Here is a 538,758-nt window from a genome sequence, read left to right on the forward strand (position 1 = left end):
GGCCCTAGGTCTTCATGGGCAGACAGACCTGTATCCTGAGCCCACTGGGTTTAATGAGGCACCAGGGGCCACTGGGGGAGTCTGGCATCTGGATTTGTGGGGGCTCTTCCAGTACTGGGATGGGCTGTGAGCCTGGTTTCACAAGAGCTGGACTGGACTTGGTCATGGGGGCTGGCCTTGCACTGTGGTGATCTTGAAGGCTGGAGCTGTGGGAGTCCACTGTAACCTGGGGCCTCAGAGGGGCCAGTCTGGAGGTGGGTTCTGGAGAAGTTGGTGTGATGCTGGGGCAGGTTGAGAACCTGGGACCTTGGAAGCCGGCCTCAAGTCTGGGGGTGCAGGGACAGCCCACCCTGGGTCTGTGGGAACTGGTCTGCAGTGCAGATCTATGGGGACCAGCCTAGTGCTGGGGTTTTCTAGAACTAGCAATACTAGTTCTTCCAGTCCTAGAGTATGGGATATCTTTCCATTTCTTTGAATCACCTTCAATTTCCTTTATCAATGTTTTCTAGCCCTCAGCACATAAGTCTTTCACTTCCTTTGTCAAGTTTATTCCTGAGTATTTTAATTTTTTTATGCAATTTTAAAATGGAATTTTTAACTTTCTCTTTCTGATATTTCATTTTATTGTAAAGAAATGAAACAGATTTTTATGTGTTAATCATGTATCCTGCTACTTTGCTAAATTGATTTATTAGTTCTGATAGTTTTCATGTGGAATATTTAGGGTTTTCTATATAGAGTATCACGTCACCTGAATACAGTGACAGTTTTATCACTTCCTTTCCAATTTGGATACCTTTTCTTTTTCTTGTTTGATTGCTGTGGCCAGGACTTCCAGTACAATGGTGAATAGACGTGGTCACCCATACTTTTGAAAGCAATAGAGAAATATTCAAGAACATCAAAAATATTCTTTAATCTGTGGACCCTTTTTCAATCAGAAAAATAATGCACAGCTTTAATGGGACAAAACTCTCTAGGGATTCACCGTGCACTCTGACCACTTATTCTTGGCCTTTCCCTCAGACTTCTTTTTCTACCATTACCTAATGGTAATGGTACCTTTCCTATTGATGAACTCAGTGTTCCATCCTTAATCTCAATTTCTTTTCTCTCTATACTCTCTCCCTGCTCAAGCTCATCTGGTTTTTCATGATCAAAATTCTAGTGATGACTCCTCTTTCCCTGGTCTGGATCACCTCTCTGAGCCTCAGGCCTGTATATCTTATTGCCTACTCCAGGGCTCCACTTGAACGCACCACACATGTCACAAGTAAAACACATTCAGATGTTAATGAAGCAAACCCTCTTGTAGTTGCCAAGGTGGCTAGTGAACTGCATCTTTCCTGACTATAATCCAGGAGGCATTCTATCTCTAGATTAATCTCTATCACTTGTAATATCCAATCAATCATTATGTCTTATTGATTAGATTCCTAAATATTCTTAGATTTGTCTCTTTTTTTATACCCACCATGATGATTTTAATCCAGACACTCACAATTTCTTTCCTGGACTTTTGCAACAGTCTCTTTACTATTCTATTTACCTTAAGGGTTTACCTTCTAATTCATCCTCCACACTGCTTCAAGAGTAGTCTTCTAAAGCACAACTTTGATTTTGTCACTATCTGCCTTTAAATTCTTGAATGGATCATTGTTTATAAGGTGGCATCCAAATGGGTTTTCTCCTTTTGCTTTGTCCCCTGTTTCTTTACAATTTGGTCTCTCTATTTTGTTACTTCGATCAATATGTCTGTTTTTGTCTCAATACCACATTGTTTTGATTACTGTAGCTTTGTAGTATTGTCTGGGAGGTTTATGCCTCCAGCTTCATTCTTTTTCCCTCAGGATTGCTTTGGAAATTCTGGATCCTTATGGTTTCATACAAATTTTAGGATTATTTGTTCTAGTGTAAAATCTGTGAAAAATGTCATGGTTAATTTGATAGAGATCACGTTAAATCTGTAGACTGCTTTGGGTAGCACGGCCATTTTAACAATGTTAGTTCTTCCAGTCCTAGAGCATGGGATATCTTTCCATTTCTTTGAATCATCTTCAGTTTCCTTTATCAATGTTTTCTAGTTCTCAGCATACAAATCTTTCACCTCCTTTGTCAGATTTATTCCTGAGTATTTAAATTTTTGATGCAATTTTAAAATGGATTTTATTTTAGTTTTTCTTTCCGTTGTTTCATTGTTATTGTAAAAAATGCAACTGATTTTTATATGTTAATCTTATACCCTGCTACCTTGCTAAATTTGTTTATCAGCTGTCATAGTTTTTGTGTGGAGTCTTTGGGGGCTTTCTATACAAAGTATCATGTCATCTGCATATAGTAATAGTAAAAGTCCCTTCCACTTTGGACACCATTTCTTTCTTTTTCTTGTTCAATTACTGTGGCCAAGACTTCCAATACCGTGTTGAATAGATGTGGTGAGCGTGGGCGTTCCAGGAGTTAGTGGGAAGGCTTTCAGCTTTTCACCATTGAGTATTATGTTGGCTGTGGGTTTGTCATAAATAGCTTTTATTCTGTTGAGATATGTTTCCTCTATTTTCAACTATGGTTAAGAATTTCTACCATGAATGAATGTTGAATTTTATCAAATGCTTTTTCTGCATCTATTGAGATGATCATGTGGTTTTTGTCCTTTCTTTTGTGGATGTGGTGTATCACATTGACTGATTTGCATATGTTGAACCATCCTTGTAGCCCTGGGTGAATTCCACTTGATTGTACCACATAATCTTTTTTATGTGTTGTTGGATTCAGTTTGCTAATATTTTGTTGAGAATTTTTCATTTATATCAACTACATTCATCAAAGATATTGGCCTGTGATTTTCCATTTTGGTAGTGTCTTTGTCTGGTTTTGGTATCAGGGTGATGGTGGCTTCATAGAATAAGTTTTGGAGTGTTCTCTCCTCTTCAGTCTTCTGGAAGAGTTTGAGAAGAATTGGTATAAGTTCTGATTTGTATGTTTGGTAGAATTCCCCAGTGAAGCCTTTTGGTCCTGGACTTTTGTTTGCAGGACCTTTACTGCAGATTTTATTTCACTTCTAGTGATCAGTCTGTTCAAATTATCTATTTCTTTTTGCTTCAGTTTTAGTGAACTGTATGTTTCTAGAAACTTGTTCATTTCTCCTAGGTTGTTCAATCTGATGGCATATGGTTATTCATAGTATTCATTTTTTTTGTATTTCTGTAGTATTTGTTGTGATTTCTCCTCTTTCATTTCTTATTTTGTTTTATTTGGATCCTCTGTTTTCTTCTTGATTACCCTCATCATAGGTTTGTCAGTTTTGTTTTCTGTTTCAAAAATCCAGCTCATGGTTTTATTGGTTTTTTTCTATTGTTTTAAAATCTCTATTTTGTTTATATCCTCCTTGATCTTTGTTATTTCTTTCCTTCTGCTGACTTTAGGTTTTGTTTGTTTTTCTTTTTCTAATTCTTTTAAGTGGTAGGTTAGAGTGCTTATTTGAGATTTTTCTTGTTTTTAGACGAAGGCTTATATTTCTCTGACCTGCTCTCTTAGAACTGCTTTTACTACATATCATAGATTTTTGTGTGGTGTGTTTTCATTATCATTTGTCTCAAGGTATTTTTTAATTTCCTCTTTGATTTTATTGATGACTCATTTTTTTTTTAGTAGCATGTTGTTTAGTCTCCATGTAATCATTGTCTTCTCATTTGTCTTTCTGTGGCTGATTTCTAGTTTCATGCCATTGTGGTTAGGAGTAAATGCTTTAAGCAATTTCTATCCTTTACATTTCTTGAGGCTTGTTTTCTTTGCATGTATGTGGTCTATCATAGAGAATGTTCCATTTGAATTTGAAGAGAATGTATATATTGGTTTATTGGGGGGGGCAGAATGTAATATCCAGAAAATATCAATTAATTCTGTTTTATTGTGTCATTTAGGATCTCCAATGCCTTACTGATTTTCTTTCTTGAACATCTGTCCATTCATATTGGTAGGTTGTTAAAGTCTTCCATGATTATTTGATTCCTGTCAATTTCTCCTTTTATGCCTGTTAGGGTTTGTTTTATGTATTTAGGTGCTCTTACATTGGGTGTATATATGTTAATGAGTGTAACATTCTCATCTTTTATTGATCATTATATCATTATGCAGTGTCTTTTTTAAAAATTTTTATGCAGTGTCTTTTTATCTTTCTTATTGCTTTTGTTTTAAAGTCTAATTTGTTTGATATGAGCATTGCTACCCTTGCTTTCTTGTCATTTCCATTTGCATAAAACATTTCTTTCCATCCCCTCACTTTCAATCTGTGTGTGTCCTTTGCCCTAAAGTGACTCTCAGAGGAAGCATACTCTAAGGTCTTATTTTGCTATCCAGTCTGCCGTTCTGTTTCTTTTGATTGGAGCATTTAGTCCATTGATATTTAAGGTAATTATTGATATATATTTATTGACATTTCCAGTTAGTTTTGTATTTCTTCTGTGTTCCTTTCTTTTTCTCTTTGTTTTTCCTTTGTGGTTTGATGATTTTCTTTTGTGTTATGCTTGAGTTCCTTACGTTTTAATTTTTGTGACTCAATCATATGTTTTTGATTTGTGGTTACCCTGTTTTTCAAGTATATTAACCCATTACTAACTATATCTACTAGCTTTAGACTGGTAGTCATATAAGCTGAAACACATTCAAAAAAAGAAGAAAAATCTATGTTTTCTTATCATTTCCACCACTTATGATTTTTATATCCTCTTTTACATTTTCATGTTTATTGTTCTGCTGTCCATTGTAGTTATCATTGCATTTCCAATTGTAATTTTCTTTTTCCTACAGATGCTTGCTTCTTTTTTATTTAGGAAAGATCTTTTAATACTTATTCAAGGATACTTTTAGTATTTCTGTGTTCTTTGAGTTTTTGCTTGTCTAAGGAATTCTTTATCTTTCCTTTTATTCTAAATGACAGTCTTGCTGGGTAGAGTATCCTAGGTTGCAGGTTTTTCCTTTTCACTACTTTGAATATATCTTGCCACCCCTTTCTGCACTGCAACGATTCTGTAGAAAACTCGGCAGATAAGCTTATGGGGGTTCCCTGTAACTCTTTGTTTTTCTCTTGCTGCCTTTAAAACATTCTCTTTATCTTTAATTTTTGCCATTTTGATTATACTATGTCTTGGTGTAGGTCTGTTTGGGTTCCTCTGTGTTTCCTGTGCCTGGATGGATAAGTGCTTCCTTCTTTAGGTTGGGGAAGTTTTCAGCCATAATTTCTTCAAATATTGTTTTCAACCTCCTTTTCTCTTTCTTCACCTTCTGGAATCCCTATTATGTGTAGATTGGCATGCTTTGTATTATCCCATAAGTCTCATATATTTTCTCATTTTTTTATTTGTTAATATCTGCCGTTCTGTTTGGGTGATTTCAACGATTCTGTCTTCCATATCACTTATTCACTCTTCTACATTATTTAGTTTGCTGTTTATTGCCTTTAGCTCAGTTTTCATCTTGGCACATGAGCTTGTAAAAATCTTTAACTGGCTTTTCTTTATAGTTTCTAGTTCCTTTTTACACTCATCTACATTTGTATCAATATCCTTTCTTAATTCCTTCAGTATTTTTATGATCACCTTTTTGCACTCAAGTTCTGGTAGCCTGGAGAGATCTGCTTCACTGTTTGCTCTTTCAAGGGATTTCTCTTGTTCTTTTAATTGGGAGTGGTTCTTCTTCTTTTAATTTATATTTTTCTGACACCTGTATTTAGGAGTCACAGTTAACTACTGTGGTCCTGATTGGCTATTTTTATGTGGGACTGTCCCTGTGTAGCCTCTGTGCTCCTAATATTTTTGTTGTGAGGTCTGTTTTTAGAATGGATGGCTGCCATAGGCCACATCTTTCCTCTGTGTGTGCAGCTTGTTATCTTCTTGATAGATGGTGTAATTTGTGTTGTGACCAGAGGCTGGCACTGGATGTTGAGCCACACCTCCTCTTTGCCTTGTGGTTGTTACAGCCCTGTTGGGGGCCAGGTCTGCTCCCCACTTGTTGGAGTGGAAGCCCCCAGATCCATTTCTGAGCTGCTGTGTGAGGTAGGCAAGTCTTGCATGCTTTTAGTGGGAGAGGGGCTGCTGAGTATTCCTCTGCTGGAGATGTCCCCTGGGAAATGCTTTCCATGGTGTCCCTTGTTACCCATTGCGCAGGTTCACAATGTACACTCTTGCTGGCACTCTCTTGGCTCTGTCTCAGCTGTGGAAATGCAGGCAGTCTACCTGGATGTTCCTCACATGCCATGCTCACAAAGCCAGGAAGGCAGATCCATTGAATTCAGGCACCAACACCTGCCATAGTCATGCATAATCATGCACCTCAATTTGCTGTGGGCTACAGGTTCAGCCCAGACCCCAGCCATACCTCTTGTGTTCGCTCACCTGCTGTTAATGCTGGAGCTGTCCCAGCTGCACAGCTGCTCTCTGCTTGGATGCCCTGCAGACATCATGCCCACAAAGGTACTGGTGCTGCAAACCCACCAAAGTCACCTAGCACATGGCTCAGATCTCAGCCCCACATCCAAAGTCCCTGGGCTCCTGGAATGGGCCCAGACCTCAGCTGCATCTTTGTTTTGCAGCAACCCATCAGGGACTGTCCCATCACAGAGCCCTTGAAGGTGGAGTCACCCCTGATGAGGCTAAGCTGAGGAGACAAGTACGGATGGGTCTTGCCCTTCTCCTCACAAGCACATGCTGACGATAGGACTTTTGTGGTGGACCCGAGCCTCCTTGCACACACTCCCACCTTCAGCCTGTACCACACGACAGGACCTTCAGGCTAACTCTGCACAGCCAATCACAGCCCTCTGCCCGGGTCTGGCCTCTGAAGCCCGAGCTTCAGCACCCAGTCCCCCGTATGCACCAACAGGCTTGTAATTCGGCTGGGAAGAGCAGTGAGGTGGCCCAGGTCTTCCATGCCACTTTCTCTCCATTCTGGCTGCAGTGAAGCAGCTACTGTGTTCTCCTCTGAGCATCTGAAGCTCCTTTTCTGTCCCAGCTGATCTCCCTGCTGGTGAAGGGACTTCCCACGGTGAGGGAACAATTCCTCTTTTACTGCTACCTCCTTGTCCTGGAGGCTAGAAGTCTGAGATCAAGATGTTGGCAGGGCTGGTTTCCCAACCAGCTTTTTTAATTTTCCTTTTTTTTTTTTTTTTTTTTTTTGGCTTGCCTGGTTACATGGAGATATTTTTTGTAGCTTTGCTAGTGTAAGATCTTCTGTCAGAGTTAATTTGTGTGTGAGAATTGTTCCTCATGTAAATGTATTTTTGATATTTTGACGAGGTGAGCTCCATGTCCTATTCTGTCACTGAGAAGCCAAACTTACTTATTTTTAAAAATCTTTTTTTTTTGAAACCACAATATTACATAACAGGTTATTATTTTTAAAACCTGTTATATAAAAAACCTGTTATGATAATATTGTGGTTTTCAAAAAGAAAAATATGACACCAAACTAAAAGATTTTAAGAATTAGTTTAGTTATCATTACTGTCATTTCAGTAGTTTCAAAAATTGTGACCCCATTGAGATAAATATTGCCTTGTCTCTTTATTTTTGTGTCTTTTTAGTAGAAAGTAAACTGTGATAAAAATAACTAATAATAAAAAATATGAGCTCTTGGCCTTGCTATAAGGGACAAACAAACCAAAGAACAATGTGAAGATTCAGCTCTAGCCTCATTTCTTCTTTATCATCTACTCTCTATGGAGCCCCTCAGGTCTCCTGCCAAAATGGGCTTTCCTTCTCTGTGTCTAGTGCGGTCCTCCATCCTTGCATTGGGATCTCTTATAGTACCACAGTGATGCTCTCATTCACTGAGCAGATGGCAAGGTTGTTCAGCCAATTTGGCATTGGCACCTGGAAAGAACTTGCGTGTGTGGTTCCCACTTCTGTCCAACTTTTGGGTTTGTCTGTATAAATGATTAATTCAGCAGGTACAAATAGTGCAGTGCACCTACTCACTTATCTCTGAGATATCTGAGTGCTCCATTTAATTAGAATTGAAGTCAAATAATTAAAAGGATTAATAAAGAGTTAAAAATCAGCAGAGGGAAACCGGGATCACTGTCCTGTATGACACATTTGAACCTCTCAATCAGAGGAGGAGGCCTTGTAGTTATCAACATAACAAATAAAATGGAAAAAATAATTGATAATCTCATATAATAATGATAGCATTCTAGTAGAGAGAATACAAAAAAATATTCATTGAATTAGGAACAGATTTATATTTCTCTTTGCAAATAGGAATTTTTAACTCTTAATTCTTCAGTAATTAAAACTATGTTAATTTAGGAATTCGATGTTTCTAACATTTCTTGGGGAGATATAATTTTATAGTCATGGAAGGAATCTCAGCAATGCATATACACATCCAAAAAAGAACAGGGGAGATGTTAGTGAAAGAATTGGGGGGCTTTTATGGTTATGTGTTTAAGGACCATAAAGAATCAATTTTGTATATCCCCAGTGATCTAGTGATGGAATTAGAATGAAACATTCAATCAGAAGGGGAAAAATATTTATCTATTTGTATGCTATGTAGACATATATTCGTATTTCTATAGCTAAGGAATTCTGAAAATTTAAAATTACTTTTATTTATTTTTTGAAGATGTATTCAGACTGTTCAATATAACAGCTACAAAAAATGAAATGATGGCCCTTCGTCCTGTGCCCCAGGCACCACGTCTTGTGCCACAGGCACCACGTCTTGTCCTCAGCTGTTACTGATCGCTTGTGCATGCCTGCAGAGCTGGTCCGTACCTGTGCCGGCGAGTATATGAGCGTAAATATTTCCCCCTCTTTACCTAATGGTATTTTATTACATTCAATATCCTGTATCTTTGGAGGGTTTTTTAAACTTATGAATATATATTTATGTATATTTATTTCATCAAGCTTCTTTTTTTATGACTGAATGTGGGTGAATCTCAATTTAACTAATTTTTCATTCAGCTTCTGCCAACATGGCCTTGAGGGAATGTGGATCCAAAGTAGTCAAATCTTACAATCCTCTAAAAGAAGCTAATGGTTACTTTGTTGTTGTTGTTGTTGTTGTTGTTGTTAAATCTCCCACATTTTAAAGGCAGGTACTGATTTAACATTTTTTTTATTTTAGAAAACTAAGCAAGGTGTACAAATTATACCTGCAAGTTAAATCTGACCAGTGGGTCACTGTCAACTTTTTAAAAGTCTCTCCATTGTTACATTTAGACGCCAATGGGTGGAGACGCATCTGTGTAACACCCACTCTGTATAAATGTGGACACAGTGCCCTATCGATCTTCTTTCACAAAAATATTTTAAAATTTGTGATCTTTTCATGGAAACTAAATGTTTTATTTTGACATCAAGTTACGAAATTGGGCCAGCAAGGAGGAGAAAAGCAAACGCTTGCCTCTTTCTATAATACGATACCTTAGCAATATATGTAGTAAAATTTAAGTTTCTTTCTTATTTTTCCTATTAATTTTAATTGTTAGTCTTATTTTTATGAAAGTTACACATGTGCATACTTTAAAAGATAAAATGTTTCCATGAGGCGTATCATTTTAGAAAGGCTATTTCTCTTCCCACCCTACAGGTACTCAGTTCTTATTCTTAGGAGGCAACCACTTTCAACCCCTTTTGCTATCTTTTTTTCTAGGATTTGCCTTCATTTCTCAAAAGAAAAAAAAGCTAATATCAATATTTCCTGATTCTCTAAATTGTAGATGCTACCTATTGACCTCCTATTTGGATAATTATAATTTAGCTAGATATGTTTCCTTCTCCCCCATTTTCCCAATTTCACAATCAGAATTTTTGAAAGATCACAGTCTGGTGTTTACCATATCACCACTGAGCTCTGTGGGATGCTATGGTTACATAGTCTTTCTTATATATTTTTTTTTTCTGGGGATTTTTTTTTTTTTCAGCTTACATCTGTGTATCTATTACTACTTCGTTTCTCCACTTCTCAAAGGAGTCAAACCTCTGGTCATCTATGAATTTCTTCTTCCTTCTTTTCTGCCTCTTTTTTTTTTTTTTTTTTTTCCGTTCTCTCTGTCTTAGACATCCTCTCTGGAGTCTTCACTTCTGCTCCTAATAAGCTGGTTGCTCTCTGGCTTCTGTACAGTTTTCTCATCATGGGCACTTGACGTCTAGACTGCCCCCTCTTGGAGCATCTGCTTTTGTAGGCCTTTGGCACGGACAAGGGAGTTTTCAGTCGTTCTGATACCACGGAAAATGTTAGAGCAGAGAAATTCACCAGCGTGGGAATGGAGATTGGTTAGAAGACAGATGTAGAGAAGAGACTGGGGGAATTTGAGAATTTAGGTCAAGGTGACCTAAAGAAGGGTAATAAAACACCTCAAAGAACACCACTCACCCTCTTTGTCTTTATGGCTAGGGCAATCGGGACTATTTCCCCTCTCTGCACAATGTCCCTTATTTTGTGATCTTAGTTTAAATCTTCACACTTTTGTGGCATGATTTTTTAAAATAGAAACACCTATGCTCTTTATGTCTCTGAATGAAAGGAATGAGATTGCATTGGTATTAACAGACGATTTCTTTAAAGGCAACTTTATATATCCTCTATTATAGAGAGGCAAATCAAAATCATGTTATTTTTAGCCACTTGCTCTCACATACTTTGGCTGAAAGACAGAAGAATATTTTCTGGTAAGCTACCAGTGTGAAGTTCTTATTAGAAAGGGGATTTGGCAATGGATAAAGGGGAACATCTCTTATCCATGCAATATAATATATTTAAAAGAGAATAATAGTATAAAAAGATACTCGGTATTGAAAAAATGGGACATATCTGTTCATCATATGAGTAAAGTATCAGCTACTGTGTTTTCAAAAATGTCTTTTTGAAAAGTAAATTTCCATGAAGGCATAAACATAAACATTTCTATTTTTTATTTTTGGGGGGATCGGGAGGAGGTAATTAGGGTTATTTCTTTATTTCTTATTTATTTCTTATTGGAGGTACTGGGGATTGAACTCAGGCCCTTGTGCATGCTAAGCATGTGCTCTACCACTGAGCTATACCCTTCCCCCTAAACATAAACAATTCTAAATGTTAAATCTAAAATGGTGTAGATTATTTTCATTATGATAAACCTAAGGGTACTTACAGGTAATATATAAATGAAGTCCATTTTATACCAAAACCAGTGAAGAACGAAGCTGTGATCCCTACTGAGGAAACAGGGAACGCCGTGAGCAAGGGGATAAACCACACTGCAGTCCACGGGAGGACGTAGGGGTCTAGCCAGAGTAGGAGGTAAGCTTCTCCAACCAGACACAGAGCTGCTGGGAGCTGCCAGCTTTCGCACTTAGCGGGTTTGGGTTTGAAAGCCGTCATCAGGAAATGAGGTGATCTTTTATTCTGATTAGTGAGCGTAAATATCAGTGTGACATCCTCTCAGTTCTCCACGTCACCTCTTTCAGTTTTGTTACTTAGCGTTTTCTTCTCTCCGGGTCTGCGAAAGTCCCTCACGTGAGCTAAGGGGGTGTTCATTTGACCAAGTCTCATCCCTCGTCTTAGCACATGCTCAGCAGGTTTTCTTTAAATTCAAGAATATAAACTCTAAAATATAAAACAACTCTCTATAAAAAAAAATAAAAAATAAAACAACTCTCTATAGCTGTATTTTTCCTATCCTGGAAATATCAGTGTATCTTTTTCTGAACTAAGATTTTTTATTGTGTCTTTAGTGTGCAGACAAGAATACATAATAATTTATAAGAATTTAGAAGTTCAAAAATAAGGAAGGAGACACAACATTGTAAAATGACTATAACTGAATAAAAAATGTTTAAAAAATAAGGAGGGAGAAGGGTTAGAGGCAGTTGAGAAAGGCAAATCTTATTGTCTTCATTTAATAGGGGTGAAATAAAGTAAATGAGAAGTTAAGTGAGTTTATAAAAATTATCTAATAAATTAGGGGCAGACATGGTATTCAAAACTAGGCTTTTTGGCTCCAAATCCTATGCTGCATAGAATATACACTATAATTCTATAATGTACCTAAATCAATGTTTAGAATTAGATTAATATTGTATCTTAGACTTAAGTAGATTTATTCAACAATGTATTTATTTCGATTTATCTCTGAGGTTACATTTTGACAAGATTTTACAATGTTCTTTTCCTTTATCTGATCATAGATTTTTAAGTTGTTCACTTAAAATTTTATACTGGAAGTGCAGACACACATTTGACTCATAAGCAGGATGAGTAACGTGTCTGAAGTAACATCAAGGAGCCAACGGCTGCTGCTGGGCGTCCGCAGATGGCTGGCTTACGTCAGACCAGAAGATGGCACAAGCGCTGCAGCAATGGCAAACGCCCCGCAAGAGCCCCGGACGGCCTAACGCGCCGCGCTGTAGCCCAGTGTGTGCGCACTGGCGGGGGGGGGGGGGGGGGGGTTCTCATAAAAGGAAGCACTCTTTTTTCCTGTGAAAATTTCCTCTTCCTTTTAATTTACTCAATGACTATAGAAAAGTACAACACACACACACACACACACACACACACACACACACACATTGAAATGAAAACCACTCAGATCTCACGATCCAGAAACAGCTATCACCCACACACTGCGCACGTGGAGGGCCGGTGCGCGTGGTCAGAGGGCCAGGCTTAACGCCTGGGGCTCCAAGGCCTATGCCTCAGGGCCAGGGCTCCTGGGGTGAACCAGACTGTATGACCAGAAAGGCGAGAGTCACATTAGAAGACCTAAATCAACCCTGAAAGTGCAGATTCCATACACTGAGCGCTGGTGCGGTCAGGTTTCATGCTTGGAGACTGACATGCCACATGTGGAGTTCCCAACTCCGTGTCAAGGAGACCAGGTTCCATCCTTGGTGAAAATATTCCACACGTGGAGTGACAGATTCCATAGCTGTAGGGCCGGTCCATGCTTGGAGACTGAGGTTCCATTCACGGAGTGCCGGGTTCCAGGCCCAAGAGGCCAGGCTCCACGTACGGGAGTGATACGGAAGGGGTTAGTTTAAGGCACTTGGGGCTGGTCAAGGGAAGAGACACGACCATAAGCGGCGGTAACACACAGCAAGTTTATTGTGCAGCGTTTACGCATGGTTGCACGGGAGGGAAGTTCCTGGCAGCATGAGTCCTTTCAGAGGCTTATGGCCGGTGGGCTAGTGTCCAGAGGGGAAGGGGGTAAGAGAACCGCTGGGGTAGAGAGAGAAGTGGGAGCCTCTGTGTCTAGGTGGTGCCCCCTAGCAGCACGGTGGGAACCTGCGGGTCAGAGAGCTCAGAAGGGCAGCAGCCGCTTGGAGTCTTAGAACCGCAAGGCTCTGTCTTGTCCATAGCCGGGAGATACCAAATATTTCACTAAGTATGCAAACCAGGCAGGCTCTAAGGCTTAAATTTGTCTTGTTTGGGCTATTTAAAAAATAATTGTATGTGTGAAAGTTTCAGTGTCATACCAGTGGGCTTTTGAGCTAACAGTTTCTTCCTGCAGTGAAGAAATAAATAACCTAGGGGCCAGTACACCGAGGTCATATTTCTCTTATTTACATAGCGCAACATCTATAACTGAAACACAGGTACGACATCTAGGTACCACATTTGTAAGACAATGTTCCATGTTTCAAGGGTGATATTCTGGGCATGGATTGCCAGGTTCCTTGGTTGTAATGCCAGAATCCATATGGAGTAGAACCTACTAAGATTGAATTGATTGGTATTATATATGGAGCACCAGGTTCTGCATTTTTAAGGTCATGTTACATGTTTAAGTATTGAGTTTCCACACATACTGTACCATATTTCATGTATGTTGATACTCATAACATGGATGGAATTTGAGACTCCACTCTGTAAGTGCCATGTTCCATGCATGTAGGATTCCACAGTGGGAGACTGAGATACCATACATAGAATGTCATGCTCCATGCCTGGAGGGGCACGGGTTTATTCATTAACTAATTTTTTATTTTTTGTTGATGTATATAGTTGATTTACAACAGTATGTGAGTTCCATGTGCATGTCATAGTGATTCGATATTTCTATACACTACAATAAGATCACATTATAACTCTAGTCACCATCTGTCACCATACAACGTTATTATGTAATTACTGACTATATTCCTTCTGCTGTACATTTCAACACCATGACTCATTTATTTTGTAACTGAAAGTTTGTACATCCTAATTTCCCTCACTTTTTTCTTTTCTCCCTCTCTTTCCCTCTGTTCATTCTCTGTATCTATAACTCTATCTCTACCTTGTTTGTTCTTTTGTTTTTTTTTATATATTCTATGCTGAAATCACAGGATTTGTCTTTCTCTGTCTGACTTATTTCACTTAGCATAATACATTCTAGGTTCATCCATGTCACAAAAAGCAAGATTTTATTCTGTTTTATGGCTAAGATCCAATTTTACATGTATATATATGCATGTGTTTATATATACCACAACTTCCTTATGTATTCATCTATGGATGGGCATTAGTTTGCTTCTGTATACTGGACATTGTGAATAAAGCTGCAGTGAACATAAGGAGTGCATACATCTTTTGAAATTAGTGTTTTTGCTTTCTTCAGAAAATACCAGAAGTATAACTGCTGGATCATAGGGAAGTTCTAGTTTTAATTTTATGAAGAATCTCCATAATGTTTTCCATAGTGCCTTCACCAATTTACATTCCCACCAACAGTGCGTAAGTGTTCCCTTCTCTCCACATCCTCCCCAACACTTGGGTTTGTTGTCTTTTTGATAATAGCCATTCTGACAGGTGTGAAGTGATATCTCACTGTGGTGTTGATTTACATTTCCCTGATGATTAATGATGTTGCACATCATGTGTCTGCTGGCCATGTGTATGTCTTCTTTGGAAAAATGTCTATCCAAGTCCTCTGCCTATATTTTAATCAGGTTCTTGTTTTTCCTGTTGATTTGTATGAGTTCTTTGTGTATATTGGATATTTACCCCTTATCAGATATATCATTTGCAAATATCTTCTCCCATGCAGTAGGCTGACTTTTTGTTTTGCTGAGACTTTCTGTCACTGTGCAAAAGCTTCCTTGTTTGATGTAGTTCCATTTGTCTCTTTTTGCTTTTGTTTCCCTTGCCTAAGGAAACATATCAAGAAAATGCTAAGATCAACGTCAAAGAGTGTACTGTCCATGTTTTCTTCTAGGAGTTTGAGGGTTTACGTTGAAGACTTTAATCCGTTTGGGTTTATTTTTGTATATGGTATGAAAAAGTTGTCCAGTTTGATTTTTTTGCATGTAGCTATCCAGTTTTCACAATACCATTCATTGAAGAGGCTATCTTCCCTGCATTGTATATTCTTGGCTCCTTTGTTGTAGATTAATTGTCCATAAGTGTGTGGATTTATTTCTGGGCTTTCTATCCTGTTCCATTGATCTATACATCTGTTTTTGTGCCAGTGCCGTACTGTTTTGATTACTGTAGCTTTGTAGTATAGTTTGAAGGCAGGGAGCATGAACCTCTAGTGCTGTTCTTCATCCTCAAGATTGTTTTGTTTATTCATTGTCTTTTGTGTTTCCATGAAAATTTTAGAATGATTTGTTCTAGTTCTGTGAAAAATGGCATTGGTATTTTGATAGAATTACATTGATTCTGTAGGTTGCTTTGGGTGACATGGACATTTCAGCAATATTAATTCTAATCCATAAGCACAGTGTACCTTTCCCTTTTTATGTGTTGTCTTCAGTTTCTTTCATCAACATCTTATAGTTTTCTAAGTATATCTTGTACCTCACTTAGATTTATTCCGAGGTATTTTGTATTTTTGATGCAATTGTAAATGGGATTGTTTTCTTCATTTCTCTTTCTGTTTTTTCATTGACGTATAGTCTCTTTCTGATAATTTGTTATTAATGTATAGAAATACAACAGATTTATGTTTACTAATTTTTTTGTCCTGCAACTTCACTGAATTTATTTAGTGGTTCTAAATTTTTTGGTGTCATCATTAGAATTTTCTGTGTATAGTGTCATATCTTCCAGAAACAATGACAGTTTTACTTCTTCTTTACCAACGTGGATTCCTTTTATTTCTTTTTCTTGTCTGAACACTATGGCTAGAAATTCCAACACTATGTTGAATAAAAGTGGTGAGAATTGGCATCCTTGGATGGTTCCTGATCTTAGAGCAAGTGCTTTCAGGTTTTCACCACTGAGTATGATGTTACCTGTGAGTTTGCCATATATGGCCTTTATTGCCATGAGGTATGTTCCTTCTATACCTATTTTGTTGAGAGTTTGTATCATAAATGGGTGTTGAATTATGTCAAAATCTTTTTCTGTATCTATCAGAATGATTATATGATTTTTATTTTTCAGTTTGTTAATGCCATGTATTGCATGGATTGACCTGTGGGGTATTGAACCATCCTTGCATCCCTGGGATAAATGCTCCACCTAATCAGTGTATACAATCCTTTCAATGTATTGTTGAATTCAGTTTACTAATACTTTGTTGTTGATTTTTGCACCTATGTTCACCAGTGATATCAGCTTGTAATTTTCTTTTTTTAGGTGTTATTTTCTGGTTTTGATATCAGAGTGATGGTGGCCTTATAGCATGAGTTCAGTCAGAAGCATTCTTCTTTTCCAATTTTTTGGAATAGTTTGATAAGGATAGGTGTTAACTTTTTTAAATGTTTGAGAGAATTCACCTGTGAAGCTGTATGCGTCCGGACTTTGGTTAATTGGGAATTTTTTAAATTACTGATTCAATTTCATTACTGGTAATTGATCTGTTCATATTTTCTATTTCTTCCTGACTCAACTTTGGGAGAGTGTATATTTCCAGGAATTTGTACATGTTACATGTTTAAATAGGTTGTCCATTTTATTGGTGTATAATTGCTTCTAGTAACCTCTTATGATTCTTGGTATTTCTGTGATATAGGTTTTAACTTCTCTTTTATTTCTAATTTTATTGATTTGGTCCCCTTTCTCTCTTTTTCTTGAGGATTCTGGCTAATGTTTGATCAATTTTGTTTATCTTTCAAAGAACCAACTCTTAGTCTCATTGTTCTTTTCTATGTTTTATTTTTACTATTTCATTTATTTCTGCCATGAACTTTATTATTGGTTTACTTCTATTAACTTCAGGGTTTGTTCTTCTCTTTATGTTTCCTTTAGGTGTAAGGTTAGGTTGTTTATTTAAAATTTTTCTTGACTCCTGAGGCAAGCTTGTATGACCGTAAACTACCCTCTTAAAGGTGCTTTTACTGTGTTTCACTGATTGCGGGCCACTGTGTTTACATTTTCATTTATTCCAGGTATTTTTAAAATTTAGTCTTTGTTTTCTTCAGTGACCCATTTATTGTTTAGTAGCATATTGCTTAGCCCCCATGTGTTTGGGTTTTTTTGCAGTTTTTTCTCATAGTTGATTTCTATGCTTATACAGTTGTGGCTGGAAAAGATGTTTGATATGATTTCAGTCTTCTTACATTTGTTGAGACTTGTTTTATGGTCTAGCATGCAATCTCTCCTAGAGGATGTTCTATCTGCTCTTGAAAGAATTTGTATTCTGCTGCTTTTGGATGATGTGTTCTATAAGTTTCTGCTAAATCCATCTTGTATAATGTGCTATTTAAGGCCAGTATTCCCTTAGTGATTTTCTGTCTGGATGATCTGTTCATTGACACAAGTGGGATGTTAATGTCCCCTACTATTATTGTGCTATTGTATACTTCTCCATTTATGTCTGTAAATATTTGACTTATGTATTTAGGTGATCCTTTGTTGGGGGTATATATATTTACAATTATTATATTCTTTTTCAATTGATCCCTTGATCATTATGTAATATCTTTCTTTGTCTCTTGTTATAGTCTTCATTTTGAAGTCTTTTTGTCTGATATAAATATTGCTACCCCAGCTTTCTTTTTCTTTCCATTTGCATGGAATACATTTTTTACCCCCACTTTCAGTCTTGGTATGTCTTTAGATCTAAAATGAGTCTCTTGTAGGCAGTATCTATATCTATATCTATATCTATATCTATATCTATATCTATATCTATATCTTTTCAGCCACTCTTTATCTTTTGATTGGAGTATTTAGTCCGTTTACACTTAAAGAAATTATTGATAGGTACGTATTTATTGCCATTTCGATAACTGTTTTCGGGTTTTTTTCTTTTTTTTTCTTTTTCTCTCTTTCTTTGTGATTTAATGATTATCTTTAGAGGTATGTTTGGATTTCTTTCTCTTTTTTTTGTATGTATCTAAGATTTTTTATTTTTATGACTTTCATATATCACAAACTGTATATATCTGTGATTGTTTACAGTTGCTTATATCTTAGGTTGAAGTACATTCTAACAACCCTGCAGTTTTACTCTCCCACCCCATGTTTCTTAATGTTTTTGACTTCATATTTTACATCTTTTTCTTTTGTGTGTCCCTTAACTGCTTATTGTGGATATAAACTATTAACTACTTTTGTCTCTTAACTTCCTAGTAGCTTAATGAGTGGTTGATCTACTGCTTTTATTGTATATTTGCCTTTACTGGTAAGATTTTTCCTTTTGTAATTTTTATATTTTTAGTTGTGGTCTTTTCTTTTCCACTTAGAGAAGGACCTTTAATATTACCTGTAAAGCCACTTTAGTGGTGCTGACCTCTTGTAACTTTTACTTGTCTGTAAAATTCTTTATTTCTCTTTCAAATTTAAATGATAGCCTTGCCATGTAGAGTATTCTTGCTTGTAAATGTTTTTCCTTCATCACTTTGAATATATCATGGCTCTCCCTTCTGTCCTGTAAGGTTATTTTGAAAAGTCAGCTGATAGCTTTATGGGAGTCCCTCATAACTGGCTGCTTTTGAGATTCTCTTTTTATCTTTAATTTTTGACATTTTAATTTTAATGTGTTAGTGAGGACCTCTTTGGGGTCATATTACCTGGGACTCTCTGTACTTCCTAGACCTGGTTGTCTGCTTCTTTTCCCTGGTTTGGGAAGTTTTCAGTTTTTATGCCTTTAGATAAGTTCCCTGCCCCCTTTTTTTCCTCTTCTTTATCTGGGACCCCTATAATGCAAATGTTAGTACGCCTGATGTTGTCTCAGAGATCTCCTAAGCTGGCTTAATTTTTTTTTTTTTAACATTTTTTTGTTTCCTATTCAGCTTGAGTGATTTCCACTACTCTGTCCTGGTTCGCTGGTCTGTTTCTCTCTATCATCTAATCTACTGTTGATTCCTTCTGGTGTATTTTTTGTTTCAGTTCTTGTATTTGTTGACTCTGTTTGGTTCTTCTTTATATTTTCTAGTTCTTTGTTAAAATTCCCTCTGTGCTCATATGATTAGTACCTTGAAATCTTTATTGGGTAGATTGCTTATCTCCAGTTTGTTTAGTTCTTTTCTGAGCTTTTGTCTCATTCCTTTGTTTGTCTGTGTCCTCATTTTGTCCCATTTTCTATGTTTATTTCTATGTATTAGGTAGGTTGGTTGTGTTTCCTAATATTGGAGAAGCGGTCTTATGTAGGAGATGTCCCGTGGGGCCCAGCACACTCATCACTGGTCACCAGAGCAAGGTGCTCTACATGTGCTCTTGTTAGGGATGTGTGAGCTTCCTGTTGTGCTGGGATCAGCTACAGTGGACATGCTGGTTTGCAGGCCTGCCTCCAGCTCTTCTACTGCCAGGCTCTGCCTTGTGTGGAGGCTGGGCCACATCCTGAGACAGCCAGCTATGGGGCCCCAGGAATCTTGGTGCTGGTGCTAGCCCACTAGGAGTGGGGCTGGGTCCCCATGAAGCTGGCGGCTCAGCCCAGGGGAAGTGTCCTAGGCACCAACCAGCTGCTGGGTGGGTAATCCTCCAGTGTTAACAGGCTATAGGGAGGACCCCAAAATGGTACCTGCCAGGACCAATGGCCTCTTGGTAAAATAAGCTCCCCCAAATTGCTGCTGCCAGCATCCATATCCCCATAGGAGGTCCAAACTGCCTCCCACCTCTCCGAGAGGCTGTCTAGATTCAGCAATTAGTTCTAAACAAGGCTCCTCTCAATTTACTGCCATTGTGATGGGCCTTGGAGAATGTGAGATTTTTGCATGGGCCATTTAAGAGTGAAGACTTTGTTTCCTACAGTTCTCCAACTCTCCTGTATGCAAGTCACACTGGCCTTCAAAGCCAGGTGTTCTAAGGGCTCATCTTCCTGTTGTAGAACTGGGGCTGGAGAGCCTGATATGGTGCTTAGACCCCTGTCATCTTGGGAGGAACCTTTGTAATTGTGATTATCCTTCCATTTGTAGGTTGCCTATCTGAGAGCATGGGTCTTGACTATACTATGTCTCCACCTCTCCTATGCATCTTGTGGCTCTTTTTTACATCTTTAGTTGTGAAAAATCTTTTCTGCTTGTGTTCAAGTTGTTCTTGTAGATACATGCTCTGTAAATAGTTGTAATTTTGGTGTGCATTGGAGGAGTTGAGCTCAGAATCTACCTACACTGCCATGTTGGCCACACTTGGAAGGGGGACACGTTTTATAAATAGAGGGTTAAGTTCAGTGCCTGGGGAGCTACATTTTCACACTCAGAAATCCAGGTTTTACCCATTGTTGGCCAGTTACAAATATGGAGAATCAGATTCCATATCTAAAACGAAGTATCAAGACTGAAAAGCCTGGTTTCATGCTAAGAAACCCAGATTCACTGTTTCACACCCAAGTGCACAGATACCACAGTTTATGGACTAGATACCACCATCCCTTTAGGTTTAAGTTTCAGTCTCAAAAGGCTGTGTTGCAAGCCTGAAAATAAGAGATACTATCCAGGTAAGAAGTTGTGGTTTTCCTGGAAGGCTTAATTCCATGGCTAGAAGGCCCTGATCCACATATAAAAGCCCAAATTCCAGACTTAGAAGGAGTGATTCTAGATCTGGAAAGGCAAGATTCACATTTGGATTAACTTTTCATACATTCTTGGAGGGTCAAGATCCATTTATAAATAGCTATATTCAACACTTAGGGGCCAATATTCATCCCTGGAGGGTACGTTCCACCCCAGGAACTTGAGATTCCAAGACAGTAAGCCAGAGTCTCATGTGCTGAAACAACTCTTATGCCTGGAGACGCATAATTCACACCTAGAAATAAATCAATGACTAAAAGTCTAGATTTCACACAAGGAGTGTCAGGTTCCAAGCCTGAGAGACCTACGTCCTTTGAGTGTTATATACTATGACTCAAAATCCAGACACAAAGTCTGGACTTCCATGTTCCATGCCTGTAAGACCATGTTCCATGCTTGGGAAATCAGATTCCACACATGGAATTCCACACAAGTTCCATTCTTGTAAGACCAGGCTTAATGTTTGGAGATCGAGACTTAAAAGATGAAATACCAAGTTTGCCACCCAGGTTCCCTGTCTCAAGGAGCCAGTCTCTATGGCAAATCCTATATGTGGAGTGCCAGGTTTCTCACATTAAGGCAGTGTTACACGCATGAGGATTGGAATTTCACACATGGAATATCAGAATTGATGCTTGTAAGATTGAATTCCATTCTTAGAGATTGAGATTCCACATATGCACTGTCATATTCCATGTCTGTAGGGTCAGGTTTTATGCTTGGAGACAGTTTCCACCCTCAAGATGCCACATTCCTTACTTACACAGCTAATATCCATGCTTAAGGACTGAAATTCTACACATGAATTTGGTTCCATGCTCACAGGGTTGGGTTCTATGCTTGGAGATCAAGATTCCATACATAGTCCATACATAGGTCACGTAGGAAATCAAGTTCCATGACTTGACAAGCTGAGTCAATGATTAAAATATGAGGTTCCATGTCTGGGTTGTAAGGTCAAGTTCCACGTTAGCAGATTGAAATTCTAACACAAAGCACCACATTCCATGATGGATTTTGTCTCTCCTTAGAGGGAATGAGTGTCCATGACTGTTTGTTCAGTTTCTATTTTTGGAGACTGAGCTTTCACAGATATAGAATCAGGTTCTCTGCTTGTGGTTCCAGGTTTCATGCTCAGAGATTGTGACACACACGGAATGCAGTTTTCATGCTTGCAGATTCAAGTTTATGCTTAAAGATGGCTATTTCAAATGTGGAGTTCCAGGTCATATGTTTTTTGAGCTAATTTCCATGAACAGAGATTGAAATTTCACAAATGGAGAGTCAGACTCCCTGGCTGAAGTCTGAGATTCCATATGTGGTGTGCCAGGTGTGATGCCTGGGAATCTATGCTCCATCTTTGGTAGAGCCAAGGTCTGTGATAAATACCAGTTCCCATGACTGAAGTTCTAGGTTACACACATATCAAGCCATATTCCATGCTTGTAGTTTGAAATTCCACACACTGAGATCCAGTTTCCCTGTACGAAGGATTATGTTCAGCTCTGAGAGCATGGAGGTTCCACATTCGGTGTGACAGGGTCCATGCCTAGAGATTGGGGTCCTATGTCAACAAATGACGAGCAAATTTCTATGCCTAGATGCCATACTCTACATTTCTGTGGCCAAGTTCTGTATTTAGAGATTGAAAATCCACACATGGAATGCCATTTATCATCACTGTTGGTCCACATTGTATATGAGAATTTCATATACCAGACATAGTAAAAAAATATCCCATGCACGTAGATCTATATTCCATCTAAAGACCTTTATCTTTAGACTCTCTTTGGGTAGTACCAAGTTCCATGCTCAGGGACAAGTTAGCATATCTTGGAAAACCAAATTCTAAGAGCAAAATCCTATGTTCCTTGTCTGGACTGACAGATTTCAAACACACGAAATAAAGTTAAATGTTTGCTGGTAAAGATTCCAAACATTGAGCACGAAGTTGAATGCTTTTAGGGACAGGTTCCAACCTGAAGATTAAAATTTCTCACATGGAATGCCCGGTTCCGTTGTTTTGTGGGCCAGATCCCATGTCTCGTGATTGATAGTCCACATGTGAGGCTCCGGCTTCTATGCTTGTAAGGCTTGGTTCCTTGTTTGGAAATTGAAATTCTATATGCAAAATGCTATTTTTCCTGCTTTCAGGACCAAATCCATGCTTGGATATTGAGAATGTGTATTTAATGTTCCATGCCTGGGAGTGAAGTGTCCTTATCTTAGAAAGCTAACAGCTATGACTCACAACCATGTCCAATATCTAGAGTGCTGGGTTTCACCCTTGTAAGGCTACATTCCATGTTTTTCCGTTTGAGATTATACATATTGAGTATCTCGTTTTGCACTATTGTGACCAGATGAAATTCTTGTAGATACAGTTTCTACATACACAATGCTAACTTCTATTCTAATTGGACAAATTTCCATGCATAGAATTTGGCTTTTCAGACATGGAACGCCACACATATGGAAACTAGCTCTTGCTTGGAGATTGAGACTCCACACATGGAGTGCCGGCACCATGTATGAATGAAAAATATTGCAAGTCATGCTGTGGCCACCAAGTCATCAGCCACTACCACCACCCCCGAGAGTGAGCAGAGGGACTCAGGAATGCAGACAAGCAGGCAGCCAGGCCTCTGCAGCCACCACCAATGGTGCACCCTAACCCCACCACGGGAACTCAGGATGTGAGAAAAACACAAGATACTAGCTGAGGTGCATATCAAAGGAATGATTTCAGTGAGCCCAGAGCTCTGTGCCTTCCCATACATAGAAAGTGCTAAATCCTTAACTTGAGACTTGTGAATTTGAAAGAGGAATAATAAAATGGCCGCTCTTAGGCTAACTCTTGGCTTTATGCTTGCTGCTTTCTTTTGGCATGGTCAGCAAACCTGACCGACTGGTCCCTGCTCCCAGTCCCAGGCCCATTGTTAAAGCTGACTTTGTTGTTTTTCAGGTGATTGTAGCCATTAAAATTTATAACCATGTTCGGCTTCTGAGTCGTTCTCTGGGAAGAAGGTCGCGGAACTGTAACCCTGCAAAACAGGCTGATTTGTCAAAAAGGAGAAACACATCACAGGTGTTTACGAGATGAAAAAATTGGAAAAGTTAAAACTACCAGTCTCTATAGAACTATTGCCTGGGGACGTCCTGATGTCAAGAAATCTTGTGACAAGATAAATGATTCTGTTGATTGTTGTCTTTGCTTAAGCTATGGCCATATATAACCACCCCACCCCATCCCCAAGGTGGCTTCACAGTTTTGAAGGCACCAGCCTGCTCTGAGTCCCCTTTGCCCGGCAAAGTAATAAAGATGCCTCTTTTCTTCTCAGCTCCAAGCCCTTGTCTCTGGGTTATTCGACTTGTCAGGGATGGGGGCCAATCTTTTGGCAAGAGTTTTCTTTAATTAACAGTAATCTTTTGATGTTCTGACGACCTGGTCTTTGTTGTGGAAACTCCTATATATCCTGGCTCCTCCCCTACCGCTTTGGAGCAGTCCCTCAGAGGGATCTGAGAGGCTGTCATCCTGGGCTCGAGAGATTTGAGTCCTCAGAAATGTCCACCAAATAAAACATAACTCTCAACTTTTAAGTTGTGCATTTTATTTCAGTTGACACATGTTTACAGGGTCTGGTGCCATGTTTAATGATTGAGATTCCAAACATGGAGAGCCACGTTGCATGATTTTAAGGCTAGGTTACACAGTTGGAGACTGAGATTTCACACATGGAATGACAGCTTTAATTCTTCTTGGGTCAGAATCCATGTGTGGAGAATGAGATTCCGCATATGGTGGGAGGTGCTAAGCTTGTAGAGATAATTTAAATGCTTGGAAATTGGGGGAGGGGTATGGCTCAGTGGTAGCGCATGTGTATGACAGAGCTTGGTGTGCATGAGGTCCTAGGTTCAAACCCCAGTACCCCTTGTGAGAGGAAAAGTGATTTTAAAAATGCTAGGAAATTGAGATAGAAGCAGAATTTGTCACCCTAACATATTTCTCTTAGGCATATTATTTTAAGCTGATTATTTTCTAAGAAAGAGCAGACATGGGAAAACCTCTGAAAACCAGTAGGAGTTACCTTTTTGTAAGAAACATTTGCATTGTAAGGGAAATCTTCATTTATAAAGATGTCTTCCTCCCTGTTCCAGGAAGAGGAGGATAACGAAATCTAGAAACTCTTACCAGTGGAGAAGGCAATGGCTTAAATCTGCATAACAACCCTAACTTTGATTGTTGTGTTTTTCCTGGTAGCCTCCATAGCTGACTCTCCCACCCTCAACATCCTCTTTTGTCTTGGTTAACGATGGTATTTAAGGGAAGGTGAGCCATTTTAGCAAGATGCTCAGTTTTGTCTCTTCCACATATAAATGTTACTAAACTTTTGCTTGATTTTCTCCTGTTAATCTGTCATGTTAGTTTAATTCTTAGACCAGCCATAACCTGGATGGATGGAGGAAAATTTCTTCCTCTATAACACTGCAAATATTATCATTGTTTCAAGCAGTGTAGGGCAAATCTCTATGACTTACACACCAGGTTCAGTACACGTAAGACCATGCCAAGTCTCACGCATGCAGATTGACATTCTGCACATGGAATGCTAGATTCCATGCTTGTGGGTCCATGTTTCATCCTTGAATTTGAGATTCCACTTTGAAGTGCCAGGTTCCATGTTCATAAGGCCAGGTTCCATGCTTAGAGACTGAGATTTCTCACATGGAGTGTCAATGAAGTGGGAGGAAAGGGGGCAGGGCACAACCATTGAAGGAATGACCAGTGAAGCAGTTGCAGACAGGACAAACCGGTTAGAACCAAGATGGCAGAAGATTCAACTTCCAGTAGACCTTGAGCCTCAAGGCACACCCACAAGTGCTTGACAGTTCCTAGGCTGAGCATAAAAGGTCAAAAAGTGGGCGGGAGGGGCGTTTCCTGGAAATCCCTGCCCCTTCCCCAAAGTAGTTGGAATAACCCTCCTACCCATTAGCATGTGAGATTACCGAGCCCATAAAAGCTAACAACTCCGCACCTCACCATCACTCTCTCTCTTGCCTTCTGAGGTGGCCGGCACCCTGTTTATGGAGTGTGTATCTACTTGTACTTTAAACACCCCACACCTCTTGGCTTCTCTCCCTCTCACCTGTCTGAGATGACCCGCATTCTGCCTATGGAGTGTGTATCTCCTAAGCCATTTTCCCTTCTGAGTGGGACAGGCCCCTCTTTGCCCATGGAGTGTGCACCTCTCTAAATAAACTGGCTTTTACTTTACCATGCCTTGCTCTTGAATACGTTCCTGAGTGAGGCAAGAACCTATACTCCCACAACATCAGGTCCTCTGTTTGTAGTGCCAAGCTGAGTGCTCAGAGATTCAAATCGCACAAGTAATGCACCAGGTTCTATGCTTATAGTGTGGAGATTTAAATTCCTTATGGTGTATGTTTGCTTGGGCTGCCGTAACAAAATACCAAAGACTGGTGGCTTAAACAACAGAAAGGTATTTTCTCATAGTTCTGGAGGCTTGACGTCCAAGATCAAGGTGCCAAAAATCCACTTTCTGGTAAGAGCGCTCGCCCTGGCCAGCAGAGAGCCCCACCTTCTCGCTGTACCACCACATGCCCTTCCCTGTGTACACACGCAGCAAGAGAATGAACTCTGCTGGCTCTTCTTCTTATAAGGACATCAGCCCTGTAGGATCAGGGCCTTACCATTATGAACTCACTTAACCTTAATTGCCCCCTTAAAGTCCCTGTCTCCAAATCAATCACACTGGGGGTTAGGGCACCAACATATGGATTCGTAGGGAATACAATTCAGTCCATAACATACGTCGTAGCAGGTCTGATTCCTCGGAGAGCAGTTTCCAGAGACCCAATGCCTATTACTCAAATGCCGATTTCCATGCCTGTCTGTGTTTCTTTCTCATAATCCACACCTAGGGTGCCAACTTCCATGTTTAGACCCCGGCTCCACCCGTGGAAAGTGAGATTACATCCATGGAATGCCAGTCTCCGTACTTGTAGGGCCGTAGTCCTTCCCTGGATGTTGAGATTCCATACATGGAGTTGTAGTTTCCTTGCCAGGAAGACCAAATTTCATATGTGGAGAGCCAAAACCTGGGAAAGAAATACAGGCTTTCGTATCTTTGGTACCAAGTTTCACACTCTGAGGTGGTCCCTGTTTGGAGACAAGAATCCACATGTGGCGCCGTTCTCCATGACTGTAAGGCAGGATCCCTGCTTGGACACTGAGAGTCCATACGTGGAGCATCAGTTTTCATGTTTGCTGTGCCAAGTGCCACGCTTGGAAATTGAGATTACACATGTGTGGTGCAAAGTTCCATGACAGGGTGACAGGTTTTCTTGTACTGAGTAGTCACCATCTATTTCATACCTAGATGTCCAGGAACCACACGGAACACTTCAGGTTCCATGCCTAAATGGCAAAATTCTATGCCTGGAGAAACAGGATTCATATTTTAAGCTAGTTTCTATGTCTGGAAAGTCAAATTCCACACATAAATGTTTAAGTTCCATGATTGAGGGGCCACATTCTATACCTGGAGTGCCAAGCTTCATGCTTAGGGGGCTGGTTTCCAGTCCTGGAGATAGAAATCCATGCCTGTGAGGCTGGGCCTCATGTGAAAAACCAGGCTTTATGCCTGGAAACGTAGAATTAACATCTAGAAGTTTTAAATCAATGTCTGAAAGATCAGATTTTGTAACTGTTGGTCAGATTCTATTTCTCTAGGCCCGTGTTCTACACAGAGAGTTCAAAGTTCCTTATTTATTGGAACAAATTCTGTGTTTAGGGGAAAGTTCCACACCTTGAGCGTGAAATTGCACACCTGATGGCCAGGTTCCGTGACTGGAAGATGGCGCTTCATGCCAGGAATCTTGGGTTATGTGATTGCAAGAACAGGCTCCATGCCCACCACGCCAGTCCTATCATGTCCCATACCTTCACGGTACACAGGCAGGTCCCGTGGCTGCAGTGGCCAGAGAACCTCTTCACACGTCTGGAAGGTCAGATTTTCTCCTGGAGGGGCAGAATTCATGCCTGCAGGGGCTGCGCCCCTGTGCGGAGGGCATGCTCCGTGACTGCATGCAATTGTCTATGCCTGGACAGTTTACTTCCACACCAGAGGATCACATTCAATTCATGGGGCCAGGTTTCACACCTGGGCGTGAAGGAGGGGAAGGAAGTCCTATTCCATGCCTGCAGGGCCAGATTCCATGGCTTAAGAACCACATTCCTATGAGTCAGAGACCATTTCCAGGCCAAAAGGACCAAGTCTGAAGACTGGATTGCCTGGTCTCATAACTAGAAGGTCAGGGTCCATGTGTCAAAAGCAGGCAGCCCAGACCCAGCTGTGCTCTGGCAGCGAGAGAGGGTTTACCTTCAAGTTTATGATTCCAGAAATGGCCTAAAATTGCCAGATTGAGGTTGTGTTTTGATATGTGACCCAAGAATAAGCAGAAAAATTATAAAGCTTGACAGGAGTTTTTATTCAGTAACACAGTAAAAAAAAAAATGCTTCTACTGAATAAATTTGAAGGATACAATGGGAGACACAAACAAATATTTTGGTTACACTCTTAATAGTCATGAGTGTTCAACTTAGTAGTTATACCAACAATTACTGAGCACCATTTAAGTCTATTCCTGCATTGCTAAGTCTGTACCTGAATTGTAACTTTCAGTTCCATAGGGTAGGTCCTACATATTATTTGACAGATAAGAAAACTTCGGCACAGAGAGTTTTACCGATTTTCCCCAAATCTCCCAGCTGGTATACAGTAGAGGAGGATTACAAATTCTGCTACATTTTATCTGTTTTAAATAATAACAGTCTATGTCTGAAGTCTTGAATGAACCCCAAACGAGAAGTAGTTAGTGTTGATTCCCTGGGTGCACCACGAGACTCAGCTCCCTCTGTATTATGAGACACAAAATCCACATTTTGATCTGCAAAATAATCTTGCATAGTATAAAAAAGAAATGGTATATCAACTCCAATAACTCTTTCTTGTAGCAATAAAAAACAAATTCCATTCAACTTCAGAGGTATGAATTTATGGCATGCACACAGTTCTGATAAAGCAATTTTCATCCCTGAAGCATTTTATGAAACTAATTAATCTCCATCACATCCTTTGGAGAGAGATAACTGTTCTCTGCCTGCAAAGAACCTCCATCGTGGGACTTAAAATGCTTTATGAGTATTACACATTGTGATAAGCAGACTCCAGATACTTCAGATACACACAAGCTGACACCGAGGATATTAGAATTCATTCATTTACTAAGTAAATGTTTATTTAGCTTCATTACTAGAAATCTATAACTGATGTTCCTGGGAGGTAAGACATTACCTACCTGGCTGAACACAGTGGAGACAGATGATGAGGGGAGCATGTCCCCTTTAGAAAAGATAACAAATCCTTCTTGACCTCTTCGCCCCAGATAAAGAACTGATCTCATAAGGGCAGTTCACCCAAGAACTTCATCTCTTTCTGTTCACGTCTTCCAACCTGTAGAGTTCGTCTCTGACTTGGCTGAAGACTATGGATTGCCTTGAACCTGCCGTGCAGCAGCCCCCACAAGGCTTTCATTCCTCTACTCATCATAGCGAGCAGCCTTTCCCACTGCCACATCGCTGCCTTTGTTTTCAGCCCTGTTCGAGTCTCTAGCCCCACTCTCAGCTGCAGCCTGAAAAAGTCAGGGCTTCAAGGTGAAACGGGGTCTTAGTAGGGCAGGGCTCTGGAAGACGGAGAGAGGCAGTATCACAGTTACTCTGGACAGCTCGCTGCATCTGGGGTTCAGCATGGAAATTCAGGTGCAGGGCTGGACTCAGGAAAAGGCCTCTCGCGCATGCCCAGGATGCTCTGCCCAGGTCCACGTTACCCGGCTGGAGCACCTGTTCCCCAGCTGCTTTGGGCATTGGCGGCTGACAGTTCCAATCTTCTGCCTTCCTCAGAGGACTGCCCCTGGCTCCTGGGAGCTGCCTTACTACCTCTCCCTCTCCCTGGGTCTCACCTAACCAAGAACTCCTGCTGAAGCCGCATAATGGCGCAGTCTCAGCGGGGCCTGAGTGAGGAGGCCTCACGAGTACCGTAGGGACAATGGGACTGTGCCTGAAGTAATTCCAAGGCTGCTGAGCTGGGAGTCATGAGTGTAAGGCAGGATACGGGAGAATCTGTCAACATAGGGCCCTCCACCAAGTCAGGACGTTATGCCTGGCAAAGGTTCCTGGAGCCATTTCTGCCGTGTTGCTGCAATGATGCTTAGAAGCTCGGACAAGCAGTGGTCCACAGTCAACCCAGCCGGGAGGGCAGAACCTCTGGGCAACAGAGTCAGCTGCTTTGAATCAGCCTCCTGTAAGTTCTAAGACCCTGGGATGATTTAACTTTCTGAGCCCCAGTTTCCTTGTGAATAAACTGGGGACAATACTACTAGTTCCCTACAGTGTGAATGTTAAGTGAGTTGTGGAATGTACATTCGCTTCCTTGGCTCCGCACAGTAACCTCTTTGGAAACGTAAGTTGTTACTGTTTGCATCACTGCTGAGGGTTCTTTGATGTACGCTGGGTGCTTGGGCCTCTGAAGAGTGACTCTTCCTTGACTTCCCACGTGCTTTACTCAACCTGAGTGCTGGAAACCAATTTTCTCCCACCCAACGCTCCCTTCACATTGATCCCCTCTGATGTGGGTTCTTTGTCATACTTCCTGGATAACTGTCTGCTGGCCTCCGTTCTCGTTCTCAACTCCAGCACTCTCATCTGCCTTTTACTTCTACATAGTCTATGTTGGCCGGAAGCGGACCTGCCTTGGGCTGGGTGGGGGTGGGCAGAGAAATTGCAAAAGTGTGTACTGTGCTTTCTGTGCGTTGGAACTAATAGTATTATGAAACAAGAGCCAGCCTGAGATAGTCAGAATCTTCAAAACCACTATGTCATTTCGTTTATTCAACTTAAGTGCTTTAAAATATATAGTTATTGCATTACTGTCTGTTTGCAATGGGGTATTATTTTCAAGCAGGACATGTTCTTGTCATAAGAAATGATAAATTGGTACATTTGAAACTGCAAATCTAGTTATTCATGCTTTAAGTGAACAAATTAAATTTTTTTCTTTGAGATTACTAGCAATTTTTAATATTATGAATTCTACTGAGAACTGAAGAAGAATTTAACTAATCACAATAATTACACAATGGGTTCATTGATCCAGGGACATTACCAAGAAGAGGTAGTACGTGAACTGAGACTTGAAGGTGACTTCAGGTTCCCCAGGTGGAGATGTGGGATTGGGAAGAGCAGACAGGTGGATATGCTGAAGCCAAGGTGTGGAAAAGGGAGACAGCAGGGCTAGTGTGAGGAATACCTACTGTCCAGTTTGAAACAGTCAAAATAAATGGCCACAAAGGTATTACAGAGATACATCTATAGTGTTACAGCAACCTGGATCCCGTCGAGAGACCAAGCGACACTCAGAGGGTTGGAGAACTCAGGTTTATTATGCCAGTGGGCCCAGAGGAGTTAACATTCCAAGCTCTGGACCCCGTCTGTAGGTTTACACAGACTTTTATAGGGTTTTAGGTTTCGATTAAGTTCGTACCATATGCAAATGAGGTGTTAGAAACGGACCGATCAGGAGTGAGCTTTCAGGAACCAATGGAATTTTAGGGGTAAATTTTATTTTCCTAGAAGCAAGCCATCTTGCAGAAGTGCAAAAGCCGGAAGGCAATGGCCCTGCCTGGGAGGTCTTGCTGGTCCTTTTGTGGGTTTTGCCCCTTCAACAGAAGTACTTGAATAGAATAGTGGGCTTCACAGTTAAATCTTCATTAAATGGATTCACATATGATGACACCATTATAGGTGATGTTATTGGTCATTGATATACACACCAATTTTGAGGTTAGAAGTTAGAGTCACAGTGGACTTACCAGACCGTGACAGACTCAGAATGGAAATTCCTCTGTTCTTATTTATAATGAGTGCCATGGTATTACCCCTTAAACGGCTCTTTTAATATGAGCTGTCTAAAAACTATAAATGACTTTGCAATGTTTTTGATTATGAAATAATATACAATAGTACTTTTATAAAACACAAGAAGATATTAAGAAAAAAACTAAAAAGTCACTTGAAATACTATCATCCAGATAAAATAGCCGCTAATATTTTGTATTTTGATAACCTTTCTTATCAGTATATCTCTGGGCTTACACACACACACACACACACACACACGCGTCCACACATCCACACACACACACCCTCCATTACATTCTCTTTACATGCTTGGATACATTATATCACACATTAAATATTATTTTTAACCTAATTTGATGCAGTTTTGAAAACATCAAAATTTATTGGACCAATGCTCTATTCATGACTATTTGGGTTGCATAAGAACTTGGGGTCAATAAACAATGTTACAATAAATATATTATGTACATCCATACTGATTCAATTTATAGCATCCCTATATTTTCCTTCCCCACCTGCCTCAGACCTTTTCTCCACATTGCTCAATGGGGAGCAGAGGCTACGTTTGCGCTCATCCCATCTCCTAGCGTGATGCTGTCTTGGGCTCCTCCAAAGATGAGAGTTATGTGGGGAGGGTTTTGGCAGGGCAGCTGCAGCCCAATCCAGATTCAAAGGGACCCATGGAGGTTCTGACTTATCCTGTGACTTCCCAACTCAAATGGAGCAGAGCACTGGGGCCCCGTCTGGGGAGACGGTTGGATCTGGATTCCTCAGGCTGCCTGGATGAACCAAGTAGCACCACCTGGAAGTGGAGACTTTAATACCCAGAGGGTGAGAGTGAGGTGGGGAGGAAAACTGACAAGGGAAAGACAGAAGATGGAAAGGAGATGACAGATGACTCCATCTCCCCTTCTCTGCACCAAGAGAGTTCCCAAGTTCTATACAGCCAGACCAGAGGAATCTGGCATGAACCAGTGACCAGCTGTATTTTCTTGTGAAACAGTGGCCACCTCACTAGGTATTGTTAGAGCAGGCAGATAGCTAGATGTGAGCAGAGAAAGGGGGACACAGACCAAATGGCAGGAACTGGGCAGAAAGGCGGGGCACAGGCCAAATGCAGGAAACCCTACGTCATGTAAGCACCAGGGGTCCCTGAGCAGAGAAAGAAAAGCAGGAACCTTTGGGCTGATAAGTGGTCACATATTTGGGGGTGATGAGTGGCCTGGAGAACAACAAATGAAGGTGACAAAAGGCAGGAATTGCCAGTGTCCAAATGTAACCTTTTGCTCATTATGCCCTTATTTCAATAAAATTGGACTTGCAGATCAGAAGTACCCCTCATGCTCCGACGCCATGACACTTATGATCCGGACTAAATAAGGACAAAATCCCTCCTCCCTTTGGGAAGGTGGAGTTGGGATGATAATCAGGGAATAAGACCCCAAACCCCTCCCTCCCCAGTGAATATTCCACCCATTCATTTTTACACCCTGTGTAACTAACTTGCCAAAGAAACTCAGGGTAGCCACTCACCTGCGCCTGCCAGCTCTCCCCTGAGAGTGTCCTATCCATCCTTTAATAAGTCCTCACTTTACTTATCTTAACCACTACGTCATGTCTCTGAATTCTTTCTGAGATGGACAAGAACCCGGAACCCCGGTTATACCTACTGGCAACAGTATCACTTTTTCTTTTCCTCCTTCCTTTCCTGCCTGCCTTCCTTTTCCCATCAATTTTGCTGCTCGAAGATTGTACCTCCTAATAAAGCTAGGCCAAGTACATTTTGCCTCAGACTCTGTTTTTTTAGACAATCTGGGCTAAGACATCTTCTTTGTCACGTTGTCTGCCAATCCCCTTGCAAAGAAGTGCCTAGAAGTAAAAGTACTGGGCCAAAGGGCATAAGCATTTTAACTTTACTACAAGTTGTTTAACTACCTTCTACAGAAGTTGAATTCGCTTACCCATCTCATGAACTGAATGCTGATTTCTTTTTAAGGCAGAAAATAATGCACTGTGAAATGAATTCTTTTTGCTCACGTTTCATCTTTTTTGTCTTTTGTCAAAATTAACACTAAACTCATACTGTTTCTGAAAGAAAAGTTTAATAGCTCACTGCAGCTCAGCCTGTGGAAAAGTGTTTCATGGTACATTGCAACATTTGATTTGTTTACCAGCTGAAAGAAACTGATATATAACTCAACTAATTTAAATATTCCTTTTTTATGTGAGGTACTGATTTGCTGAATATAAAAGAGGACAGAATGAACATGGCGGTTTATCATGTAACAGATTTTATTCAAGAATACTTTCTAAGGTATTATGAAGAATTAGGTGCCTAATATGCAGTGGAAGGGTATACTGTTCTCTGCCTTTTTTGAGTTTACAATCCACAGACATGACAATAGACAGTTTGCACAGTTTTGAGTGTTTGCACTGGAAATGTACTGAGTCACTGAAGGGCTGCCTAAGACTTCCCATGAGAAGTGAGCTCTAAACTGAAACATAAATAATAAATAGGAGTTGAGGAGGCAAAGCATGGAGGCGAGGAACTGAAGACAACGTGTGTGTACGTGCACAAAAAATGCATGTGCATGTGTGTGCCTGTAAATGCGAGGGGGTGTGTGTGTGTGTACATGCATTTATGAGTGTGTGTCTGGAAGGTAGGCTCATGGGGAGAAATGAAACTGGATTTTTCAGGATCTTGAGGGTAACACAAAGAACACAAATATTTATTTTGACTGGATCCCAAGGCTCATGGTGGCCTCTGGATATTTGTGAACAGGGGAAAAAATTTAAGATCAGATCATAAATTCCAGGGTCATTGCTCTGACATTGGTTGGAGCATGAATAGGGGAGGGAAATATGAGAGATACGGAGTTTCAGAGAGAGGCTCTGGCCCCAGAAGTAAGATGCCCTGGGAGCAAGTTGGGATGGAAATACAGACAAATGGAGAGCTATGGATTCCTGAACTCTTTATGTGTTAGTGTTCATAAGCCCTGGTGAATGCCTGGATTTCTGAGGTGTTAGGGAAGTCAGAGATGATTCCCAGTCTTCTCAAAAAAGATGAAAAATTTCCATCAAATCATGTCCTATTCTTTTGCTCATATTTACAAGGAACCATGAAGAGATTTATGTAACTGTCTGTTACATAGATTAATGATGATTAACTTTTGTTGAGCAGCTATTTTGAACCAGGCATGGAATATTTCTTTTAATCCTTGTAACTTTCCATGTGGTAACTACTATTATCATCCCACTTCCAAATGAAGAAACTGAGGCACAAATAGGTTAAATAATTTGCCTAAAGTCAAATGCACCTAAAGTGGAAGAGCCTGGGCATGACTCACTGCTCGCTCCTCTGTCTCTCTGTCTCAGTACCTCACATTATTATGATTTCTATTAGCAAAAATGAAAGAGAACTCAGTAGTTAGAAAAATATATTAAACCTAAAGGAAGTTTGCCCATTGCAAGATGGGCAGTTCATTCCAAAGACTGTTAAAGGCCTGATATCTTAGAAATTAGGCGTCAATTAAGGCAAGTAGGACAGAATTTTACAATTTCCTATCAGTTTTTGTTTTTTCTTCTTTTTGAAATGTGACCAGTACTGCCAATTTTTAAAGTGTTATTCCTTTTAAACCAAAATCTTCCCTTTCTCTTTTTTTTTTTTTTTTCCTAATGGACAAATTTGAAGCTGGGAAGGAAATTGGAAGAAGGAAGTCATTGCTATTGTTAAGCTCTCAGAATTTCCCCAAATGCAATTCAGTCTGTAAATTGTTTTAGTAAATTAGACTCTTTCAAAAACATTTTTCTAAGATGTAAATAAAATGGTGTCTTTTATATGGCATTTAATGGGACTGAAGCTCCTTACCTCAAGGATGTATTGCAGTCCAAAAGGACTAGTTTTTTCTTCATTAAAAAATATTATGAGGTTTATTTCGTGGATTCTGTAACATGTCCTAGAAGAAAAGTTGAATGATTAGAGTATCATTCTGAATATATTATACAGAATATATTATACAGAATATATTCTGTAGTGAAAAGTAGCTTAATAAATAATTTAAAATCACTTTTAGACAATTGCTTCAAAAAAGGTGGTTCATCCACAAACTAGATGACATATTTCAGCTTTGAGGGGGCTCTGCTTTGAAGAACTTGCTGAGTAACTGGTCTGTTCTTATGTGTTTCCCTAATTAGAGGTTAATCTGTACTTTTAAAGGGAAATGTCAAGTGCATTCTGGAAGCCCCCGTTTCCTACGCGGGAGCAACCACGATGGGAAAATGCTCAAAAGCGTGAAACTGGGCACCTCTACAGGATTGTGGGCATAAGACCACTTGGACAGTGCTTGCCATGTGGAAGAGTGGGCGTTCACAGCTCACTCGCCCTTGCACCTCCTTGAGGTCAGTAAAGCTCACAGTGTTGCACACATAATGATGACCCTGCTGTCCGCTGGTTACTGACTTACTCAACCCGTGTTGTTGATTGCTTCTTCTGTGTCAAGAACAGTGCTAAGTGCTGGGAACACAGTGGTGAACAAAGCATTCCAGTTTGGCCCACAAAATGCTCACAGCCAGATTTCTATTCACTCTCATTTATCCCACAAAAATCTTACAAAGTGTCCGTTAAGAGTCAGACAGATTAAGTGACTTGCTCACAAGTCCAGAGCTGGGTATGGCTCGCCAGTACCACCCCTACTGCCTCCCTCACACTGGCTCCCCTGGGGTTAGTGACACATCCCCAGGGATATACTGTAAGATTCCTAAATGTCCATATTTGTATGAAGAGTCCGAATCAGAAGGGGAGGAAGCCTGTTTCTAGGGCCTGGATAAAACCCTTAGGACATCTACACAGAGTTGTCAAGTCCTCTTTCCTATCTCCCTAAAAGCCTGAATTTTTTAAAGGTATAAATATTTATTAAAATTTTACTAGGAATTTCCTGTATTTTCTAATTGTGAAATGATAGCTAAATTGATCAATGTTTAACCTTTCTCTTTTGGGGGGGTTCAGGTCCGCCTTCTGTGTTTCCCTAAGGACACTCTTAGTCTGTTGCTGGTGGCCCAGCACCAGCTCTGTACACCTTTAGCAGCAGCTGATGCTCAGAACAGATCATGAGGCCCTTCTGCTTTGTCTCTGTATCTTTTTATCATCAATTCATGTAATTGGATATTATAAGGAAATCACTAAGATCCTGCATTCTCTGACTCTGATTTCTCTATTCAGCATGAGAATGATTTAATCTTTCTTTCTTTTGTCATTCATTTCACATTTATTGAGTACCTGCTATGTGTTTAGCAATTTGCCAGATGTAAGATATAAATGAAAAATGTAATTCTTATTGTCTAGTAAGTATCTCAGAGTTTAGACAAGCAGGCAGAGAGGTTGCTAAAAAATATTTAAATAAAATATGATAAGAGATATGAAAGGAGTGTGTAAAGTGTGCTGTGAAGGCGAGGAGGGGAAACCAGTCCAGCCCTGAGGACTGGGGGTGGTGGGGGTGGGAAAGGGAGGCTCTCTGGAGAAGAAAACAAATCCAAGCTGATTCTTAAAACCCATTAAGTAAGGAACAGGCCAATTAAGGAAGACTAGGCAGAGAATGCCAAGGGCAGCAGCCCAGGGACTCGGGAGAGCGATGCATGTGCAGGGATCTGTGAGTAATGATAAATAGTCACATTTCTGTGCCATTATGTTTGTGCAAGTTACCATGCTAAGTGTCTTACATGCATTGTTTAACCGAACCCTCATTTAATCCCTCTGCAGAACGTAGCATTTTTATTTTTGAGTGTTGAGGAAAATAGAGGCTAAATCACATACTTAGTATTATCCAAAGATAGGAGGAAGCTAGGCTGGGATTTGAGCCCAGGTCTTTTGGATATCAGAATTGATCTGCGTAGCCCTTCATTCCAGTCCAGCAATTCTGTGTGGCCAGAATGGTGAGATGGGGGAAGAGACAGGGTGGGGAATGGCGAGAGATATCAGCAAAGGTTATTATCTTAAAGGCTCCAGTGAGCCACAGAAGGATTTCAAGCAGTTCTGTGCTATGCTTAGATGTGCATTGTAGAAGACCTACTCTGTGCAAAGTGTGAATCATGGATTAGAGCGGGGACAGATTGGAAGTAGGGAAACCAGGAAGGTGGCCAGGCTACTGCTCCAGGGAAGAGATGACAGTTTTCAGGTCTCCTGCTGTGGCAATGAGGATGGAGGGGAGAGGGTAGATTCTAAGGTAAATCTCACAACTGATTGGATAAACGTGAGCATAAAATGATACAGGGTGGGGGGCAGTGAGAGAAGGAGTCTAAGGTTTCTCTTTTGAATGAATTGACGAAGAGCGACATTCTTCAACAAGATATAAAAGAGAAGATAATTAGGAGAAAAAGATGAATTCATTTTTAGGCCATTAAATTCAAAATGCTTAAGAAAAATCCACAGGGAGACGTGCACCAGCAAGTCTGAAATAGGAATCTACAGGCGAAGGGCGAGATCTACTGGTTTACACAGTCATCAGCCTGTAGACCAGAGGAAAACAGAGGATTGGACAGTTTGTGGAGGAGAGAAAGAGACAGTGAGAATGTGAGTGAGAAAGAGAGGAAAAGGTGACCCAGGGACGCTATTTAGAAAACATCAGCATTTAGAAAGCTAGAAGAAGCAGACAATCCCATGAAGAATACTAAGCAGAGGAGGAGGAGCAGGAACAGAAACCGGGATAAGAGTTTCAAGAAGGAGGGAGCGATCGTGGTGTCCAGGGCTATAGACAGTAATCTCATCGTAATAGTAACCACCACCGCTTACCGGACCCCCGCGTGCCAGCCCCTATATCATGCACTTTACGTGCAATCTCTCTGGTCCTCGGAACACAGCTGCAAAGCAGCGGTGCTGGTGGGGATAACAGTGACTGTCTTTGTTCAGCGTAATGTCTGTACCTACTTTTGCCAAGCTCTTTGCACACAATTTACTCTTCCATGTTGTTACAAGTGAGAAAGCGTGCCTATTGAGAGAGTCGGAGACAGAGCCATTGACTGTAGCACTACAAAGGGTTCATGGATGATACTGGGTCCTTGGGGCTTGTCTGCTTTCCAAGATGGAAGAGCTCTACATTGAATAAACCTCTAGATGGACAAAAAATTTATCCTCAGGGTAAAATAGCTTATAGGAAAATAGCCATCACTGGTTTGTCACTTTGGTCCAATGGCGCTTACTACTCCCGAGTCCCGATTTTGTGACCCACAGTTACCTAAATGGTCATGTCAAATAGGTACTAATGGGGAGCTGTGCCCTCCTCTGTCTTCTCTCAGCCCTAGCTGCAAACTCTGGTGTTAATCTTGTCTCAGTGCATTAAAATTATCTATTAAAATAGTGTCTCCTTAAGTCACATATGTTCTGCAAGAGCGAGGACCAGTCTTTTTCATAATTTTTTCAGCTATGCCTGCTAGTTGGTGGAATGAAGCAGGCACGCAACAAATGTCCAAATAAAATTAGTTTTCTAACCAATTTCCCCCCAGACTTTCTGAAACAGGAGAACTCTAGATTGAGCTTATCAGACTTCAAGCATCAAACACTAACTCTTACTAACTTTTCAGAGTTTTCTAACTAACTTTTCCATAGTGTGGCCAGCATGAAAGCAATTTAGAGGTTTATGAAAAAATTAAAAATAGAACTACCATATGATCCAGCCCTCCTACTTCGGGGTATATACCAAAGAAATGAAAACAGGATCTTAAAGAGATATCTGCACCCACACGTTCAATGCAGCATCACTCACAATAACCAAGATATGGAAACAATCTGATGTCCACTGATGGAAGAATGGATAAAGAAGATGTGGTTTATATATACAATAGAATATTCAGCCACGAGAAAGAAGGAAATCTTGCCATTTGTGACAAGGTGAATGGACCTTGAGGGCATTATGTTAAGAGAAATAAGGCAGACGAAGAAAGATGAATATTTTGTATTTTGGAAGAATATCAAGTAGCTCAGAAGTCGATTAAGCTTGGAGGACAAGGTTGCCGAAGTCACAGCCAAAATTCCCCTATCACACCAGTTAGCTTGTCTCTGCTGGCGTTGTGGCCACTTGTTATTACATTGCTTTTGCCCACTGACACTAACAAGCTTCCTTTCACGTCCTTTGATCCAGATTTAAAGTCCCAAGTGAAGCACTCTGTAGGCTGAGCCTAGATCTCAGGCTTTGTTCCAGTTGCCAGGGGAAAGGGAGAGGGACCATCTTTCCTCCTCAGAAGAGGTGGGCCTGCCCCTGATCAGGATCCACACCATAGGACAGGATGCCAGGTGAAGAAGAGGGTTTGATCTCAGGCTGCCAAAGCAATAAAAATGTCTACTGAACTGACTGAAAGGATTCCAAGTTATCATTCCAAAGGATAGCCTTGTGTAGCATTTTAAAAATATAAATAAGATGGCTTCCTGGCTGTCTGAAATGGTTTAGATACTAGTTCCTCCATGAAGCTGAGATGAAAGAGATGGATTGAAATATAATAATACATCCCCACATGGCTATCGTCTCCTGACATACTAGAAATACTTTCGTGTCAAAGTCTTACCATAAAAAGCCTGAGAGGTGGAATCCAGAATTACATTCCTCCCCCCACCTCCCCAGGATCTTTCTACAAAGAAGTTGGTAAGAAGATGCATTTCCTCTCTCAAGTTGGCTGTCTCCTGTTTGTGATTGATACTATGCGCGGTGAAGCATCTGTGTTTCAGAAAAATGATGTGTGAAAACACTTTTCAAAAATGCACACTGTCTACATAAAAAGAAAACCAAAAATATGGTTACCACTTTGTAGTGCCTGTTGAACTTGGCTGTGAATGGAAATCTAATTGCCATCCATTTCCACCACAGCTTTCTCAAACGTTACATTTGCATTAGAGAACTCAGCATAGCAATATGGTGTTCACGTTGAAATAGTAAAAAACATTAATGTCTAGTTGGTTGTTTAATAATTTGTATTTCCTCTTGACAGACCATTAGAGGAAATAAGCAAAGCCACAGGTACAGAAAATATCATTTGTGTCAGAGGAAGTAAAAGGAAGATATTTTCAGAAATGTTACAAATGATGACTACTGATTATTCTTCTATTCTTCATTTTTAATCACAGAAAAGTCTTCAACACCTGTTCTTATTACCATGGTGTTACTGAGTCCAAACTCATTCTGCTCGCCCTACGACAGGCCAATACATCAGGAGACGAGGTGTTGGAGCAAGGAATAACAACTTTGTTTGGAAAGCCAGCAGACCAAGAGGATGGCAGACCAATGCCTTGGAGAATCATCCTCCCCAAGTCAGAATTCAGGCTCATTTTATACTAAAAAGGGGAGGGGATGTGGTTGGTTGGTGCAAACTTCTTGGTGTAGGAATTCTTTGTTTTTGCAGCTGTCCACGTGGGTCAGATCATGGTGTCCCTGTAAACCTCCAACAAAACAAACGTTACTTTCCATTCTGCAACTTGTTATCTTTATATAGTGCAAAAGTGCTAACATCCTTAAAGGTCAGAGCCCTGAGAACAGGCTCTCGTGTCTATTTCAGGCTAAAGGCAACATTGTTTTGCAAAAGGTGCAGAGCTGGCAAGACTGAGCCTAGAAAACAGGGCACAGGCTGAAAGCCAAAGAAGCAGATCTAATATGGAGTCAGATTTGTTCTTTTCTATTACAATGGCACTGGCATAAAAGTATTATCACTTACAGGGCTGAGTTTAAGGACTGAGGTGGGTTAGAGGGATCAGACTTAAACTACACCTATTGCAGAAAAATGTATACAACTCTCCATGCAATCACAGGAACAAATAATACAGTATTTTTGTGAACATGATAACTAGATGTTCATGCTCAGTTCCCCTCCTTCTCCTGGTTTTTCTTCTTCAGTGATTTGAATGAAATTTTGGTGAATTGGCCAGTCTTTTTTTTTTTTTTTTTTTTTTTTTAATGATTTTGTATTTCCTTTTGACAAATAGTTGTCAAAAGAAAGGGGCAGTTCAAATAATGAGATTTGCAGTTAATAAGAGAAAATCACACAGAGATGTCAAATTAATATTTCTACAGTTCTAATCAATATCTGCCGTGATTAAGCCTAGAGTCTCTAAATCTCTACTAATTACATCCAAAGTTCTATCCCTGGATTTCAAATGACCTCACCCTATAGCCTGTCTTCTGATTGCTTATTCTGCCATTTCCCTGTACGTACAGTACAGATGAGTTTAGTGGTTCTTAATCTTGGATGGACATCATAATCCGTTGGGAACTTTAAAAAAAAACAACACTGATGCCCAGATGCCACTGTATGTTAACTGAATATGAATCTGGAAGTGGAAAACGGGCATCAATTTGGTCTGGGTTTTTTTCAGCTCCTTATTTTTGTCATCTATTGTTACAAAACAAACCATACCAAGACTGATTGCATAAAACAGTAACCATTTTATTATGCTCTTGATTTCTGTGGGTCAAGAATTTAGACAGGCCACAGCACTGACAGTGTGTCTCTGCTCTGTGATGTTTGAGATACTGGCTGAGACAAGACAAATAGCTAGGCATCGCTCAGACAGCTATGTGCTGGAATCATCTGGAGGTTTCTTTATTCGCTTTTCTGCCACTTACACTGGCACAACTCAAAGGCTGCGTTCAGCTGGTACTGTCAGCCAGGGTGTTTATACACGCTCCTCTGTATAGCCTGGACTTCTTCAAAGCCTGGTGGCTCAAGGTAGCCACATTTCCTGTAGGAATCCCAGGGGTCCCGAAGCAAATGTTCCACTGAAGAAGGTGGAGTTGTGAGGCTTTTTATGCTGCAGCCACAATCTTTCAGATTCAAGGGGAGGGGGCTCACCTCTCTAAGAGGAGAGTGTCAATGAAATTGTGCCGGTAATTGAAGTTGCCATACACTGCTGGTAATTCCAATGTTCGGCCAGGGTTGAGAACAGCTGAATCCATTTCTTGCAAACACTGATACACAGAGCTGAATTGGGACTTGGGTTAGGTGAATGAGATACCTAGGGTGCGAAACTTAAGAAGGCAGTCACTCTCAGGATCATGCAAGTGCAGGGTAACTCCTCCTTACATTTTGTGTCCAAGGTGATTTACTGACCTCACCCCAGTCCTGCCCAATGATTCCAGTAGACTAATTACAGACTTTCATGTACTTTCCTGAGTGCCACGCCTTTACTCATGCTGTTCCCTCCACTTGGAATATCTTTTCCTTCTATTTCTATCAACTATGGAATATCTACCAGTTTTTAAGTTCCCTTTCAAATACCACCTCTTTTATTGAGACTTTCTTGGTCCCACAAGCCAGGTTATAAACTGTTCGTCCTAAGAAACCCATTGCACTTTTTATATGCCTTAAGGAACTCACATTTTTGTCCTGTATTACGGTTGTTTGTGCACCTGTCACAGAAAGAACAGGTTCTTTTTTCCTGGAGGTCACAAAACGGAGATCTGGATACACCTCATCAGTTCTCCCAGGAAGAGTCTTGTTTGGGAAACATACTCTTCTCTTTGGCTCATTGTGCTCGAGGATCGTTTAGCTTTGTAACCCACATAGCAACTGGCATGTGCCTTGCACGTTTTAGACGTCCAACAAACATCAGTGGATGTGTCTCCTGATGAAAGGTGAGATCACCATTCTTGCAGCCCTCAAATGTTGAGCAACTGCCCTCATTTAAATTCTCACACACCCTTTATTGTGACTTGACTTTGGAAAACTTGCTTGACTATTTATTACCTGACAATCTTTTCCCCATAGAGAACTTTTTTTTTTTGATGCTCACTGTATGCAGAGTCCATACCTTTGTCCATGGCACTACCATGTTTAAGCCCCAGAACCCTTTGAGGCAAGCACCACCATTGTGACCATTTTACCAACGCGGAAAACCAAGGCTAAACGACTTAGCAACTTGCTAGATCACAAGATGACGAATTAACCAGGGCAGGTTTTGAACCCGGGTCTGTAAGATTCCAAATATGACTGATTTAATCCCCACACTAATCCAGTCTCTCGTTGGCTGGGGTAGTCCATTTAACCCTACCGGTCCTTGGGGAGGGTGGGGAAGACAGGTGCGCTTGAACAAAAGTTGGAAAAATCTCTTGGAATCGTTCTAAGCCATATGGTTTCCACCCAGGGGTGAGCTGGGGGGCGTCCTTACTTTGTGCTCTTGTTTCTCAGCATAGACAGGCTTCCGTCCGTCCACCTCTGTCGGGGCCACCCCGTTTCCTGCGGCCTGTGGGACCGCTGTGGAGCGAGCAGAAGCCTCGGGACTGTATCCAGCCTGTGTGTGGGGATCAGAGTGCGCTCCCTCACGAGGGGAGCGGCGCGTTGCTACGTGAGAGGGATGCGGGCACCGCCGCTCGCGGACGGGGGAGGCGCGAGTCGGAGCGCGTGCGAGCGCGGAGGGCGGGAGCGCGGAGGGCGGGGCGCAGCGCGAGCCGGGGAGAGGCGCGAGGGAGGCTCGCCGGGGAGCGAGCGCCCACTCCGCGTCCGAGCCCGGCGGCTGGCGGCGCGGGAGACGGCAGTGCGGCCGCACCCCCGCCCGCCCGCGGCAGCGAGGCAGCCGGGCGCCGCTCCCCCGCCCCGCGGCCGTGCGGGCTCCTGAGGATGGAGGACTCTCGGGAGACGTCGCCGTCTTCCAACAACTCCTCGGAAGAGCTCAGCTCCGCGCTGCGGCTGTCCAAGGGCATGTCCATCTTCCTCGACGTAAGTACGGGGTGAAGGAGTTAGGTCGGTACCCCCACCCCCCGTGTCCTTACTCTTCCCCGGGATGAGGGGTGCCCGCCCGGGTGCCAGTCAGCGCGGGGTTTGCCCCCCAGAATACCGGAGAGAACTACCTTCTGCCTCGCTCTCCTCTCTCCCCGGAAAAGCACCCTGGCAAATGCCAGCGAAATGACCGCCACTTCACTTGTAAAGAGGGCTGCCCCAGACCTGCAACCTGGGGCTTAGCAACCCTTAATAAATTCCAAAAGTTCAAATTCCTAGCAGCATGGATTTCGATAGAGACTAGGCTTATAAATGCAACAGTCTCCATGCAGGTGAATAGGGAGTTTTAAACGGGGCTAAGGCGCTGCGGGGGATGGGCTGGGGGGGCGACATTGTCCCAACTTATCTCTAATGTGCCCTTTTTGCAGCCCCCACCTCGTCGCTACTCTGAGGTGACCAGGGGAGTCTGCAGAGATTGTAATTCCCTGCCTTCCTTCTCCAGCTTCCTCGGGGAAAACAATCAGTTTGAAAACACATTTGTTTTTCTTTCCACCAGTGGTGGCCAAGATCTCTTTCATAATGATTTCTTTTTTCACCACCATCTCCTATTTTTCCATGTTTCTTCCCTGTTATTGCCCTTTGTACCTCTCCTCGCTGTAATTACTGTCATTATCCTCATCAGCGCTAGCGTTTAGCTGTTCTTTTGGTCCTCTTCTTGGCTTTGGTATTGATTCCCTTCGTCCATTTCTCTGATAGTGATAATCATTTTGGTTCTTTCTTTTCCTTTCTCTGCTGTTTTTTCTGCTGTCACGCTGTGGTTTCTATCTCTATAGCAGTCTTATTTCTTACTTGTTTTTCAATTTTGCTTTACTGTCGCTTCCTGCTGTTCTCTGTATTTCTCACCCTTTTGCTCAGCTGTTTTCCTCTGCCTTTAGGTTTTGTGATTTTCCTATCCCTCAGTTGCCTGTGGGGCTCCCAGCTCTTCTCAGCCCCTCAGTTACAACATTCATGCTGTCCCCCGAGGTGGTTTCTGGCTCAGTGGGGACAATTCTGGCATGAGAAAAAAATGGGCAAAGGGCATTGAAGAGTGATTTGTGCTTTTGCCTCTAACCTTCTCTGAATTATTATTTTTTATTAAAATCGAGGTGCGGGGGCCAGGGGCCAAATACACTTATTTGTGGAGAGATGAAAATCTGAGGAAATCGTATTGTTAGTATGGTAATAGTGAAGCAGAGAGCGTGAATATAAGGGAGGAGGGCAAGGGGCCCTCCCAAGTTTAATTTGAATGGATCAGCTGGCATTTTTTAATTGGGAGAGAAACCCCATCAATAACTAAACCTGGTGTAAGGCAGAAGATGCAGGTAAGCCTCAACTGTGTTTCCTGGCAGTCTCCTCCCCTGATCACCATGTAGTTGCAACTGCGGATATCAGCATTCTGGGTGGACCATCTTCCCAGCAAAACCACAAATGGGATTCCCATTCCTTCCACTCGGTAGGATTGTAATACCTTATTATTCATGAGCACTCATCTCTGCTTAGTTTGGATCAATCAGATGATGTTATTGATGCTAATGGTTAAACTGGCTGGTATTATTCCTTTTAAGTCTTGCCATTCAGGGCGAAAAAGCTCCAAGGAACTGAGCTAGGAGAGGGGAGCACACAGCACACCAGAGAAGGAAATTTCTCAGAGATAGAGACTCAGGGACCCTGAAAATCATGTCAGTTTTAAGATCAGTGGCTTAAACAGCCATGAAGTTGATTCAAAGAGAGCAAGAGGAGGGATCTCCTTTCATTCTGACCTGATCTTCACTCTGTCCCCCAAGACTATCAAGTGCTTCCCTATGACTTTTTATTTTTTATTTTTCTGGAAAAATAAAAGTAAAATTTATTTACTTTTCTTCCAGTTTTATTGAGATGTAAATGACATACAGCACTATATAAATTTAAAGTGTACAGCATAATGATTTCACTTACATACGTCATGAAATGATTACTGCAAAAGTTCAGTGAGCATCCATCATCTAATAAAGATGCAAAATTAAAGAAATAGAAAAATTTTTTTCACTGTGATGAAGACTCAGATTTACTCTCTTAACAGCTTTCACATATAAAATACAGTGGTGTTGATTGTATTTATCATGCTGTACATTATATCCCTGGTACTTATGTATCTTACAACTGGAAGTTTGTACCTTTCGACTGCTTCATCCAATCGCCTCTCTCCTACCCTCTGTCCCTGGTAACCACAAATCTGATCTCTTTTTCTATGAATTTGTTTGTTTTTGAAGTATAATTGACCTACAACACAGATTTCATCTAAAATGGCTGAGTGATAGTCTATCACATATATATATATATATACATACATATATATACACATCACTTTATCCATTCACCTATTGGTGGGCACGAGGGTGCTTCCTTATGTTGGCTGTTGTAAATGACACTGTGATGAACATAGGGGAGCATATATCTTTTCTAATTAGTGTTTTCATTTTCTTCAGATAAATACTCAGGAGTGGAATTGCTGGATCATATGATAGTTCTATTTTTATCTTTTTGAGGAATCTTTATACTGTTTTCCTTAGTGGCTGCACCAATATACGTTCCTACCAACAGTAAATGAGGGTTCCCTTTTCCCCTACATCCTCCCCAACACTTGCACTGGTGTCTCTTTTGATAATAGCCATTTTGACAGGTGTGAGGTGCTATCTCATTGTGGTTTTGATTTGGATTCTCCTTATGATTAGCGATGTGGAGTATCTTTTCATGTGCTGTTGGTCATCTGTATGTCTTTCTTGAAAAAATGTGTATTCAGATCCTCTGCCCAAGTTTTAATTGGGTCTTTGTATTTTTTGAGGTTGAGCTGTACAACTTCCTTGTATATCTTGGATATTAACCCCTTATCAGATACGTCATTTGCGAATATCTTCTCCCATTCTGTAGATCGCCTTTTCGTTTTGTTGAAACAGTGCAAAATGCTTCTAAGTTTGTAGTCCCATTTGTTTACTTTTGCTTTTGTTTCCCTTGACTGAGGGGGCATATTAAAAAAAATATTACTGAGCATGATGTCAAAGAGCATACTGTCTATGTTGTCTTCTAGAAGTTTTATAGTTTCGGGTCTTATATTTAAGCCTTTAATCCATTTTTAATTTATTTTTGTGCATCGTCTGAGAGAGTAGTCAAGTTTGATTCTTTTGCATGTAGCTGTCCAGTTTTCCCATCATCATTTATTGAGGAGACTTCTGTTTATATATTCTTGCCTCCTTTGTCATAGATCAAGTGACCATGTGAGCGTGGGTTCATTTCTGGACTCTGTCCTGCTTTATTGGTATATATGTCTTTTTTTGTGCCAGAACCTTACTGTTGTGATTACTGTGACTTTGTAGTATAGTTTGAAATTAGGAAGCATGATACCTCCAGTTTTGTTCTTTCTCAAGATTGTTCTGGCTATTCATGGTCTTTTGTGTTGCCATACAAATTTTAGAATTATTTGTTCTAGTTCTGTGAAGAGCGCCATTGGTATTTTGATAGGGATTGCATTGAATCTGTAGATTGCCTTGGATAGTATGGTCATTTTAACATTATTCTTTCAATCCATATACATGATATATCATTCCATCTGTTTATATCATCTTTAATTTCTTTCATCAATATTTTGTAGTTTTTTGAGTACAGTTTTTTTATCTCCTTAGTTAGATTTATTCCCAGGTATTTTATTCTTTTTGATGTCACTGTAAATGGTGTTGTTTTCTTAATTTCTTTTTGATAGTTCATTGTCAGTGTATAGAAATGTAGCAGATTTCTGTATACTAATTTTGTATCCTGGAACTTTACTAAATTCACTGATGAATTTTTTGGTGGCGTATTTAGGATTTTCTATTTATAGTATCATGTCATCTGCAAACAGTGACAGTTTTACTTCTGTCTTCCTCGTGTTGGCCTGCTGGCGGGCAGGGCCAAGGCCCAGGGTGTCCTGGGGCTGGTGCCCACCTTCTGGTGCATAGGATTGGTCCTGACACAGCAGCCTTTGGGCTGCAGTGGTCCTGGGGCTGGTTTCTGTGCACTGGGCGGCAGAGCTGGAGCCCAGGGGGCCCTTGGGCTGGTGCCTGTCACTAATGTGTGAGGTTGGTCTTGGAGCTTTTGCTGGCCAGCTGGTTGGTAAAGCTGGGTCCCAGAGTTGCTGGCTGCTGAGCCCTGGAGGTCCTGGGGCAAGTGCCACCATGCTGGTGCATGGGGATGGGTCCTGGGTCCTTTACTGCACAGGGCCATGTCCTGGGGCAGCTGTAGGCTCAGGGGGTCTTAAGGCAGCTGGCCTGCTGCTGGCTGGGGCTGTGTCCCCTCATGGCTAGTTGCTTTGCTTGGCCTGAGGCATCCCAGTACTGGTGCCCACAGGTTGGGGGCAGGTCTGGGTCCTGGGGCCAATAAGCTGGAGAGAGGATTCCAAAACGCCTCTTGTCAGCACTTGTATCCTTGCTGCCGCCTCCGTCTGTGTCCCCAGGGTGAGCTCCAGTTGCCTCTTGACTCTCCCAGAGGCTGTCCAAGATCAGCAGGTGAGTCTGACCCAGGCTTCTTTCAAATTACTGCTTCTCTCATGGGTCCCGGAGTGTGTGAGATTTGGCATGTGCCCTTTAAGTGTGGAGTCTGTATTTTCTCCAGTCCTCTGACTCTGCTAAAGGGACACCCCACTGGCCTTCAAAGCCAGATGTTTTGGGCACTTGCCATCCAGGTGCAGAATCCAAGGCTGTAGAGCCTGAGGTGGGGCTCAGACCCCCCACTCTTTGGGGACAACCTCTGCAGTTGTAATTGTTTTCCTATTTGTGGGTCATCCACCCTGGGGATATGAGTCTTGATTATACTGTGTCTCTGCCCCTCTTACATGTCTTGCTGTGGTTCCTTCTTTTTTAATTTTTAATATAATTTTGGAAGGTTACTTTCCATGTATAGTTATTGTAAAATATTGGCTCCATGCCCTGTGTTGTATAATAATACATCCTCGAGCCTATCTTACATCCAATGCTTTGTACCTCCCATGCCTGCATCCTAATATTGCCTTCCACTCCGCCCCCGCTGGTAACCACTAGTTTGTTCTCTGTATCTGTGAGTCTGCTTCTTTTTTTTGTTATATTCACTAGTTTGTTGTATTTTTTTAGATTCCACCTGTAAGTATCATACAGTATTTGTCTTTCTCTGTCTGACTTATTTCACTTAGCACGATGCCTTCCAAGTCCATTCATATTGCTGCAAATGGCAAAATTTTATTCTTTTTAATGGCTGAGTAATATTCCATTGAATATATATGTATATGCCACATCTTTATCCATTCGTCTGCTGATGGACACTTAAGTTGCTTCCACATCTAGGCAATTGTAAATAATGCTGCCATAAATATTGGGGTACATGTATCTTTTCAAATTAGTGCTTTTGTTTTTTTCAGCTATATACAGGAGTGGAATTGCTGGGTCATATGGTAGTTCTATTTTTATTTTTTTGAGAAACCTCCATACTGTTTTCCATGGTGGCTACACCAATTTACATTTCCACCAGCAGTGTGTGAGGGTTCCCTTTTCTCCACAACGTCACCAGCATTTATCTGTGTTCTTTTTGATGATAGCCATTCTAACAGGTGTGAGGTAATATCTCATTGTGGTTTTGATTTGATTTCTTTGACGATTAACAGTGCTGAGCATCGTTTCATGTATCTTTCGGCCATCTGCATTTCTTCTTTGGAAAAATGTCTGTTCAGTTCTTCTGCCCATTTTTCAGTCGGGTTGTTTGTGATATTGAGCTGTATGAGCTGTTTATGTATGTTGGCTATTGATCCCTTATTGGTCATATCATTTGCAGATTTTATTTTCTCTTTCAGTAGGTTGTCTTTTTGTTTTCTTGATGTATAGTTCCTTCTTTTTATCTTCACTGCATAAAATATTTTCTGTTAGATTCCAGTCTCTCATCAATAGTTGCTCTGCAAATGGTTGTTAGCTTTGGTGTCTGTGGATAGAGGTGAGTGTAGGGTCTTCCTGCTCTACTTCCTGCTCATCTTGGCCACGTACCTTCTCTATGACTGTTTAAAAGCGGTGTATAAATCCTGGTGATACTGTGGAGATGAACTGATTGAGCTATGTGAATGGAAAGTCATCCTCCCTGACACAAACACCTAAGTGCTCAAAATGTTTTTCAAAAAGAAGAAAAAAGAGGAAATTAAAATCTCATTTATCATTATACATACATGAATGATTGTTCCCAAGTTCAATAAATAAATAAAACCAGGCCCCTGTTCTGAAGGAATGTGTACCTGATGACTAGGGCAGCCTTGTCCTCTTATAGTTTTTTCTAGAATTTAAAAATAAAAATATAAATTTAACATGAGAGGTGTTGACATGCTTGGCTGCCAGGAAAATGGTAAGAGTCCACAAAAACTGCGCCTGGATTTTATCTTGACTAGATAAGATTTTGTTTACACTTCTCTTTGATATATTTTGTGAAAAATCTAGCACTCTGGTGAAATATATGATATGAAAAAAGGATTTGTTACTTACAGGTTTTTGAATTACTTACATCTGGATCGTACTGCTTTTAGCAAAAATAAAATGAAATATACATAATTTTATTTGATTAGTTTTAACATATTCTAGTAGCACGGCTAAGAGATTGCTTTTTGAATCTTATTCAGGATATAATAAGTAGGTTCCCTTTTCCAAAGAGGAACAGAAATGAAATTGATCAGAGGCTTCTGCATCACAGAAACGAATTTCCAAGTCTGAGGAAAACTTTGATTTTCAGTCTTTATATACCAGTGCCCTTGGAATAATCACTCCTCTAAGAAATGATTTAAACTGCTTCTGAGAATACTGTTAATGACATGAGTGGATGTGTCCAGCTAGTTAGAAACTAGCCATAGGTCAGAAGATCAGAGATTTACGCCAATTGCTGGCTTTTGCTTCATTTTCCTTATCTCCCAATTCAGTGATAATGACATGACAGAAAACTGAGGGGAAAAAAAGGGTATGTGGTATGTAAATCTGAACTGTGATTGTTACATCAGTGTTCCTTGTTGAATGCATAAATAGCGGTAGCCAAACTCACAAACTAATTACAGGGTCTATTTCTTTATAAATCTAATATGTATGATTTTCTTCCTAAAAAATGTCAGAATTAAGTATCAGTTCATCATAAATACTCCTGAGTATCTACTGAGGAGCTTAGAAAACCTAGTACTGATGTTGCCAAGTCCAGACTCGTTTTTCTCACTGGACAACAGGCCAGTAAATCGGGAGACAAGGTGTTGGGGCAAGGAATAGTGACTTTATTTGGAAAGCCGGCAGACCGAGGATGGCAGACTAATGTCTTGGAGAACCACCTTCCCTCAGTCAGAATTCAGGCTCCTTTTATACAAAAAAAACACGGGAGGGGGTGTGGTTGGTTGGTGCAAACTTCTTGCTGCAGGAATTCTTTGTTCTTGCAGCCATCCAAGTGGGTCAGGCCATGGTGTTGCTGTAAACCTCCAACAAAACAATGGTTATTCTCTATTTCGCAACTTGCCATCTCTGTGCACAAGTGTGAACATCCTTAAATGTCAGAGCCCTGAGAATAGGCTCTCCTGTCTATTTCAGGCCAAAGGCAACATTGTTTTACAAAAGGTGCAGAGCTGGCAAGTCTAAGCCTAGAAAACAGGGCGCAGTGGTTAAAACTAAAGGATCTAATATAGAGTCAGGTTTGTTCTCCTCTGTTGCACTGTTACCAGGCGTGCCTGTGTAGAGGTCAGTGCAGTGCATTTGCACAGAACACAACCGCCAGCCTCTGGATGAGGCTGAACTGGTTCCAGTGTGCAGCAGCACGGAAGGACCTGGTGGGTGACAGTTATTTCCCTTTTTACATCCATATGCTGTCTTTTCTAAGGCTGCCGCATGCCAGATAACAGAGAATAAACTCTCATTTAGAATACCAGTTCATATAGCACGTGCGCCCTCTTTTTGAGTCATTATATTAATCAACTCTACTACTGTGCCAAGGAAGAAAGACAAACCTTTGGCTCCTTCCCGAAAGCAAGATGATTCCCAGATGAAGTGAGTTGCCATTTCACCTATTTGATGCCCCTGTTTTCTCCCAAAAAGTTCTCCGCTGATTTTTAACTGGAAGGAAAGTGGTGAGGTGGAATGGGGGGCCTTGAAGGCTGTGAAGGAGCAAGATGACTTTTCTGTCTGCCTTCCCTCCCTTCTTCCAAGCAGCATTCACATCCATGAACACCCAGAACAAAAGGCACAGTGCCGGGATGGTCAGACTTGGTGAAAACAAGTCGTTTTTCCTTGCAAAGATGCTTAATTCTGATGCCTTGTATAAACTCATCTATGTGAAAGGTGCGATCAGAAGAGGGCTGTCAGGGCAGAAACAGTTTTTCCAGGTGCAGTGGTTCTGTGTCTGAATTCTGTTACAGTTACATCTCGCATCTTGCCTAGTGCACAGTTGTTGATTTGAATGAGATTAATGAACACACATAATTGACTATTTGAGATTGTCCAGCTGGAAGACTGGAAATTAACCCATCGTCTACTTTAATAGGCAAGACAAATGTCACTCTACTAGTTTCAGGAACCAGCAGAAATAAAGAAAACTTAGTTTTACTGTGACATGATAAATGTATTTTCCTGCACAGCCTGCACTAGGCAAAACTGAGAAGAGAAAAATGTATGTACTGATTACTTTTTCTTCATGCATCTCAGTGCCCACTTACCTGCATCCTTCCTCGTGGTGACTAATCTTCTTGTAGCAAAACCGCCTGCTAGATGCCCAGGCCCGCACACGATGACTCACCTTCTAGGTCTCCCCTTCTGGGTGGTACTGCATGTTCTGAATGAGTCCCTACTCCCTGCCCTGTTTCCCAGGGTCTCAGGAGTCCACTAAAGTGACTGATAGCTCATCTCATTATCTAATTTTAACCTGGATCATGAGAGGAGGCACCAAGCAAATATTAAATATTAGTTTAGTGAATGGTGATTGTATTTTATGCCTCCAAGATAACGTTTGCATTTTAACGCCTGCCTTTAATAACATACAGTGAAAAGTGAAGAATTTCAGTCAAGTCATTAAAGAATACCTTTCAGGGTAAAGGAGGCTATTTGATGATCCTTAAATTGTTGCAAAAACACAGCATCACCTGCATTTAAGCTTTAAGTCTGACTGTGATACGTAAATCTATTTACTATCTTGTGATGGCAGCCAGTAAGATTAGCTGGCTCAGATTACTATGTTAGCATGACATAATGAACTCATTTCTCATAGGGAGTACATTTTTTATTAGTCTGAGGGCTCAGAGGCAAAATTCGCAGCAGGGACACTTCTGCTCATATTCAATTACAAAGAACTGTCTTAATGATAGGAGCGACTATCTTAATTTTTCCTGTACGAGGCTGAATGCTGTTTAAGATTGTTCTTTATGAAATGAAATTATAGAAGTCCTAGGTCAAAGTATCTGGTGTCTGGTTATTCCTATTCTAATCACTTCAAACTCATAAGGCCACAATAGAGCTCGAAACAGAATCTTGGAGTATATCAAAGGTAAGGAATAATCTGTTTTGTGTCTCCCTGACTCTGTGGCTTCAAGTTTCAGAGGAGGACAGGAAGAAGCTGGTTATGATGGAGAGGTGGAGTCCCAAAATTCCGACTAGAAATTCCTTTTGTACTATGAAAAAGAATCTTGGTCTCATTTAGTTCTAAACATAGAAGCTCTGACTATTGAAAGCAGTCTTCCTGCAATATTAAATAAATTTGGTTCAAAAAAAGGGCACCAACTTCTATGCACTCAAGTCAGGGAGATACATACCTATCTGCTGCTGGAAATTTTTCAGGGGAGAGATGATTTTTAGTAATAAAATTAGTATTTTATGATAGAAACATTGTAATAATGATTAGATTTATCCATACTTCATCTCCATGAAATCAGCAGAAGGAAAGGAGGGTCATGTTTCTCTAGCGGAAGGCAGTAAAACGGAAACCTTTGGTGATAAGAAGTATTGCTCGTATTTCAAGCTGGCCGCTAAGAAGTGGTAATCTAAATAGGAGAGTGGCTCTTGTTACTTAACCATAACTGTCAACTACTCGGGAAAAACGATCCTTAAGTGCCCTTTTCACTTGATGAAAGCTTGTCTTTGCAATATGATAAAGGGACATTTTCTTGGGTAGTGTGTATAACATAGCTGTGTATTATATTGTCCAGATTTTTTCTCTCAGTCTCTGGACACTCCTTTCTTGAGTGTTGGTTATTTCCAGGTTGTGTATTATATTAACTTCCTAGGGCTTCCATAATAGAGCGCTAGGCAAAGGGTGTGGTTTAAACAACAAAATTTATTTTCTCGGTTTCTCACCCCTAGAGGGGTGAAATCAAGGCATGGATTGGAGCATACTCCCTTTGAAGGTTCTGGGGGCGATCTGTCCCACGCCTGTCTCCTAACTTCTAGTGGTGGCCACCCGCCTTTGACATTCTTCGGTTTGCAGCTGTATTAGTTCAGTATCTGCCTGTCTCATCACATAGCTTTCTTCTCTGTGTCTCTGCATCTCTGAATTGCTCTTCTTATAAAGTCACCCAGTCATTGGATTTAGGGCCAGTCCAGTAAGATCTCATCTTAGTTTCATTACAACGAAGATCTTATTTCCAAACAAGATCACATTCACAGTTACTAAGGATTAGGACTTCAGCATTTGTTTTGTGGCAACACAGTTCAGCCCATGACACAAACAATTACATAAAGGCTCCTTGCCTGTATCTTCCTAGATTCAAAGTCAACAGAAAAGAAAGCGTGCCTCTCCACAACTGAGGCAAAACCATGGCTTCATTGGCCTTGTTGTGCTGAAGCCTGAGTAGTCACTGTGGCCAGAGGGGTGCAACCCTGTTTACTAGGCTTGAGTGCTCTGCCTGACCCTGGAGCATGTCGGCCAAGAGTGGAGGAAAGATTGGTTTTTCAAAAGAAAATTGGAAGTCTTTCCAATACTGGATACTGGATGGTCAGGTGGTTGACATCCATCAAAGACAAGTTACAATAGTCCCAGATAATATAATTAACTCATAGAAGTAAAGTAACATACAATATAGCTACATGAGCTCCTATTTATCCGCAATTTAGTGTTTTTGTTTCTGTTTATTCTGTTTTATTACATAATTGACTTAACCTAAATAGCACATATTTAAAGTGAAACGTTAATGAGTTTTTGCATATTTAGACATCTATGAATCTTTTATCATAATCAAGAAAATAAATGTCTATCCCCCTGAACAGATTCCTCACGCCCTCCAGCCCACCTTGCCCGGCTTATTACACAACCTTAACCTGCTTTCAGTTTCTATTTGCATTTTCTAGAATTTTACATAAATGGAATGATACATCTTCATTTGTATCTAGATTTTTTACTCAGCATAATTACTTGGAGATCCATCCAAGTTACTGCATGCATCAAGAACTCATTCCTTTTTAATGCTTGTAGTAATTCACTATGTAGATAAACCATGGTTTTTTTGTTCATTTGCTTGTTTATGGACATTTGAGTTTTTAATTTTTGACTATTACAAGGAAGGATTTCAATTGAGAAGTATTTGTTTTAAATTGGGATTTTTTAATTTAGTAATGGATGAATTATGTGTGAGTAATGTTCACTGCAGTACTTACAAAAGTGGTGATAAAATATTTCCTTTTTCTTTTCCAGATACTGAGGAGAGCAGACAAAAATGGTAAGACCAGAAATCTATAGTTTCTATTTATTAATGTTACCTTTCAGATCACTTCGTGAAGAATAATAATGAAAGAGAGAGTTGAAACCCAAGACAATGACTTGTAAAATGTCAGTTTCTTTTACTAATAAGAGTTTTAGGCAAGTTCATGGCTCCAAATACTCATTAGAAATGACAGAGATATTTGCATTTGACAGGAAGATGGAATTCATGCCTTTGAAGTGAGGAGCTGTTTGAGATCTGGCTTTCCCTTTTGTGCTTTAAGTTAATTTTAATGTAATAACAGCTTCTATTTATTGAGTATCTACTATGTACTAGGCATTGAGGCAAGTGCTTTGCATTCATTATGTCTTAGAGTTAATAAGATAATAGATCTGAGACTTGAACCTGAGTCTGTGTGGCAACAAAGTCTAGGCTTTCCATGTTGAATTTCGTAGTAGCTGTGGCATTAGCTGCTACTAAGATGGTTATCTGGAAGCATACATTGACAGACTTATTTCTACTCTGGGGCTCTTGGTGGATGGCTCTGCCATTTGAAATATGTGCACTGAGAATGATAATCTGTAGAGGCAGAGAACTAGGAGAAACCAGAAGGAAAAATCATTTTGTCAAAGGAACTACAGTTTAAATGACGCCTGCACAAAGTCCAATTAAAAGCCATCAAAAGCAGTATCTTTTCATTCCTTTATTCTGCTCCAAATTTTGTTCCACAGAATACCAAATCAGAGTGCATTGAATTTATTCTGCTGCTGTGGTATAAGTACATAATGGAACTATATTCTTGACAAAAGTTTCTTGACAAATTTAGGGTACAAAGAGTCTTTTTCTTGAAATCTGATTTCTTTTACACAGGGAGGGATTACAGGCAGAATCTAGATCTGACAGACGCGTGTTGTAGTCTAGTTAGCCATTAAGCAACCCAACGAAGGAAAGCTTGGCTGGCACTCTACACCTTTTTTAAAAATTGAAGTTTAGTTAATTGACAATATTGTGTTAATTTCTGGTATACGGCATAGTGATTCAGTATTTTTTATATATATATATTCTTTTTCATTGTAAGTTATTAGAAGATGTTAAATGTAGTTCTTTTGCTATACATTAGGGCCTTGTTATTATCTGTTTTATATTATATTAGCTTATATCATTAATCCCTAACTCCTAATTTATCCCTCCCCACCCCCTTTCCCCTTTGGTAACCGCAAATTTGTTTTCTATGTCTGTGAGTCTGTTTCTGTTTTGTAAATAATCACATTTGTGTCATTTTTTAGATTCCACATATAAGTGATATCATACAATATTTGTCTTTCTGTGTGACTTACTTCACTGAGGATGATCATCTGTAGGTCCATCTGTGTTGCTGCAAATGGCAGTATTTCATTATTTTTTATGGCTGAGTAGTAGTCCATTATATATATGTCTTTTTTATACTGTTATCTGTTGAGGGACACTTAGGTTGCTTCCATGTCTTGGCTATTGTAACTAGTGCTGTTATGAACATTGGGGTGCATGTTACCTTTTTAAAGTAGAGTTTTCTTCAGATATATGCCCAGGAGTGGGATTGCTGGATCATGTGGTAAGTCTATTTTCAGTTCTTTTAGTAATCTCCATACTTATTTCCATAGTGTCTGCACCAAATTACACTCCCACCAACAGTGTAGGGGGGTTCCTTTTTCTCCACATCCTCTGCAGCATTTATTGTTTGGAGACATTTTAGTGATGGCCATTCTGACTGGTGTGAGGTGAGATATCTCATTGTAGTTTTGATTTGCATTTCTCTGATAATTAGCAATATTGAGCATTTTTTCATGGCCATCTGTATGTCTTCTTTGCAGAAATGTCTGTTTATGTCTCCTGCTCATCTTTTGGACTGAGTTGTTTGCTTTTTTTGTTATTGAGTTGATGAGCTGTTTGTATATTATGGAAATAAGCCCTTGTCAGTTGCATCATTTCCAAATATTTACTGTCATTCTTAGGTTGTCTTTTCATTTTGTTTATGGTTTCCTTTGCTGTGCAGAAGCTTATAAGTTTGATTAGGTCTCATTGGTTTATTTTTGCTTTTATTTCTATTGCCTAGGGAGACTGCCCTAGAGAACATTGCTATGATTTTTGTCAGAAAATGTTTTCCCTGTGTTTTCTTCTAGGAGTTTTATGGTGTCATGTCCTAAAGTCCTTAAGCCATGAGTTTATTTTGTATATGGTATGAAGATGTGTTCTAACTTCATTGATTTACATGAGGTTGTCCAGGTTTCCCATCACCACTTGTTGAAGAGACTTGTTTTTTCTCCATTGTATATTCTTGCCTCCTTTGTCAAAGATTAATTGACCATAGGCCTGTGGGTTTATTTCTGGGCTCTCTATTCTGTACCATTGAGCCATATGTCAGTTTTTGTGCCAATACCACATTGTTTTGATTATTGTAGCTTTGTAGTATTGCTTGAAGTCTGGACGGGTTATGCCTCCAGCTTTGTTCATTTTCTTCAGAATTGCTTTAGAAATTCTGGGTCTTTTGTGGTTCCTTATAAATTTTAGGATTATTTGTTGTAGTTCTGTGAAAAATGTCATGAGTAATTTGATAGGGATCGCATTACATCTGTAGATTGGCTATTAAGAAAATGTTAGTTCTTCCAATCCGAGAGCATGGGATACCTTTGTATTTATTTAAATCATGTTTAATTTCCTTATGAATGTTTTATAGTTCTCAGAATATAAGTCTTTTGCCCCTTGGTCAGGTTTGTTCCTAAGTATTTTTTGATGTAATTTTAAAAGGGATTTTTTTTTTTTTTACTTTCCTTTTTCTGTTATTTCTGATACTCTGATATTTTCTGATATTTTGTTGTTATTGTAAAGAAATGTAACAGGTTTCTGTGAGTTAATCTTGTATCCTGCTACCTTGCTAGATTTGTTTATCAGTTCTAATAGGTTTTGTGTAGAGTCTTTAGGGTTCTCTCTATATAGTATAATGTCATCTGCATATAGTGATACTTTTACCACTTCCCTTCCAGTTTGAATCTCTTCTCTTTCTTTATCTTGCCTGATTGCTGTGGCTGGGACTTCCAATACTATGCTGAATAGAAGTGGTGAGAGTGAGCATCCTTGTCTTGTTATAGTTTTTAGCAGGAAGGCTTTCAGTTTCTTAGTGTTGAGTATTGTGTTAACTCTGGGTTTGTCGTAAATAGCTTTTATTATGTTGAGAGATGTTTTCTCTATACCCAGTTTGGTATAAGAGTTTTTTATCATGGATGGCTGTTGAACTTTATCAAATGCTTTTTCTGCATCTATTGAGATGACTATGTGGTTTTTGCCCTTTCTTTTGTATATGTGGTATATCACACTGATTGATTTGCATTTGTTGAACCATTCTTGTGATCCTGGGATGAATCTAACTTGATCATGGTGTATGATCTTTTGTATGTGTTGTTGGATTTATTTGCTAATATTTTGTTGAAAATTTGTGTATCTGTATTCTTCAAAGATATGAGCCTGTAATTTTCTTTTTTGATAATGTCTTTGGTTTTGGTGTCAGGGTGATGGTGGCTTCATAGAATGAGTTTGGGAGTGTTTCCTCCTCTTCAGTCTCCTGATTGGTCTGTTCAAATTGTCTATTTCTTCTTGATTCAGTTTTGGTGGCCTGTATGTTTCTGGAAACTTGTACATTTCTTTTACATTGTCCAATTTATTGACACGTAATTGGTCATAGTATTCTCTTCCATTTTTTGTGTATCTGTGATATCAGTTGTTAATTCTCCTCTTTCATTTATTATTTGGTTTATTTGTTTCCTCTCTCTTTTCTTCTTGGTGACCCCAGAGGTTTGTCAATTTTGTTTACTGTTTCAAAAAACCAGCTCTTGATTTGATTGATTTTTTTCTATTATTTTTCAAATCTTTGTTTCATTTATTTCCTCTCTGATCTTTATGATCTCTTTCCTTCTGCTGACTTTAGGTTTTGTTTGTTCTTTTTCTAATTCTTTTAGGTGGTAGATTAGGTTGTTTAGTTGAGATTTTTCTTATTTTTTGAGGAAGGCCTGTATTGCTATGAACTTCCCTCTAAGACTGCTTTTGCTGTATCCTGTATATTTTGTGTGATTGTGTTTTCATTATCATTTGTCTCTAGGTATTTTAAAATGTCTTCTTTGATTTCATTATTGACCTGTTGGTTTCTTAGTAGCATGCAGTCTTTATTTAGTCTCTATGAAGTCTTCATTTTTTCTCATTTCTCTTTCAGTGGTTGATTTCTAGTTTCATACCATTTTGGTTAGAATACATGCTTGAAATAATTTCTGTCCTCTTAAATTTCTTGAGGCTTGTTTTGTGTGTTAGTTTGTGGTCTGTCCTAGAGAATGTTTCACGTGCACTTGAAAAGAATTTTTTTTTGGATGTAATGACCTGAAAATAACAATTAAGTCTAACTGTTCTATTGCATCATTTAGGATCTCTTTTGCCTTGCTGATTTTCTGTCTGGAAGATCTTTCCATTGATGTTAGTGGGGCATTAAAGTCTCCTACTATTAGTGTATTCCCATCAATTTCTCCTTTTATGTCTGTATTTGTTTTCTGTACTTAGGTGCTCCTATAGTGGATGCATATGTGTTAATGAGTGTAATATCCTCTACTTGTATTGATTCTTTTATCATTATGTAGTGTCCTTTTTTATCTTTCTTTATGGCCTTTGTTTTAAGGTCTGTTTTGTCTGATACGAGTATTGTTATCCCTGATCTCTTGTCATTTCCATTTGAATAAAATATCTTTTTTCATCGCCTCACTTTCAGTGGGTCTTGAGGCAGCATATTGTAGGCTCTTGTTCTGTTATCCAGTCTGCCACGCTGTCTTTTGATTGTCCATTGATATTTAAGGTAATTATTGATACATATGTATTTATTGCCATTTTAAACTTTTTTTTTTCCAGTTGATTTTGTATTTCTTCTTTGTTCCTTTCTTTTTCTTATTGTTTTACCTTTTAGAGTTTGATGATTTTTTTTTTGCATTATGCTTATTTTCTTTTTGGTTTTTGTGACTCAATTTTATGTGTTTGATTTGTGTTTACCCTGTTTTTGAAGTATGTTGACCCATTACTATGTTTATTTGCTTAGGACTGGTCATCAAGCAGGCTCAAATACATTCTAAAAAAAAAAAAGTTATGTTTTCTTACTCAACTCCCCCACATTTTATGATTTTGATGTCCTTTTTTACATCTCTGTATTTACTCTCTTCCTGTTCATTGCTGTTATCACATTTCCAGTTGTGATTTCCTCTTTTCTGTAGATTCTTGCTTCTTTTCTATTTAGAAAAGACCTTTTAATGTTTCTTATAGGATAGGTTTAGTATTTCTGTATTCTTTTACTTTTTGTTTGTCTGAGGAATTCTTTCTCTCTCCTTCTATTCTAAATGATAATCTTGCTTGGTAGAGTATCCAGATTGCAGGTTTTTCTTTTTCAGGACTTTGAATTCTTCTTGCCACCCCCTTGTGGCCTGCAATATTTCTGTAGTGAAACCAGCTGATGGTCTTATTGGAGTTTCCTTATAAATAACTCTTTATTTTTATTCTTGCTGACTTTAAAATCTTCTATTTACCTTTATCTTTTGCCGTCTTAATTATAACATGTCTTGGTGTGGGTCTGTTTAGGGTCATCTTGTTTGGGTCCCTCTGTGCTTCTTATACCTGATATCTTTTTCTTTAGGTTTGGGAAGTTTTCAGCCATAATTTCTTCATATACATTTTGAATATCCTTTTCTCTTTCTTCTCCTCCTGGGATCCCTATTATGTGTAGCTTGGCATGCTTTGTATTATCCTGTAGGTCTCATATATTGCTTTCATTTTATTTCATATGTTTATATCTGCTGTTCTGATTGGGTGATTTCAAATATTCTATCTTTCAGATTACTTATTCATTATTATACATTATTTAGTCTGCTATTAATGCCTTCAGCTTGGTTTTCATCTTAGAAAATAAATTTTTGTTATTTTAATTGGGTCCTCTTTCTAGGTTCTAGTTCCTTTTTGCAGTCATTTGCATTTGTATCAATAGCCTTTCTTTTGAAAATTATTTTTATTGAGTTATAGTCAGTTTATAATGTGTCAATTTGTGGTGTACAGCACAATTTTTCAGTCATGCATGAATATACATATATTCATCTTCATACTCTTTCTCACCATGAGCTACTATAAGATCTTAAGTATATTTCCCTGTGCTATACAGTATAATCTTTTTTAATGTATTTTATACATACCTGTCAGTATCTGCAAATCTTGAACCCCACTTTATCCCTTCCCACCTCCCTACCCCCTGGCAACCACAAGTCTATATTCTATGTGAGTATGTTTCTCTTTTATATGTAAGTTCATTTGGCTTTTTTTTAGATTCCATGTATGAGTGATATCATATGGTATTTTTCTTTCTCTTTCAGGCTTACTTCACTTAGAATGACATTCTCCAGGGACATCCATGTTGCTGCAAATGGCATTATGTTATCATTTTTATGGCCGAGTAGTATTCCATTTTATAAATATACCACTTCTTCTTTATACAGTCATCTTTCAATGGACATTTAGGTTGTTCCCATGTCTTGACTATTGTAAACAGTGCTGCTGTGAACACTGGAGTGCAGATGTCGTTTTGAATTAGGGTTCCTTCTGGATATATGCCCAGGAGCGGGATTCCTGGGTCATATGGTAAATCTCTTTTTAGTGTTTTGAGGAATCTCCATAGTGTCTTCCAAAATGGCTGCACCAAACTGCATTCCCACCAACAGTGTACAGGGGTTCCCTTTTCTCCACACCCTCTCCAGCATTTATCATGTGTGGACTTTTGAATGATGGCCATTCGGACTGGTGTGATTTGATACCTCATTGTAGTTTTGATTTGCCTTTCTCTGATAATTAGTGATACTGAGCGTTTTTTCATGTGCCTATTGGTCATTTCTATGTCTTCATTAGAGGATTGTTTGTTTTAGGTCTTCTGCCCATTTTTGGATTGGGATGTTTGTATTTTCTTATTAAGTTATATGAGCTATTTATATATTCTGGAAATCAAGCCATTGTCAGTTTCATCTTTTGTAAATATTTTCTCCCATTGCGTAGGTTGTCCTTTTGTTTTGCTTATGGTTTCCTTTGTTGTGCAAAAGCTTACAAGTTTAATTAGGTCCCATTTTTTTTTCTTTTATTTCTATTGCTTGGGGTAGACTGCCCTAGAAGAACATTTTTGAGATTTATGTTGGATAATGTTTTGCCTATGTTTTCTTCTAAGAGGTTTATAGTGTCTTGCCTTATGTTTAAGTCTTTAAGCCATTTGAGTTTATTTTTGTGTATGGTGTAAGGGAGTGTTCTAGCTTCACTAATTTACATGCTGTTGTCCAGTTTTCCCAACACCATTTGCTGAAGAGACTGTCTTTATTCTATTGTATGTTTTTGCCTCCTTTGTTGAAGATTAATTGACCAAAAGTTTGTGGGTTTATTTCTGGGCTCTCTGTTCTGTTCCATTGGTCCATATGTCTGTTTTTCTACCAACACCATGCTGTTTTGATTATTGTAGCTCTATAGTATATAGTTTGAAGTCTGAGAGAGTTATTCCTCCAGCCTCATTCTTTTTCTTCAGTAATGCTTTGGCAATCCTGAGTCTTTTGTGATTCCATATACATTTTATTTTAATTTGTTCTACTTCTGTGAAATATGTCCTGGGTAATTTGATAAGGATTGCCTTAAATCTGTAGATTGCCTTGGGCAGTATGACCATCTTCACAATATTGATTCTTCCAATCCAGGAGCATGGGATATCTTTCCATTTTTTAAAGTCGTCTTTAATTTCCTTCACCAGTGTTTTGTAGTGCTCCATGTGTAAGTCTTTTACCTTTAGATTTATTCCTAGGTATTGTATTACTTTGGGTGCTATTTTAAAAGGGATTGTTTCTACACTTTTTTTTCCTGTTGATTCATCATTAATGTAAAGAAATACAACTGATTTTTGTACATTAATCTTGTATCCTGCTGCCTTGCTGAATTCTTTGATCAGTTCTAGTAGTTTTTGTGTGAAGCTTTTAGGGTTCTGTGTAAATACTATCATGTTGTCTGCATATAGTGATGCTTTTACCTCTTCTTTTCCAATTTGGATCCCTTTTATTTCTCTCTCTTGCCTGATTGCTGTGGCTAGGACTTCCAAGACTATGCTGAATAGAAGTGGTGAGAGTGGACAGCCTTGTCTTGTCTTAGAATTTAGTGGGGAGGCTTTCAGTTTTTCACCATTGAGTACTATGCTGGCTGTGGGTTTGTCACAACTAGCTTTTATTATATTGAGATATGTTCCCTCTATACCCACTTTGGTGAGGGTTTTTATCATAAATGGATGTTGAATTTCATCAAATGCTTTTTCTGAATCTATTGAGATGATCACGTGTCTTTTTGTCCTTTCTCTTGTTGATGTAGTGTATTACATTGATTTGGGTATGTGGAACCATTCTTGTGTTGCTGGGATGAACCCTACTTGATCATGGTGTATGGTCTTTTTTTATGTGCTGTTGGATTCTGTTTGCTAATATTTTGTTGAGGATTTTTGCATCTATGTTCATCAGTGGTATTGGTTTGTAGTTTTCTTTTTTGGTAGTGTCTTTGTCCGGTTTTGGTATCAGGGCGATGGTGGCTTCATACAGTGAGTTTGGGAGTATTCCCTCCTTTCCAGTCTTTTGAGAGTCTGAGAAAGGCAGGTAAGAGTTCTTTGTACATTTGGCAGAATTCCCCAGTGAAGCCATCCGGTCCTGGACTTTTGTTTGTAGGGAGGTTTTTTATTGCTATTTCGATTCCAAGTGATTAGTTTGTTCAAGTGGTCAGTTTCTTCTTGATTCAGTCTTGGTGGACAGTATGTTTCCAGAAACTTGTTCATTTCTTCTAGGTTATCCATTTTGTTTCCATATAGTTGTTCATAGTAGTCTCATATCATATTTTGTATTTCTGTGATATTGGTTGTAATTTCTCCATTTTCCTTTCTTATTTTGTTTGTGCTCTCTCTTTTCTCTTTCTCATGAGATTGGCCACAGGTTTGTCAATTTGGCTTAACTCTTTCAAAATCCAGCTCTTGGTTTGATTGATTTTTTCTGTTTTTTTAAATCCCTATTTTATTTATTTTCTCCCATATGTTTATTATTTTCTTCCTTCTGCTGACTTTTTTCTTTGCTCTTTTTTTTTTTCTAATTCTTTTAGCTGATAGGTTAGATTGTTTATTTGAGATTGTTCCTTTTTGAGGAAGGCCTGTTTTTTTTATAAACTTCCCTCTTAGCACTGTATTTGCTGCATCCCATTGATTCCGTGTGCTTGTGTTTTCATTGTTGTTTGTCTCAAGGTAGTTTTTAGTTTCTTCTTTAATTTCATCACTGACCCACTGGTTTTTTAGTAACATGTTATTTACTCTCCATGCTGTCATTTCTTTTCTCCTTTGTTTTTCTGCAGTTGATTTCTAGTTTTATGGCATTGTGGTCACAAAAGACACTTGAAATAATTTCTATCTTCTTAAATTTGTTGAGGCTTCTTTTGTGCCCAGGTAAATGGTCTAGCCTAGAAAATGTTCCACGTGAACTTGAAAGGAATGTATATTCTATTTTTGGGGGATGTAATGTTCTGAAAATATCAACCAAATCTAATTATTCTATTGTATCACTTAATTTCTCTGCTGCCTTATTAATTTTCTGTCTGGAAGGTCTGTCCAGTGATGTTAATGGGGTGTTAAAATCTCCTACAATGATTGTATTCCCATCAGTTTGTTCCTTTATATCTGTTAGTATTTGCTTTATGTATTTTGGTGCTCCTATATATTGGGTACATATATGTTAATGAGTGTAATATCATCATCTTTTACTGCTCCTTTAATCATTATAAAATGTCGTTTATCTTTCTTTATGGCCTTTGTTTTAAAGTCTATTTTATCTGAAGTCAGTACTGCTACACCTGCTTTCTTGTCATTTCCATTTGCATGGAATATCTTTTTCCATTCTCTCACTCTCTATGTATGTGTGTCCTTCTCCCTAAAGTGGGTCTCTTGTATGCAACATATTGTAGGTTCTTACTGTATTGTCCAGTCTACCACTCTGTGTCTTTTGATTGGAGCATTTAGTCCATTAACATTTATAGCAATTATTGATAGATGTGTGTTTATTGCCGCTTTGAACTTATTTTGCAGTTGATTTAGTATTTCTGTTTGTTCCTTTCTTTTTCTTTCTGTGGTTTGATAATTTTCCTTTGTATTATCTTTGTTTCTTTTTAGTGTTTGTGACCCTATTGTAAGTTTTTGGCTTGTGGTTACCCTGTTTTGTAGGTATATTAACCCATTACTATATACATTTCTTAAAAAAGATATTAACATATGGTCAAACCCATCCTAGTGAGAAGAAAAAAAAAAAAGAAAAAGAAAAAAAAAACTCTAGTTTCTTGCTCCCTTCTCCCACCTTTAATGATTTAGATGTCTTCTTTTACAATTTCGTGTTTATTCTGTAGTAATTCATGGTATTGCCTTTCCAGTTGTGGTTTTCTCCTTTCTGTAGTATCCTGCTGCTTTTCTATTTAGAGTAGACTTTCCAGTATTTCTTTTAGCATAGGTTTATGATTGCTAAATCCTTTAGGTTTTGCTTGTCTGTGAAGTTCTTTATCTCTTCTTCTATCCTAAAGGATAGCCTTGCTGGATAAAGTATCTTAGGTTATATCTTTTTTTCATTCAGGACTTTGAATATGTCTTGCCACTCCCTTCTGGCCTGTAGTGTTTGTGTAGAGAAATCAGCCAAAAGCCTTATGGGAATTCCCTTATAACTAACTGTTTGATTTCCTCTTGCTGCCTTTAGAATCATTTTTTTTATCCTTAACCCTGGCAATCAATCCTGATTATAATATGTCTTGGTGTGGGTCTGTTTGGGTTCTTCTTGTTTGGGACCCTCTGTGCTTTCTGTACTTGGAATCTGATTTCTTCTATAGGTTTGGGAAGTTTTCAGTCATGATTTCTTCAAATACCTTTTCACTCCCCTTTGCTCTTCTCCTTCTGGGACCCCTATTATGCGTAGATTGGCACGCTTTGTATTATCCCATAGGTCCCTTATATTGTTTTCATCAGATTTTATTTGTTTTCCTCTCAGTTCTTCTGGTTGGGTGATTTCTGTTGTCCTGTCTTTTAAGTCACTTACTCGTTCCTCTGCATTATCTAGCCTCTTTTTACAGCCTTTAGATCAGCTCTTCTCTCAGCAAATGAGTTCCAGTTTTAATTGGCTCCTGTTTATACTTTCAATTTCCTTTTTGACATACTTTATATTTCTAAACACAATCTCTTTTAGTTCCTTCAGTACTTTGATCACTGTCTTTTTGAAGTCATGATCTAGTGGACTATCAAGGTCTATTTCATTGATCATTCTTTCTTTTGTTCTTTTAATTGTGAGTGGTTCCTCTGCTTCTTCATTTTGCTTATATCTCTCTGGCACTATGGCTTATGGAGTATCTTATGTAGTATGGTTCTGAAAGGGGTTATTTATTTATTTATTTATTTATCTACAGCAGATGCAGAAATAAAACTAAAAGGAGAAATTTAAAAGAAGAAAAAAAGACTTGAAAACAGTATAATCAATAACAACAACAAATTGAAGAAAAATAAAAATCAAGTTGACAAATTTTCAAAAGCTTAAAATTGAAAACAGTATAATCAATAAAAGAACAAAACAAAGAGAAATAAAAGTCAAATTGAGAGAAATTTAAAAAAATTGAAGAAAAAAGATTTGAGAACAGACTGTAGTGGATAAGAAACTAAGAGAAATTAAAATGAAATTGAGACAAATTTAAAAAATAAAATATTTTAAAAGAAAAATGTTAAAAGATTAAAAAAAACCCAAAATTTATAAAAAGTAACAACTAAAGAAGTAAAAGAAAAAAGAAAAGAGAAGAAAAAAACAATGGATGTGTTCCCATGGAGACTGTGCACCTTTAATAATTTTGTCGAGAGGTCCTTCTTAAGTATGGGTGGTTGTCAAGCCTTCCTTCCCTGCCTTTTGCCTGTTATGCCTTTGGTTAGGGGTGGGGCCAGTGATTTGGTAGCCAGAGGCTGCCCTGACTATTGATCGGACCTTCTCTTTGTTCTGTGGTTGTTGCCGCTCCTGCCCTCGCCCTGCTGTGCAAACTCCGCTTGCTGGTTCCAGAGGCCCTCTGGTCGCGGCCCTAGTCTGTGCTGGTCCTAGTGCTGGTAGGTGGGCCGGTCGATCCCTTTTCAGTGCCGCTCCCTGTGCAGTGTAGGGTCCAAACTCGGTAGGTGGGTTTGGAGAAAATGCCTGCACCAGCCCTTGCCCCTGCTCTGTGCCAGAACTCTGCTCCTTGTTCATTTGTCTTAGAGGCACCAGGGCAGAATGATCCTATCTGCCTCAGGCTGTGAACAGATCTCAGTCTCGTCTGTTAGGTTGCGGAGCCCCCAGGTACTGACTCAGGTTTGGACCCCGCCCCGCCTGGAGGATATGGCGGCTGTGGCTGAGCCCCGCCTCTTCTCCCAAGAACCGGCCAGTAATGATTTTGTGAGTCTTCAGAGATGAAGGCTACGGCCCCCTCCCCCAGGGCACACCAACAGTGTTGCTTTGCTTTTTTTTTGTATTTTATGGGGGACCCAGGTTGTTCTGCTATGTATCCCCTCCCAGCCATGGTGCGCAGCACCATGCAGTCCCCCGAGGTTGCCTCTGTACAGCCTGCCCCAGTGCTCCACCCAGCTCTGGCAGCCTGGCCCGTCCCATCCCTGCTGGGTCACGTCTAGGGCTGGGGGTCGCAGGGACCCTTTGTGCCCGTTTATCTTAGTTCTTTCAGTCAAGGGCCGCTTCTTATAGATCTGAGCCTCGGAGGCTCCCCCTCCATCCCGTCGACCTCTCCATTGGAGAGGGGGACCCAGCGAATGAGTGGTATTCTTCCTTTGCTGCTCCCTCCCCATGGGACCGGTCCCACTCTATTTTCCTTTTTCTTCCTTTTTTTTCCCTTTTCTCCTACCAGATTTGTGGCATATTTTGTCTTTTGAAGAAGGTAATGTTCTGTCAAAGTCCAGCAGGTGCTCTGATTGGCTGGGTGGGTCCGTGGATGTCAGTCCTGGTGTATTTGTGGGAGAAGGTGAGCTACGAGCGTCCTTCTACTCTGCTATCTTGGCCCTTCCCCTACCCTTTCTTTCCTTCCTCCCTCTCTTCCTCTGTTTCTCTCTTTTCTTTTCTCCCCCTAATAGAGGCACTGGGGATTGAACCCAGGACCTTGTGCATGCCAAGCATGCACTCTGCTGCTGTGCAGTACCCCCACCCCTGTCAATAGCCTTTCTTAATGCCTCTCACATTTTTGTGATCTCCTTCTTGAACTCAAGTTGTGGTATACTGGAGAGGTCTCTTTCATCATTTGTTCTCAGAGGATTTCTTTTGTTCTTTTAGTTGGGAGTGGTTCCTCTGCTGCTTCTTTTTACTTAACATTTCTTGAACACTGTGGATTTAGGAATCACAGTTATGTACTGTGGTCCTGAAGGGCTGTTTTCATGTGGGAGTGACCCTGTGTTGCCCATGTGCTCCTATATTTTTATTGCAGGTCTGTTTTTAGTGTGGGTGGCTGCCACATCTTTCCTCCGTCTGTGCTGGCTGTCATCCCCTTGATAGGTGGTGTGGTTGGTGGTGTCGTGACCAGAGCCTGGCACTGGATGCTGAGCACTGCCTCCTCTTTGCTTTCTGATTGTCACAGCCCTGTTGGAACTGAGTCAGATACCCAGTTTCTGGAGTAGAAGTTCCCAGATCTGTTTCTGAGTTGTGGTATAAGGTGGGCAGGGCTGGAGTATTTCCGGTGGGAGAGGAGCCACTGAGCCACTTTGTGAGAGTTGTCCACCGGTGTGTGCATTCTGGTGTCACCTGTCACCCATTGTGCGGGATCACAAAGTACACTGCTCTTGGCCTGCCTCAGCTGTGGAAATGCAGGCAGTCTGCCCACCTGTCCCTCAGGGGACAGGGTAGATCCACTGGAGTTAGTCACCAGCACCTGCCATAGTCACGCACCAGTAACTTTCTTGGATGTCTTGCAGCACTGAGCTTACAAAGGCACCAGTCACGTAAATCTGCCAAAGCCACCTGGGACACGTCTCAGATTTCAGCCCTATTTCCACCTGGAGCAACTCACCAGCACTCGCGTGTTCCCAGAGCTCTTAGAGGTGGAGCCGTGCCAGCTGTGATCATGAGAAGAAAGAGGCTGCTCTGGTGGGGTCCTGCCTCTTACTTCATGCGCATTAACACTGGGGCTTTTTCATGGCAGACCTGTGCTCACTGCACACACTGCCTCCTGTGGTCCACACCGCGTTCCAGCCCCTTCAGGCTGTCTCCCTGCAGCCAGCCCTAGTCCTCTCCCTGGGTTCTGTCTTCTGAAGCCCGAGTCTCACCAGCAGACGTGCTTCCCAGGCTGGGGAATGCAGGGGGTGGCGTGGATCCTCTGTGCTGGCCTCGCTTTTCTGTCTGCTGCAGACCAGCTGCGGCATTCTCCTCTGAGCCTCTGAAGCCCCTTTCTGTCCCTGCTGATCTCCCCACGGCGGAAGGGGCTTCTCAAGGTGAGGGAGCCTTTCCTTTTCCGCAGCCGCCTCCCAGGGGCACAGGTCCTATCGTCCCAACTGGTTACATGGACATTTTGCTTGTAGCTTGATTGTTTGAGGTCTTATGCCAGAGCTTAGTAGGTATTCTTTGAGAATTGTTTCACATGTAGATGTATTTTTGATGCAATTGTGGGAGGAGGTGCGCTCTGCATCTTTCTATTCTGCCATCTTGAAGCCCCTCCCTGTCTACACCTTCCCACATGACAAAGTATGTTAATCCAAGTATCAGTAAAATAGCACCCCAGATTCTGATAATATTTAATCCTGCCGATCCATCATGATACTTCCTCAAACTATGTTGCAGTCAGAGGGGCTGTTTTTTCTCACTTGAAGCGCTTGGTTAATTTTAAGGCAGACATAGTGATGCTGTCATCCTGTCTCCTTGTCCCACTCATTGCCCAATGACTGATATCCAGCCCCAGCGATGCTGAAAGCACAGTTGAATAGTCCGTTTGTCTCCATGCTACCTGCCTCGTGCTTCAGTAGCCATTTGCAGCTCGGAAATACCTCTTCTCCGTCTCTATCCAGGCTTCCAGTTTTCTCAGGCTGCACCTCCCTTTCCTGGGGCCCCAAAGCTCTGGGAGAGGGTCACTATTACTTTCGTATCTGCCACTGACTCTTTCCATCAAAACTCCCTCTTTGGTAGCCCACTATTATAACCCGTAGTCATAATAAAAAGCCCCTAAAAATACACATATGTAATGGATTTTGCGATCGTCTCATATGTTATGCCACGTAGAGCGGTCAGTTGCACTGGCAGCCCCGTGGGTCCTGTTCAGCCCCATGTCTCCTCCCTGTCTCCTCTCCCCCTGTGACACCTCTCCCCTTCCTGTTCCCTGTCCTAATGCCTGATCCCAGCGTGCTGTGAAAACCACCTGTCCTTCTGCTCTTACGCCCACAGTCTTCCCCTCGCATCCTCTCCTGCAGCCTTCTGAAGCACTGGGGGCTACACGTGCCGCGCTTCCATGGTGGCGTCCTTTGGCCTCCACCTGCTCTGGCCTTCTGACCCTTAGCCGGCTTGAGAACCCTCCAGTATTGCTTACATTCCTGCTCGAAAGGCACCTTCCCTGGGAAGCCTCCTCCAGCTCCTCCAGGCAGGGCCCCACCCTCTCTCTCCACGCTTCCGCGTTGCTTGGCGATTGCCCTTTGGTGAGGACTGCAGTTGTTAGCTGGGGCTTTTGCTTGTCTGAGCCAAACATGCCTTTCTAGGCAAGGAACTTGTCTTATGCGTGGACACTGCCCAGGCTCAGTGGATGTTTGTTAATGAATTAAGGATTAAGTACATTCTGCTCCATTATCCATCTCCCTTCCATCCGTCCCCTCTTACCTCTGTCTTTCATCCCGCATCACTTTCACTCATTCTCAGTGTAAAGTGAGGCAGGTCGGGGCTTAAATCACAGCTATGCCACCTAGTAGCTTTGTGGCTTCTGGTAAGTAACAAACTTTGTAATCTCAGCTTTCTCATCAATAAAATAGAGATAATGACACCTACCTATGTCATGGGGTTTTGAATAATAACCGAGGTAATATATGTAAATTCCCCAGGGGCAGTGCGTGGCATATAGTAAGAACTTACACCTGCTCATTTTGCTGGTACTGTTAGAACTAACGCCACCAGTACACTACTGAGAGCTTGAGCTGTTTCTGTGCTGTGGTGCCTTGGCGACGCTCGGTGACATTCTAGTCATCTGCATTTCGGTGGAGTTTAGTGGAAAAAACCCAGATTATTCACCACACATGCAGACTTCAAAAAGAGAAAAAGGGCAGTGGAAAAATCTAATGTAAATGAGAGGATATCAACATAAAAAATCTTCCTGTTCCATGTGTTCATCACATTCTGTGTTTGCAAGTAAACAGCTGCTACACGTACTTAGTCTCTGGCTGACAGAGTCTCCTATGATGGAAGACCTCACGGGCTGCGGAACAACGGGAGTCAGAAGTGAGAAGCAATATGACAGATGACCTGCAGGCTTAGATTTAGCTTTTGGAATCTCTCACATGAAAGAGAAGCTTCTGAAGAAACTGGAAAAAATATATGATTGGAGTTTTTTTTGTTTTTTTTTTTAAACTCATCTTTTTTTATTGTTTGTTTTTTGTTGAGGAGGGAGGTAATTAGGTTCACTTACTTCTTTAATGGAGGTACCGGGGATTGAAGGAAGGACCTCGTGCATGCTAAGCATGTGCTCTACCACCGAGCTCTACCCTGCCCCTCTGATTAGAGAGTTTCGGTTTGGGTTGTATTTAAATCTTAGGCTAAGATCCTGGACATAACGATAGACCTTCAAATAGGATCGCTTAGGAGAGATACAAATGCTTTGCTCAAAAGAGCCTAGAATTAAACCTCAAAATGCAAAGCTCCTGCAGAAAACTAACTTATATGCAGGTTGAATAAAAATGGAAATGATAACATGGGTGTTTGTAAAATTTGCAAAAAGAATTTTTTTAACCTTATAAAAAGGCAAAATGAAAAGGCTTGTAGTAGTAAATAACACCATCTGATTCCTCTTGACGCGCACTCGCTGAGATCTGCTGCCGTCCTTCATCTGTCATTTTTTGTTAGCAAATAAGTAGGCTGTGTGAGTGGCACTTTAAAAAAATTTTTCTTTTTTTTGAGTTATAGTCAGTTTACAATGTGTCAATTTCTGGTGTACAGCACCATTTTTCAGACATCCGTGAATATACATATATTCATTTTCATATTCTTTTGCACTGTGAGGTACTATAAGATCTTGAATGTATCTCCCTGTGTTATACAGTATAATCTTGTTTATCTGTTACATATATACCTGTCAGTATCTGTAAAGCTCAAACTCCCAGTTTATCCCTAGCCACCCCACTGCCCCTGGCAACCACAAGTTTGTGCTCTATGTCTATGAGTCTGTTCCTGTTTTTTACGTAAATTCATTTGTCCTTTTCTTCTTCTTCTTTTTTTTTTAGATTCCACGTATGAGCGATCTCATATGGTATTTTTCTTTCTCTTTCTGGCTTACTTCACTTAGAATGACATTCTCCAGGGACATCCATGTTGCTGCAAATGGCATTATGTTATCATTTTTATGGCTGAGTAGTATTCCATCGTATAAATATACCACTTCTTCTTTATCCAGTCATCTGTTGATGGACATTTAGGTTGTTTCCATGTCTTGGCTATTGTAAATAGTGCTGCTATGAACACTGGGGTGCAGGTTTCTTTTTGAATTAGGGTTCCTTCTGGATACATGCCCAGGAGTGGAATTCCTGGGTCATATGGTAAGTCTGTTTTTAGTCTCGTGAGGAATCTCCATACTGTTTTCCACAGTGGCTGCACTAAACTGCATTCCCACCAACAGTAAATTGCTTGGCCTTAATTTTGCACATACTAGTAATTGCACAGTATGTTTAGCTGTTTTATTGTTTCCCCATTTTTTAAGTGAAGAAGTGAAGCTCAGAGAAGTTTAATAATTTTTTTCTAGGGTCTATTGTATGTTAACAGCAGTACCAGGATTCTTGAACCCAGGTCTCTCTGACTCCAAATTTGGTGATATTTTTCACTTTATTATGTATGCACATACGTATGTACTTCAGTCTACACATACACAAGTATGATTATAGCTTGAATTTGCAAAGATCTTGAATATGACCTGACTCCCCAGTACACAGTAGTTTTCTTCACTTAATGCACTAAATGCTTTCTGGGTAATCTGAAAAATTATGACTCTTTGAATCACTAAATACACTTCAAGAAAATAATGTTGGCATTAAAAAGCCTAGTCTAAGAACAGTTGATGTTATATTTGTGTGTTTAGAAACCATTTTGAAGATTTCATTGGCTCATAATATAACTAATGTTAATAGGTTAAATGAGAATTGCTAAGAGCCTTTCGCTTTGGTTACCCAAAGTTTGGTTTATTCAATCAAAATGTAAAAATATGACCTCAAGTAGAGAGGTGAAACAAAGGGTTTGTTAAGTGGGAATATTTTCCCTGAAGGCAGGGACACTCTCAGAGCACCATCCAGAGGCCAGATCCTATGTTTCCTGCATCTTGATAGCAAGGCTGTCCTTTGATGTGAGCTATTCAGTCAAGTTTCATTGGACCCCCACTAGGCTCCACAGCCCCGGTGATCTTCTGGTCAGGGGTCCTAGCCACAAAGAGAGATGACAAGATTAGGGGCTATGCGCTGGAAATCAGGATTATTGGCAGAAGGCTGATTTTTCATAATTTCATAATTCCTCACTGTTTTCTCAAACTTTTTGGTGAAAATTAGTGAAACTGAGAATCAGATAGCTTATTACAGAGAAGGAGCATTCTCAAATCGTCTTAGACTCATGTTTACTCTCAGGCATATACAAACTTGCAGACTCTTCAGCTACACATCTGCCAGCTTGAAAATCAAAGTCTAGTGAGAGTGATTCATTAAAAACAAACAAACAAACAGACAAACAAACAAACTTCACACCCTAACAATGATCCTATTGGGACAGGTGACTCATTTGGGAGTATGAGTGCAAGTTCTAACTGTAATAATTTATTTTATTTCTTTTTCCAAAGTAAGGGAAAACAAAATTTCTATTTCCACAGTATGATTTTTTTCCTCCTAAAATGTAAAGCAATTTCACACTCATAAATATGTTGCTTTTCTGCCAAAAGCAGAAAACTGTTAAAATTCTTATCTTTATATAGCTTGGCTTATCAGCTATCACAGAAACAAAGAGAAAATTTAAATTCAAATTACCGAGTTCATGATAGGTTGCTTACAAGTCAGACCCTACTCCAGCAGCAGAGCTTGGAGTGTACAGAGCAGTGTCTACCCTAAAACGTGGCTTCTAGCTTAGGCACTTTCTGTGGTCCAGATCAGTGGGTTGGCAGCCCAGCATTCTTTTCCCTTTCTGTTTTGCAATGTACTCATTTCCTGTACTCTGTCTGTATCCAGGAGACGTGTAGCATTATGGTTAAGCTTATGACTTTGCTTTGTCCCATTTCCTGGGTTCAAATCCCTGTTCTGCTTAATCTGTGAACTGGGCAGAGGTAAAAAGACAGTGCCTTTCTCACAAACTTGTTGAAAGATTAAATGAGTTAATACACACAGTTTTCTTGGAAATGTGCCTGACCTTTAAGATGTTCTTAAAAGTGTTATCTATTTCCATTTTTAGTCCTAATGCTTACTCTTATTTGGTGGGACTATCCATCACAATGTCCTACCCACCCTACCTCTGGTGCTGAGTTATGCATCTGGCAGATGAATACAGAACATCTGGCCCAGATGTTCTGACCTTAATGACCTTTCTAAGGCTTCTGCGCTTCCCTGGTGCTTGTCTTACGTCTGCCCTGCTCATTCAGCTTTTCCTATTGTTTGCAAGCCAGTAGTCCTAATACAATTTCTTGTGTGTGCTTGGGTTTGACCCTAAATGCCTAAAATAGCCTCTGGATTCTAAACTCCACACTGAAAACTGAAGAAACTCAATTCATTTTTATTTATGGTTTTAAAATAAAGTAATTAAAGAAGTGGGAAATAATGAAATGCAAGCAATACGTTGTATGTCTAAGGCTGTCCTTGACAGCAAAAGTACTGCCATGCTGGGTTGTGTTGGCTGTGTCCTCATGGTGTTGAATACGGTGATCAGTGTGTTTGTTTAAAAGTAGCAATATTTTGATTTTTTTTTTACAAAAATAACTCAACTGGTTATTACTTACACAGAGTTTTAAAAATGTTTTATTAAAGCTAATCAGAACTATGCATAGAAATGATAGTATGATTTGGAGTTAGAAATTCTTAAATTTTAATCTCAGCCCTTCCTCTCTTACTCCATCTTTCTTTCATTCATCTAACTGTTATTAGGCAATGCTCCTATTTGCCGGACCTTATGTTGGGCACCAAAAATACTAAATAAATAAGACTTACTTAAAATCAGTACTACACACACACACACACACACACGCTCACACAGTACAAGGAATGGAATGGAGTTCAGTTAAAGTTCAAATTCTAGAGCAGAAGGTAAACATGAATTTGAAAATAATTACATATTCTAATTAAATTAAATTAATTATACTCTAAAAATAAAGTAAAATTAATTATACTCTAATTAAAAATAAATTAAAATAAAATAAATTACACTCTAAAATAAATTAAAATGAAATCAATTAAATTAATTATATCCTAATTAAAATAAGTTAAAATAAAACTGAAAATAGATGCTGTGATATAAATCTACTCTAGGTTCTGTGTTGGAGTACCCTTCCTGTGGTATACGTCTGATTCTCTCACTTCTCTGTTCAGATACCTTCATTTGTTACCTATTGCCTGCAGGATAAAATCCAGACTCCTGAGCACGGTATTAACTGTCTAACTTCCTTCCCTCGTCCCCTGTTATCTCTGAAGGATCCTGCCAACCCTTCATATGCACAGCTTGCTCTGCCTTCAGTCTTTCTTGTCTCAGCCCGAGCGTATCCCTCCCGTGAAGTCCCCTCTGAATCTGATCTGGCAAAGAAATGGCTTAGGAGTAGGGGTTGAGTTTGAAACTAGTTCTGTGACACGCAAGCTGTATAACTTGGGGTAGGTATTTATACCTTTATGCCTGGCTTATAGGCTGTTGTGATGATTAATGAAATAACACAATTAAAGTACCCTACACTTAAAAATACATATTCAATGAATGTTAGGATTTTTGTCTGACTACCCGTCACCCTCCTGTCTTTAGCTTCATAGCATTCTGTGTGTGACGCCACTTGACACGTTGCCCTGAAAACTTTGTGGGTTCGGTCCCCTTTTCCCTGTGAAATTGTTAAGCTCTTTAAGGGCAGGGACTGTACCTCCTTGTACATCTAGTAATTAATGTTTGATTCATGGTTAGTTTTCATAACCATTACTAAATTACAATGGGAAAATAGAGGAAGGTAAGTCTAATTCTGCCTGGGGTGTTGAGGAAGGCTCCACTTGAGTTGTCATTCATCCAAGTAAGTGTGGGATAGGTGGGGGGACAAGTAATTCCAGGGAAAGGGAAAAGCAAGGACAAAGGCACACAACTAGGAAAAAACGCATAGTAGTGAGTTACTGAACACAATTTCTCAATTTGTAAAAATATATATTAGCTACCTACCATGCTCATATCTAAAATCACACTCTAACCCCGGCTGCCTGACTCGCTCCTTCAGCAGCATCCTCCGTGTCAGGAGACGGCACTACCATTCAGCAGCTGCTCCAGCCAAGCAGGTTCAGAGGCTTCTGTGAGTCTCCTCTTTCTTTAATAACTCCACGTCTAGTCCCTGTTGTCTCCACCGTTAAAATATCTTCAAAAATCTAATCACTTTTCGTTACTTCCAAATCTCGACCCTGTTAAAGCCTCCGTAATCTTGCACCTGGACTACTGCAACACCCTCCAGATTAGAGCTATTGAAGGCTTCAATAAATGTAGGGCCAAGGTAAAAACTGAATTTGATATTTTTGGCAAAGAGTTGGTAATTAATTGGAAATATTTAATGAGCGAGATGAAGGTATTTGATGGCACTTACATATGTATGGGGAGGAAAGAGCAGATTTCTAGTTTTTGGCTTGGGTTCCTAGATGGGTAATGAGATTGCTAAATTCTTTATGTTGAGAATGTCATATGTATTAAAAGCGTATTTTTTTTGCTAATATCGGGGTCACTTACAGTTATGAGAGCTTACTTATGAATATCTGTTGCTCTTTTAATAAGTGACATTTATCTTTTTCCTTAATATTGTAAATCACTCCTAAATTGTTAAAAATATAACAGCTTGTGCATTACCAAGACTTATATGGCCACGAGAAAATTAGTTCAGACTTCAAAAGAAAATATTACAGTAATAACAGTAAGTAACCCTAGCAAAGGATTTCTGTATGCCAGACGTTATACTAGACAGACTTTCATTTACTCTTCATGATAATTTTTCCAGGAAGATACCATTATTCCAATTTTATAAATGAATAATTTGAGACATAGGTAACGTGTTCAGTGACCCAGAGTAAGTAAATAGAACTTGTATCCAGATTCCCCTCTGACTCCAAAGTCCTTGTACTTCGCTCAGGATGCTTCGTTTATTGTGGCTCATCTCTGTAGTAGGGTTGTGCTGTTGAAATCAAGAAATATCTGTCTTTCCACATGAATAACGCTAAGTGAATCAATGTAATTTAAAAACAGAAGATAAAAATATATGGAATTGTTTTGGCCATGATTGTGTTTGAAGGTGGCATGGTATAATGGATATCTGAAACCAAAAAGGACAATCTTTAATCTTAGCTATACTATTCATTATTTCATTTATTCATTTGCCTAGTATTTTATAAGTGCTTTTTGTATCCCAGACACTGTGCTAGGGGAAGAGAAAAGAAATACATACATTTTTGTATACACTTTGACTAGGTTGTGATCTTGGACAAATTAAACCCGCTGAGATTTTCTCATTTTTAAGGCAGGAATAATAAGACTGAATTAGCACAATAGGTGAGGATTAAGCAAGGTAAATATATATAAAGCCCCAAGGATTTTGCTTAATATCTTTTGAATATTCAAAACATGTCAGTGCCCTTCTACCTTCATTAATTTCGTATAGGTCCTAAAGATATGATTTCTTCACTTGTGGATCAATTATGGAACGGTAACTAAAAACTGTGAGCCTTTACAAGGTTTTATGTTACTAGGACAAATTATATGTGTGTAATGAAAGTAACTACCCTTAGATTTTTGCACATAGATCTGGAGAACACTTAGTCGATCAACCCTAATAAACTCTTAGGGACCTGAGGTGGGGAAGAGATATTGGACAATGTTGTCCTCTGAGAGCTTAGCATCTTCTTGATAAATGACTGATAAACGCAGAGAAAATTGAATAATAATGTCTTCAACAATGCAAGAGGTATCACTAAATTGAGTGTTAAATACACTAATGTATAAAGAGTTCAGAGAAAGTGGTCTCTGGGCTTGGGGTGGCCTCGGTAAGTTAATGGAATGATTGTCCTCAACTAAATCTCTAAGATGGGTAAAAATTGAGATAGCTATAAAAAAAGAAAGATAGTTATTAATCAGGACCAATTCAGTTTACAGGGACAGAAATCTGTTTCAGATTAGTTTAAGTAAAGTTGAGAGTTTGTTGGCTCTTGTAATTGAAATACCCGGAAATGACACTACTTCAGTCCCAGCTGTATCTGAGTGTTCACGAATCACTTTCTCTTTCCCTATGTCCCTCCTTCTTTCTCCATTTCAATTCTGGTTTTCCTTTGGTTGGTTCTACTTTCAGGGAAGTTTCCTACTGAGAGTCACAAGATGGCTTCCAGAAGGGCTCCTACCATTTTGACAAGTCAAAATAGGGAGAGAAAACATCTCTTTCAAAATGAGTTTAGCAAAAATCTCAAGATTTTCTGAGTGATCTGCTAGAGTCACATGCTCATCCTTGAAGCAATAACTGAGAGATGGATGGAACTAATTTTCAAGGCTTGGATTACATACACCCCTAGAGGAGGGTGGGGTGCATGCAGCCCCACCTAAAATACTTACAGTGAGAGAGAGGCCCGGTGATCTCGCAAGGGAAAGTCACAGTATTTTAACCAAAATAAGGAAATTAGATGTTAACCAGGCAGAAATAACAGATAATCTTCTTTTGGAAGGTAAATTAACTTGGAAAGTGGTGATTATCTACTGGGAATGAAGACAGGGAGGAGGGGAAAGGAAAGCAATTCAATTATGCACTGTATTCCTTTTCTTATATCTAACAATTGTATTAAAACATTTATTTATTTTTATTTTGTAGCAGAACTTGCCTACAAATGGAGTATCTTTACATTGCTAATTTTGAATCCATATTCTCTACAAATGACTCGGTGTTCTTCCAACAAATGTTTCTCATCTTTCCATGAAAATGAGTAAATAGGGAGATGTTTTCTTGTTGCCTTTCTCCCAGTCTCCGTAAAATGTTATCGTTGATTCTCCATGGACGTGACATTAAATACATATTTTTTTCACTAGAATAGAAGCACATTCTTTCTAGTCATGAAAAACTAATATACACTCATTTCCTCAAGGTGAAGACAGTTTTTTTCATATTCACAAAACAACTCTTAAGTGACAAAAATATTTGATGTAAGAAATAAGCTTTCCTGATAAACTATCTAAATATTTGGTTTCAAGTCATTGAAGGATCAGGTATGTAACTCGATGATTTGATTTTCTGCCCAATTTCTAGGCACTTGGTTTGTTTTGAACTGAGAGTTTAATGACCAGCTTTCAGAAGTGGGTCCCAGGAGATGTGCTTTCAGGGACCACATCTGAATTAACCTTGTATTTGGTTTCTTATGCTCCTGAAGAGAAAAGTAAGAATATGTAACAACTTCATGAAATTATGATGAATATGGTTAATAAAATTTAGAGTAAAATGCATTTCAAGATGACAGATCAACATATTTTTACTTGTGTAACACTAATACATAAAACACAATTTATTCCCCCAAATAGTCCATAGAAAACATGACAGCCAGGGCGGAATGCCTGGAGTTAAGAAAATGAATCTACTGAGTTGATTATTGAGTTTGATGTGTGTTAGCTTTCAAGATTTAACATGAATGAACATAACTGATTTTATCATGTTGATAACATGGCAAAATTTTTTAATATTTTAAAGTATTTTAATTCTATATAACTTTTTAAGAGCAGTTTTACGTTTACAGAAAACTCTGAAGCTAGTGTAGAGAATTACCATACCTCACATCCAGTTTTATTATTACATTTTATGTTAGTGTGGTTCATTTGTTGCAATTAATGAGATAATATTGTTACATGAACTAAAGTCCATACTTTTATTCAGTTTCCTTTGTCTTTACGTAATGTCCTTTTTCTGTTTCAGGATCCCGTCCAGGATGGCACATTACATTTCATAGTCATATCTCCTTGGTTCCTCTTGGTTAAGACAGTTTCTTGTACTTTCCTTGTTCTTGAGATCTTGACAGTTTTAGGAAGGAGTAGTCTGGCGTTTTGTAGACTGTCCCTTGACTGGGATTTTTCTGACATTTTTCTTATGAGTAGACTAGGGTTATGTATTTTGGGGAGGAAGTTCACAGACATAAAGTGCCAACACATCATATGAAAGGTACATACTATCAGCATGACTTATGACTGTTGATGTGACCATGACCGCCAGGCTGAGGTAGTGTTTGCCACATTTCTCTGCTGTAAAGTTTACTCTTTCGTTCCCTTTCCCTTACTTGACTCTTTGGAAGGAAGTCATTATGGGCAGCCCACACTTAAGGAGTGGGTAGTTATGCTCTGCCTCCTTGAAGATTTAGTGTCTGCATGAGTTTTATTTAGAATTGTACATTGGAGTTTATCTATTTTTTATTTTTTACTTATTTGTTTATTCAATATTTATTACACTATTCACATATGGATAGTTATGTACTTTGTATTATAATCTAATACTACTCAACTTACTTTTTAAAATTTTATTTTATTGAGTTATAGTCAGTTTACAATGTTGTGTCAATTTCCAGTGTAGAGCATAATTTTCAGTTGTACATGAACATACATATATTCATTGTCGCATTCTTTTTCACCATGAGCTACCACAAGATTTTGTATGTATTCCCCTGTGCTATACAGTATAATCTTGTTTATCTATTCTACATATGCCTGTCAGTATCTACAAATTTCGAACTCCCCGTCTGTCCCGTCCCTTCCCACCCCCCTCCCCCCAGCAACCACAAGTTTGTATTCTATGTCTGTGAGTCTGCTTCTGTTTTGTATTTATGTTCATTTGTCTTTTTCTTTTCTTTCTTTTTTTTTTACATTCCACATATGAGCGATCTTGTATGGGATTTTTCAATACTACTCAACTTTGTTACTCAGATTTTCCCCCTGTTGGCCATTGGGAGCTATTTCAGTTGACTTCTGTATGCCTTTGACATATCCTCATAATTGTGAGTGGTTTTTAGTACTTCCTTATTTTCTGATACTATAAGATGTTTCAGGCCCATCTTTTATAGGTTCTTCCCCAGTCCCAGAATCAGCTACTTCTCCAAGGAGCTCTGATTTTTTTGGTGTTAGAAAGCAAGATCTGGGTGACAGATGCACTCATTGGTGCTTCAAGCTCTCTCAGCTGATAGAGCAAAGAAATATATGTATATATTTACTCATGTATGTGTACATTTCTGCAAATATTTCTATGGGGACCCATATGTATCTTTAAGCAAAACTTGAGTTCATACTGATATCTCAGACTCTAAACCATTACTACATGAATTATTCTAGCCTCCCCCTTAGCTTATCAGTAACCTCTCACTCCAGCGGTAAGAAACAGGGCTCCCCCATTCAGCCATTTATTTACATAATTGTTAAATTCCAGTATACATGCATAACAATATCAGAATGTTTAACTTATACCCACATAAGAAACAGTTTTATCGACTATAGTATAGTGCTATGAACAGTTTCTTTCACTTTTAGTTTATAGATTCTGTTTATTTCCAAATTTACTTAGGTCAGCACATCTTTCCCTTACGCCCTTCATGAGGTTGTTTCTTACATTTCTAAGACGGCTAAATTGTTTAGTCACATTCTGTATTCCATCCAGTGATCTCCTGAACATAAATGATTATTTAAGAATTTGCATACATTAAAGTTCATTCTTTACACAGTAAATTTCTGTGGGTTTTGATGAATGCATAATGTCATGTGTTCATCATACCATGTCATGCAAAAGTTTCCCCACCCTAAAAAATCCTCTGTCCTCATCCTTTCAACCCTACCTTTTTGCCCTAAAATCCCAGCAATGAGTGATCTTTGTGTCTTTATAAATTTGTCTTTTTCAGAATGTCATAAAATTAGAATTACATACTACATAGCCTTTTCAGACTGGTTTCTTTCAGTTAGCAATACACATATAAGATTCATCCATTTCTTTCCATGGCTTAATAGCTCATTTTAAAGTCACTGAATAATAGTCCATCATGTAGATGTACCAAAATTATTTTACCCATGTGCCTATTTAAGGATATCTTGGTTCCTTCCAATTTTTGGTGATTATGAATTAAGCTGTTCTAAATATTCATATGCAGGTTTTTATATGATCATAAGTTTTTAACCAGTTGGGTAAGCATGATTGCTGTGTAAGAAAACGCCAAAATGTCTTCCAATGTGGCTACACCGTTTTGCTTTCCCACTAGCAATGAAGGAATGTTCCTATTGCCCCAGATCCTAGCCAGGAATTGGTATAGTAAAATTTGTAGGGTGTTTTGTGGAAGATGTTTAGCCATTATAATGGGTATCTCATTAGAATGAAAGTTACTAATTCCCTGTGACAAACTACTACAAATGTTTTCAAATGATTATTTACCATCTGGATATTATCTTTATTTTTTGTTACATTCACTAGTTTGTTCTATTTTTGAGATTCCAAATATAGGTGATACCATACAATATTTGTCTTTTGCTGTCTGACCTATTTCACTAAGCATGATGCCCTTCAGGTCCGTCCATGGTGTTGCAAATGACAAAATTTCCTTCTGTTTTATAGCTGAGTAGTATTCCGTTGTATACGTATGCCCCATCTTCTTTATCCATTCATTTGTTGATGGACACTTAGGTTGCTTCTGTTCTAGGTTATTATGAATAATGTTGTTACGAACATTGGGGTGCATGAATGTTTTTGAATTAGGGTTTCATTTTCTTTGGATGTATAACCAGGAGTGGAATTGCTGGATTATATGGTGGTTCTATTATTAGTGTTTTTAGGAACCATACATACCGTTTTCCACAGTGACTGTACCAATTTACATTCCTACTAACAGTGTACAAGGGTTCCTTTTTTTCCCACTTCCTCACCTTCAGTTTTTATTTGTGGACTTTTTGATGATAGCTATTCTGACAGGTGTGAGGTGATGCCTCATTGTAGTTTTGATTTGCATTTCTCTGATGATTAGTGATGTTGAGCATCTTTTCATGTGTCTGTTGGCCATCTGTATGTGTTCTTTGAAAGAATATCTACTCAGGTCTTCTGCCCATTTTTAAATCAGGTTGTTTGGTTTTTTGATATTGAGTTGTTTTAGCTTTTATATATGTTAGGTATTAAGCCCTTGCTTGCATATTTTTTTCAAATATTTTCTTCCATTCAGTAGGTTGTTGTTTCATTTTGTCAATGGTTTCTTTTCCTATGCAAAAGTTTTTAAGTTTAATTGGGTCTTATTTGTTTATTTTTGCTTTTGTTTCCTTTATCTTAGGAAACAGATCCAAAAATTATTGCTACAATTTATGTCAAAGAGTGTTCCACCTATGTTTTCTTCTATGAGTTTTATCATTTCTGGTCTTACACTTAGGTCTTTAATCCATTTGGAGTTTATTTTTCTATATGGTGTGTGAAAATGCTCTAATGTTCCACTTTGTTGAGAGTTTTTATTATAAATGGATGTTGAATTTTGTCAGAATATTCTGCATCTAACAGGATGATCACACAGTTTTTATTCTTCAGTTTGTTAATGTCACGTGTCAGATGGATTGATTTATGGATCCTGAACCATCCTTGCATCCCTGGGAGAAAGCCCACTTGATCATGGTGTATGATTCTTCTAATGTATTATTGGTTTTGGTTTGCTAATATTTTGTTGAGGAATTTTGCTTCTTATTTTATTAGTGATATTGGCTTGTAATTTTCCTTTTTGTGATATCTGTGTCTGATTTTCGTGTAAGTGTGATGCTGGCCTCATAGGATGACTTTGGAAGCATTTCTTCCTCTGAATTTTTTTGGAATTGTTTCAGAAGTATAGTTGTTAACTCTTCACTAAATGTTTGGTAGAATTCACCTGTGAAGTCATCTGGTCCTGCAGTTTTTTGTTTGTTGGGAGTTTTTAATTACTGATTCAATTTCATTACTGGTAATTGGTCTGTTCAAATTTTCTACTTCTTCCTAGTTCAGCCTTGGAAGATTGTAAACATCTAGAAATTTGTCTTTTTGTCAAGGTTGATTTTGTTGGCAATTGTTCATTGTAATATCTTATGATCCTTTATATTCATGTGGTGTCAGTTGCAACTTCTCTTTCATTTCTGATTTTACTGATTTGGGCCTTATCCCTTTTATTCTTGATGAATCTGGCTAAAGATTTATCAGTGTTGCTAAATTCTTTTCAAAGAACCAGCTCTTAGACTCATTGATCTTTTCTATTGCTTTTATAGTCTCTATTTCATTTATTTCTGCTCTGATGTTTATGACTTCTTTCTACTAACTTTGGGTTTTGTTTGTTCTTTTCCTAGCTCCTTTTAGATGTTACTTTTTTTTTCTTTTTTCTTTTTCTTGGTTCCTGAGGTAGGCTTGTATTGCTATAAACTTCCCTCTTAGTGTGGCTTTTGTTTCATCCCATAGATTTGGGATCATTGTGCTTTCATTTTCATTTACCTCAAGGTAGTTTTAAATTTCTTTTTGATTTCTTCAGTGAACCAGTGGTTGTTTAGTAGTATATTGTTTAACCTTCATGTGTTTGTGTTTTTTGCAGGTTTTTTTTCTTGAAGTTGATTTCTAGTCTCAGCATTGTGATTGGAAAATATGCTTGATATGATTTTAATTTTCTTAAATTGCCGAGACTTGTTTTGTGGTCCAGTATGTTCTCTGTCCTGGAGAATGTTCCATATGCACTTGAAAAGAACATGTATTCTGCTGCTTTTGGATGGAATGTTTTTACATATATATATATATATATCACCTGGACTTGAACATGTTTGCTTTCCCAGGTTATGGACATTTCAGCTATTATTTCTTCTAATATGTTGTTCGCCTCTTCTTCTCTCCCTTCCCCTTCTGGGCTTCCTATAATGTGAATGTTAGCATGCAGATACCTCTTAAACTGTCCTCATTTCTTTTTATTTGCTTTTCTTTTTTTCTGTTTAGCTTTAGTAATTTCCACTACTGTCTTCCAGCTCATTGATAACCTTTCTGTGTATCGTTTAGTCTACCGTTGTTTCTGTCTAGTGTACTTTTCATTTCAGTAATGTATTTATCACCTGTTTGGTTGTTCTTTACATTTTATAGCTCTTTGTTAAAAACACCTAATTTCTTGTTCTCTTTGTCCATTCTTCTCTCAAGTTCTTTGATCATCTTCACAGTCACTCCTTTGAACTCTTTCTTGGGTAGATTTGCTGTTTCCACTTAGTTTTTCTGGGTTTTATCTTGTTTCTTCATTTGGAGCACTCTTCTCTATCTCTTCAATTTGTCTTACTTGCTTTTTAAATTTCTGTGTATATAGTATGTTGGTTATATTTCCTGACCTTGGAGAACTGGCCTTTTGTAGGAGACATCCTGTGTGCCCCAGCAGTGCACTTCTCTCTGGTCACTAGAGCTATATGTCCCAGGGGTGCCCCCTGTGTGGGCTGCTTGGGTCCTTCTGTTGTTGGAGGCTGACTACTGTGGGCACTTTTGTAGGCTTGGCTGGCCCCAGGTCTGGTTGGTTGCTGGCCCTGCCTGTGCGAAGGCTGTCAGCCACTCCTTGGGGGTGCCAGAACTCCAGGGAGCCCTGGGGCTAATGCTGGCCCGCTGGCAGGCAAAGCTGGGTCCTGGGATCTGGCTGCAGGGCACAGGAGTCCCCAGGCTGATATTGGATTGATGGTGGGTGTGGCCGGTTCCTGACGTAGCTGGTTGTAGGGTCTGGAGTGTCCCAAAGTTTGTTTTGGTCTGCTGGTGGGCAGAACCGTGGCCCAGCCTGTCCCAAGGCTGGTGCCAGCCTGCTGGCGGATAGACTGGGTTCACAGGCTGTGGGACTGTAGTTTCCTGGGGTGGGTGTCTGCTTGCCGGTGAGTGGAGCTGGATCCTGGGTGTCTCTGGACGCAGAGCCCTGGGGGTCCTGGATCTAGTTCCTGTGCACTGGTGTGTGGGGCCTGGTCCCAGGCCCTCTGGTGGGCAGGGCCATCTCCAGGGATGGCGCTTGGCTCAGGTCATTTTAAGGCAGCCTGTCTGCTGGTGGGTGGGGCTGTGTCTCCGCCTGGTTAGTTTCTTGGCCTGAGGTGTCCTAGTACTGGTCCCTGGGGGCTGGTGGGTGTGAGTGGGGCTGGGTCCTGAGGCTAGTAACCTCAGGGGAGGATTCCAAAATGGCACTTGTCAACACCAGAGTCCACATGGTAGAACAAGTTCCCCACAATGGCTGCCACCAGTGTCTGTGTCCCCACGGGTGGGCTCTGATGGCCTCCTCCAGGATCAGCAGGTGTGTCTGACTCAGGCTCCTTTCAAATTACTGCGTCTGCCGTGGGTCCCAGAGCATGTGAGATTTTGTGTGTGCCCTTAAGAGTGGACTCTCTATTTCCTCCCTCAGCTCTCCAGCTCTCCTGAAATTAAGCTCCTCTGGTTTTCAAAGCCAAACGTTCTGGAGGCTCATCTTCCCAGCACAGGACCCCTATGCTGGGGATCCTGATGTGGGGCTCAGACCCCTCACTCTGTAGGATAACCTCTGCAGTTGTAATTATTCTCCCATTTGTGGGTCACCTAACTGAAGGTGTGGGGTCTTGACTATCCTGTGACTCTACCCCTCCCACCTGACTCGTGGTATCTTCTTTACATCGTTAGTTGTAGAACATCTTTTCTGGTAGGTTCTGGTCTTTTTCATTGATAAGTGTTCATAAATTGTAATTTTGGTATGCCTATGAAAGGACGTGAGCTCAGGGTCTTTCTATTCCACCATAATGGTCAGTCTGTGTATATCTTCTCTAGTATAGTGTCTATTCAGATTTTTTTGCCCACTTCTTAACTGGCTTTTTTTCTTATTGTTGAGTTTTAGGAGTTCTTTGTATATTATGGCTACAAGTCCTTACTCAGTTTTGCAAATATTTTCTTCCAGTCTGTGCCGTATTTTTCATTCTTTTTTTCACAGCACAAATTTTTAAAATTTTAATAAAGTTCAACTGATCAATTTTTTTTCTTTCATGGATTGTAATTTTTGTGTTGCATCTAAAAACTCATTACGAACCCAAGGTAACTTAGATTTTCTCTTTCTTTGCATTTTAAATGTAGCTCTATGATATATTTTTAGTTAAATTTTATTATTGCAAAGATTCCAGGTTGGTATCTAGGTTAATTTTTTTGCATTTGGGCAGCCTGTCGTTTCTGTGCCATTTTTTGAAATGACTATTCTTTTTCCATTTAATTGCCTCTATTCCTTTGTCAAAGATCTTGACTATATTAGTATGGGTATATTTCTGAATTCTTGATTTTGTTTCATTGATGTATACGTGGTTTTTTTTTTTTTTGCCAATATAACACTGGCTTGATTACTGTAGCTATTTATAGTAAGTCTTGAAATTGGGTAGTGTAAGTCCTTTGTTTTTTCTTCTTCATTATTGTGTTTATTATCTAGGTCTTTTGTCTTTATATAAATTTTTTTTCATTTCAGTAATTTTATTGAAAGGTATATCCCTTAGTAACAAAACATAATGGTAGTTGGTCAGGTTACCTCTGGCACCTCAAAATGAACACTGATGTATTCAAAATGTTGAAATTTATCAGTGTTTTGGGAAACTGAAAAGTTATCTGTAAAACATGGTTTATAAAAGTGTAAGATACATTACAGTTCTTTGGTTTATTTTCCAGTCCATATCTACCCATAATATGATGTCAAAATTGGGTACAGCCATCCTGGACGGACTCAGTATACACACTGCACTGAGTAACCATTTACATACAATACTTCAGCACCGTAGATCTCCTGAGAGTCACTGAAATCCTGAACACTACCTCAGCAACCTTATTATGAAGTTGCCTCCTTTTCTTAAAATTCTTTTGGCACAGTAGAGGCAATTACTGAAAGTGTATTCTCTTCCTTTTAAGCGAAATTCTAAATTGGAAGCAATGACAGTTTTATAAAAACAGTCCTTAGTAAAAACTTCTGGAGTGTTAAATCAGAAAATTTTCACAATGATGCTAATTTATTTTGAATTACTACTACAATAAAACCAATTTTCTTGATGAGACTAGATTGAGGCAGTAAATTTTGTATAAAACTTTTTTTATCATGGATACAAACATCACCTGGTTTCTAGAAAAATATTAAAGATAACGTAATATGCCAAAATTACTAGGTCTGTAGTTTTGTTTTATATGAAATACTCTCCAATTTAAATGTGATTCCCATGTAGCAATAAAGTCCACATCTCTGGATTACCTATTTGACTTGCATTATGGGTGCCAAGAAACTGTTTTCACTGCCTAGAATAGTGATCCTTGTTATGCCTTAAAAGTGTATTTGTGAAATGTTGGTTTTGATGCAAACCTCCTAATTTGAATTAAGTATCCATTTTTAACACCACCTAAATACAATATATTGACCCAACAGAGAAGGCTGGTTCAACATGAGAAATGAAGATTCGTAGTTTACCTCCCCAGGCTTGTCAGCACTTCACATTTATACTGTTAGCTTTGATTCGAATGCTTCACAGGTGAATTCAAATTTGAGTAATTCCACTACAGGGTAATGTTAATTAGGAGGTTTTCCCAAATGTGAGAACATCAATGCTGATCTAGTTGTGATGTTTTGAGGCTTCACTGCTTAAATCCACTGTAACATTATGGAACCCACAGCTCAGGATTGCAGAGACAGTCTTCAGTGTTGTTTTTATTTTTTGTTGCTGTAATAATCCAGTTCAGGGCCCGTTTCAGGAATTGTTGGAAGGTGGGTTATCCTGTAGTAACTATCCTTCAGTTGCCATGCAGTCTGCCCAGAAACAATCCATTTCAACTTCTGAATATTTGGTTTGCAACACTTGTTTGATGCATATTCAGTTAAACACTTAGATGCGAGCTCTTGCCAGAAAGTCAAATCTCTGCCATTCATCTTGGAATGGCTCTGAAGATTCTCTACTCTTCCCGTTAACTCTACACGCGTCTGTGCTTGATCTGCGAGGCAGTGATAGTGCCAACGCAGACGGCCTGGCTTTAGGAGCTGTGATCCTGCAGTAGCATGCCTCACGTTAGGCTGCTAGTCTTTCAGAATTAAGGCTGTTCTTCCTTTCATGTGACACGTTCTCTTGAATGAGTGAATAACAGAGTTGTAGAAATTGAAAGGCAGTAGGAGCTTTGACTTTCCAACACGCATTCTCCAACACGATCTTTTCCATTCTCATCAAGTCTGAAACCCTGAACCTATATTGGCTTATTCGGATCAAGTCAGTTGCCAACGGGACATTCCTTTCCTCTTCTGCTGATTTTACAGCCAAGTAGAAGCTGCTCAGTCCAACACACCCCAGGTGCTTGGGCTGTACCTTCATTTTTAACAGGAATCTGTCCAGTAAATTCACAGCTAGAGAAAACGTCTCTGTGTCAAAGCCAAAGAACTGAGTCGGACTAAGAAGATCTTTTACTTCAAAGCCTCTTAGTTGTGCAGTCATTCTAAGGCCATTATCGTGGGCAGATTCCAGTCTCAAGCCGCAGACCTTTGGCTGACATCTCGGCTCCTGTCCCAGCAGGGCATTCAGCGGGTGTAGCAGTTTCCGGGAGTCAGCTGGCAGTACCTCCATCATCTTGATGGCACTGCAGCTCCTCTGCGGTAACGACCCTCCCGGGTCTGCCCTCACCTCACCCCGCGGTATTAAATCCTAGTAGATCCGAGAAGCCTACGTGGCAAGGGGACTCCTGAACGAGAGGGGAGAGGCCCGGGGGTGGGGAGCCGTCCTGGATGGAGCCGCCCAGACGACGCTGCCCTGCTCAGGGCCAGCTCGGAGCAGAACTTTCCATAGAAATTTTAGAAACAGTTTGTCAGTACTACAAAATGGCTTGCTTGGATTTTGATTGATACCACTTTGAGAGACAAAGATGGGATGAACTGACGTCTTAACAACATTGAGTCTTCCAGCTGCCGGACATGGACTGTCACTTCATTTATAAATAAAGCTTAGGTCTTATTAATTTCTTTCATCAGAGTTATGCAGTTTTCTATGTTTAGATCCCTTCTATATTTTGTTGGATTTATACCTAAGTATTTCATTTTGGGACTACTTTTGTAAAGGGTATTATTTTTAAATTTCAAATTCCAGTTGCTTACTGCTGATATATAGTAAAGCAATTGACTTTGGTATGTTAACCTCTTACCCTGTGACTTGACTTTGTTTGGAGGTTTTTTGTTTTTTTTTCTTGGCTGATTCTTTGGAATTTCTACAGTTACGCCTTCTGTGAAGAAATACAGTTTTGTTTCTACCTTCGCAGTCTATATACCTTTTATTCCTACTTCTTGTCATATTAATAGCTAGGACTTCGAGTATATTATTAAACAGGAGTGATGAGAAAGGACATCTCTAAGATCTCCTCTTGATCTTAAGAGGAAAGCATCTACTTTCCCACTATTTGGTATGATATTAGCTGTAGGGTTTTGTAGATGATTTTGTCAAGTTGAGGAAATTTCCTTCTTTTCCTAGTTTGCTGAGTTTTTTTTTTTTTTTAACTACTAATGGGGGTTCAATTTCTTCTAATGCTTTTTCCTCATCAATTATATGATCAAATGCTTTTTCCTTCTTATGCCTGTTGATATTCTGAATTACACCGATTGATTTTTGAATATCGACCCAGCCTTTCCAAGCATAACTGAACTAAATCCCACTTGGTCTTGATGTGTAATTTTTTTTAACATTGTTGGAATCGGTTTACTGATATTTTGTTGAGAATTTTTGCATCAGTGTTCCTGAGCAATATTGGTAGAGCGTTTTCCTTTCTTTTATGTCATCTAGTTTTGGTGTTAGGATAATTCTGGATCCACAGGATGAGTTAGTAATGTTATTTCTGCTTCTGTTTTCTGAAAGAGATTGCAGAGAATTGCTGTCATTTGTTGCTTAAATGCTTGATAGAATTTACCAGTGAATCCATCAGGGCCTGCTTTTCTCCTGCTTGCTTTAGCTCAAATTACTCTTTTCTCTAGTTTCCTGAGATGGAGGCTTAGATACTGACTTTAGGTCTTTCTGCTTTTATGATATATACATTTAATGGTATAAATTTCCCTATAAGCATTGCTCTTACTGCATTGTATACATTTTGATTTGTTATATTATATTCATTTAGTTCAGAATATTTAAAAACATTTTCCTGACTCTTCTTAACTCATGCATTATTTAGAAAGGTGATGCTTAATTTCCAAATATTTGGGGATTTTTCAGCTATCTTTCAGTTTTTAATCTGTTTACCTCCACTGTGGTCTGAGAACATGCTTTGTATGACTTCTATACTTTAACTGAGTTAAAGCGTGGCCCTGCACTTAAGCAAGATACATGGCATCTCTTGGAGGAATGTTCCATGTGTGTTTGAGAAGATTACGTGTTCTGCTGTTGCTGGAAGCAGTATTTCTAGAAATAAATATACATGAAGTAACTGATAGTGGTGTTCAGGTCAGCTGTATCCTTGCTGATTTTTCACATGTTTGATTTATCAATTACTAAAAGAGGAGATTGAAGTCTTGTTTTGAAGTCTCCTTTGTCTGAAATTAATAGAGCTACTTCAGCTTTCTTTGGATTAGTATTACTATGGTGTATCTTTTTCTGTGCCTTTAGCTTTAACCCACATGAATCTTTATATTAAAGTGGGTTTCCTGTAGACAACATCTAGTTGGCTCTTGTTTTTTTAACCCACTTTGACAGTCTCTGTTTTTCAGTTGGGGTAATTAGACCATTCACATTTAGAGTGATTTTTTTATATTCTTGGATTAATACCGACCATGTTTGTAGTTGCTTTGTATTAGTTGTACTTGTTGTTTGTTTCTTTTCCCCCTCTTTTTTCTAACTTATCTGGTTTTAAACAGTATTTTATCTGATTCTGGTTTACCTCCTCTCTTAGCAAATCAGTTACATTTCTTTAAAAAAATTAGTGATTACTATATACATTTTTCACTAATCTAAGCTTGCAATTTTCATTTTTCCCTAATCTAAATCTACCTGCAAATAACACTGTACCACTTCATGGGTAATAGAGGTACTTTGTAGCAGAGCATTTCCCGTGTCTCCTGTTGCTTGTGAAACCATTATAATTTATTTCACTTTCCCACATGTTATAATTACCAATATGTTGTTTGTATCCCTACTTTACACAGTTGTCTCTTATACTAATTGAGAATAAGAAAAAGAAAATATTTTATTTTACTTTTATTTATTCTTTTTCTGACATTTATTTTTTCTTGTGTGGATCCGTGTTTCAGACATGTATCGCTTTTGTTTTCTTCTCCCTAAAGAATTTCTTTTAACATTTCTTGCAGAGCAGTTCTGGCAATGAATTCCTTCAATTTTGTCTGAGAAGGTCTTTATTTCTCCTTTATTCTGAAGAATTACTTCATGGATATGAAATTCTAGATTGTGGTACTTTTCTTTTAACACTAAATATACTCCACATTTTTCTTGCTTGCATAGTTTCTGATGAGAAATCCACTGTAATTAAAATTCTTGGGGGGTAATTAGGTTTATTTATTTATTTGTTTGTTTATTTTTTTAATGGAGGCACTGGGGATTGAACGCAGGACCTCGTGCCTGCTAAGCATGCTCTCTATCACTGAGCTATACCCTCCCCCACTTATCATTCTTATTCTTAGTCCTATGTGGATTAGATTTTGTTTGTTGCCTCTTTCTAAATTTCCTCTTTGTCTTTGATACTCTGCAGTCCTGTTGGTGTGATGGTAAAGAATGGTGGAGCAGATGTGTTCTGTACTATTATAATTAATATAATATAAGCATTTTTTTTTTACTTTTTACCTTTTTTCTTGAGTTATAATCAGTGTACAATGTTGTGTCAATTTCTGGTGTACAGCACAATTTTTCAGTCATACATGAACATACATATATTCATTATCACATTCTTTTTCACCATGAGCTACAAGAAGATCTTGAATATATTTCCCTGTGCTGTACAGTATAAACTTGTTTATTTTATGTATACCTGTCAGTATCTACAAATCTCAAACTCCCAGTCTGTCCCTTCCCAACCCCCTCCCCCCCGCAACCACAAATTTGTATTCTATGACTATGAATCTGTTTCTGTTTTGTATTTATGTTCATTTTTTTTTTTTAGATTCCACATATGAGCAATCTCATATGGTGTTTTTCTTTCTCTGTCTGGCTGACTTCACTTAGTGTGATAATCTCTAGGTCCATCCGTGTTGCTGCATTATTTCATTATTTTTTATGGCTGAGTAGTATTGTGTGTGCGTGTGTGTGTGTGCGTGTGCATGTGTGTATACCATATCTTTTTTATATAATAATCTGTCAATGTACATTTAAGTTTCTTCTGTGCCTTGGGTATTGTAAATAGTGCTGCTATAAACATTAGAGTGCACAGATCTTTTCAAATTAGAGTTTTAGAATTTTTGTCTTTTCCAGGTATGTGCTCAGAAATGGGGTTGCTGGATTATATGTAAATCTATTTTTAGTGTTTTAAGGGACCTTCATACTGTTTTCCATAGTGGCTGCACCAATTTACATTCCCACCAACAGGGTAGGAGGGTTGCATTTTCCCCTCACCGTCTCCAGCATTTATTATTTGTAGACTTTTTGATCATGGCCATTATGACAGATGTGAGGTCATACCTCATTGTATAATTAGTGATGTTGAGCATCTTTTCGTGTGTTCGTTGACCATCTGTATGTCTTCTTTGAAGAAATGCTTATTTAGGTCTCCTGGCCACTTTTTGATTGGATTGTTTTTTGATATTGAGTTGTATGAGTGTTTGTATATTTTGGATGTTAAACCCTTGTTGGTCACATCATTTGCAAATATTTTCTCCCAGCCTGTAGGTTGTTCTTTTTGTTTTGTTTATGGTTTCCTTTGCTGTGCAGAAGCTTACAAGTTTGATCAAGTCCTATTTGTTTGTTTTTGCTTTTCTTTCTTTTGCCTTGGGAGACTGACCTAAGAAAATATTGCTATAATTTTTTTGTCAGAGCAAATCCATGTTTAATACTCAAGATTTCCTTTTTTCTAAGACTACTCTAAACAACTGCACTCTGCTGCCTTCTTCTCAAAAACATTAATGGAATTTGGAGTATAGGGTTAGAATAATTTAAAAATAAAGCAGAGAGGACTAGCTATGCTCAGCACAAACTCAGGAAAAAATGTAATTCTAATAGAAAAAAACCTGTGCACTTCTGTGGTAAAAGTTAGAATTATCATGAGACAGCAGCCCTCACAAGGTTTGCCTAGTCTCTGAGCCAAGCCAGGATAAATTAAAGTTTAACTGTGTTCTTCCATTTCAAAAGAAAGTTGAATTAGAAATAAAATATTTTAATAAAAATTTTATAATTCTTTATTAATGCATAACTATAGTAGAAGGGGATTTTTTTCTCCCTTTCTTTTGAAAAATGTAATACTTTCTTTAACATTAATGCCCTAGTCTAGAAGTATTCAAAGTTAACTCTCTGCAGTTGCTTGTTTAAAAATGTGGCAGCCTGAACTGAAGACTTCCAGGAATCCTTCATATGGTAAAAACAGGCTTTGAAAACACACTTTTCATCCTTCAAGTCTGGACTGTATTCAGTACCTCCTATTTATGTGTTTTTTCCCAATAAGAATTAGAAAAAAAAAATCAGACTATTAGCCCTCATAGAATTATCATAGGACATGTTACTAAATGCTTTTATATGATAGTATGTACATTATGACTTGAACTCACTTACTTATGGTAATTATAAAGAAGAATTACAGAGCCCAACCTGCTCATAAGGGAACAGGGGCAACTGGAGTCCTATGAGCGCAGCCCAGTTTACCTGAGGACCAGTATTCACCAGGGAAAACACATTCCACCATGAATGTGGATGTATTGCATGTGTTGCAGATCACAGTGGTAGAGTTAGAACTAGTGGGTTGATTACTGTTTTTCTTTTTCTTTCTTTCTTTTTTCTTTTTTTTTTAAGTAGATGGAAAGGTCATTTCCGTTTCTCTCTTTGACCTATACCTAGAACTAGTTTGTGTCAAGTTTCCCCACCTGGCAATATATTTATCATCAAAGCATGGCAGTCCACTACACTAAGTCCGGTCTGGGGCATACATCAGGTCGCATGAGGCTAAAGTTTAAAATAGTCTTTTGAGACATGACACTAAAATAGCCCATTGAAAAACAGAAACGCAAAATTAGATGTTTTAGACAGTCCTGGTGGATTAAATGTCATTTTGTAAAGGGTTTCTATGGTGTTTGAGTGGCTGAGTTCGGCTGAGCAAGTCCCATCCAGGAGGCCACTGGGGGTTAGTGACTCATTCTGTGCTTGATCCAGGTCAGGATTCTTATGACCTCTATGGAATATATCTGCTCAGTTAACTCGGCAAGAATTAAGTGGAAGATTAGTTAAATATGCCTATTATGTTAAAAAGCAAAATGAAACACGATTTTAAAACTCTTAGGGGTATTTCTATTTGTATTTTGTAAATAAGAAGTTTTGAAATGTTACATCCTGTAAGTCCTTATCCGAAAATTTAAGTAATTCCGTGATTAGGCCTATTCTGTTCTTTATGATAATATCTCTCAAGCATGAGAGTAAGGAGGAATCACATAGGTTGTTAAAAAATTCTGATTTCTTGTCCGCCCACCCCTCCGTGCTGTCTGTGAGATTCTGTTTTCCGGTATGGACAGCAGTCTGCATTTTAACAGTTCTCTAAGCAGTCTGTGGGCCATCTTTTGAGGAAAAAAATGCTCTAAATGACCCTCAAAGATCCAATCCTGTTAAATCATACCTTCTACTCTAAGACAAATTGAACTTTGTTCAGTATAGTGTGGTTGGTAGGATCACACCTTAGGGATTTTGTGACCATGGCACGTTCCTCCTTAGACCTCCGTTGCCTCTTTGTAGATGGAGAGGATCATTCCATCCCTTACAGTCATTTGGCAACTGACCTGAGGAAACCGGCAAAGCAGCTCCTTGCACAGAGAGCTCTCCCCTTCATGGTCGCTCCCTCCCCGGGTTTCTCTGCTGCTGGGTCTTCCACGAATCTTTCACTTTCTTCTGTTACTGTGTTTCTTCCATCTCTGCTTCTTCAGATTTAACTGTTTTCCAACGTCAGGCACAGGCACAGAAGTTGCTAAAACTCCCCATGCCCCCAAATGAAAGGATCTTTTATCACCCAAACTCCCACATATTCCAGAGTGTGTCTCATCAGACTTACGTGTTTTTCTGTGTAACATACTTATGCCTACGCCCGCACGTCTTCTCTCTTTTATTAGGCTCCCCGATGGTCTTTCACTTTGTGTCGCACAATAAGCAAAATGTGTTTGGCTTAAAAAGTGTTCATTTGCTCAAGCAGTGAAAGAATGAACACAGTTTGTCGGACTGTGATAGCAATTCTGAGATTCATTCAGTTACTATGCACTTATTAAACGTCTGCTGCTTATTCTGCAGTCTGCCAGGTCCTGTACATGAAGACAAAGCATCTAAATAATTAACTCTATCTTGGGCTTTTATTTGGTTGTTTATTTGGATATCCTTTGGTGTGGCCAGTTAAATGGCTTATTAACTGTTAAATGTGTGCCATATGAATAAAGGAGCCAAAAATATCCCAAATCGTGTAGATGTAATTTACTGTAGTGTAAACATCTGCAGTCTATGTACTATAATGATACATTAAATATTTGTATTTTAAAAACCTTGAGTTATCCTTCCTTCTTGAATATGTGTGCGTGCACAAATAAACCTGTACAAGCATTTGAGCGAAGTTTTAAAGCTGAAAGCTAAAATAATGTACAAAATTGAAATGGCTTGCTTCTCTTCTGTTTGTTCTTACCATTTTAGATGATGGAAAATTGTCCTTTGAAGAATTCAAAGCATATTTTGCAGATGGTATTCTGAGCGGAGAGGAATTACATGAGCTCTTCCACACCATTGATACACATAATACCAAGTAAGGAAACTTTTTATCACTGGATTCTGTAACCAAAGTGGAGAGGGCACGGGCAAGTACACGCCAGTGACGCAGAGGGGGAGGAAAGCTGCTGAGGGCGTGTGTTGTAATACTCACCTATGTATGTTTAATTCTAAAATAGCCTCTCTTTAATAAAAGAAATGCTGTGAGAAACTGGATGTTGAATTGGAAAAGAATGATCTTCTGTAGGGAGTTCTCATAAAGCAGTTTTAGAGTTTTCAGACTGTGAAACAAAAGCCTATGTTATAATAACTCTAAGTCTATACTGATAAGAAAGTAGAATTTTATTTGCTTAGACTTCATCGCAGTTTGCTTTATTTAAAAAATTGTCCAAAGGGCATTTTTATAATAGTGCAGTGAAATGGGAAACTGCAGTTATCTGGACAATTCAGATCTGCTGAACTCCAAATCCCTGTTACCCGAGAGATGCAGGCAATGCAGGACGTTGAATCTTCTCTGAACAATCAGTGTATGCAGTAATCTATTTGATTTTTTTCTCCTTTGCATTAGTATAGCATCTGCAAAGTTTCTATTTATATTCGCATTGTGCTTAAAATATAAAATAATGAGGGATTTAGAATACAGAGCAACAGAAATACGCTGCTTGAGTTGGATAATTGCATCAAATCACATAATTTGTGACAGTCATAACTGCAGAATTCTAATGTGGAAATGCATCGCTTTAGCCTTGCCTTGAGACCCAGCAGTGTGTCTGCTGCTTGGTGATTACTGTCTTGCTGTTGGGCAAAGTGTTGAGATGGTTCCAGGCAGTGAACCAGCTTGCCAAGAAAATGCTCATGGGCTACAACTCTGCAGAGACGTTTTCTTGCAGCAGATTAATAAGCAAAATTAAAAGATTAGATTCACTTTACTCAAGCAGCTGAATATTTTTAAACAACAATTTGTAAGTTCGTTGACTTCTGTTGGGGTTCCAGATTCCCAGCGTTAGTGGGTAAGTGTATCGGAAGTCCCACTCTGTGCGACAAGTAAGAATATGAAATCCCATTAGTGGTGCAGCACGGGGCCAGCTTATAGTTCAGGGGAGCGTAGACCCACTAACTGATCATTTCAAAATAACACCATAACTGCTGTGCCTGAAGTAGGCACAGGGTACTTTGGGATGACAAGGGGGTGGTTGTTAGCCCGGCTTGGTAGCCTTAGGGGATGTCCTCAGGGTTAGACAGCCAGGAGCTGAGTCTTTATGGGAGAAAAGAAATTGGTTAGGTAAATAAAGAGATGCAGGAATATTTCAATCTGAGGGGAAAGCATAAGAAAAGACCTGGAAAAATAAGATGAACTGGGGCAACATGTATTTTCTTACTATCAAAATGACAAATGTAAGGCTGAGCGTAGGAGAATCTAGAGAGAAAAGAATGGGCCAGACAATAATTTGCATTATGAGATTGCTAAAGTGTTTCAACTTAACCTGTTGGCCAGGAAGTGACATCTTTTTAGGTCATTGTGGCTCTGCTCAAAGACAGGCTTAAGAGGGTAATGGTGGAGGTAAGGCCAGCTGAATGCTTAAGTTAACTGCTAGGGAATAATGCTTATGCATGGGATGAAGAAAGCTATTTTGTACCATTCTAAGAAATGATACTTAAGTGAAAAAAAAAAAAAAAAAAGACCAGAGTCTCCTTTCTGAGCTCAAATGTTGGAAGTTGAGATGCTAACACTCCATCATGTATGCTAATTACTTCTTCCTCATTACAATTTAAAACATTATAAACATTTAAACCTTAAAGTTTTAACAATACCCAGGATTGGAACAACTATTGATAATCATGGTTCCAGAATTTGGCGTCATGGAGATTTTTCAATTCCTATTTACTCATAATAATGAAAAAATAAAGTTTTTAATAGGCCTTGTTGCCTGATTTTGCTATTTTATTTATATATTTATTAATGCTTGGCATAATTTTCATAAGTGCTAAAGAAGCAGATGTAATGATTTTACAGTAAGTCTAAAGGAATAGGTATTGCCACTAGTTACTCTCTCAAAAATGCATGAGTAATGATAAGTGTTTTCTAATCATGTTGTTCAACTTAATTTGCAGCTGAATTATATTAGATATTGACTTCCGAATTATACCCATGAAATTCCTTTAAAAAAACAAAGGATGCTAGTGTCAGGCTTTGATCTTTTAAGGAGATTCCTTCAAATATTGGCACTGAAATTTCAGAGCTATAGTCCAAGCAAGTGATAGCATTTATTTTGTGTGTGATCCAGTTTTTAATATTTCAGTGATCATACTATATGTGCCATATATATTTCCCTTTCACATACCTTCTGACAAAATATGCTCTCAAATGCACAGCATCCACAGCCACACTGACAGCCTAGCCTGAAGGGCATACATAGCCTGGACTAGGTCAGTCAGTCTCGTTATCTCATGTTTGTGGTGAACTGTGAGCTTCAGAAACGACGAATTTCTGCTGCTGAGGCCTCCAGGGCTGCCTGGCTTCTGTTCTTCCTGATGCCTGTAAGTTTAACTTCAATATGAAGTCCATTAAATCATTATCCAATTAATACTCTCCATTCTCTTGAGCTTATTTGAGCAAGCTTTTGCTTCTTGCAAAAGTATATTTTAAGACACGGTTACCTCATCTCATCCCTGCCACCTGTGGGAATCCAAGTCTCTTTGCTATAAACATTATACTTTGCTATGTTTGAAAAGTGGCATAGACACTTTGAAAATATTTGGAAAGAAAGAAGGAAAATATTGCAAATATATCTTGCTAGTTAAATTTTCCTCTTTTGTCACATAAATAATATTCTTAAAATATTTTGCTTCATTATGAGAAGCAAATGTTTTCTAGAAGCATAATTATAGCTGTGCGTGCTTATAGTGCAACATAATTAAGGTATTTTAAATTTCAAACTTGAGCAAATCATTCCCTGTAAAATGACATAAAATCCACCAGGAGAATCTACAGATTCTCAGAGATCATTTTTATACAGGTAGGTTCTAAATGAACAGACTATATAGAGCTGTGCAATGATTAAAGAAGAGTTTTGACAAATTAAAAATATATACTTCCCTCTCCACACATTTAGCTTCTAAATCCAACTCTCCTGTTTTCTCTTTCATTTAATTCAATCATTTATTTGCTCTTTCATTAAAAAAAATCAGTTATGTTCATTTGAGAAATTATGTTAAGAGTATTTCACTGAAGTTTTTACTATGCCCCAGAGCCACTTCGACCTTTCCAGTCAAATTTCTCTCATGGCTGCAATTAAACCATAAGAAACAAACAGAAAAGCAAACCCCAAGCACAAAAATAAGCCCAATACTTGCAGCCTCAGAGGAACTTACACTTTTATGACTGTGCAGAGGCTTCTGTTCATGAATGTTATCAAGGCTGGAAGTATTTCAGGTCTGAACCCTGGAGAATTTTTTAAGAGTATTTCAAAACGAAACTACTGACCACATGCCCTTCTATGTTAAGGAAGGTGCCTGTGGGGTTCTGGTCACCCTTCTGGCCTGTACAGGTACACGTTTAAGCTTAAAACTCAGTATAACCTCATTCTAATGGAAATTCCATGAATCATCCTAATTGCTTGATTAGATTTTAAGATTATGCATATTTTTCTGGAAATTACATTTCTAACCTAGATGGCCTGAAAATTTCATTCAGAGCAGAGACTTTAGAAGTGAAAGTAGGACAAATTTGAAGACATCAATGAAGTCCAGCTTTCCATCATTGAAAAATTTTTTTTAAATTGATAGTTCTTCTCCATTTTGCTTGCACATTTGGAAAATCTTCATTAGTTTTTTACTGAGTAGAGTGGTTGAGTGTGGAACAAAAGACAAGCTTATTTCTGTAGATGATAGTTAAGATATGTTTTGTAGCAAAGAAGATAAAAATATAAGTTTTTGTAAACAGGAAAAATGTTGAAAATTTTTACTTAAGCTTTAAGGAGAAGTGCCAACACTGTAATTTTCCTGAGTATTCTGAAGGATGTCGTGCCCACCTTAGTAATACTCTCATGAGTTCACAGATTTTTGTCAATCCTCATTTTACTATCTTCTTTCTCGGTCAAACGTGCCTAATCTTGCTTTTCCTTAGAAAAAAAAAAAGAGAATTGTTGTTAATCAGTGTTAATTACTTACCTGTTGTATCTCTTCCAGCTCCAGTAAAGGTTTCTTTAAACTCACTTTTAAAAAATTTTATAAAAGTTACTCTTTAGAAAAGAATAGTTAAACCTCTAAAATTTAAACTTAAAAAAAAATAGCAAAACTAAACCTACAGCTTGGGTAGCTTACAAATCGACATTACCATACAAGATAGAGGGCAGAGATAAATAGAAGGAAGATCGTTAGGTCCAGAGGAAACTTCCACGGCTTATCAAACGTGATTTCATTCGAGAGCATGGCCAGGGTGGCAGAGCAGAAAGCCTGAGCTCATCCCCTCCCATGAGCTCACCAAAACTACAGCTGTTCGCAGGGCAACTGTCAGTGGCAGTGACTTGAAGAGTAGCAGAAAAGATTTTCCACATCTAAAAATACAAAGAAGGGACCACAGTGGGACAGGTAGGAGGGTCAGAGATGCACTATAGTCAAGACTCACACTTCCACGTGGGTTTCCCACGAATTGGAGGATAATTACAATTGCAGAGAGTCTTTCCAAGGAAGTGAGGGTTTCAAGCTCCTCGCTGGACTCCCCAGCCTGGGGGTCTGCACTAGGAAGACAAGCCCCCTAGAATGTCTGGTTTTGAAGGCCAGCAGGGTTTGTATACTGGAAAGCTGGAGGGCTGCAGGAAACAGACACACCAAATCCTACACATTCTGAGACCCAGCACAGAGGCAGTAATTTGAAAGAAGCCTGGTTCAGACACAGTTGCTCATCTTGGAGAGTCTCCAGGAGAGACAGGAGGCAGCCGACTCCTCCTAGGGACATAGATGCTCAAAGCAGTCATTTTGGGGAGCTTGTTCTACCATGAGGACACGTGTGCTAACAAGCACCATTTTAAGAGTCCTCCCTGGAGCTCATTGATACTGGGGGCTTACTTTCCAACCAGCTGGTTGACACCAGTCCTAGGACCCCTCAGGCTGAGCAACCAGCTGCATTAGGCCCAGCCCCACCTATCAGTGGGCCAGCACCAGCTTCAGGATCCCCGAGCCATGCAACCAGCAGTCCCAGAACCCAGCCTTGCCAACCAGTGGGCTGGCACCAACCCCAGGAACCCCCCAGGACCTGCAGCCATCCAAGTTAGGACCTGGACTCACCTACCAGTGGGCTGGCAGCTTCTACACAGGGAGGACTTGGCCACATACTGGGCCAAGGGCCAGCCTTGTCTACCAGTGTGCAAATAGTAGTTGAGCCCACCACAACTGAAGGGCCATGGCAGCCTGCATAGGGCAACTTTAGAGCATATAGCTTTAGTGACCAGAAGGGAGTGTGCTGATGGGCCTCATGGGACGTTGTCTACATAGAGCCACTTCTCCAAGATTGGGAAATATAACCAACCCACCTAATACAGAGAAATAAACATCCTGTAAACCTAGAGGATTAAGCAAAATGAGGACATGGAGGAATATATTCCAAAGGAAGGAACAAGATAAAACCCCAGAAGAACTAAGCAAGGTGGAGATAAGCAGTCTGCCTGATCAGGAGTTCAAGATAATGACGATGCAGATGCTCAATGAACTCAGGAGAGGAATGGATGAACACGGTGAGAAGTATAACAAAGAGTTAGTATAAGGAAGAAGCAAAGAGAGCTGAAGAATAAAATAACTAAAATTAAAAAATACTCTATAAGGACCCAACTGTAAAATAGATGGTACAGAGGAACAGATCAGTAAACTGAAAGACAGAGTTGTAGAAATCACCCAAGCTGAACAACAAAGAAAAAAGAATATTAAAAAGTGAAGATAGTTTAATATACTTCTGGGACTACATCAAATATAGTGACATTTGTGTGTAAAGTTCTCAGAAGGAGAGGAGAGAGAAAGGGGCAGAGAACTTACTTGAAGACGTAAAGGCTGAAAACTTCCCTAACCAGGAAAGGAAACAGACATCCAGGTTCAGGAAGCGCAAGGAGTCACAACCAAGATGAAACCAAACAGACCCACACCAAGATGTACTGCAATTAAAGTGTCAAAAATTAAAGAGAGAAGTTTAAAAGCAGCAAGGGAAAAACAGCTAGTTATGTACACGGGAACTCATGAAAGACAATTAGCTGACCTTTCAAAAGAATCATTGCAGGTCAGAAGGGAGTGAAACAATGTATTTAAGTGATTGAAAGAAGAAACCTAGAACAAAAACACTCTACCCAGCAAGGCTAAATTCAGATTTGCAGGAGAGATAAAGAGTTTTAAGACAAGCAAAACTAAAAGACTTCAGTACTACCAACATTACTTTACAATAAATGTTAAGGGGACTTTTCTAGGTGGAAAAGAAAGACCACAACTAGAAATATGAAAATTATGAAAGTAGAAATCTCATTAATAAAGGCAAATATATAGTAAAGGCAGTAGATCAATCACTTAGAAAATTAGGAAGATTAAAAGAGAAAAGTAGTAAAATCATTTATTCTGTCATAAGTGTTTAAGGGATATTAATAAAGGATGCAAATTATGAAGTCAAAAACATTAAATGCGGGTTAGGGGGTGCAGGGTTATTAGAATGCATTTGAACTTAAGAGATCAGCAACCCAAAATAACCAGACAGGTAGACAGACATAGATAGATAGTCATATATAAACCTCATGGTAACCATAAACAAAAGTCTATAATAGATACACACAAAAGAGAAGAATCCAAAGATAGCTCTAAATAGTCATCAAAGTGAAGAAAGGCAAAAGAATAATAAAGGAACAAAACCCTGCAACAATCAGAAAACAATTAGCAAAATGGCAATAAGTACATACCTATAAATAATTATTTTAAATATAAATGGACTAAATGCTCTGATCAAAACACAGAGAGTGGCTAATGGATGAAAAAAGTGAGATCCGTCTAAATGCTGCCTCTAAGAGACTCACTTCAGATCTAGAGCCACACACAGATTGAAAATGAGGGGATGGAGAAAGTATCCCATGCAGAAGGAAATGAAAAGAACCCAGGGCAGCAATCCTTGTATCAGGAAAAATAGACTTTAAAACAAAGACTGTAACATAAGACAAAGAAGGGCATTACATGATGATAAAGGGATCAATCCAGCAAGGGTAACAACAACAACAACAAAACAGACTCACAGGTGCAGAGAACAAAGTAATGGGTACCAGTGGGGGGATGGAAGTGGGGCAGTCATCATAGGGTAGGGGATTAAGAGGTACAAACTACTACGTATAAAATCAATAAGCTATAAAGATGTATTTTACAACACAGGGAATAGAGCCAATATTTTATAATAACTATAAATGGATTACAACCTTAAAAATTGTGAATTGCTGTGCTGTATATCTGAAACATAGAATATTGAACATCAACTATACTTCAATGAAAAATTAAAAATACAGAAACAAACTCTTATATACAGAGAGCAAACGGGTGCCAGAGGGGAGAGGGGTGAGTGTGTGAGCAAAACAGTTTAGGGAGATTAACAGGTACAAACTGTAAGTTACCAAATAAATGTTATGAGGATGAATTGTACTGCACGGGGAATATAGTCAATAATATTGTAATAACTTGGTAGGATTATAAATGGTAATGAGATTTACTATGGCGATCATTTTGTAATGTACAGCAGTACTGAATCACTGCGTTGTACACTTGTCACTAACGTTGTGTTGAAGGTCAGTTATTCTTCAATAACAAAAGAAGTGCTTTCACTCATCAGAAAGCCAGGTTGTCTACATTTTTGAGTCAGAGGAAAATAGCATAATTCCTTGTGGAATAGATCCATAGAACAGGCAGGGGGAAAGATCCTCTGGAGACAAAAACGAATCTCCTAGTATACTGCAATTTGGAGTTCCAGATTGTCAGGATAGAACAAATGGTAGACCAGATGGAGGTTTTGCTGTTCGATTAGACAGTGAGCAACAGGAACGTTTCCCAGGGCCTACAGATGGGAGTCTGTGATAGAGATGGACATCTGACGCTTCAGATCAAGTGTTCTTTATTCCAGACTAAAATAGTTTTTTGGATGCTGAACGCTGGGATTTTAACCCAGTACTTGTCAAATCACTGAAGCACACCAAAGCAAAAAAAAAAAAAAAAAAAAAAAAACCCAAAACAAAAAAAACACCCCACCATCTACTAAAAAAGCATAATCCATCTTGAGCTAGCTTTGAAAGTTTAAAAAATCTGTTTCTTAACCTCCACTGAAAATTTTCTCTCTAAATTTTCATTTATTCTAACTTGTTCTATTCCTTAGGGCTTTGCAGAATATGAGAATATTATGACAATTCTAATATTTGAAGACAACTTTTCATGCACCAATGATGAGATAAAATCCCGTAGTAATTAGAGAGTAATGATATCAAAGGGTTTGTTTCAGATAGCAGACTTCTGTTCCTTCTGAAATAGAAAAATGTGTTCATCTTATATTTGTGCGTAACAGTTACACTGTAAAGCTTGATTAGTTCGTTGATGAAACCCCTTTCTTTCTTGAATTACCTGCTTAAGTGGACACATTTTGTGGGCATTAGGAAAAGAAGGCAGAATCCGTACCCAGGGAATAAGCAGGAGGTTGGTCTGAAGACCAAAGCCTGCACTGTATTGTGATTAGAAAGTTCATTGCAGTTCCCACACTGGGCAAGAGAGATCCCTCCATTAACATAGCCTATACCTCCTTCAACTAGCATTGAAGACGTAGAAAGGTGCCTGGAGAGTAGGGCAGACTTCAATCCCAGGAGCTAAGCTAAGCAAGTCTGGCGTGGCTTAGAGGGGCCAGTCAAGAGGTCAGAAAAGAGAACAAGGTAGTGTGGCTAGATGTCAAGAGAGTACAGTGAAATCAAAGCCCAGGGTGTACCGCGCTGACGTGGAGCGGACGGACCGGGTGTGCCGGGGCTGAGTTTTAGCAACATGGACCGTGCCGAGGAGCACTGGCAGAAGAGTGCTCCACATATTCAAACGAGACCCAAACTGGCCATGAGCAAACTAGCAGAGAACACAGAGTCCAGATGCAGCGTTTCATGATCAAGACTTACTGCAAGAAGCAGGTGGGGGGCTGCCCTCAATCCAGGCATTAAGTTGCCTCTTAGGCGTAAGCAGACAGGAGCCTGCAGCTGTATGCTGTTTTCCAGGGAGAGGCACACGTGAGCTGAGGACTGTGGTCCATGACGTCAGGGTGCTTACGTGCCATAGGGGCCAAGAAAACTGAGGAGGGAGAGAATAACACTCTGTTCGTGGATTTTCCTCAACTTCTCCTAACCTGACTCAGTACAAGTCACAGCAGGCGAGCAGATGATGTACTGGGAAGGACTTTACTGGTTGTGAGTGACAGAAACGTAAATGAAGCTGGCTTAAAGAAATAATTATCTGGTTCATGTATCTGAAAAGTGCAGAGATAGGCTTCACGTGTGTTGGAGCAGAGGCCTCACACAGTGGCGCTAGGAACCTGTCTGCTGGCATCTCTTGCTCTTTGCGTCGGCTGTTTTCCTGTGCAGACCCTCTCACTGAGGGGTCAAGATGATTACTAGAGACTGAAGCTTCAAATTGCCATCAGCTGGGCAAACTCCGAGAGACTGCTTTTCTTTCACTATAATCCCAGCAAAATTCTGGTCGTCGATTTTGTTAGCCTGGCTTGGATCTCATGCACATCTCTGAAAAATCACTCTGTTTAGGAAAAGATAATGTGAAAAGGAACCAGGATGCTGTTACCAAAAATAAGAGGGAATATATGCTGAGCAGTCAAAACTTGAGTCCCCTGCCGATCAGATAAACTACCTACTCTGTCTCAAAGACTTCCACTTAGCAGCTCATATTTTAGAGGAACATGGTCTGTTTCCCCAAAAGGGCAAGGGGCTTTGTGGCTTTTGAACTCCAGAGAGTTCCTGCTAAGTGTGAAGTCAGTCCAGAGAAACTGAAGCTTATCTTCACTGGAAGACTGAAGCCAGGGAGAAATTTTCAAGTGACTAGAAATGGTTTCTCCTTAGTTACAATGACTGACAGAACAGTTGGTCCTTATTTTCTCTGACAAAGTTGATAGACAAGCCAAATTTTGTATCAAGGCAGTTCATATATAATTTCTGAAAAACCATGTAATTTCTAAAGGAGATGTTTAATTTTTAGTTGAATAGAGAAATACATTTACTGAATGACTGTATGCTGGGCATTTACTTGTATCATCTTATTTAATGTTCACACACACACAAAAAAACAAATTAAAAGGTACTATTGTTATTCACAGCCTACTGTTAAGGAATATGCTACAGAAAGTTAAATAATTTGCCCAAGGTTATCAGAGAGTGGTGTAAGGCCTTGAGATGATCTCAGCACTGCCTGAAATCAAAACTCAAAACTCTCTCCATGGTCATGCCACTTCAGTACATTTTCAGATTTTTTAGCTACTTGTTCTGTATATCAGAAATCAGAAAGTTCCAAGGCTAGTTTTTAAACCCTCAGTTAGTTTATTCTAGAAGAAAAGTGCTTGAGTTTCTCCAGCAGTAGAATGTATTTGGAGGTACAGTATAGAGGTAATTGCTTTAATTACTGCCTTTGTCTCTCCTCTTTTTATATCCATTATGTAGGATTTTTACAGTGTGGGAGTAGCTACAATGTAGAAATGTTATTCTTTTTCTCAATGGACATTATTTCCTTTCTTGAAACCTTTGTATTTGGAATTCATCTTCCACTTTTGGACTTAGCTCATTTATTATACCTTCCATATCATTTTGCATTTGCCTCATTTTCTCCATTGTTCTTCAGAGCACTCGCACCGTTTTACTGTTTCCTTTAGTCATTTTTACTAAAGGCCTTTGCTTTCACATTTTTTCAGATATTTTATATTTTTAATCTTATCTAGAGAATTATTCTCTGGTTGTCATCTCTTCCTTCCAACAAAGAACTTGAGTGCTCTTTTAGTCTTAATTGAACTCTTTCTTCCCATCTACCATGACACAAGTGCTAATGGTGAGGCAAAATCTATTGCTGCTTAAAATAAAATTTGTCTACTGAGGAATCAAGGTGAATTATTTATTCACGTAAATGCAATGTTCTTTCATACCTTGCCAGTATCCACCAAGTGGATGAAATCAAGTCAGCGAAATGTTAACCCCAATATTTTAAAAATACATGATGCTTACGTCTCAGACAGTTCTCTCGTCTCCCGTGTCCAATACAACAATCAGTTCTGTCATTTTTCCCCCAGTTTATTTATCCTATGAATCCATCTGTTCTCATTATTGTCACCACCACTGCCTGAGTACGAGCTTTCTCTCTTTTAAAAATACATTATTTTCAAAAATGGTCAGTTTAATGGAACAGTTACAATTGTTTTTCTCTTTGACATCTTGAGATTTTAGAATTCTTGAAATAAACGTGTATTACAAATAACCTGAGACTCATTGCTAACTTCTTAAATGAATGTTTTTGAAGAGAAATTTCTTGGTGGGGAGTGTATAGCTCAGAGGTCAAGTATATGCCTAGCATGCAGGAGGTCATGGGTTCAATCCCTACTACGGCCATTTAAAAAAAATAAGAAAACCTAATTACCTCCCCAGCTCAAAAAAAAAAAAAAAAAAAAAAGGAAAAAAAAAATTTCTTCAGGAAAATATTCCCTCCCACAGTAAAAATTATATAAATACCATCTGCTTCCTGTAAAAAATTCACACTATCAAAATCCTAAGAAAGTGCATAAAACATCTGAAATTCCACCCCCTTGAGATAACCACCAGTAGCATTTAGTTACTGTTAGGCCTGATGTGTGCTTTCTGCTTTAATCACAGAGAACTGCTTTCTTTTGACTTTCTTCTCTTCTCCCACTGTTTATTCCGTCTCACTCCCCATAGCTAATCTTCACCAGCACCTTGTGTCTGGGCCTGGAATATATTCGTCAGCTGCCTCATACTGTCTGTCTTTCTATTTGTATTTTTAGGTAGGTTAGTCACATTTCTCACCCTTGGAGAAGTGGCCTCTGTGGGAGATGTCTTGTGTGTCCCAGCAGCACACTCCTCTCTTGTCACCCAAGGGCCAGGGTCCAGCCTGCCCCAGGGTAGAGTCTCGCCTGTGTGTGTGGACTCCTTCCAGAGGCTTTAGGATTGTTGCTTTCTTATTTGTGGTGTCTGCCCCTGGTGGATGAGGCTGGACTAGAGGCTTCTGCGTTTCCTGGCAGGAGGGGTTGGTGTCTGCCCACTGCTGGGTGGAGCATGGTCCTGGCCTCTGGTGGGCAGGGCTGTGTGTAGAGGTGGCTGTGGGCTCAGGAAGTCTGCTGATGGGTGGGGCTGTGTTCCCACCTAGTATGTTGTTTGGCTTGATGCTTCCCAGCCCTTAAACCTACAAGCTGTTGGGTGGGGCCAGGTCTTGGTGCTAATGGTCCAGTCACCATGTCAGCCTCCAGGGAAGCTCATGTAGATGAACACTCCCAGAATGACTGCCACCAGCTTATGTCCCCTGGATGAGTGGCAGCCATCCCCTACCTCCTTAAGAGATCTTCCAAAACCAGCAGGCAGGTCTGGCCCAGGTTCCTATGAAATCACTGCCTCTGTCCTTGGACCTGGTGCACGTGAGATTCTGTGTTTGCTTCCCAAGAGAATGAAGTCTCTGTTTCCCTCTGTCCCATAGGGCTCCTGAGGTTAAGCCCCACTGGCCTTCAAAACCAGATGTCCTGGGGTCTTCTCCTCCTCCCAATGCTGGAACCTGGGTGGGGGAGCCTGACGTGGGGCTCAGAGCTCTCAGTCCTGTGGGAGGGCCTCTGACTTAATTATTCTTCAGCTTGTGGGTCGCCCACCCAGGAGGCATGGGGCCTGATTATATTGTGAGCACCCCATCCTATTGTCCCGCTGTGATTCCCTCTTTATGTTTCCAGTTGAAGATCATTTTTGCTAGGTTCTAGTCTTTTTATTCCATGGCTGTTTAGCAGTCAGTTGTGGTTTTTGTTGTAGTCATGAGGAGAGGCGAGCTCGTGGTCCTGCTACTCTGCCATCTTTCACCACCACCTCAAGTGTGGTCTTCTGTATCTTTTTTCCATGCTTATATAATCGTATACACACCTGTCTCGTGAAATCCTTCCCTGGCCTTCCTTATTACTTTAAATTTCTCATTCTGCCTTCTCATTGTAGTATGTATCTCTTCTCTGCAGCTCATGTATCAGCTACAATTTTATATTTGTTTTTGTGTTTATGTGATTAACGCTCACCTCCCCTGGTCTAAACTGCATGAAGGCAGAGGTCATGACTGTTCTGCTTTGCACGGATTCCCAGGACACAGCATAGTGTCTGGCACAGATTACAAGCTCAATGAGAAGGGAGAGGTTTCTCCTTCCCATATCTTGTTCTATACATTTTGCTTGAATAGCATCGCCCTGTCCCTCTGCCAGGTAAGGTTTTCCAGTCATCAGGGTCTGCTCAACTCCACAAAGAGCAGTGCTGCAATGTGGAAAGAACTCAGGAGCTGGTCAAGGTTAAATCTCTTCACCATCCAGCTGTAAGGACTGTGGGTGGTCCTCGCTCTTTATTGAATCCTAGTTTCATTGGCTGTAAAATGGAGCCAATATAAAAACCCATCTTTCCAAGTTTAGCAGTAATATATGTCAACACCTGCCATGAAATAATAGTAATTATTATTATTAAGGTGTATTCACTAACCTTGTCTTCTTTCCTGATCATCTTCTTCCTCCAAATTTCTATAATTATAGCTTCTGTTTTCATAAGGTACCACTTAATTATGTATCATCTCTTCTTGCTAATTATTTCATCAGCATGTTAACTTGTCTTCAAATCTAAATTGTAAACACCTTTGAGGCGAGGACATTGTTTTCCCTCCTGGCAGCAGTTACTGGCATACATTCAGTAAGTACTTCGCTAGTTGATTGATTGCTGCAGGAACGGGATACATTGATTAGATGTAAGAAAGATTCGATGTATGTGCCAAGGCGCTTTGCTTGTGGCTTTTAGACCTTAGACCCTGGCTGACTGTCCATAGGAAGAGTGACACTGCTGACAAATCCTGTCAAATAAAAAAGGAGAAATAACTCTTCTTGTTGGGAGCAGAGGAAATGAAAATTTGGCTTTGGACTCTCAATTAGCTTAAACAGTTTCAAAAATTATTTCTTTTTGAAAATTGTTATCTGCTCCTATGAATTAAAAACGATGAAATGTAATATTAAGATACCAATGTGGATTATTTCCTTATTTTAACAGACTCAGAATATGTTCAAATTAAGAATTTCTCTTTATTCTAATACATTTAATGCATTCTATGTAAAAAAGTTTTCAATGCTTAAAAAGAAGCTCCTCCTACATAGAATATTATATTCTCATTCCTGATCTTAAAAGGTTTCTCATGGGGAAAAGTAGACTAAATAGCAGTAGCTTTTAGTGATTGACAAATTATAACAGGAAGAAAGCTGAGCAGGGGTGGGTATCAGCTGAACATCATTGTTCCTCACTCGTTCTCTAATGGATTTAATAGTTTAATTTTAGTTTTAAGTTTCCCTGGGAGTCTATTTTTCATCAACTTTAGATTAAAAACAATGATTCAGAATAATTAGAAATCTACTTGTGGGGGCGCCATAGAGTTTTGATCATTTGCATAAATAATTTTCTATCTTCCTATCCTCATTGCCATCGGGTGGAAACTAAGAGATTTAAGACTGGCAAAAGGAATCTCTCTTTTTCTTTCTTTCTTTTTTTCTTCTCCTTTCTCTGAATTGTGAACAGTTTCCAAGTGAAAATACAGACTGTCAAACTTGACAACTTCACTCCACTTGAGATTGCAGCTTCCAAGAAAGTAGTCACTTTTACCTGCTTATTCATTTATTAGTTCAACAAATATTTATCAAGCATCTACAGTGAGTGCTATGTGCCATGCATTATGCATAAATGAATAAACATTATTTTATATTTGTGGGAAACTGACATATTGATGCATAGAAACTCGTTTTCCAAGTGTCTTATGGAGGGTTGATTTTTTTTTTGCAAAAGTGGAGTCAGTGGTTCCTACTTAATATGACTGCAGAACCCAAAAAGGGGACTCTTTTCCATTAATATTTCTGTTTTCATACCTGTCTTTAACCCAGGATCTTTACAGTAGTTAATTCTTGGTGAAAAAATGCAAGTTAACATGTTCATACTGTTTGAAAAAACTAATTTTTTAACAAAAATTTGTCTGTCTGAAAGTTATTAATAGACTAACTTTTAAAAAATGGTTTCAAAAAAACTAGAGACTCCTAGGTTATGTGTTAATGGAAGCTGCCTGTCTCACTTTGGCCAAAGGTCAGCCATTTAAGGAAATAATATAGACAAGGGAAATGCTGTCCTATTACAAGAAAAATAATTTATCAAGGCCCTTCCTGTGGACTCATCAAGAATCAAATAGAATTACCATTTGACCTTTATTTCAAAAGTATAAGTAGAAATAATGGAATTATGCCTACTGTCTCTCAGTCCCTGTCTCTGTCTGGGTCCATTTGCTCTCTGTCTCTCAATCTCTCTCTCTCACTGTCTTGTTCTGGTCCATCCCCAAATTTGATGAAAACTTATGTCTATACCAGACTCAAAGTAGAATGAATTGTAAGAACTCTCCAGTCTTTGACTTTTTCTTTTCCTATTTATTCTAATTATTTTTGGCACTTCTGCTTGTATTTAGTTTTCTTAATTACAGATTTTTCCCCCCTTGCCTTTTATAGTTTATATTTCAGAATCTCTTTACTGTCCATGGAGCTAAATGTGTCTATGTCCTGGCTGGTTCATGAGCACTGAAAGGGATTCTGTCTTTAAAATAGTGTCTATTCAAAGAGACCTATTCCAGTGAAAATATCAGGGTATGTTTCTTGTTTACTTTTGATAAATATATGAAAAGTCATTTTCCTCATTGTATTCAATTACAATTATTCTTTAGTGTGAAGAAAATAGTCTAGATTTCAAAGCCTATAAATGGAAATCCCCTCATAGACCACACAAGAAATTTCTGTCCTTGATACAGTATTTAAAGTCTTTGGCACAAAGTTTGTTTGCCTATGTAACATAAATCCCTGGAAATTTAATATGAAATGTTATGTATATGGCATATTTTAGTTTTCTTGGGAAAGGGGGTGGGAGTGGTTGAGACATTGTATCAGATGTTCAATGTTCAGTCCCCAAATAGCAAAGAACCACTGCATGAGACTCACCATCCCTCTTAACTTCCAAATCAAATGCCACCAGTCTTTTATGAAAAATTTTATATCAGTTTTGATATAGCAAAAAGAGTGTAAATATTTTTTATGAAGGGGAGGTAATAAGGTTTATTCATTGATTTCTGTTTGGAGCAGGTACTGGGGATTGAACCCACGACCTCTTGCATACTGATCATGTGCTCTACCACTTGAGCTATACCCTCCCCCCAAAGGTATAAATATAAGAGACGACCACCAAAACCAATTGAAGGTTCTTGGGAATTCTAGGAAACAGAATCTTGGAGATTAGGGAGAAAGGTTATTGAAGTTGAACTCTGAAGTCAGCCCATGTCTAAGATCCTGTCTTGCTTATGCAAACTGAGCTTGCTCTTCTCTGAACAGAGTTACTTAGTGTTTACTATGTGCCAGATACTGTGCTGGGTACTGAGGATATAGCAGTGAACAGGGATTTATAGTTTAGCAGCAACGTAGAAAAGTAACAGCTTGATTCATTATGATGGGTAAATACAGCTGCTTTGGGGTTGGGATGAGGGCTAACCTAGTCTAAAAGATGAGTCAAGGTCTCACAGAAGAAGTGACTTTTAAGCTATTGAGATATTGAGAAGAGAAGTGGACATGGGTAGGGATGCCGATGAGAGAAGTTTCTAGTCAAAGAAAATAGCATATGTGGAAGTCTTCAGGTGAGAAGGATTGTGACATGTTGGAGGAACTGAAGACAAGTTGGCATGCCCATAGCATCAAGTTCAAGTTAGTGATGGTGAGAGGAACTGGAGAGGCAGATAGGGAGCCCAACTGTGCAAGGCCAGTGGGCATGTGGATTTCTACCATCAGGTCAGTGCAGAACATTTGAAAGGTCTTAAACATGGAAGTGACTGGATTAGGTTTACGTTTGAGAAAGTTGGATCTCCCCAAAACATAATGAAGAGAACTGATGAGAAGTGAGAAGCCTGGAGACTGACCAGTTAAGCTGCTGTGGCTGTACTTGAAAAATGTTCATCTGAACCATCATTTTGGGAGTCTGTACTCTATAGTGTTTCTGAGTTGGCTTAAATTTTTCTGATCCAGAAATACTTAGAATGATAGTTACCCTGAAGCTTGCAGAGCAATAATCATGGTGAACTTTTATCGGTAAGTTACCAAGTACTCATAGTACTTTCTGTTCATTAACTTATTTCATCTTTACAACAAACCTATGATGGAGCCCATTTTGCACATGAGGCCACTGAAACACAGAGAGATTGAGTAACTTTCCCAAAGTCACACAGAGAATAAGGGGTAAGACTGGGCTCGTAACTGCTACTCTGTTAAATCAGTCTTTCTACGTACATTACCTTGGTGTCTGGCAGAGCGGTAATCTTCACTTTGTTTCTGAAAGCTCTGGCCAACCAAACTTTTCAGTGCTTTACTATCTTTGAATACCAAGTGGAGCTAATAATATTTTCTAGCTGTAAACTGTAAAAATTCATGAAACGAATGTTAGAAAGCAGTTTAGTCTGGCAGCTAAGGAAGGTGCTACATAAATATGTCAAGTTTGTTTGACTTGGGTGGGCAGTGCTCCTGAGTACAGAACCACATGGAGCACCAATTTATTGCTCACTGCCGCCTCCTGCAGGAGAAAAATGAGGGTGGCTGTGAAGCTACACTTGGATTTAGTTCTCTGTGCACGGCCCTAACTCTTCTCGGGGAGATTTGGCTGATGCTTGTGGTGGGGCCACTCTTAAAAAACAGAAATCTAATATTTCAAGAGGTGTTACCATGGAAGAATAAAATGGAAGTGAAGAACCTATCAATTTAATGACCAAGAAGTTAAAATAGTTGATTGGAAAATGTGTGTAGAAATGACTTATCTTGGGTCAAGAGACGTTTGAGATTAATCTCTTTCTGAAGAGCCTTAGTGATAGGAGCTCTAGTTGACAGAAGTTGATTTTTTTCCCTAATCATGGCTAGTAGCATCTAATCATGCAACAGCAGCTTAGAAATGTGCTTTCTTTGAAAAAAGAAAAAGATATCAGCACGGTACAGAGATAGATGGGGGTCAAAAGGTTCAGTCATAACAGAGCACTGGAGTCCACTTAAGCCCCTGGGTGTCATCCAAGAAAGATTTAGAAACCGCTATACATATCTGGGACTCTGCCTCCATCTCTTTCCTCTTACTGTTTAGTTTCTCAGCAGTTAGAATGGCCTGGGAACTTGTTTTCAAGGATAAGAAGGAAAGAGGGGAACTGAGCAGACTGGGTTTGGGTCTTGAGAGGGTAGCACGTTCTCCCCGGTCCGTGGGGCGGTGCTGCGGCCGTTCTGAGATTAGAGGAGGACAGTCCGGGTAGGGCAGGCCAGAAAAGGAATTTGGGGCACTTCGCAGTCAGGACCCCATGCAGTTCTTTAAAAGGTAGAGACCCGAAAAGTCCACCAGGTGGGCCACAGGCCGCCTCCTAAAAGGCCTACCCACCTTTGACCTCAAAGGCCAGCTTTTCTCCTTGGACTTGAAGTTATGTCCAGTACAAATCTGTATAAGAAATTAACGTCTTTTTAAAGTTTCCCGTTGTTTCTCGTCCCTCAAAGACCAGTGCCAGGTGGGAGGGAAGACTGGTTAAGCCGCGCCTCGCACCGCGGAGGCCGTCTGCGGAGAGATCTGCGGGCTCCCCGGGCCCGGCTGCGTGGGCGGGCGGGCGGCCTGCTGCTCGCGGCCGGCTTTCCGTGAGCGGAAGCAGCTGTCTGCTGGGCCCTTTGCGCATGCGGCTCCTGGGCTGTCTGGCCCTGCACCCTGCGTGATTTGAGCTTTTTAACCACACCCAGAGGCGGCGCCAATGTAGCACATTTTCTGTAAAGCCGCAGAATGCTGAGACAGTGCTGTCATTTGGATGGCACAAGATTTCCTTGTTGTCTTGCTCGATGGACCCCAGAACTTTTCACCTGATTTGTATAGTATGTGCTCTAAAAGTTTTACTAAAGGTACTTTGAGGGCAGTGTAAATGGTGCATGATCGTGAGTGCTAGGACAGTTGCCTTAGAATGTGGCAGATGAGGAGAGACAGAAACACGGACAGTTTACTCTGCTGGTTTGTGCCCCTTCCAGAATCATTCTTTAGTTGAATGGGTGCATAATTACTGGTCGTCTTTCCCTTTCAAATCCAAGAGATACAGGTAAACACTTCCTTTATCAAAGGAAGGAGAAAGGAATCTTTCTCTGTTTGCTCGTTCTGTTTTTTTTTTTGTTTGTTTTGTTTTGTTTTTTGATTTCTGAAGCAGCTATGATTTAGAGGATTGTGAGTGGAAAATCTTTAACATTTTCTTAGCATGTAGCAGAGAAATTAGTTGGATGACTTTTCAGTGGCCCTGTCATCTGTTGTTAGCAAGAAGCATCACATGCTCGTCAGTCAGAACAGTGAGACATAACGAGGTGACAAGACCCTAAGGATAATTTCAACGCTGAACTCTGAGAACTATTTTATTTTACCTAAATGGACGTTTATTAGTTCTGGCTGTAGGCTAGAATCTATACAAATGCAAAATCTAGTATAATTTTTGGACATAAATATTTCCTTCTGAGCTGGCTGTCTCCTTTTACAGTTTTAGATCCCTGGCAGTGTATATCAAATTAAAAAAACACTTAACGTCTGCAGGGAATTTCTGGTCTCACTTCTTCATTTTACACTCGAGGAAACTGAGTTCAGAGAAGACCATTATGACTGACTAAGCCTGGACTAGAACACACTTCCTGAGCCTGCCCCTCCCTCTTCTCTGTTTTCTGTAGCTGCCTCCTTACTCACAGGTATAGCAGACATGAAACACAGGTGGATGACGAATGGGAAATGTAAGATCTTTTTCTCTGTCACTTAATTTCTGTTTTGAGCATCCATTCTGCCAGGTGGTAGAAAACTTCATCTCAGTCCGTTCAGGGTCACTCTCTTCCACTTCTGGGGTTGTGCACAGGTCTGGGGCCTCACCTAGTGCAAACTCACGAGAGAAGAGGGGCAGCTCTTCCTCTCTGTGTTCCCCTTTCCATGATGCACAGGGAGCGGTTTCTTCCTTTCCACCTGATTTTTGGTCATTAGTTCAAGCAGGTCCCTTGCATTCTCCCTTCCTGTCAGCTCCTCCCCTTTTCATGTCTGCCGTGTCCCTCACTCTTTCAGATCCTGAGGGTCCATGTAGTGTTCCCAAACCAGTGTCAATGCAGACAATTCTGTGAAACTGTTTCAGGTCCTTCTGCCCACATGTACCCTGTATGTGTGTCTGAGGGCTGCTTCCCGCCTGATCCGGGAGATCGCAGACTTTCTGTCTGGAGACGGGTCACAGGACGTCACTAATGCCAGATCCCAAACCTCTAGGATTCTACCAGCAAAACACCGTCTTCACTTTACAGACTAGGCTTGAGGGGAAGACAGGGTCGATGACCCCAGGGAAGATGACCCCTGAGTCACTCTCCCTTTCTCTCTTTTCCCCTTGCACACGAGGGGATCTGAGCCAGCTAGGGGGTGGGGGTGGGGGGGCTTAGCTATGAATGACCTGTAGTCTTCTAAATCTTTCCTCTTACCTGTGTCTAGACTTTGGAATTTCAGACGTCAAGAGTCTGACTCCTTGTATGCGTCAGGTTCTCCAGAGAAGCTTGACCAGTAGGATGTCTGTTTATGTGGAGGTTTCTTTTAAGGAATTGGCTCATGCAGTTGTGGAGGCCAGTGAGTGCAAGTCTGCAGAGTGGACTGGAGACACAGAAAAGCTGATGTAGTCCAAGTCCGAAGGCCACCTGCTGAAGAACTCCCTCTTGTCTGGGAGAGGTAGTCAGTCTTTTTCCCCCCTCTGCCCAGGCCTTTGACTGACTGGATGAGGCTCACCCACATCTGGGAAGGGAAACTGATATTTAGATCAATCATCTGTGAGTAAAACAATCTCATCCAAAAACACTCACTCTAATTTTAAAAGTTGACTTTCCCTGAAGGATTTTTGAAAGCCAGCAAAGTAATGCTTACTTCTTCCTTTAAGTCCCTGGGGGATCGCAGGGTTTTCAAGAAGTGCCACCTGGTACATCCTGAGTTCTGTGAAGCAGAGATGAAGCTGGGCTAAGTGAACAAAAATTGACATATCCTTAATTAGCACAAAGTGACACCTAATTGCCTTCCTGGCAGCTTTATTGTAACACTGAATGTAGTGAAGGTGGTGGTTAATTTTAATGTCACTTACAAAAGATAATCTTTCAAAACTGGAGTGACTTCGTCAGTTTTGTAGCTTGCATGTTAATAGGTGTCCTTTGGGTGTGCATGTTATCAATATGGCTGATCGCATTTTTGCCACTGATACCTAGTGCTTTCCTAAGGTTGTTATTGCAACAAAGTAACTTTTTGTTTTAACACTGAAATTACAGGAGCAATTATTTTACTGTGTGCTTAAACTTGCTCTTGTTACCGCAAAGGAAAGAAAATAATGGACATTTTAATGTCAGCAAAATGGAAACTGGAATGATGATTTCATAGTAGATTTAATCTGTGAACTTTGCTTGATCTCTAAGTGACGCTATGATAATTATAGAAAGAAGCTTCTGAACCCTACCTCAGTAAATATTTTAGAGTGTTCTTATTGTAAGAGACTAGCTATGACTGGTCTTCCATCTTTTAGAGCAAAAGATATAAGACAAAAAATTTACTTTTAAGTACTTTCAGTAATGAGAATGCATCAATCAAAAAATCAAGTTTTTTTTTCAGTTTATGATATTTTCTACTTATTCATTTATTCTACAATTATTTATTGAATGCTGGCCATAAGCCAAAACTGTCCAGACTAGAATTGACCTATAGTTAAAAATAATAGAATAAATTATTTATAATTATTTTTCTTTCCAATTTTATTGAGACATAATTAATATACAGCACTGTATAAGTTTAAGGTGTACAGATAATTATTTCACTAGCATACATCATGAAATGATTACCATAGTAAGTTTAGTGAACATCCATTTTGTATAGATACAAAATTAAAGAAATAAAAAAATGTTTGCCTTGTGATAAGAACTCATAATTTAATCTCTTAACAACTTCCATTTATAACATAGAGCAGTGTTAATTATAGTCATTGTGTTGTAGATTACATCCCTAGTATTTATGTATCTTGTAACTAGAAGTGTGTACCATTTGACTACCTTCGTTTAATTACCCCTCCTCCAACCCCCACCTCTGGTAATCACAAATCTTACTTCTTTTTCTATGAGTTTATCTATTTGTGAAGTATAATTGACCTACAACACTGTGTTGGTTTCTGTTACGTAACATATTCAGTGTTTCTATACATTTCAAAATGATCACCGTGACAAGCCTAGTTGCACTATGTCACCATATGAAGATAGTGCGTAATTATTGACTGCATTCCCTGTACTGTACATTCCACACCCACGATTCATTTATTTTGTAACTGAAAGTTTGTACCTTTTTTCTTCCAGGTTTAGAGAGCGAACTGACAGACAGCACAGTATAAGTTTAAGGTGTCCAGCATATGATTTGACTACATGTATCATGAAGTGATTATCATAGTAAGATGAGTGAATCACCATCATTTATATACATACAAAATTAAAGAAATAGAAAAAATATTTTTCCTTGTGATGAGAATTCTTAGGATTTACTCTCTTAAACAACTTTAACGTATAACATAGAGCCGTGTTGATCATACTTATCATGTTGTACATCACATCCCTGATTCTTTTATATCTTGTTACTGAAAGTTTGTACCTTTCAACTGCCTTCATCTAAATTCCGCCAAACCCCACCCTTCACCTCTGGTAAGCACAAATCTAATCTTTTTCTGAGTTTGTTTGTTTGTGAAGTATATTTGGCTTATAACACTATGTAACTTCCTATATACAACGTAGTGATTTGGTATTTCTGCATATTTCAAATTGATCACTATGATGAGTCTCGTAAAGATCTGTCACCATACTAAGATATTGCATGTCTGTTGACTATACTCTGTACATTGTACATTTGACACCCATGACTCATTTATTTTGCAACTGGAAGTCTGTACCTCTTACTTTCCCTTGCATGGTTCTTTCCTCTTGCCATTCCACTCCTGTCTGGCAACCACCTGTTTGTTCTCTGCATCTGTAACTGTTCCTGTTTGGTCATCTTTGTTCAATTGTTTTACTTTTTAGATACCAAATATAAGTGAAATCATATAATATTTGTCTTTCTCTGTCTGATTTATTTTGCTTAGCATAATGCCCCCTAGGTCTACCCATGTTGTTGCAAATGTCAAGATTTCTTTGTTTTAATGGCTGAGTAATGTTTATTGTGTGTATTTATCTGTATCACATCTTTTTTATCCATTCATCTGTTGCAGAGCAGTTAGGTTGCTTCCATATCTTGGCTGTTGTAAATAATGCTGCAGTGGACATAGGAGTGCATCTGTCTTTTAAATTAGTGTTTTCATTTTCTTCAGATAAATTCCAGGAGTGGAATTACTGGATCATATGATAGTTATATGAATAATTTTTGGAGGAATCTTTATATTGTTTTCCATAGTGCCTACACCAGTTTACATGCCCCCAAATAGTGCATGAGGGTTCCCTTTTCTCCACATCCTTGCCAATATTTGTTATTTGTTATCATATGGATTGTATCTATTCAGACAGATGTGAGGTGATATCCCACTGTGATTGTAATTTGCATTTTCCTGATGGTTAGTGATGTTGACTGTCTTTGGATGTGCTTGTTGGCCACTGCATATCTTCCTTAGAAAGATGTGTATTCAGATTCTCTACCCATTTTCTAATCGGGCTCCTCTTTTGATGTTGAGTTGTGAGTTCTTTGTATATTTTGGATATTAACCCCTTATCAGATATATCATTTGCGTATATTTTCTCCCATTTAATAGTCTGTTATTTCATTTTATTGATAGTTTCCTTAACTGTACAGAAGATTTTGAGTTAGATGTAGTCCCATTTGTTTATTTTTGCCTTTGTTTCCCTTGCCTGAGGAGAAAGATCCAATAAATACTACTAAGACAGATGTTGGAAGGCATACCGTCTATGTTTTCTTCTAGTAGTTTTGTGGCTTCAGGTATTAAGTCTTTAATGCATTTTGAAATTTTTGTGCATAGTCTGAGAGAGCAGTCCATTTTGATGCTTTTGCGTGTCCAGTTCTTTGAACATCATTTATATAAGAGGCTGTCTTTTGCCCATTGTTTATTCTTTCCTGCTTTGGTATAGATTAATTGCCCATATAAGTGTAAGTTCACTTCTCAGCCTCCAACTCTGTTCCATTGATCTATTTATCTTTTTTTTTTTTTTTTTTTTTTTTGGTGCCAGGGCCTTACTTTTTGATAACTGTAGCTCTGCAGTACAGTTTGAAATCAGGGAGCATCATAACTCCAGCCTTGTTTTTTTCTCAAGATCATTTTGGCTATTCAGGGTCTTTTGTGCTTTCATACAAAATTTAGAATTAATCATTCTAGTTCTGTGAAAAATGCCATTGGTATTTTGATAGGGATTGCCCTGAATCTGTAGTTTGCCCTGGGTAATATGGTCATTTTAACAATATTATTACTTTCAGTCAGTGAGCATACTGTGTGTTTCCGTCTGTGTGTGTCATTGTCAGTTTCTTTCATCATTGTCTTACAGTTTTCCAAGTACAGGCATTTTACCTGGTTAGTTGGATTTATTCCTACATGTTTTATTCTTTTTGATGTGATTGTAAATGGGATTGTTTTCTCAATTTCTCCTTCTGATAATTCATTGTTAGTGTGTAGAAATGCAAGAGACTTCTGTGTATTAATTTTGTATTTTGCAACCTTACCAAATCCATTGATGATTTCTAGTAGCATTTTGGTGGCATTGTTAGGATTTCCTATGTTTAGAATCATGTCATCTGCAGCGACAGTTTTACCTCTTTCTATCCATTTTGGATTCCATTTATTTCTTTTCCTTCTATGATTGCTGTGGCTGGGACTTCCAATATTATATTGAATAGAAGTGGTGAGAGTGAGCACCCTTCTCTTGTTCCTGATCTTAGAGGGAGTGCTTTCAGCTTTTCACCATAAAGTATGATGTTAGCTGTGGGTTTATCACATAGGACCTTCATTATGTTGAGGTATGTTCCCTCTTTGCCCACTTACTGGGGAGATTTTTTATTGTAAATGGATGTTGAATTTTATCAAAACCTTTGTCTGCATCTATTGAGTTGATCATATAGTTCTTAGTTTTTACTCCTAAATTTGTTAATGTGGTGTATCACACTGGTTGATTTGTGAATATTGAAAAATCCTTGCATACCTGAAATAAATCCCACTTGCTCATGGTGTACAGTCCTTTCAATGCATTGTTGAATTCAGTTTTCTAGTGGTTGAGGATTTTTGCATCTATGTTCATTAGTGATATTGGCCTGTAATTTTCTTTTTCTTTCTTTCTTTCTTTTTTTTTTTTTTTTTGTGTGTGATATCTTTGGTTTTGGTATCAGGGTGATGGTGGCCTCCCAGAGTGAGTTTGAAAGTGTTCCTTTCTCTGCAAGTTTTTGGAGTAGTTTCAGAAGAATAGGTGTTAACTCTTCTCTAAAGTTTGGTAAAATTCACTTGTGAAGACTTCTTGTCCTGGACTTTTGTTTGCTGGGAGATTTTTAATTACTGATTTGATTTTAGTGCTAGTAATTGGTCTATTTGTATTTTCTACTTCTTCATGGTTCAGGCTTGGGAGAGGTACCTTTCTAAGGATTTGACCATTTCTTCTAGGTTGTCCATTGTTAGTGTACAGTTGCTTATAATAGTCTCATTTTTTTTTTTAAATTTCTGTGGTATCATTTGTAACTTCTTTTTTTGTTTCTGATTTTATTCATTTGGGCCACCTTTTTTTTTTTCCTTGATCAGTCTGGCTAAAAACTTTATCAGTTTTTTTTATCTTTTCAGAGAACAAGTTTTTCTTTCTTTCTTTCTTTCTTTCTTCCTTCCTTCCTTCCTTCCTTCCTTCCTTCCTTCCTTTCTTTCTTTCTTTCTTTCTTTCTTTCTTTCTTTCTTTCTTTCTTTCTTTCTTTCTTTCTTTCTTTCTTTCTTTCTTTCTTTCTTTCTTTCTTTCTTTCTTTCTTTCTTTCTTTCTTTCTTTCTTTCTTTCTTTCTTTCTTTCTTTCTTGTCTCTATTTCATTTATTTCTGCTCTGATCTTTATTATTTCTTTCCTTCTGTTAACTTTGGGTTTTATTTGTTCTTCTTTCTATAGTTGCTTTAGGTGTAAGTTTAGGTTGTTTATTTGAGATTTTTCTGGTTTCCTGAAGTAAGTTTGTTTCACTGTAAACTTTCCCATTAGAACTTCTTTTGTTGTGTCCCCGGGTTATGGATCATTGTGTTTTCGTTTTCATTTGTCTTTAGGTATTTTTAAAAATTTCCTCTTAGATTTCTGTAGTGATTCATCAGTTTTTTAGTATATTGTTTAGCCTCCATGTGTTTGTGATTTTGGCAGGTTTTATCCTGTAGTTAATTTCTAATCTCATAATGTTGTGGTCAAAATAGATGTTTGATATGATTTCAATTATCTTTATGTATACAAAGGCCTGTTTTGTGGCTCAGCATGTGATCAATCCCAGAGAAAGTTCCATGTGCACTTGAGAAGAATATGTATTCTACTGCTTTTGGACGGAATGCTTGATGAATATTAATTAAGTCCATGTTGTCTATTGTGTTTTTTTAGGCCTGTATTTCCTTATTGACTTTCTGTCTAGATGATCTGTCCATTGATGTAAGTGGGGTGTTAAGGTCCCCCATTATTATTGTGTTACTGTCGATTTTTCCTTTTCTGTGTGTTAACAGTTGCTTTATATATTGATATGCTCCTATGTTGGGTGCATATATATATATACAATTGCTTTCTTTTTTTTTTTTAAACATTTTATATTGATTTATAATCATTTTACAATGTTGTGTCAAATTCCAGTGTAGAGCACAATTTTTCAGTTATACATGAACATATATATATTCATTGTCACATTTTTTTCTCTGTGAGCTACCATAAGATCTTGTATATATTTCCTTGTGCTTTGCAGTATATTCTTGTTATCTATTCTACAATTTTGAAATCCCAGTCTATCTCTTCCCACCCCCTGCCCCCTTGGCAACCACAAGTTTGTATTCTGTGTCTGTGAGTCTATTTCTGTCTTGTATTTATGCCTTTTTTTTTTTTTTTTTTTTTTAGATTCCACATATGAGCAATCTCATATGGTAGTTTTCTTTCTCTTTCTGGCTCACTTCACTTAGAATGACATTCTCCAGGAGCATCCATGTTGCTGCAAATGGCGTTACGTTGTTGGTTTTTATGGCTGAATAGTATTCCATTGTATAAATATACCACATCTTCTTTATCCAGTCATCTGTTGATGGACATTTAGGCTGTTTCCATGTCTTGGCTATTGTAAATAGTGCTGCTATGAACATTGGGGTGCAGGTGCCATCCTGAAGTAGGGTTCCTTCTACTCCAGCTTTCTTTTGGTTTCCATTTGCATGGAATATCTTTTTCCATCCCCTTACTTTCAGCCTGCATGTGTCTATCTCTGAAGTGGGTCTCTTGTAGACAGCATATATATGGGTCTTATTTTTGTATCCATGCAACCAGTCTGTGTTTTTTGGTTGGAGCATTTAATCTGTTTACATTTAATGTAATTATCAATATATATGTTCTTACTGCCATTTTCTTAATTGTTTTGGATTTGTGTAAGTAAGTGTTTTTCCCCTTTGTTCCTTTGTTCTCTTCTCTTGTGATTTCATGACTATCTTTAGTGTTATGTTTGGATTCCTCTTTTTTCTTTGAATGTATGTCTTTTACAGATTTTTGTTTGTGGTTACCGTGAGGTCTTGATATAGAAGTCTATACGTATACATGATTATTTAAAGTTGCTGATCTCTTAATTTCAAATGCATTTTAAATACCCTGCATTCCTACTGTCCTTTCCTCATGATTACTAGTTCTGATATCACATTTTACAACTAATTTTTTTGTGTATTCTTTAACTGCTTTTTATGGACACAGGATTTTTTTTTTATACTACTTTTGTCTTTTAACTTCCATATTAGTTTTTGTGTGGATAATTTTCTACCTTTACCATATGTTTCCCTTTACTGGTGAGCTTTTCCATTTTGTAATTTTTTTGTTCCTATTTTTGTCCTTTTCTTTTCCATCTAAAGAAGTTCCTTCAGCATTTGTTGTAAATCTGGTTTGGTGGTGCTGAATTCTTCCAGCTTTTGCTTATCTGTAAAGCTTTTGTTTCCTCTGTCAGATCTGAATGAGACCCTTGTTGGGTTGAGTGTTCTTGATTATAGATTTTTTCCTTTTCATCACTTTAAATATATAGTGCCACTCCCTTCTGGCCTGCATTTTCTGCTGAAAAGTCAGATGATAATCTTATGGGAATTCCCTTGTATGTTATTTGTTACTTTTCTCTTGTTGCTTTTAATATTTTATCTTTATCTTTGATTTTTGTCGATTTGATTACTGTGTGCCTCAATGTACTCCTCTTTGGGTTAATATTGTATGGGACTCTCTCTGCTTCCTGGATTTGGGCAAATGTCCTTTCCCAAGTTAGGGAAGTTTTCAACTATTATCTCTTCAAAGTTTTCTCAGGTCCTTTCTCTCTCTCTTTTCCCTCTAGGACCACTATAATGTGAATATTAGTGTACTCTGTGTTGTCGCAGAGGTCTGTTAAACTATCCTTATTTCTTTTCCTTCTTTTCTTTTTTCTTTTTTCTGTTATGTGGTAGTGATTTCCACTGCTCTGCTACTCTGTCTTCTAGCTCACTGATCCATTCATCTGCCTCATTTAGTCTACTCTTGGTTCCTTCTAGTATATTATTCATTTCAGGAATTGTATTCTTCAACTCTGTTTGGTTGTTCTTTTTCTAACTCTTTTCTAAAAACTTCTGACTTATCACTTTGTGTATTTATTCTTTCCTTAAATTCTCTGATCATCTTACAGTCATTCCTCTGAATTCTTTTTTGGGTAGATTACCTATCCCTTCATCACGTATTTCTTCTTCTGGGATTTTATCTTGTGCCTTTGCTTGGAACATATTCCTCTGCCACCTAATTTTGTCTAAGTTTCTGTTTGTATTTTTATATAGGCTGGGTATATTTCTTGACCTTGAAGAAGTAATTCCCTGTAGGAGACGTCCTATATGTCACAGCAGTGCACTTCCCTCTCCAAGGGCCAGGGGTCAGCTAGTCCCAGGATAGAGGACGGCCCTCGTTTGTGGACTTCTTCCACAGGCTATGGGATTTTTGCTTCGTTACTTCTGGTGTCTCCCCTACTCCCACCCTGTGGGTGAAACTGGACTAGACTTTGTGCAGGTTTCCAGGCAGGAGGGGTCAGTGCCCACCCATTGGTGGGTGGAGCTGGTTCCTGGCCCTCTGGTGGGCAGGGCCATGTCAGGGGCATGTGGGCTCAGGAATTCTTTAGGCAGCCTGTCTGCTGATGGGTGGGGCTGTGTTCCCGCCTAGTTTGTTGTTTGGCCTGAGGTATCCCAGCACTTAAGCCCACAGGCTGTTGGGTGGGGCCAGGTCTTGGTGACAATTACAGAAGCAAGCAGTCAGCCTCCAGAAAGGCTCATGCAGATGAATATTCCCCCAAAGCCCACCACCAGTTTTATGTCCCCAGGTGACCCCCATCCTCCACCACCCTAGGAGTCCTTCTAAAACCAGCAGGCAGGACTGGCCCAGATTCCTATAAAATCACTACTTCTGCCCTTGGTCCTGATGTACATGAGATTCTGTGTGTGCTCTTTACGAGAGTAAAGTCTGCTTCCCCCAGTCCTGTGGATCTTCTGCAGTTAATCTCTGTTGGCCTCAAAACCAAATGCTCTGGGGGCACCCCCTGCTGATGCTGGACCCCTATTGCTGGGAGCCTAACATGGGGCTGAGAACTCTCACTATTGTGGGAGAACCAGTATAATTATTCTTAGCTTGTGGGTTGCCTACCTGGGAAGTAGAGGACCCAATTATATCTGAGATGCACCCCTCCTACCATGCTGCTGTGTCTTTTTTTTTATGTCTCCAGTGTAAGCAGATCTTTTTTGGTAGGTTCTAGTCTTCTTTTCTGATGGTTGTTTAGCAGTCAGACATAGTTTTGTTGTGTTCTCGAGAGGAGTTGAGCTTGAGGTTCTACTACTTAGCCATCTTGACAAGATCTCCTCCTTTGCTGCTTTTGATAGTATCTCTTTTTCTTTCTTTCTATTCTAATTACTGTGTATCTTGGTGTGATCCTCGCGGGTTGATCCTGTTTGGACTCTTTGCTTCCTGGAACTGGATGTCTGTTACCTTTCCAGGTTAGGGAAGTTTACAGCTGTCATGTCTTCAGGTGTGTTCTCTGCCCCTTCCTCTCTCCGCTCCTTCTGGGACACCTAAATGTGAATATTAGCATATTTGATGTTGTCCTAGAGTCACCTTAAACTGTCCTCATTCTTTTTAATCTTTTTTTCCCTGTTTCGTTTTGGTGATTTCCATTACTCTGTGTTTCAGTTCACTGATCCAGTCCTCTGTATCATCTAAACTACTGTTGATTCCCTCTAGTGTATTTTTTATTTCAGTTGTTGTGTTCTTCATGTCTGTTTTATTATTCCTTATACTTTTCAGCTGTTTGTTAAAACCTTCTAGCTTCTTACTCTGTGCATTCATTCTTCTGTGTTCTTTCATCATCTTCCCATCATCACTCTGCACTCTTTCCCTGGTGGAGTGCCGATCTCCATTCACGTAGTTCATTTTCTGCAGTTTTATCTTGTTCCTTCATTTGGAACATGTTTCTCTTTCATTTCATTTTGCCTAACTTGCTGTTTTTATTTCTATGTATCTGGTAGGTTGGTTACATTTCCTAACCTTTGAGAAGTTGCTTTTACGAAAGACATTCTGTGTGTCCCAGTAGTGCACTCCCTTCTGGTCACCAGGGGTGTATGTTGTAGGGGTGCCTCCTGTGTGGGCTTCATTAGTGGGCTGACTACTGTGGGCAGTTTGGTAGATGTGGCTGGCCCCTTGCCTGGTTGTTTCCAGGCCCCATGTTGTGCAGAGGCTGCAGGCCACTGGTGGGCATGGCCGGGTGATGAAGTGGCTAGTTGAGTAGGGCTATTTCTTTTTTTTTATTGTTATTTTTTAAACTTTATTTCTAATTTTTAATACAATTTTAAAGGTTATTTTCTATTTACAGTTGTTACAAATATTGACTATATTCCTTGTGTTGTACAATAATACATCCTTCAGCCTATCTTACACCCAGTAGTTTGTCCCTCCCACTCCCTCACCCCTATGTTCACCCTACCCCTTCCTACTAGTAACCACTAGTTGGTTCTTTATATCTCTGTCTACTTATTTTTTGTTATATTCACTAGTTTGTTGTATTTTTTTAGATTCCACATGTAAGTCATATCATACAGTATTTGTCTTTCTCTGTCTGACTTATTTCACTTAGATAATGCCCTCCAAGTCCATTCATGTTGTTGCAAATGGCAAAATTTCATTCTTTTTTAATGGCTGAGTAGTATTCCATGAACCTCCATGCTGCTTTCCACAGTGGCTGCACCAATTTACATTCCCACCAACAGTGTACAAGGGTTCCCTTTTCTCCGCACCCTTGGCAACCTTTACTTGTGTACTTTTTGATGATGGCCATTCTGACAGGTGTGAGGTGATATCTCACTGTGGTTTTGATTTGCATTTCTCTGATGATTAGTGATGTTGAACATCCTTTCATGTGCCTGTTGGCCATCTGCACTTCCTCTTTGGAAAAAATGTCTATTCAGTGCTTCTGCCCATTTTTTAATCACGTTGTCTGATTTTTTGATATGGAGCTGTATGAGCTGTTTATATATGTTGGATACTAATCTCTTATTGGTCATATCATTAGCAAATATTTTCTTGAGTAGAGCTACTTCTGACCCACTGGTGGGTGGATCTGGGTTCTGTGGTGGGTGTTTGTTGGGTTAGGGGGTCCCATGTCTAGTGTCAGCCTGTTAGTGAGTGGGGTGGTCCCTGACACTGCTGGCTATAGGGTCCATGATGTCCTAAATCTGTCGTTTGTCCACTGGTGAGTAAGGCTGGATCCCAGGCTGACTGGCTGTGAGGGGTCCAGGTGTCCCAGAGCAGATACCGGTCTGCTGTTGGTGGGGCTGGGTCCTGGGGCCCTGGGGCTACTGCCAGATCACTGACAGGTGGACCAGGTTGTGGGGTCTTGGCTGCAGGGCATGGGGGGGCCTAGGAACTGGAGCTGGCCCATTGGTGGGGAGGGCCAGTTCCTTACAGCACTGGCTGCAGGGTCTTGGGTTTCCCAGAGCTGATGTCAGCTCACTGATAGTTGGGGCTGGATCCTGGGTAGCTGGTGAGGTGCTTACGGTGACCCAGAGCTGGTGCTGGCCTGCTGCTGGTCCTGGCTGGGGCCCAGATGGTCCTGCTGCTGTTGCCTATGTGCTGGTGTGTGAGGCTGGTCCTGGAGGTGGTGCCAGACCACTGGTAGGTAGGGTGGGATCCCAGTGGCTGGCTGCGTGGCCCCAGGTTCCCTGGGGCTAGTGCCAGTGTAGTGGTGTGAGGGGTCAGCTCCAGGGAGCTCTGGTGGACTGGAGTGGTCTCCAGAAGCCTGTGGCTCAGGGGGTCTTAAGGCAGCCAGCCTGCTCTGGGTGGGGCTGTGTTTCCACTTGGCTAGCTGCTTGGTGCCCACGGACTGGTCCACAAGGTCAGGTCCCAGTGCTAACAGCCTGGAGAGAGGATTCCAAAATGATGCTTGTCATCATCAGTGTCCTTACGGTAGGATGAGCTCCCCAAAATGACTGTGGGGAGCTCTGTGTCCCCAGGATGAGCTTCAGTTTCCTCTTGTCTCTCCGGGAGGCTCTCCAAGATCAACAGGTGGGTCTGACCAAGTCTTTTTTCAAATTACTGCTTCTGCTCTGGGTTCTGGACAATGGGAGATTTTGTGTGCCCCCTTTAAAAATGGACTTTCTATTTCAAACAGCCTTTTGGCTCTCCTGAAGATAAGCTCCATTGGTCTTCAAAGCCAAGTGTCATGGGGGCTCGTCTTTCTGGTGCAGGATCCCAGTCTGGGGAGCCCTTTGTGAGGCTCAGACCCCCAGCTCCTTGGGGAGAACTCCTGCAGTTGTAATTGTCCTCCCATTTGTGGGGCACCCACTTGGTGATTTGGTCTTGAGAATGTTGCATCTCCACCCCCCCTACCCATCTTGTTCTGGTTCTTTCTTTATATCTTTAGCTGTAGAATATCTTTTCTTCTGGTCTTCAGTTCTTGTCATCAATATTTGCTCTGTAAATAGTTGTAATTTTGGTATGCCCATGGAGGAGGTGAGCTCAGGGTTTTCCTTAAGCTGCCATCTGGCCATTTCTCCCTGAAGTAATTTAGATTATTACTCAGATTTGTTATTTTCATGGCAGAATATTAAAAAAAATTAAAAAAAACAATTATTATTCATTTGTAATAAAGCTATTAACAAAGCAGCCATAGTTGATCACTGTGTGTAGTTGTAATTTTCACTTTTGTAATGAATTCTGTTTTTTACTTGAGCTCTCTAAAGCAGAAAGAGAAGGCACTAGAATGGACTATGGTCTAGAACTAATTTAATGTGCTAAAATTATAAAAGGAAAAAAGGGATTCAGTATAACTTGTCAAATAGAGTAGTTGCCAATTCACTTAAAATCATTTAAATTTCCTCTTCTGATTGTCAGCAAGCAACAGAGAGAGGAAGATAGAAAATGGAGATGTGGAAAGGAGAAATTGTAGGGTTTAAAGGAAAGGTAAGTAAAGTGGGGGTAGGAAAGGCAGTGCCCTTTGAGATCCATTTCAATAACTTAAAAATGGCTCTGTGCACAAAACAGCACATTTTCTTAAAGCACATTATAAATGAATGGAGAATGGAAAGAAGACTTAAGCTTGAGGAGATCTGGCATTCTGTCAGAGAGGCCTGGGGAGCTGGCAGTCTGGAACAGACAGTGGGCCCTGGAGAGAAGGGAAGATGGATTATGTGAAGATCATTTGTCGTAAATACAGAGAGCTGACAACTATGTAACACATGATGCAGAAAACACCATAAAAGCCAGCGTGTGCTTTACTGGGCAGCTCAGAGGAAAAGGCCCCGGGTTAGGAAACAGGAGATCTTGGGTTTTGTTACTTTGTCTGTATCTCATTGGTGGAGATCAAGTCTCTTTGTTTCCACTGAGGTCATTAAATTCCCATTTGATTTTGAATTGTGTTTATTTCTTTACTTCCCCAGTACACAAGATCCAGTGTCCCTTTCGCTAAAATAAGTTATAATTAATGAATATACTTCTGTTGGTGGTGGTGGTGGCGGTGGCGATGGTGGTTTTATTGCTGGGGAAGGAGTGTTTTGAGAGAAATACATCAGTTAAAATGTCTCCCAGATACCGTACTTGCTACTCACTGTGGAGAAATAGCTGATTTCATCTTAAATGATTGTCTGTCAGGAAGAGTACAAGCTAACGTCTGCCAAACTTCTGTTTTTACAAAGCACTGTTCTAAACGTTTTATGCTTTTATCTCCTTTAAATTACCACCATTTATCAAGGCCCTGAAAAGTTCAGCGAGTTATCTAGGGTTACATAACTTGTTAAGGATGGATCAGGGAATCAAAGCAGAACTTTGTGACTTCACAGTTTAAATTTTCTCATTATAACATGTTTTCCCACTCATCCCTAACTTAACCATTTTAAACAGAGGAAATGATTGACTAATTTGCCTCAGCCATGCTCTTTCTTTCATAGCAAGTCACTGATATGTCTTAGAGTATTTTCCTAGCTTCTTTGGGGAGGGGATACAAGACTGAATTCATACTCTATTTTTAAAATTTCATCCTATAGAAAGATGTTAGGAAACTAGTATCGTTCACCCAAATGAAACGAAGATCACATTTTTTTTTCTAATGGTAAGCATGTATTTAATAATTATTTCTTTGTCATTCAAATTTGCAATAATTCTGAAATGAACATAGTTCCATTTGAAGCTGAGAAAACATAATTATACATGGATTATTACTGCACAAAAATATTCCCAGGGAATTCATCTTTCTTGAAGCCAAACTCCCACAGAAAAAGGCTTAAAACGAGGACTCTCAAGAGCTCACTATGAGGGCATGTGTTCTGTGAATACACCTGCTCATGTGCGTTTGTTGGTGTCATCAAGTCAAGGATGCTGTATCAGATAGATCATTACAATCTGTGTTACACCTGCACGGGCTTCTTTCACTTATTATTTCCATGAGAGCGTTCTCTGCTGTTTCTACCGCCACGCGCAGAAAGAGGGTATCTGATAAAGCTGAGCTGTGGCACAAAAACATGGAAACGGCTCCCTGGCAATAATGGCTGAAAGGATGTCACTGAGCGGTCGGTGAGAGTTTCCTGTGTTGTCTCCGAGAGGGCGAGGCACTTAGGCCTTGGTTAGGAAGTGCAGAGCGCAGAGTCTGTGCACTTGTGTGTTACCATTTAAGGTAACAGTAGCAGCTAATATTTATTGAGTGCTTACTCTTTGCCTGACCCTGTCCAATATTTCAAGACTTATCTTCTTTCATTATCAGATCAACCTGTAAGGCTAAATTTACTGTTCTTTTCACTGTACAATTGAGAAAATTGAGCCTCAGAGCAGCTGAGTAGCTTTGCTAAGATCCCACAGCTAGAAAGTGAGAGTTTGATTTGAACCTAATCAGTCTGACTCATAGAGTTACTGTTAGCCACCCACTGGTGGACCTCCGCCTCGCCTGCCTGTTAGAATTACCCAAGAGCTTTAAAAAAAAAAATTACTAGGCCAAGGCTGCAACCAAAACCAAATAAATAAGCACTCAGGGCAGGGCTTTGACATCAGTGCTGTTTACGCTTTCTAGGTGACGTGAATGAGCGGCCAAGGGTGAGGATCCCCGCACAGTGACGCTCTGCTGTTCTTGCTGTGTCCCCCCTCTGGGAGGACCTCTTTTTGAGGTGTTTACAGAACACAGAGAATGATACCAGGAAGTTGAGAAATTCATTACCCATGTGCTCAAGAATTTACTAATCTAGGAGGTTGATAATACATGTATTACGTTTACCCGCTAAGTAACATACAAGGCAGTACCAGGTTTGTTGATTTGGAGGAAAATACTAAGAACCTGGGATTTCAAGGATAGGCTCCAACGGTTCTCAGACTGCCAAACTAGTTTCTTATGTATATTTCCAGGTGGCTAAATAGTTGGAGATGGTTCTTGGCTTTAATCAGACATTCAGGTAATCAGTTCTATACAGTTAAGGATAAAGGAAATGCTGTCACATGGTGAATGACTATGAGCCCTACACCCCTTTGGTCTGCTGAGCATAATTATCTAAGTGTCTCTTGGAATGAGAGCTGCCCTTTTGGGGGATACTAGTTTTGTGTCAGGCAGTGGGCTAAAGGCATTGAATGTTAGGTTATTCAGTCTTCACAATCTATTGATAAAGGTTATTATTTTTAGCCCTAAATTATACCTGAGGGAACTCTAGCTTAGAAATGTAAGCAACAAACTTAGAGTTGATCACACATCTAGTATGTGCTGGGTCCAGCCACAAACTCACATCTCCTGATTCCCTGCCACTACAAGATACAGTACAGATTTGAACCCCGGTTTCAAACATGAAATCATACAATGAGACTGGGACGCCATCTGATAGTGGACTGGGGAGGGAATTGCCCCAGTTTAGGAGGAGCAATTAGAGGGGAGCACACTGATGTGGGACTTCTTTACATGTAAATTTACTTTCCAGTTGGTTTGGAGGTAGCCTGTCTCAACAGTTACATTCATTGAGAAGGGCCTCTATATAAATTATGGCACTTCTGTTTGGTAGGAAACTACATAACTATTAAAAAGAATGAGGCAATACTGTATATATATGGATAAGAAAGAGGTCCAGGATATGTTAAGTAAATCAGCAAAAAATAGACTAGCCTGTACAGTATGCTAATTTTTAATTTATAAAACAAAAAAAAATATATGCATGAATTTGTTAGTAAATATAAGAATATCCTTGGAAAGATCCATGTGAAACTGGGAATGATAGATGCCCCTGCTGGAAGTGAGCTGTGTGCCCAGGGGATGAGGTCGAAGGAAAACAGACTTTCACTGGCGGTGCTGTTTGTCCTTTTGAGTGTTACACCATGTACATGAAGTTATTACCTGCTCAATCTTTCTGCTTGATGACAAAGACAGAATTCTCAGAATTCTCAATGGCAACAGTGGTGTTTGAAATAAGCTTACAAAATTGAGTGTTGGAAATCTTAGCAAAATGAGATATTTTATTTGGCAAACCAATGAAACAGGTTCATGTACTGGTCCTGAGTGGGGATAAGCAGATCATTGAAGGCATGTATTGCTCAGCACATTTATGCAGACTTTTATGATTATTATTTAAATTTGTATGGTTTTTCTTTGAGGCAATTTTTTAAAAATGTAAGATCACTATCCAACCATATTTCTGAGTGGCTAAATTAATAAGTAGACTGGAAGGGCTCATATTGGAAATTGGAGATGTAAAATGTATGCAAAGTCCAAAATGTTTTTAGAAAGTATTTTTCTACTTTCCCTCCCCCAATTGACACACACAATTTGGAACATCAGATACTTGCTAATAGTACCTGAGAAACTTGGAACAGATGCTGTATATCTTGGCTCCACATGATGAACTCCCTTCTGTTTCACTTATAATTAACATTTTGTTTAATTTTTACATCTGCCCTTTCCAGTAACATAAATATATATACACTCCAATAAAGAATCATTTTCCCCTCATGTCCATATCAAGTGCTTGAATGAATTTTTGTTAAGAAAAAAAGGAAGAATTCATTTTTCGCTCATAAAGTGATCTTTCTCCACTGTATTGAACAATTTCCTGGAACATTTTTTCTTGCTTTTCTTATACTGTCTGTCTGAAGACAAAGACTGAATTCATGAAGGCAGAGATATTTGAGATCAGCCCTCAAGATTGAATTTTAGAAACACTAGTAGAAAGATCAAACATTTTATGAAGCATGTTTTACATTCAGGATTATACGTAACAATGCATTTCATTGCATAAAAAGAAAGGTGTAAGCTTGCTCCAAACCCATCATTTTTCCTCCTCTCTAACCTTTTTATTTCTGAAGTTTTCTTTTTCACCTTTTGAAAAAATTGAAACTATGCCAGTCATATCAAACTTTCTTAAATTTGGACAATTTTCTGAAGCTTTGGCTATATTTGCAAAAATGTATGTGCAAGTTTCCTAAGAAATACTTTATTTGATTTGAGAGAGAGTATTAAAGGCAGAGTACTGAGAGGGACAGACTGACTACTAAAATCACCTTGGCAACTTCCTTAAAGAGATTCCTAAGTCACACCTTGAATTTCTGAAGCATAGCTTTAAGGATTTGGCCTGGAAATCTGCATTAAAAAATTTCCCAAGAGATTCAGATGCTTAGCCAGATTTAGAAACCTCTAAACTAGAAAATGGACATGATTATGAGCCGATTGGATTTCTGCCTTTAAAAAAATTTAGGCTGGGAGAGAGAAATATGCCTTCTTGTCTTTGAGGTTACAGCTGTGCTTCAGACCCCTTCTTCCTGTCCCTGCTTGGCATCTCTCCACCTGTTGCTTCTTTTTCCTCTCAGTCTCTAGGTTCCAGTCTGCAAATACAACTTTCTACTTTTATTTGAATCTATCTCCCTACGTCTCAACAGCCTTGCCTTATTCTTCCTTTTATGCCCCATTTCTCCAAAAAGCCATGGCTTTGCTCTGCCTGGATTGGCTTAGCTCCAATTTCAGGGAAGAAGTGAAACTGTTGTTTCAAAAGTTGCCAAAGACACTTAAGTGTGAATTGCAGTGGTTCTTCTTCATACTTCATTGTGTCTTTTCTTCTGTGTAGTAAACTCCTGGAACTCTCCTCTCCGTGACTTCTGAGACATGAATCTCCCCTGGTCATTCTTCTCAGGCTACTTCCCAGCACCTCGTCATCCTCCACTGAGGATCTTTTGTTTGTTTTAATCAGCATAGTTCGTTTTCCCCAGTTTTGTTGAGAAGTAATCGACATATAACATTTTACTAGTTCAAGATGTATGACATAATGTTTTGATATATGTACGTATTGCCCGGTGACTACCATGATAAGGCTAGTTGACATGGTATCACCTCACATAGTTGCAATGTTTTTTTTTTTCTTATGATGATAGCTTTCGAATATGCAATACAGAATTGTTAACTATACTCACCATGCTATATGTTATATCCCCATAACATTTATCTTAATTGGAAATTTTTACCTTTCGACCCTCTTCACCCATTTCCCCCACCTCTCTGCCCACCTCTGACAACCACTGATCTGCTCTCTGTATATACGAACTCAGTTTTTTAAATTCGACATATAAGTGAGATCGTATAATACTTCTCTTTCTCCATCTGACATATTTCACTTAACATAGTGCCTTCAAGATCCATCCATGTTGCTGCAAATGGCAAGATTTTCTTCTTTTTATAGTTGAATAATATTCCATTATTATGTAATCTATGTATATATGTATATGATATATATACACATCACACTTTATTCATCCCTCTATTATGGATACTTAGGTTGTTTCCATATCTTGACTATTGTAAATAATGCTGAATTGAACAAGGGGGTGCAGATATTTTTTCAAGATAGTCATTTTATTTCCTTTGGATTTATACCCAGATGTAAAATCCCTGGATTGTATAGTAATTCTATTTTTAATTTTTTGAGGCACCTCCATACCGTTTTTCATAGTGGTTGCACCAATTTACATTCCCACCAACAGTGCACAATGATTCCCTTTTCTCCATATCTTCATCAACGCTTAACCTCTTGTCTTTTTGATGGTAGCCATTCTGATAGGTGTGAAGTGACATCTCATTGTGAGTTTGACTTGCATTTCCCTGATTAGTGAGGTTTAGCACCTTTCATGTATCTGTTGGCCATCTGTATGTCCTCTAGGAAAAAAATGTCTAAGTCCTCTGACCATTTTTAAAAGTTTGTTTGTTTTTTTTTTTTTTTGCTATTGACTTATAAGTTCCTCTTACACTTTGGATATTAACCCCTTATATATGTGATTATATGTTATATGTTATGATACATGATTTGCAGATATCTTCTCCCATTCGGTAGGTTGCCTTTTCATTTGTTAATGATTTCCTTTGTTGTGCAGAAGCCTTTTAGTTTGGTGTAGTTAATTTTTTTCTTTTGTTGCCTTTGCATTTGGTATCAAATTAAAAAAAATCATTGCCAAGACTAGTGTTAAAGAGTTTAACCGCCATGTTTTCTTCTGGGAGTCTTATGGTTTCAGGTTTATGTACAAGTCTTTAATCCTTTTTGAGCTGATTTTTGTGTGTGGTGGAAGACAGTGGTCCAGTTTTATTCTTTTGCATGTGGTTGTCCAGTGTTCCCAGCAACATTTACTGAAGAGACTGTTGTATATTCATGGTTCCTTTGTTGTAAATTAATTGACCATATGTGTGTGTGTTTATTTCTGGGTTCTCTGTTCTGTTTTGTTGATCTACATGTCTGTTTTTATGACAATACAACACTGTTTTGATTACTATAACTTTGTAATATAGTTTGAAACCACTAAATGGCACTGAATGATCTGTTCTTTCTCAGATTGTTTTAGTTTTGGGAGGTCTTTTATGATTCCATACAAACTTTGAAATTGTTTGTTCTGTTTCTGTGAAAAATGCCATTGGAATTCCAATAAGGATTGCATTGAATCTGTAAATGGCTTTGGTTAGTAAATAGCTAAAGAAGGGAATATTTGAGCTGACAAATACTTCAGTACTTCACACAGTCTTTTATTCTGGAACCAGTAGAGTTAATGCCATGCAAATTACTCTGAACTACTATATTTTATGATATATTCCAAGTAATTTAATTTTCAGTCATGTTTTGGGGCTGTTTTTCCTTTGAAATATGAAACACATCTTCTTATGAATCTGTGAAATATTCTGAGGAAAACAAATTAAAAAACAAAGTGATCATTAATGTCCTTTTCAAGTCAGAAGTTCTATAAATAAACAGTAATGTTAGGAAATACATATCTTAATGACCAAAATGTTTGAAATAGTAATATTAAAAATCTAAGCTATTCTGAATTCTGAATCCAGTAAGGTTCTAAGTTTTGTTGGTTTTACCTCAAAATTCTTCACATCTGTATACGCTTTTTGCCCCTCTCCCCATCCCAGCTTAGAACCCTTAGACCTCTGAATTATTCTTGATCAAGCTCTTGTGCTAGATAATGCTTTCTAGCTTGGAATCCCATTATAATTAAAAAGATTTATTTGTTTATAAATTACATATATGCACCATTGTATTAATATTAATGTTATAAAATTAAACAAAAAGAAATGAAAATGTAATATTAGATATAAATACAGAGAGTGATTAGGATGGCAGCGTAGGATGGCCCTGAGTTTACCTCTTTCCATGGGCACAAAATTTATAACTATTTACAGATCAACTCTCGATGAGAAAGACTGAAATCTAGCAGAAAAGATCTTATACAGCTAAAGATATTAAAAAGGAAGCACAATGAGACATGTAGGAGAACAGAGACCTGGTATACTCAAGTCTTATACCCTTGGGGTAGGTGACCCACAAATAGAATAATTACAATTGCAGAAGTTCTCCTTAAGGAGCACAGGGGATCAAGTCTCACAATGAGATCCTCAGATGGGTCCTGTACCAGAAAGATGAGCCCCTAGAATATTTGGCTTTGAAAACCAGTGGGGCTTATTTTCAGGAGAACCAGAGGGCTGTCGAAATAAAATGCCACTATTAAATGAGGCACACAAAATCTCACATGTTCCAGAACCCAGAGAAGAAGCAGAAATTTGGAAAAAGACTGGGTCAGGTCCACTTGCTGATTTTGGAGAGCCTCCCAGAGAAGTAGGAATCAATTGGAGCTCATTCAGGGAACATAAAAACTAGCCACATCCATGTTTTGGAGGTCATTCTACCACAAGGACACTGGTGATGGCAAGCATCATTTTGGAATCCTCTGTCTTGCTTATTAGAACTAGGACTTGACCCTGTGGGCACCAGTGCTGGGAGACCTCAAGAAAAGCAGCTAGTCAGGTGGAGAAACAGCCCCACCTACCAGCAGGTTCCTTAGGAACCCCTGAGCCCACAGCTGACTCGGGACCCAGCCCTGTCCATCAGAGGGCCCAGGATCCATTCCCATCCACAGCTGGGCTGACACACCAACTCCAGGACCACAGGACCCTGCAGCCAGAAACTCTGGGACCTGGATCAACCCACCAGTGAACTAGCATTAGCCCTGGGACCCAGCTCACACATTAGTGGGTAGGCACCAGCCTCAGATCCCTTGGGGCTGAGCCCCAACCACCATAGGCGTACAACAACCCCAAGAACACTGCAGCCCAAGCTGACTGCTCTGTCAGGACCCAGTCCACCCTAAGCAGGCCAGCACCAGCAATGAGGCAACTGAGCCCCACTCCAAAAAGTACCACACCAAGATACACTGTAATTAAAATGGCAAAAATTAAAAGTAAAGAGACAGTATTAAAAGCAGCAAGGGAAAAGCAAAAAGTTATGTGCAAGCAAACTTCTGTAAGTCTATCAGCTCACTTTTGAGCAGAAACACTGCAGGCCAGAAGGGAGTGGCATGATAAAATGCTGAGAGGGAAAAACATACAACAAGAATACTCTGTCCAAACACTTATCCAGATTTGATGGAGAGATCAAAAGTTTTACAGACAAGCAAAAGCAAAAAGAGTTCAGCACCACCAAAACAGTTTTACAAGAAATGTTAAAGGAACTTCTTTAAGTAAAAAAGAAAAGGCTGCAGCTAGGAATATTAAAAGTACAAAAGGAAAAATCTCATTGTAAAGGTAAATATACAATAAAGGTAATAAATCAACCAGATATAAGCTAGTAGGAACGTTAAAAGACAAAAGTAGTAAAATCATCTATATCCACAATAAATAATTAACGGACTCACAGGAGAAAAAGATGTAAAATATGATGTCAAAAAGTAAATGTGGCAGGAGGGCAGGAAAAATGCATGGTTGTTAAAATGTGTTTGAAATTAAGAGGTCAGCATTTAAAAAATAATTATATATATAGTGTATATATACCCCCTATATATATGTGTGTATGTATATATTTCCTCCAAGAAGGAGAGAGAGAGGACACAAATACACAAAATAAATGAAAATGGAGAGATTAGAACCAACACCACAGAAATACAAAAAATCATAAGAGAATACTATGAACAACTATATGCCAATAAATTGGACAACTTAGAAGAAATGGACAAGTTTCTAGAAACTTACAGTCCACCAAAACTGAATCAAGAAGGAATAGATCACTTGAACAGACCAATCACTAGAAGTGAAATAGAATCAGCAAAACAAAACAAAACAAAACAAAAACTCCCTGCAAACAAAAGTCTAGGACCTGATGGCTTCACTGGGGAATTCTAGCAAATATACAGAGAAGAACTCATACCAGTCCTTCTCAAACTCTTCCAAAGATTGAAGGGGAAGAAACACTCCCAAACTCATTCTGTAAAGCCACCATATTACCCTGATCCAAAGTCAGACAAAGACACTACCAAAAAAGAAAGCTATAGGCCAATATCATTGATGAACATAGATGCAAAAATCCTCAACAAAATATTAGCAAATAGAATCCAAAACACATAAAAAAAGATCGTACACCATAATTGAGTTGGATTCATCTCAGGAACACACAGATGGCTCAACACAAGCAAATCAATCAACGTGATACACCGCATCAAAAAGAGAAAGGACAAAAATCATATGATCATTTCAATAGATGCAGAAAAAGCATTTGATAAAATTCAACACCCGTTATGATAAAAATTCTTACCAAAGTGGGTACGGAGGGAACATATCTCAACACAATAAAAACTATTTACGACAAGCTTTCAGCTAGCATAATACTCAATGGTGAAAAGCTGAAAACCTTCCCCCTAAAATCTGGAACAAGACAAGGATGCCCACTCTCACCACTCCTATTCAATATAGTATTGGAACTCCTAGCCATAGCAATTAGACAGGAAAAAGAAATAAAACGGATTCAAATTGGAAAAGAAGTAAAATTGCCATTATATGCAGATGTCATGATACTATATGCAGAAAATCCTAAAGGCTCCACACAAAAACTACTAGAACTAATAAAAGAATTTGGCAAGGTTACAGGATACAAGAATAACCTACAGAAATCAGTCGCATTTCTTAACATTAACAATGAAATACCAGAAAAAGAGAGTAAAGAAACAATCCCTTTTAAAATTGCATAAAAAAAAACCAACTTAGAAATAAATCTGACCAAGGAAGTGAAAGACTTATACATGGAGAACTACAAAACACTGATTAAGGTAATTAAAGATAACTTAAATAAATGGAAATATATCCCATATTCTTGGATTGGAAGAATTAATATTGTTAAAATGGCCATACCACCCAAAGCAATCTACAGATTTAATGCAATCCCTATCAAATTACCCAGGACATTTTTCACAGAACTAGAACAAATAATCCTAAAATTTATATGGAATCACAAAGACCCAGAATTGCCAAAGTGTTACTGAAGAAAAAGAAAGAGTCTGGAGGAATAACCTTCCCAGACTTTGGACAATACTGCAGAGCTACAGTAATCAAAACAGCATGGTATTGTTACAAAAACAGACATATGAATCAACGGAACAGAATAGAGAGCCCAGAAATAAACCCACGAACTTTTGGTCAATTAATCTTTGATGAAAGAGGCAAGAATATACAATGGAATAAAGACAGTCTCTTTAGCAAGTGGTGATGGGAAACCTGGACAGCTGCGTGTAAATCAAAGAAGTTAGAACACTCCCCTCACACCATTCACAAAAATAAACTCAAAATGGCTTAAAGACTTAAACATAAGACAAGACACTATAAACCTCTTAGAAGAAAACAGGCAAAATATTATCCAACATAAATCTCAAAAATGTTCTCCTAATGCAGTCTACCCAAGCAATAGACATAAAAGCAAAAATAAACAAATGGGACCTAATTAAACTTACAAGCTTTTGCACAGCAAAGGAAACCATAAGCAAAACAAAAGGATAACCTACAGAATGGGAGGAAATATTTGCAAATGATGAGACTGATAAGGTCTTTATCACCAGAATATATAAAGAGCTCGTGCAACTTAATAAGTAAAAAACAAACTACCTGATCCAAAAATGAACAGAAGACATAAACAAGTAATTCTCCAGTGAAGACATATAAATGACCAATAGGCACATGAAAAAATGCTCAATATCACTAATTATCAGAGAAATGCAAATCAAAACTACCATGAGGTATCACCTCACACCAGTCAGAATGGCCATCATTCAAAAGTCCACAAATGATAAATGCTGGAGACGCTGTAGAGAAAAGGGAACCCTCCTTCACTGTTGGTGGGAATGCAGTTTGGTGCAGCCATTATGGAAAACAGTATGGAGATTCCTCAAAAGACTAAAAATAGACTTACATATGACCCAGGAATCCTGCTCCTGGGCATATAACTAGAGGGAACCTTAATTCAAAAAGACACCTGCATCCCAGTGTTCACTGAAGCAGTATTTACAATAGCCAAGACATGGAAACAACCTAAATGTCCATCAACAGATGACTGGATAAAGAAGCTGTGGTATATTTATACAATGGAATACTACTCAGCCATAAAAATGACAACATAATACCATTTGCATCAACATGGATGTCCCTGGAGAATGTCATTCTAAGTGAAGTAAGCCAAAGAAGAAAGAAAAATACCATAGGATATCACTTATATGCAGAATCTGGAAAACAAAAAAGACAAATGAATTAATTTACAAAACAGAAACAAACTTAGACTCACAGACATAGAAAACAAACTTATGGTTACTAAGGGGGGAAGGGGTGGGAAAGGGTAAATAGGGAGTTTGAGATTTGCAGATAATAACTTACATATATGTATATTTATATAAAATAGATAAACAACAAGTTTATAATGTATAGCACAGGGAACCATATTCAATATCTTCTAGTAACTTTTGGTGAAAAAGAATAGGAAAATGAACATATGTATGTTCCTATATGACTGAAGTATTGTGCTATACACCAGAAGTTGACCCAACATTATAAATTGACTATACTTCAATAAAAATATATTAAATAAAAAAGTAATAAAATAAAACAGTGATTGTATCAAATGACAGGAGGGACATTATATAATGATCGAGTGAACAATCAAAGAAGAAGATATAACAATTGTAAATATATATGCTCTCAACATAGGAGCACCTATTTGCCTAGAAAAGATTATCCAACATACAGAGAGAAATTGTCATTAATAAAATGATAGTACATTCTTAATACCCCACTTAGGACAATGGACAGATCACCCAGACAGCAAATCAATAAGGAAACACTGGCTTTAAATGACACTTGAGTCCAAATGTTATGTATATAACATTTCATCCCCAAGTGGCAGAATACACTTTCTTTTCAAAGTGCATATGGAACATTCTCACGTGCTTGTTCACAAAACAAGTCTCAAGACATTTAATAAAACTGAAGTCATATCAAGCATCTTTTTTGACCACAATGCTATGAGGGTAGAAATCAACTAAAAGAGTAAAACTGCAAAAAACACAAACACATAGAGGTTGAACAGTATGCTACTAAATTTAACCACTAAAGAAATCAAAGAAGAAAGAAAAAATACCTGAAGACAAATGAATATGAAAATACTATAATCCAAAACCTACAAGATGCTGCATAAGCAGTTCTAAGAAGGAATTTTACAGTGACACAGCTATCTTGGGCAACAAGAAAAATACAAATCAACAACCTAATCTTAAACCTAAAGGAACTAGGAAAAGAAGAGCAAACAAAACCCGAAGTTAGTAGAAGGAAACAAATCATAAATATCAGACCAGAAAGAAATGAAAAAGAGACTAAAAATAAATTAAAGAGATTGCTACCAACAATTGCTAAAAAGTGGACAATCTTGAAGAAACCACAAACTGCTAGAAATGTACAACTTCTCAAGAGTGAACCAGGAAGAAATAGACAATGTAAGCAGAGAAATTACTTCTAAAGAAATTGAATCTAATAAAGAAAATTCCCAACAAACAAAAGTTCAGGCTTTACAGATGAATTCTGCCAAACATTTAGAGAAGAGTGAATACTTAGCCATCTCAGAGGCTGGGATCATTTCCAGACTCATTCTCTGAGACCAGCATCACTCTGATACCAAAACCCAGAAAGATAATCACACACAAAAAACGAAAATTGCAGGCCAGTATCAGTGATAAAAATAGATGCAAAAATCCTCCACAGAATTTCAGCTCCTGAATTCAATAATACATTTAAAGGTTCACATACCATGATCAAGTGAGACTTATCCCATGGATAAAAGGATGGTTCAATATCCATAAATCAGTCCATGTGCTACACTACATTAACAAATTGAAGAACAAATATCATATGATCATCTTCATAGATGCATAAAAACCTTCTGAAAAGTTCCATTTCCATTCATGATAAAAACTCTCAGCAAAGGGGTATAGAAAATATATGCCTCAACGTAATAAAGGGCTGCATATGACAAGCCCACAAGTGACATCATACTCAGTGGTGAAAAGCTGAAAGCATTTCCTGTAAGCTGAAGAACAAGACAAGGTTGTCCACTCTTGCCACTTGTATTTAACATAATTTTGGAAGTCCTAGACATAGCAATCTCACAAGGAAAAAGAAATGAAGGAATCCAAACTGGAGGTGAAGAAGTTAAAAGGTTACTGTTTGCAAATGATGATACTATACATAGAAAATCTTAAACATGCTACTAGAAACTACTAGAACTCATCAATGAATTTGGTAAAGTTGTAAAATACAAAATTAATATATGGAAATCTCTTTTTTCCAAAGAAGACACACAGATGGCCAACATGCTTATGAAAAATGTTCAACGTCATATCATCAGGGAAATGCAAATCACAACCACAATGAAATATCACCTCACACCTATCAAAATGATTACTATCAAAAATATATATTTCACACACACACACACACACACACACACACATATGTGAGTATTACTCAGCCATGAAAACAGAATGAAATCTTGCCATTTGCAACAACATGGATGGACCTAGAGAGTATTATCCTAAGTGAAGTAACCAGACAGAGGAAGACAAATATTGTATGGTTTCACTGATGTGTGGAATCTAAGAAACAAAACAAATGAACAAACATAATAAAACAGAGTTATGGAAATGGAGAACAAACAGATGGTTGCCAGAGGGGAGGGAGTCGGGGGAGGAGAGAAATAGATGAGGGAATTTAAGAGGTACAGACTTCCAGTTGCAAAATTAATGTGTCATGGGTATGAAAGGTATAGTGTGGGGTAAATAGTCATTAAATATGTAATATCTTTGTATTGTGTCAGATCTTAACTGGATTATGGTGGTGATCATTTCAAAATTTACAGAAATATCAAATTACTGTGTTATGTAACAGGAGCTAACATAGGTTTGTAGGTCAGTTATGATCCCCAAACAAAAAAGAGATCAATTTTGTGATTACCAGACATGGGGTGGTGGGGGAGAGGGAATTGGAAGAAGGCAGTCAAAAGGTACAAACTTTCAGTTATAAGGTATGAAAGTACTAGGGATGTGATGTACAACAGAATGTAATATAATTAACACTGCATATGTTATATATGAAAGTTGTTAAGAGAGTAAATTCTAAGAGTTCTCATCGTAAGAAAAAGAAATTTCTTTAATCTTGTATCAATGAGATGATGGGTATTCCCTAAACATAGTGTGATAATCATGTCTTGATGTATGTAAGTGAGATCGCGCTGTGCACCTTAAACTTACACGGTGCTGCATGTCAATTAAGGCTCAATAATGCTGAAAGGAAAATAAATTTTAAAAAATACATTTTTTTCCAGAAAAGTAAAATATAAAAAAGCATTTCTTCTTGCCCCCCAGTGGGTGTCCTTGCACACTCCTTCAGTTGATATGCTCCATTCTTGTCCAGACTGTAGTGGTAACTTCTAAACTGGTCTCACGACTTCCAAACTTGTCCTTTTTTCTTTTTTTTTCACTCTGTTTCTGTCACATCTTAACCCATGTGTCAGTGACCCTTTAAAAGTGTAAATCTAATCATATCACTCACCTTTCAACTCTTCTTTGATTCTAAATTGACAAAAAGATAAAGTAGAAATTTCTTAGACGATCGCATGAGGCTTTGCATTTTTCAGACTGATTTCCTCATAATGACCTATGTTCTAGCCATGGGAACTACTCAGTTTTCTGAGTAGTTTAGTAACAGAAATTTAGTAAAGTATTCTTCACACTTTAAATTTTTATTGCAAATAGTGTTTCTCTAACTGGAATTGTCTTCCTTTGTTGGCCATTTTTTACTCATATTTAACCTTTGAGGTAGTCCCCAAATTCTGTCCTCTGTTACATAGCCCCTGATCATTTTTGCCAGTTAACCATTTCCCCCCTTACTGATCATTTTGAAATGTATAGAAATATAAAATTTCAATATTTTGCATTTCATGGATTTATTGCAGGAGTCTACCTCTAAATTGAGCTGCTAGAAACTAGTGATCTGACATGTTGTTCTCAGTATCTATGGCAACCAAATTATCTGTGGTGGTTAGAACAATGCCTGGAACATAACAGTATAAGTTTGTGCAATAAATAAATGAATGGGCCCATACCAAAACCATTACAGAAAATGCTACATATTCTATCTGATGGCAAATACTACTTTACAAAAAATTTTACTGTAGTATAGAGAGATCGTTTACCCAAGATCAAATATTCAGCATCTTGGGATAAAATCCTGAATTTAATATTACATAAGAAATTTGGTGATGGAATTGGTAAAAAGACCTGGTGTTTGAAATGCTTACACCAGTGTCCCTCCTGTGTATCAACCCTGATTGCTACTTAAAGGAGGACTGAATTATGAAGTTTATTTACACTGAGTTTTGACATATACCATCTGTATGTAGCCAAATGATGTTTGCAGTTGATTTTCAGTAGTGTTCATCATATTCAAGAAAGAGGTTTACTTGTATTCCTGTTTCATTTAAACTTGTAAAAATAAGAATGCATGTTGAGTTTTTATTAAATTCTCATTTAATGTTTGTTAATATGATGGTTTTTTTTCCTTTACTATGATGTAGTGTTATATTGATTTATTTCCTGATATTGGACCATCCTTGAATTCCTGTACCATATTTTCCTTGGTCAAGGCATTATTTTTCTGATAGTAATGTTTTATATATCTGCAGACAGTTCACCTGGCTCTTTTGCAGTTATCTTCGTAAGAGTAATGGATTTCTGTTGTTTACATGAAAATATTAAGCAATGTAATTCTTCATTATGTTTTAGAAAACATTGGAAATACGCACTGAATCAAACTTAATCCAAAAGTTGAATTTAGATATGAAAGTTCTAACAGTTCAAACAAGTCAGGAATATGATGGCTAACATTTATAAGTGCTAAATTGTGCTAGTTTCTTTTTTAACTGCTTTATATTTATTAACCCATTTAAATCCTGTGACATTCCTGTGAAACACAAATTATTATCCCCATTTTGGGACTGGGTAACTGAGACACATAGATGCAAAGTGCTGAGGGCCACATAGATGGGAAATGGTAGAGTAAGGATTTGAACTCAAGCGTTCTGGCTCTACATTCTTTAAAATTATGCAGTATTCCCCTAGCATGACACTGGGAGAAACACAAATTCCAAGAATTATTTGTTCAAAGACAAAATCTGACAATCATTGTTAATATGTGACTGACTAAACAATGTAGAATTTATAAGAGAAATACCATAGCTATATATCATCTATTAATATAACAATGTAGATTGGGGAATAACTGTATTTAACTATTTAAAAACCTAAATATTATCAAAGTAATACTCCTTTTTTTTTATCTTTCAGCAATCTTGATACAGAAGAACTATGTGGTAAGTTTCTTTAAGGCTTATCAAACCCGTCACTTTAGAATAAAAAAGAACACTGTCTTATATACTTCTGCATACCCTGAAATTTATGTCATAGACTAAGAGTTCTGGAATAAAGTAAAAGATATGAGATCTGGAGGAATTTATCTTTATCCATGGGTTTGCCCAAGCATATATTTCACTGAGGAAAGAGTTGGGCCTTACTAATTTATTCAAAAGAGGATAATTGTTACTGCAATTAGTGTATTCAGTTTCACAAGAACAAATCTCCACCAGCTTGAATATATTTTTAAATTGGTGCTTAATACAACTTCATTATTCCCTTCAAATACATTGTGCGGAGCCTTTTGTTATGGTTTTACAAAGATGACCCCTTGACATGTAAAAACAACTTTGTCCCATACCTTCTTAAACCATTCTGGAATGTCACTTGCAAAACAAGTGATTCGATAGGAAGAGATGTCTTAACAAATTCCTGATTTAATGGCCTCTTTATTTACTTGCTTCATTTTTTATGGGTGGAAACAAAAGTCATAGGCTAGAAATATAAAAAGGCAAATATTTTTGAGATTTATTCTTTGTTATGTAAAATTTGTTTTCTGTAATAATAGAATTAGATTAGGAAACTTCTCTATACTTACTAAGAAAGCTTTGACTAGAATTTCCCCCCATAGTTTTAGTTAGGGAACTAGATAGGGGGTTTTAATTCATTTGTCCAGTAATTACTCCCAGTGTGTGTTCTAATCCTCCCCCTTCTGTTTTAGGATATGCATTTTAACTTCTAGGGTGGTTTCATTTCTTATTATTTTGTGAATATAAAGTAAATATATTCTAATCAAAATGGATTCTAATCAAAATCAAAAGCTTCAGTTCTAACAAGTAAAATGTGTCTACTCACATCCAGTGCCAATCCCCCCTTGTGCCTGGTGAGACAGGGCAGTGTTTGATCGGCATAGAAAATGGATTTCATGTGCTGTTTCATAGATGTCAATTAAAAAGGTCCAGGTTCCTAAAACTTTCATTCTGTTGTTTTTACTTAGTTGACCAAATTATGGAATTATAGAATTCACAATCTATTAAAATAAAATATAGATATTTATTATTTTAGTTTTGAAAGTAATATTTAGCTATTTTTAAAAATTTAGCATCGCAGAATTATGTAAGTGTGTAAGAGTCAAAGTAAGTGTATAACTGATGTAAGTGTATAAGTGTCAAAGTCTCTGTCACGCACCTCTTTTTCCCGATAGTGATCTCCACTGCTAACCGCTTAGAGTGTATCGTTCCAGACATTTTTATGCATATATTGACATTGATATATGTGTGTATATATTTTTTCCAACAGTGAAATCTTACTATGTGATCAGTACAGGTGCACACTTTTCTACCTCATTTGATTAAAAAGGCTGCATAGCGCCCCATTTACCTTAACTTTTTCTACCCAGCCCTTTTAGTGGGTTTTCTGGTTGTTTCCAGTTGCCCACTGGGACAACAGCCCTGAAGTAAATGTCCGCGTGTATTCTCTTTCCACTCTTGTACAGGTAGTTGTGTATGTAGTTACTCAGTCAGAAGTTCTTCCAATGTGCATGCCCACCAGTAGTGTACAGACAAGTCAACATTCCCTTTCATAAATAGCTTTTAGGCCATAACTTACTCCTATCAGTCGATGCATACCTTGATTTTAATTAGGTAATTGTGTCTGAACTCTAGCATGAGTCTCTGATTTTCTGTTTGTGCCATCTTTTATCTGTGATCTAAAATCTACTGGGAGCAAAATTATTACTTTCCTGATCTTACCCAGCTTCTGACTGTCTTTAAACTCTTATTCGTATTTACTGAACTATTTTGCAAATCTTGAGCTTGGGAGCTGAGTATTTTGAGATATTTATAGATGGGTGATGAATAATTGCAAAGAACGTTCAAGTAGCTAGAGTGCTTGATCTGAAAGCATATCTATTAGAAAGCCTCATGAGCAAGGTTGAATACATTCGATGGTCTTAAGTTTTCATCTAGTTAGTTTTTGCCTAACAAGTATTAAATTATTTTAAAAGTTATATGAAGTCTATAAATAAGATCTGTAAAACTGAGGGTACAGGAAACTCCCATAAAAACTACAGAAGCCTCATATGGCATGTTCATTTAAGTAGCTATGCCCAAGGCCCCCTAGTCAGACTGTAGAGAAGCTTGCATTGCCAGAGCCTGGGCAGTGCTGAAGGTCCTGCCAGCTGTCTGGGTGCTAGAAAAACAAGTAGTCTCTACTTCAGGCTGTTAGAACTGTGGCTATTTGGCACATTTATAAAATCACCAAAACCAGTTGTAGAACAGTTTGAGTGACATTGATCTCTATTCTTTCAAAATAACTCAGTCTTAGATTTCCACCTCATGCCTTTGTTCAGAGTCATCTCTGACCCCTTTCTCTGTCTTTCTCTTTCTCTCTCTGCCATCTCAGTTATTTTCTCTCCTGCCTGGTGTTACTGCTTGGGAAATTACTGCAAGGTGCACACTGTGAGTCTTGTCTAAACTCATGAACATGACTTGTGAGATCAGTTCCCAGTGTGGCCTTTGTGGCAGCTGTAAGTTCTCTGGTTCTGACTTGGAATTCCTGGGTCACACCTGAAAACTCAACAATTTGGACGATTGAGATGCAGGATAGAAAAATCTCTGTAATTCGGTGATGTGACACCACTAATGAAGTACAGTAGGCGCGGGAGGAACTAACCTTTGGTTAGCATTTTAATAGAGACGATGTTGCATTAATATCCATGAGGAGATAATCTGCTTTCTGACAGGTAATTTATGAAATACATTTGTTTATAACTCTTGCTCTATTCTTTCATCATACTCATTGTCCAGATTTACTTTTCAAAAATTCTTCAGTTAAGGAGAATTTGTTTTTACACATTTCCATATGTGCTATAAATTCTGTTTTGCTCTTGCCCGTGGAACCCTACTGGTTTGCAAATTGGCCATTGTATACAGAGGGCACAGGGAGACCGAAGAAAGAGGCAGACCACTCCAAGTTGGTAGGTGCCAGGTTTAATAGACACAGGAAGTTACATACAAGGCTTGTCTTGGGCAGCTGCAAAAGAAATAGATCTCTGCACCCTCCCGCCAGAATCTTAAAAGTTTATAAAGAAGCCTTAACTAGATTTAGTCATGTACACCATCCAAACTGCTTTCTCAAGGATGTGTCCTTGAAAATGACTCCCACTGTGGGAGTGATGGGGAACACATGCATTCCAAGGACAGGAGAAGGAATGAGGATCTTCCAATTGCCCAGGTATTAGCTTACAGGTCAACCAGTAGTCACGTCCTCTACATGACCTTCTCCACACTGACGTACATCTTTCAATAAAAGTAAGTCTTTTCTCCTAGAAGTTCTCCTAGTTACAAAAGACAAGAGTTTGAAGGGTAAATATTTGTTCTGAATCTTTCTTTCCCTGATGCCAAACACATTTGCCCAGCTCACTTCGGTACCATTTTAAAAATAAGGAACATGAGTCATAATAACAGGAATAAAACATTAGTCAAAACTCAGCCGCTCCCAAAGCCATCACTGGCTTTCCTTCCCTGCTTGCCATATCTCGGTGTATGCAGATATACTGCTGAAACTTCAGGGTCCTCCCCACTTCCGCCTCAAGCTTTGGTATGACCTGTGGTCCTTGTTCTGTGACTCAATTGCTCCTGGAAGTTGATACTAGCTACTCTCGTCTCTCCTTTTGATGGTTACACCAACACTCCCCAAACCTTCCTCAGTGTATCCAGGTAACTATTTTAATAGGAAAAATTTGAGGTTGTCATTCTTCTTTTCAGAGTTGTTCCATGGCTTCCCATCGCCCATAGAGGTTCTCAAATTTAATCTGCCTCATAATCTCTAGTGAGCCTGTAAAACATGATGAAGCTTGGGCCTCAACACAAAGATTCCAATTTAATAGATGAGACCTTGTCAAAATACTCATTTCTGACAAGTACTCTAGAGCAGTGCTTCTCAAACTTAACACGTGCCTACAGCTCACCTGGGGGCTTGTTAAAATGCAGATTCTGCCTCAGGAGGATGAGGTCGGCTTGAGGTGCTGCATTCTAACAAGTTCACAGGTGTTGCTGATGCTGCTGGTCCACAGGCCACAGTTTGAGCAGTGAGGCTGCGGGGAATTCTCTAGAGGATCCGATGCCGATGGTCAAAAACACCGACCTAGACTGAAGGATAAAGTTTAGAGCACCTAGCAGGGAACATTTCCAGCACATTCAGCCTCCTGTCTCATCACTGGTGTGCAGCATTCTGCTTCTTTGCTGTCTCTTATCTTTATATATCTCCCAGGTCTATCCTTTATGTTCCAGCAATGCTAAACTACCCACACTCCTGCAGACGTGACTTCCATGCCTTTGTTTACCCTCCCTCTGATTGTCCAGCGGACTCCTGTTTACTGTTAATGCAGGCCTCATTGGTGTCTCCTCCATGAAGCGCTCTCTGACTCCCGCCGGGTGGGTGTGGGCAGTCTTTGCCCTGTACTGAGATTGCACCTTGTACCCGGCTCTCGAGCCATTGTCTTGGACAACGATCATGTGTATAGCAGTTGTTTTTTTTTCTTTCTTGAATGTTTATTTCCTCTACTTGATTGTAGGCTCCTTAAAATAGAGGCTCTGTCTTTTTATCTTTGTGTTCCAAGTTCCTAGTATAGCACTTTGCACATAGACGGCATTAAATGCGTGTGTTAAGTGGTGGGATGAGAAGATGAACCCTCAGCATGACCAAGTGGAGAGAGAATGATCTCGTTTTTGTCTCCATTAAATGTCTCTGACTTTTTCATCTAAATTCCCTCTTTTCAGTTCATTGGAGCCCTACACATGTCTGTCAGTGTGTGAATTATACAATACTTTGAATGATACTTCACTGCACCACCTCAAAATGACCCTTACAGTTAGATTCACAACTTCAGCTCCTGCCAGAGCTTGAATGTTGTAATTCTCTCTTCTCAGAGTTATTTCCTTTGTGATCTAGTATATTGCTTGGGGAGTGGTTGTTTTTTCCTGACTGCTTGGATGGATGGGAGGAAAGAAGGAAGGAAGGCTGGAAGGCAGGCAGGCAGGCTAGATCGGTGTCCCCTCCAAAGCCTCTGACCATTGTCTTCTCTTGTGCTTTATCAGCACGTGCCTGCGTGCATTTGATTTCAGAGTGGAAAGACAACTTACATTCTTTCCAGGGACCTTCACTGATTAAGCCAAATAGCTTCTATATGAGTTGAAGTATTTATTTTATCTATGTTTTTATTGAAGCGTAGTTGATTTACAATATTGTGTCAGTTTTAGGTGCTGATTAGCATGCTGATTCAGTATTTCTGCAGATTATATTACATTATAGGTCATTACAAGATAATGGGTATAATTCCCTGTGCTGTACTGTGTATCCTTGTTGCTTGTCTATTTTACATATAGGAGTTTGTATCTGATAATCCCATAACCCTAATTTGTCCCTCCCCCTTCTCTCTCCTCTTTGGTAACCACAAGTTTTTTCTATGTCTGTGAGTCTGTTTCTGTTTTACATATAGATTCATTTGTATTATTTTTTAGACTCTATATATAAGTGATACATAGTTTATTTCTTTCTCTGACTTATTTTACTAAGCACAATATTCTCTAGGTCTGCCCACATTGCTGCAAGTGGCAATATTTCACTCTTTTCTACAGCTGAGTAATGTACCACTGTGTGTGTGTATACCACATCTTCTTAAGCCAATTGTCTGTTGATAGGCACTTGAATTGCTTCCATGGCTTGACTGTTGGAAATAGTGCTGCCATGAACACTGAGGTCTGTGTATCTCTTTGAATTAGCTTTCTTGTTTTTTCTGAATGTATATCCGGGAGTAGAATTACTGGATCATACGATAGTTCTATTTTTAGTTTTTAAGGCATCTTCATACTGTTTTTCCTAACGGCTGCACCAATTTACATTCCTGCCTATAGTGTACATTGGTTCTCTTTTTCCATATCCTCTCCAACATTAGCTACTGGAGACTTACTGGTGATAGATATTCTGACAGGTAGGAGGTGATACCTCATTGTGGTTTTGATTTGCATTTCTCTAATATTAGTGATGTTGAACATCTTTTCATGTTATCTGTTATATCTTTGGAAAAATGTTTATTCAAGTCTTCTGCCCATTTTTTGATTGGATTTTTTTTTATACTGAGTTGTATTAGCTGTTTATCTATTAACCCTATGTCAGCTGCATCATTTATATATTTTCTCCCATTGTCTTGCTTTTGTTGATGATTTCCTTTGCTGTGTAAAATATTTTAACTTTAATTATGTTTCATTGTTTTATTTTCACTTTTATTTCTTTTGCCTCAGGAAACGGAACCAAGAAAATAGTGCTACAATTTATGGCAAAGACTGTTTTGCCTATGTTCTTTTCTAGGAGTTTTATGGTTTCATCTCACACATTTAGGTCTTTAAACCATTTGAGTTTAGTTTTGTATATGGTGTGTAGAAATGTTCTAATTTCATTGTTTCACATGTCTGGTTTTACCAGTACCATTTGTTGAATATACTGTTTTCCCTCCATTGTATATTCTTGCCTCCTTTTTTATAGATTATTTAACCATAGTTGCATAAGTTTATTTCTGGGCTCTCTGCTCAGTTCCTTTGATGGACGTCTTTGTTTTTGTGCCAGCACCACACTGTTTTGGTTATTGATACTGTAGCTTTGTAGTATACTGTGAAGGCTGGAAGGTTTATATCATCAGATTTATTCTTTTTCTCAAGATCATCTGGGCAATTTGGGCTGCTTTGTGGTTCCATAAATATTAGGGTTATTTGTTCTAGTTCTATGAAAAATGCCCTGGGCATTTTGATAGGGAACGCATTAAATCCAGAGATTGTTTTAGGTAGTATGGTCATTTTAACAATATTAATTCTAATCCCAGAACGTCAGATACATTTCTATGTTTTTGAATTGTCTTCAGTCTCCTTCATGAATGTTTTATAGTCTTCAGCATATAAGTCTTTCACCTCCTTGATCAGGTTTATTCCCAGAGGTTTTTTTTTTTTTTTTTTTGGATACAATTTAAAATGAGAATTTATTTACTTTCACTTTCCGATAGTTCACTGTTAGTGTATAGAAACACAGCAGATTTCTGTATGTTAACTTTGTATTCTGCCACCTTGCTGAGTTCATTGATTAGTTTGAATAGCTTTTTTGTGGAGACTTTAGGGTTCTGTATATCGGGTATCATGTCCTCTGCAGATAGTGACAGGTTTACCTCTTCCCTTTCAATCTGAATGTCTCTTATTTCTTTTTCCTGTCTGATTGCAGTAGCTAGGATTTCCAGTACTATGTTACAGAAGCAGTGAGAGTGGACATCCTTGCATTGTTCCTGAATTTAGTTAGAAAGGCTTTCATTTTTTACCATTGAGTATTACCCTGGCTGTGGGTTTGTGATAAATGACCTTTATTATGCTGAGATACGTTCCCTCTGTACCGGCTTTGATGAGAGTTTTTGTCATGAATGGATTTTGAATTTTACCAAATTCTTTTTCTGTGTCGCTTGAGATGATCATGTGGTTTTTGTTTTTTCTTTTGTGAATGTGGTGTACCACATTGATTGATTTGCAGATGTTGAACCATCCCTGTGACACTAGAATGAATCCAACTTGATCATGGTGTTTGATCCTTTTCCTATATTGTTGGATTTGGTTTGCTAATATTTTGTTGATGATATTTGCATCTACATTTATCAAAGATATTAGCCTGTTATTTTTTTTTTTTGGTGACTCTTTATCTGGTTTTGCTATCGGGTTAATTGTGGCCTTATAAAATGAACTTGGGAATATTCATTCCTCTTCAGTTGTTTGGAACAGTTTGAGAAGTATAGGTGTAAGTTCTCCTTTATGCATTTGGTAGAATTCCCCCAGTGATGCTATCCAATCTTAGACTTTTGTTTGCTGGGAGTTTCGTTTGTTTTTTAATTACAGATTCTGTTGCACTTCTAGTGATTGGTCTGTTCAACAGTCTGTATCTTCTTGACTTGGCCTTTGCAGGCAGCATGTTTCTAGAAATTTGTTCATTTCTTCTAGGTTGTTCAATCTTTTTCCTATGTATAATTGTTCATAATATTCTCTTGTGATTTTTTTGCATCTCTAGGGTATTGGTTGTTACTTTTTCTCTTTTATTTATTGTTTTGTTTATTTGGATCCTTTCTCTTTTCTTCTTGGTGGGGCTGGCTAAAGATTTATCATTTTCATTTATCTTTTCAAGCATCAGCTCTTGGTTTCATTGATTTTTCTATTTTTTTTTTTAATCTCTATCTTGTTTATTTCCTCTGTGATCTTTACCATTTCCTTCCTTCTGCTTATTTTAGGCTTTGTTTGTTCTTCTTTTTCTAATTCTTTTAGGTAGTAAGTTAGATTGTTTATTTGAGATTTTTCTTGTTTCTTGGGAAAGACCTATATTGCTATGAGCTTCCCTCTTAGAACTGTCTTTGTTGCATCCCTTAGATTTTGGAAATGTGTGTTTTCATTTTCATTTGCTTTGAGATATTTTCTGATTTCCTCTTTGATTTAATAGTTGACCCATTGGTTTTTTAGTGGCATATTGTTTAGTATCCACATGTTTGTTCTTTTCCTGTTTTTCTTTCTGTAGTTGGATTTCTAGTTTCATACTGTTGTGGTTGGAAAAGATGCTTGATGTAACTTGTTTTCCTCTTAGATTTGTTGAGGTTTGTTTTGTGACCTACTATGTGATCTGTCCTAGAGAATGTACCATGCACACTTGAAAAGAATATATATTCTGCTTTTTTGGATGTAGTGTCCTGTCGATATCAATTAAGTTCAGTTGGTCTATTGTGTCATTTAGGACCTCTGCTGCCTTATTGATTTTCTGTCTGGATGATTGGTCAATTGATGTCAGTGGGATGTTGAATTCTCCACGTAATATTGTATTATTGTCAATTTCTTCCTTTGTTAGGATTTGCTTTATGTATTTAGGTGCTCTTGCATTGGGTGTATATATGCTAATGAGTGTCATATCCTCCTCTTGTGTTGATCCCTTTATATATACAGTGCCCTTCTTTGTCTTTTGTAATAGTCTTTGTTTTAAAGTTTATTTTGTCTGATATGAGTATTGCTGCCCCTGCTTTCTTGTTATTTTCACACCTTTTTTCTATCCTCTCACTTTGAGTCTGTTTGTATTTTGCCCTGAAGTGAGTCTCTTGTAGGCAGTATATTGAAGAGTCTGGTTTTTATTCAGTTAACCACTCTGTGTCTTTTGACTGGATCATTTAGTCTATTGATATTTAAGGTAATTCATGATAGGTATGTACTTATTGCCATTTTATTCTTTTTCTTCTGGTTGTTTTTGTAGTTCTTCTTTGTTAATTTCTTTTTGAGTTTTCCATTGTGGTTTAATGATTTTCTTTTGTAGTATGCTTGAGTTCCTTTCTTTTTCTTTTTTTCTTTTGTGTTTGTGTGTGTGTATACCTGTTGTGGGTTATCATGTGTCCATATATGTTGACCTATAATTAACCTAGTTGCTTTAAAGTGATAATCAGTTAAGTTCAAACACATTCTAAAATATCTACATTTTTACTCCCTTCCCCACATTTTGTATTTTTGATGTCATATTTTGTCTTTATGCATATCCCTTTAGTGTTTATTGTAGTTATAATTGCTTTTACAATTTTTTTTTAATCTTGTACTGGCTTATTTAAGTGATCTTCAGTCCTTACTACGTATTTGCCTTTCCTATTGGGATTTTTCTTTCCTATAGATTCTTTCTTTTCCATTTAGAGAAGCCTCTTCAACATTTCTTTTATAGTAGATTCAGAATTGCTGAATTTCTTTCAAGTTTTTGCTTGTCTGAGAAATTCTTCCTCTCTCCTTCTAAATGGTAATCTTGCTGGGTAGAGTATCCTAGGTTGCAGGTTTTTCGCTTTCAAGACTTTGAAAGTATTTTGCCACTTCCTTCTGGCCTGCAAATTTTCTACAAAGAAATCAGCTATAAGCCTTATGGGGGTTCCCTTGTAATTGACTCTTTGCTTTTCTCTAGCTACCTTTAGAATTCTCTCTTTAACTTTTGCCATTTTAATTATGATGTGTCTTGTTGTGGCCTTGGTGTGGTCTTTGTGTTCATCTTATTTGGGATCTTCTGTGTTTCCTGTACCTGGATATCTGTTTCTTTCTTTAGTTTTGGGAAGTTTTCAGCCATGATTTCTTCAAATACATTTTTGATCCCCTTTTCTCTCTTCTTCTGGAACCCCTATTATGCATATGTTGGAGCATTTTATATTATCCTATAGGTCTCATATATTGCTTTCATTTTTTTTCCTTTTGTCATATCATTTATATTCTGTCTGCTCTTCTTGTTGGGTGATTTCCATTATTCTATCTTACAGACATTTACAAGTATTTCTTTGTCATTTAGTCAACTATTCATTACTTCTAGAATGTTTTTAATCTCAGAAATTGAATTGTGTATTTTTGGTTGTGTTGTCTTTATAGTTTCTGGTTCTAGTTTAAAATGATCTGTGTTTACTCTTAATACTCTTTCTTTATTCAGTTAGCTTTTTTATTACCAACTTTTTGAACTCAGTGTCTGGTAGACTGATTATCTCTGTTTTATTATTTATTATTTAAGGACTTTCTCTTTCTCTTTTAATTGGGAGTAGTTCCTCTACCTTTTCATTTTATTTAACTTTCTCTGCCTCTATGAATTTAGGAGAAACAGTTATGTATTGTGGTCTTGAAGGGGCATTTTTAGTGGCAACATGCCTGTGTAGACTGTTTGTGTCCAGTGTCTTTGGTGCAAGGGCTGATTTTGATTTGGATGCCAGCCATGTCTTTCCTCAGGGTGTGCTGGCAGCTACCACCTTGATAGTGGGTGTTGTTGGTGTTGGAGTATCTAAAGCCTGTGCAGGGTGTAGGGTAGGACTTCCTCTCGACTCTGTGCCTGTCTCTACCCTGTCAGGAGTAGGGTTTACACTGAAGTTGCTGGAGCAGAAGCCCTGAGGGCCAGGCTCCAGCTGGCTCTTTTCCCTTTAAGTGTGTGCTTTTCCTTCTCCCTGCACTGAGGCCTTTGCTTGAAAGAAGGAGAGTGCTAAAGTAAGTGGGGCTCATGTGCTTACAGTGGTCTGATGTGTGCCTGTGTGGGAATCTGCAGCTCCCCTCATAAGCAGACTAAGTTAAGTCTTTTTCCTCATTGTGGTTGTCCCAGTGCAAGGTTGTGGTGAAGAGTGGGTGGGACAGGAGCATTCATTAGGCTGGGACTGGGGATAGGGACATTGTGGTTGGAGGAACTGAAGCAGCTGTGTTAACTGTTAAAGGTCTGGGCTGCTTTGGGGGCTCTGTCCCATCTAGAGTACATCTCAGGCCTCTGGGCCACCTCTGTGCTGCTAGATTGAGACTTTTCTCAGGATCCAGCTGCCCTAGATCCTGTGCCAAGCTGTAGTATGCAGTGAGTTGTCTGGAGTATTCACCTAGCTTGGATGGGGGAGTGTGGCAAGGGAGCAGCCACTAGGGCAAACCTCTCTCCTCCTTGTTTGTTGGCAGCCAGTGCCTGCACACTCTTTGTGAGTGGAGTGTAGGCTTCGCCAGCCTTTCTCTCTCTCCCAGTGATTCTCCCAGTAGCTAAAGGGGCTTATCTTGTCCACATAGGACCTCAGGATGGGAGGCCCAGTCTGTGATTTGCCCCCTCACTCCCTAGGACAGAAATCTGCCTGTGCGGTCTTTCTTTTCCTCTCCCAGGAGCACAGGTCCCAAGCTGATCCTTTTTTCCCCATCCTACCCAGCTATATGGGAATCTTTCTTAAATCCTTGGTTGTATAGGAGTTGTTCTGCCAGTTTCCAATCAGTTTTCCATGATAATTATTCCACATGTAGATGCGTTTTTGATGTGCTCGTGGGTGGAGGTGAGCTCCGTGTCCTCTTGCTCCAGCATCTTAATCTCCCTCCCCAAAATATTTGTTTTAAAAGACGGCTTTCCTTCTTTTTTTTAATAACCATGCCTTTTCAGCACCAAATTTTTTTGTTTTCACTTTAGCCTGTTTGTATTTAAAATCTGCATTACAATCTTCCTTGAGTCTTTGTACATATTAAAATAAAAATGTGCTAACAACTTCACCTTTTGCATTTTTTATTTACACTTTTACTTGTTTCAACTTACTATAGACTTTAGTCTGATCATTTTAGGTTTTGAATTTAACAATATTTTATAGGCACATTAACTGCTTCCTGGTTTATAAGGAGTTTTGTCCACAGGGACTTCATTTACTGCAAATAATTGCACAAATAAGGTCAGACATCTTTATCAACACTGTCAGGAAGTCAACACTATCAAGAATTCAAATGTTATTTTGGAGCAGGTATCTGCTTTCTTGTATTCCAACTAATCCCTTCCTGAAAGAAACTCTATATGAAATATGTACCACAATGTTTTAGAAGAAATGCATAATCAAGAATGCATTTGCTTTTTGTCAAAAACCTGTCATTTGTTTTTAATCCATGTATACACAGACTATATTTTGACAACCATAATCTAGAATTGATTTATTGTGTTTTCTTTTTTCTCAGGAGAAGCCTGAACATTTACTAATAAGTCAGTCAGTGACACTTCCCATTAGTTATCAGTATCAATGTCAACGAATAAGTCTACTTGGGGAGCATTAAATAAGTTAATCAAGGAAATTCCCTCAAACATGCTGAATTTATTCTAGTGGTCATGAGTGGCTTCTATGTGATTATATTTATAATTCAATTTAATTCCATAGATACTTACGGTACACTAAAGAGAGGCAATAATAAACTACAGTTCACTCAAGGAATGGAAGATTATTGATGTTCTAGTAACTGGAAGCTCTATGTCTTTTCAATATACAAATTTCTCTGAATTTACATGAGGCTAGATCTCTGGCATTTCAGAAAAATATAGATTTATATAAGCAAATATAAGGTAGTGCATTTCTCTCTATTATATTTCAACTTACTAGTTTGGGATCAATACATATTCCATACCTTTCATTTTAATTGCAACATCCAATGTAGTATTTATTCTCAACCAACTGAAAAATGTGTTAAACATGCCTTTTCCTCTGCCCAGATTGTTGGAAAAAGTTAAATAATGACAAAAGTAGTTACATGGAAGACACCACAGAAGACCATACTTGTGTTCTGTTTTATTCTTAACCTTGAAGAAAGCTTACCTTTCTCAAATGTCTCCCAGAAGAAACAATAACATTTAGCTTAATTTTTTTGGAATTACTGTCCTAGTGAAATTTATAATGATATGCTGTTGAGAAGTTTTTATTGAAGCAGTCTTGTCTGTAGATCCAGATTCATTTTTTCCCTTCCAGGTTTGGCTTTTTTAATGAAATTATATTGACACTTGGTTACTCTCATTTGAAATTTTTTCAGTTTTATCTGTTTGTTTTACTCCTTTAGTGAGTAAATCATTGGTTTTTGCTTTATCATTACCTAAATGAAAACATGTATTTATTTCAATATTTTCACTTTTCAGAATATTTTTCTCAGCATTTGGGCGAGTATGAGAATGTACTAGCAGCACTGGAGGACTTAAATCTTTCCATCCTGAAGGCAATGGGAAAAACAAAGAAAGTAAGGACACTTTGTTGTTTTCTATAAAATCACTTTGAAAAATATTTTTCTTGAAAATCATACTTATTTCCTAATGTATCAGGAACTATAGATTTATTTTTATCACTGATAATTTTTCTTGACATAAATGAGCTATTTTACTTATTTGCAATACAATTAAAAAAAGCTTACCAGATGCCAGGTACTGTGCTTCATGCTAAGGATACAGACATAAAGAGCTGTTCAAATGGCTCTTATTCTGGTGGGGAGACAAACGTGTAAATAAGTGATTAAATATAGTACGATGGAGAGAAGCATAACATAGAACACCTAATTCATGCTAGAGGAGATGACACTTGAGCAATTTGAATTAAAGGAAGTAGTTATAGCTGGGCAAAGAAGAACCAGACACAAGGACAATCACATGCAAAGGCCCTGTGTCAGGAGGGACAACAGGCATTCAAGGAAATAAAGATGGCAAATAAGGCTAAAATACAGAAAACCCAAGAGTGACGTGACATGAAATAAAACTGATGTGATAGGGAGAGGCTGCATCTTCCATGATGTTTTAGTAAACATAAAGATTTAGACCTGTATCCTAAATGCAAATAAATCAGCCATTTTAAGCAGAGATGTGAAAACTCATGCAGTCTTTTGAAAAGACTGTGAGAATTAGTTTGGGCTTAGGGTGGAGAACATGGAAGCGCAGAATCAGGACGATGAGTGAGGAGGCTAGTTCACTAATCCAGTTGAGAGATGTTGGTAGTTTGGAAGTATTCGCAGAACATCTGGAGAAAAGGAAATGAATTGCTCATACCTGTGAGATCTCATCAGTGGAACTTGGAGAAAGGTTGAATATGGGGATCGGGAGGAGGAATTGTCAAGGATAAATCCTGGTTTTCAGCTTGCGTATCTGGGTCGTGACACTATCAAGACAGAGAATGCTCCAAAGAGGACCACGTTTAAGGAGATAAGATCAGAAGTTTTTTTTAGGTACATTGGATCTAGGCTACCTTTGAAACAACCAAGGAAAGTCAAATAAACCACTGGATACATAGATCTAGATCTGAGAGGTGGAGTCTAGACTGGAGATATCAAATTTGTGAATTGTTAGTGCTTAGGCAAAGAGCTCGAGTGATGTGTCGTCTGGAGAGAGCATATAAAGTAAAAAGAGAAGGGAATGTAGCACTGAGCTTTAAGGAGCTTCAGTTTTTGATGGTGAGTAGAGGAGAATGAGCTCACAAGACAGTCATAGGACTGGAAAGAAAGACAGGAGGAAAGCTGGCCGAGTGTAGTGTCCAGAAGCTGAAGAAGAGAGTATGTCGTGAAGTAGGAAGTGGGCAGTCGTGTTGACTTCTATGAAGAGGCCAGGAGAGATGAGAATGAAAATTTCCATTGTCAGTAAGTCAAAAAAGATATTTTAGCATGTAAGGTGCATAACAAGAAACGAAAAAAATTAAAGCATATATGGAATTTCTGGATAAAGAGAGTAGATTAATAATATGAATCTATGGTAAGGAATTCTGCCTCTTGAAGCTCCATGAAAAAGTCCAAAATTAGATTTTTTTTTAAATGGGGAAATTCATAGCAAAAAAATTTGGAAACTGAAAAGCAAATGGACAAGCAGTAGTTGACAGAAGACCTAAGACATGGAGAAACCACCAGTTTGATTTGTAGAAAGTGTCAGGAATTGGTGGCATTAGTTGCCACTGGAAAAGGAGGGGAATGGCAGGGCTAGGACAAGGTAACCAGTTGGAAGTCTGGGTAGGAAGCAGTTAGAGCCCCGGATCCCCTTATCTTCTCTACCCAGCTAAGCAGCTGAGTGTTCATCAATCCAGGTGGAAAACACACTCTTGCTCTCTGGAAAAGTAAGGGAGAGTCCTGGCGTGGCATCAGTCATAGCCGAGAGACTAAATGAAATTTATATACTACGTGAAAACACATCCAGCTCTCTTCCCTAACTTAAGTCCGAGTGTTGGCAACTAGGCATATATCCTGCAGGCAGACAGGGAGAGGTTGTCTCTGAGAACTCTAACCAGTAAAGGAGAAAAGACCTACAAATTCTCCAGTGATCAGCTTGGCCTGAATTCTCCTCTGATTGCATAATCAGCTTGTTTGTAGCCCACCCTTAAGTATGCAGTCAGCCAAGTGCCACCAAACTCCCTACAGGAAGAAAAAGAAAGCAAAACAAACTGAAAAAGAAGAAATACGGAGGAAAGGACTAATACAGCAGACTAAGCAGAAAGATGAACATTTTAAACTAAGGTCCTAATCTCTTCCAAGAGATAAGAGAAGATATTGCATTCATCAGGCAAGGACAGAATGACAAACAGTGGACAACCGGAAAATAAGAAAGTGCTTTTGGAAATTTAAACAAGAGAGCAGAAATAAAGACTTGATAGAATTTTGGAAAATGAAGTTTGAAAAGTCTCCCCAAAAGTAAAGCAAAATAACATATGAAAAATGGTACATCAGTCCAAGATGTCCTATATCCAAATAATAAATTACAGAAAGAGAAAACAGGAAAATGAAATCTGAATACGTTTTCTCTTGACCTCTTCAGGAACGTTTGAAAACTGCATATAATTTTATCACTTGGCAACTTCTCTCCAGAAACAGTAATTTTTAAAATCTCTCCTTGATATGGCTGGCTTCTTCTCTTCTTTGTTTTAGGTCTTACCTTAAATACCATGTCCTCAGAAAGGTCTTCCCTGACCACCTTATCTAAAAGAGGTTGTCTTTATTAGAGTAATTCATTTGTTCCTTGCTGTCAATTACCAGGATAATTAACCATGTATTTTTTTTTAAATTGCTTGTTGTCTGTAAGAAGGGAGAATGGCAGTGTCTTTTTTGAACACCCAGAGCCTAGCTGTTAAAATGGCCTTGACAGTTAAAAGAAACTCAATAAAAATTTACTGATCAATTAAATGAATTGACAAGATAGATATTTATACAGCTCCAAAGGCTAAATATTTTTGCTCCTTAAAGAAAAATTGCTCTTAAGATCATTTAAGAAGTTTTCAGAATCCCTTTAATAAGAAAGCAAAGCAGTATTCTTCCTTATTTTCTCACAATTTGCACTAAAATCATGTCCTTTTTCCTAGTCTTAATGCAAGGCTTTGTGGGATGTAAATCAAGGTCAACCTGTTATTTTGGTCTCTTAGGTCAAAGGCTTTCCCAGCACTGACTCTTCAACATGCATTGAACCATATAGTCATACTGCTTAACCAAGGATAAGATTTTTGATTTAAAAAAAAAGAAGAAATGGTCAAAAATAAAATTAGATTATTTGCACGATAGCTCAAAATGAGTGAGATGCAGGAGTTCTGACGTTTCTCCAAGCCACTGTCAAGCTGACGTCCTCTCCAGACTGTCCAGCACAATGAGACTTTCTGGCTGAGAAATTCAGTATTTCCTTCTGAGAGTCTCTCTGTATTTTTCCCAGATAAAAATCCTGCCACAGTAGGAAGCCTGACTGTTCTGGGCTTTTATGAAAAATGCAGTGCAAGCCACTGTGGTCTGTCTCTACTGGCAATGCATTTGTCTGCTGTCAGAGGAGGGAGAAAGTGGATTTCAGCTGCTTAACTTAAACTCCAGGATGGATACAGTCTGCGCAGATAGAAACTCAGGACAGTTACAGTCTGTCATCTCTTTGTTCCCTTCCTCCTCCTCCTCCTCCCTTACCCCCAGCCCTTTGATAGAGACTCAAGAGTTACCTGGATTATTTTATTTGGCTTATTTTTCTGGAACAAGTGCCATAGGTCAAATTTCAGAAGGTCATTTGAAAGCCTGAAGGTCTGAAGGTAACTAAAACCTGAACTTCCTGACTTTGGAACTACACCCCCCAAAATGGGTTTCTCAATTTGTATTTCTTCTGTCTACAGTAGGGTAATAAGTAAATTATGTCACCAGTATGCCATGTGCTTATAATCTCAAAAGCACATGCAGAATTCCGGTGCGTAAGCTAAAATTCATCCCGGGCCATGTTATATGAGCATAAATGGGACTCCCATAAAGCTTACTGTCAGCGCTTCCAAGGAGACCATCATAAGCTAAAGTGAAGAATAGTGTCCTTAAAGTAATTATTCACAGTGTGGCGGTCGTGTTGCTGAGTGGAGCCGGGAAATGTCCAAATTAAAACCTGTATATACATTTCTCGTTTTCTTCTAAAAGTTATTTTTCAAATAAGCACACCCTACAATACATCACCAATAATCAAAAAAAAAAAAAAAAGTTGAATCCTCGTACTGCTGTGCATCTGTCCCTCCCTTGCCTCTTAAGTCTGTCTTTGGGATCTGTGTTGCTCCCCTGGCATTTGTACACACCATTTCTACCTTTCCACCTCTCCCCTGTCCCTGTTTCCTTATATTTAGCACCTAGGCCTCCCAAGCGCCCATAATCCTTCCACAAGTTAAAAATTATAATCATTTTGTTTACAAGAAGTCTTATTAAAAAGAAAAGTAGAAATAGCAGTAAGTCTCAGAGTTCCTATCTGGGGAAATCATGATTAACTACTATTTTTACACTGGTTTTATCATTAGAAATTTCCCCTGTTTTCCCCAGGCAAAATATAGGCGCTGAAATACTACCATGTGTGAAATAGGAGCACCTTCCTAGGCTCACAGGAGAAGCCCCTTTCAGGCTTGTAGAAGGCAGGCACTTCATTCTTCATTATAGTCTCATTATAATCCTTTTAAGCATTCATTAAAAATAAAATGAAAAGTATATTCTTGGACTCTAGAGCAACCATAGGGAAACATTTTCCAAAAAGCTTATTTGACATCCTGATTGTTCCTTGAAATGATCTTTTATGTGGATGTGTTTAGGGAAGAGGAGACAGAGAAGCACATGGAAAACGGGAGAGAAGGCTGCAAATTTGGCCCAATAGCAGAGAAGCCCTGTGTCAGACCCAAGTCTTAGACTCCTCCTTGCACAAACGTGGCTAGACTTCTGCCCAGCGCTGGCAGAGGGGAACCCAGGTCCTTGGAAAGGCTGCTTCATTAAGTTTTGAGAAGTCTGAAATACTCGCTCACGTACAGAGTGAGAATTGTGGGCGGAGGATTGCTGTCTGGGGAGGGAGGGCGCGGAGCTGGTATCACAGACCTGACCCCGTTCACGTGAATATGACTTTCAGGGTCATTTTAAAGTGAGATTACTGTTAGGGTGCAGCCCGTGAGGTGGGTGATTAGTTTAGGCAAAGAACATTGACAAAGTGGTAGCGAGGAGGCTGAGACGGAAGCTCACAGCGAAGCCTGGGCAGCTCAGGACCTGGGTCAGCGCCCGCCTGGCAACCGCATCATTAGCTCCGTTGTAGCTGCAGCCGCAGCCCTGCCTTATTACCTGACCGCCGACCCGGCTTCCCTGAGACAAGTTGCCAGACAAAGCCCAGTGTCTCTTCCCTACTAGTATAAGGCTGGAGTAGCTACGAGCAAAAAGGGGATATGAATTAACAATAAGGGCCAACTAACATTTATACAGAGCCTTAGAGTATTCAGCATCCTTTAATATGCATTATTTCATTTATTCTTCGTAACATCCTAATGAGGAAAGTTAAGTAAAAGAGGATAGACTTATTTCAAAAATGTGGAAACTGAGTCACAAAGTGCTTAGTTGATTTATTAATATCATAAATTGAGTGAGATTTAAGCCAAGTGATTTTCATTTGAAATTTTTTTGAGGTTTCTGTGGTTCTATATTGAACATATTGAAAATAGGTAATTCTGAGTTGTATCGTGGTACAAAAGATTTTTGGTGTTGGATAAATTTGTTCTTTGGAACAAACCCTTCAACATTCCACTGTGGCTCAGCAAAGGCTGGAGACTTCAGCTCCCCTGGTAAAGTTATTTTCAGTTTGACTAGTGAGCAAATAGGTGCCCAGAGCTTAGCATAATATGTGAAGAACATCGGTAAGAAATTATAGACAGAAGCAGATGATGATTAAATACTGAAATAATTAAATGCTGAAGTCAAAAGATGAATGGTGCATATGCAACATTCTAGACAAAAACAAAATTCATATATTTTAAAACACACAGTCTATTCTCATCAGAGAAATAGGTGGAACTTTAATTAGAAAACAAGGGAAGTTACATGCCATATTTAGCTTTTTACTTGGAGAAAGAAGTATATACAGAAGAAAAGCTAATATACACAAGAGTAAAAATATTGGTGGCCCTCTGAGCTCTGCGTAGTAGATTTATAAAGGATCCAAAAGCATCCAAATAGAAATTCAACTGATTTCTTTTTTCCAAATTGCTAACTATTCCAACACTTTTCATTCTTTATGTACTCACTTAAAATACCACGTTTACCATTTGCTACATATTTATGCTCATGTTTGTGTCCCAGCTGACTTGTTCCACTGATAAAACTTTATCTTCTAATATTATTAACACATTGTCTTAATTCTTGCTCAAATATTTGAGTATATTTGAAAACGTGAAAATGCAAGGCTACCCTGGTTGTTCTTCCTTACCAAAGAGTTGCTTTTTTCTGTTTTGCCATTTTTATAGGTTTTATAGCTGTTTTTTTCCAATTCCTGTGGTTTTGCATTAAGTTTGTAATGTATTTTGTAATGTAAATTTGTAATGTAAAATTATAAAAAATTTTAAGAGATTGTTATCTTGGAAATATTATGCCTTCCCCTCAGGTGCATACATATTTCTTCACTTATCCAAACTTCCTTTTATGTCTCATTAAAATTTTTAGTAACTTCATATAGTTTCGAAACATGTCTTATTCAACATATAGATATTTTATGTTTTGTTGCTTTTATAAATGGTTTGTCTCTCCCTGCTTCTACCTTCATATTGGTGTTACATTGGAAAATGATTGATTTTTTTGTATATAAATTTGATAACTAGGTTAGCGACCATCTTGAGTAGCTGTTCCAACTGTGACAGTCTGTTTGTCTTCCTTAACTGATATTATAGGTTTGAACATTGAGAGCCATTGCCACTTAGTGGAGGAACCAACCTAGCTCATCTGTCTTCCAGAAAATCTAACCAATCTCTGTGTTGTCTTGAGCTTTCTTGGCTCACTGTCTTCCATTTTTCTACTCTGAACTTTGAGGCTCCACTTTATGCCTATTTTTGTTATGCAAAGTTTCAAAATCTTCAGTGCCACAAGACCGTAATGAATTGTAACCTCTACATTTTGTATCTTAGAGAAATGAGATTATTTCCCACAATACCAAATATAAAGTTTAAAGGTTTCACAAAATACTACAAATAAAAGTTTGTAGAAAACGTAAACAGATTATATTTTTGTGAGAAGAGAAAAAACAAATAATAAAACAATGAACATGTTTAATTGATTGCTAATATGTTGAATAGGCTGTGAATAAACTTGATATTCGAAAACAATAGATAAAACTTCAGAGGTGGGAGTGAGATTTGAATAAGGAGGTGAGACTGGGCAGGATTTTAACAGAGAAAGGAGATAAAGAGCCTGCAGGTAACTATGCGTCTTTTGACCTCTTAAGTAGGCCGTTTGTGGGCCTTGTTCTGCCAAAGGCCTTCAGTCATATCCAGAAGAGGCAATGGTTTATCAATGGGTGGGGCAGGCCATGTTGACTGTAGTTTGCCACATTTTACCTTATTTACTGTTTCCTGAAGGAGTAGTATAAACAGCAAGCAGTGATCTTGTGTATAATCTTGAGTTGAGAGGACTTGAAAAAAAATAACTCAATAAATTCCTAGAGCTGTGACAGTTAGAGGCCCCAGGTAGATCTCTGGTGTACCCCAAAGCCACAGGGATCCCTGTAAATAATCGCTTTTTTCAGGATCCCTTTTTCTTTTCAGACGATCCCACCAATTCTTCCAACCCCCCTCCCCTCCCCCACCCAACCGGAAGTAAAACATGGTGAGAAATTGCTGTATTTTGTGTCATATACCTAGCATTTTGGAGCTGTTAATTTTCTTTATGGGAATCTTATTTTTAAATTTATCCTTCTTAAATCGCTGGCTGGAACACAAACACTTATGTTCTATCTAATGAAGTAGTGAGTAGAAAGTACACTACTTTATTTAAACAGAGAAGGTGATTTGCTTAAGGATACAGTTCTGAACTACAGTTGCCTTCATGAAGTGACAGCCCAGTTTCGGAAGAACTGATCTTTGAAAAGTTCAAAGCGAGATAAGGGAAAGAGACGTTAATACAAACATTTCTAGGGGATACACAGCACAGCATGTGATTCCTTCTGTCATGAGAGTCAAATCTGATATGACATTTCTTTTGCCTAAAGTGTGAAAGTGCAGAGGGATAGATTAAAAAATGGACCGTGTTGTATTTCTCAGATCCGACAGGCATCGGTCATTATCCTGTTGAAGTTGTCCTTTCCCTTTCTTGTTTGCTATTGCAAACAGAAAATACTAAATGTTATTTGAGGAATATTTAGCTTTGCCAAAGTTCTTGTTAGAATAGTATATTCAAAACCAAAATAAATACGTGGTGCATTATCCCTGTGCTTCTTGTGTGGCTACAGGACGGTAGCGCTCATGGCCACATGGTGCTGTGTGATGTCACTTTTGGAATGATGTCTTCAGTGATCTGACACATGTGTACAAGCTCGTGGCCTATAGCTCTAACAGCCCTGCAGGGTTGCAGCCCAGACTCTACGAGTGTTTCTCTGGTGTGTTTCAAAAGTGACACACTCCTCGAGTTTCTTTGAACTTGGACAACATTCAGTTTGAATTTCTGTGATGGCTCATATTCCCTTTCCAAGATTACCCATAGCCCAGTACGCAGCTTGACTTCTGACCGTGTGGGAAGGAGATTGTTTTCACTAATTGTGCATGTAGGTGTCCGAATACCAGTGTGTGTTGTTACTCTGTGAGATTCAGTGTCTACTCAGGCAACCTCTTAACTTTCCTTTTTGAACCCAAATAATAATAATAATAATAATAATAATAATAATAATAATAATAATAATAATATACCTAACATTTATTGAGTGACTTACCAAAGACTATGCCAATGCTTTTATTTTAGTATCTTATTTCATCCTAATATTTTATTAGGTAGGTTCTGCTTTGTTCCTGCAGTGTTTAAAGAAACTAAGGCAACAACGTATTAGGTCATACAGCTAAGATGTAGAGGGTAATCTCAAAACTGATGCCCTGGGAATTTCTTCCTAGCCTTCTTGGCTTGAAGCTACCATGGTTTCTTGTCAGTTTCTTGAAAACATGACAGAGTCATGACAAAACCATGGTTGGCTGGAGAGAAAAGAAAATAATATTTTAGGACTTGTTAGTTATAACAGTTATCTACTGCTGCGTAACAAATCTCCCCCACCACCACCATTACCTATTATTTCATGTGGTTTTTGAGGGTCAGGAATTTAGGAGTTGCTCAGTTGGATGATTCTGACTCAGTTTTGAGTTGAGATTGCAGCCTTCTGAAGGGTCTTGAGGAAATGCTTCTGAGCGGCTGTTGGCATATTCAGAGGGAATGTGAGCATCAGCCATGTAGCTTTGGTTCGTCATCATGTGGGGCTCTCCTTAGGGCTGCTTATACGGCATGGCAGCTGGCTTTCTCCAGAGCAAGACCCAAAAAGAACGAGAGACAAAGAGAGTCAGGCAAAGAGATGCACAGAGAAAGACTAAGATGAGAGAGACTAAGATAATCTTGGCAGGAACTTTCTACCACAGTTTCTTTCACTTCTGCCACATTCTACTCATTAGAGTCAAGTCAGTAAATCCAGCTCTCCTTGAGGGGAGGTGAAATAAACTCCACTTATTCAAAGAAGAACTATCACAGAATATGTGCACACATCTTTAAAACCACTGTAACAGTCAACTTTTAACTGTGTGTGTGTCTGTTGAGATGGGAGTCGTGGAAGGAAATCTTTATCTGTTTTTTTCTCCCTGTTAATATTTGTCTCCATTAAAATAAACCAAATTGTTTTATAAAATTGACATGTATGTCCATCCCTTGTCTTAGTTGAGTATTACTAATGCTGAAAGACAGTGAGAGTCAGCTATGTTTTTAGAACTGTGCCTGTATAATAAAATAGGTATCAAAAGAGCCAAAATATGTGTAGCCAGAGAGGAAATACATTTTTATGTGTTTGAGTTAAGTTAATATTAAAGATGACTTGTCTACAATAAGCTTTTAAGGAAGTACTTCAAAAGTACCAGCTTTCAAAGAGGGTTTCCATTTTTTTTAATGACTGAAAATCCATGTCTCTTAGGAATGACTCCATTCAGTCACTCATTGAGCAGAAATGCTGTGCTGGGAAGTGGAAAGGAATCTAAGTTTTGCCACACAGTGTCCTCAGGTGGCTTACCATTGAGCAGAATGCATAATGCAGGACTGTCTGTAACGCAAAGCTTTGAACAGATTTTATAGGAATGGTTCAAACCAGGTGGTAAGAATAGAAAATAGAAATACATTGCTTTGTCCAACTAATCTGGAAAGTTACCAAGGAGTAAATGGCATTTAAGCTGAACTTCGAAGAATAGAAAGAAGGTCTACAGTCAGAGATTGCTGGAGAAATAGTGGGAATGGAAGTCACTTCCAGGAAAAGAAATAACGTAAGCAAATGTGTGAGAAACAAATGTGTTTTCATAGAAATACAGGGAATAAAGCATGTTTGAAGCATAAGGCTATTTTGGTTGCTAGTGGGTATTCAGGCTGGAAGGCAAGCTGCTGGGAAATTTAGAGTTTAATTATTAAGCAGTAGAGGGACACTGAAGATTAAACAGAATAGTCAGCACCATGGAGGTCAGTCAGGCGAGCTCCGACTTCTCTCAGACACACTTAATAGGTTCCCCACTGTAACCTCTAAAATAAGGGTAATGTTTACTCCAGCCGTAATATTGATCTTCATTTGAAAGAAAAGATACTGTGCATAGTATGCCATTTTGTGGCATATTTATGTGCATCTAGGTGATTTTTATGAATTCTAGAAAGTTTCTATTTTCAACAAGGATTACATACCCATATAGAAAAAGTATAATGGAACTATGAATTTTCTCATTTTTAAAAGTCATTCTTTTTTTAAAAATTGAGTTATAGTGAGTTTATAATGTTGTGTCAATTGTGTGTACAGCACAATGCTTCAGTCATACATGAATATACATGTTCATTTTCATATTTTTTTTCACCATGAGCTACTACAAGATCTTGAATACATTTCCCTGTGCTACACAGTATAAACTTGTTTATCTATTCTACATATGCCTGTCAGTATCTATAGTCTCGAACTCCCAGTCTGTCCCTTCCCACCCGCCTCCCCTCTGGCAACCACAAGTCTGTGTTCTATGTCTGTGAGTCTGTTTCTATTTTATATTTAAGTTCATTTGTCTTCTTTTTTTTTTTTTTTAGATTCCACATATGAGTGATATCATATGATATTTTTCTTTCTCTTTCTGGCTTACTTCACTTAGAATGACATTCTCCAGGGACATCCGTGTTGCTGCAAATGGCATTATGTTGTCATTTTTATGGCTGAGTAGTATTCCATTGTGTAAATATACCACAACTTCTTTATTCAGTCATCCATCGATGGACATTTAGTTTGTTTCCTTGTCTTGGCTACTGTAGATAGAGCTACTATGAACATTGGGGTACAGGTGGCTTAAAAATGTCATTCTTAATCTGATTATTTTTTGGTTGCTAACAGTCAAAATGAATTAAGAAACACAAAGCCAAGGTTGCCAGCACTGTTTTCCTATTCCAGTATATTTTTGTATGATCCATAAGCAGTAGATAAAGGCCAAGAATTTTTGGCTTAACAACAACAAACGTTTATGCAAAATATTCAGAAAATATTTGTGTGATGATTTTTCTTTTTTTTCTCAGGGACATCAAAATATGTAAGTTATTCTTTTTCTCCATCACATGGTCATGTCGTTTTTCTGTATTGCTCTGAAAATTAGGATTTCAGTTAAATGAAATTGGGGTAGAGAAGGGATTAATTTACAAGTGTTATCTGTAAAGGAGAGAAATGTATTCTGATTTACCTTATAATTTAGTCAAATATGAGCAATAATAACAATATTATTATAGTGAACATTTGTTAGCATTATGACTTCCATCTTTTTAAGAAAAACATTAGATCACTAAATAGCACACTGTCAAAGTTTCATTATAATATATGCAATATTAAAAATGACATTATAGCACTTAAATATTTTAAATGAAAAAGAAATCACCTATATTACTGTCACCCAAATAAAAGGGCTGTTTTCACGTTTGTGCCCCCTTCAGTTCTTTGTTGCGTCTACTCTTTCTTTTACTCCCCGTGGTTGAGTCAGCCACGCAGTCCCAGTGACTTAGTCTCTTTACTGTTGCTCACACCCATGCTTTTCGCTCTCAGCCTGCTGTCTGGGCCATGTTAGGCAGAGTCACCATAATTCTCACTGAGATTCTTTGCCACAGACCCCAAATTCAGTATTCTGCTTCCCGTGTTGTCTATAGAGCATGCTTCACCCTGCAGGATGAGAAATCATTCCAAAAAACAAGACTTTCCCTCATCTGCCTAAAACCTTGCAATGGCTCCCCATTGCCCTCAGGAAAAAGTCCAGACTCTGCCCAGGGCACACAAGTCTGGGCCCTCTCTGTCCATCTGGCCCTGCTTCTCTTCTCTGCAGTCCAGCCTCTTGCCTGCTCTGTGTGATTCCTGCCCCAGCCATACTTGGCTGTTTACAGTTCCCTGAATTCCGCATGCTCTCCATTGCATCTGGACTTTGCCTTAGCGTGGTCCTTCTGAGTGAATGAATTCCTTTGCCTTCCCCAGGTTTTTTCCTTGGGGCTTCAGTTATCCATTTGCTTTTTTTTTTTTTTTTTTTTTTCAATATTGTGAAGAAGTTTATTCTCCAAAATGATCAGTACATTAACTTTCTGTCAGGTGTATGTAAATGTGTGTATATAATTTGACAAACTTGTTCTAAAAATTTTTTTTCTTCTTTTCTTTTTTCCCATTTGCTTTTAATCTGGCTGGTCCTGTAATATTCCTAGCGACAAGGGCTCAGTTTAAATGTCATTTTCCCCAGGAAGCCCTCCTTGACCACCGAGGGGAGGTGTGTGCTCTGAAAGCACTCCACACATACCCCGATGACTGCTCCTACCACTTTACGCTGGCTTGGGGTACCCCGTGCTGCTGGGCTGGTTAAGGCACTGAGTAACATTGTTTGAATACATATTAGCCCACAGGAAAGGCAAGGACATGCTGCAGATCACTGCTGAGCCTGTATCGGCTGGAAGGGAAGAGGGGCTCAGTGACTGCCGCACGATTCTGAACAGCTTGGAGAGCCAAAGTGACAGTTCATTCCAAGGAATTGGGGGAAAAGTAACGAGGGAGCAGATTCACAAAATATCCACCAAAAACCGTTTCTAAAGTCTGGACTGTTCAGTTGCCCAGGGCAACAACATACTCTTCCTGAATTTACCAAAGCGTGAAGCTGCCTGTCTCCTGGGTTCCACTGGTGCCGAGGGCAGTCAGGGCCCCCAAGCAGGGAGCCAGATGGCACTTTGTGGCCAGCTGGGGTAGGCTGAAGGAGAGAAAGGGATCGGCAGTTTAATCATGGGGCTCGTACAGTTTATATTTTATAAAGGATGCTACTTGAAAAAAAAAAGTCGGTCAACATCCAGTTTTCTCATGGTTGGATTTTCCCCCTTAGTCCTTATGTTGAACTTGCCTTTAAAATAGTTCTTTCTATGACACATTGTCAGTTCATGATCTTCCGTTCTGACATTTTGAGAGCTGTAACCAAGATTATAATGTGGCAGAACCCGGTAGGCGCAGGTGAGTAATATTTTTAGAGTTTCTTAGAAACATAAACCTCATTTCATGCTGATAATCTAAGAACAGGGAGGAAAAAGAGACACAGCATAGATTTCACGTAAAGTAGCTTGATAACATATTTAGTTATATGTTCTTCACAGTTTTAAACACTTTTCCCCACACAATTATTTTTAATAATGGTGAAGCAAAGTGGGCTTGTTTCTGGGAGAACTTCAGTCTGGTGAATGCATAGAAATGCACGTATATCCCTGAGTAGAGACAAACATGACTGTCAAGGTGCAAATATTGTCAATAACTGAATTACCAAAATCCAACAGGATTTAATTCACAACAATATAGGAAATTAACTGAAAAGGAAGCACAGCTCCTAGTCAGCTATCTCCTCATTTATGTGATCAAAACAGATCATCTGCAAAATATGTACTCCTACAACCCCCTGGAAAGCACAAAGGAGGGACGTGGAACCTGCCTACCCAGAGTTATAAATAGCGTCACGAGCTGAATCCAGTGCCTCTGAATCCTAGAGAGAAAACAGAAATTAGCCTCAAGACCAGAAGACACAGACTTCTTTTGAAAAGCAATAAGCAAACAAAAAAGGATGTGGTGTGGAGGGCTTCAGGGTGCTTTCTCAGTTCAATTTAACAAGCACGCTAGGAGCACCTACCATACTCCAGGTGTTGCCAAATGCTAAGCACCAAGAACATTTGTAATAGGAAGCAAACATTACCCTGCAATGATGTGATGGCAAAAACACTTTGATTGATAGCTATTAACTTGATCATGGTTTTGCAGGATTTTTTTCAGCTGATAGAAAAAGTGATTGTTGATTTGATAAAGAGAAATAGTAGGAAATTATGTAACCCCCCTCCTTCTCTGACCCACACGGTTTAATGCAAAATCATCAGCTCTTCCTGAAAGGGGCTGTTTTCTTCCTTTAATTTTTACTCTCCACTCCTTTTTATATTTTCTCACACATATCAGAAGCACAAGTAAAGCCCAATGAGCTGATCGTCAGTAAAAGAATAACTCCTGCAGGTTACTCATTTTAGACAAAGCGCTATGTAGAGAGCCCGTATTTTATGTAGCCTAAGAGACATTTTGTAAGCGTACCTTTCTAGATTCTGAAAAATTCTGAATTTTGAAACACGCCTGGCCCTGAGAGCGTCAATAAAAGATCGAGTTGAGATGGCTCTGTTGTTGTTCATGGCGTGGTAATAGGTCTTAGTCATTCTTTCAGACCACCAGATTGTATGCTTCAGCAATTCTGAAATGCAGTCCTATCTTACATTTAGAAAAAAAGACCAGTTCTTTGAGAAATTCATTGCATTTCAAGAGCAGCAGGACACATCATGCATCGGCAAGTGAAAATTGACCCCTGGTGCAATGGGGGAAAGTATGGATGGATTTATTAACCTTTCAAAAAAATGACACTCTTATGAGGCTGAACCAATTATGTTTGTGGCAGGAGCACTGGCATGTAATGAATTAAGAATGTCTTCACTTGTAGGCTTAATTTACTAAGAGGAATCAGGAGCTACATTCTGAAAGTAACTGATGATCTGTATGACTTAGATGGTGTTGAACATAATCAGTTGGTTTAAAGAATATTTCCTTTTTATATTGCTATAAAGTGAGATTAATTGCTGTGTCTTTAAAAGCTCTTTATCCTCTGTAGTGCTCTGTAGGAGGTTTCCTACTTGTAACCTGTATCTTCTTCGGAGGTGAAGACTGTGACCTCAAAATTGTGTCTTACATCTGGAAAGTCTCTTTAATCAAACTACAGTTAAGAAAAGCCCGTTACCACACACCTTCCTATGGAGTTGAGTCCTAAGCAGACGGGACAGCTGACTGCTAAGCCTGGGAGCTCTCTCTGAGAATGCGTTCCGATAGAAAGGAAGTCAGGGTCTCACACCAAGGCTCTGTCCGCTCTCACTTCCACTTACCACCACTCAGGGCTCCAAATCCAAAATTAAACATATAGCCTTGTATTTAGAGTAGGATGACTTATAGATTGATACCAATATTTTCTCATTTTACTGTAGTCGGACACTGTATTAATCACTGAGGGACCTGTAAAACCACAGAGTCCTGAAAAATGAACAGATTTAGTATTTGGTGCCACCTGGGGCTGAATGTCCCCCAAAGGGCATGAAACTTCAATAGAAGCATAGGTCCTAGGGCGTTCTTCTCAGCCATGCCCAGATAGCTGAGCCCAGACGACCACTTGGACCGAGCTCCCTTCACGTGCCTGACCTCTGTCCATGCCTGGTTCTATGCATCTTCCATGATTCTTCCTATCTTATCCCACCTGACCTTTTCACACAGAATCCTATGTAATTCTTAAAAATAGGGATAGCTGCTATTTATTGAGCAAATAATACAAACCAGCCACCAAGCATATTTTATCTCAGCTAATCTTTTAGCTCAATTGCATGACTCTCATAGCCAAGTATGGTAGACATGGTAGGTACTCAATCTTGTTTCCTCACCTCTCTCTTCACCTTCTCCAATAGTTCATTTATTTCATCCTGAGATTCCTTTATGTAACCCAACCAATATTTATGGAGTACCGTGTCTGCTCAAATCTTCCGGAAAGCAGATGCCAAGATGGACCTAGGAATATGAGAAAATTTCTTGGGAGAAATGCCTGTGAAAGGTCAAGGGGAGGGGACACAGGAGCAGTGGGAAGACCCTTCACGCTGTGATGCAGTCCCTCTTCATCGTAGAGAATACGTGACTCATGTAGGTCTTTATTCTTGATGCAGTTTTATAATGAGGCTAAACACTACAGTTCCTAGAATGTTCTGGAAATATTCTGAGACCAAGGTTGACAGCGTAAGAGAAGGAAACCTAATATTTCTCCCTGGAGTCAGACACACTGGTAATTATTAGCATTGCCACATGAATGCCGAGTACCTGATAGGGAGCTTTAAAGACCACATTAGTATTTAACAGGCTGCTATAAATGCACCGTCTTTAATCAGAAAGAATAAAAGCTTCCCTTTGCTTTCCTCTGGGATTCTACTTAGTGTTTCCACATTTTCATCGTTAGAATTATTTTCTTTCATTTCATTAAGAAAATAGTTATTCAGCAGTGAAGCAGCTGACCTTAGTTCCTGTTTACTGAAGTAGGACGAGTCAAGGATCATGTGAAATATCAGGATGCATGCAGCAGAATGACCATAATTCTGTGTGCTCTGTATGTCCCTGCATTGACCTTTCATGAGAGCAGGTAGTGTTACCAAGTCCAAACTCGTTCTGCTTGCCACACAACAGGCCAATAAATTGGGAGACAGAGGTGTTGGGGCAAGGAATAGCGACTTTATTTGGAAAGCCAATAGACCGAGAGGATGGCAGACTAATGTCTTGAAGAATCATCCTACTCAAGTTAGAATTCAGGCTCATTTTATACTGAAAGTGGAGGGGGTGTGTTGGTTGTTGCAAACTTCTTGCTGTAGGAATTCTTTGTTCTTGGCAGCTGTCCACGTGGGCCAGCTCATGGTGCCTCTGTAAAACCTCTAACAAAACAAATGTTATTTTCTATTCTGCAACTTGTTGTCTTTATGTAAGTGCAGAAGTGTTAATATCATTAAAGATCAGAGCCTTAAGAAGAGGCTCTCCTGTGTATTTCAGGCTAACAGCAACAGGCAACATTCTCTTACAAAAGGTGCACAACCAGTAAGACTGAGCCTAGAAAGCAGGGGACGGGGTAAAAGCCAAAGGAACAGATCTAATATGGAGACAGATTTGTTCTTTTCTATTTCAATAGCAAGAAAAGGGTAGAACGGGCATGAGACATTTACTTCACCTATGGAAAAAAGAGGGGGAAAATGGTTCTCTTCTTCCCACCTAGCACCAGTGAACAACGACAGCCTGTTCTGGGCTGGAAGCTGAGCCCAGTGTTCCCATTTAATAGATTTGAGGAAACAAACACAGGGGAGTTAATGGACTTTCCTAAAGTCACACTACGAGTTAATGGCCAAGCCTGTCACCCAACATGGAATCACATCTTCCATGAGCATCAAAAAAACATGATTCAAAATTGGATAGAAATACTCAAAACAGTTCCTTTCAGTCCAATCACTGAACTGTTAACACAGGGCCACTTCTGAGCAGAAGGAAGATTATCACTATAACCTCCCAAGTACAGGGTTCTACGTCTGTTGTCATGGCAAAGAGCAAAATCTAAGCTTCTGATTAAAATGAATTCTTTTGTAAGAAACTATCAAGATTCTTATCAGAATTTCATCACTGCTATATAGTCTTTCCCTTTTCTTCAGGCCTGGAGCTCAAAGTGCCTAATTGAAATTTGCTTTTTGTTATTTACATAAAAACTGAATTAATTTTGCTCTGTGCGTTTCTTGATTTTTTTCAGCAACATAAACATTCTTTAATCATTCTGAATATTGAATGTTTTGATTTCAGTAACAAAAAATAGACTGATAGATGATAAAGTTACAACTTGTTTCCTCCACATTTTAAATTTTACCGTTTAATATTAAGGTTTTTGAGTGTTTGCTTGAATATAGAACACAGAAAATCTATCTCAGATATGAAAGAGGAATACAAAATTATAAATGAAATACCTGGCAGCCTGGAGATACTCATTTCAGCATGGACTTTGATGAATCTTTATGTGAAGGGCTTAAATGTTTCTGAGAAAAACCTTCTGAAGCTGATATGATTTAAGCGTCTCTGATCAAGAAAAACAGATTTTCAGAAATTATGCTGCTTTTTTTGGCTACTGTCAGCTAAAGAGAAATTCAGCTGCAATTTACATGACATTTCCCCTCCGTTTTAATTGCTCCGCTCATTCTCTGCCCTGGAAGGCTTTCCATCCAGCAGCCCCTGAAGGGCAGTTTTAGTGTCAGGAGCCTCTGCCCCTCAGAGCCTCAGGAGGCTGGAAATTGCTGTTTCTCTCCAGAGATGCTCAACACCCATCCAGAAATGATGGAGAGGATTTTTGTTTTTTAAACACTTTTTGATATGAGGCATCAGGAAAAAGACAGCTGTGTTCTAGTCTGCTCTAGGCAAGCTGTGTGATCTTGAACAAGTATCCTTTGCCTCTACCTCATGTTGGAAATGAAGAATTTGTATTCAGTGGTCCCTTCCCGCTCTATTATGCATTGTCTTTGTTTAAATGTGTCAACTGAAATAAACGGGCAGCCTGAAAGCTGAGAGTTACGTTTTATTTGGTGGGAGGACTCCAGCTGGGATGACAGCCTCTCAGATCACTCTGAGGGATTGCTCTGAAGAGGCAGGGGAGGAGCTAGGATACGAGCTTTACAACAGAGTCCAGGTAGTTGGAACATTAAAAGATTACTTGTTATCTAAAGAAAACCAGGCATCTCAAGTTGAAGAATTTAGTGCTTTTCTAGGTACAGGAGGAAGCAAACATTGGGCTCATTGAATTCATTCCTTTGACAATTCATTCCTAGCTATCTAGGGCCAGTATCCTGTCCTTTCTCATTCTGAGTCCCCTCAGGGTGCACCATTGTGAGTGGCTGCAGAGGCCTGGCTGCAGGCTTGTCTTCCCTGGGGGGTGGGACCGTGGCTGATGACTTGATGGCTTCAGCAGTCTTTGTTTACTGATATGGTTTGCAGTATTTTTCGTTCACAGATGCTTGCCTATGAAATTCAGTGACTTTCAGATACTGAAGTTTGTTTCTCACATCAAACTATAGATTCTTGTTAATAATTGAACATCTCTCTCTCTCTCTCTCTCATGCTAAATGAGACTTTTTAGTAGTTATATTTATCTCTGGAAAACGATATGGAGACTCCTCAAAAGACTAGGAATAGACTTACCGAATGACCCAGGAATTCCACTTCTGGGCATATATCCAGAAGGAACCCTACTTCAGAATGACATCTGCACCCCAGTGTTCATAGCAGCACTATTTACAATAGCCAAGACATGGAAACAGCCTAAATGTCCATCAACAGATGACTGGATAAAGAAGAAGTGGTGTATTTATACAATGGAATACTATTCAGCCATAAAAACAGACAACATAACGCCATTTGCAGCAATATGGATGTTCCTGGAGAATGTTATTCTAAGTGAAGTAAGCCAGAAAGAGAAAGAAAAATACCATATGAGATCGCTCATATGTGGAATCCAAAAACAAACAAACAAACAAAGCATAAATACAAAACAGAAATAGACTCATAGACAGAGAATACAAACTTGTTGCCAAGGGGGCAGGGGGTGGGAAGGGACAGACTGGGATTTCAAAATTGTAGAATAGATAAACAAGATTATACTGTATAGCACAGGGAAATATATACAAGATCTTGTGGTAGCTTACAGCAAAAAAAAAAAATGTGACAATGAATATATGTATGTTCATGTATAACTGAAAAATTGTGCTCTACACTAGAATTTGACACAACATTGTAAAATGATTATAAATCAATAAAAAATGTTAAAAAAATATTTATTTAGTGGAGGAATGGGAATGTGTCCTAGTTAGCAAACCCCATGTGTATTTAGTGTTTAGCTAAAACCTTATTTGTACTTTCTCAGTGTTTTGTGTCTGTTAATGTAAGGTGTCTGTGAGATGAATGCATTTTAACCCATAACAACTGCAAAATCAGGCTTTTGGGTTTCACTTTCTTTTTAAATGCACCTTCCACAGTTATAGTTACAGAGGGATATTCACACAATTACAAAGGGATAAATAATAGAGGTACCCATCTACAAATTTTACTCTTTCTTTTCTTCCAAAGTAAAGATTGATTGATAAGCTTGAAAGTAGAGCTTTGTTTAAAAAAAAGATACTCTGTGTCTGATAAAAGCAATTTGAAAACAGAGGTTTGAAAGTGTTGCGTTTCTTAGACCTAAGTAAAAATGTATTCACTTACTGATGTATTTTATTGTGGTGAGAACATGAGATTTAGCCTCTTAAATATTTACATTATTCTATTTTAGTTATTTTATAGTTGTTTTATTTTACTGACATTTTTATTGACTGTTGGTGCAATGCTGTGCCGCTGATCCCTAGAATTTATTCATCGTCTTAACTGAAACTTGGGCACATTGATGAGTAACTCCCCATTTTCCTTTTCTCCCAGCTCCTGGCAACCACCATTCCATTCTTTGATTCTATACATTTGACTGTTTTAGATACTTCTTATTCATGGTGTGGACTGAAAAAAAATGCACAACCTAAAAGTTGAGAATTATGGTTTTTTGGTGGACTTTCTGAGGACTTAAGCCCAGGAGACAGGCTTTCAGATAGCTCTCAGGGACTGCTCCAAAGAGGTAAGAGAGGAGCCAGGATATACAGGAGTTTTTACAACAAAAATCAGGTAGTCAGAACATCAAAAGATTACTGATGATTAAAGAAAAACCAAGCATCGCAAGTTAATGAATTAAGTGCTTTTCTGTGTATGGGGAGATGCAAGAGTCTTGGCTCACTGCAATTGTTCTTTGCTGTGCACCTTAACTATCCCGGGCCAGTGTCCTGTTTCACTCCACCCTGGATCACCTCAGGGTACACAGGTTGGGGGGTGGCTGCAGTGGCTGATGGGTTGGTGGCCACAACACCCTTTGTTTCCTGATATGGCAGGAGATATGATGGAACCATGCAGTCTTTGTCTTTCTGTGACTGGCTTACTGCATTCAGCATAGTGTCCTCAAGCTTCATCCATATTGTCCCATATCACAGAAATTTCTCTTTCTAATAGGCTGGATAGTATTCCATTACATGTATATACCACATTTTCTTTATCCATTCATCTGTCTGTGGACATTTAGGTCCTTTCCACACCTTGGCCATTGTGAATCGTGCTGCAGTGATCATGGGAGTGCTAACATCTCTTCCAGGTACTGACTTCAAATCATTTGGATAAGTTCACAGAAGTGGGACCTCTGGATCATGTGTTAGCTTTACTTGTAATATTTTGAGAAACCTGTATACTAGTTTCAATAACAGCTTCATTTTTCAAAAGGTTCCAATTTCTTCACACCTCTCCAACACTTGTCTTTTTTTTTTTTTTTAATAATCATCATCCTGACAGGTGTGAGGTTATATATCTCATTGTGGTTTTGATTTGTGTTTCCCTGATGACTAGTAATATTGAGCATTTTTTCATACACCAATTGGCCATTTAAATGTATTCTTTGGAGAAATATCTATTCAAGCCATTAGCCCATTTTAAAAATTGGGTTATTAGCTTTTTGTTATTAAGTTGTAAGACTTCCTTATGTATTTTAGAGATTAACCCTTTATCAGGTATATGATTTGCAAAATATTTTCTCCCATTCTATAAGGTTGCCTTTTTACTCCATTGATTGTTTCCTTTGCTGTGCGGAATCCTTTTAGTTTAATATAGTCCCACCTACCATTTTTGCTTTTGTTGCCAGTGCTTTTGGTGTCATATCAAAAAATTGTTGCCAAGATCAATCTCATGAAACTTTTATCCTACGTTTTCTTCTAAGACTTTTATAGTTTCAGCTCTTATGTTTGAGCCTTTCTTTAATCCATTTTGAGTTGATTTTTGTGTCTGGTGTAAGATCAGGGTCCAACTTCTTTTGATTGTGGATATCCAGTCTTCTCAACACTTTATTGATGAGATGATTCTGTCTCCATTATGTATTCTTGGCACCTTTGTCAATGGTCAGTTGACTGTATATGCATGAATTTATTTCTGGGCTCTCAATTCTGTACCATTTGTCAGTATGTCTGTCTTATGCTAGTATAAAGCTGTTTTGATTACTGTTGACTTTTAATATGTTTTAAAATAAGGAAGTAGGGTTCCTCTACCTTTGTTCTACTTTCTCAGGATTGATTTGGCTATTTGTGATCTTTTGTGGATCTCGATGAATCATAGAATTATTTTTTACATTTCTGTAAAAAGTGCCATTGGGATTTTGATAGAGATTGCATTAATTCTGTAGAGCACTTGGTAATATGGACATTTCAATAATACTGATTCTTCTAATCCATGAGCAGATTTCTTCCTATTTATTTGTGTCTGATTTAATTTTTGTCACCTATGTTTTATAGTTCTCAGTGTACAAGTCTCTCACCTCCTTGGTTAAGTGTATTCCCAAGTATTTTATTCTTTTTGATGCTGTAGTAAATAGGATTTGTTGTGGAACACAAAGCAGCGATGGGCTGGTGATGCAGGTTGGTAAAATAATTTACCAGAAGCCAAGGAAAGTTTAAAAACAAGGAAAAGTTTATAGTTATGATGCTATAGGCAACAGTGGGCCAACAGGCAAGAGGCGCCTGCGTGAACACGGAGGATGGGCATTCAGGGTCTTATTGCGGGGAGGGGGCTGTGCCCACAGGGATTAGGGGGCTGCAGGATCAGTTCCTGCACAGGCACCTGATTGTTGTAAGATCTGTCAGGGACCTCTCTGAACAACAGGTGTTAACACCTTTGATAAGGGCAGGATGTGAGGCCTGTCCACCTGAGGTATTGTGAGACAGGCTGTCTCCTGGGACGATGAGTTTTGTTAGGGTAAACTCACACTCAAGAGAAGATGTTTTACATCTTGCAGAAATGCAAGTATGTGAAGGGTCCTGCAGTGGGGAGTGGGGGTTAAGTTGTCAATGGCTCCAGGCACACAAAAAGCCCAGGGGTGGGGGTTTTATGACTTCGGAGAGTGCCAGCCAGGCCCACAGGGTTGTGCTTTTAATTTCCTTTGCAGGTGGTTTGCTGTTAGTATGTAGAAATGCAACTGACTTTTGAATATTGATTTTGTATCCTGCAATTTTACTGAATTTGTTCATTAGTTATAACAGGTTTTCTGTGAAGTCTTTATGATTTTCTATGTATGAGAACCTGTCTTCAAACATGGACAATATTTTTCTTTCTTTCTGATCCTATGAGCATCTTTGATTTCCTTTTCTTACTTAATTCTTCTCACTAGGACCTCCGGTGCTATGTTAAGTGTAAGTGGTGAGAATGTGCGTTCTTGCCTTGATGCTGCTCAGAGGAAAAGCTTTCAGCCTTTCACCATGGAGTATGATGGTGGCTGTGGGCTTTTCATTTTTGACCTATATTATGTTGAAAAAGTTTTGTTTTATTCCTAGTTTGTTGAGGGTTTTTATCAAAAAAGATACTACATTTTATCAAATGCTTTTTCTGCATCTATTGAGATGATCGTGTGATTTTTACCCTTTATTCCGTTAATGTGGTGTATCACGTTAATAGATTTTTATGTGTTGAATAACCCTGCATCCCAGTGATAAATCCCACTTGGACATAGCGTCTGATTCTTTTACTGTCCTGCTGGATTTTGTTTGCCATTATTTTGTGGACATTTTTACATCTATGTGCAGTAGGGATATTGGCCCATGGTTTTCTTTACTTATGTCTTTGTCTGACTTGGGTGTCAGGGTGATGCCGGCCTCATGAGTTTGGAAGCATTCTCCTCTCTTCAATTTTCTATGAGAGTTGAGAAGGTTTGGTGTTGATTCTGTTTCAAATGTTTGGTAAAATTCACAAGGGAAACCATCTGGACCTGGGCTTTTCTTACCTGGGAGGTTTTTGATTACTGATTCAATCTCCTTACAAATAACTTGTCTGCTCAGAATTTCTGTTTCTTCGTAATTTAGTACTGCTAGTTTGCATTTTTCTAGGAATTTATCCATGTCTTCCAGATTATACAGTTTTGGAGGAATACACTTGTTCACTGTAGTCTCATGATCGTTTTTTATTTCTGTGGCACCAGTTGTAATGTCTCTTCTTTCATTTCTGGTGTTATTTATTTCTGGTGTTATTTATTCTCTTTTTTTTTTTCTTAGTCTACCAAAAGGTTTTCCAATTTTTTAATCTTTTCAAAAAAAAGTGATTTTCAGTTTTGTTGATTTTTCTACTATATGTTTATTTTCTATTTCATTTATTTCTACTCCAGTTTTTGTTATTTCCATACTTCTGTTAACATTAGGTTTAATTTATTCTTTTTCTACTCCTTGAGGTATAAAGTTAGGTTGCTTACTTGATATCTTTCTTCTTTTTTAAACTAGGTATTTATAGCTATAAAACTCCCTTTTGTACTGCTTTTGCAGCATCTCATAAGTTTTGGTACGTTGTGTTTTCATTTTCATTTATGATATTTTTAAAATTTCTCTTTTGAGTTCTTCTTTGACCCATTTGTTGTGCAGGAGTGTGTTAAGTTCCACATATTTGTGAATTTTTCCAATTTTTTTTTGTTACTGATTTTTAGTTTCATGCCATTGTGGTCATAAAAGATACTTGATATATTTAAGTCTTCTTAAATTTAAGACTTGTTGTGTGGCTCAGTATATGATCTATGTTAGATAATGTTCTGTGTGCATTTAAGAAGAATGTGTATTCTGCTGCTGTTGGATGGAATGTCCTGTGTACGTCTGTTAATTCAAGTGGTAAATAGCATTGGTCAATTCTTCTGTTCCCTTACTGATTTCCTTTCCAGATGTTCTATCCATTGTTATGTGTCTATTTCTCCCTTCAGTTCTGCCAGTGTTTGCTTTATGTATTTAGGTGCTTTGATGTTGCATGCATATATATTTGTGACTGTCATTTCTTCCTGGTGGATTGACCCTTCTATCAATTATTATATTTAACAATATTCTTCATGTATCTTGTGACAGTTTTGACTTAGTTTATTTTATCTGATGTAAATATAAGTACCCCAACTTTCTTTAGGTTACCATTTGCATGGAATACTGTTTTCCATTCCATCACTTTCAGCCTGTATGTGTGCTTAATGTTGAAGTGAATTTCTTGCAGACAGTATATACTCAGGTCCTTTTTTGTTTTGTTTTGTTTTGTTTTTAATCAATTTAGCCACTCTGTATATTTTTATTGGGGAGTTTAATCCATTTACACTTAAAGTAATTATTGATAAGGAAAGATTTATGACTGCCATCCTGTTAGTTGTGTTCTGCTAGTCTTATAATTTCTTTGTCTTGTCCCCGGCTGTTTTTATGTTTTGTTAATTTTTTGTATTTATATGCTTTGATTCCTCTTTTTTTTTATAATTCCTATAGATATTTTTGAGCTTACATGTGAGGCTAGAAGTGGGGCTGCCATCTTGCAAACATGACAGTGAAGATAAAAAATTAAAGTAGCCAGGATACTGTTTGCTTTGAGGAACCTCCGACCCACCATGCAGCCCTGATCTGCCTGCCTCTGGTCCTCTCATTATGGGGGGGCGAGAACTACTTACACAGAGTGTCTTGTAACAGTCTATTTTAAACTAATAACAAGCTGAATCACATGCAAAAACTCTATACTTTAACTTCTGCCCCCCATAAATTTATGTTATTGTTGTCACCATTTACATGTATTCATATTGTGGATGTTTTAACATAATTTTTGGTTATAGTTATTTTAAAATTATTTGTCTTTTAACTTTTATACTAGAATTAAAAGTGATTTACCCATTATTATCACAGTAATACAATACTATGCGTTGGTATATATATATATATATTTTTTTTTTCAGTCTTCAGTTTTATTAGGTAGAGTTGTTACAGTTTGACTGCGCATATACAATGTATTGCGTATAAATACATACACACAAAATACTGCACGTAGTTTAAAAATTTACATATATGTACTGTTCATTGTTTCTAAGAATGTTTAGAGCTTTAGCTTTTTAAACTTACATTGTTATCAAAGGAATAAAGCCAACCACAAAATCGGAATTAATTCAAAAAGATGCATACACCCCACTATTAACAGCAGCATTATTTAACATGGCAAGATATGGAAGCATCCTAAGTGCGCATCAATAGATGAATGGATAAAGAAGATGCAGCGTATATATATGGGATGGAATACAACTCACCCATTAGAAAGAAGGATATTTTGCCATTTGCAGCCCTTCATTCACTTTTTTTTTCCACTTCAAAAACCAAAATTTTATAACTAGCATAAACATTTCCATTGCATCAAAAAGAATGAAAATACCTAGAAATAAACTTAACCAAGGAGGTTACCTATACTCTAAAAATTGTAAAACATTGATGAAGGAAATTAAAGATGATACAAAGAAATGGAAAGATATCTTGTGCCCTTGGATGGGAAGAACCAACACTATCAAAATGGCCCTACTACCCAAAGCAATCTACAGATCCAATGACACCCCTGTCAAAGTACTCACAACATTTTTCACAGAAGTACAACAAACAATTCCAAAATTTTTATGGAATCATAAAAGACCCTGAACGGCCAAAGCAATCTTTTGTAGGTCTTTTTTTTTTCTTTTTCTTCTTTTTGTTCTCCTTTCTTATGATTTGATGACTAGAGAAGTTCCTTTAACATCTGTTGTAAAGTTGGTTTGGTTGTGCTGAAATCTTTTAGCTTTTATTTATCTGTGAAGCTTTAGATTTCTCCGTCAAATCTGAACGAGAGCCTTGCTGGATAGAGTATTCTTGGTTGTAGGTTTTTCCCTTTCATCACTTTAAATATATCTTGCCACTCCCTTCTGGCCTGTAAAAAAAAATCAGCTGATAACCTTATGGGAGCTCCCTTGTATGTTTTTTGTTGCTTTTCTCTTGCTAATTTTAATATTTTCTCCTTATCCTTAACTCTTGTCAGTTTGATTACAACATGCCTTGGTGTGTTCCTCTTTGGGTTGATCCTGTGTGGAACTCTCTGCACTTTCTGAACTTGGGTGACTATTTCTTCTCCCAAGTTGGGAAACTTTTCAGTTATTATCTCTTCAGAAATGTTCTCAGGTCCTTTCTCTCTCTTTTCTCTTTTTGGGATCCCTATAATGTGAATATTACTGAGCTTCATGTTGTCCCAGAGGTCTCTTAAACTGTCCTCATTTCTTTTCATTCTTTTTTCTTTTTTCTGTTCTGCAGTAGTGATTTCACTAATCTATCTTCTAGCTCATTGATCCATTCTTCTGCTTCATTTTTGTCTATTCTTGGTTCCTTCTAGTGTGTTATTCATTTAAGTGATTTTATTCTTCAACTCTATTTGGGTATTTTTTATATTTCCCAACTCTTTTGTTGAGAACTTCACTCTGTGCATCTATACTCCTCTTGAGTTCTCTGAACATCTTGGCCATCATTACTTTAAACTCTTTCTCAGATAAATTGCCTATCTCCTCATCACTTATTTCTTCTTCTGGAATTTTATCTTGTGCCTTGGCCTGGGAGATATTCCTCTGCTGCCTCATATTGTCTGTCTTTCTATTTGTGTTTTTAGGTAAGTTGGTTACTTTTCTCAACCTTGGAGAGGTGACCCTCTGTGAGAGACATCTTCTGTGTCCCAGCAGTGCACTCCTCTCATGTCACCCAAGGGCTAGTGTCTAGCTGGTCCTAATATAGAGTCTGACCTGTGATTGTGGATTCCTTCCACAGACTGTGGGATTATTGTTTTCTTATTTCTAGTATCTGCCCCTGGTGGATGAAGATGGACTTTGGGGCTTGTGCAGGTTTCCTGGCAGGAGGAGCTGGTGCCTGCCCACTGCTGGGTCAACTTGGTTCCTGGACTTCTGGTGGTAGTGCTGTGTCTAGAGGCCTTTTTGGCTCAGGAGGTCTGCTGATGGGTGTGGCTGTGTTCCCACCCAGTATGTTGTTTGGCCTGAGGCTTCCCAGCCCTTAAATCTATAGGCTGTTGGGTGGGGCCAGGTCTTAGTGCTAATGATACAATCAAGACACCAGCCTCCAGGAGAGCTCATGTAGATCAACACTCCTGGAATGTCCACCACCAGATTTTATGTCCTCTGGGTGAGCCACAGCCATCTTCTACCCCCACAGAAGACCCTCCAAATCCAGCAGGCAGGCCTGGCCCAGGTTCCTATGAAATCACTGCCTCTGCCCTTGGACCTGGCACACGTGAAATTCTTTGTACGCTTCTCAAGAGAATGAAGTCTCTGTTTCCCCAACTCTCATGAGGCTCCTAGAGTTAAGCCCCACTGGCATTCAAAACCAGGTGTCCTGGAGTCTCCTTCTCCTCCCAATGCTGGAACCCGGGCTGGGGAGCCTGATGTGGGGCTCAGAGCTCTCACTCCTGTGGGAGGGCCTCTGTGACTTAATTATTCTTCAGCTTGTGGGTCACCCACCCAGTGGGTATGGGGTCAGGTTATATTGTGAGCACGCCCCTCTTACCATCCTGCTGTGGTTCCCTCTTTATGTTTCCAGTTGAAGATGATCTTCTTTGCTAGGTTCCATTCTTTGTTTTTCTTGATGGTTGTCTAGCAGTCAGTTGTGATTTCATCATAGTCACGAGGAGAGGCGAGCTCGTGGTCCTACCACTCTGCCATCTTGACCGAAAATTTATATATTTACCTTTACCAATAAGTTTTATACTTTATTATGTTATCATGTCTAATGTGCTTTCATTTCAACTTGAAAAATTCACTTTAGCACTTCTTGTAAGGCGGATCTAGTGATGAATAAAATGCCTTCAGCTTTTGTTTGTCTGGAAGTCTTTATTTCTCCTTCATTTTTGAAGGAGAGTTTCACAGGGTATAGATACTGTTACTGGTTTTCAGGGTTTTTTTTTTCTTTCTTTCTTTCAGCACTTTGAATGTGTTACCCCACTCTCTTCTAGCTTGCAAGCTTTCTGCTGAAAATCTGCTCATAGTATTACGTGATTCCCTAGTTCATGACAGGTTGCATTTTTTGCTGCGTTCAAAACTCACTCCTCATCTTAAAATTGTGACAACTTGATTATAATGTTAATTGGTGTGGATTTCTTTGGGTTCATCTTATATGTGTCTTTTGGGACCCTTGGATCTGGATGTTCATTTCCTTCCCCAGATTTGGGAAATTTTCAACCATTATTTTTTTGAATAAGTTTTCTGACCCTTTCTCCCTTTCTTCTTCTTATAGGATTCCCATAGTATGTGCATTGATCCACTTGATTTTGTTCTATAAGTCTTATAAGCTTTCTTTACTCTTTAAAATTCTTTTTTCTTTTTGCTCCTCTGAATTATTTCCAATGACTTTTCTTCGAGTTCATTGATCCTTTCTTCTGATTCATCTAGTCTGATGTTGAACTTCTGTAGTGAATATGTCAGTTACTCACTTCACCCCCAAGATTTCTGTTTGGTACTTTAAACATTTTCTGTCTCTTTGTTGAAATTCTCCATCTTTCCATGTGTTGTTCTCTTGGCTTCAGTGAACATCTTTATGACAGTTATTTTGAATTCTCTGTCATGTAAATCATATATGTCCGTTTATTTTTTTAGCTGAGATATAACTAACATACAATGTTATATTTGTTTCAGATGTACAGCATAGTGATTCAATATTTGTATTTGTTGGGAAATGATCACCACAATAAGTTTAGTTAATTTCCATCACCACACATAGTTACAAAATTTTTCTTTCTTGTGATGAAACCTTTTAAGATTTACTCTCTAAGCAACTTTCAAACATGAAACAGAGTATTATTAACTATAGTCACCATGCTGTATATTATATTTCTAAGACTTACTGTTTTATAACTGGAAGTTTGTACCTTTTGACCCACTTCACTATTTTGCACCCTCCCTCCCCTAGCAAGGAACAACCAATCTGTTCTCTGTATTTATGAGTTTAGGTTTTGGGTTTCTGTTAGCTTCCACATATAAGTGAGGTCATGTAGCATCTGTCTCTCTCTGCCTGACTTATTTCACTTAGCATAATACCCTTGAGGTCCATCCATGTTGATGTTAATGACAGGGGTCCCTTGCTTTTTATGGCTGAATAATATTCCATTGTTTCTGAGTGTGTGTGTGTATGTATCACATCTTCTTTATTCATTCATCCATTGATGAATACTTAAGTTGTTTTCATGCCTTAACTATTGTAAATAGTGCTGCAATGAAAATAAGAATGTAGATATCTTTTCAAGTTAGTGTTTTCTTTTTCTTCAGCTGAATACCCAGAAATGGAATTGCTAGATCATGTGATAGTTCTATTTTTAATTTTTTGAGGAACTTTCATACCACAGTGGTTGCACCAATTTATATCCCCGCCAACAATGAACAAGGATTCCCTTTTCTCCACATTGTCACCAACACTTGTTATTTCTTGTCTTTTTTATAATAGCCACTTTAACACATGTGAGGTGATATCTCATGGTTTTGATTTGCATTTTCCTGATAATTATTGACTTTGAGATTCTTTTCATGCACCTGTTTGCCATATATATGTCTCCCTTGGAAAAATGCTTATTCAGATCCCCTGACATTTTTTAATCAGATTTCTTTTTCCTGAGTATGAGAACTCATTTTATTATGGTTGGTTTTTGAAGATTTATGTTGTTATTTTGGAACATCTTCGGTTCTTCATTTTCCTGACTCTCTGTGTTGGTGTGTCTGCTCATTAGACAAAGTAGCCACCTCTGCCAGTCTTCATGGGATGGCCTCATACTGGAGAAGACCCCCACCAGTCAGCTCAGTCAGACATTCTTGTGGCTTCTGCCAGCTCTTTCTCTCCCCAGGGACAAGCAGGCAGCTGTGTTTTTTCCTCCACTCTCCTGAGCTGAAGCCAGGGGGAAGGGGTGTTAATTGTACCAGGCCAAACTTCTGTCTCCATTCTCCCCCAGGTTGTTAGGCTTCACCAGAACCATCAGAATTCCTAGACTGGCAAGAGAGAGGCAGTTCTTTTGTGAATCCCCAGAGAAGTTGAGGCACTGGACTCACAAATCAACTTTTTCCCTCCCCAGGCGAAAGCTGAGAGCTAGGACTGTCTACCCACTCACTCCGTGCTAAGCACAGGGGAAGATCTGTGCCATCTGCCAGCCGAAACCATGTCTCCATTCTCCCAACATGACTAGACTGTGCCAGAGCCATCAGAGCTCCAAGACTGGCAAGACAGATGTCAGTTCTTGAGCAGTGCTGGAAATGCTGAGGTATTAGATTCATGGGTCAACGCTTTCATCCTCCAGCTCTTTCTCCTCCACCGGGGAGGCTGAGCGCTGGGATTTTTTCATCCACTCACTCTGTTGAGCAGATGGGAGGATCAGTGACATCTCAGCCAAGTTGGCCATCTTGGTTCTCCCCAGGTGGCCAGACTGCACCAGGCCTGTCAAAGAACCGAGACTGGCATGACAGAAGATAGTCCTCTGAGGAGACGCCCTCAGAAAAGGAGGGATACGAGACACACAAATCATCCTTTCTCCTCGCAGGAGAGAAGCTAGGATCCAGGGATCTCTTTCTGATCTTATGGCTCTGTGCTAAGGCCAGGCAACTCTGGTGAGAAGGTGTCCCAATCTCCATATTTAACTTCGGTTAGTCTGACTTTCCCAGGGTGCAGGAGCCTCTCAACTAGTTTCTGGACTTTTCACAAAGGAAATTTATCCATGAATTGTTATTGAACCTGTGTATTTGTAGGAAAATGAGGGTCTAGGTCTTCCTACTCCACCATATTGGTGATGTCACTCTCCTGTTTATTCACTTAAGAGTAAGAAACTGGGGTCTCTTAATTTCAAAGCCCATCTTCTTTCTAGAAAACCACAGTGCTCATTTATTGAAGCTTCCAAATTGTTCTGCTATAAAATGTATCACTATTTAAGTATATTTGTAGAAAAGAAATTAATTTAATTATGTTGTGCTTACAAATGCAATAGGGCTCTCTTTATATGATTGTAACATACTTACACACAACACACACACATACGTTATAGTCTGTATTAATGTTCAAACTTACCTATAATCAAACATTAAATTGACAGTAAAATATAATTGCATCAATAAAAATTGTTTAAAATAATAATGTTCATTTAAAAACACAAGACAATGAAGACTGTAAAAGTTTTTTGTTTTATATATCATTTCACCTACCAATTCCATTCCTCGAAGTGTGCCTAGGGAAATAATTCAGTATATGTGCAAGAATGTTCATCATATAATTGTGCATAAGAAAAATTAGAAACTATCTAAATGTCCAACAGTATGAGATTAGATCAATACATTATTAATACACAAAAATATTCTATGCAGACACTTAAAATTCTATTGGAAATGCACATTCATGGACATGGAAAGATGCATATATTTTAAGAGCAAATAGCTGATTGAAAAATAAAGTTATTTTTGGAAAATAAACAATATGTTATAGATATTTTTAATAGCCTTACTGAGATAAAATTTACATATAATAAAATGTACCAATTGTAAGTATACAATTAAATAATTTTTAACAAATGTATAGTGTTGTACAACCAACATCACAATGCAGTTTAAGAATTATTTTTTTGATAGTTTATGTTGCTTATCTATGTTTTCTAATTTATACTAAACAAATTACTTTAAAAGTTAAAGCTGCTTATTTTTTAGTTTAAAATTTTGATATAGTAACCTCTTCTCATGAGCACACTAAAATCAGAACTATCTGCAGGACAACTGTAGAAGACTGAAAACTACCAGGGAGGTCTTTCACACCTAAACACATAAAGACAGAACCACAACAAGACAAGTAGGAGGGGTGGACTAGGGATATATTCAAATCCCATTCCCCCTGGATGGGCAACCCACAAGCTGGAGAATAATTATATTGCAGAAGTTCGCCTAGAGGAGTGAGGTTCTGAGCTCCACACCAGGCTCCTCAGCTGGGGGCTGGGCACCAGGAGAAGGAGCCCCAGAGCATCTGGCTTTGGAGGCCCCTGGAGCTCAACTGCAGTCGCTCCACAGGACGAGGATAGACAGAGACTTCAGTCTCACGGGGGGCATAGAAAATCTCACATGCACCGGGACCAGCAAAAGCAGTAACTTGATAAGAGCCTGGGCCAGATCTACCTGCTGGTGTTGGAGAGTCTCCTGGGGAGGTGGGGGGGGGGTGGCTGTGGCTCACCCTGGGGACAGGGACACTGGTGGCAGACGTGTTTGGGAGTGTTTAGGAGTGAATACACTGCTGAGGCTGCCATCTTGGCTTAATGGCGCCAGGACCTGACCCAACCCACAGCCTGTAGACAGCAGTGCTGGGACACCTCATGCCAGACAACTAATGGGGTGGGGACACAGCCCCACCCATCAGCAGACTGGTGGCCTAAAGACTTCCTAAGCCCTTAGCATGGGCTCTAGATGTGCCCTCAGCCACGGGCCTGCCCATCAGAAGGCCAAGGCAGCTCCCCCTACCAGTGGGCAGGCACAGGCCCTTCCCACCAGGAAGCCTGCGCTAGCTTCTGGACCAGCCTCACCCACCAGGGGGCACACACCAGAAGCAAGGAAACAACAATCCCACAGCCTGTGGGCCAAGCCCATCAACAGCAGGCCAGACCCTGCCCTGGCACCAGCTGGGCCCTGGCTCTGCCCGCTGGTAGGGCAAAGAAACTTTCAGGGTGCCCCAGCACCCACACTCAACTGTATCAGGGGTCACCTCCCCCACACACACCAAATGACCTCCGAGCTCTGGGATCCTGGGACTGCAGCCAGACTCCAGGAGCCAGCTCTCCCTGCCACTAGCTCATCACTAACCCCCGGATCTGGCTTCACCTGCTGGTGGGTGGGCAACAGCCCAAGTCTTCTGGACCCTCACTCTGCCCAGCAGTGAGCCAGCCCTAGTCCTGGGCTGCCCTGGGGTTCTGAAACCAGCTGCCTCATGACCAGCCTCACTAAACAGCATCCAGCAGCATCCATACAAGGGAAGGCCTGTCAACCTACCAGACTAGGGGGCCCACCAGACCACCCACATAGCCCGCCTCAGCAGAGGACCCACACAGCTCTCTTGAGGGGAGAACCCTAGGGCACACAGCTTGGGTGACAGGAGGGGAGTGCGCTGCCAGGGTGCACAGCACATCTCCTACAGAAGGCCACTTCTCCAAGGTCGAGAAACGTAACTAAAGTACTACATACATAAAAATACGACTACCAGCGTAGACAAAATGAGGTGGCAGAGGAATATGTTCCAGATGAAGGAACAAGATAAAACACCAGAAGGACGAACTAAATGAAGTGGAGATAGCAGTCCACCCAAGAAAGAGTTCAGAGTAATGACTGAAAGATGATCAAAGGAATCAGGAGGAGAACGGATGCGCAGAGTGAGAAGTAGGACGCTTTTAACAGAGTTATAAAATACAAAGACAACCAAACTCGAATAAAAAATAGCAGTAACTAAGTAAAAATACACTAGAAGGAATCAATAATAGACTAAATGATTCAGAATGGATCAGAGAGCTGGAAGACAGAATAGTGGGAATCACGGCCATAAATCTAGATGTCAAATAACTTCCACAGCATACTCTTGCAAATAATATAAGCCGGTAGTAAAAAAATCTCAAAACACAGAAAAACTTAACACATTGAAATTATCAACTAGAGAATAAATGTTAATATATTTTTATAAATACATGGTGGGATTAATGAGAAATTAGAATGAATACACATAAAAAGACAAAACAAATTTGAGAAAGAAAATGATTGCTAGGAATACAAAAAAAAATCAGAAGACTAGTTTAATAGTAGATTATATACAGTGAAAAAAAAAAAAGGATAAGTGAACTGGGAGACAGAAATGAACTTATCATGGACTGTGGCTCAGGGAGACAAAGACCTGGAAAATATAAAAGATTAAGAGACATAAGGGCTGAGTGAGAAGTTGCCACACACCTCTAAGCAGAGTTCCAGGAGGAATTAATACGAGAATTTAGCAAGAAGAGCTATAAATATAAAAATAAATTTTATATCTATAAACCAACAATAGTTAGAAAATGTATAAAACCTGATTTGTGAGAGGCCTGTTCAGAATGTATAGAGGAAGAGTCTTATCATATAAGAAAATAGTTCAATAACTTGGGAGTATATGAGGATATTTAAACACAATACAAAACACAGACTATACGTGTGTGATGTGTTATGAACAATAATGTTCAATTCATTGTGTTCAGGAACATTGTACATCAAAAGACAGCACTTAGAATTTGGAAAAGAAAAATCCCAAGCCAGGAGAACATATTTGCAAAACTCAACTGTCAAAGTACCAGTTTCAAGAACTCTTAAAGAAATCCTATAAATCAATAAGGAAAGTCAGAATACATCATAGAAAAAAATGACAAAATGTAAGACTAGAAACTTCAGAGTGAGTAGGGGAAAACCCAACATAGCCTACGAAAAATGACTGAACTTCTTTTTGCTTATTGAGAATTGTAAGGTGCGGTGTCAGGCAATTCTGGTTTCCACTCATCTTTGTCCTTGTTAGTGGAGGGCTTCAAGGGACCCGAGCAGAACGTTTATCACTTGCACCCTGGAGTTTAAGGGACACTGGGAATGATTCACCACTTACCTGTGGTGAGCTCTAAGGTGAGAGGCTGTGATTGGAACCACCTCTGCCTGGTAGCAGGTGGGAAAGCAAGGCAGCTTGGTTAACAGCTGCACGTGTTACCAGAGGGAGTTGGACCAATGATTTATTCATGTTTCCGCTGTGAATTCCTCAACAAAGGAGAGAAAGAATAAAATATGTAGTTAGTAGTTAGTATATTAAAGAAGTTTTACTATATTGCTTCTAGGTGCGTGATTTCTTTTTCATTTATGAGGCTTAGCATTTGCTGTGATTCCTGAATCTCAGGCATAAGGCTTTTGTTCAAGGCTGCAAAATTCTCAGCTATTTCTAATTTTTTTTTTTTTTACTTTCTTATTTTGAGCATGAAGGGGGAGGTAATTCGGTTTATTTATTGATATTTTAATGGAGGTACTGGGGAGTGAACCCAGGACCCTGTGCATGCTAAATCTATTCTTTACTACTGAGCTGTATATACCCTTTCCACCTCAGCTATTACCTCTTTTCTGATCTTTATTCACCTCTTGGAATTCTATTTATAGAAGTTAGACCCTCTCATTTTCTCCTTTGTCTCTTCTATTTCATATAGTCCATCTCTGTACTTCACTTTGGATAATTACTTCAGATATATAGCCTAGTTCCCTGATTATCTCTATCTGTATCTAATCTATTTAACCTACCCATTAAGTGTTTAATTCATTTTTTGAAGTTCTTATTACTTCTTTTGAAATCTGCCTCATCTTTTGGCATAGTTTTTCATTCTTTTCTCATTTTCAGTTACCTTTTTTTTATGCCCTAAGTTTATTTACAAACTTATCTAGTACATTGAGTTCAAGAGTTTGATTCCTTCTTTCAAACTGTTTGCACCTCTTAAAATGCGCCTCTTCAAATGTTTCCTGGATTTTTTTTTAAGCAGTTGATGTCTTACTATAAAGAAAGATCCAGCAAATCCACATCCAAAGTACAAAGTCATCATAACTAGTAAATGCCACCTGTTTTCCACTGAAAATCGTAAATTCTTCCCTGGAACCTCCTTTTTCTTTGTGCAGTTTGGAAGCATGGATAATTAAAGTTTTTTTAAAACTTTGAATTCATACTTAGGTGGTCTGAGAAATACGGTTTGATGATGCATTCCACAGACAGAGAATGTATGTTTCTGTTTATGACAAATGCCCTGGGATACTGCTAGTACGGAACCACTTGAAGTTCATCCGTCACTTCAGGCATCCCCTGGACCATGAAGGTAGAGAAATTGAACTTCCAACTCTAATGTGGAATGAGGTACATTTTCAGGAGTTTTTTTGCACCCATAGCTAAGACTGAGACAGTTTATTTGTCATTTTCCTTTATCCACGGGTGCTGGTCCTTTGTGTGCTTCAATTCCAACCCTCTACCTTGACTCACCTCTGGCTTCCCCAGAAGTTGTTAAAATATGAAACTTGAAGTTTCTAGGTAAAGAAAATGCACGCAGGACAGCAGGGATTTCGGTGCTACATTATGAGGCTGTTTCTCAGTTTCCTGTTCATTTTGGACATTCTTGGTTTTCTCTTTCTTAGAAACTCTGCCGTGCATTTAAAATAATATTTGTCATAATATATCTACCACTTTATAGTAACTTTTTAAAGATATGAAACTAATCCTATTGCCAAAATGGAGCTTTCAAGAAATTTTTAAATGTAAATATTACCTTCCAATTTATGGGTTTGAAAATAGGCACTAAGAACTGATTTTAAATAGCCTGTATAATCATATAGAAGACTTTTTCAGGAAGAACACAGTATAATCCACTTGTCTTTTATATATGTGCTCCATGCATTTTTAATCATCTGTAAACTGGGGGAGTCTTTATTTCTTGTAATCCACCCCGGAGGGTGTGTGTGTGTGTGTGTGTGAGCGTTAGCAGGCTGCATTATGTTAGCTAGATAATACCATGGAAACACTCCCACCGCGAACACTTGAATTAATTTTAGGACGCTCACGAAGATTTCAACTCTCTCCTCAGCCTATGTATATATCCTTAAAACAAGCCTTGATACAAACCCAATTTTAAGAAAAGGCAAGCCAAGGCTGTAGTTTCAAACTATAGCCTGTTTCTTCATATAGTGACCATTCACTTTCTTGAATGTATTGCAGAAGTGGTGGGTGCTGTCTCTCACTATAACATCTCAGATTTCCCAGTGTAGGACACTGTTGTATGACATTACAGGTGCAAAGAGATCATTTGTACAGCTTGCTGTCGGTAGGTACCATATTGCAATGTGACAATACACCATATTTCATCAATTTCTAGAATGTGTATTTTTTCAGTTTCTAAGATGCAGATTTTTTCAGTTTTTAACATCTACGAAGTTGGGGTGCGTCTTGCACTGGAAAGGTGTATAAAGTTTAATTGCAAATATTTTAATTTTCTACTGGTGTACCAAATATCAAAATAATGACGCATCTTGTAACTAATGGCAATTATATTATACATCGGTGCTTGATGTTGTCTCAGAGGTCCCCTAAACTGTTCTCACTTTTGTAAATTTGCTTTTCCTCTCCTGTTCTGATGGGGTGACTTCCATTATTCTGTCTTTCAGATTGTGCACGCTTTCTTCTGTGTCACCTAGACTGATGTTAATTACTTCTAGTTATTTTTCTTGTCAGTTAGTGTGTTCTTCAGCTCTGACTGGTCATTCGTAATATGTTCTAGTTCTTGTCAAAGATCGCACTGTGCTCATCTATTCTTTTCCCTAGTTCAGTTAGGATTCTTATTACTAGTGCTCTGAACTCTTTATGTGGTAAAGTATTTATCTCTGTTTTATTAGGTTCTTTTCTTATACTTTATTTGAAACATAATCCTCTCTCTTTGAATTTTGCTTAAACTTCTCACCTCTGAAATTTCGTGAAATAGTTTTCTGTTCTTGAATGGTGTCCTTGTGGGGGGCATCCCTATGGGTGGGAGAACTGAGTCTGAAATGAATATGGGTCATGTCTTCTCTTGGGATGTGTTGGCAGCTGCTGCCTTGGTGGTGAGATGGGCTGGAGATGGAGACAGGTGTGAGCTGGGGCCTCTTTGGTGCTCGGTGATACTCACAGCCCTGTTTGGGGCAGCAGTGGGGCAACAGGTGCTGGAACAATTTTTGAGGTTCAGGTCTGAGCTGATTCCTTTCCTTTGAAGTGTGCACACTCACCCCATCAATACTACCTCTGCCCTAGTGCAGGGCAGCTCTGGAGCAAGAGGGGCTGGTGCAGGCACCTGGACTGGGGCGCACACTTCAACAGTCCCAGCAAGCCAGTCAGAGCCTCAGGCAGCCCTCAGTCTGCTGCCTCTGCATGCATGCCAGCAATGGCTGCCCTTCTGTGTTCAGAGGCAGGGTTGGGCCTGAGCCAGCTCCATTCTCACTAAGTGTGCATGCTTTTCTTGGCAGCAGCAGCCTTTGCATTAGTTGAGAGCTATGCCAGAGTAAGAGAGCGTGGAGCAGGCTGCCAGGGCTGGCTGGGGTACCCACTGGGGCAGGAGCAGGAAGCCAGCCACAGCCCTGGGCAGTTTTCAGACCACTTCATCCATGCTGTCCCAGGAGGGTAAGCAAGTGTGTGCATGCTCTTCAGAAGAACTCTTGGTTTCTTATAACCCTCTGGTAAATCCCACTGGTTTTCAAACCAGCTGAGAGGCCTTATCTTCCCAGTGTTGGACCGCAGGGCTGGGTGCCAAGCATGTGGCTTGAACCCACTCCCCAGGGAGGATCCCTGAATCCGTGATCCTCTTCTGTGTCACCTGCAAGGGGCATGGATTTCAACTTGATTGCTTCTCTTCTCTTCTCTTCCTTCCCAACTCTGTGGATCCTTCTTTACAGCCCAGGGTGTAAGACCCTTTCTGCCAGGCTCCAGTTTGTTTTCAGTGAGAGTTGCTCCACGTGTATATGTATTTTTGATGTGCTCATCGAGTGTAGTGAGCTCTGTGTTCTCTTACTCTGCCATCTTGATCTATTTTTAAGTCTCATTGGATAAAAATATTTGCCTATTTATTATTCTGAAGAAGTGATTCACTCCTAGGAATATTTGTTCCTGAATAAAAAGTTCCTGTAGTACTTTGGTATTTTATTCATAAATGGGTCACAAAGGCAAATTATATCCAAAAATGTATTAGTGCTTATATATATTAGGTATCTACTGTTTCCCATGCATTACACCATTTGGCAATTCTCACAATATTTTAATACCCAATTATTCCTTCTGTCACAGAGTTTGCTTGGATCAAAAACAAGGATAATTTGTTTTTGAAAACAGGTAATATATGATGTTTTGAAGATGCATTTGTCTGACAAATTCAGTGACTTAGGCCTATTTACTCTCAATAATGTAAGACTGTGGTTAAAATATGTGATCATCTGACACATAAACTGTTTAGGGGGAGACAAGTTACAAGTGAATGTTACCCTTGAGGTATTTCATGTGCATAAAAATTATAGTCAAAGAAAAATGTATGAGCAATAATGTGGAAAGTAGCCTATTTGAAAGAAGGAACTCTGGTGATATTTTATTATCAACATCAACAAACATATATTCAGCCCCATTTATGCATAAATACAGCTCTGTGGTCTTTTTTTCACTTTTTTATTGAGTTATAGTCATTTTACAATGTTGTGTCAAATTCCAGTGTAGAGCACAATTTTTCAGTTATACATGAACATACATACATTCATTGTCACGTTCTCTTTCGCTATGAGCCACCACAAGATCCTGTATATATTTCCCTGTGCTATACAGTACAATCTTGTTTTTCTATTCCACATTTTGAAATCCCAGTCCCTTCCCACCCCCTGTCCCCCTGGCAACCACGAGTTTGTATTCTCTGTTTATGAGTCTGTTTCTGTTTTGTATTTTTGTTTTTTGTTTTTTATTTAGATTCTGCATATGAGCGATCTCATGGTATTTTTCTTCCTCTTTCTGGCTTACTTCACTTAGGATGAGATTCTCCAGGAACATCCATGTTGCTGCAAATGACGTTATGTTGTCAGTTTTTATGGCTGAATAGTATTCCATTGTATAAATATACAACTTCTTCTTTATCTAGTCATCTGTTGATGGACATTTAGGCTGTTTCCATGTCTTGGCTATTGTAAATAGTGCTGCTATGAACATTGGGGTGCAGGTGTCATTTTGAAGTAGGGTTTCTTCTGGATATATGCCCAGGAGCAGGATTCCTGGGTCATACGGTAAGTCTATTCCTAGTCTTTTGAGGAATCTCCATACAATTTTCCACAGTGGCTGCACCAACTTGCATTCCTACCAGCAGTGTAGGAAGGTTCCCTTTTCTCCACAGCCTCTCCAGCATTTGTCACTTGTGGACTTTTGAATGGTGGCCATTCTGATTGGTGTGAGGTGATACCTCATTGTAGTTTTGATTTGCATTTCTCTGATAATTAGTGATAGTGAGCATTTCTTCAGGTTCCTATGGATCATTTGAATTTCTTCCTTGGAGAATTGCTTGTTTAGGTCTTCTGCCCATTTTTGGATTGGGTTGTTTGTTTTTTTTCTTATTAAATCGTGTGAGCTGCTTATATATTCTGGAGATCAAGCCTTTGTCAGTTTCATTTGCAAAAATTTTCTCCCATTCTGTAGGTTGTCATTTTGTTTACTTATGGTTTCCTTTGCTGTGCAGAAGCTTGTAATTTTCATTAGGCCCCATTTGTTTATTCTTGCTTTTATTTCTATTGCTTGGGTAGACTTTTCTAAGAGAATATTTTTGAGATGTATGTCAGATAATGTTTTGCCTACATTTTCTTCTAAGAGGTTTATTGTATCTTGTCTTATGTTTAAGTCTTTGATCCATTTTGAGTTGATTTTTGTGTATGGTGTAAGGGAGTGTTCTAGCTTCATTCATTTACATGCTGCTGTCCAGTTTTCTGAACACCATTTGCTGAAGAGACTGTCTTTATTCCATTGTGTATTCTTGCCTCCTTTGTCAAAGATTAGTTGACCAAAAGTTTGTGGGTTTATTTCTGGGCGCTCTGTTCTGTTCCATTGGTCCATATATCTGTTTTTGTACCAATACCATGCTGTCTTCATTACTGTAGCTCTGTAGTATTGTCTGAAGTCTGGGAGAGTTAATCCTCCAGCCTCTTTCTGTTTCTTCAGTAATGCTTTGGCAATTCTAGATCTTTTTTGTTCATATAGATTTTATTATAATTTGTTCTAGTTCTGTGAAATATGTCCTGGGTAACTTGATAGGGATTGCATTAAATCTATAGATTGCTTTGGGCAGTGTGACCGTTTTAACAATATTAATTCTTCCAATCCAGCAGCATGGGATATCTTTTCCATTTTTTAAAGTCTTCTTTAATTTTCTTAATCAGTGTTTTACAGTTCTCCGTCTATAATTCTTTCACCTCCTTGGTTAGATTTATTCCTAGGTATTTTATTACTTTGAATGCTATTTTAAAGGAGATTGTTTCTTTACTTTCTTTTTCTGTTGATTCATCATTAGTGTAAAGAAATGCAACTGATTTTTGAACGTTACTCTTGTAACCTGCTACCTTGCTGAATTCTTCAATTATTTCTAGTAGTTTGTGTGTGGATGTTTTAGGGTTTTCTATATATAGTATCATGTCATCTGCATATAGTGACACTTTTACCTCTTCTTTTCCAATTTGGATCCCTTTTATTTCTCTCTCTTGCTGGATTGTTGTGGCCAGGACTTCCAAGACTATGTTGAATAGGAGTGGTGATAGTGGGCAGCCTTGTCTTGTCCCAGATTTTAGTGGGAAGCTTTTGAGTTTCTCACCATTGAGTACTATGCTGGCTGTAGGTTTGTCATATATAGCTTTTATTATGTTGAGATATGTTCCCTCTATACCCACTTTGGTGAGAGTTTTTATCATAAATGGGTGTTGAATTCTATCAAATGCTTTTTCTGCATCGGTTGAGATGATCATGTGGTTTTTGTCCTTTCACTTGTTGATGTGATGTATTACATTGATTGATTTGCATATGTTGAACCACCCCTGTGTCCCTGGGATGAACCCACTTGATCATGATGTATAATCTTTTTTATGTTCTGTTGGATTCTATTTGCTAGTAGTTTGGTAAGGATTTTTGCATCTATGTTCATCAGTGATATTGGTCTCTAATTCTCTTTTTTGGTGGTGTCTTTGCCTGGTTTTGGTATCATGGTGATGGTGGCTTCATAGAATGAGTTTGAGAGTATTCCCTCTTTTTCAATCTTCTGAAAGAGTTTGAGAAGGACTGGTATGAGTTCTTCTTTGTATGTTTGATAGAATTCTCTGGTGAAGCCATCCGGTTCTGGACTTTAATTTGTAGGGAGGTTTTTTATTGCTAATTAGATTTCATTTCTAGTGATCGGTTTGTTCAAGTGTTCAGTTTCTTTTTGATTCAGTCTTGGTGGACTGTATGTTTCCAGAAACTTGTCCATCTCCTCTAGGTTATCCATTTTGGTTCCATGTAGTTTTTCATAATATTCTCATATGATATTCTGTATTTCTATGTTATTTGTTGTAATTTCTCCATTTTCCTTTCTTATTTTGCTAATTTGTGCACTTCTTCCTTCTTTGTGAGTTTGGCCAGAGGTTTGTCAATTTTATTTACTCTTTCAAAAAAACCAGCTTTTGGTTTGATTGATTTTTTTCTATTGTTTTTTTAATCTCTCTGTTATTTCCTCCCTGATTTTTATTATTTCCTTCCTTCTGCTACCTTTTGGGGTTTTTTGCTCTTCTTTTTCTAATTCTTTTAGCTGGTAGGTCAGATTGTTTATTTGAGATTGTTCTTCTTTTTTGAGGAAGGCCTGTATCACTATAAACTTCCCTCTTAGCACTGCCTTTGCTGCGTCCCATAAGTTTTGTGTGGTTGTATTTTCATTTTCATTTGTCTCAAGGTACTTTTTAATTTCAACTTTGATTTCAACATTGACCTGGTGATTTTTTAATAACATGTTGTTTAATCTCCATGCTTTCCTTTTTTTCTCCTTTGTTTCTCTATAGTTGATTTCTAGTTTCATGGCATTGTGGTCAGTAAAGATGCTTGAGATAATTTCTATCTTCTTAAAATTGTTGAGGCTTCTTTTGTGCCCAAGTACATGATCAATCCTAGAAAATATTCCATGTGCACTTGAAAAGAATGTATATCCTAGTTTTTGAGGGTGTAATGCTCTGAAAATATCTACGAAATCTAATTTTTCTATTGTATTATTTAATTTCTCTGTTGCCTTATTTATTTTCTATCTGGAAGATCTGTCTAGTGATGTTAATGTGGTGTTAAACTCTCCAACAATGATTGTATTCCCATCAGTTTCTCCCTTTATCTCTGTTAGTAGTTGTTTTATGTACTTAGGTGCTCCTATATTGGGTGCATATATATTAATGAGTGTAATTTCCTCATCTTGTATTACTCCTTTAATCATTATAAAATGTCCTTCTTTATCTTTCCGTATAGCCCTTGTTTTAAAGTCTATTTTGTCTGAAATCAGTACTGCTACACCTGAGTTTTTGGCTTTCCCATTTGCATGGAATATCCTTTTCCATCCTTTCACTCTCAATCTATATGTGTCCTTCTCCCTAAAGTGGGTCTCTGGTATGCAGCATATTGAAGGTTCTTGCTTTATTATCCAGTCTGCCACTATATGTCTTTTGACTGGAGCATTTGGCCCATTAACATTTACAGTAATTAATGATAGATGAGTATTTATTGCCATTTTGAACTTATTTTTGCAGTTGATTTGGTATTTCCTCTTTGTTCCTTTCTTCTTTATTTTGTGGTTTGTTAATTTTCCTTTGTATTATCGTGGATTTTATTTAGTTTTTGTGACTCACTTGTGAGTTTTTGGCTTGTGGTTACCCTTTTTTGTAAGTCTATTAACCTATTACTATAACTGTTTATGCTGAACAGATAGTACTGTAATCTGAAACCCATCCTACTGAGAACAAAAAGTTTAAAAGAAAAAGAAAAAAAAATACTCCATATTTTTTTGCTTCCCTCTCCCACTCTTAATGTCTTGTTTTACAATTTTGTGTTTATTGTAGTTATCGCCTTTCCAGTTATGCGTTTCTCGTTTTTGTAATATCCTGCTGCTTTTCTATTTAGACTAGACCTGTCAATATTTCTTTTAGCATGGGTTTAGTGTTGCTAAACTCTTTTAGTTTTTGCTTGTCTGTGAAGTTCTTTATCTCTCCTTCTATTCTAAAGGATAGCCTTGCTGCATAGAGTATCCTAGGCTGCATCTTTTTTTCATTCAGGACTTTAAGTATATCTTGCCACTCCCACCTGGCCTATAGTGTTTTTGTAGAGAAATCAGCTGAGAGCCTTATGAGGGTTCCCTTGTAATTCATTCTTTGTTTTTCTCTTGCTGCCTTCAGGATCATTTCTTTATCCTTGACTCTGGCCATCTTGATTATGATATGTCTTGGTGTGGGTCTGTTTGGGTTCTTCCTGTTTGGGACCCTCTGAGCCTCCTGTACTTGGATATCTGATTCCTTCTTTAGGTTTGGGAAGTTTTCATTCTTGATTTTTTCAAATACTTTTTCAATCCCCTTTGTTCTTTCTTCCCCTTCTGGAACCCCTATTATGTGTAGATTGGCACACTTTATATTATCCCATAGGTTCCTTATATTGTTTTCATCAGATTTTATTTGTTTTTCTCTCAGCTGTTCTGATTGGGTGCTTTCTGTTGTCCTTCTTCTAGGTCACTTATTTGTTCCTCTGCATTATCTAGCCTGCTTTGCACAGCCTTTAGATCAGTTCTCATGTCAGCCAATGAATTTACCAATTCTACTTGGCTCTTCTTTGTAGCTTCAATTTTATTTTTGACATATTTTATGTCTCTAAACACTATCTCTTTTAGTTTCTTCAGTACTTTGATCGCTCCTTTTTTGAAATCTTGATCTAGTAGGCCATCAATGTCTATTTCATTGATCATGCTTTCAGGGGACTTCTCTTGATCTTTTAATTGGGAGTGGTTCCTCTGCTTCTTCATATTGCTCATACCTCTCTGGCACTGTGGCTTATGGAGTATCAGTTATCTGTTGTGGTCCTTATTTATCTATCTAAAGCCTATGCAGGAATAAAACTTTAAAAAAAAGAGAATTTTGAAAGAAAGGAGAAAAAAAGGTTTTTAAACAGTGTATAATCAGTAATAGAAGAGCAAATTGAAGCAGAATAGCATTTGAGTGAGATGTCTTTTAAAAACCTTAAAAAAAGGAGAAAAGATCAGAAAACAATATTTGAGACCTGTGTATAATCAATAACAGGAGATCAAAACCAAGAGAAATAAAAATGCAATGAAGTGGATTTTTAAAAGTAGTACAAATAAAAATAAAAATATTTTAAAAGAAAAATTTTAAATGGATTTAAACTGGAGACACATACAATTGTTGCAAAAGTAAATTTTTAAAAGGTAATAGAAAATAGAACAGATTTTAACAAAAGATAAAAGAATTTTAACAGTGGGGGGGAAAAGGTTTGAAAACTGTATAATCAATAATAGAAGAGCAAGTTGAAGCAAAATAGCAATCGAGTTGAGACATCTTTTAAAAACCTTAATAAAAAGGAGGAAAAAATAAAAAATCAATATTTGAAACCTGTGAATAATCAATAACAGGAGGTCAAGACCAAAAGAATTAAAAATGAAATGAGGTGGATTTTTAAAAAATAATAGTAATAAGTTTTAAGAGAAAAATTTAAAAGGGATTAAAACTGTAAACATATACAACTGTTTAAAAAGTAAAGATTAAAAAGGTAATAGAAAATAAAACAGATATAAAAAAGATTTTTAAAAAAAGGATGTGTTCTCCTGGAGACTGTGAGCTCTTGATGGTTTTTATCGAGAAGTCTGTCTTCGCCCTGTTTCACAAACTCAGCTTGCTGTTTCCAGAGGTCCTCCGTTGGTGCCCTCGTCTGTGCCTCTCCCAGTGCCTGTCAGTCAAGCAGATCGCACCCCCTCCCAACACTGGGTCAGGTGCTGCTCTCTTTCGTGGTAGGCAGGCAGGTCACTCCCCCTGCAGATGCCGCAGTCAGATGCTGTGCTCAGGCGAGGCAGGTGGGCGGCTCAGGCCCCCTCCCAGCACTGCGGTCATGTGTTGCGTTCCTGCCAGAAGGGTGGGTGGCCGCCCGCCCTCTCCAGGTACTGGTTGCTACTGCTGCTCTGTGCAGCTGCCCGCTCCGCCTCGGGTCGGTGCTCCGAAGGCGGGATCGGGGAAGACCACAGAATGGCCCCAAATCTCAGCTCCTTGTTTGTCTTGGAGGCACGAGTTCTCTGAGGTACCAGGGCAGAAAGATCCTATCTGCCTCGGGCTGTAAACAAGTCTCAGTCTTGCCTATGAGGTTGCGGAGCCCCCTGTGTGGATTCAGGTCTTGGCCCCGCCCCCGCCCGGGCGCTGCGCACAGGAGGAGATGGCGGCTGTGGCTGCGCCCCGCCTCTCTTCTCGGGAGAAGTACCAGTAATGGCGCTGCCGGTCTGAGGAGAGAAAGGTTACGGTGCCCCTCCCCACAGGGCACACCAGCCCTCTTGCTTTGCTTTTTTCGCAATTTATGGGAGACTGAGGTTGTTCTGTTCCGTATGCCCTCCCAGGCACAGCGTGCAGCCCCCTGCAGTCCCTCGGGGCTGCCTCAGTGCAGGGACATCAATGTTGCTGCAAATGGCATTATGTTGTGTTTTTATGGCTGAATAGTATTCCATCATATAAATAAACCACATCTTCTTTATCCAGTCATCTGTTGATGGACATTTAGGTTGTTTCCATGTCTGGGCTATTGTAAATAGTGCTGCTGTGAACATTGGGGTGCTGGTGAAATATTTTCTGATTTCTAACAAAGAACATCTAGTTAAGATAGGACTTAGATATTATTTAAATTTATTGGTTATTTGATAACATTTTATTCCAAAATTAGAGCCTTATTTTCTCTTTTGCTAACCTGCAAAACTACAATTCACTTAATTCTTGGGAATCTGCAGTTTGAAAATATTTTGATCTGTTGTTCTGTCATCTAAGATTTCCAGAGACCTATCTGAACTTAACCTCAGTCTGTTTGCAAGACTCCAATTAAGGACCAGTTCTTTACTTTTTTATTTTATTAAGTCTTAATCTTGATATGGTATTCTCCTAATTTTAAAAGTGTGTCATTTAAAAATGAAAGTGTAAGAATGTTTAAAGAAATAAGACATAGACAATAGTGTAAGCCAGTTAGTATTTAAAAAGTAACAGTTTGGGAGGCAGTAGAAAAAGAGAGAAAAAAAGAATCTTTGTAAAAAGTGAATTTTTTCCTGTTATCAAAGCTGGCACAGATGTCTCACACAACAGGGAGAGCTCCTGGGACTCAGATCAAAAGGCAGTCAGAAGCCTACCTCCTGCTGCATGGGATCGTATCTGATCTCACAGACAAGGAGACACTGAGACTGGATGTCGTTGACTTGATTAACTTTTAAATAGAGCAGATACAAACAGGGAAGACTCTGCTCTGATTTTTGTAATTAACCTAGATGATTCATAGTGGGCTAATGGCAAAGGTTTCCACTCTTCTGTCACCCAGATTGGCAAGAGCTTGCTTTCTAAGGGATGATCTGACAGGTAAAATGCACAGGTAGTCTTCAAAGAACCCTGATTTCCAAAGCATCCTGCTTCTAATGCAAAGAATCTCACTTGAATGACTCCCAGCCCCGTTCCAGCTCCACACAAAGGAAGTATGTGGGTTGAAATATTTATATTCTGGTTCTCCAAAGGCACAAATGGAAATAGTAATAAATCTTTATTAACAATTTCCACTTAATTATTAATTGAACACATATTAGTGACTTGAATGAACATTATTGGGATCTCTGAAATATACTGTTAGCCTTCATTTGCCCACATCCTTTTTAATAGACATGAAGGACTTTCCTGTGTTTGGAAAAAGAGGCATAATCTGGGTATCAGGTAACACCTGTATATTTTTTTTTACTGCATTATTAGACCAATAAAAGTTCTTTCTACCAATCTCTCAGATTCTGAGGTTTGCTCAAAGGAACACATGCCTTAGGTCAACATATCAGTTTTTTTGGGAGTTCAGCATGCAAAGATCCCTTTTTTATACCTTCACAACCAATACATTTGTTGAGAATAAAAAGAACCAGGCTTTGACATTTTCCAGCTTGCTATCTATTTAATTTTCCATCTGCTTCTTTTGCCGCTGCCTTCCAAGGGAACACGTGCTGCATATCTGAGAGAAGGAAAAGGAGAGTGGAGCTGCGCCAGCTGGGTTTGCAGTCCTAAACCCCAGGATCCAGAAAGAGGGGAGGAAAGAAGTCTAACAAATGGTCCAGAAAATGAAATAAGGACAAACAATCTGTTAAAAGTAAAGCTGTGTTTCCCTTTGTTGTAGAGCCCACATAACTGGGCAAGCTGGGCAGCAGCGTCTGCCACCAGCCAGGGCTAGACGCAGGGGAAGGCAGCTGGTGACTGGGAAGAGCTCAGGCACTCCCCCCCGTGCCTGAATCTCCACGTTGTCCCACGTTCCTCGTGTAGGCTTTAAGCATTTCTGGATCAGGTGCTGTGAGCCAGGCTTTGTTCTGGGCATTCTGGAGGCAGAGATGACTAAGACTCATTCCCTAGTCTTTAAAGAGCTAACCTAGGATGGCGGAGACAGACAAGCAAGCAATGTATTACAACAGAAAAATGCTAAATGTGTACCCTAGGAGGAGAAAAGTGTTACAGGAACACACAGAGGGGAAAGGGTGTGTGCCTAATCCTGTGAAGGAAAGTGGTGGTTCAAGGGAGGAAAGGCAATACACAGACAATGCCACCAGCTGAATTTGGAAGGATAGATGGGAATATTGGAAAACAAGCTTTTTTTTCTCCTTAGCATCAAGGGCAGTGCATAACAGCAGATCTTCAAAACTGACTAAAAAAACTGAATCCCCCAAGGCTTAAACCTCCCCACCACTCCTCTCGATGTCAAGGCATCAGCATTTCTGTCAAATGTACCACTTGGGTTGTGCCATCTCAATTTTATCCGGAGAGTCGCTAAATGAGGCTGGCAAATTCTCAAGATGAGAGGCAAATCTCAGCATAACCATTTCTTAATTTGCTATGATAGGACAACGATGGAGCAGCCAGTTGTCTGATTTTAACTGTCCTTAAGTATCTAACTCTAACATCACCAAAGTCTTTGTACATGAGACCACAGTAGCAAATACAATCAATTCTCAGAGTTAGGAGATCACGTGCAAACATTCAAGTGTTGAATGAGTATCTGCTTTGGGCACCACAGGCTTACAGAAGCATAAGGCGTGACCTTTGCCTCTCAGAAGCTAAAATCAATAGCAGTGACCAGAGTGTTTAAATTGGATAACGCAAAAACAAAATCTCCCTTCATACAGTTCTGACACGACAAATATTTAACATTTCAGTGAGGAAGGAAAGAATAAGGCCAGTGCAGTGCTGCATAGCGCAATAAATGCATACTTCCTTCACTTTGACGTGGTGTCTGCAAATAAGAATTAACGCTTTCATCATTTGCTTTATATTAGTGCAGTGTATACTGAGAGCCACATACAGTTGGCATGATCTCTCACTACACAATTATGCCTTCTCATCATTTTAATATACTTTATTTTAAACCTATGCTTTAGGAAAATGGAAGAACTGTGGGTAACGAATCAGGCACACCTTCTTTTTCTATCATCACATTTTCTTTTCATCTCATAGTTTTACTCAACTCTATAAACACAGTGAGAAATAATTTTTGAAGCTTTTATTGCCACTGAATGGCAAGCTATTTGACCACATGAAATATTTTGTGTAGTTTTTATCTTGAATTAACTCACCAAAGTCCATATAGTTACTATAGCATGTAATATTTTGTTTTATAGTTAGTTGTTAGTTGGAGTTTAAAGACGTTAAAGTTTTAAATTTTTAACTAAGATACGATGACAAGAAAATTTCCTGTGTTGTTCACCTGCAAAAACAAAAAAGAACTTTTAAAAAGAGACTAATGATTGAAACCTTTTATGATTTTAAAATAGGAAAGAAATGAAGTTTTCTATGACAAATTCCAAAGAAACTTGCATCAGGAGGCCAGAGGTTCCATATTTCCTAGTTTAGAGTTGATAGAAGTGCAGAATATTTTTGAGTTTGGAAGTATGCCAGAGTCCTCAGTCTGATTTGTAAGGAAGAGAGAGACCTGACACCCAGAAAGGTTAATTAACTAAATCTTGTTTGCTTGGGTTTACAACCACGGCCCCAAGAATCCCTAGCACATTGTATTTCCTGGCATTACCATCACTCCTTTCAGATTTGTATTTTCAACCGTGAAATAATCATTTTTGTTTAGTAACGGAGCCAAATAAATCCTGTCCTTGACTGAACTTAACATCTGTCATTTCCACCTGAGACTCTAGAAAATCAGATTTAGCTGGCTAGTCCCATGACCTGAAAAAGTGGTTCTGACACCGTTTAATTCCATGCCAACCAGGTTTTATTTTCTTTCTTGGTTCTCCCTGAGACATTAGAGGATGACAGCAGGAAGTGGCGCCATCCACAACCCGCCTGTACCTAAACTCCGTTCTGGCAAGTGTAGCTGTTGTGTTTGCGATGGTCTCTATACATGTGGGGCTGTTTGGATGAATGGTACTTGTGGCTGAGATGTTGCACCAGAAGTTAGATGCAGATGAGTTTGGAGTAAAGTTCCTGAAGGAGAGACATTAGCGTATTTAGTAAACTGTTTAAATATTCCAAGCCTAACGTTTTCTGAATTTTGAGATAACTACACATAATTTCCTTTGGCTTCAGTGTAATGCAAACCAGGCATAATAAATACATTAAGAGGGAATTAAGCCAGTTGCTGACATGAGACTACATTTAGTCGATAACAGAAAACAAATCCAGAGTTAGTCACATTCCAGCCTTTTCTCCAGATCATTTTTCTCCTTTGCTGCAGATGTCTATTCCATAATTCAACTGAGTAGAGTCCTTTTTTTTTCTAATCATGAGGCAGGTGCAATGGGCGATGAGATATTCCATTCATTTCTGCAGCTCTGTTATTCAGCTTCTCGTGGGTAGAAGAGAGCTCTGCCCCAGTTTCCAGGGCCCAACACGTCTTCTGTCCTCTTTGTCTCTTTTTTGGGAGGGTTAATCTGAGATGGATGGATACACGAGGAAAAACCTTCCTGGTTATTTTTTCCTACCGTAACTTCTGATTGCATTTGTTTTGTCATCCTTAGGACTACCAAGAGGCTTCCAATTTGGAACAATTTGTAACTCGATTTTTATTGAAAGAGACCTTGAATCAGCTGCAGTCGCTCCAGAATTCTCTGGAATGTGCCATGGAAACTACAGAGGAGCAAACCCGTCAAGAAAGGCAAGTTGAATGTTTTCATATGACCCCATGTTAGGGCATCATACTTAGACCACTGAAAACTAAACATGAGAATGAATAGATTTAAACACAATGACAGGGGCCTCCACTGGCTGCAAGCCTTATATTTGCCTCTAAAAAAGACCATTCTCTCTTTTCTTTTTGTTTCCATCATTTATTGAACAAATTTTAATTGAGAATTTAGTAGACAGAGAAGACTTAAAAGCGTGTGACAATGTAAAGATACATTTTACATAGTCCCAGTTCTTTAGAAGGCTGAAGTCTATTACATAAATAAAATACAAATACTAAAACTATAATACAAGGTACAAAATGATAAGTACCACAGAGAAGGGGAAATACATTGCCAAAGGATCTTAAAAGAGTAAAAGATTGAATATGGATGGGGGCATAAAAGACAGTTTCATGGAGTTTCTAGTACATCTGAACTAATCTTGTTAATGGGTATATTTGAAAATATAGAAATGATGGAAAAAAACCTTAACAGCCTCCATGAGCCTAGTAGGACACTTGAAAATTCAATAGGTCTAATTATTTAAGGAAATAGGGAAAAGTGAGTGATCGGAAAAGATTTTAAAATTCAATGCCATAGATTGAAATCACTGAGAAGATAAGTCGTGATAATATAGTAGTTATATAAATAATGGCACTAATGCCAAAGAGAAACTTGGATTTGAAATGTGTAAAGCAGACATCAAAATAATTGTAACCAACAGTCGATACTTGGAGTTACCATTTTCACCTTGCGGTCTGGAAAAGGGCTTGGCAAAACCTGTGCTCATGAAACATATTTTTGCATGTGTTACTTTAAACCTGGGGATATATTTTATCTTACTTCTGCATTTTAGGTTAGTAAGTTTTCTGAGCAGGCTGGTAATAGACTACTCTGTAGGGCCAATGTTTCTAAACAAATTAATGGCTGCATAATTATTAGGACATCTCAGAAAAACAGTGGAATTTTCAACCTTATATTTACAGTGTCAAAATGAATGAGCATCACCAAATTCTAACAAAAAACCTGTAATCTCAGGTCTAACGCGCTTGTGCAGCTGGTGAACATGGATGCGCACTCTTCAATGGATCTGTGAAGCATTTTCACATTATAAACTTAGTATTTTTGCTGTATTGGGTGATTCGGTATTGAATGGAAAAGTGTAACAATTAGCTTTAGAAAAAAAACAGCCCATCTCCTCAGATTTGTACAGAGGATAATTGAACGTCTTGAAGCACGATGACTGGTTTCATGTTCCTAATAAGAAAATAAGGCTTGATTAGTTGTCTTTTGTTCAGATTTTAATGACATAAAATGGATTCTCCATTTTTAGAAGCAATCATTTGCCACCTGAGAAGAGGCTTGAAAAAGGACTCCACCCCTTTTCTCCACCTGCACTCTGGTTTTTTTTTTTTTTTTCCTATAGTTATTTGCCTTCTGCATTTACCACCCTAGAGGGAACTTGTGACAGCTCTTCCTTGTGTCGGGCCACAGGCTAGCCTTGAACTCTTGTGACCACTTGCAACAGCTGCATAGCAGCTGTGTCCAACGAGAAGGAGCACGATAATTCAGAGTCAAAGGAGAGCAGAAGACACTAGAGAATTAGTCTTTTATTTCTAGGTTTCTAGCTCAAAAGCAGCTTGGAAGAATGGGAAGTATTACAGGTTTAATGTCAATTTGGGGGAGCGCTATTGTATAGTATTTGACTAAGGCACCCAGGGATGCCCAAGTCCCACCCCAGTCCGAGTACTCTTCCCGGGGAGGTTCCTGGTAAAAATATATATTTGTATATATATTTTGTTTGTTTATGTGTGTGTGTATATATGTTTCTTTTATATGTATATATATATGTATATATATATTTGTGTTGTGTGTATTTTGTGTGTGTGTGTGTGTGTGTATGTGTGTGTATATGTATATATATATATATACACACACATACACGCATTTGTTTGTTTATATGTTGTGAACAGAAAACAAGATTCCACTATGGATTTCTGCCCATAATACCCAGTGTGAAATCTCTGGTTCCCCTGCAGCATGTGAATTAGGCCCAAGCCCATAGGGGCTATCTCTCTGCCCCCACGGCCCCATCTTCCCATCAGCTAGCCACCAGAAACTAAACACCATTGGAGAAGAGACAAGCGATGTGAAAGAAGGCTGCCTTTCTCCTATGTTATCAAACAGGAGATGGGTGAAGAAGCCTCCTGGGGGCATAAGACTTGAATGGTATCTTTTGAGGGGACAGACACTCCCGGAAAGGAGGGTGTCCTCACTCACCCCATAGCACCATCTTCTCTCATGTGGCTAGCTCCTCTTCCTAGTTTGTTTGGTCGCTGTTTGGACAGCATTTTTTTCTAGGAAGCTTTCACTGATCTCAAAACAACTTTGTGCCTCCCAGTCCTCCACCGTGTAATCCCTTTGTACCCTCTGCTTGTGTTACTCACAGTCTCAGTCCCTTACTTATCTCCCCCGTTAGACTCTGAGTGTCTCTACTGCAGGGGCTTTGCTTTGCTTCCCCATACCTGGCACAACTCCGTGTTAAATACACAAAACTGAATAAATGAAAAGAGGATTCCAGGTCGAGGGAGCCATAGAGAGGAGCAAAGAGTGAGGACCTGGGACCGTGGGGAGACAAACTTACCTGGAATCTGGGGCGAAGATAGGCCTTGAAAGCCAGACCAGCTGCATTTATACTCCGTATGATCACAGACTGTCATTGGTGGTTGTAAATAAAGGAGAAATATAATAAAAATGAGTTTTTAAGGAAAATTAGTTTCACAGTAGTGTGTAGTAGAGATTTGGGGAAGAGGAGGACTAGCCCAGAGAGGAGAGATCAAATGAGTGCATCCAAAACTTCATCAGTGTGTTTTATGCCAAAAAAGAGGCTCCATTAGGCTCTACATGGTCAAAAGTTGGAACCCACGGGTACCTTTAGGAATGCCTGGGTTGTCATAATTTGCTTCCCCTTCAGCATCACTATGACTTTGGGGCCTAATATTTGTGAAACCTAGGGATACAGAGACTTGTTGAAATATAGAAAAAACGGAGAAGTTGTCTGTTCTAGCTATCAGCCCCAGGGAGGAATTACGCAGTCTCGTTCATCCTGCAGTAATGAGTTAGCCATGCTGTGTTGAGCAAAATGTCTGTGTCTATTCATGTGAAAATGACAATTTCAGAGAGAAAGGATGCGTACAGCCGGAATGCCACAGAGGTGAGATTTTCAGATGGCATTCTGGAACACTCTTTGTATCTGCCCTGGCAAACTGGCTAAATGGGAGCCACTTCAATTCCATGTCTTTTGAAAACACTGAATAGCCAATGACAAGAATAATCATGCCGCTACGCTGAAATTTCCCTCCAGAGGCTCCTCTGTCCTCTTACATAAGCCTTTCTTTCTCACAAACTAGATTCCTGGGAACACAGTTTAATTATATGTGAATTTCTTTTTTATAGCGGAATCTGCAAGTTTGTTCTATTTTCCAAAGTTCTCTTTCCAGAAAGACAATTGATTCCTTCTGGGCTTGGAAATTATTTTTCTCCTTTTGATGCTTGTTGATTTTAGACGTAAGGGAAGGCTTGGATTTCACACAGAGGTGATTATAAACATACCAGGGAATTTAAGCTTGAACATAAAGAAGGGACGCTCTAATCGCTTCCTCCTATGACCACCAAAGGTACTAGAAAGTTGATTTTTTAAAAAAAGTATGCCATAGGAAAATCTAGAGGAAGGTCCAATTAAAGACTGGAGAATAAACATAGAATATTTATTTTTCTGCCTCCCTAAACCCTTCAAAAAATGGCATTTGAACTGTCTAGACAAAAAGGAATCATAAACCCACAAAAATGAGAAGGATAGAAGCTTGGAACTTGAAAGCAAGGTGAACCTAGTGGTAACTGCTTTAGAAGACCTGAGAAAGCTGAAACGTAACCAGGCAGTGTAAGAAGCCAAGATGCAGCCCACAAAACCTCAGAAAGCCTCGAGAATCAGCTTCACCATGTGCGACTGATAGCGGGGATGAACTGGGGCTGACATATGGTTGAAAGCTGCACCCAGGCTGTATAGTGACTGCCACTCCCCAGTCCTTGAGGAAGCCTGGAGGTGTACTCTCCGGAAAAGGTGAACAGATTGACACTGGCACAGCTAAGAGTCAGACATAACACTAAAAAATGAGGCATTAAGTGGAAGTCTTTACACTGAACAGTGAAATTTGAAACCACCTTAGCGTCCTGTGTTGCCAGAGCTCTGACCGCTGGGCTTATTCCCTCCTGTTGGAACCTGCTTTCCTTCTCTCTCTCTCTTTTCCTTTCTTCCTTTTCTCCTTTTCTCCCTTTCTTTCTTTCCTTCTTTCTTTCTTTCTACTGAAGTATAGTCAGTTTACAGTTTGTATCAATTGCTGGTATACAGCACAATTCTTCAGTCATACATGAATATATGTATGTTCATTTTCATATTCTTTTTCACCGTGAGGTACTACAAGATCTTGAATATATTTCCCTGTGCTATACAGTATAAACCTGTTTATCTATTTTATATATAACTGTCAGTATCTGCAAATATTGAACTCCCAGTTTATCCCTTCCCATCCCTCTCCCCTCCGGCAACCATGAGTCTGTATTCTATGTCTGTGAGTCTGTTTCTGTTTCACATATAAGTTCATTTGTCTTTTTCTTTAGATTCCACATATGAGTGATATCATGTGGTATTTTTCTTTCTCTTTCTGGCTTACTTCACTTAGAATGCCATTCTCCAGGGACTTCCATGTTGCTGCAAATGGCATTATGTTATCATTTTTATGGCCGAGTAGTATTCCATTGTATAAATATACCACGACTTCTTTATCCATTCATCTGTCGGTGGACATTTAGGTTGTTTCCATGTCTTGGCTATTGTAAACAATGCTGCTATGAACATTAGTGTGCAGGTGTCTTTCTGAATTAGGGTGGAACCTGCTTTTCTGAGGGATCTCATCAGTGCAATATAAAAGACTTAAAAGTACTGAGAGTTGGTGTCCTCCATTGAACAGAGCCTCCAAGCCAGAACCCCCTACAGTGGAGGCTGCAATTTAGCAGTTCCCACCACACATACAGACTCCATACTATGGATGATTAAATTAGTATTAAATTATTTGGGGGAGGTGCTGCATGTAACAGAGTGGGAAAGTGGCTTAATCACATAAGGCCATATTATTGCCTACTAAAGAGCCTGGCGTGGGGCAGCCTAAGGCAAATTATGGCAGTTTCCAGATTTATCATACACTCCCTGTCTTTTTCACATCTTAAGTACATGTCTTTCCTTCTCAAGTTTATGCCTTATGGCCAAAACTATTTGTTGGAATTCCAGCTATCATGCTCATATTCTAACCAGGAAAGAAGTACAGGGAAAGAACAGGCAGCCTTCTAGCTTAATCCCCCCTTTTAAACAACCTTCCTGGAAGTTCCTTACATTTCCACATGTATGTATTTGGCCTGAGCTGTTCATGTAGGGAAGTTGGTAGCTAAAGCCTAAAACTGAAAAAGAAAGAGATACATTCATTTATTCCTTTATTGAGGTATAACTGACCTACAACACTATGTTAGTCCCAGATGTACAACATAGTGATTCAGTATTTCTATACATTACAAAATGATCACCACCAAAGTCTAGCTACCATCGGTCAGCATACAAAGTTATTACAATATTATTGACTATGCGCCATGCTGTACATTTCATCCCTGTGACTCACTTACTTTGTAACTGGAAGTTAGTAATTCTTAATCCCCCTCACCCTTGTCACTCATCTACCTTCCCCCTCCCCTCTGGCAAACACTAGTTTGCTCTCTGTAACTATGAGTCTGGTTCCGTTTTGTTACGATTGTTCATTTTATTTTTGCAACTGCACATATAAGTGAAGTCGTATGATCTATCTTTCTTTGTCCGACATACTTCACTTAACATTATACCCTCTAGGTCCATCCATACTGTCACAAATGGCAAGATTTCATTCTTTTTTTGATTGCTGAGGAATATTCCAGTGCTTGTGTATGTGTCTAAATATATATATATATTTGTGTGTGTATATATATATATATATACACACACACACACACACACATTATATATATGCATAGATCATACACACACACACACACACACACACACACACACACACGACATCTTTATCCATTCACCTATCAGTGGACACTTAGTTGCTTCCATATCATGGATATTACAAAAAATACTGCAGTGAACACAGAGGTGCATATATCTTTTCAAATTAGTGTTTATTTTCTTTGGAAAAATACCCAGATGTAGAATGCTGGATCATATGGTAGTTTTATTTTTAAACTTTGCGGAACATTCATAATGCGTTCCATAGTGGCTGTGCTAATTTGCGTTCCCACTAACGGTGTCCAAGGGCTCCCTTTTCTCCACATCATTACCAGTCATTTTTATTTGTTGCCCTTTTGATAACAGCCAGCCTGAAGGGTGGGAGTCTTGTGGTCCTGTGATCTTGATTTGCGTTTCCCTGATGAGTAGTGATGTTGAGCTACTTTTCAAATGTCTGCTCGCCTTTGTTATGTCTTCTTTCAAAAAATGTCTGTTCAGGTCCTCCCCCCATTTTTAATTGACTTGTTCGTTTCTCTAATACTGAGGAGTTTGTATGAGTTCTTTGTCTATTTTGGATATTAACCCCTTATCAGTTACATCATTTTCAAATATATTCTCCCATTCAGTAGGCTGCCTTTTCATTTTGTTCATAGTTTCCTTCACCGTGCAAAAGCTTTAGTTTGATTCAGTCCCATTTGTTTATTTTTGCTTTTGCTTCCCTTGCTGAAGAGAGAGGTGTGAAAAATACTGCTAAGACTAATGTCGAAGAACATACTGAATACGTTTTCTTCCAGGAGTTTGATGGTTTCAGATCTTGCATTAAGTCTTTTTTTTTTAATTGAAGTATAGTCTTCCATTTTTATTTTATTTTAGTGTATGGTGTGATAGAGTAGTCCAGTTTGATTCTTTTACATGTAGCTGTTCAGTTTTTCCAATATTTGATGAAAAGGCTATATTTTCCTCATTGTATGTTCTTGCCTCCTTACCCTAGATTAATTAACCATTTAAGAATGTGAGTTAATTTCTAGGATCTCTATTCTGTTCCACTGATCTAGGTGCCAGTACAATATTGTTTTGATTAGCATACCTTTGTAGTATAGTTTGAAATCAGAGAGCATGACACCTTCAGCTTTGTTTTCCTTTCTCAAGATTGTTTAGGTTATTTGGGGTCTTTTGTGTTTCCACACAAATTTTAGAATGAATTGTTCTAGCTCTGTGAAAAAATACCAGTTTTATTTTGATGGAGATTGCACATACACTTGGGTAGTATGGTCATTGCAACAGTATTAATTGTTACAGTGATTGAGCACAGTATATCTTTTCATTTGCGTTGTCTTCAGTTCATCAATGTCGTACAGTTTCCTGATTGCAGGACATTTACCTCCTTGGTTAGATTTATTCCTGTACATTTTATTCTTTTTGATGCAATTGTAAATGGATTTGCTTTCTTAATTTCACTCTCTGATAGCTTGTTACTGTATAGAAATATTGTTAGTGTGTAGATTTGTGTATATTAATTTTTTAATCCTACACATTTTTTATCCTACAGGTACTAAATTTGTTTATTAGTTCTAATAGGTTTTCTGGTGGCATCTTTAGGATTTTCTGTATATACTGTCATGGAATCTGCAGTGAACTTTTTGTTTTTCCTTTACAATTTGCATTCCTCTTGTTTCTTTTTTGTCTGATTGGTGTAGCTAGGACTTCCGATACTATGCTGACTAAGTAGAGAGGGTAGGCATCCCTGCCTTGCTCCTAGTCTTAGAGGAAGTGCTTTCAGCTTCTCACGACTGAGTATGCTGTTAGCTGTGGGTTGTCACATATGGCCTGTATTTTGTTGAGGAATCTCCCCTCTGTAACAACTTTCTGGTGAGTTTTTATCATAAATGGATGTTAATTTTTGTCAAAAGCCTTCTCTGCATCATCGAGATGATTATGAATTTTCATATGATTTTTATTCTTCAATGTGTTAATGTAGTGTACCATGTAGATTAATTTGCAGATATTGAACCATACTTGCATGCCTGGGATAATTCTCCTTGATCATGGTGTATGATTCTTTCATTGAATTTAGTCTGCTGTCACTTTGTGGAGGATTTTTGCACCTATGTTCATCAGTGATATTGGCTTGTAATTCTTTTTGTGGTGTCTTTGGCTGGTTTTGGAATTGGGGTGATGCTGGCCTCATCAGAATGAGTTCAGAAGCATACCTTCCTCTGCAGATTTTTAGAGTAGTTTGAGAAGGACTGGTATGAACTGTTCTTTGCAGTTTGGTTGACTTCCCCTGTGAAGCCGTGTGGTCCTAGACTTTGGTTATTTGGGAGTTTTTTAACTAACTAATTCAATTTCATTTTTAAAAGAAGTATTTGTATCCTTTAAATGAATGCAAACTTATTTAACAACTGAATCCTTATGTTTTAACAAAGTTTGGTTTTCAAATAGGGTCCCATATTTCCAGGCTTTCCACCATTGGAAAACTTATTTTCATAGCCACTTTTTTTCTTATGAATCTTTTCAGTCTCAGTTTACTTAGCAATTAATGCAATTAGAAAGGAGGAAAGTCGATTTACATCAAATTTGTAGTTTATGTTATCCACCCCAGGAAGTGGTCAATTTAAATTTAACGATGTGGTGGCAGACGGACTGGAATTCTCCAAAGTTGCTTCCCCTAGCCTTGGTTCTTTTCTGTACAGAATCTCCTTTTCAGATACCTTACCCATCCTCCACACTTGAGGTTTCACCTCTGTGTGTTTGGCTCTATTTATTTCTGATTCATATGTTTGTTTCTATAAATTTATCCACTTTTGAGGGTTTTCCAGTTAATTTGCATACAATTGTTTGTAGTAATCTCTTAAAGGTCTTTGTACTTCAGTGACGTCAGTTGTAACTTTCTTCCCATTTCTGATTTTATTGGTTTGGATCCTGTCTTTTTTTCTTCCTAAGTCTAGATTAAAGTTTATCAGTTTTGCTTTTCTTTTCAAAGAACCAGCTCTTACTTTCATTGATCTTTTTTATTTGCTAATGCATGAGAAAACCCCTGCCACTAATACGTGGAATGGAGGTCTCCAAAGTGGTGCTCTGCCTGTGTCCCTGGGAAGAATCACCGTGCCCTTCTGCCTCTGTGAAGCTCTCCAAGATCGGCAAGTGGGCTTGACTCAGGCTTCTTTAAAATTGCTGCTTCTACCGTGGGTCTCGGATTGTGTGAGATTTTGCCTATGCCCTTTAAGAGCAGAGTGTCTGTTGCCTAGAGCCCTCCAGCTCTCCCGCGTGCAAGCCTCAACGGCATTCAAAGCCAGATGTGCCGGGGGCTCGTCTGTGTGGTACATACCCCCCAGACTGGAGGACTCAGTGTGGTAGCTGGACCCCTCGCTTCCTGGGGGGAACCCTTGCAATTGTGATTTTCCTTGTTTGTGGGTTGGCTCCCCAGGTGTGGATCTTGACTATACTGCATCAGCATTGTCCTGCCTGTCTCATTGTGGTTCCTTTAGTTGTGGGAAATCTTTTCAGGGTGTTCCCGTCAATCGTGGCTCTGTAAATAGCTGTGAGTTTGGTGTCCCTCTGGGAGGAGGTGAGCTCAGGGTTTTCCGACTGCACATCTAGGCCACACCTCCGCAGGAGATAGTAATTTAAGCATGTTCGATACAGCTAGACCCAAATAAACATTTGTTGAAAAGTGTTGTCTTTGTGTAAGGGGAATGTGGGCATGGTATGGTGGAAGGGAGAGCCTGTTTGTAGAAGTAAGTTTATAGAATTACTTGACTTTTTAAATTATATGAATATTTAGCTTTGATGTAAGCAATTAAGTTTGTAAGTGAATAAAAGAAAAAACACCATAGGTGTTCTCAGACATAACAAAATACGAATAAATATTTTTTCCACTAAAGATTTGGACAATAAAAGAAAGAAGCTTTCTTAAATTACAAATTCAGGTATAATTTTTACTCAAACTTTTTTCTTGGTTTTATTTATTTTTAAATTAAATTTATTTTTTAAATTTAGTTTTGTCTTTTAGCTTTTATATATTTTATTGAAGTATAGTCAGTTTAAAATGATGTGTCAATTTCTGGTGTACAGCATAATGCTTTAGTCATACATACACATACATATATTCATTTTCATATTCTTTGTCACCATAAGTTACTACAAGATACTGAATACAGTTCCCTGTGCTATACAGTATGAACTTTTTTTTAATCTATTTTGTGTATATATATCAGTATCTTTTACTCAAACTGTTTAATTGCAAGAGTTAGAAAAGGTCTTCTCCTTGGTTTCCCTTACTGTAATACCGTATCACCATGTTGTCTCTAGACCACGTTGCCAAGCTCTGGTTCTCGTAAGTTTTCTTTTCACTACACTAGGAAATCTTTGTGATTGATCGTTGAAGATCTGTTCCTTCAGGTAAGAGACTGAAACCTTGACATTGAGGTTAAATATTGTCTTTGTTGTTCAAGACGAGGGCCAACCAAGCCAGAAGTCCTGTCAATTCAATGGCCTGGAAAACGAGCAAGTCGCCGAGTCCAGCGACACAACAGCTTCTCTCCCAGCAGCCCTCAGTTTAATGTCTATGGTCCAGGTAATGAAGCTTTGTTATTTTTCAAGTTGGCTTAATTGTATCTTCATATTGACTTATTTAAAAAGGGGGGAAAGACAGCCAAAACAGTAATAATGGAATGCTTTCCTTATACCAAATAAGTCTGTCTGAAACCAAAGCAGTAAAGAATCTAAGATAGTAAGAACTAGGGTGGTGTTCCCAGCCATCAGTTCCGGGAGAATGCAGCAGCCGTGCCCGGGCAGGACACAGATACACGGGGGGGAGCGAGGACAGGGGCCCAGTCACCTAACGTGAGAAAGACTTGAGACCTGTAGAAACCCTCATCATCTCCGGGCAAAGGAGGTGCCCTTCGGTCTGCACCCCAATCCCAGATCCCCAAGCCTGCCTAAGCATCCTCTAGTTCATTTTAGGAAAAGGATTATTGTTTGCTCTCGTGACAGGATTGAAGTCAAAGCAGTGCTTTTGAAGTGTGTAATGTAGTCTATGCTTCTTTAGATTAAGACCTTAATAATAATTATTAGGTTATTACATTTTAACCATGTTATTTATAATAATTACCTTAAAATAAATTTGAAATATGAAAACTTACATTGTTAAATATCAGAGCAAATTTTGTAAAACATGAATACATGTGTCTGTGTATATAAATGCACATATCACTTGAACATGTCATTTTAACACAAATGAATATTTAAACGTCTACCATTTCAGAAAATTAAAATAAAGCTTGTGTTTATCAGACTACTTGAAAGATTTCAAAATGCTTTCTTGAACACTGTCTTATTTTATGCTAACATCTTATAAGATAGATGTCAGTATCTCCATTTTTCCAGAAAGTGAAATAGTTTGTCCAGAGGTAACAGATTATTACTGCAATTTTACTTTGAAACAGACAACCTCAAAATCTCCATGATCACAATTGGAAATACTTGTTTTTTTCCTTTCATGGGTCTATGGTTGATTGTGATTTGGGTGATCTCAGCTGGATGTGACTCCAGCCCGTAGGTGGTATTCAGCTCTATTCCTCATGTAGCTTCTACGATCAGTGAATACTTAGAGCAGTATCATCTTCTGGTGGGTATCAAAAGTACAAACAGCCAGGAAAAATCACACAGCTCATTTACAGCCACTGTAGGAGTGGCCAAGATGGAGGAATAGGAAGACCTTGAGCTCACCTTCTCCTGTGGACACAAAATTATGACTATTTATAGAGCAACTATTGATGAGAAAGACTGGAAGACTAGCAGAAAAAGATCTTTACAACCAAATACATTAAAAAAGGAACCGAGGCAAGGTGGAGAAGTGGCATGCTCAGGATCCATACCCCTAAGAAGGCGGTCCACAGATGAGAGGATAATTACAGTCAGAGCCCCGTGTAGGGATCTATAGCCTGAGTCTTGCACTGGGAAAACAAGCCTCCAGAATGTTTGATTTTGAACGCCAGCAGAAGTTTACTTTTGGGAGAGCCAGATGGCTGTGGGAGATAAGAGACTCCACTCTTAAAGTATGCTCACAAAATTTCACACATTCTGGGATACAGGTAAGAAGTAGTGATTTGAAATGAGAATGGGTCAGACCTACCTGCTGATCTTGGAGAACCAGAGAAGCAGGAAGCAACTGGATCTCACCCTGGGGACATAGACACTGGTGGCCTTTTTGAAGAGCTCATACTACCATGAGGACACTGATGCACTCACTGGCAGGCATCCTTTTGAAGGAAGGGCAGTTTATGAGACTTATGGGACTACATCTAGTGTACTAACATGTGTATTACAGGAGTCCAAGAAGAGAGAAGAGAAGAGAGAGAGAAAGGGGCAGAGAATGTATCTGAAGACAGCAGCTGAAAATGTGCTCAGTTTAGGAAAGGAAACAGAAATTCAGGTCCAGGAATGACAGAGAGTCCCAAACTGGATCACCCAAAGAGGACCATGCCAAGATACATTGTAATTAAAATGGCAAAAATTAAAGATAAAGAGAGAATATTGAAGCAGCAAGGGAAAAGCAACAAGTTACGTTCAGGGAAACTCCAGGAGGCTACCAGCTGGTGCTTTAGCAGAAACTGCAGGCCTGGAGGAGCGGCATGATGTATTTAAAGTGTTTAAAGGGGAAAACTTATAACCAAGAATACTCTACCCAGCAAAGCTTTCATTCAGATTGATGAAGGGATCAAAGTTTTACAGAGAAGAAAAAACTAAAAGATAGCATCACCACCAAGCCAGCTTTACTAGAAATATTAAAGGGGCTTTTCTAAGCAGAAAAGAAAAGGCCACAACTAGAAATATGAAAAGTATGAAAGAAAAAAATCTCATTACTGAAGGCAAATTTACAGTAAGGCAGTAAATCAACCATAAATAAAGAAGTTTAAAAGAGAAAAGTAGTAAAATCATCTATATCCATAATGAAGAGTTAAGGGATATAAAAAATGAAAAAAAGTAAAGTATGATGTAAAAAAAATTAAATGTGGAGGTGGGAGTAAAAATGCAGAGTTGTTAAAATTGGGTGTGAACTTAAAAGGTCAAGAACTTAAAAAAATCATGGAGATAGACAGAGATAAAGAGAGAGAGACTGATAAATGTAAAACTCATGCTAACTACAAGCCAAAAATCTGTAATAGATGCACACACACAAAATAGAAAAGAATGCAAGTATATCAGTAAAAGTAAAATCATAAGGGCAGTCATCAAATCACAAGGGAAGGGAGCAAAAAAAAGAAGAATGGAACAAAAGAGAACTAAAAACCCAAAGCAAAAGACAAAATGCCCATTAGTACATACCTATTGATAATCTCTTTATATGTCAATAACTAAGTGCCCCAATTAAAAGACATAGAGTGGCTGAATGGATACCAAAACAAGGTCCATATATTTGCTGCCTACAAGAGATTCTCCTCAGATGTAAAGACACAGACAGACTGAAAGTGAGGGGATGGAAAAAGGTGTTCCATGCAAAGGGAAATGGAAAGAAACCTGGGGTGGGGATACTTGTATCAGACTTTAAGTAGACTTTAAAACAAAGACTGTAAAAAGTGACAAACAAAGACATTGTTAAATGATAAAAAGATCAATCCCAGAAGAATTTGTGTCAATCAGACACACACACACACACACACACACACACACACATATAATTCTATCCAAAAGCAGCAGAATACACATTCTTTTCAAGTTCACATGGAACATTCTCCAGGATAGATCACATTCCAGACCACAAAATAAGTCTCAGTAAATTTAGGAAGACTGAAATCATATTAAGCAACTTTCCAGCCACAACACTGTGAGACTAGAAATCAACTATAAGGAAAAAAACTACAAAAAACATATGGAAGCTAAACAACATGCCTATAAACAGTCAGTGAGTCACTGGGAAAATCAAAGAAGAAAGCAAAAATTAACTGCAGACAATTGAAAATGGAAACACAATGATAAAAAAATCAATGGGATGCAGCAAAACAGCTCTAAGAGGAAATTTATAGCCATACAAGCTTACCTGAGGGAATAAGGAAAATCTGAAATAAATAACCTAACCTTACACTTTAAGGAACTGGAAAAAGAAGAAAAATCAAACCCAAAGTCAGTAGAAGGAAAGAAATCATAGATATCATGAAATTGATGAAGTGATTGATGGAAATAAATGAAACTGAGACTTAAAAAACAGTAGAAAAAAAGATCAGTGAAAATAAGAGTTGGTTTTTGAATTGATAAATAACACTGATAAACCTTCAGAAAAATTTATCCAGGAAATAAGAGAGACCAAATCACTAAAATCAGAAATGAAAGAGAAGTTATAACTATCATCAGAGAAATACTAAGGACCATAAGAGATTACCATGAACAGTTTTACACCAACAATATGGACAATGTAGAAAAATGAACATAGTCCTAGAAATATACAGTCTCCCAAGACTGAACTGGAAGAAACAGATAATATGAACAGACCAAATACCAGAAAAGAAATTGAGAACAGTGTTTCATTGTTTCAACCTCCAACAAACAAAAGTCCAGGACAAGTTATCCTTACAGGTGAATTCTACCAAATATTTAGAGAATAGTTAACATCTATCATTCTCAAACTATTCTAAAATATTTCACAGGAAGGAACACTTCCAAACTCATTCTGTGTGGCCAGCATCACTCTGATGCCAAAAGCTGAAAAAATATCACCCAGAAACAAGAAAATTTCAGGTTAATATCACTGATAAACAGAAATGCAAATATCTTCAGTAAAATGTTAGCAAACAAATTTAGCAATACACCATGATCTAGTAAGATTTATCCCAGGGATGCAAGGGTGGTTCTGTAGCTGCAAACCAATCTGTGTGATGCACTACATTAACAAACTGAAGAATAAAAATCATAGCATCACTTCAATAGATGCAGAAAAGGCTTTTGACAAAATTCAACATCCATTTATGATAAAAAAAAAAAAAAAACTATACCGAAAGTGGATAGAGAGAGGACATTACTTAATAAAATAAAGGCCATATGTGACAACCCACAGCTAACAACATATTCAATGATGAGAAACTGAAAGCATTTCCTCCAAGATGAGGAGCAAGACAAGGCTGCCCATCCCCACCACTTATATTCAACATAGTATTGAGTCCGAGCCACAGCATCCAGCCAAAAAGAAAAAAAAAGGGGGGGGGAGTTAAAGGAATCCAAATTAGAAAAGAAGAAGTAAAACCATCACTATTTGAAGAAGACATAATACTATACATAGGAAATCCTAAGGATGCCACCAAAAAGCTACTGGAATTCATCAATGAATTCAGTAAAGTTCCAGGATACACATTTTTTCTTGTAATAACCTTTACTGAAAAAGAATATGAAAACAAATATATATGTATATATATATATATATATGTATGCATGACTGGGACATTATGCTGTGCACCAGCCATTGACACATTGTAACTGACTATACCTCAGTTCAAAAAAAAAAAAAAGTACAATTCTATTATTCTGAGCCAGAGCCAGAAATAATTGATCTAATTAATGTATAACCAAAGAAGCTGAGTCTGAAATATGAAGAGTTTGGTGCAAGGTCATGCAGCCAGCAAGAGGCAGAGTTGACAATATCTCTTAAGATCTCATCACAGCCTTCTGTATCTTCTAGGATACAAAATTAATATGCAGAAATCTGTTGCATTTCTATGCACTTAACAATGTAGTATCAGAAAGAGAAATTATGAAAACAACCCCATTAAAATTCCATCAAAAAGAATACAATACTTATGAATAAATCTAACTAAAGGAGTAAAAGACTTGTATTTGGAAAACTGATGAAAGAAACTGAAGATGACACAAACAGATGGAAAGCTATAGGATGTTCATGGATTGGAAGACTTAGTATTGTCAAGATGACCATACTACCCAAAGCAATCTACAAACTCAATGAAATGCCTTCAAAATATCAATGGCATTTTTTTCACAGAGCTAGAACAAATACTTCTAAAATGGCAAGGAAACACATAGGGCCCCAGATAACCAAAACAATCTTAAGAAAGAAGAACGAAGCTAGAGGTATCTGGCTCTCTGATTTAAAAGTATACTACAAAGCGGCAGTGATGAAAGCAGTACCACACCCATAGACCAGTGGAACAGAAAAGAGAGCCCCAAAATGAACCCACACTTCTATGGGCAAATAGTCTTGTCTATGACAAAATAGGCAAGAATATTCAGTGTGGAAAAGACAGCTTATTCAATAAATGGTGTAGGGAAAACTGAACAGTTACATGCAAAAGTATCCAGCTGGACTACTCTCTCACACCATGCACAACAACAAATTTAAAGTGGGTTAATGACTTAAATGTAAGACTTGAAACTATAAAACTTCTAGAAGAAAGCAAGGCGGTGTGTTCTTTGACGTCAGTCTTGGTAATACATATTTTTGGATATCTCTCCTCAGGGAGGGGGAAAAAGGAGATATAAACAAATGGGACTACATCAAACTAAAAATCTTTTGCACTGTGAAGAAAGCTATCAACAAAATGAAAAGTTCATCCACTGAATGGGAGAAAATGTTTGCCAATGATGTATCTGGTAACTGGTTAATATGCCAAATATACAAAGAGCACATACAACTCAACATCAGAAAACAATAAGCAGATTGAAAAATAGGCAGAAGTCCTGAACAAACATTTTTCCAAAGAAGACCTACAGATGGTCAACAGGCACGTGAAAAGATGCTCAACATCACTAATCATCAGGGAAATGTAAATCAAAACTAGTGAGATGTCACTTCACACCTTTCACAATAGTTATCCTCAAAACACCACAAATGATAAACGGTGGTGAGGATATGGAGAAAAAAGGAACCCTAGCACACCATTGGTGGGAGTGTAAATTGGTGTAGCCACTATGGAAAACAGTATAGAGTTTCCTCAAAAAACTAAAAATGGGAGTGCCATATGATCCAGCAATTTCACTCCTGAGTGTATATCCAAAGAAAATGAAAACACTAATTCAAAAAGATACATGCACTCTACTACTCATAGGAGTATTATTTTACAATAGCCAGGATACAAAAGCAACCTTAAGTGTCCATCAACAGATGAATTGATGGAAGAAGAGGCTATATATATATATTTATATTTACAGTGGAATATTACTCGGCCATAAAAAAGAATGAAAATTTGCCATTTGCAAAATGAATGGACCTGGAGGGTATTATGCTTAGTGAAATAAGTCAGACATAGAAAGATAAGTACTGTATATTATAATTTATATGTGGAATATAAAAATAAAACGAATGAATATAACAAAACTGAAACAGACTTACAGATACAGAGAACAAAGTGGTTACCACTGAGGAGAGTGAGGAGGGGAAGGACAAGACAAGACTTGGGGTTTAAGAGATACAAACTGCTAGGTATAAAACATATAAGCTACAGGGATATATTGTACGGCAGAGGGAATATAACCAATATTTTATAATAATTTTAAATGGATTATAGTCTATAAAACATTGACTCATGTTGTACACATGAAACCAATGTAATATTGTAGATCAATAATAGTTCTGTTTTTAAAAAGGTACAAACTTCTCATTTGGTAAATAAGCACTAAGGATGTAAAGTACAACATGATAAGTATAATTAACACTGTATATCTTATTACATTAAATTTGTTAAGAGAATAAATCGTGAGTTGCCTTTACATGGAAAAATTTTCTATTTAATTTTGTATCTATATGAGCTGATATTGTTTACTAAACTTTATTTTGCTAATCATTTCATAATTATGTAAGTCAGATCATTATGCTGTATATCTTCAACTTATACAGTGCTGTCTGTCAATTATATTTCAATAAAACAGGAAGGAAAAAAACACAGTTTGCATCTTGTCTAGTAAGTCTCCACTGGCCGAACTGTCACGTGCCAAATTCAGGAACAGTGGGGAAGGGGATGCACTCCACCCATTGGGGTAAGAGGTACCGCAAAGTCACGGGGCAAAGGGTACATACGTGTAATTCTGTAACAGGAAGAAAGTGAAGACGTTACAACAGTAACACAATCTATCTTTTGTGACTAGAAAATGGCAATATGAGGCTCGTGTGTCAAAACATAGATTGTTCCTTCCATTCTAGCCATTTAAAAGGAAAGTATTAAGCCCAAAATACCTTTCTGTGGGACTTTGGCGTGACAGCTCCCTTGAATTCTCCTAGAAACAACCTAGAGTGGAAAGCTGTTAACTGACTTGCAGATTAAAATATAAACAAACTTCGTTTATATATTTATAATATTTCCTATTGTAAAAGCATCCTTATTTATGTAGCCGCTTCTTTTGTGGCAATACTGCTGCTGCTTTTTGCGTCATGATTTATTTTGAAGCTTTGAGAGGAGCTTCACCCAAAACAGCAGGTAAGAGAAGTGAATGTTAATGTAAAGTAATACCCCTTTATTATAACTGAGGCCTTATCTTCCTAACGTTCAGCGCTAACACAGGCTTTATAGTCTTGAATTCAATCACATTCTCCTATCAAGAAATATCAAATAATGTTACTTCAGCAGATGTTCGTGAAAATGCATTAGAGCAAGCTGCAGGGGGACACACAAGGACGCCAGGTGCTTGTGCGAGGGCTCAGGCCACAGCTCTCTTCCCCTTTGCATAATAACGTTTATAACAGCAGCAGCAGTAGCCGCAGGACTTACATAATGTCCAGCCTGGTGCCGGATACAGATACGTGTGTGTAGACGCAGACATAGTACATGCAGGTGTGTGTATACGTGTGTATATAATCCTCACAATGACTCGGGGAGTCTGGTGGTATTGTTATTCCCATTCTAAAAATATGAAAAGTGAAGTCAAAGGAGTCAAACAGTTTGGCCAACATCAGCAGACTCCCGTCTGTACTCTGAACTGCTGTGCCGCGGCCGGAGGGCCCACTCGGGTTAACCCCTAGGGAAGGAGGTACCGGCTACCTTGCCCTTACATTTCTGTTTGATTAACAGTTTATCCCTTGCTGTGGTCCGGGCTCTGATTTCCCTGGCTCCTGCTACTGCCCCAGAAGTTAAGTTTAGAACTGTTGATTAGTACTTTCCTTTTTCCAAAAGAAAAATCAGCCACATCATGGGGTGGTAAAAATGGCCCAGCAGGATCTGTTCCTTTGACTATCAGAGGCCAATACAGGCAACAACAATAATTTTAGGAAAAACCAGACTTATGAAGATGAACACACTGGGATGCCTAGATCTATGGAAATCAGTAACTTACAAAGAACTCGTGTCGGGGGGTGGGAAATATATATATACACACACATATATATTAGACGTGTTGATGTCAATGACACTGTGTTCTTCCTCCAGGTTAACAGGAAAGCTCTGAGATATCAGAGCATTCTGCTCTGTCCAGGGTTTAACATATTGCCTCATGATTTTCCCCTCAAGGCTTACTGGAAGAAGATAACCAGTGGATGACCCAGATAAATAGACTCCAGAAATTAATTGACAGACTGGAAAAGAAGGTGAGTGCTTCCTTTTCCTTCTTCTCTCTCTCACTTTCCAATAGATTATGACTCATTATTTTTATTGCCCCAACATCCATGGCTGACAATGGATAGAATATCAGCCAGGATCCCAATGAGGCCACAAATGACTGCTTGGTAGTTATTTGGGATTCTTGTTAAAGCGAATGTAGAAGCTCCTGTTAACTCTCCTTCTCCCCACAGCCACCCCCAGTTATAGTTACAGTTGGATGTAGAGTTTAAAGTTAAATAATTGTGCTGCATTCCTGACTCTAAGGTTATCACTCGTTTAAGGTAGCAGTGTGCTTGAATGATGCAAATGGCAGCTCTTAGGGATGACCTGGTTGATGTCTTGGAAATATTTCAAAGTGATTCAGGGAGATGGCTGTGTGGTACATTAAAAGATGAGATTGCACGCTCAACTTCTAAAAGTTAGCATCTTTTTAAAACAATTTAATCTAATTTATTTTATTTTTAACACCTTTATTGTGGTATGATTCCTGGACAGTAAACTACACATATTCCAGATGTACAATTTGATGAATTTTGATAGATGTCTACACCCATGAAACCACCACCACCATCAAGATGCCTAACATTTCCATCACTTCCCAAGAGGTGCACATTTCAAATTCCCAGTTTATCCCTTCCCACCCCCCTTTACCCGCTGGTAACTGTAAGTTTGTTTTCTATGTCCGTGAGTCTGTTTCTGTTTTGTAGATAAGTTCATTTGTGTCCTTTTTTTAGATTCCACAAATGAGCAATATCATATGGTATTTTTCTTTCTCTTTCTGGCTTCCCTCACTTAGAAGTTAGCGCCTTAACTGATGGTTTCTGGCATTGAAGCTACCAGGTTAATCAAGCAAGTTAGGAGATGATAAAGAGTTCTTTAGAGCTATATCTTGCGTTCTCAGCTATTGTGTTTTTATTGAATAATTTAATTAGTACACAGTAGTCCTGATATTATAGTTATATTCCTCTTAAACAGCTTTCATGAAGAGGCTGCTTTATCATTCAGTAAGAATATGTTTTCTGTGCATGCCAGGCACTAAAGAAGGAACATTTATATTTGAGACAGAGTTACTGACTTTGAACAACCTAGAATTTATTTGTAAAAATATTCTATATTCACAAAAATGAGTCAGCAGATTTTTAAAAAATATGAGCAGCACAGAGCCAGGCTCATTGTTCAAGCTCAGTGACCGCTTGGTGAGTGACTAAGACGTGCCAGAGGGATGGAGCACATGCCGGAATCTGCAGATGCTAACCTGAGGGGGTGATCACTGCAAGGCTGAGTGCTTGGGAAGGACCTCGTATGGCAGGAAGGGCTTAAGTGGGCCTTTGAAAATGATGACAATAAGAATTTTGAGTGCAAACAACAGAAATTATTTCTTTAGTAAAAAAAAGAAATCGTTAAAAGAAAATGGGTTCACAGAATCAACAGTCCAGAGATCCAGACTCAGGAAAATCAAGACAAGATAACTCCAGGGACGAAGGTAAGCGAGAAATACTCATTAGTCCCTCAGGTTGTCTCCACTGGAACAGATGAGTTCCAGCAATTTCTATTCTGTGGACATTCTGCTCAAGATTTCACTTTCCAGGAGGGAGAGTCTGGTTGGTCTTGTTATGGTCACACATTGGTCTCTTGGACATGGAAGGAGAGAAGACCTTGATTAATAGTCCCAGAGCACTGTACTGAAAGGAGGTGAGATAATTCACTGAAGGAAATTGTATTGGCATTAGAATTGGAATGAATACTAGTCGCTTAACAAACTAATGAGTAAATATTTGCTGTGGAGAAGTAAAATTTTAGGAAACCGAGCAGCTGGAGAGGGCGTGCAGGAAGGTGATGGCATGAGGAAAGGTTAAGTGGCCTGGCCTGGTTAGAGGCTTTCATTGAGGGACGTAGTGACAAATAAGGTTGTATGGATGGATGTGGTCATGTCATGGATGGCCTTCAATAATAGACTGAGGAATTTGGACTTGATCTTGGAGACAACAAGAGGCATTTACTGTTTTTCAAGAGATAAGTGACATAATAAAAAAAAAAAATCCTTTAGAGAGAAAAATGGACAGCAAGAATACGAAAGGGATTCAAACAGAAGAGGCAAAGTCAGAGCCACCAAAGCCAGCTCCAGTAACGACATTGAAGGTCAGGCTGTAGACCTGAGCCCACTGGGGTCAGGTGTAGCAAGAGATGGGCCTGGACGAAGTGACTGAAAAGAAAATAGCAGATTTGGAAGACTTGAAGTGAAATTAACAGGACCATTGAATGGGTGTGATGGGCTAAGGACAGGGTGGTCTCCAATAGGAGTCCGAGGATTTGAGCTGAAGTTCGGAGACAACGATAATTAACAGAAAGGGGAGAGACAGTGAGAGATAATTCGGGAGGTGAGATGAAGAGGTGAACTGCTTTATTAAATGTATTAATTTCAAATTGGGGTTGGGTATAGCTCAGTGGTAGAGTATGTGATCAGCATGCCCAAGGTCCTGGGTTCAATCCCCAGTACCTCTGTTAAAAATAAAAAATAAATAAATAAACCTAATTACTAACCCGCCAAATATACATATACATACATACATATATATATATATATATATACACACACACACACACACACATATATAAAATAGGACATCTAGGTAGAAATACCCAGTCAGATTAATTTGCAAGAAGTGAGGCCACAATAGATTAAGGTCTTAAGAGCCAAACACACAGAGTGAAACCTCAAGTGCAGAGGATGGGTAAGGTATCTGAAAAGGAGATTCCGTACAGAAAAGAATCAAGTCTAGGGGAAGCAACTTTGGAGAATTCCAGTCTGTCTGCCACCACGTCGTTAAATTTAAATTGACGACTTCCTGGGGCGGATAACATAAACTACAAATTTGATGTAAATCGACTTTCCTCCTTTCTAATTGCATTAATTGCTAAGTAAACTGAGACTGAAAAGATTCATAAGAAAAAAAGTGGCTATGAAAATAAGTTTTCCAATGGTGGAAAGCCTGGAAATATGGGACCCTATTTGAAAACAAAACTTCGTTAAAACATAAAGATTCGGTTGTAAATAAGTTTGCATTCATTTAAAGGATACAAATACTTCTTTTAAAAATGGTTTTGAAGTTCTTTCTTTGGTGTCATAAATTTACATCATTATTTTTAAAGGAATAGCTCAAAGTCAGGTCATGTCTTTTATTTTTTATTCCCCCAACTTTAAATCAAAGTATTTTGACATCTCTTTCTTTCCTCGGCTTTTGTCTCCCTTCCTTCCTCTGAAAGGGTTTCATTATGAGATCAGCATCTGAGAGATGTGCTGAGAGTACAAGGTGATGGTCTTCAGCGTGGGGCACCAGCTGTGTGGGGCTCAGCACGATCTGCCTTAATGAATGGAGAAACAGTGCAAGTTGGGTTTTTTTCTGCAGCGTGTTCTGTACTGTGCTGAATTGGGTTTTTAGAGGAAAATCTACCCAATTGCCAAACAGTAGCTACGTGCATGGTATTTCACTCCTGGCTATCTTGTCTCCTGCAGTTGTTAGCACTAAGTTTGATCTCCACATTAAAAATGAGTGTATTTACAGTGGAACACATATGATCTTTTCTCTCCACTAAGGATTTCTGATAAATCTTTTCTGTACTGTAAACCAAGCCCAAAACCATTTATGTGGAGGAAAAAAAAAAACACTTGAAATTTCTGCAAGTTCCTTCAGCATTCCTTTTTTCCACTTTAGCCTCTGTTAGTACTATGGGCTTGAGATTATATCTTAGGCTTCACTTGAACACTGCAGAAAACACCTTTACTGTTAAACAAAACCACAAAACCTCGTTAATCTTCATAAGTGCATCATCAGATCACAGGACATCCACGTTTAAAGGGGTGTAATTAAGGATATCCTACTCATACAACTTGTAAGTTCTTCTTGTCTTAGATTAAAGAAGGTAGAACTGAAAAATGTGCCTGAGTTATTGTTAGGGAAAGAGCAATCAAAAGAGATCACTATTGTTACACTTTCTATATACAGAATACTTTTAAAGATTCAGTCCACATCTATATGCATTATATAAGTTTGTCTTCACAGAAGAGCTGATTTAAATGGGGATTGATTCAGCCATTCATTCATTCAACTAACATTTATTTAGTATCTACTTTATGCCGGGTACTATTCTGGCAGTGAGAATAAAGCAGTGATCAAAACAGGTAAGGTTCTTGGTCTCCGGAGAGATAGACAAAGCCCAAGTAAACACATTCATGAAATGAAGTAATTTCAGGTAGTGTAAGTGCTGTGAAGAAAAAGTAGGACAATATGATGAAGATGGAGGGTTGGATACTTAAAGTGGGTCATCTAAGCAGATAGCTTTAAGGATGTGATATCTGAGTTGAAGTTGGAAAGATGAGAAATAGCCAACTAGATGAAGACCTAGGGATAGAAAATTTTAGGCAGAGGAAACAGTAAAAATGAATTGCAGAGAAGTTAAATGACTTGCATAAAGTTCTATTGCAAGAGAGCATCCTAGCTAAAGCGACATAGCTCTGCTATTAACAGGTTTATGCTATTACAGACAGTCTGGATTTCTATAATTTTCAGTTTACTTTTTATCTATTTGAAGGAATTATTGTGCATAATTCTCACTTGTTTGCTAGTTTTGAGAAATCATTAACATACATCATTAAGTTTAAAGCATACAGAATGATGGTTTTATTTACATACAATGTGAAATAATTACAGTAGGTTCAGCTGACATCCATCTTCTCATACAGATATAGTAAAAAGGAAAGAAAGAAACAGAGAAGAGAAAAATGCTTATCCTCTTAGAATTTACTCTCTTAACAAATTTCCCACATACTATTAGCAGTGTCAACTATGGTCATCATGTTGTTACAGTACTGAGTTAATACTTATCTCATAACTGGAAATTTGTGCCTTTTGACCGTCTTCCTCCTATTTCCCCTCTCCTCACCCTCTGCCTCTGGTAACCACAAATCTGATCTCTTTTTCTATGAGTTTGGGAGTTTTGTTTTTAGTTTTATTTTTTTAGATTCCACATATAAATGAAATCATACAGTACAGTATTTGTCTTTCTCTGTCTTATTTCTCTTATTTCATTGTTAGTATATAGAAATGCTACTGATTTTTGTATGTTAATTTTGTATCTTGCAACTTTACTGAATTCACTGATGAGATCTAAAAGGTTTTTTGGCTTGTGTCTTTAGGATTTTCTATATATAAAATCAAGTCATCTGCAAATAGAGATTGTTTTACTTCTCCCTTTACAGTATAATGCCTTTTATTTCTCTTTCTTTTGCTCTAGGCGGGGCTTCTAGTGCTGTGTTGAACAGGAGCGGTGATAACAGACATCCTTGTCTTATTCCCGATCAAAATTTCACCACTGAGTATGACGTTAGCTATGGGCTTGTCATATGTGGCTCTTACTGTGTTGAGATATGTTCCTTTTATGCGTAATTTGTTAAGAGTTTTTATTATGAATGAATACTGAATTTTACCAAACCATTTTTCTGTGTCTATTGAGATGATCATATGATTCTTTTCTTTCATTCTATTAATGTGATTATCATATTGCTTCACTTGTGTATGTTGAAGCATCCTTGCATCCCAGGAATAAATCCCACTTGATCGTGATAAATGATCCTTTTAAAATGCTGCTGAATTTGGTTTGCTAGTGTTTTATTGAGAATTTTTGCATCTATGTTTATCAGGGGTGCTGACTTGTAACTTTCCTTACTAGTGGTGTCCTTTTCTGGTTTTAGTCTCAGAATAATGCTAGCCTCATAAAATGAGTTTGGGAGTGCTCTCTCCTCTTCTATTTTTGGAAGAGTTTGAGAAGGATTGGTGTTAATTCTTCTTTAATTGGTGTTAATTCTTCTTTAATTGGTGTTAATTCTTCTTTAAATGTTTAGTAAAATTCACCAGTGAAGCCATCTGGTCCTGGGCTTTTGTTTGTTGGGTGGTTTTTGATTATTGATTCTCCTTATTAGTAAATGGTCTATTCAGATTTTATATTTCTTCCTGATTCAGTCTTGGTAAGTTATATGCTTCTAAGAACGTCCCCATTTATTCTAGGTTATCCAGTTTGTTGGAGTATAGTTTCTCATAGTAGCCTATTATGATCCTTTGAATTCTGTAGCATCAGTAACAATGCCTTCTTTTTCATTTATAATTTTGTTGGTTTGGGTACATTCTCTTTTTTCCTTAGTCTAGCTAAGGGTTTGTCAATTTTGTTTATCTTTTCAAAGAACCAACTCTTATATCGGATAATATTTTCTCTTGTCTTTCTGTTCCCTATTTCAGTTATTTTTGTTCTAATCTTTATTATTTCTTTTCTTCTGCTAACCTTGGGCTCTGCTTGTTCTACTTTTTTCTAACTCCTGAAATCGTAGAGTCAGGTCATTTATTTGGGAACTTTCTTTCTTATTTCTTAAGTAGGTGTTTATTGCTGTGAATCTCCCTCTTAGAACTGCTTTTGCTGTATCCCACAAGTTCTGGTATGTTGTGTTTTCATTTTTGTTTGTCTCAAAATTCTCTTAAATTCCCTCTTGAATTTCCTCTTTGATCTATTGGTTGTTTAGTAGAGTGTTGTTTAACTTCCATGTGTACGTGAATTTTCCACTTTCCTCTTATTATTGATATCTAGTTTCACACCATTGTGGTCACAGGAGATAGTTGGTATATTTCAGTCTTCTTGAATTTGCTAAGACTTGATTCATGGCCTAACACTTGGTCTTCTCTAGAAGATGTTCCTTGTATACCTGAAAAGAATGTATATTCAGCTTTGGTCAGATAGGATGTTCTGTATATGACTGTTAGGATCATTTAGTCTGTAGTGTTGTTTCAGTATGCTGTTTCCTTACTGATTTTCTGTCCGGATGATCTATCCATTGTTAAGAGTAGGGTAATAAAGTCCCCAACTGGTATTGTATTACTGTTTATTTCTCCTTTTAGCTCTGTCAGTTTTTGGTTTATATATTTAGGTACTCCATTGTTGGTTGCATAAATATTTACAATTGTTATATCTTCTTGATGTATTGACCCTTTTATAATTATATAGTGACCTCATTTGTCTCTTTTTACCATTTTTAGTTTAAAGTCAATTTTGCCTAAGTATAGCTGCCTCTCCTTTTTTGTTGTTATTATTTGCTTGAAATGTTTCTTTCCATCCCTTTACTATCTGTATGTGTCTTTAAAGCTAAAATTAGTCTCGTAGGGGAGAGTATAGCTCAATGGTAGACTATGTGCCTAGTATGCATGAGGTCCTGGGTTCAATCCCCAGTGCCTCCACTAAAAAAATAAATAAATAAACCTAGTTACCACACACCCAAATAATATAAAATGAGTCTCCTATAGGCAGCATATTAGATACTGTTTTTTCATCCCAGCCATTCTCTGTCTTTTAATTGGAGAATTTATTTGCATTTCAAGTAATTATTTATAGACTTACTATTGCCATTTTGTTAATCGTTTTCTGGTTGTTTTGTGATCTGCTGTTCCTTGTGTCCCATCCTGCTGTCTTGTGTGTGTGCGTGTGTGTTGATGTCTTTGGGTATCAGTGTGCTTTGACTCCTTTATCATGTTCTGTTGAATACTTTCTGCAGGCTTTGTCCTTGTGGTTGCCATGAGGCTTACAAAATCTTATGGGGGTGCCCTTGTATGTAACTTCTCTTTTTCTTCTTACTGCCCGTACAATTCTTTCTTTGCCTTGGATTTTTGACAATTGAATTATAATGTGTCTGAGTGTAACCCAATTTAGGTTCAAACTACTTGAGGTCCTTTGGGCCTCATGGATCTGGATGTTCATATTTCTCCCAGGGTTCCGGAAGTTTTAACCATTATTGCTTTAAGCAGACTCTCTGTCTCTTTTTCTTTTCTCCTTCTGGAATTTCCACAATGGGAATAATGTTTCTTTCCAGTGTCTCCCAAATTCCCATCGGCTTTCTTCACTCTTTTTCATTCTTTTTCTTTTGGCTTCTCTGACTGGGTAATCTCGTGTCTTTTCTTTCAGTTCACCGATTCTTTTGCACGTTTGATTCTACTTTTGAAACTGTCGGATTTTTCAGTTCAGTTATTGTATTTTTCATCTCTAGGAGTTCGGCTTGGTTTTGTTTTTTGACGGTTGCTATTTCCTTGTCAAACTTCTCATTTTGTTCATACTTTGTTTCTCCAATTTTGCGTAGTTGCCTGTTTTCTTGCCGTTAAATAAACTCCCTTAGGAGGATTATATTGCCCTCTTTGTTTGCCACTTCATAGGTGTTCATTTGTTTTAGGGCCGGTTACTGGAGCTTTATTAGTTTCCTTTAGTGATGCTGTATTTACCTGGTTATTCATGATCCTGGATTCCTTGCAGTGCTGTCTGTGCTCTTGAGTAGTTGGGCTCTTCTTCCAGACTCTACAGTTTGGGTTTCTGGGCATCTCTGCCAGTAGTGTTTTGGGGCAGGTGGGGCCTGCTGTTGGCTTTATTTTGGGTCAAGGCAATTGTTTGAGCTCTAAGGACAGGGGTAGGGGTTGTGCCACTGGCTGAGAACTGTCGAGTAGAACTGTTGGCTTGGTTCCCCACCCAAGTGAGGCTGTAGGACGGGATCCATGGCTGCCTGGCCAGGCTTCCTAGATGGTAGGGACTGGGTACTGTATCCAGCAGTAAATGGGGCTGTGAGTTAGCTTCTATGCCCCGGCAGGGCAGCAGGATGGACTCGGGGCCTCAACAGCTCATTGTTTGGGGACCCAAGTTAGTCCAAGTGTGCACTGAAGTCCCTGGTCAGGTAAGGCCACCAGTTTTGCTCTGCGGGTCGGGGGAAGCCATGGGCTGTGCTACCTATTCAGGTGCCACCGTGCGCAGGGCTGTGCGTGAGCTACGCGGCTTCCTGTGTGCTCTGGTTAGTTCCCTGCTCGCACAGACTGAAGGCTGCATTCATCAAGAGCAGGGCTAGGAATTAGGTTCCTTGCTGCGGTGCAGCAGGACAAGAATCTCTAAAGCTGGTAAAGCTCTTTGTTGTTTTAACTCAAGCCAACCCACACCCCAAGTTCCCTGACCAAAAATGGCCACTGGCTTTGCTCTGCCAACTGTTGACTCCGCCTGCTTCTTGGCTCAAGTACCACCGGGCTGCACAGTTTCCCGGAGTTGTCACCAGCCGTTTTGGTCAGATGGAGCTGGAAGACTCGATCTGCAGTAGCTGGAGCTACGTCTCAGCTAGGCAGGAGGAGGGAGTTTCGCTCCAGGCTATTCTGTTTCTTAAATGGGCTCTCAGAGTGGCGGATTCCAGGAGTCACCTTCAGCTGCTAATTAATCCCCCTGCTTGCGCATAGCGTGGGAACATTCCACACCTGGTACAGGGTTTGCTTCAGGGTAATCAACTTTGCTCACTCACCTCTTGGCTTAAGTGCTGCTGGGGCCACACTGCTTCCAGGAGCTGCCGCCAGCCCTGCTGGTAAGATGGGCCTGGAAGACATTCCCCACAGTGAGTGGGGATGTGATTCAGCTCCTTGCCTGGGTGTGGGCAAACTGGGCCCTGGGGCAGACAAAACTCCTCCTTTGAGGATCTGAAACAGGCAGATATGCACCCTGCCAAGTTCCCTAGTTAGAGTGGGTCCCCAGCTTGGTTCTGCAGGTGAGCAAAGCTGCTGACTGGGATTACCACCTGGGCACTGTGGCATGAACTTGGTCTGCCAAGATCTGTGCGCTGGCTGTTGCCCCTTCTCTGCCACAGCCGGATTCCCCTGAGTGGTTGAGCCCCACCCAGGGCTTCTCTGCAGTCCTGTGACGCAGGATCAGAGTAGGGGCTTTCACAACGTGACCACACTGCTGGGCGGGGCTAGTTGTCCCCCTTGGGCTCTCTCTTCCCGCTGAAGGAACCAGAGGCTCAGGGAAGATCTGTCCAGGTGGTGCTGTGCTGGCTTTGGGGGAGGGCAGTGCTGTCAACATGCAGCCACTTCTGTTACCTTCTAATGGGACTGTCTTGGTCTCTGTGGTACAGAAGGGTGCTGCAGCATTGTTCCAGATTCTCTCAGGGGGATCTTGTTCTTACTGGTTGTTAGTTGTTCTTGTGAAGAGGAGCAAAGCCAGGAACAGCCTATGTCGCCATCTTGGTGACGTCACTCTCAAGGATGTATGTCCTTAGAATGAAGTGCTCAGGGGTTACATGCTTGGTTTCACTCAGGACATTAGCGTTAGACACTGGTCACTGCAGAAAACTCTAAGGTCTGTTTAGTAGTCCTTTATTTTTAACAAATACCAACAGTGTATTCATTTGCTTTTTATTTCACTTTTTAACAAAGCAAAATTAGCACCAGAGTGTGAATGTCTATCATGGTGTCTCAAGTATATGGCCACATTTACCATCAGCAAAAGAAGTCAGCCTAGTCATCTGAACTCTTTCTTTTTACTGTTTCTAGCCTTTCTGTCTCTGCTTTAACGAATCTTCTCTCCACTTTGTTCTCTTTTAATGCATCAGTAAAGCACACTCAAAGCAATAACAAATTGAGCACATCTGAAATGGCTCCTTACAATTGACACAATGAGTAAAAAAATTTTTATTGGAGTAGTTTACTTACAGAAATCAGAATTATTTCACCTCCTTTCAGATCACAAAGTTCTTTTGGTTCAGTGCTATCCCAAAAGTGCTTCTATTCAAATATGTTTTGTTCAGTTAACTAATTTCTGGTTCTCCCCATTTCTTCCGCTAACTGAAGGATCTCAAACTCGAACCTCTAGAAGAAGTTATTGAAGGCAATACTAAATCTGTAAGTATTTTTCTCGGTCAAAATTTAGAAATATGTACTTTGAAAACATGATTTAGTATCTTCAAAATTAGTACTATCTCAGTGAAAACGTGAAAAAACAGCATACGGGCATATTTCACTTTGCACGGCTAAGCAGTATTTTCTGAAGTGTGATTTGTGGAAAACAAATGCCTGCTTCACAGGGGTTTTGGGGAAGCAGCTCACATGTTACTTGTGCAAAATTAAATTTATACACATGTGTAAGTCAATGAGTTATTGAATAACTGAATGAATATGTCTGGCAGAAAAGGGCAACTTTTACATTGTATCATAAACTAGGCTGAGTAGGACACCTGAGCTGAAAGTTGGTCCCATTGAATATTGTATTTCCAGCATTTAGCCCAGGGCCAGGCACGTTGTATCTGCTCCAAAATCATTTTTCAAAGGAAAAAAAAATGATGTTTAGAGAGAAGTGAACATTTATGCATACAGGGAAGAGATGTCCATCCAGAGGGGTAACAACTGATGGAGACTAAGAGAAAATGGACAAAGTGATCCTAATAGGTACATTAAATGCAGCAAAAAGAAATTAATGAATAAATTAACTAATTGAAAAGCAACACATACCATGCCTTATTATTTTTCTTTATTGTGAGGCAAATATAACGCATTCTGCTTTGGGAAATCGGCTGTTTGCATTTACATTCAGTGGCAATTTGGATTTTAAAATCTTGGGTACCTACAGAATATCACTTTTTTCTTAATCCCTTAAATATATACAGTATGGATCTTGTAGGATCAGTCACATTTGCATGAAACAAGGATAGGAGACACCTTTCATCCCCATACCAGTCTTAGTCCACAGGCACTGCCTGTGTGACAGGAGGTGAGACTCACCTGCATGTCGCCTCCTGTTCATCTGTCCAAACTCATCAAAGGGAGCTTTCAGAGAGGGAGCTTTGGAGGTTTCCCAGAAAAGTTTAATAGTGACTTGTGATTAGAATCCTATAGATGACAGACAGATTCCCTAGATAAAAGCGGTATTTTCACTACATGTTCAGTCATTCAGAGAAAGGGATGTGGTCTGTCTGTGTTAATCCATCCGGAACCCAGAACTTCAAAGCGGCAGATTTGGGCGGGAAGGCGAGAGGAGAGGGGTGTTGAGCACAGGCAGCAGGAGCAGCAGGCCTGTGCACAGTCCCACGAGCACAGGGCTGCGACCTTGCGGTCTTGCACCTGGACTGCCTCTTAGGTTTGCATGGAGAGGAAACTGCACTGCGGTCAAGGCAAAGGAACAGACCTTTTCTAATGTTGGGAGAGACTATTGTCTGTTCTTCAGTAATTTTTTAATGTGAGACTGTTCTCTCTCGCTAGCTATGAAGGAGGAAAGTTTCTAAGGATTGTTTCTGAAAGGTGGCAGACTGCCCCATTCTCTGGTCCCTGACAGCAGAGACAGGCCAATGTCAATTTTAAAAGATCCCTCAGCCCACACAGCACTGCCAGCTCAGTAGTGCATGGAAGTACTTTAGGGAAGAAGGGCTGGGCAGAGTGGTTCGGTAATCAGTATTATTTAAAATCAGGAAAGACTATTCTTTATTCTTAACCTTACGTAAAAGGAAAAGAATCATGCTCTTTGGGAATACACACATAGTAGTAGTCTGAACTGGTTTGTTTTTTCAGAAATACCCGTAAGATATTTGTCATCAAAAGTTGTATTTTTCATTAGTGGTAGTATATTCATCACTATCAATTCCTATGAAACCTCTATGTTCAGAATGACAAAAACGGTTTTTCGTGTTACTTCACAGCTAGCCCTCACAGTTATGTTACCGTGAGTTCAGGGATTTTTCCTGGTGAAGGAAACCAGTTTTAGAATTCATTGACTGGACAGGTATTTTTCCTTTTCAAAATGCATGAGAACTTCAAAAAAAAAAAAAATCCCACACCAGAAAGCAAAGAATACATTTTTATTATATACTTGGTTTTTTAAAAGTTAAGCTCTACTGAGCCTTTGCTATGTGCAAGTGTGGTGTTAAACCCACACGTATGTGCTCACTTAATCCCCACAACAGCCGTATGAGGTGGTGCTGGTATCAGCCCCATTTTACAGATGAAGAAACTAAGGTGCAGCAAGGTTTAAACAGCACAGCTGAACCCCAGAAGTTTTGTGCCAGACCCACACTCCCCACCACACTGTAACACTCCAACTGCAGTGTTTGGTGCACTTCTGGGCACTAGAGTGGAGTTGCTTTTTGCTAGTGAGGTTATGAGCTAATGGATGATGGTTTCATGAGACTTCCTACCACTGGGGCAGAGCAGATTATCTGGTAGGCTTTTTTAAGCACACAGCAAAAGTTTGGGCCCTGCTAGCTGCCATACTCGTTTTCTGGGACACGGGCCATAATATAATGATGAGTATAGCATGTAATTTCTTCTTTTAAGTCCATTTTTTCCTCAGCCCAGAAGTAACATTTATTATCTATCATGGGCAAGATCTTTGCATACCATACTCTATTCCATTTGATCCTCCTCAAAGCTCTGTGATACAAGCCCCACTGCTCCAGTTTTATGTAGCAGAAGACTTGAGAAAGGTTAAGTAACTTATTCAGGGCCACATAGCTCGTAAACGTGATGCGAGTTCTTTCACATTTATACCTCTTGTGCTTAAAGGAGAGAGAAAAAAGAGAAGAGGGCAAGATGATGGAGATGGATTAAAGGGCACCCAACAGTGCTCTAGAGTTTCCAGGGCTACCTGAAATCCTTTTCTGGATGGATCGTGTATAAATAAAACTTATCAAAGGAATCTTAAGAGTAGTCAGTGGCTAAAAGCAGAAGCATCCTGCACTTGTTCGTTCCCCAAATAACTTGCTCACCAACTGTGTGCTGGGCCCTGAGGGAGGGTGTAGAGTTAAACTGGTGACTAGTACAGACCAGAAGACAGACCGAAAGGAAATACAGGCAGTTAAATAAGGCTCTACGATAAACTATAATGAGGATTATTGCAGGAAGGTAAAGATCTGCATGGCAAGAGAACACGGCCTAATCTCCGAGGCCAGAAAATGCTGCTAGAATGACATATTATTCAAGGTTAAATTTTTTTAAAGTAAGTATATAAATAGGTATGTAAATAATACTTACACATCTCGTGTAACATTGAACTGTTCTCACTTTGCACTGAAAGAATAGCAGCTGCTCCATAGGAATGTTAAAATACTCCAAACGATTTGTACCAAGCCTGCCACACAGATAGCAACCTTAGAAGTTTACTATTTTATTCTTGCTATAATAAAACAGGGAATAAACGCACATGAGGAATAAACCTACATCTAAAGTCCAAGACCTTGGCTTTATGACTCATTGAAAATTTGGGGATAATTTATTATCTTCCAGCTGTCAAGTACTAAGCAGCAGGTATGAATCACTGAAAGATTACTATGATTTTTGAGGGGAGTTTCTTCAGCCAGATGAACACACGTCCTGGATCTGGACAGGTGTATTGATCCACCCAGATCCTTTATGCCTGGTGTAGTCGTGTGCTGTTCGTGGTATTTCTTCTCAAATGACTTATCAGGGGAAAAAAATGATCATTTTCCAGATATTTTCTACATGCAAAAGGAGTTTTTATTTAAAAAGTCAGTATCTTTTTTTTAATTGAGTTGTAGTTATTTTACAATATTGTGTCAAATTTCAGTGTAGAGCACAAGTTTTCAGTTATACACGAACATACATACATTCATTGTCACATTCTTTTTCACTGTGCGCTACCGCAAGTCAACATAATTTTAAACCAAGTTTGATCACATTCTGGTTCTTTTCAAAGACCCTAATCTTTCTCGAGCACATTACTGTTGCCTACATAACACTAGAAGCACTTATCATACAATAGAAGTTTACAAATCTGTTTTTTTGTTTTTTTGGTTTTTTTTTGCTTCTCCATCCTCATCAAAACTGTGAGTAATGTTTTGTGAGTAAATCGGTTCTGCTCTGCACTTCAATGTGTTTGGAGGCTATTGCCAACTAATATGTCAGAGACTTTCAAAACACAGTCTTGCTTTGCAATAGCTGTTAAGAGATTCAGCAGAGCACACAACGTTCTGATGTTTCTGAGGAAGGCTTGAACACAACTGTAAATGTAGTAATAGAGCCAGAATAACACAAAACAAATTATTTGTGTTCAGAACATCTCTTTGTGTCCAGTTTTTTCCTTAAAATAAAAATACCCAAGAAATCAGAAGCACATGCAACTATAACCTAATATCATGGCAAACACTATTCAGTAAACCTAGATTAACCTTTCGTAATTAGATAGCACTTTTCAGCCCCCAAGATGCCAAATATTCCACCATAATTCCATTGTAACAACATCTCTACAAGGTAAATTATAAAGACAACACTAATCCCTTCTAAAGCAGAGAAACAAAAATACAGCCTGAAAGAGAGTTCTGGGCTGGTTGTTTACACCACAGGATCTCAGATTTCAGTAAGGATTCCAGGCTGTATATTTTAAACAAGAAACATGTAGAAATATCATGAAGACATTAGAACTCCTTCTCCACCTCTCCCATACTCCGCATCCCACAACTTGGCCTGGCCAGCATAGCAAAATTTAGGGTTTTCTTTGGACCTCAGAAAGTCTACCTTAAATTACCCAAGATTCAAAAAAGCTCACTTGTCACGATAGTCATAAAATGTAGGGAGATTGTCTGGGGCTCTTCATAAATTGATTTCTTTGTACAAATGTCTGAGGAAAAGAGAGAAAGACCTGTCTTGTCTGAGTTGCAAAGTAAATTTAATTTTTCCAATCATATTCACATCCATGTATATGAGTGAATGAATCTATATAGGAGACCACCCAAACTGAGTGGGTTGAATCTCAATTCACAAGTAGGCAGTTCAGGGTGAGATCACTGTGGTGGTTCTCACGGTCTCAGCCGTCCCCCTTTGAGCACCTGTAATCAGCCGTATGCCAGTTTCACTGTTCTTGGCTGGGCTTTCTCACATGGCCAGGGCCTCAGACAGGATGCTTCCACTGACTCTGCTTTGCTTGTGGGACCTTAATCCTCCAGCATGGGGTTTGGCAAAAATACAGCCCACTGCCTGTTTTGTATATATAAAGTTTATTGGACTAGAGCCACACCCATTTATTTACTTACTGTCTGTGGCTGCTCTCACAATAAAACAGAAGAGTTGAGTAGGAACCACGTAGCCTTCAAAGCCTAAAATCATTGTGATCTGGCCCTTCACATAAAAAAATGTTTGCTGACCCCATGACAGTCTGAGGGATCCAGGAGAGAGAGTGGAAACTCAAAAGGCCTCTTGGGGCCTAAACCTGAAACCACCATAGTGTCATTCTGTTGGCCAAAGCAAGTTAGAAGGCCAGCCCAGATCCAAGGGAAGGGGAAGCAGAATCTTTGTCTTGATGCATAACTGAGAAGTCACATTTCAAAGGGCATGGGTTCAGGAAGCGGTGAAGGATTCTGGTCATGTTTACAACCTACCTCACTGGGTCACATGAGAACTGTCTTCAGACTGAAATAGTCATGGTGGAGCAGGCGGGTATATGTATATGTCTCATTAGGAAAGCTCGTGAGCATTGTGGGAGTCACTGTTTATCACAAACACCCGATCAAGATGTCCCTGCAGATTTTTGTCAAAGGGACATGTCTGCTATTATTTTGGTAGAGATTAACTCTTAGTTACTGACATTACTGAAATTAAAACCAGGTCCTGGGAGCGTCAGATAGAGGGGACTGTTCATTACACAACCTTGGGAGGTGGCTGTAGACTTTGATCCTTGATCCTGAAGGGAAGCAAAGCCAAATTAAAATTACTGAGCTCATTTAGGGGCCTAGGCTATGGAAACAAATAGATCCAGGATGTGGACTGATTCCAATGCAATAAAAGTTTCCCAAGTAGACAGTCCGCACAATGATTCAGGGACACGGGCTTCTCCCATCTGTGGCTCTGCCATTCCTGAGGCAGGTCTTCATCCTACTAACAGGAAAGGGAAAGAGAGATGTGGGAGGGGTCTCAAAGTCTTCTTGCAAGTCTTGGCTCAAAAGTGGTACACAGCACTTCTGCTCACATGCTACCAGTGAGAGCTCGTCAGTGGGCTGCGTCTGCCTACAAGGGTTGACAGGGTATGCAGTCTAACTGTGCACCTAGAGAGAAGAAAGAAACGGATTTTTGATGAGCAGCTTTTAGTCTCTGCCACAGGCTACCTTCTGATCATCCTTTTTTTTTTTTTGCATTCTTTTTTCATTTTTCATGTGTATCTTTTTTCCCACATACATAGAATACACTCCCTTCACAAGGGAGACAGCCCAAGCTCTCCTCCAGTGACTGCTGCTAGCTCAATTTCCAGGGCCCCTGGATGATGTCTGGTCTTCTCTGCAAGGTCAGGATGCAGCCCCTTGAGGTCAGACTCTTCCTGCTGCACCCACACAAATAAAATATACAGTGATAAAACTCGGTCAGGATAAATGCCATAAACACTGCCGGTCAGAAAGCAGATGAATAGGAAATACACAGCGTTCACTGGTTAGTTTCAACAATGAATTCATGCTGGGAAAGTAAGTAGTTGTCAATGAAGGACGTTCCATTATTAAACACTGGGTCTCCATGCTGGGAGGAACTCTGTTGTCCGTTCTTTTTCTTTTAAGAGTTTTTTCTTGGTCTGTCATCCTCCATGACCACACCTGAAAGGGCCCACTGGGAATAGCACCCTTCCTGGGGTTATGCAGTGTTCACAGCCCACTGCCTGCTCATGTGAGTTGGGGGCCCAGGTATTAATTTAAGGCTTAAACAGTCAAAGGATTTTAAGACTAGGATCAAGATTTATTTGGCAATACAGTTGGTCAGAATTTTAGTAGAATTCTGACCAGTTTACAAACAGTAAGTTTAATGGGTCATATCTAAAATTACTCCTTAAACGTAGTTTTCAGGACTTGATTTTCTTTACTAAAACCTAGGAGGGTAAGAATTCTATCTTAATGCATCACTGTATCTTAGAATCCAGCACTTAGTAATTAGCTGTGGGAACATTTGTCGGCATCCAACCCAACGTGATCCATTAAACACAGGCTCCATCTAATGCCATTAGATTTTGAGTGGGACTTAACTGTAGGTGGTTAATACTTGAGAACCCTGCAGTGGTTAATGTACCTTTGGAAATGCATCAATGAACACATCATTTAAAAAATTTGTTTGTTTGTAGTGATATTTATAATATGTCTACTATTACAAAATCTCCAAGGAGAAGGTGGAGCTGTGCTCTGTGTACAGTAGGACTTCTTAAAATTTGGTAAGTGACTCTAGGCCAGTGAGTCCCAACCTTGGCTGCACATTAGAGTCATTTGGAGACGTTTTTATAAGTATGAGGGCCTGGACCCACTCTCAGAGATTCTGCTATAAATGCAATTGAAAAGCCCCGTGATTCTGAAGGAGAACCACGGCTTTTACAAGGGACACGTCGTCGTGAAGGACACTTTCTTTAGCATTTGTATTAGAGGCAAGAAAACACCCTGCCTATACTACAGCTTTTATTCAGTGTTACTACTTGGACTAGTCATGCCTTCTGGTCGTATTTTGGATGAGAATTGTTGGATTTGCGCGGAGGGATGGGATGCGCAGCAGGGGCTCGGCTTGGGGAGGCCCCCCGACAGCCAGCGCAGTAACCCCCGCCCCTTGCTCTGCAGCACATCATGCTGGTGCAGCGTCAGATGTCTGTGATAGAAGAGGACTTGGAAGAGTTCCAGCTTGCTCTGAAACACTACGTGGAGAGCGCTTCCTCCCAGAGCGGATGCTTGCGGTAAGTGCGCCTGCGCCTTAGGTGAGGGCGGTGCGGGTCCTTCCAGCCTCTGGGTGACGATGCACTCTGCAGAGTTCACCAGGCTGTGTTCTCTTATACTTGGGCTCTGTGTGGATGTGCGCATCAGGGGCTCCGAGGGAAGTGAAATGGAGAGAACGAGTTGAGAAGAGGAGTTTCAAATCGACTGTAATCCCCTCTTTTACACGCAGGCAGGCTCACACTCTGGTTTAAAATCATCTGTGGCATATGAGGGCCCAACTCCAGTGCGTTAGCTCTGATTGCTCCCTTGGGAGCATGCGCTGTGGCCTAATAACCACCGTCTCAGCCATTCCTTATGAAGTGGCACCATCTCTGAAGTCTTGATTGCAGGACTTTGTCATTAAAACAATTTTTATTTTTCTGTGGCCACCCCAGCACAGGCTTCTATTATCTCAGGCTGCTAAAATATACTAACTCTTCCTCATCTCCAGGTGGTCCAATAAACAAGCATTAGAATGATAATTTTTCAGAAACGATTATCTTGGAATTCTCTTAATCAGAAAATTGCAGTAACTATGTAATGAGTATCTTATCAAATGCTAGATGTTTATCCTGACCCTACAGTTGTGTCACCAAGAGACCTCCGAAATCCACAGCATCGCTACCATTTTTTCTCCCTCACCTGAGTCCTCGGCCTCAGCCGTGCCCAGCTGCATGTTGCCTTTCCAGCATAATCTATTAATTCTTACCCCTGTGCCTTAGATCTGGCCACGCTCCTTCCCAGAAGTGTGTATCCAGTTGCAGGCCTCTCCCAGCTCATGCTGTACCTCAAGGCCAAAGCCAAAAGTCACGTGCTCCTGGAAAACTGCCACAACCCATTCTACCCCCACCTTGAGAGCTTGTTAAATTGCATATCATAATGCTCTTAGAATGTTGCTCTGGGAAAACTTTTTAGCACACCTGTGCACACGTGTGGGTGCACCCAGAAGCACGTACTTTTTGTCCCTGAGTGCTTTGGTGTTCCTCCCAGTACTTACTACTTGTATTTTATCCACACTCTGGGAAGAATAGTTCCCCAGGTAAGACGTCTGGCTCTGGAATTAAACATGGGATCATACATATATAAACAGCTCATATGACTTAATAAGAAAAAAACAAACAACCCAATCCAAAAATGGGCAGAAGACCTAAACAAGCAATTCTCCAAGGAAGACATACAAATAGCCAATAGGCACATGAAAACATGCTCGATATCACTAATTATCAGAGAAATGCAAATCAAAACTACAATGAGGTATCACCTCACACCAGTCAGAATGGCCATCATTCAAAAGTCCACAAATGATAAATGCTGGAGAGGCTGTGGAGAAAAGGGAACCCTCCTACACTATTGGTGGGAATGCAGTTTGGTGCAGCCACTGTGGAAAACAGGATGGAGATTCCTCAAAAGCTAAAAAGTAGACTTACCATATGACCCAGATTCACTCCTGGGCTTATATCGAGAAGAAACCCTACTTCAAAATGACTCCTGCACCCTGATGTTCATAGGAGCACTATTTACAATAGCCAAGACATGGAAACAGCCTAAATGCCCATCAACAGATGACTGGATAAAGAAGTTGTGGTATATTTATATAATGGAATACTACTCAGCCATAAAAATGACAACATAATGCCATTTGCAGCAACATGGATATCCCTGGAGAATGTCACTTTAAGTGAAGTAAGCCAGAAAGGGAAAGAAAAATACCATATGATATCACTCATATGTGGAATCTTAAAAAAATAAAAGACAAATGAACTTATATATAAAATAGAAACAGACTCACAGACATAGAATACAGACTTGTGGTTGCCAGGGGAGAGAGGGGTGGGAAGGGATAAACTGGAAGTTCAAGATTTGCAGATACTGACAGGTATATATAAAATAAACAAGTTTATACTGTATAACAGAGAAACATATTTAATATCTTGAAGTAGCTCATGGTGGAAAAGAATATGAAAATGAATATATATATATATTCATGTATGACTGAAGTGTTGTGCTGTACACCAGAAATTGACACAACATGTAAACTGACTGTAACTCAATTAAAAAAAAATGGGGTCATACTAACTTTGTGGTTTGGGGAAAGATCCTTACTGGCTCTAAGCCTCAGTTTCTTCATAAAGTGGTTGTGAGGGTCAACTGGGTGCTCAGCAGAGTGCCTCCCATCCGTGCAGGGCCAGGGAGCGTGAGCTGGGGTTACCACTGCGCTCACTGCTGCTCCCTCATTGTCTGGCTGGCTGACGCCTTTCTGGAGCAGAAGAGGGCTTGCTCGGCGCCATGAAGGTCATCCAGCTCACCATCTTCCCAGGAGCACCTTTGTAACTGGGACTAGTTTTTGTTGTTGCAACTATACTTACAATCGGCTCAGAAGGGCACAAATCAAAACCCCATTTTAGTCCTTTCATTTCAGTGATTTAAAAGTGATCTGCCAAAGTGAGAGTATATGTAGTTTTAAAAAGCCTACTCATTTAAAAATAAAATGGAGTTTTGGGGAAATGCAAGAAAAGAACGTCTATCTACACACGGTCCACAGTGGAAACTGCGGAAAGTAGAGCTCAGTAAACTCTTTTTTGGTTAGTGAAGCTAGAAAGAAAATAAAGTCCGGTTTGGTGCATCAGTTTCCAGGGACACAGTAGATATTTTACACTTACAAAAATGATACAAGGTTTGATTACTTTTTTAAGGTTCAGAAATACTGCTTTAATGTGTGTTTGGGAAAATGACCTAAAGCGTCGAAGAGTGCCCCAGGGTGAGGGAAACAGGCTGTGGGAAAGAGAGGAGGTAGGTGTGTGTTGCCTGCTGCAAAGTCTGTTCTCCCAGTGAGCATGAAAAATTGCTCCCTCAGCCTCAGCAGTGAAGTAGAGGGAAGGAGAGCATCCTTTTCCTGTTAAGATAAATCGAGACTCTAAGACTCTCCTTTTCCTTTTGCAAGACTGGTTTGTTTCTTAACAGCTCTCCACTCACTTCTTATTGCTGATCTTCTCAGCTTTCTTTCACTGAAATTATCAAAAAGTAGACTTTATCAGATGAAATAAGCATCAGAGAATCACCACACACAAATGGAAAACTGTGGAATACATGTCACGCCGGTGTGTCTGTCTAAATTCAGTTGTACTAGTTAGTCAAATACAATTTTCTATCTGCGTTAATTCATGAACCCTAAAATGGGCCACTCCTGCCCTCCGTCAGGCTCTAATGCACTCAGCCTGATTGCCAGAGGCTTGGCTGATAAAACAAAGGTCTGTGAATTACCAGAGTTTTGCAGTTTCTCCTTCTCCCACAGTGTTTGGCTCAGCCTCACCATCGAGAGGAAATGCTGCCATAAAATAAAGTAGAAATTGAGGATTTATGAGATTAGGCATTCTGTATTCATTTTCTCGTTTAGTCTTCACTGCAGTCGCCTGAGATGTGTATTCCATCTAGCTCAGGGGGAAATAGGCTCAGACGGGTTAAACAACTTGCCCGAGTTTGTCTGACTCCAGAACCCACAATTAATCTTTCTTGCCCATATTCGGTCACCCTTGAATCAGAGTTCCCTGGGCTTTCTGTGGTTACCCAGGTGAAGAATAGACAAGATCCCAAGATCCTTTCTGTTCCAATGACAAGATCTTACTTTCTTAAATTCAAGCCACTGAATTAGTGAGGCTTGTGCCCTCCAGGTATTTGACTAGGAGACTCAGGGGTTTGGGGGGCTGACGGGGCTTTTGTCAGTCAGTCGGCTGAATTTTGAAATGAGATGTTAGTGAAAAACCCAAACAGAGCAATTGTGTGACGCATGTGCAACACACATGCACACATTGTTTGATTACCCTTTTTGCACATTTTGTAGTCATGAAGGCTTATTAATCCCTGCATTTGGCATGGGAAGATGCCTACTGAGTATATGTGATGTACACAGTGTATTCTCAGAACATGCTTGACTCCAGACAAGATGAGAATAGTTTCTTCTTCTAAGGATCTTAGAATCCGGTTGGGAAAGCCGGATACTCATTCATGAGCAATTACAGCCATGTTCTCGGCCCAAAAGTTCTCAGCTGTTAAGTAGAATAAAATGCTTTCTGAATCACTCTCAGCTACCAAACTCTAGAATTTGTACTTGTTCTAACCTCCATGTCCAGGGCCTACAGAACATGAATGTGGAATCACATTGTAAGAATCAACCCTGGGAGTTGTACGTTGGCCAAAGAAATGCTCGTAAGAACTAACGGTACCCTGTGGCACACTGAACCATTAATTTATCAGCATTTTTATATGGATTAAACAAATGAGTGGCTGGAGCTTGGTGGAGAAGTGTGGGGACTATCCCTTCTGCTGTGCCTTTTACGCCGGGGTTTAGGCTCTGTGAGCTAAGGCAGGACGCGTGGGGAACAGAGGAAGCCAAGAGGAAGAGGGGGTCCTTTCCCTTATAAGCCAAGTGGCTTTAGGTAAGATCTTCAACCCCAGCTGTTCGGGAACCACATCCTTGTCCCCTGGAAGCTGTTTCACTGACACTTCCTGGCTCCTGGGAATGCTGAAGGTCTACTGGAGCTCAGGGATGAAGCTTTTAGCGACTGTATCCCGGGACGGCTCAGCCAAAGAAGTCCTGAGACGTCTTGCTTTAGCCATGAGTTCTGAGTGCTGCAGGAAGTGTGAATACACTGAGGAGGAAGACCGAGGGCGTTTAAGGTTCATAGAGTCACACAGCGACAGCCCAGAGGTGGGTCATGTAATTCTAAGTTTGTAAATAATTGAAGGCCAATCATTCAAGTCCTAAGCCTTTTTAACGGAAATACTAGTGACTGAAATTTCTAAAAATTTCGTCACCTTTTCTCACTGTCTCAGGGTAATCATTGCATATGTATTATTATCTGTAGTGCACAGTCTCAAATAGCAATGTCTTTAAACGTCACTGCTGTGTATTGGTCAGGTTTGCCCTTAATTGAAAGCACCCAGGCTGGAGAGCAATTCCGGTTAGCATTTTCACTCGCAGCCCTGAGTCAAAATCTGCACTGTTCTTTCTTTCACCTCTGCCACTTGGCTCTTGACCAGGCGGCCTACAGTCAGGGAGGAGCAGAAGGGGGCACCCCCAGCAAGCCGTCCTCTCACATCTGAGCCTAAGGATGCAAAGGTTCCCAGAGGTCCTTGCTTCTCAGCACACTTCCCTTGGCATTTCATTGGCCCAGCTCAAGTCACATGGCCATTCCCAGCACCAGGGAGGGTTAGGAAACAGACATCCAGCAGAGAGGGGGTTGTGAGGACTGTCTCAGCCCAGTGCTGGTTGGTACATAGGGTATATGGCAAACTGAACAATGGCGGGGTTCAGTGAGAAAGAGGGAGGCAACAGCTGCATAGTTGGGGAGGCAACAGACAGTATCTGCCATATGACCCCCAGAGGAAATAAAATGACTTACTCCATGGGAAATGCTTAGACCAGGGCCTGGAACAGAGCGATTCATCTTAGCAGCCATCACCATTGTTATTAGGATGTAAATGAATGTAATAATGGTTATCATCATTACTATCGGCTTGCTGCTTCTCTTTGTTTTCAAAGATATGTCTTTTTCCCGCAGTTTCTTTCTCCTTCTGCTCCTTTTATTTCTGTCATGCTTCTCCACTTGGACACCATTAAGGCTTAGCTTTCATAACTACTTACCCAATGGAAGTGCTGCTTTCTTTTTTGCTATTAAGTCAACAGTTAAACACACACACAATACCAAGTATTGGGCAAAGCATCCTACGTGTAACATCTTAGTTAATCCTCCTACTACTATTATTATCGCCATTTTTATAGGTGAGGAAAAAGGTTAGGCAGAGGGTCCAAGGTGACAAAGCTCTAATGCGTGGTAGATGAAGGCAGGTCTGTGTAGCCATACCAAACCACCACCTTATCACTGTGATAGCTTCCTCGGTCCTTCAGAACTTGAGCATCAGGCTAAACTTTTGTGAATTTCTTGTGGCTAGTCTGGAAAAGGAAGGTTGAGATAGCAGGATAAGAGATTTTTTTTAATGTAATAAGTAATACAAATGAATTAGTTTGTAGGAGGCAGTTCATAAAGAGCTGGAAATGCTAGGCTGAGTGTTTTAAACTTTATTCTAAAAAAAAATAGTCATGGGCTGAAATTTGTCCATTACATTGTCAGATTGCACTTAAGAGATTACAGACCCTTTAAGACTGTGATGAGGACTGCAGACTCCCTTCCCAGGAAAAGGTACCTATGCACACTGACTTGCTGCTCGTTTCTGGGATTTCAAGGAACACTCCCCACCCTGCCCCCCCCCCACCCCCGGGCAAAGCCCATCTATGAACTCCTGGGATTAGAAATTTTCTGATTTCACTTTATATTAAATTCCTTTGATTATGGTATAAACCATTCCCCCAGAAAATCTGAAATTGGCTAGTAATAGTATTTGCTCCATCACACCTTAATTGACCTAAGCTTGATGAAAAACACCAAACTCTTCACAGGCAAAGAGCTAAAAAAAAAATAAGTATTAACACTTCTGTGTAGTTACCACCACCTGCTGGTCACACTTAGGTAAACCCTAAATCTGCACTGAACTTGGCTGTTTCACTGGTATGTTCTTTGCTCTCTATTAAATCAATACCCGTATTGTTTTTCTAACTTTCCACTTTGATCTGTAATCTAAATATATTGTGAAACATTAGGTGAACAAACCGGACTTGTGGAATTAATTTTTTAAAGGCATCTTTATATTTGTCTCTTACTCTTCCCTTAAGTGTATGAGTCCATCCACTCTTCCTTTCTTTTGACCTTGATTTGGAGCTTCGTCATCTCTCACCGAAGCTAATTTCACTACCTTTCCAGCTTTTCTTCCTGTTTGTATAACTGTTCTCCATTGGCTACTGACACTGCCATCGGAGGGCTCTTTTAAAATCCAGCTTTAATCATGAGATGCTCCCTGCTTTAAACACCCTTAGTATCCCATCATTGCTATGGGATTAAATCCAGTCTTCAATTCAACTTGTCTTTTCAACCACCCACCCTCTCTTCACTCCTCCAAAACATAGCCACTGTCAGGCTAGTCTAAAAGGCTGGAAGGAAAAAATTCGTCTTTCCCTAAATTGGAAAAGCAATTTAAAAAAAAAAACTGTGGCCAGAATATGGACTCAGACTTGATCTGGACACAGAGAGAGTTGAGAGGTATGAGTGTTAAAAGAGAAAGAAGGACCAACGTCGGGCACTGGCAAACCAGGAGTTAGATGTTCAGCAGCCGTGTGGTCCAGGTGACTCGAACAGCTTGCAGCAGGACCCCAAACAAAAGCTGTCAATCCAGAGGTAGAGGGTAAGGGCAAGAATTTCTCAAGACCCTTGGAGGTTGATGGGACTGATCCAAAGAGCTACGTTTGAGGGCAAAGAAGGTGGAATGCACTCACATTTCTCTGAACTCCGGCAAAAACAGAACTCAACACATCTTGAATGAAAGGATATATGAATGAATTTTTTAAAAGTTATTTTTGTGATATTTATAATACTGATACAATCTTTATGATGCCAAACCAGACATACTAATCAATTCTTGACAAAACGTTGGTTTTCATGTGGGAACCATATGTTTTTCCTATACTAATGAAGAAGATTATTTCAAACCACAATAGAGATGATTAGAAATATTCATTTACTTCTTGTATTTCATTTCCCATGGTTAATTTTGCCTTTTGTTTTCCATTTCAGTATTTCTATACAGAAGCTTTCAAATGAATCTCGCTACATGATTTATGAGTTCTGGGAGAATAGTAGTGTGTGGAATAGGTAAGTTATGAACAGCTTTTTGTTCTTTTTCTTTTAGCCAGGGAGGTAGCAATATACATGATATAATTTTAGGACGTGTAGAAAAAACTCCATTCCGTTTATCTCACCTTAAACACTGTCCCATTTGGTCATTTTCTTAACTCCCACTCTTCATGGATTAGAAACCACTTTCCTTCTGAAGCACAAACACTTTTGATAATGATCCCACTCTAAGTGTTACCATATGGTTTCAGGCAAACAGATTTAGATACAGATCACAAGTGTCCAAAGTGTACAGGGCTGGGAGACAAAGGATGCAGAAAAGGAAGGATGGAAAAATTTTTACTTCCTAATTTTTCATAAGCTCTGTGGTTTTTATTTTACAATAACACTATATATAATGGTTAAGATCATCACTGCTTAGCAGCTTTTTGAAATGTCTTTACTGCCAATAAAAGGGAAACGACATTGTTTGGAAAAGATTAAAAAAAATCAATTTCTCTTGTCATCACTCTACTTTGAACATATATATATATATATATATATATATATATATATTTGTCAGTTGTTCCTCGATAAAATTTTAAAAAATCAACTTCTTTGAAATTAAAATAATCACTAGTAACAAATATATAAGTAGAAAAATAGGATGAAGGAAATATTTGCTATTCTGAGATTCTATGAATAGTTCTAGTTGGCTTTAAATGGCACAGAGATCATAGATCTCCAATAAGTCCAAATTCTGGGTGTTAAATTATGGTAATGGAACTAATACCTGGTAACTTAGTTGACACATATTTCACCTTAAAAGTTTTATTTCTGTGGCTATTTTAAGTGCTTTTGATATAATGCATAATGACAGCAACAGAATTTCAGGCACAAAAGGGATCTTTAAAGGAAATTTACTTTGTCCTTCCAGGCCTGTATTTTAGATGATTTTTTTTCTTTTTATTCTCTAGTGATGGAAAATCTAGAGTTCCTCTTCTTAGCTGTCCTATTCTTCAAACATCCTGACAGCCAGGATATTCTTCTGTTTAAACTTTTTCTGCAATTGTAATTATCTCCTTTTGTTTTTATCTTCTGTAGAGAATTAATGCTCTCCTATTTAAAAAAACTTCATAAAAAAATTTATGATGACAGTTGTTAAATTACTCCTGAGTCTTTTTTAAGGTGAAATAACCATGAAAAGGAGCCTTTATTCAGGCACTGAATCCAAAACCCTGCCACCTTGACTGAATTTGAACTTAATTACACTCTGCTTAAGAAGATTGCAAAAAATTGTAAAGCCTTCACCTCTACTTTTTTACACAGCCACCTTCAGACGAATTACAGCAAGACATTCCAAAGAAGCAACGTGGATTTCTTGGAAACTCCAGAACTCACATCTACTATGCTAGTTCCTGGTAATTCTTCTGGGCTCACAGTTCTTCTGTGTGCTTTCGTATTCCCTTTCTCTTTTAAAAAGACAGTATGTTCTCAATTTTATCAATGGTGCTCTCTACTATTTCTTTATATATATCAAAATTTGAGAGACGGGGGAGGAAATAAGGTATATATTTTTTCTATTGCCTTTAGTCCTTAGTTGACCCTGTTTGTACTCCTGGCTTTATTAGTCATTCGTTGGTCCTCTTCAAAATTTTAACAAACTTGAAGTACAAATCATAACATTTTCAAAAAGTATTCAAATGCTTTACTATATCACAGTATATTGAATTTGGAATAGGTGACCCATAGACTGGAGATTAGAATTATGTTAGAAATATTGTAATAGTTAAAATGTTTTTTTGTAATTGGGAAAAAAGAGGAGGGAAAGACAAATTTGAACTGAAATTGTCTAAGAAGCCTGGCCTAGCCAAAGCTTATTTAAGATAATTGAGAACCAAAATTCATTTGTTCATCTACCCATCCATTCAATTATCAATTAGACATATTTTTACTGAGTGTTAATGAGCACTGGACACTGGGGGTACTGGGTGCCTAGCCTGCTTACTTGCACTGATTGAGCTCCGATTTTGAACAAGCATTGTGTTGGGGGTTGGGGAGGGTACAAAGTAAAACTGAAGTCCCTACCCATAAAAATGCTTTCTGTCTAGTAGGAAAGACAAATGTTTGCAGAAAAAAAAAAATCAAACTCAGGACATAACGTAGTAGTTACCCAGTAGAGAAATAATGTACTACATGAATTTAGAGGAGTGATGGCCTCTTTAACTATTTTTAATGAAGATATAATCCTTGAGCTTAAAAGATGAGATTTGGACAAATCAGGATGGAGAAGAAGGGTACTTAGATGCAGGTAAATTGTAAACAGGAACAAATGCAAGATATGTGAAATATACTAGGCTAATTGGTGCAAAGATACGACTAAAGCATAAAACTTGTATATGGTACATGTGCAGAGAGAGAAGAGAGCAGGAAGTGAGAATTGAAAATGTCATAATGAGGAGTTTGAACTTTCTTCTTACAGCAACACGGAGTCATTAAAGATGTTTGAGAGTCACAGGATAGTGAATGCTCTATTCAGTAGTAACTGTGGCAGGAGGGAAAAAGGTGAAAGAGAGGAAAGGAATTGCAATAATCTAGGCCAGGAAAAAGAAGTACCTGAACCTGGAAGATACCCAGATAGCTCCCTGGCAGATAAAATTTTCAGAGTTAGCTGCAGCAAGATGATGGTTGGAGCCTGGGACTGGTGAGAACGTTCGTAGGTAAGAAGAAAATATCTAACAGAAGCCTGTGGAAATGCCTTTATTTAAAAGGTTGTGGAGACTGAGGGGAACCGGTCAGAGATAGGAGAATGCAGTAGAGCATCAAGGAAGCCAAAAGAGGAGTAACATGCAAGGTGCAGTGCTCCTCAGGGGGCCGATGTAGTACAGGGTGACCGAAGCGAATGGACTGAAAACTGGATTTGACAAGAGAAGTTTTAACAAAATGGTCGGAACTTTAAAGGACGGTAGATTTTGACGTGGGTAGGGTAATAAATGGAAAGTGAAAAAGTAAATTCTGGAATGAAAGCTAGAAGAGGAGATGGGGGAGATCAGGTGTGGATGCATTCAGGTTGGCTGACTGACAGTTCCAGCTGGAGCTTTACTTGTATTCACTCTAGAGCTCAAGGACAGGTTTATCTGGCCTGGAGATGGTAGACTTTTACAGTCTCTCTTCCTGCATTTCTCAGATTTAGCCCTCAAGTAAGAAAGCCAAGAAAATGGTTGAAATTTCTCAGGATTAACAATTTGACTCATCCAGTTTAAATTAGGATGCACCATAGCTTCAGGAAGGCTGCAGGTGAGGGTGATTGCAAAGGCTGTTAAGGAACAGACTTCAGCGACTGCCTTAAATTTATCCAAAAGAGGCTTTAGCTTAACTATTTTCCAGACTTCAAGAGTCTGTTATAAATGAGACAAAAAGAACCAGATCTAGTTCAAATAACTTCTGTAAATATGACTACTACAACTTCTGTGTGTAGAATGCAGGAAAGCAAGAGCTACATCTTATCTCCACATCCCCTTCCCCAGTGCGGTATTAGTACAGTGTATGGCACAAGGAACCAGATATTTCTAAATGAAGGAGTGAATAAGGACTTTGAAATCATCATAATTGCACTGATAGTCCATCACGAATTTCCCAAGAAGTCCTTTTTTTTAAACATTTTTTTATTGAGTAATAGTCATTTTACAATGCTGTGTCAAATTCCAGTGTAGAGCACAATTTTTCAGTTATATATGAACAAACATATATTCATTGTCACTTTTTTTTTGCTGTGAGCTACCACAAGATCTTATATATATTTCCCTGTGCTATACAGTATAATCTTGTTTATGTATTCTACATTTTAAAATCCCAGTCTATCCCTTCCCACTACCTGCCCCCTTGGCAACCACAAGTTTGTATTCTATGTCTATGAGTCTGTTTCTGTTTTGTATTTATGGTTTTTTTTTTTTTTTTTTAGATTCCACATATGAATGATCACATATGGTATTTTTCTTTCTCTTTCTGGCTTACTTCTGTTAGAATGACATTCTCCGGGAACATCATGTTGCTGCAAATGGCATTATGTTGCCAGTTTTTGTGGCTGAATAGTATTCCATTGTATAAATATACTACCTTTTCTTTATCTAGTCATCTGTTGATGGACATTTAGGCTGTTTCCATGTCTTGGCTATTGTAAACAGTGCTGCTATGAACATGGGGCTGCAGGTGTCTTTTTGAAGTAGGGTTTCTTCTGGATATATGCCCAGGAGTGGGATTCCTTGGTCGCACGGTAAGTCTATTCCTAGTCTTTTGAGGAATCTCCATACTGTTTTCCACAGTGGCTTTCCTTGCTTCCCTCTCCCACTCTTAATGATTTAGATGCCTTCTTTTACAGTTTTGTGTTTATCCTATTTGGAATTCATGGTAGTTATCACCTTTCCAGTTATGTGTTTCTCATTTTTGTTGCATCCTGCTTCTTTCCTATTTAGAGTAGATCTGTCAGTATTTCTTTTAGCATGGGTTTAGTGTTGCTAAACTCTTTTAATTTTTGCTTGTCTGTGAAGTTCTTTATCTCTCCTTCTATTCTAAAGGAAAGCCTTGCTGGATAGAGTATCCTAGGCTGCATCTTTTTTCCATTCAGGACTTTGAATATATCTTGCCATCCCTTCTGGCCTGTAGTGTTTGTGTAGAGAAATCAGCTGAGAGCCTTATGGGGGTTCCCTTGTAACTCACCCTTTGTTTTTCTCTTGCTGCCTTTAGAATCATTTCTTTATTCTTGACTCTGGCCATCTTGATTATGATATGTCTTGATGTGGGTCTGTTTGGGTTCTTCCTGTTTGGGACCCTCTGAGCCTCCTGTACTTGGATATCTGATTCCTTAAGTTTGGGAAGTTTTCAGTCATGATTTCTTCAAATACCTTTCAATCCCCTTTGTTCTTTCTTCCCCTTCTGAAACCCCTATTATGTGTAGATTGGCATGTTTTATGTTATCCCATAGGTCCCTTATATTGTTTTCATTGTTTTTTATTTGTTTTTCTCTCAGCTGTTCTGATTGGGTGCTTTCTGTTGTCCTGTCTTCTAGGTCACTTATTCGTTCCTCTGCATTATCTGGCCTGCTTTGTACAGCCTTTAGGTCAGCTCTCATCTCAGCAAATGAGTTTACTAATTCTACTTGGTTCTTCTTTATAGCTTCTATTTCATTTTTGACATATTTTATATCTCTAAACACTATTTCTTCTAGTTCCTTCAGTACTTTGATCGCTCCTTTTTTGAAATCTTGATCTAGTAGGCCATCAATGTCTGTTTCTTTGATCGTGCTTTCAGGGGATTTCTCTTGATCTTTTAATTGGGAGTGGTTCCTCTGCTTCTTCATATTGCTCATACCTCTCTGGCACTGTGGCTGGTGAGTGGGTGGATCACTCCCCCTCCTGATGCTGCAGTCAGATACTGTGCTCGGGTGAGGCAGGTGGTCAGATAGCACCCCCTCCCAGCACCGCAGTCAGGTGCTGCGTTCCTGCCGGCAAGGTGGGTGGCCGCCCACCCTCTCCCGGGGCCAGTCGCTCTGCTGCTCTGTGCAGCTGCCCGCTCCACCCTGGGTCGGCGCTCCGTACGCGGGCTCAGGGAAGACGGTGGAACAGCCCCACCCCTGCTCTGTGCCAAATCTCAACTCCTTGTTTGTCTTGGTGGCACGAGTTCTCTGAGGTGCCGGGGTAGAAAGTTCCTATCTGCCTTGGGCTGTAAACAAGTCTCAGTCCTGCCTAGGAGGTTGAGGAGCTCCAGGTGTGGATTCAGGCCCCACCCCTGCCCAGGCGCTCGCACAGGAGGAGGTGGCGGCTGTGGCTGCATCCGCCTCGGTTCTCGCAAGAAGTGCCAGTAGTGGCGGGTGGGTCTGAGGAGACAAAGGCTACTGTGCCCCTCCCCCCAGGGCACACCAGCTGTGTTGCTTTGCTTTTTTCACAATTTATGGGGGACTGAGGTGGTTCTGCTCCGTATCCCCTCCCAGCCACGGCACACAGCCCCCTGCAGTCCCTTGGGGGTGCCTAAGCACAGCCGTGTCCATCCTCCACCCGGCTCAGGCAGCCTGGCCCAGCCCCAGCAGCTGGCTCGCGTCTCGGGCTGGGTGTCACGGGGACCCTTTGTACCCATTTAACTTAGTTCTGTCAGTCAAGGGGTGTTCAGGGCATATGTGAGCCTTGGAGGCTCCCCCTCTGTCCCGCTGGCCTCTCCGCTGGAGAGGAGGAGATTCAGCAAATGAGCGCTATTCCTCCTTTGCTGCTCCCTCCCCACGGGACCGGTCCTGCACTGTTCTGCTTTTTCTTCTGTCTTTTTTCCTTTTCTCCTACCAGGTTTTTGGCGTCATTGTCTTTCGAAGAGGGTGATGTTCTGTTGGAGTTAAGCAGGTGCTCTGGTTGGCTGAGTGGGTCCGCAGATGTGAGTTTTGGTGTATTTGTGGGAGAGGGTGAGCCACGAGCATCCTTCTACTCCGCCATCTTGCTTCTCTCCTCCCAAGAAGTCCTGTTACTTGTAATTTTTGTGTGTTACATCATATTCATTTTTAACTCTCCCCATCTTGAAACCACTGGTTCAACAACGTAGAAAGAAGGGAGCTTGTTCTTAGTGTTGTCTTGAATCTTTCCAGGACAGAAAACACTTGAACCAGAATATAGTATAAAAAGAACACAGAAAAGGAGGCTAATGAGTTAGGAAAAAATGTCATAGCAAGAATAGGACATTTATACTTACCTGATAGATTTTCTGGTCCAACTTTACTTCATCATCTGGGATTAACTTTCTATTCACTATTAGTGTCATTGGTACATGCATTATATTACTGTTTCTCTCTCAGCGCATTTCTAATTTAGAGAGAAAAATTGAACACAAATAAAATGGGATCAATTCTTGTTCTCAGAGTTTAAATTCAATACAATTTAATCCCTTTTAATTGCTACCCTATTTTGCATTAATTTTATATCACATCTAATTTCAGCAATGATCACTGGAATTTGATAGAGTAAAAAGAAAAGTTAGGCTTGATTCTGACACAATTTTTAAAACCTAATTCAAAGAAGATTTTTAACATCTATTGGGGCACCCTACATCATTTTATTTATTTATTTATTTGGCATTTAATTGTTTATTTAAATAATTTACTGAGGTGAAACTCATAATCTAGAAATTAACCATTTTAAAATGAACAATTCATTGACATTCAGTACATTCACAATGTTGTGCAAACACCATTTCTATCTAGTTCCAAAACGTTCCCATCACCCAAAATAAAACCTCTTACACATTAAGCACTTTCCATCTACTGGCACCCTCCTCCTAGCCCCTGATAACCACCAACATGCATTCTCTTTGAATTTATCTATTCTGGATATTTCTTTTCTTTAACTTTACATATATATACTGTTCATTGTTTCTAAGAACAGTTTAGAGCTTTAGCTTTTTAAACTTACATAGTTATCAAATGAATAAAGCCAACCACAAAATAATAATCAACAGAATGCAGTAATCCAATCATAAGGGACAGTCAAATGTGCTTACACATATTTAAGAAATCAATCATCTAAATTATAATTAGTTCACTTGTGTCCTTTTTATTAGATTCCACATATAAGTGATATTGTATGGTATTTTTCTTTCTCTTTCCAACTTACTTCACTTAGAACGACCATCTCCAGGTCCATCCATGTTGCTGCAATTGGCATTATTTTATTCTTTTTTATGGTTGAGTAGTATTCCATCGTGTATATATACCACATCTTCTTTATCCAGTCATCTGTTGATGGACATTTGGGTTGTTTCCATGTTTTGACTATTGTAAATACTGCTGCTATGAACTTTGGGGTGCATGTATCTTTTTCAATTATATTTTTCTCCGTGTATATGCCCAGAAGTAGGATTGCTGGATCATATGGTAAGTCTATTTTTAGTTTTTTAGTTAACGTCCATACTGTCCTCCATAGTGGCTGTATCAATTTTCATTCCCACCAACAGTGTAGGAGGGTTCTTTTTTCTCCATACCCTCCCCAGCATTTATTGTTTGTGGACACTTTAATGATGGCCAATCTGACTGGTGTGAGGTCATTTCTCGTTGTAGTTTTTATTTGCATTTCTCTAACAATTAGTGATGTTGAGGATCTTCTCATATGCTTGTTGGCTATCTGTATGTCTTCTTTGGAGAGATGTCTGTTTAAGTCTTTTGCCCACTTTTGTGTGTGTGTGTGTATGTGTGTGTGTGTGTGTGTGTGTGTGTGTGTGTGTGTGTGTGTGTGTGTTTTGATATTAAGGTGTATGAGCTGTTTGTATATTTTGGAAATTTGTCCCTTGTCAGTCACGTCATTTGCAAATATTTTCTCCCATTCTGTAGGTTGTCTTTTCATTTTGTTGATGGTATCCTTAGCTGTGCAAAAGCTTTTAGGTTTAATTAGATCCTGTTTGTTTATTTTTGCTAGTATTTCCATTACTCCAGGAGCTGGTTCAAAAAATATATTGCTGTGATTTATGTCCGAGTGTGTTCTATCTATGTTTCTCTTTAGGAGTTTTGTAGTACCTGGTTTTATATTTAAGTTTTTAATCCATTTTGAATTTATTTTTTTATATGGTGTTAGAAAATGTTAAATTCCAGTCTTTTATAGGTAGCTGTCCAGTTTTCCCAGCACCACTTATTGAAGAGGCTGTCTTTTCTCCATTGCCCATTCTTGCCTCCTTTGTCGTAGATTAATTGACCATAAGGGGATGGCTTTATTTCTGGACTTTCTATCCTGTTCCATTGATCTATGTGTCTTATTTTGTGCCAGTACCGTACTGATTTGATGACTGTAGTTTTGTAGTATAGTCTGAAGTCAGGGAGCATGACTCCCCCAGCTCTATTCTTCTTTTTCAAGGTTGTTTTGGCTATTCGGGGTCTTTTGTGTTTCCATACAAATTTTAACATTTTTTGTTCTAGCTCTGTGAAAAATGTGATTGATGATTTGATAGGGATTACATTGAATCTGTATATTGCCTTGGGTAGTACGGCCATTTTAACAATACTGATTTTTCCAATGCAAGAACACTGTATCTTTCCATTTGTTTATATCATCTTCAATTTCTTTCATCAGTATCTTCTAGTTTTTAGAGTATAGGTCTTCTGCCTCCTTGGGTAGGTTTATTCCTAGGTTTTTTATTCTTTTTGCTGCGATGGTATTGTTTCCTTAGTTTATTTTTCTCCTATTTCATTGTTAGAGTATAGAAATGCAACTGATTTCTGTTTATTAATTTTGTATCCTGCAACTTTACCAAATTCATTATGAGTTCTAGTAGTTTTCTGACTGCTTCTTTAGGGTTTTCTTTATATAGTATGTCATCTGCAAACTGTGACAGTGTTAGTTCTTTCCAATTTGGATTCCGTTTCTTTCTTTTTCTTCTCTGATTGCTATAGCTAGGACTTCCAAAACTATGTTGAATAAAAGTGGTGAGAGTGGGCATCCTTGTCTTGTCCCTGATCTTAGAGTAAATGCTTTCAGCTTTTCCCTGTTAAGTATGATCTTAGTTGTGGGTTTGTCACATATGGTCTTTATTATATTAAGGTGTGTTCTCATAAATGAAGACTTTTTATCATAAATGGATGTTGAATTTTATCAAAAGCTTTTCCTGCATCTATTGAGATGATCATATGGTTTTTTTATTCTTCAACTTGTTAATGTGGTGTATCATATTGATTGATTAGTGGATAATGAAAAATCCCTATATCTTTGGGATAAATCCCACTTGATCATGGTGTATGATCCTTTTAATGCATTGTTGGAGTCGATTTGCTAGTATTTTGTTGAGGATTTTTGCATCTATATTCATAAGTGATATTGGCCTATAATTTTTTGTGTGTGATATCTTTGTCTGGTTTTAGTATCAGGGTGATGATGGCCTCATGGAATGAGTTTGGAAGAGTTCCTTCCTATGCAATTTTTTGAAATAGTTTCAAAAGGGTAGGTGTTAGCTCTTCTCTAAATGCTTTGTAGAATTCACCTATGAAGCCATCTGGTCCTGGACTTTTGTTGGGAGTTTTAAAATTACTGATTCAATTCCTGATACTGGTCTATTCATATTGTCTATTTCTTCCTTTGGTCTCAGCAAATTGTACCTTTCTAAAAAATTGTCCATTTCTTCTACATTGTCCTTTTTATTGGCATATAGTTGCTCATAGTAGCCTCTTATGATCCCTTGTATTTCTGTGGTGTCAGCTGTAACTTCTTTTTCATTTCTGATTTTATTAAGTTGAGCCCTCTCTCTTTTTTTCTTGATGAGTCTGACTAAATGTTTATCAATTTTGTTTATCTCCAAAGAACCAGCTTTTAGTTTCGTTGATCTTTTCTATTTTTTTTAGTCTTTATTTCATTTATTTCTGCTCTAATCTTTATGATTTCTTTTCTTCTACTAAATTTGGGTTTTGTTCTTTCTTTAGCTGCTTTAGGTATAAGGTTAGTTGTTTACTTAAGATTTTTTGTTTCCTGAGGTAGGCATGTATTGCCGTAAACTTCCCTTTGAGAACTGCTTTTGCTGCATCCTAGAGGTTTTGGATCATTGTGTTTCCATTTTCATTTGTCTTGAAGTATATTTTGTTTGTTTGTTTTGTTTTACAAAGGAACAAATTGTATTTTCTTCTTTTTTTAATTGAAGTACAGTCAATTACAATGTATCAGTCTCTGGTGTACAGCAAAATGTCCCAGTCATGCATATACATACATACATACATATATACATATATATAGTCATTTTCATTTTTTTCCACTAAAGTTTATTACAAGGTATTGAATACAGTTCCCTGTGCTTTACAAAAGAAACTTCAAAAAAATCTATTTTTATATATAGTGGCTAACATTTGTAAATCTCAAACTCCTGAATTTATCCCCACCCACCCACCCCCTTTCCCCAGTAACCAAAAAAATGGTTACTAAGTCTGCAAGTCTGTTTTTGTTTTGTAGATGAGTTTACAGTGTCTTTTTTTTTTTTTTTTTTTTTTTTTTTTTTTTAGATTTCACGTATGAGTGATATCATATAGTATTTTTCTTTCTCTTTCTGGCTTACTTCACTTAGAATGATGATCTCTAGGTCCATCCACGTTGCTGCAAATGGCATTATTTCATTCTTTTTTATGACAGAGTAGTATTCCATTGAATAAATATACCACAACTTGTTTATCCAGTCATCTGTCCATGGACATTTAGGTTGGTTCCATGTCTTGGCTATTGTAAATAGTGCTGCTATGAACATTGGGGTGCGTGTATCTTTCTGCATTAGAGTTCCTTCTGGATATATACCCAGAAGTGGGATTGCTGGATCATATGGTAAGTCTATTTTTAGCTTTTTGAGGAATCTCCATACTGTTTTCCATAATGGCTGCACCAAGCTATATTCCCAGCAGTGTAGGAGGGTTCCCTTTTCTCCAAACCCTCTCCAGCATTTATAGTTTGTGGACTCAAAGTATTTTTTAATTTCCTCTTTGATTTCTTCAGTGATTCATTGGTTGTTTGGTAGAACATTGTTTAGCTTCCACATATTTGCAGTTTCTGCAGTTTTTTTTTTCCTGTAGTTGAATTCTAACCTTATAGCACTGTGGTTGAAAAAGATGCTTGGTACAATTTCAATTTTCTTAAATTTACTGAGGCTAGCTTTGTGGGCCAGCATGTGGTCAGTTCTGGAGAATGTTCCACATGCACTTGAGAAGAATGTGTATTCTGTTGCTTTTGGGTGGAATGCTCTGTAGATATCAATTAAGTCCATCTGGTCTCAGGTGTTATTTAGGGGCTGTATTTCCTTACTGCTTTTCTGTCTATATGATCTGTCCATTGATGTAAGTAGGGTGTTAAGGTCCTCCAATATTATTGCGTTATTGTCAGTTTCTCCTTTTATGTCTGTTAACAATTGCCTTATATATTGAGGTGCTCCTGTGTTGGTGTGTATATATATGTACAATTGTTGTAGTCTCTTGAATTGACTTCCTAAGCATTATGTGGTGTTCTTGTCTCTTGTAACAGTCTTTATTTGAAAATCTATTTTGTCTGATACAAGTATTGCTACTCCAGCTTTCTTTTGGTTTCCGTTTGCATGGAATCTTTTTCCACCCCCTTACTTTCAGCCTCCATGTGTCTCTCTAGCTCTGAAGTGGGTCTCTAGTAGACAGCATATATACGGGTCTTGTTTTTGTATCCATTCAGCCAATCTGTGTCTTTTGGTTGGAGTGTTTGATCGTTTATATTTAAGGTAATTATTGAAACACATGTTCCTATTGCCATTTAAAAAATTGTTTTAGGTTTGTTTTTGTAGGTCTTTTTTTTTTTTTTTTCTGTTTCTTCTTTTTGTTTTCTTTTCTTACGGTTTGATGACTAGAGAAGTTCCTTTAACATTTGTTGTAAAGCTGATTTGGTGGTGCTGAATTCTTTTAGCTTTTGTTTATCTGTGCAACTTCTGATTTCTCCATCAAATCTGAATGAGAGTCTTGCTGAATAGAGTATTCTTGGTTGTAGGCTTTTCCCTTTCATCACTTTAAATATATCTTGCTACTCTCTTCTGGCCTGTAGACTTTCTGCTGAAAAATCAGCTGATAACCTTATGGGAGCTCCCTTGTATGTTATTGTTGCTTTTCTTTTGCTGATTTTAATATTTTTTCCTTATCCTTAATTTTTGTCAATTTGATTAGTACATGGCTTGGTGTATTCTTCTTTGGGTTGATCCTGTGTGGAACTCTTTGTGCTTCCTGGACTTCGATGACTGTTTCCTTTCCCAAGTTGAGGAGGTTTTCAGTGATTATCTCTTCAAAATTTTTCTCAGGTCCTTTCTCTCTCTTCTCTTTTCTGGGACCCCTATAATGTGAATATTACTGTGCTTCATGTTGTCCCAGAGTTCTCCTAAACTGTCTTCATTTCTTTTCATTCTTTTTTCTGTTCTGCAGTAGTGATTTCCACTAACCTGTCTTCTATTCACTGATCTGTTCTTCTGCTTCATTTAGTCTATTCTTGGTTCCTTTAAGTGTTACTCATTTCAGTAATTTTATTCTTTAACAGAGTTAAGAATATATTCTTCAACTCTTTGCTAAAAACTTCACTCTGTGCATCGATACTCCTCTTGAGTTCTCTGAACATCTTTGCCATAATTACGCTAAGCTCTTTTTCAGATAAATGGCCTATCTCCTCATCACTTATTTCTTCTTCTGGGATTTTATCATGTGCCTTGGCTTGGAAGATATTCCTCTGCCGCCTCATATACTCTATCTTTCTATTTGTATTTTTAGGTAGGTTAGTTACATTTCTCATCCTTGGAGAAATGGCCCTCTGTCGGCAACATCCTATGTGTCCCAGCAGTACATTCCTCTCTTGTCACCCAGGGCCAAGGTCCAGCCGGTCCCAGTGTAGAGTCTGGACTGTGTTTGTGGTCTCCTTCTACAGGCTTTGGGATTGTTACTTCCTTATTTCTGGTATCTGCCCCCTGGTGGATGAGGCTGGACTAGAGGCTTATGTGGATTTCCTGGCAGGAGTTGGTGCCTGCCTACTGCTGGGTCAGGCTTGGTCCTGGACCTCTGGTGGGTAGGGCTGTGTCTAGAGGCAGCTGTGGGCTCAGGAAGTCTGCTGATGTGTGGGTCAGCATTCTCATCCAGTATTGTTTTTTGACCTGAGGTTTCCCAGCCCTCAAGCCTACAGGCTATTAGATGGAGCTAGGTCTTGGTGCTGATGATCCAGTCAAGATGTCAGCCTCCAGGAAAGCTGATGTAGATGAACACTCTCGGAATGTCTGCCACCACCTTTTATGTCCCCTAGGTGAGCTGCGCCAGCCCCTGCCATCCCAGGAGACCTTCCAAAACCAGCAGGCAGGTCTGGCCTAGGTTCCTATGAAGTCACTGCCTCTGCCCTTGGACCTGGTGCATGTGAGATTGTGTGTGCACTTTCCAAGAGAATGAAGTCTTTGCTTCCCCTAGTCCTGTGGGGCTCCTGTAGTTAAGCCCCACTGGCCTTCAAAACCAGATGTCCTGGAGTCTCCTCCCTTCAATGCTGGAGCCCTGGGCTGAGGAGCCTGATGTGGGGCTCAGAGCTCTTACTCCTGTGGGAGGGCCTCTGTGACTTATTCTTTCACTTGTGGGTCGCCCAGCTGGGGGAATGGGGCCAGACTATATTGCAGGCACACCCCTCCTACCATCCCGCTGTGGTTCCCTCTTTATGTTTCCAGTTGAAGAGAATCTTTTTTGCTAGGTTCCGGTCTTTTTTTCCTCTGATGGTGGTTTAGCAGTCAGTTGTGGTTTGTAGTTGCGAGGAGAGGCGAGCTCTTGGTCCTACCACTCCGCCATCCTGACTGGAAATCACCCGTCCTACTCCATTTTAAAGTGAAAGTTTTATCACTGTAATAGACTCACCTCCAGGACAAACAGCAGACACATCTCCCTGGGCAAAAAGGTGAAATGAGCTTATTCATATTATATTTTTAATGTCCATATGGCTTCTTATATTTTAATAACTAGTTTTGTGCATTTTGTTTGTTACATTGTTATGAAGGCTAAAAGTAAACACACTTTGAAACATTTTAGCTGCACATATTTAGACGTAAAATAAAAAAGTCAGAGAAAAAGCTATTATGTATAGTTAGAGACATAGAATGAGTGGGTCTGTATTACTAATTTAACTCAAAAATTATGATTTCTAATAAGATTGCTTTTTAAATTAAGATTCCTAAGTGGTTTACCTAAGATACATCTTTAGAGATAAAGCAACTAAACCAGACTATATCTACATATAAAAATATAAGTCAAAATATGAGCTCTCAAGTATAAAAATCTTTTAAATGAGGCATACTGGATTATGGCAGGCTAGCCATCATAAAACACCTGGACAAAATGAGTACGAGAACGGGTCTGCAAAGCAAAATATCCCTTGGCAAAGGAGAAGGGCCCATGGTTGCGGGAAAAGAGGATACAGAAGAAAGATCCTGTTGCCAGTTAGTGTATTATTCAAACAGCTTTGCAAACAAATTTTAATCCTTTCCATTTTGTCTGTTTCTCACCTCATTCCACCAGTCTTACTTCTTTGCCATAGGTTTGTCTTTGGAATACATATTACTGGGGAGAACATTCCCAATTTTACAGTATACATGTACTAAAGATTACCATTTAAAACACATGCATTTGCTCATGCCCAATCTTCCTGAACTGGGTAGATTAAAGCAACATCAACATGATTTTATCTTCAGGGCATTTCATTGCCAAAACAAGCTCTATTATATGTAATGAAAATTTTTAGTTAAGACTACAGCCAAGTGACAAGAGATATAAGGTGCAACTAACAATGGCATAGGAGAGTTCAATTCAGCCAGGAAACAGCGACTTGAAAGATAAGTAATTCTGTAGACTCAACGTGGGGGAGGATGGTCTCTTCAAAAATGATTTGCTACTTGAACTAACAACCCTGGCAGCTATTTTCATTATTTAAAAGACTGTGTTTCTCTTTTCAGCTTCATGGTGGATCCTGAACAACTAAGATGTTCCTAAACGTTTTCTTTATGGTTCCAAGTGAAAAACAAGTGTTCGCATATGAAGTGTGAATTAGAAAATTCCCTGTACTTAATTTGCTCTATACTTTTGTTTGAATATATTTACCCTTAGATGTGCACTCTTCTTAAATTACTTTTGTAACTTTATCTTTCATGTGAATTTTAGCTCATCTTTCAAAGTTCACAATTATTGTCAATATTTGCTGATATGTTGTTACATTGTAACCTAAAATCTTTTAGTCACAAAATCCTCATGTGTGAAAAAGGCTACACATAAAGGAAAAAAACTGTTACGATAAAGAAAAATATTTAAAGTGAGAACTTTTAGTGTATTATCTCATAGGATAGCTTTTGTAGTTCTGTCATAAACTATAAAGGTTAAATCCGTGTTTTGTGATTTTTAAGTATCTGCTATTCTGCAAGTGAAATCTTCTCTTCATTAGTAATACCTACTCCATTTCCAGCTCATGACCCTGTGACTACTCACTTTGTTACTTAAAAAGCTAATACGTGATCCAGTATGACTGGTGTCTCTACACGCAGAGAGACAGCAGGGATGCATGTGCACAGAGAAGAGGCCACATGAGGACACAGCAGGAAGGTGGCCAACAGCGAGTCAAGGACAAAGGCCTCAAGGGAAGCCAGCTCTGCTGGCACTCTGGGACTTTCGGCCTCTAGAACTGTGAGCTTAAGGTGTTTAAGCTTAAGAAGAAAGTTAACACATGAGGATGAAACAACCTTAATTACAACCAGTATCATCTCTAGCCATCTGTCAAGTTATAAACTGGTTTTCACAAGGAAACAGTTCTGTCACGGGGTACCACTTACTAATGTAACGCCATTACATCATTTATTAGCATAACTCCATGTATGTAAGTTAAACCATTCAAGAAAAGAGGAGAGTTTTACTTTGAGAAAATATGGTTCAAAGTTTTTGGCACATGATCCAGAGCTATGTGACTCAGAGGTCTAACTTTTCTTATGAAAAATCGACATTTGCAGTAGATAATGATTTCAAAATATTTTTAAAACAAAATTTTAACCTAAGTGAACAAGAAAGAAATATAAAACAAGTACAAAATTTTAGGGAAATAACAAAACATGCAGTGGACAGAAAACATCTATTTTCTAGTTTCAATAGAACAACTAAAAGTAGGTACCTATATACTCTGCTGTACAAGCTCATAAATTAAATCTTTTAATAAACTCTCTTCTATTCTGATAAATGCTAATGAAAACGCAGTGCATACAGAAATTTGTTACCATATTATTCTCTAGTCCAAATTCCTTTGAAATCACAGGTCTTCCAGGAAAAAATATAAGGTGATTTTTTTTTTTTTTTTTTACTGTTGGAAAACTCAGAAAGAAAAGAAAGTTTGAACTAACATTTTATTTTTTAAATATAAAAGTTGACCTAAAATATTTTATCAAACTAATCTATGGAATTTTAACTTTTACCAATACCTTTGTATACCATCAGTCCTCAGTCTGAATAAAGAATTTTAATAGCTTCTACTAGACATAGGTAGTAAATTCTGACATATACAGACACACACATCTGTGTGTGTGTGTGTGTGTGTCTGTGTGTGTGTGTGTGTCTGGTCATTTCTAAAGATGACAAACACTATGAAACAACACCTGGCTCAACTCTTTTAATTTACATATACAAGGCAAAGAACAACATTAATAGAGATGCACAATGATTATTCAAACAAGCTATACATATGTACAAAGGCAAACACAATAAAACAGTCTTTGCAGTCTCACTCTGATTACATACAGTAAGAAAGGATCAGAAGACTTTGAAACCTCGGGGAATTTTGACATACAATCTCTTCTTGAAAACGCTGGTTATAAATGGTTTCAAAAATACAAATTATAGCCAATCAATACATTGTTCAGGCCAGCCCATTTCAGTATCAGATTCAGAAAGTGTATCAGGTCTTTAGGATACTTGGTAGTTTCCAAAATAGAATGGTAGCATGACTTTAAAAAGGTTCTGCCCTCAGTAACAGTGCTAAGTGGAAGGGCTCTTTAATTGAAACTGGAATGGGTTCTATCAAATTTTTTAACTATAGTCAAAAGACACTGAGAATAGGCAAATAATAAAGCAAACCAATGTAATTATATGGTAATTCTGACCGAAGCTCTTTTATTACTTCATTAATTTAGATGACCCCAGTTCCTACATAAATTACACATGTGTTTTTGTGTATGTGTGTGAGAGTGTACGTGTACATTCATACACATGTAAATACTGGAACCTATAATAAAAAGGGAAAGAGTAGAGCAAAAACAAAAGGGAAAAACTGGGCTCTAGGTATAAACTCAGATTAAAGTAACCAATAAATTAATGAAGGTTTTTTTCCCCCTACTTAAAAAGCAATCCTTTTTTCTGGGGAACAAAGCAATGAGAGGGGTATACTAAAGACCAAGATGGCAAACCTGCCATGGACTAAAGTGTGAACCTGGGTAACAAGCCCCAAGACCAGCGAAGAAAAAGTTACTGGTTTTAGGAGTTCAGAATTCAGTTTAAGATAAGCTTTCTGCCAAATGATGTCCCTGAATGCCTTGCCAACAGACCCGGGAATCTGAGAGAATCTGGGAGAATCGAACTAGGAGAGTTTACACTTATCTCTGTATCAGCAATTTTTTTTGACACTGTGCTGGAAAACTTTTTTTTTTTTTAAACAAGAGTAACATCCAGAGTGATGAACTGCAGATTTTTGTATAAAATTTCTAGGAGCTAAAAGTTTAAACCCCCAAATTCTTCATCCATACATGTTCTTCTTATCAGAAATTATAGAATTGAAATTTAATGCACCTCAATTATTTGCAAATGCCTAAATTTTTCCTCTTTAGAAATAAAAGAATCTTAGACACTGTTGTTAACTTTCACAAACCTAGAGACCAGTCATATCTTTGAGAAGAAGTACCAATTAAAGTATTCTCCCTCCTTCCTCCTTCACTGAACCACCTGAATCATTCTAAGCCACTAGAGAGATTATAAAGATCCTTTCAAGTGCTGGTATGAAATCAGTGGGAAACAGAACAAAAGCAACTTCAAAAGCAACAAGAAATTACGTATCATATATACATAGTAGCAAATACTTTATATTTGAGAATCTTTATACCTTACATTTCCATTCCATTATTACAAGTGATGAAAAACAAAAAATTGCAAGTAGCTTGCAAATTACATAGTCTTCCCATTTCACTAACCAAATTCCTCCTTTCCAGTGTTACTTCCCAATTTATGCAGGAAACTGCCTGCAAAGCTGAAACTGATTAGAAAATTCTTTATAGTTTAAAATATCTTTCTCATTTTAGGAGAAACTAAATACTCAACCATCAAAAGTAAATTGAATTGTTGCAGTCCATGACAGTTATTGTTACTAGATCCACTTCATTTGCTGGTGTCCAAAATAGAAAACGAATAATTCTTTATCTTCAAATACATTTGTTTTTAAAATGCTACTTAAAACTTAGGTTGTTTTCCTGTAATAAAGAAGAAAAACTTAATTTATCAGTTAGCTTGAATGAATGCAGCTTTTACTAATTAGTTTATCAAACCAAATACTGTGACCCTACTAAGTGTTTACAGATCTAAATGCATGTTACTACAAAAACTATTAAGGTAGCTGGAATTTGTCAAATAAAGCAGTTCTGTGTTTAGTAAAACATATGCAGTTCATTTTAAAATAGATTGTGTTCCAAACCTGTTCTGTTTTTGTGGTACCTAGTTTTTAAAAAATATTATGTATAAAACAAAAGTAAACTCAATTCTGATGTATAAAGTTTGTTCAAAGTAATGTGTATGTCAAACTTTTACTGATAAAATAAATGTGCTTAGAAGTGGAAAGCCTCTAGATGAGAAAGTGACTATATTTGATACGACACCGAAGTTTAGATTTATCCTTGCAGACCAATGATTATATGCCCCTCAGGTCTCTGAATAGGTAGAAAAATTCAAATACCATCAGGACACTCTTCCTCATTAAATATTCCTTGTGTGCAAGGTATTAAAAAGAAAACTTTTAAGTTTATGTTTTGATTTTTAAAAGAATTGTCTGGAGGTCCACAAGGTAAGAAACGTTGAAATGCACTTTGAATAAATTAAAATACAAAAAAAAAAAAAAAAACCTAAGGAAAAAAAAAAAGCTATGGATTCCAAAAGGTTAGAAATCCCCCAAGTGGAGAACACAGGAGGGATCCGGTATCTCACATGTGAGGCATTCTCAGCATACCTATAGTCTGGGCTCACCTCAACACTATGCTGCGGGCACGCCTTGCTTAACTGTGCTTTGTTGATTGATACTGTGTTTTCTATAAACTGAAGAATTGTGGCAACTTTGTGTCGAGCAAGCCTATCGACACCAGTTTTACAACAGCATCTGCTCACTTTGCATCTCTAGGTTGTATTTTGGTAATTCTCCCAGTATTTAAAATTTTTTCATTATTATTATTATATTTGTTATGTTGATCTGTGATCAGTTATCTTTGATGTTACTACGGCAAAAAGATTACAACTTGCTGAAGGCTCAGATGTTGGTTAGCATTTTTTAACTAACTTTTTCATTAAGTTGTGTACATTTTTAAAGACATAATGCTATTGCACAACTAACAGCAGTATAGTGTAAACAGAACTTCTATATGCACTGGGAAAATTTATGTGACTCCCTTTATTGCAATGTTTGCTTTATTGTGGTAGTCTGGAACCAAACCTACAGTATCTCAGAGATATGCCTGTATACCTTTTATATGTTTTTACCTATATAAAATAGTGTTTATGAAAACTAAATAAAAGAAAGTCAAATTCCAGGCAAAATGGAACCAAAGGTCATAAAAGATGGAAATCAACACTTACTGAGTACATAATGAGAGAGAAATACCATACTAAAAGTACTTTCATACGCTTCATTTAATCCTAACAACTAAAGATCATCACCTTTATCTGCAATTGCAAAACTGAAGTTCAAGAAGGTTAAGTGACTTCCTAAGTGTGAACCATATACCAGTGGAGCTAAAACTTGAACCCAAGCCTAATGCCAAGACCCATGTCCTTCCTAATCAATATCCTAAAAGCTAAATGTACATATTTATTATGCATATTTATTCTGATAGAATTTGATAAGGTGACACAGAAATTATAAAGGACTAAGAAACAGCAAAGACTGTTGAAAAATAGTAAAGTTGTTTTATTGTATAAAAAGACTAACTCAACGATAAGGTGACACAAATTATAAAGGACTAAGAAACAGCAAAGACATGTTGAAAAATAGTAAATGTTGTTTTATTGTATAAAAAGACTAACTCAACAGAGCAGAGCCCAGAAACAGACCACAAATAAATATATTGCCACAAAGGTAGAAGAGGACTATTCTTTCAATAAACATTTCTAGGATGACTGGACGTTCATGCAGGAAAAAATAAAACCTGACCCCAATCAATTTTACTGTATGTAAATTATAAAAGTTAATTGAAAAACAAAACAATAGAACTTTTAGAAGATAACGTGGGTTTTCTTTCCATGACCTTTCAAATAGAAAAATACTTCCAAAATATTATGGTTCCATTTTATTTCTTGACCAGAGTGGTAATTACAGTAATTGGTTATATTATACATTTAGATTTAGGTACTTTTCTGAATTATATTTCACAATGAGAAAGGTTAAGATTTTTAAAAGACAAATATTTTAGATTTAAAACACTATGAAAATCTTTAAAAGATACTTAGAATTAAAACAATACAAAATTAGAAAACTACTTACTGGTTTTTGAAGTACAATGGGATGATCAGGCAGAAAGTCTGGTTTTTTTCTGCAGATGGAAACATTTGAGAGCTTCAACAGGAAATCTCTGCTGTATTTGATTCTCTCTGTGGATATTAAACATCAAATGTAATGCTACAAAATGCAGAACTCTCCCGAAATGCCTTTTGGCTCATTTCTTCATTTCTTCCTGGATGTCCCTTAACTATTTGGTATTTTATAAAGTGGTAAACAGTTTATGTAAAAGAGAAGGGGGAAAAAGCTCTGACAAGCATCTACTGCCTCCAATTTTCTTTTTACATGGAAACAAAGCCAACTAACCAGGAAAAAAGTGAAAGAAAGAGAACCATTTCAGAAAACTGGTAATACATGGCTTCTTTTACCTGGTTATTATCTAGTAGAGCAATCTTGTATTATATTAACAGCTGTTAACACCTATTGAGCAATTCACATCCTGCCAAAATGGAACCCTATATCTAGTCTTTATATTAACTTACTAAAAAATTAATACAATCAAAATAATTCAATTCATGAAACATTTACTATACACCAACTGTGTATCAGGGACTACAGAATCAGCAAAATTTTTCCATGAAGGGTCAGAGAGTAAATATTTGAAGAATTGTAGGACATGTAGTCTCTGTCACAACTACTCAACTCTGTCTTGTAGCAGAAAAGCAGGCACAGATAATAACCAAATAAAGTATGTGGCTGTCTTCCAATAAAATTTAATTTCCAAAACAGGCATTTGATCTGAGGGCCACAAATCCTAGGTTAAACACTACAGTTAAAGGCCATAAGTTGACACAATGAATAAAAAAAAGAAGATCCTGTTACATGCTGCCAGCAAGAGATATACATTAAATATAAAGACAGGTTGAAAGTATATGAACATAAAAAGATATACCACTCAAAGACTAAGAATAAGAAGCCTGGAGTGGCTATCTTAACATTAGATAAAGAGATAACAATTATCAATGTGTTGTCCCTAGGGAAAGAGTTTCAAAATACATGAAGCAAAAATTGACAGAAACAAAGGAGTCAATACACAATTCCACAAAAATACCAGGTATTGTAAAAACCCTCCCTCAGCAATTGGTGTAAGTGGACAAAAAAACAAAAACAAAAACAGAAAACACACAGATCTTAGTGATACTATAAATCACCTTGATTTAACTGACATTTTAAAAACTACATCTATGGCAAAATACAAATTATATTCAAGTAGATATGGTACAGTAACCAAGACAGACCATATGTTGGCCATAAAACAAGTCTCAATAAGTTTAAAAGGTCTGAACAAAGAGGACTCAAATAAAACAATAAATGAAAGAGGAGACATTACAACTGAAACTACAGAGATACAGAGGATAAGAGAGTATTATGAACAGTTATATGCAACAAACTTGACAACCTATAAGAAACTGATAAGTTTCTAGAAACATACAACCTACTAAGACTGAAACATGAAGAAACAGAAAATATGAACAGACTGATCTCTAGTAAGGAAACTAAATCAGTAATCAAAAATCTCCCAATAAACAAAAGTTCAGGACCAGATGGATTCACTGGTAAATTCTACCAAACATTCAAAGAAAAATTAATACCAATCCTCAACTCTTCCAAAAAATATAAGAGGCGGGAACACTCCCAAATTCATTTTTTGAAGCCAGCATCACCCTGATAACAAAACCAGAAAAGGGTACCAGAAGGAAATAAAATTACAGGCCAGTATCTTTGATGAACATTGATGCAAAAATCCTCAACAAAAATAATAGCAAGCCAAGTTCAACAATACATTAAAAGGATCATACAGAATGATTAAATAGGATTTAATCCAGGGATACAAGGATGATTCAATGTCCACAGATCAATCAGTGTGATATACTACATCACAAAATGAAGGACAAAAATCTTATGATATCTCAATAGATACAGAAAAATCATTTGACAAAATTCAGTATCCATTTATGATAAAAATTCTCAAAAAATGGGTATAAAAGGAATATTCTTCAACATAATAAAGGCCATACATGACAAGCCCACAGCTAATATCATACTCACTAGTGAAAAGCTGAAAGTTTTTCTTCTTAGAGGAGGAACAAGACAACAATGGCCACTCTCACCACTTTTATTCAACATAGTATTGGAAGTCCTAGCCACAGCAATTAGGCAAGAAAAAGCTAAAAGTATACAAATTGGAAAGGAAGAGGTAAAACTGTCACTATTTGTAGGCAACACAGAAAACACTAAAGATTCTACCAAAAACTGTTAGACTAATAAATGAATCCAGTAAAGTTGTAGGATACAAAGTCAATATATAAAAATCTACTGTATTTTTAGACACTAATAAACTATCAAAAAAATAAAATAAGGAAACAATCCCAATTACAGTTGTATCAAAGAACAAAAAAGCCTAGGAATAAATTTAATCAAGGAAAGAAAGATCTGTATGCTCTAAGACATTAATTAAAGAAAATGAAGACAAAATAAATGGAAAAATATTCTGTGCTCATGGATTAGAAGAATATTGTTAAAATGTCCACACTACCCAAAGTAATCTACAGATTCAATGCAATCCTTATCAAAATTCCAATGGCATTTTTCACAGACATAGAACAAAGAATTTAAAAATTTTTATGGAATCATGAAAGACCCCCAAATAACCAAAACAAACTTGAGAAAGAGCAAGAAAGCTGAAAGCAACACATTCTCTGATTTCAAACTATATTATAAAGCTATAGTAATCAAAACTGTATGGTTTTGGCCTAAAAACAGACATATAACTAAATGGAACAGAAAAGGGAACCCAGAAATAAACCCACAAATATACAGTCAATTAATATGCAACAAAGGAGCCAAAACTATACAATAGGAAAAGGACAGTCTTTTCAATAAATGGTACTGGGAAAACTGAACAGCCATGTGCAGAAGAATGAAACTGGATCCCCTACTTTACACTATACACAAAAATTAACTCAAAATGGATTAAAGACCTGAATGTAAGACCTGAAACCATAAAACTCCTGGAAGAAAACATAGGCAGTAAGCTCCATGACATCACTCTTGGCAATGATTTTTTGGATTTGATGCCAAAAGCAAAGGCAACAAAAAGGAAAAATAAATGAGTGTGACTACATCAAACTAAGTCTTCTACACAGTAAAGAAAATTATCAACAAAATGAAAAGACAGCTTACTGCATAGGAGAAAATATTTGCAAATCATATATCTGATAAGGGGCTATTATCCAAAATATATAAAGAACTCACACAATAGCAAATAAAAAAAAAACCTGATTAAAAAATGGGCAGATGGGGGAGGGTATAGCTCAAGTGGTAGAGCACATGCCTAGCATGTATGAGGTCCTGGGATCAATTCCCGGTACCTCCTCTAAGAATAGATCAATCAATTAACCTAATTACCCCCCCAAAACCTAAGTAAACAAATGTCACTGTTCAAAACAAAAAGTTTAAAAAAAAAAAATGGGCAGAAGATTTGCATAGACATTTTTGTAAAGAAGACATACAGATGGCCAACATATACAACATATACAAGATGCTCAACATCACTAATATCAGAAGATGTAAATCAAAATCACAATGAGATATTACCCGTTAGAAAGGTGTTATCAAAAAAGACAAAGAATAACAAGTGTTGGCAAGGATGTTGAATAAAGGGAACACTTGTGCAGTATTGGCGGAATGTAAATTTGTGCAACAATTATGGATAACAGTATGGAGATTCTTTAAAATTAAAATTAGAACTACCACATTTTCTGAAGAAAATAAAAACATAATTTGAAAGCATATAGGCACCACCATGTTGATTGCAGCATATTTATAATAGCCAAGATATGGAAACAATCTAAGTACCCAATGATGGATGAATGGATAAAGCAAATGTTGTGTACACACACACACACACACACACACACACACACACACACACACACAGGAATATTACTCAGCCATAAAAAAAGGGAAATCTTGCCATTTGCAACACATGGATAGAACTTGAGGGCATTATGCTAAGTCAGACAGAGAAACACAAATACTGTATGACCTCACTTATACATAGAATCTTAAAACAAAAAACCATGAACTTATACAGATTGGTGGTTGCCAGCAGTGGGAGTAGGGAGTGGGTAAAGTGGGTGAAGGAGGTAAAAAGGTACACATTTCCAGTTATAAAATAAGTCCTACGGATGTAATGTACATCATGGTGACTATAGTTAATAGTACTGTATTGCATATTTGAAAGTCACTAAGAGAGTAAATCTTAAAAGTCCTCATCACAAAAGAAAAAAATTAACTATGTATGGTAACAGATGTTAACTAGATTTATTGAGGTGATCATTTCCCAAAATATACAAGTATCAAATCATTATGTCATAACCCTGAAACTAATGTAATGTATACATCAACTTTACCTCAACAACAAAAATGCTAAATAGTAAAAATAAAATAAATTTAAGAAGCTTGAAATCATATAGAACATAGTAAATCAAGAAATCTATCAATAAGATACCCAGAAAAACCTCAAATATCTTGGAAATTAAATAATATACTTCTCAATTATTCACAAGTCAAAGATAAAATAATGAAGAAATTTAAAATACATTTAACTAAGAACGTATAACATGTCAAAATTGGTGGAGTGCAGCTAAAACGTGCTCCGAGGGAAACTTATAAATTCTTTTTTTAAATTGAAGTATAGTTGATTTACAATATTGTGTTAGTTTCAGGTGAACAGCAAAGTGATTTGTTTATACATATTTTTTTCAGATTATTTTCCATTAAGGTTATTACATGTAATAATTTATCCTTCCATCTCTCCCTTTGCCCTTTGGTAACCGTAAGTTTTTTTTTCTATGTCTGTGAGTCTCTTTCTGTTTTACATATAGATTCATTTGTGTTACTTTCAGACATCATCACCATATATAAGTGATGACATAAAATATTTGTCTTTCTCTGAATTACTTCACTTAATATGATAATCTCTAGGTCCATCCATGTTGCTGCAAATGGCAGTATTTCATTCTTTTTTATGGCTGAGAAATAGCCCACTGTGTATATATATCACACCTTAAGCCAATCGTCTGTTGGTGGGCACCTGGGTTGTCTCTATGTCTTGACTATTGTAAATAGTGCGACCATGAACACTGGCGTGCATGTATCTTCTCAAATTAGTTTTCATTTTTTCTGAATATACACCCAGGAGTAGGACTGTTGTATCATATGGTAATTCTATTTTTAGTTTAAGGAAACTTCATACCGTTTTCCCTAATGGCTACACCAATTTACATTCCCACCTACAGTGTAAATTTTGTTCTCTTTTCTCCACATCTTCTCCAACATTTGTTATTTGTAGACTTACTGGTAATGGCCATTCTGATGGGTATGAGGTGGATACCTCACTGTGGTTTGGATTTGCACTTCTCTAATAATTAATGGTGTTGAACATCTTTTCATTTGCCTGTTGGTGATCTGTATGTTTTCTTCAGAGAAGTGTCTTTTAGGTCCTCTACCCAGTTTCTGATTGGGTTGTTTGTGTTTTTGTTATTGAGTTGTATGAGCTGTTTGTATATTTGGATATTGACCCATCGGCCACATCTTTGGCAAATATTTCCTCCCACTGCGTAGGCTGTCTTCATTTTGTTGATGATGTTGATGTTCATTTTGTTCATTTGCTGTGAAAAGCTTTTAAATTTGATTAAGTTCCATTTGATACTGATAGTTCATTATGATTTTTTAGTTTTAGCTATTCCAGTTGAGTCCAATTTCCAACTTACCACATAATCCAGCAGTTTCACTCCTAGTTTTCTACCAAAGGGAAATGAATAAATACATCCACACAAGCACTTGTAGTACATCCATTTCATCCAAGTTGTCAATTGTTGGCCTGAAGTTATTCTCTTATTTTCTATTTAATGCCTGTAGGATATGTGGTGATAACTCCCTTCTTATCCTTGGTATTGCTCATTTATGTTCTTTTTCTTTACTAATTAATTTGTCCTTGAGATTTGTCAGTTTTATTTCTCTTTTCAAAGAACTAGTTTTGGGCATTTTAATTGTATGTATTGTTTTCTATTTTGACGATTTTTCCTTTTTATGAATTCCTTTCTTCTAGTATAGGTTTAGTTTGCTCTTCTTTTTGTAGCATTTTAGGTGGCTTGTTAGGTCATTTGCTGTAGATATTTTCTTATTATAAGAATTTATAAGAACAAAACTGAAAGCATGACCCTTCTCCCAGACTCCAGACAATACTACAAAGCTACAGTAGTCAGAACAATGTGGTTTTGTCACAAAAACAGACATACAGATCAGTGGAACAGAATAGAGTCCAGAAATAAACCCACACACTTATGGTTAATTAATCTATGATAAAGGAGGCAAGACTATATGATGGAGAAAAGCCTCTTCAACAGGTGGGGTTGGGAAAGCTGGACAACCTCATGTAAATCAATGAAGTTAGAACACTCTCTCACATCATATACAAAAATAAACTCAAAATGATTCAAAGACCTAAATATAAGACATGACATCACAGAACTCCTTGAAGAGGACACAGGCAAAATATTCTTACACATAAATCACAGCAATATTTTCTTAGATCAGTCTCCCAAGGCAAAAGAAATAAAAGCAAAATAAATTGTAAAAACTCTGAGAAACTAGAATTTGCAGATATTGCTAGTGATACAGTCACTGAAAAGAATTCGTCTTGAAGTTACATAAACACTTACCATATGACATAATATTCCCACTTTTCGCCAAGAGAAATGAAACTCTACGTTCACACAAAAACTTTTATGGGAATGTTCACAGGAACATTATGAAATTCTAGTCAAAATTAAAAGCAATAAAAATGTCCATCAACTGGTACATAAACAAAATGTGATATAGCTATAGAATGGAATATTTATTCAGTAATTAAAAGGAAGAAACTATTGATGTTAAATAGAAGAAGTCATAGGCAAAATATTACATATTATATGATTCCATTTACATGAAATTTCCAGAAGAGGCAGATTAGCAGAGATAGACAGTGATTAGTATCAAGTTACCTGGGGCTGGGACTGGGGCTTGGGATTGACTGCAAATGTGTACAGGGTTCTTTTTGTGCTGATGAAAATGTTCTAAAACTTAGCTGTGCTGATGGTTGCACAAACTGCAAATTTACTAAAAAGACAATAAAATGCATACTTAAAATAGTGAAGCTTGTTACATGCAAAGTATACCTCAATAGAGATCCTTTAAAAAGGAAGGGGAACTGGGGGCTAAAGAGTCTGATTTTAGAGAACGAAAAAAGGGAAGGAGGAAGGGAGAGATTGTGCAGTTGTTGTTGCTGCTACATAATGTGGAAGAAGTGAATGAGGATTTTCCAGTGGCTTTTAAAAGAACTAATAGCTAATACTCAATTCCAAGTTGCTCTCTGGACTGTGCTGCCAGATAAAAAAACTGAGGAAGGCTGAGGAAGGGCTTAGGAAGTAAACCCAAAAGATAAGAAGATGGAAAATAAGAAATAAAATATAAGAAAATCAGAGAACCAACTAGAGAATCAAGTAGGCTAATATTACTAACATATTACTAATATAATAGTTTCAGGAAGAGAACACACAGAAAATGGAGAAAAGAAACATTATCAAAGAAATAGCCACGAATTTCCACATCAGAAGAACCCAAGTCTTGAAACTGAAGTTCACCAAATTCTCTGGAAAAAACACTGGGAAAAAAAAAAAGGCTACACAAAAGTACAACATTAGAAAATTTCAGAAAACCAAAGATAAACACAAAATCCAAAATATTTCCAGAGCACCAACAGCAAAACAAAACAAACGAAAAAACAAATAAAAAACAAAGCCATTTACTAAGGGCCTTGAGGGGTTGGGGGCACTGGACTTTACAGAATCAAAAGCCAATTAATAGAGACAGCTAGAAATGAAGCAAAATGCCTTAAAAATTCATAATGAAAATAATTTTCAACCTGCAGTATTTTAAAATCAAATTCTATATTTAATCAGTACAAGGGAAACGCAGCTTGTTCTTGTGAGTTCCCTAAGCCCAGGCTCCTGACTTGCAGATTCACCCCCTGCCGCAGGACGTCTCACTCAGCAGCTTTCGACAGCACTACTAGGCAGAGTTCTGCCAGTGCTCCTTTTCCTCCCCTTCCTCCTCCTCCAGGGCTTTACTGAGGTATAATTTACATATTATACAATTCACTCATTTTGAGTGTACAACTGAATTATTTTTAGCATATTCAGAGTTGTGCAAACATCGCCACAATCTATTTTTTTTGTTTGTTGGGTTTAGGCACTGAAGGAAATCTATGCCAAATCATTAGCTGACTGAACATACCACAAAAAACACTTGCGTGGCCACACATGACAAATACATACTTCATAACATTAGTTCAGGAAAGTCACTAAACAAACACAAAACAATTACAATAAGCGATAACAGACCCTAAGAAGGGGAGAAAATCTGATTTTCACAATTAGCACATTGCAATACTCAAAATATCCAGTTTTCAACAACAACAAAAAATATAAGGCATTTAAAGAATGAAGAAACTGTGGCCCATACACAGGAGAAAAATAAATTGATAAAAAATTTCCCTGAAGAAGCATAGATATTGGACTTACTAGAGAAAGACTCTAAATAAACTATTGTAAGCATTTCCGGAGAGCTAAAGGAAATTATGAGAAAAGTGTCTTGCTAAATAGAAAAATATCAATAAAGAAATGGAAATTGTAAAAAGGAATCAAACAGAAATTCTGGAGAAGAAGAAGTTTAATAATTCAAGTGAAGAATTCACGAGAAGGGTTCAACAGCAGATACAAGCAGGCAGAAGAATCAGCACATTTGCAGGTAAGTCAAGTTAAACCCAGAACTGCCGCATGACCTGGGAAATCTACTTATAGGCATATATCCAGGGAGATGGAAACAGGTATTCAAACAAAAACTTGCACAGAAATATTCATAGCAACATTATTCATTATAGCCAAAAAGTAAAAACAACCCAAATGTCCATCGATTGAGAAATAAACAAAATGTGGCTTATCTATACAATGGAATATTATTCATCCATAAAAAGGAATGAAGTACTGGTATATGCTACACATGGATGAACCTTGAAAATCTTATGGTAAGTAAAAGAAGCCAAACACAAAAGGTCACATATTTTATAATTCCATTAAATGAGATGTCCCAAATAAGTAAATCCATAAAGACAAAAAGCAGATTAGTGTTTGCCAGTGGCTGGGCAGAGGAGAGAATGAGGAGTATTGCTAAATGGGTCTGAGGTTTCTTTAGGGGGGTGGTAAAAATGTTTTGGAATTAATGGTGATGGCTGCACAATACTGTACATTTAAAATGGTTTAAATGGTGAGTTTTACATCAATAAAAAAGAAGAAAAAAAGAAACCTAAGAATTGCAAAGGGGATGTCCCAAGATAACAGTAAAAGTTCATTCCAGGACAACAGCTTCAAAGCAGTACTGAAGAGTAACGAATCCATACTGGAAGAGGATGATGGAGGATTCTTAAAAAAAAAAAGTCTCTCCAAGGGAAAATATACCAACTGACATACATGACTATAAGGAAAATATCTTAGGTAAATGTGGCAGAGTTGTTGGAGCACTGGAGGGGAAAGGTTAACAATAGTTACACAGAAAAAGAAGGCAAACATTAGTTCCAGGAAAATTGATGGGACTCGGGGGGAGGGATAAATTAAGAGTTAGGAATTAGCAGATACTAACTACAACATACAAAATAGATAAAACAACAAGGTCCTACTGTATAGCACAGGGAACTATATTCAATAGCTTCTAATAACCTAAATTGAAAAAGAATATGGAAAAACTATATATATATTTATAACTGAATCACTATGCTGTACACCAGAAACTAACACAACTTTGTAAATCAACCATACTTCAATAAAAAAAAATTATGGATTGTATGAAACACAGATATGCACCTCTCATCTAAGCAATTGTATTTACAGTCATATAATATAAAGAGTGATAATGCTTTAACTGAAACTTTTGAAGTAATTATGTAGGGGGAAGGGTAGATAGAAGGGTCAAAGAAGTGAGGGGACTGATGTGGAAGATATAAGTTCTCATTTTCCAAAAGAGGTCGTCAATATATATCAAAAAATGAGAAATACGGAAACAATTCAAGTATTTTATTTAGAAAAATGGAAATACTAGAAGAAAATGCTAATAGAATATTTTCATAACCAGTAACTTTTAAATTAGATAGATTATTTGTAAAAAATTAAGAAACTAAATTATTAACAATCTTTATTTTATTAAAAAGTAGCAAATGTGGGAGAGACTATTGGTTATTCCAAGAGAAGAGCAGTTCTCTTCCTTTCTGCTTCAGTAATAGAATTAGCTGGCTGAAAAGCTAAAGATTATATTTTTCAGTTTCCTTTGTACAGTGTTCCTAAGTTCTGGCCAATGAAACATTAGGTGAAAGTGATGTATGCAACACCTGGGTCATACTTTTACACAGAAACTTCTTCCTCCTTTCCTCCTTCCTGATGGCTAGGAAGGGAACATGGTAGCTGGAAAAGAGGCAGTCATCTTGGATAACGAGACAGAAGCCATGCATGGAAGAGGGTAAAGCAGCAAGACAGTATAACACTGGGGCCAGTAGCAACTTCACAGATTAGAATAAGTATATACACAGCTCAAAATTTTACATGACACAGAAGATAGAGCAATAAATTTCTATCTTATTTAAGCCACTGATGTTATGGTCTCTCCTTTAGAGCAGTCAAATCTATAGGTTGACCAATATAGACAGAAATCAACCAAAAGAATATTATAAAATTTATTAGGTACACAAGGTTTGCAGCTAAGCAAATATTAACTTTGCATGAATGCTTAGACTCTTATGAAAGTTGGAAATTATGGTAAAAATTTACCTTTTTTAACTGGAGACTGATGTTGTTCATTAAGACCTTGAGAAAAGGCTTGTATTCCATTTGTCTTATACTGTTGAAAGAAGAAAATATACTTTTTGATGAAGGTTTTAAAATTTTATATAACCTCTTTTTTACACCATCTGAACATATTTTCCTAAACAATCAAAGTATTAGTCAAGACACATTTTAGGGCTTTGGATAAGCCCTAAAACCTTATTAAGAATGCATCTTATTAAAAATAATAGAAATATCTTTCAAAATATATTCACATACAACTTTTTTTTGTCATCATTATAAGTATTTTTGAAAGGGAAAATAAAGTCAAAGATGAATTATTTAATTCTAAAGATAAATAATTTCAAAGTAATTAAAAATAGGTTTTAGTTAATAAAAAACATATTTATTCATAAAAACCTACAATAATAATATTAGAGTATTTTTTTATCTCATGTGAGTAATTCATAATGTCAGTTTACAAGCATATGGTCTGTTTTACCTAACACTTTGGAAATAGTGGAAATAAGAAAAAAGTTGTTTTATCCAATGAGGCAAAGAGAAAGCAGAAATATTGGCAGAGCTCAATATCCTGAGAAGGGTGAAGGCTTAGCCCAGTTTTCCAGTCCTTCTTGTAGGACCATCTTTATTATGAGATTGGCTAAACTAATCTTATGACATTAAAAAAAAAAAGATGTTTAAACTCCTGCCTCTTCTTTTGATTCCAGGCTCACCAAGAAATATTCTGATTACAAGTCAGCTTCCCATAAATCTCCAGAGAGCAGATAATACAATATTGGAAACAATAACAGAATCCCAGAGCACAAGACAGAAAAATTTCTTATTATAAAATAATACGTTTTCTGATTTTATAAATGATTTTCATGATTTTGGTCCATAAGATCTACCCCTAAGAGATGATCTCCCCTTATGCTGACAAAAAGTCAGGTAGCAAATGGTAAACCTGACCCTGGACCACAGTAATTCACCAAGGTAGGTTTCTTTGGAGACATCTATCTCTAAGAATAAAATATCTCTGCTCCATCAATCACTGCATTAGCAGGTTGTGGCCCATTCCTTATATATCTGCAAATTCCACCAAGGTAATTTGCCTAAAGTCAAAAGGGTTAATTATCTACCCTATGATTCAATGAAGCATAATGAGGTAATTCTCCACTACTCAGACGTCAGAATAAATCAGAAAAAATAATCGAATTTTAGAATTTTTAAATTTTTAAGTAGAAGCAGAAAAGAAATTTTAAAAATACCAAAGGTTCTAGCTCTCCAAAGTTCTGTTAGATTTAATAACTATAATATAAATTATATGGTCCTTAGTTTTTTTAATTTGAAAATTTCAGCAGACACCCTCTTCACCATATACAAAATACTACTTAAATACAAGACCTAAAATCAAATTGTAATTTAAAAAATCAAGAAAACAATCTCTCTTTCAAAAAGAGAGTATCAAAAGAACAAAATACTCAGGAATAAATTTAACCAAGGAGATGAAATATCTGTACATGAAAAATTATAAGACACTGATTAAAGAAATTGACAATGACATAAATAAATGAAAAGATATCCCACATTCACTAACTGGAAGATTACTGTCCATACTATCCAAAATGATCTACAGATTCAATGCAATCCCTTTCAAAATCCCAATAGCATTTTTCATAGAAATAGAAAAAAAAGTCCTAAAATTCATATGGAACCCCAAGAGACCCTGAGTAGCCAAAGTAATCTTGAGTAAGAAGAACAAAAAGGGAGGCATCACACTTCCTAATTTCAAACTATATTACAAAGCTGTAATAATCAATACAGTCCAGTATTGGCAGAAAAATAGACACACAGACTAATATAACATAATTGGAAGCCCTGAAATAAATCCATGCATATATATTTAACTAATCGTTGACAAAGGAGCCAAGAATACACAATGGAGAAGGAGCAGTCTCTTCAAAAAACAGTTTTGAGAAAATTGAATATTTACATGCAAAAGAATGAACCTGGAACCTTACCTTGCATTACACACAAAAATGAACTCAAAGCAGATTAAAGATAAATCTATGACCAGCAACCATAAAACTCCTAGAAGAAAACATAGAGGAAAAAGCTCCTTGACGTTGGTCATGACAATGATATTTTTGGATATGACACTAAAAGTACTAGCAACAAAAGTAAATATAAGTAATGAAATTACATCAAACTAAAAATCTTCTGCACAGCAAAAGAAACAACACAACGAAAAGGCAACTAGGAGAAAATATCTGTGAACAATATATCCAATAAGGAGTTATACATATCAAGACATATAAGGAACCATACAACACAAAAGTAAAAAAACTTATTAAAAATGGTCAGAGGACTTGAATAAATATTTTTCCAAAGAAGACATAGAAATGGCCAACAGGTACATGAAAAGATGGTCAACATCACTAATCATCAGGATAATGTAAATCAAAACTACAATGAGATACCACCTCACATCTGTTAGGATGACTATTATCAAAAAGATAAGTAATAACAAGTAGTGGCAAGAATGGGAGAAAAAGGAATTCTTGTACACTATTGGTGGGAATATAAATTGGTACAGCCATTATGGAAAACAGTGTGGAATTTCCTCAAAAAAGTTAAAAATTGACTTATCATATGACCCAACAATCCTACGTCAGCCAAAGGGGATGAAATCAACCATCTTAAAGACAATGCACTCCTATCTTCATTGTAGCATTATTCACAGTAGCCAAGATATGGAAACAACCTAAGTGTCCATCAGTGGATGAATGGATAAAGAAAATGTGATCAGAAAGACAGATAGAGATATAGACACATATATACACATATAATGGAGTATTATTCAGCCAGAAAGAAAAGAAAAGAAAAGAAAAGAAAAGAAAAGAAAAGAAAAGAAAAGAAAAGAAAGAAAGAAAGAAAGAAAATTCTGCCATTTGCAATACCAGATGAACCTGGAGAACACTGTAATAAGTGAAGTAAGTCAGACACAGAAGGACAAATCTCACATATATATGAAATCTAAGAGTCAGACTCATGGACTCAGATAACAGCATGGTGACTGACTGCCAAGAGCTGAGGAGTGGGGAAATAGGAAGATGTTGGTCAAAGGGTACAAATTTTCAGTTATAAGATGAGCAAGTTTGGGGGATCTAATACACAGCAGGGTGATTATAATTAATATTGTATTGTGTATTTGAAATTCCCTGAGAAAGTAGATCTTCAGTGTTCTTCCCACTCACACAAAAAATAACCATGTGACGTGACATTTTGTGGCAATCATATCACAAAGTATATGTATATGTATATTATATTTATGTATATCATCAGGTTGCATACCTTTTAAAAAAACATGTTGTACAACCTAAATATATTCAATTTGTATTTGTCAACTAAAATAGGCAGAAAAATAAAACAGCAAATTACAATAAAATTTGAGAATTTCTATAATAAAGACATGCAGAAAGTGCAGTGGAAGGAAGGGGTATCAAATACAACTTAGAAGTTTCAGAAAAGGCTTTACATATGAAGTGATGCTTAAACACTTGTAGGAGGTAGGAGACAGGGGTTAGGCTGGCTGATGAGTGAAAAATGAATGTGTATGGAAGAAAAGCTGCCTTGTGCTGGAAAGAATGGGATAATATGGCTTGTTTAGGAAATGAAAAAAAAGTTGAACAGGCTTGAGTAAAGCACAATAAACACAGTGTGTTGTTTTTTGCTTTTGTTTTTTAATTTCAGGTCAAGGCTCTTAGTAATTTGTGGTACTGAATACCTAATCTGCATATCCAGATATTCAATTTGGCCTTTTCATTTTTATAGCAAAAACATTCCCAGCCCCTGCTACTCATCTTAAACGACTGAGAAAAGGAAGGAGAATGGGAAAGAGATAAATTCATTTCAACATCCATTCCTAGAATGAAAATTTAAAGCGTTAAGTTTGTAAACACTATCAGAAGACAAGAGGTAAACAGGAAAAATACTGTAACTCACAAAGACCTAATTTCTGTAGAGAAAAAGAGCTCCTAGGAAACAGTGGTGGGGGAAGCCTCTAAAAAAGAACGGACAAAGGCCATGAATTGGCAATACAGATGAAAGGAAATTCATGTTACTCTTAAATAGATCGAAGATGGCCACCAATTTTTGAAATTCCTCCCATCAGCAGGTAAACTCTTCATCTCCTCCCCTTGAATCTGAGCAAGCTCTGTGGCTGCTCATACCAACCTAATACGACAGACATGGCATTGTGCTGGTTTCCAGGCCTTAGTTTTGAAACCTAGATGTGGCGCTGTGAAGAGCCCACACCACTTGGAGAGGCCATTTGTAAGTGCTCCCTCCTCTCTACAGGAGCAGCTGAACTCTAAGCCAACAGCCAGCATCAACCAGCAGCCATGGGAGTGGGCCTCAGGCCGTCTTGTCCAGCCACGACTTTAAAGCACTCCGGGCCTAGATGCTATCTGACTGCAACCACAGTACTGAAAAATAGCCATGTACCCTAGTTAGCCCACAAAGCCATGAAAGAGAATAATGAACTGTTCTTTTAAATTGAAGCTTTCAAGTACTTTTTTATGAGGTAATAATAAAGAGCGAAAGATTAAAAGAAGGAAGGACGATAATACCAGACATAAACATGGATTTTCACAAAGAAATTAAGAGTGCTGGAACTAAAATGAAGGTCAAGTACAATTCATTCTTTTATTTTTAAACATTATTTTAAACGATAATATATAAAAGCAAAAATAGTAGCAATGTCTTGTGTATTTATAGTAGAAGCTAAAGTAAAATTATTCAAATAGAGCAAAACTGGGAAGGAATACTCTACAAAAGGCAATGAGATCTAAGAAGTGAGTTTAACAAATTCAATATAAAAAATCAATAGCATTTCTGTATCCCAGCAACCAACATGTGGAATTTGAAATTTACAAAAAATACCACTTACAAAAAAAATGCTTAAAAATTTGACAAAAGATGTTCAAGAACTCTGTGTTGAAATATATATATAACACAGAGAAAAGTCTCATGTTTATGGATTAGAAGACTCAATATTGTTAAGATGTTAATTCTTCTCAAGTTAATCTTTAAACTCAATCAAAATTCCAGTAGGCTTTTTTGTAGAAATTGGCATGCTCATTTAAAACTGTGGAAAAGCAGAGGACCCAAAATAGCAGAGACAAATTTGAAAAAGAAGAAAGTTAGTGAACTTTCGCTACATGATTTCAAGACTTATCAGAAAGCTACAGCAGTCTATAAAGTGTGATACTGCCCTAGAGATAGACATATAGAGGGATTAGATGCCAGTATGGTGACTATAGTTAACAGTACTGTACTGTATTGAAAGTTGCTAGGAGGGTAAATCTTAAATGTTCTCACCATTAAAAAAAAAAACAACCAAACCACAAGAAAGTAATTATGTGAAATGAAAGACGTGTTAACTCATTGTGGTAAACACTTTGCAACATACACATGTATCAAATCATCACATTCTACACCATAAACTTATACAATATTATATGTCAATTATATCTCAACAAAGCTGGAAAAAATAAGACATATAAATCAATAGAACATAACAGAGTTTAGAAATAAATTCACATTTGTATGATACACTGATTTTCAACAAATTCTTACGATTCAGTGACAAAGACAAAGAATTCAAATATTAAAAACACACAAAAGATCTGAACAGACCAAAAGGAAAAATGCAGATGGCAGATAAACTCATGATAAAATGCTCAATCTCATTAATTAGAAAAATGCAAATTTAAAATATAATGAGATACAAGTACTCACACACTGAAATGGCTAAAAATAAAAATACTGACTATACCAAGTATTGGAGAGGCCCAATACACACCGCTGGTGGGAATGTAAGATGGTACCACCACTTTGGGAAACATTTTGGCAGTTTCTTATGAAGCTAAACAAACTTATCATATGACCCATCAGATCCACTCCTGGGTATTATGTGTATGCCCGCACAAAGACTTGAACACAATTTCCACAGCAGCATCATTCATAATAATCCAAAACTAGATACAATTCAATGTCCATCAACTGATGAATAAACTGTCCTATATTCATACAGCAGAATACTGTTTCAAATTAAAAAGAAACAATCTCAAACTAATCTCAAAAACATTATGCTGAGCAAAAAAATAAAAATCTAACACCAAAGAGTATATATTGTGTGATTTCATTTATGTGAAATTTTAGAACAGCCAAAACTAATTTATAATTAAAGAAAGCAGATCAGTGGATGCCTGGAGCAGAAGAGAGCACTGGAATTAGTGGAAGTGAGGAAGGTAAATGACTGCAAAGGGGAAAAAGAACATTTTTGGGGAAAATGAAAATGTTCTATATCTTCACTGTGGAGTTGCTTATATGAGGTATTATATATTTGTCAAAACTCACTGAATAAAAGGGCTCATTTCACTGTATGTACATTTACTTTAATAAAGCTGGTTTTAAAAAATACAGAGTTAGTAAAAAGTGTCCTTTATTATAAATTATGTGAGATCTCTGACACAGGTTCTGGTAGCTTCTGCGTTATAATTGATGCAGCAGACAAAACTTTAAGCTTAGAAGTAAAGTTAATTAACTTATTTTTCTCTATAAAATTTATAGTATTAATATACCTTTTTTACATTATAAAGTTTCTAAAAGAAGGTCAAGGATTCCAAAGAGAGCAATGAATATTATTATTGTATTAATTAGAGAAATATTAGCTGCTAGAACAGATAAAACAAAACATTACAATGACTTAAAAAATTAATATAAAGCAAGAGTAATTAAGATTGCATGGTATTGACACCAATACACAAATAGATCAATGGTAAAGAATAGAGTCCAGAAACAGGCCCTACTCATATGAAACTTATACAATAAAGACAGCATAAATCTGTATGAAAAGAATGGATTATTCAATGAATTATGCTTTATACTGGTCATCTATATGAAAAAGTAGATTTCTATCTCATACCATACAAAAACTAATTTCATATAGACTATATGCCTAAATATGAAAGCAAAACTTTAAAGCTTTTGGAAGAGTATGTAGGAAAAATATCTTTTGATCTTAGGGTTGGGAAGACTTCATAAACAATGACATACAAAGTGAAATCATAAAGAAAAAGATTGATAATATGATTACGTTAAGATTTTATACATCTTACACAAAAACACCACAAAAAATAAGCAATTCTCTCATAGACCAAGAAAAAAATGGACAAAGGATTTTGAACTGGTAATTCACAAAAGAGAAAATCCAAATGGCCAAATTAAACATAGGAAAAGATGGTCCACTTTAAAGTAATAAAGAATTAAAAATTAAAAACAAAAAGATATATTTCTCACCAATTAACACAAAAAAAGGAGTAAAAGTCTGACAATAAGAAGGTAAGGACATAAAAAATCAGAGTCCTTCATACACTGCTTGTACAACTCACTGTGGAGAGTAATTTTGGAGAGTAATTTGGCAGCATACAGCAAATCTACTCTAGTTTCATACTGCAGAGAATCTCTCAAACGTGTATAAACTATAACATACAGATAGATGTAGTATTTATTATAAAATAGAAAAAAGTGTCATGCCCATGAACAAAAATGGAACAAAAAATGTGGTATCTTAATAAATATATAAAGATATTTTTCAGTATCCGCACATACAGAACTACTTTATTCACTTTAATAGCTGCTTAGTATTCCATTTATGAATGTACTTGTGCTTGTGCATACATAATGTATTTCTGGAAGTATCTAGATAAGAAAGTGGTAAATGGTTAATCAGAGGAAAGAGGTGACAGAGGGATAAAGATTGGAGGGAAACTTCACTAAATATCATTTTATAATGTTTTGAATTTTTAGATTTGTGACTAGTCAAGTCAAAAAATTAAATTAGAAAACTTTAAACATAATCCTAAATGCAAAAAAATGTGGAAAAACATGTGGGTAAAATACTATTTATGTAAAATTATAAAATTGTTAAAACAATTCTGTTTGTTGTAGCAGAAAGCACATTCATGGAAGCAATAACAAACTGAGCACAGTTCCCTTGGGGAAGTGCAGGAAGGGACGGGGATGGTGCAGGGACATACAGGTGTTTTTAACTAATCTGTAAGGTTTAAAAAATTTTTTCTAAAACAAATATAGTAAAATATTTAGATTTGAAATTGGTGAGAAATGGGTATAGTGAGTGAGTATTTTATTTTCTGTAATATATGCTTGAAATACATCACAATTTTTTAAAGCATATAAAGCACTGAGCATAGTGTCCGGCACACAACAGTCATCTAACAAATATTACTTTCCAGCCCGTAAAGCCTCATTTTATTATGACCTTTAAGACTTACTCTGCTAACTCCACTTTGTAAGCACTGAGTGTTGCATGGATATTCTTTTTGAAAGTTGAAAGGGAATACTGCTCCTGTTAGGAGAGAAAAAAACATTTTAAATATCCATTACTTCAATAAATGGTATAGTATCACCTAAAAACTTTAAGTATGCAGGATATTCTAGGCACTGTTTTGAAATGTTTTCTGATAGTTCATTTATTCAACACAATGAAATGTTAGCCATCGTCCTAGAGATGGGTTTATAACCATGAAAAAAGTTCAGAGATAAAAGAGTTCATAGCTTATTTTAAAAAACAAGCTCATAAATAATGACTGTAAAAAAAATAAGTTATATGAGTGGTACAGAGAAGATACCGGGGAAGAGCAGAGTGGGCTCTAGGGTATTAACAAGAGCTTCACAAAAGGAAATAATTTAATCTGGGTCTTGAAGAGAAAGTAGATTTCTATGGGGATGTGAATTGGCCAGGGAGTACAGAAGTATACTGAGAAAGGTTAAAATTAATTTCTGATTTACTTAACTCTTCTGCTTAATAAAACCCCATTCCTGTCCAGATCTTAAGTGGTTAAAATTAAACAAGAAATCAGGGCTACCAGCCCATTCCTATTTACTCCTGTAATAGCCTTCAAGGAAAAGGATTGGTGAAAACTGAACCTGTACGAATGAGGGAAAGAGGAGTGCTATAAAAAGGCTAGTCACAGAAAGGAGTGGCTGCCAAGGGTTTTATCTCCTTCCCTTTAGGACAAAATCTGAGACTTGGCCCCACACAACTGCTTCTTCAGTGCACTAGACAGGTATGCGTACGGCACCAGCATTGCTAAGCTATGGTCCAGATCCCTGAGCTTCATTCTGTCTGTCCTAAGGCGCAGCCATCTTCAGAGGAAACATGGCCAAACTAGAGACAGTCTTCCTTGTGGGAAACAAAGATGGGAGAACAAACGGAGGACTGAGGAATTATGTCACTTTTATCTTTTCTGCTTCATCCTTGTACTCAATAAAATGACTGTTTTTTCCTTTTCCTGAGTAGCCAGTTATTCAGTTGAATACATGGACTAAAAAGAATTTAAATAAATTTTATGTTTTACGTATATATATACACACACGTATAACAAGTAATGAAGAGGATAATAAGGTTAATATTCCAATTTAGGAATTAAATACCAAGTATCTGAAAAATTTGTCCAAAAGGTTAGCTTTATGGGCAAGAGAAAATATTTTAATTTTAGAAATTTTGCTTTAGATTTTCTGAAAAATTACATTATATGTTCCAGCTCAGGCACAGCCCTAATCTGTAAGTGTTGCTTTGCACTAATTTTTTTTCAGCTAGGTATATTTTTTAAAGGTTAGTGCTCTTTCCAGCATGACTGGCTCTGCAGCGATCATAATCACAGGACACAATCTGTATTGAGAGTATGATTCTGTGCAGAAGCCAGTTGTTAAACAGTGAAAATAAGACATGAAAAAAAAATACAAGAGTTGCTCTAGGGCAAAAACTAGTCTTCCCACCTTTGATGGCCTGGTAGACTGTGGACTGATAGACCATTAAGAATCCTTTTCTTAATATAAATCAGAACCACAATAAGGTATCACCTACACTGGTCAGAATGGCCATCTTCAAAAAGCCTACAAACTAGAACTGCTGCAGGGGATGTAGAGAAAAGGGAACCCTCCTACACTGTTGGTGGGCATGTATATTGGTGCAACCATTTGGGAACATGGTATGGTTTCTTTAAAAAACTGAAAACAGAGCTACCATATGATCTAGTAATCTCACTCCTGGGTATATATCTGGAAAAATGAAAAGTCTAATTTGAAAAGATACATGCACCTCAATGTTCACAGAAGCACTATTTACAATAGCCAAGACATGCAAACAACCCAAGTGCCCACCAACAGATGACTGGCTTAAGAAGATGTGGTATATGTACACAATGGAGTATTACTCAGCCATAATAATGAAATACTGCCATTTGCAGCAACATGGATAGACCTAGAGAATATTATACTTAATGAGGTAAGTTGGACAGAGAAAGCCAAATATATAATATCACTTATATATGGAATCTTAAAAATAATACAAATAAATCTATATACAAAACAGAAACAGATGCACAGACAGAAAACAAATTTATGGTTACCAAAAGGGAAAGGGAGGGACAGAAGGATAAATTAGGAGTATGGGACTAACAGATACAAACTACTATACATAAAATAGATAAGCAACATAATTTTACTATATAACATAGGGAACTATATTCAATATTTTATAATAACCTACAATGGAAAATAACCTGAAAACATATATATATATATATATGCTGTACACCTAAAACGAAGACAATTTTATAAGTCAACTATATTTCAATGAAAAAAAAAGAATCCTCTTTGGTAATACTTCTAAATTCTTCAAACAGAGATAACTGGTTTTCATTATTTTTTAAATATCCACCATAAACAACTTATATAATATATATATATTATTTAGCCTTTCAAATACTAATTGGCCGTTAACCAATTAATATTTTTAAATGTGTACCTAGATTACTCACCAGGGGTAGAAGTCAGATGACGAACAGGTCTTGCTGGTTGAAGCGGTTTACCGATCAATTTTTTTGTTTCCATTATCACAAAGATCTTGAGGTTCCATACTTTGGGGGGGAAAAATACATTTTATCTTCTGGACAAGACAATCAAGATGCTTTAACGTATCTACAAATAGCCATGACATCCATTTGAGGGTAACTATTTTATAAGATGGAAAACACAAACACAAAACAAGCATTTAAAATAACATGCAACCACTGCAGACCCCTTTACAGCATCTGTCACAAACACTCCCTTTTTAAAACATTTTCCTCTCTTAACTTCCCTGACTCTTTGGGATTGTTTCCTATTTCTTTGATTGTCTCTTTTAACTTCCTCAGCTGACTCCTCTTTTTTTCTTCAATTAAATTTAGGGATTCTTCCTCATTTGGCTTTGGTCCTCCTAACTGATCTATTCTATTCTCATGACTGCAACTCCCTATCCACATGCTAAATATGCCCTAATTCACACATCCAGCATCTACCTCTCTCTTAAATTCCAGTTCTGTTTTTCTAACTGCCAAAAGATACTTCCGTTTACATCTTATCACAGGTACCTCAAATTCAACATATCCATAATCAAATTCATTACTTTGACTCCAAAAATGTCCCTCCTTCTGTATTCCTTAAAGTCATCCCCAGCTCCCTCAGACCACCCTTGGTTAAAGACACCTTAAATTTGTCTAAATTAGAGCCCTGACACCACGGTGAGTTTCTCACTCCTATCCATTCTCCTTTCAAAATATCACTCAGATCTGTTTTCTTTACGCCCACAATTACTCTTACAGTCCCACAGTAGTTCTAAATGTATCTCCCTGAACACAAAGTCTAATTTAAACACTCCCTCTCCCTATGTACCTGAGACACGCGAGTGCGCCCACATCATGGCACTTAGACAACACCACACTCTGCTACAATGGCTGATTTATTTGTCTTCCATACTAAGCAAAAGTGAGGAACAGATTCTTCTTAAGGTGAGGAACACTTTTCACTCCTCCTGTGTCCCATACAACTAACTCAGTTGGACTGGACTGGATCCAAAGTAGGTGCAAAACAAGTACCTGCTGAACAAATGGGTGAATACAGCCTCTTTTTCTCCCCACACTATCATCTCTTTACACACACACGTGCTTAAAAAACTTCAGTTCCCCATCACCTCCTGGATTATTAATAAAAGAATCAGGAGCCAATTTCCATGTGTCTTGCATAGTAAACCATTTACCTGTTACATTATTTAATACCCAGAACAACTTTATAAATTAGGCACTAGTCTTGGGTCTAAGACTAGTTAGAGCTCACGTCTTGGGTCAGTCTACCGGGGTTCATATCACAGCAGCAACACCAACTTATATAATTACACAAAACAATAACCTCTACCTCCTAGGTTTGATGTGAAGACTAAATAAGAAAATCTGCAGAAAACAGCACAATGCCTGCTGCATAGTAAGAGTTCAATAAATGTTAGTTTTATCATTTTTCATCATTTTACAGACAAGACTTAGAGAAATCAGGTAACTGGCCAGAGGTTATGATTCCAGGAAGCGATGGCTGTGCTCATCCCCATGCTTCTGGCCATACTCTACCGTCGAGCTAGCCTCATACTCTCTTTCCACCCCCTACGTAGGCAGAACTGTCCAAGTTTGGTTCAGTACCCTTACATGTTCACAAAGCACCCCTGTATCCTCTTCCCATGTGGTATTTATTGCACTAGTTGCAATTACGTATTATCTGACTATTAAATTATAGCTCTATCAGTGAGGTATCTCTCTAGTGGCTAGCAGTGTCTAATACACAGCATATGTTCAATACATTGCTGAATTCATAAAAGTTACTCTGTTTCACTATATGTTTGTACATTCAGGTCCTCTGTCTGCAGTTCCCTCACTCTCCCTGCTGCTCTTCTCCCAAATTTCTATTCAGCCTTCAAGACCAAGGTTAAGTTCTTGCTATTTCCTTGTAAAGTATCCTCATGTCTCAACACTAACATTAAATAAGACAGTTTATATAAAGTTCTCCAGTTCCTAACAAATAGTTGATAGTAAAATAATAATGATAATATTTTTTCTTTCTTCCTCCAATTGGCCCGTACTATATTTTGCCTATTAATTTTTCTAAAATGTATCATAGAAAATCTATTGTATGCCTAATTGACTAGACTGAGTCAGCTGAGGCTAAAAAAACTAGACCTAGTAGCTGCAACATAATTGCTAAATAAATCTATAAATTTAAATACCTCCTATTTAATAAAAATCTTCTGATGCCTGAATGGATCAAAAGCTTTCCAAATTTTGATGCCTATCAAGACAAAGTCAAAAGTAAAACTCCACCTGACTTTGTACCTGCTCATCCAGAAACTGTAATGTATGATGTTGAGCAGATGATAATCGAAGTGACTGTTTCCCTAAGCATAAAATAGGGTTAAGAACTTCCTTTAAGCCTAAAAATGCCTTTGGACATAACTCAAATCTTAAAATCATAAATTTATAAACAACCTCTCAAAGTGAGCAATGATAAATAAGCACAAAATAGTTACTTTTCCCTGAAGTTGGAGATAAGCAAGCCAGTATTCCAAGTTAACACCTACCTAGCTTTGTATGTTAACTGGTATTTCAGCATGGTGATTAACAACCTTCTAGACAAAACTAATGCTGTTGTACCTGTTGGCATGACAACTTTGATATAATAGGAAACAAAAAAAGTTATAAGCATATATAGCCAAAAAAAGAAAACTTCTAATATTTATTGAGTATTTTCTACGTGGAAAGGCATATTTTAGTATGAACCAAAAAGCAACCTAATATTGCATTATTTAATGTTTATTCTAGCCATTTTAATTAAGACCCTAATACTAGTAGTAGTAACTTTCCATCCTGTTTCCCATGTGAAACTAATGAATCGGAATACAATAGAGTACTCTGGCACACACTTTGTTGTTTTTCATTGCTCAGCTGAAACTGAGCTGGTAGGTTGTGAAGTCTTTTCCAGTTGCTGAGCAATGCAATTCCACCGTATTCAAACTAGGGATTTTCAAGACTTGGGGAGTTACAGAACTATTACATGATTTTGCAACACAATAAACAAAAAAAACAAAAGATCTTTCAGAACCACCTACCCTTTCAATTTTTAGTAGGAAAACTACAGCAAAGGCTCCAGATATAAAAATCCACATTAATTAAGGAAATTAGAAAAAATGGTGCCAAACAGTACTCTATTTACGTATTTTTTTAAAGTAAACTATGCATACATACAGTGACATTATAAGGGATACATTTGGGATGCATAATATGTAAGATCACCATGTTTCAGTGTTTAATGGAAAAAGCAAGCATTTACTTTGTATAATAATAAGAAATTATTATAGTAAAACTGATCCAGAATTGTAGTCTATGGAAGACAGGACTCCACAAACCAAAGCCTAATTCTCAGTTTAGGTTAAAAATAAATAAAGTCTTAACTACAGAGTTAGAATATAAAATAACTTCAATCTTAAACAAACTCTAATGTCTCTCTCACTCACTGAATGCAGAGCTCCAGAAGTTTCCTTTGAAGCTGCTGAGGCTCCCTACCTTAGGCATTTACAATACAAAGTGTTACAAAGAACAGCTGCAGAAAAACCATAATCCCACCTACAACACTGGGTAGCAAGTAGTGGGCCTGTCATAAAGTTGTCTTTTGAAATGTAAATATATAGTTTTGTGGTATAAATATTTTTAAAGGACATTTTGATCCAATGTCTCAAAAATTCATCCTATTAATACATGCTAAGAAACAGTTACTAAAGTTTTTTTTTTTTTCCAAGTTTACACATATTTAACAAATCATCTTAAAGGGCCAAGTGGTATGTATAGAACACTGGTCTGCAAGTCGAGAAACCTAAATGTAGCTGGTATTCAACATCTATCTACACTAGCTAAATTTTAGGGGTTTTTTTGTTTAAAAGTATATCAAACTAAATATGAATCCTAAGGGCCCACCAATTCTGAAATTATAAATTAATCTAAAATTTTCTAAAATATAGTAGCATGAGTTAATAAGTATATATACTGACCAACTGGGGACAATTTCATTACCCAATATATACTATTTTTTTAAATTAAAACTATTTTTTTGAGATCCTACTACATGCTGACTGCTTTACATATATTATCTCATTTAATTTTGAGCCATACATTAACTGTTGTAGAAAATCATTATTAGTCACTTGACAGATGAGAAACCTGTGGCTCAGAAAAAATAAGAGACATGTTCAAGTACGCACAATTAATAACTGGTAGAAATGAGGTTTTTGACTATCAACTTCATGTCCTTGTCTCTAAACTCACATGTTTGGTAAGTAAAAGACACCTGACTCTCCACTATTCCATGTGGACACTGCTTGAATGGGAAAAAAAATTGTGAGTAGTTATATTTATGTATAAAACCTTGCTGAATAAACTGGTGTGTGTTAACAATTTCCATTTCTTCCATTTACAATTTTTCTTAGAGTACTAAGTAAGTTATGGGATTACTATGCTTTCTTCATTCTGTAGACATGGTACACTGCAATTCTAATCATGGTCACAACACACGAAACTATGTATTACACTTAAAATTTACAATTTAAATTCCAGATTTCTTTAAAAGAAAGTGCTGATGGCTCTGCTGCAATTAAAAAATAAGAGCACACAAAAGTAAATAAGCTGAGAGAAGAAATGAAAAGATCATGCTTTCACCTATGTCATGTATATTTCCCATATGATAATCAGGATTTGATCTCAATTTTCAACTTCAAAATATTTCTCTCACAAAGTTAGGATTACTTAAAGCCAAATGCTGCTTGTAAGTAAACATCACAAAATGATAAAGTGATAGATGAAAACTAACATTAAAAAAATATAGAAGAGTAAAAGATAAACTAATTATGACTTAGGTGATGAGGTGATGAAAGATTTTTTTTTTTGAAAGACATTTTTATATTGCACAAATCAGGTTGCCATACTCAGGAAAAATTAAAACTAAAATATCAAAAAGATATAAGCCAAGAGTGTTCCATTATATTTTCCACTTGATGCCTTTCGACCAAAAAATGTTTTTCTTTGTTAAGTATCTTTCAATACAAACAATTTAACATTCAGGTGGGATAAAACTGTCCAGGTAATGAGGGTTTGTGGTTGTCGTAACTGTTACAACTGTCCTTTTACAGGTTTTTTTTTTTTTTTTTACAGTTTTGCTAAAACACTAGCAATTAGAAACTCATACAAATATCACGTTGTACACCTGAAACTAGTATGTTATATGCCAACTTTTTTTTAAAAAAGGCATATCCTTACATACAAATTGCTAATCTTAATCTTCAAATATGTTCATGAATCATTTAATTTCCTTCTGTGAATTGACCACATAGGTCTTTTGGTTCTTTATTCCTACTGGGTTTTCCTTTCTTATTAAATATAATTTCCTGTAATTCATTATTAGTTATTATTATTTTATTATTAATGAAAAAAGCAGTCAGAAACAAACACTGTGTCCAAAAATTAGTTAGGATAATGCCAGGGGGTGGGAGACGGTCTTCAAACCACCCCTCTACATAGGACCAGGTCCTGGGACACACGACGATGTGCACTTACTTTTTTGGAAGTTTCAGTTGTGTGTTTTGCTCTGTTTTGTTTTATCACGACCCCCGGGCCACGAGCCCCTGGCGGGCTGTACCCCCGGCACCCCGCCCCTCCCTTCCGACCTGCTGGCCCGCTTCGCACCGCAGGAACCACCTTGCGGACCCTGAGGGGGCCCTGCCCGATTTGTCCCGACCCACTCCGAGCGTCCTTCCCTCACCTCCACTTTCCCGGGGTCCCGCCTCGTCGGCGGTGCCCACCCGCCTCCTCACTGCCCGGGGCCCGACTTCTGTCCCCCGTGCGGGTCCTGTTCCGCGGCCACCTACCGCCTCAAGATCCGGGAGGACTTCGGGGCAGCAGCGCCGCGACGCTCGGCCGAGACTCGGCGCCCGAGTGCCCCGCTGCCGGTCGGGGAACGGCTCCCGCCGCGCGTCCGCTCGAGGGAGCCCCGGGGCAGCGGCGGCGAGGGCGGGGCCGGCGGCCGCTCGGAGCTGCGGGGGGCGGGGCGGGGCCGCGGGCGCCCGGCCCGGAGCGCGGCCGCAGCCCGGCGGGGGCGGGACCGTTAAACCGGCGGCGCGCACTCCCCGGGACGTGCTGGGCGCCAGGAGCCGGCGCGGCGCCCCCCGGGAGCTGTGCGTCGTGCGGGGGAGGCCGCGGGAGGCCCTTCCGAGGTGCTGAGCGGCGTGTCGTGGACGAGCCGCTCCCGCAGGAACAGTCTGCCTTCGGGGACCACAGCGGCCGGTCCTGCGTGCCCGGGACCGGGAGGCGCGAGGAGAGCTGCCTGCGCGGGGCCGGGGAGCGGGCTCCAAACAGCCTCTGTGAGGGAGGCCGGCTCTGTGAGGGAGGCAGCCTCTGTGAGGGAGGCCGGCTCTGTGAGGGAGGCAGCCTCTGTGAGGGAGGCCGGCTCTGTGAGGGGGACCACGTCTGTGAGGGGGTCCGGCTCTGTGAGGGGGGCCGGCTCTGTGAGGGAGGCCGGCTCTGTGAGGGGGACCGCGTCTGTGAGGGAGGCAGCCTCTGTGAGGGAGGCAGCCTCTGTGAGGGGGACCGCGTCTGTGAGGGGGCCGGCTCGGGGCGGGGGGGCGCCTCTGTGAGGGAGGCAGCCTCTGTGAGGGAGGCCGGCTCTGTGAGGGAGGCAGCCTGTGTGAGGGGGACCGCCTCTGTGAGGGGGACCGCGTCTGTGAGGGGGGCCGGCTCTGTGAGGGAGGCCGGCTCTGTGAGGGGGACCGCGTCTGTGAGGGAGGCAGCCTCTGTGAGGGAGGCAGCCTCTGTGAGGGGGACCGCGTCTGTGAGGGGGCCGGCTCGGGGCGGGGGGGCGCCTCTGTGAGGGAGGCAGCCTCTGTGAGGGAGGCCGGCTCTGTGAGGGAGGCAGCCTGTGTGAGGGGGACCGCCTCTGTGAGGGGGACCGCGTCTGTGAGGGGGGCCGGCTCTGTGAGGGAGGCCGGCTCTGTGAGGGGGACCGCGTCTGTGAGGGAGGCAGCCTCTGTGAGGGAGGCAGCCTCTGTGAGGGGGACCGCGTCTGTGAGGGGGCCGGCTCGGGGCGGGGGGGCGCCTCTGTGAGGGAGGCAGCCTCTGTGAGGGAGGCCGGCTCTGTGAGGGAGGCAGCCTGTGTGAGGGGGACCGCCTCTGTGAGGGGGACCGCGTCTGTGAGGGGAGCCGGCTCTGTGAGGGGGACCGCCTCTGTGAGCCGGGCCGCTCGCGCGCTGACGACTGGGCGCCCCCCGCGTCAGAGCGGCCGCCCTCCCGGCCTGAGGAGGCTAACCGGCGCTGGGCTTCGGTCTGTCAGGGAGTCAGGGGGTTGGAGAAACGGTTAACATCAGTCAGGAATCCATGCTCTCCCTCAGACGGCCGTCCTGTCGGGAGCAAAGTTGGTTGAAGAGCCTCCATCCGAATCTGAATCCTTCGTTTTTAATCATCACCTTTATTCTGTTGGTCAGTCTTGCCAGTTGTTTTGGGCAGGGGGCCGTGGGGGCAGAGCACGGGGGGCAGGACGGCGGTCATCGGGGGCTCGGCCCGGTGGCCCGCTGGGGCGGGCTGGCTGCGGGCTGGGAGCGTCGTGCAAGGAATGCCTCCTAAACCGACCCTCGGGCCGGAATGTCGGAGCCACTTCCGCAGCCGCTCGACGCCTGCTTTGTCGCAGTTGGCTGGGGGAGGAAGGCAGGAGGAGAGAGGAGGCGCAAAGGGGCACGAAGACGAACTTGTCGAGTATGGAGTAGCTGGAGTTGGGGAAACGGCAATGGGGAAATGAAACAGGTGAGGCGGACGTGAATCCGGTTTTGCATCTTTCATAACTTTTTGGAGATTTGAAGGGTCATTCTGACAGCACCATGGAGGGTGGTTTAGGGGGAAGCGCAAGACACAGCAACACTGGACAGGCCACAAAAAGGCATCCTTGAAGGTGTCTGCAGTCACTCCAGTAAGACATGATGACGTCTGAGAGAAGTAACGAAGAAGGGCAGATCTGAGATGCTGATGAAATGAACCCAACGGTTTCGTGACAGCTGGGGTAGAAGGAGTGAATAGGAGAATCTAGGGTGACTCTTTGGGTTTCTTAATTGAGTGAACAAGTGGGTAGGTGGTGAGACATAAGGGATACAAGGGATACAAGAGGCAGAACAGGTTTGGGGGGCTGCGATGAGTGCGGACTGGGACTTGTAAACATGAGATTATAACAGGATTATTCAAGTTGAGGTATCCAAACAGCTAGCTATTTTATACAAACACACAGATACATACAGATTATAAATAGGAACATTAGCGAAAGGATGCTGATAAAGAAAACTTAACGCATTCCAGAAGTATTTAGAAAGAAGAGTCAAAAGGCGAGTAGCCTGCAAAAGAAGGCTTTGTAAAGGCAAGGAAAGCTTGACTGGAGTGGGACAACTGAAGACGGAATGCCTCTCTGAAAAGGGATCATCCAAGCTAGGCTTGAAGCCTGATGTAGAAGAGAAAAAGGGTGTTTAGGGAAAGGGAACTCTAGGTATTAATTTTCTGGGGTAAGAAAAAAACAAAAGGTTAGTCTATTTAAGAAACTGATGTAAGACCAATATGGCTGGGCTACGTAGAAAGCAAGAGAATGCTGGAGATGAGTTTGGAGAAATAGGAAAAGCTGAAATCCTACAGTGTTTTGAAGGCTCCAGTAAGGAGGTTGGATTTTATTTTAAGAGCAGTGGGAAGCATTGAAAGGTTTAAGTGGGATAGTAATACGGTAGGATTTACCATTTTAAAAGGTGTAAAGTTTCACAATCACTTTGATCCACAATCAAGTTATTGCTAGTTATTTAAGTGTAGAAATGGCTTCCAGGAGTATTCCTACCTTCCACTGAGACAGCTCACCTGGCATCAGAGACTAAAAAAAGCAGGTCAGAGGAGGTGTCATGATAAGGACCTGTCCTGTGTCATCAGGCACCAGAAGTCTCTGGACAATGGGGTCAGTAAATCCTTCCAACCCCTAGATGTAAAAAAATTGTAGTTGTAGGATTCAGTCCTCATTAATCTAGTCAAAATACAAGTTTTCTTCTTGAGGAATATATCCAGTAGTAACATACAATCACACACACACATAATTCTTTTGTACATATTACTAAATGAAATAAATAGAAATTATTATAAAAAAGTGAGTTGGAAAAAAATTTTTTTCAAACCAAAATCAATAATCAACTTCGAGTTAAAGATAAATTTTAAATAGAGTTAATAAGTAGACTCCTAGTTTTTTTTTGACAACCAATTGATGGAGAAGAGTAAGTTACATAAACACATTGAAACTTTGAAAATTCTCTTGTTGATTTGGCAAGAAATATTGATATCTGCAAGGATAATCTAGAACTCATAATACACCTCTATAAAAAGAGCTTGACAACAGGTTAATGAACAATTTTAAAAGTATTTGATATTAATTATGCTGCCCAAGAAAACTTGAAATGCCCTGAAATCAGAGAGCATTTCAATTATTAGGCTAAAGAAGGGTGGAGGGTCTTTTATCTCCTTTATAAGGACGTGGAGAGATGTTGAAGGACTTTAGGTAGGGTGTAAGATATGGGCATTCGGAAAATAATCACATAAGTGACAATGTGGCAAATGGATTGATGAGAGGGACAGGCAGCAGGCAAAGCAGAAACAGAAGCAGAGGGACCAGTTCATAGATTTTTACAGGCACTGTTGCTTTGAGCCACAAGTAAGATAGGAAGGAACCAGGAAGAAACAGAAGTGCACATACTTGAAAGAATAGGGAGCACTGATGTAGAGTGTGTGAGAGTGGGAAATGAAAATGGTGATGCCCGTTGTTGACTAGAGCAGCCAGATGGAGCTCAGAAACAATGAAAACATAGTGTGAGTTCCCTGAGGGGAATGAGGAAATGCGATTAATCTACAGTGTAGGTGGAGGGAAGGAAGAAAGGTAAGAATAGGTAAAATAAGAAAAAAACACTGTAAGAGGGAGGGAGTCTGCTGAGGAAACTGTGGTAAGGGGCTTCAGGACTAAAACTTTCAATAGTATCGGTGGGAAATTTGCAGAGAGCTGAAGACAAGCAGTTTTGAGCAATTGAAGGTAAAGATAAAAAATATGTAGTGACATTAATCTTTATGGTTACGGGATTCACTGGTAAATACAGAAGATGATAGATTTGAATCATCAAGACATTGCAAGTGTTGAAGGTGGTATTTAGGAACGGCAGTACAAAAAGTGGAGGAAGCATAGTTCAGAGAGTGAATAGCTGAGTATAAGAATTCGGAGATGCAGTGGTTCTAAGAATGAGCACTCAGAGTGCAGCTACAGATGTGAATAGCAGACGTATAATGGAGATAAAGGTCATTGAAATAAAAAACTGAGTCCAGGCCAGAGTATTCGGCCATTCACATTGACATTTAAATCATATGAGAAGAATGAAAACCAGGTGCTGAAGTTTGCATTATGGGAGAGTAAAAAGGGACGTGTGGATGGGAGGTGGCAGGCAGGAGCTTTTAAGAAAGGAGTCATATGGTAGGTGTATAGGATGAAACCAGAAAAAAAGGCATTACATAATCTAAGGAAGTCTTACAAATCTCCTAAGCTTATTCTTGCTGAAGGCTTAATAACTAATAAAAAGTTTAACGCAGTTTGTCCAAAATTATTTAAATATCCAATATCTTAAGCCAATAGTGTATTGGATGTAGAATATCAAGCACTGTGACAAGGTTTTTCAGAAAATTTTATTTGAACACTGGGAACTTAAAGTAGTTCTGTATCCAAACATTACACATATGCATAAGACATTTAAAAATTCAGTGAGCTCAATGTGTGTGATCATTTCCTATTTAGCAAGTTACTTTAAATGAGTTTTAGTTACACTGACAAAACTGAAGATTACCTCTGTGGTAGATCAAAGACTCTCACCTGTTAAATTACAAACTGTACTCATAGATCTTTACCCTATCTGAAAACTTATTCTGTGGGGGCAGTCCCAAAATAATATAGGCTTTTTATTTTTCTGTTTTTCATGTAGTATTCCACCTAAGGTCAAATACATGTGCATTTATCAAACATAAAGAACCTTAGTATTTATTTAAATTTGTAACTGAGCATGTAAATTGAATTTTAAAATTTAAAGCCTTTACAAACCTTTTTTTTTTTTAGGATTTTGTGCTATTCAACAATCATTTTAATAAATATTGCTATTATAAGAAAAAGAAGTTATGTTAATTATAACTCATTGTATGTCAATTTCCTTATATTTAATATGTAATAGCCCTTAGTTTTCCTATGATTCTGGCAATTATAAAAAATAGATAAATGTAATAATATTTTGTTAAGATAAAATGCTATAAAATTAATAGTTTGATATAATATCAAAATCAAAAAATATTTTTTAAACTTTGTGAAATGAATACTTAGGGCAAATATTTTTTTTCCAGAGATGAGTTACACATAGTGAACAGCAGGGGGCACAAAAAGTCAGAAGTTACTTTCCACAAAGCAAAGCATAGTAAAATCTCATGTTGAAGTGGAAAGCAGATAAATTTTGGAGGCAGACAGTTTGACGCCAACTGGCTCCATCATATATAAACTGAGAGACATTTACCTAATTATTTAACCTCTCTGACTTCTTAGAATCATGGTAACTATGACATAGAGATTAAATATTAATATATGTAAGGCAGCTCAGTAAATATTAGGGTTTTTCCTTCAGTGCTTACTACATAAATATGTGCATATGCACCAAAACCACACTTAATAAATACAAGTTTAGACTTTATAGTAATTTTTGCAAACCATGAACATGGAAATAGCTGTAGTGTTTCATAATTGCATAGAGGCACAAGTATAGCTAGGTCATAAATAGAAGCTAAACAAAAGAAATAGTGTTATTATTCAGATACAATCAAAGCTTTTTTTATATGAGAAAATGTGAATGCTAGAGAAAGTGTATGTAAATAGGTGTTGTATATATTTTCAGCAAGGTTTAATATAGAAAAACCAGCATCAGAATCATCTGGGAGTGCTTGTTTTGAATGCAGATGCTTGTCCTACTCAAAATCTTTTAAAGATCTATGGGAGGGGCACCTCAGTTTCCTCTGGTAAAGCAGAAACAAGAATCCTTGCTTCTTAAGGTTCCTGTGATATTAAACAGTACACGGTGTGAGGCTAGCACCATACCTGCCACATGTGATTATTAGGGTTCTTTTCTTCTAAAATAACATATGTATACTTACAAATGACTTTCTCAAGAATGCCTGATCATGGTTCCATTTTTCTGACTAGGGGCTATGTTATATTCTTTCTAATGTGTTCCAGCACTTTCTGTGTTCTGCTTCTGTAGTAGTCCCTCGAAGTCATGTTCCACTTTAAGTAAAACTGAGTACACTCCACTGCCACCTCATTCTAAGATGCTATGTGTAATTTTATGTATGTGGTAGGTTAGTTACATTTCTGGACCTTGGAGAAGTGGCCCTCTGTAGGAGGCGTGCTATGCATCCCAGCAGTTTACTCCCCTCTCATCATCCAAACTGCATGCTCTAGGGGTTCACCTTAAGAGGGCTGCGTGGGTCCTTCTGTTATGACGGGTTAACTATATGGGTGGTCTGGGAAGCCCCTAGTCTGATTGGTTGCCAGGCCTTGCCTTGTGAAGATGCTATTGGCTGTTAGTGGGGCCTGGTCATGAGGTGGCTAGCTGCAAAATCCTAGGTGGTTCTGGGGCTAGTGCTGGCTCCCTGGTGGGCATAGTCAGGGTCCCAAGGACTCTGGGGTTGTTGCCCACCCAGTGGCAGGTGAAGCCAGATCCTGGAGTCAATGCCATCTACTGTCAGGCAGAGCTGGTTCCTTGGAGTCTAGCTACAGTGCCCAGGGATCCCAGAACTCATTTCAGACTGTTGGCGAGGACGGGGTCAGTTCCTGACACAGCTGGGTATGGAGTCTGGGGTGTGATGAAGGTTGCATTGGCCTACTTGAGGGCCAGGCTAGGGTCTGTGTATATGCACCCTCACTAGGCAGTTTCTACCATGAGAATAGAAAACCAGTTTCTGTGTGTGTTACTTGTGCTCTTACAGGGTTTTATTATAGATACAGAAACAAAAAAAGAAAACAGAATCCAGACATAATGCTGAAGATAGTCATCAAATCACAAGAGAAGAGAAAAAGATGAAAGGGGAAAAAAAGACCTACAAAAAGAAATCCAGAACAATTAATAAAATGACAATAAGAAAATATATGTTGACAATTATCCTAATGTAAATGGACTAAATGCTCCAACCAAAAGACACAGACTGGTTGAGTGGATAGAAAAACAAGACCCATATATATGCTGCCTACAAGAGATTTACTTTGTATCTAGAGACACAGATTGAAAGTGAGGGGATGGAAAAATGGATTCTATGTGAAAGGAAATCAAAAGAAAGCTGTAGTAGCAATATTTACATCAGACAAAGTCGATTTTAAAATGAAGACTACTCTAAGAGACAAAGACTACATAATGATCAATGGATCAATCCAAGAAAAAGATACTAAAATTTTAAATATTTATACACCCAACATAGGAGCATAGGCAAATATTAACAGACATAAAAGGAGAAATTGACAATAACATGATTATAGTGGAGGACCTTAACACCCCACTCATATCAATGGACAGGTCATCCAGAAAGGAAATTGGCAAAGAAACAATTTTTAAATACAATGTTAAACCAAATGGACTTAATTGATATTTATAGAGCATTTCATCTGAAAGCAGCAGAGTACACATTCTTTTCAAGTTTACATGCAAACTTCTCCAGGATAAATTCATACATTAGGCCACAAAACAAGGCTTGGTAATTTTAAGAAAATTGAAATTATATCAAGCATCATTTCCAAACACAATGCAATTAGACGAGAAATCAATTACAAGAAAAAAACTGCAAAAACCACAAACATGTAGAGGCCAAACAATATGCTACCAAACAATTAATGGATCACTGAAGAAATCAAAGAGGATATAAAATAATATCTAGAGACAAATGAAAAAGGAAACACTTGATCCAAATCCTATGGGATGCAGCAAAAGCCATTCTAAGAGGAAAGTTTATAGCAATACAAGGTTACTTCAGGAAACAAGAAAAACCTCACATAAACAGCCTAACCATACACCTAGAGCACTAAAGAGAAAAGAACAAAAACAACAAAAACCTCAAAGTTAGTAGAAGGAAAGAAATCATAAAGATCAGAGCAGAAATAAAACAGACTAAAGAAAAGAAAAGATCAATGAAATTAAAAGCAGGTTCTTTGAAAAGATAAACCAAATTGATAAAACTTTAGCCATACTCATCAAGAACAGAAGGGAAAGGGCGCAAATGAATATGATCAGAAATGAAAAGGGAGAAGTTACAACCAACAACACATTAATACAAAGGATCATAAGAGACTACTATGAGCAACTATACACTAATAAAATGGACAAACTAGAAGACATGAACAAATTGTTAGAAAGGTACAATCTCCTAGACTGAACCAGGAAGAAATAGAAAATGTGAACAGACCAATTTCCAATACTGAAATTGAATCAGTAATTTTAAAACCTCCAACAAACAAAAGTTCAGGGCCAGATGGCTTCACAGGGAAATTCTACTAAACATTTAGAGAAGAGTTAACACCTATCCTTCTGAACCTATTCCAAAACATTGCAGAGGAAGGAACACTTCCAAAGTCACTTTATAAGGCCAACATAAGCCAAAAACAGACAAAGATATCACAAAAAAAGAAAATTACAAGGCCAATATCACTGATGAACATAGATATAAAAATCCTCAGCAAAATATCAGCAACCTGAGTTCAACAATACACTAAAACAATCATACACCATGATCAAGTGAGATTTACCCGAGGATGTAATGATGTTCTATACTGGCAAATCAACCAATGTGACACAGCACATTAACTAATTGAAGAATAGAAACCATATGACTATCTCAATAGATGCAGAAAAATGTTTTGATACAATTCAACATCCACTTATGATAAAAACTCTCCAGAAAGTGGGCATAGAGGGAACATACCTCAACATAATAAAGGCCACATATGACAAACCCATAGCTAACAACATACTCAGTGGTGAAAAACTAGAAGCATTTCCTCTAAGACCAGGAACAAGACAAGGATACCCAATTTTGCCACTGCTATTTAATATAGTATTGGAAGTCCTGGCCACAGCAATCAAAGAAGAAAAACAAATAAAAGGAATCCAGATTGGAGAAGAAGAAGTAAAACTGTCACTGTTTGCAAATGACATAATACCAGAAAATCCTAAAGGTGCCACCAGAAAACTACTAGAGTTCATCAATGAATTTGGTAATGTTGCAGTATATCAATATAATATATGTTGAATTTCTATGCACTAACAACAAAATATCAGAAAGAAATTAAGGAAACAATCCCATTTAGCACTGCATTCAAAAAGACTAAAATACACAGAAATAAACCTACCTAAGGAGGCAAAAGACCTGTACTCTGAAAACTATAAGACACTGATGAAAGAAACTGAAGACAACACAGATGGAAAGATATACCATGTTCTTGGATTAGAATAATCAATATTGTTAAAATGACCATACTACACAAGGCAGTCTACAGATTCAGTGCAATCCCTATCAAATTACCAATGGCAATTTTCACAAAACTGGAACAAAAAATTTTTAAATTTGTATGGAAACACAGAAGACCCTGAATAGCCAAAACAATCTTGAGAAAGAAGAATGGAGCTGGAGGAATCAGGTTCCCTGACGTCAGACTATACCACAAAGCTACAGTAACCAAATCAGTATGGTACTGGCACAAAAACTGACAGGTAGATCAATGGAACAGGATAAAAAGCCCAGAAATGAACATTCGTACTTAATGGTCAATTAGTGTATGACAAAGGAGGCAAGAATATACAATAGAGTAAACACAGTCTCTTTGATAACAGATGCTGGGAAAACTGGACAGTTACCTGTAAAATAATGAAATTAGCACATTCTCTATCACAAGAGACAAAAATAAATTCAAAATGGATTAAAGACCCAAATGGAAGGCTGGATACTATAAAACTCCTAGAGAATAACATAGGTAGAACACTCTGACATAAACTGCAGCAATATTTTTTGGATCTATCTTTTAGAATGGAAAGAAAACAAAAACAAATGAAACCTACTTAAACTTAAAAACTTTTACACAGCAGAGGAAACCATAAACAAAGTGAAAAAATAACCTCCAGAATGGGAGAAGATATTTGTAAGTAATACAACTGACAAAACATTAATTTCCAAAATATACAAACTGCTCATATAGCTCAATATCAAAAAAGTAAGCAACTCAATCAAAAAATGGGCAGAAGACCTAAATAGGTAAAAGGAGAAATAAAGATAGCCAACAGGCACATAAAAAAATGCTCAATATTGTTAATTATTAGAGAACTGCAAAACTACAAGGAGGTACCACCTCACACTGGTCAGAATGGCCATCATCAAAAAGTCTACAAATAATAAATGCTGGAAAGGATGTGGAGAAAAGGGAAATCCCCTACACTGTTGGTGGGAATGTAAATTGGTGCAGCCACTATGTAGAATAGTATGGAGGTTCCTGAAAATATTAATAGTAAAATTACCATATGGTCCAGCATTCCCACTCCTGGGCATATATCTGGAGAAAACTCTAACTTGAAAAGACATATGCACTCCAATGTTCATAACAACACTATTTACAATAGCCAGGACATCAATGCAACCTAAATGTCCATGGGTAGATGAATGAATAAAAATGTGAGATATCACACATACACAATGAAATATTACTTAGCCATAAAAAAGAACAAAATACCGTCACTTTCAGCAACACGGATGGATCTAGAGATTATCATACATAAGTATCTCAGACAGAGAAAACAAATATCATATGATATCACTTATATATGGAACCTAAAAAATACAAATGAATTTATTTACAAAACAAAAAGACTCACAGACGTAGAAAACAAACTGATGGTTACCAAAGGGAAAGTAAAGGAGGAATAAATTGGGAATTCAGGATTAACAGATACATACTACTATATATAAAATAAACAACACGAATCTACTCTATAGCATAAGGAACTATGAACAGAATTGAATGTTGAATAATATCTTGTAATAACCTATAATGGAAAAGAATCTGAAAAAGAATACAAGATATGAATCACTTTGCTATACACCAGAAACACTGTTTATACTTCAATAAAAATATAAAAGTTAAAATAAGACTGAATATAAAGTGTTAAAAATTTGGATGTAGTTAATTTAAAATTTGTAAATTTATATAGGACTAAGCTTAAATATATAATTTGTTAACTTTAAAACTTAATGGTTTTATGAGTGAAAATCATTGGTTTGGATTTTAATAAATTTATTTTATACTCTTCACAAATTTAAATGACAATGTAACAAATACTGATGTAATCGTCAGCTAGCATTCTTATCTATTTATCAAAAGAAAACTTACTCTTTTCTATTATTAGTTAATCTAGTACAGAAATAAAGTAAAAATCATTATCTTCCATAATCCATAGATTTCTATTCTTGACTTTTAGGGCTTAATTTTCCTTAGGTTTTTTTAAATACATAACGTGTATAATCTTTTTTTTTTTTTTTTCAAAAAAGTGGACGATACATATTAATTTGTGATCTGAGTTTTGTCCCACAATATTTGTAAATAATTTCAATTAAATAGATGAAAATTTACATCGTATTTTTAATGACTGCCTGTGTTTTACAGTGGAAGTGTACTGGAAGTTATTTCACCTATTCCACACTATTGAGTTCTTAGTTATTTTCTTCTATTATAAACAAAAATGTGTTAATCATTATTGTATGTATTTGTTATCTTGTCTATAACACCTTTAGAATAAATTCTTAGATGCAAAATTTCTAGGCCAAAGAATGTTTGTGTTTACTTTCCTATGTCTTCAAAATTGCAGGACTATTACTGCTCTTTTCATTTTTGTTGGTAGGTGAAAATAGTATCTCTTTGTTTTAACTCACAATATTTGATTATTAGCAATTTTAAGTTCATGTTTATTAATTACTGTATTTCTGCTTTTGTGAATTGCTTTTTCATGCCTTCAGTCCCTTCCCATTTTGAAAACATTAATTCTTTGTACTACTTTGAAAAGAGTTTTAGTGGTCTGTCTTTTGGCTTTACTATTATTTTTCTTTTAATCATATAATCTATGAATCCTTTCCTATTAATTTCTTATTTTCCACTGAAGTAAAGCTTACTTACAATCTTATGTTTCATGTGTACAACATAGTTATTTGATATTTTATTCATCACAAAATGATCACGATAAATCTAGTTGCATCTGTTGCTGTATTGTTATTAAAATTATTTACTATATTCCCTATATTAATTTATTAAATATTATTTACTACTTTCTGTGTGTTATACATTACATCCCCGTGACATTTATTTTCTACTAGAAGTTTGTATCTCTTAATCTCCCTCATCTGTTTCACCCATCCCCATCCCACAATCCTAACTTCTGGCAACCACCTGTTTGTTCTTTGTATCTATGAATCTCTGTTTTGTTGTGTTTGTTTGTTTTGTTTTTTAAATTTCACATATAATTGAGATCACATGGTCATTGTCTTTCTCTGACTTATTTCATTTAGCATAATACTCTCTATATCTATGTTGTCGCAAATGGCAAGGTTGCATTCTTTTTATGGCTGAGTGATAGTCCACTGACTATGTATACCTCTTCTTTATCCATTTATCTGTTTGTGGACACTTAGGTTGCATCCATGTCTTGGCTATTGTAAATAATACTATAATGAACATAGGGTTCACATATCTTTTCAAATTAGTGTTTTTCTTTTCTTAGCAAAAACACCTAGAAGTGAAATTGCAGCAACCTATGGTAGTTCAATTATTAGTTTTTTTGAGGAAAACTCCATACTGTATTTCATAGAATCTACCCAATTTGCATTCACACCAACAGTGCTCAAAGGTTCCCTTTGCTCCACATCCTAACTAACACTTGCTATTTGTTATCTTTTTGATAATAACCATTCTGACGTGTGTGAGGTGATACCTTGTAGTTTTGTTTTCATTTACCCGATATTGGTGATGTTGAGCATCTTTCATGTGTCTGTTGACCAGAATCTGTATGTCTTCCTTAGAAAGTGTCTATTAAAGTCCTCAGCCCATTTTTTAATTGCATTGTTGTTTCTTTTTTTTTTTTTTGATGTTGAGTAGTACGAGTTCTTTGTATATTTTAGATATTAACCCCTTATTAGATATTTTTTAATTTAAGATTTTTTATTGAAATATAGTCAGTTTACAATGTTGTATCAATTTCTGGTGTACAGCATAATGTTTTGTCATGCATATATTCCTTTTCATATTCTTTTTCATTATAGCTTACTACAAGATGTTGAACATAGTTCCCTGTGCTATACAATATAACTTTTTAATCGATTTTATATACAGTAGTTAGTATCTGCAAATCTCAAACTCCCAATTTATCCCTTCCCACCCCTGTCCCCTCACCCCCAGTAACAAGTTTGTTTTCTATGTCTGTGAGTCTGTTTCTGTTTTGTAAATAGGTTCGTGTCCTTTTATTTATCTATTTATTTTTAGATTCCACATATAAGTGATACCATATGGTATTTTTCTGGTTTATTTCACTAAGAATGAACATTTCCAGGTCCATCCATGTTGCAGCAAATGGCATTATTTTATTAATTTTATGGCTGAGTAGTATTCCATTGTTTGTGTATGTGTGTGGTTGTGTGTGTGTGTATATATATATATATATATATAAACTTCTTTATCCAGTCTTGTTAGATACATTGTTTGCAAATATCTTCTCCAATTCAGTAGGTTGCCTTTTGTTGCTAGTTTCCTTGGCTATGCAAGTCTTTTATTTTGATGTCATCTCATTTGTTTATTTTTGCTTTTGTTTCCCTTGCTTCAGGAGACATACCCCCAAAATATTGCTAAGACTGATGTCAAAGAGCATATTGCCTATGTTTTCTTCTAGGAGTTTTATGGTTTCACATCTTACATTTAAGTCTTTAATCCATTTTGAGTTTATTTTTGTGTATGATGTGAGAAAGTAGTCCAGTTTGGTTCTTTTTCAACTTGCTGTTCAGTTTTCCCAAAATCATTTATTGAAGAGGCTGTCTTTTCCCCATTGTATATTTCTGCCTCCTTCGTTGTAGATTAACTGACCATATATGTGTGGATTTATATCTGGCTCTTGATTCTGTTCCATTGGTAATATGTGTCTGATTTAGTGCCAACACCATACTTTTTGGATTACTGCAGCTCTGTAGTATAGTTTGAAATCAGGGTGCATGATATCTCCAGTTTTGCTCTTCTTTCTCAAGATTGTTTTGGCTGGGGGGAGGGTATACCTCAAGTGGTAGATGCATGCCTAGCATGCATGCAGTCCTGGGTTTAATCCCAGTACTTCCTCTAAGAATAAATAAATAAGTAGACCTAATTACCTCCTCTTACCAGTAAAAAAAATTTTTTTGTTTTGGATATTTACAGTCTTTTGTGTTTCCATACAAATTTTAGAATTATTTGTTCTAGTTCTGTGAAAAATGCCATTGGTGTTTTGATAGAGATTACACTGAATCTGTAGTTTGCCTTGGGGAATATATGGTCATTTTAACAATATTAATTCTTCCAATACATGAGCATGGTATATCTTTAAATTTTTGTGTCATCTTTGATTTTTTTCATTAATGTCATGGTTTTCTCAGTAGAGGTCTTTCATCGCCAGTAAAAGGTTAGTTACATTTATTCTTAGGTATTTTATTCTTTTTGATGCAACTATAAATAGACTATTTTCTTAATTTCTCTTTCTGATAGTTTGTTGTTAGTGTATAGAAATGCAACAGATTTCTGTATATTAATTTTCCATCCTGCAACTTACTGAATTCATTTATTAGTTCTAATATTTTTTGGTGGTGTCTTTAGAATTTTCTATATATAGTATAACGTCTTTGGCATATGGTGACAGTTTTACTTTTTCCTTTCCAATTTGGATTCCTTTTATTTCTTTTTCTTGTCTGATTGCTGTTGCTAAGACTTCCAATATTATACAAGTGGCAAGAGTGGGCATCCTTGTCTTTTTCCTGATTTTTGAGGAAATGTTTTCAGCTTTTTACTGTTGAGTATGATGTTGCTGTAAGTTTGACATATATGATTTTTATTATGTTGAGGTATATTCCCTCTACACCCACTTTGTTGAGAGTTTTTATCATAAATGGATGTTGAATTTCTTTCCTATTAATTTCTGCTTTAGGGTTCTACTCACAAAATTTTCCTTAGCACAAGATTATTAAATATTTACCTATACTTTCTGGAACAAATATAAAATCCAGACACAAGTGCATATAAGAATTTAACATACCAATTCATTCAATCATTTATTCATTCAACAAGTATCTATTGAACACATATACACTAGGCATTGTTCTAAATGCTGGAAATAAAGCAGCAAATAAGACCAAGGCTATCATGGAGTTATATTCCAAAAGGAATATGATCATGCACATATAATTTAATGTAAGATTTCAAATTAATGGGGAGAGAATGTATTATCAATATACAATGCTGCTATCACTAGTCAACCATTAGGAAAAGAAATAAATCAGAATCTTATTTGATACCTAATATCAAGTATATTATGAATGGATTAAATTCTTTATTTTTAAAATAAAAACATGAAATACTTAAAAAAAGTGAATATTATAGAAAGCAACATCATGTACATTCTTGAACATGAAAACTTTAGAGTAAGATCTCAAGAAAACTTTGGAAAGACCTCTTATTTTTAAAAATGGAATAAAACAAAGTAATTTTTGAACAATAATCTTTATTAGTGTATTTTCAAAGATACATATAATCCTGAGCTACTGTATTTATACATTTATCATTTACTCTTTGAAGTTTATGTGTATTTCGCTTCAAATTCTGATGAGTACATTTTATACTAATCAGGAACACAAATAATTTAAAATATTATTCTTATCTCTGGAATAGCCAATTAATTTACTCAGATCACCTCATTATCTAATTCTACTACTTTAAAAGCTTTAGACTATTACCTCTCAGTTAAGCAAGTTCTTTTTCAAAACTGCGAAGATGGGCAGTGCAAGAGCTGATTCCTTAAATCCTAGCGAATTTTTAGAAAACTATGTTGCTATTCATCTTTCATCTATTTTCATGAATAAATTTGGTAATTATTTGACCAGCTATATTTGAGAAGAATGGTAAAAGTAACTGCATCTAATCTCAATATTTTAGCTAGTATAAAATGTCAAAGGCTGCCTTCACATATAAGTAGTCCATAATTATCCTAAAAAGAAAAATGTACCATGAAACAGAAGACAACCCAATGTAGATACATCTTTGTAAATGGTTAAATATTATGAAACATGTTATGTGAAATACTTTCTTCAGGCTTCATAAAGGAATACATACAGCTGATTAACATTAAATTTCATAAATCTAGGCCAGAACTTTTATAATTAGTAAATAAAAAACAGACCAAAATGAAAGACAAAAGTCCTGTGATCTTTGAGAAAAAACATTTATCCAACATATCTCCAACTGTGAACAAATAAATATTTTTATTCTTGTATTTTAAATTACTACCAAAATATTATATCTTTCTACAAACGACATAAAACAAGCATACAGTATCTAGAAATGGTCTTTATCTGACAAGAATGTCAAGTCTTTGAAGGTATACGCAAATTTTTTTTCCTGAATAAGGTCACTATGATCTTAGGTTAAAGTTACAGTAAGCAGTTCAAGCAAAATGCATATTGCTTAGATTTTAAAGCAAGCAATTGTGATAATGTTTAATTAAAATTAAGTATAAATGTGAAGCTATTATAGAAACATTTATAAACACTTCTTGGGAATACTCACAGATCAGCAAGTAATGGAATAACTGATTTAAAACTAATGAAAGATAATAATGATGTTATATGTAATGTGTGGGAACAAATCCAAAAATATCTTTAAGAGATGTAAAAGGACATGAGGACCAAGCTTTATTGTTTGAAGCTTGAAAATCTAGCAGCAAAACAAACTATTTGCATATAATGTGAGTGCATTTGTTCACAAAAGACTCCCAAAGTCTTGAAACTTCATACATAAACCAGAATGAAATCCATTAGGGAAATGATTTAAAGATGTCCAGAGTAGCTTATCAAGAACTGCTAGATACTCTCACCTGCATCACCAAATCATAAGCAAGCTTATGCAAAGCTGTGTTCTGGATAACTCACTCTTATGGCACCCCAATAACAAGCTCGGATAAGGCAGATCAGACCTAAGAGATAAGCGATTGCCCAAGAAACGTAGGTTGCATGAAATCGCCTTGCAAAGTCTTGGGTTCCAACCTAAAATAAAAAGCAATATAAAAACAAAAGGTTAGAAACTTTAAGAAATATCAACTTAGAGAACTTGTGTAGGCTTACACATGATTTTTATGAAATACATTCCTAAAACCACAAAATCCCTATAAAATATGTTGGTGTATTTGTTGACGACCACTGACAGAATAGAATTCAATGAAATGATGCTGCTAGTTACAGTCACTATAAATTTTTTGAAGTAAACAAAAAATTCCATTAAAATGTATTATTTATAAAAGGAATTTAAAATCTGTATAACCCCTATGCCATTCCCATATTGATAATAAATCTGTTTGACTTGAATAAAAAGAATGGTTTTCCAGAACTCCAATGGCTGAATGAATATTGTTTTGGCTTTGGCCATAGCAAAATTGGTTCTTGCACTAAATAAAAACAAATGTGCTTTTGTTAAATAGATGGTAAAGTTCCCAATGTCAAGGACCTTCAGCGGGGTCCCAAGACATGACTTCACCTGGATGGGCAAATTCCATTGAAAAACAGGCCCCGACTGCTTTGGATTCAGACTCCTCATAGCTTCTGGGCCTGGTATGCCAGGGAGGCAGGCTCTTCAGGGATCACTGAAGGTTGATCCAGACCTCACCATTTACTGCTGATAAAGCTGAGAGGAAAGAATTCTAACGGTGAGTAGGGGAACACTCACAGTTAATCCAACTCCGATGAAAATACACATCATTCCAATGGTAATATATGCACAGCAGCGTCTCCGTGGAAGTGCACTACCCACTGAGGAACTGAAAATTCATGAGAGGAAGAAAGAACATTAAGTATTTACGCAAACGTTCTCCATTTCATCTTTGTGGTACTCTTGTAAGGCTTTAGTACTTCCATTTATTTCTTCGACTTGAGAGACAAGAACATACATAAGAATGTCATTTCTAATGAGTGACCAAAATCATAATTGGTGAATTTGTGATATAGTATTGTTGCTTTAAACAAAATTCAAGTCTTAAGTCATTGACAATATCCACAAAAACCCCACTGTGGTCTATAATGATCTTCCAGATAAAAATTTATTTCCAAAAAGATCTATTCCAGAGTGGAAAATCAGTGCTATTTTACAAATAGCATTTGATTTTCTTTACATTTATAAGGGTTGCTAAATGTTTAGTGTAGGAAATTTGGAAAATAAAAAGAAAGAATAAAAAGGAAAAGAAAAATTACCTATAATCCCACTGAACATTTTGGCCTATTTTTTTCCAGCCATTTTTGTAACTTACCAATTTGGCAGAAGCATTTTCTTACATCATTAAGAATTCTGATGGATAAATATAAATTAACAAATTACCACTACTGGACATGTAGTGTTTTCCTTCTTATAAATAATGCCAGCTAAGCATCATCTAAAAGCATTGTGCTTGTTTTCCGTTGTTTTCTTAAGATAAATTTTAGAATTAGGATTCCAAAATTAAAGGGATTAAAGTTTTACAACTCTTTTAATACACCCTGTAAGAAGCCTATGAGAAATTCATAAAATATAATTCTCAACTGAAATTCCAAATCCAATAGTTTTTGGTTCTCTTGGCTTCTAATTTTTTTAAATTTTCAGAATGATAAAAGTACAGCAAAGATCAAAAAGCCAAATTAGCACTTTCTTCTCTTACTAAACAAACATATATTAACACATATCATATATCACACATTGTGTTAGTGAATGATATAATGAAATATCTGATTTGTCTGTGTATGGCCAATACCAACATTATGCCTAGCACATGGTGAATTACTCACGGAATGTCTACTGAATAAAAGAAATACAGAAATACATCACTTACTAGGCATAATTTAGACATCTGCTATTCCAAAAAGATTAATTTGGCATAACAGAAAAATAACTTCCTTTAAGTCCCAAATCCTTTTTTAAAAAAATGTTGAATACTGTTCCAAATATGTACCATAAAAGTTCCTGAATACTTGAAGTGAAACACGAACAGCCGGATGAGCTCGGGGTCATCATTAATTAAACAGCCTGCTATCTGGAGTTCTTAACAGCATCTGTGATTCGTTGCCTTTATGTTGTATTTAGCCTTAGACTACTTTTAGTTTAAATAACTATGCATGCATTTGGTGGTTTTTCTTGTCTTGTATCTCACAATTGGCCAGCACTTCTCATTTCCCCATATATCTGTTGCTGGGTGTCTAATCTACCAAGGATTAAAGCCAACTAAATTTGTTAGAATACACTCAGTAAGTCAAAAAGTGAGTGAATACTGGAACAGCTTTTCTGTGAGCCAGAGGAACACACTTCAGTTCATTAATTTCAGTGCATGAATTCTGCTTAGGAAACCCATGCTCATTTTTCCTCACTCAACTTAAAACAGTCACTACCTCTGGGAAGTCTTCCCAGGAATGAAATAACCTACTGCTACTCTACAACCCAACTGCCATCCTATCACAGGGATAAGCAATGACCAAAACCACATATCTCATGGATAATAAAATTTCTTATACATTTAATACATATGTGGTATCTGCATGCAATATTGTATTGTTTTATATGTGTTTAAACTTTACATGCATATATGTTAAACTGACTTGCTTTTTTATTTTGCTCAATACTCTACATGAGACGTCCATATTCATATGTAGATATCTGAAATGTAGTTCATTCATTTTCACAACTATCTTCCATTATATGCAAATAACAGTTTACTCATTCTCCGTTTTGATGGACAGTCACGGTTTTTAAAAAAAAATTTTTTTTGCTATTACAACAAGGCTACTTCAAACACACTTTTATGTTTCCTTACGTACATATGCAGGAATTTCTTAAACATATACCTAGGAATAGAATTGCTCGGTTGTACTGTAGACATACCTTTAATAAATGCCACGTTTATATCTCCTGATACTATATGAGAGCTCCCAGTGCTCCACTCACATCTTCATCAACACTTCAATACAGTATTGTTCTCATGTTTGACAGTTTCATGGGTGTGAGTTGTATTTCATTGTGGTTTATTATGTATATCCCTAATTTGTAGTGAAGTTGGACATTTTCCAAATGCAGGTTGACTACTGTTTTTTTATATTGCTTGTTCATACCTAGTGTCTCTTTGTCTTGGGCTGTCTTTAGCTTACTGATTCATAGATGAGATTTATATAATCTGCATACTATTCCAGGCAACTATATATACTGCACATATCTTCTTATAGCTTGTGTTTTTATAAGTTCATTTTTAATAATCATGATAAGTCATGATCATGAGTGTTTACTAAGAATATCAATGTAATGTGAAGTACTTCTAACATAGTTAAAACTATCAATCTTTTTCCTTTACAGTTTGCACTTTTTTATGCCTTGTCTAAGAAATTCTTTCCTATTTGTCATAAAAACATTTTGCATCTTTTCTTCTGAAAGTATTACAATTTTGCTTTTTGTATTTATGTCGATCTACAAGAGTATTGTCTTTATAAGTATAAATTTTTATTTTATGTATTTCAAAGTTATATTATTCTGTGCACACAAGTTCAGAATTCATGTTTCTGATGAAGTGACCATAATAATAATAATAATAATGTCATTTTACCCTAAAGCATATGAGATAATTACGATACATGCTAAAATGCTTTAATAGAGAAAGCCATAATACAGGAGCTTAAAAAGCTTATTTCACTTGCATATAAGAATTCAAAGGTAAACATACAACCTAGGGCTGTCTGTTCCATTGACTCAACACAGTAACAAGTCTCCTGCTGCAGTTGCCTTTTCCAGCCAATTGGAAGAAGGGAGAGAAAAGTAAGACAAGCAGCTGTGTCTTTAAGGAGAGTATTAGGAAGACATCACTTCTGTGAATATTTCACTGGCCCTAACGGAAACACATGGCCACAGCTATCTGTGAGAGAGGTGAGGAAGTGTCGTCTCTAGGTGGGTGGCTATTAAGACTGATAGTTCTTCTACTGCAAGGAAGAAGAGATCAGCGTCTGCTATTTTAACTAGCATTACTATTGCTATTTCATTGGTGCTTAGTGTTTGCCTAGAGTATCTTTCCTTTCGGTTAGTGTTTCATGGTTTCACCCTTTATTTAATATGTTCTCATATTTCATGTGCTTCTTCAAATTACATATAGATGTACTTAAATCTGGTCTGATCACTTCTTGCAAGTTTTATTGACAAGTATAGTCTAATTATATGTATTTCGACAACTAATACATATTATTTTCGCTTTCTATTGTTCCTCTATTTTCTTTGCTTTTCCACTCCCTTTTCTGGACTTCTTTTGGATTGACTGTGCTTCATTTATTTCATTTTCTACCTAGTATTTAGAAAATTTTACAATTTGTTTCTATTCATTTAGCAGTTGCAGTTAAATGTTTAATATGCATACCTTTTAAAAACTAAAATCATTTAGAAAATCTGTCTTCCAAATAAATGCAAGGATCTTAGAAAGCTTTAATTCCAAACATTCCACTCCCAACTTACATGTTCATGTTCTCTAATATTTCAGTTCAATTCTATTTTTGTTTCTCCAAATTTGTTAGCATTAATACTATTACTGTTATTGTTTTTGCTAATTTATACCATCAGTGTTTCTGATGAATGCTTAGAATTTCTACGCTTACCCTTTCTTTATTCTTGCATTGCAGAAATTTCTTCTAGGATATTTTCCTTAAGTTCATTTTTAACAATTTCTTTAGTGAGAATACCAGGGTGGTAACCACTCTTTTGGTTGGTACTATTGGTTGGTTGGTTCTGCATTTGCAAATATTTTTATTTTACTTTCATTAGTTTGTGATGGTTTAGAAAGGTCGATAACACTGGTTTGACAGTTAATTTCTCTTAGTACTTTGAAGTATTTTTAAACTTTTTGGCTTCCATTGTTGCTGTTGAGATTTTTGCTGATAGAACTGTTATATTTTTCATACTAAAAATCTGCCTTTTCTGTTTCTGCCTTTAATGTGTTCTATTTATCATAGGTTGTCTGCAATTTCACTATAACACATTTTATTCTGCTTAGATTTCATTGTTCTTTTTGAATCTGTGAGTTTCTATCTTTCATTGATCTTCAAATCTTTAGGGATTATCTCCTCAACGTGCCTCTCTATGTCATCCTCTTGTTCCTTCTATATCAGGTACATATCAGGTGTTCTCATGTACATTTCTCTTCATATTATTTTCATCTTTGTCCCTCTGATGGATTCTAGGTAATTTACTTACCTCTGTCTTCCACAACTTCAACTGTCACCTTAATCTGATCTGCTGTTTAGCTTGGTCCACTGTATTTTTACTTCTGTAATTTTTAATTTCTAGAAGTTTTATTGTTTCTTTTAAAACCTGCCTGTTAGGGTTAATTTTTTAAAATTTCTAGACAACTGTAGACTCATAAGCAGTTATAAGAAATAACACAAAGAGATTTCATTTGTCCTCTACCCAATTTTCCCCAATGGTAACATATTGAAAACTATAGTGCAATATTATAACCAGGGTGTGGCCAATCACACAATCCACTGATAGTCACACTTCCTGCTTCACTTATACTCATTTGAGTGTGTGTATTTAATTCTATACAATTTATCCCATGTGGAGATTCATGTATCCACCACCAAAGTTAAGATGCAGAAGAGTTCCATCACCAGAAGGATCCTTTTATAACCACATTTACCTCCCTCCTGCCGACCTGCTCCCTGTACCTCCCAGGCCATCATTAACCTACTCTCCATTCCTAAAATTTTGTTATTTCAAAACTGTTACATAAATGGAATCATACCGTATGTCACCTTGTGTGACTGGTTTTCACTTTGCATAAATTCCCGAAGATTCATCCAAACGGTTGCACCGATGAACAATAGTTCATTTCTTTGATTGTTGAATAGTATGTCAAGGTCTGGATAAATCAGTTTGTTTAACCATTCTGCCATGGAAGGACATCCAGGTTGTTTCCAGTTTGGGGCTATTAATACAGGTGTGTGTGTGTGTGTGTGTGTGTGTGTGTGTGTGTGTGTGTGTGTGTGTGTGTGTGTGTGTCTGGTCATTTTTTAATAGACTCTTACCTGTTTTCTTTTACTTTTTTTTTTTAAATTTTAGACATGGTTATAACATATTCTATATCTAATAATTATAGTATCTGAAGAACTCAGAAGTCTAATTATGCTGTTTCTACCAGTGTCAGTTCTACTTATGGTATCTTGTTTCCTCATGTAGTTGGTATTTTTGTTGAAAACTTATTTTGACAGATCTTAATATAAGGAATCATGGTGGGCATGGGTTAGGGATGGCTTCATCCACAGTTTTCATTTGCTCTTTCCATGCTCCCTAGAATGATACCAACCCTAAACCACTTTAAAACAATTTTGGGGACCGGGTTTTCCCAGACCATATAAATGATGTAAAATATAAACCTCAAAATCACTATTCTTATAAAATCTGCATTTGTATTCTTCCTTTTCCAACAGGCTTTTTGCCTTAACTTACTCTTTTCATCGAGAATAGTCTTTTAAGGACTTTATTAGGGGTGGTGGGGGGATGGTATTCCAAATCCCCACCTTCTGCAAGGCCAAGGCCATCTCTCTTATTCTTCATTTGAACACTGAAACCCAAGGTTCTGGGTCCCTAGTGTTGGTAAATAGCCTTAGGGGCCCTGGTTGTCATTTGCTCTCCATTTCTGGTCCCTGGGGATTTTCTTAACTTTCAGACGAGCTGAACTAGGCATTTAAAAGGATATTTGTAAATTGTTAACTGATCTTTCATATTATTGGATGTGAACACCAAGAGCCTCTAATATACCAAAATGTGGACACTGAACCTCCAAGAGAAAAAGATCATGCAGGGTTTCCCAAACATCTAACTATTCACCCTTCAAATGATTTACCTTCTTCTTCACAACACTCCCCTGTGGAACACTAGCATCATGAATGGCACCTGGAAAACGAAGATGGTGCCGAACAGTGTTATTTAAGAAGTTTTCAGACAAAGTAGCCAGGGAAGGCTTTAGTAGGCGGAACTTAAGGACAGGGTAAGATGTGAATAGATGGGAGATTAAGTCATCTTAGCTGATAACAATAGCTTTGTTCAGCTATGAAAAAATAAAAATTTTGTTCAAAAAACAAGCTGCAGAATGACCTCTCTTCTAGGGAATGTTTCTATAAATGAGTAGAAACAAGGGGCTTTTCAACTAATTTGTGAAGTTCAGTAGGGATTCTCCAAGTAGATAGGAATGAGAAAGAGACCAGCTAGTCACTGCAGGCCTAGCAGGAGACTAAGGGACAGAAGCAAGAAACTACATTGTGTATTTATGGAAGTAGAGGAATCCATTGAGGCTGGTTGTAGTGGTGGAAGAAAACCTAACAAAGATACAACTCAAGAAGTTAAGCAGATACCTAAACCTGGATGGTTGTATAAATCTTGTTAAGTAACAAGTGTGGAATTTGACTTTGGATTTTAGGCAATGGGTAGGCGTATAATAATCTATATGGTGCATTGATGTCAGTAAGTAGAAAATATCCTTCCTCAGGACACCTTACACAGCACTAATAGAAAGACCTAGAATAACAATGGAAATGGCACCTCCTTGGGTTGTGCAGTATACAACCTGCACAACTGTATGCCATGGTCATGAATCTGGGAGCTACTAAAAGAAACCAAAGAGTTTAAAATCATATTTGCATTTAGGGACCATTACTCTGAAAAATGGAAGGAGAACTTCAAGGCTGAAGACCAAGGGGTAAACTAGAAAGCCATTGTAGTAGTTCTGGTGAGAGATCCTAAAAGCTTGAACTAGATACAGTAGGAATAGTGAGAATAAGAGAACAGAATTGAATGTCAAGAGACAGAATTGATACGACTTGTTTTCATTTGTATATAGTAGATAAAGATATTCAGATTTCCAGCTTGGTCATTTGGGCAGATAGCAAAACACCCATTAATATAAGCTACTCATCAGTACATAAGGAAGATTAGTTTGCAGAGAGGTGTGGGGAAGTTGGATATGTTCTGTCTGAGATGCTTATGGAACATGCAGGTTGAAATGACTATACGCAAGATGGTGAATATTTAAATAGGCAAGATTGCTTATTTAAATCAGAAGCTCTGAAGAGATCTGGGGTGATTTAATGGTATATTGGTTGTGATTTAATGGCATATAAATGACATAAAAACATGAGAAATCACAGATATATTGTGGTTAAGTTCCAATCCTGGAGAATAGCAATATTTAACAACGTGAAAGAGATGCAAAGCCAACAAAGGAGAAAACAAAGAATGTTCTAAGAAATGGGAGAAAGCCAGGAGAATGTGATGTCTGGAAACCAAGAAAAGAACACATTTGAAAGAAAAAAAAAAGACAAGATTATCAACATAACCAGATACTATAGAGAAAACAAGCAGAATGAAGACGGACAGATCTATTAGAATTTGCCATTGGGAAGTAAATTTTGTCAGAGTAAATTCAGTGGCCCAGTGGGGACTGAGAGCTAATTGCACTTTACTCCAGGGGGAATGGGGTGCCATGATCAAAAAGAAATGGATATGCCTTGAAAGAAAGAGATCTACATCACTCTGAGAAGAAGAAATAAAGTGAACACAGCTAAAGATAGGTTTATAGGTTGGAAGCGTGAAGATGAGGGAGTTCACAGATAGCCTCAAACATCTGAGAGAGACAGGAAGAAGGCAACTCATCTGCTGAGGCAGAGTGGAGGTTATGAGGGATAGGGGTCTAAGAGGAACAGAAGATATCTGGAGATAACTGCTTTGAGGATTGGGGGAGGGAGTTAACCAAGGACACCGAAAAAGGGAGTATTAAGCAAGGGTTTAGCTGAAGTGTAAACAGCTAATCAGCATAGAATTTTTTCAGCTCTCAGTTATCTTGGTAAAGGAAGGCAGAAGGCATGGCCACACTGATGCAAAATTGGTGGTTTGAGAAGCAGATAGATGGATATGAATTTCAGGGACTGGTGATCTAGCCAGTCTGGAAAACCTACGAGTCACTCTATATCTATGTTCAAAATGAGCATCTCATCTCCCTGCCAGACAGAGTTCTTCTAGATCCTGCGTTCCTTAGCTTAGTGAATGGTTGGTTCTACAGCCTCTCACCTTTAAGGTCATCCGTGACCCCAATTTCTCTCTTATGCTTTCACATTCAATCCTATCTATTCCATTTCCTTAATAGGACACCTATACGTTGACTCCTCTGTACCACTATACCTTTGCACAGTTGCTCCTTCTACAAAGAACCATCACCCTCTTTTTCATATCCTTCCCACTCATCTTTGACAACTTATTGCACATATCCCTCCTTCCTGGAAGCCCTCTCTCATGTACCCTTTCCCTCCAATCTGGATTAGGGGCTCTTCAGAGCAGAGTGTGCTGGGCATAGCCTTTCAGAGCACTTATAACGTTATTGTAATTGTCTGTTCTCTTCCCTATACCCACAAGACTAAGTCCCCTGAAAGCAAGGCTTATCTTTATTCTGAGTACCTAGTACCTAGCCCAGAACTGCCTTATTAATGAATAATCATAATCATAAAAGAAAGCACTAAACAGAAAAATAAAATGGTAACTTCTGAGAATAAGAGTCTGTTTACTGTTTGAAATGGCAGAAAGATACCCACACAAAAGTATCTCAGTGATGAAGGAATGATATTCATGGATAATTATCATGGATTAGATCATCATGTCTACTAGTCTTAGGTCCATTATAACATTTTCATGGAAATATGGTTCACACTGTCACTGCAGAATGCTAAGATTATATCTCCTGTCCAGCAGTGGCCACAAGCAGCCCAGTGGAAAGAGAGACCTCCCCTTCATCTACAGCAGCCTCAGTGATTGCATAAGTAAGAAACAGCGAGATGAAGAAACTGCTTCTTGGTCTGTGGAGCCCTGGGGGAAGGTCCCCCTACTTGTTTTGTGAGATATGAAAATAACAGGCTAGTTTCACATCAATGATTTAATAACTTCTATAACTTGAAAATAAATTTAGGGTATTTGTTATTTGAGTTTAAAGAAATAAAAATCTCAGAATCTTACTTCAACAGATGACTCATCATTTTGTCATGAAGAAAAACATTCAAAAAAGAAAAGAAATCTGGATACGAGCCATGAGCGTTCATGTGATAACAGTATCTTTGCTCAAATAAGTAATGAATGCCCTAAGTCTTCCCATCCTCAGCATGTGACTCTGATTCCATAAACACTCCTCTAAGAATGATATTGAAGCTGATTTATTTCATGTGAATTTCTAGGCAAGCTGTTCCTTAAGCAACTGATACAAATTCTTCACATTAATACGCCATCTTGTGATGCCTTAACCAACTGTAGAGTACCTGGACGTTCAAGACTTCTTTATTTTTAGCAAAAAGATATTCAACACTTCTTTCTTATTAGCAAAATATTGCCATTGTTCTAAAATGATTAACCAAGCAAATCACTTGAGCAAAATCCTTATCCTTTCTAACAGTTCCTCGTTTGTAAAATGAGGATAATAATCCCTGCTGTCCGTGACTGTGGTAAAGACTACAGCTAATATACACGTGCACACCACGCGATGATCACTGTGCTCAGCACAGTCTGCTAACAGCAAGTAGTCCCTGTTTTTTTACTTTCTAGAAGATTTTTTAAAACCCAACTTAATGTTCTTGGTTAAGATATATTCGATTTTCTTCATTTTTGGGAAAATACAGATAACCTACAGAAATATGGATTATTCACATACACATTCACACACGTGTGTTCGGGATGTCCCTCAAGGACACATTTTTCTGCACACTTATTTGGGATTATTCACTTTGCTTCACCATGTACAGACTTCTGGATTCAACTAAGTTAAGCATTCAGATGATTAATTTCACAAATCAATAAAAATGAAATATCTGTTCCTTTAAAGCTAGAAATGTGCTGTGAAGAAGTTATGCTCACAGGATTATTGTTAGTCAGAATTAAATCTATCACAGATAAATTGAGATATTTTGTTACATATACTCTGCTTCTCAGGCACTTTTTAATTCTTTTCTCCTATAAGCCCTTCTTAGGATTATTTTACTCTCAAAATAGACATAGTATTTATATTAGCCTAAGGATCACAAAGATTGAACTATGGGCTCATCTGTTTGATTTTAAATACTAAATTACCAAAACATTCCAGTTTAATTTCCTTTGCTTAATTTCCTCACATGGAAGAGGGAAACAGCAATTTTTGGATGAAATTTTTATTAGCAAAATAGATGCTGTGCAGAAAAGAGTTAATATAGCCCGCCTAAGATTGCTGTCCTTAGAGAAGCTGGCTTGTAAGGCTGGCCCTTGGCTGACATCTGGGAACTTAGATTTCAAAAAAGTTCCCCACTCTTCCCCTTACTAATCAGCCTTGCTGTGCCTAAGCTGTTTGTGCAAACAACAGGGGTCATGCTGAACACCTGCTTTCCTTTTGGGAGTATGGAATTTTGGTACGTGGTATGCAGTAGGTGCCTATATGACCAGCTCGAATTAAATAAACCTTACACACTGAGTCTCTAATGAGCTTCTCCGGTCAAAAACATTTCACATGTGTTGTAACAATTCAGTGCTGGAAGCATTAAGTCCTGTAGAACTTCACTCTTGGAAGCTTACTCCTGGTTTCCTCCAGATTTTACTCCACGTGCCTTTTTCTTTTGCTGAGTTTGCTTTCCATAATTTCACCATAAAGCTGTGAGTATGACTGTATACTAATTCCTATTAGTTCCCCCAGAAAGTCAACAAATCTTGGGGTGACTTGGGGGCTCCCAACACAGATGGCATAAAATGTCTTTAATCAAAATGTTCTCTATTTGCCCATTTCTACATTGTCTTTTGTTATTTTCCTTAGGTATACCCATTCAGGAATATGGAGAAACTGACTGAATAGTTAAGGGAGATAAATGATTATTAAAAACTTTGCCATCATATAATAATCTTGTTAGGCAGGGGATGACAAAAGTTAACAACTACCTAATTATAAACCCCCTAAATGTGATTTTCTCCTAGATTACAGCCCATTTAAAAAATACAAATTTTAGATTATTTGTAATAGATTATAACCTCTTAGAACATTAGAAAATTCTCTTAGGTTACTGATAATCTTAGTAATTTCACTTTCTTAGAAATTGATTTCCCTTCAGAGAATAGATAAACCCAATCATTTTGATTTCAAAATGTAATATATTAATCAACTTAAAGATGTCTATTTTTTAGTCTTGAAAAGCATAAATATATTAACCATGTATTCACCTTAGAGTATGTTGTAAAATAAAAATGTACTTAAGTGAAAATTCTGAACTCTAAATTGTTCGCAAGTACTTCCCACTAGTATTTCCAATAAAGGGAACTTACATTTTTTTGCAGTGTGGGCATTTTGCCAGAGTGTTGAACCTCAGTTCCATCCACTGTAAAATAAATAAGAAGAGATTGAAAAGAAAAACAACTGAAAACTATCCAATCTGATAAGATGTTTCTTTTAGGTCAAATGTCCTCAGAGATCACAGCAGAAGCCATCAACCTCTTCAGGTTATATGAGCTTTTCCCCTCCAACACATCTCCCCCTCCCTTAAAATAAAGGTTGGGATTCTCCTCTGAAACAGTTCCCATGATTTTCCCAAGGTTCTGATGCAATCTAGGTTTGCTTTGCAATGAAAACTGAACGTAATGCCGTAATTGGGGTCACTGCTTTTAGCTTTATGTCTCAGTTCACTGCCAGGGAATAAAAACATATTTCATGTACCTTCAAAGTTGTTTTTCCTTTAAATATTGATGAATAGTCTTTTAAATGCACGATTATTTAGACTCATTACTAAAATGCAACTATTCTATGTATGTGGAAAATGCACAAAATAAATAAGCTAAACAAATCATATACAGGTAGAGCTAATGTCAGGAAACTGCTTTCTGCTCATTAATTGCTTACTCTTTGTAACAAACACACTCCTTTGTGGACAACTTTCTTCCCTGTAATATAGGTAACAGAATGGGCTACCTTCCTCACAGTATCGTCATTCAGATTACTGGTAGTAGGTTAATGTTTTGGAAAGGATGTGCAATGTAAATTTAAAGTAAATCTTTAACCCCCAAAATTTTCAAAATGCCTTTCTCATCTTCCATCGTTTGCTTTTCTATATATAGTCTCATAAAATATATATATCCTTTGTAGAATTCCTTTAAGTACATTAGCAATTTTATCATCAAAACAACTTTTCCTTCATTAAAATTAATCTTTGCTTAGGATTCCAGACCATTCATTTTTATCCAGAACCCTCAAATTCTAGGTAGAGTAGGGCTTTACTAAGTTATGCATATTGAAATGTTCCCACACAATAGGAGATAACTTTCAGAAAGTATCTGATGCATGACTTTTTTTCCTTTTTAATTTTCTAATGATTAGCTGTAAAAAAAGAATAAATCAATCTGGTTTTGCTTGGATTTCTCTCCATTTTTACTTCAAACCTCCAGAAACTTAGTTAACCTTGAAATAATCTCTCTCAATCACAGTAGGAATATAGAGTCCCAAGATAAATAAGCTAGAAATGGAACTTTACATGAATATTCACTGTTTTCTTCTCAGTATCTGAGAATGCCGAGCCAAGGCTACATTTTTTTCAAGCAGTGCTAAATCTGTCTTTCCTTACTTATTTTGTAACAAGTTAATTTATTTCAAAACTTATACTTAATAGCAAAACTTCTAAAATTAATGTACTAAACAGATTTACACAGATTTCTACAGAAATTGGTATAGAACATTAAGAAGTGAAGAATATAGTAGAAATCTTATTAAGTACTTTTTTATGTTTTTATAATTAGTTTTAATTAGTTGTTGAACTTGTAATATCATTTCAAATTAAAGTTTTTCATTGTTAGAAGTGGCTGAGGAAGCAACTGTAAAACCCTTAAACAAAGAGTAACCAAGTCTGAAGGCCAATGCACTGGCCTAGGAATGCTAGAATTTTAGGTGACCAAGCTAAGGGAGGTTATTTAGTCCAAATTTAGCACAGATTATGCATGATAAATTCAATTATTACTGACAAGCACCTAAGACTTTATTGTATAATCAGTAGGTTATACAGCCAGCAACCTAACAAATCTGGTTTTGTTGTTTACAAGTACTCATTTAAATGCTGCAAACTAAGAATAGAAAAGCATTTATTATTAGGAATAATTTTGTCATCATCCATTTGAATGAAACGCAAATACCTGTGCTTTTGAAAGAAGTTGACTTATCTAAAATGCAGCTTCTACACTCATAAAAGTTTACCACCAAATCTTCAAGTGTCAATAGAAAAAAATCTAATTCTTCCTGTTTTGCAATTGAGTAAATTTGATATGTAACGTTGTGTAAATTTAAGGTGTACAGTCTACTACTTTGATACACTTATGTATCATAACATGGTTGCTATTATATTGATATTTATCACATTATATAATTATAGTACAATATTATCTATATGCATTATACTGTACATTAGATCTCTGTGGCTTATTTACTACTTCTTAGCAGTCTGCACCCTTAAACACTATCAGTCTTATCCTACCCTCACCCCAATCCCTGGTAACCACTACTTCACTCTGTTTTTCATAAGTTTGAGTTTTTAAAAAAGTCTAGATATAAGGAATATCATACAGTCCTCATCTTTCTCTGTCTGTCAGACATCTCACTTAACAAAATGTGCTCAAGGTCCATCTGTATTGTCACAAATGGCAGGATATCTTCCTTTCTCATGGCTGAATAATATTCCATTGTATATATGTACCACATCTTTTTAATCCATTCATCCATTGAGGATGAATTTGCACTGTTCCCATATTTTGGCTATTGTGAATAATTATCTATTTTCTATCAGAAAGATTAAGAGCAACTTCTCTAAAACCCAATCATTTTTACTAGACGTCTTCCAATATTTGGCTCTTTCTAACCATTTTAGTTTCTCAAAAGTATATTTTTAAATCAGTCTTAGAAGGCACATGAGGAAGTTACACTGCTAAAACCTAGTCATTTGATAGTACCCTGCTGGATTTTATTTTTTAATGGGTACAGTAGGCAACTGGTGTCATCAATACTCTGAAGTATGTTCAAGTTAAAACTACGGTCACTCTCTGCTATAGCATCAACCCAGAGGACCCTGGGAACAAGTGAAGCAAATCTGAACCTGTCTGAAGGTACTACATTGGCCCACTTCAGGGCAAAGTTTCAACCATCCTCTATGATTCAGGCACATATCGTAGGTTGTGTTAGAGTTTACTGGAAAATGCCAACTCCATAACCAAGTGTTACTTGACAAAGCACGTGGACTTGCCTTTCATTAATGACAGAGAATGCCTGCCCGGTATAGATGCAATAGTAAGCTCTCTGCTGTTTAGTTGTCTTAAGAAACTTCTTTACTTTTTAATGGAGGACTAGCTTGTATCACCTTTAATCTTCTGGGAAATTATTTTTTAAACAATGTCCCTCAAAACACTGGTCTAGCTAGGTCATTCCCTTAAAATTGTCTGGAGATTCTAAAATGTTTGCACAAACCAGATAAAACGTCCTCTTGGATTCTAACAACGATACATGCTCAAAGTGCTGAGGAATACACCTGTAGAAACATTCTGTTGAATTTTCTTTCCTCCTGGAAATTCTCAAGTATCCTAGAACTCTTTATTCACATAACACTTATTACTATCCTATAAAATGAGTGTTCTAATGAATACACTTTGGAAAACACAGATTTAGCTTTTCTAAATATTATCCTTGGTTTCAGTCAGGCCGTGAAACGAATAGTATGAACAGCATAAATTCGTAGTAGATTTCACTTTAGCATTATGACAGTGATATTATATTATGTTACTATAAATGACAGATATGGTTGAGGACGCAGTCCATTATACTGTTCTTTTATCTTAATCCATAGGAATAATTCTCTCTTGGGTCTCAGCATTTTAGTAAAAGCTCCGACGTGAACTTTTAAGGAAACATCATGAATATCTTGTAACAAGTTGTTTTCCTCTTTTCATTGACCATAGATGGCTCACAGCTAAAATTCAGTCAAATTTAACAACTTCACAGGTTTAAATATTATGTGTACATATATTCTTCTGCGTGGCTTCATCATATTTCTACTTTATTTTTCATTCTCCCTGATTTTTTCATATTTTATTTTCAATGCTATTGGACTTGCTTTTGGGTCTTGTAAGCCAAGGCTGAAACACATAGGGAGTAAGTAAATGAATTATCCTATTAGTTAAAAGCTTGAAGGGCAAAGAATACTACAAAGGATGTAAGATTATTTGGATCAGAATAATAATAAGGATAAAGTGAAGTCCTCAAGTCAGAATTGAGACTTTTCAGGTCTGTTTATTTTCCATAATACTCAGCATGTCTCATTAATCTGAAACTCTCAAAGGTGATAGCCTCCACTTTAGTATTGTGCTCTCCTAATTACCAAAAACTTTGTTTTCTGGGAATTTTGAAGTTATCTTTAAATACTATATATTAATCCCAAAGACCCTTTCCTCCTAAAGACTTAAAGGTTTTAAATCATAATTATATGCTAATATGATTTACTTGCCTGCACTGCATATTAACTAAGAAGGAGCTCCTTTCATAAGCTCATCTCTGGCTTGCATTTTACTTCAGTAATTTTCTTCTACAAAGAAAATATTTAAATGCATAAATTATTAAAAAAAAATAAAAGCCATGTCACATACACATCAATCTAATCTCTCAGCTTAGATTATTCTCTAGAATTCACTTCCAGAAGATTTCAAAACCTTAAACATAAACCTTTGTAACAGTCGTCTTTAATTTTACTTTTCTCCTCATTCCCTTATCTACCCTGTTATCACTAGAGTCAATTCTCTCTCAAATACTTTATGCTATTTATGACCATTGTCATCACTTTTGTGAATAAGAAAAGCTAAGTAACTAGTCTTCGGGCTTGCCCGTGCGCAATCTGTTACACACGTAGCAACCATGTATGGGTGAATTAGTCATAAAGCTCTGCTGTAGCTTTCCATTACTCTTAGGATAACGTCGCTTCCTCTAGGCGAGGTGCCTTCGTATGCACACTAAGAACACTCTGCGTTTCCTGGCTGCAACCTAAATATATTCCACGTAATTCCTGCTTTAATTGTCTCTCTCCTCCTATGAGATTAGAAAATCTCATGAGGGCGGGGACTGCACCTTCCTATTTCCCCAGTGCATAGACCAGTATCTGGTACACACTCAATATATATTTTTGAACAAATGAAATCAGCTCACTTAAAATGCGGCTGCAAGGATTTACCCATGACGAGGATTTAGAATATAAAACATAACGGGGTAGAATGCAAAAGCAAACTAATTATAGAAGGGAGTTCACTGAAGTAAGTTGAAAAAAATCTATTCTGAAGATTTTAAAATGGTAATTCAAAATATAATTTCTTTGCATACAAGAAAGAAAAGGATAGTAAATATATATTACATATATATTTAATTTAGTCATTTCACTTGATATGTACCAATACCTACAAAGGGAGTCATCCTATAGTAAATCAATAGTGATTTAAAAAATAAATTTTTCACTATCCCCAACAAATATGTCGCCTAATTCACGTACTTGGCCACTGATTTAATCAATAAAATGTAAGTGCAAAGAAGATTTATCTTGTCCTACTAGATTAAAAAAAATCCTTGAAATTCTAGTTAAATGTAATAAATCAAATGGATTTCCATTTCCTTTCCCAAAGCTGACTGAAATGATAGTAAACTGGATTTACAAATGTATAATACCTTAAGGACAAGGAGAATCCAAGGAGAAACGCCCTTGAATTTCTGGGCGATGGAAAGCTGATGAAGACTTGGTAACTAACTTAACAAAGGGGTTAAGCTGCCTGGCTACAGAGTGATAGCCAACGAAAAGCAGGCTGATTCAACTGCATGGCCACAATAGTTCAGACATTGGGGCTACACGGTGCTTTCAAAGGTGGGAGTTCGGGGTAGTGATGAAAACAGTAGCATCAGTTCTAAACTCTTCCCGTCATCCCCCAAAACCCCTCTCTCCCATTGGGAGGGAAGAGTGATGCAAGCGAAGAGCGATTTATTGTCTCAAAGAACTTGAACCAGAGAGCCTGTGAACTTAGCAACACCAGGCCCAGCAGAAGGCAAGAATAAAACACCATTCTAAAAACAAAGGAGTTAGGTCAAAGTCTACGGTCTGAACAGCAGATGAGAACTTCACCCCTGTTCTTCTTTCTTAGCTCCCATAAGTGTCTCTCAGATATACCTCTTCTAAGAGATCAGAGGGTTATTCCCCAGAGACACTTGCCTTAAAAAAAAAAAAAAAGACATTGATACTAATAGTTGGCAGCTCTTGAAGAAGAGAAAAAGAAGAAGATAAATAGGAAGAAGAAAGATGAGGTGGAGGAGGTGGACAGAGAAGAAGGAATGAAAAAGAGGGAGGGAAAGATGGAGGGAAGGAAGGAAGGAAGAAAGTTTAGCACCTGCTGGATACTTAGAGAGTCCAACTAGTAACTTACTCTCAAATATGAATGAGTTTTTCAGTAAAACTTCTATCAGAAAAGAAAAACAAACAGAAAAAAAAGAAAACAGGAAAAAAAAAAAAACCCAAAAACAAAACAGAAACAGACTCACAGACATAGAATACAAACTTGTGGTTGCCAGGGGAGAAGGGGTGGGAAGGGACAACTGAGAGTTCAAGATTTGTAGATACTGACAGATATATATAGAATAGATAAACAAGTTTATACTGTATTGCACAGGGAAATATATTTAAGATCTTGTAGTAGCTCATGGTGAAAAAGAATATGAAAATGAATATAGGTATATTCATGTATGACTGAAGCATTGTGCTGTACACCAGAAATTGACAGAACATTGTAAACTGACTATAACTCAATAAAAAAAAATGGGAAAAAAAAGAAAACAGAGACAAGGCATAAGAAAAACAAAACCTCAGAAAAAATATAATTAATAGCTTCAGAAAGATGCCATAAAGATGATAATGCTATTTAGAAAAATAGATAACATAAAGAACTCTTAGAAATTAAAAATTAATTTAGATAATCTGAACTTTAAAATTTAAGTTTAGAAGATATAGTTGAGGAAGTTTCCAAGTAATAAAAGAAAAAGCCAAATCTGAAAAAAAAGTTTTTAAAAAAATGAGAGAGAAAGAAAGAGTATGTCAGTTCAGGTGATACAATCTCAAGAGTTACAGGAAGATGGAACAAAGGAAATGGAGTGGACTACAAAAGGGTCCACTGAGCATCCAGACAATGAGCTCAAAAAGATCATCCCTAAGGCACATTCTAATATAATTTCAGAACCTAGGAGAAATGAAAGAGGAAGTAGAAAATGAGAGAAAATAAAGAGGGAAAAATAGGTCACATGGGAAGGATCAGGAGTCAGAACAGCAGTTGATCTCATCAATAGCAGAGCAAAGCCTTCAAGTTTCCGAGGAAACAACTCGCAACCAATAATTCTACATTTGGACAAATTATAAAGTGAATATGAGATTATATTAAAAATCTTTTAAGAAGTAAAAAGACTCAAATTTATTTCCGTGCATTTTTTCTCAGAAAGCTAAGACAGGATATGCTCCAACAAAATTAAGGACTAAACTAAGAACTGTAAGGACGGCGCAGGATCTAACACGGAAAAGAGGTAACAGGAATTCCTAGAATAAGGTGAAGGAAAGTCACAGCCTAACAGCTGTGCAGCAGGAAGCCTAAACAGATTTCCTGATGTGTCTGACTACATTGACAGGAGTTTTATAGCTCTACGGAAGAATATGGGAAGAACTAATGATTTATAAATAAAAAATTAAACAAATCCAAAAGAGGGAAGGGTGATCATGAACAAATCCAAGAAAACTTTAAAAGCCATACAGGAGAGAAATGTAATGTAGTACTTGGCTCAGCTGCGAACATAATTTACCTAATTATAAAAATGTAAACACTAAGTATTAATCGAATAAAATATTAAAACTCTTACTACAAGTACGAAAGCAGAGAAAGGACTATGAGTGTAGGCAGGGGCAGTAAGAATGCTAAATCGTCAGCTTTCATTTTGTAAAGTAATAGGTAATATCTAAAATTGCTTAATCAGAAAGAAAAAAAGATAAGCAAACAATTTAAACACATGGAAGTACATACCAGAAGAGCAGCTGAATGAGTTGAAGGTATTTGGGGGATGGTAACGGGGGGTGAGTTAGATAAAGAGATGACCACCATTTTCCCTATAAGCTTTACAATACTCCTTGACATTTGAAGTTATTATACATGAATTACTTTATCATAAATAAAAATTAGAAGGAAAAAAGAGCAAATAATCTACACTTTCTCAAGCTGCTTCTTCCCTTAATGACAACAGGTCTTGTTTATAAACCACTGCAACCTCAGCTCTCCCCATGTCTACCCTCTGGAAGGTTCCTTTAGCAGTTAGCTACTAAGGAAAATCTTTTGTCTCCTTTGGAGGCTGAATAACAAAAAAAAACCCCTGTTCTTTATCTTCCTGATGGGGTAAGTCATTATGAAATTAACTTTTTAAGATCAAGCTTAGGGTTAACGTTAAAAGTAAAACAAGAACTCCTATAATTTTTGCTCTACATTTTAACAAATTATAAAGTCAACCTACTTTATGTTCTGATTTTTTATCCAAAGATTTATCTAATTAAGGATACCAGAGTTAGTTCCCTTTACTCCAAGTTTCATATTTAAAACTCAGAAAAACTTTGATCAATCAGAATGAGAATGTTTCTTGAACCTAGAACCGTGCAGCAAGGCCTCTGTATGAAACTGTGCACGTTGTGCTCTGCTGAGGAAGTGAGGGTGGGCGGTAGACTCACCAAACCAAGACGCCCAAGCTGCTCTGCCTGGAGACAGAACGCTGCTTCTCATCAGCCCACCCAGAGAAGCCTTTCTTCGCAAATGAATCCATCAGAGTGTGTACCTTATATGTGACTCACAAAGGATACAGTGCATCCTAGCTGCAGCTCTGATTAACTGTCTTTCTGAAAAAGGCTCAATTTCAAACTTTTGATCAATTTGTACTTGGACAAAACTATAAGACTATGAGTAGATCAAATCTATGTAATCATGACCTATATTTACAGAGTGATGTCCCTAGGACAAATGTCTTGTCACGTACCAAGAACGTGTTTCCACAGTGCCCACACACGACCCTTGTACCTTCTGGCTGGACTGGCAATGCAGGTTGAGCTGGTTGTTCTTCAGAAATAAGCATTACTGGGCCAAGGTTAATTATGCGTCTACTGTGGAAAGAGATAGGAAACAACTTCATTATCCCACAAATGGATGGAGGGCAAAACTTGTAATACAGGCCCAAAGACATGGAATATAGCACTGAAAATGGGTTATACCTGGTTTATAAACTAAGTGAATTAAATGTCTAGCTTTAGGGCCAAAATCATAGAAAATAGCAATAGCCAGTATTTCAAAAGCAAAAAAATGAGATGGAATGGGATTGAAAACATATATTATGGTGTTGGTCCTAATCAGATGACCTTGGGAACCATTTAACTGCTGTTTCCAGCTTCTTATAAGTTCAAATCAGAAAACTGTTCTCACCATTCACTATCTAGGAAGACAACTTGAGTTTGAGAGAAGACTAAGTAAGTTAAAATATCGTGCATTAACAAATACAAGTGTGCCACGAAGGGACCAGAGTGCTCAGTCACAGTCAAATTTCTCTGAGTAGGCTGGTATTCCTTGATGTCTACTTAATCAGAGTTGGACAGAATGCAAAGTAGGACGCCCCTGTCCTTTCGGTTTCCCAGTCTACCATCAGATGGGGTAGAAAGTGATTCACATAATGGTCAAACAGACAGAAATCACAGGAAAAAACCAGTTAAGGTTTCGATGGACTCCTATCCCGCACGGCATTTGGCATGCATGGGCAAGGAGCTGGCACTTGTTACATAGATTATACTCAGCAAAGACTAGTGCAAAGTGCTGAGATGTGGTATAGCGCACACTGATTATTAAAACGCTTCCAGGTTAAGATGAAATATGTCAAAGGTGAACTAATTGATTATTTTTAGTTAAATTTAATGAGTCATCGATTTATTACAGAGAATTAAGTACTTACATAACATCAAGAAAACTTTCATTGCTCATTCAAGAATATTATCTTACAAATACCCGTGAGCATTAATTTCAAACTAAGCAATAGCACTTCTTTAATAAACAAAAAAAAATTATAGGGCCTATAATTTCTTTGAGGACAAAAACTTGGTTTAGAACAAAATGTGGCACGTAATGAACTTTTAATAAGAACTTGTTGGATTGAACAAATGAATGAATGAGGGAATGAATCTCTATGTCTTACCAGTTGGGTCTTGGACATCCTATTCGCCGAGATGTGTCCTTACAAATGAGGAGACAATTACAAGGGCATCTAACATACTTCTTCCCTGCTGGGGGGTTTTTAATTGGCTGATAAGGGCAGAAAATACAAAAACAGAAGATTAACCAAAGTACACATGGCCAAAGCTTGTCTGTGTAGAGAAGAAAACGATTCCTAAATACTAGGCTCCCTGTAGTGCTGTGTACATGTAATGGCAAATTCTGAGACACATTGAAATTTTAAAAATAAACCCTAACCATGAAAGTAGAAATATATTTAATTTAACCAACATACACTTGTATACACTTCCCCAGTTCCTTACTTAAAACTATAAAAATCTTACTTGAAATTTAGGTGCTCTTCCCAAAGTTCAGTTAAAAAATGTGTTCTTCAGATTTTTTGAATATTTCACTTAATTAGTATCAAATAAATCGAATATACCAAGCTGTTTGTAAATGCTTTGACACAGATGTCAATAATAAATGCATAATCACAAAAGCCCAGAAAAACCATACTGACATCTTAGAGATATAAAACACTTTTAAATAATTTTCCACGTAATAAGTACATAGTCCATGTTTGTAGTGAACTTTAATATATTTCATTTTAGTGAAAATCAGAATGGATTTGGTTGTGATGTGGATAGACAATGAAGATAACTATAAATAACTGTCTATGGTCGGTCTCTTTTTAGAAATAAAGAGCCAAATGGCATTAGATTTAAGTTCATAATGAAATTTTCGTAATGGCTTTAGCTTTAAACACCTGGAGGCATCCTTGTATGACAAAAGAGAAATAGACTGCCAGAGAGAAGCAAGGATGAAAACAATACGGCCACATCTGTATCCAGCCCACATCTACTTTTAAGTAACATTGCTGGAGCACTTCAGGGAGACGATGTGCTTTTATTAATGGAAATCTTCACTTACTGTAGCTTCATTGCAAACCGTGCACTTAACCACGTGCTGGTGAAGCTTGCCATCCAAATTGATGAGAGACTGGCACACGCGGCAGTTTATGACCGGAATACCACTGGCGTCTGGGCTGGCAATGGCGGTATACGGCGGCGGGAGCTCCGCTGAAAAGAGATTAGCCGCCGAATCAGTCTTGGAGGTACTACAGCTGGTTTGAGCATATAAGCAATAGAAGCAACGTAGGGAACTATCACAAATTTCTCCTGTTCGTTTATTTACGCTTTTCAAGTTGGCCAACATAGCATAGTTTCAGAGCAAAAACACACATGGGATTATCTTGTGAAGTAGAGTAATTCTTAAGTCCTAAAATCCAAATCACGTTTGCCTAGGTTTACACCAATGACCCAGTTTCCTTTTACTAACCTATACTCAAAACATCCACCGCATTCCTACGTGTCAACTCACAGTTTGTAATCACTTTCTAGTGATGATATATGCCCAAAATGAAAGTCTTTCCTAACGATCTGACTCCCAAGAAACAGAAATAGTCAATAAAAACAGAGTTTTAAAATCACTTATACGTTCGCATAAATTGTATGCTTTTCGTGCTCTGTTTAATACTAGAACAGAATACAAGCTGCTGGCTACGACAAGAACAAAATAGGGTTTGGGTGGCAATCAAGGAGAGACAAAAATGAACCTAGGAAAACTAAACTCATCAACATGGAACATGTTCTAATTAGAATCAACCATGTTCATTTCAGACAAAAAAACCAAGAATAAAGTAAATATAACAATTTTAGTCTCGAATTTTACCTAACATTAAAAATCTAGGAAATGTATCAAAGTATTTATGGGCAAATAATATGATGTCTGGGGTTTAGTTTAAATTCTCCAAGAAGAAACTGGGTTAACAGATGAAACGACAGTAGCAAAATGTCGACACTGAAGAATATGATGCCATAAGAGGTCACTCTGTTCTTACTACTATTGTGTGTATTTGAAAATTCCCAGAATACAAAGATACACACACACACACATGCACACACTGTTTTTTTGAAAATCCTAAAATTGACTAATTGGGTAATTGAATAAAGGGTAGAAGCCCACTTTCAGAATTGTGTTCAACTACCAGAAGTATGTATTTGTTACAAAAGTCAGAGAAAAGGAATCTAAACATAGTACTCTGGGCTGGGATTTCTAAAGCGGACTGCCTATCCTCAAATTTTGTAGCTATGTTAATTACAAGTATAGGAAGGCATTTCAAGGGAAGGTATTGTCACAGGACATTTAGAAAACGCTATCCCTCAACACATGATTGAATCCCATCTATAGAACACTGATATTCAAAGGGCTTCTGTGACACTATAAAATGCAGTCGCAACAGCTAATCATGAAAAGAGAAAACCTCCATTTTGAAATAGAGATTTTTCTATCACTGGATTAGATTCTGAACTCTGTGGTAGTTTACAATGAGTTAGAGGACAGCACGTTATGATAGGTTTAAAATCCCTTGTATTACCGCTTCACATCCTTGGGGCGTATCATGCAGATTTTTTTAGACTTGCAGAGAACTAGCAACAAGTCTTATTCATTCAAATGATTCACATTAAGCCAAATTTCTGCAGCAGAAAAGGCCACACTGAAATAACAACATGAACACATTTCTGAGAGGCTTATACCAGAACACTGCCAGACACAGAACTTGAAAGGAAGGTATAGATGTCTTAAATTATAAAAAGAGTTTTAAATCCTTGATAGAATTTGAGGTTGATGTGTAGAGTGATGTGTAATGTGTTAATAAAGAAGAAAAAAAAGGTTAAAATATCAGTGAGTCAGCAATACATTTGAGCCCTTGCAATCTGCAGATTACTTTCTCCGATCTCAATAAAGAAGATACTGCTCTGGGAAAAAATACATACCTCATTAGAAAGTCAAGACACACTGCCCGGTGTGTATTACTAAATATTATTTTTAATAATTATTAGCAATAGAATTATTAATAAAAGCTAGTTTCCCCTTTGCCCTTTCCTTGAGTTATAAAGTAACGAAAAGTGGGTCTTTCATAATTCCAGGTCTCCATCTTACACAGTACGATAGAAAAGAAATTTAAAGACAAGACAATTTCACAAAGAAAACAAGAGCATTGAGGGGAAGGGGAGGAGCGCACACATTGCAGCTACATGTAAGGAAGGTAAAACCCATCCACTCCAACAGGCAAAAGTTTTGCTCAGTGGGATCTCCGAAAGATTTCAACAGGAGAAGCATCTGAAGTGTTTCAGAACCAACAAAACCCTGCGAACTTTTCCTCTAAGATTTGCACCACCTAATTTTTAACCTGTAAAAAAGACAAAAGCTTTCAATGACAAAAATATGCCAAAATCTTTTGGAGGCTTGGGAAGTGGAAGGAGAAGGGAAAGAATAATTGAGGATTACAAGTCTACGAGAGGAGAGACTCCAACGTCCACGATGCCGGGGCATGTCCAGGCTGTTCAGGACTGATTCAGCACTTGTCATAGTGCCTGGCCTTTGACAGATGCTCACTAAATATGTATTGAATGGATGGATGGATGAATACATAAATGAATGAGTGAGTGACCCACTGAAATTTATCAGACACACCTGTTACTCTTGGGAAAATGACACTAAGTGTATTACCACTCCTCTCCTTGAAGAGGAGCTAGGGTCCTAGCAGAGGAGTACAGCTTAACTTAAAAAAGGGCTCTCTTCCACAGAACAGTACCTTCTCCAACTCATGCACTGAGAGAGGTGGGGAAGTCAGGAGACACTGGCCTGGCCCGCCGGATAAGCACAACCCAGGAGATCAATACGATGACAGATGTTGCAGCCTAGCTGCTCTGCCAAACAATGCTTTAGGCCTGTCATTTCAATTTTCTGTCCATTACTTCAGCCCTAAACTGATTTAGAGATATTTCTTCTACTTTTACCCCAAGGAAACCTTCACCTACAACTCCATCTCCTCTTGTAAAGGACTTGTAATTCCAGAAATTTATTTCACAGTTAGTAAACCTGCAATAATTAGCAACTTGAAGATTGTTCATTTTGTCTCTTTCCACTTTAAAACAGTCGACAGATCACCACTATTATATCTATTTTAAATTTCTGCCCAGGATAAAGGGTCCATTGTAATCCCAGAACTTGGGATCACAAAAATTAAGAGTCACAAAAATTCTTAATTTTGGAAGAGTCTTCCTTGTTAAACAATGATCATTTTCTCTATGGGGTTTGCCTAAGGGAAAAATTTTTTTTCCTCCACGTGAGTAGTATTTGTTAGCCCAGTAGTCCTCAATCCTGAAAACTTCCTCAAAGTTCCAGGCATGTGCAACGTTAGAAATCAAGGCATCTTAGTCTAGTATATAGTGTAATTTCTTTGTCTTATGGAAGAGAAAACTAAAGCCCAGAGATTCTCTTTTTTTTTTAACGTCCACCGATTTATATTACTTGCTCTGTGCTGAGAATCACGCCAAGCACTTTAGACCACGCCTTTTTTCAATCCTCGTAACAGCCCAAGTTAGGCATCATTCCCACTTTCAGACAAGAAAATCACATTTCAAAACCATTGGATAATACATTCAAAGTTATATACCACAACAAGTATCAAGGCCATGATTTGAACCCAAGTCTAATACCAGAGGTGGTTCCCCAAAGCACTGGATTCAACTGTTGCTCTGGTAGAGCAACATTTCTGTGAATTGCAGAACTGTCAGGTCTCTCTGAGTTCTTATAAAAAAATAGTAAAAGACTGTCCAAAAATAAGAAAATGAATATATGCATATTCACGTATGACTGAAGCAATGTGCTGTACACCAGAAACTGACACACTGTAAACTGATTAGACCTCAATAAAAAAAAGACTGTCTAAAAAATTAAAGTTTGCTGATTCTTATTTTGTAGTTAGCTTTATTTCCTTTGATAACTATGTAAATTTAAAAAGCTAAAGATCTAATCTGTTCTTAGAAACAATAATTAGTACCTATATGTCAACTAAAAAACTGTGCAGTATACCATATATATAGTTTACATGCAATATAATGTGTATGCGTATGTATAATAATTCTACCTAATAAAACTGAAAAAGGAGAAAGAAAAAAAAAAAAACCCAAAACATGATACTACTTGTGATACCAAACAGGATTAAATCAAAGCATTTGCTAATATCCAGCATCAGTGAGGATGCAGTGAAACGAACACATATGTAGGTAAGAACATAAAGTGGCACAATGTATTTGGAGGTAATTAGGCAAAACAATCAAAATTAAAATAGACATAAATTTTTAGCTAAACCATTCTACCTGAAGAAATACACCCTATATCAGAGATGTATGTATAAATGTATATGCAAGAAAATTTACTGCAGTATTGCCTATGATGGCAAAAAAATCAGAAAGAACCTAAATGTTAGCCATAGAAGACATGTTTCTAAAAAGTATGGTGCAGTCACAAAATAGACTAGTGCGTAGACATTAAAAAGCATGGCACACACCTCTAAGTCATTATATGCAAACCTGTTAAGTCACAAGATCAGATAGTGAAATAACCTAGCATGCTGTTTTAAAACTGTGTTAAAATAAATATATTGAGAGTCTATTACGTGTTCATATACACATATATACTGGAGGAGGAAACTTACATTTATTTCACTTCATACTTTTCTGTATAGTTTGAATTTTTACCTTGAGAAATTTTTAAAAACTAATATTATGTATATAAATATTCCCATTTGTACATTTAATGTAAATAAATATGTACCTTTTTTAACAAAAAAAAAAGACTGTCTAAAAAATTAAAATCATCAGAAATTTCTCTTTTTTTTTTTTTCTGGAGTTCTCAATCCAGGTTGCCTTTTTTTTGGTATATATATATATTTAATTGAAGTATAGTATTCTAACTTTTGAAGAAACTTTTATACAGCACTTCAACAAAGCCAAGAGCTGACTCACGTCCCAGAGGTCTCTCTATATTGACAACTGTCTCTCTTAATGAATAAAGATTTAACACAGGGACAAGATGTGAGGACTAATGATGATTCTGCAGAAATACTTAGACAAGAATCAGATCGGAGTTAAACGGGATTAGGAGGAGGAGAAAGAAGAGTCAGGAAAAATGAAAATTAGAACAGAATGGACAGAGTACGAAGAAAGAATTATCTCATATAAAAATTTCATAGAAAAACTGAAACTCGTAAAAGAGACAAGAAGCACTAACACAGACCACAGGCATACATAATGGTCTTCCCTGAAACACTCAAAAGGAACCATTACTATTCGGTAAACCCACAAGTGATCAAATTACACTTTCCCATCACAAACGTCAACCTAGTTTATCTATTTTATGCCAAAAAGCCCCTCCTCCCTGCTAATTCATCCTGGTGTATTAATCCACGCTTCATCTCTTACCAGATCTATCCTCGAGCATTTTAAAGGTTGAAATTGTTTTGTTGGATAGCTCTAATGTTTATTATCTCAGCTATTGCTTTATAAGTCTATAAAGTGACAATATTTTCCAATTTAATCCACTTACTTCACTAATATTCATTATGTTCAGTCCTTCAGGCCCTTGACAAGGATGTTCTATCAAAATCGAAAAATGACATCAGATTAAAATGAGAGGTGTTTTAGAACACAATGGTTATTGGATGAGCAAGAAAAGGATAAAGGACCAGCCAGTGAGGAAAGCCCTGGCTTTTCCTTTTTCTCCTCCGTAGCATCTCTGTGGTGGGCACAGTTAGGGACAGGGTGTGCTGGCTGCTACGGGATATCTACTTCTTGTGTAAAAGCTTTCTAGTCCAGTTCAACCCAGATAAAGGGAAGACCACCTTATGCCCCTCCCCTCTCTGAAACTGAATAAATAAATCATTCCTGGAGACTCTTGGGTTCTTCCAGAACCATGGCATCCTCAGAAGCGTCCATCTGGCTGAAGTCAGATTGGAAGGTAAATGTGCTAGTCATTAGGCTACCAACTCTCAGGTCCAAAGCCACCCTTCTCTGCTTTGTCATGCTGGAGCTCAAACTCTAAAAGCCACGTTTTTGCTTTGTCAGCTGGCCTCAGGTTGTGTTCTGTTAATAGGAGGTGATAAAGGGAACTTGCAAGGTCAGAGGAGGAAGAAGGGACTGGCAGCCGTTTCCCCTGGGGGACAAATCCTTCCCCAGAGCCCAGAGACACCAGCGCCAGCTGGCCGGTGCCTCTTGGAAGTCACGTTCCAGCTCTATTCCTCTAAGTTACTAAATTTTAATAATTCCAGTCTCTTCCCTTTATTCTCTCAAACCTAGAGGTGACAGCTGTTTCCTGAATTTAATACCTATTTGATACCTGAGGATGATATTTTTACATTTTAGTTTCCTAGTTAACAACTTTATACCTAATCAACAATTCTTTCTGTTCTATTCTGTTATGTGGTTTCTATCTTCAGGTCCTAACTGTTACAAAAACTCGTACCAGAAGCAGTCCCAGGAAACAGACCCTCAAAAATGGGATTGGAGAGGTGGGTCGGTCATGCCTCGGGCTTGAATGCAGTGCTGAGCTCCTTCACCAGTGACACAGTGTCAGGTGGTAATTGATGGCATCCAGTGGCATCTTGGTGAATCAGATTATTTCCTGTAGATGATTGTGACGTTTGTGGCTTCTTCACTTGACAATTACGGCAGCAATAATTACTATATGGATTGTGATATGGGGTAGATTCTCATGAATGGACTGGAGCATTTTCAGAAAAAGAAAAAGAAAAAAAAAAAAGGAGGAGCTCAGGTCTTTAAACTCTCAGCACAAGCCATGGTCGGAGAACCAGAGACCTTCTACTGCAGCCCTTGAAGTTCTGCTTATTTCCAGTTGCCACAGGGCTAATACTGCTGAAAATCAAACTCCAAACGTAATTGTGGGGATTGCTAAATTATAACACAGGTAAATCCACAGCCTTACCAAGTCTGCCATGTGGAAGTTAGGACGCTGATTGCAAAGGAGAGGAACTCTGAAACTTGGAATGGGACCATCTGGTTGTATCCAAACAGAGCTGAGAATCTGAAACCCCTGAGTCACTCTGAGCCTCCCTTGCAAGTGGATCATTCCTTCTTGTGTCTGAGGAGATCAGCTTCCTCTTAATGGAAAACTGTAACAACCTCACATGAAGTAGCTGCCTTAAAGGGGACGACCATTTGCCTTAAGACCCGTCCTCAAACTCCTTGTTGTTTCAAGACCCATAAACTAAGATCAGAGCTCAACAAGCTTTAGGAGGACGAGGTCAAAGTGTGACTCAGAAAGAAGCGGCTTGCACATCAAGAAAACTGCAAGGTTTGACAGTGCATTTTGTCAGAAACCTGGAGAATATGCGTGGGAGTGAATCCTAAGGGGATTAAAGCAAGGAGGATAGAACAGAACACTGAGTTGAGCCAAATGTAGTAATACAAGTGCACCTGCCAGAAGCTCAGGACTCGATGTTTGTTTAAAGCTGGAAGCGGCTCCATCAGTTTACTTGTTGACTGATGAGACTTGGCCTTGCATTTAATGAGACTGAAATGTCAAAATATCCCTAGCGTGATGCAGAAGAAGCAATCAAAGGCCTATGGAGTCAGGAGCGCTGGGGTTAATTTACCACATGAAATCCACATGCCCACACCCCACTCCATCCCCCGAGAGGACCCAGAGGATACCCTCTCACTGAGATGCTGATTTATACACTATTTAGGAGAACACAAGCATTCTGCTGCGGTGGCCCTCCTACACAGGGCACTACAGTGCAGGATGACTCCAACTGAGACTACGAAATCCCACAGTGACAGAGGCCAAATGGCAGCACTTAAAAGTCGAAGACAAGGTGGGTGTATTTATTATAAAGGGGAAGAGTGGATATGAGAAAGTTTTGACCCACAAGGACCTTTGGCAGTGGCTCACTGAAATGAGCCTAAGAATGAGATAGATGGGTAACCTACACAAATCTCACCCTGGCCATACATAATACAAAATTACTAGGTCTTAAAACCAGCAGCCCGACTTGAGTAGTCAAAGTGGTGAGCCATGACCTTTTCAATCAGTTTCTAACAAAGGCAAGTTCACAGACCCAGAGCATCTTTACTGAAGGGTCTGTGGACACTCTGAGGAGTGATCCAGCAACACCACCATAAGCATATACTACAAATCTCCAAGCCTTCCCCCAACACCTCTGAGACCATCAGCTAGAGTGACTGCACACTGGAGAAAAAGAAAACGCCCACGTCTTTCAGGGATTACTAGAAACTGCTCTCAAATTCCTGAAGACTCAAAATTCCACTGTGGTTCACCAGTCAGAGAGGTTATGTCTACACCATCTGACCGCCAGGTTATAGACAGAGTACATCTGTATACCCAGATGCAGCCCGTAGTGGTCTTGGTAGAACTGGGACCCACTCTGAAGTCATCTTCCCAGTTCCTGAATATAGAATTGGAACAGGCATTCTTGGCAACCAGCAAGATACCTAAACTGGCCCATAATTTGAGATAGGAAGGGGCTCATAGAGGGCCCCTGGAACTTCTGCCAAAAGCAACTCCCCACCCCTGGGAGGACTGCAGAGATCAGTGCGACTGGGAAGGACAGGAAAGATGTAGGAGTGGTGATAAATGGCACATCGTCATTCAACTCACTTGTGTTCTAAGTTGGACCGCTGCCCCACAGCAATTCCAGTTCTGTAACTGAGGAGGTGTGATGTGAGTCCCCTCTATGAGCTCTGATGCCAGAGAAGGGCAAGAGGCCTTTGGTCATAATCGGGCAGAAAGCAGCAGCCAGCCAGGCCCTCCACGATGGATCTCCAGGAGTTGGTCAGCATTCGGTCACAAGTCCCTGAGCATCTGCTCTGTGCCAGACGCTGTACTGGATGTATGCCGGGGATGCCGTGGAGACGGAGGCATGCTCCAGGGCTCAAAGGGCTCAAATCCCTAACGTGTAGAAAGGCAGGAAAACTCCAAGTGCAATTTGGCACTTTAAGTGCTCTGAGAAGGACATGCACACAGCGGGCTGCGGGAGCAGAGAAGAGGGCATACAGCTCTGACTAAGGCACAGCATGTCGGGGATGAGGGGTGGGGAGGGAGGGGGCGTCGTGACAGAGGGTCACTCCAGCACAGCTTAGCATTCACGTGCTGCAACCTTGCTATGTATTTTTACCACTAACTCCTTTGTCCAAACAGCAGCTCTAGAAATACAGCCAAACCCTATGAAGTGTGGTTGCAAGATCAGCTTGAGACCAGTATCAGTCTACATCCTAGTGCCTCCAGTATTGCCTGCAGGAGCTCATGTGGGTCCACGGCTGACCCCAAGGCAACAATGGACCAGGCATTCTTATACAGCAGGTGATGATGAATGCTGAATTCCACGATGACCAATTTATCTGCTATTTTTCATTCCCTTCTGGTCTTAGGCATTCGGGGTGTATCAAAATACTGTCATATAACTGGAGATGCTGGCAAGAAATGCCAAAGGACCTGCCAATGACCACTTCCTAGATGACAAAAGCTCCTGCTCTGTCCTTTCTGTTTCTCATTAGGCAATGTTGTCACCCGGTTCTAATGCACTTCATCTGCGGCATCAGTGCTTTCTTCAAGTACTGACAGTTAATAAGTTAGGTATTCTTCCGTTTTACCAACCACTGTGTTTATTTTTATTTTAAAAAGTGCATTTTTTTCTGACATGACTTATGTGAAATCATGCTGTTTATATGCCTGGGTCCATTCTTAATTTGTTATTTACAATATTGCTTCCAAGAAAGCATGTGTTTCAAGGAAAATAGAGAGAGATTCATTTTTTAGTGCAGAAAAACAAATTGTTTCCAGGGCAAAAAAAAAAAAATGTACTTGCCTAGAAATTAAGAAACTCCTACAGCCTGAAGAGGTAACGAATTTCTACTCTGTCTCTCCTCCCAGACCACTCACTTTCACTATCACAGACCGTGTGCATTTTCTAAGAGAAAGCAAGACACTCTTCACATATAACGAGGTATAAACACTAAATGATAACTTATGAGGTTTACAAATATTCATAAATCATAGTTATAAAACATACTTGATATAATGAAACTCAAAATTAGTTGTAAAACATTTTAGATGAGAAAGTGCAAGGGAGGAAATGACCCCAGTGTGCGGGGAAGGAAACAGTTCAGCTGGACTTGTGATGTTTTATTTGCTTAAATACATGAAACAGTATAGCGCAATGCTAAGGTCTGAGAGACTCACATGAATGATTATATTATACTCAGTATTTTTCTATCCTGAAATATTTCACTCTTTAAAAAAAATGACTTAGGAACTAATAGATTAGAAATAAGAAGTCACCAGTTTAGCACTTTTGGAATTTGGGACACACTCACCATAAATCTAAGCAAAATCAGACAAAATATATGCAGTGAATGGAACCTCTTAGAACCAGTATGTATTTTTAAAGCATATTTACTGAATTAATCCCTTAAATTCTAGAACATAGATATTTTTGCCCCATGGGTTCACTCAACTTCATTTAAAACAAATAGAGATTGCGAAAGAAATCAGAGGTTAATCCAGTAACTCGCTGTAGCCAGCATGAGGTATCGCAATGGAGCGCCTTCCTTTGCCACGTGGACACCTCTAATGAAGAAAGGCATTCAACTGCATGGGCTGCTGGTTCCATCTTTTGTTCTCATGTTCCGCCAGCTCCCTGTAAAGTCTTCACTCCCTAAGTGACTGCAAAGTCACCATCATGGCGTCCTCCCTTGTTTTCTCACTCTGTCATTCATTCATACAACTGATACTTGTTGAGTGCCTAGAAGTAGAAGATCATAGGCAAGAGGCTATGCAGGATGCAGAGAAGAAAGATGCGGGAATCCGATCCCCCTCCTTGTCTCCCTTGATAAGGTCATGCACACAAATAAGTATCAAAATAGATAACGGAAATGTTGAGAGACATTGCTTTGGGAACATATATCTTCCAGTAACAGAGATTAGAACAAATTACATGAAAAGAAAGGGCTTTGATAATTGGATAGAATTTAAATGTTTCAGTGTCCAAAATCCCTCTCTTACTCATCTACCCACAGGAAGCCAAAAGTAAATCCTCATCTTGAAGACTAGAAGTGGCTGATAAATGATGCTGGTAGGAGGCAATGAATATGGTCTTAGGAAAATGCAGAAACCCACAGTGAGACATTTCCCTTTTCAAAACAGGGTTCTTCCTAGTAAGATCCTGACAGGCTGGAGTAATGAACCAAAGCAAACACATGAAACATAAGGTGCCATTGCAAGGACCTGCACAGAGATGTGGGGGCATGGACTTAAAAATACCATTTGTTAAAGTGTTCAGGGTCCTGGTCAAGGATAAACTCTACCAGAATCAATAACGTAATGTGGCCAAAGTGCTTTCTGATACATTAAATTTTTATTAGTAACATATTTGCCTGGTTCAAAAATCAATATTAACGTACAAAAGTGTATGCTTGAGTTGTTACTCCAATTTCTGTGCCCATCCACCATGCCTTACTTCAGAGATTTCCACTTAAATTATTATTTTTTTGACTCCTTCCAGTGCTTCTTGGTCTACTACAGGTAATAGACACATATACATATTCTCTTTCCTCCATTTTTCTTACGAAAAAAGGGAATATGCTTTATATATCATTCTTCATCTTGCTTTTTTCACTTCATTTTATATCCTGGCAGTCTTTCCATGCTGGCGCATAGAGTTTCCTCATTTCTTTCCCAGCTGCATAGTGTTCCAGTCTGTGGGCACATCACAGCTCATTGCACTGGCTTCACAACATGGCGGCAAAGTCTTTGATACTCATCCCATTAGAGGTGAAACCTATGCTCCTTCGGCGAAAGTGCAGGTGCTGTGTAACTATTTTGACCAACAGAGCATGGCAGAAGTGACACTGCATTTGACTTTTGAGACTAGGTCATAAAAGACCAAATGCCTTCTACTTAGGCCATCTGGTATTCAGGCACGTCTGATGGTTGCAGTAATAATGCTCTCAGGAGGGACTGGTAATAAATGCAAATACTATTTTTGTTGAGCAAGGCCTAACATTCTATACAGAGAATCAGAACAGGATCCCTGAATTCTATAAATCTGGAAAAATTGATCTTCTCATAAATTTTAAAATTGGCATTTTAAATTGTATTAATTGGTAGACTCCATACAGCTCAGTAGAAATCAATGTTTATTTGGGAAGTTCCTGTGGTCTAAGAGTAATTCCACCTCAAGGTGTCTGTGAAAGGCTTCTCACTTTGAGTCTACGCAACGTCACTACTACGCGCTACTTTTCCTCTGGATGGTGGATCTCAGCACTTTAAGCACTTTAATCTCGGAAACTTAAAAATGTCATCTCGTAATGAAGCCCCCCCTCAAACTCTCTCTTTGCAGAAATCACCCATTCAAGGTTGAACTATAGAGGGTTTCTTGTATACTGGTTTGAAATCCCTATCATGGATCTACCAAACTAAAATGCCTCAACAGACAAAGTATGGGAGGAAAAAGGATTTTGCCGTTGCCTTTAGAAACACATGCTTTAAATAGAATGCCCTAACTGGTCATGTGGCACATACAAATACTGCCTACGGAAGGAAAAAAATTACTGCATGTTAGTTAGTTGCTTAAAAGAGTCACGTAATACTCCTTAAAGTCCAATATACTTTCTTTGCAATTTTCAAAGGAGTACTGGAAGAAATAGGAACTTAAGTAAGACAGGGACATTGGAAGTAAAAGAATGAGGTAAGAAAAGATAATAACCATCTATATTTTGAAGTTACAGCTACATTCTCCTAGGTTCCTCCTAGGAACCAGATTCCTTACCAAGAACAATGTGTCATGGAGTATAAACGCAAGAGGGAACACGCTAACCACTCCTTCTCAAGATGGAAAACTGAGGCCCAGAGATGTAAAGTAGCTATTCTAAGGCCAACAGCTAGCAACTGGCAGAGAGAATTCAAGTGTCAGCTCCTCCAGGCCAAACCACACCTGAAGGCAGATCATCTCGGAGACTACAAAGGGATTTAGTTACACAGTGTTTGAGAAGCTTATCTGAAGGCCAGGAGGAGGAGCCACACTTTTCACTGCTTTTTCATATATTTATTTTTATAAAAAGAAATTCACTTTAGGATAGCAACCAGGGAAAGGAAAAAAAAATCTAGACAAGTGCCAAAGCAACACAAACGCTGATGCACTCCCCACTCACACTGAACTCCCCCCTGCCCAAAAAAAGTATAGAAGTTCTCTCAAAAGAACAGAAAGCAGCAGTAAGAATGCATCCCCTTTTAAGAGCTATTAAAGAGTTGTCACTCTGGGTTATGCAGTATCTCTCCATCCTCATAAAAATGAAACACAAAACAGCTGAGCACAAAGCTGTACCCAGGTTTGTCTGCTTCTCCCCAAAGTGGAAGGATTAGGGTTTCCATTGATCACTTCCCAGATAGCTGCTTACTGCCCTCAAATATAATTATGAACATCCATCCTGCTAACTCTCCTCTCTAACATCTCCATCATATGTCTGGCTAACATCTGTATCTATCCCACAAATTTTGCAAGATTTTAACAGAATGCTTTATCCTAAAAGTTTGGCATTGCTGAAAAGAGTTTGCAGAATCCTTGGAAATAAATGAGAAGTTGAAAGCATCACCCCCAACCCCCAACCACCACAACAACAAAGTGCTACCATAAATAATTCTTGAATGAAATTTGCTCCCGAGCCCTGATGTCTCCCGACTCCAGACTTGTACATCCAACTGCCTACTGGACATTTCAAATTGAGTGATGACTAAGGGTATTTCATACTCAACTTGTCTAAAACAGAATACTGATTTCCACTGTACTTCTCTCTCTACCCCCATACACTCAACTCTTGCTGTTTGTCCATCTTAGAAAAAAGCACAATTTTTTTACCTAGTCGTTTAGGTCTTTTTAGAGATTTATGATTCCTTTCTTTCCACTGATTCAATCCATCAGCAAGTCCTGCTGCTCTATGCTTAAAACATATCCTGAATCCAACCACGTTTCACTGCTTCCGTCACCTCTGCCCTAGTTCAGACCACCATTACCTCTTGCCTATTCCATCCTAACAGCTTCCTGGTTAGTTTCATGTCTTATTAGCCTCTTCTCATTTCCCTCCCCCCAATAATTCACTCTCCAAACACCAACCAGGCTGATCTACTTAAAAGGAAAACATTTTAAATTTCACATCTCTCCTTTGCTCCAAAGCTTCCTTGGCCTCCCATTATCCTTGGCACACAATCCCATCTCTGATGGTGGCCTGCAAAGCTACCAATTAAAGACTGTCACTCGCCACCTGCCATCACCAAGGACGAAGTAGTAGGCACCACAGTTGCTAACCTTCTACACGTCCCGAGAAGAGTTCAGGGTCGGGGTCAGGAATGAGGTACTCTGTCTGTGCTCCAGGAAAAACTAGCAGAATGGGCCTTCAGAGAGTGAGATATTTTTCAGGAGATTTTAGGAGCCTAATTTCTTCTCATATCTAGAAAAACACTAAAATCATTAACATAAAAAAGATCTGCTCCTTGTGAGTAGCAGCAACCTCCTGCCAGAATGTGTGCTTGATTGCACGTATACCCCTTCCACTAAAATCATATAGATACTGACTCCCCCTCCCCAAACTCTTTGGTACAGCTCCTCTGAGCCGAGAGACTGTTTCCTGGGCTATAGTCCTCATTTTGCCTCAAATAAAACTTAGCTCCTAACTCTCACACGGTGCATTTTTTTTTTTCAGTTGACAGTTTTGGTGACCAATGAAGGGACCCAGAGCAGACTTCTTTCCTTTGCCTGGACTCTACTAGGAACCAGATCTCGGTACCAGCAGAGGCCTCTTGTGCCCATCTACCTTTTCGAAGAGTCCAGATGAACTTGGGTGAGCCTCTCCTGGTTCTTAGATCTCCCATATTGGCTGATGATTTTGAGTTTTACTGGGTGATGTGTAACAGGTGCCTGTCCCCCTAGCTGAAAAACACTGAGGAAGATGCCCACCCAGCTAAAAGACACTGGGGGTGGCTGAAAAAAACAGGTTTACTCTGTTGAAAGAGACTGAGCGGCCTGGGCAGAGTAGTTAGGTAGGAGGCTGATCTGATGCCTCTCCTCAATTCAGCTGGCTTAACAGAATCTGTCAGGATAAAAGTGAAGATATTACATGAGAGCTTTGCTCCTAAGAAGAGTGACAAGGCTCCTTCTGGTCAGTTATGGCTTTCTCAGGAAACTCATAAATTTATGGAAATAGTGGAGACAGAGTCCTCATACCGTGTAGCAGTCCCGTAGGGAAACCCATTCATTAATTAAAAGATTTGTTCACCTGGGGATCACGTATAAGAACTGGCCATTCAGCGATCTGAGCAACCACAGCGGCCTGAGGCTACTGAACGGAGAAACCAAGACGTGTAAGAGGGCTGAAACGACTCCCCGGTGATACCTAGAGGGGTTGAGCGCACAAGCAGCACACTGGCCCACCACACAATGTCATTAGTGAATTTTATCCTCAACAAATTCAATTTTAAAATGGGAAACAGAGTCTCTGAAACAGAGAAACAAGGGGTGTCGGAGAGCCAGCCTCAACTAACACTGCAGCCAGTTTTATGTGCATACATGAAGTATAATTACAAGTGCTTACTTAATTGGGAATTAAAGGAAAATATTGCCCTGAAAATGGTCAATAGGGGCTCTTTTATTGCATATGCAGTTGTTAGAGAAAGTTGGCTTGACAAAACATCTTCTCAGAATTCTGACACTGAGGGAACAAGCTCCTCAAAGAGAACTTGCTTTTCTCTCTCTGTGCCTTGAGCTGTAAATATTTAACCAGGGTTCTCAGCAATACTTATCTAGACCATCTCCAATTCCTGAGACTGGGAGGGAAAAAAGAGTGAGGAAGAGGGTGTTTTAAATGTAACTTATTCTGATTGTTATTTATAAACTAGTGAGTTTCATATTGTAATACCTGATTAATAACTAAGTTTTAAAATGAAGCTTTGAGATCTCTGGTTGTGCCAGTCTATATGTCCATGTGTGTCATAAATATATGTTTTACGTTTGGATGGTATTATCAAAATTAATTTGTAAATGAGCTCTATTAAATTGGCTTAAAGAAAAGTGAGCACTTACATAAATTATTAGAAATATAAAAGAAAACTGGCCAAGATGAATTTCAGGTTCATGCTGAACTGGGAAATATTCAGAATTAATTAATACCTGGTATTAAAGTTAATTTGTTTGTCCATTTAATTAATATAGACATGTCTTTAGAGTCATCAACATTAAGTATAATATTTTTATTGTACTTAGGCTTAACAGAAGTACAATAAAATCTAGTTATATCTGTTGCGAATTTGTCAGCAAAAAATAACTTGGCATGACGAAAATTTTATAAGTAAATTAAATGTAAAGAAGATAAGAGTTTTAGGAATAATTATGTTTTAGGACAGGAATGTTTACTTAAAAACAATTTTTCCAGATATTTGGTAACTTGAAATTTTAGAGTTGTACTAAATTAAGTTAAATGATGGAATTTTATTAAATAGCTAAGTTCCCAAATAAAATAAGATAGTGAAACATTAATTACTGAACACAGGCTTCCTTTTACAAAGAATCTAAAAATACTTATGATTATTAATAAATATGTTTGTGCCACACTGAGATATTTTCCACAAGACAACACATGATTTTAGGAATTATTGTTGGTATTTATGTTTGACAGTCAACAGAATGATAATGTAAAAGTTGATAATTACTTACTTTCTAGTTTTCAATAGAAATTGAGGTTTTTAAGAATTGAGGGTTCTAATTTAAATATGTAATTAAAACTACTAGAAATAGTAAGAGAAACATTTCAGTATACAGTAGGAAAGTAGGATATGTACGTTTTCAGTCAAAGAAGGTATGAGGAATGGAAATGCAATTTGTTACGGGAAAATAAAGTAATTTTGTCTTAGAGTTGGTTGTTTCCCAATGGGAAAAAATAAGAGACAAAGTAACACTGATACAGAAAGTTATGGAAGGTTTGTGGTAAAGGGACCCTGAGAAAAGAGTTTTGTGCATGGTCAGGATTGGCTAAGTTTAAGATAAATTTAATTGAGTAAATGAATTTTAAAAGTAGCTAGTGAAAAACTTGAATTTGATATTTCTCTCCATTAAAAGGACAAAGTTTTCTTAAAATGTTGACCTGCTTTTGATACAGATTGTAAAGTACTTTTTTAACCTTTAACTGGTAATCTGCTATAACTTCCTGTATTTGCCTTTGGAATATTTTATTGTCACTTTGCTTAAGTAAGTAAGTTTTGTTTTACAGTGATCTATGATGCTATTTGACCAAATATTTTTAAATTCTTTGATATTTTTTGATAAACTTCCCAAATCAAATTCTAATGAAGTTCCCTTGATCTCTAGCTAACTTTGAGATGCTTCAAAGGGCCCCTGAAACATCCTAAAGAGATATTACACTAATCAGGTTCATTTGGTATGTTAAATTACATAGAAAGCATTGTCAAATGAGGGAGAAATCTTCTTATATTATGTGGGTAAATCTTATTAATCTAGATATTCTAGAAATTATATAGAATTCTTATTTCCCCCAGAAACAGAAAACTCTTAGGTTCCCAGCAGCTTTATCAGGTAAATTAGGAAGACCATATCCTAACAGGTGCTGGAATCTCAAGGTATTTTAGGGACCTTGAAAAGGGAGGAATTCACCCAAATCTATAGATATCACAGGCAAAATCTGTGACAAGCCCTTGGTGTGGTTTTCCTGGCCTTGAGAGGCTTCTTAAAAATTTAATCTGAGTTTCCTTATGAAAAGTTCCAGCAAAGCCGATTTAAACAGAGCCTATATGATCAATTACACTTATAAATCATCAGTCCAAACTTATTGAAACCAGATTTATTTGGCAAACAAATTAGCTTTAATTTGGCTATATTTGGTAGAAATGAGGATAATTTTAGAGAGAAAAAATTATGGTACAGTGGATATTAAATTCTAATTTTGTTAATTGAGGTCTTTATTTACCAAGACTCACTTCTCAAATAGCTCACTGATGTTATATTATTGTAAAGTTTAACTGAATTATTAAAAGGACAATCTACATTTGTTTCTGAAGCTTATCTCAGTAATCTATCTTTGGCTGAACATCAGATGCCCCATGACCTGCAACCAGGGGATTATGCATGGTGGAAAAGACATCATTTGAAGGACTATCTCCAACCAAGATAAAAGGACACTTATCAGGTACTCCTAACTAGCTCATGAACAGCAAAACTGAAGGGAATTGACTCTTGGATTAATATTTCCCACTTAAAAAGGGTCCCTGCACTGGACTGGCCTATAGAGAGGATTGCTGGCCTCAAAGTCACCTTAAAACAATGCTGCAACAAAGAAGAAACTGCCAGAGCAGGATAAGAGGATGACATTTGAGGTACCCAGCTGACCACAGATGCCGCATCAGGCCTGTGTACCAATTACTTTGATAATTGCTTACACCTTTGCTTATGAACCGACTGTATTTCATGATCTTACACAGAGTTTAAAATTAATCCAGTTGTTGGGTTTATGGTCAACTATCTACATCCAGTACGTCTGGGTTAGCTTTGTGGATTTCTCCATTCCAAGGCTCTGGGTGGATGGCCCTTAGAAAATTATTCTGGAAGCAGTCACAGTTCTGTTTGGTTCAGCACTGATATTACTGGATGGGATTCCCTCTCTTGGCCAATCAATCATACTTCCTCTGACTGTCACCACAAATATAAATTTTCTTTTAAAGCTACTCAAGCCCAATCAGAGCAACAAGCAAAATTTCAGCCAAAGACTATGACCTCCCTCAGTCGTGGGATGAATTTATACGGCTAACACCAGGTAATGATCATTTAAGTTTAAGGCCCCCACCTTTATGTTGGGAATAATTAAACAATGCTAAGGACAACCAGCCTAACAACACTAGGAGATGGCGCTGGGTGCCTGATGGACAACGCCTATCCATCACCTCCCTTACAGGTAAGGGCTGGTGTAGAACAGACTCAGTGAGACGACCTGGGCATGACTGGCTCACACCTAGCGGAAGTTCTGGGCTTAAATGCTTACTTATGACCTGATTAATACTACTAGCCATACTACCTGTATTCTGCCCATTTTATACAATGGTTGTTTCTTGCATTACAGAATGTGTGACTGCGCCTTTGATAAAATAATGGCTCGGTGACTGGAAGCAGTTGACCAGCTATATATTTCTTCATGCGCTCAATGACTGTAATCACATAACTCTGACACTGGAAGAGGCAACAAGAGGGACTCTTTTCCTGGACCTTAACAGGCTAGTAAGACAGGGGGTCCAGAGACTTCCGGCTGCTCTTCACAGGGCCCGGTCCAGTAATAGCGCACTGAGTGGCTTATGGGTGACATCCTCGCCTCACGCTGTGCTTTCTTGTTTCAGCCGACAGAGCCCTCCAGGTCTTCCCTAGCCTAGTCCTCTAACCCCCTCTACCGCACTTTCCCCGAGGCACCACGCTCTAATCCACTGGCCTTCTCGTTTTAAAACAGCATGTTTCATGCCTGTGGTTCCAGCTGCCTGACACACTCTTCCCCTAAACCTTCCAATGGCCGATTCTGACTCATTTTTCATGTCTCTAAGCAATTGTCATCTCTGAGCTATCCTTCCTGAACACACTATCTGAAATACTCCCCACGCCACCGGTGCCCGCTGTCCTCATGCCCAGCTTTATTCTCTTCACTCTCTGCAATTATAACACTCACCAAATGTATCTCTCTCTGAAATGTAAGCTCTTTGGCATCTAGAACAGTATAACAGGTACTCAAATATTTGAAATGGTAACCGACTGAATGAAGCATTTCTTGATTAATGTTTTAAAGATGCTATATAGAGCCAGGAGGAAATGTGGGCATTATAAAATAGAATAAAAGAATCATGGAGCTCAATGACTGCTGAATAATAGAAAAAGGATTATAATAGGAAATGGGCTTGCCATAATACTGGGACACTGGAAACAGAGGTACTTCACCAGCGTTTGGGTTCTATTTTCCCTTCCATAAGAATGTGGTCTCGGAAAATCAGATTTTGATTCAAGAACCATTCTACAACAAGGACCTACTGTACGGTACAGGGAACTGTATTCAATATCGTGTGATAACTTATAATGGTAAAGAATCTGAAAAAGAACATATTTATGTATATATACATACATATATATGTAACATATATATGTTCTATATGTTTATATATATATATAAAACTGAATCACTTCGCTGTATACCTGAAACTAACACAACATTGTAAATTAGCTACACTTCCGTAAAAAACAAACAAAAAAAGGACCATTTTGAAAAATTTCCTTAAATGGAGCATTAGCTGTAGCACAGCACAAAATCAAGCTTCCCTGCCTTCTCAGTATCACAGCAGGTACTCACCTCTGTTTGGAGTTTCAGGGAGCTGATCTCAAATACACTGCATCTATTTGTGCTCACTCGGACAACCTGGCTTCTCTACTGGGTTCAGATAAATAAAACGAGAATTAATTCAGTCTTACAGTGCGTTGTGACTACAGTGCTGGTCTCTGGATCTACGTCATCTCTTCCTGTCAATCCACAGCCAACCTTGAACTCTGCAAGGATGCAAGGAGGTTCAGAAACTTACAAGCCTGCCCAAACAGATTCAAAGACTCTAACTGAGTGCAATGGACTGAATGTTTGTGTCCCCTCAAAATTTGTATGCTGAACTCTTAACCCCCAATGTGATGGTATTAGGAGGTGGGATTTGGGGGAAGTAATTAGGTCATGAGAGCAGAGCCCTCATGAATGAGATTAGTGCTCTTATGAAAAGGACCCAGAGAGCTCTCCTGCCCTCTTTCCACCACTTGAGGATACAAGGAGCTGGTGGTCTGCAACCCAGAAGACAGCTCTCACTAGACACTGAATCGGTTGGCACTTCCATCTTGGATTTTCCAGCCTCCAGAACTATGAGAAACAAATGTTTGCTGTTTAAGCCACCCAGTCTATGGCATTCTGTTGTAACAGTCTGAACCAAGACACTCAGTAAAAGTCTAGTCTAGTGCAGAACATAGTCCTAAGTGAAAAAAAGACTCTGTCCCACTTGAATCTAAGGTACCATTTTTAACTTTAGATTTTAACTAATGACTTTAGATTTCTCCAGGTAGAGCACATGAGAGGATCACTAAAAATATACCTTATTTATGGTACAATTTCTAAGTAAAAAGTACAGGGTACATATTAAATAACTTATCTCTCAAACCAGGAATCAATTTATTTGCTAGTCACTGAAAACATTTCCTCAAGCAATTTCGAATTTACACACCTTTCAAGGTGAAACGAAGTAAGATGAAAATGACAAAGCCCTCTAAAACCCAATCACGGGCCACAGGAAACCTCAGTGTGTTCAGAATAAAGGGATATTAGCCTCTTCCCTGAAGTTAAGTTGCTTAAAGGTAATTTTACAATGAAAATAAATGCGTATTAGAATATTATCTTAGATGGGAATGAACATTCTTAATTCTTTATAAAGGATTTCAATATAAATACATCTTAACTCTCACGAAGGTCACTAACGACCTCAGTGGGACTAAGTGCAAACGGTGATTTTTTCAGACTTCATCTCTTTGCTCTTTCTTGCTGCAGCTTTTGATGTGTTTGGCCACTCCTTCCTTAAGTATTTTCTTCCCCTTGATTTAGTGGTATTTCAGTCTCCTGGTTCTCTCCCTACCTCGCAAGAAGACACGTGTCAGCCTCTTTGCAGGCTCGTCTTCCTCTAACTGGTCACTGAATGTGGGAGTTTCTCAAAGCTTTGTCCTAGGCTCTCTCCTCTTTTTACCTTATTCTTTCTCCTGAAGTGGTCTCAGACAAAGGTTCCCAAGCCTTTTCACATTCAGCTGGAGGCTGCTGGCTTAAAGGCTTCTGCTACTCCAAGGACTGAGGATAAGCAGTATCTCGGCACACGGATGTTCCATCTTGGCACATGCCGTGGCACATGGGTGGGGCTTTGGGAAGCTTTAAATCAAGATCCATGTATTGGTCTATCACCAATACATAAATAATACAATATTATATCTTCAGCTTAAGCCTCATTTCTTAGCCCTACACCTGCAGATCCAATTGCGTACCTGACACTGTAGATATCTGAAAGCACTTACGTGTATCATGTCTAAAACTAAGCTCATGATCTGTGTTCTCCAACACCTGCTCCTCTTCTGGTGTTTTCTGTCTCAATACAGGTGATCACACTGAGTTGCAGAAGCCAGAATTCTAGGAGCTATCCGTGCCATCTCCCTCTCATCCTGCATCCAACCCATCATCAATCCCTCTTCAATTTAATTCCTAACAGCACCTCACCTCTCCGGCTCCACCACCATCTGAGTCCAAGCTATCATCAGTTTGTCAGATTTGTCTGAATCATTAGAGTGGCCACGCAAAGTTATCTATTCTCATCTACTCTTGCCCATCTCTATTTCATTCTCTAATCCATAGAGCGATTAACACAAAATGAAACATCTGAGATCATCCCCTTGCTTAAGGTAAAATTCTTCAACATGGCTAATAATGAATTGATTAATACTTATGGTTCTGAGCATCTGATGCTGCAGAATAATACACCCAAAACTTAGGGCTTAAAACAACAATTTAATATTAGCTTTCATGATTCTGTAGATTTCCCAGACTCAGTTGGGACAGTAATCACCCAGAACCTGTCATGCAGGTGCAGCAGGAAGTTGGCTTGGGTTGGAGTCATTTGAAGGCACAAATGGGTATCCAAGATGGCTTCTTCACTCACGTGTCTGAAGACTGGTCAGCCATCCCTCTCTCCATAAAGCCTCTGCAGGTGGCTTGCTAAGGGTTCCTCAAAGCATGGCAGTCCCAGGGTACTCAAATCCTTACAAGATAAGTTACTTTCCTCAGACTGTGTTTTATAAGAGACAGAGGCAAAAGCTGTGAGACCACTTGTAACTAGCCTCCGAAGTCATTCAGTTCTCTATTGCTTTATTCTGTAGACCAACTGAGCCACAGTGTCAGCCCAGATCCAAGGAGAAGAACTTCCCAAAGACTTGAATATCAAAAACCAGGGTTCTTTATTTTGGCGGGGGTGGGGGGAGTTAATTAGGTTTGTTTGTTTGTTTGTTTATTTCATGGAGGTACTGGGGATTGAACCCAGGACCTCATGCATGCTAGGCACAACACTCCACCACTGAACTGTGTCCTCGCCCCGCCCTCAAAAAGCATAGTTCTTAGGAGAGGGAGGAGAGTCTTTGGAGAATATCGACCACACTAGTCTCTGCACTCCCTTCATGCAGCACATCCCCTGCTGCTGTCTCACTTCTGCCACGTTGGCCTTCTTTCAGTCCCTTGTACTTACCATACTTTATCCTGCTTAAGGCTTTTGCATGTGCTATTATTATTATTATTATTATTATTATTATTATTATTATTATTATTACTATTATTACTATTATTGCTTAGAATGTTCTTCTAATCCTCCCTTTGCCAAGTTAACTACTGCTCAGCTTCCAGACCTCAATCAAGTCTCAGGAAAACCTTTGCTGACTTCCCTAACCAGGTTAAATCTTTTTATTACACACTCTCGCGGCACTAGACATATTTCTAGCACTCTCCTCATCCCCCCTGCACATTGCATTCATTTGAATTTACGTCTCAATATCCCCCACCAGAATGGAAGAGGAGCTATGTCTGTTTTTCCCCTCTTACCACCACAGAGCTTGGCTAGCCCTCAAATATTTATTTGCTGAATGAATAACAGAAATCAACTAAGGGAACGAAACTGTCTCTTTATAACAAAGTATGCTTTTCCCTGCAAAATTACAGTGAAGCAGATAATCACATGCCCATATTCAATACATAGATAATTCGACAACTCAAAGGCAAACCACTTTTCACAGAGGAAATCTCATAAATTTAAAGGTCATATTCATTTCCCATAGCCTACCTATAGAATTAGTAGGATTTTTAAAGAAAACAAATAACTATAGCCAAATTGTGTAAGTTTTGTGGTATTTTTTTCAATCTCCTTTCAGATGAGCCTAAAACTGTCTTTGAATTTAATTCCTATGATTTAACAAAAGCTGGCAAGTGTACCAAATGGCGTACTGTAATCATAGGAGAGGTGGTCTCCTAGTCTATGCAGGAATCCAGCACTGACAGTAAAGACCACCAGCAGCATTCCACTTAGAAGCCCAGGAGGATTGTTGCACAGACCACACATGAAACCAGACGCAAAACACTAACTGCTCCCCATTACATTAGCAATAACTTGTCTATAAATAAACACGCCGCCAACTTTGAATACGAAGTGGAGCATTTCATCTTGGGGTACTTAGAAGGTTACACAAATAGCAAAGGGTTGAATTGGAGAAAATATTTGCTCTGTATGGCTATGAAGTACTTTAAGAAAAATTTAAAAATTACAGATAAAAATAAGCCAAAGTTCGTTATCAAAAAGTACAATCTATTTCTGGTCTTTTGAATCCCACACTTCAACTCTAATTGTTGTCAGCTACTACAAACATCTGGTCTGGTGACAGAGTGTTTCCTACAATCTGAAATAATCCAACTATGTGTTTACTTACTCTTTCTCCACACTACAACGTGGGCTCCGTGAGGTCTGGTTAGTTCTGGTCACCCAGAGCAGCCACTGGCACATGGTCTGCACATGGTCCCAATGAACTGCTGAATGAGCGGCTAGCCCTGCTCTTCAAGAACCAGATCTTGTGTATTACTCAAAATATTTAGAAATACTCTCATTTGTTATTTATTGAGAAAAGATACTCTGTTGAAAATGCAAATAAAATGGCTTTTCAAATTTACGCTTCTGGCTTCCCAGGTATTATGCCGTGAGAAATTAGTGTTTCTAGTCATCTAACCTGTCTCATTCCCCAGTTAAGAAAAGATTTTACTCTACAATAGGCAAAAAGAGCTTTTTGCTCAATCAGTTGTTAAAAACAAGACAACAGGCCCCAAGTGGAGTCACTTATGCCTTTGCCAGAAATGGAATTTTACCCCAAACAGTCAGGAATCATCTGATCAGCACCAGTGAGTTAATCTGCCTGATGGGGCCCTGCCATCCCCTTAAGAAAAGTGACCTTGCCTCAACCAGTCCACTTTTGCTGGTTTGCCTTGTCCCTCCTGCCTACATGTCTTTAATTTTGCACAGCTCCTTGGAGCTCATCTCTATCTGTGAGACAGGATGCTGCCCGATTCATGAATCATTGAATAAAGTCAACGACATCTTTAAAATTTACTCAGCTGAATTTGGTTTTTTAACGCATTGAATTTCTTTGGTTGCAAAAAGTTTTCTGGAATGCAACTTCTTTTTCTCAGTGGCTGAGCTGGAATGTGTACCTTATTGTATGGTTTGAGGAGTCTTATCCGATCAAACAACTATTTGGCAAATGAGAAAGACATCTACAAGCAAATCCCTGAGTATGACCATTTTTGAGGGATAATTTAGCCACTATCTGACTACACATACAAAAACATAGATGCAAGGATGAAAATCTGTTATAGGACAGTTCCTTAAATCCAACCTCTGTCTGTCCATAAATTGTCAAATATTTTGTCTTAAAAGGGAGACTGGAGGAAGTTGAAATACTCATTAATAAGTGTTTATACCACTGTAGACCATACAACTTAGAAAACAGTAAAAATATTAATGTCAAATTTGCCCATTAAAGGAAATTCCCCCACCTGGTGTCCTCTGACACAAGTTTAATGCTGACCAACAAACATGACTTATGGGTTTCCCATGGGTACCATTTTGCACCTTATTTCTCAATCACTCTGAATTTTCCACAGCTAAGTGTGGATTAAGATCTAGGTGTTGCTCTTCAAGTTATAATGTGTTAAATGGAAATTTTAAGTACTGGACAAGTTCAGCCTGCTCTACAGCTGCTCCAATTCTAGACTTGAACTTAGAAAAAGTTGTGTTACAAGAAACATGATCCACCCACATTTTCAAAAGCATTAATGTTTGCCTCCTTGAGTTTTTAAACCTCTCACATTCAGCCAAAAAAAGAGAGATGCACTTAACCTACATTTGCAAGTGCCATATTCGACCAACCTTTTCACTGTTCTAAGTGGTTTTTTAAAATCTTGGCTTCCATTTTCTGTAACTGCTGACTCCGCCTTATTTCTAGTATAGGAGTCAACTGAAAGGATTAAAACAAAGATAGATCTTTGAATAAATCAAATAGTTTGGTAAATGATCCCCCCCCTTCTTTCTTCAGACCACACTGCCATCCAATCTTTTTTGATTCCACCTTGAGAAGAAAAATACATATAAATATATGCTATATTAACTTGGGTTACTTTTAAAGTGTAATTTCAATCTCACCCAGCTATGCATCAAAAATATTCCATCTTCCCTTCTATCCCTCCTCATTCACCACTAGAACTAACACGCACTCCTTACAAGGAGGAGTAAGAAGTAAGGGCAGAGACTGCAGACATCTTAGGCATACTGATTAACTCTATTCCTTCTGGTAAGGCAATTCACTGCTGGGTGAATGGGAGGATTTAGTATTTTTCAAGCTGAGCCCTTTCAAGGACAGATGCCAAGGTGAGCAACACCCCTGGTTTCTCAGCAACCTGAAAGGATTTGTGAACGATTGTGAGATTTGCACCACCATCCAGCGCTCTTAGGGGCTGCTCTAAAACAGCGAAGCTCAGCCAGGGAAATTCATGTCACATCCTGTATCCCTGGGTTAGAAGTGATGAAACACACACACACACACCCAGGGCAGAGGATGAGAGAGGCTGCGTGCACACGCACGCACCCCCCCCCCCATGCCGGTGGGTGAGAAGGGGCGAAGTGCACACACACACACACGCACGCACGCATTCACACACCCCGCACGGTACCGCCTGGAAGCCCCGCGGTGCGGCTCCCCGGCAGGCAGGCAGGCTCCGCTTTACAAGGCACAGCCCGCATCCCTTCCTCTCTGCCTCCGCCTCGGAGCCAGGGCTCCCCGGTCGTTACGCTTCTAGGCTCTTCCTTACGAAGTGGAAAGGGCTGCGCTGACCTTACCTCTGGGGCTGCTTTCCTCTAAGTACGGCGGAGCCGTGGGGGTGACATTTCCCGAGTGGGATGCGGACAGCAGAGGCGAGCGTTCGTCCACCCCGTCAGCAGCCATGACTGCGGCGGCGGCGGCGGCGGCGGCGGCGGCGGCGGGGCCGGGGGAGGCCGAGTCGGAGCTTGCGGCTCCGGGCGGAGGCGGTGGTTTGTGCTGCTGCCGCCGCAGCCGCCGCCGGGAGGACCCGGGATGTGTCACAAGGTAGGGGGCGGGGGGAGGGGCGGGGAAGGGCCGCGCGCGGGGCAGCGCGTCTGGGGGAGGGGAGGGGCGCAAGAAAGACGGGGCCCTGGGGGCTGGGGGCGGGACACGGGGCGGGGCACGGGGCGGGGCGGCGGCCCTGGGAACGTAGTAGGGCCGACTGGGCTCGGAGGGGCGGGGACGCTGCGAAGTAACCGAAAGCAGAGGGGGGTGGGCGGGAGGCAGGGGCTGCAACTCCTTGGCCTTTGTACATTTCCTTCACCAGGAAGGGTTAAGAGCGGCCTGAAAGGTGGTGGGAGGCCTGGGACTTGATTACAGGAGAACCACAGCAAACACGGATCTCAAGCTTAACTCCTCGAGGGGGGAAGGGGGGTTCTTTGACGTCAAACTTTGCAGCGATTATGTGAAGAAAGCTTATTCCCAGGGTTATCAGTTCCTTCTTCAGGGCTGCTGCTTTTGTCAGGAAATCATTTTTCAACATCTTTTGTCCAAGAGGAAGTAGATTTTTGCATGAACGGGCCCATTCCCTGCTTTTCCTTGCTGATTTTTAAATATCCGTTTGGCACCCTTGTAACAGTTCCCTTATTAAAACTGTTGACTTTTACAAGTTTCCTTCTACAAAATAGATTGTCATTTTAGTTTTGCTTTTGTACAATATTGTCACTGACACATATATGATAATGAAGTTTATGAATAATGTAAGACAAATAACTATTCTCTTGAGCTAATGTTTTAAAATAATCTTTCACATGTAAAAGAGTTTAGAAAAACAAGCAGGCACCGTTCTTATCTTGTTTTCTGTCTTTAGTTTTTTTTTTTTTTTCTTTTTTTGGTGGCTTGCTAGAGTGGTTTTAAAGTCAAAGTTTTGAACATGCCCAGATAAAACACACTGCGTTAGAAAAATAGTCATGGTATCAGCTGATGATTTTTCTGCAGCAACTCTTTGAGTCATGCATCCCGCGTTTATTATGTGCTTGCGGACCTACAAAGACGGACAGGGCACAGTCTTGGTCGTCAAGGTGCCTGTAAGGTAGCACACTCAAAAACAAACCGAAAATGAGGCTGGTAGTCCCAGCCGTGGATTTAAAGAGGCTTGAGGAAAAGCAGACTTCAGACATTTGAAACTACTTCTCATATTCCATTCCCCCTGAAGATTCTCTTTCTTCTGAAAAATCCATTTAGGCACCAGCTGGAAATCCTAAGGGAAAATCAAAGAATAATGTCTTCTATTACGCAGCATCTTTTGTGGGTGAAGCAGTATCAGGATACAGTACAAGCTAAGGATTCCCGTAGCGTAGAATCCCAGGGCATTTTTGCCTCCAGGACCCTGGAAGGGGAGGGCTCAGTCAAGATGTTAACGCCCCCTGCAAAAGTGAGCGGTTCCACAAGAGGAACAGCTGTGCTTTTACAGCTTTTTACAGGTTTTACAGTTTTGCAGCCCAGAAGCTCCTGGGTTAAAGAAACTTTTAAGAAGAATCAACAAAAATCCTATTGCCACACAGTCAGCCCTCTGTATACAGGGGTTTCACATCCCCAGATTCAACCAACCACAGGCCAAAGTTTTTCAAGGAAAAAAAATTCCAGAAAGTTGCAAAAAGCAAAATTTAAATTTACTGTGCTCCCTGGCAACTATTTACATATAATTTACACTGTATTTACAACTGTTTACCTATCATTTACTTTGTATTAGGTATTGTAAGTAATCTAGAGATGATTTATAGTATAGGGGAAGATGTGTGTAGGTTATATGCAGTAGTGTGCAATACCATGCAATTTTATGTAAGGGATTTGAGCATCCGAAGATTTGCAGATTTTGGCATTGGGGGGAGTAGAGGGAGTCTGGAACCAATCCCAGCAACAAGACTGTAGTGTCCTATCCTGTCACCTGTGACAGTGTATTTACGTTTCCATTACCCACCCACCTTTTATCCCCAACTGACTTTGTGAAGTCAGAAGCCAAATCTGTCTCATTCACAATTATGTCTCCAGTATCTAACACAATGCGTGGCACATTAATAAGCACTTGATAAGTGCTTGCAAAATAAATAAACAAATTGTTAGAGCAGGCAGGTAGCTAGATATGAGCATAGAAAGGGGGACGTGGGCAAATGGCAGAGAAGCATACATCTTGTGAACAATGGGGGTCCTTGAACAGACCAAGAAAAACAGGATCCTCTGGACTGAGAAAACCCCATACCTTCTGGGTTGACAAGTGTCCTGGAGGCAGAAGGGTGGGACAGGACAGGAATCCCCACCAACAGAATGTAACCTTTCAATCATTATGCCCTCTGTCCAAATGTAACCTTTTGCTTATGAAACCCCTATTCGAATGTAACCTTTTGTTCATTATGACCTCATCCGACTTCCCGATCTAGACTAACTAAGGATGAAAAATTCCTCCTCCCCACCTGGGAAGGTGGAGCTGGGATGAAGATCAGGAAAGACAATCCCAAACCCCTCCCCGCCAATGAATATTCTGCCAACTCACTTTTACACTCATATGACGAGCTTGCTAAGGAAACCTGGGGCAGCCACCTACCTGGGTCTGCCCGCTCTTTCCTTGAGAGCGTACTACCTACCCCTTAATAAATCCTTGCTTTGCTTTCTTAACCTCCAAGTCTTGTCTCTGAATTCTTTCTGCAACAAGACAAGAACCTCTCCCCCACAACAGAATGACTGTATGAACAAATCCTACACAGTCCCAGAATCTTACTTAACAGGAGAAAAAGTTAAGAGCATTTCTTGACTTTTGGATGAAGATGAGAGTTTTGCCATCTGACTTTTATTGTTCTATTATACCTTTACAACTAGAGTGTCTTTATTGTCCAGGTAATAATGATCAGTATCAGGCATTTTTCTTCTCTGTTTACTTCTTTGTATGGCTTCTCTGTTCATTTCAGAATTTATTTGAGGGTGAGACAGTTATTGGGTATATTGACATGATGTTTGCAACAATGTCAAATTTCACAAAATGTAAAAATCTTTTATTACATGAGTAATAGTTCATTCTAGTTTAAAGGTAATACGATAGTTCATGAATAGTCAGTAAATGTTAAATAATACTGATCAACCCAAGGCATTTTATGATTACGATACTCTGCCATGACTATTCACTTTCATTTTTGGAATAATAGTACAAGATAAACAGATAACATGCGAGGTGGTAAGAGCCGTATCTTACTACTTACTTAAGATACTTAAGCTACAGTTCCAGTTATTACTGCTAAGTAACAAACCATTCCAAAGCCCAGTGGCTTCAAACGCTGTGATTTGTTATTTTTCCTGATTCTGTATGTTGATCGAGTGGATATTCTGTTGGTCTTGCCTAACCTTCGTCAGGCAACTGCATTCAGCTAGCAGTTTGGCTGGGGGCCGGGCTCAGCTGAGGCAGAAGAAGAAGGAAGAGAGATCGGAAGGGTGAGGGGGACGTGGCCTGCCATTGCTGACTTTGAAGATGGAGGAAGGGGACCAAAGAGTATGGGTGGCCTTTCGAGCTGGAGGGGACTTTTAGCCCTGCAACCACAAGGAGTTGCATTTGATAAGCAACTTTAATGAGCAAGGAAACTGTGAGCCAAAAAGGACAAAAGGCATCGCTCTTCACCCAGTTATACAAGAGTTAAGCTGAAACCCACTGCAGTCATCCCTGAGCGGAATTCAAGATGAAAAACAGAATGACTCACTCTGTGCTTCGGATAAACAGGTCCCTAGACAGATGCATATCTCAGGAAGAATTTCAGTGACCCCAAATTTTTACATCTTCTATACACAGAAAAGCACTAAAGATGTCTATTCGTTGTAGTTAGCAGTAAATTTCTATCAAGATGTATGCTTGCCTACTTGCATTTCCTAGCCAAAAAAAAATCAGAGATCTGGCTCCTCCCCTACCTCTTCAGAGCCTCCCTCAGAGCTGCCTCCCAGGCCCATGCTCTTCAGTAAGACCCTAAATAACTCACACCCTTTATGTTGTGAGCTTTCTTTAAGTCAACAAATCGATCTTCCCCTAAAGCTTGTAGGTCAGAACACAGCCCTGCTGACACCTTGTTTCTGATCCAGTGAGAGCTGTGTTGGACTTCAGAACTGTTCAAATAAAATAAAATGGAGGCCAGGCTTGCAAATCTCACAAGCAGACAAAATCATTGAAGCCACATAGGCAAAGTAAATCTAGCTTATTTCATGGACGTAAGTAAAAATCAACTTCGGTTGGGTTTTACATGTAAGACACTTACATCCTGTAAGTGTCTCTGATAATCATCTTCCTAAAATGGTGTAAAATATCACTGTTAATCAATCCCCTGTCCCCTGAAAGCCCCATTTTCATTCCCAATCATTGTAAAGGTTAAGCAACCTTCTACCTTCCATTTTATAAGCCATCCTGTGACATCATGTCTCTGAGCCTCATCTCAGTGCTGGATCTGAAGACTCCCAGTTCGCAAACTCTTCTTATGTGCATGATAAACACTTACTGGATACTACTTCACTGATCTGGTTTTAATTTTCATTGTCTCTGGATTTTGACAGAACTTTAAAATAATACACTTATGTTCTTTAAGCTGCTAAGTTTGTGGTAATTTTTTTTTAAGGCAGCAATATAAAATGTCACCTCTAATCAAACGAAGCTAAAAGAAGCTGATTGTTACTTTCTATATTTTACATGGAAATTAGTGAGATCAACAAGTTAATTAGGTGCATAGTCTATCTTCCAGGTTACTACAAGCAATAGTTAATTGGTAAACCTCTGTTCTCTGGTCTCCCATAGCAATTTCCTCCCTGTTTTTTATTTATTTATTTTTAACATTTTTAATTGAGTTATAGTGATTTTGCAATGTTGTGTCAAATTCCAGTGTAGAGCACCATTTTTCAGTTATATGTGAACATACATATATTCATTGTCACATTTTTTTTCACTGTGAGCTACCACAAGATCTTGTATACATTTCCCTGTGCTATACAGTATCATCTTGTCAAAGACTTTAAAAAAGTCATCGCATCCAGTGCTTTGAAGCAAACAGGGAATTGGCTTCTCCCACTGTTGGTCTGAATCTATAGAGAAACCATTTTCCAAGAGAGATTTGGCAATGCACATTTAAAAAACCTAACATTTTACAACTTCATGGATCCAGTAATTGCATTTCCAGAAACTTATCCCTTGGAAATGACTATGGATGTTTAAAGCATGTTTATAATATTTAGTGATTAAGACATATTTCTGACACTGGTAATTTGTATATATTATGCATGCCCATTAAAAATGCAATGATTAAAAATATTATTGAAGACTACTTACAGACAGGACACATATCCAAACCGTCATAAGTTTTTAAAAAGCAGAGTTTAGAGAAGTATTATCCTCTATTATTCTGTTTTTAAGAAGAGATGCAATGAATGGAAACAGAAAGACTGAAGGGTACACACCAAAACTATTAAAATTGGTTAGTGAGCTTTTAAGAGGTTTTATCTTTTTAAAAATTTTTAAAAAATTTTATTTATTTTTTTCCTCCCTGTTTTTTAGCTTCTACTAACAGTCTCCTCTCCGCCCCTGTCAGCATTCACCCCGTGGCCTGGTCCTGAAGACAGCACCATATGCTTGGGGTTTTGTTAGAACAATACTACTTTCTGTTACATTTATCTGCTGCTTTGTGCTTTGAGTACCAATTTCTATTCGATTTATTTATTGCTTTGTATTTCCAGTACAACTTTCTGCTTCATTTATCTATTGCTCTGTAAGAATCTACCATCCTACAAGTTAGTGGATTAAAATAACAGTGTATTATTTTTTAGAAAGATGCATTCAGCTGGTGGATCAGTTGGAGACTGAGCTCAGTTGAGAGGGCTGGGTTGGCTGAACCCCAGTCTCCAAATGCATTTTCATCCTGGTCTTCTTCACTGCACACCAGTCTCAGAATAGTGCTCTTAGAGGCAAAGGCAGATGCTGCCAAGGCCTCATAAGCCCACGGTTTTGGAACACGTGCAAGGTTACTTCTATCACATTCTGTTGGTCACAGCCAATCACAAGGCCAGCCCACGTTCAAACAGGCAGAAGGGTAAATTCAGTCTCTTGATGGAAGATGCAGTGGGCATGGATGCAGGGAGGTGTGATTCACTGGAGGCCATTTTATAATGACCTGTCACAACCACACAGAATATTCTGTGTAAGAAAGGCCTAGAGAAAGACAAAGGAGAGTGGTTCAAGGGACAGAGTGCTTCGGGGAAGTTTAATTTGAAATTCTAAAGTCCATCTGAGAGGGATATTTTGTGAATATCTGTGCAATGTTCATATTGGGTATCTTCTTGTAAGGGTTCTAACTACTTTCCTTAGTGCCTGTCAGGACACCACCTCCACTCTCTCACCCTGACGTCTGTCTTTCTACTCTGTGCTGAGAGGGCCCAGGCTTGGAAATCAGTTACAATTATATCAGAATTCAGGACCTCTAGTGGTGATCTTAGGTATTTAACCTCTCTACACCTCAGCTGTCTAATCAGCAAAACAGATAATAACACCTACCTCTTGGGGTATTTATGATAATTTAGAGAGAAAATGTATGGAATGTAACTACCAGTGCCTGGCAGAGATCTGCCATAAATATAAGCTTTTTAATCACTCTCCCCTCTTAGCTCAGTTGGAAGGAAAGCCAGAGGGTAGGCATTGCTGAGCTAAGCTAGAAGCACAATGGGCCAAAGCATGTGTGTTTTTTAACTCATTAACTCATTTTCATGACATTCACCTTACAGTTATTATACAGTAGCATCTCAGTGTGTAGTCTGCATGCTTAATGCAAAACTCTAGGATATCTCGGTAGGCCTGAGGGAGTTGTATTTATGCATGAAATTTTCTAAGGCTTTTGGAAATGCCCGGTAAAAGGGACTTTGAGGAACACTGTCAGGTCCAAGGAAACAGGGATTTAGATGCCACGTGAAGGATGGACTACGAATACCTCCTCGTTGTATGCACACCCTGAAAAGGCAGGAAACTGGTCCTTAGGTGAGAAAAACTCGAAGGATGGGTACACACCCTACTCAGCCTGGGGTAAATAGCTTTACCTTTGGCGCTGAGGGATTTTGTTTAGCCCTCCAGCAGACAGAATTATAACCCTGAGAGAGTAAGGTCATGTTCTGAACGTGAAAAAGGTGCAACATTTTGCAGAGACAATAGAAAAGGGTTGAAGGCTTGACTGCAGTCACAGAAGAGTTGTTTGTTTTCTTCAATGAACAAGTCCTAGATTGCCTCTTATTGTCCCAGTTTCATCAGCAAAATGGGGATAGCTGTCCTACATCTCATAGGATGCTAATAAGAGTAAGATAAGACCTAAGTTCTATTAGCATCTCCCAAGAGAACAGAGTGAAATGCGTAGTTCCAGAGAGGTCATGTGACTTGAAGTTGTGTGGAACTTTCCATGTTGATCCAAAACGGACAGCTAAGGTCCAAAGCTGAGGACAGAAAGCAGTATCTCCACACACGACGTCAGTAGAAAGGCCCCTCAGTAACCACAATTACCCCGATCAGTATGAGCAGGAGAATGAGCAGGAAGAAAGTGGACATTACTGAAGTCTCTGATTGTTGGCTTAGAGGGCTCTTCTGTGGCTCTCCCTGCCCTTTTCTGAAAAGCCAAGTGGGAAGGGCTCTAGGAGAATCATTTGAAAAGTCTGGAGGTATCTGCATAAAGGGAACTCTAGCACCTCATTTTCTAATTGTACATCAAATCAGGACCCAGGCTAGCCAACCTTCCCCAAGTCTACGTGAGCAGGAAGAAGGAACTGGTGAATGATGACAGGGCAAGCAGAAGGACCTGCCGTGGGCCTCAGCTGTCACTCCTGCTTAGATGGGAATGTGAGTTTCTGTTAAGCCAAGTCAGCGCCACAGAACGTAGCTGGGCTTGTGCCATCACGCTGACACCAACAAAAAAAGCCAACTGCTGGGTGAAAAAAACCCAGCACACAGAGCCCATGGGGTCTTCCACTGAGTGCAAATGCTGAGGAGGGTTGGAGGAAGTTAAGCAGGACATTGTAGACCGGGGAGCCCCTGAGGAACTCACGCTTGTGCCTCGTCTAGAATCGGTATTTGAGTACCTATGGAGAGAGCATTGTCAATGGCCAGTTAGTACTGGCCCAAGAATTAGTGTCAGACAGCACAAGGTAAACTACAAAGACAGCCCATTGACCCCTTCCGACTCCTCCCTGCGTCCACTCCTTGGAGGAGTCAGAAACCAGAAGAGAGAGGAAGGACCTGAAGCCCAGAGGTAAACTCCGTTCTTTCCCCCAGGGTGGAAAATGGGAAGGAGGTAAAGGGAAGACCATACCCCCTCCCCACTTCAGGTCCTTCAAGCTACAATGCTAGCAGATGACAGAAAAGAGGAAATCTTTGATTTAGATATGAAATTGGAGTTTTAGACCGGATGGTTATTCACAGAAACTGACAAGGAAGTCATAGAATCTACACAAGATGTGATGATGTGGTAAGATCTCTGCGTCAGAAGGCAAGGGGGACTTTAAAACGGCCCTGTTATGTGGGCAGTATTCAGAGGAAACTGTAACTGTCTCCTATTTGTACCTTGCTGAATTCTGTTTATTTAATAACCCATAGAGATAGATAGCTAGATAGATACAGATAAATGTAGGAATATATATACCTGGTGCCTCAAATTCAAACTTTCCCTGATTCAAATATTTCTGATTAATAAATACAAGAATTTGGTTCTGGAGGAGGAAAGTATAGCTGAAATGGTAGAGCACATACTTAGTATGCACAAAGTCCTGGGTTCAATCCCCAGTACCTCCGTTAAAAATAAATAAACCTAATTACCTCCCTCTGCCAAAAAATAATAAAATAATACAATAATAAATAAATAAAATTTAAAAAGAAGAATTTGGTACTACATGCTGGGGCTACTAAGATGAGACAGGGCAATTTAAGAGATAACTGAGGTTAAATGAAGCCCCTACAGTGTGGCCCTAATGCAATGGGATTCATATCCTCATAAGAGACATCAGAGAGCTAGCTCATTCTCTCTCTCTCTCTCTCTGTCCCTGTCCCTGTCTCTCTCTCTCTCGTCCCTCTCTCTCCACTAATCTGCACTGAGGAAAGACCGTGTGAGGACACAGTGAGAAGACAGAAACTGAGCCCTTGATCTGGGACTTCCAGCCTCCAGAGCTGTGAGGAAATAAACTTCTGTTACTTAAACCGTCTCTGGCATTTTGTTACGGCAGCTTGAGCTAGTACAATCTCTAAGGAGTAATCCTGCTTTTTAAAAATCCTTTCAGCTCTTGGAGACACACATACACAATTTCACAGGGAAACCTATTTGAGACCATAGAAGCAACTGATAAATGTAAAAACATATTTTATGATAAGAAACTTACTTCTCTGGTTTCAGAAACCAGTTGGGTAAGAAAAACACCTGTTAAACTCTTTAGAAATTGGTATTCCCAGCATTTCCTCCTGTGGGATACAGAACCACATTCTAGTTTATTTTCCTCACTTCTAGGCTTTTGGCTCTCTCTTAGCAGTCTGACCTTAAGTGCATCAACTCAGTTTCTTTAACCAGCCTCTAGTTTTTAACGTTTCAGAATTTTTGCAGGATTTTACTGTTTATTCATCCAGCAGATGTTTACTGAGCTCCTTCTATGTGCCAAGCACTGTTTAGGGTTACATAATCCCTGCCCTCATTATAACAGAAGAAGATGGGTATCCCTCAGTTTAACAAGGATTTGTATCAGATGATGATAAATGTTACGAATGAAAGCAAGGTAAGGGGAATGGGAAAGCTGGGTGGAGGGACCACATTGCTATTTTAGTTTGGCTTGTGGACAGTGAACAGTAAGGCCCTGAGGAGGGAGCATGCTTGGTACATGCAGGACAGCAAGGAAGACTGTGGAGCCTGAGCGAAGTGAGCTGGGTGGGAGGTGAGGAAGGAGTAAAAGATGAGATCAGAGAAGTTTGGCATGGACCCTAGATGGGGCAGATCACATGGGGCCGGTTTGGCTTGTCCTCTCAGAAGAGAAAACTTCGGAACTCTTGGAAGCTTTTGAATAGAAGAGTAACTTGATATGACATAGACTTTAAAAGGATCACAATGGCTACTACGTTAAAATCGGACTATAGGTCAGAAAGACAGAAGCAGTGGAAGTGGACAGAAGAGATCAGATTCTGGATGTGTTGTGGAGGTAAATCTAACATGATTTCCTAACGGATTTCATGTAGTTTATGAAAGACAGAAATCAAGGATGACATCAATCCATCTTAGAACACTTTTAATTATTTATTCTTGATAAATGTTTTGAATTGGTAGGTTGGATCAAAGACATTGCGCATTTTAAAATCTTTGGATATATATTTCAGTTGCCCTTTAGAACCCGAGAACCATTTTTTTACCCTCACTTGTGGTATCTGACACTACGATTCTCAGCAGCCAAGAAAAATAACATGGAAAATAACCTGTTTATATGAACAGTTTAATAGGGAATGTGTTATTTTTGTAATTTATTTAACTTTATCTTTGATGATTCTGAATATTATTTAATACTTGTACTGATTATTGATATTGTACATTTTTCTACTGGGGAGTGCATCTTTTTGTTATTATTTATAATTTTATCTATAAATTTAATTTTAAATTTTATTTATTGACTGATAAAATCCACTTCCTTTTCCTTCTGAGAATCCAGTTCAACTACATTTCCCAGGCACCCTTGCCTTAGGGATGGTCATATGTCCCAATTTTGGCCAACAGAAGGTTGGTAGAAATGATACAGACTCCTTTTAGACCAAGCCATGAAAACTTCCCTCACATCGTCCCCCGTGCACTTTTCCCTTCTAAGCTGGGATGTAGGATATGACGCCCTGGGGACTGGAGGAGTCACGTGTTGAAAATGGCACAAGGAAGGAATGATCTTGAGACACTAAATCACTGCTTATTGGAGAGAGAAGTTTTGAGGTGTTTTGTGAGCAAGAAATGTACTTCCTTGCATTAAGCCACTGAAATTGCAGTTTGTTTATTACAGCAGGAGGTGTTTTTCCTAAATAAAGACATATATAGAAAGAATTATAAAGAGCTTATCTTCATATAGTACATATATTGATCTTTGCCTGTGTGGAGAAATGTAAGATTTTCTTCTCTGAATGTATGCTGACACCTCTGCTCCCTCTTACAAATTCCTTCTTTGAGTTAACAGTTCTAAGAGCAGGACGCAAAGGAATGAAACTGGCCAGATGTCTCTCTCTCTCTCTCTCTCTCTCTCACACACACACACACACACACACACGTTTCCTGAAAGGCTGCAACACCTTCCTGATTGGTCACCAAACTTGCAACTGGCGCTCTGCCACTTTTGTTTCTCCATATAAAACCTCTCTTGTTTCTCATTTTCCAGGCAACACTCCCTGTGGCTCTTCTTCCTGTTGGAACAGCCTGAAAAGCCATCCCTTTGAGTCCTGGACAACTTCTGAAAGTTAAGAGACTTGTAGTAAATAAAAAGGCAGACATTTTTCTTAGCTTATTGTCTTTTGATTTTGTCTGTGTTGAAAATATTTAATGGTTGTCTAATTTTCCACTATATGCCCTCTCTGTATATGACCTTTCTTTACATACTCTGTAATTTATAACCCATGAAATATCAAACCATGCTTTTTGCTGATAAAGCTCCCATCCTCATTCTTTCTCAGTTCAGGTTAAGCCCAGAATACAGGATGCATGAGTGAGCAGGGTGCCATTTCTTGTTTAGTCCACCTCATGTGTTATTCACTCTCATTCTCTCTCAGGGCGACTCTCCCGTTTGGTCACCTGCCTCTTAAGGATATGCCTCAGGTCACTCAGTCTTTCTGAAGGATCGCGCCTTGTCTGGCTGGTCAGTTTGTCATTAACCTTACTTGTCACATATTCTCACTGGTCCCACTGACCACCCTGGCCACGCTAGTCAACACTAACTGGTCAGACCAGCTAAGCTCATCACACAGGGCTGTCTGCAGGAAGCGCAAAGTGGTTCTCACGAGGTTAGCCTCAAGCTGTCAGCAGATACCTGGTCAAGACGGGGGAGTAGTAGGACCACGGGCGCACCTCTCCTCATGACTACAGCAAAACCCACAGCTGACTGCTAAACAACCACTAGAGGGGCAGGGAAGACTGGAACCTAGTGAAAAAGGTCTTCTTCAACTGGAAACCCCACGTTTCCACTTCAACTGGGAGCCCCACGTCAGGTTCCCCTACCCGGGTTCCAGCACTGAGGGGAGGAGACCCCAGGACATCTGGCTTTGAAGGCCAGTGGGGCTTAACTCCAGGAGCCCCACAGGACTCGGGAAACAGACTTCATTCTCTTGGGGCGTGTACACAGAACCTAGCACATGCAAGTTCTAAGGGCAGAGGCAATGATTTTATAAGAACCTGGGCCAGACCTGACTGCTGGTTTTAGAGGATCTCCAGGGGACGTGGGGGGTGGCTGTAGCTCACCTAGGGGACTTAAAGGCTGGTGGCAGACATTCCGGGAGTGTTCATCCACACGAGCTCTCCTGGAGGCTGACGTCTTGATTGGATTATTAGCACCAAGACCCAGCCCCACCCAACAGCCTGTAGACTTAAGGGCTGGGAAGCCTCAGGCCAAACAACATCCTGGGTGGGTGCACAGCCCCACCATCAGCAGACTTCTTGAGCCACAGACACCTCTAGACAGGGCCCTACCCACCAGAGGCCCAGGACCCAGCTTCACCCAGCAGTGGGCAGGCACCAACTCCTCCTGCCAGGAAACCTGCACAAACCTGCACAGGGGGAAGATGCCAGAAATAGGGAAACAATAATTCCAAAGCCTGTGGAAGGAATCCACAAACACATGCCAGATTCTACACTGGGACTGGCTGGACCCTGGTCCTTGGGTGACAAGAGAGGAGTGTGCTGCTGGGACATGCAAGACATCTCACACAGAGGGCCACTTCTCCAAGGTCAAGAAACATAAGTAACATACCTAAAAATACAAATAGAAAGACAGACAATATGAGGTGACAGAGAAATATCTCTCAGGCCAAGGCATAAGATAAAATCCCAGAAGAAGAAATAAGTGATGAGGAGATAGGCAATTGATCTGAGAGAGAGTTTAAGGTAATGATGGCAAAGATGTTTAGAGAACTCAAGAGGAGTACAGATGCACAGAACAAAGTTTTATGCAATAGTTGGAAAATATAAAGAATACCCAGAGTTGAAGAATAAAATTAGTGAAGTGAATAACACACTAGAAGGAACCATGAATAGACTAAATAAGGCAGAAGAATGGATCAGTGAGCTAGAAGACAGATTAGTGGAAATTACTACTGCAGAACAGGAAAAAAAAAAAGAATGGAAAGAAATGAGGATAGTTTAAGAGCATTCTGGGACAACATTAACCACACTAATATTCACATTATAGGAGTCCCAGAAAGAGAAGAGAGAGTGAAAGGACCTGCGAAAATTTTTGAAGAGATAATAACCAAAAACTTCTCCAGCTTGGGAAAGGAAACAGTCACCGAAGTTTAGGAAGCACAGAGAGTACCATATAGGATCAACCCAAAGGGGATCACACCAAGGCACATAGTAATCAAACTGACAAAAATTAAGGACAAGGAGAAAATATTAAAATTAGCAAGAGAAAAGCAACACATAACGTACAAGGGAGCTCCCATAAGGTTATCAGCTGATTTTTTACCAGAAACTACAGACCATAAGGGAGTGGCACAATATATTTAAAGTGATGAAAGGGAAAAACTTACAACCAAGAATACTCGATCCAGCAAGGCTCTCGTTCAGACTTGATGGAGAAATCGAAAGCTTCACACATAAACAAAAGTTAAAAGAATTCACCACCAAATCAGCTTTACAACAAACGTTAAACCATAAGAAAAGAAAACAAAAAGAAGAAAAAAAGACTTACAAAAGGTTGCTTTGGCAGTTTAGGGTATTTTATGGTTCCATATAAATTTTGGGATTATTTGTTCTCGTTCTGTGAAAAATATCATGAGCATTTGACAGATGTTGCTTTGGATCCGTAGGTTGCTTTGGGTAGTATGGCCGTTTTGACAATGCTGATTCTTCCAATCCAAGAGAATAAGATATCTCTCCATTTGTTTGTATCATCTTCAATTTCCTTCATCATAGGTAACCTCCTTGCTTAAGTTTATTTCTGGATATTTTGTTGTTTTTGATGCAATAGAAATGTTTATGCCAGTTATAAAATTCTGGTTTTTGAAGTGAAAAAAAAGTAAATGAAGGGCTGCAAATGGCAAAATATCCTTATTTTTATGGGTGAGTTGTATTCCATTCCATATATATATATGCTACATCTTCTTTATCCATTCATCTATTGATGTGCACTTAGGGTGCTTCCATATCTTGGCAATTATAAATAATGTTGCTGTTAACAGCGGGGTGTATGTATCTTTTTCAATTAATGTTTTTGTTTTTCTTGATATCTGCTTGGGATTGGAGTTGCTAGGCAATATGGTGGTTCTATTTTTGGGTATTTGAGAAACCTCCATATTGTTTTCCATAGTGGCTGCACCAATTTACATTCCCACCAATTCCCATCAACAGTGTACAAAGATTCCCGTTCCTCCACGTCCCTGCCAATATTTGTCATTTGTGTTCTTTTTGATGATGGTCATTCTGATAGGTATTAGGTGATGTCTTGTTGTGATTTTGATTTGCATTTCCCTGATTTTAGTGATGTTTAGCAACTTTTCATATTCCTGCTGACCATCTGCATTTCCTCTTTTGGAAAAAATGTTCAGTTCTTCTGCCCATATTTTAAATGGGTTGATTGCTTTTTAAATTGAAGTACAGCTGATTTAAAATGTTGTATTAATTTCTGCTGTCCAGCATGGATGGACTTGGAGGGCATTATGCTAAGTGAAATAAGTCAGAGAAAGACAAATACTCTAAGATGTCACTTACATGCGGAATCTAAAAAAATACAGCAAACTAGTGAATATAAAAGAAAAGAAACAAGCTCGCAGATGCAGAGAATGAACTAGTGGTTACCAATGGGGAGAGGGAAAGGGGAGGGGCAAGATGGAGGTGGAGGACTAAGAGGTACAAACTCTCAGGTATAAAATAAGCTACAAGGATGTGCTGTACAACATGGGGAATAGAGCCAATATTTTACGATAACTATAAATGGAATATAACCTTTAAAAATTGTGAATTACTCTATTGTATACCTGTAACATATAATATTGTACATCAACTATACTTCAATGAAAAATATGTTATTGTAAAATAAATACATAAATAAATAAAAATAATTTAAAAAATCAAGCTGTCAGCAATGCTGCATTGCTTCGTGGAGGCTCCAGGGGAGAATCCATTTTCTTACTTTCTCTCGGTGTAAGAGATCATCGGCATTCCTTCCCTGTGTTCGTTTCTTCCATCTTCAAATCCATCGTCTTCAAACCTGACTTTGACTCTCCTACCTTCTTTCACCTATAAGGACCCTTGTGATTATTCACATGAGTAATACAGGACAATCTTTCCATCTCAGTATTAACTTAAATCACATCTGCAAAGTGCCCATTTGTCATGCAAGGTAACATATTCATAGGTTCCGGGGTTTAGTATATGGACGGACATCTCTGGTAGGCCATCACTCTACCTCCCCCAGGAGAATTTCCCCACACCATAACACAAGGCCCTCTCCATGGTCTTTTCCTGACTCTTAAATTGTGTCTAGTCATGGACCACTCAGTGCAGAAAATTTTTTCAGACAAAAATCTCAATTAACGACTTTTTAAATTTTTCTTAATTTTGTGAGTTGGTTGACAAGTTAAAAAAAAATCCTAGAAGAAATGACAATATATAAAAACAAAAGTGAGACTATTGCACTGGAAATAATCCCTTGATAGAAATATTAGTAACTTCAACACAGAGTTACAATCAGAGATAGACAGGTAACTTTAAGTTGGGATTATACAAGAAAGATCTGTACTTATATATGACTTACTTTTTGTTTCTTAAAAAACTGAAAAATCTTGAAGAAAATAGTACAAATTCTCATTTAGGAAACACTGATTAAAATTTAAAACTACAAGCTCTCAATAAATATTTCTACCATTTGGTTTCTCCTCTTTCTAATGAATCAGAAGATCAGAAACATCAATCAGTATAAAATGTTTTGCAAGATCAGTCAATAACATTAAATTTTAAGTATTAGAAATTTTTTTCACTAAAATCATATTAGAGTTTCAAATTCAACCATGCTCCTTTGCTTTCTCTTAACAGCTGTTCTTATCATCTACCATTTTTTACAATCATAAAAATCACTTACTGATGGCTTACTTAGTACCAAACACTATCCTTAGTGTGGGTACATGAAAATGAGTAAAGCATGACTTCTAATTATGAGACGTTTACAGTCTAGTGTGACATTTACTTAAAAAAAGAAGTTATTTCTGAACTAATAGATACGTGAAGAAAATACGATGGAAATACAGTAAAGGGAGCATCTAATTCTTAAGCAATCACTATTGCTATTACTAGTTAGGTAAAAGAACAATGAAGAGGATGGCACCTAGATGTATTATGTAGCAAACCATGGAATGAAGTAATATCCAGGGAGGAATAATGAATTGTGAGCCCAGATTACAGTAAAATTATTTTTGATATTGATACCAATATTTTGATTACTAATCCTATCTCTTTCAAGATGATAAGATTGCTTCTTTGAGCAACAGATATCTTTTCCAAATCATTTTTACTTGCACCAATCTGGATGACCCAAAGGGTCATCGTTTAACTTTCACATTTAATTTGAACAAATATGAACTACCTATTGGGAAAAGAATTTAGTGCAGGTAGTTTCATCCTTGCCTTTTGCAAATTTGCTGTGTAATTTCTAGGCTCAATGTGCATTTTAACGCATCATTACTCAGAGACATTTAAGAATGGTCCTATTTTTAATTAAAATGCCCTGTAAATAAGTTTATACTTGAAGAGGTAAGGAATTATGGTAATATACTTTTGTTTCTGGAAAAGTTCTATCTCTATGAAGAACATACCAAGTCTACACAACAAACCTAGCAGCAGCCATTTGTTACCATAAGAACTATTAATAAACAAGAGAAAACATAGAAGAACCTTGTTTAGAAAGCTTAACTGAGGAGAGGAAAGACAGGTGACAGATAGAAGACAGGCAGACAGAGAGAGATGGTAAATAGATCAGTAGGTGGGTAGATAGATGATTGATAGAGAAATAGATAGCTAGATAGAGTTAATTTAAGAAAATATATTTACTTTAGGATATAGAAGCCAGCTATGTGGTAAAATTTTTTTAAAAAGGTAAACTTCTAAGGAACAGCTCAACTGAACCCACAAATTTTGGGGAAAATTTTTTCTAACAACATTTCTAATTTAGTATTAGAGAAGAATGTATTTTTGTATTTTAACATTTATAAAATGGAGAAAGAATAGACAACAGAAATCACCTTAATCTGATTACCCAGTAACGTCTACTCTAAACACTGATACAATGGATGGAAACTTCATTATTTGTCTATGCAAATGTGTCTTACTCATAAGCAAAATTAAGATACTTCTGTAACATTTGTTTTGCAACTTGATTTTCTGTTTACACACTTTTTATTATATTCCCCATATCATTAAATAGATTTCAAAAATGTAACTTTAGTAACTGGACCTTATGTCTGATTGTAGATATTCCTTGATTTATTTAACAAATTTCTTAGTGTTGGAATTATTTCCATTTTTGCTATTAAAAGATTGCAATAGGTATGTTGCAATAATTATAAAAAATTTTTCTTCAGTATAAATTTTTTATTAATAAAAGTGGAGTTGCTGAGTCAAAATAACCTTGACTCTTAAAAGACTCTAAAACGGTGTCAATTTGTCTAGCCTTTACAAAAATTGTAATATGTGAGGCGTGTATATCCTTTTTATTTACCTAAATTGAATAATCCTATATACATTTTTCTGTATTTTGTTTTTACCTTGATAATCTATTTTGGAGATCTTTCCATATCAACATATATGGATAAATTTCACTCTTTTTAGATTCGCATTTATTTCCATTGTATGAATACACCCACTGTGTCTCAAACCTTGACTTGTCCCATCCCGTCATGTGCAAGTTCTTTTGGAAGGGCACAGAAGTTCATTATCACATAGAATGAGAGAGTGTGAAAGCTGGTCTCAGAGAGGCATTGACACCCCCCCACCCCAACCAGCACAGAAATGGGAGTTTATTGGATGAAAAAGGTACGGAGGACATGGCGGGTGGAGAGAGTGGAGAGTGAAAGATAAGAAGGAAAGAGGAAAAAGGAATAAGAAAATGAGAGAGACGAAAGGCAACGAGGTAGCCACCTCAGGGAAATAAACACATGACCAGAAAGGCAAAGGAAGGGAGAGCTGGAAACAAAAAAGGAATGTCTGTTCATTATCATTATAGCTTTACGATTTAGATTTTAAAATACACTTTGTATATAGACTTCCATTTCCCTGTAAACCAGTGCAGTAAGTAAGTGGAAGAGTTAATATCGTTCAGCCATATGACATCCAAACTCCAACTTCTTACCTTATGGAACATCTCCATGCTTTCTAGGCTACAACTCAGACTGGCTTGGCTTTGACACATTCTGGGAAATCCTACTTAGTTTGAAAGGTAAAGGCAGGGTATCAGAAGCAAGAATAAATAGGTGAATTAACATGAGCATACAGTTGGCTCCTATAGTGTAGGGTAACAATGTCCGACGGACAGGGAAACTGAAGCTTGTTCAGGATCAAATCAGCACCCCAGGGCCTCTGACCTGTCTGTTCAGGTATAGCCGCAAGAGAATCTAGGAAGAACTGAAATTCAGCATTAGGAGAGCAGGGATCTGGCTGATGAAGGAGGCACAGATTTAACTCCTGTGGAAGAAAGGCTGGCATGGACTGTGTGTGTTGCTGGGCAGTAGTGAAGCAGGCTCACATGCAAGGCAGGACCTCTGCACCAGCAGCAGAAACCAGAAGGCTGATGAGGGGCTGGGACAAGTGGGGGCAGACGCCCTGTCATACAGGCAAGTATACAGGGGAAGCCAGCAGCATGGGGGATGCGGTTTCAGAAACTCAGACTCATGAGCAGAGGCCAGATGGTGTCCTGACCACAGTCCTGGTAGATGTGGGGGTTCTGACCTAGCTCTTGCCCTGGGCAGGAATGGCAGAAGTAACACCAAACCCACTGGGGAAGCTGGGGGTTTCTAACTACTAAGTGGGTTATCTTTAATAATGACAGTAGTTAACATTCTTAAGTGAAGGTTTACTTCTTTTGGTTGAATTATCCCAGTTTATCTTCAAAACAACCCTTGAAGCACGTACTACTATTACACACATTTTACTGAGGTAGACATTGAAATTCTAAGAGTTGCTCACTCCTCATATTACTAGTCTTAACTGTTAAAGCTGGACTCTCAACCTAAGTAATCCGATCCCAAATCCTTTGTTTTTGAACATAACTGCCTCCCTTATATAGATTGCATATGTTGAGAAATATGAAGCCATATACAGATGGATTTGGCTGTTACAAATTAATCAATTTTTAGCTATTAGCTGTATTAGCTATTTAATCTACTTTTAGCCATAGTCTGCCAAAGTCTTCTTCAAATCTATTAGTATGATGTGCTCCTGAATCTGAAAACTAGGCTGTTCACTTTGCTCATAAACCTCAATCCTGCATTAGCGCTCCTGTCTCACCTTCAGCCCCAAACTTATTTGCATCTGATCATTTCTCTTAGCTGCATTCCTTTCTCTGCTCTCTTCTCCCAAAGGTTTTTGCCTGTTATTTGAATCATTTATTCCAGTCTCTCCATATGGAACATTAATGTAATAAAGATTCTTATCTTCACTAAAAACACAACTTTTGAAAATAGCTCTTATAACTAAATTTAATTATATTTAATAAAAGTAATTTTTCCTGGGCAGGGAAAGGATACAGCTCAGTGGTAGATTGTGTGCTTAGCCTGCAGGAGGTCTTGGGTTCAATCCCCAGTACCACCATTAAACAGACAAAGAAACCTATTTACCTCCCCCTCTAAAAATAAAAAATAAATAAAACAAAATAAAAACTTAAAAATAAAAATAAAATAAATAATTTTCCCATCTGAGTTAATTATAGATTTTTTATATTTTAGAAGTGTTCATTAAAATTAATTTTTAAAAACAATATAGAATTTCATTTCTGAATTTCAAGTCTGGAAAAAAGGAAGACAATCCATCTGTTCAAAGCATTTCATACACTACTGTAATAGTTTCTATAGTAAACTTTAAAATTTCAGCTACTACTGCCTTACAACAGCATTTTAGCCTGGTGGTATTAATGATGTTTCCCATTTTACTTTAATTATTAGAGTCTCTGCTCTAATAATTGTAAATTTCCAGGTAAAACTACCTTTTAAAATTTTCTAATAGAGTCTTTAAAAATTGAAGTATAGTTGATTTACAATGTTTCAGGTATACAGCAAAGTGATTCAGTTACATATATATTGTCTTTTTTAGATTCATTTGTAGTATAGGTTATTATAAGATATTAAATGTATTTCCTTGTTCTATACAGTAGGTCCTTGTTTATTTTATATACAGTAGTATATATCTGTTAACTCCAAATTACCAATTTATCCCTTCCCCTCTTTCCCTTTTAGTCACCGTAAGTTTATTTTCTGTCTGTGAGTCTATCTCTATTTTGTAAATAAGTTCATTTGTACTATTTTTTTAGATTGCACAAATAAGTGATATCACGTGATTATTTGTTTTTGTCTGACTTACTTCACTTAGTATGATAATCTCTAGGTCCATCTATGTTGCTGCAAATGGCATTATTTCATTTTTTATTAAGGCTAAGTAATAATCCATTGCATGTGTGTGTGTGTACACACACACACACACACACACACACACACACACACACATTCTTTATCCTTTCATCTGCCCATGGACATTTAGGTTGGTGCCATGTTTTGGCTATTGTAAATAGTCTCGCTATGAACATTAGGGTGCATGTGTCATTTCAAGTTAAAGTTCTCTCCTGATATATGCCCAGGAGTGGGATTACTTGATCATATGGTAATTTTATTTTTAGTATTTTAAGGAACCTCCATACTGCTCTTCATAGTGGCTGCACCAATTTACATTCCCATCGAAGGTGTAGGAGACTTCCCTTTTCTCCACACCTTCTCCAGCATTTATTATTTGTAGACTTTTTGATGATGGTCATTCTGGCTGGTGTGAGGTGCTGCCTCACTGGTTTTGGTTTGCGTTTCTCTGATAATTAGCAAGGTTGAGCATGTTCTCATGTGTCTGTTGGCCATCTGTGTGTCTCCTTTGGAGAAATGTCTATTTAGATCTTCTGCCCATGTTGGACTGTAATTTTCTTTTTTGGTAGTCTGGTTTTGGTATCAGGGTGATGGTGGCTTCACAGAATGAGTTTGGGAGTGCTCTCTCCTCTTCGTTCTTTTGGAAGAATTTGAGAAGTCTTGGTGTAAGTTCTCCTTTGTATGATTGGTAGAATGCCAAGTGAAGCCTGGATATTTATTTGCAGAAAGTTTTTTTTATTTTGTTTCATTCTATTTATTTATTTATTTATTTAGTACTGATTCTATTTCACTTCTAGTAATCAGTCTGTTCAAATAATCTGTTCCTTCTTCATTTAGTTTTGGTGGACCGTACGTTTCTGAAAACGTGTCTGTTTCTTCTGGATTGACTGATTTGTTGCTATATGGTTGTTCATCGTAATCTCTTGTGGTTTTTTATATTTCTGTGGTGTTGGTTTTAATTTTTCCTCTTTCATTTCTTACCTTGTTTATTTGTGTCCTATTTTCTTCTTGGTAAGCATGGCCAGAGATTCGTCAATTTAGTTTACTCTTCAAAAATCCAGCTCTTGGCTTGACCGATTTTTTTCTATTTTTAAAATCTCTATGTTATTTGTTTTTCCCCTGATCTTTACTGTTTCTTTCCTTCTGCTAACTTTGGGTTTTGTTTGTGCTTCTTTTTCTAATTTTTTTAGGTGGTAGGTGAGTTTGTTTGAGATTGTCCTTGTTTTTTGAGAAAGGCCTGTATAGCTATGAACTTCCCTCTTATGACTGCTTTTAGTGCATCCTATAGATTTTGTGTGGTTGTGTTTTCATTGTCATTTGTCTCAAGATATTTTTTAATTTTCTCTTTGATTTCATCATTGACCCATTGGTTTTTTGGTAGCGTGTTGTTTGGTCTCCACGTAGTTATTTTTTTCTCATTTGTTTTTCTGTAGTTGATTTCTAGTTTCATGCCATTGTGGTCAGAAAAGATGCTTGAAATAATTTCTATCCTCTTGAATTTGGTCTATTTTAGAGAACGTTCCATGTGCACTTGAAAAGAATGTGTATTCTGCTGCTTTTAGATGAAATGCTCTATAAATATTAATTTAGTCCACTTGGTCTAATGCGTTATTTAAGGCCTGTGTTTCCTTATTGATTTTCTGTCTGGATGACCTGTCCATTGATGTAAGTGGTGTGTTAAAGTCCCCTGCTATTATTGTGTTACTGTCTATTTCTCCTTTTATATCTATTAAGATTTGCTTTAAATGTTGAGGTGCTCCTATGTTGGGTATGTATATATATTTACAATTATTATATTGTCTTGTTGGATTGATCTCTTGATCATTATGCAGTTTCCTTCTTTGTCTCTTGTAACAGTCTTTATTTTAAAGTATTGCTATTCTGGCTTTGGATTTCCATTTGCATGGAATATCTTTTTTCATCCTCTCACTTTGAGTCTGTATGTGTCTCTACATCTGAAGTGTGTCTCTTGTAGGCAGCATATATATATGGGTCTTGTATTTGTTGGTTGGAACATTTGGTCTGTTTACATTTAGGTAGTTATTGATATGTATTTTCTTATTGCCATTTTGTTAATCGTTCTGGATTTGTTTTTGTAGGGCTTTCCCCCTCTTTCTTCTTTTGTTCCCTTCTCTTGTGATTTAATGACTATCATTAGTGTAGTATTTGGATTCCTTTTTTTTTGGTCTGTATATCTATAATAGAGTTTTGGTTTGTGGTTACCATGTGGTTTTTGTATAACAGTCTGTATATAAACATGATTATTTTAAGTTGCTGATCTCTTAATTTCAAATGCATTTTAAACATTATCTTATTAAACATTTTTAGGAATATAGGAAGACTTTCTGTCAGACACAAATCAGTCTTTGGAAAATTACTTTCAAGAGCCTCCTACTGCTGATTGAGGCATTATAGGAATTCATATCAGGAGGTGGAAGACATCCGAAGAAATCAGGAAACTGCTCTTCATGAGTAAAGGAAAGACATGTTTTTCCCTCTGACAAGGGTTTGGGAGAAGAATGAGAAAGAAAGAAATAAGAGTTGGAGAGATAGGAGCCAAAAAGAAAGAAAGGAGCTAGAAAGATCAGTAATTTTTTGTGAATCAGTTATAACAAGATAGAAAATATAACAGAAAAAGATACTTTTACATTTCAGCAAATCAAAATGTATACAAATATTAATCTCACAAAACATTGAAAAATTGGAATATTTTCAAATATTTAAAATATTGAAAAATTAAAGTAACTACTACATAAGTATGAAAGAGTGGAATAGGCTAAGGAAATATCTAAATAGAGCAGTACTAACCAGACAAAAAGTTATAGCTGAAAATACTGTTAAAAATGATAATATAATTTTTTCACTATTTTTTCTATTTGAAAATTTATGGCTTTCGTTTAAAAGTAAATTAATTATTATAATTTGTAGCCATTTACAAAATAAATTTAACTTTTCCTTAAAATCTAAGAGGGTAAAATGTTAGAAATCCTTGATATGTTTTTGTTTTTTCTTTCCCAAGGCTTTCTATTCTTAATTCTACTCACCATGTTACTCAAAATAGGTACTACTCATTATCCAATTTCAGTATAATTAAAATGCTAGGAGAAAAGTATTTTAATAAGGCATCCAAACCTTGACAGAACATCACAATGACAAAGTCTTTTCTTTTCCCCACCATGATAGATATGCTAATTTGAGTTAAAATCTGATTTTTTTTTTAAAAGAAAATGAACTAAGGATATTACATGAATTCCCACATAAACAATAATGGTCCTGCCAAGAAAATTGCATCAGCCAGTGCATTATCCTAACTATTGTAATTGGTTGGGGGTAAGGGGTATAATTACCACAACAAATAATGGAGTGAGTTTCACCAGCAGTTCCCTATTTCATATTTGAATCCTTCCTACTCCGGGTGTTAGAAGTTCTTTATTCTGATACATTCTGTCTCATTACTTAGATTTCAAAATTGTAAGATTCCTCTAAAATCTAACTTTCTTTTCACTTTTTATTCCATGTTTATTCCTTGTTACAATAGTAAGTGCTTTAACAGCAGCAGCCCAAAAAAGTGTCTCTTATCATAATGTCTGGTGCACTCTGGCAGGAAACATTTTTTAAAAATGGAAGAGACTACAGAGGAGAACCTCACATTAGGAAAGGTGAAGCCAAGTGTATTTTCTAAAGAAAATAAGTGAATAAGCAAATTTTGAGATGCAGCAAATACTATTTTTATTTGGTCCAAAGTGCATGTGACCCAGAATAGGTCATTAGATTTTTTTTTTCAGTTGATTATCAAACTTACAAAACTTATCAGTGTCAATGTCCTTACCTCTATTCTGAAATAATCATGATAGCTTATGCAAGGAGAAGGGGTGTCAGAGGCTCACCCCTAATGTACCATCTTCTTTAAGTTTGTGAAATTCTTCATTTAAATAATTTCCTCAAAGTCTGTCAAATTGAGATACATTCAGGTTAAAGATCATTCTTAAAATGTAAAAGTTCTAGAAAAGCTTAAGTTACATTTATTAGGTGTAGTCATTCACTTTTGTCTCAGATTAAGTTAATAACCTTTTTCAATACCTGACAGATCTTTAGGAGCATCCTTTTCTCTCTTTCCTCCCTTCCCTGCTTTTTTTCCTTTATTTTTTATTTAAGGGTGTAGGGTAGGAGGATGGGGGTGTACAATTGTGAGGTCTGGCAGAAGGACATAGGATAACTCTGGATAACAAGGGAACAGCATAATGCTTTATTTGCCTGCACTTGTGGGTATAAGTGTCAGAAGTTGGGAGAGGGACATGCAAAGGGAGATGGGAGGACACTGAAGATAAACCCCACCTCTTCTGTTGTTTGGACTAAGATGGATAACAGCCAAGTATCATCTTTAGCAGACTCCATTGGAGCCAATGGCTTGGTTTTATCTACCACTGATTTTTCTCTACACAAGAGATTAGGACCAGAAACCTACCTACATCTGCTTCAAATTAGGCATCACACTGAATCTCTTGGTGGCAAAGGTGTCATGGAACAAGGAACACTTGTTCAAGAGAATATCAATAAGTAAAAGCCTGGAATATGCTGCTTCTTTTGGAAATGCCTGCCCCATTTATTCCGAAAGGTTGACTCCTTATGTTTCATTCAGCTCTTTGCCTACATATTACCTTCTCAGATCTAGATTCCCCTGTCAAATCTAAATAGATTCCTACCCTCATTCCATAGACCCTGTTACTCTGTTATAGCATATTTGATTTCCTTTACAGTGTTTAATACAATTTGCTCTTACCTACTTGCATATCAAATAATATATTTGTTAACTTGTTTGTTAGAAGTAAATAATAAGCCTTTATAAGAAGTCTATGCCTTTTTAGGTCTTCAGTGCACAGTATTTATCACTATACCTGTTTCATAGCAGTTACTTAATAAATTTTACTATCAGTGGAAAGAAAGGGTAGGGAGAAATTTTTAAATATGAATTTAACAAATTCTAAACTTGATTTAATTTGGCTTTCATGGAGAAATTAGAAGAGAAGCAATGTGCATTTCTGCCTCCAAGTTATTAAAAGTAGGGGAAGAAAAACAATTATTGCATTTATTACAGTTCATGTACATATTTGATACTTGTTAATATTAAAGCAGTTCCTGGTCTCCCTTTTATTTGTAACAGTCTTATATATTCCAAATATTTATTTATTATTTACAGTATTTTTAGAAGTATATGTAGCATAAAAGATCGATGGAACACAAGACAGAGTTTCCTCTTAATGCTGAAAATATGTTAGTGAACACTGAGTTGAAGTATTTTTGTAATTGTTTCTTAAACTGTATTTTTTTTACACACACACTTTTTTTTTTAACATATTTGGATAAAAAGAATACTCTTCACTTCCAATAAAGAATTGTGCTTTCTCCCATTTTTCTTAGAACATGTGTCTTCTTGGATTAGCTTTTGTTTTTCCATGGTACAGACACGGATACAAAAAACAGGTCATGTTTAACTCCGCTATAAGGAAACCAGTTGGCCAAGTGCCATGGAAATAGCAATTGACCCTTTACCTCAGTGATGAGGAGACAACCTGAAATGGACGAATGTGAGGAGTTGGAGAAAACATCCTCCAAATAAAGGGTGCCACACCACCGCTGTTCTGTAAACTCAGTGTTTGTCAAAAATTGAGCTCAATTTTTTTTAAGAGAAGCTGGGAAGTATTTTATTTTTAATTTTTTATTAAAGTATCAGATTTTTTAAATGTTTGGGGCCTAATTTAAAAAAAAATATGTGGCTGTCATTGCACTGATACCCAATCCAGACAAAGACATCACACAAAAAAATTATAGGCCAATATCACTGATAAGCATAGATGCAAAACTCTTCGACAAAATATTAGCAAACTGAATTCAACAATACATTAAAGGATCAAACATCATGATCACATGGGACTCATGCCAGGGATGCAAGGATGATCCAACATCCACAAAACAATTAAACTCGTACACCCCAGCAACAAAATGGAGGAGAAAAATCATACGAATATTATATATATTTATAGATATAAGAGTATTACTCAGCCATAACAAAGAACGAAATCTTGCCATTTGTGGCAACTTAGATGGACCTAGAGGGTATTATGCTAAGTGAAATAATCAGACAGAGAAAGACAAATACCATGTTATTTCTCTTATATATGGAATTTTACAAAGTAAAACAAATGAACAAACATAAAACAGGAACAGACTCATAGATACAGAGCAAACTGGTGGTTGCCAGAGTGGAGGAGGGTGAGAGAATGGGTGAACTAGGTGAGGAAGAGTAAAAGGTACAAACTTCCAGTTATAAAATAAGTCACAGGGATATAATGTACAGCATAGGGAATATAGTCAACAATAATACAATAACAATGTACGGTTACCGATGGTAACTAGACTCATTGCGGTGGTCATTTGGCAATGTATGAAAACACCAAAACACTATGTTGTGCAATTGAAACCAATGTAATACTGTAATTCAATTGCACTTCAATAAAGAGTATGTGGTTGTCATCTATATTTCAATGAAAAATAAAACATAAAAAAATAAAAACAATCTTACTGCTCGCTTAAAAAATAAATATGTAGAAACACTGTGCAGATCAAACAAATATGATTACACCACACATGCAGCCCTCAGATGTCTGTTGCCTCCACCCTAATGAATATTTCTGTTTCAACTGATAGAACCTTTGATCACTAGCATGTGGGATACTTAAAGGCAGAATGACTATTTAGCTCCTGTCACGTTATGTAACAGGTACTCAATAAATATTGTTGAAGGGGCTGACTAAATGAATAAGTCATACACATTTTGTTATATGGTTCAAAATGCAGAGTTTTAAAATTCATATGAAGAGAGAACTTGAAAAGCTTATTTATGTATTTGGTAACTGTAAGTTTTTTTTAGTGAAGTATAGTTGATTTACAATATTAAATTAGTTTCAGTTGTACAGAATAGTGATTTGGTATTTTTACAGATTGTAGTTTATCAAATGTTATTACAAACAATGGCTATAGTTCCCTGTACTATATGATATATCCTCGTTGCTTATCTATTTTTACCCATAGTAGTTTGTAGCTCTTAATCCCATACCCTTATCGTGTCCGTCCCTCCTTCCCTCTCCCCACGGGTAACCACTAGTTTGTTTTCTGTATCTGTGAGTCTGTTTCTGTTTTGTTATATATATTCATTTTACTTTTTAGATCACACATATATGATATCATATGGTTTTTGTCTTTCTCTGACTTGTTTCACTTGGCATAATATTCTTTGAGTCCATCCATGTCGCTGCAAATGGCAGTACTGCATTCTTTTTTATGACTAATATTCCATTGTAAATATATACCACATCTTCTTTATCTATTCCTTGGTTGATGGACATTTGGGTTTCTTCCATATCTTGGTTATTGTAAATGCGATGCTGTGAGCTCGAGGGTATATGTATCTTTTTGAATTAGTGGTTTTGATTTTGCTGGATATGTACCCAGGAGTGGAATTGCTGAATAATATGATAGTTTAATTTTTAGTTTTTTGAGGGACCTCCATACTGTTTTCCATAGTGGCTTCATCAATTTACATTCCCAATAACAGTACAAGAGTTTTCCTTTCTCCATATCCTTGCCAACGTTTGTTATTTTTAGACTTTTTGATGATAGCCATTCTGTCAGGTGTGAGGTGATATTTGATTGCTGTTTTGATTTGCATTTTTCTAATAATTAGCAATGTTGAGCATCTTTTCATGTACCTGTTAGCCATCTGAATGTTTTCTTTGGAAAAGTATCATTTTATTTCTTCTGTCCATTTTTTGATTGAGTTTGTTTATATTGAGTTTTATGAGCTATTTATATATTTGTATTTATATAACCTTGTTGGTCATATCATTTGCAAATATTTTCTCCGATTCCATAGGTTGTCTCTTCATTTTGTTGATGGTTTTCTTTGCTGTGCAAAAGCTTTTAAGTTTAATTAGGTCCCATGTGACCATTTTTAAACTTTTATTTCTTTTGCCTTAGGATACAGATCCAAGAAAAAAACTGCAAACTTGCATCAAAGACTGTTTCGCCTATGTCCTCTTCTACAAGTTTTATGGTTTAAGGTCTTACATTTAGGGCTTTAATCCATTTTATTTTTGTATATGGTGTAAGGAAATGTTCGAATCTCATTCTTTTACATGTAGCTGCCCAGTCTTCCCAGTACCACTTATTGAAGGGACTGTCTTTTCTCCATTGTGTATCATTGCCTCTTTTGTCATAGATTAATTGACTGTAGGTCTGTGGGTTCATTTCTGGACTCTCTAGTCTCTTCCATTGAGCAATGTGTCTTTGTCCCAGTACCATGCCTTTTATTTTTTTTTTTAAAGTTCATGCTGTTTTGATTACTGTAGCTTTGTAATGTATTCTGAAGTCTGGGAGGGTGATTACCTCCAGCTTTGTTCTTTTTTCTCAAGATTGCTTTGGCACTTTGGGTTCTTTTGTGGTTCCATATGAATTTTAGGATTATTTGTTCTAGTTTTGTAAAAAGTGCCATTGGTAATTTGATAGGGATTGCATTAAATGTGTAGACTTCTTTGGGTAGCTTGCCATTTTAACAGTATTAATTCTTCCAATCCAAGAGTATGAGATAGCTTTCTATTTCTTTGTATCACCTTCAATTTATTCATCAATGTTTAATCACTTTCAAAGTACAGATTGTCATTTTCTTAGTTAAGTTTATTCACAGATATTTTATTCTTTTTGATGTGATTTTAAATGGAATTTTTTTTAAAATTTCTCTGATAGTTCATTTTAGTATAGAAAAGCAACAGATTTCTGTATATTAATCTTATATCCTGCACCTTTTCTGAATTTATTAGATATATATATCTATCTATAACTATATATATATCTATATATCTATATATATATTTGGTGTAAACTTTAGGGTTTTCTATATAAAGTTCATGTCATCTGCAAATAGTGACAGTTTCACTTCTTCCCTTCCAATTTTAATGGATTTTATTTCCTTTTCTTGTCTGATTGCTGTGGCCAGGACTTTCAATACTATGTTAAGTAGCAGTGGCAAGAGTGGGTATCTTTGTCTTGTTCCTGATTTGAGGGGAGTGGTTCTCAGCTTTTCACCATTGAGTATGAAGTTGCCCGTGTATTTGTCTTAAATGGCCTTTATTATGTTGAAAATACATTCCCGCTATACCCACTTTGATGAATTTTTATCATGAATCAATGTTGAATTTTGTCAAATGCTTTTTCTGCATCTATTGAGATGATCATGTGTTTTTATCCTTCCTTTTAATAATGTGGTATAGCACACTGATTGATTTGTGAATACTGAACCATTCTTGCATCCCTGGAATAAATCCCCCTTGATTTGGTGTATGGTCCCTTTATATATTGTTGGATTTGGTTTGCCAACATTTTGTTGAGAATTTTTGCATCTATATTCATCAAAGATATTGACTTGTAATTTATTTTGCTTCTGATCTTTATTATTTCCTTTTTTTCTGCTGACTTTGAGCTTGTTTGTTCTTTTTCCATTTCCTCTAGGTGGTAGGTTAGCTTGTTTGAGATTTTCTTGTTTGTTGATGAAGGCCTGCATCACTGTAATCCTCCTTGTTAGAACTGCTTTTGCTGAATCTCATAGATTTTGGAATGTTCTGTTTCCATTTTCATTGAATCTTAAGGTATTTTCTGATTTCCATTTTGATTTCTTCATTGACCCATTGGTTTCTTTGATAGCATGTTATTTAGTCTCTGCATGTTTTTTCTTTCCCCATTTTTCTGTCTGTAATTGATTTCTAATTTCATACAGCTGTGGTTGGAAAGATGCTTGATATAATTTTATCCTCTTAAATTTGTTGAGACTTGTTTTGTGGCCTAGTATGTGATCTATCCTCAAGAACATTCCATATATACTTGAAACAAAATGTGTATTCTGCTCTTTTTGGATTTGATGTCCTGTAGGTATCTATTAAGCTCAGCTGGCCTATTGTGTCATTTAAGACCACTTGTGCCTTATTGAGTTGTTATCTGGAAGATCTGTCTGTTGATGTAGGTGGGGTGTTGAAGTCCCCTTCTATTATTCTATTATTTTCAATTTCTCTCCATATGTCTATTAGTATTTGCTTTATATATTTAGGTGCTCCCATATTGGGTGCATATGTATTAATGAGTATAATATCATCTTGTATTGATTCCTTTATAATTATATCATGGCCTCCTTCTTTGTCTTTTGTTATAGTCTTTGTTTTAAAGTCTATTGCTACAGCTGCTTTCTCATCATTTCTATTTGCATGAAGTATCTTTTCTCATCCCCACACTTTCTGTCTCTGTTTCTTTAGTCCTGAAGTGAGCCTCTTTTAGGCTCTTATTTTTCACATCTAATCAGCCACCCTATATCTTGATTAGAGCATTTAGTACAGTAACTGTAACAGTTAATAATCTTGAGAACTTTCTGTGTTCTAGGCACCATGTAAACACTTTGTAGGCCTCAATTTATCAAATCATTACGATAATTCTAAGTACTAAGACTATCATTGTTCCCTAACTTGTCAAAAGAGTTAGTAAGTTTCAGAGTTAATGGGGAAGAAATATAAAATAACTCAATTCTGACTCCATGGCTCATCTTTTAATCATTAACTAATTATTTATGTAAATTTATTGAAGAACAACAAACCCATAATAATGCTTAAGAAACAAATAGTGTTTGGTTTCAGAAGATGATGCTGGTTTGGGATCAGCTAGGTTACTTAAAGAACAGAGGTATAATGGAATATAAGAATTTGGGGAAATCCAGGGACTTTTGGAGAAGTTATAGTTTGAGAAAGAAAAATAAGGACCCAGAATGAGATGGAAGACTTGCCTTAATGAAAATCAATGAAAAGATGAGTGCTCAGAATCAGGAAAAAAAATCTTCAGAGAAGTTATTTCCAATCCGGTGTACATATTAATCATTGGGGAACTTTTTAAAAAATCCACCTGCCTGGTGTCAATAGTTGTCTTTTTGGGAAAGAGCCCAGGACATCAGTATCAGAAATAACACTAGTCAAAACTCTTCACATGATTCCAAAGTACAGCTGGATTAAAAACTTCTGCCTTAGATTATCCACAGATATTCAAACTATACTCCTAGATCCTCCACCAAGGTGCCTCAAGTTTAGGGAAAAGTAGGCAGGATTTCACGCCACTCAGTCTTTCTGGTCTCATTGGCTCCAACTTTATCTGTTTTGTATATTAGAATTTTGTATAAGATTTCATTTGAAACAATAGTCTTACAGTTAAAAATAACTCAAAACAGATAGGTTTTCCTCTTTCAATTTAAAATAGGAAACAGGCATAAAAAGGATAATACAAAGGCTGCCAGAAGACATGTTCACTTTAAGAACATATAGCTGTGGCTTTGATAATAGACCACAGAGATACCCAGACGCCAGGCTAAGGCACTGGACACTGCAATGCTTTATCAGTGCCACCCAAGTTCTCCATAAATGTCCTAATTGGTGATGACATCTGAAATAACAGAAAAAAAGAGCCCACCTCAATTAGTCTTGGGCAAGTGTCTCTAATGGATGGAAACTAATTTGCATGCAGACGCCTATATGAGAATGTGAAAAATACTGTATTTATCTTTCCAGTCTTTGAAAATTTCTTTCAAATCTGGAAAGTTGGAATGGATGCTAAGTACCAATTTCCTATATCCAACACACCAAGTTCCCTCATGTTAGGATTCTTTCCCCATGTCACAAATTTTTTGTAATAGGCAAAAGAAGAAAATACCATGAAGAAAAATGAAAATAACTTAGCAAAAAGGATTTGGAAATGCGTGAGAAAACAAAAATGAGAGATTTTAAGATATTACAACTGAAAATATTTGAAGAAAGTGAAACAATATAAATTAAGAGGAATTCTAGAAAGTTAACAGGCCAAAAGAGAAAGTTCTGTAAGATGTTTCTTTTCATTTACTGGCATTCTATTATTTTCCTTTGGGTAAAATCTCATCACAGGGGCACGATTTGACCTTTTAACTTCTAATTACCAATGAGAGCTAATTTGAGTTTGAGAAATATTGAGGATAAAATATGACAATATTTCTGTAACTGTATAACACAAAGATGAAAAAAAACCTGTTTTTTTTTAATCTGCCTCTACTATAGCTAAATGATTATCCAGTCCATGCTTGATTTATTTAAATGTTTACTTAATGATTTCTATATGCTAAGCACTGTATCGGGTTACGAGGACACAAATGTGAAGAAGACAGATCTAGCTAGTCTATACTTCATGGAAGTATATTCAAGTGTAGGAAACAGACAAGAAAAGTAAAAGAAGGCAAGTAAAATTAAAAGGAGAAAAATGGGTACTTCTAGTAGAGAAAGAATGAGTAAGAATTGAGAATTACTTTAGATAGAGTGGTCAGGGAGTTGATGGCAGATCATTTTTTCAGTGGTGAGAAATCACTGTTCTAAAGGTATTCCATTCCTGGGAAAAACAGTGTGGGAGTTCAAGATACCAAAGTCCAGAATGGCTTAAGCAGATTATAACAGAGTGTGTCATGGGGTGAGTGAGACTGGAGATGGCCCTAAGTACATTAAGAAGTATACACTTAATGAAGAACTACTTGAGTTGAAAATCTTAAATTTGGTTTGAATTTTATAAGAACCATTCTTATTGTGTCATAAACTTGAGAGATGCATGTTTTTTGTAATACAGGCGAGAACTGACTCAGGCTTGAGCCTAGAGTGGTGCCAGTGGAACTGGAGGGAAGTGGATTGATTTGAGATGTATGTAGAAGGTGGGATTTAATGATTTGCTGCAAGTAAAGTGTAAGGGGAAAAAGTAGTCAAGAATGATACCCAGGTTTTTGATGTAAGAAACTGAGAGGACAGTGGTGCCATTTATTGGTTGATTGGCTGTAGTTTGTTGTATGTCTATTAGACCTCAATAGAAAAAACTGTAAAAAAATAAAAAAATAAAAAGAAGATGCTATCAGGAGTAATCAGGGCTATGCCAGTGATACAGCAGGTGAAGTGACTGACAGTGCCTTGAGAGGAGATACATACTTGATGACAGGGCACCATTTAGGATATTGAGTAGGTGAGGCATGTGTGATAAAGTGAAACATATGCATTTTTAATCTGAATGGTAATAAAAATCTGCTTCTGCAAAAATTGAGTATTCTTCCCAAGCCAAGGACGCACCTAGTGAAAAACGTCTGTGACAATAAGAAACAGAAAAAAAAAAAAAGACAAAAATTGCTGAAGAGTGGAACTGTGAGTAGATGGGCTCAGACAAGAATGCAGGTGGGTTCTTCTAGAATCTGGAGTAGTGTCATTTACAGAGATTTTTTTTAAAAATCCTGTAAATATATAATTAAAAAAAAAAAAAAAGAACAAAACACAAAACAAAAAAAGCTGGAGAACAAATTTAGAGAAGAGGATTTTGAGCATGGTAAATCTGAAGGACCTGTGGGGCAATCCAAGTGAAGTCACCCAGGAGGCTGTATGTGTATGTATGACACTGGCACTTGGGAGAAAGGTCCAGCTGGTACATGGATGTAGTAATTAAAGCCATGGGGGTTGAAATTGGCAGAAGGTGTAGAGAATGACGAATGTGCCTAGGACAGAGCCCTATGGGACCCAGCAAATTTCAGCAAGTGATAAGAGGAGAAGCCAAAACCAAAGGAGAAAAAGCAGAAGAGGGTGTGTGTGTCTTGGAAGCCAATGGAGGAGATAGATAGACAACACTCAATTTAAGAAGAATATGTATGTCAGATGGTGATAACTATGCAGAGACGTTAAACAGGTTAAACAGGGCAATGGGAAAGCTGGGTGGGGAGGGCACACTGCTTTGTTTTTATATGGAGGAACAAGTGCAGGCTTCATTCACTTTTTTTTTTTACTATATCAAAGCAAAATTTATTGTGTAATAGCAGGGAACAATGTTATGCTTCACACCAACAGGAGATTCAGCTGCTGAGTGGAACAGTGTTTAGTACTGGTGGGGGAGAAGGTGGGATGGAGAGCACATGTCCTTATTAGCATATGCCCAGATTCCCTTTTTTAAAAGTATAGTCAGTTACAATGTGTCAATTTCTGGTGTACAGCATAATGTTCCAGTCATGCATATATACACACATATTCGTTTTCTTATTTTTTCATTGAATGTTATTACAAAACATTGGATATAGTTTCCTGTGCTATATACAGAAGAAAGTTTTTTAATCTATCTTTATGTACAGTGGTTAACATTTTAAAATCTCAAACTCTCAAATTTATCCCTTCCCACCCCATTTCCCCTGGTAACCATAAGATTGTTTACTATGTCTGCAAGTCTGCTTCTGTTTTGTAGATGAATTCATTAGTGTCTTCTTGTTTCTTTTCCCTTTAAAAAAAAAGAATTCCACACATGAGTGATATCTTATGGTACTTTTCTTTCTCTTTCTGGCTTACTTCACTTAGCATGATGATCTCCAGGTCCATCCATGTTGCTGCAAATGGCATTATTTTATTCTTTTTTATGGCTGAGTAGTATTCCATTGTATAAATATACAACTTTTTTATCCAATCATCTGTTGATGGACATTTAGGTTGTTTCCATGTCTTGGCTATTGTATATAGTGCTGCTATGAACATTGGGGTGTATGCATCTTTTTGAATTAGAGTTCCCTCTGGATACACGCCCAGGAGTGGGATTGCTGGAACATATGGTAAGTCTACTTAAAGTTTTTTGAGGAATCTCCATACTGTTCTTCATAATGGCTGCAAAAAACCACATTCCCACCAGCATGTAGGAGAGTTCCCCTCACATTTGAGTAGAAATGTGCAGAAGGGTTAGTCAAATGTGATGGGAAAATATACAGCAGTAATGTTTTTGAAGAGTAAATGACTTGGAGAAAAATTTTATATAGTATCATGAGAAATTTGAAAAGTAATTCCCAGAAAGAAATATCCTGTTCTTAGGACATCTCTGCATGGTGGGATAATGGATAACACTTATGATATTTTGCTTAAAATTTCTGCAGAAATGTTTTAATTTAAAAAGTAAAATAGCTTTATTTTTCTGTTAACATGAACATGCCAAAGAAAGATAAAGAGGTAAATAAAGAATCATCCAGAAAGCTACCACTCAGATGTAAGTTGTTAACATTGCAATATCAAATACTTTTCTACATTTTCCAGAAAGATGGAGAGACAAACATATATAGAACAAAAAAAAAAGTAAACATTACTATATTTGCTGTTAACTGGCTTTTTTCCTTTTTACGTGTCATGAGTTCCTTTCCCTTATCAGTATATATATAACTCTTTTTAATGATTACATGTTAATATATTTAACTAAGTCCTTATAACTGGACATAAACATTGTTTCCAATTTTCCAAGTTTTTCATACTTTCTTACTGTTTTTCCAGGATAAATTTCCAGAAATGAAATAGTTGGTTTTAATAAGAACTACTAAGCTACTTTCAAGAAATGTGAATAAGTTACTCACATTGAATGAATGCATTGATCATTTCTTCACTATTGTATCATTTGCTCCATTTCAAACCTCTTGGACCCTATTTTCTTTATGTTTAACAGATGGTTGATGATGGTAATAATTTTTTTTCTTTCTTATCTTTCTGAGTTGAGGTTTAAAGATAGTAATAATATAGAAAGACTTTTATAAGTCATAAAGCAGTGTGTCCATTTTAGCAATCACAGCAGGTATATTATGCAAACTGAATATTTGTAGTTCTTATTTAAGAGAAAATGTAGAAGTCCAGTTAAACTTTTCACAAGCCAAAAAGCTCTTAAACTTCCAAGTTGATTTTCATTCAACATTTTATTACTATAAAATATTTAGCATATAATAGCTGAGTAAAAAGACAGTTTGCCGCCTAAAGGCTCAGTGTTGGTAAACTAGCCGTTGTGTTAGGCAGCATGTCTCAAAATGTATAGCCTTCCCATATTGCTGTAGACTGAATTGTGTCTCCCCAGAATTCAGGTATTGAAGGTCTAACCTCAGTATGGCTGCATTTGGAATAAGGAAGTAATTAAAGTTAAATGAGGTCATAAGGGTAGAACCCTAATCCAACAGGATTTGTGTCCTCATAGGGAGATGCCAGAGAGAACTTTCTCTCTTTCCCACTCCTGCACCTTGCCCTTCCCCAACCCCCCAAACCATGTGAGGAGACAATGAGAAGGCAGCGGCCTACAAGCCAGAGAGAGCCCTCATTGGAAACAGAATCTGTTGGCATCTTGATTCTTGACTTCTCAGTCCAGGATACTGAGAAATGAATTTATGTTGTGTAAGCCACCCAATCTATAGTATTTTGTTATGGGAGCTCACACAGACTAAGAAATATATCATTTCTGTTTTATCATCATGATAGACTTTAGGATGAGAGGCTCAAAATTGCCAATTAAAACTGAAGCCCAATTCCCTTCAGCTGTGTATGTAAGTAACCCTGCTTTGGTAACTTGTGACCTTTGAAATATATCTTTTTTGGCACACAGATTTATACCATCATTTAGTCTTGTTGAGAGTTCTTTGAAATTAACATTTGGGACAGGTATTCTAGATTTCAAGTTGTTCTGTTTCATACCGGAAACATTCTTTTCTTGTTGTCCCAGAGAGGACAAGACAATGGCTGCTAGTAATCTAGGGTTTCTGCTCAGTGCCAACAGAATGGAATACAGCAGAGTCAGCTGAGCGGTTCACGGTAACCACGTACAAGTCCTTCAGAACCTTTGTAGTGATCCTCAATTCTGTGGGAGTCATCAGAGTTGTACCCTCGCAAAAGAAGCCAGAATTCTTAGGTCTCATTAATGGAAATGTGGTTTCCCAAACTCGAGGTGGAAAAATACTGAACAAGAAACATGTTGAATGAATTAGTCCATATTGTTTATTTTTCTGCATTTGTGTTTGTTTACTAAAATAGTAATCCCCAAATCAAAACTAATGGCTCTTTCATGCACATATGCAGAGCAACAAAAAAAACTGGGTCACCTGACACACAATCCTAGATGAAGTGGAACAAGGTAACACCCTATCTTGTCTCAGCTCTCATACTGTAAACAAGTACCTTTTCTGGGATATATTTAGTGTGCTTTTTGCATTTTTGTGCTTTTTATCGGTGATTTTGCTGTTTAAAATGGTCCCTAAGTATTGTGCTATGTATTATTATTAAGTACCTTACAGAGAAAATATGTTAGGTAAGATTCACTCAGGCCATGAGTTATAGTTCTGTTGGCCATGAGTTTGACATTAGTGAATCACCAACAGACATTAAACAAGATACCTTAAAACAAGGCTATGTATTGATCAGTTGGTGATAATAATGTGACCAGAGTCTTGCAGGAACCTAATTCTGTATTTCTCCTAAGGACAATGATACTTGGAGAGACTCTGTAGAACATAATTGCTACCAGTAACAAAAATCAGATACAGATAGGTAGTAGTGAACTACAAAATTAGAATCTATAATGGAACAACGTGTGCCATTATAGATTTTTTAATAGTTTGCAAACTGTAAGTTTTTTAAAAAATCTAGTACAAAGATAAAAGCTCCTCCTACTTATTATTCAACTGGAAGTATAGAGTTGACTGTAGTGAACTGTTTTCAAGATTTAATTCAATTGGAACTAAAAACCTAAATACTCCATTCCTCTTAAATACCTACCCACCAAATATAACTGTGTCCCTTAGGGTTTAACCACCTTTCCTTTTTTTCTTCTATTTCCTATTATTATTTCCAGGGTGACTTCTCATGACCTCAAATACCACCTTCAAATCAGAAAACTAAAACTGCAATTTCCAATTTTCACACCTCTCCTGGCTCGGGACCTGAATTTCTAAATACCTGTGTGACTTATCCACAAATGTCCCTATCACAAATCATGCTCAACATGTTACAAACAAAACTTATTTTTCCCCTCCATGAGCCATTGTTTTCTGCATATGTACAGTATCTGAAGTAACGAGCTTTCTTCCTTATTACATAAAGTTTATCCTCACCACAATCTTCTAGGTAGGTGCTGTAGTATGGATGAAAGGCAGGATTATACAGATGACATAAATTAGTCTTGAAATCAGATTTGGTTCTGATGCTTACTGTGTGGTTTTAAGCCAATTACTTTTTTTTTTGAGCCTCACTTTCATGGTACGTATATACAGCATAGGTTTTATTATTGTGGCTCTTTAAAGTGTGGTAGGTACCTAGTCTGGCAGCACCAACAATCCATGGGGACTTGGGAGAAACATAGAATCTCATTTTTACCCTAAATTTGATGAATCAGTATCTGTATCTTAATATGCTCTTCAGGCAATTGGTTAGCATATATTCAAATTTGAGCAGCATGAGTCTTGCTAACACAAATGTGTTATCACCTTCGGTAGAGTAGATCATTGAAGAATCAAAACAGTCCTGTCTGTAACTTAATAGAGCTACTGTTCCAATTACTGCCAAGGCTCCTATTTATCCCCCTGTTACCAATCAGATAGTTAATTCAGGCCCTTTATAGCTGCTGTAGGTGGATCTTTCATTTTATCCAGAAACCTTGAAATAACGAATTTAAATCTACTCCATGGTTATTTTATTCACTAGAGAAAGGCTCATTCTTTCTTTGCCATTTTAAGTTGTACTCCTTCAACATTTTCAAATTTGAATTGTTCAACCTGAACTTTCCCTTGTGTCCCATCTTTAAAAATTTGCAAGACAGGAGAGAAACAGAAGTAACAGTTTTCATCTGAAATATTTGGAAAATGTGATCAAATCTTTGATTCAATAGGGATGTTGCAATAGCTTACAATTCAGTCACAGAATCTCTCAGATAATACTGCTTAAGCAAACTTGTTTCTAGATTCTATTACTATTTAACATTTATTAAGCATTATAATGTACAATGTATTGTGTGAATTGAGAACACCTGTAGGAGCTTAAGAATACATTTTATAATCTAATCCCATGCTGCTTTTAACCTGAGATACCACATTTCTAGCAAGTTCCCAGGCAATGTGAGGCTTTTCTGAGGCCCATACGTTTCAATAAAAAAGACTGTAGAGCAAGAAGTATTACATGGAGGTCTGAGGAAGGGAGAACAAAAAAGGGGTAGTGGGGGTGGGGAGAGAGGAGGGCAGTTGGTGGTGGTGAGAGAGAGAAATTGGCTTCTCCCTCTTGGAGAGTTAACTGTTAGCTGCTTAGAATACATTATGGTAAAACTCAGTTGGGAAAAATCTGGCACCGAGAAGTTAAGTGTGGCACTAAGAACAGCTTATATTGAAGTAAATCCACTACTTACAATTGGAAGGTAGCAAAATTTAGAAAGTCGTTACTAGGAGCACATTCCACTTTTCATCTAGTGTTTTCATGCCTAGTCCCTTGCCTTTTGTGCATCCTCTCCATAACATATAACTCATAATGCCCTTATTGTTGCAGTTTCTAAATTATCAGTATTTGTTATAATTTCCTCGTTGACCCAAAAGTTAGAACACTTGAAAAATTCCAAGTATGTTATTTTTCAAGCACTTAAACTTAGTTCCTAGGCTTTTTTGCAACGTGATCATTTATGCTTTCTAGAAATGTATTATTAAAGTTTTCTCTGTACCCTAATATGAGGTCATTTAGAAATGTTTCAGGATAATTTGAAAAGCACACACACCTCCGAACTATTTAACTACTCCTTAACTATCTCCACTTTTCATTTAATTGATTTTTTACAGAGCATAAGTATTGAAGTCACAGTCCAACAATTTTTGCCATGTGTATTCTCTTTAATGGAAGGATTACTTTATTAACACATAAAATGCACCAATTTTAAATGCACCATTTTTAAAACATATATTCATCAGTAAAACTACCACTCACATCAATAGAACATTTTACATATGAATGGCATGTTATTTACCTCATGAAGTCCCTTAAATGTTACAACCTGTACTGTATGTTTTATAAATGTTATAGCTTGAGTTGTCTAATAAAAATATTGCTCCCTACTTCCATTACCATGACTTATGGTTTCCATAATCTTTAAACATTTATCCTTTGTTTTATACAAATGTGAGTATCCAGGGTTAGAGGTTGATCTTTGACCCAATTTTAATCTTTTTAATAGAAATATTTAACCAGTTTATGAGTGTGGTAACTACCTGTACCTCTGCCAATCTACTTTATGCTGATTTTAATGCTTCCTTGGTGTTTTTCACTACTTCCTCTCCAATCCAAAAAATTGGAATATATATTCTATTTTTAGTAACTTATTTACAATGAGCTACTACATGAAGCAGTAGGTACTGATTTCCTATAGGCAAGGCACATGCAAAATAAGGTTTAATCCACTACCTCCTCAATCAGTGATTTGGAAATTTTCTTTTTACACTACCAGGATTACCATTACAGACAAATTTGCCCCCCTCCCCCAATAATTAAAAATAGGAGAAAAGTCTGAGATCAGCCTGACTTTTGCCCCTTCATAAGTAACCTACTTTCTCCCTCTGGATATTCATAGAATTTTTTTCTTTATCCTTCCAATTTAAAAATATCAGTAGGATGTATCTGGGTGATGCTTTTTTTTTTTTTCATTAAATGTTAATGGTACCCTGCGAGCTTTTTCTATTTGTACATCTAGTTCCCTCTTCAACTCTGGAATATCTTCTTCAATTAGTTCCGTAATTGTACTTTGAGCTCCCTTTGTTCTGTCTCCTCTGTTTCAGGAATTGCTATTACGCGTAGATTGCATCTCCTGGACAGGCCCTCTAGATTTCTCTTCTTTCCCGTACTTATCCTGACTTCTTTTCTCTCTCTTTTTTTTTCCCTGCATGCTGCGAAATGTTGTCGTTTTGCGTTAACTTCGGTCATTCGATTCTGTGCCAGATCAGGACTGCACATTTCTGTTATCTCTTGATTCTTTTCAAGCGCCCTGCCAACAGCCTTTTTATCACTAAGCACAGGTCCTTAAGCTCCTGTGTTAAACGATACTCAATCCTTACTATCTCTTCTGTTTCCACCGCTATATCCGTTTCAAGAAGCAGCATTTTCTCACTTAGCTGTTTTCCTCCAAAACTGCGGTATTACGACCTTGAACATAAAAAAGAGAACTAAATTCCCTACTGCTTGACTGATTCAACATAAAGATTCTCACTGATAGCTATTAACGGTTTTAGCGAAATGTTTTACTTTCCTTTCTTACCTTCCAAATAGCTCTTCTCAGCAATGGGACCTAAAGCGAAGATACAGGATTTTACCAAGCTCTTAACTAAAGTAACGTCCAAAATGGTCCCCGCTACGTCATCTCTGCGCGCCTCACGTCGGGCCAATCGCCCGGTGCGTACCTTTATTGCTGAAGGGGCCCCGGCGCGCGAGTCCATTGCTATAGGTGCAAACCTCAGCCCGCTAAGCCTCCGTCCCGCGCGCCGCGCCGCTCCGCCCCCGCGGCCCCGCCCCACCCCGCCCCGCCCCGCCCCACCAGCGCGGGTCACGGGAGTGCGCACGCGCAATACTCCGTCCCTCCTCGTCCTCGCTCCATTGGCTCGCCTTAGGTCCGGTACCGCCTTGAAGGCGGGGCTGGGTCCCAGCCGCGGCCAATCACGCCCAGGGGGAAAGGTGAGGGGTGCAAGGTGGCTATTCGCCCGGGCGTGCTGGTTTTTTTCAGCGCGTGTGCTGGGCTACCTGGTCGACATGGAGGCGGTCTCGGCGGAGGAGCTTGATGAGGAGGAGCAGCTGGTGAGGAGGCATCGCAAAGAGAAGAAGGAGTTGCAAGGTGACAGGCGAACGGGACCCTAGAAGTCGCGGGGACCCAGGGAAGGGCGCGTGGCGGGTTGGTTTTGGGGAATGTTGAGGGGCTTCTGATCTTGATTCTCCTAGGCTTCTCCCAAGTAGCCAGTGGTCTCTTCCCTCCCGCCTGTGCTGGGTCCCAGAAGCCCCCAGACCTTCAGAAGCCCCCTTTCCTCAGGGCCGCTGCGTTCCCCTTACGCCGCGCCGCCGCTCGGGTGCGCGCGTGTCTGGGAACTCCTACAAGTCGGCACTTGGACCCAGACCCCTTTCCTGCTCTGCCCTCGTTACCGACACTTGGCCCTAAGAGGCGCATTTTGAAATATCTCAATTTTGAGGACTCGGAAGGGATACTTGAAAGATTTAAAAATTTGAGTCATTTTTTACTCTTTTTCTTCCTACCACACCGAACAAACTCACGGATTTTTTTGGGGGGTGGGGGGAGATGGGAATCTCAGCTTTGTCTGGGCTCTCTGTAATTGTTATGTAATTACTCTTCTTGCTTTCATAATTCCTTTTTGTATACCTTTCTCCTCTTACCATTCCCTTACTGTTACCGTTTCTGATTCTTAATCCCTGGGGTTTTGACTTAATCATTTTGGTGGCTTTTCAGCAAAAATTCAGGGTATGAAGAATGCTGTTCCCAAGAATGACAAAAAAAGGAGGAAGCAACTCACCGAAGATGTTGCTAAATTAGAAGCAGAAATGGAACAGAAACATAGAGAGGAGCTGGAGCAATTGAAGCTGACTTCTAAGGAGAATAAAGTATGTCAAATAATGTTTCTCTTTGTATACGCATTTGAAAACAATTGTCCACTTCTATTAAACTGCTACTATGTAAAGTCATAAAATTGGAGGGAAAGAAGTCACTCAGTCATGCTCATGTATCACCACTGATATTTTTCTGACCTGATTTACATGGTGGTGTGTGTTTTTTGAGAGATCAGCAAAGAAAGTCCAGTTTTGTAACCATTTGCTTGCTCCAAAGATGAACGGATGATAAAATGGACTAGAGGAAGCTTCACCAAATGAAAGTTGGAAGACTAATCTTCTAGTCTCAGAAGTGCCATTAAATTAGAATTGTACTCTGGGCAAATTTAATCTTGAGCATACATTTCTCCACATATCATATGATTCAAATACTCCTGCTGTTTAGAATCAAATGGGATAACAAATGTGAAATCATCTTTAAGCTTTAAAAGTGATTTATGAGCAACTTGTAATGAATGTTGATTTACTCATGTTTCTTAGGTAAACTGGAGCACGTTAACTCATCATTTTTAAGTAATATTTACTTCATTGTAGCCATGCACAATGTATTGTATGCTGCACACTTTGTTTAACATATTACATGCATCATATAATTCTCACAACAAAACACTGTGAAGTATTACCTCTGATGTAAGGGTAGATAATCCCATTTGTTCAAGTGGGAAACAGACTCAGAGAGATTAAAAACTTTGTTTTGAATTTTTAACAGTTAATAAGAGTACCAAAGCCAGAATTCAAGATCAGAGCTATCTTACTCCAGAATGTGAATAGAGAATTCTGTTACAATTTTATCTAGTGCGGTAATTTACTGCGTGGGCTTTAGATATCAAAGATCAGAGAATCCAGAGCCTCACACCCAGTTAGAAAGTGCTCGTGTTTATGCAAAATTTTACCTACCATAAATAAATTAAATTTTATTCCGTTCATTTTTGGTCTTGTGTTGACAGGGAAAACAGCTGTCTGCACTAATTTGCAATGGTTGTTGTGTTAAACATAGTGTTCTTTTCTTTAACGTTTTCAGCCAGTCATCAAGGTCCTGGCCTTGTGTGCCTTTTAACGTATTGTATTTCGAAGTAACAAGGCCTGATGCTTGAAGTGTTTGTGTTATCACAATCATGGTATTCCTGATTTTCTCCCTGTCTTTTCCATGAGTGAAATAGCTTTGTTTGCTTTCTCAGGCCTTTCAGTTTTGAGATTTCTCTCCTAGGTTTCCAAGGACAAAAATGTTTGATTGTCAAGCTACATATTGTCCAACTGTTAAAATACAAGCTCTCACCTTACTTTGAACCATTATTTAAAAAAAAAAACCAAAAAACTAAAGCCTGTTTTTTTTTTTTTTTTTTTCCTGAATGTTACCTGAATTCTTTGGTCATTACTTTGTCTTTTTTTTTTTTTTTTCCAGATGCTTCTTTGTATCTTGCCTGTTGTCAATACGACAGTTTGTAAATTTTAGCAGATTCCTCTGAAAAAGCTAAGAATATCCTAATTCCACTAAAGTTGATAACCAGTCTTTGACGTCTTAATTTGATTTTGATATTTTGATCATTTGGGCCGTAGCCTTGGATACTGCTGACTACTGTTACTAGAGGCTTCTATATGTTTCATGTATGTGTCTAACTAAAAACTAGCTCAACTTGCAGCTGTAGTAATAAAATACTAGCTACTCAATCCTGATGGTTTTAAGTCTGGCATCTTTTTTCTTCAGCAAACACATAATAGCCATTCGATGATTGGTTGTAACATCTTAATGATAATTATAAATTAAATTTTCCCCTTGTAGTTTTTCAAATTGTAGATGGGAAAGGATAGAAAAAGCTCAATTTGTTACCAGGGTCACAAAGAAGCAAGCCCATCAGGTTCTGGCTAATTAAGATGGAGAAAGGCCTTTCGCGTCACATTTGAGGTTGTGAGAGTCATTAAGAACTCAGCCAGCACAGGACCACGTATTCTGTATGTCCTAGCAGCAGTTAGAGAAGGGAAAGGTGGAGTGCTGAGCGAGCTGGCACTTACAGGAAGTATTTAGATGAATGGAGTGGATATTCTAAGAAGGAAGGAAACCATGCAGGAATGAGCATTGTCTCTGAAGAGCTACAAGGAAAGTTCTTGGGAATCCAACAGATTCCCCAGACAAAATTAGAGGAAAAAGACAAAAACCATATGATTTAGTATTGTATGTAGTACTGTTATTTCAGATTTAAGTTGTGGGATGACACATATGTATGACTTTCAATAATAATTTAATAATCTAATACTTTGAGTAATAAAAATATTTTTCATTAACTTGTTAATGTTTTTTGTTTCCTTCAGATAGATTCTGTTGCTGGTAATATTTCAAACTTGGTTCTTGAGAATCAGCCGCTTCGGATATCCAAAGCACAAAAGAGACGGGTATGAAAGTCACCAAGTACTTGTTGGTGCTGTGTGCTCAGTGCTGTCTTAGGGGTTGTACTGGGAGGGAGTAGGAAAAAAATGAGAGTCCCTTGCCAAAGGACTTGAACTAACATTTGTTAAGTACTTGCCATTTGCCAGATACTATGCTAGGCTTATAGATAGTGTGAAATCTCATCAGTGCTGACAGTAGTCTTGGGAAGTAGATTTCTTAGCCCCCTTTTATAGAGAAAAAAATAGGCCTAAGGCAGTTATAAAATAACGTGCAGTTTGCAGTACTCATAGGAGGGTGGGGCCAGAAAGGGGGTGTGCAGAGGGTATTGTTCACAGTTATGTGGTCCCGTACAGTAATTCAGAATCTTAAGAGTATGAGCCCAGATAATTTTGATGTACAGCTTTGGTTAAAAAATAGGTTATTAAGTGATAAAACAAGTATTTGACCCTAGAAGTTAAGATATATAGGTGTACAAAATTATCAGAATTATTTAAGTATATATATGTATGTATATATATTTAAGTATATATATAATTGTGATGAAAACTGAAAAGGTAAAATTCGTTGTGCAAAATGTTAAATAAAGAGTTGGTATTTGAAGGAAATGCAGTTATTTGGATCGGATGATTGAAGTAGGAGAAACAACGTGCACAGAAACAAATGTGGGGATGAAATTGTGCACCATCGTGAGGAAACATCATGATATCAAAGTTATGGGAATGAGAGTAAAGGCCTTTCCACTTTGAAAAATGACAAGAGGTTGAAATTCAATCTTTTCAGTCCCAAATATTGTTTTATTAGCATGTGATGTTTTCTAGGATTTAGATGGTTTTTTTTTAAGCCAGCTTTGCATTTTATAATTTCATAGTACATAATTTAATAGAACGTGGAATTTGCTGTCAGTCAGATGGAGGCTTTAATGTCACTCATGGTGGTGGCTTTGGGTAAGATTCTTAGCCTTTTTAAGCCTCAGTTTCAAATGTGTAGAATGGGGAAAAATAATACCTACTTTACAGAGTTATTGTGGATATTAAATAATTTACTGTTTCCAAAGCCCTAACATAAGGCCTGGGTCGCCAAATGATAGTACTTGTCATTGTGTTAAGTACTGCATAGTGTGCCTTTTAAAAAAATTCAACCTAAGATAAGTATTTGTTTGAAAGTTCCTTAAGTTACAAATTGTCAGACATTTCTCATACGAATATGAAATTTTATTCTTGAGTAATTATTATAATTGTGAATTTCATAGACTTGTGAAATTTAGATATCCTGGTATCTTGAAGGTTTTCTAGTTCAACTCTCTACTCATGTATTCTTTTTGTTATGGCCTTAGAATTGTCTTCCAGCTTTTACAGATCACAGGTGAAGGGCAGAAATTCTGCCTGGCAGAAGCACAACAAGATATCTGTTGGAATTGCGTCTACTTAGTAATCGCTGTATCTTAGAGTAGCACCTGTTTAATTCTGGAAAACGTAAGGACATAACTTCCTCCTGTCTTTATCAAAAGACAGGTGTTCATCCCACCTGGACCCTTAGGCAACAAAAACAAAAATACATTAAACTCCCTTACCTTTCTCAAATGTTTTGTTACTTTTCTTCCAAAATGCTGCATAGCTGAAATGCATACCTTTCCCAGCTATGCCCTCAAAAAAAGTGTAGTGTCTTTTATAGTCAGCTGCTTTAACACTTGTTAGAGAAAACACCCTGTAAGTAATGCCCAGAGTTTCTTATTGCTTTGTTGTATTATTAGGACTCTGGAGTAGAAACCTGAAAGTTTATATGGTACTTAAGGAAATGGAACCTGAAAACAGGGTGGATAATTGGGTATTAGACTTACTTCAAACCTCTCCCCGCCTCTTTTTTTTTGTGTGTGTGTGAAAGGCACCAAGAAATGAAAAGCTAATTAACTAATGATGCTTATCTTTGGAGGAGATACAACTCTCTGGTAGAAAGACATGACAAAACTTTATAAAGATTTATTACTGGAACACTGCAGAGCAAATCTCTTAACTTTAACCTAGAAAAGCATAGGGAGTATTTTATTTACTTCAAAGAACTTCAGTGAAATCTCATTAGTACAGTGAAAAGAGCCCAGAGTAGAATTTAGAAGAACCGGGTTCCAGAAATACAAAATCTGAAAATTGGAATAAGATCTAGTTCAGTTTCTGTATTTTACAGATAGGGGAGCTGAGGCCAGGTTGTCTGCGTGGCGTACTGCGTGTCTGATACAAGCCCCGGCCTAGAACCAGCTTTTAATATTCCTCTTCAGAGCTGTTTTTGTTATATAAGTGCACCAACGTGACTTTAGCTTTGCTGACAGTGTGTTTTCACGCGTACATGCTGTTTTCATCTTACATACATTTCCATTACAATTTATTGGTGCCGTTTTATCTCCAGCACTGAGGATGTAGACAGGAAAGTGCTTCATGCCATTGGAAAACTACATGGTGGGGTGAAGAATCCAATGGCTTTCCCACCTGGTGCCCTGGAAAGGAAACACAATTGCTGTGTAATATTGAAGCAGAGCATGAGGGAGGGGGGAATATGAAATGATTGGATTAGTATTTTAGAGGCTCAAATTAAGGTTTTACAGACAGTATAAAGTTCCACTCTTCCGTAACTAGTACATGACATCATTAACTCCAACTCCCATCTGCCGCCTTTTATTCTGATTCAGGTTCCTGGATAGAAGGAGCTCTCTGTGTTGTCCTTGGTCCCTGCTCTGCTTCTAACCAGCTGTATGGCCTTTGGAAAGCTTTCTGCGTGCTGTTTCCTCAGAAGAGGAAAGTGAGGGGTTTTGGATTAGATGATACCCAAGGTGCTTATCCTTCCTCTCCCCTCTGAAAATGTTTTCCCTAGTCTTTTAAAAAGTAATAGTGCCATCTTGTGTCTTAAGATTTTTATGTGACTGTGATCCAAAGTTGTAGGTATGCAGTGAATTAAATTTTTTATGTTAACTTCTGGCTTGGTTGCAGTTGGGAAGAAAAAACTTAAGTAGGTTTATGTTTTATTAGGAGCATGATAACTGCTTTGGATTCAGGTAACTTAGAAATCGCTTTTGGTTTATCTGGCATGGCACACATCAAGCGTGTAGTATAAGCAAGTGGCATTAAGTGAAACTGGAATCTGCCTTTGCATTCACATCTTCTGCCCCCAAGGGGAAGTTAGAGCTAGGGACATAAAACTCTTTACCTTGTCCTTCTTTTTCTTGGTTTACCAAATCCTTCACTGTGATTTGCTACCAATGTCAAGATCCACAGAATTTAGTTTTAACTATTTTTATCCTCTTAAATTGAGAAGCATTTGCTCCCGGTATGCAAGTAAAGCGTACCGTGGGGACTTAGAAGGATGCACACACATACGCAGGTACACACGCAAAACACAATAAAACTGACTTTGTGATCCTGCCATCCAGAGAAAAGTACTGTAAATATTTTGTGTATATCCTTCTAGTTTTGTTTTTTAAAAACTCTGTATGCATAAACAATATCTGTTAATAACTACGTACCATCTTCTTTGTCCCCAACCTCATCTCTTGACACTTTTCTCTGGTACGCTAGCTATATGAACTGTGTTCTGCTATGAAATGTAGAGTGCTTTCTGGCTTTTGATCGTTGCTATTCCGTCAGGAATTTTTTCTCTTTTTCCTCAACCTTCCCACCCTACTTCCTATCTGTCCTTCAAGTCACAAACCTCTCATTGCCCTCTCCCCACCCCATCCTTGCATATGCTGGTTTGGGAAGATTTCTTAATGACATTTGAATAAGGAAAGAGAATTGTAGAATGTAATATATAATAACACTTTTGTTAAAATATTTTTCTCTATATGTTTTCTATGAGTACGTCTGTATTTTATTAAAATGCATAGGAAGAAAAATCTAGAAGGATACACACCAGACTTGTAGAGCAGCACTGGGATTGGCAGTGGTCCTTAAGGGGGATCTTTAGTCTTAATGTGTAATTTTTTTTATAGAGAAGAATGTTTTTTGTCTCTTATTTTAATTAAATGTGTGTGTGTATGCACACATTTTTTTTAAAGCTAGAGGAAGAGAGTTTCTGTACCCTTCTAAATATTAACATATTAATGTCTTGCTGGTAAGCTGGTGATTTAGCACATTAAGACTTCGCTGGTGGAGAGATTAAGTTTAAAAGCTTGGATTAGCTTGGACTTACTATGCTAATGATGTTGCTTTAAGGCCTGGGACAACTCAGTCCTAAAATGGTAGTTTGAAATCCGTAAGTAAAGTTGTAGAAACTTGGCATGTAGTTTCTTTTTTTTTTTGAGTTATAGTCAGTTTACAATGTTGTAACAATTTCCAGTGTGAGCACAATTTTTCAGTTATACATGAACATACATATATTCATTGTCACATTTTTTTTCGCTGTGAGCTAACACAAGATCTTGTATATATTTCCCTGTGCTATACAGTGTAATCTTGTTTATCTATTCTATATATACCTGTCAGTATCTACAAATTTTGAACTCCCAGTCTGTCCCTTCCCACCTCCCTCCCCCTGTCAACCACAAGTTTGTATTCTATGTCTATGAGTCTGTTTCTGTTTTATGTATTATGTTCATTTGTCTTTTTCTTTCTTTTTTTTTTTTTTAAGATTCCACATATGAGTGATCTCATATGCTATTTTTCTTCCTCTTTCTGGTTTACATCACTTAGAATGACATTCTCCAGGGACATCCATGTTGCTGCAAATGGCGTTATGTTGTCAGTTTTTATGGCTGAATAGTATTCCATTATATAAATATACCACAACTTCTTTATCCAGTCGTCTGTCAATGGACATTTAGGCTGTTTTTAAATAGACTTCAAAGAAAAATTTGAGGGCTTTCTTTTGTCCTAGTACAGAGCTAGGTGCTGGGTACATACAGATGAGAAATACTGTTTGCCTTTAAAGGAGTTCACAATATAGAAGATTCTACAAGTGGTGATCAGTATGATAGCGCCTGTCGGGGAAGGGAGAAAAACGGCAAAAACTTCTGAGGATCTTCTATTTCTCTCCCCATAATAAATGTAAATTAGTCCTAATCATTAGAAATTAACTTTCCTACATTCTCCTCTTCATAGGACAAAAAAGCTGCATTGGAAAAGGAACGGGAAGAAAGGATAGCTGAAGCTGAAGTTGAGAATTTAACAGGAGCTAGACACGTAGAAAGCGAAAAACTTGCTCAAATATTGGCAGCAAGGCAGTTGGAAATTAAACAGATTCCATCTGATGGCCACTGTATGTACAGAGCCATTGAAGACCAGCTGAAAGAAAGGGACTGCACCCTGACTGTGGCTGCCCTGAGGAGCCGAACTGCCGACTACATGCACAGCCATGTGGAGGACTTCCTCCCGTTTTTAACAAACCCTAACACAGGAGAGGTATATACTCCAGGTAATTTGTTTCTTTACTGTGTCTTGTTGCTGTTGTGGTTGTGGTAGTTGTTCATTAAAGTACTTCCAGGAGCAGAGAATAAGAAAAACCTGAAGAGTCCTTATGGAGGGAAAAAATCAAAATTTAGGCAAAATTATTTTCTATAATGTTAATAACTGCTAGCACGTTGAATAACTGCTAGATCTTTTAAGTACTTAGCAACTTTGTAGTTAAAATATATTAATCTTTTATATAAGATACAAATAGGAATAGGAGTCATTATTATTTAAAAAACATAGTAATAAGTTCGTATTTCACAGAGTTAAGTTTTGACTAGTATCTGGAAGTCCAGGGCCTGAAGATCGTAAGTAGGGAATGATTAGGAAGACTAATGCCTCCTTTCGTCCTCTGCTTTGGGAGATTCAGTTTTGTTCCCAGTAAGCCATAATGCTCAAGCAAAATCTGACTTTGCAGAACCCAAAACAAAAGAGTTAATAACCTGCCTTACTCTCTACAATACCTTTGATTATTAAGATGAAATATTCATGGGAAAGTAAAAAAAAATGCACAGCTAGCAAATGAAGGAGAGAGCAAGTCAAAGATCTGGGAAAGGTTCTGAAAGAGAGGGAGTAAGGGAGCAGGTTAGCCCCTGAGAGTCAGCGGCGTGCTGCGGCGTCCCCAGAGAGCGGGCCTGACGCCAGGGCGGGCTCAAGACAGAAGCCCAGCGCTGACTTCTGTTTAACGGAGTCTCCACCTTTGCTGGTTGTGGGGCAGCAGAGAGGAGGCAGCAACTGAGCATGCTGCATCAGAGAAAAAGACAAGAACGCTTCATTATCTTCGTGCATTCGGCCAGTATTTACTGAAGGCCGCGGTGTGCCGAGGACTGTTCCAGGCACTCTTCTGCGCTCGGGGGAGACTGGACAGTGCGTGAGACAGACGAACAGGGCGTGCTTTCTCTTAAGTGCCCCTGTGACTTTCTCCCCTTCCTATAAACAGAAGGGGTGTGGGCTGCCCATTTTAACTCTCTGTGTCGGAGTGTGTATGCTCGAGACGTGCCCTCGCACCCTGCGACTGGGTCTCAGACCTCCTCAGGACTAAGCTGGGAGGCCCAGCTTTGGCTAGACCTGGTACTGATGCACGTGAAGCAGACCTGTCCAAAGTCAGGTGGAGGCACGGTCTGTTGCTGTCACTGGGGAAGGAGTTTCAGCTCACTTGTGCTTTTACCCTGATTGTCCTCTCACGTTTCTTGTCGGATCTTAGCGCTGAACCCGGTTTTACAGAGGATACATTTTTCTTAGTCTTTCACCATATTCCTTCAGATGGAGAGCTGAGCTTTAAAATATATGTCAAGATAGTGAAATTGGTGGCAATTCTGGGGGGTCCCATGCTTGGATAAAGAGAGAGGCAGGCTTGTTACGTAGGTAAGGTTTCGGGGCCTCAGGATGAGGGAGAGGGAAGTGAATTGTTTGCTCCTGGATGGGACGTTGGAGTGAGTTAAGTTTGGATTTGGGAAATGGCTTAAATTCAGGTGAGTGCAGCTAGTAAAGGAGGAAGTTCATACGTGGGCGGTTTCCTCAGGAATTGTGGGAGCTATAGATGGATGTACCATGAGTTATCAAAGTTATTAAGTGCCGTATTCTGGCCTGTTCTCTGCAGAAGAGTTTGGAAAGTACTGTGATGATACTGTAAACACAGCCGCATGGGGAGGCCAGCTTGAGGTAAGTTGGTCATTATTCGTAGTGATTGTGGGTGGTTAAATTATTTCTAAATCCCTTTATATTTTTCAGATGATCCAAATTTCTCTTTGAAGATTCCTTTTCTTTATGTATTTCCTTTTTCTCTACTGATAAAGCATTCAAATTGGGAGTTGATTTTCTTAGGCCTTTAAGCATGTAGCTTTGGTAACGGACGCACTAGTTCATTTTAAATGGCCCAGTGTTTGTTCTGTGAGTTGGGGAGGACGGTGCTGCGTCTGTGTGTTTCCATCTATGATGCTGCTATTGGCCGTGTGTTTGATTTTATGGACTTAGGAAAGTGAGGATTTTATCTTATTGTTAACTTTGTTTCATTAAAGCAAAATAAACAAAACACCTAAGTGGTCCAAGTGGTGATGAGGTAGCCTGGGGTACGATTAGAACGTCAGGGGACAGGATGAAAGTCCTGGGGTTGGGTCTGCTTTTTCCTTCTGCTTCTCAGTTTTGTGACGTTGGGGGTGTCAGCCAACCTCCTGAGCTCGAGTTTCCTAATTACTGAATGGGGATAGTAAAGCCCCTATGTGTGCATAGTAGGCCGTTTGTGGATAATAAAGAAGGCCAACGGTATATGCACAGAAATTTGCAAACTGAAGTGCCAGATGGATGAATCTAGCAGTATTATTAATATTATTGTGTAACGATGATTAGTCATCTTAAGTAGTTTGTGGCTCTGAGTATTTCGCTTCAAGGATTATGTTGTTTGAAGATATGACATGAATGCTTCTTCAAAGTCTTTCTCAGCAGTGATATATTTGTACCTCTTCTGAGCCACCAGAGGGAACTGTGTCCATTTGCTTTGCATGCCTCTCCTGGGTCTCTGAAACTCAGAAAGTTTTCATAGTAGGAGTAATTAAAGATGTTTAAGCCTTTGATAAGAATCACAAATTAATATGAGTACTAGAAACCTAAGCAACTCTTTAAATTGAGAAAAACCTTTTAAAACATCTTTTGACGGACATTTTCTCATAAGTGGTTTGTGAATTCATTTGAAATAAGAGTTGCTGTTTTCACAGTGGGGTAAATTTAAATTATTAATGGTAAATAATTCTTTGTACGATTTCTGAAGACTTAGATGGGATGGTAAAATTTCCAGAGCTGGTTTTGCACCCTCCATTCCATGTTAACTTTTAAAAAATAGTGTTTTACGTGTAAGAAAAAGTGCCTCAAAGGAACATTTTACAAGCTAGAACATGGGACTAAATTTGCTACTGTGCAGCACAGAACCTTTTTCATATTCCTTAAGTAATTTCTTACCTTTGTTTAAAATTTCCGAAAGGGACCATATTCTAGACAGAATCTTCTTATAATGGGGCAAATACACAGATCAGGGCATGGTGACTGAAAACTGTTGAGGGTTTGGTTTGTTTCTGAGCTTAGGCCCTGAGTCATACTTCTCAGTTCAGTTGCAGGTCATTTTCTTTCTTTGTGCTTGATGTCTCTTAAGTTTTCTCTGCCCGTAATTCTGGGCTCCAGAATGTGGCACAGTAGGACCTCTCCCGTAAGGTTACTGTGAGGACTGAATGAGCTGATAACACGTAGAGCCCTGAAAGTGCCGGGTCAGAGTAAGTCTAAAAACACGTTACCACCAGTATTCATTAGTACCTATTACTCAGCCGACTTTGAGCTCTAATTTTATATCATGTGGTATGAACTTAAAACTGTGTATTAATCAGATGGAAATTCCATGAAAGGATAGTACAGTTCATAACCTAACTCATTCTACTCATACCTTGAAAATTATGGAGCAGTTTTTCTCAACATGAGTACATTAGAATCATTTGAAAAGCTTTAAAAAAAAATAAGCCGCCTATTCTTCCCTGCTCCCCCACTCCTTCCCCCAGCCTCTCCCAAAGTATGATTGATTTGGTCTGGTAACAATAATTTTAAAAACTTTTATTATGGAAATTTTCAAGGCATCTTTAAAAGTAGAGAGCCTAAGAGAATGAACCGGTCTCCCCACCCCTTGCGTCACTAACCTGGGCATAAATATTTCCAAAGCACTTACGCATTTGATTTTATAAATATTATATTTCTTTCTTTCTTCAACAAATATGTATTAAGTGCCCACTGTGTGCCAGGTTCCTGGTGTACATTAAGGGACGAGAGCAGGTCCACACTCTGACTGGTTGCCCTCTTCATTCATAAACTCAGTAGATTATGATTTGAATAAGGTTTACCTCTTCATTTTCCTTACTAATATATTTTTTCTTTTTTTTTTTTTTTTTTGGTTTTACACTTTCTTTTCTATAGCTAAGAGCCCTGTCTCACGTCTTACGAACACCAATAGAGATAATACAGGCAGATTCTCCTCCCATTGTAGTTGGTGAAGAATATCCCAAAAAGCCATTAATACTTGTGTAAGTACCTAGAAATTCCTACTGTTAATATTTTTCATAATTAAGACAGAGGATTATGAAAAGATTTTAGGTTTTATATGTTGATAAATCTATCTTCAGCAGGATTAATTATGCTTATTTTATGTTAAAGGCAGTGACAGAATTAGAACATTGTCAAAATACGTGAGTTAGTTAGTTGTTGAAACCTCTAGTGACTTATTCTTATGTATGAGTTGAGAATAAAGTCATTTCTAATGGTTACAGAATTTCAGGGTTAGTTTTTATGTTGCTCTGGTGTGACATTAATAATGTTAAAAAGTTTCAACAAGTGTAAAAGCTGAAATACATTCATGTGGCTTGATCGTTTATTCCTTAGAGACTTCTCCTTCATAATTGCACAATATTTTATGTGATCGAGAGTCCTCTGGAACCCAGCATGGACAGTTTGCCGTTGGCTTTAGTGTTTATTAGCTAAACCTGCTACGGCAGTCGTTAATGGCTTGGGTTTAGGTAAAAATTTAAGCTTGTGGAGCACTCAGCATCTCGGTCTTTCCTTTTTCACTCCAGTGACTGTTCCACTCAGCAGACAGAGTTACTGAACCAGATCTCACTGACTGCTGATGCTTCGCAAATGGTGTTGAACTTTTAAGTAATATGTCAATTAAGTCTATTGAACGATAGATATCCTTGGGGAGTTTGATTAATTCAGAGTACTACTTGGTTTTATATACAGAATAAACATTTATGTGCAATGAGTTACTTTTGTCTAAAGTACTCATTCCTCCTTTTTTCATTCCAGATACATGAGACATGCGTACGGCTTAGGAGAACACTACAATTCTGTTACACGGCTGGTGCACACAGCTGCTGGAAACTGCAGCTAGTCTATAAAATGTTGAAGTTGGGTTTTTGTACAGTGTGCTGATCTGAGTATTCATGCCAAGCGTTGGATTGTTCTAAATGTTTCTGGAAAACACAACTACCTTAAACTAGTTTTATGGCAAAGCTACTAACAGGTTTTTAAAAAAATGTGTCGGAGACGAACTTTAACCCATGTCCCCTTAGTGGTGTTTTAAAAAACATTTGTAAGTCCCTTGCGGAGAACATCATTTATAGGCCACAATGGTACCCCGTGTGCTGATATTTTTATTAATATAGGATCCTGAACATTCTGTTCTGTGTTGAAATAAATTAAATTTTTTTCTCTCTCTTACTGAAAGCTTTCAGTAACTCTGTCAGTGTAATTTTTCTTGAAGAAATGAAGTGACTCAGCCTCATGGACATTACAGTAACGCGTTGATGGTGATAGCGAATGTAATTAATGCTTGTAAGTGAACTTGACTGCAGTAACCTTGGTGTTGATGGGATTAATGCTGTGAATCTTTTTATATAACCCCATTAAGGGCAGCTAAGAAGCTTGCTTTAATAAAGAATTTTAAAATACTTACTCAGATGGGAATCAGTTGCTAAGTTTTAAGAAATGAGACAAACCATTGGTATATACGTGTTCCTAGTCAGATTTAAATGCCTGAAGAATTACAGAGAAGTCTTTTATTTGTGTATAACTTAAAAAGACCCAGCAGATTACTGCCTTTCTGATTCATTTGTTACTCTTCACTGTTTCTTAAACTTCAGAATGCTTATACCATCATCTTTTTATTATCGTCATAACCGTACATTTTTATATTCTGAGTTGTGTTTTCTCTGTCACTACTCAGCTGCTTCTCTTTCCTTGCAACCTCTTCTGCTAAGAAATAGTTCTTGGCCTCTCTTACTCTTTGACTTGTCCGAATCGAAGGAATAGCAGGCCAAATCTACTTCACATTCTTCCTCTTTTCCAGTTTGTCTTGCAAGATCTCTCTTTTTGCTTCACTCTGTAGAAGAAAGCCTCTGTTACCTTTGATTTTGTTAGCCTTATTCATACCACCTTTCCTCAAATACGTGAGGGTATTGTCTCACATATCTGAGAATTTTTATGTTATTTATATGGACAGAGCTGAAAGCCACTGTTTGGGAACCAAGACTGCACAGTAAAATCAGTACAGTGTTTTTCAGTTGAATGACTTGTCTAGCTCAGATTTTATGTTGCTTCTAACAGTATTCTAAGAAGACAGTATCCATATGTACAAACGTGTCTGATAATTTGTTACGTAAGGAGGTGTTATAAAGATGAGACCTTTTTGGTTTGATCTGGTTTTCTCAAGTAAGAAATAACTGGTAAGATTTTGCATGAAGTTTATAATATTTGAATTTTTTTCTCCGTGAATACGACTAATTTTTATAAGTAAATATTGGGTTTTATAATATTAAAAATGGGGTGTCAGTATCACATGCCCATCAGGTGACAGTGTGGGAAGCTGGGGGGAGCAGTTGTGGTTAAGCTAGAGCAAGTAAGGACTACACGTGGGTATTCGACTTCCGGAGATTAAGAACCATTCTGCCTGCCAAACAAAGTATGTTCTGAATGCTGCTTGTTTTGTAATCCTTGATATGAATTTTTTGGGGGTCTGAAATTTATAAAAGAGTGAAATTATGACATACTAAGCAGCTTGGCTTTATTTTGAATTTAAAATTAAAAGATAAGCATTAAGAAGTAATAAAACAAGACACAATGGAATCTAGTTGTTATGAATTACATCTGTTATTTAAAGTATTCTGAAATAACTTATTGGTAGCTATTTTTTTTTTCTAGCAGGATGAGTGGAATTTTCTTGATTGTAAGTGTATTTTTTATTTTTTAAATGGCCAATATAATTATGAACAAGATTTGTATGGTCAGCTTCTGTTCTTTCATAAGACTTGAGATAAAAATTATTTTAGTTGTAACTTAAAATCTTTAAAAAATGGCAGATATACTGATTTCTGCTGTATATAGAAGCAGCATATACTCAGTGAGTCTCCTGTGTGATGCTGGTGTCTTATGGAAGTTTCATAAGCTTCCTTTTGTCTAACTCAGAAAAGTTTATGTCAGAGTTCTGCAATATGTCTTTAGCCAAAAATTTTATCCCTTAAATATGTTTACAACTTGTGTTAAACAAAAGAGAATGTGTGTAACGAAAGTGAGCAATATAATTTTGCTCAAATTATCTGTTTGCTAAAAGAAAAATAAAAGGTGAATGAATTAAATCAACATTTGTTCAAACCGTTATTCTTTAATTTTAGAATTTAGAAATAGAGAAAGCTCATTTTGTTTTAGAATTTTATTCAGCCTTTATTAGTCCTCATATAATTGAAAATAATACAATCACAGATTCTAAATGTTTATAATTATATTTTATTATTTTAGAATAATAAAGGGCAAATTAATTAAAATATCTAAGACTCATGAGTGTTCAAGAAGAAAGGAAAAGTGAATTCGTGTGCAAGAATGTGAAACAGTTAGAAGGAATTTTGTGCAAATTAATCCTGGCACATACTTGTTAATACATTGTCTTGGTACAGGTTATCATGTACTAGCTGAAAGAGCAAGTCATTTGTTTTTCTGATAATTTAATTGGTAATTTCGTACTGTTTTTACTTTTATTGACAAATGAGAGCGGTTTTTCTGTCTGTGTTTTTACAAAGATTGATTCTTCTAAGTCTTGTTTAAAATGTATCTTTTTCCATCTTCTGGAAACAGCAGAACTCACAGGGTTTCTAATTCTTTTTAAAAGTGTGTTTTAGGTGCTGTACACCAGAAATTGACACAACATTGTAAACAGACTATAACTCAATTTAAAAAAAAAGTGGGAGAACCAGTCTTTATGTATGCAGGATAAAAATCAAATCACGTTTTTCTTAAGGCGCTAAATAAGTGGAGAAATGCTTGTTATGGGGAAACTGGGTAGTAAATAGTAAATAAATATGCCTGAGCTTCTCTGCTAAGGGAAAAAAATAAAAATAAAACCAAAGTAAGTTTTGGGAAGTGTCAGTTCTTACTCTTTATCCCACCATTGCTCCCTTCTACCTGAAAGTCTTTGAACTGACATTCGGAGTTGGGTACAGCCTTCTTCACCTGGTTTAGTCCTCCTGGTCTCAGCTTAAATAGCGCTGACCAGACTTCTCCCCCACTGGGCTGGGTTGGGTATCCCAGTTCATGCATGTTGCTTCCTAGTAACTATCCACTTACAACTAGTTTTTTATATTTAGTTGTTTATTATTATTGTTATTATTTTCGCTTAGTCTTTTAAGTGCTTAGAAACGAGAACTTGCTGATTACTACTAAAATACCTAGCACATTGCTTGGCCTATATATTAAGTGCTTCATGTTTGTTGATAGTCGTAAGATCAATTGAGAGGATGGTATATGACAGGCGTTTAATTAGGCTAAAGGACCACGAGCAATAGAAAGAGATGAGGGGAGGGTATAGCTTAGTGTGCACTTAGCATGCGCAAGGTCCTGGTTTCAATCCCCAGTACCTCCATCAGCAAATAAATAAATAACCTAATTACTACCCCCACAATAAATAAATAAAAATAATAATTTAAAACATTAAAAAAAAAAGAGACAGTGACTTAGAATTCTGCTAGTGTGTTCCAGTTTATTTACCTTCATGTGTCAATTAGGACAATCTGATTTTAATGAACCTAAAAAAATAGGTCCTCAAAAACAAGTATACAGACTATAAGAATATGAAAAACTAGTAATATACTGACCAGGAGAAAGTTTATAGTTGTCTTATTTCTGTATAATCAGGATGACTAGAATGCCTTACTGAAGCAAATGATCACCCTTCTGCAAGGCTGCTGCATTTATCATTTTCTGAACAGGGATGACTTATACTCTTTCTCCTGATTTTTCTTAAAATACCAACCCCTGCCTTCTGTGAGGACTGAATAAGTCCACTTACATAAAGAATTAGCACACTGCCTGACACATAGTACGTGCTCAGTAAAGGCAGTCACGTTCTCTTCTGTACAGCCTCATGTAGGCATTTAAATCAAGATCTTCACCTTTTGGTATCCTGAATTATGGTCTACCCCATCTGAGGTACTAGAGATCAGGTTCTAGAAATAATCTTACCTATGTTATGCACTGCCATTTCCTCTCTGTCCCTTTTTCTGTCTCACCTAGAGTAGTACACAAGCCTCGTAATTGTCCCTGCCTCCAGTCTTACTCCCATAAATCTCTTCTCATCTGGCTACTGTCTTCCTGACCTAAACCTTCCACTGGCTCCCCATTGCTGTAGGATGAAGCCCGCATTCCTTATTGTGGCATTTAAGGGAGGCCCTTAATGCATGGTCCTACATACCTCTCCAGCATCAACTCCCATCACTCCTTTCTTGAGACTCACGCACTAGAATAATTTATATCCCCCATGGCCCTGTGTATTTCATGCCGTGAACATTTTTTCATGCTCCTTTATTTACTTTCCCTCCCTCACATTATTTCATCCGCTAGTTAGTCCTTTTAAATCCGCTATGACTGGCCTGAGCAGTCAACAGCAGGAAATCTTCCTTGAACCTCAAATCAAGTTCTTTGTTGCTTTGTGGATTTATTTAAATTAGCATTTATTATATTGAAATGTGGGCTTCATGAGCCAAATGACCTATCTTGTTCATTACTATTTCCCCAGTGCCTCAATGTTATAATGGTACCTATCATGTAATGTGCGCTTCATAAATATTTGATTTTTGTAATCACTTTGCAATATACACATATATCAAATCATTATATTGTATACCTTAAACTAATATTCTATGCCAACTGGATCTTAGTAAAACTAGAAAAAATATTAAATGAATTAATGACTTATTTACATTTTTACCTTTCCTGTAGACTCTAAGGGTGTGGTATACTTATACAATGGAATACTACTCAGCTATAAAAAAGAATAATGCCATTTGCAGCAACATAGGTAGACCTCCCTAGCTTCTTCACCTGCTTATTTTTTTTCTTAGCACCTAACACCATCTAACATACTAAGTTTACTTATGTATCTTGTTTGTTTTCCTTCTGCTACCAGAATGTAATTTCACTGAGAAGAGGGAATTTTGTCTTTTTAATTCACTCCTCTATCCCCAGTGCCTGGGACCGTGTTGAGCACACAGTAGGTACTCCTAAATCTTTGTTGAATGAACTAATAAAATGATTTGTGAATTACAAAGGAAGATTGAATTGTGTTCTTAATACTTGCAATGCAGAATACCAGAATACATTTTATAGTATTCATGTTTTTGGAAATCAACAATCTAAATGTGCTATATATGTTAGTCTAAATGCTTCCAAGCCTCATAGCGGGCCCAATGGAGTTCTAATCAGTATCATTGGCTTCATCTCCTCCTTCCTCTTTTGTCTTTGTCTTAATCCTTCATTTGGAAATTTTCAAATATATACCAAAAAAACCAGGAATAGTCTAATGAACCCCATGTACTTAGTGAGCATCAATAATTACCAGTGTTTAAGTCAATCTTGTTTGATCTGTTTCTTCCACCTTTTTGTGCCCTGATTATTTTAAAGAAAATTCAAGACTGCTTTTTCACCTCCATTTCTAAACTTTAGATACATTAAAAAAGAAATACGACTATTGCGTCATTATTACATGTAACAGAATTACCAGTTCCTATCATCTAATACCCATTCCAAGGTCACATTTCCTCAATTGACTCACAATATTTTTATTCAAGTCAAGATCCAAACAAGATTCACAGATTGCACTTCGGCGGTTGTTTGTCTTTAGTCTCATTTATTTCGTGACAGTTTCCCCTCCTTTTTATTAATGACTTTGACTTGTTGGTTAAACATTGTGTCATTTGCCCCGTAGAATTTCCCATGTTCTGGATTTGGCTGACTGCTTACCTGAGATTAAAGTAGCTTGTTCTCTGGTCCTCAACTTTTCTGTAAATGTTAGTTAGATCTGGAAGCATGATTAGCCTTTGAGTCAATTTTCAGACAAGAATATTCCATAGGTGGCGATGTGTAATTTTTATTGCATCACATTATGAGACTGAAAAACAGTAAGTGACTGTCTCAATTTTAATGATGCTAAAATTGATCAGCAGGTTACTTGCCTGATTTCTTACTTACACATTTCCTCATCGACCTCTCATCTAATGCTTTTAGCATCCAATTATGATCTTTGCATATGTCTATTATTTCACTAGGATTTACAAAAATGGCGATTTTTCTGAATCTATTTTTCTTCCTCATTTACTGGCTTCCATTTTTTTATGAGTAAGAAGTTTATTAGGTTACACCAAAATGCAGTTTGTACTGGAAAAGCCAAATAAATGCTTCCTTTTTTTTCCTTTATCGATTTTCAGTTTTATGAGTTGGTTCCCTAGCAAGTCCCAAAGTAATCAATGAGCTTCTTTTATTTTTATAATAGCATTCTGAACTCTTTGATATTAGTGTATTGATGTTTCCACTCATCATTCCTTCTGATCCACGACTTTTCCCATTTTAGACCAGGGGGAGCCCCTAGCAGTGGCTTCTGTGTCCTTTTGATGTGATCTCATTGTTCCTCGATAACTTCCATGTCTCTGGCATAAAATGTTCTAGGCTCATCTTGTACATTTCCTGCCCCAAACCTGGAACCAGCTATGTTCCCTCCCTCCCTTTTACAAAGGAAACTACCCGACGCCTCCCACCTTCAACATGGTAGATCTCAGAATGGTGCTGTTTCCATGACACACCAACTCTTCAGTCAGAAGTTCTAAAGATACCTAATAAGGAACCTATTTCTCTTCTGAGCCCATGGCTGAAAAGTTGTTAATAAGAGCACTGCAGGGTGGTAAAAGCACTAAAATTGTCACCTTAAACGGAAAGAAGATGACAAAGATGCCCTCAGTGTTAGGAAACCTGCCTGGGCTGAAGACACTGCGCCTTCAGAATAACCTAATCCCCTACGTGTGCCCAGAGATAAGCGCCTTGACCCAGGTGAGGACCAGTGGAACTTTTTTGATTGAGGATGGGAAATAGGTGGTGAGGAAACAATGAGGCTTCAACCCCTGGAGGCTGGGCTCCCCGGAGACTCACTGCGGACGGTGGCTGGAGGGACATCACAGTGCTTTCTCCCTTAGTGAATTTCACATGTGAGGGGAGACGATGTCTCGACTTAACTCCTGTGCTCGTGGCCCACGTCTGGAGTGAGGGGTAGGTCTCTGCCACACTCATCTCTCTGGAGGCCATCATCTGGAAAGGGGTTGGGAGCTTGGATCTGCTTGCTTACCTTGGGGGCTCCATCTGGAAGTGGGTTTGAGGGTCCCGGAGATGCTGTTCACCCTGGGGACCATCCTGAAGCTTCTGCATATGGAACGAAGGGAAGTTTCAGATGTAAGAAGGGGGTTCCTTTTCAATTTCCTAGAGCAGGCTGAACTTTGAAAGGGAGCGTTGGCAAGGAAATGGGAAGGAGAGGGCATTCATTTCTTCTGAAGTAGTCTTTAAAAGAAGGTTAGTATTTTAAATAAAGAATATCCTTCTTAAAGAGCAACAGTTGACACGAATGAATCCCAGATGCTTGTGTTAAACATTTCTGCTGAATAATGTGAAACCCCAGCTGCTAGAATCTTGAGGTTGGGAGCAGGCAAGCGATATTAACTTTGCAGTTTTCTTTTTATTTGCTCCTAAACTGCCACCAGCACTGAAAAAGAAAGAACCTCTAACCAGCCAAGTCATGGTAGTTCATTAAAGTTCATTAGTTTCGAGTTCAGACTTACCAAAAAAAACCCCAAAACCCTCTATTTTCCTACATAACTTCACCTACCTCATTCCCTTTCAGGTTTACAAAATTATTTGAGTTTGCAATCTGTGAGCATGTCTCTCTAAGAAACAGAGTAATACTCAAAACTCCCCCTTTAATAGTAACTTAAAAGTGCATGTTTAAGTACAGAACAACAAAGATCTGGACTTTTCTAACGGGACAAAGGAGTTTTTATGCAAAAGAATTTGGGATTTCACTGAGCCAAGAGCTGGTTCTCCCCCTCCGCTTGAACTTTGTTTCCATGAAAGTAACAGTGCATTGTTTTAAGAAAATCAAATACTATAAAAGGTTTATAATAAAAAGCATCTCTTCTGTTCCACTCCCCCCACCTGCAATTCTGATCTCCATATATAACCGCTTTTAATTCTTCTGTTTTCTTGATTTGTCCATTTTAGATACCCCTCTTCTTCATCTTCCAAATATAATTATATTAAATATGTTCAGTTTCTCCATAGTTATCTTTTAAGTTTATTATTATTACACCACGGTTTCTTCTTCATCAGCTAGAGTGTCTTTTTACTCCCCACTTGGTAAGATGGGAACGTTAGCATCTGTGGTTTACCTTCGGCTCTGTTCTCTCTCCCCCTTCCCAAATTATAAACTTCTTTTATGAGATGTATAGCATTTATATTGTGTTCAGTCACAGCCATGATTAAATCTTTGCCTCTTGGAGGATTCTAAACTTCTAAAATGTATACTGTTAATAAGTAAATATCCCACACTGATGAGGGATGTTGAGGGTGGGGGAGTATATATGTGTGGGTGGGGAGGGCTGTATTTTTTGCTCAATTCTGCTGTGAACCTGAAACTGCTCTAAAAAAATAAAGTCCATTAATAAAAAAAAAATAAGTAAACATCATTTACATGGAGCCAATTAATGTATTATGATTATACTTTCTTCCTCAGATACCATTTTTGTTCCCTTGGAGTTTCTAATTGTCTTTCATTTATTCTTGTGCCTTTTGCCTTTATCATGGCCTGATTTTATTTTAATATTGATCATGTTACGTATTTATCTAATGTGCTTTTTCCTTGAGTGACTTGCCTCCAAGAGCCTCCATCTTCCTGCCCCAGTTTAAGCTGATCACTAGCTGTGCTGGGTACCGTCAGCCCGGCCATCCCTTTGCGGCTCTCCTGAATTGGACCCATTGTTTCCTGCAACCATATTTCTTCTCTTTTTTCGACTTACTCACTAATTTGGTAGGAATAAGTCTCCAGAGGTCACTCTAGTCTAGGTATGTGGTAATTAAGTTTTTTGAACTCTAGCATATCTGAAAACACGTATTTTCTTCTCTCCTGTTTGATTAATAGTTGTTCAGTTAAAAAAAAAAATTACAGACTGTAAAATATATTTCCTCAGGATAAAAAAAGCCCAAGAGTCTGATCGTCACTTTTTCTTCTTGTTCCCCAATTACTTTCCTCCTCATCCTTCTGCTATTCACTTAGGAGAGACTCTGAATTTTGACAGTTTGTTTGTTTACTGTCAATTTCCTGAAATAGGGAGTTGGCTCAGTTCGGCACTTACTTTTAAAGAAGAAATAACATTTCACTTTTAAAGAAGAATTCAATTGATTACAAACTGGGGTTCTTGTGGTCTGTCTTTAAAGTGCTTTACAAGTCAGATTCAGGCTAATGGCATTATTGTTTGGCTGCTATGAACTAGCAGTTTTTTTCATATGGAGTCTCCAGTTTTGAAAAAAAATCGATTTCCCCTTTATAAGGGGAGTTCTAGAAGCGGCTGGAATTAAATGTACTAGAAACCCTCAACAATGGATAGAGAACATTTACACAGTTCAGAAATACTGCTCATTCTCACTGCTGCTAATAGAAATGGCAGATAACGCTTTCAGAAAAGAGAGAAGAGTTTAGCTGCCGAGAGCCCTGGGTGAGTGACTGACGTCCTGGATGCACCCTTTACAGCTGGTTCAGCCACTTACCAGCTACATATAAGGCATTTACTCTCACTGGGCTTCCGTCTCTGCCTTCATTTAGTCAAAGCCACACCTGAGTATCGAGGACCATCGTGTCTCAGGTGATTTGGCAACTGAAAAAAAAAAAAAGGATGGAAATCCTTGCCTTCATGGAGCTTATGTCCTAGTCAGAAGAGACGCGGGAAGCAGACAAGGATGACAAGCAGAGTGTAAGGCAGTGGTGAGCGCTGAGAGACAGAAGCAGAGAAGGCCCGCAGCGCCAGCTGAAACCTCGCTGAGTGCCCTTCCTTGTGGGCTTCACAGTTTGGCGATGCTCCCGTCATAGTTCAAAGATCATACTAACTCTCTTCGAACGATTTTCTATAAAATCCCTGAATGCGTTTTTTCGAAAGCTAGTTTGAATTCTTTCTTGTGTTGCTTCAGGCTGTACTTTTATTAACAATAACTGAAGCTATTTCCGTATCACATGTTTTTTTTTGGTCTATGCTGTGCTTACCATTTGGACTGGACTTTCTTTTACCATCCCGGGAAGCCGAGGCTGCCCTAATAGACTGATTTTTATGGTCATATTTTCCACAGAATGCACAGTCTTAAAACAGTCTTGTTACTTTTTTTAAGTTCCAAAAACAAAAGTAATACCACAAAATGTATCAAATAGGCAGCAACGTCCACATTTATTGAGAGCCAGTCTGTGTTCATTTTCAAGGAAGTCATTATTATTATTCTCAAACGGTTCATAAAATTTATGGTTCGGGAAGAAGTTAAGTTGCTCGTCAAGATCACTCAACCAGTGAATACATGTATGAAATGAGGTCTCTTTTGAGGTGGCTTTTAGCCCTATTGCCTTATCATTCTATAGACTTAGTGGGAAATGACAGTGTTCAATTTATAGTTTCTAAAAACAAAAACTGGGTTGCCTAAATATGGCAGGTGTGAACACTACATGGATTGTTCCTGCTCTCCATTTGTTTACGTAAATCCGTTCTTTGGACAAATATTTCTTGTGTGCATGCTGGTCCCAAGGATACAGGCATGAAAAAAACAACGTCTTTATCTTCATGCTGGGACTTACATTAAATGTTATATGTAAAGCTCAATGCCTGGCATGGGAAATTTTCAATAAATCGTGGTTGCTGTTATGACTATCTTTACGTTTATGGTCTAACTAGCAACGATGATAAAATGGGAGGAGATTCTTTAGAGAATATAGATCCTATCTCTTTTTTTTTCCTTTGCTAATTTGACTGATGAAACCGGAAATTTCCAATCACTTCTAATGACATGAAAAAAAATGGGTTAATGGCCTATAATTTATGGTGAATGCATTTAGCCTGGGACTAATGAAGTTCTGGGATACCAACAGTTTTCAAAGAAGCACTTGATTATAACTCATGAGGGTGGAGCCCTTGTCTTGTCCTCAGTGCCTGGCACTTAGTAAACCATCGAATGTCAACTTGAGTGGAAGAGGATGTAAGCCATTTTCAAAGTCCAACTTAGTCAAACACAGTGCTGTCATGATTATGGCAGCATCTAAGAACAAAGGTCCCCCGTAGGTAAATCAGCCAGTTCTAAAATCCCCAGAGAAACGAATCGCCATTATCTCTGATTGTGCACAGCATCGTTGACATGCATCACAGGGTCCAATGGCAGTGCAGCAGCGTTGCCCTTAAGTGGCTCACATGTGGCTGCCCAGGACAGAGATACGGTCTGCCATAGCTTTTTATTTGGCCACAAACAGTTGACAGTCAATAGGGCACCTCTAAGCAGAGCTGGGTAGTTTGTGAGGTGTTACTGTGTCCCTAGTCTCTCCTTTTCATACTTGTACTGTCCTTAATGACCCCTAACTCAGGCACCTCTCCCCCTCCGTCCTTCCCTCCCTCCCTTCCTTGCTTCTTTCCTAAGTTCACCAGTCACTGTGCCTGCAGTGGGCTAGGCCCTCTGCTGCATGCGGACAATACAGAAAGGAGCAGACATCCACGTGTCCCGATGTCAGGTTTGGTGGGAAAAGGTAATTGATATACAGATGGATGTAAAATTATCATTGTGAAAAGTGCGATGAAGAAGAATTATATTGTGTTACGAGGAACTGAGGTCAGGGAAGTCAGGGAAGGCAGTCCTGAGAAGCACAGGCCAGGTGAGATCTGAGGATAGGAGTTATGCAGAGGAACACAAGAGGAGAGTCCACCGCAACGGCTTTCCCGCTCTCTCCCCTCTCCGGGCATCCTGGATCTCGCGCTCCAAGCCTGGGAGAACAGAAAGGCTCTGATGTCATTCATGCTGCTTGTCAGCATCAAGCCTGTCCTCTCTCCTGTCCCATCCACTAGAAATGCACGCTTCTTCTGTCAGGTGGATGACGCCTCCTGCTTGTTGTCTGCACCTGGCTTCTCTATGAAAACAGGACTCTCTCACACAGGTTTATTGTAGCCTGTCCCGGCACACAGGCACCTAGTGGGTGCCTTCTCTGCACTACTTTCACCCCTCCTTTGCCTCTGCTTGTCTGCCCAAGCCTGCAGCAAGCCCCCCGTACCCCATTTGAACTTCAGCTTCTTCGTCTAGCTGGCAGGTGTCCAGAAGCACCCCAACCCTCTTCTCTCACTTGCCAGCTGGGCACATAATCTTTCTGTACCTCCCTTGACTCATCTCGTAGAGAATGCCTTACCCATTTTTCACTCAGGAGACTTTAGCTCTTACCTTTACTCAAACATCCAAATGCTTAGCTCTTCCAAACACTTAGGTTTACATTTTTAATTGAACGTGAGTTTTGTGCTCTAAATCCCCTTTTCCCAGATTTGGAATTCTTGTCCTTGCTTCTTTAGTCTTGCCTTTAGGAGCTTCTGCCAGGATGAAAGGTACTGCCTTGTTAATGCTTTTGCTGTGAATGTCAGTGCTCCCTTTTGCTGAGTAGGAAGTGTCAATTCCATGACACTGGGGTTAACCCTGGGCTCTAAGCAAACAGTCCTTATAGGTCGGAGGGATTCCCTAGCGATTCGGTGCCATTCTGGCCCTTGAAGCTATTTCCAATGAAAGTATAATTGTTTTGAGAAATATGAATTTATGTATTAAGAAGTTACTAAAAAAATTAGACAATAGTTTTGAAATTGGCAAAATTATTCAAATAAACAAATTCTTTCAGGAGGAGCTGGACTCAGAAGATGCATTTAGCAATTGTACTGAACTGTGGGGCCACAGATTCCAAAAATAAGGGCATTTAAAAGAATTAGCAGAGTGAGCCACTTTGCTGCCTTCCCCTACACACCTTGACCATAGACAAACTAATTAAAAAACGTAAAAATCTTAGTTTTCTTTCATTAATTTGATTCAATTATTTTTATTAAAAATAGTTTACAGAACCTGACACTATATTTTGCACTATTTTGGTATAGTGAATGGAAATATTCACTGTCCTTAAGGAATTTTAAGGACTAATGTTTCAAATACCAACTGAAACATATTTGTGCATGTTATAGGTGACTCTAATAGTTTGTTCCAAAATAGTATTATCAAACCATGATTTAGTTTAGAAAGCTTTTCAGATAAAAGTGGACATTTGAGCTGGTATCTTTTTACACCTTTAAAATAAGTTTTTATTCAAATTAATCATCGATATATCATTTTAACAATCAAATAAGTAATTGAAAGATACAATAAATAGCATAGAGTTTTCTAGCAGCAAATTAATAGCTACAAGCACAGCATAATTCAATGTTGGGAGGAGTCGCCTGCCCCAGGCTCCCGGCGTCCATATGCTAGGCACGACGTTGAACTGAATAGAGGGGTTAGTGAGAATGAGCAGATGGTTAGAAGCAAGCAAGCATACAGCCCATTAGAAGGAAGTGAACGCAGCTGGGTAGACTGGCGCTGACTGAGCTCAATAGATACTTGATTTTGAGAAAAACAAATGATGTGGAGCCATAATGAGTATCTTCACAGTCTGAACCATGAGCTTACAGAAATGATTTAAGCAGGCAGCATTCAACTAATATTTACTGAACAGCTATTATATTCCGGACAACTGCTTTTTGAATGCTAGATGAATCAGAGACTCTATCATTGCAAAATTTCCAACTTATATTGTAAAAATAAGGTATATGCCTGAGTCCCTATAATACAAAGCAGAGGATAATAATTATCCATAGAAAAAAGACACAAGTGAACTTATTTATAAAACAGAAACAGACCCACATAGAAAACAAACTTATGGTTACCAGGGGAGGGAAGGGGTAGAAAGGGATAAATTGGGAATTTGAGATTTGTAGATACTAACTACTATATATAACAGATAAACAACACGTTTCTACTGTAGAGCACAGGGAATTATATGCAGCATCTTGTAGTAACCCATAATGAAAAAAGAATGTGAGAAGGAATATGTTATATGCAATTTTATGTATGACTGAAACTTTATGCTGTACACCAGAAATTAATGCAACATTGTAAACTGACCATACTTCAATTAAAAATAAAAGAGAGAGAGAAAAGAAAGAAAAAAGAAAGAGAAAAAAGTACACAACGCTTCGCAACTATAAAAAGAGGGTGCTTTCCTGGAGAAGGTGATGTATGCCAAAGTGGGGCATTAAACACAGAAGTGCATTATAATAATTGGAGAACCAAGTTATCATGATAGTTTAATGGAAAGAGAATCCTGAAAACACGTTATCACTGTAGACACAACAACAACAAAAATTCCAGCAAAATTACTGATTTACAGAAAGTCATTATTCTGTGGCCAACATTTCTCTTTCCTGAAAATGTCATCCACAAGTGGCTGTGAATGTAGAAATCTTGAAAAAATTAGTCAGAAATCATTAAGAAAACAAAAGGTTTAAAATTTGAGAACTGAGTCCAAGTGTCAGCACATACACTATGTGAAGCATTCCTAGCCCCATGTATGTCTAACGTTTTGTTCCACGGTCCTCTCCTGAGTCTTAAAGATTATAGTTAGCATTTCATAATGTCCACTATTTGCCAGTTACTTTGTTATATTGCCTCTAGTCCTTAAGGTAGCTCTGAGAAGTAGATGATAGTGTCTCCATTAAAAAAAAAAAAATGGAGACTTTGGAATCTGAGGTACTTTCTTGAGATAACATAGCTTAGCAGACAGTCTCCAAGGTGTGTGCTTTGCCTCCTGCAAAATACTGACTGAATGGTGTGCATACCCAAAGAATAAGAATATTTAAAATGAGAAATCCATGTACTGCATACAATTCCATTGTGTGTGTGCATAGTGGGTGCCTGTGTGTATGAATGAATGTATATATTATGTGCATATATATATGATCATTCTGAACAATAAATTTTTTAAAAAATAGTTTTAAAATTACTCCAAACAGTGCATGTAATGTAGAAGTTAGGAGCACAGACCACAGAGTGAAGCTTTTATTTCACCATAAATCATAGCCTGTACCTCAGAGCCCTTTTCTGTAGAACTGAGGGTACTGTGAAGTCCACATGAGGCAATGCACAAGATTGTGTGGCCCAGTATTTGGCACATGTTAAATTCTATTTAAATGTTAGTCATTAGTATTGTTATCAATAAGTTAATCAGTAACTTTTCTTCTCAAATTTCTTTAAAAAATTTTTTAAACAATCTTATCGTGGTATAATTTCTGTACAGTAAACTACTCATATTTCAGATGTCCAATTTGATGAATTCTGATAGATGTTCTACACCCACGAAACCACCACCACAGCCAAGACACCTAACATTTCCATCACTCCCCAAGAGGTGCAAATTTCAACGTGCCTTTTACCCTCTTCTCAAATTTCTTATCCTCTTCTCTCCTAATTCAAAGATCTCTACATATTAAACCTAGAGTCCATAATCCAAAGACATCAATGGACACTGACATGCCAGCCTCATATCTAAGGTACAAGAGGAAGCACGCACATCCTTGGCAAGGCTGGCCACAGACAGGCTGTAACTTAGAGGTATAAGCAGGCCAATGCAAGGGAACAAATCAAATCAAATTTGGGAAGAGTCAGGATACACAGACCCAATTTGGGACAAGTGCACAAAGACGTAGAAAAGGCTACAGCAAGACTGAAAACATTGAGGATGTGTTAGGTAGGGAAATTCTTCATGGATGGGTCATCTGAGAAGCTCATTACAGAGGCATAATCTAGTAGGACAGAATAAAAGGGACTTAAATGATTAGACAGCCCATTCTTTACATCCTTCAGCTACGTGACGCTACAGGCAGGCAGTAATGAGTACCAGTGTTAGGGTGATTGCAGTGAGGGCTGAAAAAAGATGCACCTGAAAGGAATTTTGAGACTAGGATTTGGTGACATTGAATTTAGGTGGAGAGAGAGGAACAAGTCTAGGTGATTCCAAAGTTTGGCCATCATATGATTACGAGAAAGGTAAGTGTGTTAACCAAAGTGGAGGTGGGAAAAATTGATCTTGTTTGTCCATCAACATTGTTCAGTTTACACTGTGAACTTAGAGTGATAACATCACATCTACTTGAGATGCCCTTTGAGCCAAAAGCAACAAGATGCAATTTTTACCGGGGTTACAGTAAATTCCTACAGTTAAGTTAAGAAAAGAATTCAGTTGCACAAGTCCAGGATGTGGGTTATCTCCTGAACAGTTATCTCCTTGATGGTGGGTTTTTGTTGGCCACAGACAAAATTAATTATGCACCAACAATGTGCCCTGCTGCTGAGAGAATGCATTCCATGTTAGGCTGCATTAAGAGAAGTGCAGTCATCTGCCTGAGGGAGATTCCACGGTCCCAACAGATCGATGCTATGAGGTCACGTTTCGTGTCTCACCCCAGGCGCCATGTTTCTAAGAGAGGGGTACTTAGAAAAATTAGAGTGTAACCAGGATGGTGAAGAGCCTGGCAATTATGTCCTGAGGGAAATGGTTAAGGAAGAATGGAACAAATTCAGGGGGACTACGATAGCAATGTTCAAATATTTTAAAGATTGTTATGTGGGAGAGAATAGGGGAATAAAACTATTTTTTATGATTGCTGTGGGAATAGATGTTACAGAGCGCTTAAGGAAGCAAAAACATTTGTATAAATAAATAAGTAAACAAATAAAACTGCCTAGAAAGATACAAGAGCGCCCATTACCAAGTGTGTCTGTGAGGAAGGTGTATAGTTGCTCACTTGCATTTTACATCCTGCACTAGGTGACTGATGAAAGTTCTTTCTGATTGTAAGATGCTCTAATTCCCTGAGTCACGGGTCTATTTAGCAGCAATGAGAGGGCCTTTCAATCTATGGTGATATGCTGGTTTCCAGAGGACAGAAGAGTTACACTGAGAGTACCAAGAACTCCTCTGTAGATGATTACTGAAGTCATGTAAGTTTTAAACTTAGCATATAACTATCTCCCATGTGACTAAAGCCTCCCCTCAGAAACTACCCATAACCATGCAGAGTTTCTAATGACCCACCGATACTCTCTTTCTGGATGCCTTCTATTTCTGAAACCCTTTGTGAGCAAAGCACCATTTGGAATAATCTTGTCAAGGCACCTTAAATAGCTCACCTCAAACGTCACCTCCTCAAAGAGGTCTTCCCTGATGACCCAAGCTGGCCTGAGTCACTTTTTGTCCCGTTGTCCTGTTTTCTTTCCCTTAAGTGTAGCACTCAACACCAGCAGACGTTATTTACTTACGTCTTGTCTGTCCCACTCCCCACATACAAGCACTGTGAGAGCGGGGTCTTGTGTGTCTTTGTCTCCCTAGCATTCAGAATAGTACCAAGCACGCAACAGAGATGTAATTAGTATGATTGGATTGATGAAACATTTAGGTAAGGTCTTGAGGGATTTCTGAAAGCTAACTCAGTCCTTGCTGCAGTGTCTGGTCACCCTGTATTTTTACATAATGTAGGGCGAAGCTCTGCCGTGTTTGCCATCATGAGAGAGGTGGTCATACTCGTGAGAGTATGAGGTCTTTAAGACACCTTTATGAATTTAAAGTCCGTCAGTGAATGTTCTTTTAGTTATTCCATTCTCCCAAGACTAATCTGTTTCACTCGCTTCATCTTAGCATTAACTCTGAAATCCTTTAAATGTTGAGGTTCTCTGTCGAATCCTCTTTATCTTCTACATGACATATTCTTGGTTGCAGAGCTCACAATTTCACATGGGAGCATTTTCAAGCCAAAGGGCCATGTAGTTAACGTGTCACCAACAGAAAGTGGCTTTTCTTGAGTTTCTTTCCATTTTATATCATCTTCTCGGGAGCCAAATGGAATCAGAAAACCAGATGTGGCTGTCAGCCACCCTACTATACTTCCCTAGACTGCTTTTCAAAATTACCATCCTTCAAACCTCTTCCATTTCCTCCTCAAGGAGATGGCTTTGTTTCATATTACATTGAGAAAACAGATGCTCTCAGTCATGGACCCTCTCATCTTCCAATCACCAAATCCATCCACCACCGTATCTACACTTAACTTTCCCTACCTTCCTCCTTATTCCCCAGTGAAGACTCCTTGCTTCTACCCAAAGCCATCACCCATTTGTACTTTGGGTCCTAGCCTTGCTCATCTATAAAGGATTTTGGTTCAGCAGTTAGCCTTGCTTTATCATCAGTTTCTCATTACCTACAAGGTTATTTCCACTGGCACATAAATAGGCTGCACAGTATTTCATTTTCAGCGGAAACAAACTCTCCAGCTCCCTCCTAACTTTCTGGTGTCCCTTCCTAGCAGAAGTTCTTTAAAGAAATGTCCTTTAGTCGTTGTCTTAGCTTTCTCACATTTTCTCCGCAGCATGCTTCAGCTTCCTCCCCCAACACTTCACCCCTGTTGTCAAGGTCACCAATAACTCTCCTGCTGCCAAATCCAGTGATTACTTCTAGGCTTTTATTTGACTTGACCTTCTTTTGGAATTTGTCTTGAATCTTTCTCTTCTTTTCCTTTTCTTTCCCCTTGGCTTCTGTGACTCTATCTTGGAAAGACTGAGTCATAGATTTTTGTAATTTATTGAGGCTGTGCTCCCAGGAGTAAGGGCATAAAGGAGGTGGAACAGAGCAGGAAAAGAATCTAGGCAAAGTCATGGTTTCAGGAGAAATTTAGCCTCATCCTTTTCCCACCAGCTCTGGTATCTGATCTCCAGAACTGTAAGATAATAAATTTGTATGATTTGAAGCCACTAGGTTTGGGATAATTTGTTAATTTGTTGGAGCTGCAATAGGAAACTAATACAGTCACAGGCTTTGGATGAAATCTTTCCATTAGAATGGCTACCTGAGTATGTTTTACCTTAGCCTTCACAAAAGGATGAGGCTTCCATGGTGGTAGATGTACTATGCTTTGTTTGGAGATAATAGCAATTCCCAGAGGAAAGCGTGTGTGGAAGTAAAACCTTTCCCGTGAATTCTAAGGGCAAGGGATTTCATTGTAAATATACTTACGTCTACTTTACATTAATTTACATCATTAACATACATCCACACCAAATACCAGGTGGTATTTAAGCATAAATCATAAACTGCCTAAAATTTCTTTTTAATTATTTTTCTTGTCTTAAGAAAACTCAATCATTTGTGAGGTCAAAACTCCCATGATTCCTTTTCATTTAACCTTTAATATTAAAATCCTGAAGTATGCAGCTGGTAATGAAATCTGAACGGTAAATTATGTTTAGGAGTAAAAGAAAAGACTCCCTTTGCATCTTGAAAGGTGCAATTAGATTTCGAATCAAAGAAGAAGACCGCATCTAGGGGATAATCCTGTGTCACTGGTTTATTGGATCAGAGGACCTGGAGGGTCTCTCTAACTCCTCTTACACATGGCTCTTCCTGCGTCTGCCCTGCCTGTCGTTAGTGGACACACACGGGCAGACCTTCCCTACCCAATCACGTCAGGAGTTTCTCTCATGAACCAACGTGGTGATTACACAGAGCGATGTTAAGGGCCGCCCCCCACCCCACTCCCACCCACGTAATGTAGACGTCTTATTGGCCTACATGTAAAAGCTCTTTGGGAAGAGTATGACGGGAGGACCTCAGATCTTTGGCTCTACTTCTGATTTCAGGAAATTAGCCCCTTTGCTGAGTTTTTAATGGTTTTGAGTCAATGGGTCACAATGTTAGGATACTCTTGAGTTGCTCAAGTGAGTTACGAATGGATCCTTAATTATGTTTTTCTATATCCTTGAAATGATTTGTAATACAATTTTAATGAAGTCAAAGTGCTTTAATTGAGAATTAAATTGTGCTTAGATTAACATGAAGCTCAGATGAACTTTATAAAGATAATATTAGGTGTATGTGAAATAATTAAGGTCATATTGATGTTTTCTTAGGTTATATGTATCTCAGTGAAGGGACTTAGTTATTTCTTCCTTCTCATTTGAAGGTGGATAATGTACGAGTTCATTAAATCTCTGTATGTTTGCAGTTGACGGCACTAAATCTGGGAAACAACCTTTTAGAAGAAGTTCCAGAGGAGATGAAATACCTTACATCTTTGAAGACACTCCATTTGTTTGGAAATAGGATTCACAGGTTTGCATCCGGAGCATGTGGTACGGTAATCAAAGAAGAGCATCATATAGTATCAGAGTTAATTTCCTTATATTGAAAAATTCAGGGCTAACATGGAAAAAGGATTTTACATTTTAATCTTTTTTGGTTGGAGATATTTACACTTGAAATTAGGGAGTTTGGGAAACTTTTTTTTCAATGAATGTATTATATATTTACATACAGATCTAAGAAAATCAGTAAGCATTATTATTAGTGAATTTTCCCCTTTTCACAATCAGTGTACATTTAGACTGTCATCTGGGTAGACTTTCTCTGGGCCAGGGAGAAAACTAGTTGAAAATCAAATCAAGAAATGCTCTCCATAGCTCTCCTTGTTCTTCACACTTTTTATACTGTCTCCAATACTAAGTCACAATCTTTGATCAAGATGCTAAACTTAGAGATTGGGACATTGTGTTGTACACCAGAAATTGACACATTGTAATCGACTGTACTTCAATGAAAAAAAAAAAGGTGCCAAGCTTAAATCCACTTGGGGAGAATTTTATTTTATTTTATTTTTAGGGGGGCAGGTAATTAAGTTTTTGTTTATTTATTTAAATGGATACTGGGCATTGAACCTAGAATCTCGTGCATGCTAAGTATGTGCTCTACCACTGAGCTATCCCCTCCCCCTTTTTATTTTTAAAAATTAAAAAAAATTCTCTTTTTTTTTTTTTGGGTGGGTGTAATTAGGTTCATCCATCTATCTATCTATTTATTTTATTAAATTAATTAGTTTATTTAATGGAGTTTCTGGGGATTGCACCCAAGACCTTGTGCATGCAAAGCATGCACTTAACAACTGAGCTATTCCTGCCCCCCTAACTTGGGGAGAATTTTAAGGAAAAGATATAAGATCCAGTAAGTGGCAATTATTTTCTTTGTGTTTCCTTTTAATAATTTATCCATTCAATATGACACTTCTGTTCAATATAGGTAGCATATGCTTAAGGACAGAACACATAACAAAGAGATCTAGATAATATTTGTAGCTTCATCAACTCATGTAAGGCACTTCACTACTTTATGTGTCCCCAGTAGTAAAATCAAACTATATAATAGAATTTATAAGGTTCTGTGAGCTTTTGAGGCATGGGTACTATGTACCACTGGCATCATCAAGCAGCATTTATTAAGGGTATTAGTTCATGGGGCACACAGGGATATATTTAGCAAAGAGCACAAGTAGATTCTGGTACCATCTCTCTAAAGTACTTTAAAATATTACATCACGTATCTTGGAGAAATATTTTTCGACAAAATAACAACTGTAACAAACTCTTAACTGATGGTATGCCCATTGTATACACAAAGCTATAGATTCTGGGTCCAATTACAATTTACTTAGAAAATAGTTTACTGTTTTAAGGGCATGCAAACAGACAAGTAGACATGGTATTTTATGAACTATACTGAGGGGACAAGCTTAGGTAAAGCCTGGTGTGTATAAATGATAGTAAGCAACCTAGTTCATGCTACTTTAGGTTTCTGTAAAGAAATTTTTTTCTCACGTTGCCCTTAAATTTCAGGTTTAAAAAATTTATATAATCTGCGTACAGTGCCCCTGAATGTCTGTAGTTTCCATATTTCTTGATTTGGTGCTGTTGAACTGAAAGTCCCATGTGAGTGACACAAATTATATTCTACGCCAGGTCCTCATTGTCCAAGGGCAGAAGCAGTTAGTGTCAAGGAGCTGTGTCCTCTGCGGCCTGTATTACATTGCATTGTCCCCTGGAGCAGAGTAGACTGGACCAGGGTGAGACATGTGTCCCAAGTTGGGTCAGTCACATTCTCTTTCTTGGGGATTATGACATAGTCTAAAACAGTTTAGTTGATCTGAGCTAACTACATGAACTAAGACAGAGGCCGGAAACCCAGGGGATGAATCTGGTTCACAAAATAGCTTGGTTCTGTTTTGTCTGCCTTTCTAAAAATTTGAATTAAGGTCTCCAAATTCGCAAATCAAGAGAGTTCATATTTAAAGGCTGGATCCCTGGCTCTTTTTTTGTCTGTCTTTTAAAAAAGAAAGATTAGGTGAGACTGGACTCATATTCCCATGTGACAGCAATTACTGGGAGTTGGCTGAATGGCAGCTGCCCTGTGGGAAAAAGCATGTGCTCACCAGTTCAACCCACTCCTGCCGGCACAGGAGGACACCCAGACACACTCCTGCTAGGCCCACTGCTGTGTTTTGAGTTCTCTTCTTGGTTCCTGTAGGCATTTCAATTTGAGAACTCTGTCTACTCCGTGATCATTCAAATGCAGGAGTTGTGGGACGGCTACATGGATGCATGGAAAGATACAGAAAATCTGTTCAAAAGAGCAAGAATGAGAGAGAGAAGGGGAGAGAGACAGAGACTATGAACACCAACCTGAGAGAAGTTATAATGAGAAATGAAACTCTGTGATTCCCAGAGAGTATAATCTACCAGACTTTCAGAAGCTTCTGAGAGGAGACAGACTATTAGCCTGGCGCCGACATGGGTCTCCTTGGACAATCATCACCTGGCTCAATGGTTCGGAAGAAGCATCAGAAGCCCTGGACGCCCAAGCATGAGCATTTCTGTGACTCCAAGAGCAGCCAAAGGACTATGTGTGTATACACAGCCAGGACATACAGCTGACCCCTGAACAACACTGGTTTGAACCGCGGGTCCACTAATTCTCGGATTTTTTTCAATTGTAAATACTGCAGTACTGCAGATCCCCGAGTTGGTTAAATTCCGGGAAGGGAGGAAGAGCAGGTGGGGGTGCCCACTATAAATTATATGTGGATTTTCCACTGTGTGGAGGGTCGGCACCCCTAACGCCCCTACATTGTTCAAGGGTCTACTGTGTGTGTGTGTGTGTGTGTGTGTGTGTGTACATATATATATGTTTAAAGTTATATATTATGTAGCTATGTGTATTTATACATTTATAGTAATATGACTTCCTGTCGCCGCCGCTGCCGCGCCCAGCATGTCGCAGGTAGGGCGCCGCGGGCCGGCGCAGCCTTGCACTGGCTCGTGGGGACATCTAAAGCCAAACCCAACCTGAGAAGCCGCCCGGGGAGATGTACCTGGAAGTGGGGTACACCAAGTTGGGGAATCACCAACTTGGAGTTCTAGGAGCTGGTGCTGTTGCCCCGGGAGATCGACCTCGACAAGGGTCAGTTGAGCAGCCCCAGGATGGTTTCCACTACCTCGACGTGCAGCATCGCGCCCCCTCAGCATTCTGCAAGGGAGAGGGGTACCAGGCCACCGCCGTGGGCCACACAGTACTCCTGCACAGGAGCAGGCAGGAAGGTCAAGTTCACAGACCCCAGTAGGTCGACTGTGTCTTGAGCCCCAGAAGCTGGTGACCGAAGAGGACTTGGTCGCATGAAATACAGCAGAGAATTCTCCAGCTCCTTTGAGTCTCCCATGCAAATCAGCAAGCAGCTGTTTCTCTTTTTTTTTTTTTTAATTAAATTAAATTTTACTTTTCATTAATAGATTTTATTTTTTAGAGCACTTTCAGGTTCACAGCACAACTGAGCAGAAAATACAGAGTTCGCACAGAGCCCTCCCCACCTACATACTCCCCTACACTCAACATCCCTCATCAGTGTGGCACATTTGGTACAATGGACAAACCAACAAGGGCACATTATTACCAGCCGAAGTCCATAGTTCACATTAGGGGTCACTCTTGGTGTTATATATTCTGTGGGCTTTGACAAATGCATAACGACATGTGCCACCACTACAGTGCCATACAGAATCACTTCATGGCTGTTACACGTGCTAGCGGACATCTGCTCCTTCCACCTCAAGGAGACCCTGGCCCTGCAGTTGCGTGGGCGCTAGAACACACTCCAGGGCCACTGCACCCTCTTCGCCAGGGAGTCCCACTTGCTCGGTCCTAAGGAGACCACGGTCTCGGCGCAGAGCAGCAGGCGCAGGCGGCGGGGCGCGAGGGGCGCGGGGCCGGCGCCGGACAGGCGTGCGCACGCGCAGGGGGCCCCGCCGCCCGCCCCGGGCCGGCGGGAGTGCGGCCGCGTAGGGGCCGCTGGGCCGCAGAGCCTTTGACTGGCTGCCGGCCGTCGTCTTCCCTTGGGGTGGACGAGTGCGCCTTGTCAGGAAGACCCTCTGGACTTCATTCATTCGCTCAGTAAACAGTTACGGGACTGCCGTTCTGAGTTCCAAAAACAAGACTAAAACAACCTTGGGCTCCGGTGCCGTTTAGCTCTTGGTTCCAGGTTGTGGCGAGTCCGGCCGTAGCCTCGGTGCCGCTCTCAGGTGCTGAGACTTAGCTTTGTGACTTCGTGATAAAGTCTGCCTTTTTGCTTAAACTAATTTAAGAGGATGTCAGTCACCAGCCACCCAGAGAGCCTTGGCCAAGGCACGAAAACCAGAAGGAAGGCAAGGCGTATAGAAAAGTGGCTGAGAATTCTTTTCTAACAGAGAGCTAAAGTGACTGAACTTATTTTTTAACAGATGGCTTACAAAACTTGATCCTGCTTAATCTGAACAACAACCAGCTTACATGGATTCCTCAGGAAGTCAGCAGGTAATTTTGTTTATAGTGAGTGTTGGTTACCATCAAACCGCTCCCCCGTTTCTCCCCACCTTGGTCATCTGAACACTGTGTCCTTGGCTTCACGTCCTTGTGGGATTTACACCGTAGCAAAGAGGCCCCTGAATGACTGAGGCAGCCACTGATTTTAACCAGGTGATTCCTTAAACACTGCAGAGAAATGAGAGACTGCACGACTTGTTATTATAAAGCATAAAAATGGGGGTTTGAAATACAAAGTTCTGAAATTGATTGTGTTACTGATTTCCCAACTTAGGGTTCCTGGAGCTTGCTCCGCGACAGAACTGGGGACATTAAACTTTATTTCATATTAGTATTGTAGAACACTTTTAGCTCGATGGAGAAGATAACATAAAAGCAAAGATTTTAAAACCGGAGTGTTATTTTCATTAACCCCCCCCCCCCATTTTATTATCATTAACAAAAACAAAATGCTATTTTTCCTTATCCTACACATTTGCACACATGGGCTGTTGTTACAGTCACTTTCTGGAGCAGCTGAAGGCCTTGTCCTTCTGCAGGCAAAACACCCTCTTGGGCTTTTCTTCTGACAGATGGAGAGAGAACCCTACTTGCGTTTAATTCAAAGACTCTCTTTATTGCCTGTTGAACAGAAACAGATGTATTACAACATAAGAGAATCCGGATTTTTAAAGGAGGATACAAAGCTATGAATAGTTCTCAACAAAGCGTTTTCTGCAGCAGGTTAAAGTCTACCCCAATTCACTTATCTGTACCTCTAGCCAGGGTATCTTTTCCCAGTTAGATTTTTACAGAGAAAGTAATAATTTAAGTCAGAGCAACTAGAAAACATTTTTGAAGCTATCTAATTTCTGGAGAAGAGGGTTACTCAGAGCAGTGACAATGCCAGTAGTTGTCTGCTTGCTTTTTCACTCATGCATTTTACCACTGATTTATGTGTTGGTGATGTAATGAAAAAAGGACACCTTGGAAGCTCTGGCGAACTAGGTTCAGGTCCTCTCTTTGTGCAACGAGCCTTATGACCTTGGGTAAGTGGTTTTACTGTCCTGGACGTTGGCTTTCTCATCTCTAAAGGAAGAAGTTTAAGCAGATGAACTTCAAAATCCTGGCAGCTATAGCATATTGTGATTTCACAATTTAGTAAGCCTCGCTCTGTCTGGAGTACAAAGTACAATATTGTCTTTTGTTAAATGTATTTGTAACTATTTATGTGGGTTTTTTTTTTTTTGATGTTACTGTAAATGGAATTTTAAAAACTTATTTTCCAATTGCTTGTAGCTATAATATAGACATAAAGTCAATTTTTTAAATAATGATTGTGTAGTCTGTTACCTGCCTTTGTTTCTAGTAGGTTGGTTGTTTTTTTTTTTTTTTTTTTTTTTTTTTTTTTGCATTACCTTTTGTTAGCATTGTAACATTTAAAGTTTGGACTCTCTTTAATTTTGAAATATTCTTCTCCCATACCTTTAGAGATTCCTTGCTAACCTGGTTCATCTCTTTTTCTACTCATACCCCCTCTGGGTGCCTTTTGCAAAAATTGTCAGATGTTCACATTTCTCAGGAATCTTTCCATTGGCTTCCTCTCTCTCTCCTGCCCTTTTGGTGGTGGTCTTCTTTCTGTCAGTTTCAGGTATTCAAATGACTTCCATTGTCGAGTTCATAGCTATCCCCCAAATCTCTTTCAATAGCACTGACCTCTCTCCCCTATCTTCTAGTCCCCCATTTTTAACTGTCTAGAAATGTCACTCATTCTGTTATTATTTTAACCTCAACACATTCACCCTTGAGATCATTAAACCTTCATTCTTAGCTTTCATTCAAGCAGACACACCTGCGTTTTAATCTTGAACACTGTTATCTGTTGGTGAATTGGGCAAGTTATTCACTGCCTCTGAGCCTTTGTTTTCCTCATTTCTAAATTAAGGGTGATAATTCCAACCTTAGGGTTGTGCTGTTGATTAAATTTAATTCCCAGGAACATCGTTGGTGTTCACTAGTGCTTATTTCTTTCTGCTTCGTTATTCAAAATATTTTCTCAGCTTACTATGCCCTCCTGTTGCCCTAATTTTACAAGTTCTGTTATTCGAGGCCAAGTTCAAAATGTCTGTTCTTCCAAAATGCTTGTGGTATACCTCAGGTACAATATCTGCAATTGCAGGCTCAAATCTTAATCCTTTTTTCCCTGTTTGTTGGCATTTTCTATCCTCATGTTATGGCTCTAATATCTCCTTCTCGACCATGAATACATAAGGACAGAATTTGTGGCCTATCTGTCTTTGCATCTTCTACAGCAACTCAGTGGTACAAGATACATAATCTGTATCTGTATCTAAATCTATACCTACACTCACACCTGTCTGTATCTGCGCTTGTGTATATATCCTCCTTTGTTGGCTTCCTCTTCGGTATAACCAAAGTGTATGTACAAAGAATGAAAATAGAATTTTCTTTTCTCTTAAATCTAGGTTTTGATTACATAAAATACTTTAACATAGGCCATCTGATTATGATATCTTTAAAAGTTAAATTATAACAAATAAAAATTTTTTTATGCTTGGATGATTCATAGCAGTTGTGAACACTTAACGGAAATAAGGCTCAGTTGAGCTACAAAAGATGAATTGACACATAACTCTGATGAGTGATGTCTGTACAATGGACTTTGTTATTCTCATAAGTTTCATTCATATACTTCATTTGTTTTTTTAGATTAAGAAGCCTTACATATTTGAGTGTAAATCATAACCAGCTAGCCAGCATTCCTAGGGAACTCTGTTTCCTTAAGAATCTTTCTGAACTTCAGCTTAACTACAATCAGCTCATTTGCATACCCGAAGAGATTAAGTTTTTGAAGAAGCTCCAGAAGCTTCTTCTGGTCCGGAACAACATTGAATCTTTGCCAGAGGTAAGCAAAAGACGGAACCAGAATTTCTTTTGTCTGGGGAGGAATTCGTTACAGCACACTGGGGAGCGGTTGTAGAATAGATCTGGGCATCTGAGTACAAGCCATCATTTGCTTTCCCTCTGATTAGGTGTAGTCAGTTCCCAAATCCCCATGACAAAGGAGGGCTATAACTTGGATTTTTTTTCGCATAGCTAGGGCTGCCAGATTTAGTAAATTTGAATTTCAGATTAGCAACAAGGAATTTTTTAGTATAAGTATGTTCCAAATATTGCATGGAACATACTTATACTAAAAAAATCTTATTTTTTTGTGTATGAAATTTAAATGTAAGTGAGTCATCTTATCTGGCTCCATATACAGCACAAAATATAAGTACGTTTTGGTTTTGAAACATGTGCTAGGTGGCTTCCATTTTTCCTTTATGTTCACTCTCCATCCTTTTCCAGCCTGCTGTATGCCTGGGAGACTGACCTGTATGGGCTTCAGTGAGCTCTTTTGTCCTCTGGCTTCCTCTTGCATATGGCCAATGAGAGGTTCTAGCAGGAGGTGGAAGGGCAGGAGAGTGAGTATCAGATGGTGTTCCCTTGGTCCTCTCCCGGAAGGCGTTCTGTGAGTTGCCTGCCTGCCTTTCTGGAAGGTCATAGCTAGTGTCAGGTGACCCTCAGTGGACATCACTACCTTCCTGGGCTCTTTAGGGCTGTGGTGATAAAGAACTCCCTGCTGTTGCTAGCTTTGGGGAACTTTGTGGGTTTAGGGAACTGCCATTCTTGGTTTAGGGAACCTTGTTGATTTCCCTACACCCTGTCAAACTTTTATAAATAGTGTCTTTGTTAAACGCTCCTCAAATTTCCTGAGAAATCTGAGAGTACTGTTTGAGAGTACTGTTTCCTGTTAGGAATCTGTCAGTGGGTTTTCTTTCTTTACTTATGCAAATTATAATTAATTTGATAGGAGGAAATGCATGTCATACAGTAAATTGAGGAATGAAAAAGCAGATCAATTCTTACTGTCTTATTTTTCTCTCAGGAAGATATTTCCTTTAAAAATTCTGTGCATGCTATAATGTGATATGTAAAAATATCTAAGGTGTAGGCTGTCAATAAATATATTTCAAAAATTTCCTTCTTAAATCCACTGCAAATCCTATTTCCTATAAACAAATAGGAAAATATCTTGGAATTACAGAATAAACCTATTATAAGTGTATCTCCCTTATTTGAGGAAACAGCCATCACAGCCACATCAGGACCACTGTGAAGCATTGTATTATTTAGTGTTTGTAACAGCTTTATCATGTAGTTTTTATTATACCTATTTTAGAAAAAGGATAAGAGAGGTTATGTGACTTGAACACAGTTTGCAAAGGTCCAGAAAGCAGCTCAGATCCCTGTCTAACTTAAAAGTCTGTACTTCAAATCAACACTCTTAACTACAATTTTATAAATCCCAAGTCGTTTAGACTTTTAAAAATTTTGAATGCTAATAACTTCTATCCTGAATTATCATGTAAAGGATGCGTATGATCATTGATATCCTTGTATATTTAATATGAAATCAGTCTAAATGAAAAAATAAGAAAACATATGATTCAGTCTATCATTCTCTTGGTCTGCGTTATAAATAAGACATTACAGAAAATACTCATTTGTTTTGATAATGAACGAATTATGAATCATTTTCTGGTACATTATAAATTATGTGTCTGTCTGCACATGTGTATAAATGTATATGCCAATCCAGTCCCGCTGGGCACATGAATAGAGACTAACATATTTTATTTTCCTTAAAAGGAAAGGGTTGTGTGAGCACAGTGCTAAGCAAAAGGCAGATGCAAAGTAAAGGCCGGTGGAATTGTCCATAGAGATGGCTTTCTTGGATTACGTCTGTTTTCAGTTTCCCAGAGGTTCTTTCTGTTTTAAGGGTAGAAATGTCTACTAAAGAGCTCTTTTCTAGGCCCTTTAGGAAGCACTTTCTGATTAGTAACTTATTTAATCCATTCAACAACCATTTTGAAGTAGGGGCTTCCATTAATACCTGCATTTTACAAAAGGAGAAACTGAAGCACAAAGAACAGGAAATTTGCCCATATTGACTTATAAATGGTGCTTCTTGTATGATATAAAAATAGGGAAACTAGTGCAAGTCTCCAATAACAGAGGGAGAATTTAAAGTAAGACCCCATGGCACAAAACAAACCCGTCTTCAGTGCAGGCATGCTCTGGGGAAAGAATAAGAACTTACAAAAATAAATAAAATTTAAAACCAAAAAAGCCCCCAAAAACCAAAAAAGAAATTTGCCCATAGATGCATAGTGTCAGTGGTGAATTTGAACGTGCAGATATTTACTACGAACAGTCTGACTCTCGGCCACCATGTTACGTTGCCCTGGAGTGGTCAGGGGGAATGGAGAGGTCGAAGGATCCGGTGATCCAGGCACAGTGATCTCCTTGAGGAGATGTACTGAAGAACTGATCAGGTATTTGGGAAAGGTGGTCAACCCCATAAAATTCAAACTTACAAGAAGTATTTATAATTCTACATACAGAGTTTTAAAAAGCTCTCTCTCTCTCTTTTGTCTCCTGACACAGGGACTTTGTGATCTTCTAAACCTAAAAATCCTAGACATAGCTGGAAATGTTATTCAAATATTTCCACCAGGAGTAAGTAAAGCCAACTTCTATTATAATTGAAAAATAATTTTGTTTATGCTATTGAAAAGAGAAAAATAGGCAGCCAGTAAGACCTATAGTAATTGGAACCTTGACTTTACAAATGGCTCAAAGATTTGCTTTGTTCTGGAATTTCAAAACTGTTTCTTTTCCAGTCCTTCCTTTGTGTCCTGTGCCTGCTGAACTTGTTTGAACTGAGTGAACTCAGATTGCTATTATATATATTTTAATATATTAGTTCTAACTGTTTTTTTTAAATCATGTACTGCTTTTGGTCACCTCAGTCTTTGAAAATATTACTTTCAAGAGCATAAATTTATATCCCTTGCAATTAACTCAAAGGAGACATTTCTACTGGTTGTTTTTAAGCCATAAACAATGAAGAATGCATTTTTTAAAAAAATTTGGAAATGAATTTTGACTTTGCTTTATTTCACCTAACTGGGAAGCAGTTGGCCTTGGGAAAGAAATGGCAGTTTTTTATATTGCATTTTTATAGCGGAGCAAATGTTTCCATGTGCAAGGTATTGATCAGAAGCCCATCAATCCAGAAGGTTTTCAATAAATAGCTGCTGATCCATTAATTACTTTTTCTGATTGATCAACACCAAATTGAGATTTCATTCCTTTTTCTTTTCTTTTTTTACCCCTTGAGCTATGTTTTACACTGAAGATGACTCAAATAGGAAAAATGAGTGTAATGTCTGTGTTTTAGAAAAAAATGTATACAGCTTTTTATTGTCATAAGTTATTCGTAGCATAAAGTTAATGATTTTAACCGTTTTTAAGTGTGCAGTTCTGTGGTACCATGTATCGTCATGTTGTGGCACAACGGTCTTCACCACCTGTCTCCAGAAGTTTTCCATCTTTTCAACTGAAACTCTGCCCAATAAAGACTGTAACTCCCCATTCCTCCTCCCTCTAACCCCTGGCAACTACCATTTTACTTCCTGTCTCTAAGAATTTGAGTACTTTAGGAACCTCACATAAATAGAATAATACAGTATTTGTCCTTTGGTGACTGGCTTATTTCACTTAGCATTATGTCCTCAGAGTTCATTTATGTTATGGCCTTTGTCAGAATTTCCCTCTTTTTATGGCTGAATAATATTCCATTGTATGTATATGCCGCATTTTGCTTATTCATTCATTTGTCCACGGACACTTGGGTTGCTTCCTCTTTTTGGCTATTGAGAATAATGCTGCTGTGAACATGGGGGTACGAGTACCTGTTCAAGTCCCTGCTTTCACTTCTTTTGGGCAAATACCCAGCAGTTCTGCTGGGTCATATGGTAACTGCATGTTTTAATTTTTTTTTTAAAGAAATTGTGACACTGTTTTCCAAAAATATAGTTTTGAATGTTTAATAAGAATTGGATGTTAATACTGACTGGCAATGCTCCAAGATTTTTTTCATCCTGCAAGTCTTAGTTCAGTTCTTTTCTGCCCTATGATGCCATCTCTGATGCCCAGAGCAAACTTCTGGTGCCTCTTCTTCTCTGGTACCATTGCAGTTTGTACATACTGTTACCGAGTCCAAACTCGTTCTGCTCGCCGCACGACAGGCCAGTAAATCGGGAGATTAGGTGTTGGGGCAAGGAATAGTGACTTTATTTGGAAAGCCGGCAGATGATGAGGATGGCAGACTAATGTTTTGGAGAACCATTGTACTTAAGTCAGAATTCATGCTCCTTTTATACTAAAAATGGGAGGGGTGTTGTTGGTTGTTGCAAACTTCTTGACATAGGAATTCTTTGTTCTTGTAGCTGTCCACTTGGGTCAGGTCATCATGCCCCTGTAAGACCTCTAACAAAACAAACATGATTTTCTATTCTGCAACTTGCTGTCTTTCTTTGAGAGCAAAAGTGTTAATATCCTTAAAGGTCAGAGCCCTGAGAATAGGCTCTCCTGTATATTTCAGGCTAAAGGCAACATTGTTTCACAAAAGGTGCAGCGCCAGCAAGACTAAGCCTAGAAAACAGGGCACAGGGTTAAAGCCAAAGGAACAGACCTCATATGGAGTCAGATTGGTTCTTTTCTGTTATAACACCACCTAGTAGAGTAATCCTTTTCACGTGTGTCTTCCCGTTAGGCTGTAAGCTTGCAAAGAAAAGGAGTACTCTTTTCGCCTCCATACCCGCATTGTCTTGAATTTCAATTGAATAAATATTTGTTAGACAAATAAATAAAAAATAATGTTCTTAAGCTACATCCAGTATTTGCCTTAGTAGTATCATGAATTCACTGTCCCTTCTACAGTGATTCTGTACTTACAGTTTTGATAAAACACTATTATTTAGATCCCATTAATTTGGAGTAATTTTGACAGAATCTGAGTTAGTTTCACCTTGGTAGCACCTATTTCAGAAATTTCAGAAAAACTGATATAAGATATTCTGTGGACTCGTCTGAGCTTTGGTCCAACTGGTTCAAATTAGTAAAATTTCCACATTTGATAAATGGCGCAACTAATGGGGTAAATGGTGAACACAGGATAAATGACTGATCTTAGGTCATGCTGTGATTATCAGCGAAAGAGAGTAAGTTTCAAAGTAATAACAGTGAACTTTAAAAACAGGCCACGCTTTTTAGGAAGCAGAATAGTATAGAAATGAAGAACACAGACTTGGGGTCGTATACACGTGAGTGTAAAGGCCTGGTTTTCTGTCTGCTAACTTTGTAATCTCCGAGTTGCTGTTTCATTTGTAAACTGGGTGTATTAATACCACTAACTTCAAGAAGACTGTTAAGGTAGATGATGATTTTAAAGCATTTTGTACACAGTTGTTGTTCAAGGGATGAAACCTCTTAGGATTATACATAGTATGTGTAATATACACCAATAGTGAACTGCTGCTGGTAACACATAACTATGGTGATCATCCACTGCCTACCGGCGTTAACAGGAAGAATTGACCTTGTGAAGTACATGTTTTAAAACCTTATTTTTCCTATAAAAATATTCAAACATGCATAAAAGCAGAGGAGAGCAAGAGAAAGCTCCACGTACCTGTTGCCCTGAAGTGTGGTCTTAAAGATGTGAAGATGTGTTCTGTCGAAGGGTCTTATTTTACCTCCTCACAGCTATTTTGTTTTTAAAATAGGGCTTTGTTTAAGACTGTTTGCTATTTTATGACCTGAAACTTGGTATATTGTTTGAAAAATGTAGTTATTTCACAGAAGTATACTTTTTATTCACATAGCTTTTAAATATTCGAAATTGAATTTTCACCAGGATTTTTGTATAAGAAAGTACATTAAATGGAGATCTGCAGTAAGATAATGGGACTGTTATAATTATTCATAGGTGTTCAATCAAAAGAGTTTCTGTCATGATCACAGCGAATTAGCTCTTTTAGAAATGTATTATTCTTTTATTACCGTTTAGTCAGATCTAGTACAGTGGGATTTTAAATTTTTTTCTCCTCTCTTTTTTCTTCATTTAAACATAAAACTCTTTTTGAAAGCTGTACAAATCGCACATTCTTCTTAAAATTTCAAACAGCAAAAAAAACCAACCATAATAATAATAATAAAAGTCTCCATTCCAGAACCTCTACATGTGTGTTTTTTAGAAAAGTCTGTTAAAGCATTTTTTCACATTGTATTATGTCTGGATTGGTTTCATGATGTTTCATTTCCTAGTATGAATTTTCTTTTTAAAGAAATTCCGTCTAATTATGTAAAAGGTGTCATTGCCAGTAGGAAAGCCAGTGAAGAGAAAACAAACTCTGGAGCTAATTCCTCGATCTGATATATCATTCCACAATTTGAGGAAATTCCCAGTGCCTCAGATAAAGTTATTTTATATCCAATTTGTATCTAAGACGATGTCAAAATGATTTGTTTTAATAGCTTACAAAGTGCCTCGTGCTTCTTGGATGAACAGGGATTGTTAATCTTTTTTTTAAAGGTAACTGTTCCTCCCCTTTTGCTCTCTTGTCTTCAGATGTCTTTTTGTAAATACATTTTTCTGATGATAGATTGATGATGATGATTCTAATTTACTGTAGAAAATCCAGAAAATAAATAAATACAGAAAGCACAAAAGTGCCTTTAGGTTTACCTCCCAGAGCGTGTTTATTGCTGGATTTTTTTTCTTCAAGTACCTTATTTTTATATATGTGCTTAAAACGTTTCCCAGTCCTGCTGTAATGGGCCTTAAAATAATATGGGTGTTTTCTTGTGAGGACACCAGCCCTTGGATTAGGGCCCACCCTATCTAGTATATCCTCATTTTAGCTAATTACATCTGTAAAGATTCTTTCTAAGTAAGGTCACATTCTCAGGTTCTCGGTGGATGGACACTGTTCAGCTCGTCATATTTGGGTAGAACGGTGAGCTTTATTTAGCTCTCTGTTCAGCGCCTCTCTGTGTGGGAGCTGTAACTCTCCAATGTGAGGCTTAGATGGCGATTCAGTTCAGCTAAGCTAAGCTCTCTTCTAGGTGTTGGGCATGAAGATTTGAAGAATTCCTATCCTTAGGGAACTCTGGGGAGGCAAGTAAACAAATACTGGTGTTGTCCTGTAAGAACTTTGGAATTCATGTTTGAAGAAAGCTCTAGAAATTAAGTGGGCCTTGGAGAGCTCATGAGAAAAATATAAAGACAGAAACTTAAAATTAGAAAAGTTAAAGAAAGTGGCACTAATTAGCTTGGAAAGAGGAGGGCAGGTAGGAGGTAACTTCATTGCTGAGTTCAAAATATGAAGGGGGAAAGTAACCAGCTGCCTTCGTAAGTTTTGATGATGAGGGGGAAGAGCCTCATATTGTTACTGCTGCAGGAGGGCTTTGGACTAAGATACTATAGTGGGATTTCTAGGAGGAATGGTTACTAGCCTCTCTCTAGATTCTAAAAGAAAGTGTAGAAAACTCAGTCTGAAGTAGTTATGATTCAGCCTTTTCAACAGGGAGAAAAGTAAATTACTTTTACTTTTTCCAGTTACCTTGAAACAATTATTTAAAAACAAAATTTGTCTTTAAGCAAAGATCTTTCTCTGGTTCCTTTGGTTATTTTTCAAACTGCAATCATTTCAAGAAAACAGTTGACCTGACGAAAGTGAGTAAAAAGATCATCACCAGGGGACGTAATGATGTTTGTCTTTGATGTGACGCTTCTAACAAGATATCATATGTGAAACGTTTTCAGACCTAGCAGAAGACTTCACGCTTCTGTAACACCTTTGATCAGAAGCTTCCATTATCAGTCTGTCTGACCGCCTGAAGTACTGTCACTACTTTTCAGGTTGAAAAATGGCATTAAAAGTTATCTTTCCGAAGCTGTGCTTTGCAATTATCTAGTAATTTGTAGATTTGCAAGCAGTTTTGCATAATATCAAATATATTTGATATTGAAAAAGCCCTTTAAAGAAGGCAGATTTGGTCTCCTTATCCCCTGTTTGGAGCTGAGGTTCTTGAAGCTCCAAGGAAGTAATTTACTTTACAGCAGTTGCCCTCAAACTTGAATGTGCATGAAAATCACCTGCAGGGATGGTTAAAATCCCGATGGCTGGTCCCTACCCCTTAGAGTTTCTGACTCAGTAGGTTGGAGAGCCCAAGAATTTGCATTTCTTTTAAGTTCTTAGATGATGCTGTTCTGCAAGTCTGTGGACCACACTTGGAGAACCACCACTGGTCTGAAGTATATATAAGAGTGTGGTAGAGCTTGGACTTAACACTCAAGATTTTTGCTGCAAGCCTGTCTCGGAACCATGCCTCTGAGAGAAAAAAAAGTACTGAGGAGTCTTTTCTTGTCTCAGGAGTGACAGGCAGGAGTAGCCCCTGATGTGCTACATAAATAAATGAGACATTGCTTTCGTTTCAGTGAGAGTTTGGGTTTTGAGGATCTCCCTGTTGTCTTGACTAAAATGATACCCAAGGAACATCCCTTGAACAATAGAATTCATATGTGCTCTGGAAAATACATAGAAACTAGGACTTTGGTATGTGAACACAGGGAATTCCTATAAAGTTGGAAGCTGAATTTTATATGTCACTTAATCCCCTTCAGCTACTCTGTGGGTGTACTTGGTGCATATATGCCACTGATATCACTTCTTAAACATGTGTTCATCAGCCAATTAAAACACTGGAGAGGTTTTAAGCATGTGACTTTAAACACTTAATTTTATTTTGGAGAAACTTTAGCAAGGCCAACTCTTTTACCATATAATCTAATTAATTGTTTCTAAAAGTTTTGTCTTTATGAAGTTTTTTTTTATTTACATTGGCTCTAGAAGTGAAACTCACGTTCATCTAAAACATTTACAAGGACACGTAAATGTGACAACTTGTGAGAAAGTGCTTTGTGGAGAGTAGGCATTGAAGGAATGAGCTTAAAAGATGATCAGTCAGCCAATGCAGTATTTTCCAAAGCTGCTCCTTTTTCATTTTCAAGTTCATGTTAACATTCATTTGAATCTGTGCTCTCCATAAAAAGATTCTGTGTCAGAGTTAGGGATCTTAAGTACTTGTATACCCTTAAGATTTGTACACACATCCTGGTGTTTTTATAAGAAAAAAAAATCCAGAGAAAAAGCCTCTTGCAATGGCCTTGTCATGAGAAAAATTATGTTTGGACTATTCATGGGGGTTAATAGTTACAGCAACTAGTCCATTTCATCAATGTCCCCTTTTTCCCTTCAAGAAACGTCAGAGTTATCATAAATCAAATTTGAGAATAGTGTAAGCACTTTCCCTTATGCAGTATGAGAAACACAGGAGAGAAAAAAATGTAAGCGACTTTCCCAGGAGTACAAATCATTTAAATGAAGAGAAGAATTGAATCCACTGTTCCCAAACAAAAATTAAATACGCCTGGATTCGCAATTCATCAGTTGTGTGACCTTGAGCACATAACTCAGTTACTCTGTGTCTCTCTCTTTCTTTCTGTAAGTTGAGGATATTAATAACACCTGCATCATAACATTGTTGGAAAAGTATCTGACAGTTGGTGCTTAGCAAATACAGAGTGAACAAATAATTAAATGAGATAATGCATATAAATCCTTTACTAATGCTTGGTACGTAATTGGTGTTAAATGTTATTTTCTTTTCATCCTAAAGTTTGGTCTGAGCTATTGAATCCATCCCAAATGCAGGGATGTCTTTGCAGGCTTTCAAAGTCACGAGAGCACCTGAATGATACTAACTTGTAATTTGCAGGGTAACCACTGTTCTGTACGCATGAGTTGCAAGGGGGATGCACTCTGTCAACAGCACAGTATTTCAGGTTATTTTCCTCTACAGATCTGTTTACATTCTTCTGGTCGACCTTGGTTAATCAGCAAAACAGTACCAATAGTCTCCCTGAAGGAAGCCTTCTTTCCCTGTATTTGATTCTGTTTATTTCTGTCTCATCCTTTCTCCTTAAATCTTGGCTCACTTGGTTTCTGATTGTCACACCAGATTCCTCTGCAACTGAGACCCCTTTTTCCTGAATTCCCCTTTTCTTAGACCCTTTACTCAACTTGTCGCTTACTACTTATCTTGATGTCCTTTCTTGTCTTGAATACTTTTAATTTAAAATGGTTTCTCTATTTATAGCCAATGCTGATTGATTTTGATCCATGCCAGTGTAAGCACATCTCGCTATGTGCTTGGTTCCAGACACTTGCCTGATATGTAGCATATAGACCCTGGCTTAGTGTCAATCTTGGCTTCATATTTGTCTTAATTTATAAAGCCTAAGTATTACACAAACGTTCCCAGAGCTTTTTGTTATTTTACTTTTTTTGTGCTTAATCCAAAGTCAAGTGGTGAAAGCCATTTTTATTTTTGAATGATTCTCATCATTTCCAAGTGAGCTCACCTGCTTTCAGTCGAATGGTTTCCATATATGAGCAGTTACACACAAGCATGTGCACATACACACAGCATGGCCATTTAGCTTGGGATTAAGATAAATATTTCTGTGAAATTGACTGAACACTTGGAGAATGGTTATATACAGTTTCAACATGTCCATGACCAAAAATGTCCTTGAGTGGTCAAAGCCCAATACAGTTGTGGGAAAGGAACTTGGGAAAATGAATTTGTGATATTTTCCTTGTACCAAAATTTCTATCAAGACTTTTGAAAGTCTTTTGGAAGATGATTAAGAAATAGCCTAAAGTATAAGGTGATTTGGTTGGAAGTCTAGTGATTTGGTTGGAAGTATCCCCTTTGCTCCATTAGCCATGAGAAATCCCAGTTGTTCACCTCCATCCCATTACCTTTCTTCCTCTCTTGGATAGTAGCATTAGAGATCCGCTTTGTTCTTCTTCCATATCTATAGTTTATTTATTTTTTGCCTCTGTTGAATATTAAGGAAAACTATACCCTATCCTTGAGGCTCATTACATCCTCTCTAAAATTTGATAATTTGAAAGTAGTGTATTTTTCTTTGGTTGTCTGTGCTGCCTTCAGTGGCTCAATTTATTAGGAGATATACATTTAAACCAACATTCACTGACCTTTAAAAAAATGGGATACAAGCCAATGCTTGCCTAATGAAAACCCCTTGTGGGCCCTGTGGTTTTATATAAGTGATGCAAGCTTAGCTAATACAGAATCAGTGAGTTCCAAAACTTGACTTCTTCGCCTGTCACTGCTTTTACGAGAATGAGATCATGTTTTCTGCTGTTTCTTATATGGGGGTGTGGGGTGGCAAGGAGAAGGGTGTTGAATTATATGTGATTGCTTCTTTTGCCATTCGAATTCTAAAATTCCATAAGATAGACATTTTGAAATGAAAAAGAGAGAAAATCCGTAAAATATTACCCTGGATGCAATGAGGGTTTTGTTAAAAGTCTGGTTCAAAAATTGAGGGCTTAAACATGTTTAAGTTGAGGGGTGTAAGTGTTTTTCCCCGTTTAGCTGTGATCTGGGTTCTGATTTTCTCCCGCTGTGTGTGCTCTGGAGGTGAAGACAGGCTGGTGCTGGACGCCTGTAGGTGCTTCAGGGAGCCCTGTTCCACGTTTATGGTGGTTGGCGCACAGGGTCTAGCTATCGTGGTTAGCCTTGGGAAGTGTTTTCTTCTAGTCAAGTACGTAAAGAAAGTGATTCAAGAGATAAAAGTGCTGCTGCTTATCCTCAGAATGGGGATTCCGAAATTTAAGCTGCATCCCCTTCACTTGTTGAGAGGAAGGGAGGTTAGAGTCATTTGCTCGTAAAAGTCAGAGTCAGAACTGCTATCATTTCTGCTTTGTGATAAAGTGGAGTTTAAATGATTTCAAAACGAGGGCCAGTATTTTTCAAGGAGTGAACCTAATAAAAATGAGAAAAATGTTAAAGAAAGGCTCTGATTGAAATCCAGTAATGCAGCTCTTGTGCAGCCTGCTCGGGTGTTGATTTTCATTTAGATGATGCTCCCTTTCAGCTGCCCTCCCCATTCCCCCGCCAACAAGGTAGAGCTCTATCAAATCCTGGCTTTAGGGATTCACTATTTATTCCTCCGTGGTTTTCCAGGCCATAATCCTTGTAAATTATATCTTTATCAAATAGATTTTAGAGTGCAATAGGAATCAGCAGTGGTGCTTGTTAAAATTTTGATGTCTTGGCCCCATGCCCCTATATTCTGAATATGGCTAATGCTTTTTGTTTTTAAGTTGAGTTTTCTTACATTAGTTTAGCTATATCAGCTCTATTTTAATTGATATTTGCAGGATATATCAATTTTCATTCCTTACTTTCAACTTTTTATATAACCTTAGGATTTAGATACATTTCATGTAAGTAGTATATGTCTCTTCCTTTTTCTAAATCCAGTGTGGTCATCTTTGTCTTTAACTTCCAGCATTTAGTTCATCTAAATTTAATGTAATTGCTGATTTATTGGGGGCTAAATCCATATATTCCTGTATATAATTTGTTCCACGAATTCTGTATTCCTTTTTCTCTCTTTTTTTCCTTTCTTCTGAAGTGATTGGATATTTTTATTAATCCATTTTTAAAATCTGTGTAGGGAATTTTTGTACAACTTGTTCCTTTAATTGACTACCTTATAATTAAAAAAATCCCACTTGCTTTATGGGACTGTATTTTTAATTAGTGCTTTTACTCTCCATTTTAGGCGATGCAAGAACTTTACGACACTTTTCATCTATTTATGCAGCTCCACTCTTTGATATTTGGCATGTATTACAGTTCTTTTTGTATTGTAAAAGGTTTTATTGTTATTCTACACAGATATTATTCAGTTGGATTTCTCTGCAGGTTTAACATTTTTGTTGTTACTCATTTTTTCCTGTGTCTCCAATCTTCCTTTTGGGACCCTGTGTTTACCTTCAGCTCAGACAACATGCTTCAGTGGTTTTAAATTTGGGGCTCATTTCTCTGGATATCTTTCTGTTCTTAGATTTTGCCTTGGTCATTCCTGATGGTCTCATTAGCTCTTTGATGCCTTTAAGATGATTTTAAATATATTTTTACTTACATAAACAGATACTAACTACTATATATAAAACAGATAAACAACAAGCTTATACTGTACAGCACAGGGAACTATGTTCAATATCTTGTAGTCACCTATAATGAAAAAGAATATGAAAGGGAATATATGTATGTATATGGATGACTGGGACATTATGCTGTGCACCAGAAATTGACACAACATTGTGAACTGACTATACTTCAATAAAAAAAAGAATGCAAAATGCCAAAAAAAAAAAAAAAACCCCAAAATCCCCAGGCTTTAAAATGTATATATTTTTACTTATGTAAAATGTAATGGGAAGTTTTGTCTGAATTACTTTGTTTTCCATTACTGGAATTGGACATTTTTGATAAGGACAACAGAGAAAATTAAGAGTGGCTTCATCTGAAAAACTTGCTTATCTTCCTCAGTAACCAATACATTTCCTTTTCTTTAATGAACACTCACCTCTGCTCAGCCCTAGGACTCCTCTGCAGGTGTCAGACTGGGAGCTCCCAAAGCACTCTGACTCTGGCTCAGTCAAACCACCCTCTCAGTGATGCACAGGTACTAGGTCTGGCTCTCCACGTCAGAGGCAGTGTAGTCTCCTTGTTTCTTGCCTTTCTGAGGAAATAGTCTTTCCTATGGTTTCTCCATTGCTGGCTCTTTTGTATCATACACAGCTCAACTATCAACTCTTCAGAAAAGCCTTCATTGACCACCCAAAAAAGTAGCCACTGCATTATTCTGTTACAGCGATTTAAAAACTTTTCTTTATGGCACTTACAATTGCTATAAATATGTTTACTTATTTATTTGTTTATATGTTTATTGTTTGTCTTCATTTGCCCTCCATTCTTTTATTCCCAATGGATGTAGTTCCCATGAGAGCAGGACACTTGCCTGTTTATTCATTGTTATATTCTTATTGCTTAGAGTAGTGGTAGGCGAATGGTAAACATGGAATATATATTTGTGAATGAATAAATGACTGAATGGCATGATCTTAGCCATTGTTTCATTTCCCTACTCATTATCAAGTGTCCATAAGTCACAAACATTGGGAAGGTCCCAAGAATATTCTATTTGGTGTGAGGACTTACCTCCATCTTGTCGCTGCCTCCTCCAGCTTCCACTCTATTTGCTTGGTCAGATACTGCCTTCCTGCACCATCTGTCCTCCAGAGGACTCTGCATTCCTGAGTCTTCCAAGAATGCTCTAAGGTAAATCTCTGTTTAACAGCTGCATTACATTTCTATTAAAGTTCTATTTCCTTTTTAATCTTAAAAGATAATTAAAATGATAGAAACCCTTTAATATTCTTTTAGCCTTCGATGCCAAGAGGTTCAGAACAAAATTAAGACATTACAATTTTCGAATCATGTTATTCTGTATTTTTGAACTCTTAACTTTATTGGCATTACTGTGTAAATCTCCTATTATTAACCACTTAAAATTCTTGGAATAAAATTGAGAATATGTTAAAAGACAAGGCAAAACAAAAATAAAAACTCAGGTCCTGACTAAGAAGGTATCCCAAAAGAATGTCAAAGCTTTCAGTATAAAATTGCATGACGTTTCAGAACATTTTATTTCTAGTCAGCAGCGAGGGTATGAGGAGAAAGGTCAATTGTCTCCTTGTTCCTAGGCTTTTTGTGAGGTTCGGATCAAATAAATTTATGGAAAGCTGCTTGCTACTCTAAAAATTTAGCTTTCTCTTGCTTTTTCCTCTAAGTGCCAATATGCAAAAAATCACACTGTAGTGTGCAGAGAAAGTATGATGAGATAAGTCTAGTGATTAATGACAGTTAAGACAGAAGGTTCTAGAACATAACAGGGGTGGGAATCGCTTCTCTGTCAAGAAGACAATTAGCCAGAGATGTCAGAGAACTAGACACAGAAGGCACATAGTTCTTTCTTTTGTTAGAATCAGTTCAGCTTTCCTTTGGGAAATTCTGGCAAGAAAATTACATGGAATGGAGCCTGATAATTAGGGAAGAACCATCAGGGATGGGCAAAGGCCATCACAGGAGGGATATATTGTGAGAGTTCCATCTCCCTAGGTCACAGATGCTTGCTGGAAACAGTAATTTGCCAAGGGGGGTTGTGTAAAATTTGCTATATAAAAACAAATAATAATTTATATTCTTTGAAAGGTATGTGGTTGGTTTTGTGCTAATCACCATAGAAGCATCATCTTATTTAATCCTCATGATAGCCCTGTGAGCTAAGTATTATTACTGTTACTATTTTACAGATGAGAAAACTGAGCTTTGGGAACAGATTGATGTACTTTTCCCAACATCATGTAGCAGAGCTGAAATTGAAACTTAGATTGCTTCAAAGCCACAATAAACTTAATTACTAGGGTACTTTTAGAAACATACCATGTCAGATTATCGTATATGGTTCCTGTTTGTCAAGATTGTATGTTCTTTTAATTATTGTGGAAGGCATGGCTGAGGTGGACTAGCCAGAGAAGGGGCTGAGCTCTGAATCCTGTTCCCCCACCTGCCTAGCCCCTGTGCTCCTGCAGACTCTAGCTTGCTTTGGAAAACTAAAGTCAAACCTGTCCTGAACTAATTCCCATGGGGAGTGGCCATGTGTCAAATTCTTGCCACAGAAAACTAAGTAGAGATCTTTTGGGTGGGATTTCTAGGAAAGCTTTTATTTTGCCAGTAAAATTGGACAGACTTACCTGGTTCCCACTAACCTCTTTTACCTTTTGCTTCTTGGTCTTCCATTTGTTCCCTGGACTTGATTGAGAATTAGCAGCTATTATGAGACTATAAAGGGACAAGCATGAACATAATATTATAATGCATACACTCAATATTGTAATTAATTAATCTATCATAATTAATTTTTCATATTATAAAAGATTCAGTAATTAATAAAAATAGTTACATATTTTTAGCCCCTAACCTGTGCTTTATTGCAGGAGTCATAATGATGTGAATGACTCCAGAGTCAAATAAAAAAACCTGTGTCTAAAATCTTGGGGTAATGTTAATAGCTAAAAGTAGGCACTTCTTCAAAGCTTTAAATAATTATATTTGAAAACAAAAAGCAGCACAATGCTTAGAAAAAAAATAGCACTTTATAAAATATTCTTTTTGGTCTAGAAATTTCAATATAGAAGCAAGTTACTAAAGAATCAATTGATAGAGCTTTCTAACACAGAGGAACTTGTGTACATGTATGTGTGTACACATGTATAATTTTTAAAAAATAAAAGTGAATTCTGAGGCTGTAAGCAACAAAACCAAGACAGAGGATACAAGAAAAAAAGAATTTGGGTTTTATGTTCATGTAGCTGAACCAGTATTTCTTCTTTTTTTCATTGTTGTCTCCCTCACCTCCAGGACCATTTTAGAGCTTTTTAGACCTAATAGCTACCCCCTACCCCCACTCCATTACATTTTAGTACCAGAGATATACTGTATATGTGTTTATATTGTCAGGTAGGATTGGGTTTTGGGGGCACAAACCATTATAATATCTAAGATTTTTTCCCTCCCCCCCAAACCAATTTTAACCTCCTTGGGGATGATGTCAGCTCCCACCCTCATTGTTGAAATGTGTGAGCTGAACCAGCACAGAACTTGAAAAAATATTTATTACATTCCTGCTTTGATACCTCATGGGCCAGATACGTGGGAGAGTTTCCAAACTTCTGAGAAAAATCTTAGGATCAGCACAAATGTTGAGATAGCTTTCTTGAAATCCTTGAAATATTTTTAACTCTGGGAAAATTTTATTGAGTTTGGAAAGTTGTGTTTTCTGTCTTTTAACCCAGTACAGGAGAGGTCTATCTCCTGTTGCTCCTATTCCCAAATTAATCTTCTGAAGATTTGCAGACTGGTAATCAGAATTAGGATAATGTAAGTTTCATCATTCCTGGAAAAACATTAAAAAATTTCTTTTCACTGTGGATTATTTGGAAAATAGAGATAAATAAAAAGAAGAAAAGCAACATTACACATAATCTGACCTTGCAGGGCGATGGCAGGGAAACACACCATAAACATACTGGTTAGTTTCTTCCTGATCTTCCAGTTTTTGAAGTCTGTGAATGCATGTGTACACATGCACATATAGAGTTTTTTTCAAAAATGAAATATTCACATATGTTAATGTGTTAGTATTATTACTATTACTTATACATTAGTGTATTACTCATATATGCATATTTCATAACATGCCTCTTCAGGTTTTTATTATAAACATTTCCCTGTGGTTTAAAGTATTTTCCTGTGTCACTATTTCTAATGACTGTGTCACATTGATACTGTATATATTCAAGCAGTCTTATATTTTTTGACAGGTAGGATATTTCAAACTTCTTGTCACAATAAAAACGCTTCAATGAATGCCATTGTAGCTGATCTTTGTACATACCATTAATTACTCCTTGGGAAAGATTTCTTGAAGTGTTAATTGCTGGATCAGCATTTTGCATACTTTTACTGACTGGATAAATATTGCCAAATTTCAATCCAAAAAGCTTATATGAGTCAATATTTCCAAGTTTAAAATTGGTTTTTATTCTTGTTTTGTACAAGCAACCTCTCACGTGTCTAAGTTTGAAGGTATTAATATACTAGTTGTTTTAGAATCCTATCCTGTCAGCTTTATTTCCTGTTATAAACATTTGGATCTGTTATCTCTAATGATGTTGGCACTCAGCGATTATCAGGTAATTTCATTTTCAACTTTCAGCTTATTTAATTTGGGACACTTGAGATTCCCGGAAAGAATGGCAGCTTTCTTCGCAGCTCACATGAAGGGAGAAGAGGAAGTTCTTACAGGAGATGGCACTGGTCAGCGTGAGCAGAGAGCAGAGACAGCTGGAGTGTTCCAGCGGGAACAGTGCGTTCTGACAGCACCTCATCCCTCCCTGGAGCTGCCAGCCCCTCAGGGCCTCGTCTTCCTTTCTCCATGCGGAGCAGTGCTCCTCCCAGGCTCCGGGCGTGTGGGGTTCCGGGAAGGGAGGCGTAGGGGTGGGAGGTGGCGTGTGGCCGCGGGGGTGAGGGTGGGCGGGGTGAGTTCGCAACGTCTGCCTGCTTCTGAAGGAGGGACTTCTTATTCGTCCTGGGTTGATGTTTCCTCCTTCACTTGACACTGTCTACACACAGTTTCTGTTCCTGTGAGAATTTACCTTCTTATTTTTAAGTGGCTATTTATTATTTTCAAAACTATCTTCTTATCATTTCTAGAATTCGGCAGGGGAGAGGGAGACGGCTAAATGTCTGCAGTTTTACCGTCTTGAAGCTGGACGTCCTGGTATCAGTTTGCTAACGTATTTGCAGCAAACAAAAACGCCTTTGTCCTTGTCTGGTAGAGCTTAGATGAAGCAAAGGAATGGAAAATGTGGAAGACAACATATTGGCTGATCCTAACTAAACCTTCCTGTTGAGAGAAAAGTAGTAACTATGACCTGCCTGCTTCAGACCGTGGGCTGCGTGTGGGTGTCGCACCTTATTTTTAGTTTCCCAAGTGCTGTGCACACTCCTCATTTGACCTGTACAGGTCAGCGGGATGGATCTTACTCTGTTTATACGCGAAGAACAGGCCCAGATATTAGCATGACTTGTACGGAGGGGTTGTGTGGACGAAGTGGATTTGACACCCGTCCCCAGCCTTTAAGCCCGGTTCTCTTATTCTCTCCTCTGTTCTGCTGTTAAGTGTAGATGAAGCCACATGAAACGCCTAAAAGAAACGAGTGGGTGAAATAGCGGTGACTTAAATGAAGGTGAAGAAAAACATTCAAGAATGTTGAATATCCCTTGAAACAGTGATATTTAATATAAATAAGGAAGAACAAAGATAAATGGAGAGAAATGAGGGGTGTTAGGCTTTTGAGAAGCTTTATTTAAAACCACACTGGGGATCATTTGGAAACCAAGGCAGAAGCTCCAAAAACTGACATTCTTTCTGCAGTTCTCATCATGAATCTGGCCACTCAAATTTTAATTTCCTGTCAGAATAAAAAAAAAAAAAATAGAAGACCAAAGATCTCATAATTGGTTTTTCAAACCATAAACAGCTTTCAAAAAATCTTTGAATATCTTTTTTTCTAGTTTCATGCTCTGCATTCTTGTCTGGTCTGAATAAATTTTAAAATGGAATTTTGCAGTTTGAATTGTAGACTATCCCAGGGTAGAAGTTGGGAACTTTGATTACTTTGTTATTGGAAAAGTGCCTTTTTCTGCGTTTTCTCTGTAGCCAGGTCTGTGAGGTTTAGAAGTATGGGTGACAGAGCCTGTCTGGGGATATGGTCCCCCCGTCCAGTGGAGAGGTACTAATTATATAATTTGCTTTCAAAACTTGAAAAGAAGACTGTTTTTAAAGAGTGAATGACTAAGGTTTGGAAGTCTTAGCTAGACTGAGAGAAGGAGGAAATAGATTTTTACGTTTTGCAAAGGAGGATTCACAGCAAAGCATGTCAGAAGGTTAGTTGGAGCAATTAAGAGACATTAGAGAGAACTGTCTATCTGCTGAATGTGGGCAAGAGAATTCTATGACATGTTGAAATTGGTGTGCCTATTTTTGTTTGGTTCTTTGACTGCAAATAAATGGAGTTTAATTTTAGTTTCATAGCAAAGAGTAAGGAGGATCTCATGGGGATTCTAGCAGCAAATACGGTAAGGCTGGGCAGAGCTCAAGAGCAAGTGTGTGGTTCTCAGCTCAGGGAGCTTCTGGGATCCTGATCAGGGTGAGCGGGTAGGTGAGCACACTTACTGTGCTGTTGTATAATGCAGCCATTTCCCAGATGCTTGCTCTGTTGTGCTCTGTCTCTGTTCCCCTCTAACTTTATCATTCACGTAGCCCACGTGGACTCTCCAGCTTCTAAAGCAACAGCGATTGCCATAATCATTGTTCTGTTCCAGCTTCAAGAGCTGAATGGCAAATTTCCATGTTTCCTGGTTCAGAGTCCCCAGAGAGTATATGATTAGGTCAGTCTCTTGGATCCCAGATGATTGCATCAGGGCTATAATTAGCTTTCTTTGGCTCAAGAATCAAGCCCCTGTTCAAGTGTCCAAGCGGTAGAATCATGCCATGTGAAAAATCTGTAGACGGCAGGGTCGCTGGATGGGTGGTTGCTAGAAAGTGTTGGGACATCAGCAGAGCAGGAAAAGTTTGGCGCTCCTACTGTGTTTAATGGACCTCAAATTCAAACAAGGCAATTTGATTTCCAAGTCTATCTTCCTAAACCCATAGCTCTTATATTATATACAAAGCCTTGTACTAAGAACGGGGCATATAATGGTCAGGAAACGAAACAAGGTCTCTGCTCTCTCAGAGCTGCACTGTAGGGGGAAAAACATATTAATCAAATAAGTAACGTTTTGAATATATAATTACAGACTGAAATCAGGGCACTAAAAGAAAGGCCACTGGTCTATGAGAGAACAGGAGCCTGAGTGGACAGGTAGGTTGAGGAAGGCTTCTTGGACGAAGGGTCATAAGCTGAGGTCTGAAGAATGAGTAGGAATCAATTAGGTGAAGGGGAGAGACACAGTCCAGACAGTGAATAGCTGGTGAGGCTTGGGAGGGAACATGGGCGTTCAAAGAACTGGAAGGAATTTAGGGGAGGGTGGGCATGGCCAAGGGATGTAGGACATGCTAAGGAGTTTGATCCTTATTTGAAGAGCCGTGACATCTAAAGGGAGTTAGGTGGGGGTGACATAATCAGATTTCTATTTGGAAAAGATGATGTTTCTGAAGTGTGGAGGGCACACAGGAAGGAGCAAAAAAGGCACGTGGGGTGGACTTCTGGTAGACTTTCACTGAAGCTAAGTAAGGAATGGTAGTGACTTGGTCTAAGGTGGTGGCAGTTGGGGTAGAAGAACTTGAACAGATTCAGGGGCGTTTAAGAGGTAAATAAAGACATGGTGATGGGCTGGTGAGCTTTCTATGGGCTGAGGTAGAAAACACTGGAAAAAGACCAACTTTAGGAGGGCAGGTCATGAGTTCAACCTTGGATACAGTGAGTTTAATGTATATTTAAGACATCCAAGTGAAGATTTTGAGGAGGCAGTTGGCTATAGGATGTGTAACCAGAGTCACGGGCATAGAGATTTCATTCACGTCATGGATATGGTTCATATTGAGGGAGAAAAAAAATAAAGTGAAAAGAGAACGTCTAGGCCCTGGGGAGAACGGTTTCATGGTTGGGCGAGGAATGGACCAGCCAGCAGAGGAAACACAGGCTTGTGTTGACTAGAGGAGAATTTCCAGCAACCCCTGAGGACACGCTGGAAGTTGGTGAATATGAATTTATTGTGCTTCTTGCTGACCCTGAGGTGTGACTCTGCAGGCAGCACTTACTTGCTTGAGTGCAGAGACAGGGAAAGCTGCTGGCAGAGACGACGCAGGGTTAGGTTTTGCTAGACACAGGGAATGAAAAGGCAGAGCGCCTGAGTGGTACATACTCACGTGTGCAACGTAACTTACCATACTTTTTTTTAGTATAGGTAAGGATTTTTAAATTTCAGATAATTCTGAGAAACACATACTGTGTATAAATATTTGCCCCTATTTCAAATATTTATTTTGGATGCATTCCTATCAGTAGAATTGACAGAGTAGAAATAATTTTCAAGCTTTTTTGTAACATTGCAAATTTTCCCTTTTGGGGGCGGGGGCAGATGGCTCTAATCTTGTTTGCATGAGGCAGTGGGCATTCTACTTCTTATCGTTTGCATTTTTGACAGACAAATGAATTACCCAAATTCTTAGTTTTTGTTACTGTCTTTCAGTTGCTGCATTTTGAGTAATTTTCTTTGGTTAAGATACACAGCTCATGCATGTGAGAGAATGTCTTTCCATTGCCTTTGCACATTAATGAAAACTTGTCTGGTTATCAGATCCCTGGGTCTTAAATGTTTCCCCTCTCAAACTGCTAAATAAAGGATTCCATTTTATCCTGAATCTTAATGGTTTGGACAAATCTGAGACCAAAGTGTTCTAAGAAGAGGGACATGCAAAGGCCCCCAAGGTGAAAAATACTTGGAAAGAAAGTATTGCCAGAGGGGAGAGAGAAATGGGGGAGGGAGGGGGAAAAGGAGAGAGAGAGAGAGAGAGAGAGAGAGAGAGAGAGAATGCTGGGAAATGAGAGCAGAGAGATAGCACATGGTCCAATCCTGAGTCCTGTGAGCCAGCCTGAGAACTGTGCATTTGTGAGTGAGATGAGAACCACTGGGTGGTTTTGAGCAAGGTGGTGCTCTGATCCGTGGTGTTTAAATCGAGAGGCCTGAGGAGGTTACTGGGGGTAACCAGCAAGTCCCATCAGCCTTAAGGCCTTGGATCTTGAAGGCAGGGAGGAGCCTGAGCCTGAGGGCCTTCAGCTGCTCCTCCCTGGCCAGGATGAGGAAGGCAGGGTGTGTGTGTGTGCGCTCGCACGCAAGTATGTGTTTACAACCTGGGAATTCACTTAGCTCCTTCCTCCAGACTTCTCTTGGCCTCTTCTCTTCAGCTCCCTCTAAGTGTCTTCTCTTGGGTCAAGTATCCAGCGGATCCTGAAGGATTCACTCTCGCCTGTTTTGTCTCCCACTCCTGCACGGCGTGTGAGAGAAGGGGCCCCACACAGACTTCCAGGCTTTCTTGTGTTCAAATGATACCATCAGCCTCTTCACGCTACAATTCTGATTCGATATCAAATTTGTCATACATTTTCTTGGATTTCCCATTGGTCACAAATCTTATTCATATCTTTTTAAAAAAAATATTAATTATATATGTTTCGGTGCTATAGTCCCCACACTTAAAATCATAGCCTCCTTGCAAGTCAACCATTAGCATCTTTATAAACTCCAGTCCTTGCTAAAGGGTGACGCTGTGAGCTTCGAGATTGTCTGAAGAGACCAACTTGCCGTCACCTGCTCAGCTCTATTTTTGAGTTTGTGTGAAGTCTTGGCCTCCCTCCTCCTTGTTTACGTCAACTCATTTCCTCCTAAACCAGCCCCCTCCTGAGCTCCCTCTTCGCTTGACACTGCCGTGCAGCGCCGGCGGCTTGCTGGTCTTGCTCGGTGTTCCTGAGGCATGGGACTCCGTGGGGACACTTGTGCCCACTGACCGAGCCTGGGGAGGAAGGCCTTTGCCAGTCTCGAGCGCCCGGGGAGCTGAGTGTGCCTGCGCTTTCTGAGAAGACGTTCATTCATTTGTCGGTCATTCACTGGGCCTCAGCTAGGGGCTGAGTTTGGAGTGAGCACTGTGATGCTCACTTAGGAGTCAGCTCTTAAAGAGACCCAGACGCGACAGATGAAGAAGGCTTTTCACCAGTGATCGCTTCATGCTCTTTGCAGGAGCCGCGGTTAATTCCTGCATGAGGCCCAAGGGGGAGTCACGGAAACGTTTCTCGAGGCCGGCGAGGCTTTCAGGGGCGGTATTTTCGTTTTGAGGAGGTGATCCAGGAGTGGGCTGAGTAGGAGGCACAGCAGGAGTGACACTGTAAGAAAAGCCGCAGGCCCCTTGTGAGGCCCCTGAGTGCTGCGGGGTGGCCGGCGTGGAAGGGCGAAGGCGGAACTTACCACGATGTATGGTTGGAAACACAGGCTGGGGAGAGCCAAGTGTAGGGCCCTATACTCTGACTTTTGAATTTATCCCGTGGACAAAAGGGAGCCTTGAGAAGCTTGAAGCATTGTATTATGACCAGCTTCTTATTTTAAAAGACCTCTTTGGCAGCAAAAGTTTGCACTGAGATCAATATGAGAATTATTGCAATAATTCATATAAGATGAGGGCTTCCGTCAAGCCAGAGGGTTTAGCGGCTGGGGTGGGGAGTAGGGGAGGAGGTGGGTGGGGTGGGGGATGGAAGGAGAAGATAAATCCCAGAAGGTTTCAGAAGGTAGAACTGACAGGACATGGCAGGAGCTTTGGCGTGGGTAACGAGGGAAATTGGGGGGAAACAAGAGTTTGACTTTTGCATGCTAGACCTGATGGTGACTGTGCGACTCCTGGCTGGGATGTCCAGTGGACAGCCAGATATTTGAGAACGTTACTCAGGACGTTGTTTTGTAAAGGTGGTCAATACAAACAACTTGGGCTCAAAGTTCCTTAACTCCTCAATTTTAACAAGCTTTTCAGGTCTTCACTTCAGCAAACCACCATCACAGCCGTGTCTAGATCTAACACCATCTTCACCTTCTGTAAATACGAAGAACTGAAGTCCAGGATGGCAGCTTGTCCCCTGGTTCGTCCGGGGTTCCAGCTCTCTTACAGCTTTCCTTTTAGGTCACTGAGACTTCGTGTCCCTCTGCGTCTCCTTTTACTCTTAGTCCATTGAAGCTTTGTACTATTTCTTTTTTTTTTTTTTTTTTTTAATCTGGTCTAAACCATAAAGGGCCCAGTCTGGTTCATTTAAGTTTTAGTACATACTTGCTTTCTGACACATCCATTCTGCAGATTCTTAATGCTGGATCTGGACTGCTGGGTGCTAAAGGAAAGACACAATATGGACCTAGAACCACCACAAACGTGTGGGTTCCAGTGCACCCCTGTATGATATTTTTGCTTGCCCTAGGCAGGTTCCTTTTCCAAAACCTACAGCATATTCCAGACTTTTACCTTCTTATTCATGCCTCCTTTCACACTGACACCTTGCTTCACAACTCAGTTAGAAGATGGTCTTACTCTCTGTTTCAAAGACAAAATTGAAGGGGTCATGTTGGACTCCTTCAGCCATCCAGTTCCACACGTTCAAACGTATTCATGCCTTCACCTTTTCTTCTGGCCACAGAGGAGAGATGTTAATACTCGAAGATCGTCCTGTGTTCTTCACCTGGTCATTAGTCTTTCCAATAGTCCTTCTTTCTCCTCCATGTGAATCTCTCTGTGTTGGCTCTTGCCTTCTACATGGTCAAGTCTTCATCTTAAAAAGAAAAAATCCCTCATGTGAGCCTTCATTTCCCTCCAGCTGCAAATCCCCTTTCCAGAAAAGACGGTCAGTGAATGTTTATGGTCTTGTTCCTCTAAATGAGGGTTTCCCCAACTTCAACACTATTTTGGGCCTGGTAATTCTTCGTTGCAGGGGCTGTCCTGTGCCTTCTAGAATGTTTAACAACATCCCTGGTATTTACTAGTTAGATGTCAGTAATACTGGCCGCTTCCCCAGTTGTGATAATGAAAAATATCTGTAGACCCCTGTCGGGGAGGGGAGAGCGAAATTGTTCCAGTTGTGACTAAACTCACAGCAGTGGCTGTTTGAGTAGATTCTGAAAAGCTGTAACAACATTAGCAGAAGAGATTATACAGCTGGAGTGATGACATTAGTAAAGACTGTTGTTCTGTTAAGAAGCTAGGCCGACAGGAAACCCAGTAGTGCACATAGAAGATACTTAAAAATGTTGCTCTGGGGAATACTCAGAATGTACACTGAGAGAGTGTGAGACCTCAGGTCACTGAAACTTCACCTGCTGCGAAACACGTGCTAGTGGATTTCATTATTAATCAATTTCTTTTCATTAGGACAATTTCTTTCTGATATACTATGTGTAGTAAGTTAGCAAGCTGGGTTTTACCGTGTTTGATGGAAGAATATTGACAGGATTTGGAGGAAGAGAAACATGGCTCTCCTAGAAAAATGTACGCTCTTTGAACCACAGGTGGCTTTGAAATGAAGTTCTTATATGTTAACAATATTTGCATATATCAAGATATTTAAGTTTGTATCAGTTTTTTAAAAAAAAGGACTATGAGTTTAGGCATAAATTATAGAATGTTATTCTTAGGGATAGGAAGGTAAAAATGACGATTCTGTTAAGTACAAGACGTGCTCTTTTCATTTCTGCACACCCAGCACTGACTTGGGGCTCCCATTGGATTCAATGGATAACATAGGAAACTGAATATATTACGCGTAGTAAGGTAGCACCTGAAGAAAGTCAGAATATCTGTTGTGAAACCAGGAGACCAAGTGATTCCAACGTGGCCTTAGAACTCCGTTATCTTATTTTAAAATCTTACAGACCTAATGACACGATGCCCTGGAAAGATGTTTTAATTTGTTGAGTGCTTGCTGTGCTTCAAACCCTGGGCTGAAGTCAAGGAGCTCCTCTAGGCTTTTGTAAATGTGAGGTGCAGGGGTGTAGTGGCGCTGTTTCATCTTGGCTCACAAAAGCCGATTTCTACATCTCTTCCAAACTCTGTGCTCAGTGACTGGAATCAGCCCTGTTAGGAGTATTTACACCATAGAATCAAAATATGCCACACGTCAGGGCTTTTTTTTTTAAATTTTTTTTTTTTTTATTTCCGGAGAACTGTTTTACCAGCTCACCACTGAAGACAGGTCTTATTTTCCCCGTTTCGCAGCTGAAACAAAGTAACTCAGAAAAGGAACTCCCTAAATGAGTTTAACTTTGAAAACCACATGAGTTCTTGGGAGTCAAGGCGTAATATTAGCATAAGAGAATTTCTTATTTTTTCACCCTAGTGGTGGAATCCAGCTGAGCTTGGGCTATCTTCGTGGAGGATTCAATATCCTTGTGAATTGCACATTTTCCTTTTTTATTTTCATTGTGTACAGCAGGTAAATCAACTGTACTTCAGTATAATGAGAACACTGTTTATGTTCTTCTGTTTCCCTTACCTTCCTCCCTGATCTTGAATGAAGGGATCATAAGACAGTATTTGAGACCAAGATTTTGGTGTATATTAGAGTGTTATTTTTCATCACACTCGGTTTCCTAACAAACATATCACGTGCAAGCTGTTCCCAGCCTTGATTAACTAACTCCTGCTCTATCAGTAGCCAGTTCTGTGATCCTGAACCAGTTTTCTCAGCTGGCTAGTATGGGGGATGCCAACAGTGACCTCTAAGTTCCTTGCCGTCACGCCAACACGAATTGTGCTTCTCATAACTAGAGTATGTCCTGCTGTCAAAATAGTAGTGTGGGATATAAGCCATAAGTAAAGTGATTCTAGTCAAAGTTTGTTGAAGATGTAGCCTCGGAAGTGAAGTTTATTTTGTCGTGTAACTGAGTTTTTATTTCCTTTTGAAAGTTTCAAAATCTGAAGCTGAGAGAGTTCTACTGTGAGGGAAACCCACTGTTCCTGAAGAAGCCGGTTCATGCTGTCAAGCAGGAGGACATCTGGAGTTTACAGGTGAAGCCTGATTACATCTTTCACACAAGTCTTCCAGCGGAAGCCGTGAATACATTTTAAAGAGTTTTCTTCTTAAACATTCCTGCCAGGCCAGCAAATGAGTACTACAACCCTCGTCCGTTGGCAGTGTGACTCCTACTCATGTGCTTTTTGACTTGCTTGCAGAAGCCAGTGTAATCCTCTCTGATTTCCAGAGTCACCAAATTCAGACGTTTAAACATTTTGTTGGATGGAGAGAAAAGAGGAATCTGTTTTCGCTTTAGCCTTCCAAGTGTTTGTCAGTATTATCTGTGGATGTATTTGATGTGTTCCTACGGGGATCTTTTGCTTTTTCCGTCTCCTTTTCTCTCGTCCCCATTCCTAGTGGATGAATGAATATGACCCAGAAATCATGTTTTATTTAGTCAAGCAAGTTGGTGATGTTAAAAGGAGGACTAGGGGCGCATATTAGAGGACTCTCTGTGTGTGTCCTTCAGTGACAGATGAATTACAGACTGCAGATCTTTCCACCTCTGAGCATGAGTCTCCATTGTGAACCTGGACTTCTCAGGTCTTTTTAGGTCCATAGCCGAATATACAGAATTGTCTTAAAACTTCCAAGAATTGCATAGAATTCAAGTTTCCTGGTCAGAGGAAATAACCAATCTTGTCCAATATTTTAGTTTTTTAAAAAATACAGCATTTCCCCCTTATTACATAAGTAATGTATGTCTAATACAGAAAACTAGAAAATACAGATGAGCAAGGAAGAAAATAAATATTATTTATAGCATCATACTGATTAAAAGTTTATTACAAAAGTAATACAAGCTTATTTAGAGAAATTAGAAAAGAAGGCAATAGAAATTGATAAACATGCTCAGAAACCCAGCATGCAGAGATACAACCGCTGTTCGCTCTGACATTTATTCTGCTGGAACTTTCCATGCACCCATGAGTTTTTTATATTGAAGATGAGTTCAAACTTCATATATTACTTAGAGACTTGTTTTTCTTTAACTTAAAACATTGTGGTTATCTTTCCAGTGAGTAATAAGTAAGTCTATGGCATCTTTTTTGGTGAATTCATAATACTCTGGTATGTAATTACAGCATAATATTTTTATTGAAGTATAGTCGATGTACAATGTTGTGTTAATTTCTGGAGTACAGAATACTGATTCAGTTATATATATATATATATATATTTTTTTTTCTTTTCATATTCTTTTTCACTATAGGCTATATTCAACAAGGTGTTGAATGTAGTTCCCTGTACTCTACAGTAGGACCTTATTGTTTATCTATTGTTTATCTATTTTATATATAGTAGTCAGTATCTGCAAATCCCGAACTCCCAATTTGTCCCTCCCCACTCCCTTTCCGCCTGGTAACCATAAGTTTGTTTTCTGTGTCTTAGTCTGTCTCTGTTTTGTAAATACGTTCGTTTGTGTCCTTTTTTTAGATTCCACATATAAGTGATATCATGTGGTATTTTTATTTTTCTTTCTGGCTTATTTTACTTAGAATGATGATCTCCAGGTCCACCTATATTGCAGCAAATAGCATTATCTTATTCTTTTTTATGGCTAAGTAGTATTCCATTGCATATATACCACATTTTCTTTATCTAGTCGTATGCTGATGGACATTTAGGTGGTTTCCAAGTCTTGGCTATTGTAAATAGTGCTGCTGTGAACATTGGGGTGCAGGTGTCTTTTCAAAATAGAGTTCCTCCAGGTATATGCCCAGGAGTGGAATTGTTGGATCATAGGGTAAGTCTATTTTCAGTTTTTTAAGGAATCTCCATACTGTTTTCAATAATGCCTCCACCAAATTACATTCCCACTAACAGTGTAGGGGACAGTTCCCTTTTCTTCTCAGCCTCTCCAGCATTTATCATCTGTGGACTTTCGAATGATGGCCATTCTGACTAGCGTGAGGTGATATCTCATTGTACTTCTGATTTGCATTTCTCTGATAATTAGTGATATTGAGCATTTTTTCATGTGATTACACCATAATATTTTAAGCTATTTTCCTACTGTTGACTGTTTAGATTATTAATAATTTTCTAATTTTTTGGCCTTTACAAACAGGGCTACAATGACTGTCTTTTTCTGTATTATCTCTCTGTGTTATCCCTATGAGTCAAATTGCTGAGCTAAAAAACTGATCTTTTTATGCTTATTTATTTATTTTTAAGGGAGGTACTGGGGGATTGAACCCAGGACCTTGTGCATGCACTCTACCACTTAGCCATACCCTCCCTGTTGAACTTTCATCTTTTAAAGTTTGATTAGCTCTTTCCAATTGTCTTCCAGAGAACCAATCTATATTTCTACAAACAGTATTCATTCCCATTGTTGTGTGAAAAAATATCTTATTTGAAATTTGATTGTAAATATTTTTTAAAAATTGAACTATTTAATTTGTTTAATTCCTTAAAACCAATTTTTTCTCCTTGAGTCAAGCATTTCAGAATAATAATAATAATAATAATAATAATAATAATAATAATAATAATAATAATAATAAATAATAATAATAATAATAACAGCAGCAGCAACAGCAGTAATAATAATAGACAGCTAACACTTGTTAAGCTTATCATGGGCAAGTCATTGTTCTAAGCACTTAACAGGAATGAACTAATTTAGTCCTCCCTTAAAAGATAGGTACCATTATTGTTCCCACTTAATAGATAAACTGAGACTCAGAGAGGTTAAATAATTTGTCAAGTTCACAGAGCTGGTCTGTTTCAGGATACTGATGCCATTCTAGTCATATGCGCCCTAGACTCCATGCTGCAAAATTGCCTCAAAAAGGGGCTGTCAGAAAGTGCAGGGAAAGGGAACGGGGTCATCTTTGGTTGGAAGGGGTTCTGGCTTGTGAAGGGGGCTGGATGAGCAGTTAACCCAGTGTGGCAGGGGTCCTGCAGGGAGACCATGAGAGTAAGAATGTTACCCAGTGTCTGGGACCCAGGTGCAGGCTGAGAGAACAGTGTTTCTTTCTTCTTATTTTCAAAACTGTAGGGACCTAAGAGCACAAGAATTTTGGATTTTGTTCTGTGTATTTAGTAGAAGTAATGATTTTTACTTACAATATGTAAAAGGTTTGGATATTTTCGAAAGTATCTCCAAGAATTTTTCTTAGCAAGGTGCCAGATTTATTATACATTTTATATTTAAAGTAAAAGTCATTTTTACTGGATATTTGGTTAACATTCCTGCTTAAAATACTTGGGCTGGCAGAGACCTACAGGGATTTGTTTCAGGCCATGCCTTGGTTAAGATTTTTAAAAACTTTTCCTTACCTCAGAGGTTTATGAACTAAAATTTATAGCTATATTATAGCAAAATATTAGCCAGAATATACTGCATCAGCAGGTGCTAGACTGCAAGTTTTACCTGTGTTATCTAATTTAATTCTCTGAGCTCCATGTGATAATATTGGAAAAAAATCCCTATTTTACATATGACAGATCCAAGATCAGAGAAGTTAAGGACTTGTTTAGACACTAACAGGTCAGACAACCAGGATTTGCACCCACTTGCCCATCTGACTCGGACTCTGTCTTTGCTCTTGCTGTTGTGTTTTAGCGCCTGTCATGTGGTGACAGTCGATCACACAACAGTTCCAAAGTTCATCATTTCTTCTAAGGATTCATGTTTGTTTTTACATTTTATAATTTTTGTATTTATATACATATAATTTGTATACCTATAATTTATAATTCAAATGAAATCATTATATGTAAGGGAAAAAAAGACACATGAAACTAATTTCAATCTGTGATGGTTTAACCATAGGAATAACTTCTGACCTACATATAGTCAGCTAACAAATATTCTAACAGAAAAGCATGTGAACTATTCAAAAAGAACAATTTATTTGTCCATAAAAAATTTCTTGACTTTCAAATAACACTGGAATTAGGCCATCATTAAGTTGTATATTCTCAAAAACTGTATTGCATGTCTCTTTAAGAGATTTCTTCAAAGGTACTATTGGTCATGCCAGAAGTATCTTATATTCTATATACTTGTATTTCCAAGTAATAACTTTATATTTCAATGGTGTCTGTTATTCTTCCAAAGCAACACAGTGGCAGCAAGTAGAAGAAAGTTACAAATAATGGGTAATGTAAGAGTTGTCAAGAGACATACCAAGTGCAACAAACATTTTGGTTCCAGGAATCATAAGTGGGAAAAGTGAACTGTCTGAGTTGTGACCTATTTATTGGCCCCGTGTATTTCAGCAAATCCTTCTACTTTCTGCTATTTTGGGGAGTGAATTGTTGTCTGTTAGTTTTCTGTGGCTTTATAATGAGACTAGCCATTGAATTCTGGTAGCTAAAACTTACCTAGAAAATCAGTATTTCATTAAGAATCACAAGCTTTGCTCTAAGTAGTTAGAGAAGGGGTGATAATAGACATCTAATTTAAGAGTTCTGCAGTATTAGGGGGAAAGGGTAAATCTTAACAGAAAGGATGACCTCATTATGTAGCCATCCCAGAGGATAATGTGATGCATCTGGAAGGTTATGCTGTTGGGGGTGATCAGATACTTAAGAACCCATGCTCAGGGCTGTTTCTGTATAAAGTCAGCTTTTCCAGATGTTTAAGTGGAAGGGATAGAGTAATAAGGAACAGGGAGACACAGATTTATAGGATCTTGTAGTTATTTTTACAGATTTTAATTGAAGTAGGTGAGTGAAAGATTATGTATGTATATATGTACGTGGGTAAATATTCCCAAAGATCCCAATTGGAGCCTGATGTGGACAATCTTAATACCACTGGGAAATCTTTCACTTTGGCCAGGAAAAAAAAAAAGCCTCACAGTCTATTAAAATTCATACAGTGGTTTTGTAACATTTACACAGGGCTTCCATGCTACTGGCACAAACAATGGGAGGCATTTAGTGGAATAAATCAAATGTTTATTTTGTTTCCTTGGTCAGTGAAGACAGGACTATGTATTATATAATTATTATTATTATTTTTTTGCTTTAAGGTGATGATGTTGATGGTCATGGTGAAAGTTAACTGATATCTCCGCACCGCCCCTTTTATTATCTATAAGGTGAAAGTGAAGTTTCTGGACATATTTGTGTGGATAGGTTAATACATACTGAATTCAGAGATTTGGTGTATAGAAATCAGTACTCTTCACTAATATGGTTCAATTCAGGTACTCAGTGCAGGACATAACTTAGCTCAGTGCTCCTTAAACTTTAACAAACACACAGAATACCCTGGGGACCTTGTTAAATTTGCAGATTCTGGTGCAGTAAGTGAGAAGTGCAAGGAAGTCTAACTTTCTAATAAGCTTCGAGACGAGGCAGGTTCTCCTGGTCCATGATCTGCAGTTTAATTAGTAAGGATTTAGACCTTAGTAAATGTAACAGACTCAGTTTTTGAGTCCAGTCTGAATATCTGTATAGTCCTGCCTGTTGTAATTAAGCGACAAAAACTTGAATCTAAACTTTATCTAACAGTGTAAACTTATTGTAACTTGGATTCGTGTATGTCAGAGACAGGGAAGTATTACAATGGAAGTTCACTTGCTTTTCATATAACATTGAAAACCAAAGTTATTTAATTCATTATTATATACCGTGAAAACTTAATTTAACAAAACTGTGAGGAATACGCCAAAAATTATAAATTAGTGAAATGGAATCAAGGTGATATAAAGTAGTTATTTTGAAAATAATCTGAGGAACCATGTTCTTTTTTAATCTAGGAAATAACGTCAAGATTTATAATGAATCAGCTAGCAGAAAAGAATCATTTCCTAACGCGAGCCATAGAATGGTACCCGCAAGTCAGGAGCATGATCTCTCAGGGAAGGAAATGTGCAATATGTGGAAGGTCCTTTTTAACCATATGGCTGGAATGCGTTGAATTTTTTCCTCCATCAAAGGTAAATGGTGCTTTTTGTGTGAATATGAGCATAAGACCTCTTCTTATTCTTTGTCCTCATCTAAGTTGACTAATACTATGTTTGTAACTAAGAATTGACTTCTGTGATAATATAACTGTCCCCCTGCCCAGCTTTATTGAGATATAATTGACGCATAACATGGTGTAAGTTTAAGGTGTACAATGTGTTGATTTGATATATTTATAAATGTGAAGTGATTTACCACCGTAGTATCAGCTGCTGTCTTCATCCTATCATAGTTATGATTTCTTTTTTGTGATGAGAACACTTAAGATCTACTTTCTTAGCAACATTCAAATATGTGATACAGTATTATTAGCTATAATCACCATGCTGTATAGGAGATCCCCAAACTTGTTAATCTTAAAACTGGGAATTTTTGTCCTTTGACCAATATCTCCCATTTCCCCCACCCCCCACCCCTGGTAACCACTACTTTACTGTTTCTCTAAGTTTGTCTTTTTAGATTCTACATATAAATGATAATGTGCAATATTTTTCCTTCTCTGTCTGATTTATTTCACTTAGCATAATTCCCTCAATGTCCATCCAAGTTGTCATGAATGGCAGAATTTCCTTATTTTCTTTGGCTGAATAATATTCCATTGTGTGTGTGATATATAATATATATGTATATAGTATTTCCTTTATCCATTCATCTGTTAACAGACACTCAAGTTGTTTCTTTATCTTGGCTATTGTGAGTAATGCTGCAGTGAACAAGAGAATGCAGGTATCTCTACGAGATTCAGATTTCAGTTTCTTTCTATATACTAAGAAGTGGGATTGCTGGATCATATGGTAGTTGTATTTTTAATTTTTTAGGGACCCGCATACTGTTTTCCATAGTAGCTGTACCAGTTTGCATGCCCACCCATAGCGCTCTGCGGGTCCTTTTCTCCATTCTCGCCAACACTTGTTACCCCTTGTCTTTTTGATAACAGCCATTCTAGCTGGTGTGAAGTGATACCTCATTGTGGGTTTCTTTTCTTTTCTCTTTTTTGGGAAATAAACACAGATACTAACATATAATCTTCAGACTCCATTCAAGTTTTGCCAGTTGTCTCCCAAATGCTCTTTATAGGAAAAGAATCTGCTCTTTTCTGTATTCAGTTGTATTATTCCAAAACAAATTCCTCCATCTTTCTTTGATTTTCATGACCATTTTAAAGACTTTGGGTTGGTCTGATCTTTCCTTTTGTTTAGAGGCAGGTTATTCATCTTGGGCAGAAGTATCACAGAGGTAAGGCTGTCTTCGTACTGAATCCTATCAGATGTTACATAGTTGTGATTTGTTCCATCACTGATGATGCTTACTTTGATCAGTGGATTAAGGCGATGTCTGTTAGGCTTCTTCACTGTAAATTTACTGTTTATCCCTCAGTAATAAGTATTTTGTGTAGTTGATATTTGAGACTGTCTCAATCTTTATCAAATTTTGAATTTATTCATTTCTATCAGTATAGGCAGATGCATTCTTATTTTATTTGATAAGCTTCAACCTATTAATATCATTCTTCATTTTGTTTCTCAGATTATCCCAGATTTGGCTGATAGGAGCACCTTCAAGCTGGCTCCCATGTCTTTTTTTTTTGTGTGTGTGTGTGTATATATATTATTGAAGTATAGTCAGTTTACAAGGTTGTGTCAATTTCTGGTGTACAGCACAATGCTTCAGTCATACATGAACATACATATATTTGTTTTTGTATTTGTCATTGTGGTTTTGAATTACATTTCCCTGATGGTTAGTGATGTTCCACACCTTTTTGTGTACCTGTTTTCCATTTGTATGTCTTCTTTGGAAAAGTGTCTATTTAGTTCCTTCGCCTATTTTTAATCAGGTTGTTAGATCTGTTGCCGTTGAGTTGTGTGAGTTCTCTTTATATTTTCGATATTAACTTCTTCTCATATATATAATTTGCAAATATTTTCTCTCATCACTTAGGTTGCTTTTCATTTTTGTTGAGTTTCTTTTGCTGTGCAGGAGCTTTGTAGTTTGACTTAATCCCACTTACTTATGTTTACTTCTTTTGCTGTCATATCCAGGAAATCACTGCTGAGACCAATGTCATGTTTTCTTCTAGGAGTTTTACAGTTTCCGTCCTTTAATCCATGTCAAGTTCATTTTTGTGAGTGGTGTAAGATAGGGATCCAGTTCATTCCTCTGCGTGTGGTTGTTCAGTTTTCCCAACACCATTTACTGAAGGGACTATCCTTCCTTCATTGTGTGTTCTTGGATCCCTAGTCAAATACGAGTTGACCATAAATGCAGGGGTTTATTTCTGAGCTCCCGGTTTTGTTCCATGGGTCTATGTGTCTATTTTTATGCCAGTACTGTACTGTTTTGATTACTATAGCTTTGCAGTATAGTTTGAAATCAGGAAGTGTAATGTGTCCAGCCTTGTTCTTCTTTCTCAGGATTGCTTTGGCTATTTGGGGTCCTTTGTGGCTCTATGTAGATTTTAGGATTGTATTTTCTATTTATGTGAAAAGTATTCATTGGACTTTTGATAGCGATTGCACTGAATCTATAGATAGCTTTTGATAACATGAATGTTTCAATGTTATTAATTCTTCTGATCCATGAACATGGGATATCTTTCCATTTGTTTGTATCTTCTTCAGTTTCCTTTGTCAAAGTTTTGTACTTTTCTGTGTACAGATCTTTAACCTCCTTGGTTAGATTTATTCCAAGAACTTTGTTGTTTTTGACATCATTGTGAGTGGGATTGTTTTCTTTATTTTTCATATACTTTCTGTTAGTATATGGAAATGCAGCTGTTTTTTGTATGTTGCTTTTGTATCCTGCAACTACTGAATTTGTTGATTAGTTCTAGCAGTTTTTCGGAGGAGTCTTTAGGTTTTTCTATATGTAAGATCATATCGTCTGCAAAGACAGTTTTACTGCTTTCTTTTCTATTTGGAAGCCTTTTATCCGATTTTTAGCCTGACTGTTCTAGTTAGGATTTCCAGTACTGTGTTGAATAGGAGTGGGTGGAATGGGCAACTCTTATCAGAGAGAGCTGAGCACAGTGCTTGGTACATATTTCATTCCTCAGAATGACTGATGAATACAAGAACTGGATTTTAATACTTACTCCTGTGTTTTATTAGGTTAGTGATGTGTTACATCAAATGTATTATAGAGAAGAATCTGGCAGAGCTGCTGCCAATAAGGGCTAATGTCGAGATGAAATAATGGTTGAGGAGAAATTTAAAAGTCAAAACCAGCTGGACATTAAACACCAAGAGAAAAGAGAGATCATCAGTGGAAAAATGAAAATAGAATTGTATGCAATTCTCAAGATGAGAATAAATCTGTAATCTTGATCGCTTATGTAACGTATCTGTGAATTGTTCACATTACCATCTGGAATGGACTGTTATATTCAGGAGACACTAATGAGTGTAACACATGTCATATGACTTGGCAGCAGTTTCCAAAACACTCTACTTTTCATTGGCTGTGACATGAACACCTTGGACAAGTTGCCATGTTCATTTTTTCCCAATGAACATCTTTCTTGGGAAAGAAAGACAGATTCCCTCTCAAAATCATCTGATGAGCTGCTAGTCTCATTTCAGGTAGAGAAATTGCAACCTAATAATCGTAACCAAAGAGAAAACTTATATGGTACTAAGTGTGTGTCTGACATTGTGCTAAGCCTCTCACCTGGAATACTTAATGTCAGAATAACCCCATGACACTGATGAGAAAACCAGGTTCATGGAAGTAATTTGGCCAAGTTCACAAAGCTTCTAAGCAGAGGCTCTGGGGAGGGAACTTCTTAATCAGACATGCTAGACTATCTTTTCTATGCTTTCAACTCAGTTGTTCCTCCTTTGCTTCAACTAAATGTAAGGCATTCATGTTAATGAGCTTTATTCTATCATCATTTATTTATCCACTTAAACTATTAATTTTTCCTACTATGTCAGGTCCTTTAAGGGCTGGGGATACAGAGCTCTGACCCTCCAGAGACTCACACACTCCTGGGAGAAGTGGTATAGTAAGGTGATTGGAATCTGACAAATTGGACTGGACGACCAGCCTTACCACTTAATGCTTGTGTCATCTTAACTTCCCCTTTGAAGCAAAGCTTTCATTTGAAAATTGGGATAAAAATAGTACCATCTCACAGGGCTTAGATGAGTGATACAGGAGGTAATGCACAGTGCTTCGTGCAGCAGGTACTTAATAAAGGTAGCACACAGCAGATCCTCAACAAGGTAGATTAAAAAAAATCACAGCTATCAGACAGGAGAGAATGATTACATTCTTGTGGTAGGTATTATGATGGAGGTGTGCACAGTGTGCTGTGAGAAGAAGGAATCTCAATTAAATGAGGGCGTTCTCTGGTCTGTCCCTGGGGCCTAGCACAGTGACTGTGCTTTGCACTTGAAGAATACATAATACACATTAAAATTATTTTAATAGGCATTGCTTGTAGATGTGCTTTGAATGATAGGGAGACATCAGAATAGATAAAGAACCAGTAGACAGGTGTTTTAGGAGAGTGGGCTGCCTGTTCAAAGGTAACATTGTTCAAATAAATTGCACGGTGAGTACCGGGAACTCACTGAATGTGAGGTATGGGAGTTGAGGTTAGAGAGAGGTGTGCCGTCAAGATGACTCTTGTGTGTAAAGTTCTAACTTAATTTCAAAAGCTACTGCATTAGCTTGTCACAACTGTCATAATAAAGTACCGCAGACTGAGTTGCGTAAACAATAGAAATTTATGTTCTCACAGTTCTGGAAGCTAACAAGTCCGAGACCAAGGTGTCAGAGGCTTGTTTCTTCTGTGACCTCTCTCCTTGGATTGTAGATGGCTGTCTTTTCCCCGTGTCTTCACACTGTCTTTTTTTCTATACAAATTTGTGTCCCAGGCTGGTTCAACATACGCAAATCAATCAATGTAATACATCACATCAACAAGAGAAAGGACAAAAACCACATGATCATCTCAATAGATGCAGAAAAAGCATTTGATAAAATTCAACACCCATTTATGATAAAAACTCTCACCAAAGTGGGTATAGAGGGAACATATCTCAACATAATAAAAGCTATATATGACAAACCTACAGCCAGCATGGCACTCAACGGTGAAAAACTCAAAAGCTTCCCACTAAAATCTGGGACAAGACAAGGATGCCCACTATCACCACTCCTATTCAACATAGTCCTGGAAGTCCTAGCCACAGCAGTCAGGCAAGAGAAAGAAATAAAAGGGATCCAAATTGGAAAAGAAGAGGTAAAAGTGTCATTATATGCTGATGACATGTTACTATATATAGAAAACCCTAAAAGGTCCACACAAAAGCTACTAGAGCTCATTGAAGAATTCAGCAAGGTAGCAGGTTACAAAATTAACGTTCAAAAATCAGTTGCATTTCTTTACACTAACGATAAATCAACAGAAGAAGAAAGTAAAGAAACAATCCCCTTTAAAATAGCACCCAAAGTAATAAAATATCTGGGAATAAATCTAACCAAGGAGGTGAAAGAATTATACACAGAAAACTATAAACCACTGATGAAGGAAATTAAAGAAGACTTTAAAAAATGGAAAGATATTCCATGCTCTTGGATTGGAAGAATCAATATTGTTAAAATGGTCACACTGCCCAAGGCAATCTACAGATTTAATGCAATCCCTATCCAATTACCTAGGACATATTTCACAGAACTAGAACAAATCATAATAAAATTTATATGGAACCATCAAAGACCTAGAATTGCCAAAGCATTACTGAAGAGAAAGAAAGAGGCTGGAGGAATAACTCTCCCAGACTTCAGGCAATACTATAGAGCTACAGTCATCAAGACAGCATGGTATTGGTACCAAAACAGACATATAGACCAATGGAACAGAATAGAGAGCCCAGAAATGAACCCACAAACTTTTGGTCAACTCATCTTCGACAAAGGAGGCAAGAATATACATTGGAATAAAGACAGTATCTTCAGCAAATGGTGTTGGGAAAACTGGACAGCAGCATGTAAAACAATGAAGCTAGAACACTCCCTTACACCATATACAAAAATCAACTCAAAATGGATTAAAGACTTAAACATAAGACAAGATACAATAAACCTCCTAGAGGAAAACATAGGCAAAACATTATCTGACATACATTTCAAAAATTTTCTCCTAAAAGAAATAAAAGCAAGAATAAACAAATGGGACCTCATGAAACTTACAAGCTTCTGCACAGCAAAGGAAACCAGAAGTAAAACCAGAAGAAAACCTACAGAATGGGAGAAAATTTTTGCAAGTGAAACCGACAAAGGCTTGATCTCCAGAATATATAAGCAGCTCATACGACTCAATAAGAAAAAAATAAACAACCCAATCCAAAAATGGGCAGAAGACCTAAACAAGCAATTCTCCAAGGAAGACATACAAATGATCAAAAAGCACATGAAAAAATGCTCAATATCACTAATTATCAGAGAAATGCAAATCAAAACCACAATGAGGTATCACCTCACACCAGTCAGAATGGCTGTCATTCAAAAATCCACAAATGACAAATGCTGGAGAGGCTGTGGAGAAAGGGGAACCCTCCTATACTGCTGGTGGGAATGCAGTTTGGTGCAGCCACTATGGAAAACAGTGTGGAGATTCCTCAAAAGACTAGGAATAGACTTACCATATGACCCAGGAATCCCACTCCTGGGCTTGTATCCAGAAGGAAATCTACTTCAGGATGACACCTGCACCCCAATGTTCGTAGCAGCACTATTTACAATAGCCAAAACATGGAAACAGCCTAAATGTCCATCAACAGGTGACTGGATAAAGAAGAGGTGGTATATTTATACAATGGAATACTACTCAGCCATAAAAACTGACAACATAATGCCATTTGCAGCAACATGGATGCTCCTGGAGAATGTCATTCTAAGTGAAGTAAGCCAGAAAGAGAAAGAAAAATACCATATGAGATCACTCATATGTTGAATCTAAAAAACAAAAACAAAAACAAACAAACAAAGAAAAACAAAGTGTAAATACAGGACAGAAATAGACTCACAGACAGAGAATACAGACTTGTGGTTACCAGGGGGGTGGAGGGTGGGAAGGGATAGACTGGGATTTCAAAATTGTAGAATAGATAAACAAGATTACATTGTATAGCACAGGGAAATATACACAAAATGTTATGATAACTCACAGAGAAAAAAATGTGACAATGAGTGTGTATATGTCCATGAACGACTGAAAAATTGTGCTGAACACTGGAATTTGACACAACATTGTAAAATGATTATAAATCAATAAAAAATGTTAAAAAAAAATTTGTGTCCCAATTTCCTCTTCTTGTAAGTACACTAGTCATATTGAATTAGGGCCCATTCTAATGACATCATTTTAATTTAATTACCATGTAAAAGACTACCTCCAAGTTACAGTCACATTTCGAAGCACTGCGGGTTAGGACTTCAACATACGAATGTTGGGTGCATACGGTTCAGCCCATGACAGCTACTTGCAGTTGCTGAAGTCGTGGAGTAGCAAGATGAGATTTTTTTTTTTTTTGAGAAAGAAAAGTTGGAGCTGGTGATATGGATTTAAAGATCCTTTTTGTAAGTGTGACACGTGAAGCCATGGGGATGAAGAGTGCCAGGAGAAACTTACACAGTGAAGTGAGGAGGTCAGAAGGATAGAACCCTTGAGGACAGCAGTGTTTAAGAGGTGGGCAAAAGCTGGAGTCAGCAAAAGAGAATGAGAAAATGCAGTCAGTGGGGGAGGGGCAAAGCCAGGTGGAGTGGCTGCAGATTTTCATGCTATAAAACACAGATGTGCAAGAAATAGAATTTTCTCACTTTTTCTTCTGCTGAACACAAAGGTCCCTCTCCTAGTATGTTAGTTGTGAGGATTTCAACATACGAATTTTGTGGGGGACGCAAACATTCAGCCTACAGCAGGAGGGTTGAGGGAGACTTTCCTGAGGAGGTAACATTGGAGTAACAAGAGTCTCTGATCCTCGTATTAACTTTATGACTTAGTTTTATTGTCTCCATTCACAGGTGAGGCAACTAAGTAAGTTAGGTAGCTTGTTCATAAGTTTCAAATCTATGAAATCACAGAATCAGGGCTTTAGTTTATGGCTCCTGATACCACCTTCAGGTCACATTTTGCTGTGCTATAGCATGCACATTTTTATTTTGACCATAAGAGAAAGTGTAAATATATTTAATGATTGATGGTTTTACAATTATTCACAGTAGTTGCCTTCTTATATTTAAAAGGCTACTATGTGGAAGAGAGGTGGGGCTTTTCCTCTCTTGACGTGTGGAGTGGAACACAGAACCACTGGTATTCAGACCAGATATGTGGAATTTTTCTTCAAGATTTCACATACTCAGAACACACACGTGTGTGTTCATGTGTGCACAGCTTAACACCAGTTACCACTGGAGAAACAATAAGGACTGAAGAAAGAATAGGAGAAGAAAGATATTTGGTATCGATATAATTTTATTTTAAAAATTAAAAGGGAAGTAAGAATACATTTTTATCAAGTAAATATGTCTGAGTGCATTACAATAACTGCAACAGGGTGACAAAGATTATAGCATGAGTTAAAACATAATGGTTAAAGGAGGTGAAAGACTTTTACATGGAGAACTATAAAACTTTGATTAGGGAAATTAAAGAAGACTTAAAAAAATGGAAGGATATCCCATGCTCTTGGATTGGAAGAATCAATATTGTTAAAATGGCCACACTGCCCAAGGCAATCTACAGATTTAATGCAATCCCTATCAAATTACCCAGGACATATTTCACAGAACTAGAACAAATCATACTAAAATTTATATGGAATCACAAAAGACCTAGAATTGTCAAAGCATTACTGAAGAAAAAGAATGAGGCTGGAGGAATAACCCTTCCAGACTTCAGACAATACTACAGAGCTACAGTAATCAAAACAGCATAATGTTGGTACAAAAACAGACATATAGACCAATGGAACAGAATAGAGAGCCCAGAAATGAACCCACAAACTTTTGGTCAATTAATCTTCGACAAAGGAGGCAAGTGGAATAAAGACAGTCTCTTCAGCAAGTTGTGTTAGGAAAACTGAACAGGCTACATGTAAAGCAATGAAGCTAGAACACTCCTTTACACCATACACAAAAATAAACTCAAAATGGTTTAAAGACTTAGACATAAGACAAGACACAATAAACCTCCTAGAAGAAAATATAAGCAAAACATTGTCTGACATACATCTCAAAAATGCTCTCCCAGGGCAGTCTACCCAAGAAATAGAAATTAAAGCAAGAATAAATAAATGGGACCTAATTAAACTTATAAGCTTCTGCACAGCAAAGGAAACCATAAACAAAACAAAATGACAACCAAGGAATGGGAGAAAATATTTACAAAAGATAAAACTGACAAGGGCTTGATTTCCAGAATATATAAACTGCTCATATGACTTAATAAGGAAAAAACAAATAACCCAATCCAAATATGGGCAGAAGACCTAAACAAGCAATTCTCCAATGAAGACATACGAATGACCAACAGGCACATGAAAAAATGCTCAGTATCACTAATTATGAGAGAAATGCAAATCAAAACTACAATGAGGTATCACCGCACACCAGTCAGAATGGCCATCATTCAAAAGTCCACAAATGACAAATGCTGGAGAGGCTGTGGAGAAAGGGAAACCCTCCTACACTGTTGGAGGGAGTGTAGTTTGGTGCAGCCATTGTGGAAAACAGTATGGAGATTCCTCAAAAGACTAAAAATAGATTTATGATACGACCCAGGAATCCCACTCCTGGGCATATATCCAGAGGGAATCCTAATTCAAAAAGACACCTGCACCCCAATGTTCATAGCAGCACTATTTACAATAGGCAAGACATGGAAACAGCCTAAATGTCCATTGACAGATGACTGGATAAAGAAGTTGTGCTATATTTATACAATGGAACACTACTCAGCCATAAAAATGATAATATAATGCCATTTGCAGCAACATGGATGTCCCTGGAGAATATCATTCTAAGTGAAGTAAGCCAGAAAGAGAAAGAAAAATACCATATGATATCACTCATATGTGGAATTTGAAAAAAAAAAGACAAATGAACTTACATATAAAACAGAAACAGATTCACAGACAGAATACAGACTTGTTACCAGGGGGAGGGGTTGGGAAAGGATAAACTAGGAGTTCAAGATCTGGAGATACTGACAGGTATACATAAAATAGATAAACAAGTTCATACTGTATAACACAGGGAAATATATTCAATATCTTGTAGTAGCTCATGGTGAAAAAGAGTAAGAAAATGAATATATGTATATTCATGTATGACTGAAGAATTGTGCTGTACACCAGAAATTGACACAACATTGTAAACTGACTATACCTCAATAAAAAAATAAACTAAAGACATAACGGTTAAAAAAAATAAATGAGAGACCTGGGTGTGAATTTTGTTAGTGGCAGAAAATGTTCAGATATTGAAGAAAGACATGACCCATCACATTGAAAAAGTACACTGAGTGCCAAGTAGAAGAAATAAGAATGAATCCATACCTAGACACATTTTGGTAAAAATATATACTACTGAAGAGAAGCTATTTAGAATTAAAGATAAGATTTTAAGAAAATAGATCACCTATAAAGAAATGACAGTGGACTGAAAGCAGATGCCAGAAAAAGATAGCATAATATCTTCAAAGCACTGAGAGAAACTCACTCAAAGTCTAGAATTATATGCCTAGATAAGTTTATAGGCAAAGTACATGTGAGTGTTAGAAAATCAGAAGACAATTTTGAAAAGAAAACTTGTTTGCTCAGATTTAACCATTGATTCTAATCTTTAAAATAATTGGAAAAGTTAAGCAAGTTAACAGCAAGTATATGACAGTGAAAAAATTATATGATAGTGGAATTAGACCAAGTGTATAGTATGAATTTATAAGTTATGCTAAATAAGCATAAGGATGTTTAAAAACTGTTAACAGTTGGATTAAAAAATTAGATTGGAATATACATTACCAGGTGCTTGGCAATCACAATGTTATTTTAATGGGATTATTTAGTTCCCTGTTTCTAAAGTGAGGACATGAACAAAATACTAAGGGATGTAATCAGGTTAACCACATTAGTAAAAAGTTGCTTTTGTATACATTTAGGATTTCATGCAGTATTCCCACTTAAGTAGAGAGGGATTGTACAAAAAACTAGTTTTCCTAGAAGACTCCCTTTCTATTAAAAAATTCAACTTACCTTGTTAGGAACTAAACTTAGAGAATGCTGACCTTTAGAGTAAACACTTTATCATGAAGGAAGAACCTAATTTGGTACTGCCAATGTCTGGTCGCCCTGCTGTGCTTTACAGAATGTTCTGTCTTGGATGGATTTGTTACCTGACAGCACAAAGGAGGGAGACACCTGATGATGAATGGGTCTTTATTCTTGATACAAAAAATCCTAAAGACAACCAAATATCAAGTTGTTCTTGCTTCTGTTCAGGAGAATGTGAAAGTATGTCATGCTTATCTTAGAGAATAGAGCGATGAGGATTGTAAAATAGCTGGTGAAAAATTTTACTCCATCTTAAATACTAACTTTTACCATATTTCCTTCAGATGTTTTTGCCTTTTTCTCAAAGTTTTAGCCCTTGACATCTGAGTTCAGTTAGTCCTTAGCAATTACAGAATTACCAATAATTTCACTGTAATTGATATTTAAGTATTAGCTACTAGTGATAATAATGCTTCTAAACAGCAAAAAATTAATCCTTTTTAGTAACTACCAACTTGTGCCATACTTGAACGAATGACTTAGAGGTTACCTAAATAGTCTCCTAAAATTTGCTCCAAACACTTGAGTGATCCAGTGCCCAAGATACGCATTTGATAGTTTTCATGTCTCATAGTTACATTAGTTGAATTTATCATTTCCCTAGATTCCTTTAAAGTTGAAGAGTTTAGGGAGGGGACAGTTTGGAAAATGAACTCTCTACCCTGTACTGAATGATGTAATATAATGAGAACTACTCTCAGAAGAGGTTAGATTGAGTCGGTTTTACTGCAAATGAGTGAAGACGCTAATCAACTTTATAAAAATAAATGAAAAATAGCAGCCTTAACTCCCTTTTTATGACGAGCTGCCAGCAATGAAACATAATATAAGATTACGTTTAATAATCTTGCTCATTAGTTAGTGAAATCTTACTTTGCAGTAAAAAGTTATTACTGTTTAGATACCATTGACACTCATTTATGAAACTGATCCTTTCAACCAGTCAGCTGTGAAAATGAACGTAGGTTTTATTTTTTTTATTCTTTTTGAACGTAGGTTTTAAAACGTTTATGTAGTGGTTAGTTAATTTAATACGTTAGACACTTAGATGATCAGAAGACATCACATTTCTTATTCTAAACACTCATGAAAGCAATGTGTATTTATCGTTCAAAAAATTGAAATGGCATGAATGTTTCTTACTATTTTATTCAGAAAATAGCAAAGCAATTATAATATAAATGATCTCACACACTGTGTCTTGATTACTTCTGATATGGGAATTCATTGAATTGTTTTCCCTTTCTTGAACTGCCCCTTTTGTTTCTTAAACTGCTAGCTAGAGTTACAGTTGTATTCAATATATATGATTTTTTTTCTTCTAAAAAATAATAAGTACAAACTCAGCTTCAGCACATTTATGTGAAGCTGTGCATCACCAAAATGTTTGTACCTCCCACGTGAAATTCAAAGAACATCGATTATGCAGAGATGGTGGTGCACAAGCAGGATCACTCTGTAGTGGAGAGAATGCTGCTTAGCTGGAACATGGGCAGGATTTCCTTTCTGGTTTCTGCCCTTTACTACAGCCCAAACTGCCCTAAGGGTGGAATGACTGTGTGTAATGTATCATCTAAGCCAAGGTGCTTTTGACAGTGAACGTGGACATTTTTTATTATTATTATTATTATTATTATTATTATTATTATTATTATTATTATTATTATTATTATTATTTTATTATTATTATTGCAAGTTGTCTGGAAAGGGGTGGCAAAGGGATAAGCCGGTGGTTAAGTGGACATTATTAGTAATTGGGAAAACAGCAGGAAGCCAGGACTGTCCCAGGCAAATCTGAATGTATGGCCGCACTTCCTAAATGGAGTGGTTAACTTTACAGGAGTGCTCATCGCTGGTGCTTATCACTGACGGTATGGAGGAAGTGTCATTCTGAATGTCCACCTTGGATTTTTAAAATTATTTTCAGTCATTCCATAAATATTTGAGAGCCTGCTTTAAGCAAGAAACTCTGGGTGCTAAGTACAATACAAACAAGCAGGGGATCTAGTTTGTCCCAAATGGTTAAAATGGAATCGTTTAAACTTTAAATCTGTAAATCTGTAGGTATAAAAAACTAAATGTTAAATGAATGGCAGAGACCAACCACTTTAGGGCTTCAGAGTGTCAGGAGAGAGGGCTGTGTGTCATCAGGCCTAGGGCGGGCCCAGGCAGAGCTTGCACGGGGCTTTGATGTCGTTAGAATTCAGACACACGGAGAGGGAAGCAGAGACGATCTTTTAGGAGAAGGGAGCAAAATGGAGGAGAACGAGTCATGTTCACAGGGCAGTGAATCAACTAAGCTGGTTTGTGGCTGAAGAATGGGAGCAAGAGACATTATTTTTAACAAATGGGGTCAAATTCTACGAACCAGTCAAAGAATAGAATAAAGAGTTTGAACTTGATCCTGTTTGGAAACAGGATCCTGAATGTGTGGGGACAAGTCGGTGATATAAAGAAAGACGTATTTTGGAAGGAATCATTTGGCAGCCCTGTGCTGGATTAATTGGAGTTTGAAGAACAGAGACCTGTTAGAGTGGTTGCCTGGTAGGTACAAGGGGTATCAGTGGAAATACAAGGAAAGGAAGCACCATGAGGAAGGAAGGACAGCAACTTAGCAACTGATCAGATATGGGAAACCTCAGAGGGATGTCAAAGGGAAAGCCAGAAGATCCAGAGGGAGCTGATTTGGGAGGCAAGACCTCAAGTTTCATTTTATTTGGGGGTAATTAGTTTATTTACTTATTTAATGGAGGTCCTGGGGACTGAATCCAGGACCTCATGCATGCTAGGCATGCACTCTACCACTGAGCTGTACCCTCTCTCTCAAGTTTCATTTTAGACATGATGAGTTTCAAGTGATGCATGGATAATTCAAGTGAAACATTTAACCATCAGTTGAAAACAGATCAGAACAGCAAAACAGTATCCTTCCATGCTTTATTTGAAAATATGTGCCACTTTCCAACAACTTCTCATTCTTCCAAAAAGTTCTGCAAATTATTACTAAACTATAATCAAAACCCCACATTAGTGAAGGAAGCTGGGAGGCATACCGTGACTAATGCTGACCTAGAATATAGTGAACTTAGATTCTAGTCATGTCTCTGCCTCAAACTATGAGGCCTAAGGCAAGTCACCTTCCTTCTCACTGTAGCTGGACTAGTTTCCTCATTGGGACAATGAAGTAATTAGACCAAAATCTCTTCTAGCTCCAGAGTGTCTTGATTCCATAGAGGGGAGAGGGGCTGTCACAGTCATGCTTCATGGTCCTGCTAATTTGGAACATGCTGCTGGTGTTAGTTTTCTATTGCTGCTGTAACAAATTTCTATATACTTGGTGCCTTAACAACAAGAATTTATTGTCTTACAGTGTAGTAGGTCGGAAGTCCAAAATGAGTGTTACTGGGCTAAAATCAAGGTGTCTGCGGGGCTGCATTTCTTTCTGGAGATGCTAGGGGAGAATCCGCTTTCTTACCACTCTTTCCCACTTTTAGAGGCTACCCACGGTCTCCTTCCTCCATCCTTAAAGCCAGTGTTGGCAGATCCAGTCCTCACAGTACATCACTTGGAACTTCTCTTCTGCCTCCTTCTACTTCTTATGATCTTTGTGATGAAATTGGGTCCATCTGGATAATTCAGGATAACCTCCCCATCTCAAGATAGTTAATCACACTTGCAAAGTTCCTTTTTCCATGTAAGGCAACATGTGTATTCACAAGTTCCAGGGATTAGGACCCGGACATCTTTGGGGAGCCTTTATCCTGCCTACCATGATAACTTTTCCCAAGAAAAAAGGAAACCATCCTATTCTTTGTTCTTTAGATAATATTGAAACCTTATCCAAAGCTTTACTTTATTCTGTGTGATAGAATTATATATTTTGATAATTTTTGATTTCTCAAAGTTTAAAATATGGTAGTGATTAACTCTTAGGCATATATTGAAAGATTTAAAAAAAATCTCTGGTTTCCACCATTCAACAAATATAAAACTTAGTAAACATGCATATTTAAACTTAAAGAGCAAAACTACTTTTCCCTAAAATAGGGAGAGGATTGTAATCATATGTTTATTTGCTTTAGGAAATAGTGCATTTCATTGTAAATAGTAAAGAGTGAAAAATGAGACTTTAGTATAACATTTGACATTTTAAAGCTTTTTGCTAAAAAGAAATAAAATCACGTCTAATCATAGACCAGCTCCTTTTCCTCTTCTCTCACTTTGGCTTGACAAAAAGGATCTTTCAGGGTTTCAATTTCTATCTGTAAACAATGACCGAAGCAGTAATTATCTTTGACACAGTTGTGAGGTTTTGTTAATTGAGGTTTGTGAAGAGATGTCTAAGGGTGTGTGTCATTACTCCTTTGTAACACGCTTATTTCAAATGGACATATGTCATACTGGTAGAGATGTATGTCCCACAGGTGGTGATGCCACAAATGGAGATAAGAACTTAAATGGATATCAAAAGTCAGATATTAGTGACTTTCTTTTTTTCATGTGAAAATTACTGAGTTCAATCAATGACTAGATGGGAAAGTATGTTACCAAGAAATTATGTTAAGTCCATTTTTTCTCAGTAAAATTTCCAGGACACAATTCAAAGCCATGAGAGATATTATATCAGAAATAGTAATTATTAAGTCAGAGAATAATCACAAGCAGTTTCATATTTAATGTTCTTTGGAAAAATAAGCTCCTAGAAAGTTAAACAAAACACTCTATTATAATTAACTAAACAGTAATACCCCCAAGAATGGGAATGAGGAATACAGACACTTTGCATTCCTGCTTCCAACAAGAGCCAAGCCAAACTCTGCCCATACAGTTTCTTAATGACACAAGGGAAAATGGCTAAAACCACAATGGAAATAGAAAATGCTTTTAATAGTTTCTATTATAAACTTTTCACCTCATGGAGAAACTGGACAGAGAAAATTGAATAACTGTACGGCCATGCTTACTTTGTTGAATTATGCTTGTCTTTCCTTAACCTTCTCCTCTTGGTTCATGACTCTAGTCTTTGTCCTAGTTTTTTTTTTTTTTTTAATGTTCTTTGAGAGGTCTCCTTTCTTTTTTTATTGAAGTATAGTCAGTTTATAATATTGTGTCAATTTCTGGTGTACAGCACAATGCTTCAGTCATGCATGAATATACATATATTCATTTTCATATTCTTTTCCACTGTGAGCTACTACAAGATCTTGAGTATATTTCCTTGTCCTATACAGTATAAACTTGTTTATCTATTTTATATATACCAGTCAGTATCTGCAAATCTTAAACTCCCAATTGGAAGCCATAAGCAAAACAAAATGACAACCTACAGAATGGGGGAAAATATTTGCAAAAGATGAGATTGACAAGGGCTTGATTTCCAGAATATGTAAACAGCTCATATGACTTAATAAGAAAAAAACAAACAACCCAGTCCAAATATGGGCAGAAGACCTAAACAAGCAATTCTCCAATGAAGACATACGAATGGCCAATAGACACATGAAAAAATGCTCAATATCACTAATTATCAGAGAAATGCAAATCAAAATTATGATGAGGTATCACTTCACACCGGTCAGAATGGCCATCATTCAAAAGTCCACAAACGATAAATGCTGGAGAGGCTGTGGAGAAAAGGGAACCCTCCTACACTGGGGGTGGGAATGCAGTTTGGTGCAGCCAGTGTAGAAAACAGTATGGAGAGTCCTCAAAAGACTAGGAATAGACTTACCATATGACCTGGCAATCCCACTCCTGGGCTTATATCCAGAAGGAACATTAATTCAAAAAGACTAGCCATTATAATGTAATTAATCAATATGATCTCATGTAGAGTAGATTTAAAATATGTCATATGTCTATCATTGGACAACTACTTAGGAATTCTTTTTATCCCTGACTAGTATCTTTATTGTTGCTATCCCACAATTCAACATTTTATGGTCTGTTTGTTGTTTATACTGTTTTGTTTCCCCAATACAAAATGCACATTCTTGAATTTCTGCTCTTGTAGTTCACCTTCTCTGAATGTCCTTTCGTGTCCTCTAGAGGTAGCTACATCTTAGTCATCCTTCCAAACCGAGCTCGTTGTTTCTTTACACTGTGAACTCTTGGTTTAGTATGCAGCCTGTGGTGGTGTCTCCTTTCCCTGCACCCATATAGAAGAACCTGTGTTGGGTTGAGCCTTATGTTTCTAGTTATTTTTTATGTTTATGTCTTATCTTTCCAGCTAGATGCTGAAAGAATTCTTAGAGGCAGGAATTATCTGCTATGTATCTTTGCATCCTTGACACTTTGTCTAATGTGGTACAGGTTTTAGGTTGCCTGTAATTTATCAGAACTCTCAGTTCTAAGTTAAAGAACCCAGCTCACACACTAATTCAAGTAGTGAAGAAGGTCCAGGGATGGGACTGGCTGAATATTTCGTCGTGCTGGATCAGGTATCCAAATTTATCATCCAGAATTTGTCCTTCTGTTTTCCTTTGTCTTGGCTTTGCTCTCAGTTAAGAGTTTCCTAAGTTATGCCTTCCAGCAGTAGACGGAGAGCGTCCCTCTCTCAGTAGATCCAGGGAAAGCTTTCGGGCGGAAAGGAGAGCTTGGACTGTCTTGGCTCGTGTGCTGGGCCTGAGTTCCATGATTATGTCTTGAGACAGGGGGTGGGATCAGGTGCCTTCTTTCTTTCATAACATTTGCACCAACGTTGGAGAACTGTTGGTTCCTTAGAGGAAAAGGTGGGCTTTTGTGCTGGCAGATGGGAAATGGATGCTGACATGCAAAAATAAGATGCCCATTGGGAATTTCAGTAAATGTTGGCTGATTGATCAAGTCAAATTCCTTCTAAGAAGGAAGTCAGGTTTGTAGAGATTTCATTTTTCATCTTCACCCAAATCATTTTATTGTTGGAATAGTGCCACGTGTTCTCTGAGCACTCCATGGTCACTGTTGGGGGCGGATGTGAAGGTGGATGTTACATATGACTTTGGCTGCCCACTGATTTATCACCAGGGTTGAAAGGCTATTACTCTCTCAAGGATGGATTAATAACCTGTGCTTGGGTCCTTTACATAGGCCCTCAAAGTTCTTTTGTGGGAGAGTAAACAGAACAGTGCTGAGACCTCTCACTGTGGACTGTGATGACGGGTTAATGATAAACCTAAGCAGCATTATCAACCAGTGAAACTGCTAGTTGTGTGACTCTGTTTTGGATTCTGTCACCGAGAGCTGCGCTGACTTCAGAAGTTGTTTGCAAAGCATACAAATGGTGTGCCATTTGAAGTTGCCATTATTTCAAATAGTGAAATAATTGAAGACATGCACACTGAGTTGGCTAATCGGGTTTTTGAAAACTGCCTTTTTTGTTCATTGAGAAGTAAGGTTAGAGATATTTTAAGTACAAAAACCTAAGGCATGTATTGGCAGCTTGCATAAATTCAGCTACTGAAAGTCCTAATGAACACTGCAGGCAATGAACAGGGTATCAGGAAGACTAACTTCCATGGGAAGTGGACATGAGACAGATAAAACTGAGATGTCCACTGAGGTGTTCAATAAATCTCTACTGACTGATCCACTTAACATCCCTGTGGGACAGAATCAGGCTTGTGTGTGTTCTGTATTGCTTTTTACCTTCACCCCAAACACTTAACAGCCAGACAATTTAATAATGTCTTTGAATAAAAGCATAGATAATCTTTTATTCTCTGATTTTGGTTAGTGTTAATTATGCCCTTCTTAGCTAGTTAAGTTTGTTTATTTGTTGTGGGAAAAGAGAAAATCCAACATAAATAGTTTAGCGTGTTCTTTAGAAATCAAAGTTCTGAAATCTCTGAGGAAGCTAATATGTATTTTATTCAAAACTATTTCTGAGCACTACCTTAATTTTATTTTTAATCTTTACTTTTTAGAACTGGAAAATAAGCAGAAATCTACAGCTGGTCCCTCTTCGAATATTAATTTGTTCTTATAAATGTTTTGATCAACGTGGCCCTAACCTCTTTGGAATTGCTCAAGTGTAGAGCAGGGAAGAAGCTCACTTAGAGCCTCTCAGGACTTGCCCTGTGAGCTCTGCACACACAGTCAGATTATGGCCTCCTGTGGTACCATGCTCGTCTCTTTGTCAGTACATTAAGTAAAGGAAGAAAAATCATTTAATTGTAAAGGCCCCAATTTAAGGACCACAGTCTGCCTTTAAATTGTTTAGAAAACTCTAGGTGTGCCGTTTCTTCGTTGACTTAAAAACAAAATAAAAAATGGAAAAATGAAGATCAGTGGGGCAGATGAGTGTTATTTTTTCCTGTTGTTTTATGACGACCCCCCTCCTTGTTTAGTATTAAGGACTTTGGTTGGGACAAGTGTTTACGTTATGGATGCTTTGCAAGTGAAGTAGAATCACTCTTCAGCGTTACAGTTCAACTACATTTGTATGATTGCAGTTGAGCCCGTATTTTCCAAGAAGCATTAACATCTTTTTTCTTTCTTTTATTGAGGTAACATTCATTTATAACATTATGTAAGTTTCACGTATAGAATATTATATTTCAACTTCTGTGTATACCACTGTGTGCTCACCACCAAAAGTTTGGTTTCCATCCGTTGCCATGCAGTTAACCCTCTTTACCCATTTCACCCCTCCCCACCCCACATCCCCTCTGGTAATAACTCATGGGTTCTCTGTTTCTATGTTTTTTGTTTTGTTTGTTTATTTTGTTTTGTTTTATATTCTACATATGAGTGAAATCATATGATATTGGTCTTTTTCTATCTGACTTATTTCACTTAGCATAATGCCCTCAAGGTCCATCCATGTTGCAGCAGGTGGCAAGATTGTGTCTTGTTTTGTGGCTGAGTAGTATGGTGTCTGTGTGTGTATATGTACCGCATCTTCTTTACCCATTCATCCACTGGTGGGCACTTAGGTTGTTTCTGTATCTTGGCTATCGTAAATAAAGCTGCCATGAACATAGGGGTGCATATATATTTTTCAATTAGTGTTTTTGTTTTCTTTGAATAAATACACAGAAGTGGAATACCTGAATCATGTAATAGTTCTATTCCTAACTTTTTGAGGAATCTCCTTAGTGGCTGTACCAATTCATCTTCCCATCAACGGTGCTGGGAGGTTCCCTTTTCTCCCCATCCTTGCCGACACTTATTTCTTGCCTTTTTGTTGCTGTGAGGTGATATCTCATTGTGGTTTTAATTTGCATTTCCCTAATAATTAGTAATGTTGACCATATTTCATGTGCCTGTGGGCCGTCTGTATGTTTTCTTTGGAAAATTGTCTATTCAGAGCCTCTGCCCATTTTTTTAGCATCATATTTCTAAATCTAAATTTTCTTTCTAAATTTTTTTTTAATTGAAGTAAATTTAGTTACAATGTGTCAATTTCTGGTGTACAGCACAATGTCCCAGTCATGCATATACATTCATTTTCATATTCTTTTTCATTAAAGGTTATTACAAGATATTGAATATAGTTCCCTGTGCTATATAGAAGAAACTTGCTTTTGAAAAAAAAATCTATTTTTATATATATATAGTGGCTAACATTTGCAAATCTCAAACTTCCAAATTTATCCCTTCCTGCCTCCTTTCCTCAGTAACCATAAGGTTGTTTACTATGTCTGAGAATCTGTTTCTATTTTGTAGATGAGTTCATAGTGTCCTTTTTTTTTTCTAAGATTTCACATATAAGTGATATCATACGGTATTTTTCTTTCTCTTTCTGGCTTACTTCACTTAGAATGATGATCTCTAGTTCCATCCATGTTGCTGCAAATGGCATTTTATTCTTTTTTATGGCCGAGTAGTATTCCATTGTATAAATATACCACAACTTCTTTATCCAGTCATCTGCTGATGGACATTTAGGTTGCTTCCATGTCTTGGTTATTGTAAATAGTGCTGCTATGAACATTGGAGTGCATGTATTTTTTTGAATTAGAGTTCTCTCCAGATATATATCCAGAAGTGGGATTGCTGGATCATATGGTAAATCTATTTTTAGTTTTTTGAGGGATCTCCGTACTGTTTTTGATAATTGTTGTACCAAACTGCCATTCCCACCAATGGTCCAACAGTGTAGGAGGGTTCCATTTTCTCCACAGCCTCTCCAGCATTTATTGTTTGTGGACTTTTGAATGATGACCATTCTGACTGGTGTGAGGTGATACCTCATTGTAGTTTTGATTTGCATTTCTCTGATAATTAGTGAAATAGAGCATTTTTCTAGGTGTCTGTTGGCCATATCTATGTTTTCATTGGAGAATTGCTTGTTTCAGTCCTCTACCCATTTTTGGATTGGGTTATTTGTTTTTTTCTTATTAAGTTGTATGAGCTGTTTATATATTCTGGAAATTAAGCCTTTGCCAGTTGCATCATTTGCAAATATTTTCTCCAATTCCATAGGTTGTTGTTTTATTTTGCTTATGGTTTCCTTTGCTGTGCAGAAGCTTATAAGTTTAATTAGGTCCCATTTGTTTATTTTTGTTCTTATTTCTATTGCCTGGGTAGACTGCCCTAGGAGAACACTGCTAAGATTTATGTCAGAAAATGTTTTGCCTATGTTTTCTTCTAGGAGATTTATCGTGTCTTGTGTTATATTTAAGTCTTTAAGCCATTTTGAGTTTATTTTTGTGTGTGGTGTGAGGGAGTATCCTAACTTCATTGATTTACATGCTGCTGTCCAGTTTTCCCAACACCACTTTCTGAAGAGACTGTCTTTTCTCCATTGTATGTTCTTGCCTCCTTTATCAAAGATTAATTGACCATAGGTCTGTGGATTTATTTCTGGGTCTCTATTGTGTTCCATTGATCCATATGTCTGTTTTTATGCCAGGACCATGCTGTTTTGATGACTGTAGCTCTATAGTATTGTCTGATATCTGGGAGGGTTATTCCTCCAGCCTCATGTTTTTTCTCCAATATTGCTTTGGCAATTTGGGGTCTTTGTGATACCATATAAATTTTAGGATTGTTTATCCTAGTTCTGTACAAAATGTCCTGGGTAATTTGACAGGGATTACATTAAATCTGTTGATCATATTGGACAGTATGGCCATTTTAATGATATTGATTCTAATCCAAGAACATGGGATATGTTTCCATTTCTTTAAGTCATCTTTAATTTCCTTAATCAATGTTTTGTAGTTCACCATGTATAAGTCTTTCATCTCCTTGGTCAGATTTATTCCTAGTATTATTATTGTTTTGGATGCAATTTTAAAAGAGGTCGTTTCTTTACTTTCTTTTCCTGCTAGTGTAAAGAAATGTAACTGATTTCTGTATGTTAATCTTGTGTCCTGCTCCCTTTTTGCCCAATTGCTGTGGCTAGGACTTCCAAGACTATGTTGAATAGAAGTGATGAGAGTGGGCATCCTTGTCTTGTTACAGATTTCAATGGGAAGGCTACACCATTGAGTATTATGCTGACTGTGGGTTTGTCATAAATAGCTTTTATTATGTTGAGATATGTTCCCTCTATATGCAATTTGGTAAGAGTTTTTATCATAAATGGGTGTTGAATTTTATCAAATGCTTTTTCTGCATCTATTGAGATGATCGTGTAGTTTTTGTCCTTTCTTTCGTGGATGTGTGATGTATCACATTGATTGATTTGCGTATGTTGAACCATCCTTGTGTCCCTGGGATGAATCCAACTTGATCATGGTGTACGATCTTTTTTATGTGCTGTTGGATTCTGTTTGCTAATATTTTGTTGAGAATTTTTGCATGTATGTTCATCAGTGATACTGGTCTATAATTTTCTTTGGTAGTGTCTTTGTCTGGTTTTTGTATCAGGGTGATGGTAGCTTCATAGAATGAGTTTGGGAGGGAGTACTCTCCTCCTTTTCAGTCTTTTGGAAGAGTTTGAGAAAGACTGATATGAGTTCTTCTTTGTATATTTGGTAGAATTCCCCAGTGAAGCAGTCTGGTCCTGAACTTTTGTTTGTAGGGAGGTTTTTATTGCTAATTCTATTTCATTTCTAGTGATTGTTATGTTCAAGTGGTCTCTTTTTTTTGATTTAGCCTTGGTGGACTTTATGTTTCCAGACACTTCCATTTCTTCTAGGTTGTCTAATTTGTTTCCATATAGTTGTTCATAGTATTCTTTATGTTTTTTTTTTTAATTTCTGTGGTATTGGTTGTAATTTCTCCATTTTCATTTTTTATTGTTTATTTGTGCCCTCTCTCTTTTCTTTTTGGTGAGCCTAGCCAGAGTTTTGTCAATTTTGTTTACTCTCAAAAAACCAGCTCTTGGTTTGATTGATTTTTTTCTTTGTTATCTCTATTTTATTTATTTCCTCCCTGATCTTTATTGTTTCCTTCCTTCTGCTGACTTTTGGTTTTGTTTGCTCTTCTTTTTCTAATTCTTTTAGGTGATAGGTTAGGTTTTTCCACTTGAGATTGTTCTTTTTTGAGGAAGGCCTGTATTGACATGAACTTCTCTCTTGGGACTGCTTTTGCTGCATCCCATAGATTTTGTGTGGTTGTGTTTTCATTGTCATTTGTCTCAAAGTATTTTTTAATTTCTTCTTTGATTTCATCATTGACCCTTTGGTTTTATAGTAACATGTTGTTTAACCTCCATGCGGTCTTTTTTTTTTTTTTTTACTTTTCTTTGTTTTTCTATAATTGATTTCTAGTTTCATGGCATTGTGGTTAGAAAAGATGCTTGAAATAATTTCCGTCCTCTTAAATTTGTTGAGGCTTCTTTTGTGCCCAAGCACATGATCTATCCTAGAGAATGTTCCGTATGGACTTGAAAATAATGTATATTCTGGTTTTTGGGAATGTAATGTCCTAAAAATATCAACCAAGTCTAACTGTTCTATTGTGTCATTTAGTGTCTCCATTGTCTTATTGATTTTCTGTCTGGAAGATCTGTCCAATGATGTCAATGGGGTGTTAAAGTCTACTACTAAGATTCTGTTCCCATCAACTTCTCCCTTTATGTCTGTTAGTATTTGCTTTATGTATTTGGGTGCTCCTACATTGGGTGCATTTACGTTAACAAGTATAATATCCTCATCTTGTATTGCTCCTTTAATCGTTGTATACTACCCTTCTTTATCTTTCTTATGGCCTTTGTTTTGAAGTCTATTTTGTCTGAAGTCAGTATTGCTACTCCTGCTTTCTTGTTTCCATTTGCATGAAATATCTTTTTCCATCCTCTCACTTTCAATCTATGTGTGTCCTTCTCCCTAAAGTGGGTTTCTTGTATGCAGTCTATTGTAGGCTCTTGTTTTATTATCCAGTCTGCCACTCTGTGTCTTTTGATTGGAGCATTTAGTACATTGACATTTACAGTAATTATTGATAGATATGTGTTTATTGCCATTTTGAACTTAGTTTTCCTGTTGATTTGGTATTTCTTCTTTGTTCCTTTCTTTTTCCTTTCGTGGTTTGACAATTTTCTTTTGTATTATTTTGGTTTCTTTTTGATTTTTGTGACTGTATTGTACACTTCTGAATTGTGGGTACCCTGTTTTTCAAGTATATTAACCCATTACTATATCTGTTTGCTTTGAACTGATAGTCATATAAGTTCAAACACATCCTAAAAAGAACAAAAAAAAAAAAAAAAGAAAAAAATTGACATTTTCTCGTTCCCCTCTTCCACCTTTAATGATTTTGATGTCCTCTTTCACATCTTCATGCTTATTCTGTTGCAACTCTTTGTAGATATCACCTTTCCAATTACAGTTTTCTCCTTCCTATATCATCCTACTTCTTTTCTATTTAGAGTAGACCTTTCAGTATTTCTTTTAGCATAGGTTTAGTATTGATGAATTCTTTTAATTTTAGCTTGTCTCTGAAATTCTTTATCTCTCCTTCTATTCTAAAGGAAAGCTTTCCTGGATAAAGTTTCCTAGGTTGCAGCTTTTTCTCATTCAGAACTTTGAATATATCTTGCCACTCCCTTCTGGCCTGCAGTGTTTGTGTTGAGAAATCAGCTGAAAGCATTATGAGGGTACCCTTGTAACTAACTCTTTGTTTTTGTCTGGCTGCCTTTAAAATCATTTCATCATATTTAAACTTGGCTGTCTTAATTGTATGTCTTGGTGTGGGTCTGTTTGTTTGGGTTCTTTTTGTTGGGGACCCTCTGTGCTTCTTGTGCTTGGATATCTGATTCCCTCTTCAGGTTTGGGAAGTTTTCAGCCATGATTTCTTCAAATACCTTTTCAATTCCCTTTTCTCTTTCTTCTCCTTCTGGGACCTCTATTATGCATAGGTTGGCATGCTTTATATTATCCCATAGGTCCCTTATATTTTTTTCATTGGTTTTTACTTGCTTTTCTGTCTGCTTTTCTTATTGGGTGACTTCTGTTATCCTGTCTTCTAAGTCACTTACTTTTTCCTCTGCATTATCTAGCCTGCTTTTGATTGCCTTTAGCTTGGCTCTCATCTCAGCCATTGAGTTTTCTGTTTTTAATTGACCCCTCTTTATAGTTTCAATTTCCTTTTTATAGTATTCTGTGTCTCTATTCATAGTCACTTTTATTTCCTTCAGTACTTTTATCATCCCCTTTTAGAAACCATCATCTAGTAGACCATCAAGGTCTATTTAAAGGATCGTGCTTTTAGGGGATTTCTCTTGTTCTTTTAACTGGGAGTGGTTTCTCTGCTTCTTCATTTTACTTACACCTCTCTGGCATTATAAGTTACGGAGTGTCAGTTATTTACTGTGGTCTTGGAGGTTTTTTTCTTTCTTTCTTTCTTTTTTTTAAAGAGGATGCCTTCCTGTGTAGACTGTGTGCCCCTAATTATCTTGTCACGAGGTTTGTTTTTAGTATGGATGGTTGCCACATCTTTCTTCTGTGTATGTTGCCTATTATCCCTTTGGTTGGGGTTGTGGCCAGTGTTGCAGTGATCAGAGTCTGCCCTGGTTGTTCAGTGGGGCCTCCTTTTTGTTCTGTGGTTGCACACACCTGACAGGGGCCGGGTCTGTTCCCACTTTGTTGGAATGGAGGCTTCCAGACCTGTTTCAGTTTCTGAGTTGTGGTGTGTGGTAGGTGGCATTGGAGTGCTTTTAAGTACTCTTTGTTGACTCTGCCCTTGTTCTTGCTTTGGCTATGGGAATGTCAGTGCTCTGCTCTGGTGTCCCCCACACTCTCTGCCCTCAGAGCTGGCAGTGTAGCTCTACCGACTTCTGGGTCACACACCTGGGTCGTGGTGTGCTGTCAGGTCAGCACTGTCCCCAGTGCTAAACACTGCTCCTGTGCTCAGCCTGCTGTGCAGACTCCTCTCATCTGCCTTAGAGACTTGTGCCGGTAGAGTCCCCAGCCCTGTAGCAGTTGTGTGGTCATGCTATCAGGTCAGTGCTGTCCCTAGCGCTGTGTCCAAGTGTGGTAAGCGGGCTCGCAGAAAATGTCAGTCAGCACCAGCCCTCGCCCTCACTGTGTGCCAGAACCCCTCTCCTTGCTCGTTTGTCTTAGAGGCACAGGTCCATAAAGGCACCTGTGGAGCAAAAGGGTCCCCTCTGCCTGGGGCTGTAAAAAAATCTCAGTCCCACCTATGAAGTTGTAGAGCCCCTGGATACAGATTCAGGTTTCTATCCCACCTACACCTGGCAGCCACGCACCAGTGAATATGATGGCTGTGACTGAGCCCCGCCTGTCTTCTCCCGAGAACGCTCCAGCGATGGTGCTGCGGGCCTGCAGAGACAAAGCTGAGGCCCAGCCACGTTGTGCCTCTGCCTTCAATGCATACTAGCAGTGTTGCTCACTAGCTTGCTTTTCTTTCTTTCTTTCTTTCTTTCTTTCTTTCTTTCTTTCTTTCTTTCTTTCTTTCTTTCTTTCTTTCTTTCTTTCTTTCTTTCTTTCTTTCTTTCTTTCTTTCTTCTTTCTTTCTTTCTTTTCTTTCTTCCTTTCTTCCTTTCTTCCTTTCTTCCTTCTTTCTTTTTCTTTCTTTTCTTTCTTTCCTTCTCTCTCTCTCTTCCTTTCTTCCTTTCTCTCTTTCTTTCCTTTCTTTCTTTTCTTTTCTTTTTCTTTCTTTATAATGGGAAACCCAGGCTATTCTGTTCTGTATACACTCCCAGCCAGGGCACACAGCACACTCCAGTCCCCTGAGGCTGCCTCTGCACAGTCAGCCCCAGCTCTCCACCTGGCCTCTGACCTCCTCCACCACCCCTGCTGGCTTGCATCTAGGGCTGAGAATCACAGGGACCCTTTGTGCTGGTCTCTCTCAGTTCTGTCAGCCAAGGGCTGCTGTGCATGGATCCGAACCTCAGAGGTTCTCTCTATCCCTGCTGACATCTCCATTGGAGAGGGGGAGTCCCAGTGTAAGAGTGCTATTCCTCCTTTGCTGCTCCCTCCCCACGGGTCAAGTCCTGCACTAATTTCCTCTTTCTTCTCCTTTTTTTTTTTTTTTCTCCTATGAGATTTGTGAAGATTTGATGGAGATGACATTCTGTCACAGTTCAGCAGGTGCTCTGATTGGCTGGGTGGGTCTGTGGATGTCAGTCTTGGTGTATTCGTGGGAGAGGGTGAGCTATGAGCATCCTTCTACTCTGCCATCTTGGTGGCTCCCCCTGCCCATTTTTAAATCAGGTTTTTTGTTGTTGAGTTTTCTGAATTCTTTATATATTTTGGATATTAATGCCTTATGGGTATATGATTTGCAAATATCTTCTCACACTTGGTAGGTTGTCTTTTCATTTTGTTGATGGTTTCCTTTGCTATGCAGAACCTTTTTGGTTTGATGTAGTCCCATTTATTTTTGCTTTTGTTTCCCTTGCCTGAAGAGACATATCCAGAAAGATATTGCTAAGGCCAATGTCAAAGAGTGTACTGCCTGTGTTTTCTTCTAGGAGTTTTATGGTTTCAGGTTTTACATTGAATTCTTTAGTATTGATTTTTGTGTATGGTGTTAGATAGTGGTCTAGTTTCATTCTTTCCTATGTGGCTGTCTAGTTTTCTTGCCACCACTTATTGAAAAGACTGTCCTTTTTCCATTGTATGTTCTTTGCTCTTTGCTGTAAATTATTTGTCCATATATGTGTAGGTTTATTTCTGGGCTCTCAATTCTGTTCCACTGATCTATGTGTATGATTTCCTGTCAATACTATGCTGTTTTGATTATTATAGCTTTGTAGTATAGTTTGAAATTAGGAGTGTGATAGCTCCAGCTCTGTTCTTTTTCCTAAGGGGCACTAATGCCTTATTGACTAAGATAAAAACCTTCATTCCAATTAAAAATGTTTAGAAGCTGAAGACCCAGGCTTGGTTACTCCTAACATCACTTTATTCTTGCTTTTAAAACCTTTGAATTTTTTTCCACAAGAAGAACTGACAGAAGCCAGGGAAGTAGTGCTGGGATGAGAATTTGGCTTCTTTTCTCTGAAGGGCAACAGAAAAGTAGGCAAAATGTTTTGAAAATACATAGTATAATTTGCATATACCAGTAGTTTTTGGAAGTGTGGTTTTGTCTAGCAGCATTCACATCACTTGAGAACTTGTTAGAAGGGCAAATTATCCGCCCCCACCGCAGATCAGTGAATGAGAAAGTGGGCAAGTATGGCCCAGCAGTGTGTTTGAACAGATTCTCCAGGTGATTTCGATGCATATTCTTATTTGTGAACCATGAACTGACAAAAATAAATTTTCTGTGGGCTCAGAAAAGCAAGAAATTTAATTATAATTTTATATTTAAACCCCACTAGAAATATGCTTTTTCATGGTAACTCTTTGGTGGTTCTTCTTGTGGAAAGCTGAGTGGTTTCTCATCTTCCATTTATTTTATTACCATGTTACTTTCCTAACTGGGCCCTTTATTAGTTCAGCCTAGGACATACTCCTTCATGCATCAGAGTCGCTTCTGGCATACCTGAGATGCTAAGTCAGTGGAGCACAGCTGAGAGGTTCTCAGTTCCAAAGAATGCAAGAGTCAGGCCCCACGGAGACAGAGACGGGGCCTCAAGGTAGACTTCTAAAGGCTCCATTAACCAAGAATGCATTTTAAACAAAAATAAAAAAAAAAAACAAAGTACAAATGAAAGTCATAGGAGCTCATTAAAAATGGGTCACAGGAATTAACTGTGTAATGTTTATTGAGGGAAAACTGCTGAGAACGTTGATTTTGATTAGGGAAATATTTTCATACCACCCGTGTTATTGAAAAGAACGTTTTGTTTACCATTTTAATCTCATGATCTCAGCTGCGACGGATGTGCCATCTTGGTTCTGGGGGAAAAAACTGTATCCATTGATTCATGTACTCATTTTTTCAACAAATATTTCAGGTACCCTTGGGGCTCAGGTGACACAAAGAGACTCTGGACTCTCCACCTCCACGTGTTCACACCGTCCTTTTCCTAGCTCAGGGTGCTGAGACTTGGCTTCTGCCCCACTGCTCCACAACTGGCCTTTCAGAGGTCATCAGTGACGTCCCACCAGTCCACCTGCTCCTCATCCAGCTGCTCTTCTCTGCAGGTTTGGCCTCCGCTAACTGTCTTCTGCCTCCTGGACTGATTTGCCTTAGGAGCATTTTTTATTTCTCTAATGGCTTCTTCCCCATACCTTTAACTGAATTCTCTTCTGTACCTTCATTTGAAAACAAGGGTTCTATGAGGTTTCTCTACTCAGTCCCATTTTATTCTCTCTTTGTACTTTTTCATTACCTGAAAGAACTCATCTGCTCCCACCAGTTTCATTTAGTTTCATTTAGCTTCATACCTAGGTGGTAGCTGCTAAATCTCTTTCTCCTTTTTCAAACCATGTTTCCAAACTCTTCAGTTTCAGTGCATCTAAAATCGGGCTAATTGTCTTCTTCATGTATTATTTATTCATGTGTTAAACAAATATTCATTGAGGGGCTACCATTTACCAGGCACCATTTTCTGTTCTAGAGGTATAGCAATGAGCAAAACTGACAGGGTCTCTGACTTCAGGAAGCTTATAATATGATGGGGGGAGGGAAAACAAAAACCATACAAATAATATGGTGAAATGCACTTTGAAGAGAAATAAATAGAATTTGAGAGAGAGAATGATGGGCATACTTTTTGTATAGAATTGGGGCTGATAAGGTAATATTTCATCCCTCTCCATTTTCTCCATTTAATTACCAAAAACCTCTAACAAGTCTTCAGAATGATGTTAATTGAATCCAGTGGGTAAAGAATCACTAGATCTTGCTAAAGTACTGATATTATTTGTCTGTAATCAAAGCAATAAGCCATTAAGGATATTTTCTTTATGGTAAAAAATATTATTTTCTTTATGCCATTATATCTGTTAATGAAGATTAGTGAGAATGTTTTATTTATTTAAATTTTATTTTATTGAGTTATAATCAGTTTACAATGTTGTGTCAATTTCAAGTGTAGAGCACAATTTTTCAGTCATACATGAGCATGCATATATTCATTTTCACATTCTTTTTCATCATGAGCTACCACAAGATCTTGTATATATAGCCCTGTGCTATACAGTTTAAACTTCTTTATCTATTCTATATATACCTGCCAGTATCTACAAATCTTGAACTCCCAGTCTGTCCCTTCCTACCCGCCTCCCCCCTGGCAATCACAAGTTTGTATTCTGTCTATGAGTCTGTTTCTGTTTTATATTTAAGTTCATTTGTCATCGTCTTCTTCTTCTTTTTTTAAGACTCCACATATGAGTGATCTCATATGGTATTTTCCTTTCTCTTTCTGGCTTATTTCACTTAGAACAACATTCTCCAGGGACATCCATGTTGCTGCAAATGGCATTATGTTGTCATTTTTATGGCTAAATAGTATTCCATTGTATAAATATACCACAACTTCTTTATTCAGTCATCTGTCAATGGACAAGATTAGTGAGTATGTTTTAAATGAAAGTTGATTTAATGTTTTTTGCCTGATAAAGCTTTTGAAAACTCCAAAATAACGCTTGGAACCCTCCATGGCATTTCTTCATAAAATAGCTTTTTGCATGTTCCTTGCTGTCATTCCTTATTATTTTCTGGACTGCTGCTGTGAGATAATAAATAGCTGGAATTCTCCTGTAATTGCTAAAGAACTGTTTTGCTTCTTGGTTCAGAAAGACCCTGTGCAGCTTTTCTGCAAACCTGCTGCTGGAATTATGGGAGCCTTCTGCAGGCCACAGGGACCACAGTTCAGAAGGAACCTTGAGACCTAGACCAGCCCTGCTATACCAGGAGTAAAGAAGGGACTTTTAAATAGTTCTCCTCCCACTAGAGTGGGTGTCCTGAGGGGACAGAGAAATCACCTGTGGTGGACGGAAGTCTGGGATGCATGTCCTGTTTCTTGGTACAGCATGGGAGTGAGTGAAGATGGCTAATAGGGCAACACGGTAAGTCAGTATGGGGGCTGGTGGTGGATCAGGGAGCTACAAAAGCTAAAAGAACAAGGCTGCTTTAGAAAGTGGGATGGGGCAAAAACGGATCTGTAATCTCATGGAGCCAGGTAGCTGAGAGATCTGGCACATTCAAGGGCGAATGTTTGGGCCTCAGGAGGAGAAATGGGGCTTACTTAGCATCACTGCAAACTCGAGGTGAGGGAGCTGGTCAGTATTAAGCTTGGGTTATGGCTTGTAGGTGGATAGCTTGGGGCAGCCGCTGAGCAGGGCAGGATCTTCACAAGGGCCATCTTATGGGAAATCTCTTGCCTTTTATTCCCTTAACTAAGTTGATGAAAATTTGGAGAGAGGAAAAGGGCAAGTGTGTTGGAGGATGGGGAAGCTGAGTGCAGGGGAAAAGGGTGATGAATATCCACCATTCTCCAGTAAAATTAGAAAAAGTCTCCAGTCAACTGAATTATAACCAAAGCCTTTGATTTCTTTCTGGTGTAAATCAGAGGTTTCATATGATTTATTGTTTTTATCTTTCCAAATAGAAGAAAAAAAAGGGCATTTAAAAATGTTAAAAAATTTACCATTTAAAATGTCTCATAACTAATATTGGCTTGAAAGAAGAACTTACGAGAATAAAATATCCATGTTTCACTGAAAGATTTGCATTTTATGTTTATAATTACTGAAACAACAAACGTTTCTTGATACCGCCAATAGAGAATATATTCTCTAAACCCCTAGGCTTAGGAATGGACACAACAGAGCAGAGATGAATTCCTTTAAAATAAATCAGATCAGTCTCGCCAATCTCACCTTTCTCTTTCCCCCGTCTGACTGCTCTTCCCCCAGATGTGCCTGCTCTGCCCCCACATCGTGCAGGAAGTGCCTCCCTGGCTGCTGTATTTAAAATTGTGGATTTCACCCCCAGCACGCACTTAACCCCTTCCCTTCTGGTTGTTTCTCCCATGCCTTATTACCATCTATTTCACTCTGTAATTTACCTGTTCATTTTATTTGTCTCTCTCCCCTATAGTGTAAACTCCGTGAAAGCAAGGCAGGGCTCCCTCCCCCAACACTGTATTATAAAAATTCTCAAACATGGAAAATTCGGAAGAATTTTACAGTGAGTAACCATAAGCCCATCACCTAGATCCTACAACTAACATTTCACTGTATTTGCTGCATTACATCCTGTCATTCAGCCATTAATCCATCTTATTTTTGACATGTTTTGAAATTGCAGACATCAGTGATTTTCCTTCTGATGTTTCAGTTTGCACGTTACTAATGAGAGCTCAGTATTTGTTTCTCTCTTTTTTTCCCTGAGGTAGAATTTGCACGTACATGTTTACGTGCACAAATTTACCTGACTTCGGCAAATGCGTTCGTAAACCCTTGTCAAGACGCAGAGCACTACTGTCATCCCAGAAAATCCTCTCATTTCCTTTCCGCGTAAGGTTCCCAGATTTCACAAATAAAAATACAGGACGCCCAGTTAAATCTGAATTTCAGTGCCACAATGAATCTGTTTTTAATAATGTCCCAAATAGTCCAAGGGATATACTTATACAAAAAAATTCTTTGCCATTTATCTGAAATTCAGATTTAACTGGGAAACCTGCATTTTATTTGGCAACTCTCCTTTCTAGTAAATTCTTGCCCCTCATCCCCCAGGGGCAATTGTTCTGATGTTTTTCCACCATAGATTCTGCCCATTTCAGGACCGCATGTAAAAGGAATCATACTATATGTATTTTTTGTGTAAGGCTTTCGTCACTCAGCGTAATGGTTTTGAGATTCATCCTTACTGTTTATATATGTAATGAATTCGTTCCTTTTTATTGTTGAATAGTGTTCCATAATAGAACTGTAATTGTGTTTATTTGTTCTTTCTGCACCTTGAGCTCTTCCAGCTTCTATTTTGAGTAAGATGCTATGATCCAAAACATGCTTGGAAACGTTCAGTGGCTGCCAGTCAAGTTCTAGACAAAGTCCGAATTCCCTAACACGCTTACTTTGTAATTTAGCTCTGCTTGCCTCTTCCCTGGTCTCACCTCTTGGCAGTCTTTTCTTAAGCTCACTCATCTCCAGCCATCCTCCTTCCGGTGCTTTAAGCGTCAATGCTCCCCCGACCTTGGGCCTTGTAAGTGCAGTTTCCTCCACTTGCACGACTATTTCTTTCTCCTGGTTGCCTGGCACATTTTACTTACGACAGTGTGACTGGAGGCAATTTTGCTGACCTCTCCAGGCCTCTATCGTAGCCTCTCTTTCTGTGGCAGAGAATAATCGTCATTCTGCTGTCGGGGAGCGGGGGTGGTTATTACGAGGATTGACTTAATTAGCACAACGTGTGGGACGCGCTCAGCCTGGCCCCACGGTAAGTGTCCAGTCGGTGCCTGTGGTCAGCGTGGAGGACCTGGGGTCTCTGGAAGCTTACGCTGTACACACACTGCGTACTGAAGACCGGGGGTGATGGACGGCAGCGGGCAGCAGAGGGGAAGACGAATTAAGGGGGAACAAGCAGGCAAGCAGGTAAAACAGAGGATGGAGTTTAGAGTGACAGTCTACACAGGTACACTCAGTGAGGGCTGAGTTAACGGCAGAGGGAATTGAAATCGGGGGATGGATTCAGAAGCTCTTCATTTTGGAGACAGACCCGACAGACTGAATGTCAGAAACAAAGGAGGCATGGATGTCCCTGAGCTCTCTGTCTTAGGTATCCAACAACATTGGTGCCAAGTAGTGAGAGAAGGAAAATGCAGTAGGGCGACCGGATTTGGTGAAAAGTGAGTTTGCGTTTAGACATGGTAAGTGAAGGAGACCAACTGGACACTGGTGGAAGTGTCCCCCGAGGCCGTCTGAAAGGAAAGTGTAATCAAAGGCATGGATTCTGACCAGAAATGAGTTACAGATATCTTTTTTATCATCTGAAGGCTGTCTTTCCTTGAAAGGAAACAAAAAGTGCTATTTTATTGCTGTTCTTCTGCAAATCTAAGTCCTCTTGTAGACGTCACCTGTGTGGGGTTCTAACAGGTAGACAGCTGCATTCCTTCCACTTTGCAGTCTCAGGGAACAGAGATTCAGGGACATGTGAAGGAGGCTGTCAGTGGCCGAGGGCCACAGGCGCGCGGAAGAAGCCCGTTTAGAAGTCAGAAGCACACTTGAAGGGGACCACTTAACAAGCTCTGGCAGTGGCCGCAGCGTTCTTTCCCTTTCTGTTCTTTTCCTTTCTTCTTTCCTCTCTCCTGAAGGATTACAACTGGCACTTCGGATCACTGCATTCCAGCCTGCAGCTTAAGATGGATTATTTTAAATCCAGAAATGCTGACAGAAAAGGATGGAGTCAGTAGGTAGCTGTTAGGTTCCTGATTTAAAGGCAAGAGGCAAGTACTGTGTGATGCAGGGGAGTGCCCGTGCCCGTGTGTATCTTTGTGTGTGTGTGTGTGTGTGTGTGTGTGAGTCTTTCTTCCTTGTTTTGATTTTTTTTCCACTGCTAGGCAGGAACCAGAGATCATAGAAGCATCTGGCATTACTACTATGGCCTTCCTTTGATCTAATCAAAACTTCCCAGTTATAGTGCTAGGGTTTTGTGTCTCTCTTTTTAGAACATCAGCTGTATGTCATCTTCATCTATTATGCTATATAATCTTGTTAGCGTGTAATGTAACAAAAGTTCCACAAGATTTCCACTCTGAGAAGTCCTTTAAGGGGGGAGGGTGTAGCTCAATGGTAGAGTGCGTGCCTAGCATGCGCGAGGTCCTGGCTTCAATCCTCGGTACCTCCTCTAAAAATAAATAAGCCTAATTACCTCCCCTTAATAAATAAATTGAAAAAAAAAAGAAGTCTTTTAAGGACAGAATTACTCATTAAGAAAAAGGAAACTGGAGTTTATATTTTCCTCTGGGTGTATTTTAAAAGTATATGTGGCAGGGGGCAGGTGGGTAGAGCTCAGTGGTAGAGCATGTGCTTAGCATGCACAGGATCTTGGGTTCAATTCCCAGTCATTCCATTAAAAAAAAAAAAGAAGAAAGAGGAAAAAAAAAGTATATATGAATACCTACCTGATAGAAAATTTCATGGAATTAAATTCCTTTAAGCATTTTCTGAGGTTCTCTAAACAGGTCAATCCACTCACAGTGTGTTATTTGTATTTTTGTTCATATTAGGACCTGTATTATGAACTAGAATTCCCATACATTATGTTTCTAGAGAGGTGTTTAGACAAAGTGAGAGAATCTTTCTTGTAACAGACACCAGGTACCCTACCACTCATTTCACGCTTCTCGTTTCATCAAAGGAATTATTTCTTGTTAGAAAAGTATTTTTTCCAGTATATTATGTTTCCTGCAGTGCTCAGGGTATTCCCATTTGCTTAGTTCTGATAGATTTTCCAGGGTGCATGTCCCATAATTCTGGTCAAGCATGTCTTGCTGAATTCCAGAAGCATCTAAGGAAATCAGTGGTTTGGCGTGGGGAAACCAGAGTGCCAGAATGCTTGAGTAGGTGACAAGGACGGGGGTGGGGTGGGGGTGGGGGACTAGTGAAGATGTTGCCAGGCATACTGAATTGCCCTATTTCATGATGCTAGTGTTGTTGAATTAACACCCACAGGACGCTTAAGTATTGTGTAAAAAAAACCAGGCATTGCCTATGCCTAGCAGGCTTATAATATACCCCTGTGAAGCCTCAGTGCAAACAAAATGTTGATTTTTCTAGGGGGAAAACATTTAAACAATACAGATGATTGAATGAGGTGATCTCTTGAGATTCTTTCTAGTCCTATGATTCCAAGAAAGGCTATGCATTTCTGAAGCTGGTGATTACTGACAAATTAAGGTTTGACAACTCCAGTCAAGAATGCTGCTCAGTGTTCGTTGGGGGAACCGAAGTATATTGGGAGTGTTTCCAAGGTGATGGAGAATGCCCTGGATCTGCACGATGCTTTCATGACCGACTGTGTTTAAACTGTGCTTTTTGGGGTATGCTTTTGAAACTTGATGTAGAAGCAATCCTGGAACAGGGGATAATTTATCTCAGCCTAGTTAAGAACCATCAGATTGACCCTTACGTTAATGTAAAGTTGTGTGAGGCCCAGAAGGAAAGAAGAGGAGATATGGGGAGAAAAAGGAACAAAGAAGTTGGTTACTGAAGAGACAGTGTGGAAAGACAAGGCAGCTTTTCCCTCAGAAAACATGGGAGGGGACATACAACTTGACGTCTTGCTTTTCAGACAAATATGTTTCCGAAACCTGAAAAAGTAAAGTAACTTGTTCAAAATCACACAATGTATCAATGAAAAAGCCTAAACTCTTAGCCCCCTGCTTAGTTCAATGTGTTTTACTTCAGCTATGCTTACACCTTGCCCATAGAGTCTTTCAGAGAGCCAGAATTTCTACAACATATCTTTATAATTTCCTTGTTGCTACACAAATGCTATCCTTTAAATACTTAAATGCAGCTTTTGCCTTCCAGCCCTGTGACCCTCCTTCACCCCATCCTTTATCTTTTCTCTTCCCCAACATCCTTAAGGGTGATATTCTGAATTCCAGCTTTCAGAAACATCTGCTTATTCCAAATAGAGCAGGTAGCCGATGTAGAAGACTGAAACAATAAAAAGAATAGATTTAATACTCCTTTGCTGTGAATCTGAAATTCATTTTCATATTTAATTTAGTTTAATTTCTTTTCAACTGGTGGACATATAGACATACCTCGAAGAAGTTGCTGGTTTGGTTCTAGACCACCTCTGCAAAGTGTATATTGCAATAAAGCAAGTCATACAAATTTTTTTTTTTTTTGGTTTCCCAGTGCATATTAAAGTTTTATTTACACCAAAGCTACAATAATTGAAACAGTATGGCACTGGCACAAAAACAAGACACATAGATCAATGGAACGGAATGGAAAGGCCAGAAGTAAACCCATGCACTTATGGTCAATTAGTCTACGAGAAAGGAGGCAAAAATATATGATGGAGGAAAGACAGCCTCTTCAATAAGTGGTGCTGGGAAAACTGGACAGCTGCCTGTGAAAGAATGAAATTAGAACACTGTCTAACACCTTATACAAAGGTAGGCTCAAAATGGACCTAAATGTAAGACTGGAAATATAAAACTCCTAGAAGAAAACATAGGCAGAACACTCATTGACATGCATTGTAGCAGTATTTTTTTTTGGATTTGTTTCCTAGAGCAAAGGAAATAAAAGCAAAAATAAACAAATAGGGCCTAATTAATCTTAAAAGCTTTTGCACAACAAAGGAAACAATTGACAAAACGAAAGGACAGCCTACTGAGTGGGAGAAAATATTTGCAAATGATATGTCTGATAAGGGGTTAACCAAAATATATAAACAGCTTGTACAACTCAACATCAAATAAAAAACAAACAACCTGACTAAAAAATGGGCAGAAGACCTGAAGAGATATTTTTCCAAAGAAGACATACAGAGGGCCAACAGGTGCATGAAAAGATGCTCAACATCACTAACCATCAGAGAAATGCAAATTATAACCACAATGAGAAGTCACCTCACGCCTGTCAGAATGGCTATCATCAAAAAGACCACAAATGACAAATGTTGGCAAGGATGTGGAGAAAAGGGAATTCTTATATACTGTTGGTGGGAATGTAAATTGATGTAACAACTATGGAAAACGGCATGGAGGTTTGTCAAAAAACTAAAAAATAAAACTGCCACATGACCCAGCAATTCCACTCTTGGGTATTTATCTGAAGAAAATGAAAACACAAATTTGAAAAGGTATATGCACCCCAATGTTCATAGCAACACTATTTACAATTGCCAAGGTATGGAAGCATCCTAAGTGTCTACCAAGGACTGAACAGATAAAGATGTGAGATATCACACATTAGACTACTCAGCCATAAAAAAGAATGAAATTTTGCCATTTGCAACACCATAGATAGACTTGGAGGGTGTTAAGTTTAGTGAAATGAATCAGACAAAGGCAAATACTGTATCACTTTTATGTAGGGTCTAAAAAATAAAATGGGTGAATACAACAAAACAGAAACAGACTGACAGTTACAGAGAAAAAACTAGACTAATTAGGTCCTATTTGTTTATTCTTGCATTTTTTCCCTTTGTTTTAGGAGACAAATCCAAAAAAAAAATTGCTACAATTTATGTCAGTGAGTGTTCTGCCTATGTTAATCTTTATAAGTTAATAGGTTTTAATAAAATCTTTTGGCCTTATAGTAAATTTTTAAAAGAATTCTTGCTGAAATTGTTAAACCTGTTATCTTCCAGAGTAGCTCCCTAAAATCTTCATTGGTTCGTTTGTGTATTAGGAAATTCTTCTAGGTCTCTTAAGAAGTAGATTATGAAGTTGAATAGTTGCTTACCATGAAGTCATTACGAGAGCAGTTATGCATGTATGTATCCCACGCAGATATCATAATTCCTGCACGGATCAAAACTGGCTGTCTCCTCTGTTATTTATGTAAGTGTTACAGAGAGGCTTCGCAGCGACCGGCACATGTCTTTGACTTCTTTTCATCTGCATAAAATACCTGGCCCATCCTCAATTCTAATGAGGGAACCGAGAACTTAATTTTAAAGTATTTGGTGCTCTTAAATAAGACAGCTAAACCTGAATGAGACCCTGTATTTTTTTTTTCCGGATGGGAAATGATCATGATTGAAAACAGTCTTCCAATTCAGTGAATAGACATGTTATGGACAAAGAGTCATGGTGTCGCTGCTTGGGCTTCTCAGACACAGTCAGACAAGCAGTACATGCAAGAGTAATGTCGTTCTTTTCCTCTTTTCCTCCACTGACTCACACAAATGAATCCAAGGTGATGGTTCCATAGCTCCTGTTACTTCAAATTTAGCTTTTCTTCTAGTAACAGCCATTGACGTCCTGCAAGTGCACATGACGTAAGTTAGTGAGCTGGTTTCCCAGGTGTGCTGGAGTCGGGGTCTTCAGGGGATGATGTGCTCTGACTTCATCGCTATGCCTGGGATCGCTGCACGGTAGAGCTGTGTCTGAGCTGTCTGCTAACGGTCATTGACGGCTAAGCTCCCCTCAGTCCTAAAAACAGCCATCAAGCAGAGGAGGGGCAACTAGAAGAGGTGGAAAGGAATCCTACGGGAGATACATTTTTGCTCGTGTTTGGGACTGACTTTAGGGACTCTGGCTTGTGCTTTCTAATAAATTATCCACGTGCATGTTTTTACTCATTCTTGTCAGGAGAGAAAGAGGAAAGCATAGTTCCCACCAGTCTAGGAACATTGTGAAACAATGCCAGCCATGAAATGTTTATGGAAGCTTTGGGTGAAGGAGAGTCTGGGGAAGAAGGAACGGTGAAGGTCTGGGAGCCACAGGAACATTTTGGTAATTGAGAATCATTGGGGATTTAAAAAGCATCTCTATAAAAAGATTGGTTCTTTAAAAGGAATGATTCCTAATGGATGTTTAAAAAATAAGTGTATGCATATATAAATTTCTCACAAGCTCAGGAAATACTTCTAACGGTCACTGATTAATAACTCTTGAGTCATAGCTGAGTTGATATATTACCAGTTTTAATGCCGTGCTTACTTTATTTAACCCTCTGTTGACCACTAGGCCCTGAGATGCTGGTCTGGGACTTATATAATATTGACACAGATTAAGTAGAGTCAGAGTAACATTTTCCCCAAAGGCTGCATGGGACTCCTAACTTAATTTCTCTTGGTATTTTTGGAAGTGAACAAAAACTGCATTATTCACTCGTTTTTGAAAATTTTACTCACATATATAACCCTAAGAGCCATGTCTCTTCCCTCCTTGAGAGGCTGTCAGGACAGAAGCTACACAATATAACCAGAGTGGACACTGGTCCCCAACTAATATAGAAGCAAATTTGTAATCGAATATTTATATCTCAGTTTGGGTTTCAGGAAAGGAACGTCTTTTTTTTCCCACAAAGAAAACCGTAGGTCCTCTTGACTGCCTGAGAAATAAAGGAGAAGCTCTAACCTGAATGGAAATAGTTGCAGTGGTAGAGGCGGCCTCATGCTTCATGTTTCCAGGCTCCCCGCCTTCTGCCTCCCTCCTGCTGAAGTTTCAGGGGGTGGCAGAGTTAGGAGGACCTGAGAGAAGTCTGAAACCTGTTGTGAGTAGTTTCAGGATTAAAGCATCCTGGGCAGCAAGATTTGTTTCTTTAACAAAATACCTTAGACTGTCAGGTGAAGGTGGGTAAAAGCAGCAGCCGACGCCCTTCGGTGGGTAGAGTGTGCATTGTTCTAATGCAAAGTGAGACAAGCTGATGTCATATATTATGGAACAGATTAATTACCATCAGTAGTCAGTACTGACAGAAGGTCGTGAACACCTTTATCCAGGTGTCCTCAATGTTCGTTATTGACTTGACAACCACTGGGTGGCGCTGTTGCTTCACCGAGTTAGTGCAGGGAGCTCCATGAACTACATAAAAAAGTTACGCAGGAAGCACTATTGTTTATATTAGCCTGAAATTGAACTAGTACTGATTGTCAGCATTATTACAGGTAGTTCTGACAGTCCTATCTATGATGCAAAATTTGCACGTGCTTAGGATAAAGCAGACTACTGACTAGCAACCACTACTGCTGCTGCTACCGCAGGACCGTTCACCACCAGACCAATGTCTAATATTTGTCCACTCTCTGATGACCTTTTGGTTTGTACTTTAGATAAGTTACTTAACTTAATCCTTCTGTCAATTAAACTTGGGAAAGATTACAAAACTAAGAAGTGGCAGAACTGAAATGTAGGCAAACACAATATGATGGCTAGTCTGGCCCCTGTATTTTTTTATTGAGTTACAGTTAGTTTACAATGTTGTGTTAGTTTCTGGTGTACAACACAATGCTTCTTTTATGCACGAATATACATATATTCGTTTGCATATTCTTTTCACCGTGAGCTACTGCAAGATCTTGAATATAGTTCCCTGTGCTATACAGTATAAACTTGTTTACCTATTTTATACATACCTGTCAGTATCTGCAAATCTTGACCTCCCAGTTTATCCCTTCCCATCTCCTTCCCCACTGGCAACCACAAGTCTGTATTCTATGTCTGTGAATCTGTTTCTGTTTTATATTTAAGTTCATTTGTCTTTTTTTTGTTTTTAAGATTCCACATATGACTGACATCATATGGTATTTTCCTTTCTCTTTCTGCCTTACTTTACTTAGAATGACAATCTCCAGGGACATCCATGTTGCTTCAAATGGCATTGTGTTATCATTTTTTATGGCTGAGTAGTATTCCATTGTATAAATATACCACATCATCTTTATCCAATCATCTGTAGATGGACATTTAGGTTGCTTCCATGTCTTGGCTATTGTAAATAGTGCTGCTGTGAACATTGGGGTGCAGGTGTCTTTTTGAATTAGGGTTCCCTCTGTATACATGCCCAGGAGTGGGATTGCTGGGTCATATGGTAAGTCTAGTTTTAGTCTTTTGAGGAATCTCCATACTGTTTTCCCCAGTGGCTGGCCCCTTTATTGGCAGATGTGACCACTGGTCATGCAGGAAGCGAGTGGTAGGATGCAGCCTGAGCTCTGGGATGGCATGTATTTCCAATCAAGTTGCCTCTATCAAAATAAGAGGGCCTATGGAAAAATACTGTAGTGAGTTGAACATAAACTTAATATAGTTTCCTTTCCATTACTTTTTAAAAGGTGTTCTTGGAAACTCGTATTAGTGGAAAAAAAACTCTGTGTCTATTTGGTATACCTACTAACATTTTTATTGACAGCAGATAACGTTAACTTAGGATTGCTAGATAAAACACAGGATATTCATTTAAATTTGTGTTTCAGATAAATGACTTCTTAGCATAAGTATGTCCCATGCAAAAATCTGTATTTCTGATAAACAGTAAATGCATTTTTTGTATAATTATGTCCCAAATATTACATGGAGCATATCTATTTAAAAAATTTCTTATTCATCTGAAATGCAAATTTAACTAGGTGGATTTTAATTTGCCAAGTCTGTCAACATCACCTTCCTTATTACTTTGGTTAATTGGGGGCAGTCTAAGAGAACTCAGTCTTCTCCTTCTCTGTCTTGGGCTCCCTCCCTTCTCTCTCTCTCCCCGTCCATTTCTGTCTGAGGAATATGTATTTGTCCTTTGAGAGGATGATCTTGTGACCCGTACACTTTATGCCTTTGCTTTCCACCTCTTCCAGACTTGCTCCATTTGGTGTCATCATGCTTGTCTCCTTTTCACTCTTGTCCTCACTACCATGTCTTTTTCCCATCTGTGGAAGTGATTGGAGATTTCTCCTCCAAAAGATCTCAAGTTTCTTCTGCATCCTACTTGGCTATGCTTCTTTGAAGAGTGGCCCTTATTTCTTTAACATCCATTTACTCTTCAAGCAACTGCAATTGGTCTGTAATAAAACTTTTCTCCCAAAACTCATTCATCAACTTTCTAATTGCTAAATTCCATACTTTTCTAAGCCCTCATCCTTCTTTTTTCCCCCTCCTCTCTATTTGATGGTGTTCCATCTCTAATTCTTTATTTTAGTCTCTTCAGTATTTTTTCTCATG

At 38.2% G+C, this 538,758-nt stretch overlaps 5 protein-coding genes, 1 long non-coding RNA gene and 1 pseudogene across 10 annotated transcripts; 3 read left to right on the forward strand and 4 right to left on the reverse strand.

Annotated features, from left to right (window-relative positions):
• The first annotated feature begins 44,142 nt into the window (after positions 1 to 44,142).
• NECAB1 (N-terminal EF-hand calcium binding protein 1) lies at positions 44,143 to 278,602 on the forward strand. Its single transcript, XM_010968406.3, has 13 exons — positions 44,143 to 44,554; positions 56,249 to 56,273; positions 98,549 to 98,657; positions 149,858 to 149,883; positions 163,382 to 163,479; positions 215,558 to 215,694; positions 226,250 to 226,371; positions 235,238 to 235,314; positions 246,007 to 246,057; positions 253,734 to 253,846; positions 261,548 to 261,625; positions 262,916 to 263,007; positions 277,046 to 278,602. The coding sequence occupies exons 1-13, from the start codon at positions 44,456 to 44,458 to the stop codon at positions 277,069 to 277,071; spliced, it is 1,053 nt and encodes a 350-aa protein (XP_010966708.1). The 5' UTR covers positions 44,143 to 44,455; the 3' UTR covers positions 277,072 to 278,602.
• LOC105079627 (cyclin-G1-like) lies at positions 90,427 to 91,330 on the reverse strand (annotated as a pseudogene).
• Positions 278,603 to 278,721: 119 nt separating the features above from the next.
• Positions 278,722 to 310,796, reverse strand: C25H8orf88 (chromosome 25 C8orf88 homolog). Of its 3 annotated transcripts, none has more exons than XM_074352649.1 (6): positions 310,645 to 310,796; positions 304,694 to 304,792; positions 302,144 to 302,217; positions 293,790 to 293,859; positions 282,856 to 282,962; positions 278,722 to 280,582 (listed from the first exon to the last, which is right to left on the reverse strand). In XM_074352649.1, exons 2-6 carry the CDS (start codon positions 304,764 to 304,766, stop codon positions 280,559 to 280,561), a joined length of 348 nt encoding a protein of 115 aa, XP_074208750.1. In that variant the 5' UTR covers positions 304,767 to 304,792; positions 310,645 to 310,796; the 3' UTR covers positions 278,722 to 280,558. The 3 variants fall into 3 exon arrangements, with proteins under 3 accessions (XP_074208750.1, XP_074208748.1, XP_074208749.1); XM_074352647.1 differs by having other exon boundaries at positions 278,722 to 280,601; XM_074352648.1 differs by having other exon boundaries at positions 278,722 to 280,601; positions 304,694 to 304,886.
• A 15,845-nt stretch (positions 310,797 to 326,641) lies between these two features.
• Positions 326,642 to 378,601, reverse strand: PIP4P2 (phosphatidylinositol-4,5-bisphosphate 4-phosphatase 2). Its single transcript, XM_045505459.2, has 7 exons — positions 378,468 to 378,601; positions 351,438 to 351,586; positions 350,491 to 350,597; positions 349,291 to 349,414; positions 340,509 to 340,561; positions 328,875 to 328,965; positions 326,642 to 328,198 (listed from the first exon to the last, which is right to left on the reverse strand). Exons 1-7 carry the CDS (start codon positions 378,571 to 378,573, stop codon positions 328,055 to 328,057), a joined length of 774 nt encoding a protein of 257 aa, XP_045361415.2. The 5' UTR covers positions 378,574 to 378,601; the 3' UTR covers positions 326,642 to 328,054.
• A 35,063-nt stretch (positions 378,602 to 413,664) lies between these two features.
• Positions 413,665 to 420,895, reverse strand: LOC141574963 (uncharacterized). The gene is made up of 2 exons (XR_012502115.1): positions 420,695 to 420,895; positions 413,665 to 416,373 (listed from the first exon to the last, which is right to left on the reverse strand). It is a non-coding gene; the product is annotated as an uncharacterized LOC141574963 (long non-coding RNA).
• A 199-nt stretch (positions 420,896 to 421,094) lies between these two features.
• Positions 421,095 to 437,022, forward strand: OTUD6B (OTU deubiquitinase 6B). Of its 2 annotated transcripts, XM_010968403.3 has the most exons (7): positions 421,095 to 421,264; positions 421,889 to 422,040; positions 424,354 to 424,434; positions 429,511 to 429,823; positions 431,459 to 431,520; positions 433,807 to 433,913; positions 434,692 to 437,022. In XM_010968403.3, the coding sequence occupies exons 1-7, from the start codon at positions 421,183 to 421,185 to the stop codon at positions 434,774 to 434,776; spliced, it is 882 nt and encodes a 293-aa protein (XP_010966705.2). In that variant the 5' UTR covers positions 421,095 to 421,182; the 3' UTR covers positions 434,777 to 437,022. The 2 variants fall into 2 exon arrangements, with proteins under 2 accessions (XP_010966705.2, XP_045361404.1); XM_045505448.2 differs by lacking the exons at positions 421,095 to 421,264; positions 421,889 to 422,040; positions 424,354 to 424,434 and adding an exon at positions 427,107 to 427,247.
• A 4,426-nt stretch (positions 437,023 to 441,448) lies between these two features.
• Positions 441,449 to 514,912, forward strand: LRRC69 (leucine rich repeat containing 69). 2 transcript variants are annotated; one of them, XM_010968402.2, is made up of 8 exons: positions 441,449 to 441,750; positions 454,875 to 455,001; positions 459,466 to 459,538; positions 462,257 to 462,452; positions 465,041 to 465,112; positions 489,516 to 489,617; positions 495,348 to 495,527; positions 514,802 to 514,912. In XM_010968402.2, exons 1-8 carry the CDS (start codon positions 441,568 to 441,570, stop codon positions 514,910 to 514,912), a joined length of 1,044 nt encoding a protein of 347 aa, XP_010966704.2. In that variant the 5' UTR covers positions 441,449 to 441,567. The 2 variants fall into 2 exon arrangements, with proteins under 2 accessions (XP_010966704.2, XP_045361408.1); XM_045505452.2 differs by lacking the exons at positions 454,875 to 455,001; positions 459,466 to 459,538; positions 462,257 to 462,452; positions 465,041 to 465,112.
• The last annotated feature ends 23,846 nt before the right edge of the window (positions 514,913 to 538,758 follow it).

The sequence above is a fragment of the Camelus bactrianus genome, chromosome 25, assembly GCF_048773025.1.
Source record: "Camelus bactrianus isolate YW-2024 breed Bactrian camel chromosome 25, ASM4877302v1, whole genome shotgun sequence".
Taxonomy (NCBI): domain Eukaryota; kingdom Metazoa; phylum Chordata; class Mammalia; order Artiodactyla; family Camelidae; genus Camelus; species Camelus bactrianus.

Coding starts and splice junctions, on each gene's coding strand:
- C25H8orf88 (XM_074352647.1), bottom strand. CDS start 304,766: ATGGAAACAAAAAAATTGATCGGTAAACCGCTTCAACCAGCAAGACCT. Junction 302,218..304,693: donor TCATCTGACTTCTACCCCTG/GTGAGTAATCTA, acceptor CTCTCCTAACAG/GAGCAGTATTCCCTTTCAAC. Junction 282,963..293,789: donor TCAGTCTCCAGTTAAAAAAG/GTAAATTTTTAC, acceptor TAATATCCACAG/AGAGAATCAAATACAGCAGA.
- PIP4P2 (XM_045505459.2), bottom strand. CDS start 378,573: ATGGCTGCTGACGGGGTGGACGAACGCTCGCCTCTGCTGTCCGCATCC. Junction 351,587..378,467: donor AGAGGAAAGCAGCCCCAGAG/GTAAGGTCAGCG, acceptor ATCTCTTTTCAG/CGGAGCTCCCGCCGCCGTAT. Junction 328,199..328,874: donor TCATCGGAGTTGGATTAACT/GTGAGTGTTCCC, acceptor TTTTTATTTTAG/GTTGGAACCCAAGACTTTGC.
- OTUD6B (XM_010968403.3), top strand. CDS start 421,183: ATGGAGGCGGTCTCGGCGGAGGAGCTTGATGAGGAGGAGCAGCTGGTG. Junction 424,435..429,510: donor CCAAAGCACAAAAGAGACGG/GTATGAAAGTCA, acceptor TCCTCTTCATAG/GACAAAAAAGCTGCATTGGA. Junction 429,824..431,458: donor AGGAGAGGTATATACTCCAG/GTAATTTGTTTC, acceptor TGTTCTCTGCAG/AAGAGTTTGGAAAGTACTGT.
- LRRC69 (XM_010968402.2), top strand. CDS start 441,568: ATGGCTGAAAAGTTGTTAATAAGAGCACTGCAGGGTGGTAAAAGCACT. Junction 459,539..462,256: donor ATTCCTCAGGAAGTCAGCAG/GTAATTTTGTTT, acceptor TTGTTTTTTTAG/ATTAAGAAGCCTTACATATT. Junction 495,528..514,801: donor AATTTTTTCCTCCATCAAAG/GTAAATGGTGCT, acceptor TTTACTTTTTAG/AACTGGAAAATAAGCAGAAA.
- NECAB1 (XM_010968406.3), top strand. CDS start 44,456: ATGGAGGACTCTCGGGAGACGTCGCCGTCTTCCAACAACTCCTCGGAA. Junction 246,058..253,733: donor TTGAAGGCAATACTAAATCT/GTAAGTATTTTT, acceptor CTTGCTCTGCAG/CACATCATGCTGGTGCAGCG. Junction 253,847..261,547: donor TCCCAGAGCGGATGCTTGCG/GTAAGTGCGCCT, acceptor TTTCCATTTCAG/TATTTCTATACAGAAGCTTT.